Here is a 576,716-nt window from a genome sequence, read left to right as displayed (position 1 = left end):
GTGGCCCCTCATGCGTGATTGTGCTTGTCCCCAAGTCTTCTCTTTATTTTTCGTGTGAAAGGCAATGTTAGACATGAATTCAGTATCTCAGCTCTGAGGCATTAATTTCACCCTCTTTAGTAATGGTTCTAATTTTTACTCTCCGAGATGGCATTTCTCAAACTTTTTAATATTGTGGCCCACTTTTTCAGGTAGACATCCTCTCAGAGACCTCCCCTCTACGTAGCCTCCCAAGCATAGAGTCCTCGCTTTCCTTACAGCAACTACACTGCTTAGTTACATGAGAAAACAAGGTTAGGCTAGCATTAAGGAAATAAAACTGAAGTGTATTCACATGATTGTGATTGGTGTGGACATGAAGTAGCTGAAAAGCCTGCAGGAAGGTAATTATGGGGATTTTTTAGTTTACTTGGTCAAAAATTTGTTGGAAAGTCCAACAGCCACCATTATCATTAGGACAAATAGCTCAGCAGACTGTATGGAACACTTCTAGGACTATCAATGGTCCAGAGACCACTAATCTAGTATTTCAACCCTCCTCACCCACACGTTTGTTTAGAAACGATAAGAAATGCACTTCTTATCCTCTAGCTAGTATTACTTTATTCCATTTTATACTTCCCTTGTTTATCCACACAAAAAGCTTAAGACTCTGAACATTCTTGTTTGCCTGGGTAAATCCATTGCCTTCCATGGAGTTTACTCTAGAGTGACTCCAGTTTAAGTGACAGAAGATTCAGGCCCAATGAGTCCACTTTTAATACAATGTGTGTATTCATATCTTTGGTCTTTGTCATGTCCACTAGAAACTGAATCCTCCCACTCATTCCATATAGATCAGACAACATAGAGGGTTTTCTTTCCCCTACCCCCCATCTTTAAGCTGATGGTTACCGCTAGTTTCTTTTTAATTCTAGTGCATATGTCTTTCAAACAGTGCCTTCAGCTGCACTATTAAATATTGACTTCTGAAGACATGTTGTCTGTCTTTATTTGCCCTAAAGAAATCTTAAGGCAGCTCTGAAAAAACAGAATACAAACAAACCTCATGTGTCAAACAGCTACTGTAAAACAAGCTCCCCTGCTCTCTTAAATAAAATGGCCATGGATGGCTCCCATAGTGAAAAGGAACATAACTTATTGAGCCCTGTTTCACTGCCCAAGATGGATTCCTCCAGAGACTGGAAGCATTTATTTTTTATTTCTAAAAAAATTGAGAAATTTTCTATTTATAGGCTATTACCAGCTGGGTTTCAGAAAATATTCAGAGATTATAAAGCCAGAAGGGACTATTGTGATCATTTAGTCTGACTTAAATACGAGACTCCTCCGGGCAAATGTTGGCCTCTAGGCAACTAGAGCCTTTTTAAGATAAATATTAGGAAGGAAGCCAAAATGTCAGCATTTGGCTAACAATTTAGCTCTTCCATTTTCATTGATTTATTGATTTCATTGATTTCATTCACAATCATCCTGCTTCTAATTTTCTGAACATTCAAATTGGTGAAATTAAAAGACCACCCAGGGCAAAGGAATAACCTGTCTGCAAATGCTTTAAAAACTTCATCTGACATTTACCAAAAGCTGAGCACTTCTCTCCCGATCCTGGTTCCTGCCATAAATCCACATGCCGTCTAAGGATACTGAGCATGAAGCGTATTGCACTTCTCAAGTTAGAGTGGCAGAAACTACTTCTAATCCTCCATCATCCTCAAATTGACTTGTGTCTGACACTGTCAATCCTGAGCACCAGGTGTACTTGCAAACACCAGAGACTGAAAAACGATTTCATTCTAATCCTAAATAAGTATATCTAGAATTGCACACATACTGACTCTTTCTTCTTGGGCGCGGGGGTGGAGGGGAAGGTTATCTAAAGGTGTGTACTGGATTGTAAAAAGGGGAGAAGCCTGCTGAATATACCAATGGGCTATTCGTTTTAAAGCTTAAATTTTGTGGGGGGGGAAATGGTACCTTATGTACTGTACACAATACACACCAATGTTAAATGTCTGTTAAGCAAACACAGTCCACATATTCAAAGTAATACAGCTGGGCCCAAGCCAGGACTCTGGATCCAAGCATAAACAATGCTCTATGCAATCATTCAAAGCACCAGATTTTAAATACAAAAGGAGGAAAAAAGCCAATTTTGCCTTCAGAAGATCATAGCCTGCCTTAGTGCCCATATTAACCATTACAGTTTTCTATGAGCCAGGCCCAGAGATCTGCATCCCATTCCTTAATTCTTCAAAGGGGTGCTGGCTTTAAATTGAACTGTGCATGGTATTCTGGGAGGTTTAGTTCCAGTGGGCAGCGCTGGCGGTGAGCAGTAAACTGTTCTGCTCCCGCATATATTTGAGGAACAGCAAAGCTACCAGCTAACCTGACAGCTTCGTTTGAAGATACGGCATGGGGAGCAGCCAGCAAACTCCCCTGGAGAGCACAAATCAAAAAATTATCTTTAAAATTATGAGATTTTATTTAAAAAAAAATTTGGTTGACCGTCTAGTGTTTGAACCTTTCAGGTACGCTCAGGTCATATTTTCAAGCTTTTCTCTGCAACCAGGAGGACTAGAAACTTTTAAAAAAAAAATGGAAGCTGAGATTCTAGTGTAAAAAAATCACAACAAATTGGAAGCTGAGGCTTTAAAGTAATACATCAAATAGCATGAGACTCACAATGAAGTCTGAGAGTTGGCAACGTTTGAAAAGATTACAAGAGTAGAAATGAATAGAGGTTGGTGGACATACTTCCCAGAAGGCAATAGTCAGCGGGCATTTTGGGGGAAAGACGCAGAAATCATAGAAAGTTCCTGAGAAGAACTGCTCGTGCTAGATTTCCACAATTTTGTTTCACATGCCAGATCCAAATTTGGATCCAGCCTGTTGCTTGCAACCTCCACTTATGAAGACGCACATGTGAATGCACTTGAGGTCGGCAGGCACAAGCACTTGCTCATGCACATTCTCAAGTGTTACAATTTGAACATACAAGATCCATCAGGTCCAGTGCGGAATTAGAGGATTGCCTTAAATGAAACATCATGGACTGAATCAGGAGGTGCGAACACAAAAATAAATAAAATAAAAATCCTCTAGCTCCTTTGCACAAAACTCAAACTGACGATAAAACTTTGAGCCTCAAAAACCTTGGGATTTTTTTTTTTTAATTCTTGTATTCCCCATACTTCCTGTTCACACTAGAGGTAACTAAAAAGTAACAAAAGAAAGCCTACTCATGTCATACATCTGGCACAGGAAAACTAATAAATATTGGGAATTTCCTCTGAGACTTCCAAGTGAAGAAAGTTCGGATTGTGTCAGTTAAACATGAAAAAGGTCTATAATATATTGAGTCCATCCTCCTGCTAGGACATAATATAGCCTATACACCCCTCCCTTAGCAGAGGACAAATATTAAAAGGGTTACAAGAGACTTGAAGTTTCCTAATCAGATTGCACCTCATTAACCATTCCCCTTTACAAAAGCTGGTTTTGTAGCACATCCAAACAATGGCAGGAGAGGAACAGTGAAACCTGTGTACTGGGAAATCGCCAGAAGGGATTACCTTAATGGTTGTATTGGGAAATTGCTCACTAAATAAAAAGAGAAAGCAGCTTCTTATTTACTTCTCTAACCTGAATGTCACCGGCTAGTATTTAAAGTGTTACATGCTTCACATGTGGAAACAAAATGGGCTGCAGAATGGAATAGTAATGTTACAATTTGCATTGTAACCAGCCAAATGATTGCAGAAAAGGAATCAAAAAAGGATAAAAGGGATAATCCCATCAATCACCTTTTCAGAAAGTAATATTGAGGCAATAATAATATCACAATGCATTGTCTGCTTACATTATTCTCTTAACTCCCTGTATTCTCAGCCAATAAATACTCATTGCTGTCTTTACACCTGCTTCCTAAATTAGAGCAAAGGCTCTACAGAGCACTTAGAAGGCTGCTTAAAGTTAAAGTTGCAGAAACCTCTCTTGCTAAATCAATTCCCTAAGTCTTTCCAATGTGCTAGGATAGATGCAAGTTATGGTCTAACATCATAGTACTCAATCATGTATTGTTTCACAGTTTTTTGGTAAACTTTTTAATATTACTTTTACAGTGGAAACACGGTTGGGTGAGTGGATGTATTAAGAAATAGGAAAAGAGAGATAATGGGACAGGGAGTTTATCATCTCAGAGCCATGGTTCAAGTTCAATCCCAGATGCTAATTACCAAAACAACTGATGGCTATTCTATAGCCTACATCAGGGGTTCTCAGCCTTCTTCTTTCTGAGCTCCTTCCCCCCTTGCCCCGCCCAACATGTGTGATAAATGAAGTGGGGGCGGGAGGTAGCTCCCTTTGATGGACACCCAGCCAGCCAGTTAGCTGTAAAATCCCTCTTGGTAGCTGTTCTCTACTTGCTTTACATGTAAGTGTTAAAAAGTCCACCAGGTAAAGAAAAAAAAATGGGCACCTGACCAAAAGAGCCAATGGGAAAGCTAGAACTTTTTAAAATTGGGAAAGAAACTTTCCCCTTGTCTGTTGTTTTCTCTGGGCTGAAGAGACGGGCAGCAGGAATGCTGTGTAAAGTTTGAACCAGATATGAAAACCATCAGATCATATCTAGAACTACTTTTAACAATCCAAATATGTAAGTAAATTTGGAATGTTTAGGAAGGTGCGATTAGGCTTATTTCTGTTTATTTTTTAAGGCTTGTGGACTCCTCTGTGCTAGTGCCAGATGCTTTTGTTTGCTTGTAACCTTTAAGCTGAACCTCCAAGAAAGCTATTTTGGGTGCTTAATTTTTGGAATTGCTCTTTTAAAATCTAGCAAAAGCTTAAGTTCCAGATGTGTTTTCTTCCTTTTTGTTTTTAATAAAATTTACCTTTTTTAAGAACGGGATTGAATTTTTGGTGTCCTAAGAGGTTTGTGCATGTTGCTTGATTAGCTTATAGCAACAGCTAATTTCCTTTGTTTTCTTTCTCAGCTCTTCCCCAGAGGTGAAAGGACTTGAGAGTACCCCACAGGGAGGAATTCCCAAGTGTTCCTTCCTGGGTCCAAGGGGTTTTTTTGCATTTTGGTGGTGGCAAAAGTCAAAAAGTCAGAGAAAAGCTGTAACCGTGGGAGTTTAATACAAGCCTGGAGTGGCTTTTAAAATCCTTGCAGACCCCCACCTTCTGTACTCAAAGTGACAGAGTGGGGATTCAGCCTTGACAACGTTATCAAAACTCCACTGCCCACCTGTGCCACAACAAATTTGTTCTCCATATAAAAGCCAGAGCTGGCATTAGGGAGTAGCAAGCAGGGCTGTTGCCCTGGGCCCGACACCACAGGGGGCCTCGTAAAGCTAAGTTGCTCAGGCTTTGAGTTCAGCCCCAGGCTTCAGCCCCACATAACGGGGCTTCGGCTTTCTGCCCTGGGCCCAGAGAATCTAACACTGGCCCTGCTTGGCAGACCCCCTGAAACCTGCTCATGGTCCCCCAGGGATCCCCAGACACCTGGTTAAGAACCACTGGCCGACGTCACTTGGCGGGCTCAGTTCCTAACAGACAGTCTATTCACACACAACCCCCTCTCCTCCAATCACAATCTCAACCAAGAGGATATGCACTGAAGGAGCAGAGAGACTGAATTCATCCCCGACACTTAAGGGATCCCTCCCAATCAGGTATGAAAACTCATTACTTTTTACTGGAAGCTTTTACTGCCACTCCCCATGAAGTATGTGTTCTATGGATAAATAAAGGACTCCTGGAAGCACTAATTTTGCTAAAACAGGACTTGCAAAGGAATCTAGAAAAATTCCTCCAACTGTGGAAAATACACTCAGTGCCTCTATTCCCCAGGATCTGAGGAGAAATAAACAAGGAGTATACTCGATGTGGAAAAGGAAACAATGTAATTATTTCATACAGTCTTCACACTGAGACACAGTAATGGTGTTATCAAAACTACTATCCCAACCAGCATGACTACATTCCAGCTTTGAAGGAGTAATGGATAATATTTAAATGAACCTACCTTAACAGGGTCAAGTATGTTGCAACACAGTTTCAAAGCTGTGTTCTGCAAAGGCAAGTCATGCTACTTACAAGTATTGGAGCATACAGGGCTTTGAGACTATATGACCAAACTGATCCCTGGTGTAAGGCCATTTAAATCAGTAGAAGTTTTCTAATATTTGTGAAATCACTGCCAAGGCAACTTATGTGCAAATAATAAAAACTACTTCAGTAACTGCTTCAGTAAATACAAGATCTGGTGAAAGATTCTGCAAAATTGGACTGAACCTTGGTATCCAAGTGGGCTGTGTGCTTCTGCTCTGAAGAGAATATGTATTTTTTCTTCCTAGTATTATAAGAACTGCCATACTGGGTCAGACCAAAGGTCCATCTAACTCAGTAGCCTGTTTTCCAACAGTGGCCAATGCCAGGTGCCCCAGAGGGAATGAACAGAACAGGAAATCATCAAGTGATCCATTCCCTGTCGCTCATACCCAGCTTCTGGCAAACCATCCCTGCCCATCCTGGCTAATAGCCATTGATGGACCTATCCTCCATGAATGTATCTTCCGTATATACTTGTTCATTAGCCTGTTCGTTTATAAGCTGACCCCCCCCCCCCCCCCCCCAAGATAGATAGCTTAAAATAGTAAAAACTGTATGACCCTTTCATAAGCTGACCCTATATTTCAGGGGTTGGCAAACTTTGGCTCCCGGCAGGGTAAGAAGCTGGCGGGTCAGGACGTTTTGTTTACCTGGAGCTTTCACAGGCACAGAGCCCCTCAGCTCCCAGTGGCTGTGGCTTGCTGTTCCCAGCCAATGGGAGCTGCGGGAAGTGGCGCCACTCCCTGTAGCTCCCATGCCTGGGAACGGCAAACCGTGGACACAAGGAACTGAGGGGCTCCATGCCTGCAGACGTGCCAAGAAAACAAAATGACAATGTATTAGATTTCAATTCAATGATTTCATAGAGTTTAAAATCATCAAATTTTGGGTAAACCCGTTTATAACCGACCCCCGCTCTTTGATGCGTCTTTTTTTCCACCAAAAATATTCGGCTTATGAACAAGTATATACGGTAGTTCTTTTTTGAACCCTGTTATAGTCTTGGCCTTCACAACATCCTCTGGCACAGAGTTCCACAAGTTGACTGTGTGTTGTGTGAAGAAATACTTCCTTTTGTTTGTTTTAAACCTGCTGCCTATTAATTTCATTTGGTGACCCCTAGTTCTTGTGTTATGAGAAGGAGTAAATAACACTTCCTTATTTACATTCTCCACACCAGTCATGACTTTATAGACCTCAAATCATATCCTCCCCCCCTTAGTCGTCTCTTTTCCAAGCAGAAAAGTCCCAGTCTTATTAATCTCTCCACATACGGAATCCATTCCATACCCCTAATCATTTTTGTTGCCCTTTTCTGAACATCTTCCAATTCCAATATATCTTTTTTGAGATGGGGCAACCACGTCTGCACACAGTATTCAAGATGTGGGTGTACCATGGATTTATATAAAGGCAACATGATATTTTCTGTCTTATTATCTATCCCTTTCTTAATGATTCCCAACATTCTGTTTGCTTTTTTGACTGCCACTGCACATTGAGTGGATGTTTTCAGAGAACTATGCACAATGATGCCAAGATTTCTTTCTTGAGTGGTAACAGCTAATTTAGACCCCATCATGTTATATGTATAGTTGGGATTATATTTTCCAATGTGCATTATTTTGCATTTATCAACAGTGAATTTCATCCGCCATTTTGTTGCCAAGTCACCCAATTTTCAGAGATCCTATTGTAGCTCTTTGCAGTCTGCCTGGGACTTAACTATCTTGAGTAGTTTTGGATCATCTGCAAATGTGGCCACCTCACTGTTTACTCCTTTTCCCAGATCATTTATGAATATGCTGAATAGGACTGGTCCCTGGGGGACACCACTATTTACCTCTGAAAACTGACCATTTATTCCTACCCTTTGTTTCCTATATTTTAACCAGTTACCAATCCATGAAAGCACCTTCCCTCTTATCCCATGACAGCTTACTTTGCTTAAGAGCCTTTGTTGAAGGACCTTGTCAAAGGCTTTCTGAACATCTAAGTACACTGTATGCACTGGCTTCCCCTTGTCCACATGCTTGTTGACCCCCTCAAAGAATTCTAGTAGATGGGGAAGAGCCAGTGTGGTTTTAGTAAAGGGAAATCATGCCTCACCAAACAATTTATGTTCATCTATGTGTCTGACAATTTTGTTCTTTATTATGTTTCAACCAGTATGCCCAGTACTGAAGTCAGGCTTACCAGCCTATAATTGCCGGGATTACCTCTACAGCCCTTTTTAAAAATTGCTGTCACATTAGCTATCTTTCAGTCATTTAGTACAGAAGCTTATTTAAATGATAGGTTACAGACTACATTTAGTAGTTCTGAAATTTCACATTTAAGTTCCTTCAGAACTCGGGTGAATACCATCTGGTCCTGGTGACTTATTACTGTTTAGCTTATCAGTTTGTTCCAAAACCTCCCCTAATGACACCTCAATCTGGGACAGTTCCTCAGATTTGTCACCTAAAAAGAATAGCTCAGGTTTGGGAATCTCCCTCACATCCTCAGCCTTGAAGACCGATGCAAAGAATTAATTTTGTTTCTCCGCAATGGCCTTATCATTCTTGAGTGCTCCTTTAGCATGTTGATCATCCAGTGGGCCCACTGGTTGTTTAGCAGGCTTCCTGCTCCTGATGTATGTTAAAAAAAATTAGTACTTTTGAGTCTTTGGCTAGCTGTTCTTCAAATTCCTTTTTTGGCCTTCCTAAATATAAGTGTGGCGGGGGGGGGGGAAGTCTGTTCACGTCTGAAGTTTGAATAGAACACTTCTCCCCCACCACAAAAAATATGAACAGTAAAGAAAAAAATCTCTGGCCTAGATTCATCCCTGGCGTAATTCTAATGAAGTGAGTGTTTGGATGATTCTTTCACTACTTCTGGTATCTCCAAAAAACTAGTCACCAGTGTTTTTTACATAGTTTGGTTTGGCAGATGTTTCACTATTTACTTGAAAATCCTCCATTAGCTCCAGTGACGAGATTTGTAACAGTAAAACCCCAAAAAGGCATCGGGGGGCAGTAAATATTATAAACAGAATATGCATTATATGCATTCAATAAATCCCACAGCTTTTCCCAGTACAGCTTTATAGGAAAGTTGGGATCTGCAGACAGTTCATATTTGCATTACAGGTCATTAGCTCAGAACATGTGCACTACAGCAACACATCTTGTATCATGCCTGAAATCAGAGATATGAACTGAAGTCTTAGTTGCACATTTCTCTGTTGATGAATATATGAACAACACTTCAGAAGTGCCAATACAGAGTCATACATTCAAAAAAAATTCAGAAATATAGTTGGAAGGGCCATTGCCTTGTACATCACAATTGTAACAGTAATATATAAGGGCCCACCTTGCACCAGTTGTAGAACCTACATTCACTATTGAAAGTTGTATAGCAATAAGTGTCCTAGCAGGAAAAAAGAGGTGGGAATGTCAAATTGGAATTTAAGAACCCAACGTCCAAAGGTTCCAACTTATCACCAGTAAGTATAAGTTTCAGAGCAAAACATGTTTTACTGAAAAGCATGAATGAGCCACTATCAACTGCAGTATCAAGAGACAGTTACCAAATCAACCCAACATGTCACACTGGAGAAATAAAGCTGTATTAAAATACAGGGTTCAGTCTACTAGGCTACGATATGTCACACAGACAACTTGTAGCTGAGGATTAAGTGCAGGATCCATGCCCAGGGGGACTCTCACTGTATCTAGATCTCTCCCTTCATGCTGGGGATCAGTCTTTTCTGATGCACTATACTCCCCCGCCCAAAACCTGTCTGAGGATATTTCATGGGTCTTGGGGAGCAGGTTGTGGGCCACACCCAGAATGCCATACTCCTCCCACAGTGACAAGTGATCAGTCAGCCAAACAGCAAATGCAGAGTCAGGATGCATTAGCTTTGGTGCAGAGCCCACTGCATGCTGAGACATGCTTCTTGATATGGGAATGGCAGCAGAAATGACAGGCTGGGGAAGCCAGGACAGCACAGGCCCCTGTGGAACTGTGCTGCCAGGGAGCTTAAGATGTGGGGAAGCCTATGAGCTAGTGCAGAGGCTTAGAGCCTCCACACAGATGGTCCTGGGTCTTCCCTCAAATGGAGCCCTGGGAACACACAAAAGAATGCACAAGCTCGTTCCAATGAGGGTTGGGGTTTTTTTGGGGGGGAGGGGAAACCACCCCCTTTATGAAACAGTTTATGCAGAAGTCCAAGTCTCACCGATATGCCCCTTTACATTTTTTCTCCACTCATATAAACTGTTCTGATGTGGGGCTGATTTAGACCCACTGCCGTAAAGAAGCCAAGAGGGCCCTTTTGTAACACAGTATTTCCTTCCAATACCACCCTTTTATAAAGTATTTGGGACCAGATTTTCAAAGGTGCCTTAAAATGCAGCTAGGAGCCTCATGGGATTTTCAAAAGAGCCTAAGTAGGCTAGGTGCCTAACTCCCACTGATTTCCTCTGGCGATCTAGTTCTGACAAGAGAGATCTTTACAAAACAAAACCCACAAGATACTGACTGCAAGACCACAGAAGGAAACAGACAGGAACCTCCATGGCTTGAAGAGACTCTACAGCATGTGTAATGGTGATTGCAGTCACTAGAGGCTATGGTAACTATTTCTGTACACAGTACACATATAATATGAAACAAATCAATAGCAAGATGCATTCTGTTTATTACAAGATTAAAGTAGTGCCATTCCTTGAGGCAAGGATGATACTACAGGGCCCATGACTTTACCCACTGCAGATGAGAGGAAGATTTTCCACCACCTTAGATTTAGGAAGTGCAAGTGGTATTCAGAAGGTCCATACGGTTCAATATGTGCTTTGTACTGCCCTTCTTAGCCATCCAGCAATCAGAGTCCTATGTCTGATTAGTAGGATTGAATCACCCATGGTAGAATCTTTTGATAGGCAGGTTCAGAGCTGTTTAGCTCTCACCATGCCCAAGGAGAATGTCTGCAGGGAGAGACATTTACTTCCATGATTAGAATGCACTTTGTGCATTCAATTTTGAATACGTTTGTATCTCAGAGGATCCTAATCTAGAGTTTGGATTATGCGGGTATACAAAGGGTTCCAGCCAGAAGCAGATTTACCATGAAACAAACCATGCAGTGGCACGGGGCCCCCAAAGACGGGGGCCCCCAAAATGCAGGACAAATATCTGACAACCTGCCCCCGAGACCCGGCCGGCGGTGCAGCAGGGATCAGGAAGGCAGGCTGCCTGCATGCCATGGCCGGTGGCCCTATGCCACTCCTGGAAGCAGCCAGCTGCTGGCACGTCTCTGCGCACCCCTGCTGTCCCCCTCGCCCCAAGCGGCACAGAGACGTGCCAGCAGCAGCACACCAGGGCTAAGGCAGCTCCCTGCCTGCTCTGCCTCCCTCCCTCCATGCCACTTCTCTCCCAGAAGCTGCCGGCATGTCCCTGTGGCCCGGGGACAGGGGGTGTCTCCGTGTGCTGCCCCAAGCTCCAACTCCAAGCCCCTGCCCCCAAGATCTAACTCCGCAGCTCCCATTGGCCAGGAACTGCAGCCAATGAAAGCTGCGGGGGCGGCGCTGTGGGCAGCGGCACGTGGAGACCCCCCGACCCCTCCCACCTAGGAGCCACTGCCAGACGGGGGTGTGGGCCGGTCGCTTTGGGAACTGCGCTGCCCGAGGTAAGTGTCACCCTCCTGCCCCCCTCCCACACCGCAACCCCCCGCCCCAGCCCAGAGCCCGCACCCCTCACCCCCTCCTACATCCTAACCCCCTGCCTCAGCCCAGAGCCTGCACCTAAACTTCCTCCCAGAGCCCGCACCCCTCGCCCCTCCTCCCACATCCCACACCTCTGCCCCAGTCAAGGTACCTCACTTTATTTTCATTTACTTCCCATTACTTATAATATAGGAAGAGGATGAAGAAAAATAAGAAAAATGGGAGGGGGGGGGTGAGAGAATGTTCTTTTTCTTGGCTGGGTCCGAAGGGGCGGGGCAAAAATGAGGCTGCGCACAGGGTCTCACTAACTCTAAATCCGCCCCTGGTTCCAGTATCAACATTACTGGCAACCTTGAACACATCCTATTGGAATTTTTACAAGTCGTCCTCTATGGCAACTCTTCCGAGTTTAAGCACTTCCAAATGAAGAAGTCGCAAACCTTGGTGGGCTAACAAGGGATCCTCTGCTAAATGGAAAATAATGGTGTATGACACAAAACACAACCAGCATTTTTTTGCAGTCCGAAAACTGCTGGAAAAGCCAGGCTTAATGCTTGAGGCTAAGGACAAATTTACAAAGGGTCAAATTAAATTTCTAAAACAAATTACCCCAGGGGGACAGGATGTCAAAGCAGACCCTGAAAGGCTAAAGACAGTCAATTCAGATGAGTAAGCCTAAGAACGCCACTGAGCTATATCAGTTCATAGAAAAATGACCTGAGAAAATCGCTACCTCACCTAACAGGGAAGATTCCTAGATTTTAAGGCCAGAAGTCTGATACGACTTCCTGCATAAACACAGGCCGTAAAATTTCACTCGGTAATTCTTGCATCATACTTACAACTTCTGTTGGGGGCTACAGTATATGTATTTTAGAAAGGTTTCAGAGTAACAGCCATGTTAGTCTGTATTCGCAAAAAGAAAAGGAGTACTTGTGGCACCTTAGAGACTAACCAATTTATTTGAGCATAAGCGAGCTGTAGCTCACGAAAGCTTATGCTCAAATAAATTGGTTAGTCTCTAAGGTGCCACAAGTACTCCTTTTCTTTTTGTGTATTTTAGAAAGACACCCAAGTCTTGATGTAGAAATCTCTGAAGCAATCAGAATTCCTTGTACTGGGGAACTCAGAGCTGACTATTCAGTGAGATGAAGAGAAACCTGGGGATTTGCTCACCATATCTGGATCAAGAGAATGCCTTACAAGCTGTCACAAAACAGCTTTATTATAAAGGCCTGCCTTGGCAGAAAATAAAGAGTCCTGAATCTCATAGAATAAAAAGTATTAAGCAAACATGCCCTGACCCCAAAGGTTGTAAATAGTACCGCGCAGTTAATAATGATGTTAGACCTTTGATTTTTATTGTCATGGGAGTTATTTTTAAAGAGTATATAAACTTGGTGGCCTCCATTTTAGTCTCCATATAACCTTAGAACAGCCCCTCTCTCCTTGCTAACGCTAAGTGATGGGAGAAATATTGTAGCTGTGTCCACATACCCCAGTCCTCTCTTTACTCATATGCCCCTATTTTACTCAAGGCCCAAGGTTGCTTTATGTAGAGGATCAACTGCTTCTTACTGAACCAAAGCAATTGGGCTGGGGAGACATTTGTTTCCACAGTCACGTCCCTGAAGCTTAACTCATCTGAATGCCTCTAAATATGCTGCAGTCCAGTGGCTGGTAAATATCCCCCAGAGACACAGTGACCTGGTAGGTCTGAACATGTCATACATGAATAACTGTTCCGCTGTACGTGGTATTTTTCCCTTTGCTCTGGACCTGAGCTGTAGGAAAGGAAGATGTTACAGAGTCGCTCCTGAACTGCTTGGGTTCTGGTCAGGTGCAAAAGACGTAAGAGTTTTATTTGGCCGTTGCTTCATTCAGGCAGGACACCGCCTGTAGCAGTCTTACTCAGCAGCAATAGGCACTGGTAGCAAATCAAAGAGTTCCACATGAGGCCTATCTTCCCTCTGGCAGGCTCTGGTAGGCAGCAGTCACTAGTCACTTCCTGGCCCTGTGAAAGATGGAGGTGTGCTCTGCCCATTGACCTGGGCTAGCCCCTTTTAACTCCTCCTGCCTAGCCTAATACCTATTGCAGGTACAGCACAGTGGGGCCGACTGGGGCCACAGCAGCTCTTTAAACTCTTTCTGGCCAGTGTGGGGTTTGTATACCCCATCACAGAGGGCCAGGGGACAAGATAGTTAAACTAGGTCTTCAGCTTCTTTAGGACAGACTGAGAACTGGCAAGAAAAAAAATTAGTTTTAAAAAGAAAAAAATGTTTTGTAAAAATCCAAAATAATATTGTGTCATATGAGTTGCTGTACTACCATGGCTAAAGTAGCACTTCCATTACAAGACTATTTTCAGATGCTTGTAATTTTCTGGGGAAAAAAACCCTTTGAACTGAAATTTCTGTACATGACCTCAACTTAGAAGCAATTTTTTTAAAAAAGTTTCCTAAGCATCTCCTTGTCTGTATAAAGAAACCTATTTTAGATGAAAATCACACACACAAAGGTGTTGCCGGCACCCAGTGCCAGAGGCAAGCAACAGCAGGGGTTCGTTGCCCGGTATGCGTCACCCAATAATCACAATGGGGTGGAGAAGCAGAAGAGTTTATTTGAAGCTTCAAAGAAGGTACAGGGAGAATAGAATCTCAAATCCTGCACACAGAGCAGGAAGTTACACAGGCTTTTATACATCCTTTCTTCAGCATACTTATCCAATAGCAAGCTGCCCTAAGTATCCATATAGCCAGCCAATCCAGTTACCAGCTAGTTCCCTTGTTCTCTGTACCATCTATTAAACTATATAGATATAAAGCCGCTTTGTTCAGCATTGTTCTGCCATATCTGCCTTGTTTGGCCTTGTTTAGTTTCAGGCAGTCTGACTTTGCAACATATTGTTGTAAAATCCCCAGCATGACTGCTACGAGTGCCTCCGGGCAAGGGGGCCAAGGACACTTGGGCCTCGTGTGAGGGGGCTTCATCGACACTCGTGGTCTTCCATCCCCTCGAGTTACCTAGTGGCCATGCCCAGTGTCCCCAACAAAGGCATTATACTATATGAACTTAAGATCATAGCTCAAACTCTTGCTAATTAATCAGAGAGGTAGTAATCTAGTTACCATTACAGAATGCTATGATCCAGGGTGTTGTTTTTCCCCCATCACTCAGTGGCACGGATTTGAATATGGAAAGGAAATACAGCAAAGTTGACTGCAACCCAGTTTAATGGAATCTAGCAAAAAATAAGAGTTCTGTATCTTGGAAAGTGGCAGCAGAGTTTGTGTAAAAGGATAAATATAGCAATTGCCCTTCTAGTAATGAGTTTAGTCTGGCTTCACAGGATGAGCTAAACACATCTGAAATAACATTAACCCTAGCAGCAGAATCTAGTGCAGAGGTTCCTTTTCAATTGTTATGGTTAGCGCTGGAGACAGAAGGTCAGGATTTATGAGCTGTGTTCCCCAGCCTGCCACCGAATCACTGTGTTGCCTTGGGCAATCATTTTAAAAAACTCTTGGCCTCAGTTTTCCCAGTTTTAAAATGGGGACAATATGTCCCTAATCAAAAGGTGCTGTGAGTGGACCAGTAGAGTACAACACCATTCAAAACCCAACAGTTTCACTTCCACAGGGGCCAGGCAAACCAAAATCTGAAAGTGAAACTCATCTGAAACGGCTGGATTTCATCTGGCTTTGTTATGATACCATGCAATAAACTCATAAAGGTCACATGATGTCAATGCAAAAACCAATAACTTGGAGAAGGTTTTATTGAAACTGGACACAGGTTTACTGAAAGGTGTTATGACCTTTAGCAAAAGCTTCTGTAATGAAAAAAACGCAAGTTTCTTGCAGTTTGGGCTTTTGTGATGAATATTTTATGCAGTCCCCAGCAATTCAAATCCTGCTGATCTGAGGAAGCCACTGTATGGTGAATGAATGAATGGACTTTTTGCTGCTCATGCTTTTTAAAAAGATGAGTGTGTTTATTCCACAACTCTGGAACTGATCGGATCCTCAGTTCCTTCCATTCACAGTTCTAACACCCTGGCTCAAATTTTCAAATTTAGTAGCTTACAGTTAGGTACCTAACTCCATACTGAGGCACCTAAATAGATGTGGCCTGATACTGAAAGCTGCCAAGCACCTGCAGTTCCCATTGAATCAAACTAGATTTGCGGGTGTTCAACACCCCTCTGAAAATCAGGTCTCTTATATAGGTGCCTAAATACAGATTTGGGTGCCTAACTTTAGGCAATCTAAGTCTGAAAATTTTGGCCAAGGTATTTAAATTTAAGGCAGCTAAATGTGATTACCTTGGTCTGAGTCCCAACAAACTGTCAACAAATTGCTATCTTTATGCTGGTTGAGAGAAGATGACGACAAGAAGAAAGCCAAGGAAAGTGTGGGCCCCTTACTGAATGAAGGAGGCAACCTAGTGACAGAGGATGTGGAAAAAGCTAATGTACTCAATGCTTTTTTTGCCTCTGTCTTCACGAACAAGGTCAGCTCCCAGACTACTGCACTGGGCAGCACAGCATGGGGAGGAGGTGACCAGCCCTCTGTGAAGAAAGAAGTGGTTCGGGACTGTTTAGAAAAGCTGGACGTGCACAAGTCCATGGGGCCGGATGCGTTGCATCCAAGAGTGCTAAAGGAGTTGTTGGATGTGATTGCAGAGCCATTGGCCGTTATCTTTGAAGACTCATGGCGATCAGGGGAAGTCCCGGAAGACTGGAAAAAGGCTAATGTAGTGCCAATCTTTAAAAAAAGGGAAGAAGGAGGATCCTGGAACTACAGGCCAGTCAGCCTCACCTCAGTCCCCAGAAAAATCATGGAGCATGTCATCAAGGAATCAATTCTGAAGCACTTAGAGGAGAGGAAGGTGATCAGGAACAGTCAGCATAGATTCACCAAGGGCAAGTCATGCCTGACTAATCTAATTGCCTTCTATGATGAGATAACTGGTTCTGTGGATGAAGGGAAAGCAGTGGACGTGTTATTCCTTGACTTTAGCAAACCTTTTGACACGGTCTCCCACAGTATTCTTGTCAGCAAGAAGTATGGGCTGGATGGATGCACTACAAGGTGGGTAGAAAGTTGGCTAGATTGTTGGGCTCAACGGGTAGTGATCAATGGCTCCATGTCTAGCTGGCAGCCAGTATCTAGCAGAGTGCCCCAAGGGTCGGTCCTGGGGCCAGTTTTGTTCAATATCTTCATTAATGATCTGGAGGATGGTGTGGATTGCACCCTCAGCAAGTTTGCGGATGACACTAAACTGGGAGGAGTGGTAGATATGCTGGAGGGTAGGGATAGGATACGGAGGGACCTAGACAAATTGGAGGATTGGGCCAAAAGAAATCTGATGAGGTTCAATAAGGATAAGTGCAGAGTCTTGCACTTAGGACGGAAGAATCCAATGCACCGCTACAGACTAGGGACCGAATGGCTAGGCAGCAGTTCTGCAGAAAAGGACCTAGGGGTGACAGTGGACAAGAAGCTGGATATGAGTCAACAGTGTGCCCTTGTTGCCAAGAAGACCAATGGCATTTTGGGGTGTATAAGTAGGGGCATTGCCAGCAGATCAAGGGACGTGATGGTTCCCCTCTATTCGACATTGGTGAGGCCTCATCTGGAGTACTGTGTCCAGTTTGGGGCCCCACACTACAAGAAGGATGTGGAGAAATTGGAGAGAGTCCAGCGAAGGGCAACAAAAATGATTAGGGGTCTGGAACACATGACTTATGAGGAGAGGCTGAGGGAACTGGGATAGTTTAGTCTATGGAAGAGAAGAATGAGGGGGGGGATTTGATAGCTGCTTTCAACTACCTGAAAGGTGGATCCAGAGAGGATGGATCTAGACTATTCTCAGTGATAGCAGATGACAGGACAAGGAGTAATGTTCTCAAGTTGCAGTGCGGGAGATTTAGGTTGGATATTAGGAAAAACTTTTTCACTAGGAGGGTGGTGAAACACTGGAATGCGTTACCTAGGGAGGTGGTGGAATCCCCTTCCTTAGAAGTTTTTAAGGTCAGGCTTGACAAAGCCCTGGCTGGGATGATTTAGTTGGGGATTGGTCCTGCTCTGGGCAGGGGGTTGGACTAGATGACCTCCAGAGGTCCCTTCCAACTCTGATATTCTATGATTCTAAGAGAAGCACTGGTCTCTGAGCTGCCTGCTTCTTGTAGCGGAATGCTCTGATCTTCAAACTCCCAGTATAACCACGCAGGTTTTCATATCCTTGCACATAACCCTTCCAATCTATTTAAAAAAAATCTTTAGTGACTGTAGCCCTGAAGGAAAGGATTCAAGTTGTGAGATATACAACTGGATGTGAAGAAGGGATGTTAGAGGCACACTGTATTAGTTACAGCAGGTTCATAAATGTCACCAAGTAGATTATTGATCACATATTCTCTCTGTCTGGGTGTCTGACTAAACACACAAAACCTGAACAAACAAGATGACAATTAATACTGTTGCTTCTCCCCTTCCACAAGCACTTGTCTGCACAGCAGTCCACAAACTCTGATAATGCTAAAAGTAATCTCAAAATTCACCGGCATCTCACTCCAGAAACAGAACACAAATTTATGTGATGCAGCCTTTAAACAGAAAATGGAATAAGATCATCCTTGATGAATAAATCACACTGTTTCTGGTGTGGGAGCATAACAACTGAACTCTAGATCCCCCTGAGGACAATTCAAAACATTTGTTTTCATTTTCTTGACATTTTGTCAGTGTAACATAACTGACTGTGCTGCTCTACTTGTTATTTTCTGTGATGAAAATGACTGGCTTTGCCAAGGAACCTTAAGAGATAATGAATTAAGTGGTAGAGGAATGAAATCGGTCACGTGATTCCCCAGGAAAGAACATTCAATCGTATGCCTGTTTACAAATAATTGAAGACAGAACAAGCACTACAAACTAGGGGACTCAAGCAGGAGGGACCATGACAGGTTCCCTTTATGTTCACTGCAAAAAAAGTTTCATTTGAAGGATTTCCAGCATGTTTTATGCCAGTTCTTTCATAAGGGATGCCTTTTTTTCTATGGCTATTAGTTGTCAATTATTTGAGGACTTCAGTAACTCAGCCAGAGGTTAGGAGTCTATTACAGGAGTGGATGGGTGAGGTTCTGTGTCCTGCAATGTGCAGGAGGTCAGAGTAGGTGATCATGATGGTCTCTTCTGACCTTAAAAAAAAGGTCTATGAGTCTAGGGGTTTAATGAGTCAATGCCATGCTTTGTCTTGCTTTCATTTTCTCTCTTTTGTCACATAAGGCAGGCAAAATGTAGCAATCATCATGGCAACCTTGACAACTGCCACAGGAAAATCCTATATGGGCTCCAGAGGATGCAGCAGGTTAATACATTCAGTGCTTAGGCCTTCCACCTCAGGAGACACAGCTGGAAAATCTGGCTCAGGGACAAGTGAACATGAGTTCTATGGTCTCATCCTAGCCTCTAGTGGACACTTATCCACATCACATAACCATCAGATGATTTGCCACAATAGGTTCAGTCGCTGTTCAAAGGAACCCCCCACAGCTATTAGAGTGGAGAGTATTGCTGGACGGAAATGAGGTGCATTGTCCTTGCTATTTGTATAAAGCTTGCACAGCACCTGAGCCCAATATCATTGCTCGATGTTAGCTGCTCATTTTCATTAGCCTCCACTAAACCACCACACAAAAGCTATCTTCCGGCTTCTCATTCCAGCTATGTCACTCCCTCACTGTGCAGCTCTCCCCGGGCTCTCCCTTCTCCACCACACACACTGTCATCACTGTTAAGGACCTATCCTTCCCTAAACACTATCGAGCCATTGACCCCCATCTCTGCTCTGCCAGCAACACCAATCCTGATTACCAGTTTCTCAAGTTTTCCGACCTGTATGCTCTCTCCCATGCTGCTGCTGAAGCATGGGAGGAACGCCATGTAAAAATCAACTAAATCACTAGACACTGTCCTCCTTTAAATCTTTCTTTAAACCCAATCTCTTTCATGATGCCTACAAAACACTTCACCGTGGTCAAGCAGCTAGCATGTGAGATTGCCGCTTCTTACACTAACCATAATTGTCTCATGGTTACACTGTTCTCCTGTCTGTCACAGGGGATGTTGTGTCTCATCTCACACCTAGTTCATGAGTTCTTTGAGAAAGGGACCACCTTTTCATCATATGTATGTAATTAGTACCTAGCACAGTCAGGCTCTTATCCTAGATCCAGCAGTGGTATCTATTATTCATTGAACATGGACTACGTTGGGGTAATTTTGCTTATTTTCATATTTCAGCTTTCAGTGGTAGCAACAGCAGTTTGACTCTGAGCAAAGTAACAAATGCATCTCAGATGTGCACACAATGCCTCCCTCCAGTCATCTCAACTGATAAAAGGTGCATTTCCAGAAATACTGTACATCTCTTCAAATATCTGTTACTAACAGCATGTTTGAACTGTTACTACTTAACCTCTCTGCATTCCCCTCCCCCACCAACCCACCTCCCAAAGACACCCAGTGATTTGTGCAATCTTGGCGCTTGACAGCATATCTGTTGGACGGAAAGAACTAATATTAGCAATAGCAGCATCCCATTATTCTTACTGAGAAAGATTAGGAAAAGTGTGTGCTGCAGCTTTCAGAGCAATGTGTGAATGGCTGCCCCAAAATGATGCAAGTGACAACTCTAATAGACAAGCCAAAGTATAGAAGCGACTGCCAAAGAAAGAAAACATTATCAGATAAACACCAGGACAAGACAAACATTTTAAAATGAAAACTTATAAAGCTGAGAAAGAATGAGCTTAAACAGGAAATACTTCAGCCTAAGGGAACAGTTTCACAAAGAAAGTGTGGGGCACGCAGCACTTAGGAAAAGAAGAATGGGAAGCCAAACTACATTTATAAAATGAGTCCATTAAGATGCTTAGCCCAGATGCTACAAGATGGAATAAACCCAAGACTTCAATTTTACTTGAGGATTTTTGTTTTGTGAAGGATAGGAATAAAAGTAAAACATACTGGTACGTTGTCTGGATTTATAATTCCAGGCGAATCATGTAGGCAGGCTGATGCTGAATAAGCTAGCATGGCCTATATGATCAGTTCCTGCGATGATAAGACAGGGGGGTGATCACTATTACCTATCTGGTCCTACAACTGTAGAGCATAGAGACTTTTATGCCTTTAATTAAAAAAAAAAAAATCAAATCACTTCAGCAGGAACATGGTAAATTAAACAACATGAGCTGAAGAATCACACTTTAGGCATCTGAACAGAGAAAAGGTTTCCCATTTCCTAGAAACAAAACAAAACAAAAAAACCTAAATGGAATTAGTTTGCTTCAGGAATTTCTAAGTTTGATCTGACAAAAATAGGAACTTGACTAGATTCATAGATATTTAGGTCAGAAGGGACCATTATGATCATCTAGTCTGACCTCCTGCACAATGCAGGCCACAGAATTTCACCCACCACTCCTACAAAAAACCTCATACCTATATCTGTGCTATTGAAGTCCTCAAATCGTAGTTTAAAGACTTCAAGGAGCAGAGAATCCTCCAGCAAGTGACCCGTGCCCCATGCTACAGAGGAAGGCGAAAAACCTCCAGGGCCTCTTCCAATCTGCCCTGGAGGAAAATTCCTTCCCGACCCCAAATATGGCGATCAGCTAAACCCTGAGCATATATAAGCAAGATTCATCAGCCAGATACTACAGAAAATTCTTTCCTGGGTAACTCGGATCTTACCCCATCTAATAGCCCATCACAGGCCATTGGGCCTATTTACCATGAATATTTAATTACCAAAACCATGTTATCCCATCATACCATCTCATCCATAAACTTATCGAGTTTAATCTTAAAGCCAGATAGATCTTTTGCCCCCACTGCTTCCCTTGGAAGGCTATTCCAAAACTTCACTCCTCTGATGGTTAGAAACCTTCGTCTAATTTCTAGTCTAAATTTCCTAGTGGCCGGTTTATGTCCATTTGTTCTTGTGTCCACATTGGTACTGAGCTTAAATAATTCATCTCCCTCTCCGGTATTTATACCTCTGATATATTTATAGAGAGCAATCATATCTCCCCTCAACCTTCTTTTAGTTAGGCTAAACAAGCCAAGCTCCCTGAGCCTCCTTTCATAAGACAAGTTTTCCATTCCTCGGATCATCCTAGTAGCACTTCTCTGTACCTGTTCCAGTTTGAATTCATCCTTCTTAAACATGGGAGACCAGAACTGCACACAGTATTCCAGGTGAGGTCTCACCAGTGCCTTGTATAACGGTACTAAAACCTCCTTATCCCTACTGGAAATACCTCTCCTCATGCATCCCAAGACTGCATTAGCTTTTTTCACAGCCATATCACATTGGCGGCTCATAGTCATCCTATGATCAACCAATACTCCAAGGTCCTTTTCCTCCTCCGTTACTTCTAATTGATGTGTCCCTAGCTTATAACTAAAATTCTTGTTATTAATCCCTAAATGCATGACCTTACACTTCTCACTATTAAATTTCATCCTATTCCTATTACTCCAGTTCACAAGGTCATCCAGATCCTCCTGTAGGGTATCCCTGTCCTTCTCTAAATTAGCAGTACCTCCCAGCTTTGTATCATCCGCAAACTTTATTAGCACATTCCCACTTTTTGTGCCCAGGTCAGTAATAAAAAGATTAAATAAGATTGGTCCCAAAACCGATCCTTGAGGAACTCCACTGGTAACCTCCCTCCAGCCTGACAGTTCACCTTTCAGTAGGACCCATTGTAGTCTCCCCTTTAACCAAATTCCTTATCCACCTTTCAATTTTCCTATTGATCCCCATCTTATCCAATTTAACTAATAATTCCCAGTGTGGCACGGTATCAAATGCCTTACTAAAATCTAGGTAAATTAGATCCACTGCGTTTCCTTTGTCTAAAATATCTGTTACTTTCTCAAAGAAGAAGGAGCTCAGGTTGGTTTGGCACAATCTACCGTTTGTAAAACCATGTTGTATTTTGTCCCATTTACCATTGACTTCAATGTCCTTAACTACCTTCTCCTTCAAAATTTTTTTTCCAAGACCTTGCATACTACAGATGTCAAACTAACAGGCCTATATTTACCCGGATCACTTTTTTTCCCCTTTCTTAAAAATAGGAACTATGTTAGCAATTCTGCAATCATACGGTACGACCCCTGAGTTCACAGATTCATTAAAAATTCTTGCTAATGGGCTTGCAATTTCATGTGCCAATTCCTTTAACATTCTTGGATGAAGATTATCTAGGCCCCCCGATTTAGTCAACTCGCAGAAGCTACTAGATTGCACGCCCTGGTTCTCATGGGTGACTTTAATTTTCCTGATATTTGCTGGGAGAGCAATACAGCAGTGCATAGACAATCCAGGAAGTTTTTGGAAAGCGTAGGGGACAATTTCCTGGTGCAAGTGCTAGACGAGCCAACTGGGGGGCAGCTTTTCTTGACCTGCTGCTCACAAACAGGGAAGAATTAGTGGGCGAAGCAAAAGTGGATGGGAATCTGGGAGGCAGTGACCATGAGATGGTCGAGTTCAGGATCCTGACACAGGGAAGAAAGGTAAGCAGCAGGATACGGACCCTGGACTGCAGGAAAGCAGACTTCGACTCCCTCAGGGAGGGGATGGGTAGGATCCCCTGGGGGACTAACATGAAGGGGAAAGGAGTCCAGGAGAGCTGGCTGTATTTCAAGGAATCCCTGTTGAGGTTACAGGGACAAACCATCCCGATGAGTCGAAAGAATAGTAAATATGGCGGGCGACCAGCTTGGCTTAATGGTGAAATCCTAGCGGATCTTAAACATAAAAAAGAAGCTTACAAGAAGTGGAAGGTTGGACATATGACCAGGGAAGAGTATAAAAATATTGCTCGGGCATGTAGGAATGAAATCAGGAGGGCCAAATCGCACCTGGAGCTGCAGCTAGCAAGAGATGTCAAGAGTAACAAGAAGGGTTTCTTCAGGTATGTTAGCAACAAGAAGAAAGCCAAGGAAAGTGTGGGCCCCTTACTGAATGAGGGAGGCAACCTAGTGACAGAGGATGTGGAAAAAGCTAATGTGCTCAATGCTTTTTTTGCCTCTGTCTTCACTAACAAGGACAGTTCCCAGACTGCTGCGCTGGGCATCGCAACATGGGGAGTAGATGGCCAGCCCTCTGTGGGGAAAGAGGTGGTTAGGGACTATTTAGAAAAGCTGGACGTGCACAAGTCCATGGGGCCAGACGAGTTGCACCCGAGAGTGCTAAAGGAATTGGCGGATGTGATTGCAGAGCCATTGGCCATTATCTTTGAAAACTCGTGGCGAACGGGGGAAGTCCCGGATGACTGGAAAAAGGCTAATGTAGTGCCAATCTTTAAAAAAGGGAAGAAGGAGGATCCTGGGAACTACAGGCCAGTCAGCCTCACCTCAGTCCCCAGAAAAATCATGGAGCAGGTCCTCAAGGAATCAATCCTGAAGCACTTACACGAGAGTAAAGTGATCAGGAACAGTCAGCATGGATTCACCAAGGGAAGGTCATGCCTGACTAATCTAATCGCCTTTTATGATGAGATTACTGGTTCTGTGGATGAAGGGAAAGCAGTGGATGTATTGTTTCTTGACTTTAGCAAAGCTTTTGACACGGTCCCCCACAGTATTCTTGTCAGCAAGTTAAAGAAGTATGGGCTGGATGAATGTACTATAAGGTGGGTAGAAAGTTGGCTAGATTGTCGGGCTCAACGGGTAGTGATCAATGGCTCCATGTCTAGTTGGCAGCCGGTGTCAAGTGGAGTGCCCCAGGGGTCGGTCCTGGGGCCGGTTTTGTTCAATATCTTCATAAATGATCTGGAGGATGGTGTGGATTGCACTCTCAGCAAATTTGCGGATGATACTAAACTGGGAGGAGTGGTAGATATGCTGGAGGGCAGAGATAGGATACAGAGGGACCTAGACAAATTGGAGGATTGGGCCAAAAGAAACCTGATGAGGTTCAATAAGGATAAGTGCAGGGTCCTGCACTTAGGACGGAAGAACCCAATGCACAGCTACAGACTAGGGACCGAATGGCTAGGCAGCAGTTCTGCGGAAAAGGACCTAGGGGTTACAGTGGACGAGAAGCTGGATATGAGTCAGCAGTGTGCCCTTGTTGCCAAGAAGGCCAATGGCATTTTGGGATATATAAGTAGGGGCATAGCGAGCAGATCAAGGGACGTGATCTTTCCCCTCTATTCGACATTGGTGAGGCCTCATCTGGAGTACTGTGTCCAGTTTTGGGCCCCGCACTACAAGAAGGATGTGGATAAATTGGAGAGAGTCCAGCGAAGGGCAACAAAAATGATTAGGGGTCTGGAACACATGACTTATGAGGAGAGGCTGAGGGAACTGGGATTGTTTAGTCTGCAGAAGAGAAGAATGAGGGGGGATTTGATAGCTGCTTTCAAATACCTGAGAGGTGGTTCCAAAGAGGATGGTTCTAGACTATTCTCAGTGGTAGAAGATGACAGGACAAGGAGTAATGGTCTCAAGTTGCAGTGGGGGAGGTTTAGGTTGGATATTAGGAAAAACTTTTTCACTAGGAGGGTGGTGAAACACTGGAATGCGTTACCTAGGGAGGTGGTAGAATCTCCTTCCTTAGAAGTTTTTAAGGTCAGGCTTGACAAAGCCCTGGCTGGGATCATTTAATTGGGGATTGGTCCTGCTTTGAGCAGGGGGTTGGACTAGATGACCTCCTGAGGTCCCTTCCAACCCTGATATTCTATGATTCTATGATTCTAGTCCCATTAAGCTGTTTGAGTTTCTCTTCTACCTCAGATATGGTAATATCTACCTCCATATCCTCATTCCCATTTGTCATGCTACCATTATCCCTAAGCTCCTCTTTAGTCTTATTAAAGACTGAGGCAAAGTATTTGTTTAGATATTGGGCCATGCCTAGATTATCCTTGACCTCCACTCCATCCTCAGTGTTTAGCGGTCCCACTTCTTCTTTCTTTGTTTTCTTCTTATTTATGTGGCTATAGAACCTTTTACTATTGGTTTTAATTCCCTTTGCAAGGTCCAACTCTACTTGACTTTTAGCCTGTCTCACTTTATCCCTATATGTTCTGACCTCAATAAGGTAGCTTTCCTTGCTGATCCCTCCCTTCTTCCACTCCCTGTATGCTTTCTGCTTTTTCTTAATCACCTCTCCGAGATGCTTGCTCATCCAGCTTGGTCTACAGCTCCTGCCTATGAATTTTTTTCCCCTTTCTTGGGATGCAGTCTTCCGATAGCTTCTGCAGCTTTGATTTAAAATAATCCCAGGCCTCTTCTACCTTTAGATCCATAAATTCTTCAGTCCAATCCACTTCCCTAACTAATTTCCTTAATTTTTGAAAGTCCGCCCTTTTGAAATCAAAAACCCTAGCTGCAGATTTATTTTTATTAATCCTTCCGTTCAGTTTGAACTGAATTAGCTCATGATCACTTGAGCCAAGATTATCCCCTACAACCATTTCTTCTATGAGGTCCTCACTACTCACCAAGACCAAATCTAAAATGGCATCCCCTCTAGTTGGTTCAGCAACTACTTGCTGAAGGAATCCATCAGCTATCACATCTAGGAAAATCTGAGCCCTATTGTTATTACTAGCACTCGTCCTCCAGTCTATATCTGGGAAGTTAAAGTCTCCCATGATCACACAGTTTCCATTAGTATTTACTTTATTAAAAACATTAAAAAGGGCTCTATCCATATCCAAATTAGATCCCGGCGGTCTATAGCACACCCCAAGCACTATCCCAGGGGAGGCTCTAATAGTTTTCTTCCCCAATTTAATTTTTGCCCAGACAGACTCAGTCATATCCATTTCGTAGCTTCTTATTTCTTTACATTCTATCTCATCATTGATATACAGTGCTACTCCACCACCTTTACCTTTATTTCGGTCTTTCCTAAACAGCACATACCCTTCCATACCTGTAGTCCAGTCATGACTACTATTCCACCAGGTTTCTGTTATCCCTATCATATCTGGTTTCACTTCCTGCACCAGTAGCTCTAGTTCCTCCATTTTGTTACCTAGGCTCCTTGCATTGGTGTACAAACATCTTAATTTTTGCTGTTTGGCCTCACTCACATTCTGTACCCTATTAGGCATGGTCATTTTACTACCAGTATAACCTATTAGACTTGTATCTACACTGCCCTTCCTCCTACCTACGGCTGTATCCACTTCTACTTCATTTTCTTTCCTCTCAATGCTAAAATCTGGCGTGGAGATTACCTGGACATCTCCCAACCATCTCCCCCAAATTTCTAGTTTAGAGCTCTCTTAATCAGTTGTGCCAGCCTCCATCCTAGAAGTCTATTTCCTTCCCTACTCAGATGAAGTCCATCCCGAGAGAACTGTCCTCTATCCATGAATGCCTCCCAGAGGCCATACATCCCAGAGCCCTCCTTATAGCACCACTGCCTAAGCCATCTGTTGATAGTCATAATCTTGTCACACCTTTGTTGCCCTTCTCTAGGAACAGGCAGAATCCCACTAAAGATCACCTGAGCCTCAATTTCCTTCAGCGTCTTCCCCAGCCTAGCATAGTCTCCCTTAATACTTTCCAGCGAGAATCTAGCCATATCATTTGTTCCCACATGAAGGATAATTAGGGGATTCTTTCCTGCTCCCTTTAGAATCCTTTTCAACCTCCGGTCTATATCCCGTATCTTAGCACCTGGAAGACAGCACACCCTCCTATTCTCTGGATCTATTCTTCTCAGTAAAGAGTCCCCAATCACATAGACCTGCCTTTTCCTGGTGACGGTGCTATTCTCCAGTCTATCCCCTGTTCCCTCTGGCTGCAAGTTCTTTCCATTCCCATTCTTCCTTGTAATCCTTTTTAACCCATCCTGTATCCTCCTGGGGCTCATATTTGGTGTAGTCTCCATTAACTCTTCCCCTTTTCCTATAGGACTAGCTGTTCTTCTCTTCTTCCTTGCCCTTCCACCTTCAGTGACTACCTGCTGAGCCCCTTCTTCATTTTCCAACTCTGCAAACCTATTCTTAAGCTCTATTTCTCCTTCATTAGCCCATCTTTTCCTCTGCCTAGTTCTTTTAGTCACATGCTTCTACTGACCACTTTCCTCACTCAGTCTCCCCTCAGAATTCCTCAGTCCTGCTTCCATCTGCAAGTCTGAGCTTTTCCCTTCAGATACCTCATGTCTTTGCTCCATAATCTGCTCAAACCCCTTCCTAAACTCTACCAGACTTTCCACCTGCATCTCCAAACCTCGGATCTTTTCCTCCATCAGCTCTATCAGACGGCACTTCATGCAGAAAAAAAAACTCTTACCAGGTGCCCCCTCCAGGATCATGTACATACCAAAGCTTCCACATCCAGTCATCTTCATTGTGTCTTCCGCTACATGGGTCACTCCCACTGCTACCTCTGTATCTGTCATAGCCTTCCCACCTAAATCCTGTTAATCTGGGAAACACAAACCACACCAAAACATCACCACCCACAGCAAAAAACAAGCACCACAAGACAAACTCCCCTTTCAAACTCCCACTCAAACTCCCGTTTACAGCTCTGTTTGCTAGCTCCTGTGCCCCTGCAGCTGTCCGTGCCGCTGCCTGACTGGCTGCTACCTTTATAGGACCCCTAGTCAGAGAAGCCCCGCCCCCTAATCAGGGCTCAGCTTCTCTCCCAGCACAAAGCCCCTACAAGCCTCTACACATACAAATACTATCAATACAAAACCACACACAAATACCTTCTCCTCCAACAGAACTCCCACTCAAACTCCCCTGTTTACAGCTAGTGGAAGAAGAGAGAAACCTGATTCAGCTATGCTGACTATTAAACTGCAGTATGATCCTCCTGAACAGGAAAAGAATTAAATGTTCAGTTCAGAAAAGATTACATTGCCATTACTATCCAAAAAGTCAAAAAACACAGCAAATGGCATGCTTAATTGCTTTGTGTAAAAGAATGCCTTTTATTTTGCCCAGTGCTTGAGCAAAACCATTAAGTGTTAATGCATATAATCTATCTAGCAAGCTAACTAGTTTAATCAATCACACAATATGTGAAAACATAAAATAACCCAATAGACAAGTTAATAGTAGAGGTAAGCAAGAAAATGGTGACAAAAAACAGACTGATTAATGATGCAGAACTGTCTAGCTCTAGTATGGATGGGATTTGTCTAGGTTTATTTAGTGGTCAGTCAAAGCAAAATAGATCAGGTAATTTGACATATTAAACCACATCAGAAGAGTTGCTCCACAGTGATAAAAGCTGGAAAATGTACCACATTCTCAGACAGAGAATAAAAGTAGTAATTTATAAAATTAGAGCTGTTCCATATGAAAGGGAAGAATTAAAATGTACTCAACTTGAGAGGAGCCATTTCAGTGGTACCCACAATGGAGCCAATGCTGTACTTTGAATAAAATGAGAATCAAGCCAAACCATTACCCAAAGCTTCAACCAAAACTTTCTAGCTACCTGAAATTTTTGAGTAACTTGCCCTTCCTCCACATTATTTTCCATTGTCACGACCCTGTGCACTCCCTCATTCTAGACAGGGCCAGAAGAAGAAGAAAAGTTGAAATGCCACAGGAAAACTTGCTCTCATAAGATTAACAGCTCCATTTTGCAGACCCAAGAAGTTTAAAAACTCCCATTAAAGGTCAGAGAATCATGCAAATTTTTGGATACACAAGTGAGCTGAATTGTCAGACCTCAACATTCACCCATCACTAGTTTATATTTTTCTGTCATGTTGAATATTTCACTGGGCAAACCAATGAATACACATTCATTCTAAGGTGTGAAAGAGGAGAGAGAACAGTGTGTAGAAAGTCAAAATGGAGCTGGTAACAAATGTGGGAAAAGTTGGTGGCATATAAAGAGTCTGATTGAAACCCATTACTTAAAAGGAAGTCAAGTGGTTTGTTACTCTTGATATAGAAAACAGAGCTCAGGAGCCAATCAAAAAGCACCAGAGAAACATATCCTTTTTGGAGCTGTCAACAGATTCCTGTTGGTAAGGCCCCTTCACATATCATCCCACAGTATACCAACCCACCATCACCATTGCTTACTCCATCACATCATGCTGATATACATAGGGAATTTACCAACATCTGTTTAAAAAGAATTAGCTGCACCCTGAAAGAGTCTCAGCAAAAACATGTACTGGCTGTGTAAAGTTTGTCTGCAGCCTCAGAGATAGCTCGGGACTCAGAAAAGATTTAACAACTTGTAGTCCACTCTGTAAATGTGCTGTTCCTGTATTTATCCAGTTAGGTTCCTTCTGCCCCAGTGCTACTGGACCAAATCATCAGTCCTCTCTCAAGCAAACTCCCACTGACTTAAACAAACAGGGCACAAAAAGCAATGCTTAGAAGTAAAAGCCAAAATTATTACAGAGTGCAAGAAATGAATGAATTAATAAACTGCTTTAACAGAAACATAGGCTAGTACATAGTAACGTGTGATCCAGTATGGCAAATCCTAACACTCGTCTGTCAGAGATGGTATTCTGCCTATGAAAGTGACTTATGCTTGCTCCTTTAAAGAAGACAAATGTCCACCACACAGCACAGATAGGTAATTGTACAAACAGAGGGGGAAAATTCCTTCCTGAGCCTGTCATGATCATCTTACCACTGGAAGTATAAGATTACTGAATGTGGGCTTGATCCTGCAAAGTGCTAACCATTCTGGTACCAGTCCAACAAAGACCTTAAATATGTGTTTAACTTTAAAGGCATGCTTTGATTTATGGAGTCAGCAGAACCATCCAAATGCTTAAAGGCAACTCTTTGCTGCATCAGGACTGGAATGCTCAGTACCTTGTAGCTCCCTGACTGCTAAAGTTAGAGAAAGATGGCCCAGTAGTCTGGGTAACAGACTCGGCCTTAGGTTCAATTCCCTGCTCTGCCACAGACTTCCTGCATGAGTATAAGGACATCACTTGGGCCCAGAGCCAAAAACAGAACTTAGGCAACCTAAGTCCCAGATTTAGGCGCTACAGTACAAAACCCCCATTTAGCTGGCACCTCATTTTTCACTATAAAAGTTCCCTAGGCACCTAGGTTTCTGCCTCCTCGCATCTGCACTGCTGCCTTGGGCGGATGTCCAGATATCTGATGTCTAAGCTCCAGCGCAATCCCCAAACCAGGCGAAGATAGGCATTGCTTCACCTAATTTGGCTGCGAGGCCTGATCCAGTAGGCAAGCTCCGAGAACACTAGCTCCACCTGCACAAAATCAAGGGGAACGGAGGCCAGTAGTAGAATTTACACAACCCTCCTGTAGCTAAAATCTGTTGTAACCTCCATCTGTGTGTCCAAGTCTGTGATCGCAAGACTTCTCTATCTTCCACTCTGTAAATGCTTATGAAAGACTCTTCTCTCTCAAACTAACTTTCTTCCACATCATGAGCGCTCATATGTTCAGCTTCTACTAAAGCAAAGTGGCTTCTGAGTAGAAGGGTTTGCTTTTGAAAGACTTATTGAACTCTAGCTAAATCTTGCTTCCAAAGCACCAGAAAACCTCCCAAAGCACTGTAGGCATGGCCAGACTAATACATCTCTTCTTGACAGATACAGAACTTTTATCTCCTTGGCTACAGTGTAGCAGGCTGATTGCAGTTTAAGTCTCAGTATTTGGGTTTAAGTGCAGAATCCTGCTGCATGCTGGAAGTCTAAAGAGGTTCCAAGAAGAGTATGGAATTCTGGGAACATCTGCCCACGTAAACATTATACAACTAAGGAGAGGAGGGAGAAGACAGCAGTTTGTAGCAAGGTGGGAAAAAACTGTTTATTTTTCCCAGGATAAAAATGAACCTCCCCATTAACTTCATAGGTAGGAGAAAACCTCTTGCTAACCAAAATTGATCATCAGTATTGTGGGGAAACAGTTCATTCAACCAGCAGCACAATTAAGGCAGAGAGGGAACCTCCTGTTCTAATGGAAGGACTGCTTTGCAATGGAGTAGAACCTCTCATGTCCCAGGATGTTTTCAGGGTTGCTCTTGGAAGTTTCCTTCACATGAATGCAGACAGAGTAATTGGAAAAATATAACCTCACATGAGAGGGTTTTCGTTTTCATGGCAGATTTGCATGAGATTGTCTTTATCTGGGAGATTCTGGATCAGCAGTCGAAGCAACAGCTGGTGCACGCTGCTTGAGCTGTATTTGGACATCGGGGAATGTCGTGTTATCAAAATGTTTTAAGTGCACCCATCAAAGCTGACAAACTGGAACCTGCTACATCAGCCAGGCAGGCTTATGGCCTGGTTTCACATCACTGTGTGGAAAACAAATTGCAAGGGGGAGTGAAACACACAAATTATTCTAATACTGAGCTTGCTTTACTTTGAACTTTCCCAGAACTCAATTTAGGTCCAAGCTCTACAACTCTGTAATGCTGGCTTTGGCATTTAAACAGTTCACTATTCAACAGTATTTGTGAAAATAGTAAAATAAACTTTTATGAGGTCCCAACCCCCCTAGATGTATTTTTTGTTTGTTTGGAATGCACACACGAACCTGGGTAAACAAAACATACTTTAGGACAAAAGGGATTTTGCGTGTGTTAAATGAGTCATTTAACTGCATTCCTCCACAAATGTTTCTCTCTCTGATTGTGAATTGCATGGAAATCCACATAAAACGCTTTATGTGGTATTAGATTAGGAAATGTTATTGACAAAGAGCTGCAGTCAAATCACAGCAGTCACCCTCAGTAATAAAACAAGGTTTTTCCTCACAAGCTATTTAATTACATGTACAGTATGCCAGACTATTATTAGCAGCTTCAATATGTTCAAAATGCTTTAGCCAGTGTTGGGCTCAATTGCCTTTTCCATAATATCCAGATCGACATTTATTTTTATGGCACGTTGTTATGTTCTAGAAGAATAAACAATGCAATCACCTGATGGCTTAGCCTGCATGCGATTTACAGTGCACTAAAGATTCTCAGATTTTCACCCAGCATCCCAGTTTGGCATACAATTAGGCCATAAATTGACTGAATGCAGCTTTCACAGATTAAGTTGGAGTTTTTCAGCCTGAATTTCTGCCTGCTCCTCAAGAAGGCAAAACTGAGTGTGCACAGCACCAGTGTGGAAGGCTAGGTGAGAGGCACAAGATGGAAAATGATGAGTGATGGGGAATTTGATTCTAGAGTAATGATGGTGTTGCTGTGCAACTGCCAAGTTTCTCCTGCATAGTAGTGGGAGAACGGTCAAAGAGGGGAATACATAACTAAGTACCTCAGTAGCATGATGAAGATTGTTCCTAGATTCACATCTCCTCAGATATACCCATACGGAGCCCCCGACTTGTTCTTCTGTACCCTGTGCTCTTGAGGCTAAGGGAGCATGCACACAAGAGGTTGAGAGCTTCTGCAGCTCAACATCAAGAACCATGCCTAGTCCTTGATCTTATTTGTGCTTGCAAGGGTGAAATGTAAGACGAGGACACCAATACAAGGGAAAGTTGAACTTGCTGCTATGTCTCTTGTGACCTTTCAAAGTAACCCAACACAATAACCAGTTGAAATCAGGAAGCTGCTTTTCACGCTGTGTTACCTCTCTCACTAAAGTACCCTGTTGTGCAATAAATACAATTCATCAAAGCACACGCTTTGAAAGGTTTGAGGTTCACCCAAACTGCCCCATTAGACATCCTGACCACTCAGATTAAGCCAACCCACAGCAGAGCTTACCCTCAGCTTGCATATGGGAGCTCGGACACAAAAGAAATGGTAATTAACCCACTCGTGTTCAGGTTCTTTTAAAAAGAGATTTTTAACTTTTTGAACCTACCCTAAATGGTTTTAACAACTGTTAAGCAGCTCACACCTGGCAAGTCAAGATGTTGCTGTTTGACTTGTTAACATTTATAAACACAAACTGCTATTTCTACGACTGGAATCTTTTACATTTGTATGAATTAATGTTTATAAACAATATATATTACATACCCCTTATATTTGTAGCCTGTTTGTTTCTCTTACATTTTAATCATCAGTTCCTTGATGCTTTTTGTGAACAGGCATAGATCTGAATATTTTATATAAGAATGAGTGTATAAAGATGCCATAAAGAGTAAGTTGGAGATATTGATTATGATGTGCTTGTGTATCACAGACATGACAATGTCCTGGACAAACCTTATGGAATTAAGGTAAACATTATTTAATTAAATTTAATACCTATGGGATCTTTTGTATGAAAGACAAAATTGTGTATGTGTTCTTGTGGAATTGTATGTAACTTCCCTAAGACAGACTAATACAAGCTCTGGGAAGGATTAGGAACTTCAGAAGATTTTGGTGGACAATGTGTTTGAAGTTGATTTCTGAGGAAATACTTGGGTTGAGAGAATTCCAACCCGCCACCTAAGAACTCATCCTTTGAAGCTTCACCCTGAGGGGTGGGGGAAACCTGTCTGCCAATCACCTGTTACATGAGAACAATTCAAGACCCAATCTGGATTCTCCAGGAACCAACAGACAAAGAAAGGATTTTTTAATAAGTAGCCTGAATTTAAGATGACTTGGGGCCTCCTTTCTGATCCAGTACATGGACAGGACTTCTGGTTCAAGGTGGGCCTCAATCTTTAGGAAAACTAAACACCAACCAGAGCCCTTGACAGAGTTAGAGGGTTGATCTCTGGTCTGGTAAGCTTATTTGCATGCATGTAGGTTCTTTTATTGTTTTTTGATATGTTTTCTCTGTATTGCTCTCTACCTTAAAAATGTACTTGCTTAGAAATAGCTATGTGGTAATTTATAACTTTAGCAATCACACTGTGTATGGTCTCTGAGGAGAGAAGTGAAGCAGGCCTGCTTAGGCAGACTGCCTTTTGCCAGGAAGTCACAGTACACTCAGGGAACTATGCAGCCTTGATGTACCCTGGCTAGAAGGGAGAGATACGCAGGTCTCCGCCCAAGAGAAGCAACAGCTGGGGAGGCCAAAAGCATAAGAACATGTGCTCTTGCTGAACCACTAAGGGGGAAATACAGACTTGCAGTCACCTTGAACTGTGACAGCTTGTACCATTTATCTCCTAAATCTAGATAATTTAAAAAAAAAAAACCTGGTTCATATGAGAAGTTAAACATTTGAAATATGTTTTAGCAACATGAAGTGTATGAAAAAGATAAAGTTCTGTAAAAAGTAAATGTTAGACACCCACACAAAAATCACTGAAGCTTGAGAAATACCAAGGGTAAAAAGAATAGTTTGAAAGTAATTTTAACTGAACATGGGAAATTCTGCCCCATTTGGAATCAGAACTGCCTCTTTTTCCTACTTAGCATTGATTAAGATATTCGCAGTACATCAATGAAATTCACTGTATGCCAAAAGGAACAAAGTTCAGAAATTTGAGAACCACACAATATGACTATCAGACCAACAGGAAACAAGAGTTGCTCCTTCCTCATCTCTGAAAGCCCGATACTTCATAAAAGATGCCTTTCATTAGCCCAGCAGAGTTGTAGTTTCATATGTCCTCCAGCCTGGGAGTCAACAGATTATTCCATAAATGAAACCAGGATCTGATGAAGTTCACTTACTGTTTTAGGGAACTTACTCTATGAACCTGCATAGAAATGTTATCACTTAGCCAATGAAGTCATTAGCACAGTTCAGATTTGAAACCAGAAACTAAAGAGGAGAGTGATGAATCTGGTTAGACTGAGAATAGCTGAGAAATTGCAATAGTCTTTGAGTAGCAAACCCAGCTAAGAAGATGTGGGACCCCTCCAAGCTGTAATTCTGGTTAAACCTACTGGTAAACCATATGGGAACCTAGTGCTGTGACCCTTCTCTGGCTCACGGAACATTCCAATCCCAGAACGAGAACTCAGAGAAGATAGAGAAACTTTGCTAGCTCAAGAAACTTAAGACGATGTTGAGATCAGATTCCCCAAATCCTACTTCAGTATGGCTGTTTTTACCCAGTCTAAGACATCTAACTTATGCAAAGATCTTAGACATTAATATTAGTTTGTTAACTGCTACTTGGGTATTTGGTTTCATCTTTATAAGACAAGACAAATACCTGGCTTAAGTGAGAGCCCTGAAATTACCTCCAAACCATTAGATCTGTGTAAAAAGTCTTTCCTAGCAAGAGACTGATGCTTTACAGAACTAACTAAGCAGATCCCTATGTCAACCACTCCCCATATCCAATAAACAGTTACTACTATTGTTGGGGACACTGGGGCACGGCCACTAGGTAACTCGAGGGGATGGAAGACCACGAGTGTCGATGAAGCCCCCTCACACAAGGCCCAGGTGTCCTTGGCCCCCCTCCCGCCTGGAGGCACTCGCAGCAGCTCTGCGTACTAGGCCCAAGTGTCCTTGGCCCCCCCGCCTGGAGGCGCACACAGCAGTTATGCTGAGACTCTGCAACAATATGCTGCAGAGTCAGACTGCCTGAAACTAAGCAAGGCCACACAGGGCAGATATGGAAGAACAATGCTGAATAAAGCAGCTTTATGTATAGTTTACCAAATGATACAGAGAACCAGGGAACTAGCTGGGAACTGGATTGGCTGGCTATATGGATACTTAGGGCAGCTTGCCATTGGATAAGTATGCTGGGAAAAAGGATGTATAAAAGCCTGTGTAACTTCCTGCTCTGTGTACAGGATTTGAGATTCAAATCTCCCTGTACCTATTTGAAGCTTCAAATAAACTTTTCTGCTTCTCCACCCCGTTGTGATTAATGGGTGTAGCACACCGGGTAACAAACCAACTCAAGCTGTTGTTCAGCCTCTCAGCTCTGGGTGCCGGCAACACTATGAAGTATTTCGTCAGGTAAAAAGTTATAATTTTCAAGCAATAATCATCGAAATAATTGTATACTGCAAGCGTGTGATTGTGAGACATAATGCATACTGTTGTGTTGCCTCTTAAAAATAAACTTTGTACCATATTTTTCCTACAGCTGTCCTCCTTAGATGGAAGCTACATAGTTTGCCAGTGGGTATTTTATTACCAGTGCCAACCATGGTTCTAGGAACATAGGAATTGCCATGTTGGATCAGACCCAGAGTCCATCTAGTCCAGTATCCTGTCTCTGATAGTGGTCAGTGCCAGATGCTTCAAGTGGAAGATTTAAGAAGCCCACAGTAGGTCAATGTGGGACAGTTAGCTCGCTACATAGGTCTCAGCCTGATCTCTAAATTGTAGGGATTGGCTTAAGCCCTAAACACAAGGCTTAATATCCCATCCAAAATGTTTGTAGTCATTAACTATGACAAACTGAATAAATTCTTGATATCCATATACATAGTCAATCATAGAATCATAGAATATCAGGGTTGGAAGGGACCCCAGAAGGTCATCTAGTCCAACCCCCTGCTCGAAGCAGGACCAATTCCCAGTTAAATCATCCCAGCCAGGGCTTTGTCAAGCCTGACCTTAAAAACCTCTAAGGAAGGAGATTCTACCACCTCCCTAGGTAACGCATTCCAGTGTTTCACCACCCTCTTAGTGAAAAAGTTTTTCCTAATATCCAATCTAAACCTCCCCCATTGCAACTTGAGACCATTACTCCTCGTTCTGTCATCTGCTACCATTGAGAACAGTCTAGAGCCATCCTCTTTGGAACCCCCTTTCAGGTAGTTGAAAGCAGCTATCAAATCCCCCCTCATTCTTCTCTTCTGCAGACTAAACAATCCCAGCTCCCTCAGCCTCTCTTCATAAGTCATGTGCTCTAGACCCCTAATCATTTTTGTTGCCCTTCGCTGGACTCTCTCCAATTTATCCACATCCTTCTTGTAGTGTGGGGCCCAAAACTGGACACAGTACTCCAGATGAGGCCTCACCAGTGTCGAATAGAGGGGAACGATCACATCCCTCGATCTGCTCACTATGCCCCTACTTATACATCCCAAAATGCCATTGGCCTTCTTGGCAACAAGGGCACACTGTTGACTCATATCCAGCTTCTCGTCCACTGTCACCCCTAGGTCCTTTTCCGCAGAACTGCTGCCTGGCCATTCGGTCCCTAGTCTGTAGCGGTGCATTGGATTCTTCCATCCTAAGTGCAGGACCCTGCACTTATCCTTATTGAACCTCATCAGATTTCTTTTGGCCCAATCCTCCAATTTGTCTAGGTCCTTCTGTATCCTATCCCTCCCCTCCAGCGTATCTACCACTCCTCCCAGTTTAGTATCATCTGCAAATTTGCTGAGAGTGCAATTCACACCATCCTCCAGATCATTTATGAAGATATTGAACAAAACCGGCCCCAGGACCGACCCCTGGGGCACTCCACTTGACACCGGCTGCCAACTAGACATGGAGCCATTGATCACTACCCGTTGAGCCCGACAATCTAGCCAGCTTTCTACCCACCTTATAGTGCATTCATCTAGCCCATACTTCCTTAACTTGCTGACAAGAATACTGTGGGAGACCGTGTCAAAAGCTTTGCTAAAGTCAAGAAACAATACATCCACTGCTTTCCCTTCATCCACAGAACCAGTAATCTCATCATAAAAGGCGATTAGATTAGTCAGGCATGACCTTCCCTTGGTGAATCCATGCTGACTGTTCCTGATCACTTTCCTCTCATGTAAGTGCTTCAGGATTGATTCTTTGAGGACCTGCTCCATGATTTTTCCAGGGACTGAGGTGAGGCTGACCGGCCTGTAGTTCCCAGGATCCTCCTTCTTCCCTTTTTTAAAGATTGGCACTACATTAGCCTTTTTCCAGTCATCCGGGACTTCCCCCGTTCGCCACGAGTTTTCAAAGATAATGGCCAAGGGCTCTGCAATCACAGCCGCCAATTCCTTCAGCACTCTCGGATGTAACTCGTCCGGCCCCATGGACTTGTGCACGTCCAGCTTTTCTAAATAGTCCCTAACCACCTCTATCTCCACAGAGGGCTGGCCATCTCTTCCCCATTCTGTGATGCCCAGCGCAGCAGTCTGGGAGCTGACCTTGTTAGTGAAAACAGAGGCAAAAAAAGCATTGAGCACATTAGCTTTTTCCACATCCTCTGTCACTAGGTTGCCTCCCTCATTCAGTAAGGGGCCCACACTTTCCTTGGCTTTCTTCTTGTTGCCAACATACCTGAAGAAACCCTTTCCCATGGATAACATTATGCTATCTTAACTTAATGCAACTTTCTCACCCAGGTTAATTGTTTGTAATGGAGGATAAGTTGTCCATTTATCTTGAGCAGGATACAGTAAAGTAAAGTAGTCACATGGTTCCATGAGAAAGCTTTTTGTACTGCATGGGTACTTGTAGGGGGTTTGTAAAAAAAAGAAAAAAAAACCAAACCACAATTTCCATCCCCAAAATTGTGCAGGAAGGGAGAAGCCATGAGCAGCTAACCCCAACATGTAATGCAACATATAAGTGTTATATACATACGAACCAATAGAGAGTAACAGTCAATAAGTGTCTTGTACTACTAGTGTATTGTATCCTCCCAGTGCATGATCCTTTGGATGTTTAAGGTTTTAGCCTGTTCATTATAATCCCAGGCATATTCTAGGGAACCCCTTTGTAGGGTTATGACTATCCACTGGTTGTTTCCCAATTCTATTCTGGATAAACAGATCTGGGTTCCTGTTTTTCCTGCAGTCCTTTTACACATTATTTCTTCAAAAGTACACTTGAAGGTGTATCTGCACTATAACCACGTCTCAGCCCATATCCATATCCCACCCACCCACTCTCAGTCTACGCTGAGGAAGTTAGAAGAAATCCATTTTGGTATAATAATTACATATTTTTTAAAGGAAGAGGCTAATGTAACTGCTTTCAGGGTAACACCTCAAACCAGTGCTTTAAAAAGACAAAATGCTCCTATTTGTCAGTAATTCTATGTTAACATTACCTATACTGCAATAGCTATGAATTGACAGATTAGAGTCCATCTTTCCTAACAAAGCACACAAACCAAACCCTTCATTGTATCCATTTCGCTTCCTACTGTTGTGATGCTTTTAATACCTTCATTCCCTATTCTTTGGCCAGTACTACCACAAATATTTTATTTTCCTGAATTCAAACATAAATTCTACTAAGGGGTCATACCCTGAGGTGTTCACTCAGACAAACCACCACTGAAGCAAACATTTTAATACCATAGCTGGACTAAACACACATACTACAAATACATTAAGTAAATTGCATTTTAACACTATTGAAAAATTCTTTTGAATTCCTTGAGGTGCTGAAATAATGCACCATATATTTTTTAAAAAACCCTATACCTTTAATGGAATTTTCTCACTTTGATATAGAATCAAATGCATTAACCATGAAATATTCATATTCCAAATTGCAAGTGAACTGTCCAAGGAACTTCTGGCCTCTTTTCCCATTCCAAAATATAAGAAACAAAAATATTATATTTTCAAAGGTAGTATAAAAACATATGCATGCTTTGTGATAATACATGACCAAAAAGAGCGCCAAATGGTCTAAACTATTTTGTTTTTTGATCCTGAGTCTCATAGACTCATAGATATTAAGGTCAGAAGGGACCATTATGATCATCTAGTCTGACCTCCTGCACAAAGCAGGCCACCGAATCTCACCCACCCACTCCTGCAATAAATCTCTCTATTGAAGTCCTTAAATCATGGTTTAAAGACTTCAAGGTGCAGAGAATCCTCCAGCAAGTGACCCGTGCCCCATGCTGCAGAGGAAGGTGAAAAACCCCAGGGCCTCTTCCAATCTGTCCATGGAGGACCCCAAATATGGCGATCAGCTGAACCCTGAGCATGTGGGCAAGATTCACCAGCCAGATATCCAGGAAAGTATTCTCTGTAGTAACTCAGATCCCACCCCATCTAACATTCCATCACAGGCTATTGGGCCTATTTACCATGAATAGTTAAAGATCAATTAATTGCCAAAATCACGTTATCACATCATACCATCTCCTCCATAAACTTATCGAGTTTAATCTTGAAGCCAGATAGGTCTTTTGCCCCCACTGCTTCCCTTGGAAGGCTGTTCCAGAACTTCACTCCTCTGATGGTTAGAAACCTTCGTCCCCCTGCCTCCTCCCCCCACCATATCTGAAAAATCCAGAGGCTTGAATAAACTAAATCAGTGGTCAGGAAAAAAACTGACTGAAACAGAGAAGATCAAACCTGGAGCTCTTTGATCAGTTGATTCATCAACATTTGTAGTGAACGAAGAGATGGTACTTTTTTTTTTTTTTTTTTAAAAAGGACCTGGATTCACATTTCTCTCAGACTAGAGAGCAGGGAGTTAGTGTAGGAAGCCTTTCCTGTAGATGAAGTAGCTGTATAATTGTAGCAATTGGAGGGTACTTTTAAACTCAGGGTCAGAAAAGAACCAGTTTGTATTTCTAGATTGTAAGAATGGTTGTGGAAACTACTCAACAGGATTCACCCTCTACACCCGAAGTATTTATAAGCAGCCTTACCTTCTCAGAGCAGGACTCCCTTTGTACGTCTTCACTGTAGTGTTAACTTGAGTTACTCCTTTTCAGTTAGCCTAGCTTGAGCGAGAGCAGCCATACTGCAAAATAACTCTTGAGTTGATGCATCCATGCTGGTGCTGCACTTGCTTATTGTGGCCCTAAGACTTTTGAGCCACTGCATGAATTCTTTCCCAGTGAATTGTAGGATAATTTCTCTGTGCTTGCTGGCCACATGGGGAGAATCATGGAAAGGCATGGGAAGATTTGTAGTATTTGAGTGGTGGTAGCCTGCATAACCTGCAGCAGAGTTTGCTGCTTATGCTCGCTTGAGTTTTAGCCATACCCCTCTTCTCAAGCCAGACAACTGAAGGGAAAGCACCACTGCACTCAAGGATTTGTGTGTGTGGACAGGACTTAAGTCAGGGACAACATTGGAGGTAACTTTTCAGTGAAAAGAAGCCTCTGTAGCCAGTGGAACTCTCCGATTTTCTTCTAAGAACAGCCCCACTCTGAGGTCTATTACAGCCAGAGCAGTAATTTTGCACATGGTTTCAGTACACTGAAAATATTTGAACATTTCACTTCACTTCATTACAAACAACTTCACAATCTCCAAATTCATCCACTGTAGAAAGAAAAGGTTTCTCACCCCTCCAAGGAGCCTGACTCAGCTCTTCCTGGCAGCACTATATAAAGAGTAACTCAAGGAAATCAACGGAATTACACCTGTGCAAAAGTAGCAGGAGTTCACACAGAAGTCCAAAACAATTATTGAGTTCATTAGGTAGAATGCTATATGAAAAAATGATACACAGTTCTCCATTGCCAAGGTCTTGGGTCACAGTTTCCTTGTTAATGCAAATTTTTCAGTTGATCCTCCTGAAGAAATATGCTCATTTTATTCCTCTGTCTCACACAGAGACACTGTTATTATTATCCCACTTTAACATTTTTAGTGCTATTCCAAAGTGCTGCCTCATGAAATTAGAGTTTCACAACTTGTTGGTTATATTAAAGTTATTCCTTCACATTGAACTTCCTCTACTGTTATTTGTTTTAATGTTCTTCATTCTGGGCCATTGGCCCCATATTGACCTTCAGCCTATTTAGGGACACACCAGATCTTCCCATACCTTTAAGCTAATGTTTTAGCCAGAAGAGTCATCTGCTCCCAGATACGCAGACTATCACAATGCTGTTTATTTAGACAGTCCCCAAACCTCTCAGCCAGAACACACACAACTCTCCCACAAGTACTTGCTCCTCCTTCACCAAATTTAACCTGGTGAGGAAAGAGTGTTCTTCTCCAAGGCCAATCATGGGCTTAAAGCAACTATGCTACTCGTCCCCCAGGCTGCCACAATTAATGCTAAACAGCTTATCCATATTGCCAGAAACCTCCTCCCCCACAGCAGATTTTACTTGGGGAAGAGCAGGTGTGTAAAACTAGTCACAGTCATTTGGTATTATAAAATCAGAGGAACCAGAGACCTCACACAAGCCTGACTTCCTGAACTAAGGCTCACAGTGTAAAACAGGCTTCTCTTTCTTAAAGAAACAGTGTGGAAAAACCAGCCAAGGCACAAAGGGCTAGATCTACAAAAGGAAGTTAGGCTAAGTGTTGCAATGCCTAATATGTAGATGCCCTGATGCCTAATAGAATCCACAACCCTGTGTTAGGTGCCCAGCCTCCCTATACAATGTATGGGGAGAGTTAGGTGCCTACAAAATGGCTTCACAGCATGCTGACCTGGGAGCAGCCTAAACTAGCTATTTAGAAATGCCAAGGAGAGGGGTAGGGTCTAAGCCTTGCTCCTTGAAGGGACATGGGCACCTAAGTCTGGGCTGGAGAGAGGTGCCTCCCTCTCCTTGAGATTCACAGCCATGAAACCTCTCCTGGAGTTAGGCACCTAAGCCCTGTCTTGCATAAGACACAGCTGGGGGAGGGCCCCCCTCTCCATAATCTTTGATCCAGTCAAGAACACTCACCCACATGGGAGAAACCCAGTCTCAAATACCTGCTCTGCCATGTCAGCAGGGTTTTGAACCCAGGTCTCTTAGCTCTCAGGTGAGTGCCCTGACCATTGGGCAACCCAGCATTCTGGACTGGAGTTTCTCCACTCCCCCCCCCAGTCTCTCTTCTTGGAGATGTTCTACTTTGTATAATTGGTCATTGGATCAGAGACTCGCACTTGGTCTCCCAAGTGCGAGGTGAGCACCCTAATGACTGGGCTAGAGAGACATCCTTATGCTTTCCCTGGCCCAATGACTGTTAAGCAATTCATACGAAGTGGAACAGCTTCCACAGGAAAGATTGAGAGAAACCCGCTTCAGAAGGCTCCATAGCCCAGTGCACCTCAGAGGTGAGAGCCCTGCACTGAAAACCCTGCTCAGGCAGAGATGGGATTTGAACACCGGCCTGTCACATCCTGGGTGAATGCCCTAACCACTGGGCTAAAGGGGAATGTGGAACCACCTCCCTCGGCCCATGCTTTGCCAAGGCCTGGTGTAGTAGCTGGGCTCTGATCACACCTCCTGAATCAGGCCCTGCGGATGGCGGGGACAGGACACCTAGCTTGACTATCCTGCTGTGATTTAGGCATGAGTTGGTGGGTTGGCATCAGGACTTTGGTGGCTGTGCACCTGCCCACCAACAGAAATGTAGGTGCCCTAGGGACTTCAGATACCTACAGGGTTAGGTGGCACTTGAGCCAGTATTTGGAGGATCTAAATTTTGCCTGTCAGCCACATAAGTGCCTCAAGCCTAAACTGCAGTTCTTACCGGAGACAGCGGGCCTACGAGGCACTCAGTGCAAGTTACCATACAGAGCACCAGGGTTGAATTATGTGTGCTTATTTCCGCCCCCTGCAAATTACTACTCCATTTTAAATAGAATCCACCTGTGAATCCAGCACGCTATTAATCAGGGATGTTCACATGTCTGCTGTTACAGGACTGGCTCCTCAGGTATCTTTGCTGAAGCCCTAAACCTTCCATATTAGAAACAACAAGCAATGTAAAAAGTATGCTATCTTTGGCCTTTCTAATGGCCCCATTCCTGCATTATCTTGATGCCAAAAACTTGCCTGTTTTTAACCTAGCCCCTCATCAGGTAGCTTGATCTCCTTTGAGGTGTAAGTACTAAGGCCTGTGTCATAAATATAAAGGGAAGGGTAACCACCTTTCTGTATACAGAACTATAAAATCCCTCCTGGCCAGAGGCAAAACCCTTGCACTTGTAAAGGGTTAAGAACCTAAGATAAACTTGCTGGCACCTGACCAAAATGACCAATGAGGAGCCAAGATACTTTCAAAGCTGGAGGGGGGCGGGGGAATAAAGGCTGTCTGTCTGTGGGATGCTTTTGCTGGGAACAGATCAGGAATGCTCTTCATAAATCCTCAGAACTTCTGTTAAGTTAGTAAGTAATCTAGCTAGAAATGCATTAGATTTTCTTTTGTTAAATGGCTGGTAAAATAGGTTGTGCTGAATGGAATATATATTCCTGTTTTTGTGTCTTTTTGTAACTTAAGGTTTTGCCTAGAGGGATTCTCTATGTTTTGAATCTGATTACCCTGTAAGGTATTTACCATCCTGATTTTACAGAGGTGATTCTTATACTTTTTCTTTAATTTAAAATTCTTCTTTTAAGAACCTAATTCCTTTTTCCTTGTTCTTAAGATCCAAGGGTTTGGGTCTGTGTTCACCTATGCAAATTGGTGAGGATTTTTATCAAGCCTTCCCTAGGAAAGGGGGTGTAGGGCTTGGCATAGAGTTCAAGGACAAGGCAAAGTTTGTACCTTTGAGGAAGTTTTTAACCTAAGTTGGTAAGAATAAGCTTAGGGGGTCTTTCATGCAGGTCCCCACATCTGTACCCTAGAGTTCAGAGTGGGGAAGGACCCTTGACAGCCTGTAACACCAGAGCAATCTCACTCTGCAGCTGGAGAAATCAGTTTGCTTTTTGTACTTCTCAACATATTTCTGCCTTGTTGGAAACCATTCCCAAAGGCACAAAATGCAGTGGAACTAGGCATAACAGTCATCACTGTAGCCCTGCCATAGAGATACAGAGAAAACAAACTCAAGAGGAGAGAGATTAAGGCATGGAAGGGAAGAAGTTTAGCAGCTAGAGACTGCTACAACCCAGATCTGGGTTACAGCAGACTAGTGATTAAGATATGGAAGTATGCTGGATACAACTGAGACAATACAATAAAATGTTCATAATACAGCAGGAGTTTTTCACCATGCAGTAATATACACTGCAACTGTAAAGAGAAAGCAGGCCACAGGTAAACCATAATACTTGGCACTTCTGCATCTTCAAAGCACTGTGCAATCATTTAGTTAACTGATCCTTACACCATTCTCATTTTATAGATGGGGGAAAATTGAGGCACTGAGAGTATAAATCATTTGCCCAAGAACACAGAAGCAGTCAGTGTTGGGATAAGAATTTGTAAGTTCTGACTGCTTACTTGTTTGCTTAATCAACGGGTGCGTGCTGCTCTCACCATTATCCTTTTTAAAAACATGAATCATTTGTTTCCGTCCCACTTCATGGATTATGAATGACAGTCTGATTGCTAAAAATGGAAAAAGTCCAAAGTCGAGTGGGTTGTTTTAGAGCTCTGCTAAACCCAGGTATCCTCACAGCATCTGTGGGATTATAACTGGGATCAAATGAAGAGCCACAGACCCAGGAGTTTTGCTTTTTGAGCAACCAAAAATAAAAAAAAGGAGAAAGAATTGCTGTTCTAGTCTGGGACTGTGACGTAACATTTGTTTAATTCTCCAACTACTGTATTTACAGATGACATTATGTTTGCACAATGCAGAGCTCTCAGAAAAGAAATGAGCAGTATAAACATATGACCATGACATGAGGATTCATAATCCTTTGTGCATGGCAGACACACCTGGTGGTTATTCCACAAACCAAACTGTTCTGTACAGAAGTGCACAGGAGAAGGGTTCTGTTTTGTTAGAGAACATAGAAGAAATGGAATGAATCTGTAATCCACACTGGAATTATAAAGTGACAGTGATTTACAAGTAGAAAAGTGTGTAGAAAGCTCCAGGATTTATTTTATTTTAAAGGATAATTATATGGCAGGGTTTCTTTACACTAATCTGTTTAAAGAAATATTGAGCATGCATTACACATCAAACTCAATAATTCCCTCCTATCTTTGTACTCCAAAATTTGTAGTTAATTAAACTGATTTGTCTTTTTTTTTTTTTTTTTTTTTTTTTTTTTTTTTTTGGAAACTCTCTTGCTGTCATCCTTTCCAATCACTACTTATTTAAATTTCATCCTTGGCCAGTTTCATGATAATGTTTATCTGCTCCAGAGGATTTGAAATGAGAGTAATACACTGCTCTCCCATTTAATTTCTTTCTTAAAGCTGGAAAATGCCAAGCATCAACTGGCCAGTTAGATAACACAATTTCCCTTGTAGGTTATTTGCTTAAGATAGCTAGGGGCTAATTTAATTCCTGAGTTGCTTATTTACTGGTGCTGTTAGGGATTCCCTACGGTTAAGAATGAACTGTGCACAAAGTTTCTAAAGAGAATCCTGTATGGAAGTTTCCTGATGCAGGATCAGGTTAAAGTAAAAACATATAACAACAAATTGCTCATTTTTTCTCCTGCATAAATTTAACTTCTACTACTACCTGAACAGAAATTTAATGTTCTGTTGTTTGCATACTTAGTTTTTGGAGCTATTTATCTTGCATAGTAAAGACACAAATGGATACTTCAAAAGAATAAGTTTTTTAATGGATAGCTTACCTTTACCTTTGTCTGATTTCTTTTTAACTCCCACTGAAATGCCTAGCAAGAAAAGCAAACGTAAAATTAGTAAAACAAAGGCATCTTTGTTTGCTTTTCATGTTCGAAGTGCTTTACAAACTTTAGCTAATTAATTCTCACACCATTTCTGTCAGGTAGGGAAGAATTATTATTCCCATTTTTTCAGGGGAAACTGAGGATAAGGGTGGTCCAATGACTTCTTACAACAAGAGCAGTGTTTAAAACTCAGGAATACCTGTGCTTCCGGTCCTGTGCTCAGTCCACTAGATCACGCTGCTTCATTGACTCTAAGCATTTCCCATACATTTCGGTTTACATTTTCAAAGTGCTTTGCAAGCATTCGCTAATGAATCCACGCCACAACCCTCCAATGTAGGAAATAACAACACTCAGTGGAACCTTACGTGTTTTTTCTTTTGCAAGTTGTTTGAGCAGAGAGGAACCTTTGTTTTAGAAAGATGGCATTGTCAGAGCAGAGAAAGAACTCCACAATATTTCTCTATGCTGTCAGTCTCATGGAACACTGGGTTGTAACAAGTTAAGAGCCCCTGGATGAGCTATGGGCAAATCAATTGGATTAAAATAAAAATCTTCACCCAGAACCTCAGCAAAACACAAACTTTAAGGTTTCCCAAAACTAGTGAATTTTCCCCTCTTACTCCCATTTTTGTGCACTTCTGGGTTCTATTTAGGATCAGAGGTAGAAGATTCAAAATAATGGAAATAGTTGAAAGCTCACTAGGCAGCCAGTTCCTCTGAGATTTCCAGCTCTGTCTGGGAGATCAAGAGAACTGGATAATTTGGATAAGCATTCACACCTTTCTCTGAACCACATATGGGCCCAAACTGGACACACCCCAAACTTTTGAGGGGGTGGTATTTTGGAATCTGAACCTGGATCTGAACCTTACACATGGTCCTTTCATCTAATGTGCCTTAGGTCTGAATGCCTCCAAGCTCCAGAGTATTTCAAATCTGGAAACAAATCACTATTCCAAAATATTTGAACTTCCTCAACCATCAGTATCCAGGGTGTGTAGTGGAAGAAATCCATATGGTCCAATTAAATATATAGGCCAAAGTTTTAAAACATCACGGGTGATTTTAGGGAGCCCAGTTTAAGACCCTTTGAAGAGGTCTTGCTTTTCAGAGAGTAACTTCTCTGCACTTTCTAAACAAAATAACTAAATAATCAGGACCCTATACAGTGACTGAAGCTGGACACTTTCCCAGTTCTCAGGATACTGACAGGCACCTACTGCTCAATGGGTGCTGCAAAACCCAGGGGTGCTCACATCTGCATAAACAAGAGTCTCCCCAATACAAAATTGAGCCAAGTAGTCCAATTGCATTTGAAGGGGATAGGGGGCTCCTAGTACCCGCTGCCAAAGTCCTTTCAGTATAGTCCCAGAGTCCCTAACCCCAGAAGGGGTACAGGATAGTTGTACTGACTGCTTAACAGCTCACCTTTGGGGCTTGCCAAATCTATGCTACCTGGTCAGTATACTGGAGTATGTTGTCTCCTTGTAGGCATGGGGGAGATTAGTGAGTGTCCTTCTTGAGGACCGGTTCCCTGAAGCCTTCCAGGATCCTCTCTCAGGAGCTGTAGAACTGCTGTCTACTCCCGTCCAGAACTGCTCACCTACTGTCCTCTGCTTCCTGCCTTTAAACCCTTATTCCACCCTGACGTGATTGACAGGGCCAGAGGGGCAGGGCCATCCTTGCCCGCAGCAGCTCTTTAACCTCTTTGTCACCATGGTGAGGTTTATATACCCCATCAGAACACCCAAAGTCACTATTCACTTGAAAATCTTGGCCATAATATTCTGTACCACATGACATGAAACCTTCTCTGCTTCATATAGCAGCACCACCACCAAGGGGGAGGAAATCCTAGAGCATCTGGATCAGTGCTACCATTTTTTTCCCCAGGTAATACTGGTGCCAAATGAAGGTGGGAATCAGCCAGGTCACTTGTCATGGCATGGGGAAGTTAGAGCTTTTCTGGTAAAGTGGGTTGGCCCATATCCTTTTCTTCAGGCCTGGAATGAAGCATGAGTCATTCCCCCTCTGAATGCAGATGACAAGAGTTTTGTTAAAGGTGAGCAGGTAGAAGATTCAGTTTGTGGGTTTGTCAAGGTTCCTCCCCCACTCTGAACTCTAGGGTACAGATGTGGGGACCTGCATGAAAACCACCTAAGCTTACTTTTGCCAGCTTAGGTTAAAACTTCCCCAAGGTACAAATTAATTTTATCCCTTGTCCCTGGATCTCCACTGCCACCACCAAACTCTAACTGGGTTTACTGGGAAACGTAGTTTGGACACGTCTTTCCCCCCAAAATCCTCCCAACCCTTGCACCGCACTTCCTGGGGAAGCTTTGGTAAAAATCCTCACCAATTTGCATAGGTGACCACAGACCCAAACCCTTGGATCTGAGAACAATGAAAAAGCATTCAGTTTTCTTACAAGAAGACTTTTAATAGAAGTAAAGAAATCTCCTCTGTAAAATCAGGATGGTAGATACCTTACAGGGTAATTAGATTCAAAACATAGAGAATCCCTCTAGGCAAAACCTTAAGTTACAAAACAGACACACAGACAGGAATAGTCATTCTATTCAGCACAGTTCTTCTCAGCCATTTAAAGAAATCATAATCTAACACATACCTAGCTAGATTACTTACTAAAAGTTCTAAGACTCCATTCCTGTTCTATCCCCGGCAAAAGCAGCATACCGACAGACAGAGACCCTTTGTTTTTCTCCCTCCTCCCAGCTTTTGAAAGTATCTTGTCTCCTCATTGGTCATTTTGGTCAGGTGCCAGCGAGGTTACCTTTAGCTTCTTAACCCTTTACAGGTGAGAGGATTTTTCCTCTGGCCAGGAGGGATTTTAAAGGGGTCTACCCTTCCCTTTATATTTATGACAGGGTTTTATGTGTCAAATGCAGGTGATCTGACAGCCACCATGAGAGTGATCTGGTCAAATCACTGGTTGGGTGAACGAACAATTAAAAATGTACACACACATTTCCTGTCCATACAAGCAATTGTGTGGGGAACAGTGTGGGACAGATCTTGGAGGGCAAGTCTTGATTCAAAATGTGTGTGTATTAGAAAGGTCTGCACAGAGCTCACACTAGGGAATGGAATCTGCTAGCCCAACAACCTGTACTTTTCCAGATGTCCAAGCTGTGAAGTCTGTCCTTCCTTCAGTGCCCACACCCAGCATGGCTCTCATTCACATTAATGGAAGTCCACTATAGGTACATGTATGGAGAGGAGAACAAGCCCTCTGGTGAACAGAATATAACAAAGCAGCACTTGTGATTTGGCAGACTCTTGAAGAGAATGACTTGCCTCGCCAGGTATGGGTGAGGCCTATAAAGGGGCAGGATTAATTTTGCAATGCATGATGGAAGAGCTGTCTCTGCAGTGCACTTGCTTACTTCTGTACTTCACCACTGTGCCCGACTGTACCAAACAGCACCCAGGGAAGGGATGTAGTATGTGACTTCCTTCTGTATCCATACCCTAAATAAATCATCCACAGAAAGTCTAGAAAAGAAATTATTATGTAAGAAGAACAACCATGTCATTTCCTTGTGATGTTTCCTGGGGGTACCCAGGGTTGTGAGGCACCTTGCAACCACCTGCCCTTAGCATGAGGAAGGCTTGTCTGTGCCTGCCAGGGGTCAGCTCTCCAACCCCTTCAGTCTGAACTGTCTTTCTGTAGTGGCCAGCCCCTGGTCCGCTGGACACTCCTAGTATACGCAGATTCACTGTGTCCCGCTTACCAATTCCATCTCAGACTGTGCTGCTTATCACCCAGTACTTAGGTTTATAGTGAAATCTAGTAAAAGCTACAGATAAAGCACAGAGATTCAAGTAATAGTAAGCAGAAGCATTGGAAACGGTTCCACATAACATAAAATCATGACACACTTTATGGAGCCTCGCTGTGATCAACTAGGTACTCTCATGTCTAACCAAGGGTTACTCACCCAAAATCCTTGCAGCATTTTACAGCCTGGTGGCTGTAACACGCCTTTCATGAGACAGACCTGCTGCCAGCTTGCCTGCTAGGTGAAGGATTCTTTGTCCCCCAAAATATATATCCTTTATCATAAACAGGACACCCCCTGGTGTTTGTTTCAGCTTGCAGATTTCCTTTCTCATAGATTTTGCAATTTCTCATTTCGCAGCTGGCTCAGTATGCAAATAGGCATGCAGTGTGAGGCATACAATACCAAATGGCCGACAGGGAGATAGATGTCTGTTACCTTGGAAATGTTCGTTTCAGGCAGGAGATATATCACCTCCTGGTGACATGCCTTAAATCCAATACCTGAAGAACATAATTTTTGGTAGAAATACATAACTCCTTAGATATTATTCGTACATACATTCCACAATGATTATGCTGAGAGCACACTACTGGCTCTCGGTAGAGACCCCACATGCCACCCTTTGGTGAACTATGATGCATATATCTGACCCAAGGGATCCCAATAAAACCCTATGCACCCCCCTTGTGCCCTCTGCCACGAGGGGGTCCCTGGGTAATACTCCCTCCTTAGCCAATCCCACTGCCTCCCCAGACAGGATCAAGATACAGCTCTAAATTGCACTTTGATTTTAAAAACTCTTTAGGGTCTTGGTCCAACCTGCCTCATGAAACTTGTTCCTTTCCACTCCTCTCCCTCTTCTCATCTAGCATCGGCCTCCTTTTAGCTTCTTCCCACAATCTCACCATAGTTACTACAGCTCCTGGGTCAGATTGCCTGTATATAATGTCACCCACATCATAATACCACCTAGCTTTTATATAGCTCTTTTCATCCAGAGGTCTCAAAGCACTTTCCAAAAGAAGGTCAGTATCATTATCTCCATGTTATAGCTAGGGAAACTGAGGTACAGAAAGGTGAAGTGATTTGCCCAAAGTCACCCAGCAGACTAGGGATAGAGCCAGGTCCCCTGAGTCCTAGTTCAGTGCTCTATCTACAAAAGCATCTGAAAATAGGTTGGTGCTTTTTCTGCAGCCCTCATTGCCTCTGCTCTTTATTATTTCACTCTGACTGTAAAACATTCAGAGAGACAATCTGATGCTGTACAAAATAAAGTTGTATTGCGTGTAAGGCAAGAGCATCCTGTAGCCAACACAGATAAATATCTTTTTAAAGATATATATTTAGTTTAAGTGGGGCTGGTGCAGGAAACAGGAACATTGCTATCTCACCATGTACATTGATGCACTGTATAAACTGAAATAGTGTGTTATTGATAAAGAAGTAAAGGTATTTTATCCAGCCTCAAAATGCCTTTTATGGGGCGAAAGCTATTGCAGGGTAAAGACATTTACTTTAATTAGCTAATGTTTTTACTGTGCTTTGAAAATAGGGAGTGCTGTGAACAATTGCCTTTTTTGAACCATTGTTATTAAGTGGCCACTTTGTGCCATCCCTCTGTCTGATTCTGGCTGTAGAGCCAGCATATCTGAACCAGGGAGGATCTCCTAAGTGCCAAGGGGATCCTGCAGTGCAGTAGAGTTGTAGAGATACCGATGCCACCCTCTCCACACAGCTGCCAGCAAAGGGACCATAGAACCAGGGACAAGGCTAAGATACGACCAAGATGCACTGTAGTGTTGGCACCACAGGGATGTTAACAGGTAGAGAAGTTTGAGCTAAAGTAGTTTAAGGGCTGTTTTAACCTACATAAAGGGACTGACCTTCCTTACACTGCCTCAGGATCAGGGGAACGCATCGGCGAGTTCTGTGTCTCAGAATTGGTGGAGTGCAAAGTTGAGCTTACACACACACACACACACACACACACCACCTTGCACTGCATGATCCTTAGCCAGAGCTGAGAATCTGCCCCAATGTGTGTTAAATTTCAAGTTCATTTTTTTTCCACACATATTTTCTAGTCTTACAGGTCTCCCTTTTGTTATGCCTATCGCAACAATGGGGCTTAAATCTCAGATGGCAGCAATAACAATGTTCTTGCTCCCTCTTGTAATTTATTGTCTGATAAACTGTGTGACCCTAAGAGTGCCAGTTGGCAAGGGGCTCCCTGCTACGTGTATGGCCTGACCTGCTCAATAAACCTCCTCTCCTACCCTGATATTTATTTAAAAGGAGTCATGTAACAGATCGTGTGAAAACTAACACCACACTGGTCTTTAATGTCACTGTAAAATGAATGTAACACTGCTGTATGCAAAATTATGGATACTCTCTGCTAGTATGTTTTGGAGTCTGTAAACAGACCAAGGAGGCAAAACAGGTTTTTACCAGATGAAGGAGAATAGCCAGCCCCTCTTGGGCTCAATTGAAAAATCAAGCCAGATGTGGCCAAGAACAATGGACCATTCATTTGTAGCAGGGGTCACAGGAAGACCATTTGCTTTGCAAAAATCACAGGAGCCTGCAAAAATGAACCTGGCGTTGGCTCCCTGGTGGACACAGCAAGCTGAGCCCCCAGGAGGGCTTCCTGACTTTGAAAATGATGATAAACTTGGAGAATATAAGGAATATAAGGCTTGTGGGTACCCCTTACTTAGGGGACAATGGGGAGCAGCATCCACTGCATTCATGAAAGTGCCATACACAGGCAATCTGGCCCAGGAGGCAAGAGTAGCAGTAAACTGACTATAGGTGAAAAACCTGCTTCGACAAAGATTGTAACTTGCTGAAATTAAATTTCAGTCACTAGGAAGCATGTTTTGTTTTGTTTTATTTTTAACCAGACCTTTGTCTTCTGTGCCTATTTATTATCACTTAAATATCTGTTTTGTTAATAAACTTATTTTTGTTTTATAACCTAACCATGTCAGTGCTGGGTAGTAAATTGAAGGGTAAAATCCTCAGCTAAACTATCACGCTGGTATGCATTCTGTCTCTTTGGGGGCAGCGACCGTAATAATTGCTGGGACGATCCAGTGAGAAGGACTGGACACTGCAGGGAAGACAGTTTTGGGGAGACTAGGGACTAGAAGGGCTGTTGGTGTCAGGGCTTTGAGCCAAAGCTGCACAGCAAAGAAACACCCGAGTTACAAGTGACAACCCCACACTGGTCCTGGTGAACCCCCCACAGTATCGCATACTGCCTTTGCTAACCTTCAGGAAAAATAAATTAGCCAAGCCTTGTTGTCTCTCTTTCTTACCTTATAGAACCATCTATTTTGCTTTACATTGGCTCAGTCTATTTATGAAAAAATAAAACTAAGCTTTAGGGACTGATTGTGAGACGTTCTCCACAACATACCATTGGGAAGAAACAACAGAAGAGGACTATAGAATACAAATTACTTCATATCAAGTAACCTTAGCAGACCAGCTCACAGGGCCTTCAGAAGCATCTGCAACTATGCCATAGAAACAGAGAATGGGCCAGCCTAGGCGAAGATACAGAAAACAGGTCTTGCGCTTCTTCCAAAATATCTACTGAAGTCATTGTCATTCCATTGACTTTTTATCTTTCCATTCCCCTCCCAAAGGGATTGGGGGGGGGTTCTCTTCCCAAAGGCATTGGGGAGGGAGGGGTGTTTCCAAGAGCACAAGCATGATAGATACCCAAAACCCCATTGAAGTTAAATGGGATTTTGGCCACTAGCGTCCTTAGGCTCCTTTGAAAATCCCAGCTTAGTGATGCTGGTGGGTGGCAAACTAACAATTTTAGACACTGACACCTTCATCTTATCCACAGACAATGTATACAGAATTCAGACTAACAGTTCACGTTTCCACACACTGCCATACCAATAAGCCTTGCCCTGCTCCAGAGGGACCATCGCCAGCTGTCAGAGAACATTTCACTTACATGCCCATCCACTACTAGGCCTCTCTGAAAAAAATGGCAACTAAACACCAGTTAGTACCAATTTTATTATGTGTTTTTAGGATGTGTATGCTTGTCCATGAGGAACTGGGCCAAGACCACCAACTTAGGTCACATACACAGTAGGTCACTGAATAATATCCAAAGCCATTACATGTGACTATCTACTGACCTGAGCCCATAGTGGTAAAAGATTCTTTACCCCAATACTAGTCTCTTGAGCATCACAGCTCCTCTTGTTAAATTGCATCTCAATTAAAATTAAAAATATAACCCCTCTGAAGTAAAAAAGAAACACAGGACTCCAGGAAGAAGATTAATATAGTTCAAAACTCGACATTTTAAAACTCAGCACATAAGAGCTAGCAAGAGAGAGGAACATATATGGCCCAAGGGTTGTATTCTGCCATTGAAGTCAATGGAAGTTATTCATATCATATGGCAAGAGAATCAGGCCCAACTCAAACTTTAACAGTGACCTATGATTGGATAAGAGCTTGGTGATGGCTCTGTTTAGTATCCTTCTCACATATTTTGTAGAATGAACACACACACACACACGTAGTGCTGCCGGAGTGGTCTGGCGCATTGCTCCGGCACCTGAAATCCAGGACAGAGCAGTGCTGTGGCATTTTTGTGTGATACACAAGGTTGCAACATCACTCACATTTGCATGGCTGCCCCATCAACCGATGATGGGCAACCACCTGGGCAAACCTGAGTGGGGCCGTGACCCCATGCACCAGGCCACGATGCCACTCCTCTTCCAAATTTGACCTGCAACATGTGAGTGGGCACCCAGCTGCTGTGCTCATAACCAGAAGGAGCTGGCCTAGCCCAGGAAAGGAGCAGAGTGGGGAGCTGGGGTGGGAGCTTCATTGGGTGGACAGGAAAGTCCTGGGGACAGTGGTGAGGGGCTATGATATGAGTGGGGATTGTTGGAGGCCAAGTGGGTTATGTTGAGGGGCAGGATGGATGAGGGATGTTGGAGGCTGTGGGCAGTTGGGCTGAAGTGTTGGGGGCTGTACTAAGTAGGATGTGTGTCAGGGCTGCGGGATTGGGGATGCGGGCTGCCAGGATAAGTAGAAGATAGTGGAAAACCATTGTCAACATGGTCTGATCAGTCACCTTAACTGTTTTTATGGAGTGACCCAAAAGAAGCTGCAGCACACCAGTGAATCCTGCCCTTATTTGAAGTTTGTAGAGAATATTGTTATAAAAACAGTGTTTTATATGTGCTGCCAATAGGTTTTTTTGACAAACTACAGGTGTTCTTTGGATGTGCCTTGCTACGTAGTTTAAAGTTTGGGATATAAAAGCTGAGTTCCATGTGTTTTATGCTGATCTACAGGTATTTATTACTACTGTGTGTGAAGTCTTACAATTGCTGTTGCAGAGTTTTTCAATGAGAAAAATGTAGTGGTACAATGTTTTGAATATGGGTGTTTTATCTTGTTGTAACATCACACACAAGGTAGATTTTTGGACACTATCTCACACCTGACAGAATTACCAACTTGAGCTCACTTATGTAGGGCTCCTGTCATATAAAATTAGCAGAATATCACTGTACATACATATATAGTATGAGAATGCAGCTAAAGGGACTCCATTTTGGGCTCTATGATGTTAAAGCTCCAACACCTTTTGGTTTCCACAGATTTGGCGGTAGAGTGAGCTTTGGCAGGCTCCATTTCCTCATCTCAGCAGCATGGTAACTAAAGCCTGAAGACCTTAGCAGAGAAGAGTTGTGTCTCCATTTTGTTGTCCAGAGTGTTCACTATTCATTAGGAAGACGCTTGCACTGAATTCACCGACAAAACTCCCATTGATTTTATTGGGAGCAAAATCAGGCCTTATTCATTTCATCAATTGTTCACAGGAACTCCCATTATCTTCAACATAAACTTCTGTGGAAATTGCATGCAAGCAACAGTTAAGATGAATGGTGCCCTGAATGAATTAAGAATAGCTTCAAGCAGTATTACATGCCTATGATGGGGTAAAGGATAAGAGACAGGGCTGGAGGTTTACGGAGTGCGGGGTGGTGAAAATGATGACTGGAAAGACATTGTGATACCCACATTTATGGCATGCAAACTGAGCAAGTCTTAGCTCACATAAACTTCCTTGCTCTAATCCTGATTTGAAATGATTAGAGTGTAAAATCTATACTGCAGCGTCTAATACCTTTAATGAGGGACAGCTATGTGTGGGGGCAGGGGAAATGGTGTCTGTATATGAGAGAGAGAGAGAGAGAGACACACACACACAGCCCTCTGTATGCTCAACCTTCCCTTGCTCTTATACAAAAAATGTGGGTTGTGCAGGGCTCTGCAGGTGGAGTAGCTCTTTTTTTTAAAGACTCAGCCCATGGGCATCAGCAGGCTTTGTAAAGCATAGCCCAAAATTTGTTTTTGTCCATGTAATGTAAATAGAGTGGGGACTTTAAAGTAATAAATTTGCATCATTGTTTGCAATAGCAGAACACTTTCCCTTTCATTCCTTCACGTATCACAGCTCAAAAGCTCTATGTTGACTGGAATGTTACACAGAAAAACTTATGCCTCTGTAATTTGAGTAAACTATCATCTAATTAAACAATTTAGATTGAATATGCTAATGCAAAGGATCATAAAAAAAGAATAATTACAAGGGGACTTCAAGAAGATAATTACAAATGGGATATGTTGAATCTGAATAAAATTCCTATTTTCTTTAATTACTGAAAACCCATCTTAGCCAGGGATTGAGAATATCTTTATTTAAGCATTGTACACATTTAGATACTTGGAAAATATTAACTTGATTGATACATCTGTTAGCTATTGCCTAACAACAATCAAAGCTTATAGACTTTAGTCTGACGATGAAAAGAAGGCTCCATTGCCTCGGTTTAAATGAGACTATAGGAATGGCTATAGTAGGTCAAAACAATGGCAACCTAGCCCAGTATCCTGGCTCTGGCAGTAGCCAGGCAGCTGGAGGTTTAGGGACTCCCAAATCATGGGGCTGTATCCCTGACCATCTTGACTAATAGCCATTGATGTACATATCTTCCATGAACTTGTCCAATTTTTTTAAACCCAGTTCTTACTTTTGGCCTTCACAACATTCCCTGGCAACAAGTTCTACAGGTTGACTATGCATTATGTGAAGAAATACTTCCTTTTGTTTTAGATCTGCTACTATTACTTTCATTGGGTGACCCCTAGTTCTTGCCATGGGAGTGGTAAATAAGTTTTCCTATTCACTTTCTCTGTATAAGTCATTTTATAGACCTACTCCCTTAGTCATCTCTTTAATGACCAGTCTCAGTCTTTTTAATCTCTCCTCATATGGAAGTTGTTCCATTCCTTTAATCGTTTTCATTGTGGTCTCTACATCTTTTTTTAGACGGAGCAACTAGAACTGCACACAGTATTCAAGGTGAGGGCATATTATGGATTTATAGAGCAGTATTATATTGTCTGTTTTATTAATCCCTTTCCTAATGGTTCCTAACAGTGTTAGCTTTTTTCACTGCACATTGAACGAATATTTTCAGAGAGCTATACACGATGCCGCCATGATTTCTTTCTTGAGTTGCAACCGTTCATTTAGACCATCATTTTGTATGTGGGGCTAGGTTTTCCAATGTGCATTACTTTGCACTTGTCAACCCTGAATTTCATCTGCCATTTTTTTGTTCAATCAGCCACTTTAGTGAGATCCCTTTGAAACTCTTCACCGTCAACTTTGGACTTCACTATGTTGAGTAATTTCATATCATTTGCAAATTTTGCCACCTCGCTGCTTATCCCCCTTTCCAGATTATTTATGAATATGTTGAACCACAGTGGTCCCAGTACAGATCCTTGGAAGACCTTGCTATTTACCTCTCTCCAATAAATTGGTTATTTCTACCCTTTGTTTTCTATCTTTTAGCCAGTTATTGCTCCATGAGAGGACCTTCCCTCTTATCCCGTGGCCGCTTAGGTTGCTTAAAGTGCCTTTGGTGAGGAACCTTGCCAAAGGCTTTCTGAAAATCTAAGTACACTATATGGACTGGCTGACCTTCGTCCATATAGTTGTTGACTCCCTCAAATAATTTTAATAGATCGGTGAGGCATGATTTCCCTTTCCACAGATGTGGTGATGAGGGAGCTTCAGCAAGGTTTCCTCCTCTCAGCAGGATGGCAGCCAAAGCCTGAGTCAGCGCTGCACTCCCAAAGTTCTGAGATCATCCTTCAATCCAGGGAAGGTGTTCCACCAAGGTGATACCAGAATAATTGATGTAAGCTTGCTCAGCGAGAACAGTGGCAGAAAAACAAGACAAGCCACACACTCTGACTGACAATACCCCTGAAGAATTCAGAACACACATGGTACTATTCTACAGCCATAGCTAACAAAAATATAATTAGCTCTTAGGCCTCCAACAATCCCTAGAGAGGGTATAGCTCTGAGTAACAGGCAGATGATTTTTTGTGTGCACGCGTATCAGGGATGCTTTCCAGGCACAAGTGAGCTGTAGCTCACGAAAGCTTATGTTCAAATAAATTGGTTAGTCTCTAAGGTGCCACAAGTACTCCTTTTCTTTTTGCGAATACAGACTAACACGGCTGTTACTCTGAAAGAAATGTACAAAGACTATTGTTTGCCTTTGGTTTACACTTTATTCTCTGGACTTCCTTTCTTAGGTTGATTGTCTATTTCATAAGACAGGTGATGGTTCAGGTGCCTTGAGCTATTTTGTCATCACCTCTGTGTGTGGTTACGTTTCTTCAGAATCCTTGTCTGATATGTTACTGCCTGCACTAACAATGCCAAGGGGCAGTGCAGTACTTTGTCACATCATTTTTGGTGCCCTAGGTAAACTTTATGAATTTCCCATATGGAAGCTGCAATGCAATCTGTCCCAGTCATAGCCAGAAGGAGTCTGTGAACCCTATGTCCTCCTTTCCTCAACTGTTCAGATATTTCTCTTCAATTTTGCTTACACCTACATTGGGCCAAATGCTTCTATTTGGTCACTAGTGCAATTCCACTGAAATAATGGCATAGTAAAGGGGTAACAGAGTGGGATCTGGCCTCTGATCAGAAAGTAGAAGGACCCAGAGCAGGGCCTTTTTGCAGAAGACATTGTGGACATGTCAGTACTATGCAGGCTGCAACTTTAAACTAGTCCCAATTTTCAGTTACAATAATGCCCCATTCACCACTCTATTAGTGCCTCTTTACACAGAGAGTGGTATACAGCGGCCTTAATGAAAATGAGAATCAAGCCCATTGTTTCCTACATAGAGCTGGGGAAAAATTTTCCAGTGGAAACTTTTTTTGGTGAAAAATGCAGATTTGGTGACAAACATTTTGTGAATTCATATCAATTTCACCATTTATTTATATATATATATATATATATATATATATATATATATATATATATATATAAAAACACTGAAACAAACACACACAACCCAAAAATTAAACATGGTGTTTCAACATTTTCTGTGTGAAACATTTTGATTTAAAACAACTTGGTTTTAAAATTTCCTTTTATTGTATTACAAAACTAAAAACGAATGCTCCAAATTGAACTGAAATGTTTCAATTCAGATCACACAGTTCCCCCCCGTCCCCCTCCCCATTTGCTGAAAAATTAGTTTTCCTCATGGCCTGAAACAATTTTTATTAAATTTTTTGGAATTGCCAGTGAACCAAAAAACCTATTCCTCACCCAGCTCTATTCCTATGCCCTAGGATAAATGCTTTGTAACAGTTACTGTAAAAGCTCTGAAAGCTTTGTTTTATGTACCAGCATTTCCAGATTAGTTTTCCTTTGGGTTAGTGACAATATTACCTTGTGTAGTGGTTTAAGATTATTATATTTGTGGTATAACAGTTTATGATGTTCTCTCTCCAATGATTTTGGTTTTAGTTTTCTCACTCAATGTTTTAACATTATCTGAAAAAGAAAATAAATAGGCTTGTGTCCTATCTTGTTTCTTTAAGATGCACAAAAAGAGGACTGCATGCTTTTGCTTTGTTTTCTTTTCTTGTTTGCTGTTTTACATTAGAAACTGAGGAGTGGTCTACCTTGTTTTTCCAGGAAGACACTATATGGATGCCTGAAGACTTACTAGGAATATGATATCATAAATGCCAAGGAAGTGAAAGAAGAGCAATTGAGAGAGGAAGGGATTTTTAGTCAGACTGTATAAACACTATTTTTGTTTGTTTTTTTAACACTTGTTTGAGCCAAAACTTGACATACACTTCAGAAATAAAATTCAACACTGATGCTCCATTCATTATGAACTGAAAACGCTGCCACTCCACTTCTCTGGTCCTCCAAAGAGATTTCTAGCAAAGATGGGAAAGGCCAAACTTGATTACTTTTGTTTACATTAGGGAAATAAAAGATAAGAGGGGGGAAAGTGGTTTGGTTGGTTTTGGTTTTTAAAATTCAGACTCTCCCTATTTATCATTAAAAAGCAGAGGGGAAAGGCACAAAACTTTCCTTGCCCCTTTGTGGGTCATCGTTAAGTATAACTGAACTAAAGGGCATCTTCTGAGCTATTTCAGCATGAAAGAAACACAAATAACTGAAAAAGGACTGTCCATCAGACCACAATCCCCAGCCAAATACATAATGGTTACAGAGTATCCATGGTTTGGAGTTGAAAGAACTGGAAGAATCTAGCCACAGTCTTAGATAGTGATGGAAACTGAAGACATTTTTAAGAAGAATATCTTGGGCTGTGTTTGTGTCCTTATATGGTTTCAGAATATTAAGAATTAATCTTTTCCTGAGAATCAGACACTAGAAAAGAGAACTGTACGTGTCACTAGAGGAATTTTTGATATCTGGACAAGATCAGCTCTATTCCAAGGGGAAATATCTTGAACTGTATATAATTAGATTTTTTTTTCTTTTAGCTCTGTTCCAATTATTGCATTTCAACTTTAGGGTGCTGAATTAGTTATGGACTTTTTTTTATTATTATTAACAAAGAATATGAGCACCACTGCTAACTCCATAGGAGAAATGGGACAAATTGTTGGCACCTAATGAGATCTGTATACACATAAGGAAACCCATTGAAGAAACAGTGACTTTGAAATAGCTGATGAATAGGTTGTTCAAGATGCTAGGGCTTGGGATAACACCCTGTCTTGCTACTGGGGTCATTCAGCAGAGCAGAGAGTGACTGGATTGCATGGCCAGAACGATTTAAAAGAACTCTCCAATAAAGTAATGGAATGAGAGAGTCTAAGTTTCCTGATTCTGTTACTCAAAGACAAGAAAGAGCAGTATATATCGGTTTACTTACACCCTGAAGTGAAAAGTGACTATGGGAAATTAAAACGTGCATCAGAGCAACAATTTAAACCGAAGGTATATGTACACACATGCATGCAAACACTCAATCACTGCAGCCAGGCTTCTTTCCTGCAAGGAAGCACAAACCTCTGGAAAGTATAAAGGATTTCAGGTGGAAGGCATACTGTTTGATGATGAAAACCTACCAAGATTGTGACCTTCCTACTGTAAAGGAAGCTAACCCAAGGAAATTGCATTTACAGGTATTGTAATTTGCAAGAGATGCACCAACAGAGTGAGAGAAAAAACACACCATCTCTGATTGAGGCAGAGGTTATGTAATCTAACCATGAATTTAAAGCAACCTTACTCAGCCACCTTCAAATTCTCCCATTTCATGTTGCCTTATTTACTTCCATTTGGTAGCCGTAAGATACAGCATTTTTCTCCCCCATGGAGATTCTTTTCCCTTGGAGAATGTGGGATTATAGAAAATTGAACCAGTTTTTAAGGCAATTGCCTTGTGAGAAATTCCCATGTGAGCAGACGAACAGGAGTTTAGGATGACTCAGACTGGCTCTGCATTTGATAGTACCATGGCATTTTCACCTGCCTGATTATACAGCACCTCAGAGGAAAGCATTGTGGCTCCTTAATTGGTAGAATTTATGGCACCTTTATCCTCTGAGGATAGTTGCCCTCTTTGGCATTGACTGAAGCAGAGTTTTTAAAAGCAGCCGCAGCTCAACTCAATAGAGCAATGAATCCTAAAATTAGGATAAGACATAGATACAATGTGTTCTTGGTAGATTGGACAGGTGTTTCTTTTAGGAGTTTCAGTAGCTTATTACACAGAAATGGTCAATATTCAGTCTGACCTCTGCCACTGATCAGCTGTCTGCTCCTGGCACACTACTTCACTAATCTACCTCACCCTGATTGCTACCAGCGTGCCCTAGAAAGTTCTGTTAACCCATTGTGAACTGAGATTTTCCTGTAGGAATCCTAGCAGTAACTTCACAGAAGCTGTTCAGCGGATTTCAGGGAAAGTTTATATGCCGCTTTTTCCAAATCCAGAAAGTTCATAGTGTTGAAAATAGAGACCTGTCTAAGCCACACAATTCAGACCCAAACCTCAACCCTCCAGCACTTCAATTGTTTGAACCCAGGTTTTCATTCAGGACCATCTCAAAGTAAGATACATATAAACTGTAAGATTAAGAGGAGCCATATCTGTAAACTAGGGGAGCTCAACTAAGTGAAGTTAGGCTTCTCTGAGTCCAGCCCAAGCAAGTATCTTGCCACAAACAGATTTTTAAATTGAGTTCTAAAAGGCTCCCTTCAGCCTAGTTTATAAATGAAGTTAACAAAAGAAAAGGGCTTTGCCCCCCCACCCAAGTTTCAGTGGATCAGAAAGACTGTATTCACCACGCCTGGAACAGCCCCTGTGGCCTTTCCTTTACTCAAAGATTGTAGGTAATTGTATCAGAATGGCGAGTTATCCACATGAACCTGGTATAACCTCTACCAAAATAAAAGTTAAATCAACTCCAAATCTTTTTAACTGTTTCAATTTGAGATGTGCTAGAAAAACAAAAAAAGTTTTACCAGTACATTTTTCCCATGTGGACAAGGCCTGATTTAACCTTCTCCCTGACAATTTGATGTCATTTTGATGTTTGATGTCAATTTGATGTTGATGAGTTGATTACTCCTTTACAAGCTTATCCTACATAAAAAAAAAATTAAAAAAAAGTTACCTGCAATAGAATTTGACTCCTTTTGAAAATAAAAACGTAATTCCAAATCTGGATTTGCTGATAGTATTGAGTATTTCAGTATAAGTGCTAGCTAAGAATAGATTTTTCTTTCTAGAGAATAAGAGTATTTTGGTTTAGAAGCAAACATTGCAACTCCAAGTGATTAGTGGTTTACTAAGAAACAATTAAAAGGTCTTTACAAAAAAAACAAAAACAAAAGTCACATGATAGTAATGGTCTAAATCACTACTATACAGCCACTACTGCTGTACATTGTTTGGTACTATTACTATAGAATATCATGTAATTTTATAAGGGAAAAATTGGTATTTTGTCACATCCAGTGGAGCTATGGGGTCTACTTTGTCCCTGGGGTAACCTGAAGGTAATGGGAGTTACACCAGATATGAATTTCCTCCAGAAGATTCAATACCAGGTAGCAGGATGGGTGTTTTTTCCTGTAATAGTGATGCAAAAGTGTAGCTTTCTGTTTTGCCCTGTCTTCGCAGGAGTGAAAAACCTGCTCTCCCATGTCTAAATGCATATGGAATAAAATCAATCTCCTTTGGCTGAGATCTTGAGACCCCAAGACTGGTCCTTACCTTTGTCTCCCTTCTGAATCTTGTCACATGCACACGAGCGCTCTTAGCTTTTTCTCATCCCTCTCACAGATACCCAGCCCACCTCCTAGAATAACTTTGGTCAGTAAGGGAAGAGAATATAATAAAAGTACCCTTTCCTCACCCCTTCAAAATACACCTAAAATATTCTTTTCTGGCTATTTTAATGGACACAACAGGAACACCTGAATGTCAACTGTACATCCCAAGAAGCCAGCCACACAAGCCCCCTCCCGCCCATTCTTTGTATGCCAAGGTCAATGAAGGAGTTAAAATGAACTTGATAGCACATTCTGAGTTAGATTTGAAAAGCTTCTTGTTATTAAGGGACTGATTTTAGTGCTGAGGGGGGTGGGGCTGTGGCGGCTCCTCACTGAGCAGCCAGTATAATAGGTTTGGTAACTCATGTTCCATAGCAGGATTCCACAGTCTGCTCTAACTCAGCTCAGCTGTTGTTTTCCAATTTCTTTAGGGCCCACCTGCTGTCTGTACTAATTTAATAGACAGACAAGCAGGGGGTGGGGGTGGGAGGTGGTTAGCCAGAGTAGGGACAATTCCGAAACAAATATTATTAAAGTTAGACTGATGTGTGCAGTATTATATTTAGTGCCTAGAAAAAGCATAAACACATAGCTAATAATCTTAAGGTTTTATAATCTAACAAGCAATTATTAACTGCCTCCAGTAGGTGTCCTTTCCATTAGTATGATCCACACATTTATTGGGAAAATTTGAGCTTCTATATCACCGCCACCAGCCCTCCACTTTCCTAGTAACACATGGTGGTTTGATAATGACAATGGGGAAAACGTTACTCTCACATTAGCACTGCAGATCTCTTATGTGCAATGCAGATCCCTACTGCCTATTCTGCACAGGATCTCCACAAACGTCAGTAATCTGTGAGCAGAATTTGTGAATAATAGCTTCTTACAACTATATGCACTTTTTCACCCCTAGATCCCAAAGACCTTTAAAAAGCTGAGCTGCATTGTGGATAGGGCACTACCCTGAAAGTCCAAAGACCTGGGTGCTAGTCCTAGCTCTGACAATAACTTGCTGTTTAACCTTAGGCAAGTCACTTCATCTCTGTGGCTTGGTTTATCCTCCCACCCTGTGTGTGGAGTGTCCATTTAGAATGCAAGCATTTCAGGGCAGGGACTGTCTTTAACTGTGTGTTTTTGTAGTGCAGCCCTAGCATCATACAGCCCCCATCTCGATTTGAGCATCTGGACACTATTGTAATATAAATTGTTATAATAAATTGTGCCTCAAATCTCTCCACCTGTAAAATGGGGAACAAGGCGGTTAAATGACTTATCTACAATCACACAGTGAATCAGAGGCAGGCCCAGTAATAAAACCCTGTCATGTGCCATATCCATTCAATATAGTCCTCCAGGGTTAGCTACAGCTAGTTAACTTGTATTTGTAGAAGGGCTTCTACACCTTTGTGGGCAGATCTGCTTCACAATCAAACAAACTCTGTCAAATCTGATTTTCATTGTATTTGTTCTTTTAAATCATTGTTTTCCAGAGTTTTTAATACCTTGCTAAGAGCTTGAGAATAAAAACAATTCCCCTCCAATTTTTCCGATTGTCTTTGTCCAGCATTGATTTCCCCATTTTATCTCTTACGGAAAAGAAGCCTGGGAGGGCAAGAATTGTTTATTTTCTTGCTTGTCAAAACCATTAGCCATGGTATCACAACAACATCAGGACAATGCTAGAAGAGAGGTTTGTTAAATAACTTCTCCTGTCCCTTAACTGGCTTACTCCATGAAACAAAACAAATTTCACATGCATTCATAGTGGCCATTTAGCTTTTTAAAAAGTTATTCTGTGATAAAGTGACATGTTTACAAAGAAACAGTATATCATTCACTTGATTCAAACATTTTTAAGGTAGATCAAATCTGAGGTCTAAAATGTGGGAAGCTGTCCCCTTTAATCTATGACATACACCTTTTATAGTGTGTACCACTCACATATGATTAATACCACTGTGTGTTGTGAAACAGTGTACAGCAATATAGGGAATTTGCATAAGGTAACAGCATCTTAAACAATCATAACTATGAGCCAGCTGGGAGGGAAATTCCCTCCTCCACAAACATTTTTAACAAAACTAAGTTTGTTACAATTTCTCTATAAAACATTTTGATTAAAAAACAAAATGTTTCTCAACTTTCAGCAACCAAAAACTGAAACAGGTTAGTTGGATGACAATTTTCAGTAAAACTCAAAACTCTTGGCCAACTGGCCAAAATATTTTGGTCAGTTCCCAACAAAAAGAATGTTTTTAGAAAAATGTTTGGTAGCCAATAACTGATTAATTTAGGGGGGTTGGGGTTTTGTAATTTAATATTTAACTACTTAATCAAAACAGGTATGTTCCACACAAATTTCTGTTTAAAAAAAGCCATTTTCCACACACAAAAAACAACCCACCAATCTCTGAATGAATTTATTGACCAACTCTACCAGCTGATGCTACCAGGGCTTAAGCAGTATGCCCCAATGAGATGAATGGGGAATTCTGATTGAAACCAGAATACATGCGATTGTCATTAACATATTATCTATTATCTGTGTATAGTGCCAGCCACCCATAGGTAGGTGCTTGACAGTCAGAAATGAAGATTATAATCCCTTCACGAGAGTGTCTCAATCTAACTAGACAATGCAAAACGCTGGAAGAGGGATGGGCTGCAAAAGAAGTGCTGTCACTGAACAGTGAAATTCCACAATTTTTGCTTTTTGGGGGGGCGCTTCATGCTGTGTGTATAAGACAAACCTGCTAATTTGTCAGTAATTCATATTTGGTACAGAGGAGAAACAAAGGACTATGGTGTAATTTTACACTATGCCCTTACATGAAAGTATTAGTCATTTCTTGTCCAAATTTATCATCTAGCCCTTATGATTAAATACTTTTTAAAGCCCTTAGAAAAATGACCTGATCCAGAAATAATTAATCTCAAAGTAGTTATAAGGGGAAAAGATAAAATGATGAAATTGCTCAAGGGGTAGAGTTAAGGGTTATCCGAGGAGCCCTAGCTGCATTTTCTGACATTTGAATGTTTAAAGCAGGAGGGATTATATTTAACCTTGCTCCTGCATTCCTAATGGTTGGGTTTTTAATATCTACTCTATCTTGAAAATAAAACACTTTAAAAAGGTCCATTCTCTCAACCTTGAATCCAGCTGAACAAAGCTTTTTGTCTGGGAATTGTCATGATCTAGGGTTAAACTTCATTTTTGATGTAAGCCCATCAACTTCAACTAGTTTCTCCCAGGAATGAGCATGACCCAGGTTATTTTATACATATTTATTTGCCTGTCCAGCCAGCCAGCCACCCACCTTTTGATATAAATGCGCCGGTATTTTCCTTTTACAAACAATGAACCAAATCGAATGAAAAGTTGGGAGGCGAAGGAACAGAGTTTTCAGTCTTACATATACTTACTGCCGAAAGCTGATGAGTTCATTTCTAATGTATGGAAAAAGCCATTTACCTGTCATTTGGACTACTACATTTTCAGATCCTGTTAAACACAGTAATTAGACTGCAAATTGGCACCAAATGACAAATGTAGTGAAATTGCAGAGCTTGGCTTTTTTACAATGCTTTTCTGAAGATTCTCTCTCTTCTTCTTTACCATCAGTTTCCAGGATAATCATGCCTCCCTTTGCTGAAAATGATGACTGTACTTACGTATTGCCCTGTAGAAAGTGAACCTGCATGCCTCAGTGAATTCTATCATCATTTCACCCCCTAATGAGAGAGATTGTTTGCAGGCAGATGAAATTAAATTGTAAGCTCTATTGACTTCAACAACAGGTGCCATTTGTGCAAACCCAAAGGGAACCATTGAATTGTCAAAAAGATTTAACTCTTACTGACACAGTGGTATCAGATAATATCTACTTGGTGCTTGCATCTCACTGAGTTCTAGCACACATAAAAATTCACCATTTATATTCACAGCCATAATGTCCTGGGGGAAATGGCTAGAAAGGGCTGAATTAACTGCAAATGAAATGCCTACATTTACTGATTGCCAGGTTGTAGCTTGTCTATATGGGCTACAGCGAGGCATAGAAAGGGAGGGTAAGCAGAGAAAGCTTAATCGTGACAGCAACAAGAGTGTTAGAAAGAAAGTTTTCAAGTGGCTTATTATGCAATTCATCAGTGGTAAGAAAATGTACATAGTAAATCCTAGTATGAAGAATTCCAATTATTGCTCACTTCCTCCCGAACCCTGAGTTAGAAAATGTGGCCAATATAAAATCTGCATTAGCAATTAAATCAGAATGCTCACCAACAATGTATACTAAAGAAGTCCATACAAAACCCAGCTCTCACCATTTTGGAATGAGCTTGCCACGCTTGTGATGTTAACATCAACAATAATAAATTAATTAGTATTAGCTCAATGGTTGTTTTTAGTGTCAAGGTAAAACATTGCAATTCTTCAAATCAACACTCAGCAGAGAAGAACTCCCCAATTCCTGTAATGAACAAATTAGGAACTGTTGCCTGATGCTCACAGTGTCACTCAGTTTCTTACAATTGTTTTTTCCTTGCCTGGTGTAAAGTCTTCCACTCGTTGATTCTGTCCTTGTCAGATAATGGGCCAGTCACTGCTATCTACCAGGAGAATCCTTTTGGTTTCTGCATATAATTTGATATTTCAGTGATGTGAAGAACAATTAAATACTAAAGCATTACCTAACTTTAAAAGTCTCTTTTGAGATGAAATATATGCAAATTATAATGTCTATTATGGTTATAGTAAAATTCTTTAATTTTGACTTGAAAGCAGAGAGATTAAGAGAGCATGATGTATTTGATGCAGTGAAATAATCAAACCAACTTGGTATCACTTTTTGTGGCAATTTATCTTCTCTGCCTAAAGCAGAAAGATATTCCAGCTACAATAATAGATTTATGTAGTTTCTCCCAAATCTGTTTCTTTCAATTTAAATATTCAAATATGTGAAGTCCTTTAGTGGGTAGTAGCTTCAGGCATGTAACAGATAGGACAATTCTAGGAGATGAAGGTTAGAACAGTCCATTGTTGAATATGGTTACAAGCCAGTGCTCGCTCTCTCCAAACAGGTCCTCAAATTCACTTCATTGTGATATGGAGAAAAAGGGGAGAAATTTATGCCTTGTGATTTCATAAGTGGTATAAAGTCATGACTTCAGAATGCATGTTTAAATAATCAGCTAGAAGGTTCTCTGCATAACAAGCATGTTTCACATTTTCCTAGAACTCTCGTTAAGTATGTATGAGTGCGTATGTTAGGGCCGAGCACTAGGATCCGTGCGGACATTACAGTTAGAGGCATTGTCTGCTGCCTTCTGGAGGCAGAGTAACCATGAAGTCGAGATACTGAATTGCAAGTGAGGTGTGTCATACCTGGTGAGATAATGCCAGTTTTATGCTGGTAAGAAGTAAAATGTGTTAACATCTTTGACATTTAATGATGTCGCTTTCATTTTGAACACGTTGCACAGATATTGAATCCATACATCAAGTACTGTGGAGGTTTCTGTTTTAATAAATAAATAAATAAACAAAAAAACACAGACACTTCTTTTCTTGAGAAGGAATAAAAGGAACCAGGACCCCCACCTAGTATGTGTGCTTCCATTTCATGAGTTTTGCTATTCTGTGTGTGCTTCCCTGTGTCTCGGAAAATCTTATTTCACTCTCCTATTCTTATCTGCCACTTTTCTTATTTTCAGATCAAACTGCACATTACCCTGCCAGGCTGGTTATTCTAAAATAAATGCTACATTCAACATATTACTTCTGTTTATAAATCCAGCTGGAGATTGCTTGGGTTAAATCTTTTTCAGAGGAAGTTGCTGCTATTTCCCTCTTCCTACTCCATCACTCTATTCCCCCAGCCAATAATCAAGGCCAGTGGGAAAATAAAGGAGAAAATGTCTGACATTTGATCAAAATATTGGAGAAAATGGCAGGGAATTTTCTTGTTTTTCCCCGAATCACTGTGGGTTAATATAAAATAGCACAAGTAAGTGCATCAGGGATGGGGGGAGAAGCACCAGTTTAACAAATTAAAAGTTAAGCGTCTCTGTGAGTCTACAACAAGCCCCTTGGGGCATGTCTACACTACAGCTAGGAGTGAGCCTCCCAGCCCAGGCAGAGAAACTTGCGCTAGCAGGGCTTGCGCTACCACTCTGAAAATAACAGTATGGATGTTGTGGTACCAAGGTGGAAGGTCAGGTTGGCCACCCAAGCTCGGACAGCCAGCCAGAGCCTCAGCTGGTGCCTCAATGTCCACATTGCTATTTTTAGCATGAGCCCACTAGAGCAAGTAGCAAGCTTGCTGTCAGCTACAGCTCTGACACACCGTAAGAGTCAGGTCCCATTGCAAAGGTAGATTCTGGGTTATCTTTTCACATACTTTTATGCTGGTGCAACTCCACCAACTTCAGTGAAGTTACACTGGATTTACACCACTGTAGTGAGATGAAAAGCAGGGTTGGTTTCCAGAGGTCAAGCAGGGGCCTTACAATTCCACAGCACCTCACCATCAGGCAGCAGCTTGGAGCCCCACTGAAAAAGAAGGGGTGGGGAGGTGCATGGAAGAGGGTGTACGCATTGTGCACACCCTGCTTGGTAAACATCTGCCCTGCCTCCTGAGAATATTTAGGAGGAACTTTACCTGCTTCTGAAAACTATTTTTTCTGTTATTTATAGGTATAAAATATAAAACTACAGGTGCCCATCCCATTCTCAGTTTATCCTACTAAGATAGGAAACTTATATAGGGCCTCTGTCCCGCATCTTGAGACAGACACCCACTAGCTAATGAAGATAAAATAAGCCCAAACCTCACAACTTGTTGGCCCTTTGCAGCATGTCCAGTGGGATAACCTATCCAGACCAAAGTTCCAATGTTCTCCCAGAGAATGCCATAATGGCAAATTCCTCATCTCTATTGAGGGGATTTCAGTTTGAGAGCCTCTGCAGATCTCAGCTGTATATTGTACATGAAGAGAAGTGACCGCTCTCAGGTAACTCAGTCCTAAACCATTTAGGACTTCATAGAGAGGGGGAGTTTTGGGCAGCTTGACCCCACGTCCTTCCTGATAAAAATTGTGTTGAAGTGGCTGATACGTGCATTTTCAAAGAGCAGGATGTGCCCCAGGAATGTCTATTGGGGCCTCAAGGCTGCAAACTCTGGAAAAACCCTGCACCTGGTTAATCGATAATCAGAAGGAACCTCTTGCTTGACTATTGAATCTGCTTACTTAAGTTTTCTTTAAGGGACATGTCATTCTATTACTAAAGTATAAATAAGAGGGAAAAGTTTGAGGTAGTTGGACTTGTTTTTGGACTCTCCCTCTGGATACATCTTGCAGTCCCCACCGGCAGATGGAAGATTTGGCCACTGGAAGCCTGTCGCTGTGCCACTCGAGAGCCACACTCAGCTCTGGTAATTATCAAGGATTGGGGGTGTTTTACTAACCTTTTGCGGACATGTGTTATTGCTTGAGACTAAGTAAAGTTTAGCTTTAAGTGAAAGCACTCTTGTGTTGCCCTGTTTGTGCCAGCCATCTATCAGTCGGACGGCCGTTTCTCCCCGGATTTATTTCCTGACACCACCTTGCACAGAGTAAAAGTTACCAAGAGCTTTGGGTTGAAAGAACCTCGGGTAACAACAAAAGACTTCACAATGGATTTTCTGTTGCAAATAAGTAAAAAGGAGAAGCTTTGCAAATAGATGTTTGTTCTACAGCTCGAACACCCTGTGCAGTGGGCCAGATAGAAATGTGTTAAACCCAGGGATCTTCCCACCAGGACAGGTGCAGAAGCTTTAAGATGGAGAAGGTATCTGCTTTGTTATACATAAATGTATCCAAACTATTGTTTTACTCTAAACCCATGAACTGTTTTTATTTCTGTGTAAACCTGTGGGCTACAGAGGTTTTTTGGTTTGTTTTTGGCTTTGAAAAAAAAATGTAAGCACAGATTTGTGCATGAAGATACAATGACTGTGCACAAAAAAAAGGGTTGTTTACATCTAACTAGCCAATTATTGTGCAAACACAATTTGCAACCATGGTGTGCAATTCTGTGCCCACGTTTAGGAAAATCATGTCCTGTGTGGCCCAATTCTTTTACTAAATGCCTTAAAATCCCTTGTTAAGAACATGAGCCTGTTCCATATCTCAAAGTTATCATTCTTCCATGGCTGTGGCTATTTTGCAAAACAAAAGGAAGCCTAGCTGAATTCAGTCTCTAGTGACCACCTTTTTGAATACAGGGGCTCAAGTGTCTGCAGTCATTGGTTCAATCAAAGAAATCATTGGCAGGCGTGTGTGCAATGGTTGTTAATTCCTCCTGTGGGCTCCCATCTCAGATATTGGTTTCAGTAAAGTTATAGTTGCATATTCTTAACATGTTTGCTACTGCACGTGTGTGCGCACACACACACCCCGTAATCTCCACTGCCTCCCACCTTGTGGAGGCCTTTAAGCCTTTTGTGGAGTAGGATATAGTCAACACAAGGCAAGTTGTACTTTAGCGTGTGCTAAACAGATTGAGTAGCCTAACCAACTTAAGTACACACTAAAGTACAAATTCCCTCGTGTTGACTAAAGTCCTAGGTGTTTGTTAGGTCAAGCTAGCTCACATGAGATATCACACCGTTAAATCCTAGTCAAGACTGGGCCTTACAGAGATTGAAGGGTCCAGAATAGCTCTGCAAAGGGCATCCCTGAGATTGAATCTCAAACTGCAAAAAAGTGTCTCGGATGGTTCTGCACCCCAGGGCACTGAATTAGGCCACACAGTTGGAAATTTTAGCTGGGCAATGGAGAGCCTTCTTAAAGATATCTTGCAAATTATCTATATTATATTTGGCTTGAGCCATTGTTGACTGTTTTTGACATATAAAGAAGATTTAAAGGTTTTCTGTTTGTTTTTAATACAAAGGGGACTTCTGTTTTGATTTTTTTAATTTATAGAAATTTAGGTCCTGTCTTAGCCTGGTAGACCCTATGGTAACTGGAGAACTAGTGAAATATTGTCATCACCTACACCAAGAGACTGAAACATGAGCAACTGAGAGTTTCAAGTCAAACTGTTGAAAATTAGATTTGCTTGTTGGTGTATGAAAAACATAACGGATCAGTTTGATGCTCTATGATTTGTTGTTAATTGAAGGTTGGTAAGAAAACAATTCCATTTCAAGGCTCCGAAGAGTTCTACTAAACAAATAAATACAAACAGCAAGTTTTGTTTTAAACTTTTATGAAGTTTGAGAAAGACTGATTTTCCTTTGTGTACAGATGCAACTGAAAAAAAAACCCACTGTCCTTTCAAATAGTTTTTAAAGACACTAGTAAAGCAGTATGAAATGCTTCTATTACTTAAAGGAAAACTACTCATTTTCCTCAGCACAGGTCTTGCCACATATAAACTGTGAAATGTATTTTGGTATTAAGGGTCAGATTATGGTCTAATGCACAAATCTAACTGACTTCAGTGTGATCTGACATGAATACTGGAGGCCAGAATTAGATCTATAGAATTTAATAGCTATTTCTTACATTATTTCTCATCTTATTGCTGTGCTGCTGGTGCCCTCTGTATATCATTTGCAACACTCAGAGCATGAGATCCCCTGTGTAACAGGCTATCCACAGGTTTCCATACTACGGTAATTCTTGTTTACTTGTGAGCGGTCTGCTAGGAGTAGGGCGCTTGGGTAGCTGGACTGCCTCACGAGCAGAGCAGAGACCAAACTGATAGGGACTGACTTGTGGCTCGCAATTTTCTTCTTGCTCCAGGGGGAGGAAAGTGATGCCAACCTTTACCCGGTGCAGCTGACTTACCCCTCCCTGCTGACTCTGCCTTGCGGGCTTGTGTGTTGCAGAGGAGGAGACGGGGATCAGAGCATGGGCTCCCCCCACTGCCCAGTCACTTGCACAAGAGTGGAAGTAGATGACCTCCCCTCCACATTACGACCTGTTGCGCTGGTAGCCTGTGCAGAGAAGTAAGGGGGCACATTACTCCCCTGCCCAGGTATGCAGACCACATGGGAGCTCTGTGGGGACAGTTCTCAAAAGGCAGTAAGAGCTGTTAGGAGGCCAGCCCCAATGAAAGTCAATGGGAGCTGGTGTCTGGCTCCCACAGATGCCTTTGAAAATCTTCCTCTATGTATATTTTTTAAAACATTTTGCATAATCGGTATTAAAAGGACCACTCCCTGCTCCTAGCTGTCTAAAAATAGGATTTTATTTTTTAAAATTCTTTATTATAAAATTCCCTTAGAAAGGTGCAAATGTTATTTCCCTGCTAAACTGCCATGTTTTTCTCCAATTGTCGGTGGAACCAAAATGAATACATTAGTCTAAAATTCAGTCATTAGATTTGGAATTTTACATTAATTGTGCACTAGCATCATTGATGGTAGTTTGCTGGTATCAGTGTCTTCACAACAGTACCAGGAATATAGTTAATTGTTCTGCCTCTCCAACCTCTAACAATAGGGCACAAGACCTTGTAGGTCCTACAAAAACCATGGTTCTTCTTGGTTTTATTTCTTTAAAATTAGTTGGGAGTGATAAATACCCACTATACCCAGATATTTTGAATCTGAAGGATTTTACAACCAGATAGAACAGATGTAAATCTAAATATAGCATTTGAGGGTAATAATCTCTTCACATTGTGTACAAGTAACGCTTATTACCATTAACGAGTATTATGCATACACATCAAGAGAGAATATACCCTTGGAAGATATGCTGTAATTGCTTAAAAGAATAAAAATTTAATTAAATGCTTGGAGATATTGTGGATGATCAATGTTAAATCCCAGTAAAATATAATCACTAAGTGATCTGATGTAATAAGATCAATTATTGATAGTACACAGACAACAGTGCAAGTATGAGAAAACCAAACTGAGGACAAACTCAGAAGTGCCTCAGCCTCAGTACATGTTGACAGAGATGTGGCTGTCAGGAAGGAGGCAGAATATTCTACAGGAATATTTAAGCCCCAGCAATTCTGAATGGCTACTGACCAGAACAACTTTTGGGCCATTCAGATTCAAACCATTAACCTAAAATGCAGTCCAGTTTACATCTATTGCCAGTTCCTTAAATCAACCACTTACGATAGTTAATGAGTTGTAGACATACAAGTTTGCAATAAATCTTGTGTAAAATTTTATTTGCGGGTGGGGGAATAATACAATTGCTAAATCACTTGCTCTCTTTAGGGTACATGTGACGTGTTTAATTGAAGATGATTCAGTCACAGGTTTTCATTTGATTTAGAACGTGGAGAAATTCATCACAGCCTCACACCTCCCTTCTGGTGACACTACGCAGGTTAATGACTATATAAAAAAGAAAAAGCCTGGAGGAGCGGATATAACAACTGAAATCTTCATCTTAGTCAGGCCAAGTTCCAGCGAATCAAAGAACCTCAACATTTTGATCCTTACTGAAATCCTTTTAGCTAGAGATGGACCATGAAGGTAGTGCTCAAATGTGGATCTGGATTAGTTTATGCTAGGGCTAGGGTGCAAGGTTTCCATGGCTCATGTCCAGATTAGACAGCTCCAAAATATCAAACTGCTCTTGGGAGATTTTTTGCCCACCCAGAAATCTCATGAATTCAGCTGTTCTTGTTAGATTTCATCTGTATTCCAACATGAACTAGGAAAAGTCCTCTTGTGGCTTTAGAGCCAGCCCAGAACCTGAACCACAGGAATGAGTTGGAATTCACAGACTTATATCCAAACACTCACCTCCCTCTTGAAATTCACAAGTGAACCTCAGATCCAAGGTTCAAGTTAGAGTCTCACTCTGATTTTAGCATCAGCATCTAGAATTAAATGGGGGAGAAAAGAGGGATGAGTTTGAGTACTATTATGTACAGACCACAATCTTACTTAGTGGAAGAGAAATGCCCTATACAGAATATTTCAACAGACACTAGAAGATTGACTTACTGATCTGTAAAATAAATTGTTAGAGAACTGCAAATAATTTTGAAAGAGGTTAGTTTTATGTAAGCGTAACCCTTCTGCCTGTCAGAGTTGGCAGCAAGGGCTGGGTTCAGTATCTAGGGGTTCCGTTCCAATAAGGAATGCAAAACCGGCTCGAGCCCCCATCCAGTGACCTGGGACAATATATACCACCCCCCATCAGCGTTTCTAAGAGGCAATACTTCTCCTCTCGCAAACACAGAGTCTGTGTGTAGCAAAAGCCTTTTAATAACAGAGAGAAACAATGTGGTGGTATTTCCCCAACATAATGCCAATAGGATTCATAACACAAACCACCCCAAGCAAGTCTCTGGGGCTGCACTGACCAGGGACAGAGTTCAAAAATTTATCTGCAGAGTTTTACCTCCCACCCTGGGTGGAAATGGGGGGGGTGAGGGAGGGGAGTTAAGAGGCACCTTATGTGGTCCAAAGCCAACTGCCCCGCCTCTCCGTGGGGCTTCGCTCTGCCAGCTGTCCCGTGAGCCACTCCAGCCATCCTGCAAACTGCTCCGCTCTGCCAGCCATCCCACAATATATATCTTCAGATCCTCGCACTGCTTAACGCAGCGCTCAGTGACTTTAGCTCTTTAGTGATTTCAGCTTGTAGTAGGGGAACCTCAGTGCTGACCCACTGTTGGCCCAAAGTGAATTCAGCTCAGCAGCCGGTAACTAGACTCCTAATAGAATCAAAATTAGCTCTGATATTCCAGTAGAGAGAGAGAAGACAGTGTAATTGGTGTTTTAGGCCCATACCACCAGGTACTAATACCTATCCCCAGTCTCTCAATGCACTGGGTTTTGGAACCCATGACCCTTGCCTAGCAAGTGCTGCTTAGTTGATGGCAAGTCCCTCCATCATAACAAAAGGCCAAGTACAGTTCCACTGTCCTTGATTCACATAATCAGGATAACAGTTTATTCTTCCTGCCTCAATAACAGAGAAACTGGGGCTCATACAGCAGCCAAAGTGACCATCTAGGCGGGGTGGGTGTGCCTATGCAAATGAGATGAGCCCCTGAAGTTCTTTTCCACAACCCACCACCAGATGTCAGGGTAAAGCTCATCCTGACTCTGCTTACATAAGATGGATGTACACTTAACCAGGGTGAAGAGAATAGGAAACCCAGAGGAATGAACTAATGGATGAATGTCCTGTAGTCCTACCTCAGTTATCTGAACCACATTAACAGGAACCAGAGCTGTGTTGGAAATTGTAGGATAGGTGCAGCAATTGGCCAGTCAACTCTTGGATCTCAGAGGGCAGATCCATAGCTAGTGTACACAGACATAGCTCCATTAAAGATCTGCCCAGGAAGTTTAGTATGACTAACAATCAAAGATAACCATCTAGGATTGTTAATATGGACATCCTACACCATTGTAGCTTGCTCTGAGGGAATGCCCGTCCAGTCTGGTTTCTAGATAAACGAAGCACAGGAATATCCTGCTTTTTTAACTTTTTTTAGCTCAGTCTCTTTTTAGGGTTATGGAAGGTTTCTTGGGAAGGCGGTTAGAATCAACTGGAAGAAATCAGGTGTAATGCCATTGTCTTGATTTTGTACACAAGCTTTAGTTTAATAGTGCTGTTTTGGGGCGGGGAAGGGAGGGCAAAAGGAGACATTGAAATATTTCGCAAATATGGTTAACTACTGCCACTATTTCCAGTAGCTCAAGTAACTTCCTCTCAGTAAAATTCAGGCTGACACAGAAAGATAAACTTGCTTCTTTCCTCATTATGTGAGAGGATTATCACAACAATGAACATCATGCCAAACTGAACTATTTGCTTAGCATGCTACCCGTGAATATTTCTGAGTAGCTACTCAAAAGAATTGACAGACAATTAATGGAATTCCTCCAAGATGCGAGGGGGCGGGGGGAGAAGGGAAGAGGAGGGACAAGATGACTTTTGTTAAATAAGCTACAATGTTTTAGGGGATTTACTCTCCCAAAAACTCATGCACACCCCGCCCCTCTCCCACATTGAGTGAGTCATACAATGACACAGTACTAGCTGAACATCAATGATGTAGCTTTATCAGCACCAAACATTCAAAACTCAGTTTTGGAACACCTCCTAACCTCATGTCCATGCAGAAAAGATACCACCAATCCTCTTTCATAGGATTGCCAAAGTCTGTAGACACAAGCTGCAGGAACAGTGAAAATAAATACATCCTGGCGCCAGGAAGCTGCTTTTGATAAATCCTCTTCTGCATATTGGTAAATTTCCCTCATTTCTAGCACGATTGGCAAGCATGTGTGTTAACTCTCTTGCTGATATACTGATAAATGGTGAGGGTTAAATCGTTCCAGTAGGAATTTCACTTACCACAGATTTAATTTTGAACGTTTCTCCAAACAAAGAAATGCTACTTAGCAGATTTTGGAAAAAACACACAAATCCCTCTTCCTTTCTTCCTGGATGGACAATACTTTGTGACTCTGCCTGGGTTATGTTTGATCATAACAAGCTAGATCCAAAGGCCAGTGAAGTCAATGGAAAGACTCCCATTGACATCAGTGAATTGTGGACCAGGCCCATAGTCTAGAATTGTTCCACGGGCCATTGGATCAGGGTAATTCAATACTAACGCTTAACCGGATTTCTTGAAGTTCCAGAGCCAAGATGTTAGAAGTTTATGGGAAACAAAGCCACACTCCCACATATGTTTTTGGATTCTCACATAAAAACCCCTTTGTAATGCAATAGTGAGATGAATTACTATGCTGCTTGGAATTGTTACAGGAATTAATTCACTGGCACTCCTTTTAAGTAACACTGCTTCTCTATACACTGTGAGCTGTTGGGGAGAGGGATAGTTTTTCTTAAGGGCCATATTGCCTGCCAGAATGATAATACTGATGAATTGGAAAAGCAGGTCGATCCCATGTGTGGAAGCCTAGATAAATGCTTTAGAACTTGTGAAATGTACAAAGCATCTGCTGGAATTCAGGGACAAGATGGATTGCTACAGACTACACTGGGGTTCATTCCAGGATCTTTGTTGTCAGCGTTTAACTCAATGGCAGCCCATGCTACCATACATCACGCCAGCCATGCAGAAATGAGCATTCCCTTCCTTTTCTCTTTTTAATTTTTTTTTGTTTTCATCATAGTACAAAATTATATAGTAATAATAATGCAAAATTTGCTTTTTTGTATAATTTCAATGGGTAATATTGAGGTTTATTTTTAAGCTTTTTCAATATAAATTTCCAGTTGAACAAAGAGTTTTAAGCATTTTTATTTTTAATTAAAGTTTTCACAGTTGCACTTATAACAGCGAACAGTGGCCACTGGGAGCTGTGGGCGGCTGTGCCTATGAACAGTCAATGTAAACAAACCGTCTCGCGGCCCGCCAGCAGATTACCCTGACGGGCCGCAGGTTGCCCACCACTGCACTAGGGGCATTGTGTGGCAATAGTCATTGCCTCTGTACAGCCTGCAGCTTCTTTTCACAAGCCAGTACTTTCTCCTCAACTCTATACCTTGGCAGCAGACCTGTCTACAAAGGCAGTGATACCCTGAGAAAAAAAACATGCTGCTCCTACTTGCCTACATTAATGCTCGGAGGCTGTACCCCACCTCCTTCCCAGCCTGCCTTCTGCAGATAGAGCAGCTTTGCCAAAGTTATCAATTTTGGCTAGTTTTGGGTTACACATCACTCATGGTATCTGACAATAGAAGTTGGTCAAGGGACATCTATTTAGAACATATCACCGGACATCGGCAATACCAGGGGAAAGTGATCTAGAGTGCCATTGGGAAGCAACGTTGGGAAAGTAACTGAAATACGTCTCTGAGGGATTGCATTTCCTGAGGGACAACCTGCACTCATTACTATATTTGCATTCCATAAGCTACTTTCAGTATAACTTTTTATGAGTGATGTATCTGACTATTTGGATGCTAATATTTAAACTGTATCATTAAATTCATTAACCTTAATTTGGGATATTGCAGATTATGTATTTATGACCTTTTAACCAAACTTTGTACTTTTGGATAATTTAAGCATTATACCCAGCTGTATAGAAACTCTTTAACCTGTGTATTAGATAATTTTAACATTAGCTTTAATTAAATTGGAATGCAGGGTCAATGAAATGTTATACTTATTGGAAGAGTAAAGGGCCACAGACTGTCCTTAGCATGTCCTATTTGAGGGGGGGTCAGCCTAAACTCAACCTCACTTGCTAAGCAGAGGGTGGGGGTGCCAAATCCCACCGAAGATGAGAGGTGCAGACAGGTGTTTGTACCAGATGGTGTGATCTCTGCCTAAGGAGTCCTAGGCGCCATTTGACCCTTCCTCTCTCCTGTGTTTGAGGGTAGCTGATTGGAACGTCCTAGTAATTACTGAACAGAAACAAGACCTGAAGTGACTGATGAGCAGGTCTAGGAGCTAAGCCTTAGACTTGGTAGTAGGACAGCGCCGCAATGAAAGACAACAGAGAGGCAGCAGCCCAGGGGTTCCCTGCTACCCAGTGAAATCACGAAGAGCTGAGCTAAGCGGGGGGAAGTTCAGAAAGCTCTATTGCAGAAGTGGCAGGGAGCAGCAGCCAGCAGCAGAGATGAGAGGCAGCAGCGATAACCATAGCAACAGTGAGCCAGGTGCAGAGGCAGCAGCAAAAGTCTCTACACTCTGCTCAGGGGTGGGAGGTGGACCCATGTGAATTTACCTGTGAACACTGGGTCTTTGCTGACTAAAGACAACCAAGAGTGGGGTGCAGCAGAGGGCAAGAGGAGTGACATGTTAAAGGGACGTTTGTTCAGATTTTCACACCACAAAGTGGGAAACTTAGGCAAAGTACACAGCCCAGTGTAGAGTGGGTTCGGTGTTTGCTTTTGGTTACATACATTTGAATGTGGTCATGGTGTTGTCCCAAATTAATGCCGAGTTCCCTTTCCAATAAAAGTTTATTATATGTAGACTCATATGTATATGCAATTGAGGACGTGTTGCCTCTTAGAGGCACCCGGGGTGGTGTTTAGTTTTCCCAGATTATTGGGTAGGGCCACTAGCTGGGTCTGTGTTGTTTTGTTAAGAGGAACTCCTAGATATTGAATGCAGTCTTTGTTACTGCCAACTCCACCTGGCAGAAGGGTTACAGTTCCTCCTGGGTCTTTTACTTATGCTCTTTAAGGACTTAGAAGGAGGCGGCAAATACAGCAAAACAAATCTCATTGCTTTACCTACTCCTTATTCTGTTCTGTCCATTGATGTCTCTCCAGTGACTCCCTGCCAAGTTCCTCCGTGACTCCAGTACAGCTCAGGTGCTTCAGAGAGCCAACTTCCTCAAAAATTGAATTGAAAAAACCCAAACAAACTGCTAACGTAAAGCCTCAGGTCTAATGTATCCCTCCATGGAGCCAGCAAGGAGGGTTAATGAAGTGTTTTCTCTGTCTGTGCAACAAGGGAAGGAAACTCCCTCATAACTCACTGGCTGCCAACAAACACAAGGTCAAAACACCAAGGGCTAGATACACGATAAACAGTTGGGTAAGTAACTGCCATTATCTTTACTTGGGTGGGGTTAGAAGAGAGATTAAAGAATAAAAGGGAGAGATGCATAGTATATGAAAATGGAAACAGAAGGGGAGAGGGGACAGGAGACCCACAGCACAGTTAATAAGTACCCCCCCCCCATTCTGTTTTTATTTTCTCTCTGCCTGTTTCTCTGATTTCCCCCCTCCTTCACCAGAAGGCTGAAATGATTACATGCAGATAAGACAACACTTCAAACTCCAGCAAAAGATGTGCATGACTACTTGCATTCAGCTTCAAATTTGCTTTCAGATCCAGAGCCACCTATGTTCATATGATTTCAGTCAGGCTGACTGCCCTCAGATAGGGGAGAAAAGAAGAATTGTAGAAATCTTCCCAGCTGGCAGGGAATGAAAGGACAGTGAGAAAGCCAAATAATACAAAACACATAGGTCCAAAGTTGGGCCCTTGTCTACACTACAAACTTAGGTTAGTATAAGTATGTTGCCAGGAGCATGAAAACCCCACATCCCTGAGCGACGCAGTTCTAGCTCAGTCTGCACCAGAATCTCGGTCAGTATGTCGACAAAACGACTTATCCAGTCAACCTAGCTATGGCCTCTCAGGGCAGTGGAGTATCTACACTGACCAGAGAATCTCTCCCATCAGCATAGGTAGTGTCTTCACTAAGCACTACAGTGGCACTGTAAGTGTATACAAGCCCTCAGCGGTTCTTAGGATTTATTCTTTACGGTCAGATCTTACTCCCCCCACCAGTGCTCCCCTACCCCCTGCATTTGTTGAGGTACTAAGTGTTTCAGACCATCACACCTCCTGTGCATAGTGTCGTGGGATACCCAGCACCATACCATTACAGTCTCAGCTTATCTCATACTACAGGCCAATTCCCTCCATTCATTTAGGCTGTATATAGACATTCTTTATTATTCTAGCTCACTCACTTAACCAGAATGCACATTTGCTACTGCAGAGGAGCCAACTTCAGAAAGCAGCATTAAGGAATAGTGCCAATGTCCTCCCTGACCCCAGTGGCTAACTATCTTCTGCACAGCGGGGGAGACAGAAGGAAGTGTCTGAGAGATTCAGCTGTAGGAAAATGAAGTCAACCACAATTACCATTGCATCCATTTTCTAACCTATTTAAATGGGATTGTAATTGCATAAAATTACTAATTTTGTTCATTAGAGTTCAATTAAATTCATCTGAATTCAGGATAATGGCATTGTTGTAGTACAGCCATATTAAAGATGAAACACTCTCTGCTGACTGTTTTCCTTTGAGGAAATAAAGTTTTGCTTCTAATGAGCCAAGAAGCAAGGCATCTTTTACAACAGAGCAATGAAGATTGCAGATTTAGGAACAGCAGGCTTATTTTTATTATAACAAACAGCCATTTCCTTGGTTACCAAAATAACTAGACTTGATCATGGATCCTTTGTATTTTAGGGGGGGGGGGGAAACCAGACAGTTAATAGCTTCTTAATCATATTACAGTGAGGTCTTTGATAGGCAACAGGAGGTGGCCTAGAAGTCTCGCTCCAGGGCATTCTGTGTTCCAGGCAGATATTTAATTTCCAGCTCAATTGGGCTGTCCTTAGGGAGCAGAACCTTCTCATTTCAGGAAGTGAATTAAATTCCCAATTGAGCTGGAAATTAAATATCTGCCTGAAACACAGAATGCCCTTGGGCAAGGCTTCTAGGCCACCTCCTGTTTCTATACACGCAGCCTGTTTACGGTCCTCATGTTTTCTAGTCAAGGGCCTCTTCCCAAGGCACACATTATGGGACAATCCAACAGAACCAAATGGGAGGGGTGGCGGGGGGAAGAAGAGAAGAGAAAACAGTTGTATAGAAAGGGCTGTAAAACATTGACTTTTAATGGAGAATAATTGCCATTCTAAACAAACACTTTTACCATCCAATTTGATAGGGAATTATACCCCTTCTTTAGAGTTCTATGGGTTTATTTAACATTGCTATAGAAAGATCATTCTCTGTTAAAATTCTACAGAACTTTTACTTTGGCAACCAGGTGGTATGGATTCCACCTAGAATGAGTAGAAATCTAGGCTGTATAGACATTCTTTATTATTCAATATCACAATGTACATCAGTTTTAAATTTTGCCCTTAGTTTTTCTGTTATATTTTCTATATAAAGAAAACAATTTAAATCTAGGACATTTTATATTAAACAAGAGAACAAAATCCTCCATGAGAGAGTACAGTGTGACTCTCCTTTGTAAGAAGTTAAATCTAAACTGAACACAAATAGCTGTTGCCTTCAGGAGTCTCCTACAAGGGGCAACACACACATAAATCATAACAATCACTACATCTTGCACAGGAGACACTGGGACAGAATTAGTCAATTCTATAGAGTTGTAATCAGAAACTGTTGCAGAAACCTGTGTTAGTTTCCTCTTATGTTTTACATTGCCCCAATCCAAGGTAGGAGATACCTGTATCTATTGGTACTGCCTCTAATTAAACATTAGCGGGTTTCATGCTTCTTTGATGCCTGAAGGACATAAATCCACACTGTGTAGAGGTCAAGCACAGGAGTTTATTATGTACAGCACTGACGGAATGTCACCTTGCTTATTAGGCTCAGAGACACTGTCAATCAATTGATTACAATGGAATATATGGATTTTCCATGGGCGGGGAAAGTGACGGGGTAGGCAGTCCCACTTCCCTGCCACAGTAGCCCATGGACAAAGGTTACATAATGTCTCCGCCCATGGTGTCAAGTTAACATTTAAATATATTACTATAAAATATATATGTTGAATTCTAATTTGGGGTCCATAGGCATGAAGTAGCTCCTTTGATTGTCCAACAGATCCATATCTAGGGGTAAAAGCAAAGAAACAGTGAAAGTATATGGCAATAAAGATGGTCTTTCAAATTGTTCATTTATGTTTTAAGGCAGGCATTGGTCCCTGGGAAAGGGAGGAGGCCATATATTATACTGACATGCTTGAACCTTTCATAAACTTAAGGCTGGATGTGTGGGAAGAACATCTCCCTACAGAAGAAACTAACAACAGAAACAGGGCTTCTTGGTTCTATTTGCAACTTTGAATAAGACACAATTATTGACCCCAACATCTGGCGTTTTGCTGGCCAGGCATATCTTAGCCAAAGCAATGCTATCTTTGGTTATTCTGCTTTCTCTTAGCTAATCACTATTTGCTAGGCCTCTGACCTCTTGACCAAACTCCGGACTTTGGGCCTGTACGCAAAGCCATACACCAGGTTATTACATCAGCAATGGATTTTAACCCTTCAATGACAAATAAACACAGTTTTTCCTAAGGGAGGCCAGGATCAGGAGAGTGGGAATGGAACACACATATTGTACCTCTAAGTCATTTGTTCAAAACCAGCACAGGAACTGAGCCCCCTAATTGGTGGCTAGAGCTGCACATTTAAAAACCAAGTTAAAACGGCTTCAAAACAGAACCAAAAAAAAAAAATGGCGTATGACATGATTTGAGCCAGTCAGTGTGGTCACCCCATCTGCCCAAGTCAGCCAAACCACATACTGCTGGTTGCAGTAGCAGAATGAGAGACATATTTGGATACATTGTTACACAAAGACCCCTGGCCAATGAAGACAGCCAATAGGTAACAAAATCTTTGGTGTCTGACAATTTGGTAACCTATATAAAAAGAATTCAGTCAATTCCCAGTGGGCAAGCAGCCACATTATAGAAATCACTTCAATTAGTACTTCAGACTAAAGGCAAGTATAGCATCAGTTTAAATATTGGATAGTTCCATGATAGAGGATGTACCATATACATATTTGAGTATATGGTCACTTCTCTCATGCCAAGAAATAGCAGAGTCAGTTTTAAGGTCCCCCCTGCATGTGAGTCAGTACCACATCACCTCTCTCTCTCTCTTTTTCACCAGTACCCCAAGTGGGAGGTATTTCATTCTGCTGCTTGGTGGAGCCCTAGTTCTCTCTGCTCACCAGTAGCCTAAACACCCTAAGTAGGACTTACCACATCTCTCTCCACAGTAGCAAACATTAGGACAATTCAAAGACTCCCCTGCAGTGCCAATGAATTTTTCTTCTGGGACTCCCAAGTGACCCTTGTTCTAGCAGTCCTAACTCAGCCTTCAAGGGTGCCTAGCTTAAAAGCTGCACACTAATTGTGCCCTCCTGCTGGAGGCTTTATTAATGCCACAGCCAGAAAGCTGCTCATTACAGTTCAGCTGAGGTTGGTTTCTAAGCTGGAGCTCATTTTCTAACCATAGCTCCAAGCTGCTTTTAAATGCTCCCTGTAATTGATTTGAATTTCTAACTTAGGGTGGGCGGGAGGTTCAGTTTATACACAGATGGCTGTTGGTTTTTATTGGACGGAGGTCATCACTGTTCTGGGAGTAGTGAAGGAAGATGGAATCCAGTGGGCTGATTCTCAATTGACTTGAGCATTGCACAGTAATTTGCAGCTGGATAGCATGAGTGTAAAAAGACTGCCCAATCAGAATGGCTGTATGGCACATCCATTTCACACAAGTGTAAATGAGCACACACAGTGCAAAGCAGTGGAGAATCAGGCCTAATGTCTTTTCTATCTTTAAATTCTCTGATACAGTAATCCCTGTTGGAAGCTTCAGCAGAGAAACCAAGGACTGACTAGGACTAGAGAGTGATGTAACCCCTCACCTGGAGTACAGGGAGGTTTGTCCTAGCAGTGCTGATGCTGGGGAATAGCTGCAGGGCTTTGGTCTCTAGGGCTCATCAACCAGCTGCATTGAAAGGCACTAATTCACTCAAGTATTTATTTTAATTATGTTTACTGAATTGTCACACAATCGTGCAGCTAAATCTATTATCTTTATAATAACATTATGAACTGTTATCACTACTTTTCATTTTAACTGTGCTCCTGGAATGTTTTCTGACAGTTCAGAAGCTGGGTGTAGGAAATGAGCAGTTGACACAAACAAGGGAGAGGATTGTGTTTGTAATGGCAATGGGGTTTGAGGAGGAAGGCAGGACAAGTAGCGGTGGCAACTCAAAGAGGGCAGGAGCAGCAGTGTAGTAGAGGAAAGGGAAAATAAGGAGCATAAGGGAGAGATATAGGGCAGAGGAAAACTGCAACCTTTTCGCTACAGAATGGGACCAACACACCACTAAAGCAAGTGCATAATACATTAGGTTGTCTGTGCTTGAAATAAAGTCAGTGTTAAATATGAATAAAAGAGACAAGCAGCAGCAAAAGAGATGTTAATTTCCCTATTTCACTTAGATCCAACTTTTGACAACCTGTATTCACTTTGCTGCAGAACTGAGAGGCTTTGACAAGTCCAGCAGCTCCAAGTAAAACACAGCCAATCTACATTTTCAACCTCTTGATGCCCTTTTATGTGCTACATATCTTCCCATTGCTGCAAGGCCACGTAGTCGGCTGGTATCTTATCCCACTCATAGTCGCACCTTTCACCTTTCCATTTTTACTGTTGCTAGCACTCTCTGGAGCAGAAGCAGGGGAAATGTTCTATTAACTAGGTGCATTACGTTCTACATTCCCTTTTAGTTTCATCATTTCCACAGCAGCCAGATTCTTCTTAGAGAAAAGATACGGTACCTAGTCAACTGAGTTAGATTTTTGAGCATAAAAAATTAAGAACACAGGACCTGAGTGGAGGATGTGCGTGTTGTTACCGAAAATGCTTGATTAAAAGTTCAGCAGCAGACTGACCGGGCAAACATTTTTAGCATAATTTACTGTATTTTGCACTTAAAATATTGGCAAAGATTAGAAATTATGGTTACATTACTGTCCGCTTTCCAGGAACAGTGAGCATTTGAGTCTAAATGTAACCCATTGTCCTTAACAAAAGAGCTGACAGCAGAATACTTCTTACAGATTTACACTCGTTCTTCCTGGTGAAATTGATATGGGAGTTCAAGCTCCAAATACGGGGCCATTAATAAGATGGCAGTTGGATGCTCCAGCCACTATCTATACCCATACACACATTTTACACCCCCAAAGTACTGAGCTGAGTACCCAAATTCAGGATTTGGACCTCCTTCTCAGCCTCCCCTATTTGAATGCCAGGCCCACAGATGAATGGGTGAGGCCTGGCTGGGTACGACTCAGTCTAATGTTGCTAAGCTAGGGGAACCATCTGGAAAATTGTGTGGGAATTATATCAGCATCCTTCAGGGAGGGCCCATGAGTGTTGTTTGTAGTGGGGGGGGGGCTTGCCTGTTCCGGCCGGATGCCCAGCTAGTGGCAGCTAAGAACTTTGTGCCCCTTTCCCTGGATGAAGCTGTGCATCCTCTTTCAGAGGCTGACCTTGTCATCCCAGGAGTAGGTTGGTGTGATGCATTCTCCAAGGGGCTTCGCCTTGAGCCCACCTGGAATTTGAAAGGAGTCCACAGGGCTGCAGCCTCTTCAGTCCATGGCTCTGGGACCAGAACAGGTGGTGAGTTCCCAAGTGCAATTCAAGGTGCTGGTTTTACCCTGCAAAGCCTTATTGGTTTGTGAAGTTGCTGCCTCTGTCACAATGCCAACCTGCTGCAGCTAGAGTGCTGGAGCTTCCTGGATGTAAACAGGAGTGAGCTGCCAGCAGATCAGGCCTTGGCTTTGGAATTTGCTTTCTCCCCTTGGCCTATAGCGCTCGGATTTGTTACCCTTCCAGGCACACCACAAAGCTTATCTTTTCTCTCCAGCATTTCAGGGCAGGCAGGTGGCTCTTTAGCTTTTAACAGAATCTTGGGGTTCTGCATCAGGCAGGGTGTGTGCCATGAGGATTTGGGGGAATCGGATTGCTGGAAGTAGGTCTGGCACAGTCATTGCTTTGTTATTGTTATTTTGCTGTTTTGCATGGTGGAGGCGGGTTTGTTTTGTAAACCACACCCACAGCTATTTGGAGGAGGTCACTTTTTGGTGTGTTCATAAATCTAAGTAGATCAAAAAATAGAGACTTGCACCGTACTGAAATCAATACAGATAGGCTGTGTCCATTGCCATAGTAAGATGGTGCGACCAGCTTTGGTTGCTAGCACCAGGGCCGGCTCTAGGGTCTTTGCTGCCCCAAACGGAATGCCGCCAAAGCAAAAAAAAAGGGGGGAGGGGTGGGCGGAGTGCCGCCCCTTGAAAAGTGCCACCCCAAGCATGTGCTTGGTTTGCTGGTGCCTAGAGCCGGCCCTGGCTAGCACCCTGATCCCCTGCCTGCTCTGTAACCGGCATTTGCCACCTGTTTACATGGTGCTACTCTCCCCTACTGTCCCTCTGCAAATGAAACTTTCTCCCATAAGCCTCTGAGGCAGCTACAGCATGGGACGGATGAGGGGAGGGAGCTGGTGTCTATTTCCTATGGCCCAGCTGGGGCTCGGAAACCCCCTTAGGAACTCGCTCTCAGCTAGCCCTGAACTCCAGCTGGAAGAATTGGTTTTTAGTTATATAATTTGTTTAATATTTTTAACTGTTTTAAAAATTGAACAAAACTTTAGTTCCAAAGTAGCTAGGGACGGATTTCCTCCTGTGATAACATGAGAGTTTGGGGAGCATGCAAGGTAGGGCCACCATGCAGAGGGACATGTACAGACTCTGCCTCAAATTAGCATATTAGGGGCCAGCAAACCTGTGCCGTTTTTAACTCTTATCCAAGCCCCCGGTGCAAGGGCTTGTGTCCTAATGAATTCTGAAGGCATCAGAGCCCTTGGTGAAAGCCAAAAAATACATTAGATGAGCATTTAATGATCTTGGTGCAATCCACAATAAAAGAAAAGAAATTCAGCCACACAGCCGAAGCTCATCTTTGGTTTGTCACAGATATTGCAGCATACAGAACTATGCCAAGATAAGAATGTCTTCAGCTACTGCTCAACCTGGACAGTCATAGGTTATGCACAAATGGGGAAGGAGACCGACAGACACAGAGATAAAGGGATCCTAGGAAAGAAATTATACTGGCTAACAGAGCCGTACAAAAAGTATAAAGCATAAAATCATGATAAAAAGAGATGTTCCAAAGTGCAAAACAGTTTCTCTGCTAAAGGGAATACCACATAATTCGCTAGAGAAAATGGATTATATGCTTTGACAACAGCGAGGACATGTCCGAGAATATTCTCATAGCAGAACTAAACCATAATTGCCATGTTATTACAACTTCCGCTGGGCCAAAATCAGTAGTTTTTACTCAGTCAGAGCTCCCATTGATGCTAAGCCGAGTTTTGGACAGAGGGAGTGCGGCTCTAATCCTGCACTTGAAAAAAATTGGAGCTGTTAGCTGGGTGCAGAAGAGGAAACCTCAGTGTCTCAGAGGAAACACTGCACCCCGTCCTGCATCTGGCCTGCTGTATCAGGTGAGAGCTTGCACTTACTTCTTCTCAGGAGCCACAGGAGAGCTTTTTCTGCCCCACAGCTGTCTCCAATGTGTGCGTGTCTGGGAGGGTAGAAGCCTGGCATGGGGCTAGAGACAGACACATGGAGAATTCTCCAAGTGTGGACCAAGTGATTGCACTTACAATGTCTTTGTACACAATAAGGAAGCTGTACAAATCTCTGTGTGCCTCCTTCCATGGCATATAGTGGTGTGGGATGGGTCCATAAACTAAAAAGATCCATCCCATTTCAACTAAAGGAAAAAATTAGTTAGTGGTGTAAATTAGTTATTATCAAGCCCTGAGAAAACACATGGGATTGTGCACCAATACTGTCCTTTTCCAGGGGCCTCTCTGAATGGCCAGTGTCCTTTCCTTTAAAACACATCAATAAATGAATAGCTCTGATGGCTAGTAACTGCCCTCCTGGGTCTCTCTCAGTTGCTTTCTGTGACTTTGAAAACAGTAATAATGGCCATGTATTCCCTTCTATCTCTATCTTGGCAGTTAATATAAGACACATTTTACAATGAGCTCGCTCACAAGGTATTTTATGTATATTTTCTATAAATGCCTACTGGTATGTAGGTTATGGGAAACACCATAAATCAAGGCTGTGTTTAGTGACATGGAATCCTCCCAGATAATTTATTCCCTTGTCCCCACTTCTCCCTGGAGCCTTGTCCCGTTACACAGATGATGCAGCATCACTTCACCACATGATGTCAACACTCACGACAATAGACAGCCACTGGAACTGTTGCACTCCTGCTCCATTCTGTCTATTTGACCTATTTTGTTTCCCAAAGAATCCTCTTGCTAACCTTCTCCTACCTCTTCTGGCCTAATGCCTAGATACATCACTGCCAAATTTTGCACAGCTTGAAGAGTGATATTCCTTCCCCCTGAGAAAGTTGCTGATTTCACCCTCCAGGTTCCCAGTGGGACAGTTAGAGACTTAATTAAAGACTGCATTATATGCTCAAGGGCAACCTGAGTTCTCTACCTTTCAAGGACTTTGCAACTTTAATGTTCTTTTAACATAGTTGGGGGAGGGGGACAATTGGAGGAGGGTTAATTTCCTAAATTTTTAAAAAGGCAAACTGATTACAGAGAGCCCATCACATGGAACCATACTGACCACCCGTGGGTCAACAAGTAGCATTGGAAATTTTAGGACCACAGCACAGGTGTCTGCCATTTGAGCTGTCAGAGCACCTGATCACAGTAGTAGTTATCCTTCAGGTGAACCAGACACTAGAGGGGGAGGAGAGACAATTCACCAGTGGGTTTCTCAGCTGTTTGCTTACAGCAAAGGAATGTTGAGACTGAGGAATCCCGGATTCAATTCCAGGCTCTGGAGGGGAGTATGGCCTAGAGTGGTTATAGATCTATCTGTCACTATCCACCCCAGCCCCTGCCCCCCTCCTCCCTACAGCTGCTGGTCCTACCTCTGGCTCCCTTCTGCTCCCTTCCCTTCTTTGCATTCAAGGCTGATTGGATTTCCCCCTCTTCCATGATGCCTGGCACCAGCAGAGTGGGCACTGAGAACACAGACGAGATAGTCTCCTTGTTGTCAGTTCCAGTGCCTAGTGTAACACTGGCAGATATGAAGAGCAATTGTTGGAAAAGTCCTGTTCAGCCCTTGCATGGCACACAGCCACTCTGTTGGGATGGTGTACGTGTAGTCCCATTGAGAAATAGCTGTGTGAGAAAGGAGCATGCTCATTGCAGATGGAATCTTCTGAGACTTGAGCTGCCAGCCACTAACAAACCTCTGCTGATCATGTTTGAATTGTAGTTTTTCATAGGGTTATAGCTTGGCCAAATTTGGGCAGATTTTTATGGGGACAGCAACAAGCACATCCTTGATCCCATGGCAATCCTCACCTACCCCATAATTCAAGTCCCTATTTTAAAGCACAGATGCTCTAGAGCCTCTCAATTAAATGGTGGCAAGATTTGAACATGGAGAAAACAATGTATTTTTTCCCTAATCTTGGAAAAGGCTGAACTATTTTAGGTTAAATGTTACAAAAATATATGCCTGAGGCAAACACCTAGCATAGAGATTTGGGCAAAGTTAAAAGTAACTGTCAACACTTTCCACTACGAAATGCTATTTTTAATCTGAACTGTAGGTAGCTACCAGCTCTGCCAATAATATCTAGCTGTATGGGGAAGCCTTGAAAGTGTCATGTGGTATAGAGTTTCATCAGTCTGAATTGGGGATGGCACTCTACATATAGATGGCAAAGCTATAATTGAGTTGCTGGTATGTATATCATCCCAAATAAGTGCCAATAAAATCTTTAAACGACACCCTAGCATCACATATTCTGTGTATGCTACATGTCATAGAAACCCCTTATAACGGAGTTAGAACAGATTCCAGGGAGATGGATTGGTAATGTTCAAAAGTGCATGATAAATGTATTTATGTCATGGCTCTGCAATTTTTCATACAGATGTCACCTCTCCCTCTGTATATGTGTGTGAGAGATATCACACACACACATTGACCACATACTCAAATACACACACACACACGACTATGCTTTCTATTAAAATACAGCCTTCACTGAAATGGAACACAACAGCTGTTTAACCAAATAGAACACCACCATTTAAGAGTTGGGGCAGGAAGAATACTGCATTTATCGGAATTCCAGGGGGAATTATCATATGTGCTTTCATATTATACCTAATTTAAAAGTTGTGATAGAGCCATTAAGTAAGCAGTGACTAATCAATCAGAACTTTTTCAGAATATTTAGTACCATGACAGCTGATCATTCAAGCAATATTTGGCTTATCAGTATTTTTTTCTCACTTTCTCTTCCGTGGAGAGTATCACAGCACATGAAATCAGGAGGGTCGCGTTTGTGAAAATGAGGGCAGAATTTGTCCCATTATGTTTTAAAATATTGTTGATAAATTCATATGAGGTCATTGTACTAACTTTTTTTGTGTTTTAGAACACAAGATAGGAATTATATACAGGCTTCAAAATATTAATAACTTCAGGGGGCTATATATATATTTCTTCTAATTGTAATTTTCAGAGTGTTGTAGCACAGCAGGGTACTGTATATCATATTGTTCTTAAAAAGCATTGGTTGAATTGCCCTATCATGATGATATAATGCAAATTGGATTAAACAGAAGTCATCTAAAATTAATAAATGAAACGTTTAATTTGATCAAGCCTTGAGTATAATTTAGGGAATCACCATCTTGCTACTATAACATTTTCTTTTGCAAACCAGCATAAATCCAAGTACAGCACACTTCCCTGTTATTCATGAGATGGATGTGAACACAATCATGAGTAAAAGTGCAGTATTTTTATCACTGTCTGTCAAAACACTGCTGCTTATGTAAATATATGCCCCGTACAGTAGTCAGGATTCTTGAACATGTGAAGCAATTGGTCTATGTCTCATCTATTGAGAGAATAAAAAGACAGTGGGGACTAGTGTTTAAAACAGAGGACTGGGTGCCTTGGCTCTTAGGTTGTACAGCTGGCTCTGCCACTGGTACAAAGCTATAACACAGGGAAGACAATCACCTCTCCTCAGTTTACTCATCGTTAGTACTAACATAATACTTACTCTCTCTAATGTAGCTCACATAGGTGCTGTGAGGCTACATTAGCTTGCAAAGTGCTTTGAGATCCTCAGGTGGGAGGCAATATATTATCATCATCATCCTGTGCATTTATATAACACCTTCCATCTGAGGTTCGTAAATGAGTGAAATCTCACAAGATCCTGAGATAATTATTATCATCTCAATTTTACAGCTGGGGAAACAGACAAAGATTAATGCCAACATTTTCAAATTTGGATGCCTAAAGACAGCACCTAAATCCATATTTAGGAAGCTAAATAAAAAGGTTCAGAAGTGCTGAGTCAACTTAAGTGCCTTGGCCAGTGTCACACCGGAACCCATATCTCCTGACTTCCAGTCCATTGTTTTTAACACAATCTTCTTTCCTATCTGTGCAACGCAGTATCGTTATTATAAAGCTAGTCTGGTGAAATGGTCTGATTTCCAGATCTGAAGAACATTTAACACATACCATCTCTAGCCAAAATTCCCATACAACTTTATTTTTTTCATTGCAGAATCTTCAAACTATCCATTATTGTATAATGAGGAAGTCCCAGGATCTCTGGGTTATCATTATGCTATTCTTTCTTTAAAGTTACAATGTTGATTTATGTTTTCTGAAATTAAGATAATTACATTTCAGATTCACTTTCTTTAAAGCAAGAACAAGGAGGACAAGACATTTTATATAGTTTAGGAGGCCTGATAATTATTCATAAAACTTCCAGGACTTTTAGAGTAAAATCTGTTACAATCCTAGCGCACAATGGAGAAAAACAGGCAAATGATATTTTTTAAAAATAATGATTGTTAGTTCCTGCAGATCAGTTTTAATCTGTAGATCTCCTTTACAAAGGAAGAGATGTATCATGACCCCCATTTTACAGAAGTGGGGTGAACTGACGGAAGTCACACAGCAGGTTAATGCAGAGCTAGGCATGGAACCCACATGTGACTCCTATCCACCCACACTGCCTCACACTGGCCTTTCTAGTAGCTGTAATTTCACAATGTACTTATGCATTTTAGGATTTTATGGTCTCATGAAATTTCACCAGGGCTAATAAAATCATTCGTATCTTTTAATTATATGACAAGACTGTACATAATTAAATGGCTTGTCACCTGCATTTAGCTCTTGACAAGTTGAATAGAAGCCTGCTCTGTGTGGCAAAGACGACCCATGTACCAGTAGTTTTGCTTTTCCTTCAGATCTGCCAAAAAGAGCTCTGATGTTTTGAAATATGCCAGGCAGCACTCACTAAACCCTCCAACCTCAAGAGAAAGCATTCTCAATTAGAAATACATTATGATTGTCACAGCTAAGCAATTTCTTAGAGACTAAAGGGATTTTTAGTGATTTCATGGTATAAAAAAAGCAGTCAATGTAACACAAAGAAATTAAAATTCCAATGGAGGTGTCATGCAGTAAGTGAAAAGATGTAGCTGTCCAGTCATATAACTAAGAATAACCTTGCAAAGTGAAACTAAGATATGTGCTTCTCAATAGCAAGGAACAGGTTTGTCACAAAAAGTGTTTTTCCAGGCCCATGTACCCAGTTATAAGAACATTTGTAAGTAGCACAATGAAAAACAGCAGCACTCAAGATTAAATTGGGTTCTGAGAGTTTTCTTCCTGCGGCAGCCAGTCAGAAATCCTGCTAATGGGCAACTTACACAGAACAGATGATGTCATTTTGATAATGCTTCCTTTTGGCTTTACACACGCCAGTGTTTCTGGCAAATAGCAGAAAACCCGAATGCATTTCCAGCCTGTCTCTACAACCTCCGATAAGATCAGCATCACAAGACAGAGGGGAAAATAAAAAGATATGAGACCATGATACAGTGTTAAATCAATTATTACATCAGTACTGAGCTTTGTGTAGCTATAGTCTGCTCTGTTCATGAATTTACATGTGTATTCCCACTGATTTGTTTCATTCCCACAGCTATATAGATGGGTAATCACATCAGCAGACACAAACATTAGTAAGCAAAAGGGCATTTATTTATTTTTAAACACTATTACATTGCCAACTATTATTTAAAAAGGAAGACCATATTATATTAGTTCAAAACTATCTTGTTAAGCATATATATTTAAACTCTAATTTTACAAACACATAATGAAATAATTTTTATTTTACAAACAGCTATTTTAATAAGTATTATGAAAAACATGTTTTAAAAATAATTGCCAAAATCTCCCTCTTTAAATATACAAACTCCCCTTGCTATTCTGAAGATTTCTTCCTTAGAAGCCAAAAAATATCTAAGTCACACTGAGTCTTCATCAAACCCTACTGACAGCAGTAGTGATATAAAAAGGTAAAAAGCACTGTACAAAGTATGCAAGTACAGCATTTATAGGTCTTAATACTGTACACGCTTGCATTCGTTTTTAAAATGTTTTATAAAAACTCCTATTTTTAAAACAAAAAATTGAATGTCCTTCCCTGGCTGTGGAAAATATACAAGCCATTGTAATCCTATCTTGTTATTAAAACTTTATGGTTTTCCAGTGTGATGGGGCAGATATTGTGGTGAGAATTTTTCTCATCTTTATTGGATGCCATATATTAAGATGTTCCTAGGAGCTGATGCTTTTCTCACAGAAGTCAATGGGAGTTTTACCACCGACTTAAATGGAAGTGGGACTGTATTCCAAGTTTTCTTTGGCATATCATTTTGCAGTGTCTCTTAATCTCAGTTTCCTCCACTCCGTGATGCAAAATTAATACACAGCCTTTAATATATTAACAAGAAAAATCAAATCTGGAGCAATTTGAAATTGACATGGATAATTGTAGGGGATTGTTTTAAATGTTTACTGGTAAATTCACTGAAAAACTCAGAGTATTTATTTTAGCCAAAAGTGATTTAATGTAATGAAGGGATACAATCTTCAAACCAAGCACCGGTGAATTCTGTATGTTTTCCACCAAAATTTAATCTGTTTACTTCCCTGTAGTGTGTGTGGGTTTATTCCTTTGCTGCTTCCTTTATAGTCCCTTCTGGCATTTCTTCTGGAATGAGCTTTTCAAAAAGGTACGGTACCCAGGGTCATCCACGTATTCATTCTTAAACCGGGAACTCAATACTCTCTGTCTCTTCTTTTCTCCCTGGATAATATCTGCTCCATAAAATGTGTCTTCAAACCTCATGTCGGAGGCTGTCGACTAAAAACAGACATTAATTACCCCTTCGGTTTCACAGTGGATATCACATTCCGACTCTCTCCAGGGCAGGCACATGAAAGCACAGGTACCTTTGGTTTAGACAAACCGAAGACTATTTCAGAGACTAACCCAGAGAATTACATCATTATGAAGCCATCAGTGCTTCAGAACATGCAGTTTTACGATAGCGTTTCTTGGAAAAATCTATTCATGTTAAATAAATGTTGAATTTATTTTTTTAATAAATACGTCACAGTGTTTAGTTGCACCTATTTGTGGGGTTTCTTAAAATTCATTTGACTGACTCTAGCTGTTGGATTTCATTGTGTCAAAAGAAAAGGAGTACTTGTAGCACCTTAGAGACTAACCAATGTATTTGAGCATAAGCTTTCGTGAGCTACAGCTCACTTCCACTGCATGCATCCGATGAAGTGAGCTGTAGCTCACGAAAGCTTATGCTCAAATACATTGGTTAGTCTCTAAGGTGCCACAAGTACTCCTTTTCTTTTTGCGGATACAGACTAACACCGCTGGTACTCTGAAACCTGTCACTGTGTCTAAAGATCACAGAAATGAGAGATGGGAAAGATCATATTGGATTCAGTTCATCCGTCTGCCCGTGCAGGTTTATTCCCAACAGTAATATATATTATCTAGCATTTTATCCAGTCTAGTTTTAAATATAAGGGATTGTATGATGCAGACTATTAAAAAAATGCCCTGTACAATTGCATGGCTTGTGTGGAGAGGGAGTCATGAGTTCAGCTGGTGCTGGAAAATGTAAAAAAAAAACCAAAACAACAGGGCAAAAACTGAAACAGCAAATGACAAGCTATTGAAAAAATAATGAAAGTGACAAACGACAGGAATTTTAGGGCCCAGCCCACTCCCACTGCTGAGGTCAGTAGCAAAATTCCCATGAACGTCAATGGCATGGGATCAAACCCTTTCAAGATGAAGAGATACCATATATCCCGAGCTGTTTAAAAGAAAGGGTGGAGCCAGCATTATAAACCATGGGGCTAGTCCTGCAAGGAGCTGAGTACCCTCTGACTTGAGGGTATTCAGATGAGTTCTGAATGAGTTCTGACTGAGTTCTATTGACTTGTACATCGAAGATGCACTCAGCAGCTCGAGTACTGGGCTGTATGTTTGTGAAGTCCAAGTTAATAACAGGGAAACAGCATCAGGCTTTCCACTGGGGGGGAAAACTGCACTTCTCGTCAATAGCAATCATTTTGTTTTATTTAATAGTTTAATTACGTGTTTTAAAATAATACTTAATTCCACTAAAAAGTGAATGGTGTCACGTGCAAAAGTAAAATATTGATCTATAAAAATGCCACTATTTTAAAAGAATAGCAAAAACCAGCCACATCTATATTGTTGTTCTTAGTCAAGTGCAACAATAAAACAGATTTACAGTACGTCTACTTAATTCTAAACTCGTTGCATATACTCTATAAAACAACAAGAGGTAATGGGGCCTTTTCTGAAAAAAATGAAAAACAACCAACTGTACTCACCCAGGTGGCTTGTTTGTTATTTTTTTCCAAGAACCATCTATCTTAACCCTTAGGACACTGAAGGACGAGTGTACTCCTCTGAAGTAAACTGTTCCTGAGGTGTGGAAGTCTAGAATATTTGACTTCTGAACGTCCCTGCCAGAAGGAGCTCTGCTCCTCCCCATTCTTATTGCCTTTCTTGCTCAGCTCTTGCTCTCCTGAGTGAGATAAGCCACCTTCCTGGAAAAGCGCTTCTTAGCAAAGAGACAACCTCATCCTTCTCTGCCTCTCCCCAGCTTCCAGTCCCACCTCCATGTCACTTCTTACTCCAACTGCACCTTCCAATACGTGTTATGCGCATGCTTAAGGCTGCAGCTGGGAACTGGCAACATGGAGAAGCAGCTCATGTCAGGTGGGCATGCTGAGGAAGTAGTCGAGGTGAATATAAGGTCAGGATTTGCTTCTCCAAAGAATCCTGGCCTGCCTCCATCTTCCAGCTGCAAGAAACCCTCCCTCAGCTACATCCCAGAGTGCTCTGTCTGATTGCTCCAAACTCACTTAAATAGACATTCCACAGGTGACCCCCCCCATCCCTCATCCCCTGGGAATCACCTCGTTTCCATATGGTTAATCTCATACAATACATGTGAGAGTAGGGACAGTATGTGCAAGTACACATCTTTATAGCAATAAGAAACACACGGTGCTGCCGTTCTCGTTGACAGATATGTTCAGATTATCTTTAAATACAATATGGATATTTTATTCATTAGCTTTTGAATTTAAACATTGTAAGATTTTTTTAGTCCGTATGCTTCCGTTTTACATGTTAAAAATGACTAAACAGTTAGCTAGCAGTGTATGATTTTGAGTGGACTGCTGAGAAACAGAGCAGCGTGTGTTATATGCAAATGAGAGGAAGAACATGGTGTCTCTCAGCCTGAGTATCTGACCCTCTGAGTAACTGATATAGGACTGTACAACATTTAGAATTCGTGCCAAACTTAGGTCATACAAACCTCCTCTCTCTTCCAATACTTGTATGTTGGAACGCAGAATTTCTTAATCTTAAAGGAGTTCTGTTCCTTATGGGGCTGTGTGGATTTTACATACAGTACTGTGTTGGAATAACTGATTGTTGCATACCAGCTGGAATTTATGCAGGAGCTGGGGAAGTATTTGAGAGCTTGGAGTCCAATTAAAAATCCGCTGTGGTCAATGGGAGTCTTGCCATTGACTTTCATGGGATTTGGATCACGTTCTTTGTTGTTTTTTGTTAAACTTTTTGCTTTTAGAATTATAAACTTTGAGAACTTGGAAAATATACGTAAATATTGCATATATTTGATAAGGGTATGAAAAGAACAGTTCATCTGTCAACACGAGATGTTCTTACTTAATACTTCACGCTCTGACAGATGTTCTACCAAGATGTCCCTGTCAGCAGTCAAGATGTGTGTTTGATTACAGTATTTGGCTGTATTGACAGAACAGTAGACCAGTCTCACTGGCCAGTGCACACTTTTGCTACTTGGATGAATTTGGATAGCCACACTAGCACTGACTCTTCACAAAAATCCTTGTGTAGTATAAAGGGCTAATTCAGAATAAAGTCACAGCTTGGTTTAAAGTCCTTTAGAGTAAATTAATATTAGAACTTTTGTATTTGTAAATACTTACGAAACGGGCTTTCACTCGTTTAGGCAGCTCTTCATCTAATGTGTAGATCTCTTCCCTCTTCATTGCTATCTGAGAACCATCTTCAAACTCAACCTAATTTGACACATGGGAATTTTAGAAAAATATAAACTCATTGTTTGCAATCCTCGGGCACTCTCCAACAATAGACAGATTATCTACAGAGATATCAAACATTTGAGTTAAATAGTTATCTATTGTTATTTATTTTTAGGAAAGAAAATAAAGAACCACCACCAAGAAACACCATGAACAGTTAAGAGTTATAGCCATACTTCAGAAAATAATCACCAATTAGGTAACGTCTACACTTGTGCGTTTCCTGGGTACCTGTCTGTGCATTGCTAGTACCTGTACCTAATAGTCCTGCTGAGTGTCCAGATACAGTGTGCTGAGCTGTGAGTGTATGATGTGCATATATACCCCACGCCTACACTGCCCTTTTCAGGACGTGATGATAGCGCTGCCTTTTCAGTGGCAGTATCACAGAGTCCTGTGTGTCCAAGGAGACCCTCTGAGAACTGCCTTGTTGCGTGTTGCTGGTACTGTAAGCCGCATTTGGTGATGGCAGTTCTCAATTATGTCTCCCTTCTGCCTAACTGCATTGAAGAAATGGAGCAAGTCCATGATGATGTAGTTCTGCTCCGTGGACAAATGTTCATATTGTCCAGTACTGGATGGAATGGGTCCAGAAAAATTTGAGACACTGAAAATGGCTGACCAAGAGGGCAAATGAAAATCCACTGGGGTTGCAAGGAAAAGATGTGTTGAGTGCTGGGATTGCCATGGTATGGCCATAGGTAGACTGCCACTTCTGGTCCCGGAGAACCAGCATAGTGTGGTGGAACCACCTCATCTTGGAAAGCTGGAATGATGACCAGTGGCTGCAGAATTCAGATTACGGAAGCAGACCTTCATGGAGTTGTGCAAGCAGCTTGCACCAATCTTCCAGCACCAGATCACTTGTTCTCAGAAACCCATAGCAGTACAGAAGCAGGTGATTATTGCCCTTTAGAAGGTGGCAACATCTGATAACTATTGGTCAGTTACAACCCAGGTTGGGAAGTCAACTGTCAGAGTGGGGGTTGTACAGGTTTGCCACACTACCAATACTGGAATCTACTCAGGTGTGGTTGCCATATCCAAAGTCCCTTAAATTATAGTAGGATATCAGAAGATGGGGTTTCTGAATGGTGCAGGGAATGTTGACAGAACGCACATCCCAATACTTTGCCCACTGAAAGGGGTGAGTGAATATGTGAACCAAAAAGTTTACTATTCACTTCTTCTCCAAGACTCAGTGGACAACCAAAGTCAGTTCATGAGACTAACATTGGACACACGGGGAAAGGTCCATGACGCCAGGGTGCTCAGGAGGTCAGGATTGTACAGCTCATACATTGTGGAGCAGCGTGGAGCCAGAAAGTGACCTGGGAAAGTGCCACGGGACACTATTTTGATGTCATGGTGCTGTTGAAAAAGCTCAATAGATGCTATATGATTGTCCAGCGACATACTTCAGTGAGTTTCAATCCCCTACAGCTGATGGTAATGTAGTAACTGAAAGCTGACAACTGGGTGAGTGCACTCCAGTTTAACACCTTTGGCTGTGGTTTTGTGCTGTGGAGAATGTATCGGCACTATAATGCCATCATTGAGCAACGCTGGTGTTGCGTGTTGACAACTCTGTTTCACGCTGCTTTATGGGGAGTAATTAAGCATTGTTAAACTAATTTAAAAACAGTTCTGTAAGGTTTTGGGATGGGCTTCACATATGCCTTCTTCACAGAGTTTTCTGACATCCTTACTCACAGCACTAATCAGGTGCTATGCATGAGTACTTCTGTGCTGCAAGCGGTGACTATTTGGTGAGGTTGAGAGAAGAGGCGTTGCAAAAGCACAGTTCACTGTCAGATATCTCTACTGTTAATTTACTTTTGTTTCCTTTGTCTGTATTGTCAATTAAGTCATTAACAACGCCATAAAGACGGTTCAGTTAACTTCTTTTCTGTTTTTCATTCTGATGCTTTGGACAACAACAGTTACTTCACAGTTTAGTTCACTGTAATGAACCTTGTTGTTTTTTTAAAACTAGGAAATTCATGGCTAGGGGTTGAAGGTGACGTGGGAGGGACAGAATTCATTGCATTTCTTTGGCCCCATGCATTTACAGAAATCACAGTCATGTGTTGTGAATCCTGCTGACCCATTCCTAACATGTGGAAAATATCGCACTGATCATACTCATAAAGCAAGCTGCACACACAAGTGAAGTGAATGGTAACTTTTATTTACAAACGTACATCAAACAAAAGACTAAAACAAATTAACAAAAATAAAATAAAAACAAAAATAGAGACAAATTAACAAAAATAAAAATTGTACAATTCCCTGAAAGTGGGAAAACATTAGTGTTTGTAGACACGTCTTCTTGTCCTTCCCCTCCCCGAGAAGAGGGGGAAAGACTGAGGAATATTGCGCAGTGGACAAATGGAGAGGTATCCTGCATGGAGCTTGGGGGATAAACAAAGACTGGGCTATAGGGACTAGATGGGGCTTATTTTTCCCCACAAGCAGGCTTTGCGGGGGTTCCCCTGTGCAGAGTTTTGGGTGCTAACAGAGTATGTTATGTCAGGTGTCCAGCATGCTCCTCCCTGGCAGGGGTAGTGCTGGAGCAGCCTGGACAACAGCTAGAGGAGGAGGAGAAGCAGCAGGAGGACACCGTGCTGCCTTGTTCTGGAGGAAAGCAGCAGTCCAATGGCAGACAGGCCCCAAAAGTATTCCGCCACCAGCAGTACCAGGGACTGCATGAGTGAATGGTCCCATTCCCTACAGGCATGCTCCCACTCCATGAACCGGTTCATGAGTGCCTCCTCCTGCCTAAAAGCCCGATCCTCCCTCACCCTAAGGAACTGTACTGCTCCTGACTTCTCCTGTCAATGCCAGCGAGCATGGTCCTTCTCCATTTGCCTCTGCTATCTCTGAGGTGCTCTTTCTTCCCTCCTGGTGGAACGGGTTCCCTGCCAGCATCAGGAATGTCCTGACAAGTCAAAGACAAGGCGAGCATTATATTTCATTTCTCCTTTGCAGGAACCTAAGAAATCCCACCCCACCCAAGGTAACTGTGCTTCCAAAAGCCACAATATTGATACATTTTAGCATCCCAGAAATGCTACTGTTATAGCCTCCTTCCTTCTGACTACTTTTGCCTCCCAAAAGGAAGGAGATGAGGGTAAAAACAGCAAGATACCCTGAACTACTGCTATGAAAATGTTGCACTGTAGGGCATCAAGGGGCCAGTTGCAGTGTGGTTTGAGTCCTTTCAGGATTTACATTACTAGTTACCTATATCTTCTTTAAAGGCTGGCCATCATTTGGAGAACATGGCAGTATTGAAGGTGCCAGAATGGAGAAGAGAAGTGGCTTTCCAGACCTGTGGAAACACCCAGCCACCTATGCCAGAGCAATGTTGATGATGACCCCCTTCATTGCTGAGTAGAGAGGTGGACCAAGCACATTTGCCCTGCCATAAGACCTGAAGAACCGGCGTGAATATCTGCTACCCCAAAAATTTGTGGAATTATGCTTACAAAACTTGGAGGCAATTAGAAGGAAATTTACTGTATTCTCAGCTAGCAGATGGAGTTCCCATAGAAAAGGAAGAGAGACCCACAGAAAATATCCATCCAGCCCCTAATTCCCTATGCGTTGCCAGAAAGTCTGGCCTGTGTCCAGCGAACAACACTAAAAGGGACTGGAAAACAGAGAATAGCACTATAAATGTATATTCTTCCTGTCACTAAGGGACACAGCATTGTGTTTGTGGAACTGCTGGAGGGGATGCTTCATCTACCCCACTTCTCCCAGCTTCTGCAGAGAGGGTCAGCATGGAGAGATACCATTCACCAGGGACAGGGAATGGTAATAAACATTTGCAATGGTCACAGGGAGAATGGACCGCTCTGATTTACCCATTCTCTTCCCGGACATAAGCCCACACCCCAGACACCATCCACACCCAAACCCCTTCCACTGTCTCCCTTTCACAGAGGGAGGGCAGTTTGGGTCTTTGAGCAAACATAAATGTCATAAAACTGTTCTTTCCCAACCTGGGTCCCTTCATAACTTATGCCCTTCCTCCCTCCCTTCCTTTCCCTCTGGTCTACACAGCCCAGCCTATTGCTATTCAGAGTCCTGGCTGAGAAGTGCACAGACACAGGGGCACAGTGACTGCTTATTGATAATTTGCTATAGCTTCCATTAAATGCTTTATAGTAGTTCATAGGATTTCAATTAAATAACTGATTTACAGCTGTGTTTTGCTTGGGGACCATGTAGGGGTGGAGTGGGGACGAGGTGTGGGGGTCAGCATCAGGCGTGTATTACTAGCGCAAGAGGGGCTATTTACAGGGAACGTGGAGGTGTACTGTAACTTACCAGCCTTGGATTCCAGTTCCTGCAATGGCTTAGGAACCTCCTCAACCAGGTCCATCAGGTAGAGGTGTTGACTACTGTGCTCCTCTTTCTCCAGGGCTTCCCAGGGCTTCCTCCAGGACTTCCTCTGAGGTCCCTGCTGCCTCCTCACCCTGCCCCTCGTTGGTGTCCCATCATACGATGAGGCCAGTGGGATTGATGATAGAATCATGAGTCACTTCAGGCTCAGTACTCGCAGCCTTGGAGAGCACCCACTCCAGCTCATCATGGTACGGGCATGTGTGATGTTCCTCTCCTACAGCGAACATTGGAGTCCTTCACACTCTGGTACAGGAACTTGAGGTGCTCCATGTGCTCCCAGCACAGGAATGGGGTACAGTGAATTCTGCCTCCTCCAGCCTCCGTAAAATCTCCCAGTAGAGGTATATGTTCCTGCCAGTATGGGTGAAGTTGTGGAGGATGGCATGGTCTGACCACATATTAATCAGCAAGCGGGCGTGCTTCAGAGACCAGGATGCAGCTCTTGGAACATGATCTGTGATCCCCAGTGCTGATCAATCCAGTTCACGGGAGAACTGATCTTAAATGATCAGCACAGGTTGCTATTACCTTTATACATTTTGGTAAGGGTCAGACAGCAAAAGGATCAATGCATTGGGAGAATGGCCTTGGAGGACTATTGTTACCCATGATCTGGTGCATGCTCTTTCCCCCTATCTACATTGCACTGTAGAACGGGTACAGGGCCATGCCACCATGAAGGCATGAACATGCCCACACCCCTCAGGCATGCCAGCTGTCTCAGACTACTCTGTCCTTCCAAAACATGCTTCAGGGCTTCAGATGGGGACAATAAGGGAGCCATGACACATCAATGTATAACAATGTACATCTAACCATGCACGGTCACAAGCATAGACACAGCTTTACATGAACATGCAGAAGGACTGCACTACCAACACTGACATTTGTATATAAAGTCCAAATGTATTTGATTAGGAATGCTAAACAATACCGACATATACAACATCACTTTATCGCACATTAAGATGTCATTATGTTGTTTACATTTGCTTCTAATTTCCCAAGTGGTAAAAATTAATTTCACCATGCTATGTTTCAAGGTTGTGGAAGACCACGTCAAAAGACAGGAGGTATGAGTGACACTGAGGGAAATGCCAGTTAACAGAATTATATTGAATCTGATGGAATTTCTTTAAAGTGCTCTGTTCAGAAGATGAAAAGCTTTATCATGCATAGGTTTAGATTTAATCCAACACGAACCCCTTTAGCAGAAAATGAGAAAGGAAATGTAGCTAGGTGCAGGGAATGCTAAAATACTCAGCCTTCGAACCATTTATGCTTTTTGAGATGCTTCCCCCCCCTTTTTTTTCCCCCACACCACCATCCATCCCTGGAATCCTTCACCTATAAGAGATGAATGTCTGCTACTATCTACAATTGTACTTTGAGTTCCTTCAGAAACTTTAATTTAAAACGAGTTTTCAGAAAACTTACAAAGGGTCCAATCCTGCAAGCTCCTATGACTTCAGTGGAACTCCCTGAGTAACAGCTATATGTAGGAGTAAGGGTTCCAGGATTAGGCATAAAATATGTGAAAATATACACTGAAATACGTATACTTCTAAAAGAACCTTGACAAGGAGCCCCAAGTAGCACAATGCACATACAAAAATATAAGGTTTGCTGGTTCAAATTAAAATGTTGTCCTGTAGGTCAAATCAAAACATTCAAACAAACGGAATCTGTCAGATTAATTGTGCACAGTTGAAAAGCTTTCAGCGACTGTCCTAGAGTACATACAGTAACAACAGCCAAGATACAGAGCTGGGAACTTTTAAAATCCTTAAGAGAAGTAATTTTACCTCCATCATAAAGGACCTGGGCCACATCCTGGTATGCTGCTGTACCGCACAAAGCCCAGGTTAGAGGATGGGGTGTAAAGATGTCTTAGAGTGCATCTTCACACTCCCTGATCCTACTGCTAACATGTGCAGGACTGGTCTCCGGGCATGTTAGAGCAGCCTGAAGCCTGCTTGAATTTAACCCATGCTGTAAATAGTGACAAGGAATCAAAAATATACTGATCAATGATCAATATGGTGTTGGGGCATTGCTATCACTACCCCCGCCCCCGCTCGCTTTGGCAATGCCTCTCTTTCCAAGCCACTATGGTAGCACAGAAGAGAGAGGTGAATGGTCTTCATTCACTGTAGCCCACCAAAGAATCACCCCGATGTTGGGGTGATCTTCCCTGGCTCTGTTAAATGGGCTTTAGGACCAGATTACATTGGTAGTGTGGCACTGAGCAGCCATACCACACAAGAAAATCTAAACCCTGTATGTCCAGTTTGAGGTTTGGAGGATCTAGCCCAGTGGTTCTCAACCAAGGGTGCACATACCCCTGTGGGTATGCAGAGGTCTTCCATAGGATACATCAACTCAGCTAAATATTTGCCTAGTTTTACAACAGGCTACATAAAAAGCACTAGCAAAGTCAGTACAAACTAAAATTTCATACAATTACTTGTTTATACTGCTCTATATACTATACACTGAAGCTTAAGTACAATATTTATATTCCAATTGATTTATTTAATAATGATACTGTAAAAATGAGAAGGAAAGCAAATTTTCAGTAATAGTGTGGCTGCGACACTTTTGTATTTTTATATCTGATTTTGTAAGCAAATAGTTTTTAAGTGAGGTGAAAAGAGGGGGTGCGCAAGACAAATCAGACGCCTGAAAGGAGTACAGCAGTCTGGAAAGGTTGAGAGCCACTGCTCTAGCCGTTCAACTGCCATAAACATTAATTGGAGTTTCTTTCTTAAACTCTAGCATGGTGCACTATAAATGCACCCTGATGTTGCTAAGGGCTAACACTAATAAGGGTTTCTCCAAGTCTTTCAGTGGTGTAATTATTTACACAGAATGTCAGACTACTGCTAAATCCAAATTTTAACCAGGTTGCAGATGCCGAATTTCAAACTAGTCATTATGTTAAGTGTGGTATATTTTATTTTGTATGCCTTGTAAATGCAGATATTCATCACAGAAAATAAGGGCCCCTACTACCTATGGACAAACCAAAGATATATATTGTACATTCAGACAGTGGGATAAAAATGAAAAACTGCACCTGTACTGTATCAGTCTGTGTATTCTGTTGTTCTCTCCATGTGGTTTTCTTGTATGAGGATAACAGAAATTAATTGTGTAAATGAAATTGCCAAAAAGAATTTAATTGGGTGGATGGATAATTTAGTCATCTACGGAAAGTTACAAATGGTTACTATGAAGGAACATACAAACAAACAAACTGACCAAGATGCCAAACACTTACATGGCAGATTTGCAGAGTGGCACTTAAAAATACAAACTTGATTTTGCATGCACAATTATGACAAGGATTCGCGCAGGATAACTGGGTCTGAATATATCCCATGCGATACTGACACAGATATTTGTGCACATGGTCATGGTTACTGCATGCCTAGTTCTCATTGCTCCCTGTGCAAATTCCACATGAATGTGAGAGAATTTTCATACATGAATTCCTGATTCAGAATAAAATAGATTTGTTGAAGTTTTATCTGACCATATAACTTTGTCCCAGCACACGCACGCCCCTTTCTAGTTTCTCCTTTCGTAGAGAATGGTTGGTCTAATTGTTAGAGGACTTGGCACAGAAGACCTTGGGCGAGATTCTGTACTGTGCCTCTAAAAGGCACAACTGAGAACTCACAACACAGGAAGAAGGGGGGCAAAGGTGGCTTTAAACCACCTTTTCACCCTCTCAATCCTGGGCGGTTCTGTAGCCCTTAGGTTAATTTAGACAGCCCCCGGGGGGGGTGGGGGGTGGATGTTACAGCAGTATCCCCAGGCTGCAATCTGGGCTGCAGCACTTCCCAGAATCTCTGCAGTGCTATGTGCTGTGATACACCCCTCCTCACCTTGGTATGTCCTCTGTGCCAGGGCTTGCGAGGGGTCCTTGAAAGGCCGCCTTTCGGCTGTTTCCATAATTCCTGTGCCAGGGAATTTCTCCCACAGCTAGATATGGGGCACTGAGAGCCCCTTTATGCTGCTCCTGTCCTATTACCCAACATAAAAGGTCCAAAGTGGGGCTGAGGGTTTCACCCGGACTCTAATTCTGACTGACTTACTATGTGGTCTTGGAAAGGTTACTTAACCTCTCACTCTTTCTGCTCCTGTAAAGAAGATGATAATACGACTCTCCTTACCTACCTCACAGGGTTGTCACGAGCATAGCTTTTTTGTAAAATGCTTTTGTGACGCTGCACCCCATAATGATTTATGGAAATATGCTTATGAATGTATACATGACATAACTGGAATATGTTTTATGCTACACATGCCATGTAGAATATCTCTGTAAAGGTTATGATCTACTGAATATATTCATCCTATTTGTATGCATGTATCATTTTTGTATATGAAGTTATGAATATTGGCTGTGTACTTGTTTGATTTTAAGTAGCCTTAATAAGGCATTTGGTCAACTTCTTAAGAAAGCAATTTGCAAGTTAAGTGCCCCACAAGAAACACTTAACGGACAATGGAACCTTGGAAGACTCTAATCCACATAAGAAGTCTACCTGGGGACATTCAAGGTAACATGTGAACAATGGCTGCCACCTGTAAAGTTCTGAGTCATGCATGGACATGTGACTTGCCCATGTGACTCCAGAACTCCAGCTTGCAGCTGGATTCTGCAGGAGAGAGAGGAGGAAGTCTCCACCCGCAAGAGAAAGTCTAAGTCCTGGGAGACCCCTCCATTTTCTCTTCAGCTGGCTCAAGAGATAGCCTCTTCACCCCCAAAGGATACCTGAAAGAAACTGGAACAAGGACAGGTAACCACAGGGGTGTGAGTGATTGCTGGACTCAGACTAGAAGGAAGCTAGTCTGTAAAATAAGCTTACTGGAACATCTCTAAGGGTGAGATTTCATCTGTAATCACTTTCTTACTGTATTAGGCATAGACTTGCATATTTTATTTTATTTTGTTTGGTAATTTACTTTGTTCTGTCTATTATCACTTGGAACCTCTTAAATCCTACCTTTTGTATTTAATAAAATCACTTTTTACTTATTAATTAACCCAGAGTATGTATTAATACTTGGGGGGCAAACAGCTGTGCATATCTCTCTATCAGTGTTGTAGAGGGCGAACAATTTATGAGTTTATCTTGTATATGTTTTATACAGGGTAAAACGGATTTATTTGGGGTTTGGACCCCATTGGGAGCTGGGTATCTGCGTGTTGGAGATAGGAATACCTCTTAAGCTGCTTTCAGTTAAGCCTGCAGCTGTTAGGGGACGTGGTTCAGACCTGGGTCTGTGTTTGTAGCAGGCAAGCATGTCTGGCTCAAACCAGGCAGGGCACTGAAATCCCAAGCTGCCAGGGAAAACGGGCTCAGAGGTAGTCTCAGCACATCAGTTGACAGTCCCAAGGGGGTTTCTGTGATCCAACCGTCACAGCTTTGAACATGAACAGTACTATAAAACAATAATCCTTAAAGTTTTATATAGAACTTATATTCAAAGCATAAGGCAGATATTAAATATAAGGGAGGCAGTAAGGTGTAGGGTTCAGCATAAGGGACCAGACATCTGGAGACCCGAGTTTGATTCCCACATCTGCCACAGACTTGCAACATGACATAGCAAGTCACTTACCCTCTCTGTGCATTAATTTATCCATGGATATTATAGTACTTGCCCACTTTTGTAAAACAATTTGAGATCGGCAGATGGAAAGAGTTATATAAGTAAAAAGATTTATATACACACACACACAAATGTATATAAATACCAAATATGTCTCTCTCTCTATCTAAATAACAAAAAGTTATATTCTTATTCTTCCCTACGTGTTGTTATTGTGGTTGTTTTATTGTTGTTTCTACCATGCACTTGGGTACTCAACGTTGCTGACTGATTTTTCTCAGAGCATGCACTTCTGAAAACAAACAATTATTCTGCCTCTGAAATCAGGACTGGGCTCTTTAGTTTTGTCCACAGTACTGAGTTCTCCTCTCTCTCCGAAGTTTATAACATGCCTTAATGTACATGTTAGTTAATATAAGATTGCCACATTGAACAGCTGAAAATGTGTTTATTTAAACTATGTTTTTCATTGTCCTTTCTCTCATCCCTTTTTGTGAAACTTCGCTAGTTGATTAAAGTCAGGTGCCCAGTTATATCATTAATTAAATGGCTACCAATGCTTAATAAAAGCAAATAACATGGAGAGAACAACAGAATATCATACTGAAGTCTTGTTTTATAGGATGTAGTCCATCGAATAACCCTGAGTTCCTATAAAATTATACACTCTCTTCCTTTGGAATTGTAAAGTTACAGGATTGTACATAGCAATAATTAGCTACAACAGCAGCTCAGCAATTGTAAACAATTTGGGACAATTCTATTTGATAAGGTAAAGGCATTACTGTTTAAGAGTCAGTACTTAACTCATACCCCTACCTTCCAGAACTTTAAAACTATGGTATGGCCAGTCCAACTTTGGTGTGGAATGAGTTGTTTGTAATACACATGAAGACATTTGAAAGAAAGTTCCTAATATGCACATAATAAGAAATATGGGCACTCACCTGATACATGTGAGCTACATTTGCTCCCAGATATTTTGCCCCATACAGTTTTCCATCAGGCCACTTCACTTGGACCACCTCTCCCTCTGCAGGTGGACCCAGCTTCCGGCAGTCTCTGCTCTATTTACAAACAAGGGAATGTTTCTCAAATCAGTGATTAAGCAATTAAATTTTGAAATTAGCAATAAAATGCTTCTTACAACTTGATAAGTAGAGGGGAGTTATTATCATGCGTTTTTCAAGCATTATAATCTTGCTAATGGGCCAACAAAACATATTGTTTGTCTTTGTGAGAAGGAACTAGTGACCAAAGAAACACTCCTAACAGTTTGATGTCACAATGTCAAAGCAATGTGTATGAAAGAGATAGTTATTAGCAATGGTGCTACTTTTCCCCAACTTCATTTTTGTCACATAGTGAAGATGAAGTTTAACAAAGTGCAGCTGCTTATTTGCCAGAGGTTTATGGAAGTTGTTTTTTTAATATACTTAAGCAATTTATACTTTGCTAACACCAGTGCATTCCTGCTAGATGTTTACTGATTGCTATATACACATGATCAAACTATAAATGTCGAAAGCATCAGCAGATTCCTTGCTTAGCTGGTATATATACACAAAAAGAATTTAAAGGTTTACTGTCACCTTTGTATCACCTGAACTCTGGGCTTAGCTCCTGGTAGAACATATGCTGGCTTTGAACCACTCACTGTGTGGGATGCTCTGCCAGGCCAATATAGCCAGAGAACAGAGCACACCATTCACACCCTCACCCACATTTCTACACTCGGAATTGTGTGACGGACCACAGAAGAGTCTTTATGTCAGCTCTGTATTAGCTGAGGGGGAAACCTTGTGCAGGCACTTTTCCTCCAGGGCCAACTCAGCCAGCTATCCACCCACGTAAAGCAGCCCACAGGTTCAAATTATGACTCCAGTGACAAATGAAAGTGAATGTAGTGGGAACACCCTAATCTGTATTGGCTCCCTGTCAGTCAGCAAATTGTTCGGCATTAATGACGGACCTAGAACAGGAATAGCAGGGCTGTTGCAAAATAGGATCGAGGTACATTGACAATTGTTTGTAGTTTGCCCAGCACCTAGTTGTTAGTCTAGTTACTGCAGTAATGCTTGCCATTTTGAGAGCAACAAATTCACACCACATATTTTCAAAATATTATCATTTCACAACACAGCTCACCCTTCATTGTGCATTTACACTTGAGAACATATCAGACTGAGAGATGAAAATTAGCTTCTCTCATAGCCAAGGGCCTCTAGGCACCTTAGCGCCTAATCATAATGACTGACGACAGTGAAGTGAGAGCAAGGAGACTGCAATAGCGTTTACATGGATAATAACTCATTTGACTATTACCTGAATGTTATCTTATCACTAGGGCTGTTGATTAATTGCAGTTAACTCATGCTATTAACTCAAAAAAATTAACTGTGATTAAAAAATTAATTGTTATTAATCGCACTGTTAAACCATGGAATACCAATCGACATTTATTAAATATTTGTGGATGTTTTTCTACATTTTCAAATATATTGATTTTTATTACAGCACAGAATACAAAGTGTACAATCCTCACTTTATATTATTTTTTTTCAAATATTTGCACTGTAAAAATGATAAACAAAATAAATAGTATTTTTCAATTCACCTCATACAAGTACTGTAGTGCAATCTCTTTATTGTGAAAGTGCAATTTACAAATGTAGATTTTTTTTGTTACATAACTGGACTCAAAAACAAAACAATGTAAAAACTTTAGAACCTACAAGTCCACTCAGTCCTACTTCTTGTTCAGCCAATTGCTAAGACAAACAAGTTTGCTTACATTTACGGGAGATATTGTTGACTGCTTCTTTTTTACAATGTGACCTGAATGTGAGAACAGGTGTTCGCATGGCACTTTTGTAGCTGGCATTGCAAGATATTTACGTGCCAGATATGCTAAACATTCATATGCCCCTTCATGCTTCGGCCACCATTCCAGAGGACATGCTTCCATGCTGATGACACTCATTAAAAAAATAATGTGTTAATTAAATTTGTGACTGAACTCCTTGGGGGAGAACTGTATGTCTCCTGTTCTGTTTTACCTGCATTCTGCCATATATTTCATGTTACAGCAGTCTTGACTGATGATCCAGCACATGTTCATTTTAAGAACACTTTCCACAGCAGATCTGATAAAATGCAAAGAAGGTTCCAATGTGAGATTTCTAAGGATAGATACAGCACTCAACTCAAGGTTTAAGAGTCTGAAGTGTCTTCCAAAATCTGAGAGGGACGAGGTGTGGAGAATGCTTTCAGATGTCTTAAAAGAGCAACACTCTGATGTGGAAACTACAGAACCCGAACCACCAAAAAAGAAAATCAACCATCTGCTGGTGGCATCTACTCAGACGATGAAAATGAACATGCATTGGCCCGCTCTGCTTTAGATTGTTATTGAGCAGAACCCGTCATCAGCATGCTGGCATGTCTTCTGGAATGGTGGTTGAAGCATGAAGGGACATATGAATCTTTAGAGCATCTGGCACATAAATATCTTGCAATTCCGGCTACAACAAAGCCATGCGAACGTCTGTTCTCACATTCAGGTGACACTGTAAACAAGAGGTGGGCAGCATTATCTCCTGCTAATTGTTTGTCTGAGCGATTGGCAGAAGTAGGACTGAGTGGACTTGTAGGTTCTAAAATTTTACATTGTTTATTTTTGAATGCAGTTATTTTTTGCACATAATTCTACATTTGTAAGTTCAACTTTCATGATAAAGAGACTGCACTACAGTACTTGTATTAGGTGAATTGAAATATACTATTTCTTTTGTTTTTCACAGTGCAAATATTTGTAATCAAAAATAAAGTGAGCACTATAAACTTTGTATTCTGTGTTGTAATTGAAATCAATATATTTGAAAATGTAGAAAACATCCAAAAATATTTAAATAAATGGTATTCTATTACTGTTTAATCACGCAATTAATTTTTTTTAATTGCTTGACAGCCCTACTTATCACCTGTTATTTACATCCATGAGCGATAAACTTATTTTGTTGCTAGCCATGTCTCCTAATCCCCAGATGTAGTCCACAAGTCTGATTCAACCCATGAGCCCAAGGAAGTGCAAACTGCATCCCACTGAGCTTGTTGAGGTAGCTGTGCTTCCGTGGGCAGAGATATCCTCACAGGAGGACAGATGGCAGTACAGCCACTGCCATCCCTTAGAGGCTCTCTCAGAGTGACAGCTTTAAACCGTGCTCAGTGTCGCACAGGAGCCTGGCTCATGCAGTCTGATGAGATATGCTGAAATGTGTGTGTTTTCTGACCCCAGTCCCTCCCAGCTGGCTCCACCCACTTTCCCGGTTGCGCTAGCCAGTTTCAGGCCTCCAGTATTGACAGGGTAGTAGGCAACCTTCCTTGTTACACTACCCTGCTCTTGGTCAAACTGAAGGTCCACAGCCTGGGTTCCAGCAGTGGAGTTATTGAGGCTTCACGTGTACCAGACTAGTTCAGGGATTCTTAAACTCATTAATAGCATGAACCACATCATAAAAGAAACACTCTCACAACTGTGAGAAACACTCTCACCTCCCATTTACGATGGTGCTGAAAACACCAGCTACCATGCTTTTATTTTCCCTCCTTTACCTTTATTTATTTAGAATTATAACATAAAAAGAAAAACAAAGCCTGCCTGTGTGCCTTGGACATAATTTTAAAACTACTATACAAAATCATCAGCTTCTCTAAAAAACAAACGATCTACTTGTGGTATCAAACCAAAAAGTACCTCAATGTAATTACAAATACTAGCCTTGATTGCTTCTCTCCCGCTCCACCTTCCAAAAGACAAGCTTGCAGCCTATGATTGCATAACATTCCTGGGATAAACACCATAACTGCTCATCCGGAAATGTAACAGAGGAAAGGATTTAATGTATTTCAGTTACTTTTAGTCCAATTTACTAGCTAAAACTAAGGAGAGCCAGCTCTATGACCAGCCAGCTGTCCAGAGACCACTAGCAAATCCTTTTGAGGATTTCAGTGGTCCATGGAACAATTTCCGGGAACCGCTGTACTAGATATCCTGTATTCCATTTCACCATGAGTTCATTACTTCTGTCTATTCTATCACTGGTGTGTTTTTAATATCATCTCTTGTATTAACATACTGTATTATCTTACTATTGAAAAATTGATTCCCACATTTTCTTCTGGGGGAAGGTTACACACATTTCTTAGACAGACGGAATTGGATACTGTTAATTTGAAACATCTAATCTGTCAGATGTATAATTAACAGCAAGGCACCAGAAAAACGGGATCCTTTTAGCTCTCCCTGTACCAGATGTAAATAATCTCCAGACTCAGTAATTTCTGGGTTTGAAGTGTAAATCACATACATTTGCTCTAGAGTTTCATATAGTCTGTGCAGTAAATGAAACTGTAACACAGCTCATCTTATGCCACATTAGTGGATCTAACCTGCTGGTACATAAAGCACCAATCAGCTGTGGAATATCAGAGTCCAGCTGTTTATGGTGTTATGAAAATTCCTTTATTATCTTAAATCACAGAACTGTAAAAATTTTAAAGCTTTTTTGTGTGGCTGTATTAAGGTTAATCTAACCTGTTGTAGGCAGCATTCAATTTTGGGTTCATTAACTGCTTTTCCAATAAGAGAAAATAGCAAGTATTGCTTTAACAATAAATATCAGAGATATATTTACTGAAATATCATATTTGCCTCTCAATACAGTGACTGACAATAGAATTGCTTGTTCAAACACTTGTGAGCCTAACTCTATGACGAGAATGACTACTTTTCATGACAATATACTGGGCAGCAAGTCAGGGGACTTTTCTAAAATTTTCTATAGTGCCCCTCAGTCTTAGTATCAAAGTGCCATACAGATAAATTAAATCTGCATGGCAAAATCCTAGTGAACTTCATGGAGTGTGAAGAATTCATGAATACTACATGTTCTATGTGTTTGTCTGGTTGTTGTAAGTGGGTTTACTATATGAAAACATGGGGTTAATTCAGGAAGAGTTTGACTGCATGTAGGTACTAAAGAGAACAAAGGTTCATTGGCCAACATGCGTTTTCAAAATCCTTTTTCTCTTATGTTACGTACTTTGTTCCTACTGTTGAAATGAAACAATACTTCGGTTCAAGAAGTCTGTCTGGTCACTGTCTTTACCTCTGTTCTCTTTCCTGCCTGTTTGCATTCAGTCTTTTGTTGAATTAACCCTATTTTCATATTGTAAATCCATTTACATCAAAGAGATGAACATGCAGAACATATAGTATCTGTAAATTATTGTAGTGCAATCTCATCTCCTTCACATGCTGTTTTTAGTTCTTCTTGCTCTGTTTATTGGCCTGATACAAAACCAATTAAAGTCAATGAAAGGCTTCAACTGATTGAATCAGGCCTCACAGAACACTCTATTTGGTACATATAAATCATTACTTTAAAATTTTTTATTTCAGTGATGCTGCAATAGCTCTATCAAAGAGCAAGGTCTTGCAGCATGGCCTAAATTTGCTTGGGCTTTGGAAAAGCCTGTTCATCTCTAGGAGCTCATTCTACAACTGAAAACCCTTCACCAAGCACAGATTATTCTCACATCTCCTTTAGGCCTAATGCAGGAAAGCATCCCTCGGCAGGAAAACACACATGTGCTTTCCTGCTTGCAATACCTAAGTATAGCTCTTCCGATCTTAGATGAGATGGAGAAGAGGACTCCTGAACAGAAGGATTAGCATGTAGACCATTTTCAAAGTATGCCAAAGACAGCTGCTTTTTGGACATTTCAAGTTCCGTTTTAACTGTTTTGCCTGGCAATATCATTACAGAATTTGGAATGAATATATTAATAATTATTTTGGGAATGATACAACTATAAGAACCACTGGGTACTTCTGGGCTTCACCCAAAGCAGCACAGATTGAAAAATGAATACATTCCTCTGCCACATCTTCAGTGAAGTCATATTGAAAAGAACATTCTGTGATCTGGTCATCAAAATCAATGGGACTAAAGTTCAGTGCCCACAAGAGCATCCTCTGTAGATGTGGTTCATATTTGAAGGGAGTGGCTAAAAGAAGCTGCAAGATAAAGTGGAAGGGGAAGAAAAAATACTGTGCTCTTTAATGTTTGTATTGTGCTATATTGTCCTGTGAGTAAGGAAGAAATTATTTTATGGCTAAGAATAATAGAAAAGATTAATTTAAAGAAAATTGTACCTGAAGGATACCAAAGAAAGCTAACAAAGGAAAACACTGATAGAGTCCAAGTTAGGTATTTTATTAAAAAAAGAAAATGTGTGTTTAGCATTTTTTCAGCAAGGGAGGGAAGTCAGCTGTTGTAGATAAGGGAATACAATGCAAAGGATCTAAAAGCTGTAACAGATCAATAAATCAATGCTTTAAGATTGTACATTTCATCTTAAATAAATGAAAAGCAAAAAGCTTTCCAAGAAATGCCTGTGAATAGTCTTAACTAGCAACAAATACCACAGATACATTCCCACTGAATTTACCAGCAGGAAAAGCCCTTCATTAGGCTGGGTAATTTTCTGCCTTTCAACTTTCAAGTTCAGTTTAAAACTCAAGAGGCTTGATCCTTGGGATTAAATGAGTTCCTACTCTTTCAAATGTGCTTCTCTTTCTGTGATTGGTGTGTAAAAATGCATTAGTCAATCAAAGACAGGGAGGCCATGGAACCATTGTTTACACTTAATATAGTAGGAATGACAATGGCCCATTAGAATTTTTTTTTGTAAACAGGGGGAAGCTGCAGGCTCACATGGCATTTTTCAGGGGAAAATGGATCAATGCTTGTCCCAAGTTTATGTACTGCAGCAAGACCTGTAAATGCTACTAGAAAACCCTCCCATTCAAAATGGGGAAAATGCCAACCATCATTTATTCTAACTGCGTCAGCAGAGCTGGATTTTGTTAATTGTTTTGATGCAACTGTTATAAACTGTCTCAGTACGTGTGGTCATATCACCCATGGGTTGCTGACTCAAGTGACAATAAAGTGGTTTTGGTGATGGCCGCAGATTTGAGCCTCACTCCTGGCAATCTTGTTGTCTGTATGTAAGCAGCCACAGGTTTGTTGGACTAGAACATCTTGTCTGAACAGCTGTATTTTACTTCCCACTTAAGCATGCAATGGTGTGGGGCCTTGCCCGTGAACGGATCTGAAAATTGGATCTGAAATCCTCTGTCATACTGGAGGGGCAGCCAGACCAAACTGGACCAGCAATGTGACCCCATGTAGCTCCCACACCTTTCCAGTCCTTTAGCACCCAGGGACACCCCAGCTCCTGGGGAGAGGCTGAGCAGTGGGCTCCAGGAACCTCCCAGTCCCCAGGAGGGTGAGAGGATTAGATCTGGGCTTTTGGCACTTCCTGAGTAAGTGGAGCTGCATGTAGATGGGGTCTAGGCCTCCCAGAACTGCCTGGCCCCTGCTGGGGATGGTGCTCTTCAGCCTGGCCTCCTCTCTGAGTTAGAGCTCAGAACGGAATGTGGGGCAGGGAGACTGTGGGGCTGGGTGCAGGAAGGAGAGCCGGTGTCGGGTGTGTGTGGGGGGGAGGCCACGGGGATGAGTGTGTGGGGAAGAGCATGGACCTGGCTGAGGGGCCATGAGGCGGGAAGAACATGGAGATGAGTGTGGGCAGCATGAGGGGAGCGTGTTTGGAGCTGGGTGTAGTGGGAGAGAGCTTGGAAGTGGGTGCAGACCAGGGTAGGGACAGCTCTGGGCCCCCTCCTTAGGAAAATTCTGTTTGTGCCCTTGCTCCCACTCATACTGCTGCATGTGCACCCTGTGGAACTACTTATAGCAAGAAGAAAGAAATCAGTTTCCATCTTGATAAGATCAAGATGTTTCTGCAGAAGATTGCTAAATCCAGTTCTACCAGCTGCTCTCACACAGGGGGCTTTGAAGGGAAGAGGAGGATGAAATGCTACATTGTAAAAGATACATACAGATGGTCATGCTTTCAGGGCTCAGACTGACTTCCATAGTCACCGGAATGTTACTGACTGCTAGGAGAGAGTGCCTTTTTTCAAAAACGCCCGGTATTTCTTGAACAGAGCACTATAACACTATAACATTCAGGTGTCTATACCAGTAAATGGAGATTGCAATTTTCTTTGCAATTGCCACAAAAATAGATTAGGAAAAAACAGAAAGAGAAGAAATGTACTTCAGATACTGAAGAAAAGCCTGTCTCTGATACACAGAAAAGAGCACACTGGAAATATTGTTCATGTTTATCACTCCGAAAGGTTGCCTCTGTAAAGCTGCTAAGGTCTGAATAAGCATTGGTTGTCTGTCTCTCTCTCTAAGTCACACAGGTTCTAAGACCAGACTTAGTTGAGATTTCTAAATTTGTATTCATGAACTGGCACAAGTGGATCTATCTATCTAAACTGACTCCTTTCTCTGATCTTTTGAGGGCATAGGTAATATCTTCTTTCCATATTCACTACAGGTCAGTTTTTATGTAATTTATTAAACAGTTTTTATGTACACTACAGAGAAGGGCCATATTACAGACCTTCTTTGTAGTTTACATAAAGAATGACTCCGCATTATTCACCATATGCATCACCATTATGCACACCATTTGAGAATATGGTATTAACAGAGACAGTGACATCTGTAAGAAATCAGGTTCCCCATTATATTAACAGATGGCCCAAGCTAGCAGCCTTTACTCACATGAGTATACCCACTGATGCCAATCTCATTTTAAACAGTCAGTTGGACTACTCACCTGTGTAAGGCTGTAGTGCTGGGACCCATTTTTTTAAAAATAGTTTTGTGTTATGCGGTACTGAAACTCTTAAAAACATTTCTTCCTGTGTCAAATATATTTGTCACCTTGCAAAAACTGATGTCCCATCACTGCCCCTGCTATCCCTTCACCCTGCATGGGGAAAAAAAAAAGCCAGTACATTTCTGGCTTATTCACATCCTTGTTTTTCACCAATATAATAGATATGAACAATGGTCCTGGAAAGAGGTCGTTAACTCACGCTTCTAACGCTAGTTAGCTATGTGGGTCTATGATACAACAGTAGAATAAAAACATGAGAAGGTCCTGTGTCTATGGAGGTGGAGGAGAGTTATTTGCTGGTGCAGTGTTTTAAAGTAGCTATTTAGAGTCTGTATAAAATTCATTTCCCTTGGATCCTAACCATTTAAAGATAGGTCAAATTTTGGGCCTAACCTTGACAGTGGAAATTACTTGTACTAATTAATTTGACTAAATTCATTTTAGCCATTTAAATACATTTTAGCCATCTAATTTAGCATTTTGATTCATGCACAGTTTTTGTTGAGGTAAATATTTATTTTATTGAGCTGCATCATTTTAAGATAATAAAAAGTACAAGAATTTCACTTGACAACACCTTGCCTAACTCAACCTAGCTCAGACTACTTGCCGGAGGAGGTCTCCTTGCAATATCTCCACTTTCATGTGAAGTGAAAGGATTCTGGAAATGTTTATACTGTTATGGATTAAGGGATTTTAATTGTGGCAATGCACAGGCATAACCACAGAGGTTGGAGTGAAAGGGGAGACAGATCCACCTCTCCAGTTAGAAAAATGATGTTGATAACTGGTGGCCCTGATGTCCCTCTCAATCTTTTTGTTTTTCTTTCTTTTGTTGTTAACTGCATTGATATGATCATCTATGGTGTTAGATTCCTTTTCAGATTTACTAGACTATGCAGAACTTAATCTTCTGACAGATTTTCTGACTTTTTACAACTTGGCTAAAATAGAATGCAAATAAAGATCACGAAGAGGCACTGAACAGATATGGGCTCTAACTTTGGGAAAGTTAATATCTAGATGACAGGTTTCAGAGTAGCAGCCGTGTTAGTCTGTATCCGCAAAAAGAAAAGGAGTACTTGTGGCACCTTAGAGACTAACAAATTTATTTGAGCATGAGCTTTCATGAGCTATAGCTTTCATGAAAGCTTATGCTCAAATAAATTTGTTAGTCTCTAAGGTGCCACAAGTACTCCTTTTCTTTTTGTTAATATCTAGATGTGTACTTCAACAGCTCAGACTCACCTCTAATATCTAGATGTGTACTTCAACAGCTCAGACTCACCTCTAATATCTAGATGTGTACTTCAACAGCTCAGACTCACCTTGAATACAGTCTGTATATTTGGCATAACCCAAGCTTATCTGCTGCATATCTCTGCGTTACCACATGTTGTACCATGTACTAAAGAGGCTTTACAAATCAGCCCTGTCAACTATGATAGTTATATATACCTATACATGCAACACTGTACTACCTCTACTAACTTATCCTTAGCCAAAGTTGTTCAAGTCCCCACTGAAATGTGTGAGGAAGTAAGGGAAACATCACAATGTACAGCCCACTCAGCTGCTGTGGAGCAGTAGATAATAAAGAGTTCTACACAGAAACACAACAGGAGAACATTGGGTCCAGTTTTCAAAATCTGGATGCGTACAGACAGGCACCTAAATCTTATCCCACCTCTGCCACCATGTCAAGGTTCCTTCCCCACTCTGAACTCTAGGGTACAGATGTGGGGACCTGCATGAAAACCTCCTAAGCTTACTTTTACCAGCTTAGGTTAAAACTTCCCCAAGGTACAAACTATTTTACCCTTTGCCCTTGGACTTCCACTGCCACCACCAAACTTTATCTGGGTTCCTGAAAAAATGTACTTTGGAAACGTCTTTCCCCCCCAAATCCTCCCAACCCTTGCACCGCACTTCCTGGGGAAGCTTTGGTAAAAATCCTCATCAATTTGCATAAGTGACCACAGACCCAAACCCTTGGATCTTAGAACAGTGAAAAAGCATTCAGTTTCCTTACCAGAAGACTTTTAATAGAAGTAAAAAAGAATCACCTCTGTAAAATCAGGATGGTGAATACCTTACAGGGTAATTAGATTCAAAACATAGAGAATCCCTCTAGACAAAACCTTAAGATACAAAAAAGACACACAGACAGAAATATTCATTCTATTCAGCACAGCTATTTTCTCAGCCATTTAAAGAAATCATAATCTAACGCATACCTAGCTAGATTACTTACTAAGTTCTAAGACTCCATTCCTGTTCTGTCCCCGGCAAAAGCATCACACAGACAGACAGAGACCCTTTGTTTTTCTCCCTCCTCCCAGCTTTTGAAAGTATCTTGTCTCCTCATTGGTCATTTTGATCAAGTGCCAGCGAGGTTACCTTTAGCTTCTTAACCCTTTACAGGTGAGAGGATTTTTCCTCTGGCCACGAGGGATTTTAAAGGGGTTTACCCTTCCCTTTATATTTATGACAGTATGCTAGCAATTGATTTATGTATTTTAATTATGAATCAGTTGAACTGGGCTCCTAAATCATAATTTAGGGCTTAACTTTAGGTAACTAAATTTTAAAGCTGGACCCATTATGAAGTGTTGTTATAATTAGAAAAAAACCCAACAATAATAAATTATGAACATAGAAACTGGAGTTAGTTCTTCAATGAGTGGGTTAGTATACCAGACACCAGTTGTGCTTCAATGCCCCAGCTCCCTCCTCTCACCCTCCCTAGGACCCCACAATCTTCCAGGGGCAGTGTTTAGAACACATCCCACTATTCCAGAAGACACTATCACCACTAGCAGCAGGCACAGGCCTGCAAAGCCTCACAGCCTTGTGATGATAGCAGACCAAGATGTGTGAACTTTTCTCACCACCGACCCTGGAATCATTTATTTCTACCATCACCAGCTTTCTCCTCATGTACCACCCCTCTACCTTCTTAAATCTCTCCATCCTGTCACCAGGTATCAGACCCTCCTGCTTTCCATTTGCTGGCTTCAGTCTTTTCCACTAAGTCCTTCCCCTCCCTCTCCTCACTTACCCCTCACTCTTTTTGCATCTCTTCTTTATGCCTCTCTTGCTATATTGATCAGACCCTCCAGTCCATATGCCTTCTAAATCTTCACCTCTCCTCTACAAACTCCTTGACTTACCTCTTATATGCCCTTTTACAGTACTACATAAATTAAAAGTAAAAGCTACTAAAATCAAACTATTAAAGATAAACTCTCCTGTTCCCCTTATCTATATGGTGCCCCCGGAAATGCTGTTTAAGTCCAGAATGACTGTTCAATGTAAGCTGCAGTCCACCTAACCTTTACTTCTAAGACTGGATCAAGCCATGGCACTAACTCATCAAAGCCTTTGATTTTAGGTACTAAGTGGTGAAGTTTCTGAAAAACAACCCATAGAGTTTTCATAATGCCTAAAACCCAATCAACCCTCCCTTTTATTCCGGAGCAGTGAAGTCAATTTAGCAGGAGGATAATCTGAGGATGCCACGGCACTCACAGAAATTAATTAAATACACCTTGACTGGGAATGGCTACTTCAGAAAAAGCCTAAATAACATGCAGAAAATTATTTGGAGGCTGAGGTCTCTTGTTCTCACTAAAAGGTTTTCAAGCAAATTTACAAACCTTCTCCAGGAAAATGCTCAGCAGCAAAATATCAGCATGGAAGCTCTATAAAAATCTATAGAAATATCATCAATATGGAAGGTGTGAAAATTAGACCAACATGTATGGCTGCTGGACTTCTGCATACAAATGGTCTTCCAGCTGTCTTTAGTTGAATGGTATTAAGTTATAGCTATAATTTTTCCCTCCTGAATTTAGAAATTTAGCTTAATGCAGTATCCCACCATGCAGCTATCAAAATGCTCTCATTAGCAGACTGCTCTCTGTAGTAATGGAAATTATCTGCAGATTGTTTCAAACAGGGGCTTAACACAGTATAAAGTGTGGGGAAGGGGGAAATAAAGAACTGAACACATGGTGTGAGAGCTGTCATGATAAGTCAGCTCTTAATGTATAAAATACAGGGGAGAACAGGGCTCATGTGGCAGAGCTGCAAAGATGACTCAACTGGGGTTCCCTGGGTAGACAGAGCATCACCAAGGATTGAACTGAAATGTCAGCAAGCCCATTCTGTTAATGCACTTAATACAAGCTGTCTCTTCTGCTTATTTTAGTTTAGTGTGCACTTGCTTTCAGCTTTGGTGTAAGTGATTAAGCTTACAAGTGACTGTTTTATAAAGAATACGACAAACATATTTACTACTAACACCTCTGATTTAGACTAGCTTGTCATATAGACAGGTAAGGTATCATAGTTGAGAAGAGTGAATATATTTTATTTACTCATGCCATTAAACGGAAGGGAAGTAAATTGTAGAAACTCTCTGTACACATCTCATGATGTTAAAATGCTGTCAAACAATATTTTGCTTTGGAAAATTGATCATGTACAGTTCTTATGCAAATTTCTAAAATCCAAAAACTAACTTTTCATATGTTCCACATCATGTTGAATGAAAAAGAGTGGCAGTTAATATGTGACAGCCAGAATTTATCTAAACAGGAACAGCTATACATACCACAAGAAAGCTTCCTATCCCACACTAAAAAGTTACTCAATCACTGAATCAATTGGAAGTCCTAGCTTCCAATCCCACACTAACAAGTTCACTCAATCTGATGGACTAGTTGCCAAAGCTATCCTCCTACACCCTTGCTCCTCGTGACGAAATCATATAACTTGTTCTCTTAACCAGAAAGACATGGCTGGTACAGTCACTCCTTTATTCTTTCTCGGCATATCAGTTTAAAAAAAATAATACTCTCCACATTAGCAGTGTCTTTCACCCAAAGAACTGAAACTTTTACATATATTCATTTAGTCTCTAAATTCCTAAGAGGAAAGGAAGTACTATTATCCCCATTTTACAAATGTGGAAACTGAGGAACAGAAAGTGACCTGTCCAAGGTCACACAGCAAGTCAGTGCATGAACAGAACATGGGTCTTCTGTCTCCCAGTCTCTTCTTCAATCATAGCTGCCAACCTGCCAAGAATTTTGCAGGGACATTTCTAAAAATAAGCCTGAGGCCTGGGCAGCATTTTTGGATCCAGAATAATTTTAGATTTTTTTCTTAGATAGGTGAGAGAAAACCTCCAGGAACTATCATCCTAAAATGCACCACAACTCTCCAGCAACTCCTGGATTACTGGGAAAAAATTCTGCTTTTGTCATGGTTCCCCCTTCTCCACTCTATTATATTGGCTTCCACTATAACCCCCATATTTTCCGTTGCATCCCTCATGCTCTCCATAGCTTCCACTATGCTCTTCACGATCCCCATGACCATAAGCAACTCTGACTGCCAAACAAGAGACTGATAGGACAGGCCACTATTGTTGACAAACATGGATCAATCACTAGATCACAAACACTGTCCTTCTGAGCCCAACCTTTAATATAGGTGTGATATAAACATTGTACTTTTATTGTCATAAGCAAGGATTTCATATAGTGAACCAGGGTACATGCTTGCTGTATATAAGCTGCTAAATTTTAAATCTTAAAGGCAATTAAAGTTCAAATTGTGCCATGAGTGGAAAAAAATAAAGCACAAAAGCTGGTTTTCACTTTTATAATTCTCTCCAGCAGCATTTGCTAAATATTAGGAAGATTTATCTTGTCTTTAAAAGATGATTTTACAGATTATCTTAATTTAACATCTCACCTGAAGTTGGTTCTATCAGCCTTTCCATTATCAAGTTAGACTACTGTTAGAAACAAGAGGAAGTTATAGACAGGAAACTGTGATAAGATGATATTGAGGTTTATAAAGCCTCAAATGTAGACAGATTCAAAGTTAAAGCTGGCTGTAATCTACCCTATATTCATTGTTTATGCTTAACTATTGATTCTCCTGTATTTGTAGTGTATCAGGGAACCAACAAACAAACATCCAAACAAAAAAGTCTGATTCTGCTCTCACCTACACCTTGGGTAAATCAAGAATGATTCTGTTGAAGTTAATAAAGTTCTACTGTTTTAAATCAGTGTGAGGTCAGACTCAGGCCCCTTGAATTGTATGAGCAGCACTGCCTGGGCCCATGGAGTTATGGATGAAGTGGCAGCCTTCAACCTGACTCTGCTTGTTTAGGTTTTTTTAATAAATTTAAGTCCAAACTTTTAAAGTATCTCAGAAATTCATGTCTGTGCTCTTCTATGCGTGTAAACAGGGACTTGAGTGTGTAAAGAATGACATTCTGTGTGCCAGATTTGTAAGTGTCAATACAAAATTTGCAAGTGCAATAAGGTGCTTATAGAAATTTCACAAATAATTATTAAATGTGTTCCTTAAGGTTAATTTAATTTGTTAAAAAAATACATACATCTTTCATTCATTATGCAGAATCAGTGAGCCAAGTCCTTCTCACACTCCTTTGAGTAAATGTAATTAAGAAGACAGACAGTGTCAAGCAGACAGAATTGTGCTCAGATTCTTTAAAGCTAATTTTATTAAGTATTTTCCTATTTTCTTTTTAATTTTAATCCTATCACTCCACCAATTTTAGAAATAAAGAGGCAAATTCTGCCCTGACTTTCCCTCAATCTTCTTACCATCACTGCAGTCAGTGGGGTCATACAGATTGTACAGCAGATTTTTTTAATGAAGATCATTACAGGTAGGTTCTTGTTAATAAAAATAGGCCCTGATTTTGACACTGGATCCATGCAGGCAGATCCCTGTGCCCCTGTGGAGCTACACTGAAGTCAATAGGGGTCTGCACAGGTGCAAGGATCCACCTATTCACATCCTTCTGTAGGATGAGCCTAATATTGTACATTTTAGCCAGCCTCAGTGGCCCAACTCTTTAGGCCTTCTTTCTTGTTGTGGCCTATGCATGGAATGACTTTCCAGACCAAGCATGACAGGCTCCCACCCTCTCCTATTTAAATCCCCCCCTAAAGACTTGCTGCTTCCGTAAGGTCCACAAACATTAACCCATGTCCGTCAAACTTCCACATTTGGTTGGGAAGAAGCCATGTAATGTTCCAGGTTACCACGGTTACCCACCGTGCTTTGTATGTGTGGGTCTGTTTTTCAACTCCTTGGGGCAGAGGTTTTCTTTATTAATTTGCTTCCTGCATAGCACAGAGTATGTTGTTAGCAGTTAAATAATAAACAATAACAGCAACCTCTGAGACCATACGTGCATTGAGAGATAGGACCTAACTTGGCTGAGCTCTGAAGCCCCAGCTTGTCTGACCTCAGTCGCACTATTCATGCTGAATTACACTGTCCATAAATCTTTGATGAAATAACAGACGTGAGAGATGGCTAAAGGAAACTTTAAATGTACTGCCATTGCCATCTTTGTCATTCCTTGTCCTGTACATATTTGATTCGCACAAGTCAATGTATGTTACTGCTTTACCCAGTCACTAAATGCTTCTCTATATAGCAATCAGCTGGCCCAACTAATTCAAAATTCTGAAGCAGAGAGTCTAAGATTTTGCTGTGGATCATTTATCTGTGAGGCATGGTGCAAACTTTGTGTCTAATTTTACAGGGAAAAGGTCATTTGCAATGGGTAGTGTACTACACTATGCCCCGAGTTTACATATATGTCCAATTATATGTCCAGGGGAAGCAGCCATTCAGGGCACAGGAGGGTCATATAAAAGGAGCTGCAGAGCAAAGCCTTAGTCAGTTGCTGCTTGGAGAAGAAAGGACTGCAGGCCTAGCTGCCTGGAAGAGCAGCAGAGCCACGAACGGTTTGCTAGCAGGGACCGGGGGAGCGTTGAGGGAGCTCCTGGCTGGTTGCTAGAACTGAGTAGGGACTGAGCCTGAGGAGGGCTGCAGGAAGATGCCCAGGGAGGGCATACCAAGGCTGGACTACGTAAAGACCAAAGCCCAGGGAGGGCTAGAGAGAGACACCACCAAAACCCGGGGAGGGCTAGAGAGTGGTACTGAGATATACCCCAGTGGACCGTATACCCCGAAAGGGGTTTGTGCTTGTTAAAATGCAGAGAGTGACTTGGCTGGAGCAGTATCACTGACAAATGTGCCAGAGAACCACCAAAAGGGGTCACCAGAACTAAAGAATGCAGACACGCCCAACCAGAAGGGGGCACTCGCCAGAGGTGGATGCCAATGCTGTTACACAGGGGTTGGCACATTCGTTAGTGAAGCTGTGTGTGAGAGAGAAGTTCAAGCAGCAGAAAAAGATAGAAGGAGCAAAGAAGCCCCAGATAAGGTCAGAAAAGTCATGGTAGTGTGTCCTTTTGAAAAAAGCTAAGGGAGAGCTTTTGGTCAAAGTGCTAACTGAAGGGGGCTTGGAACTGTAAAAAAAGAAGTTACCCCCTGTTTGATTCCTACTGTGTTTGGGAAAGAGGAGTATGTACATTCTTTGTAAACAAACAGGATTGCATCAAACACCTGACTCCATCATCAATTTCTTTTCCTAGCAGAAACAATCTGCTAGACCCCAAAAATTGGGGTAATAATTTAAGATCTCAAAGGTTCCAGAGACAGAAAGAAAAAATTAAACTGTGGGGAAGCTAATACCATCACATTACGTATATTAGAGTGTGGGATCAGGAGTTGTTAAAATTTTCATTTCAAACTCTGACAGCATCACAAGGGAGTTATTCACGGACATTGACAGCGCTGGAGAGCTGTGAAGGTGGTCCCTGGCAGGGAAAAACCTTTAAATCCCTCCCCCCAACAAACAAACAAAAAAGCAGCCTCTCCAGCTGCTTTGCTATTACACTGACAGCTTTTGCTCAAATGCACAGTAACTAAAAAGTGATGCATTCTATTATAAAGAAAGCAGAAGACCATAATTTTGGTGCTTTGTGAAATGTAGGTGTGTGCTGAAAGCAATAGTAGCCGTCTTGAAAATTTCAGTGATGTACTTTTGCTGTCACATTTCTAAATGGTCCTGTTTCACTTTTCATGGCCAGTAGTGAATTTAAAATACTGATACACACAGAATGATGGACCTTAATCTTCACTAATCTCATCAGTCTGAAGGCTCTTTTGGGTCCACTGGTAAAAGAAGGTGGTTACATTAGCGTCAGCATAATTCTGTTAAGGGCTCTATGTATCACTGTAGGTTTTAAAAAAAAGAGTTTTAGACAAAAAAAATTCATCGGTGACTGTCACATTTGCTTGGATTGACAGACTTTGAATCATGTAGCAATACATCTTTTATCATGGTTCTTGACAGCAGCAGTTTGCATGCTGAGTTTAACCGAGCTGATATACACATTCTTCAGGAATATATTGTTAAGCAGAAATTTCATAGACATTTTCAGAACTGCCCAGAACCACAGTATTTGGGTTTTGGGAAGAAATCCCCTCGGACTCATGAAAATATCACTCTAATGCTGCTCCAAATACTCTCCACTGACAGATAAATGTCTCCTTTTTCTCCTATAGGAGCCCTTCCTTTCAGGGAGCAGTTTACACTGGTATTCCGCATGCTGCAGTGACATCCAATTCATTTCTAGGAGCAATTTAGATTGTTAGTTTTAATCTATAAAGACCATTACACTTGAGTCCTGGATATGTTGTCCTGTGGCACTTAAGATCAGGCAACAAACTGACAACCCCTAGATTTGTACATGTGGTGGTGAGTGGTGGGTCATTCCCAGTGGAGTGTCCGTGACTCCGGAATGTGTTTCCCTCCTTGGTCTGAGATAATAAGAATGTGGTGACCCCCAAAGCCTACAACAAGGCCTATCAGGCTTTCACGAGGAATGGGAATGGGTCATGTCTTAGCTTTTGCGTCAGCTTCAATTTATTTTAGAAAATGTGTTTATATCACAAATTGTAGCACAAATGCTAAGGCATTTTTGACAGATACAATAGATAAATAGGAAAAACTACATAAATAAACCTGAACCAGCATGTTCCGTATTTAGCAAGCTGCCAGGATTTTCATGTAGAGATGTGTCTGACAGGTATTAAAATACCAAGTTTCACAGCATGTTGTGTTTACCGAAGGAAACCCTGACTGGAACAACAGGGAGAATAGTTACACTCTCCAGTGCAGAGTCTGCTAATTGACGTCGGCCCCACACACCAGGGCAGGATTCATTATGGTGTGCTGAGCTGGAGATGGGTGACAAGCCACAGAGCATTACGTGATGCTCCTCTAAGCAGCAGCAAGTTGCACTTTCAACCCGCTGTTGGCAGCACTTGCTGGAGAATGCAGCATATGTACTGGCCAGGGTTTTTTGGGGGCCGGGGGGACGACGACCCTAAACAGCCTACTTAACCTGCAGATTTCGTCTCCATTGGGATATGGTGCACCAGACAGTACAATTCGCCAGCTGTTTTCTACCATTTGTCACTGAGCTATGGGGAGATCCTTACCTGCTGAGCGTGTAGGATAAAAAGTTGCACTTACATCTTTTACACACCAGCACAGCAGAGGGTAGAATTGAGCCCACAGGTTAGCAAATGCACTGAGGCTTACTAATTTGCAATTTAATTAGTTTAAATGGTCTAACTGAAGAGTCATTTGTTTGTGACAGTCTTACAAGGTTGAAACCAGAGGCCCCAAATGCACAGTAAAAAGTAAGTAAAAAGCATGTCCTAATATATTTAGCAAATACTAACACAAAGCAAAGAAAAATATACAGGTGATGGGAACAATGGATTCCCTGCCTTGGCAACTGTTGAATATTTAGAGCTAGAGAAGACAGAGTTTTAGAGATGAGGCTCCCCATCTTCCTCCTTACAAAATAAATTACTGTGCCCAACACTGAAATTGTGGCCTGCCTTGCACAAACACAAGTGTGAGTTGAACTGAAATTGTGCTCAAAACATACTGCAAAAGCAGAAAGCTCTATCTTTGAGAGCTATCTGAAAAGTGAAAACAGATTAGAGAAATAAGTTCCTCAATAGGCGGTAACATTGCTTTCACACCAGATTTGATTAATAAGTCCTCCCAGCGGCACTAACACCTGATATGCACATTGCGTGGATTAGCAAATTTTAGGCCAGGCAGAAGAAAAAATATTCTTTCCTCCCCGTTACTGCTACAGGTATATTATCGAATGAAAACACAACAAGATTTCTCTAAGGAATATGAAATTTGTTTGGTATTTCCATCAAACAATTATATGTAGTTCATCTAGTTTCTGAGAAGCACTGAGGCATATCCGCACCTGATTACATTCCTTCTTAGCTCCAGAACAAGCTATCCCAGTAGGGTGGTGAGCAGCTTCTCATCTCTCCCTTTGATACTTTGATGCAGGTGCACACAAAAGAGAGGTCTCTGATAACAATGCAGCCTCATTTGCTTAGTATCTTGATGATCCTAAATCAAAAGGCCCTTGATCATTACTGGAGCCTTTCAGAATATTTCAAATTAAGGGGTAAATTTTTCAAAGCGATGTAACAGGGATTTAGCTGCATGACTTCCATTAACACCAGTGGGAGGTGAACAGCTAAATCCCCACTCACTGCTTCGAAAATGTACCCCTTTAAATGTCTTATTTCCAAAATGCATTAGACTTTTCAATAACTAAACAGTTGACAAGAAAAACAGTATTATTTCCATTGACAGTATTTGACAGATAACTGGTTCCAGAGACAAGTTGGTCTGTGGAAAACATTAAAGCTCCCAAACATCTTTATAGGATAGGAAGGCTGAGTATTCTGGGGGGTGCAGCTTCTTGAACCACAGCATTCTAACTCTTATGCTAGTGTCTTATGCTATCCTACCCCCCTGCAGCCAGCAGAGAACACAGCTAAGGGAAAGAGGATGTGCATCCTGGCAATCCCTGGCTGCTCTAACAGCCCCTGGGGGTTGTTGGCAACAGGTGCAAGTTATAACACTTATACCAACAGATCAGCACAGCCCAGAGAAGCCTCAGGATCAGGGGACCACAAAGATGGCTTGATTGAAGCCAAGGATCAGGGCCAAAAAGTATGAAGAGGGTGTAAAATGGTACCAAATCAGAATGGTAATGGTTTGCACCCACCCTGCACCCACTTTTGTAAATGATTACACTTTTGTAAATGATTGAGATGTCACAAGGTGCAAGGCACTGGTGAATGTAATCCAGAATGTCTAAGGAAAACGTGCATGTTCCCCAAATAAGCACATCATGTATTCAGTAACATTCCTGAAAAACATGGAGATTTAAGTGCATAGGGGAAATCAAAATCTGCATTGCTTTTAGGACTAAACTACATATTCTTTTCCCTGTTGATTTTTATCATTAATAATGTAATCTTACAACTAAACATCAAAAGATGTAAACACATTGTCAGAACAGATTCCTGAGAGCCATTCTTCCCATTAGATATTTGAAAACAGGATTTTTCAATTCAGCATGGAATGTCATTGTATTATCTCTCAGAGACAGATCAGAATATGTGGAATTCCCATTCTAATATCCTTTATTAAACATATATTTCTTATTTAATTAAAAGACTTTGGAAGATTAGTTTTGATTAATTTGGTCAAATGGTGGATACTAATTAGAACAACCAAGGTTGGGAAGCCCATTAGAAAATGATAATTCTCTGCAGTGAAAACAACAAACATGAAATTAATATTAAGTCAGTTATCTCCTTTAAAGGTGAAAGGAAATATTCCCAAAGATTCAGTCTGTTTAGCTATGGGTGTTATACTCCTATTATCCAAAAAGAGCAAGTATCTTAAAAAATACTTACTACAATATCTTCAGGGAAAGTGTCCCGACTGAAGGAGCCATCATCAAACATGACTTCATAGAAGACTTGAGATGTCACTCCTATCACTCTGCAACTATAATATCGTGTGTTCCTGTGTTTTGTGATGACAGTCTGCCCCACTGTGATGGCCTTCTCACATGCTTTGGTTCTCTTGAAAGCAAGAATTTAAGAAACAGTCATTAAAAACAGTCACCACTTAGTTTATCAGAACCATGTCACATGATAAAGTACTGCAGTGATCAATCATGGCTCTCAATTTAGCAAGAAATCTTGAAATGCAAAATCTTTCCTTACTACAACAATCAAACTTTCTGTGAAGCATACACATTTACATTTTATTAGCAAAAGAATTACAGCCACACAAGATTGCAGCACATAATTAAAAATATATCTACTATTATGGTGTTTTGGCTCATCTTACAACACAGGAGAACAATTTAAGCAAAACAATTCTGGGACCATTCAGAAATGTTGTTTGCCACTATCTTAAATCCCTTATATCCAGCTCTAGTAGAGATCAGACATGGTGGACCAAGCTTATACTGTAGAATTTTATTGAAAGGCACTTCTCAAGTTTTGGATTTTCATAATGCTATTACTTCATATTTTGCTCACTGGGATGACATCAATAGATACACATCTCGTTTTTGTAAAAGTGGTCAGCAGTGATACAACAGGATGCTTCAGTAACTCAGAAACAATGCAGAACACTCACTTTAAAACTGCAGATGGTATTGTGCAGTTATAATGATTGTTTATTTTATCACTCACCTTTATGATGTAGCAGGTCAGTCATAACCACTGTTTATTTTCATGTTTCCTCTCTAACTTCCCTAAAATCAGCTATCACCTTCAGAAGAGTAGCCAAGATATACTCTAAGGTCAAATTATGCAAAGATTCTACCTCAACAACTATAGGTGTTATACTCCTATTACCAAAAAAACAAAACAAAACAAAACCCCCAAACCAAACCCCATAACTCAGCAAATGCTCAGAGATGTACATGATGCAGAAAATTGTGCACACCACTTCCCAACTAATGCATCCCAGTGTGCTTCCCACTTGCCCAGTGAGCTTCACCATCTGGAGAAGTAAAATCAAGAGTTTCTCATCCTAATAAGACATCTTATGGCTGTTTATTAGCTGTAAATCATTTCATATTGGTTGCTGTGTTTGTGTGGTAAACTGTACTGTCTCTGGCAACAGCTGGGCATCTGAACTTTTCTGACAACAGGAGATGCTAAAAACCACAGCACGATTCAAATAGCATATCTGTATTAGTGAAAATGTTTTGAATTAGAAATATTTACTAACCAGCTTGAAATACTGTATGACATATGCTAAATTAATTACCCAATTTCCTACCACTTTTTCAACTGTCTGTAACCTTTCAAGCAGCAAAGTTCTTCAATAAATGTAATAATCTAAAAAAAAAAAAGTACCTGTGAAAGTCTGCAAAATGAGGTGACTATAGAATTGTCAGTGTGATTATTAGAAGCTGAGTTATGGTCGGTGCCCATGCTCTTTGTTAGATTTTTACATTTTATCTTAACATAATTCCTGCAACTTTTTTAAAACAAACTTGGGCCAAATTTTGAAATACTTCTTTTGCTTTGTAATTTTTGGCACACTACCACTTTCTTGCACCACATTACAGAATTTACACATCTCAAACTTTTGTGTTTCTAAAAACTGAGGGCAAAGCAAGTACAAATGTGTTGTGTGCATTTGAAGTCTATCACCAAAAAATGACAGACTTCAGATGCACACAACACATTTTCTGGGGCTAGTGCACTAAGCTTGTGTTTGCAAGTGATTTCTCTGAGTAAAATTGTGTTCATGAAAACAGAGGATTGGACTGAGGCCTACTATGAAGTTATACCCAATTATATGTCTACAGCATTTTCAAGATCACCTGGAAATAATCTTTCTTTCATAATTATACATGTTATTTAATGGCTGTTTACCTGTTTAAACAGCCATTACTAGTTCTGTATATAACAATATCACTAAGCCTAAACACAAAATAGTGAAATGAGCCAAGAACTAGTTTACCACTATAAGTTATTATCACATAGGTCCCTCTACTGGTAACATCAGTTACCGCTGTTACACCAAATCTTGAATAATATGTAAAAATCCAGGTGTTTGTTTCTTGAAAAATTCCAGACTCCATTTATCCAAATATGTTCAGAAACAGAAACTGAAAGTAGTCATTGAATTACCCATGTGAGTGGAGCAGAAGTTTCTGGTGGATATATAAATCCAACAGGAAGTAAATGTATTAAAAGTACAAAATGTATTACAAGTAAAAAGATTGAGCTTCACAAAACAAAAACACAATTTTTTTGTTAAGAATATACTGATTGGTTTACTGGTAAAATTTTCACAAAATAAACTCCACAACTCAAGCCCCCTACCTCCAGGCAGAAAACCAAATAAATGAACAAAACCCTAAAAAAACCTCAAACCATAGAAAACCCTACTGCATCCCAGCTCAAGGGGACGGCGTTTGGCTTTCAGTATGTTACTTTGGTAGGATTCTCGATTTATTTTGCAGAAGAACATATTGACAAGCACACTGTAATAACTGATTGCCTGTCCCAGAAAACATTTCCTGTCAGAAAAGCCTCAGAACTTATTGACGTTAAGAATGTCATTTTTGAGCAGAAAGGACAGTTGTTATGCAAGGGGCTCTATCAAATTAAAGAAACAGCTGTGGTATCTTTCAGATTATGGTGCAAATTGTGGTTCAGAAAGTGTGATTTTTCCTCAACATAACCCAAGCCAAGGGTGAACTAAGACAGCAGTAGAAACCGAGAAAATCAAACAGACAAACAAACAAAAAAGCCATCTTGGCCTTCCATATGTGAACCTGAAAAAATGGGATACATTATGGTAGAAGTCCTTGCTCTTTATTTGTGTGACTGATGTATTGCTAGCAAACCAGATGCCGTTTTATGCCAAGGTCCCCATGCCTCACTTGGATACTGAAAACACATAGCTGGAATCAGTCTGGTTCACCTGTGTTAGTACTGGTAAAATAATTAGAGTTATAAAAATGTGCTTAGTGTTTATGCTTTATTGAACACTTGTAAATTGCTACTTGGATTAATCTCACTTTCACATCTGTATCTCATATTGTAAAGTATTATTTGAGCACTTGCACTAAAATTCTCTGTAACTGTGTAAATCACCAGACAGGAGAGAAGCATTAGCTAGTGTGAAATACTAGTCTCCAACAGGTGTTATGTCCTGCCCGACATAAAAAGCACATAAGCACAAGATGAAGTATTGTGGAACATCAGAGGACAAAAGACTTTGTTGATTGCTTTCTCCCCCACCATGAAGAGGAGATTTGCAAGTGAGTTCCTTTCATCAGCTGAGTTTGCAACTCGAAGCAGAAGTGGGGAAGGAATAAAAAGCCCTAACAAGGAGGAACTGTATCTTTCTGCTGCTTGGACTCTAAGGAGCAAGGATTACTAAGCATAAGCAAAAGATCCTCAGTGCTTAGCCTGGATTAGTCCTGAAGGACATATTGAGCTTGCTTATCACAGAAGTTTCTGTTACTTTTTGAAATTTAAGACTGAAACTCATTTGGGTGTAGTGTTGTCTTTCTTGTGAAATCTAAGATGCAATTGACCTGGGGTAAGTGACTGGTCCTTCTGACTGAGAGTAATCTGAATATTGCTGTGATCTTCAGTGTAAGGTGGGTTTACCTGGGAGGCAAGACAGATCAGAGTACCCAAGGGGACTGTCTGTAATTTCATGTTAAGGCTGTTATAGTTTCTGATGAGTTTACACTTGATAATTGATAGGTGGAATCTAAGTATAGAACTCACAACAATTTGGGGTTTGTGTCCTGTTTCCTAAGAGTTTGCCCTGAGGTTGGCACCCACCGCCTTCAGTCACTGCAGGACAGCTTGACAAGTAGACAAAAAACCCTTGGTCTAAAAAGTTCCAGATCATATTTATAGTCGAGGATCATCAAAGCTCTAAGATGTATTCGGTTTGATATGGAAATCTAAGTTTTATTCCACCCTGCCAATTTTACCCCTAGAACTATAGTCCTAATGTGAAAGTGACATTTGAACAGTATGCCTGCTCAGGATTTTTTCCCTTTGGTCTCTGTGCCTCCCCCAAGGTATGCCCCTCGACCACCTAGAGTGCCAGGGGGCCAGGCACAGACAGCACAGAGTTGGCTACACCGGCTTTTTGTCACCCAGGGATTCTTCTACAAAAAGAAAATCCCCCGCAATCCTGTTACAACAGCTCTCCATTACATTTGTGCTGCAGGAGCTTCACAAGAAACACAGAACAGAGGATCAGTTATGGTGGAGCTGTTGCTAAGTTTGTATTCTGTTTTGTACTTTAAGTGGGAGTTCAACTTGTTCATTTTATAGGAAAAATACAGTGTACGTGCTGTAAATTTTAGCACAATGTTTGAGCAAAACCTGAATTTTCTGGGGAGTTTAAAACTAATTAACTGATTTTTTTCGAAGTTCTAATCAATTAAAAATTGCATCCCTCACCTAAAATATCTCAGTTTGTATCTCCTGATTTTTGGGGTTCCCCTAGCTGAAACCCTAGGAGATAAGGAGAGTTTGGTTGAGTTATGTATTTATTTTGTTAATTAACAAAAATAATAAAAAATATCACAGTTCTTTGTCATAAACGAATCCTTAAGTGCGGCACTTAGCTAATGGAGAACAAAAGTTTGGAAAACTAACATCTTCTAGAAGCAGTAGCTGCTGGTTTGTCAAAGACCAAGAGGTCTTTCAGACTGTTTTATGAAGAACAGTATCTTCAGCATAGGAACAGCTACTGTTCTGAGGATCCTATTCTGGATCCTTTTCTTCATGGCACTGTCCAGCCAGCTCAGGAGCTCCTGGTGTTCATGACAGTAACAGATGCTAATGTTGAAGATCCTGTTTTTCATGAAGATGGTCAGCCAGTGCAGGATCAAGTGTGAATTTGCAGAATGGATAGCAGAAAAAATCTGGTCTGTTTGCAGTGATGGGGAATTTGGGTGAAGAGGTGCTAGAAGACTGACATCTACAACCAGTAGGAAAACGTTTTTTCCCAACAACATTTTTGACAAAAACAAAAAATTATTTTTCCAAAGTTTTTCTACAACATTTTTTAAAAGTTTTGCATTCAAACATTGAAAAACAAAATATTATGGGTTTTGGTAACTGAAAACCACAAGTTTTTGCTAAAAACTGAAACATTTTCAATCAAAAATCGAAACATTTCAGCCAGTCAGGTAAAAATCTTTTGGATTTACTGAAAAGTGTTGCTCAAATGGATGAATTTTTTAATTTTTTGTTGTTGAAAACAACAGAACCAGATTTTCTATTTACCACTCCCCTAATTTTGTAAAAATCCACATTTCCCACAGAAATTTCCATTTTGACAAAAAAGCCATTTATCATTGAAAAGAATTTGAACGAAAAATTTCTGCTTAGGTCTACTAGTATCTTTATAAGGGCAGAAAGGTTGTGCTGTGTCATCCGAGGTGTCTGGTGGTTGTTCTAGTGGTCAGGTGTGTGTCCTGGATGGAGGAGTAGAGGGTATGTACTGTTAGATGTTTTTCATTTCCTTGCTTTTGTGGTTTTGGATTAGGTATGTTATAGTACAGAGCAATCTTACCTTACCCGCACTGTGTGGGTTTATGTACATAAAAGTTTTTTTCTGGGCAACCATATACATATATCAGGCTCCTTATCCCCTTTCCTCTCTTCTTGCACATCCACAGAAAGACCAGGAGCAATCACAACAACATAAAAATTCACATATGGTTCACTATTGCAGCTGTATACTAAACTTCCCTTCCCGCCTCTACATTTTTATGGCCCGATCCTGCATTCCAAGCCCACTTAACATTCACTGATTTCAATGGGATCTTTAGTTATGCAAGGTATGGAGATCTAGCCCACAATGACTAGCTCTCCTTAGAGCATGAGCTACAGGATCTGTTGTCTGAAACGAATGTGTCCCTTTCAGGAGTCTGATTTGTCTTGTATACCCCAATTTTCACCTCACTTAAAAACTACTTGCTTACAAAATCAGGCATAAAAATACAAAAGTCTCACAGCACACTGTTACTGAAATATTGCTTACTTCCTCATTTTTACCATATAATTATAAAATACATTGACTGGAATATAACTATTGGACTTACATTTCAGTGTGATACTTGAGCCTCTTTTTCACTTGTGAGCCTTGTCTGAACCCAGAGTTCCAGGCAGTGGGGCTGAAGTCTGAGCCCCACCGCCCAGAGCTGAAGCATGTAACTTAGCTTTCACTGGGTTCCCTGTGGTGCAGGGCCCCGGCCAATTGCCATGCTTGCCACCCCTAATGCCAGCCCTGCACTTGCAACCCCCCTAAACCCCCTCTGAGGATCGCAACCCCCAGGTTGAGAAACACTGATCTGGATGAGTTGAGTTGAGACTTCTGCCTACCCCCGGAGGCACACGTACCTCTGGCTGAGAACCATGGTCTTAAAGTAATCCCAAAAGGTTGGTTATCTTTATTTAAAACGTATTAATCTCTGAGATCCGAAAAGGAATCTTAACAGGAAAAATGAGTCAGCTGAGGCTTTTCTGCTTTTATATATGCACATAAATAATATAAAACATTACTAAGTCAATTGTTCAGTCATCTCAACTTTCACAGCCGTGATGAGAACTGCCCATGCAACGATACTTTCAAATTTACATATGCAAAATAATGCATTGTTTCTATGAAAAAATATGAAACGACCAATTTTGCACACAAAATTTATTGCAAGCAAACCAGTATTTGTGTGTGCAGAATGGGTTACAGCACAGATGTGTGTTCCTTTCGGCATGCAATTACCCAGTCTACATGATGAAATACCTGCTTGCACACCTAAAAGGAGCATCCATACAATTTTGGCAGGCACAGTATTACTGCTTGTATTTGAAAATTTGGCCCACAAAGCAAAAGATTTTGAAAATGCAGCACAACATATAAAAGTCCAAAGTCAATTTATTTTTACTACATTTTGAAACACTATATACGTACTGGTATTACTTCCCCACCTACCTTCTCCATCTCTATTTAGCATAAAATACAAGCCAAATTTTCCAATGGTTGATATTAAAACTGTAATCTAGGAAGAAATAACCACGATGATTCAGAAAGACTGTGACCCCCAGTCAGAAAGGTTTATGAGACCACTGTGATAAATAATCTGGACATAATTTGTTGGCAACTACAGTGCTAAATAATTCAGACTCAAAACAAAATTTCAGCATTGCAGTGGGTGGAGGCTTGACACCTCAGGTTAAGGGATATATTAACATTATGCAGTAAAGTAAGTGTGTGTATGTGTGTGTGTGTGTGTGTGTGTGTGTGTGTGAGAGAATAGGCTTTTGGTCAAGCAACCTCCCTAATTTACATATTACAATACCATGTTAGATAATTGTCACATCCCCTCCTCCAACCTAAATAAAAAATGAACTCTTATTTTTCTTTCAACCTCGACCTAGGTAATAACAAACAACTCTCATAATGCATTTTGGGACAACTTTATTAAGATAACACCAGCTAATTATTGTTTTGCTTTCTCCATGAGCAGAGATAGTGGCATCCTGTCATATGTGTCGTTTATTCAATAGCTGAATATCTGTACAGATTTGCTCTTGCTGACATATTCTATTTTTTAATCTCTATTCTATTCTGTTTAAAATTGCAAAACTAGTTTAAAAAGCCAGTGCTCATTGTTTAATTATTTTGCTTTCAAACAATACAATGTAAGTTAAAGTGATGGACAAACAAGAAAGGTTCATTATGAACAGAGAAGTGCTGTTACGCCAAATGGCAAAAGGCAGTGTAATCTCCGCATGAAAGGTAGGTAACTGAAAGGATAAAGGTCTAATAAGAAAATTAATGGTGAACAAACTTTTGAAAGTTTGGAGATTTGATTAGATTAATTATCCAAAAGATAGGATATTAAATCAAAGCATATACAAACTTATGTCAACCTTCCTTGTCTCAAAATCATGTTAAAATTACACAAGGAAAGGCTCTCATAGTATTTTTGATATTTCCAAGATTTTGTCCAATAAAGCACACACAAAAATAGCCTACCTTTGCCTGGTGTTTTTTGGTTCTGGCCACAAAAAATAAGCCAACTGACCCAAACTCCTCCTGTAAAGGTATATTGTTGGCTCTGAGTTTTGGGAAAGATTGATTGATTTTTATTTTTTTTCCAAGCCAGTCTGACCATGCATCCCATACACTTCATAAGTGTTTGTGCAAGATGCTATTTCTCAATGTCATTTTTATTTTTCCTTTAATAACACCAAATATAGATCAAGAAAATCATTGGGGGGGAAATGAAGGATTTTTGTGGGAGTCAATTTTATCATAATAGTGTTGTATCAGACTAACATTTGTTTTGGCTTCTAGAGCACAAAATAATTATCATTTAACAATTGTTTATAGCGCCCTAGTTTAAATGTATGCCAATAAAGTATACTGATAAATTGCAGATGTAATATAATCTGTGCTGTGTATGTTAGATAGACAAGACAGAGAGACAGAAAATGTGAATGCTACATGTTCCACCTTACTTTACTAACAATTTACAGGCGTTATTATTATTAGCATTATTAATAAATATTTATATTATGGAAGCAGGCAAAAGACCCAAGTCAGGATGGGGGGGGGCTCATTGTGCTGGGTGCTGTACAAACATAGAAAAAAGATTATCTGTGCCCTGACAGGCTTACAATCCAGAGGGGAAAAAAGGCATAAGAGAATGATATGCTTTGTTAGTGTGGCTGTTTACTCTAGATGCCTCAGTAACAGAAAGGCACAGACAAATTAGATGGAGTTCAGAAAAAAACAAAATATGAGTAAGGAGCAGCACGTAATGACTTAGAAAAAATAAGTATAAAACCACCAAACAACTGGAGCTGCCAAAAAAAGGAGACCTCAGCCAGTGCAAAAACTGGAGGGCAGACACAGCTGCAAAAAGGTGGTGTTGGTCAGCTTCGCAGAACTGACTCACCTCCTTGGAATGTAAGGGCGAAAGCCTTTAAAGGTGCAAGCTCTGGTGTTGCAAACCCCCTTCTCCACGCAGCAGGCAAGGCAGCACCCACCCTCCCTCCCCTTGAGGTGCGATTATCAGGTGGGTTTGAACCTGCTGTGGGCATTGTGCTAGTCACTACATTTTAGGAGGGCTGGGAAGATATTTTTTCCCTCACCACGATATTGGCTTCGGTGGAGAGGGGTTTTTTCGCCTTCCCCACAGCGGGTGTTAGGGAAGACCTATTATGGTGAGCACAAAAGGTGTGGTAGGCTATATGTCGCAAATTATTTGGTAAGTGTGGGGCAGATGTCCAGTGCATAGGGAAGGCATCCAGTGCCCAAATAAATGGCCTGGTAAAGGACTTAAAAAGGAGGGGCTGGTTAAAGGAATGGAACGGTGTGGGGCTTGGGCCTCCTGTGGTTGGAACAGCAAGGAGTCAACCCCCCTTTCTTATAGCCCATCTTACCCCTCCCACGAGGTGGGGTGGATGGTAAGGTCCCAGGAATGGATTTGCTGGAGGGACCTGGATGGAAAAAGAGGGGAAGTTGGGGAAAGCCTATCCAGGTAATTAAAAAATAAACAGGGTTTACCTGCACTGTACACTTTTATCTGCCGGGTAGTCCCAAACATCTAATAATAACGTTGCAGTCTGATTAAATCCATATCAAGTGTCTCCTGTCCTTCTTTCGGTACAGCTGGACAACAAAATAGTTATAGAAAAACTATGCAATTACAAAGAGAGATGGTGATAGGAATAGATTGTCTGTTTAAAGAGTTGTACACCATTTAAGGAAAGGAACTGATAAGCATGGTACAGGAGGTATAACTAGGAGTAATAGGATGAAATTGATAAAAGGAATATTCAGCCTAGACCACAGAAAAATCTTCCTGACAGAGAGTTCTATTTGACTGAAGAATAGTCTCCCATGGGAAATGATGGAAGTCCCATTGGTTGAGACACTGAAAACTATACTGGAGAAAAAGCCAGAAAATGTTCTGTAAGGCCAGTCTTGTACTCGCTGTGGATGGACTAAACTAGTGGATCATGAATCCCAAGAGAGTCAAGGAAAGCATTCGGAGAGGTTCTCTGGTGTTGAAAATGTTATTACAATCTAAAGCAAACAAAATCTTGCTCTTCCACTTCCTGCACACCCGTCCGCTCTGAGGTCAAGTATTCTCGGTCAACTTCTCAAAACACAAAATAAACAGATTATATAGATTTATCATTGCTATCAATGACACATTTATGTTCATAGTAAATGTGAGGAGGGAGGGCTGAAAAAATTTGACTTTGAATGAGGGGTCACCAACAAGAAAAGGTTGAAAAACACTGGATTAAATGATCAAATAGGTGTTTTCCATCCCTAGATTCTATTATATATTCCTTCTGTCTGAACAATGTTAAGGAATAATTAAAATATAATGTAAAAACTACAGAATGGTTAACCATCTCCATTAGAAGTGACAGAAATAAAGTGGAACAAAATGCATTAAGATCTACAAGACAGTTAATGACAGTATTGTGAATGGAGTATACATCACAGCTAACATTAACGGCTCTTTCTCAGCATTGATGGAAACTTCTGGCATTGTGACAAAGAATATGGAGTTCTACTCATACTTTATATAACTATTGTCAGTCAGTACTGAAATTTTGGAAGGACATTTGCAAGGTTTTATTGGGAATGCTGAATAAGGATGTTATATGTGCAATATTTTTATATTGGATATTCATAATATTTAATCTGGGTTTTTGTAATAAATGTGGGTATTTGTACTACACTGAAAATTTAAAAAAGGAGACTGTATTGATTTATTGTGGTGGTGAATCCATACATACTGTAATGGTCCTAATGGAAAAGTATGCCAGGCCTATCAACCACTGTGAGTACCAACATTTCTCCAAGCTCCAGACATAAGGAGAAACTGTCAAAATATAATGACCTGCTGTATATGAAAAGAATATAGATGGAGCAATCTTTTAAACATAAGCCATTTATAGATTCCTTCCTTCATTTTCCCTAGACAGCTAAGTAAATTCCTGCCTTAATTACACTTTTAGAATGCAAAGACTATCCACAGCATATTTTATTTTTTGTTTAAAAAAAAAAGAAAAAGAAAGGAAGAAAGAAAGGATAAAATTCCTTACCACATTCTGATTGATCTTGTGTCTGAAACATGTGATGTAGACAACATAGGGCCAGTCATCAGGCTCCATCAGCACCCCTGCAGCATGGGCACAGGTAACATGGAAGGAAGCTGGACAACGCCCATAAGAACACTGTATGCAGGCACCGGAAAATTTCTTCATTCTCTGTCTGCAGAAGATACATTTCTGTACGAACAAAACAGAACAGAATGTCAACTAAACTACTGTGATTCAGCTAATTTCCATGTTTTATTGACTACATTTTACAGCTAAGCTGTACTGAAAAAGAACAAACTTTTCTGAATTGCAAATTAAGCTTGCAATATGCTGTAACTTTAAGTCAGCATTTTTGTCCTTCTTTATGGACATACAAAGAGTTAATGGTTTTGGTGCCATAGTGGGGAATCTGATATGTAGCTGATCATTATTAATCGTTTTGATTCTAAATCCCATGCACTGCCCTACAAATCAACCCTTACTCCCAAAGTGAGCAAATTGAGAATCTGCTAACATAATTCTTCAAAAATAACCATTATGTGTGAAAATAAAACTAAACTCCGTACACCATGTTATGTTCCTGTGTGTTCAAAATAGGCATTGGGGGATGGGAGAAATGAGACACAGGCTCTGCCTCGCTGAATAAAACAATTTGTCCATGGAGTCTGGTATCCTACTGCCAGAAATAGCCAATAACCAATATGTCAGATGGAGAAATACTCCATTACTGTGTATTGCCAATTGTGTAAGACTGTACATGGGGATATAGCTCTTTCTTTCTTACCCTCATCATAGCTTATAAAACAAGAAATATGTTATTGATGATCATAATATTTTAAAATCCACTCACACTATTTTACCCAACAGGCTTAGCAGTAGTGAATTCCACAATCTATGTGGTGTTGAAGTACTAATTCCTTTCATCACTCTAAATTTAACCAATAGTTTTTACAAAGCAACTCACTGAAGTGTCATCAGTGAACTTCACCAACTCAACATGGTATGATGGATTGCCTTGAATTTATGTAACTGTCACAGCAAAGGCTGCGAGAGTAGTGAATTTGTTGGTTCAGGTCATCCTCTCAAGTAAAGTTAGAATACAAAGCATGAGCAGAATAAGGAAGTGAACCCATAATGTTCAGTGCGTCATAGGAGTAAAACACTGTAAAATTAATACATTGGTCTTATAAGCCTTTCATCCAAAGATTTCAAAATGCTTTACAAACATTTAAGTACCCCTTCAAGGAAAGTATTATTATTCACATTAAATGGAGAGGGAAACAGATACAGAAAGGTTAAATGACTTTCCCAAGTAATGGGGTCAGCACTCAGGACTTTCTATCTCCCAGTTGCTTATTTAACTCACTAGACCCCCTTTTAATGTAATTTCCCAAACTTTAAAAAACTTAAAAATTGAAAAACAAAAATTTCATCCTGTGTAATCGTACTGACTCCCCATAGGGTCAGCAGCAGGGGTGGGATACATGTTCAGTAGGGGACGGTTATAATAATTTCAGAGCCTTCTGCCCCCTGTGCCTCGAGCCTATCTATGTCCCTTTCCACTCTTATATTCCCCTGCCAAGTCACTGCTCTTGTCCCTTCCTCCCCACTGTTATCCTCTCTGGCACCTGCCTGCCTCTAAAATCAACTCCTGCTCCTGTCCAATCTCTAGCTTTTGCCCATGCCCCCTTTGCTCCTATGCTACCCCACTCAACAGTTCCTGTCCTTGCCGCTTGCTCCTATCTTCTCCCATCATCGGCTCCTGCCTTTCTATCCCATCACTCTGCTCCTGTCCCTCTGGGCACCAGAAAGGGGTGCAGTGACAGCAAAGGAGAGACAGTCTCCCTGCCCTCAGTTCTGGTGGCCAGTATCTAAGCAACCCCCAGCTTTGAGCAATTGCAGGGAAAGTCCTGTTCAGCCCCTGGCTGATATGAAATGGAACATGCTCAGCTGTTCTGTGACTATGATGCATCCAGAGTCTGGTTGGCATGTAAGAAGTGTGAGAGGATGGCAAATGCTCCAGAGAATTTAGCTGCCAAACTCTACTAAGCCTTTACTGAGAATGTGCGAAGTGGAATTTTTCAGAGGCCTATAACTTGGCCAAATGTGGGCAGATTTTCACGGGGATGGCAAGAGGCACGTACCTGACACAGGGCGGTCACCCTGAAAAATTTCAAATCCTTGCTAGTAAGCATGGAAGTGCTAGAGCTTTTCAACAGAGTGGTTGTAAGAATATTTAAAAATGAGCATAACCATGTATTTTCCTTCATCTTGTTCTCTGAAATGGCTACACCATTATTGCTGAAACTTAAAAAAAGCAGCAGCAGCAGCTCAGTTGAGAAATCTGGCATTTGTGCCCAAATGGTTAAAATTTGGCGAAGTTCTAACTAATTGAACAAAGGGTCTTATAATTCGAAGTGTTGGGCAACTGTACGTATAAGCAGTGCTACCTGCCCCACCTATACCATCCACACCAAATTGTTCTATAGTCAGCATTTTAGGAAGGTAACAAGAACCAAGACACTAAGAAATTATAAGATGAACTATTGTATATGTTTGTACAACAAATTATAAAAATGTCCTATGCAAAACAAAGAAAATAATTAACTCAGAAAGTACATAGTATTATACAGTAACTCCCCACTTAACGTCCTCTTGCTTAATGTTGTTTCGATCTTACGTCCTTGCTCAATTACAGAACATGCTCCATTTAAAGTTGTGCAATGCTTCGCTATAACGTTGTTTGGCTGCCTGCTTTGTCCACGGCTGGCAGCCCCCCTATCAGCTCCCCTATGCCCCCCCACAGCACCTCCCGCCTGCCGGCAGATCCCGTGGATCAGCGCCTTCCCCTCCTCCCCCGCCTCCTGACCGGGGCAATCAGCTGGCTTGCAGCGTTCAGGAGGGAGGGGGGAGGAGAGAGGACTCGGCGCGCAGGCTCCCCATCCCTCCCCTGCCTCCCAAATTCCGCAAACCAGCTGATTGCCCCAGGTAGGAGGTGGGGGAGGACGGGGAAGGCTGCTCGCCGAATCCCTGCTCCTCCCCCGGCCCTCTTGCCGCCTGAACGCCGCAAGCCAGCTGACTGCTGTTGGCAGGAGGGGGGGCGAAGAGTGAGGATATGGCATGCGGAGTAAGGGGGGGAGAAGAAGCGGGTTAAGGGAGGGGACTTGGGGGAAGGGGTGGAGTGGGCAGGCCAAGGGTTGAGCCCCCCCGCCCCTGGTGCTTACAGAGTAGGGGAAGCTGCCATTGCTGCTGTGCAACGTGCTTCTCCTAGATTACAGCACCTTCAGCCTCCTTGCCTGCCTGATTGCCTCCAGTGCCAGTGGGCTGTGCCTGCGTGGGGTAAGGCGAGGGCACCTCCCAACTATAGCACTGTACTGTACTGTATGGCAAAAAACAATTTCCCTGGAATCTAACCCCCGCTATTTACATTCATTCTTATGACAGGTTTCAGAGTAGCAGCCGTGTTAGTCTGTATTCGCAAAAAGAAAAGGAGTACTTGTGGCACCTTAGAGACGAACCAATTTATCTGAGCATAAGCTTTCGTGAGCTACAGCTCACTTCATCGGATGCATAAAGTGGAAAATAGAGTGAGGAGATTTATATACACACAGACCATGAAAAAATGGGTGTTTATCATACACCTTGTAAGGAGAGTGATCACTTAAGATGAGCTATTACCAGCAGGAGAGTAGGGTGAGGGGAGAGAAAACCTTTTGAAGTGATAATCAAGGTGGGCCATTTCCAGCACATTTCCAGGAATTAACAAGAACATCTGCAGAACAGTGTGGGAGGGGGAGAAATAAACAAGTGAAAATAGTTTTACTTTGTATAATGACTCAACCACTCCCAGTCTCTATTCAAGCCTAAGTTAATTGTATCCAATTTGCAAATTAATTCCAATTCAGCAGTCTCTCGTTGGAGTCTGTTTTCGAAGTTTTTTTGTTGAAGAATAGTCACTTTTAGATCAGAAATCGAGTGACCAGAGAGATTGAAGTGTTCTCCAACTGGTATATGAATGTTATAATTCTTGACATCTGATTTGTGTCCATTTATTCTTTTACGTAGAGATTGTCCAGTTTGCCCAATGTACATGGCAGAGGGGCATTGCTGGCACATGATGGCATATATCACATTGGTAGATGTGCAGGTGAACGAGCCTCTGATAGTGTGGCTGATGTGATTAGGCCCTATGATGGTGTCCCCTGAATAGATATGTGGGCACTGTTGGCAATGGGCTTTGTTGCAAGGATAGGTTCCTGGGTTAGTGGTTCTGTTGTGTGGTGTGTGGTTGTTGGTGAGTATTTGCTTCAGGTTGGGGGGCTGTCTGTAGGCAAGGACTGGCCTGTCTCCCAAGATTTGTGAGAGTAATGGGTCGTCCTTCAGGATAGGCTGTAGATCCTTGATAATGCGTGGGAGAGGTTTTAGTTGGGGGGCTGAAGGTGACGGCTAGTGGCGTTGTTATTTTCTTTGTTGGGCCTGTCCTGTAGTAGGTAACTTCTGGGTACTCTTCTGGCTCTGTCAATCTGTTTCTTCATTTCAGCAGGTGGGTATTGTAGTTGTAAGAATGCTTGATAGAGATCTTGTAGGTGTTTGTCTCTGTCTGAGGGGTTGGAGCAAATGCGGTTGTATCGTAGAGCTTGGCTGTAGACAATGGACCATGTGGTGTGGTCTGGGTGAAAGCTGGAGGCATGTAGGTAGGAATAGCGATCAGTAGGTTTCCGGTATAGGGTGGTGTTTATGTGACCATCGCTTATTAGCACTGTAGTGTCCAGGAAGTGGATCTCTTGTGTGGACTGGTCCAGGCTGAGGTTGATGGTGGGATGGAAATTGTTGAAATTATGGTGGAATTCCTCAAGGGCTTCTTTTCATGGGTCCAGATGATGAAGATGTCATCAACATAGCGCAAGTAGAGTAGGGGCATTAGGGGACGAGAGCTGAGGAAGCGTTGTTCTAAGTCAGCCATAAAAATGTTGGCACACTGTGGGGCCATGCCAGGAATCCAAAGCAGTGCTGCTGATTTGAAGGTATACATTCTCCCCAAATGTGAAATAGTTATGGGTGAGGACAAAGTCACAAAGTGCAGCCACCAGGTTTGCTGTGACATTATCGGGGATAGTGTTCCTGACGGCTTGTAGTCCATCTTTGTGTGGAATGTTGGTGTAGAGGGCTTCTACATCCATAGTAGCCAGAATGGTGTTTTCAGGAAGATCACCGATGGATTGTAGTTTCCTCAGGAAGTCAGTGATGTCTCGAAGATAGCTGGGAGTGCTGGTAGCGTAGGGCCTGAGGAGGGAGTCTACATAGCCAGACAATCCTGCTGTCAGGGTGCCAATGCCTGAGATGATGGGGCGCCCAGGATTTCCAGGTTTATGGATCCTGGATAGCAGATAGAATACCCCAGGTTGGGGTTCCAGGGGTGTGTCTGTGCGGATTTGTTCTTGTCCTTTTTCAGGGAGTTTCTTGAGCAAATGCTGTAGTTGCTTTTGGTAACCCTCAGTGGGATCAGAGGGTAATGGCTTGTAGAAAGCGGTGTTGGAGAGCTGCCGAGCAGCCCCTTGTTCATATTCCGATCTATTCATGATGACAACAGCACCTCCTTTGTCAGCCCTTTTGATTATGATGTCAGAGTTGTTTCTGAGGCTGTGGATGGCAGTGTGTTCTGCACGGCTGAGGTTATGGGGCAAGTGATGCTGCTTTTCCACAATTTCAGCCCGTGCACGTCGGCAGAAGCACTCTATGTAGAAGTCCAGTCTGCTGTTTCGACCTTCAGGAGGAGTCCACCTAGAATCCTTCTTTTTGTAGTGTTGGTAGGAAGGTCTCTGTGGATTAGTATGTTGTTCAGAGGTGTGTTGGAAATATTCCTTGAGTCGGAGACGTCGAAAATAGGATTCTAGGTCAACACAGAACTGTATCATGTTCGTGGGGGTGGAGGGGCAGAAGGAGAGGCCCCGAGATAGGACAGATTCTTCCGCTGGGCTAAGAGTATAGTTGGATAGATTAACAATATTGCTGGGTGGATTAAGGGAACCATTGCTGTGGCCCCTTGTGGCATGTAGTAGTTTAGATAATTTAGTGTCCTTTTTCTTTTGTAGAGAAGCAAAGTGTGTGTTGTAAATGGCTTGTCTAGTTTTAGTAAAGTCCAGCCACAGGGAAGTTTGTGTGGAAGGTTGGTTTTTTATGAGAGTATCCAGTTTTGAGAGCTCATTCTTAATCTTTCCCCGTTTGCTGTAGAGGATGTTGATCAGGTGGTTCCGCAGTTTCTTTGAGAGCGTGTGGCACAAGCTGTCAGCATAGTCTGTGTGGTATGTAGATTGTAATAGATTTTTTACCTTCAGTCCTTTTGGTATGATTCCATCTGTTTGCATTTGGAAAGGAAGATGATGTCTGTCTGTATCTGTATGAGTTTTTTCATGAAGTTGATAGATTTCCACTCCATACAGCTAAATGCAGTGCCTTGCATAATGACAGGTTTCAGAGTAGCAGCCGTGTTAGTCTGTATTCGCAAAAAGAAAAGGAGTACTTGTGGCACCTTAGAGACTAACCAATTTATTTGAGCATAAGCTTTCGTGAGCTGCATTTTTCAAGAACAGAACTACAACGTTAAGTGAGGAGTTACTGTAATTAATTGGTTCATGCATCAAAAAAAGGGTTGAATTAAAATGAGCTATTCTACATAACATGAGTCACATGGTTTGCCAGACTCTCTCTGCTTCAAGAGGTGGAAGAACTGAGAAACATGAAATGAAAGACATGGGAGAACTCTGACCCCACAAGTTCAGGAGGATTTGGAAACGTGCTTTGGAAAACAGAGACATTGGGACAGGATAATAGCCAAATGATAAAGTCAAAAGAGATCCAAAAGAAGGGTGTAGTGGCTGAGGTATCAGTAGACTTGGCCAAATCGATACAGATTAAAATAAGAACTTTACCCAAACTATTTTTTAGGTTTAAAAATTCACTGAGGTTCACCTCTTCCCCTCTTTTTGATCCCTTAATATACTAATGTGGACACACTGAAATACTGAAAAAATAAAAAAAAAAGGGCTATGTCTCACAGTATTATTTACTGAGCTCAAACTAGAGAATACTAGAAATCTGGCGAAAAAGCCTGTTCATACAAGAGTTCCAGGAATAATTTCAAAAGCTTTATTAAGAAAACTCTTCCCTTAATTGTTCAAAAATGCTGGAAACTACAGTGCATATGCTATGCTTGATCATTGCGAGTAAGGGGAAGGCCTTAAGAAAATAAACTTGCAAAGTATTAAGGAGCAGATTCTGATCTCAGTTATACTGGTGTAAACCTTAGTAACTACTAATTTAAGTGAAGTTACTCTGGATTTACACTAGTGTAACTGAGACAAGAATCTGGCCCTAAGTGGGTAGTGCAGATTTAGAATTATTTGAACAAATTGAAAAAAAAGCTTATTGTATTCCTAACAATGAGTTGTGTCCACTTTATTGCTGAATCAAGAGAAGTCATGTATTATACCAATTAACTCCAAGGACACACTTATCTCTGATGGTTTATTATTATTTTTCCTTCAGGTATGAAAAGGAATCATGGATAAGATTAGAAAGAGACGGGAGAGTTACTGTATACTCAGGGAGAGAAGATCTATTTTTTTCCCTGAACCTACAACATACAAAACCAATTCATAGTCTAAGGATGAGATCTCCCTCAGGAGGCATAAATGAAAGGTACTAAGGCTGATATATAACACGATAAGATAAATTTCTTATGATTTTGAAGATGCTATATCCTTTATATTGTAGTACCTTTTGGATAATTCTGATGCTGCTCAGCCTCAAGATGGCAGACACACACTAAAGCATACATTTTGAAAAAGGCACAAATACAAGTTGAGGTAACGCAAGTGAAAAGGCATGGGCATGAGAAAATCCCTGATTTACACTTGTGTATCAGGCAGCGTGTCCACAGTTCTGGACAGGAGAAAATGCGCATGCACTTTAAAAAGTGTAGGCTCTAAGAGCTATTTAATACTCCATATTTAGCTAACAAAAAAAGTAGAGAAAATGATAATTTTCTCCCCTTAGTGATTTGGAACCTTACACAAGAAGTTAATAGTGAACTGATACATATTAAATGTTAGTCATAAACTGAACAGTGCTCTCTGTGACACCTGTTGGTAATAGCTTCCTCCCCAAAACTCTTCCTGATAATTTATTCCTTATAAGCACTTATAAACTCTGGGCGTTAGTGGATGGTGGCTGCAGTGTGTTTTTTTCTTTCCTAAGAGCAACCTTTTCCCACTGTACGTTCATTACACAGAGTGTGTATTTTGCTATTTATTTTATATTTCAAAAGAATTATAAGAAAATAGAATTTAAAAAAGACAGAAATTCTTTCAGAGAAAAAAACCAGGGTGATCGGCAGAGAAAAACAGAGAAAGGAAACCAGAACTGCTAGGAAGGAAGAGGTGGATCACGAGAATGCAAAGACTGAGATTGCTTATTTATTCTTTGAGGGAGAGATTTTCTGTAAAACAGGTGCATTACACAAAATGGGCCTTATATTTCATGCTGCATAAATACCCTTGGCACCCCACAGGACAAGGCCCAAGATGCATACTCCCACGGCCTGGGCTTCCCCCATATTTGTGTGCACAAACCTAATACTTGAGTGTGACATTAACCAACCTGTGTGTAACCAATGATGATAATAATTAACTTTAAGATAATTCATTTTTAAAAATACAATTTTGACAGATAATGTGATGCTTATTTTAAGCATTTTTATCGAATAAAATTTTCATAGTTGTGGGAAATCATGGGAGAGAGACGAGGGGGAGGTTGGACAACAATTACTAAATGACAGTAGGCACTGAGATTCAAAAAGTTAAAGCTTTGTAATCATTAAAACACATACTGTTAGCATCACATTTCAAAATATACCAAGTAAATATCCTTAAATCAAACTCTAAACAGTTTTCAAGAAGCATTTTTCTTATTTTGCTTATTTTGTCAATTTAGATCATCACTGATGGAAGAAAATTTGTTGGATTGTGTGTGTACAGTGTAATCGACATTTACCCCCAAAAAGCTAATCCTTCAAAGCCTAGTAGTATTTTTCCTGCGAAGATTCTCTCTGACTCAGAGTCACAATCAGGGCCAGATTTCCAGTTAGGCACAGTAAGCATGTGCCCAGGAGCACCTAAAAGTTAAAAGTGGACTAAAAGTTTCTTTTTTTTTTTTTTTTTTTTTTTTTTACAGAAAACACAAAGGTCAGCTGTAGGCGGGGGGGCACTGAAGATGCTGTGCCTCAGGGCGTGTAAGGTGTAAATCTGGCCTTGGTCACAATTCAGTCTCTCGTTTCACCTCACTAGCGGGAAGTAGTCTATTCCAGCCCTACACCTGGCACAGATTACTGCAACCTCTGTGCTGGCTCAGCTGCTTCAGCTGGCACATAGTGTACAGGGTGGGTAGCCAGTGTAGGGGAGTAAGGGAATGCCTTACATTCCCATATTTCTCTGCATGGGCATACAGGGCAACCAACCATCTTGCCCTTGCTGTGCAGGGTTTTGAAAATTCTCCTTGAGATTGATGATATTACAGGTCTGATGTTTCCTACCTTTTGGAACTGGTGGGTTCAAGGGATAGTCTCAAGGTTTGCTAGAGTGATAAATCAGAGATTACATCTGGTTTAAAGATACACCTGAGAAAATAAGATCTAACACATTTTAGAGTACATAGTAGTATACTCCAGAGTTGTAAGAAAATTAAGGAATTTAAACCAAATTTAAATTAACCTGAGCATATGAATACGGAGATGATGAAAAATGACAAAAGGTAACAAAATAATGGATTTGCACCAGGTATTTCAAATTCAGATTCCTCATCAACACAATAAACCTCTGCATTTTCAGTCTGCCAGAAATAACAACACATTTATTGAAATGCATTCATGCTGACTCAACATTCATTATAGTATAGCTATAGCCCTGGTCTACACTAGGACTTTAGGTCGAATTTAGCAGCATTAAATCGATGTAAACCTGCACCCGTCCACACGATGAAGCCCTTTATTTCAACTTAAAGGGCTCTTAAAATCGATTTCCTTACTCCACCCCTGACAAGTGGATTAGCGCTTAAATCGGCCTTGCCGGGTCGAATTTGGGGTACTGTGGACACAATTCGACGGTATTGCCCTCCGGGAGCTATCCCAGAGTGCTCCATTTTGACCGCTCTGGACAGCACTCTCAACTCAGATGCACTGGCCAGGTAGACAGGAAAAGAACCGCGAACTTTTGAATCTCATTTCCTGTTTGGCCAGCGTGGCAAGCTGCAGGTGACCATGCAGAGCTCATCAGCAGAGGTGACCATGATGGAGTCTCAGAATCGCAAAAGAGCTCCAGCATGGACCGAACGGGAGGTACGGGATCTGATCGCTATATGGGGAGAGGAATCCGTGCTATCAGAACTCCGTTCCAGTTTTCGAAATGCCAAAACCTTTGTCAAAATCTCCCAGGGCATGAAGGACAGAGGCCATAACAGGGACCCGAAGCAGTGCCGCGTGAAACTGAAGGAGCTGAGGCAAGCCTACCAGAAAACCAGAGAGGCGAACGGCTGCTCCGGGTCAGAGCCCTAAACATGCCGCTTCTATGATGAGCTGCATGCCATTTTAGGGGGTTCAGCCACCACTACCCCAGCCGTGTTGTTTGACTCCTTCAATGGAGATGGAGGCAATACGGAAGCAGGTTTTGGGGATGAAGAAGATGATGATGAGGAGGAGGTTGTAGATAGCTCACAGCAAGCAAGCGGAGAAACCGGTTTTCCCGACAGCTAGGAACTGTTTCTCACCCTGGACCTGGAGCCAGTACCCCCTGAACCCACCCAAGGCTGCCTCCTGGACCCAGCAGGCGGAGAAGGGACCTCCGGTGAGTGTACCTTTTAAAATACTATACATGGTTTAAAAGCAAGCATGTGAAAGGATTACTTTGCCCTGGCATTCGCGGCTCTCCTGGATATACTCCCAAAGCCTTTGCAAAAGGTTTCTGGGGAGGACAGACTTATTGCGTCCTTCATGGTAGGACACTTTACCACTCCAGGCCAGTAACACATACTCGGGAATCATTGTACAACAAAGCATTGCAGTGTATGTTTGCTGGCGTTCAAGCAACATCTGTTCGTGTGTTATCCTCAGGAGAGTGAGATATAATCCATGGTCACCTGGTTGAAATAGGGTGCTTTTCTTCAGGGGACACTCAGAGGAGCCCATTCCTGCTGGGCTGTTTGCCTGCGGCTGAACAGAAATGTTCCCCGCTGTTAGCCACAGGGAGGGGGGAGGGTTGAGGGGGTAGCCACGCGGTGGGGGGAGGCAAAATGCGACCTTGTAACGAAAGCACATGTGCTATGTATGTAATGTTAACAGCAAGGTTTACCCTGAAAGAGTGTAGCCAGTGTTTTATAAAATGTGTCTTTTTAAATACCGCTGTCCCTTTTTTTTTCTCCACCAGCTGCATGTGTTTCAATGATCACAGGATCTTCTCCTTCCCAGAGGCCAGTGAAGATTAGAAAGAAAAAAAAATGCACTCGAGATGAAATGTTCTCTGAGCTCATGCTGTCCTCCCACACTGACAGAGCACAGACGAATGCGTGGAGGCAAATAATGTCAGAGTGCAGGAAAGCACAAAATGACCAGGAGGAGAGGTGGCGGGCTGAAGAGAGTAAGTGGCGGGCTGAAGAGAGGGCTGAAGCTCGAATGTGGCGGCAGCGTGATGAGAGGAGGCAGGATTCAATGCTGAGGCTGCTGGAGGACCAAACCAGTATGCTCCAGTGTATGGCTGAGCTGCAGCAAAGGCAGCTGGAGCACAGACTGCCACTACAGCCCCTGTGTAACCAACCGCCCTCCTCCCCAAGTTCCATAGCCTCCACACCCAGACGCCCAAGAACACGGTGGGGGGGCCACCAGCCAACCAGCCACTCCACCACAGAGGATTGCCCAAAAAAAAGAAGGCTGTCATTCAATAAATTTTAAAGTTGTAAACTTTTAAAGTGCTGTGTGGCATTTTCCTTCCCTCCTCCACCACCCCTCCTGGGCTACCTTGGTAGTCATCCCCCTATTTGTGTGATGAATGAATAAAGAATGCATGAATGTGAAGCAACAATGACTTTATTGCCTCTGCAAGCGGTGATCAAAGGGAGGAGGGGAGGGTGGTTAGCTTAAAGGGAAGTAGAGTGAACCAAGGGGCGGGGGGTTTCATCAAGGAGAAACAAACAGAACTTTCACACCGTAGCCTGGCCAGTCATGGTTTTCAAAGCCTCTCTGATGCGTACCGCACCCTCCTGTGCTCTTCTAACCGCCCTGGTGTCTGGCTGCGCGTAACCAGCAGCCAGGCGATTTGCCTCAACCTCCCACCCCGCCATAAACGTCTCCCCCTTACTCTCACAGATATTGTGGAGCACACAGCAAGCAGTAATAACAGTGGGAATATTGGTTTCGCTGAGGTCTAAGTGAGTCAGTAAACTGTGCCAGCGTGCCTTTAAACGTCCAAATGCACATTCTACCACCATTCTGCACTTGCTCAGCCTGTAGTTGAACAGCTCCTGACTGCTGTCCAGGCTGCCTGTGTATGGCTTCATGAGCCATGGCATTAAGGGGTAGGCTGGGTCCCCAAGGATACATATAGGCATTTCAACATCACCAACAGTTATTTTCTGGTCTGGGAATAAAGTCCCTTCTTGAAGCTTTTGAAACAGACCAGAGTTCCTGAAGATGCGAGCGTCATGTACCTTTCCCGGCCATCCCACGTTGATGTTGGTGAAACGTCCCTTGTGATCCACCAGAGCTTGCAGCACTATTGAAAAGTACCCCTGGCGGTTTATGTACTCGCCGGCTTGGTGCTCCGGTGCCAAGATAGGGATATGGGTTCCGTCTATGGCCCCACCACAGTTAGGGAATCCCATTGCAGCAAAGCCATCCACTATGACCTGCACATTTCCCAGGGTCACTACCCTTGAGATCAGCAGATCTTTGATTGCGTGGGCTACTTGCATCACAGCAGCCCCCACAGTAGATTTGCCCACTCCAAATTGATTCCCGACTGACCGGTAGCTGTCTGGCGTTGCAAGCTTCCACAGGGCTATCGCCACTCGCTTCTCAACTGTGAGGGCTGCTCTCATCTTGGTATTCATGCGCTTCAGGGCAGGGGAAAGCAAGTCACAAAGTTCCATGAAAGTGCCCTTACGCATGTGAAAGTTTCGCAGCCACTGGGAATCGTCCCAGACCTGCAACACTATGCGGTCCCACCTGTCTGTACTTGTTTCCCGAGCCCAGAATCGGCGTTCCACAGCATGAACCTGCCCCATTAGCACCATGATGCATGCATTGGCAGGGCCCATGCTTTCAGAGAAATCTGTGTCCATGTCCTGATCACTCATGTGACCGCGCTGACGTCGCCTCCTCGCCCGGTAGCGCTTTGCCAGGTTCTGGTGCTGCATATACTGCTGGATAATGCGTGTGGTGTTTAATGTGCTCCTAATTGCCAAAGTGAGCTGAGCGGATTCCATGCTTGCCTTGGTATGGCGTCCGCACAGAAAAAAGGCGCGGAATGATTGTCTGCCGTTGCTCTGACGGAGGGAGGGGCGACTGACGACACCGCTTACAGGGTTGGCTTCAGGGGGCTAAAATCCACAAAGGGGGTGGCTTTACATCAAGGAGTATTTCAGGCAGGACTTCATGGAGGGTTCCAATAAGAAATGGTGCACCTAAGTTATTGTTCTTATTGGAACAAGGAGGTTAGCCTGGCCTCTGATTGATACATGGCTAGATTTACCTCGCTGCACCTTCTCTGTGAGTGACTGCAGTGTGACCTAGAGGAATGATTCCCCTAGACAGGGGAGGAGGCAAATGAGTACAAAACAAATCTGGTCTATTTCTTGTTTTGATGCACTCCATCTATCTTTTACATCTTTGGCTGGCAGCAGACGGTGCAGAAGGACATATTGCCTAACTGCTCACCATAAGACGGTTCAATAGGACTGACTGCCGGACTTAAGAGAATGACCTGGTCAAGTCACTAAAAATTTAGTCCCTGCGCCCATGTCTGCCCAGGCGCTCCTGATCGACCTCACACAGGCGACCAGGAGTACCTCGGACATGACGAGGACGGCTACCAGTCGTATTGTACCGTCTGCTGCCACAAGGCAATGGGTTGCTGCTACTGTGTAGCAATGCCGTACTGCGTCTGCCAGCACCCAGGAGACATACGGTGACGGTTACCTGAGCGGGCTCCATGCTTGCGGTGGTATGGCGTCCGCACAGGTAACTCAGGAAAAAAGGCGCGAAACGATTGTCTGCCCTTGCTTTCACGGAGGGAGGGAGGGAGGGAAGGGGGGACTGACGATATGTACCCAGAACCACCCGCGACAATGTTTCAGCCCCATCAGGCATTGGGATCTCAACCCAGAATTCCAATGGGCAGCGGAGACTGCGGGAACTGTGGGATAGCTACCCACAGTGCAACGCTCCGGAAGTCGACTCTAGCCTCGGTACTGTGGAAGCACTCCGCCGAGTTAATGCACTTAATGCACTTCTGTGGGGACACACACACTCGAATATATAAAACCGATTTCTAAAATACCGACTTCTATAAATTCGACCTTATTCCGTAGTGTAGACATACCCATAGTATAGCTATAGTAATTCACTATTCTGATATTCCCGTAAGGGTAAACTAAGGCTGTTCTTATCTGGTAAAAGCACATTCAGTTTCTTAGATACCCCTGAAGACTATCATTATGATTTAATGTTTGCTAGATATTTTTACAAAGTAAAAAGCATGGGAAAAAGCGGCTGAGGATCAATCTTAATCACAGATCCAGATGCAATATCAAACAGAAAATAAATAAAATTGTTTATATAACTGTAGATTAAGAATATGGGACAGAATAATAAATTGATATTTGACTGAGATTTTGTAGATGCTTCTCTTTGCCCCGCAAATAAAAAGTGTTCTGAGGTAAATGGATTTCATAATCACAGAACATTTCTTTAATATCAATAGACTCCAAATGCAGAGACAGAGAATGGATTTAAAAGAATGGCCGGGGGAGGGCAAGATGCCAGTATTTTTCAGACCAAAACTTGCTGATAGTTTACATAATGAATTTTGTGCATCCTTATATAAATAATTTGATATTGCTTTCCCCAAAGAGATTAATATTTACAAAACAAAATCCCAGTCTCTAGCAGGATCATGAATTAAACAGTAACATGCTCTCTTAGGGCAGGGACTTAAACAGACTAAGTGGAGGTTAAGGTGTTTTTTTTTTTAAATAATGATTTGGATTATTAATTTTTTTCCAAACATTTCTATGCCTTGGCAAGAAGCAGCAATTCGTGAAATGGAATTTACTACACAATATTATAAAATTAACAAAAATAATCTATGCTAAGGGAATCTTCCTGAAAATATACATCACATACTGATCAACTTTTGTAACTGGAAATAGGGGAGTGGGGAAAGAAAGAAACTTTGTAGGGTGCTCTCTCTGTTCAGTCAGTCAGTCCAGGTTGTCTTATTTTGGTGCCAATCACTGTTCTACCTGAGATCCTCTCAGATCAATGGAAGTAAACTTCTGTGGATTTTAAAAAAAAATATTCTTGCAGTTTGGTACAATTTGATGAATTCCAAAAACAATAAACTGTTCCTTCCAGAAGTATTTTTTAAGTTGTCCCTGGCAGGGATGATTTAGAAAGCAACACCATCCAAAATGGAGAAATTCCCCAACACTACTGGCAGAATTTTAACAAGGGGGCTTGCGTGTTCTTCCTCAGGACCCTCAAAATAGGCTGAGATCAGTACTGTTGACCTTCGTTTACATAATCTGCCCAGCATACTTTGCAAGTACACCAGTGTTTTATATTCCTTATATAGGGGTGGACAAAACCTTTGATAAGTTCATCCTGTGCACACACATCTACACAACTTTCGGTATAGTTTATGTTGAAGCACCACCAAATACCAAAAGGAAAATATAAATTGATAAATCACCAAAACTCCTTTTCTAGAAGTAGAATCACAACATTTATAGTTTACTTGTTCCTGGTAGCCAGTCAACGAACACAGTTTTCTCCAAATGCAATCTATACCAGGTGCTTCTGTAAGAACTCAGTCACTACCAACTGCTTTCCTTGCCCACTTCCTACTCAGTTTGCTTACTGAAATATGAATATGTGGCTGTGAGCTATTACTTTAAAAGGAAAGGGTTATGATTTCAGCTTAACTGTAGTCTCTTTTTATATATTTTCAAATGTATTTTTACTACAGGACAAACTACATCTCTTTGCCAGCTGTGGCTTTGAAATATTACATTTGCCTTTCTTGCTCCATTATTTCCTTGTCATTTTTCTCCTTTCGTTTCAGCATCACACCATAGAAATGAATTAAGCACAACACTAAATGGTGACATTTAAAAGTAGCATCATGACTGTTTTAGGTGCAACTTGAAGTATTATGAAATGAAAGCCAAACATAATTGACATTGGTACCAAAGGAGCACATTCATAGCATGGCAAGTAAGGGAGGCTGGAAAGAATTTGGTTTTTAACATCCTTCAGGAAGAAAGTTTATTTATTAAGGTGCTTCTTCTTACTCAACACAGAAGCTCCATGTGTGATAAATTCAAATTTTATATAAATGGAGCCTGCAGGGGTAAAGCAACCAGGGGGCCAGGCCATTTTTGTACTGACTGGGTGGGGGTTATGCCAAAGCAACCAAATTATGCATCTGTTCAATGCATCTCTGATGCAGTCACCATCAGTGTGGTGGCTGTGGAGTGCAGTGCTAAATTAAAGTTGCCCTCTCTCCAGAAGGACTCCTATGTAGCCTACTGAAAATTAAAATGTTGGAAATTAAAGGGGCGCTTCCTAACACCTCTCAAGGGTGGTGAAAATACTACTTATGACTTTTGGGTTTGAATAATTCCTGTAGAGAAGGGATCCTGGGATCATCTAGACCTTGTAAAATTTGGCATGGAGTGACATTGTTTTTCCAGGCCATTTTTGGACTTCAACTGCATTTTAATATAAAGCGCTGGTCAGATAAGAAATCTAGTTACTTATATTTGTTACATGGGAAGTCAATGTTTCTGCAGGAAAACACACACACATACAAAACTTAACTCTGTAATAAGAGAAAGCAGTTTAAACTATATCTACTGAGATGCAGCACTGAAAGGATTACATTCTTAGCAATATCCTGCAAGCAATTTACTTTACTGGGAAAAAATGCAAAGAAATTCTTTATCACAAAATAGGTGCCTGCATCTCTTAACCAATATACTTTCCATCCTTCTGAGAACAGCTAGCCTGCAGGCTGATATCAATAAGCTAAAAAGATAAACATTTTCTTTTTTTTCCCTATAAAAACTCAAAAGAGATAATTTAAATTAAAAAAAAAAAATACACCCACCAGCACAGATGGAAACAGTCCTGAGACAGACATAGTAGCATTTAAGACCTGCATGTTCAAATATTTAGAAACAGGAATCTTGTCAAGCTCAAACAGAAACCTCTGATGATGATACAAGTGCTTGTATCAAAATTTCATCTACCCTGAGGCTTGCCCACTGGCATGACAGCAATGTGCTGCCTTGTGTCTTAAAACATTTGGAAATGGGCATGGACTTGAGTCCCTGTGCTCTGGGCAAGAAGAGGTCATGGCCAATTACGTAGGTGAATGCACTCTGCCTCTGGGAAGGAAAATGTTACACATGTGAAGTACATTGGCAATGACTGGGGACGCAGCTGCTTGATGGCGTATTCTCTGTTGAAGGAGGGCTATTGTGGACAGAACATTATAATATATGAGAGGGATAGCCACAGTTTAGTGAGGTTGTGCCACTAGCCAAGAATCACCTGGCTCAACTTACTGTAGAGGGGGGCCAATGTAAGTCACACCTATGCTAATAACAAAGTCCATATGAGTACAGATGTCAAATCCAGGGAGGAAAGGGCTATTCCAGTTCCAAGAGGGAAAGAGTTATATAAAAACAAAAAAGATTCTTTGGGAAAATATTTAAACAAGCTCCGTATTTCAGCCTGTTTGGAAACCTTGAGTGTTAAAAAGCTTATGGGACCATTTAACTTACTGAGAATTGTGCGGTTTTTGGCAAAAAGCCAAAATCCACTTTTAACTAGAATCAACTTTAATGTGATACCTCACCGGAACATTGTGTTATTTAAGCAGGCCAGGGTGATAAGGCAGAATAGCAAAGTTATGGCATCCCCTAAAGGCACATTAAAATACTTTATTAAGTGTAAAAAGTTCAACAAATCCAAAAAGACCAGCCTGTAGCATCTCAAAAACAGTAAAAGTGTTTTCCAAGGCTTTTCTCCCATCCCACACTCCTGTATTAACTCCACTAAGTAAATACTCAGAAAAATCTGAGCCTGTTGCAGAACAAGGTGATGTGTATCTTACAGTTCTAAGCCATTATAAACATTTGCCAAATCACTTCCCTCCGTAAATTTAAATACATTAACTGTTACTTTTACAGTAAAAAAAAATGACACTAAAAATAATAAAATAATAATAATAATAAAAGCTTAATGTTTAAAATAAAGTTCAATATTTCTAATGTCTCTCTCTATCTTTTGCTTTTCCCTAATTGCTATCTACCTAAAAGACCAAAAAAAGAAAAAGAACAATACAAGGGTTTTATTATGGTCAAGCAAACAAAGGACCCCTTGCCTTAGAAATTTCATAAAAACATCATTTTTCTTACATAAACCTGAAAGTATGTGGATATCAGCTTAGTTCCAAAAAGTTCTAAGTTTGTCATGGAAACAACATTCTTATTTCAAAACAATACAAATGCTCGCTGTGGACTATTGACATGAAAGCTTCCAATCCAAGCTCATTGACAGCTTATGGAGTGGACAGATGAGGCATGGAAAATATTTTAAATTAGTTCATTTATCATGTTGAGACATAGGAAGAGACTACGAATTTCTCACATTTATAGAAAAGAAAGGAAGAGAGGGAGAGAGACAGCAATTGTTTATACAAAATTAGAAGAAAAGAAGAAAAGTAATAGAATGTCAGGGTTGGAAGGGACCTCAGGAGGTCACCTTGTCCAACGCTCCGCTCAAAGCAGGACCAATCCCCAAGTTTTGCCCCAGATCCCTAAATGGCCCCCTCAAGGATTGAACTCACAACCCTGGGTTTAGCAGGCCAATGCTCAAACCACTGAGCTATCCCTCCCCCAAAATGCACATGTATGACAGTTGCCATCTTGATTGACCCTAGGAACTGAACTGGGAACCTCCAGAGCCGAAAGCATGAGATGCTACAACTTGAGCTAAAGAACCAGGTTCAAATTATTCAAGTTAAACTGAATCCTTCAGACTGTACTGCATGGAATACATTTTCATTCTATTATTATACATACCTTTTAATTTGAGAGATTTTATGAAGAAAAGAGCCAAAAGAAAGCAACATTCAGCATCTATTTTTAATTGTCTTTTGTTTTGTTTAAATAGTACTTTGTTTTCTGGAAATAAACATTTTTGTTAAGCACACACAGGTTTTAAATTAATGGCTGATGGTTTATCAGGATAAAAGCAATTCCTGGGTAAAATTAAGCTAAATACCGTCTAAATATTGGACACAACTTCCATCAGAGGTTATATCTTGAACTTGTAGGATGACGAACTTGATGGGCTAGATCCTCAGATAAGGTAAACTGACACAATTCTACAAGTGTTAATGGAGCCCAAGATATTGTAGAGAGCATAGTCCAATGGATAGAGGAATGGACTGAGAGTCTGGAGACCTGAATTCTTCTCTTGGCTCTCCCGTTGACTTTTGACAGCATGATTCTGCCACCCTTACTCACACTGAGTAGCACCTTCCTCTGCAATTTAGCCCCATTAGAATGAATGGTGCTAACTGCAGAGTAAGGTGCTATGTAACACGAGTAAAGGTGGCACAATCAGGCCCACACTGATCTTGGGGAAATCATGTAGAGCTGATTTTTGGAAGTGCTGAATATCCACAATTCCGGCTGAAGTCAATGGGAGCAGCATGTGCTAGACACCTCTGAAAATCAGTTCCTTAAAGTATGTGTGAATCAGTTTTATCACATGTAAAACTGGATTCATAACAGAATAGAATTTCATGAGACCACATTAAGGGCTGTTATAGAGAGGATAGTGATCAATTGTTTTCCATGTCCACCGAAGGTAAAACAAGCAGCAGCAGCTTAATCTACAACAAGAGAGATTTAGATTAGATATGAGGAAAATCCTTCTAATTCTAAGGGCTGGTCTACACTACCGCAGTAAATCCATCTAATTTACGCAACTTCAGTTACGTGAATAATTTACTAGTTTAGATTAAAACAAAAAATAAATGTATTAATTACAAAAAGATAAAATTTAAGTGATCATAAGTGATAGCAAACAGATCAAAGTAGATTACCATAAGAAATAAAACAAAACGCAAACTAAGCCTACAATATTAGACAGGATCTGAATCAGTAATCTCTCACCCTGACTGATGATACAAACAATCCACCAAGTTTCCATACACAGGCTAGAAATCCCTTTAGCCTGGGAACAGCACTCCCCTCCCCCCACCCAGTTCAGTCCTTTTCCGCTGGTACTTTCAGGTATGTTGTTGTAGGAAGAGTGAGGTGCTGTCATGATGTCATTTCCCCCTTTTATATCTTTTTCCAACTTGCTAGAAAGCTCTTTTGCGGTGACCTGGGTCAAACAGTTTCCATTGTGTAGTGCTATCTCTGAGAGGTTTCTATTGTACAAAGTTCCTGGGGTAATCCTTGTGCTTTTGTGCATTTCCTCAATAAGCCATTAACATTGTTTGGCCTTTTTATTGTTGTACCTGTACCTGCTTGTGGGTGTTCTCAATCTTATAACATGTTTCAGTAGCACATACATAGCCAAACTTCACAACTTCACATACAATGATAGCACATACAATCCAATGAGATGTTAATGTCTAGCAGGTCAAAACTTTTAGAATGATACTTCACAAGGCATACTTTGTACAAAATATATCCTAATTATATGACAATGGTGGTTCTGTGGATCCAGGTGGTTTGTAGATTGGCTTGATACACAGGAAGGCTGGGACAACCTCAATGCCCCAGGACGGAATAGAGATAAATCTCCAGGAAAATAGCTGTGTATTTAAAATTACCTTTTGGAAACAAACATGCTGCAATAATAGGGATGACATATTGGTAAAAAAATATTTAAATACTTATGTGACGGGGCAAGGCCAGATGGCTATAGTAAAATAGTGGGAGACAGATATATTAGCCACAGGCTAAACAACTCCCTGTTACCAGGGTAATCAAATGGCAGCTGCCCCAGGTCAATTAAGATACCTGGGGCCAATTAAGATCTTTCCAGAAGTCAGGGAAGACAGCTAGGTTGATTGAGACACCTGAAGCTAATCAGGAGCTGGCTGAAACTAGTTAAAAGCCCCCCCCGGTTATGTGTGTGTCAGGAGCTGTAGGAGGAAGCCGTGCTGTTGGAAAGACTGAGCAGTACAAACCATATCAGGCACAAGGAAGGAAGCCCTGAGGTAAGAGTGAAGTGGATCTTGACGAAGTGGGGGCTGCTGTGGGGAAGTGGCCCAGGGATTTGTATGCGTCCTGTTTCTAAAAAGTCATCTACCATAGCTGATACTATTAGGGTCCCTGGGCTCCCCTTATTGCCCCCCAATTAATCACTGAGACTGGGAGACAACAGAGACTGTGTAAGGGAGGGTAGCTTCTCCTCACATCCCTTGCTGCCTTATGATGAAAATGGCTCAGTAGGCTGTGACCCTTGCCTCTCGAGAGAGAAGGGCTACATGGAGAGTCACAGTGAGCCTCTGAGGCTAGCAAAATCCACCAGGAAATGCAGGACCCACGGAGACAAGGACAGAGCTTTGTCACACTTATTAAAATCAACTTTTTACCAGATCTATTCCTAATAACAAGGCAAAGATGCTGGAGTATATAATATTTGGGAAATGGACTTCTAATATTTAAGGTACAAAGGATATTTTGTTACCTTCAATGCCTCCCACATAAGGAGCCCTTTCTTTTTCTTTTAACAATCAGTTTTTAAGGTCTTGAAAAGTTTGTTCATAAAAACAGAGAACAGAACAACACTACTGACAATTTCTTACACAATTCTTCAACAAGAAATTACTAACATAAAAAGTTAAAAGGGGTGGGGGGGCTTTCAATGTTTTGTGCCATGTGTTTGTACTTGAACTTTTTGTGCTTGTTTTAGTCTGTTCAGCTTTGCTCAATCGTTCTTTAAAGCAGTAGTAGTATTTTCACTTTGTTGGCTGTATGTTTTCCTTTTGCAACTTCTCAACAAAACTGCCAACCTTAGTATGTTTCCAGTAGGTCTTATGCCCTGGAGCTATTGCATCTAAAGCACTGAGTGATCAGGAACTGAGAATGACAAGTGAGTGGTGATGAGTTGACCCATCACAAATCTGTCAAATGTCTGTTCTGGAGGTAGTTATTTCACTGAAAAATTTTCGAGTGACCCCAGAAGGTGCATTCTTGGATCATTTTAACATACTGAATACAAAGTACTGAGAATCTAGAGCTGGAGGTGGCATGAAAACCTCTACTGCTGTTGTCACCACCATTTCCAGTGTCAAGAATCACTATTGACTGAACTGCTCTGTCAATTTGATTAGCTGTGTTTACTTATTCTGAAAGTGGACAGAATAAATGGGTGCTTCTGCAGAACGTACTTGCTATGTCTCACCCACAACAAGACTGCATGATGACACTGTGGTGATAATCTCATACTGCAGTGATACTGTGGTAGGAAGCAGTGTGATGCTTGCTTGCCACTTTATTCTTCCGTTTAACCACGCACCTCTACAGAGCAGGTAGTGGATTTGCTCTGTTTTGAGCTTTCCATCTTCTGAAATACTCATTTTTCTCTGTCTTTTCAGTGTTCATCATTTACATAGAGGAGTTATTCTAAAAGCATGTATGTTTTATCCCTGAATTTTAATAGTGCCTTTTACGGCAGTGACTATCCTTTCCAGATTTCCACTACAAATAAACTTCAATTTGCACACACTGAAGAAGTTGCTAAATAGTTTGCAAATGAGTTCAAAGAACTCATCAGCTCCTTTCATCTTGTTCAACACATTTTTTGATGTAGCACATTCTAAGGTTACCACACCTGATGTGGTAATTTCCATGGATCCTTCAGTAATTTTTGTCTGCAATGTCTTTTAATTTACCTTTCAACCTGTATCTTTTGCACTCTATCTATCCACAAGCACACCCAACTGTAATAGCCAACAACTTCTATAGTTTGAGAGGAGCTCTTTCTGTATAAAAAGTTCCTCTTTTTTCTCTCTCTCTTCTCTCAGCCATTAACAATGCTCTGTAAAGAATTAACCATCTAGCCTTTTTAACATCACTAGCACTACGGATTGGGTTCCATGTTTTGTCACAGACATACAAACCTCCAAAGTGTGCACTGGACACCAGCACTTTGAAGGAAGAGCCAAATGAAGAGGCAACTGTAAAAACATTGGAGACATTTTAGTCTCAGTGCAGAACAACATGGCAAGACGTGATATTTTTCAATGTCACTTTAACAGGCTTTTAAAAGAGCAGCAATATCAAAGCTACTGTCTTCATTAATTTTTTGTAAAGCACTTTTTATGCTGTTTCAAAATTAATACATATATATATATTTGTGTGTGAACATTAATCCTTTATTTCAAACTCTACAGTGTATAAAGTACCCCAATTCTAACTTAAGTATTTACTTTCTGCTTAATTAAATTTTCTCCTGTACAGTTCAGTTGAATCCTACAAATTCCCTCCTAAAAATACTTTGGAGCTGCTAGCACACAACAGCCACTTTTCCCCTGAGCAGTAGATGCACATCAACACTGGGTGATGTGATGCAAGTACACATAGTCCAACAAAAGTTGACTGAGTATTCTTTATTTTAAGCTTCCCATTCACTCATTTGATTGCTGTTTACTAACACAGTTTTAAGGACCCTATCTTATATTATCAGAACTGCAGATGAAAGCCTTTTTGGTATGAGACATCCATCACTTAAAAACATAATTGGACACTAAGATGCATACCCTGTATTTGTTTTATGATGTTTAATACAGTTTATTAAACTCCATTTTCAGTTAGTCATAGTTGCTTGGATAATATCCATGCATGGCCAAGCTATTTCAGAACTCTAATAATCTCTTGCTGTCTTGATGTTGCGACATTCACTACCAACGTACCAGGTGCAGTTAAGCACCCATTATAATAAAGGGAATATTGTGAGCTACTACTATTGGTGAAAGTAAAAAGGTATGTCTTTTACCGTTCTGATTAAAGATTATTAATTTAAATACGGTGGAAATATCTGTTTTAGAAAAAAAAGGAAGTTGGTCATATACTTGCTGTCAATTATTTTTATGCTTCTTGCTGTCCTTTACAAATGAGTGCTGTGACTTCTCTGTTGCTAGAAATAATTACTCCACATAAATTTTTGCTGAGTTTTCAATTCAGAAAATATGAGGAAAACTAACTTAAAGCAAATACTTCCAGTTCGATAGAAGGGCTTATTCGATTTCAGACACAGAAGTAGTCAACAGCATTGGTTTTAAATAGATCCTGGGGTATTTATCTTCTAAATTTTTTCATCCAGTATGTGGAAAGATATGTGTTGTGATTGTACAGCAGTACATTTTCACACATTATAAAGGACCCACTAATGCTCAGCTAATTTGTTTGTTTGAGACAAGGTAGGTGAGGTAATATCTTTTACCGGACCAACTTCCGGTTTGTTTAGAATTTTTACATCCTGCCCCCCTTTTGGTAATGGCATTGTCGTGGTCAGTTGGCAGGGAAAGAGGGTTTGATCAAGAAAAGCTTTCTTCAAAAACAACATGATAGCTACATTTAAAAAAATCTGAGTGTATGTGGTATCCTGGCAGGGACTCTCTATAATGCAAGTAACTATTCCTCCTACAGCTATTTTTCCCTGTTAAGATGTTGTCAGGTCTCTCTCTGGGTCCTGCCCAAACTGCTCAGGTGTTAAGACTAGCGTGAAAGACATGTCAAGAGTGGCTACTGTGACTAAAAGCACCCTTGTATTGACATCCTATACACTATTGTAATAATCTTTGTACAAAATATGCCTTGTGAGGTATAATTTGAAAATTAATAACTCGTTGGTTAATAACGTCATGATGAAATGTATGTAGCAACATTATATGTGAAGCCCTCCTGTATGATATTCTTGGTATATGTTCAAAACCACACAGTCCTCGAGACAGCTGGGAGAGGAAATGGCAGGAGATAAAGCAAATTTGCATTTCAGCAAACCCAGCTGAGAAGAAGGTGAAGGAGGCTCTGTGCTCTTGTAGACACCATGTTGCCTTCTTTACTGTTTGAATAAACTTTGCTTTTATGGGTAACCCTCAAAAGAATCCACTTCAAAGGTTAATTGGACTATTACAAGAAAGGGGGAGAAAAGCCCAAGCTTGTTCTCTCTCTTACACCGAAGACGATAAAGGAACCAGCCCTTTGACTTTGGGGGGAGATCCTGACCTGAGAAGGTCAGCCATGTTGCTGGAAACATGTGATAAGGATTTTACTTTGAATCCAAGTCCAGCTTGTTAAGTTTTAGCTACTAGAAAGCATTTTACCTTTATTTCTCTTTTAATCATTTAAATACCTGATATTTGAATTCACTTAAAATCCTATCTTCTTTTGTTAACACACTTGTTTTATTTCTTTATCTAAACCAATGCTGTATTTAAACTGAACTGCTTGTTAGTAACAAACTGTTGAATATTGACCCTCTGAAGGGGCAATGGACCTTTAATATCTTAACTGTCCAGGAGAGGGCTGGACTGTGCACAACACATGTTTTGGGGGGAAATTTGGGATTGGGAGGGTGTTGGGGGTCACACTGCAAGTACTAACCAAGGCTGGTGGAAGCCAGAGTTTGACTGGTGTGTTGCTGCCAGGCTGCTGGGGTCATAGCTGCTGGACCAGGGCTGTGGCTATACACAGACACTTAGGATGTGTGTCTGGTAGGCTGTTCAGGAGTGGCCCAGGTTGGGAGCTACAACAGCAAAGCATTGGTTGCAGGGCAGGCAATGATACAACCCCTCACTGGTCTGGATTGCATCCTGGAATGTGCAATAAAAATGATTCAGACTGCCGGCTAATCAGCACATACCTTTATCCACATTCTGAAGGTTGATTTTGCCACCAGTTACTTCAGATCATAAGCAAAGAAAACAATAAACCCACATAGAAAAAGGGCACAGCATTAACTGTCTTGGGATCCAAAAAAATGAGAGCAGCCTGAACTATTACACTCAACAATCTGACAATACCTAGAAATAGCAGTTTGATAAATGCAGCTCAATGCAGTTACTGATGAATAGGATGACACCAAATGTATTCAGTATCAACCATAATCAAAAACAGAGAACAAGGAAACTATCTATCTGTTAGGTATAAACTTCACAAAGATACAAAGCAGGTAATTGTGGATGATACCTTCCAAGGCCTGTGCTGTGCTACCAGTCTAAAGGCTCTTATTCCACTTTTCCTTCATCCAACCTCCGGACTAAAATCTTAATAATCCTTTTTGCATTGTGTAGTCCAGCAACCACATTAATCCATTATTCCTCAGAAAAGGTCTCAACTATAAACCGGGATTTACACTGTATTTTGATTGTCTATTAAGGGTGTTACATGGAAGCCAGAAGAATCTCTACCTTCTAATCTGTTACTCAGAAAATGGGAAAAGAACCTACTGCCATTACTGAGACATACAGAGAAGACATTTTCAAAAGCACACTCATCCATTTTGCATGTAACCCACATTTCCACATACAATATTTTCCTAATCCATGCAAATCCACCTGTGAGTTTTTGGAGGGCCACATGCTGTCCCCATCATTGACCCAGAGTACTTGCACCTCATTTTAAATGTATAGACTTGTTTTCTGCCAGAGTAGATTCCTAAAGAAACAGCCACCCTACTGAAACATTAGTGATTTTAGCTTTACCTTAGAGCAGAACATCTGAATAAAGTATATCTTGGTTTGATACCATTATTATAAGGATCAAGCTATTTTCATGTGTTTATGGGTCTCTTGTTTGTTTTCTTCAATAATAAACATTAATATTATGTTCACTTTCATTCAAATTTGAAAAAAAAGTTAAACATACTTTGGATTATAAAATGTCCATCTAAGTATCCACTGAAAGTAAATTTTCAGCAGAATATCAAGATGACAGAGTAACTGAGTTCTTACATGTAGAAACTATGTCAAGTTGTGTTGATCCAGTCTTTGAATAATGGCAGCATCTACCCATTCTTGGGAGCAGTTAATTCCTATCTCAGAATGACAGATTCAGTTTATTTAAATGAGAAGCAATATCTCAAAGTATAATTCACATAGTCAACTTTAAAAGAGGGCATTATGTGAACCCAGGGCTTGTTTGACTTTTTGAAGCAGTACGACAAATCTTTAAAGCACATTTTCTTTTCTCAGCCACCAGATTTCATTTGGTAAGTGAACATGAAGTGTCCAAACTGAGCTTTGGTCTCCTCAAGGAAAGGCTTGAAAAGTCACTGGTTCTGATTTTTCATGCAACAAATTTTTAATTTTCACTATTAGCTGCATGACACCATGAAGGCCTCCAATATTTTAGCCTAGAATCCTGATGTGATTGATGCACTGTAAAATGCAGCAGTGTTACAAAAGCTTAGGGATGTAAAGTTTCAGTTTTAAGGTCCAATCATAGGAAAAAACATCAGAGTTAACCAGGAAGAATGAGGTTGGGCCAACATGCAGAGTGGATGCCGAGAAGATTAAAGATTATCTAGGTATGGCCCAAAAACCAAATTAATATTTTCCTTCAGTTTTCAACACGGATGATAACATGGAACATTGGCATGGAGGCGGGATGGATGACAGAATTGAGTATATGGAAATGGAAACTACCACATATGAGGTTGTATGACTTTGTAACAAATTGTGAAGGAAAGAATAATTAAATTTATAGAGGCAGATGTAAAAGGGGATGTAATGCAACATGGCTTTACAAAAGGTAGATCATGCTAGTTTAACCTGATCTCTTTCTTTGAGAAAATAACACCTTTTTTAGATAAGGGAAATGCAGTAGATCTGTAAAGCATTTGATGGTAGCACATGGTAAATTATTAGTTAAACTAGAGAAGATGAGGATTAGTAAAATTGTAACGTGGGCAAGGAACCGGCTAAAGGGGAGAAGGCAATGGGTTGTGCTGAAAGGTGAACTACTGGACTGCAGGGAGATTACTACTGGACTGCTCGGAGTTCCTCAGTGATTGGTCTTGGAACCAATCTTATTCAGTATTTTTATTAATGACCTTCATACAAAAAGTAGGAGTGTGTCAATGAAATTTGCTGATGATACAAAATTGGGAGGCATCATTAATATAGAGGACTGAAATATCACAAAGGTACATCTGGATGACCTTGAAGACTGGAGTGACAGAAATGAAATGAAATTCCGTAGTACGAAGTGTAAGGTCACACACTTAGGGTATAATTATAAGAATTTCTGCTACAAGCTGGGAGATCATCAGCTGGGAGGGACAGAGAAAGAGAGACACCATGGTATGCTGGCCTATCATAGGATGACTATGAGTCACTAATGTGATGCAACAGTGAAAAAGGCAAATGTGATCCTAGGATGCATCAGGAGTGGCATTCCCAGCAGAGATAGGGAAGTACTGATGCAGTTGTACAATGCAATGGTAGAGACCTCATGGTCACCATGTTTAAGAAAGATAAATTCAAACTGGAACAAGTAAGAGAAGAGATACAATGATATCAGAACAATGGAGGGTCTACATTATGAGGAGACAGAGAGTTTGGCTTGTTTATCTTATCAAAAAGAAGGCTGAGAGGGGATATGATTACTTTAAATAAATACACCGAGGGCTAAACACTAGGTAGGGTGAATAGCTATTTAAGCTAATGTCCTTATTGGCACAAGAACAAATGGTACAAACTGGCCATGAACAATTTCATGCTGGAAATTAGAAGGTTTCTGACCATCAGAGAGGTTGGAATAGCCTTCCAATAGGAGTTTTGAGGCAAACAGTTTTTTTAGTTTTAAGAGAGAACTGAATAAACGTATGAGTCATATTGTATGACAGAACTGCTTGTGATGCTGGGGGGCAGGGCTCAGCTGCCTGTGGGGGGTGGTGATCTCTTCTGTGTTATGTCATGTTTCTAAAGCTCATGCTTCAGGGCTTTAGCCAGTCACTTGCAGGGGATTTCCCACCCTTCCCCCCATGCCCAATGTACCATGGGGTTTTTTTGGTTTCCTTTTTCTGAAGCATCAAAGATGGCCATGGCTGGAGATGGGACATTGGGCAGGGTGGGCCAGAGCGCTGAGGTGTCACTGAGTATTCTCTCTCTCTCATGTGCATGGCTGGCTGGCTCTTGCTCACATCCTCAGAGTCTAACAGATCGTCAGAAGTAAAGACAGGAAGGAATTTTCCCCAGGTCATATTGGCAGTGACATTGGGGGGTTTTGTTTTTGCCTTCCTCCACAGCATGGAGTCCAGGTAACTTGCTCAGATTTTCTGGGTATATCTCATTTAATCAATACCCTGCCATTGCCAGGAGATGTTCTGAAGGCCAAAACTATAACTGGATTCAAAAAAGAATTAGACACATTCATGGAGAACAGGTTAATCAATGGCTATTAGCCAAGATGGTCATGGATGAAACCCTGTGCTCTAGTTTCAGAGTAGCAGCCGAGTGAGTCTGCATTCGCAAAAAGAAAAGGAGTATTGTGGCACCTTAGAGATTAATAAATTTGTTAGTCTCTAAGGTGCCACAAGTACTCCTTTCCTGTGCTCTAGGTGTCCCTAAGCCTGGGACTGACAACTGCTGGAACTGGACAACAGTGGATGATCACTGAATAATTGCCCTGTTCTGTCCATTGCTTCTAAAGCATCTGGCATTGGCCACTGTCAGAAGAAAGGATAATGGGCTAGATGGACCACTGGTCTGACCCTATATGACCGTTCTTATGTTGTTCTTGCAGGGGCCCCAGGCATTGGTGCAGCTCAGTTCCTCCTATTCTCTGCCTTTGGCACATACCTCTTTAGTCTCATATGGGCTGTAATACTTTGGTCAAATGTTCACTGCTGGGTTTAGTGTGTGGGTGCTGAGCGGTGTTGGTGACCTGTGGTATACAGGAGATCTGACTAGATCATCTGGTGGTCCCTTTGGACCTTAAACTCTATGACTAATAAGAAAGGCTATGATCCAGGAGACTTGGGTTCTATTCCCTGATGCTGACTTGCTGTGTGATCCTGTGGAAGTCACTTCACCTCTCTATGCTTGTGTCCCCTCCTACCATTTGTCTCTTTTCTATTTAGATTGTGTTTGTGCAGTGCCTAGCACAAGGATTAGGGCCTCTCTAGGTGCTACTGTAACACAATAAATAAATAGTTTATAATGTAATAATGTTTCACAGATTTTAAGGCCAAAAGGGATCAGTATGATTATCTAATCTGATCTTCTGTAACGTCCAGGCCTTTTCACCCAGTAAGTTTTGAAGTGATGAGAATTCTTCTCTACAGTATAAGTATATTCTGTACATACTGTGTATCTGCAACCTGTAGTGACACAGCATCTTATATAGTTGCTTCAGGTTCACTATAAAATCCAGAGACATAGGTTTACCTTTGAAAGTAGCGTTTTTCTTTCTGTTCTTAGTTTGCCACTGCAAGAGAGATAAGTCTCATGAGACCAGAAATCCACATAGTTAGACAAGAGTTCTGAGGAAACTTGTTTAATGAGGTACCTGTTGTTGTTAGTAGTGTTTGATTTCATTTCCAAATCCCTAAATAATACCTAGGAATACATCTAAAAATACAGTTATAGTTTTATAAAGGACTATCACAGTGAATAATTGACACGTCTTTTATTTTCTTACAATGCCCACATAATTCCATAAAGTTGGGATTTTTTAAAATGAAATAAGCAATTCAACATGGACAGTTTTGAAGAAAACTCAGTGGCAACACTTAAGAGCAGCTCTACAATAACTAACTAACTAACACACTAACTTCCTCGTGGCTGGACTTTACTAAAACTAGACAAGCCATTTACAACACACACTTTGCTTCTCTACAAAAGAAAAAGGACACTAAACTTTCTAAACTACTACATGCCACAAGGGGCTACAGCAATGGTTCCCTCAACCCACCCAGCAATATTGTTAACCTATCCAACTATACTCTCAGCCCAGCAGAAGCAGCTGTCCTATCTCGGGGCCTCTCCTTCTGCCCCTCCACCTCCACAAACATGATACAGTTCTGTGGTGACCTGGAATCCTATTTTCGACGTCTCCGACTCAAGGAATATTTCCAACATACCTCTGAACAACATACTAATCCACAGAGACCTCCCTACCAACACTACAAAAAGAAGGATTCTAGGTGGACTCCTCCTGAAGGTCGAAACAGCAGACTGGACTTCTACATAGAGTGCTTCTGCCGACGTGCACGGGCTGAAATTGTGGAAAAGCAGCATCACTTGCCCCATAACCTCAGCCGTGCAGAACACAATGCCATCCACAGCCTCAGAAACCACTCTGACATCATAATCAAATGGGCTGACAAAGGAGGTGCTGTTGTCATCATGAATAGGTCGGAATATGAACAAGAGGCTGCTCGGAAGCTCTCCAACACCACTTTCTACAAGCCATTACCCTCTGATCCCACTGAGAGTTACCAAAAGCAACTACAGCATTTGCTCAAGAAACTCCCTGAAAAATCACAAGATCAAATCCGCACAGACACACCCCTGGAACCCCAACCTGGGGTATTCTATCTGCTACCCAAGATCCATAAACCTGGAAATCCTGGGCGCCCCATCATCTCAGGCATTGGCACCCTGACAGCAGGATTGTCTGGCTATGTAGACTCCCTCCTCAGGCCCTACGCTACCAGCACTCCCAGCTACCTTCGAGACACCACTGACTTCCTGAGGAAACTACAATCCATTGGTGATCTTCCTGATAACACCATCCTGGCCACTATGGATGTAGAAGCCCTCTACACCAACATTCCACACAAAGATGGACTACAAGCCGTCAAGAACACTATCCCCGATAATGTCACGGCTAACCTGGTGGCTGAACTTTGTGACTTTGTCCTTACCCATAACTATTTTACATTTGGGGACAATGTATACCTTCAGATCAGCGGCACTGCTATGGGTACCCGCATAGCCCCAAGGTATGCCAACATTTTTATGGCTGATTTAGAACAACGCTTCCTCAGCTCTCGTCCCCTAATGCCCCTACTCTACTTGCGCTATGTTGATGACATCTTCATCATCTGGACCTATGGAAAAGAAGCCCTTGAGGAATTCCACCATGACTTCAACAATTTCCATCCCACCATCAACCTCAGCCTGGTCCAGTCCACACAAGAGATCCACTTCCTGGACACTACAGTGCTAATAAACGATGGTCACATAAACACCACCCTATACCGGAAACCTACTGACCGCTATTCCTACCTACATGCCTCCAGCTTTCACCCTGACCACACCAAACGATCCATCGTCTACAGCCAAGCTCTGCGATACAATCGCATTTGCTCCAACCCCTCAGACAGAGACAGACACCACAAGATCTCTATCAAGCATTCTTACAACTACAATACCCACCTGCGGAAGTGAAGAAACAGATTGATAGAGCCAGAAGAGTTCCCAGAAGTCACCTACTACAGGACAGACCTAAAAAAGAAAATAACAGAACGCCACTAGCCGTCACCTTCAGCCCCCAACTAAAACCCCTCCAACGCATTATTAAGGATCTACAACCTATCCTGAAGGATGACCCAACACTCTCACAAATCTTGGGAGAAAGGCCAGTCCTTGCCTACAGACAGCCCTCCAACCTGAAGCAAATACTCACCAGCAACCACATACCACACAACAGAACCACTAACCCAAGAACCTATCCTTGCAACAAAGCCCGTTGCCAACTGTGCCCACGTATCTATTCAGGGGACACCATCACAGGGCCTAATAACATCAGCCACACTATCAAAGGCTCGTTCACCTGCACATCCACCAATGTGATATATGCCATCATGTGCCAGCAATGCCCCTCTGCCATGTACATTGGTCAAACTGGACAGTCTTTACGTAAAAGAGTAAATGGACACAAATCAGATGTCAAGAATTACAACATTCATAAACCAGTCGGAGAACACTTCTATCTCTCTGGTCACGCGATTACAGACATGAAAGTCGCTATTTTACAACAAAAAAACTTCAAATCCAGACTCCAGCGAGAAACTGCTGAATTGGAATTCATTTGCAAATTGGATACAATTAACTTAGGCTTGAATAGAGACTGGGAGTGGCTTAGTCATTATGCAAGGTAGCCTATTTCCCCTTGTTTTTTCCTAGCCCCCCCCCCCCATAAAAGGGAAAGAATCAACACAAAGGGAGACAACACAAAGGAGAAAGAAGACACTGTGGAAGGAATGTAAGAGTGCATTGATGGCACAAGAATATTGATCTTATTGAGAATCCTGATACTTATCTGATTTAAGTAAGAATTATTATTAGAGCTGTGTGGAGGAAAAGGTAATTCCATGTTACAGAGGATTTTAATATTTCAAAATTTGGCTTCCTTCTGATTAGGAATGAAAGCCCCAAATTTTGAAATTCTCTGTGAAAGGGAATGAACCAACCTGACAAGGTGTCCCAGAGATATACACCCTGGAAGGCCTGGGGTCCCCAACTCTGAGGCACCCTGGAAGCCTGGCTCCCCAACAGCCCACCAGGTAAGATTGGGACATGAGATCTAATGGGAAATTCTGCCCTATGTTGCATGGCTATACCAAGGGGACAAGCACCTTCTTTCTGTGCAGGATACAGACAGAGCCTCATCCAACATTCATGGAAGTCAATGGGAGTCTTTGGCTTTTTTATTAATGGGCTTTAGCCCAGGGTCCTAGTGCTCCTTTGACTTCTCTGGGATTCCTCATCATAGTAAATATTATGCCTGGTAGGAACTGTATGCAGAATTAGGCCTCTAGACTGCTATTTCTCTGTTATTCTGGTTGGGCATCTATTATTTCTAAATATTGCTTCTCCATGGTGCATTTCCATGTATTCTAATGTTTGCTCGTATTTGAATCTTACACTATAAAGTATTAATAAAAAATGAGTAAACAACAATAACATGGTGAAAATAAGAGCATACTAAGGGATACATTTTCATACCGAGGTGTGAAACTTAGCAGCATGACTCCCATTAATATTCATATGAGTGCTAGAAGTAAAACCATCAAGCTGAAAATTTACCTCTAAGAATTTTGCTTTATGAATTTCTCTTAAAAGTAGAAAAAAGGTGGAGAGGGATGGTCAGAGAGTATGTCAGTTTCTATCATTTGCTGAGTTCTTCCAGATATACAAGTAGGAGGAAAAAAGTAAAACTGACTGTAACCAGATAACGAAACTGGAGGAGTACAGTAGATTTCATAAATGTAACCCCTGAACTCGAACAAGTCAGAAGTCATACATATCAGCTATATGGAGAACAGTTAGGCTTTGTATGTTCTAGTCTGCTAATTGAATCTGCAAGATATGGTAATTCTCTTGGGGAATTGATAAGTCAAGATGCAAAATTACCAGTAGCGATAGGGAAGACATTTATTCTCATAATTCAGTAATCTTTTCTGCAGTTGGGCTATATAGGCTGCTGAAGTTGAAAGACTGTTTTGCCTTATCTGCACAGAGCATACATTACACGGTATGTCAGAAACAGGAGAACAGAGGGACTCTCAAATTCAGCGTGTCACACTATGGAAGGAAGCACCACAAACATGACAATATTCTGGGACATTTCAGCATCTCCACATAGCTCATCAAGACAACTGAACAGTGTATTAGAATGATACAGTAACTGTCCTATAAAACTGAGATGCCTGTACCATCCAGCACACTTTATTCCTTGGTTGACTGTGAGAGATGTTCAAGTCTGCATTAGTGAGAATTCTAACTGGGATCAATATTGGGCGTACCCACTTAAGGTTTCCAGCTCTTAGCCATCACCTCTCTTGGGTGGAGACCCACATCTCTCCCCCTCTGGATGTTTAAGGCTGCACAGCTCCCTGCCTTACACTGTGATATTCCCAGCAAGCCAGTCTGCCTAAAGGCCAGTGCCTGTGCTTTGCTTTCCCTCCAAGGGTTATGAACAGAGCATTGCCAACAGTTACAAGTTACCACACAACTCTTTCCAAGAAAGCACATTTATTCTTAAGGTAAAAGCATTACAGAGAAAACAAACACACAACACACACTAAACATACTAGGAATCACCCTTCAGTCTTTTGGAGCCCTAGTAGGCTGAAGACTCTAACCTTTCCACAAGGGTTGGGATTCCCATTGGAGAGAAGGTCCTATCCATTTGTTGGATCAGAAACAAGGCCCTGAGTCAACTTAAACACAGCCTTTTCATATCAGAAGCCCTTTCTTTGTTCATCTTTGGAAAACCCAGTTTGAAGCAGAATATACAAGCCTCCCCAGGTGGCGATACCTGTCAGGAAGCATTTACAACCTAACTGATTCACCTTAATCACCACCCACTGGTTTGGGCTCCTGGAGTAGCTGCGATAATCCTCCCCTATGGAGTTGCACACAATCCCTGGCCCATGGTGGTACATAAACTTAAATACAACATGGTCCCCAAAGATACTGCATGGGATTGCAGTATCCGTTACACTTTTCCCCATCTCCTCTGAGTACATGCTAGTTCAGGGAGTAAGGCTCCCTCTCTCCCATGTGTAGAGATGGTTTAGTGGATGGAGTGACATCCAAGGGGGATCTTGGTAGCTGCAGTCATAAAGGAGGGGAAAGTAGTAGTAGGAGAGATGTAGAATAAATATAAAATTAGATAATTAAGGTTAGCTTAAATTTGGTTAGAGAAATATATGTTGTAAAGAAAAGCCCTAACTAGCAAGTAAAAGAAAGGCCATGACAGTAATGAGTTATAAGAGCAGAAGGAACGAAGTAGGAAAGACGTCTGGTTCAAAAAATAACAATAAAATAAGGGGAAGTTTCTAAAAAGAAGGACTTTGACCAACAGGAGTGACTGCAGATGGTTTTAAATAAGACAAAGAGAATGTCTTAAAAAGAGCCAACATGGACCTTCCCACCCATATACCAGTGTTATCTAAAAAATTAGGGCCTATGTGAACCCAGATGCAAAGGAAAAACTGTTGGTCAGAAAGAAGGAGGGAAAGATATAGGGAGGAAAGGCCTTGGGGAGAAAGAAGGTTGTAAATCTTATCTGGATTAAGACTGGAAATAAGAGTGAACTCCTTCCTTGGAAGTTTTTAAGGTCAGGCTTGACAAAGCCTTGGCTGGGGTGATTTAGTTGGGGATTGGTCCTGCTTTGAGCAGGGGGTTGGACTAGATGACCTCCTGAGGTCCCTTCCAACCCTGATATTCTATGATTCTATGATTCTCTCAAATTATTTTTTAGCTGAAGTCAGTAACTGACAAATACATCTCTTGTTTGATAAAGGGTATAAAACAGTAAACTCTTAAAGGCTTCATTGCTAATACTTGCTGGACCACACTGGAGCAACCAATATAGGTCTAGGCACCCCCAGGTTTCACCTGTTTGTAAGTATCTTGATCAAACGCTTATCAATGTTTTGTTACTATTTCAACGGATTAAATTGGTTATTTAGGTTTTTCAGGAATGTTTAGAGCAATTGTATAATTACCATTCAGACTTTGGATTTAGAAAAGGAATTTATGGTTAAATTAGTGTTGTAATAATATCCTACATAAATACTAATTCCAAATGGAGAAGATCACTCTAATAACAGTCCGTAAAAAGAATCTTACAGATCTTCTCTTTTTTAGGGTCAAATGCTTCTTGCCACCGCATTTGAGTGAGATTGCAACCTGGATGAGAGTGAGTTAGTTGATACTCAACGCTGAGGAGATTATAGTGGGCTAGAGGAAGCCACAGGAGGACATGGCTGAGATTACATCTCCTGATTGAGGGAGTATTGCAATACTTTTTTTTTTTTAACCAAAGTTCATAAATTGGGAACTGCACTGAGATTAGTGTGACCTGGGTGGCTATTTTACATCTGCATGTGGTTAGGATGCTGCAAACCCTTCCTTTGGACGTAACAGTTTTCCTGAAATCTAGGCCTGTTTTCCATTTTTAGGGTTCGATTAGGACCACTAATTTAAATTAGGCTGATACGGAAGCTAGGACACAATGCAGCAACCTAGTTTTTAATTGGAGCGTCTCACTGTGAACACCCCCATTACAGTCCTCCGTCTCTGGGCTGGCTGTCCATTGGCTTGTAGCTGGAGTTTAGGGAGAAGAGTGAATTCCAAAATCAAGGGGGCCCTGCCAGCTATTCCCCTCCTTCATACACTGCAGGAGTTATTGCACCTACAGGCAGTACAGCACAGAAGAGCAGTGACTTCTCAAGTAGGTGGGTCCCAAGAAATTTAGGACATAAGGGGTAAAAATCAACATCTTAATCTGAAATAACCTAAACTTTATGATCTTCTACTCCCAAGGGAATTCTGCGCCAAAAATTAAAAATGACCAGAAATAATTGAAAATGCTGTGATTATATTGTTGTTGTGTTTCAGTGTTATTTTGACAAATAAAATATGAAGTACTTTGCAAAATTTTAAAATTTTTAATTTTTTGGCACAGAATTCCCTCAAGGGTACCAGCTTTTATGTGGCATAATCTGGATGCAGGCAGCTCGGTGTGGGGTCTGGGTGCAGAGGGGAATCTGGATGCACAGGGGCTCAGTGCGGGGTTCTGGGTTCAGGGGGAATGGGATTCTGCAGGGGAGTACAGGTGAAGATGGTGAGGTCTCAGTGGCAGGTGGGCTGCGGGAGTGGGTCTTGGTGGGGTGGGATGTCAGGGTGCAACTGGTTGGGGCTCAGTGGGGTGGGGTCCAGGTGTGGGAGGCATCTGGGGGTAGGGCTCAGTGGGGTGAGGGTTTGGGGGCTTGGTGTGGGGTTCTGGGTGCAGGGGGCTCCTGATGTGGAGGGGGATTCCAGGTGTGCGAGTTGGGGGAGGGATCTCTGTACAGGGAGCTGCTCCCCCTGTACACTCAACCTCATGCATCTGGACCCTGCCACACCCAACCCCCACACCAAGCAGCATCCCCTACACCCAGACTCTCCCGCGTCAAAGCCCCCCTTCCCCCATGGTGCAGAGCTTCCTGCAGCCAAGGGAAGTTTTTGGGGGGTTGATCTTTTCCCCCAGAAGTAATCTTCAGGGCATACTACAAAGCCCATCTTCTTGGGATTTCTTTTGGACAGTTGAGGGGTGTGAAGATTTGTTTTTGGTTAGGATTTTCAAAGAACGTCTGTTTTATAAAAACAAAATATCAGCTGATTCCATCCACCATAAAGTGGAAATCCAAGAGTTCTTAACTCCAAGTTCTGTGCCTTAACTATAGACTATCATTTGATTAGTATCCTAGGCGTTTATTTTTGAAGGCCTCTTTCATTTCAGGGCTCATACAGTAGCTTACTGAGCGGAATACATTATCTTTACTATCACATATACAATCTATAAAATCCCCAGTCTTTTTTCCAGATACAGAAGCATGTCTATTGACTTTCGAATAGTACATATTAAATATAATAAGAGAATATTGACTCAGATATAAGAAGTTAGTTTTCTATGAGCTGTGAACACTTTCGGAGTTTATACAGTTAGCAGAACTACAAAAGGAACTACAGCCTTGTGGCTTGATATTTATTATTCAGTTTATTACCAGTCCTAAAACTGTTACAATAAACCCTGATTTTGTAATTAACAAAAACGTAGTACGTATATGCTATTTTGGTAAATTTTCTGATTTGTCTTTTAACTGTCTACACAAGTGAGTTGAAAGAGATATGGTTTATGCTATGAATCCTAACTAAATGGCTCTCTAAGAATACTACTAAATCCTAGTTCTGATCTCACCGAACCTTGTGCATTACCCCACTAACATACTGAATAATAAGCACAAAAGACACATCCTTTAAGGTTACACTTGCTCTACAGAAGCAATGCATTGTCTCATTTATTCCCAAATGTATGTGAGTCAGTATGGTACAGAGGTTTCTTAACATCTCCAGAGAGAGTTAGTATTTTACAGAAGTTTAAATTCACATTTTTAACAAACATATAAAGAATCTTTAAAAAATGATCGCAAAGCAGCAGGGTTAAACCACTCCTATTGCCTTGCCCTAGTATTAACAGCTGTCTATTGGCAGCTCTGAGATCATTGCACTTTCCTAGGTAGAAGACAACTGCAAAGAGGTATGGTTTGTTGATTTTTATTTTTATTTTTAAATACGACTGATTTATTACATTTCAGAACACATAGAGATTTTAGCATTAAATGTGGGTCAACAATTACTAAACACATCAACAAAGTGACACTCATTAAAATAAATCACACAAAATAGCACTTGTATTATAACATGTTGTGACACTACCACTGCTTTCATAAATAAAGAATGAGAATTAAACTTTCATAGCTAAATATTTCACAAGACTAGATTGCAAATGTTGACAGTCAATTCATCATTCCAGAAATCAGACAAGGCTCAGTCTTCTGTAGTCAGGAAGCTCATTATTTCATTAAAAATTACATTAAACCTAGGACTCCACTGATCTTTTTATTAAAAATAATCACCAAGAAGGTGAACGGTAATAGTCAGCCTCTTCCACTAAAATATTCGACCTGCATTTAAGTCAAGGGATGAAAAGCAAAAAGTAGTCAAGGCAATAAAGTTGTATAGGACTGAATGGATGAAGAGAGGGAGCTGGATGGCTAAAAGGAATATTTTATGATTAGTTCACTGTTCCAGAGCTACTCCAAGTACCTGATAGAGCTGGCTGGGAATTTTCTTACACAACGTTTTTGTGACTCCATGAAGGCAGACCTCTGTGCTCACAAAGAGCCCCAACAACTTCAATAGGCCTCCATGTAGACACACAGTTTGACCCATATGGATCTCCACAAAGGATCAAAGCCTAAGTCTGTAGGGACCAAAAATTACCTATGCAAAGTGAGTTACTGAACCAAATCCAATTTTTAGGAGCTAGATATCTGTCTGTACAAAATATATAGTACAAAATAGATTAAATGATTGACAATGTTCAGTACCGAAGTACTGTATCTGAAGACTTAGTTAACCTCTCACTCTGTGAGGTGGTCCCTCCAGGGGGAGGTCGATGCACATTACCAAAGTAGTATGCATTCTCAACAGTGAGACAGTATATGACTTGTGGATAAATACAGTACTTTAAATTCCGTCTGGCATCTTTCATTGCCAGTCCATTCACTTCTACTTGTATTATAAAAGTTTAAAGTTTTATCTATTTGAGTGAGTTTAAGATACTAAACAAATATTTTTAACAGTACATGAGATATTATGCTTACAGTGTAATCAAACATCGGGCCTATTTATTAACCAGATTGTTTTTTATTATTTTATTTTGCATTTAAGAACACTAACATCTCACTTTGTTGCATAATGAGTCTTTCCCCTTACAAAATGGCTGTTCAGTATTTGACATTTAGCTGCAAATATATCAAATATCTGTGATGTGTTTTGATAAGAAATGTACAATTCAAACAATTCACCAGTAGGTCTGAGTGCTACAAACTAAACCTTTCCTAACAAGTTAAAACTTACTATGAAGAATTATATTTATTCCCAAACTATCTTAGAGTAATGATCTACTGAGGAATTACAATGAAGAAAATCATGTTCTTTAAAACTATCACTATGAAATACAGAAATAGGATAACCTGAGTATGAAGTACAGCCCCAGAAGCTACATTAACACTTAAATTTGAAACACAATGTTCTGTGCTTTCTGTCTGAATTTTAAACGAGATGGTTGTATGCTGTTGCCTCAAGTTTTAAAACAGATTAAAACAGATAAGCGCTTTCCCAGAAAGTTTAATAGACACGGTTGGCCAAATTCAGAGATGATGTAATTTACACTCTGGTAAGTGAGTACAGTAGCATCTAAGATAGTGTAATTTCCTGATGGAGGAATGGAAGAAGGTGCAAGTTAGAGCAGGCTGGGGCTATTTTAATTCTTTAATTTAGATAATCTTATATGCCTTTATTAGCTGTTATACACCACCCTACCTGCTCCATTTGTCTGTAGATTACATCTGTTTGGACTCTCTTATACCCAATTACAAACCTAGACCTTTAAAATTCCATCTGTTCTGCATGATGGGATTGTCTTTTTTAAAAGAATTCAGTGTTATTCAATGGGATTTTTTAACTTGCAGAGTGAATCTCATATAGGAAAGGGTGAATTAAAAAGAGCTAGAACTGTACCTATGGGTTCCAAATGAGATCTTCAGACTTTCTAGTACACAGAGACCCACAGGCAAGGAAATGTAAGGACACATCTCTCTGAAAGATCTCACCACATGTGACTTATCTGCATGTTTCTGTTCATCATTCAAACGAAACTTAAAGATCCCCATAGAGTTTTTTTTTTAAAGGATGATAACCTCAGTTCCCTAGTAAACAGTTTTCTCAGTAAACAGGTTCTGAGGTCCAAAACTATGTGTGAGCTGTTAGTAAGGCCCCCAAAGGTTCCAAATGTGCCTACAGAAACTATAGTGACTACTCCTCCACTCTCTACATTGTCTTCCCATAAAATACTGAATCAAGTTTAAGGTCTCAGTCCTTATCTTCAAAGGTGCTCAATGGTCTGGGTTTATCATATCTAAAAGATCACCTGAAGCTCTGAGATGAAGACCAGGTTGATGACTGTGGTTGACCTCTCTGCTCCTCAAACACAATAGAACTTTTTACCATAAGGTAAATCCCATCAGTGCAGGAGATGGAACTTTCTTGAGGGCCATTTCAAGACTGTGGAACAACCTCCCACAGGAACTAAGGACCACCACAAATCTTATCTTCCACTCCAAGTCCAAGGTGTGCTTCTTTGACTTTGCCTTCTCTAACATAAACAAGTAGTGGTGCGGAGCAGACGTACTTCCCGATTCAATGGGTGATACTAGACTAAATTGCAGATGGGGCACTGACCACCCACAGCAGCACCCTCCGTGCTGGCACTGCAACCCTAATTCCAGGTTTATGTAGAAGGGTGATCTCAGGGGTGGGAGGGCTGGAAAGCAGAAGGATGGCTGTGCCAAACCTGAGTGGTGCTGGGTCCCCACGCACTGGGTCACAATGACCGAAGTGGAAAGCTGCGCCCAGCCCTCCGAGACAGAAGCCACTGCTGCTTGCTCTCCAATACCGGCCCCTCAGACTCCTTCCCACCACACTGGGTTGGGAGAAGAGTTTGTTTACCTGTTTTTGCACCCTTGATTTCATGATTTCTGTGGCTGCATGTCAGGGGGGTTTTGTGTCCAAGGCCCACAATATCTCCTAGTGGAGATACTCTGGTCTACGTCACCCAATGGCCAGAGTCCATGGCCTCCTTGCCTAGCACCTGGAGTCAGTGGTAATGTCACCTAACAGCGACAGTCCATGGGCACCTTGCCTAGTGGCTAGACTGAGTGGTAATATCGCCTAACAGCGAGAGTCTGCTCCATTGGGTTCAAACCCAGGGCCCTTCAAATTAATGGTTCAGCTACATGGCCTAGAGGCTGGTGCCCTTACACCTGTTCCTTGGGTCATTTCCTACCCCTGCTTCCGTTCCTCTGTCTGTGCCATGGGTCTGTCCTCGGGTCTTCCTTGGAGTCCTCTTAGGTTGCTTTCCAGAGCCTCTTCCCCTCTCTGCAGCGACTTGTTATCTTTGGCCCCTGCGGTTGAAAGGCCTGCGACAGCTTGACTGTGAGGTCTAGTCCCAGTCTCTCAGAGCCTCTGCAGCTTCTCAGTAGGAGGCTACAGCATCCAGTTGCTCTTCTGCGCAGTCAGCCCGGACTGAGCTGAGTTGCTCCCTCTTGAACTCTTCCTCACTGTGAGCATGCCCAGCAGGAGTGAGGGGGTGTGGCTGCCTGGATCCAGAACAACTCCTTAACCCTTGCCTCACCAGTGTGGGGTTTGTATACCCTGTCACAGTGCAATTAAGCCCATGAACCCATGCTAAATCTTCCCTGTAGCAGCATGTACATTTAAAACAAACAAACAGAAACAAAACCCTAACAAAATAAAACACAACACTAACATTCACAATTCTCCCGTCAGGGATACGACGACAGAAAGAATGAACCACATGTAGCAGACATTAGTCCCATCACTTACTACACTACTGGAAGGTTCATAGATACTACAGTGACATGTGCAGCATAAGAACTGATATAGAGTAGAACACAGATTTGCAGTGATCTTTGGAGTATGAAAGATACTTTATATACACCAAATTCTATTCGTGTGCCTAAAAAAATGTTACTGTAAAGCCTACCTCCAATACAATCTTTTTCTACCGCAATAGTAATGCATTCCACTTAGCAATAACACAAACATAGTACAGTGCAAAAATCCTGGGAAAGTTTCTTCTGTCTGCGTCTACCTGAACAGTCCTTAATGTACAAACACTATTCAATAACAAGATCTGCAGGAAAACAGCAACTACATTTTATCTGCCTAACTTGCTTTAAATAACAGATAACCACAGTAAAACTAAGCAAAGAAAAAATTAGTTCAACAGAGGAACTAGATGACTGGTTCTCAGAAAGTGGTCAGGAGACAACATGGGGGTTCCCAGTTTGAAATGTTTTAACAACCAAACATCTGGAGACCTTGAGTGAAATGAGAGGGGCAGATGGCCAATAAGAGGATCGATCTCTCTCTTACAAGAGGTCTGTACAATGAAAAAATTAGACAAACCCTGAACCAGATAATCTCTGATGACATATAACGGGGAAAAATAAAACTCCTTTTTGCCTACTCTATGGTTATTCTGATGGTTAGAGCAAAAATCCAAACTTGTTATTGGGGGTGGGAGATATCTGTAAGGATGTCTGCTTGAAATAAAACTGAAATATATCCAGTGTAGTTATTTTGCCTATAAGTTTTTCATACCACAGAGAAAGGCCCACAACAACTCCTAAGTAATGTATCTATTATCTATGCCTAACCCATGAATTGCAATCGTACTTCTTATTAGCTTTAGTTTAAACTATTTAATCTCTTTTGCTTTGGGTTCTGTTACTTTTTAGTTATCTTTCTCTCTTCTTTCACCATTTGGGATAAAACTTGCAAATATTGAACCATTTGCAGTTTTGCTTACTGATAGTACATACAGTTTATAAACTAAGATGTCTGCAGTTTCTTAAGATTTATGTACTGAAAGATGCTTCAATCCTTTTTTTCAGACCCTTCAACTTAAAAAACATGTTTGCTATTTCAAATTTCCTTTCATGTGGATGAGAAGTATCAAAAGTTTATTATTTTTCATAAATATTGTTATTGTCTGATGTCTAATCACTATTATTCTTTATCAGAGTCTTGAACTATAGTCCCCACTACACACACTTTTTATGTCCTCTGTTTGCATGTAAGAATATCTAATACCTCTGATCTTGTGATCTTTGAGCTTTTATTTTGTTCTCTTTACTTTGAAGGGGAGTATAAAAGAGACAGATCAGAGTCACATACCTGTATTTGGCACTACTTGATTGGATAATTATAATTTACTAGGATATATGTAGGATGGAATATAACTGTATTTTGTAAAACTGTACAGTCAGCAGCTATTTCTCTGACACCTGATTATATGTTAGTCACAGTTATTCAACTGCATAGGTGTGGAACAAATCTGTCAGCAAACTAACACACCAGAAATCATCCAGCAATATAATCTGTATTCATTACTACTTTGGGTAATGTAGAGGCTCTTCTAAGATATTAAAAGTGTTTGTCTCCCCTGGTCCAGACTAGCTGAAACATGACTAACAGCTGGACCATTCTATCTGCTGCAAAAGATGTGCTGAAGTTGCATTATTAGACGCATCCAATTAATACTGCCACTCAGTTACATCAAGAAGTAAATGATAATACGATGATAACAATGGTCAAATTAGTGGCTGTCACACTCACTTATCTGTCATATGCTTTGGAAACGGATGATCAAATAAATGTCTGGTTTTTTAATACATGATGTGCATGGCCACTGGTTGACGAAAGAGAAAAAAATGCATAACACTAGAATATGCAAAACAGCGTTACTATCTGGTTTCTCACATAAAATCTGTAATATTGCTGTAGAGCTGGGACACATAACACATGACATACTGGTGAAATAAGTACTGTCCTAGTGCTGTGTATATTAAAATGTATACTATATGCCTTCATATAGCATCTTTATGGATTTTCCCACAGTTCGACAAAAAAATCTGTAATGGGTCTAGAAACACTCTCCTAACTCTCAGTCCTTTGCTCTATCCAATCATCCTTCCTCTTTCTACTCCTCCTCCATAATGTATCCTAGGGCTCATGACCTTTGGATTTGTGATTTTCCCTCCCCCTCAAATACATTTTGGATAAATATGTAATTTTAAAATCGTCCGATATATCAATAGCAAAAGGACTTGAGGAAGATAAAATGGAGAGAATGACACCTCAAACCAATAATCTGGGCAGACAATGAAAGATGGAAGATACTGAAATTGAGCTGAAGGAGCAGGAAGCCAGAGTTTCAAAGACTGAAAAAATCTGCACTACGGTGAAGAGGCATCAGGAAGTCACTGAAAATCATTCACATGCTTGATCTCTTCATACACAAAGGAGTGGATAAGCCCATTCTTGTTAGTTTACGGGGTTTTTTTTAATGGTTAGAAAAGAAATATGTACATATATTTATACCTCAAGTGATAATTGCTACATTAGTGTAAGGCATACGGTTCAGCACTATTATTTTAATGATAAGAGTAATGTGATTTTAATAAAAGTTCAGTCTACACAAAGAGTTAATATTAATGATATATAATCGCACAAAATTTTTAAAATAAATTCAAAACACTGTAACTGAGTTGGATTACAGAGGATAAAAGTTTGTAAAATGTGAGTGTATGTGTGAGGGCTATGGAGTGAACTGAACTGATTAAGTTTTAAGTTAATGCCAAAAATGTATGGAGATTGTGGTGCTTAGGGACAGCTGAGCCTTCTTACTGTGAAACCAAGTCCAAATTTCTCCATTACCGTAATGTTTCTAATACAACCAGACATATCCAATATGGAGGTGAGAGTTGCAAGATTCTACTTACAGGCAATCTGATTTCTAACTACCGTCATGAAATAATGTGCACAGATACTTGTTAAAGGAGCAGAGAGGGTACTCCTAGCGGAAATCTTTAGGGTAAGGGATAGTTGTATGCCAGTTATCTCCAAGGTACATTATTGAATTGCTGACTAAAATGACTAAACCTTCAGGCAGAGCCATCACAAGTGAGCCAATGATCTAAACTGACACCAGCCCCTTCCAACAAAGATGAGACACGACTGGGTTAATTGTACGAAGAAGAGCTGAGGAGATGTAAATCTTATACAGATCTGGGATTCTCTAATAGAATTAGAAACAGAGTATGCCTTCATAAATCTTTTAATAGCAATTTTATCTGTCTATGTCCATTTAATTCTGAAGTCTGTCTCCAATGCGGTCAAATACAATTGATTTCTCATGTGATATAAAGTGACTGAGCAGCTATACTTTTATGATATAGAACTCCTGGTTGTACCATGTACAAGAATACTGGCTTCTACCTTTGCATGAAAAGGTGCAATTTTGTTTTTCATCTCAGTTTTCAAATATTGAAAAAGAGGACCAGCTTTACAGGTTATTTTCACACTTTCTTCCATGTTCTGAAAGATTTTCCCTTTATGGTGACCAAGAAAATTTCATTTTGCTACATTCAGAAAGATCAGCAATGAGATTTTTCAAGATAAGACCTTCTGACATAATACCTTTTAGGGGGTGTGAATGGGAAAAAACATTGGGAAACTCTGCTTTCATTTTGGTCTTTCACCCAAGCTTCCATGCTGAACAAGACAGAGGGTGTAATCCTGATAATTCCAGTGTCTAACAGATGCTCAATCATGGCAACTTGTAGGTTATATTAGGTGCTCTTTTTAGGCCATTTTCCATTAATATCGAGTGCATATGAAACATGATGCAGTCAAGCATTCAAGAGGGTTATTCTCCTAAGCATAGTAACCCAAAATTAAGAAGGTAGGGCAAGTATCCCCACTTTTCTGAAGCTACAAGTAGTATTCCATCCTATCTTAGGTTTCTTATTCTGCCTTACAAAATTTACTAATCATTCTGCAGAAAAATAAAAAAATAATAAAGGATATAACATGGAGGTATGGTACATAAAAAAGTGTATAACGAAAAGCTATCATGTTGGCGATATTAATAAAGCCCAGCCAAATGACAGAATTGTCCACCCAGACAGACAGACTTATTGATACTTCGGACAAAATATCCTTTACAGTCTATAGTTGGGAAGGGTCAATAGTTATCAGAAGATCAAGGTATTTTACACTTACCCCTGAGCCCAGAGGCCTCATAAGGTTGAACAGAAGTGACCGCTCGACCCAGTCAAAGTCTTTTCTGGATTCAGAAATACAATTAAGGTGTGATCAGCCTTCAATTGTACCTACTGGGGAATATTTACCAGTCAGCACAACATTGTCAAGACTATCATTGACAAATTCCATCTGATAAAATTTAAATAATTAGGACATTAGTCTGAGCAATTTAGACAATCTTGACCTCTGCTTTGAGGAGTGCAATAGGATTGTAATTAGCATAAGACTCTAGTGAGTAGCCTTACTTTGAGCACAGAGTAATTGTCACCTGGTACCAACGGTCTGGGAGAAGCCCTGAGAGGAGAGTATCCTTAAAACTCTACTGAGGCTCGGAGTTAAGTGATCTGCCATTGATTAATAAAATGCCATTGCAAAGCCATAAGGTCCTGAGGGATCCTCATTAGCCAAGTCTCAGATCGTACTCTCTCTCTCTCTTTAGGAAAAGTGGCAGCACTGAGGCTTTCTACCTTTGCATGGTAGAACTTGGGAAGCATAATGCTAGAAATGGTGAGGTGTCTGCTTTCCCCTTCATAGTAATGTAGAAATTATAGAAAGTAGGCAGCTCAAATCAAATAGGATCTTTAACCTATTGTGTTTAAAGTTTAATTTTTGTTTGCACAGTTTCCAAGCCAACACTTTGTCAGATTTGTTGGATTTATCAAAAATACAAATATTTATGATCCTATGAACATGTTCAATGCGGCTGGTTTATTGTGTACTGATTACAGCTCTGATTTTAATTATCTTCACAAAGGCAGGTTCAGAAAGATACTTCTTAGTGAGTTTTTTCTGTTTTGACTCTATATTTCTTAGGATGAAGTAAGGTCAGCTATTGAGCTCACAGGAACTTTCTTATATCCCTCAATAATTATAATTAATATTCCATGGAGAACTTCTTTTGCAGCATCCCAGAAAGTTCTTGAACCTACATCAGGAGTGTCAATGTTGATAGTATAATTCCTTTACAGCATTCTCAAGTCCATTACCTTCTACTTTTTTGGTTTCCAGGTAAACAGTAAGAAATCCAGATCTAAAAGAATTAAGGCCACAAAATAACTATTGTCACAATATCACAATTGAGGACCATACCAGACAAGAAGGAATCCACAAACAAAACAGGCAAGAGTAAGAGTTGTCTCTTTTGTAGCCAAAGAGATCAGAGATCTCTGAGTGGACACAGGAAATATTGCAGTAGCCTATTTTTTACTTCCTCAAAGGAAAACATATTCTTTATCTACAATACAGAACACATTCACTCATTGATTTACAAAAAATAATAAATTATGACATCCAAAGAGGGAACTAGTTAGGACAAAATTAATTTATGCTTATTGTTCACCACAAAAGTTGCAAAAGGCAAACCCTAAACAAAAACAGTACTTCGTAATGGGAAGAGATGACTCTCAGAAAAGATCTGTAACCAGGATGCAGAAATAACCATCCATAATGGCATAAAACAAAAAGTCTTCATAACTTGATGAGACCTTCAATGTAAGTCAGGACTCATTACTTCAATGAGATCTGGAAAGGCTCCAGGACCAGAAGTGGTGCCTCTAGTTCCTCTGTGTCTTTAAAGAATTAATGTTTATCATCATGGAAGAAAATCAGTTGACCAGGTCAGCTGAATAGCATATGTGATCAGGGAGGATTGATATTTGACCAGCATTTGCTCCAACCCCTCAGACAGAGACAAACACCTACAAGATCTCTATCAAGCATTCTTACAACTACAATACCCACCTGCGGAAGTGAAGAAACAGATTGATAGAGCCAGAAGAGTTCCCAGAAGTCACCTACTACAGGACAGGCCTAACAAAGAAAATAACAGAACGCCACTAGCCGTCACCTTCAGCCCCCAACTAAAACCCCTCCAACGCATTATTAAGGATCTACAACCTATCCTGAAGGATGACCCAACACTCTCACAAATCTTGGGAGAAAGGCCAGTCCTTGCCTACAGACAGCCCCCCAACCTGAAGCGAATACTCACCAACAACCACATACCACACAACAGAACCACTAACCCAGGAACCTATCCTTGCAACAAAGCCCGTTGCCAACTGTGCCCACATATCTATTCAGGGAACACCATCACAGGGCCTAACAACATCAGCCACACTATCAGAGGCTCGTTCACCTGCACATCCACCAATGTGATATATGCCATCATGTGCCAGCAATGCCCCTCTGCCATGTACATTGGTCAAACTGGACAGTCTCTACGTAAAAGAATAAATGGACACAAATCAGATGTTAAGAATTATAACATTCATAAACCAGTCGGAGAACACTTCAATCTCTCTGGTCACGCAATCACAGACATGAGGGTCACTATCTTAAAGCAAAAAAACTTCAAATCCAGACTCCAGCGAGAAACTGCTGAATTGGAATTCATTTGCAAATTGGATACCATTAATTTGGGCTTGAATAGAGACTGGGAGTGGCTAAGTCATTATGCAAGGTAGCCTATCTCCCCTTGTTTTTTTTTTTTTTTTCCTACAACCCCCCCCCCCCCAAGACGTTCTGGTTAAACTTGGATTATTGCTGTGCACATTGTAAGATGAGCTATTGCCAGCAGGAGAGTGAGTTTGTGTGTGTGGTTTTTGGAGGGGGGTGTGTGGGGGGGGGTGAGAAAACCTGGATTAGTGCTGGAAATGACCCACCTTGATTATCATGCGCATTATAAAGAGAGGTTTCAAAGAGGGATGGGCTATTACCAGCAGGAGAGTGAGTTTGTATGTGTGTCTGTGTGTGTGTGTGTGGGGGGGAAGGGTGAGAAAACCTGGATTTGTGCTGGAAATGGCCTTCCTTGATGATCACTTTAGATAAGCTGTTAGCAGCAGGACAGTGGGGTGGGAGGAAGTTTTGTTTCATAGTCTCTGTGTGTATATAATGTCTTCTGCAGTTTCCACGATATGCTATGCATCCGATGAAGTGAGCTGTAGCTCACGAAAGCTCATGCTCAAATAAACTGGTTAGTCTCTAAGGTGCCACAAGTACTCCTTTTCTTTTTTCTTTTTATGAATACAGACTAACACGGCTGTTACTCTGAAACCTGTCATTTCTATGCTGGCATACATATAAAAATGCATTTTAGGAACATCTCTTTTTAAAAACTTTCTGAGATATTTGCAGCATTCTTCTTTTATCTGCAAACCTTAGAAATTTTAGTATGATTGTTCATGGTTTTTTGCCTGACTTACCCATAGGTTTTGGCCTAAAGGGCTGATGAGTTCATTTTATCTGAGGGTCAGGGATGGGAGCTTGCTGTTAACAAGCTGACTGCAAAAGGCAGTTTGTAAAGGATACTATATCTGATCTTTCTAAATCCTCTGAGATCCTAACAATACATTAGTTGGAACAGCAGCTCTGATTTTCTAGATCTTCCATTTTGGATTTCAGTAACAAAAGTATCTCTCAACACTGGGTGACTGGGCAAGAAAATGGCAGATGAAATTCAATGTTGATAAATGCAAAGTAATACCCATTGGAAAACATAATCCCAACTATACATATAAAATGATGGGGTCTAAATTAGCTGTTACCACTCAAGAAAGAGATCTTGGAGTCATTGTGGATAGTTCTCTGGAAACATCCACTCAAGGTGCAGCAGTCAAAAAAGCAAACAGAATGTTGGGAATCATTAAGAAAGGGATTGATAATAAGACAGAAAATATGATATTGCTAGTATATAAATCCATGGTACGCCCACATCTTGAATAGTGTGGGCAGTATTCTCACAAAAGGTGTATTGGACTTGGAAAATGTTCAGAAAAGGGCAACAAAAATGATTAGGGGTATGGAACAGCTGCCGTATGAGGAGAGATTAATAAGACTGGGACTTTTCAGCTTGGAAAAGAGACGGCTAAGGGGGGATATGATAGAGGTCTATAAAATCATGACTCATGTGGAGAAAGTAAATAAGGAAGTGTTATTTACTCCTTCTCATAACACAAGAACTAGGGGGCCACCAAATGAGATTAATAGGCAGCAGGTTTAAAACAAACAAAAAAGTATTTTTTCACACAACATACAGTCAACCTGTGGAACTCCCTGCCAGAGGATGTTGTGAAAGCCAAGAATATAACAGGGTTCAAAAAAGAACTAGATAAATTCATGGAGGATAGATCCATGAATGGCTACTAGCCAGGATGGGCAGGGATGGTGTTCCTAGCCTCTCTTTGCCAGAAGCTGGGAATGGGTGACGGGATGGATCATTTGATGATTACCAGTTCTGTTCATTCCCTCTGGGGCACCTGGCATTGGCAACTGTCAGAAGACAGGATACTGGGCTAAATGGACCTGTGGTCTGACCCAGTATGGATGTTCTTATGTTATGTTCAGTTTAACGCAAAATCTGCTTGATTATATGAAGATATGTGTCAATGTCAAGTTTACCTTATTCCAGTTCATAAGTCTGGTTTCAAGAGTCTTTACCTTCTTTTGGCAATGGCCATTCTTAGTGTCGGTGCTAATGTTAGCAGGTTTAATGGTTCCCATATCTGCTATCAATATTTCTTGTGAAACCCAAATCTCCTAAGTCTCACTTAGTGAGGAGTGGTCAGCTCTCTCTCCTATCTTTCACTCAACATGGCTGTTAGTGTGCTCTCAGCAGAGGAGGCCTCCGTCTGGAGTTTTAGGAAAGGAAATCAGAGTTTAAATTTGGCTGTCTCTTTTAGGTCAGGACCCTTGGGCAGATTCTTAATTTCTTTTCTAGATATTTTTTGCATAGCAGAGACTTGAGAAAATTCATGGAGAGCCATGGGCTGAGGCAGGAAGCAGTCAACTTGCTTGACACCAACTCCCTTGAGGGGTTTCTTGACAGCAAGAGCACAGCTGTTTGGCCTTCTGTTGACACAGAAGAATTGACATAGAAGAATTAACTGCAAATGCTTTAGAATGGGGTCCAACAGATTACCTCATTTATATGAAGAAAAGTTTCAGGGTCCCCATGTGAAAGGCAGTGGAGAAATCTGCAGATGTGGAGTACTCCGTCCACATCGGCAGATGTGGAGTACTTCACTTTAGCAGATATCCATGCTGCGGCCTGTAAAATTAAAGATGTGAAATTCAAAGGCCCTGACCTGCTTTTGCTTTCTGATGTTAGCTCAGAAGTACTAAAAATAAGAGAGAGAAATTTGTCTCAAGTTAAACACGGTTTTATAAATGTTGAGTTGAAAGAGCAGTATTAAATCCAGTTGAAGTTTGTGTGAGGTATGCAGAAAAAACAATACCTACTTTGGGACAAAGAATTACCAAACACATTTCTGAAGGAGATTAAAAAGGAATAATATCAAACGGTGGTCTAAGCGGAAGAGCAGTTTGAAAAATTTAATACCTGAAGTAACTGTATGTTATTGTTAGGGTAAAATACCTAACAATAAAAAGGCACAAAACTAAAGTACATTACTAGGATGGAATTATTAAACTTACTGAGCAAATTTCAAGTAGCAGCCACTCCATATATGTAATAATGGTAGTTATTTTATTTTCCCCACAATCAGGGGGAGTGATAGCTCAGCGGTTTGAGCATTGGCCTGATAAACCCAGGGTTCTGTGTTCAATCCTTGAGGGCGCCATTTAGGGATCTGGGGCAAAAACTGGGGATTGGTCCTGCTTTGAGCAGGGGGCTGGACTGGATGACCTCCTGAGGTCCCTTCCAACCCTGATATTCTATGATTCAAATGGATGATGTAGGTAACTAAATCCTCAATTCTATTAAGGGAATGACATCAGAAGGAGAATAAGGGCTCACAGGATCAGGTCTTTAGAATGTAATGTCAACTGTGGTGTTTTGTAACCTTGTTGGTTTAACTACACTTGAATGAGAATGACCGCCCTGCACTAAAAGCAGGGGGGCCGTTGTCCAGTCTTGCGGAGGAAGACAGTAGTGGTTTATGGCGGCGAGGGTGGGAAACAAGGTCAGAAACTGCTGCAAAAAAGGTAGTGGTCAGCTTTGCAGCATTGTCTCACCCTCTTGGAATGTAAGGGTTAAAGGCTTTAAAGGAAATCCCTTTCTCCACATAGCAGGCAAGGCAGCAGGGGGGGGGGGAGGGGAAGGGGGAGGGGAAGGCAGCCAACCTAACTGCTGGCGCCTCCTTGTGGCGGATGTCTAGTGCAGATACTCCATAAGGAAGGCATCCAGTGCCCAGATAAATGGCCTGGTAAAGGACCTAAAAAGGAGGTTCTGGTTAAAGGAATGGAACGGTGTGGGGTTTCGGACTCCTATGGTTGGAATGGCAGGGAGCCAACCCCCTTTCTTATAGCCCACCTTACCCCTCCTATGAGGGGGGTGTGTGGATGGTAAAGTCCCAGCAACGGATTTGCTGGAGGGACATGAATGGAAAAGGAGGGGGAGCTGGTAGAAGCCTTCCCCCCTCCCCCGGTAATTACAAAATAAACAGGGTTTACCTGCACTATACACTTTTATCTGCCGGATAGTCCCAGACATCTAAAGTAAAGTTGCAGCCTGATTAAATCCATAACAGGTGTCTCCTGTCCTCCTTTCCATATAGCTGGACAACAGATCTCCTACTACGAGTACGAGGTCCAAAGCAGATGATTGTATAATTTGGCAATTTCTTCTCAAGGCACTCGTCATAGTCTTCTCCTTGATAGAGTACTGCAGATTTGTAGGACTGGAAGGGACCTCGAGAGATCATCTAGTCCAGTCTCCTGCACTCACGACAGGACTAAGTATTATCTAGACCATCCCTGACTGGCGTTTGTCTAACCCGCTCTTAAAAATCCTACAACCTCCCTAGGCAATTTATTCCAGCGCTTAACCACTCTGACAGTTAGGAAGTTTTTCCTAATGTCCAATCTAAACCTCACTTGCTGCAATTTAAGCCCACTGCTTCTTGTCCTATCCTCAGAGGTTAAGAACAACAATTCTTCTCCCTCCTCCTTGTAACAACCTTTTATGTACTTGAAAACTATCATCATGTCCCTCTCAGTCTTCTCTTTTCCATACTAAACAAACCCAACTTTCCCTCACAGGTCATGTTTTCTAGAACTTTAATCATTTTTGTTGCTCTTCTCTAGACTTTCTCCAATTTGTCCACATTTTTCCTGAAATGTGGTGCTCAGAACTGGATACAACACTCCAATTGAGGTGTAATCAGCACGGTGTAGAGTAGAAGAATTACTTTGCATGTCTTGCTTACAACACTCCTGCTAATACATCAGGGAATGATGTTTGCTTTTTTTTGCAACAGTGTTACACTGTTGACTCATATTTAGCTTGTTAGCCACTATGACCCCCAGATCCTTTTCTGTAGTACTGTTTCCTAGGCAGATGATTTCTCCAGTTCGTCCAAATAATTTTGAATTTTCATCCTATCATCCCAAGCACTTGCAATCCCCCCCCCCCCAGGCGTGGTATTGTCCACAAATTTTATAAGTGTACTCTCTATGCCATTAAATAATTGATGACAATATTGAACAGAACCAGACCCAGAACAGATCCCTGCCAGACCCCACTTGATATGCCCTTCCAGCTTGACTGTGAACCACTGATGATTACTCTCTGGGAACAGTTTTCCAACCAGTTATGCACTCACCTTATAGTAGCTCCATTTGGTCCCTAGTTTCTTTATACCTTTTGTTCTTTACTGCTTAAATATTTGCAATATCTCACAACAGATGTTAATTTAATGAAAAGACATTTATGATTTTCTCTTTTCTGTGTTTGACCATGAGATTTTGTCGTCTCACTCATGGACCCTGGTGGGGTGAACAAAAAAATAAACAAATCACACTCCACTTTCCTCTCAGAAGTAGCAGAGGGTAGTGTTGGGCAATCGCCATCTGCCAAGAGGGCTCTCTGTCATACATGCTGTCATCTTTGCCACTCCACATATAGGTGAGGCCACTGGGGCAGACAATAAAATGATAAAGGCTGCAGTGCCACCTGTATGATGTTGACATATAACTATCTGCCTTGTATTCGTCAGATCCAGAGAGTATATTTCTTGGCTTTCCAACTGCGTGGTACAGATAAGGGGCATGAAAAAGGTAATCTGCTTAGAGCTCAGTCCACACAAGTCAGAGGTGATGCTGGTAGGTAATGAAAAGAATCTAGGCCACTCCTGAAAACTACACAGAACCTACCTCTAAAAATACAGAATGTGGCTACCCACTGATCTGCTGTTATCTATATGGAGGCAATTATGCCATGTTTACAAAGTGGAGAATTCTACTATTCAGTTCTGGGTACAATTCAAGGTACTGACACTGATCTATGGTACAAATCCAGTACCTTATAGAGATATGTGGTCTACCTAAAAGACCACATATCTCTCTAAGATGGGGTGGGATGCAAGAGTGACCTAAACAGAGGGAGGGAGTGAACTGCTTTTAAACAGCCACACTGCAAACATAGGGAGAACTGTGTTCTCTTGAGCCAGTCTCTTCCCTTCAGAATAGAGGTTCTCAGCAGGCCTCCACTTCCTTTTCCTGGCAGCTGCAGATGAGGGGAGCCTGCTGAGACCTACTGTCCATTTGGAAATAAGGTACCTCCTGGCAGGAATCCAGGACCTGCAATAGAGATTCTCCCATTCTTTTCTCTTTAAAATCAGCACTACCTTTGAAGCCACTCCATTTGTCTCTGCATTCTTCTGCTCACCTCAGGCCCCCTCTTCCAGCTCCAGGAGTCTCATGCAACTGCCATTGCAAGCAGTGGTCAGACGCTACAGCTTCTTATGGGAGGAAATGAAAGACTGATTTCTGTTCCTGAAGGCTGATTCTCAAGCTTGCAATCTAAACTGTGCCCACCCTTCACCAATCACCAATGTGCCATCTAACAGAAAGTGGAGTCAGAAAAATTTGGCTACAAATGTTTAACAGCCCAACCCTAAATGTTTAAAATGTAAAAATCCTCCTTGTGTTCAATTTCCAGTTAGGTATTTTTCTCTGCCCAAAGCAGGCAGAAGTCCACAAACACTGGAAATGACTCACTCACAGGGATAAAGGTATGAAACAAAGATACCTAAGTGTGCTTGCTGACATTGGTGGAGAGTCTTTAAAATGTATTTCATGTAAATATATCCAACATCCCAAGAAGATATCTTCACAAGAATTTACGACTTACCGAGAATAAAAAGGGAAATTTCTAGAAGATTAAATAATACATTTATGGGGTGTATTCTTGTAACTTAAATTTACATATGCTCCAGTACAGATAGAAGAACTGACCCATGGGACAATAAGTGATGTAAGATGATGGATGAATTTTTTTTAAAAATCAACTTTAAACATCTCTAGTTTTCATATGTACTCAACTACTATAAAATAAACCCCTGCTCTCGATACAGCATTAAGAAGTGGCATTTTTATCTAGCATTTGTGGTGACGTATTCAAGCTTTGCTCTCATGGTTTATGTTATCATTAGATAACCTCATTATAAATGTAGTCCTAGTGTAATCTCTCTCTCCTTCTTTCTCATCCAGGGCATGAGTTGAACATCTCTGTTCACAGCAGAGGTCAGGGGCTTTTGGTTCCAATTACTTATTATATGTATGTCATTGTGCATGTGTGCGAGCGCACACACACAGACACACACACACTTATCCATTTTAAACCACCCTCCGTAAATTGCTCATAATTTTCTCAGTCAAATTCCTTTGGACTGAAACCTTCCAAGTTTCATTTCAAACCAATAGAGGATTTTTTGTTTGGAAGTTTGAAACAAACATAGTTTACTCATTTTAAGTTACTAGGGCATGAACAACCCACATCTCTCTATTTTACAGATTTATACAGAACCCATCGCTGCAGTATCTAAGCACTTACAATAATCCATAGCACAATACATGTTCAAAATACTACACAGCCATTAACCAACTAACCTTTACAACACCCAATCAAGACAGGTGTTATCGCCTATAGGGAAATTGAGGTGTAGTTAGAAAGTGACTTACCTAAATGAAACACAGCAAATTAATGGCATAGCCAGGGTTAGAGCCAGGGTCTGAATTCTGTTCCCATTCATCCAGACCCTATTGCCTCATATTCCCTTCAAAATTTTGTTCCATAACTCAAAAATGACTTTGCCTGCAGCCTCCACATGGGGGAGTTACAGTGCAGCATTTTAGTGCAAACTGCTACTCACACTCCTGTAGTTCAAACTGCAGGGCAGTGCAGATATAGCCCTACTTACCTAAATTTTCAAAAGTGCTTAAGAGACTATAAGAGCCCAAGTCCCATTTTCAAAAGTGCTTTAGGGCCAGATTTTTACAAGTATGTAGGCAGCTAATTCCCATTATTTTCAATGTAGTTAGACACCTACAAAAGTCTAAAAATATGCCCCTTAGGCACTTACAAGCCCAAGTGCCTATGTCACTTTTGAAAATGGGACTTCTGCTCCTAAGTTACTAATGTGCTTTCAAAAACTGTACCCATAAGCTAAGAACTTCAAACTTGCAGAAGCTTTTCTGTAGATCTGACTGGAACTTAAAAAATAAGCCAAGTCTGAAGAAAATTCGTTCAGTAGTTTTGAAGCCATTAACATATTAAAATTACCAAGTTTATATGTCATTCACACTGTTCAACAGAAAGTAACTCAGACTACTGGGCATTAAGAAATTGCTTATACTACACTACAGCTCCACTAAAGTATTGTTACAATTTAAAGAGGATTCAGCAGTTTAATCAGGTTGGACATTTCCCTTTGAGGATAATACTGAAAAGTGGAAATCCTGATATTTCAACCAAATCAGTTTTCATCCCAAATCAGTATAAAAATTGAAAATATCATAACTTATAATGGAATGAAAAGCTTTAAAAATACTGATTTGGAAACATTTCTGTCATACAACCACCACCTCCAGGACACTGCCTGGTGGGCTCAGGATGGACCTGCAAGCAGCCCCTCCTTTGATTTCCCTCTTCCGGAATCCTAGTAACTAGGACTAGAATTCCCCAGCAACAATACATTCAGTCTGTTAAGTCCCACAGTCCACCACCAGACCAAGTATAGCTTAATGAAATTTGTTCAAAGTCAGTGGAATCTGTATGTTCTGCAACTGAAATAGTTTAGAATTTTTCTTTTTTTCCTTAAAAATAAACAGGAGAAATTTATTTAAAAAAAAATAAAATAAAGAAGGAGTGATAATGCAATGAAAAAGTTGAGTTATCAGTCACGCAAAAGGCAGGAAGTTCCAAATGTTAAGAATGCTCGAACAATCCTAATTTGGCCACCTGGCATATAAACAATATTTTATGGCACCTTAGAGACTAACAAATTTATTTGAGCATAAACTTTCGTGGGCTATAGCCCACTTCATCAGATGCATAGACTAGAACATATAGTAAGAAGATATATATACATACAGAGAACATGAAAAGGTGGAAGTTGCCATACCAACTCTAAGAGGCTCATTAATTAAGATGAGCTATTATCAACAGGAGAAAAAAAACTTTCGTAGTGATAATCAAGATGGCCCGTTTCAGACAGTTGACAAGAAGGTGTGAGGACACTTAACGTGGGGAAATAGATTCAATTTGTGTAATGACCCAGCCACTCCCAGTCTCTACTCACACCTTTAAGTCTGTTACTGAGTGACCAGAGAGGCTGAAGTGTTCTCCTACAGGTTTTTGAAAGTAATGATTCTTGATGTCAGATTTGTGTCCATTTATTCTTTTGCATAGAGACTGTCCGGTTTGGCCAATGTACAAGGCAGAGGGGCATTGCTGGTACATGATGGCATATATCACATTGGTAGATGTGCAGGTGAAGAGCCTCTTATGGTGTGGCTGATGTGATTAGGTCCTATGATGGTGTCCCTTGAATAGATATGTGGACAGAGTTGGCATCGGGCTTTGTTGCAAGGATAGGTTTCTGGGTTAGTGTTTTCATTGTGTGGTGTGTGGTTGCTGGTGAGTATTTGCTTCAGGTTGGGGGGCTGTCTGTAAGTGAGGACTGGTCTGTCTCCCAAGATCTGTGAGAGTGAGGGATCATCTTTCAGAATAGGTTGTAGATCTTTGATGATGTGCTGGAGATGTTTTAGTTGGGGGCTGAAGGTGACGGCTAGTGGCGTTCTGTTACTTTCTTTGTTGGGCCTGTCCTGTAGTAGGTGACTTCTGAGTACTCTTCTGGCTCGGTCAATCTTCAAGTAAGCAGCACTGCTATGGGTACCAGCATGGTCCCACAGTATGCCAACATTTTTATGGATGACTTAGAACAACGCTTTCTTAGCTCTCGTCCCCTAATGCACCTACTCTAGTTGCGCTACATTGATGACATCTTCATCATCTGGACCCATGGAAAAGAAGCCCTTGAGGAATTCCACCATGATTTCAATAATTTCCATCCCACCATCAACCTCAGCCAGGACCAATCCACACAAGCGGTCCATTTCCTGGACACTACTGTGCTAATAAGCAATGGTCACATAAACACCACCCTATACCAGAAACCTACTGACCACTTTACTTACCTACATGTCTTCAGCTTCCATCCAGGACACACCACACGATCCACTGCCTACAGCCAAGCTTTAACATACAACTGCCAAACTGGAATTAATTTGCAAACTAGATACCATTAACTTGGGCTTGAATAGAGAGTGGGAGTGGTTGGGTCATTACACAAATTGAATCTATTTCCCCACGTTAAGTATCCTCACACCTTCTTGTCAACTGTCTGAAACGGGCCATCTTGATTATCACTACAAAAGTTTTTTTTCTCCTGTTGAAATAGCTCATCTTAATTAATGAGCCTTTTAGAGTTGGTATGGCAACTTCCACCTTTTCATGTTCTCTGTATGTATATATATCTTCTTACTATATGTTCCATTCTATGCATCTGATGAAGTGGGCTGTAGCCCACGAAAGCTTATGGTCAAATAAATGTGTTAGTCTCTAAAGTGCCACAAGTACTCCTGTTCTTTTTATGGATACAGACTATCATGGCTGCTACTCTGAAACCTGTCACAATATTTTATATTCCTGCTTTCCCCGTAAAAATATAAAACTCATTTGATTGGTAGTTACAAGTATATGTGCAACTGTGATGGGTGGTCCATCCCACACTCACTCTGAAAGGTTTAACGTAGACCAGGTGGGCCAATTAACCTATTAGGCTGAAGGCTGAGAGGAAAGCCCTCATTGGAGGAAGTTCACCTGTGCAGGAACAGGCAGGGCTTCCATAAATTAACGGAGCTGAGAGCAGGAAGGGGACTTACAGGCAGGTAGTCTGCAGTCATTCCCTGGGAGAAGGGAGGTGTACTGGGGGCTACAGAGAGCAGTAGTCCATGTTTGCTCCCTGGCAGGTGGGAGTAGAGAAGCCAGCAAACCCCAGAGAGCAGGGAGTGCTGGGGTAGGAAGCAGCCCAAGAAGTAAGCAGCTAGGCTGGGGATTGAACAGACTTTGGCTGTGTGTTGTAGGGTCCCTGGGCGGGCACCCAAAGTAGAGGGCTGACCCGGGTTCCTCTACCTGCCACTGTGGAAGTGGCACTGGCGGGGCAGTGAACTGGAAGACTGCCTGGGAGTGACAGAGACTTTGAAGGACTATACCCTGGAAGGGGGGAACACTGAGTGTCTGGCCAGAGAGCTGAGTCGTTAAGAGGATGCTGAGGTTCCTGGAGTTAGAGAGGGGCTGTAGACCAGAGAGAGCAACAGAGTGAGAGCGTGCAGCCATGGGAAGAGGCATTGACCTGATGAGATAATCCCTAGAGGGACAAGCAAGAGACACCAGATTATCGGTGAGTGGAGCTCCCCATCACAGCAATATAGCCAAGGGAAAGTTGTGGGAACAACCTCAACTTATGAATTAAATTTCTCCACTGCATAGTTGCAAAGGCCTGCTTTGAACAGACAACAGTTCTTGCCATGAATATTTTTTAATGATTCAAAACCTAAAATAGTTTAAAAAAAACTTTTAAAACTGAAAATCAATTTCCCTTTGCAAAGAGGTTATTCTCTTTGTATTAAAGGGAAATGCACAGTAACTAGTTAACATTTTAAGCATTCTGCTTTCACTCTTACAGATACCTCCAGTCTTCAAAAAGTGTTATATGTAGTCATGCCCAACTAACGTTTTCCATTTCATTCAAAGGGTTTTTATGGTTCAGTATTACAGCAATGCACAAATTTGACAGTTTGCAATCAGATCTATTCATTGTATCAAATCATTCCGACAGTAAGTACTATACAGCTGGTAATGCACATTTTTATATCACACTTATTAAAAATCTTACAATGGTAGTAACATAAGAATGTACACTAAATTGTGTTTTGCACATGATTTTAATGACTCTGTGCATTTTAATTGGCATTATAAATTGTAGTAGGTTGATCAATTATTGTATCATCTGTATTTTAACATTGTTTTAATTAGAAAAAGTGTCTGTGCTATTTAAAGCTATTTCAATAACAATGTTAAAACGATTTGGACATGTGATTAAACAAGCTCAAGTCTCTGTCTCTTTGCCTATTTTCCTCTCTCTTTCTTCAAAAATGTGAGCACGTGAACCAGTCAGTGTGTAAGCTAAAGTATAGTATAATGACTTTCCTTGATTGCCTCTCTAGCAACATTTTTGGAAATGCTGTGAGGTAATTAATAGTTCTTTACATGACAACAGTGGAATACATCACTGTCAAATGTTTCTTTAGTCTTTCAGAAATACAGGTGCAGTAGTTCCACAGTTCCATTCCAGTTTAACAAATGAATTTTATTGCAAAACAAGAACAAAGAAGACAAGCAATATCTGCAAATGTATTTAATTCTATTTTTAGATTTTCTTATTAAAACCGAGGGATAGGTAAGAGAACACTTGCCCATTCTTTTAAAAGCTCAAATGCATTTTTCCCTTGATTCCACTCTTCATTTGGCTTACCACAGTGAAACCTCTCAATTTTCAGAATTGATGTACCTTTCAAAACTATAATCTTTGGCTTTCAAGCTCACTATTATTTGCCTTCAGGTGAACATTTTAAAGTGCATAGGCTTCTAAACAAAATACTACAGCATCAGCCAGATACTGAAAGGCTTGTAGATCAGTCATCATTGCCGTGTAAATTTCTTTTCAAAATAATGTTTCTCACTCAGAGTACACTTGCGCTTATTCTCAGTTCACTTGTCAAATACAAATTTGAGGTCACTGAAAGCCCAAGGGCAACTTCAACTATTGCAAAACTCATTTTCTACCTCTATTTTGTTGGGGAAATAGGATTTCAAATGTAAAAATAATAGGAAGCGCTACAGATAAAGAAACAAAGGCATATGATGTACATGGTTTGGTACAGCATTGCAGAGACTGAGTTTGTCCCAACAGGCAATCTATATTATCCAAGCATTTTAAAGCTTAGATAGTAACAAAGGTAGATAATACATTTTGTTAATGACAGGTTTCAGAGTGGTAGCCATGTTAGTCTGTATCAGCAAAAAAACCGAGGAGTGAGTAACAGTAGGGGGAAAAAATTAGCATGGGGAAATACTTTTTACTTTGTGTAATGACCGATCCACTCCCCATCTTTATTCAAGCCTAATTTAATGGTCCTCACCCACAACTATTTCACATTTGGGGACAGCGGCACTACTATGGGTACCCGTATGGCCCCACAGTATGCCAACATTTTTATGGCTGACTCAGAACAATGATTCCTCAGCTCTCGGCCCTTAATGCCTCTACTCTACTTACGCTACACTGATGACATCTTCATCATCTGGACCCATGGAAAAGAAGCCCTTGAGGAATTCCACCATGATTTCAGCAATTTCCATCCCACCATCAACCTCAGCCTGGACCAGTCCACACAAGAGATCCACTTCCTGGACACTACAGTGCTAATAAGCGATGGCCGCATAAACACCACCCTATACCGGAAACCTACTGACTGCTATACTTACCTGCATGCCTCCAGCTTTCATCCGGACCACATCACACGATCCATTGTCTACAGCCAAGCTCTAAGATACTACCGCATTTGCTCCAATCCCTCAGACAGAGACAAACACCTATGAGATCTCTAGCAAGCGTTCTTAAAACTACAATACCCACCTGCTGAAGTGAAGAAACACATTGACAGAGCCAGAAGAATACCCAGAAGTCACCTACTCCAGGACAGGCCCAACAAAGAAAGTAACAGAACGCCACTAGCCGTCACCTTCAGCCCCCAACTAAAACCTCTCCAGCGCATCATTAAGGATCTACAACCTATCCTGAAGGACGATCCCTCACTCTCACAGATCTTGGGAGACAGGCCAGTCCTCAGCCCCCCAGGTTGAGACAGCCCCCCAACCTGAAGCAAATACTCACCAGCAACTACACACCACACAACAAAAACACTAACCCAGGATCCTTTCTATCCTTGCAACAAAGCCTGTTGCCAACTCTGTCCACATATCTATTCAAGGGATACCATCATATGACCTAATCACATCAGCCACACCATAAGAAGCTCTTCACCTGCACATCTATCAATGTGATATATGCCATCATGTGCCAGTAATGTCCCACTGCCATGTTCATTGGCCAAACTGGACAATATCTACGGAAAAGAATAAATGGACACAAATCAGATATCAAGAATTATAACATTCAAAAACCAGTTGGAGAACACTTCAACCTCCCTGGTCACTCAATTTCAGACCTAAAAGTCGCAATTCTCCAACAAAAAAACTTCAAAAACAGACTTGGAATTAATTTGCAAACTGGACACCATTAAATTAGGCTTGAATAAAGACTGGGAGTGGATGGGTCATTACACAAAGTACAAAGTACAAACTATTTCCCATTGCTAATTCCCCCCCCCACTGTTACTCACATCTTCTTGTCAATTGCTTGAAATGGGCCATCCTGATTATCACTACAAAAGTTTTTTTTTCTCCTGCTGCTAATAGCCCACCTTAATTGATTGGTCTCGTTACAGCTGGTATGGCAACACCCATTTTTTCATGTTCTCTGTGTATATATATCTTCCTACTGTATTTTCCACTGCATACATCCGATGAAGTGGGTTTTAGCCCACGAAAGCTTATGCCCAAATAAATTTGTTAGTTTTTAAGGTGCCACAAGTACTCTTTTTTTTTTTGCTAATGAGTTCATCGTGTACTATTCAGAGACGATTTTAGAGAAGATGTTTTAAATATAGTGTCTTACTAAAGGAGAGCTAATGATTACATTTTAACTGTTACTCTGATTTCAGATGAAACATTTAAACACAGTGAGCCTGATTCTCATTTACATTAAGATGTCTCTCTGGCAGGGTAAACAGGCCTTAGTGTAAATGAGAATCAGGTCCAGTATTCCTGCTGGTTTACATTTATGGGCCACATCCCAGGGAGAGGGGTGTGTGTGTGTGTGTGTGTGTGTGTGTGTGTGTGTGTGTGTGTGTGTGTGTGTGTGTGTGTGTGTGTGTGTGTGTGTGTGTGTGTGTGTGTGTGTGGTCAGTTTGGCTTGATACGTCCAAGGATTTCTTCACTCTGCTATGGAATGTGACTGTATTTTTTATTTCATGCCAAAACAAAGTTATAACATTCTTTTGAAACTACAGAGTATATTCAAGTACTCTGAGTGAAATCCTGGCCCCATTAAAGTAAATGGGAGTTTTGCCATTGACTTCAATGGGGTCAGGAATTCACCATCTGTTTCTATCACATAGAGCTGCATAAAATTAAGCAGCCAAGGAAAATATCCTTTGTAATACAGTTGGCAGGAGTTTTCACCTGAGTTTCACTCTGTGATTTAGGGTTCAAATGGACCCAAACCCAAAGCTAAACTGAGGCAAAACCTTCAAGTTTTATCTTTTGGGGCTGAAACCATGAGATCTCATTGAATTATGCTTGGGTTCCACAGGAAACCGCAAATAGACCCACTTCTGCTATAGACTTCACCCCAGCTCACTAACCTGGTCCAAGCTGACACCATCTTCAAAGCGCTGAATAAATCTGCCCCTCCTTCTTTGGCAAACCTCATGTTCCCCTCACTCCCAATCCCCTTTTCCAAAGCTCCCAACCTCGGTCTCCCTATCTGTCAAATTCTCCCATGTTCACTTTTGTGCCTTCTTCTGTGAAGCATTCTATGCATTATATAACATCCCTGAGCTCATCTGAAAGGCTTTTACCTTGTCCAAATTTAAGTCCCTCTTGAAGACCCACTTCTGCCATGCTACCTATAGTGAGACGTCACTTGTATATAAAAAGCATTTAAAACTGCTTATTAAAATTATTCCCCTTCCGATGACCTTTGTCTACTTATTTGTCCTTTGACTATCCCTCTGAAGTGTTTGGAAAGCACCCAAAATATATATCGTAGGCACTACCACAAATGAATAGTAGTAATAAGTTTTGGGATTAGTAATGAAATCTTTAATAAGGTGAGATTGTGACAGTTTCATTATAAGTCTCACACATTTTTAGCCACTGCCTGCAACACCTGGATACTGACCAGGCCTGATGCTGCCTATTTTATGATAGTGGGGAAGATCACAAACTATAACGTGACAGAGACATTTGATAGTTGAAATATCTGTTTTATGGTTTTTGGGCCAGAACATGCCTTGGCCCTATGTGGTATGAAAGGCAGGGAGGAGGCATAAACATCCTCATACCCTTACAAAAGGGCCAGCCACAATCTGAGCCATCCATACACCTAAGAAAGAACAGAAACAGAAGGAAAACAGCAACAAAGCTTACAGAATCTCATCAACATGCCACTCTGCAATGTCCCAGAGGACTTCAGTTTTGACAGATCTTTGGAATGGACAGACTAGAAGCAGTATTTTGTAAAATTTCAAATTGCAAACAAACTCCAGAAAGATATTGGAGATATATAGGTATCTTTTTTTAATTTATGTTTTGGGGACGCAAGCAGGGTATATCTTTAAATCCTTTTACTTCACTGAAAACAGTCACAAAGATGACTATGAAAGGGTTCTGGCTATGTTTGATGCATTCTTTATACTCCAGAGAAAAGTGGTTTATGAAAGAGCGTGTTTTCACCAGAGAATTCAAGAACCAGGAGGAAATGATGAATGTTTTATAAGAGCTATGCATACATTGGCTGAAAACTGTGATTTTGGGAATGCAAAACATGAATATATCAGAGATAGGCTGGTTATTGGCTAAACAGAGAAACTTTTCACAGCAACTACAACTGAAGAGAGATTTAACCCTAGCCCTAGCTATACAGAGAGCAAAGCAGTCAGAACGACAGAACAAAAGGCAGGAGCAATTTGAAAAACCTGAAACTAGCTCAGAAGCGCTAAATTGACCCTTAAGTCTTAAAAGTCATGATCATAAAACCCCTGAGGCAAGGAGAGAGAACTCCTAGGCTAAGAGGGACAAATTCCAGCCTACATGCACAAGTTGAAAAAGTCATATTCCAAGAGATGACAAGTCCAGTCAGAGGCACATGGTATAATAAATGCATGAAATATAGACATTTTGCAGCAGTTTGCTACACCAAAGCAGTCGGAGTGGGCTCATATTACAGACAATCAAGAGCCATGGTTTCTGGTATCTATCACTTGAGATGACATTGAGCCTGCCCGGAGAGTGAAACTGAATATTAAAGGCAAGGCTATTAACTTTAAAACTGACTCAGGCACTGAGGTCACAATCATCTCAGAAGGAACTTATAATCACCTTCAACCCCTCCCAGAGATGAAGTCACCTGACACAGCTCTGACTAGTGCTGGAGGTATTCTGAACTGCATGGGCCAGTTCGCCATAGAAACAACTTACAAAGACAAAAGCTTTGCATTCAGAGTGCATGGGATCAAAGACCAACAACTTTCTAAGTCACAGCGTGGCAGCAGGAGTGGGCCTAGTGAGAAGGTGAAAACTCAGAGGATTTGAGGATACTGGACTTTTGAAAGGTGATCCAGCACATCTTAATTTAAGAGACAATGCTGAACCATATAGTGTATAAACACCTCTACAGGAGAGATAGGAAGAGATTAGCTACAAATTTATGCATATTCAGAGGACATCACTACCTCATCATTGTGGACTATTTTTCCAGGTACTTGAAAGACAAAACATGTTGCAGGGTCAAGAAATTGAAGGGCATATTTTCCTCATGTCAGTATTCCAGGACAACTAGGACTGACAACAGACCACAATTCACTGCAGAAAAAATTAAGTCATTCTGAACAAAATATGGTTTTGATCATATTTGTAGAAACCCCTGCTACCCACAAGTGCATGGAGAGGCTGAGAGACAGCTAAGAAAATCCAGTAGCAGGAAGATCCATTCCTTGCTCTTCTGAGTTACAGAACAATACCAATAGCAGCTGTTGGATGTAATCCAGCACAACTCCTAATGGGCAGTTAATTCAGAATTACTGTTCTAACTTTGGAAAAGAACGATCTCCAAAGTGGCCAGGCATCAAGAGAATAGCTAAATTAGATAAAAAGACTAAAATAGCTTTATGAACACTTTTACAACAGACGTCACTCAAAGAAATGCCAGGTCTAGAACCTGGTGACTATGTTTGTGTCAAATTGGATGGAGAAAAGGGATGGACAACTCCAGTTGTCAAAGAAAAAAATGCAGTGCCTGATCATATGTGATCAGGTCTGACAGTGGAGAGTTTAACAGAAACCATCAATACCTATAGTTTGTTCCTCAAAGATGCCAGATGCAGAACAAAATGACAATAACTCCAGGGTTCCAAACCGACCAATACCAGTCATTGCAACATGCCAGATAATCAAATTATTACACATTTGGGTTGTGTAATTAGAAAACCAGTAAGATTCAGAGACACTTAACAGATTGATACATACTGAACTACAAAGACAGCATGATAGTGAAAACATTTTAAATGGCGTAATGGAGAACTTAAAGAGGAAGATGTAATAGAATACTAAACTGTATTATACTAGGTGCCACTGTGTGTAAAATACCTTATTTAAACATCTGCCATACCTGGCAGAGCATTAAGGATCTTATGATGAGCACATGTGGTGTGTGTAAGCAAGATCTGTGACTAATCCATATCTGGTACAGAAGGACACGACAGGCACAATCTCAGACTTCTATACACATGAGTGCAAGGCTAGGGTCACTGAAGGAATGATATTGGGAAGAATGGAGGTACAGTACAGTCAGTGAGGCTGGCTACAGAGAGAAGTAAAAGGTACATCCCCTTTAAGGATGGAGCAGAAGCTGTGTTATTGCATGCTAGGGAGTCCTGGGAGGCCTTTTGCCTTAATCACAGAATCATAGATTGGAAGGGACCTCAAGAGGTCATCTAGTCCAGTCCCCTGAACTCATGGCAGGACTAAGTATTATCTAGACCATCCACAACAGGTGTTTGTCTAACCTGATCTTAAAAATCTCCAATGATGGAGATTCTACAACCTCCCTAGGCAATTTATTCCAGTGCTTAACCACCCTGGCAGAAAGTTTTTCTAATGTCCAACCTAAACCTCCCTTGCTGCAATTTAAGCCCACTGCTTCTTGTCCTATCCTCAGAGGTTAAGAAGAACAATTCTTCTCCCTCCTCCTTGTAACAACCTTTTATGTATTTGAAAACTGTTACCATGTCCCCTCTCAGTCTTCTCTTTTCCAGACTAAACAAACCCATTTTTTCTAATCTTCCCTTATAGGTCATGTTTTCTAGACCTTTAATCATTTTTATTGCTCTTCTCTGGACTTTTTCCAATCTGTCCACATCTTTCCTGAAATGTGGTGCTCAGAACTGGACACAATACACCAGTTGAGGCCTAATCAGTGCAAAGTAGAGCAGAAGAATTACTTCTTGTGTCTTGCTTACAACACTCCTGCTAATACATCCCAGAACGATTTTAGCTTTTTTTGCAACAGTGTTACACTGTTAACTCATATTTAGCTTGTGGTCCACTATGACCCCCAGATCTGTTTCCGCAGTACTCCTTCTGAGACAGTCATTTCCCATTTTGTATGTGTGCAACTGATTGTTCCTTCCTAAGCGGAGTACTTTGCATTTGTCCTTATTGAATGTAATCCTGTTTACTTCAGACAACGTCTCCAGTTTGTCCAGATCATTTTGAATTTTAATCTTATCCTCCAAAGCACTAGCAATCCCTCCCAGCTTGGTATCGTCCACAAACTTTATAAGTGTACTCTCTATGCCATAATCTAAATCACTGATGAAGATATTGAACAGAACTGGACCCAGAACTGATCCCCCCCATTCATTATGCCCTTCCAGCATGAATGTGAACTACTGCTCACTACTCTCTGGGAATGGTTTTCCAACCAGTTTTGCATCCGCCTTATAGTAGCTCCATCTAAGTTACATTTCCCTTGTTTGTTAATGAGAAGGTCATGTGAGACAGTATCAAAAGTTTTACTAAAGTCAAGATATACCAAGTATACTGCTTCCCCCCATCCACAAGGCTTGTTACCCTGTCAAAGAAAGCTATCGGGTTGGTTTGACATGATTTGTTCTTGGCAAATCCATGCTGACTGTTACTTATCACCTCATCATCTTCTAGGTGTTTGCAAATTGATTGCTTAATTATTTGCTCCATTATCTTTCTGTGTACAGAAGTTAAGCTGACTGGTCTGTAATTCCCTGGTTGTCCTTATTTTTCCTTTTATAGATGGGCATTATATTTGCCCTTTTTCCAGTCTTCTGAAATCTCTCCTGTCTTCCATGACTTTTCAAAGATAATTGCTAATGGCTCAGATATCTCCTCAGTCAGCTCCTTGAGTATTCTAAGATACATTTCATCAGGCCCTGGTGACTTGAAGACATCTAATTTGTCTAAATAATTTATGCGATGAGGTAGCCCCATACCATCCACGGAAAGGAAATGTGTATACAGTATGAGGCACAGACCAGACTGTCATGTTCTAAGATGGAACCTATCATATCCATTTTTGTTCATATTTACAAATGTAAGCTAAAACAAAACTTCCCCACCTCTCATCCCCTCCAACACACCTCAGTCAACGTTAATTTCCAGCATCTTCCCTGTCCACTACTTTTGAGGAAAGGTATTTAAAACCTATGAGTAGCATGTGGGTGAGGGTCACTTGGCTGATTACCAAGGTATATCTCACGTAACCATTTCCCTGCCATTGTGGAGGTGTCAGATGTTGGCTTCTATTCTCTTCCTGTGGCACATGATACTTTGGTCTCCTGTGGACTGTGATACTTTGGTCTAATTTTGATTGTTGGGTTTAGTGTGTGAGGGTTGGGGGGTGTTAGTGGCCTTTGCTATACAGGAGATCAGATTAAATGTTCTGGTGTTCCCTTCGGGCCATATGCTCTAGGACTCTAATAGCCACAAGAGCTAAAGCATAAGGAGAAAAAACGAAACAGCAGCAGCAAAAATATCTACTGCTTATTTATAACTGTGCCAGAACCTGTAGGTTAAACAATAAAAACACAGGGCCTGATTCTGATCTCACTTACTCCACTGAAAACCAGGAATAATGTTACTAAAGTCAATGAGTTACAATACTGTAAAAATAATAGGAGCATGGAATCAGACCCCACTATGAGAACTAATGTGCAAAATATTATTTCTAGCCCTTCTCATCCAAACATATACGTTTTGGTGGTGTATACTGCATCATCCTACTTCTCAACAGTATGCAGCATATTTTATTATTGTTTTATTCAAAAATTATTGTATAATTAAAAACTTGATGTGCCATGTAAATTTTCAGCAACATAGAATCATATGAAACAAATAACATATTTGAATATAAACACATTTCTTCATTATGTAAAAACTAAAAACAGTGAAATAAAATTGGCTGGAGGAACCCATTAACTTTGCAAATATGAAACGCTGTGCAAAATAACTTGAAGCTATAAGCTACTGTAAGCATCACACATATATATTGATTTGCTTTGGGAAGATCGAGCACATATATTTTTAAGATCATCAAGACTGATGCAAAACACACTGATTATGATCCAAAATACTTTATGAGCTACAACTATTTAACAGCAGTTAGTACATATATTAGCCAAGTAATACAGATCAGCCAACTAATATGTTTATCTATTTTTTGTTTCTTTCTATATTCCTGGCTGGATGGGGTATTAGAAGGAATGTCAGCTCACACAATACAGGTATTTGAAAACAGAAGAATGGAAAACTTCTCTCAGTTATGTTCTCTCTCTCTCTCTCTCTCTTTTTTTATGCTTTTTTCATTTCTAAAATTATTTTTTACTTTTAAAGCCCACCAAAAGAATCATCCCCCGCACTGTAAGATCGAGCTTTTGTTTGAACGCATGGTAAAAGGAATTCTGTCATTTTACATTTTATTTTCATTTTTTCCTCAATATTTATATGAAAATCTCATGAAACATCTGGAATTTTACAAAGGAGGATGCTAGCAACATGGAGAGGGCCAACATTTTCCTTTAATAGAAGGAGAATTTGCTCCTTTATGTCCCCCTAATCCCTTCTTGGCTTTTAAACAATACTTCCAACAATTTATTTTTAAAAATGAAATATTCCTGCAGTTCTGAGTGACCCAAATGAACAAACATGTGTACAATGAACGCCTTTGCTCAATACATGAGCAATAGCTGGCATTTACTTTGCTGCCCCTTGTGTTGATTGATTCCCCAAAGAAATTCCAATACATGAGGTGCAGGTTTGCTGTGAAAGAGGTATGGGTTGCTGACTTCTAGTAGTGAAGATTCCTACAACTTCAGAATGGAAAAACTGGTCCAATAGCATCCACCCTCCTGAAGATCTCTGGAGAGTGCCTTTTAGGGTTTGTACCATCATGTGCTTTTATAGACATGTTGATAGGAGAGTCGGCCTCAACTACTAAGCTTGGGCAAGTCTACTTCAAAGTTTGGGCATGTTGAGAAGTGGGGGGGACAAGTAACAGCAGTGGAGAACAAGAATGGGAGTGCCAGGCGGGGAGGGAAGGAAGAGATGACACCATTCCCAGAGGAAGGAAGCAGAAAATGGGGAAAAGAATTTGCATAATGAAATGACTCCTGGAGGTCCGAGAAGGCAAGCAGCAGATATAATCAGTATTTTGTAAGGTCAGAAGTTTACCACCAGTGGGGAAGGAGGACTGAGATAAGGTTGATATTTTGGGTTTTGAGCTGGGAAGGATCTGGCATATGTGCAATGATACTGAGAGTATGCATATCCAAGGTCCTGCCAGCTCCAGCTTGTCAAGAAGCAAGAGACCATGCCTGAGATCAAATCCAAGTTTCCTGTGTGACAGCATACAGGATTTAAAAAATAATGTAATTGTTAAAAAACCGACAAACAACCAAAAATGCCATACTCACACACATCATTAAAAACAGCACATTGTGATGCTGTGCAAGAGAACCTGGTTGGTTTGGGATACTCTGCTAAGGGAGCTTTACAAAACTGTCTCTCGCTTTGTAGTTTGGCAGAGGTTAGAGACTAGAAGCACATCTATGAACTAGTTGGGGAGGGGAACTAAAAGCACAATAATCAAATGCTAGAGAAAGACAGTAATTGGCTTCGTCAAATTCAAACCCTGACAAGCTAGAGTACCTTTCACAGAATAAGCAAAACATCTGCCTTTTCCTCTGCTCAAGCAGAGGTAAACTCAGACTACAATGGCAATCCCTCTTTAGGAAAATGATGATGATTAAATCTGATTATAGTGCAGCTAATTTACTAATATCTAATTTAGATTTACTCTCAATCAATAAAGAGGCAGGAGAAGCCAGAAATCTTTTGAGTCTGAGGAAACTATATATTTTTCTGGATTTTTGTAACACATTCTAGAAGTAGTAGAACGTCAGAACATTGCAGAAAAATCTTTTTCTTCCAGATGAATCCTCCGGGATACAAGGATGTTTTTTCTTTATGTCTGTTAGCTTTCATTTCATGCTACCTCCCACCCCCTTTTAAAAAAAACACAAACTATATGCCAAATTGGCTGGCTAACTATCTAGATCTATCAGAGCGGAATCTCTTGTTGACTATTTTTTTTACCTTGGTCTTTCCTCTTTGGGACTCCAACTCTTTCCTGTGTTGACAAATTTTCCAACTTGCAAAAGTTTCAACCCCTTCTACTGAAAGCCCACACTTTTCCAGATCTTATTTCTGTACTTGCCATGCCTCCATTGACACTGCTAGTTGAATACTACTACTTCCCTTACCCTATTTACTTAAAGAGAGCCTATCACAATGTATAGCTTCCTGGACCACTCTTTGCACAACTCACCACACCTTTACAATTTGAATATTGTTACTGGTAGGGAGAGAGTGCGGGGACTGAACTGATAATCAAACTCCTTCCCCTTAGCTAGACTAAAAGGGTCAACACGATAAAAGAACTGGATCACCTAAAGGTCCATTTCCTTCTGAAAATTTTGACTTGGCATTGCACAGATACCTCAAAATGTACGTTTCCAAAGCTTTACAATTCAAAACTAACAGTTTTGTCAGCAAACAGGAAAAACAAAAAATATGGGCCAGAGTGACAGAGTACGGAAGATGGTGGCTGCTTTGCAATAATTAATTATCATAATTTTTAAAAACAGTAACAGATTGTTGGGGTTCAAAGTAATTTACTCCTTTTGTTGTCATCTACCCCCGATACAGGGTGGCACTGCCCCTTTCAGGGGGAAGAGGTCTCTGTACCCATGACCATCAGCTGTCTCCCAAGAGGTCCTGAAAGAAGGCACCTGGGCGTAAATGGGAGATGGGTAAGTCATGATGGAGAGCTGGCCAAAAAAGGGTACAGAGAGATCAGACGTGGGGCTCTCACTGCCAAGAAACCACCCTGGAGCAAGAGGAAGGCCCAGGGGAGCATCCCTGTAGCTACTGTCCTGTACAAGGGGCAGGGAGCTGGGAATAGACCAAGAGGGATGTGAGACTTTCATTAAGCCCAACACGGGTAGACATTGTTTGTATTATTCTTTCATTTGAGCTTTAGAACTTTAGTAGGGACCCTGAAGGTAAGTCCAAGAGCCCTCCAATCTGAAAGTCAATTGACACAGACGAGGATCCTGGATTCACAGAAGGGAGCAGCGCCAGAGCCCTTTCAGCTATGGTACTGAACTTTATTTTATAGATTCACAGATACTAAGGTCAGAAGGGACCATTATGATCATCTAGTCCAACCTCCTGCACAACGCAAGCCACAGAATCTCACCCATATTAATAAAATAACCCATCGCATATTCCAGTCTGTGTCGGAGAAGTGTTCTTGATGAGCCCTGAGAAGGGAAAAACAAAGGTGGCCACCACACCTGAAAGGCTGCCCTACACCAGAAGGGGGTATTCCAAGATGGAGATCCATGAAAATCCCTTACTGCGGACCTCTCAAGTAACAACAATGTATCAATTTACTGACGTTAAATAATTACAGAATCTTTCAAGAGGGTGAACAGTATGATACACTACTTTACAAATTAGATGTACGAACAATGCTCATTCATTAAATTTAAATGTAATTAACCAAGACCGGGAAAGATATGATTTAATGCTCTAAAACAAGATTACAGTACAGTCCTCACTCACAATAAGGCTGTCTAAAATAATATTACATTTATGGCAGCTATAAAATATACTGGCTCCCATCTTCATTGTATTCAGTTGAGTTGTTTCATTTTAACATCCATCTCACTCAAAAATGCAAAACCCTTTGTTTTCAAGAACAGCATTAAGGAAAGTATGCACCATGTTTCAAAACTTTAAGCAATTTCTGGGAGGTCAAAAATGTACACACAGCTTAATGCAATTTGTGGCATCTCAAAGCTGCGTATATATTAAAGGAGGTTTTGACAATTAAAAAAACTGAGAAACTTGATCAAACTTAAATTAATGGAAGAAGAAATATAATTTTATAGATTATAGAAAGGTGTTTAAGGCTCTGTAGATAGTCTATAATCATCAGAAATGATCTATTGACTTGCAAGTAATGTAACTTCACAAAAGTTCATACATTTTGGCTTTGTGAACACATTAACCAATTATTTAAAATTAATTCAAGCCTTCCTCCCAAAGCAATTTTTTATTCTTCTGTGGCTTAAGCCACAGGCAGCCCATCAGAGGAGGGAACTTCATATATAGGGGTTATTTATCCCCACAATACTTGGCAAATTTAACATTTCTAGAGTCTCAAGAAAACAAACCCTCAATTAAGTGTCACCAACCAAGTTATTGTCATCATATCTGACTGTTTAGGTTCCTCAAAAGTATGCAAGCATTATGTTCATATCCAGTGCTTCCTGTGTTCATATATTCAGATTAATGAGAATTTGAGGCTGACTCAAGCAAATTAAACAGTCACTGTAGCTTAAAAATGAGATTTTGAGAGCCTTCTCTCACACAGTGAGAACCCATATGAAATAGGGCTACATTGCTATGTATTGAAACAAGAAAGTCTGACTTCAGATGCAGGAAAATGGGGAAGGGGAGGACAACAGGGCATTGTCCATATTTCTGGTTTTCCAAAAAATATACTAGAAGTAAGGACAGGCTGAAACAGCATTTGGGAATATTTCATACATTGGATAGGGAGTTTTAGAGTTTCTCTATAACAGATTGTATAAGGGAGCCACAAAGGTTTAGGAAAATGTTCAATATGCATTACAGAGTTAGTCTATAAAGCCCATGAAGACTTGAGAAATCTCAATGAACAAAGACCAACTGTCAGACATGCCTCCATTTTAAGAATGGCTAAAGCTGTAGTTCAAAATTAAAAATGGTTACAAAATATAAAGCATAATGAATTAAAATGAACAATTAATAGTTCACAATGTTACAGCAAGGAAAGGGTAGCTCAAGGTTAAGTATATCAATAAGCATTTTTTCCATAACATTTGGTGTGGATAAAGAGAACAGATGGGGTTGTTTCCCAAACTTTTCTTTTACACTGGACAGGGGATCACTTTCCTTTTGTCAGAGGAAGTCTGTGTAATATTGATACATAGTCTGATAAATTATGTAATTTAGGTCTAACCCCACAGGGAAAATTCTCTTTGATTTAACAAATGCTTTTGTATGTTTCTCACTAGCGCATGGGACTTTCTGCTGGATGGAAGGATTATCTGGGGCTATGCATGGGTTTGAGCATTTGTAGTTGAAGCTTTTGTGTTAGTGTTTCTCACTGCTTTTTCAAGCCCCCAGGGAGCCATTTATTAGTCCAATATAATGTGCAATCTGGTCTGTGCACATTCTTCAATTCCCGGATGGTAAAAATACTATGAGACCACCATGTCTCATCATTTTAACTTCATAAATGGCTCCCGGGGGGAGAGAACACACGACCCTCATGAAAATACAACACAAATAAGAATTCTGAGATATTCTGGTTTATTTAGTTTCAGCAGGATCCTTAATGAGCAGTCACAGCAGTATTAGGATAGTGGTTGCAAATGCTCATTGTTTCTCCTTCCTTTACCCTATGGCAAAGGCCTCTTACAAAAGGTTATAACCCAGAACTAGGCTGAAGAATTAAAATACCTAAATGATCATTATACGTGAAAAAAAAATGCCAATCCTTGGCAAATTCTCTCTTTTAACTGACATTTAAATTTCACCCTGAAACATATGTGAATGTACCTAACCAGAGATGAGACTTCGTATACATTTCAAAACACCAGCACATTTTTAAATGGAAAGGAATGTATGGAGCCTTACTACTCACCAATTTTAATCTCTGCAAAGGTATTCTGCTAGTGTCTACTGGCGTCCTCTCTGTGACATTACCAAATCTTACTTCTGGAATTGCGATTGCGCACATCACATGTGCCCACCTGCAAAAAGTGGCAAGTCAATAACACCAAAAAATTGTACAGAAATGTGATTAAAAACAGTGCACCTCTCAAATAAAACCAAACCATCAACCATTTAGTCCTTCCCTATTACATTTCTTTGCTTTATTTTATGAGCTTCACAATAACAAAAAGGTCAAAATGCAAGGTCAATTGACAGTGTTTATCTTTAAGATTTAATTTTAAGTAGCACTAGACAGTAAAAAATTGGTTTATTTCAGAGATGGAAAGATCAGCACAACAAAATAAATGGATTATGCTGGAAAAGTGATGGCAATACAATATGCCACACCAATACCACTTACATGTATGAGGCAAACTAGTCAAGACATTTTTTAATAAGGTGTTGCAATCTAGTTTTGAAAATATTTGCCAGAAATGTATGTTTCAGCATTAGAGAAAAAACCTTATGTTAACACAGATCTATTGTAAATGCCCTTTCGAGTATTTTCACTTGTTTTACAGAGTGCAAAGCTTTTGTAGTGGGGCCAGGAATGTTTGTACATATAGCCTACGCAATATGTCTTTTGTAAAATTTACAGTTTAAACTATAGCACTTTGGATTAACCCTAATTAGATCTAAGTGGGTATTTTTAATCAACCCCCATATTTCACACTCAACTACCAAAGCACAGTACCCAGCTACAGTGTCAGGATTCTGTGTTGCCAGGCGAACAGACACAGAGTTAGAACAGAATGAAGCAGCAGCATTATTTCCCAAGATGGGCTAGCCAAGAGGGGAAGAAAGCATCACCTGAGCTAGTGGGCAGGCTGGTGGAACGCAGGTAAGCCATTGGCCTCTGAGCAGCTGGAGGAGGGTTTATAAACTCTGTCCTTCTAGCTTGAGCCTCCTTCCCTCTCAGGGGATTAGCATAGGACTGGGGTTTTTTGGTCTGCTGTGAGCTTCAGTTAGTTGCCTTTTTGGTGATTGGGAAAGAATTTTTCTCTCACTGACTGATTAGCGGGGGCAGGATGTTTTTTTTCATCTTCCACACAGCAGCTCAGGAACCTGGTGGAGTAGATCAGGAGGTACGGCTCACGTTGTCACAATTTAGCAGCTTGGCTGGGGACTGGAGCTCCCTATGTCTGGTACAACAGAGACAACCCTCTTTCACCAACCCCTTAACACTGATATGAGGTGAAGGTAGTGGGGTGGGTCCCAGCAATCCACTGGGAACCAGCTGGGCAAGGGTGGGAGGCTGACTGCAGCTCTCCATCAGGTGGAAATGATTAAAGAAGGAATCATGACCTGGAATGTATGAGTTACTGCAATATATATTTCCCAGATGAATTAAGTTAATAAAGTTGTGGCCTAATTAAACCACATCCCTTGACCTTGTCTTTCTTCCCTCGTGCCTGAGACAAAGACAATGTTGCATTCTATTTAGGTGACATCTTGCTTGCTGGTTTTTGTTGGTTTATTTATCTGTTTACACCTGTCAACACCTTAATAAGAAAGGCAAGTGATAAATGAAAATTTAGGGAGACAGTTTAAACCAGATCTAAAATTATAGAAAAAGACTCAGAAATGTAGAGCTTGAAGGGACCTTGAGAAGTCATCTAGTCCAGCCCCCTGCACTGAGGCAGAACCAAGAAAACCTAGAACAGCCCTGACAGGACTGTCCAAACTGTTCTTAAAAACCTCCAAAGAGGGGGATTCCACGACCTCCCTTGGAAGCTTGTTCCAGAGCTTAACTACTCCTTAGAGTTAGAAAGTTCTTCCTAATACCTAACCTAAATTTCCCTTGCTGCAGACTAAGCCCATTACTTCTTGTCCTACCTTCACTGGACGTGTAGAACAATGGATCACCATCCTCTCTAGAACAGCCCTTAACATCTTTGAAGACTATTATCAGTTGCCCCCCGCCAGCCTTCTTTTCTCAAGACTAAACATGCCCAGTTTTAATCTTTCCTCATGGGTCAGGTTTTCAAAATCCTTGTTGCTCTCCTATGGACTCTCTCCAAGTTGACATCATCTTTCCTAAAGTGTGGTACCCAGAAGTGGACACAGTACTCCCACAGAGGCCTCACCAGTGCGGGACAATTACCCCCCTCCCCCCATGTCTGACACATGATACTCCTGTTAATACATCCCAGAATTACATTAGCCTTTTTTGCAGCTGCATTATATTGTTGACTAATATTTAATTTGTGATCCACTACAAATCCCAGGGCACTTTTAGCAGTACTACCACCTAGCCCAGTGTTTCTCAAATGCAGCCACTGGGGGCTTTTCTTCTGGCCACAGCCTCCTGGGTGATGATTGCGGCGTGGGGAGGGACGGAGCAGAAAGCAGCGGCCCCTCACTCGGGGCCTCCAGCAGGGGGTGAGCCTTATCCCCTGTGGAGAGGACAAACACTGGAGGAGCAACCAGCCCATGAGTTCCCCACCTGCCCGGGAATGGTGGGATGAGGCTTCAGCTCTGGGGTGGCGGGTGGCAATCTCCAGCTACAGGACTTCAAGCTTCATCTCAAGGCTCTGGTGTCTGTCTCCAGGCTCAGGGCTTTGGGCTCTGTCCTCCAACCGCACAGAGGTGGGCTCCAGCCCCGGCTCCTGGCTAAGTGGCAGTGTGCTCTGGCCTTGTGCTTATCCCCCACCATCACCCCTGGCCTCCTGCCTCCCTACCCGCCTCACCATTCAGGGCTTAATTTTCCCCCAGGCTTGAGTAAGTCTGCTGTGAAAAGATATATTTGTATGTGTGTTAATATTACTTTTCACAGCAGACTAAGGCTATGTCTGCACTAGCACTTCTGTTGGTCAGGGGTGTGAACAAAACACTCCCACAACCGACAAAAGTTTCACAGACAGAAGCGCTGGAGTGGACAGCAGTATGTCGGTGGGAGACGCTCTCCTGCCACCGTAGCTTCCACCGCTCATTGTGGATGGTTTAATTATGCCAGCAGGAGAGCTTCTCCCACCGGCATAGAGCAGCTACATGGAAGACCTGATAGCGGTGAAACTGCAGCGGTACAACTATGGTGCTGTAAGGTCTGTAGTGTAGAACCCCTGATGCCAGATATTCCCCAGGTTGTAGTTGTGCATTTGATTTTTCCTCCTTAAGAGTAATACTTTGCACTTTGTCTTTATTGAATTTCATCTTGTTGATTTTAGACCAATTCTCCTATTTGTCAAGGTTGTTTTGAATTATAATCCTCCAAAGTGGTTGCAACCCTCCCTCCCAGTTTGGTGTCATCTGCAAATTTTATAAGCTTACTCTCCACTCCACTGTCCAAGTCATTAATAAAAATGTTGAATAGGACTGGAGCCAGGATAAAGTAAGTTTGGGCTAGATGATCTTGTATCATTCAGCTAGATCAGGGGTGGCCAACCTGAGCCTGAGAAGGAGCCAGGATTTACCAACATACATTGCCAAAGAGCCACAGTAATATGTCAGCAGCCCCCTCATCAGCTCCCCAACCCGCTCCCAGCACCTCCCACCCACTGGCAGCCCCGCCGATCAGTGCTTCCCCCTCCCTCCCCACACCTCCCAATCAGCTGTTTCGTGGTGTGCAGAAGGCTCGGAGGGGGAGGGGGAGAGGGAAGAGTGAGGGCACTGCAGGCTATGGGGAGGGGGCGGGAAGGGGTGGAGTGGGGGCAGGGCCTGTGGCAGAACCAGGGGTTGAGCAGTGAGCACCCCCTGAGCACATTGCAAAGTTGGCGCCCGTAGCTCCAGCCCCAGAGTCGGTGCCTATACAAGGAGCCGCACATTAACTTCTGAAGAGCCGCATGTGGCTCCGGAGCCACAGGCTGGCCATTGCTGTGCTAAATACTCTTTGACCATAGAAGGGTTTTACTGAAAAAAGTCAGGTGTAACTAACGAAATGTGGCATGAATTATGCCAAGCAAAGATTCAAAATGAATAGTAGATTCGTCTACAACTGGACATGAACAAATATTAAAGCACAACTTTTTCCATTTCATCTCCCAAGAATATCTGATGCACTGTGCTTCATTTTATCATCACTATGTAAAATAAATATTAGTTGTATTAATGGCATGATATCAGCTACAATACCTTTTTTGGGAGTCCATTATAAAATGTAAGTGCAATAAAGCAAATCACCTCAAGATCCAGAGCCATTCTAAAAGGATTTAGATTGATTAATTTGTTAATGACATGCTTATATCTGTCAAAAGTTCACAGATGCCATATTAACTTCTGTAATCACAAAATTCCAGTACTAAAGAAGAAAATATGTTTGAATGTGTGATAAGGCTTGCCCATGCAAACAATGACAAATGAGCTTTCATCTGCTTCCTTTATACAGTGACCAGCAGAGCAGAATTTAGAATAGTTAAGAATGTTCAAATAATAAAACAAATGTTTATTTGTAAGCACATAAGTGTGTTCACAGAATGCCAGAGGCACGATTCATTGTCTTCAATGGGCCCTGGACATTAAGCTATTCCACTTAAGGGGAAACTGTAAAGTAATTATATTTGGAAGTTCTCTTTGTGTAAGTATGTATGTAAATGAAGTTTAAAACTAATGAGACTGATCTCAGTGTATCCATCACTTACTTCTTGTCAGTAGTTTGCTTGAGTGCACCACCTCTCAAATTGCAGAGACAACATTCCTAAAGAAAAAAAGTAAAAACAAGTAAGTTATACTGACTACTAGCAATGCCAATTTTATTCATTTAATGTTTTAAAGGATTTGCAAACTATTAATATTATTGACTGACTTATAACATGACATTCACAAACATCACAGTGCCACACAAGAAAAATATAAAAATGTAATAACAAGCGAAAAGCCACAAAAAAATGAGTTTTGAGAATAACCCTTGAAAAAACTGACAAATCATTTGAATAGAAGTCAAATGAAAGGGCATTCCCCTAATGCTTGAATATAAAGTTCTTCATCTGGAATTAATACAGAGCCCATCAAGTTAAACCAAATTAAAATTGCACATAATTAAATTAGTAAAAATTACTATGGAATCATAGACTTCAACCTAGCTGGTTCAACTGTGTACTTTGGAGACCAGCTTTTTTGTCGTGCGATTGCACAATAATAGACACTTATGTCAGCTAGGTCACTCATGTCGATAATTCCCAAATCTGTACACTGTGAGAGGCAGTGCGATCTAGCAGATAGAGCACTAGATTGGGACTCAGGAGACCTATGTTCTATTCTTGCTGAGTGACCTCGGCAAACCACTTACTTCCCTTTGCCTCAGTTTCCCATCTTTCAAATGGGGATGATAGTGACCTCCTTTGTAAAGTGCTTTGAGCTCTACTGATGAGAAGTGCTGATTGAAAGCTAATAATAAAGTTAGTGGGGGGCCTGTGACTCTGGAACTGTATTGTCCCCTTGATCCAACAGAGCACAAGTTTGTTGATTTTCAGGGTACATGGCAAGGCCTGCTTCAGTGGTTCCCAAAATATTTTTGGTCAGAGAGCAATAGTTTGGTGAATAGGCTCTCCCACTCCACCGCCTCACACCACACTGTGGTACAAATGCTCTGCCTACTCCTTTTTGATGATTCCCTGTCTCTCTTCAGCCCTCCTCCTTTCTCTTTCTTTCTTTCTGTCTGTCTTCTAATCTTCTTCTCTCCCCCAATTTTTTTTTATTCATTGTTGGGTTTTGTTCCCCTCTCTACATTGCTTCCTAATACTGTTCTCCCCATGCTACATGACGCATAGGGTGGAGAGCTGGTAGCTCTGTGGGCCTGGGACATATGCACACTATTATTATGATTATTTATATTACTGTAGCACCTATGAGCCTATCATGGAGCTGGACCCCATTGTGCTGGGCACTGTACAAACACAGAACAAAAAGATGGCCCCTTCCCCAAGGAGCTCTGTAGCTGAGTTGTGTGGTGAAAGAGCAGAGATCCAAATCTTGAGCTAAGAAGCTGCCTCCTGATCTTATAGTTCTCATGTATTATGGATCACCAATTATATAAGGAAGCAGGGAGGGAAGATGGTATTATAGGAGCTGCTCATTGCTTTACCCACAGTAGCTTGTTTGCACTGGACAGTCAGAGGGGATCCAGGGTGTGTTGGTTGGATGGACCATTTGGAACCCAAAAATGTGCCCTCAAGGTCACAGTTACCCCACATTCCACTACCCTTTATAGAAGCAAGCAGTGAGTGGAACCTTACAACCCAGAGTAGTTCCCTCAAGTGTTCAAAGGATGGGAACTTGATCCATTTACTAGGAACAGATGTAAATGGGAAAACTGGACGGAAAGTGGCTGCTTCTAGAAGAGAAGAGAGAAATAATGGTCTGCTTCCTCCATGAGAGGGCCCCAAACTGTATTATTTTGTTTACCGTTGTGAGCCTTGTTTTCTGATTAAGTAGCCCAAAAGGCTAAAGGCATTTTTTCCAGGAGACTGTACTGGTTGTTGGCTCTCTGAGAATAAACGGACCTCTTTTCCTAGAACACGTATTTTGCCCCAAACTCAGGAGTCTCCTAGAGTTGTAAGTGGCGTTCTGGAACTGGGCCCTATCACACAGAACCTTTCATTTCTCCCACAGCTCAAAGCTCTTCTTCTGAGCCTATGCTCCCTGGACTGGTCTGACACCCCATCCGCGTGACACACTCCCACTATTTCTCCTTTCTCTCTTGGGCTTTCAATTTCCTGGCTGCTTTGAGAAATGGAGACGAAGCCTGGTGTTTCTAGTCCATATACTTCCAACTACGTTGTATGGCAGCAGGCAGAGCGAGAGGAACTCTGGTCTGCCCAAGGGATTTTGTGCCTTTCTAGATCCACATGCCAAACAGAACTGGTCTAACCTACATTCTTACTATTTCAAGCACTGTTCCTTGTTATGCTGCTTCAAGCACCGGAGATAATCCCTCTTCTTCCTTTATCTTATTACCTCTCACATATTTGTAGACTCTTATCATATCCTCCACTCGGTCTCCTTTTCTCAAGCTGTACATGTTAAATTCCCATAACCTCTCATCAAGGTCAGATCTTCTAATCCTTTTATCATGTTTGTTGCTCTTCTCTAGATTCTCTCTCATTTATCTGTCATTAGCATAATGAGACGCTGAAATCCATATATTCTCAAGAGTGGCCATATCAAGGCTGTGTAAACAAGCATATTCCCGTCCTTACCCTGCATATGATACCACTGTATCATGAGCAACACACTTGTGGAGAACTACTGAGCCAAGAAAGGATGTGGTGAGGATTTTCCTAAACTAGATGCCAAGTACCCAAAACATTAAGGCTTTGTACACTTTAGTTCACTTCACTATCAGCTGACTGAAATAACATGACAAGAGTGCATTTAAGAAGCTAACAGGCACAGGACAGTTTGCAATAATGACAACAATAAAACCATGAGGAAACATAATTTCACACAGAAAATTCTTTCCATTTAAAAGAGCATGAAAACAAAATGTAAATAAGTCAAATTAATAGCAGATGAATCTATCTCTTGGCGTCATCTCAAGACAGAGAAAAGGGAACGTGAGGGAAAAGAGAAGTTTGGTCCAAGTAGACATTAAAGTCATAGGCCCAAATCCTGGCTCAGTCAAATCTGAGCTCTGCAGCTTCAAACATATCTCACAGTCAGTGAGAAAATGAATGGGCCAAGAAGCACAAAGGGAAAGATCCAAAATGGATCTCTGTTACCCAAAGAGATGAAAGGACCATCAAGCCAATGATCTTCCCACCTCTGTAGTGATCAATAAGAGGGGAAGAGAGACAACATCATTTCTTAAAGGAACCCATTCATGACTCATTCTCAGTTCTGCAGCAGTTTGGCAGGGATTACTGAAAGGAAGAGCTAGAATAATCACCCCAGATAGGGGAAGAAAGAGAAAATCTGGCTCAGGGGATGCCTCCTTGGGACAAAAAGCTCATTTGTATGAACTCACTTTCCCACACTTCCTCCCCACCCCTCACACAGTTCAATGGTTTCTAAACCTTACAGGAGCACATTTCTTCTTCCATTCTTGCTTTAAAAATGAAGTGGCTTTTTTCTGTCTGAAAAATAACCATCAGTATTTTCACTCCTCCTTTATAATCCCCGATGTTGTTGTTCATACTTGGTTCTAAAAATTAATGCTGGGATAAGAATAAACTTGTTTTAATGTCCCTCACCTGCGACAAGTGTTTGTAATTAGAAGGAAGAGCCTAAAGTGACCATCTGCACTATATTCTGCTATTGCATCTAGGCAAGGCTCAGAGCCCTGAAAACTTCCTATGAATACAATAAAGATTATTCAAGCAGCAGAGGGTAAAAATTCAGTTTTTTCTTATAGAAATTTCTCTCTGTCAAGTTGTTAGTAAGAAACCACTCCTATTGCTGTTTATTCCATAGTTACCTACTATAGGGTTTCTTGCAACTTCTTCTGGAGCACCGTCATGGTCAGAGACAGAAGGTGGGACTCTCACCTCCACTCTAGCACTTTTACACCAGGTAAAAGGGTCAAAGTGATGTAAAGGATTGTAAAAACTGTAATTCCTGGTAGGGGAGGATTCCCCCAGTGCATGACGGCAGAAGACAGCCTTATGGCTGTCTGCCAAGGACAAGCCCTGGTGTAGCGGGCATACTGGAGAGAGAAGGTCCCTACCGCACATAGCATTGCAAAGACTCTGGCCAGTGATGTGACCCATAGGCAGCTGGGGAGAGGCTGTCATATCTTGGACAGCCCCCCAGAGATGTCTAAATTTCATTGGTGGGGCATGGAGCAGCTCATAAATGGGAGGGTGCAAAGGTGGCTTAAAGGCACCTCATCTCCTCTTCACCATGGGCTATGAGTTCTATGCTGTGTGTCTAAGCAGTACAGCACAGAATCTCACATGGACTATTGGAGTATATGCATCTGGTGTGATCTGATATGGCAAGTGCTATGCAGCTACCTTAGCCATATTGCTGACAATGAATATTTTGGAGTTTGGTTGTTTTGGGGGGGGGGGGGGATTTGGTGGAAGGGGGTGATTATTTAAAGAAGAAGCTGGAAGAAATCCTTTAAGTGCTGAGAAGCACTGAGCTTGGACAATTACATCTACTATGGACAGAAGAAGCATTAGTGAAATTATGTATGTCCTACTAGCTCTTGCTCATGCCCTTCAGAAGATATACATATCTCAGGATAGCACTGGTCTTTGTTGCAGGTGCACTGTATTAGAAGAACATCACCCCCAAAATTCAACACTTGCTTTACACAGAAACTTTCTCCCATTTTGTACTTTGACTGAATGTTAATTTCTCCCCTAGTCTATTATTTCACATTTATCTAAATTAAATCTCAGACCATTTTAAATTGCTCATCTGTTTAAAGATCTCCAGAACATTCTACACAGTATTTTGTAAAAAATCTTTCCGTTAGTGAGCATGCAGTCTTGCCTAGTTTCATATGGTTTGAGAACATATTGAAGCTACAGCTTACTTTATCTTCCAGATCCTTAATGAAGATAATAAATAGTATAATTGCCAGTACCAATCACCCTGTGGTACCCAGACTGTCAGTACTCTTCAATTTGATATTGTAGAACTACTCTTGTTTACAATGGTATGGCAAGGTTTGTAACCAGCCTATAGTATTCTTACACATGTACATCATCTTTTTCATTTCTTTGCTACTATTTCTACAAGGAACTGTACTGAAAGCCTGACATATAAATAAATTGAGTGAACTTCCCTTCTCTTTGTCTTTCTGTAATTACAGCCAAGATGGGGACCAGGTTTGTTCGAATGAATGTCATTTATTAATTCAAAATTAGTTATTAGTTATTATTAGATGAGAGTAAATACCGCAAAAATATCCTTTGGTTGTGTCTGAGTACCTTTTTTCACTTTCTTCCAACATTCAAGCTATCGTATTTTGCTGACACCAATGCTTACAGAAAACGGTTTTTGAACTCATGCTTGAGTACTCTCTTCAGAAGTAGTAGTATTTTATATGGGATAGGAGTCTGTTTGACACAGCAAGGAATCAAGATTCCCCAAACCCGTCAGCACAGCCTTGGCACAGACGTGTATAAACAAGCCAAACAAAGATTTGACAGTACTCTTACTGATAACTAGGCTATGCCCTTTTCACATACTGCTTTCTGATTAAATTGCTCTCTCTCCCTGAGACATTGAAAGCCCTAGTGGCTTCTTCAAACTCACATCATAAGAGCTGCCCTTAGTCAATCAGGGAACAGAAAAAAAATATTACATATGTGACCAAATTTAATTAACCCAGGTGAATTTCAAGTATCAAATACGCAGAGTAAACTATATAACTATCAATTAAGTTTAAAAAATGCCCTGAATGCATATGAACAAAAAAGGAATCCAAGGAACTCGTGATTTGTCAAGGATATTCTGCAAGCAGAAAAAAGAGCTAAATTCATCAAACAAATTATTTGCTGGGAATTATTTGTCTGGCTATAATTATTACTCATCATATGCTTGTCTTCTAAATGGTTACATTCTATAGAAACTTTTAGTAATATTAATTTGTCACAAAACTGTAAAAATGCAAGAGTGGCACATTAGATTTTGATTAGCGTCACATCAGCAGCTTCATAAAAAAGTTACATTTGGGACGGGAGATAACTATGTTTTTAATATGATATAGAACCCATATTTAAATTTTACAGCAAACCAGTCTAGGAAAAATGCATAGTTGTTCTGCAGTTCTAAGCATACATTGTAAAGAAAAAATACATACATACTATATTGGTGACTGGTAAAAATGATACAGAACAATTAAATGATGTCAGCTTGACTTTGAATCACCATTTAATCCTCAGAGCATATCCTACTCTCACTGTCATTTTTTTGTTTGTTAATAAGATCCTTGATTTTGAAAAACAAACAAAATAGACTCATGGAAGCTTAGAAAACGAACTTTATTTAACAGAGGTACCAGAATGGATCATTTCAGGTAAATATGTATTTTGGCTGGTGGGTTAATGCATGGCAAATATTGATAATATGTTTGCAGCATTTGAAGTAGCTCACTATTTGCCCAGTTAATTATATATTTAGTACTGTAATCTTAGATCTCCTTTTTCTGCTACTCCTCATGGTCAACAGGCTTTTCCCATGCCTCTGCTTACTGCAACCTGTGACTGGAAAGCATTTCTTAAGATGTTGTCTCAGCCAACTGCCAAAGGATAGGCACCGTTTTCTCCCCCACTGCCACTGAGAAGATGACAGTTGATTCTATACTGAGTGACATTATCTCAAAATAATCTCGGACTCATATGGTCTCATTAAAAACAAGTTTATGATGTTTAGAGAAAAATCATAAATATAAATAAGCCTCTAATCTTGAACTCTGCCAAAGCTAAGCTGTGTAGTACAATTTCTGTAGTTGCAATGCAGAAACAAAGGCTTACACTTTCCCCAGCTCGCCCTGTTCTCTTCTACAAAGCATCCCCTCTGAACTCAAAATAAGTGTCCCTGGCTCTCCCTCCCTCTTCTCTCAGTCTCACAGTCTGGTCACCCACAAGGTATTAACACAGATACCCCTTCTGTCTCACATTATGTCCAATATATACTTCCCAAATCCATTTAGATTTGTGTTCATTGCTTTGGATAAGCAGTTTGGTTTTCTACCCCTTTTTTTACAACAGTCTTCTGGAAGTGTTCTTTAAAGGGGCTTTCTCTTAGGGTGTATTTTCATTTCACTCCAAGGTGATGGACTGCAGCTGGAAAACAGCCTTTTGGGATGCCAATTAACCTCCTTTCAAATGTTTACTGTCTCTGACTTGTGGTGTTACCTTAACATCAACTCTTTAAAGAGACATAGCTTCTATTTTTTCAGAAAAACTTAACATTTATACACAAGCGTGCATTGTCAGGGCTGGTACCACCACCTATTATTAAGGTTGCCCAACACTGCCCATGAGAAGACCCTGTTTTCAGCTGCTTATAACTGCAAAAATTGTACTGCTTCAGCTAAAAATTTGTCACTTTGGCTGTCTACCGCCAGCTTTTTTTTTTCTTTTTGAATAATTTCAGCCAAAGAGGTTCAGCCATTTCTGAGAAGGCAGCTAGGGGGGAAAAATAGGGATCCTATGGAAAAAACAGTATGTGATTATGTAATTAAAGACTGTGTCATAATGCACATGGACAAGGGGGCAGAATTAAGGTTGCACAGGCAATCTGAATTCTAGCATTTCCTAATTTTTATGTGCTTGGCATTGCAACCTTCAAAATGTTCTATCAGTATAGCTTTTTGTGTGTAATAGGATATATATTTTCATGTACATATCATTTACCTAATACAACAGACAACATTTCAGAACATTTTTATGATGCTACAACTCTTTACAAAACAAAGTAAACTACTTTCATTGCCCTGAAAAGTATACAGTCCAAGGGCCCCATACTGAGACCTTGGAAGGACAAATTTAAACTACTTTTACACCTTACAGGGTTCAAAATTAAATGCATCAACTCAAGAAAGGAACCCGAAGACTTTTGCTTAATGTGCAGCTGTGGTCAAAAATGCTAACAAGATGTTAGAATGCATAAGGAATCGGATGGAGAGTAATCAAGAGAATATTATGCTTTTACATAAACCAATGGTGCAGCCTCCTCTGGAATAGTGTATGCAGTTGAGGCCAACCCGTCTCAGAAAGGATATTGTAGAACTAGAGCGCGTTCAGAAAAGGGTAACCACATTAAGGGCATGAACAAATTCTCATAGTAAGAGAGATTGAAAAGACTGGGATTGTTATCTTAAAGAGGAGACATGATAAAGGTATATAAAATAAGGAATGGTATAGAGAAGAGAGATGGGGTAGTTCTGTTCTCCCTGTCTCATAACACAAAAACAATGGGACATTCAATTAAATTAAAAGGTGTCAAATTCAAAACTGATAATGCTTTCCATACAAAATGTGATAAGACTGTGGAACTCATTGCCACAGGATGTTGTTGAGGCCAAGAAATTAGCAAGATTCTAAAAGGGATTGGACATTCACATGGATAACAAAAATATCCAGAGTTCTTATAATTAATAACAAACATTCTGGAAGTGAAAGTAAGCCTCATACTTCAGTATTTAAGCCAGGGGTGGGCAAACTTTTTGACCCGAGGGCCACATGTGGGTGGGGAAATTGCATACAGGGCCATGAATGTAGGGCAGGGGGGTCAGGGTGTGGGAGGGAGTGCGGGGTGCAGGAAGGGGCTCAGGGCAGGGGCTTGGGGTGCAGGAGGGGTGTGGGGTGTGACAGGGGGCTTAGGGCAGAGGATTGGGGTGCAGGCAGGGAGCTCAGGGCAGGGAGTTGGGGTGGAGGGGTTCGGGGTGCGGGTTCCAGCCCGGCGCCACTTACCTGGAGCGGCTCCAGGGTGGCAGCGGTACACACCAGGGCCAGGGCAGGCTCCTTGCGCGCACCTGCCCTTGCCTGTGGGTACCTCCCCTGAAGCTCCCATTGGCCGTGATTTCCTGTTCCCAGCCAATGAGAGCTTCGGGGGAGGTACCCACAGGCAAAAGCAGCACACAGAGCCCTCTGCCCCACCTCTCCCAGGGGCCACAGGGACGTGGTGCCGGCCGCTTCCCGGAGCAGAGCAGGGCCTGCAGCAACACAGGGCTGGCAATCCTGGGGGCCGGATCAGGCCTGCTGACCGTAGTTTTCCCACCCCTGGTTTAAGCCAATCTGTAAGTATTAGTGACCAGCATGGTATCTAATGTGGGGGGCAAGATTGTCTCACATCTGCCTACTGCATGGTGACCCCTGTTGGAGACAAAACAATGGACTAGATGGACCTTGGTCCAATCCATGGGTCCAATCCATTATGGTAGTTTCTATATTCCTAGGTTAAAATGACAGTATCCAGATTGATAGTCTAAACCTTGATTTACTATTTAAACAATCCTGTCAGGAAGGTCTCACAGTTTGGATCCTTTCCAACCTTATTGCCTCTAAAGTGTGTGTTAATAAACACTGCCTGACAGACTGTTATTCTAACAGTAAACACAAACCAAGGTACGCACATTGCCAGTATCAATCCTTGCATGCGATTCTCACAGTAAGTTATTTGTCCTTTTATTATTCTTATTTATTTTTCTGACAGCAGCATGGATTGGTTTGAAAAAGAAATACAGAGAAAGTATCAGGAAGGTTAAGCCTTTCCTACTGGAGCCACACCAATTCTGATAATTTCCCTTTAAAAATGGCCAAATTCTTTTAAAATTTGGTAACAAAAATACCTCGCTAGAGATTACGACTTTGTGTGCCAAGTTACAACATGAAGCACATTTTTATGGCTGAATTATCAAACCTTGAAAATCGGGGCTTATTATGGACGTCCTGACACAACCTCATCTACAGCAGTGCATCATTATAAGAAGACTGTACCAATTCATTATTTTTTGTAGAATTAAATAATGTTCCAATGGCTCTTTAGAAGACATCAGTTAAAGAAATACCAATACAAAATAGTCTCCAGTGGCTGTCTTAAATGTCCTTGTTTTAGCTGATTTGCCAAATACGCCTCAGCAAGTCACGTTTTTAATACCTGGCCCAAACCAAAATAAAATGAGCTTTAAGAATTGCCCTCCTCAATCCATGTATTAGGCTCTTCTAACAGGAAATATAATCAAACACAAATCCACTCTCACTAAATCTGAATTTGGAAATCAAAAACTAATGTACTTAAAGCACATCTGTATACAAATAATTGAACAACTAAATAAACAACTATTGCATGGTTACTATTAACACTCCATGCAGCGTCCTTGAAACATGTCCAGGGCTCAAAAAATCTCTGATCTTTCAGTTGTCACTTTTGTGGCAAGTGACTTCAAATTCTGAAGCAGATTAAGGTCTGCAGTATTTCTGTGATAGTGAATTTGTACCTTCCTTTCTCTCTAAAACTACACTTAGCAGCAGATTTTCAGAGAACTAGATAATGTTTGATCGTGTACATGTACACAGTCTCCTCACTTTAGAAATGTAGCAGGGACAAGTCTAACGTGACAAAAGCCAATCAGACCAGTTTGCAGCTTCCACCTTCGGTATATTCCATGTAAAGACTGAGTGCCTGTGGCCACTTAAAGAATCACAGAAATCACATGAAATGTAGTAATTTGTTTTCTACTGCAAAAACCGGCTCTAACTTGATAACAGAATACAGTGCTTTTAAATTAGCTAAAATGATCTTAAGCACTTCCTTCTCCCATGCAGAGAATGACAGACAGTGGAATCTTGACCCAATTGAAATCATTACCAAAACTCATAATAGGGCCAGGATTTCACCCTCTGTATTTAATGTTTCTTGAAGGAGTCTTAAAAAATGACTTTATTACCCTTGGGAAAGACTACCTACAAGTTAGTGTGAAAACAGTGGCTTGAGCCCAGGAAACATGCCTGTGCACTCACAAATACACATGTACCTATATGACTGTACACATATATACATATTTTGCAGATGCAACTTCAGCACCTTTGAAAATGTGGCCCTGCTCAGTAAACTAAATAGTGAGATATTACTTCTCATTCACCAAGCCATGAGGGGTAATATATAATATGTACTCAGGATCTAGAGATGCTTTATTTTGTTACTTTATTCTTTGTTCTCAGCATGATTAAAGCAGCTAAAGGTGTAAGCATGTGCGTCCAAGTGAAGATAACTTCAAAGTGTTTCTTTCATTTTCATTGATTGGATCTATTTTCATCATTTAGAGTAAGTATCTACGAGCACATTTCTTTCCTTTCTCCTCCCCATTTTCTCCTTCCCCAATTTTTTTTAAAAATAAAGGTATGTATGTTTGTGCAGAGTGCCTAAGGGGTGATGGCACTCCTGCACAGGGTATGGTATGCTGCGTTCCCTGAAATGTCGGTCATTATTCTTCCTGACTTTACTAGTGTTCTCCGGCTGAGGTATTTAAGATTAATGAGGCATTTGTTCTCAATCCAGAAGCTAGGTATGAATACAGTTTCATTTTCAAGAACTACACACAGATGAATCATTTAATCATTTGGTCTTTTTATTTTTTTAGATGATTTGTGGCTAATTTTTTTGTGAGCAGTACTCTAACATAGATGGATTCAATGTCACTTTTCCTCTGTCTCAAAAATAATTATCAAACAACAACAACTGCACAGTAAAATATAAATGTACATTATCTTACATGTGGGTGCATGCAAATGCTGAATGATATAAGAGCTGACATGTTGTGAGCTGTGCTAGAGGAGGTTCCCTGGGTGATAGTTACTGGTAATAAAGCTAAATAGCCATCCTACAATTTACTACATGGAAACTTACAAAATGCTTTTGCATATAATATTTTCATCGTTTCGTTTAAATTAGAATTTTCTGGAGAGAAAAGTTAAACATAAAGCAGTGGAACTCAAAGTACTAATATGTACCAGAATAAGCCTGCTTATCAGCATGCTGCTCTTCAATGGACTTGAAGAGGTGAAGAAAGGTACGGAAGCAGGGTGGCAATCATTCCATAATTATGTATTATTCACACAAAATATGGCTGCTGCTGCAATGTAGGCGTTCCACTATATTATACAAAACCTTCCTTATTATGCAGCAAGGAGATAAATATTTGCAATTATCTGATTTATGCATTTCATTATAAAGAATAAGGAAACTAATTTATATTACATTATATTTTTCATTATACAATTTACTGTTTTGCACTATGATTACTACTTTGTTTATATATAAGAATATCTCTGTTGCATGACTCTTGCAGAGAATACATGAGGACCAATGTGGCAAAAGTTCCACTGTTTTCAGGAGAAGCAGGCTTGGGGCCAATACTGAACAATTAATATACTTCAAAATTTAATGCATACTTAAATTGCAATATATACATTTCAATAAGTAAAAATATATTTTCATATTATTTAAAAGTTTTAGCAAACTAACTATAGTGAAAGCAGGGATAAGCCTAAATATTGACATGGCTAATTAGATGAGCACAATAGTCAGAAGTCTATTATCATAAGCATATAGGAGCAGGTCTTCTGCTAGTGTAAATTACCCTCCATGACAATGAACCCAGCTGAGGATCTGCTCCATAAACTGAAAGTTATGTAAACCTATAGAAATATAGGAGCGTAAATTTTCATAAGTGATTAGTGATTTTCAGGGCTCAACTTGAAGTACCTTAAAGGGCTCTGATTTTCAGAAAGTGCTGAGCTTTAAAATGGTGCTTTTAAAGTGTTTCAAAATGGGGTCCAAAAAATAGAGGCATTCTAAATCACTAGTCACTTCTTAAAAATATTGGGTTCTACAGATACATAATGAAACAGCTTAATACGGTGTATTCCTGTAAACTCCTAAAAGCAGTAACACTCCACCTGACCGACAGGACAGGAACGCCTTGTTTATAGGAACTCAGTATGAGCAATGGCATTCACCCTGTAGGGCAAGCACAATTTAAGTCTCTAAGATGTTAGCGCTAATTCAGACATTTCTTTGGGCTCTTGATCGCCTACGTAGGGGGCTCTCACATCTGTAAAATTTCTCAGCGAACGCTAGAATCATTAGGTGTATTTGGCTTACTTCAGTGTTTCAGTAAGACAATCCCTTTAAGACTACTTCAGCTTCAATCACCTAGATCAAAGGCAGATTTCATCTTTGAAGCTATCCAAGAACAGTATCATGTATACAAATAACAGAACCTATCCTAAACTACTACAGAAGGAAAAGCTGCTAACCAAAGAAAATAATGTGTGTCTGAATATTTCAGAGGACAGTTCGCCCAGCTAATAAATACAAGAAGGAATTTCCAACCAAACGAAACAGCCTGGACTCCGTAACTTTTAGTACACCCAGAATCTGTTATACTTTCAAATGTCTGTCATATTCCTAGTACGGACTTGAATAAAAAACAGCTTTCTGGACTTTCATTTCTATAGTGCCTTCCATCCCAAAGTGTTTTACAAACTTAAACAGATATACAAAATTAAATTACACACAGAGACCAATTCTCCTGTGAATTAAATATAAAATGCTGGAGAGAAAACAGCAACTATTTAACAGGACAACACCAGTATACAATAGTTTCGGAAAGAAAGAGAAAAATGCCTTTTCCACTCAAAGCTAATAGTCACCATGCTGGAACTTGGCCAGGACACTGGGGTTAACATCCCTGCCATTGCTTCCACTCCTTCCAACCATCCCACCTGACCACCCTTTTTGTATCCTCCCACGCTGTCCCCTTATGGATGGAACACCCTGTCATCTTGTTGTTTATCATGTAGTCTTCCTCTGCATTCAAACCTCTTCTCAGAATATAATTCTCCCACCAGGCTTTCGGTGCTAACTCCCCTCAGATAATGGGGTATTTACATTAATAACCTATATTCATGGTTTATTATAGAAAATTGGATCCAGAATAGCATAAACTGGAAACGTTTCAGAGTAGCAGCCGTGTTAGTCTGTATCTGCAAAAAGAACAGGAGTACTTGTGGCACCTTAGAGACTAAGGCATTTATTTGAGCATAAGCTTTTGTGGGCTACAGCCCACTTCATCGGATGCATAGAATGGAACATATAGTAAGAAGATATAGATATACATACAGAGAACATGAAAAGGTGGAAGTAGTCATACCAACTGTAAGAGGCTAATTAATTAAGATGAGCTATTATCAGCAGGAGAAAAAAAAAACTTTTGTAGTGATAATCAAGATGGCCCATTTAGACAGTTGACAAGAAGGTGTGAGGATACTTAACATGGGGAAATAGATTCAATGTGTGTAATGACTCAGCCACTCCCAAGCCACTCCTGTTCAAACCCAAGTTAATGGTGTCTAGTTTGCATATTAATTTAAGCTCAGCAGTTTCTCGTTGGAGTCTATTTTTGAAGCTTTTCTGTTGCAAAACTGCCACCTTTAAGTCTGTTACTGAGTGACCAGCGAGGTTGAAGTGTTCTCCTTCTGGTTTTTGAATGTTATGATTCCTGATGTCAGATTTGTGTCCATTTATTCTTTTGCGTAGAGACTGTCCAGTTTGGCCAATGTACATGGCAGAGGGGCATTGCTGGCACATAATGGCATATATCACATTGGTAGATGTGCAGGTGAACGAGCCCCTGATGGCGTGGCTAATGTGATTAGGTCCTATGACGGTGTCACTTGAATAAATATGTGGAAAGTAAAATACATGGAACCCAAAGACAGAACAAAGCTTTCAGGAAGAGGTTGTGGTGAATACTGTGAGTAGCACATTTTTAAAAGGTAGAGCAATAACCCTGGCAGTAGCATTTTAATTAACTGTAGTCTTTTAAGAGGAGCATCAATTAAAAGGGAACCACAGTAAATGAAACTAGCAAACTATGAGATTTTATGTTATTGTCATAATCTCTAGAAGAGAAAGCCAAAAGCATAATCTAGCATCATTTTAGAGACATTAAAAAGACAGTTTTGTAAACATGACCCTAAAATGACAAATAGGATTCAAAAATAATTTCAAAACTTTGAATCATGTGGATGGCTGCAATGTGGTTCCATATTAATAAAATTTCAAATACGGTAATTTATTAAAGTTGTGTTTGAAATTGATAAGTATTAGTTTATTTTCTCCAAGTAAAATTACAAATGTTTCCCCTTACTGAATTAAGAATGCCATTCAATCACGCAACCAAGTCTATGGGAGTTTTGCCACTTAGGTTTGCCAACCCTCTAGGACTATCCTGGAGTCCAGAGGAATGAAATATTAATCTTTAATTAAAGATTATGCTATGTGATGTAATTTCCAGGAATACGTCCAACCAAAATTGGCAATCCTATTTGCCACTGACTTCAGCAGGGCCAGGATTTCACCTCAGCATCTATCCTCTCTCAAGTCCCACAGCTCACACTAATAAAATAAATTGTTTGTATTGGCATAACTAAGCTAAATGTGGTAATAAAGGCTACTGAATGCTAGATTAAAGAGAAAACGTTTAAAGTAAATTTAGTGCTAATAAAAGATGCCAGATTTATAGCCCTGAAAATTTTCCAGGTAAACATAGAACAGCTAAAATAAATAGGCAGCACTAATATATATTTCCAAAAGTTATCCTATCAATGTGCTTCTAGAGCACCAAGGGACCACTTCTAAAAATTAGAAGGCAATTAATATGTCCATTCAATCTTTGATACTCCCAACCAAAATGTCAACTTGTGCCACTAAGACACTGATTTCTGTTATGTAGACAAATCCGGAAAAAAAACTGCACTGAGGCCAACTCCTCATTTCACACAGGTCACCAAAAACTGTATTTAGATTAATATGAAGTGGTCACCACTAATAATCTTGCAACACTTCTATCGACACACATCTAAAACTACAAAAGTTCACTTACATATTTTACACAGGGTTTCAAATGAAAAATATAAGACTGGTCTCCTAGATGGACCCTGGTTTACCACCTATTCTCCTAGAAACATCACTATTCTCATGTATTCCTGAAAACACAGAAACCTTGAAGTCCTTTGTGCTTCCTCGTCTCCAGCTCCAATACCCTCTTTTCCTTAGCTTCCAGACACCTCTCCAACCCTACCCTGCTTCTCCACCTCCTCAACTTCCTACTAAGACCTAGGATTCCTCCTCAACCTGCCGTTCATATGAAATATATGACAATACCACATATTATCTAACTATTTATGTTCTTATATTGCACCTATCACCCTGTTATGTGACACTCCGGTGCTTTTAAATAGGAGCATTTCTTAAATAATCTCCAACTCTGGAGCTGTTTCAGGATCTTCACTTCTTACCTTCCTTCAACATGAAACTAACAAAATATGGGATTTCATATTCTTTTATACTTTTCCTCACTGTGTTTTGATAATTAAACATGCTTATTACATACAAAAAATGTAAACTCTTGCTGCTTTTTCCCTTAAGTCACACTGCTGTATATAATACTCAGAGGTATAGGTTGTTTTTAATATCAGACTTCAAGCAAATGTTCTGAAGGTTCTCAGTATTTTGAACACAACAATGTGGCTTTCCATCCCTATTGCAGTCACCCAGGGAATTTTCATGAATGTTCGCCTTACAACCCCAACACTTAGAAATGCCACAGCTGTCCCTTTCCTGAAAGGAAATTGACAAACTTTTTGTTAGAGCAGCAGGGCTGTCTAACCCTGTTCACTTAACTGATAATTAGATTCTCAGTTAAAGGCACCCTGTCACTTGCTAGCATTGACTTTTGCCTTTCCCCGCACCCACCCACGACTCTGGAAAAACCATTACAAAAGCAGTTTACGAAGTCCTGAAATTCTTGCTTGTTTGATAAAAAGCATTTAACAAGTTTTTCCATTGACCAGCAAAAGAGAAACATGTTACAGAAATAGTAATCCATTCCATACATACATTTTAATAACTATGCACTGAGCAAACACTGGACAACATCCTTATAAATCAGACAGTATTTTTGTCAGTTTTAAATCATTATTTCCCCTCTTGTTCCACTCAGCTTAGTCAATACGTACACCGCACCTACTACTCAGGGGGTTCAGGCGGTGATGCTCTCAAACAGTTTCCCCAGCAGACAACTCCCTGGGACCAGGGGGCTCTGTTCACTGCCTGAATGCCACCCCCCACACCCCCTGAGCCGGGATCCTCCCGTCTGTGGACCTCCAGGACTGACAGGCCTTATGGGAGTAGGGGATTGGAGTTGACTAAGTTGAGAGGAGCTCTTTAACCCCTTCTTGATTGGGGCAGGAAGCTGCCCCACCACAGTGAGCAATGTCACATTTTCCAGACACTTGTGTCGTCTTCAAAATATCTGAAAATTTCACCCCCTGATTCCTATTACTCTCTTTTCTAAGGCACATGACTGTAAGTTTTCTTTACGGAAGTCAGATAAGAGATGACCAGCTGCCTTAGGGAATCCAATATGTATTACCAGGGAAAGCCTGAACCTAGAGATGTGTCTTGCATCACACCCTAAAATAGGATTTGTGCTCTGACAGAACTGCACCAGGAGTTAATTTCAGAGTGTAGGCCTTGCTACTGAAAATGCCTTAACTCTAGCCCTACACTGAGTTAATACACAAGCACATACAACTGCAGGGTCCCAACTGACCACAACCACCACAGCAGGAGGTATTGGGGGAAAAGCCTCTCTAAGAGAAATGATCCAGGGATAATATCTCTCACCAGGTGTCAAGACAGGGAGTTATTTGAACAATGACATAGTAGTGCATATCTTGTTGAGGCATCGCCACAATAATAATAATGATACCTTGCTCTTCACCAGTAGATCTCAAAGCACTTTACAAAGGAGATCAGTATCATTATCCCCATTTTACAAATAGAAAAACTGAGGCATAGAAAAGGGCAGTGACTTGTCCAAGGTCACCCAGCAGGCCAGAGCTAGGAATAGAACACTAGTATCCTGAGTCCCAGGCCAGTGCTCTCTTTTCCAGACCACACTGCCTCCATGCCTCAAGCATGCTCTTAATGTCCCTTTTTTAGATGGATCCCTATTTAAACCTGGGGAATTCATGGTCAGTTGGTAACATCTACACTGTGGACACTCACTGAATACACAAAAATAAAATCTGCATTAGTGCTTATCGTGTGTATGTAGCGACCTACTTGGAATGTTTGTTTGTTTGTGCAATAGGTACATGTGCAAATTTCCCAGGCTCAATGTAGACAGCCAATTTGCAAAGTTTGGCCTTTAATTTTCTAATGCCTAAAGGGGCCAATATTTCTTTATCAAGTTTAGTTAATGCTTAGTAGATAGCTTTACAATTCAGTTATCCCATCCATTAGATTCATATAAATCACACTTAGTAAGTATTTATTAATAATGAAATGATTGTACCACATTAAATCAGGAGGTTAGTGTTCATTAATCAATTTTGTCACTTATAGCTTTGCATTTCTTAACTGGGTGATGAAATTAAATGCTTTCCCAGAGAAAACAACTGCCATAAAACGTAACAGAAGTTTGTTGGGGGAAGGCAGATTGGCTAAATTCTGGACATGGGATGGCTAAATGAAAAAAATAAATGGCCATTCCTTAGTAGTAGAGTGGTTGTTACTAAAAAGTCAGCATTTACCCAAAGTTGCCATTATGGGCATCAGAAATCCAGCAACTATAGCATATTCTGAGTGCAGAGAAATACTGCAGTGTTTTAGATACCACGGCATAGTGATTGCTAACTTTTTAATAGTGAACACTACATTTCTTCCATCAGTTACAATGAAAAATAGGAGCAGACATTGAAAAATATCCTATGAGCCTATATAGGAGACATGGGTTATAAAACCACCTTTTGAATCCCATTGTTTGAGTTAATGCAAACTAATCAGGTCAGAGATCTGCTTGATCCATGAGGAAAAATGTTAACATTCTGTAGAATTTTTAATTATTTTAAAATAACCTATCTTCTTAACAAAATTTATTATTGTTTACACTTTATCAAATATTATTCCTGAAAAAAAAGATTATGAAAACATGCAATTTTCCTGAAAGGACAGGATCCATCTATTTCCAATAACATTTAGTCCCTGCATTATTTTCTTTTTTGATCATACAGTATGCATATATGGTTTGAGATATGAAATATTTTATGACCGTTCACTGGTGTAAATCCATAAATGCTCTGAAAGAACAATTTCATACTTGCTGATAAATTATTATTCAGCTTTCCCTTCCTCTGCTCTCCCCAGCTTCCCATGCATACATTCTCCAGGACTAAAATATTTAGAGTATATTTCATTACTTCTTTTCCCTCCGATGTCTAGTCAAAGTTTGGGGGATGCTTTCTTGGACAATTTTCTACAAAGAATATAATCTACTTGCTAGCAATTTTCTTGACAATGTAAAATTCTTTCAAGGCTCTCTTGCTCAAAACAATGAAATTTTACATTTAAATCTAATAATATTGTTAAAAGAGACCCAACCCCCCCCCCCCCACGTTACCAGCAATAAGTGGTGTATTTAGAAGAACCCAGCCCTATATACTGCGTTCCAGATACAATACCTTGAGTGCTTTTTTTTGTTGGTCTGCGGGGAGTAGGATAACTAAATAAACTATGCAACTTACAGCTGTCCAAGCTCCTTTTTTGCATCGAGAACACAGCCATCCATCATGGACTTCGTGAGAAGGAAGACCGTAACAACCTATAATAAGAGAGTTGGGTTGACTAATATATTCTGCCCTTCTGGGTGTCTATCACTCTACACAATTCAGCTGTATACAAACACTAAAACAACACATGCCTTGTGACCAAAATGACTAAATAATGAGCCCCTTCCCAGGTTAAGTCTAATGCTACTGCATAATCAACTTATGGGACACACAGGTAGCAATTCATCTAGTTCTCAACTCTGAGAACCTTCCATGTTATTAGTTTCTGCTAGTCCAGTAATAGGCACTATATTTTTCCATACGAAAACAATTAAAAATCAGATAAATGAAGAAACACTAAATCTTTTCAACTATATGGCACTTACATAGGAGGATCACAATGTACTATACCAACATTAACTAATTAAGTCACAGCACCTCTCTGAAGTAAAATAGGAAATCACTCCACCTGACACTTCTAAAAAGGGGAAGAATATATCAGGGGTGAAATTATGGCCCCACTGAAGTTAATAGCAAAACTTCCATTGACTTCAATGGGGTCAGGGCTTCACCCTAGTTATTTAACAAGGCAACACAACACTAAACAACAGTTTAGAATAGGAAGAGAACATGTTATTCTAACAAAAGTTCACGGTGAATTTTACACAAAGGAATGGATACAGGAATTGCAGGTAGGCACTCATTAATAACTGGAGAAAGATTGGGCACTGGGGCTAATGCCCATATAGTTAATTAAAGTGCTATGGGACAATTATTGATCACAAGTGGTCAAGGACCTTGGTTTTACTTCTCAACTGAAAGATGGCACCTCTAACATCACCCCTTCCCCTATTTTTATGCTGGGCTATTGGTTCAATACTGACTTAGAAGGAGGGCACCATCTATTTAATAATGAAAGTATTCCTTGGAGGTCTCCCATCTAAGTACTGACATGGCCCTGACTTTTGAAATCTAGTGGGATCACAGAAGAAGGTGATATGGTTGCAAAGGTATTTTATTATGCTAAGTTTGATTGATTTCAGCAGATGAGACTGCAAATTATAGATATAAAGCTTTGGTCTGTTCCATAATGAGGTTAACTAATATTTACAGGGTTCCAATTATTTGCTGTTTTCACAGACAAAGTTAACAATTCCTGAAATATTTGATGTTCTGATATAAAGTTTTACCCTAACAATTCTGAGGACTACATATAAAACTGTTCTGAATAGACTCAGTATATGTTGCTTCCTATTCAAAAACCATAATAAAGCAAAGAAGGCAAAATTGTAAATCACAACTTCTTTAAATTGAGTGATTAGTTTATTTACTTGCATGAACCTGTACACAACACTTTGCACAGGATATTAGAAGACTTGTTCCATCCTCTTCAATGAAGGCATTTGATGGATAGTTTTCAGTGTTTTCTTCGCTATAAATAAAACACATCTCTGGAATAAGTGGTTTAGTCTTTTCACCAGCCGTAAATGTCTCATCTGATTTTGTTTCCCAGCAAGTATAATTTTCTTCATTATGGTTGTCTGGCTGGAAATACACAATATTTATATTTAACTAAAAGACACAAAAAGCTTATTTGTTACTTTGACTTGGGTGTACACACTTTTCCCCTTCAGTTCTTACACTAATGGTTTCACAGTTTCAAAAGAAAATTAGCTGCTTCCAAAGCATCCACCACCACCATTTTCTTTAGTTACTTGATTATTTTGGTAGGTCTTAAATTAAAAATAGCACTCTGGCAGTCTGAAAGTTAGTGCTGCTGCAGCTGTGCTCACTTTATTGTATCCTCGCTATCACTACAATTTTGAGACCTCTGGGCCCGATCCAGCTCATATTCAACTATGAAGCTGCTGCACCTCAAACTCCAGGAGTAGGTTAGTGTGCCCTGTTAATATGAGTGTAGTAGGCTCTTTTCCTGTCAACCAGGTAGGATAATTCAACAAAGCAGCCTCTTTCTGCACAGCCAGATATAAAGTAGCAATGTATGTAGCAAAGTATCCCTTCCTTTGCCACGTACAACTTGCAGTTGGGAAAGAAGGGAGTCCTGCCATTAACCGTCCCGGGTCAGGAGCTCCCTCACTGGCAGCAGGAAGATCCAGTGTAGAATCTCCTGGCCAGCACCATAGGAAAAACCAAATTACCACCCCGCTGCTACAGCTACTCCCTGACTCCCATTTGGTACACGGACTATTTTACCCCTCTTCTGACCAGTGCTCACACAAAGGAATTATTCTAGTTCAAGGACTTCCAGAAATTCTATACCCTGTGCCGTGTTGGTGGGAGTGATGGCTCAGGTCTTGTATATATAGTTCTGGGGAGCATCTGAGATGTTGAGTTCTCATCTCATGAGAAGCTCTACGGTTCTCAGACACTGAACTGCAGGGTTTCTGCGTTAGGAAAGGCTTGCCATACCTAACTCAACAGACCTTGCCCCTCTATGCCACTGGTCCCCAAACTGTGGAGTATGCCACCTTAGAGATGGCAAAGAGGAACGTTTGGGAGAGGGGCACACACTGGGGCTGGGACCAGCCCCCATGAGGGGCAGGGAGGCAGTGCCACACTTTCCCAGCCCTGCTCTTCCCCCAGACCAGCTCAGCCCCCAACCTCACTCCTCCCTCAACCCCAGTCAGCCCCCAGCCCAGCTCTGCCCTCACTCCCTGTGCACCCTCAGACCAGCGCCACCCACAGCCGCAGCTTCACTCTACCCCCTGCTCCATCCCTAGCCTGGCTCTGCCCTTATCCCCTCTCCGCCCCCAGACCAGCTCCGCCTCTGGCTCCAGATCCTGCCCCATCCCCAGTTCCGTCCCCACCTCCACCTTCAGCCCAAGTTCCTCTGCTGAGAATGCCTTGGCTATGCAGTAATGGGGGAGGGGGGACACGAATAGCCTCCATTACTGGTAAGGGGTGGGCGTGACTGAAAAAGTTTGAGCACCACTGCTCTCTATACTATAGGTCAGTCTGCTGTGCAGCCAAACATCTGCAGCTTTCTAGAGCTTATCAAACCAGTAAACTACTGCTATTTTCCACTGTGCTTACTTCTTTCAAAATGAAATTAATTCACAAAAATGGTAAGAATGGCCTGACTCATGAACGTTTTTATATTTGCTATGATACACAGCTGTAAACATCATCATTTTTTGCTGGCAGCTCTGCTAGAAGTGGGAATGGCTAAAATGATAGCAAACACTATTTTTCTTTTTATTGTGCTGAGATTAGCATGATTTGTACTTGGTACTCTATGTCTCACTTTTACACTGGATCCATTCATTTATGAAAATGCAAAGCCCCAATAGTTAAAACAAACACAGGAGTCAATAAAATCCTTTGCACCTGCCCGATGCCTCTTTCTTTAAAGATAATTTCACTTCATTTGGAAAGGGTACCAAAGCAGTGATCTCCAAGCCAGGACTAAAACCATGTATGAATTATTGTCTTAAATATGAAGAGATGTACTGCACTTATGTGTGTCCCATTCCAAGGATGTTATTTTTAAAATATTTTGATGGGCAAGATTCAGCTTTAATATTGTTGCAAGTTGCAAGCATTCGGAGTGACAGAGCAAATGTGCACTGTGTATGGAGGTGGCTGCGTGGTGTTAGCAGCCTGTGATAGACAGGAGGGTGCACCGTAGAGTAAGTCCTCCAGGAAGTGTAGGTATGCCGCACTTCTTGCACACTGTAAAAGCAGAAGCTGTGGGCTGCAGCTCTAGTGTAATGAGAATTTTGTTACCTCATTGCTGTACATACTCCTGTTCATAATAAAGGGTTTATTGTGACACCGGTCTCCTTGGCAGTGAGATAATCCATGGTGCCAAGAGTGGAAGGCACAGCATAACTCAGTGAGACCCAGTGGCTGCTATACAGTCTGTGCAACTGCACATAACTCCCCCACACCAGCACTGAGAATGAGGGGAAATGCTGAACATGCCTGGAAAACATTCAAGCAGCAAGTTGAGCTGCATATGAAAGTCACTGGGACAAATAAACTGGAGGATGAGCAAAAGATTAAGAGTATCAGGCACAAAGCCCTAGATGTATACAATGCATTCCATACAAATGGTGGTGGGGAAAGAGGAAATGTTCAAAAATAACTAAATTGTTTGAAAATCATTGTGTCTCTAAAAATGTCATGTATGAGAGAGATGTATTTAGGATGAGAACACAAAATGAAGGGGAAACAATAGAGGAGTTTGTCACAGACTTAAAACTAAAAAGTCAGTCCTGTGAGTATGGAATATTAAAAGACTCTCATTAAAGACCAGATTGTCCTGGGGTGTAACAATAAAGAATCTGTGAACAGTTACTAAGGGAGATGGACCTGACACTAGAAAGGGCAATATGTATATGCCAAGCAGCAGAACAAACAGAAGCACAAATAAAAAACCTAGAGAAAGAAACAGAGCACATGACTCAGTACTATAATTAAGCCAGCAAGGGGAAAGTTCACAGAAATTAAACTGACCAGTGACAGAAAAATGGAAAGCAGGAAACAAGCCAGTGATGTGGCAATCAACGAAAGTATAGTAAATGTCCAGCCTTCGGGCAAATATGTGGAAACTATAATTAATCCAACCATTACACTAAAATGTGCAGAGACAGTTCAGGTTTCATGTATTAAGTACAAAAATGGATTCTTCAGACTAAGAGGAAGAGCTGTTCTTAAAGAGAAGGAGGAATATGAAAATGCAACAGACTGATTAATTAAAATGTGCACTGTCACTAGGTGGCTGGCTCCAGTAAATGAAGTCAGGCCACCTCTCCCCTAAGCCAGTAAAGGTGCTCCCATTTGGCCAATTAAGAGGGCGGAGCAGCTCCTGGAAGCTATAAAAGGACCAGAGAGAGACAGTGAGAGAGATCTGATGAGTCAGGGTTGCCTGGAAGGAGGAAATCTGCATGAGATGAGAGCTACCAAAGGAAGATGATGTTTTCTGGGGCAGGGCTGAAGGCAAGAATAACAGCAAGAGGGGTTTACTGGCTGAGCTCCCAGAGCCAGCGCCAGAGGCCTGGAGAGAGCTGAAGATAGGAGGAGCAAAAGAGGGAGGTGCCTGCTGACTCTAAGCCGGAGAGCTGAAGCCAAGAACCAGAAAAGGCTGAGGAGTATTGGAGGAAGTTACCTGCGGACATCACCATTGAAAGCTGGACCCACTGATGTCTCTGCAACAGAGAGCTGGACCCAGGGGAACAGTGAGAAGGCAAATGGACCAGGAGGCATGAGGCTGCTCCCCTAGTGAGGATAATCTCCCAGCAGAGAGGCTGTGGGAATTCTCACTTAGGAAGAACAGGGTTGCACTCCAGGCTGTCCTGGCAACGAGGGATGGAAGAGGACTGACAAAGAGTCCAGGTGTGGCAAAAGGTTCCGTTGTATGGTATGTGGGGTGTCAAGGGACAAAATGGAATGGGTTTTTAATGACTGCTTTCACTGGGTGATAGACTGTGTTTTGGAACTTTTGTTGCAGACTATTTGCAGTTTGTTTTGTAAAAACAAAAACAAAAACCAGCCCCAAGAAGGGGTAATACTGAGGCAAGAGAGCTTGGCATAGAGTCCCTGGTTTGCCTCAGAGGGGAAACTGAGGCAGACATTCCTATCATGCTGCAGCCTGTTATAAGAGAGCACTTGAGGAGGAGCCACCTCTTGACATGCACAAATGGCACTTATGTGACATACAATATGGACACCAGGGCACAAGTAAATGTAATAACAAACACTGAAAGAGAGATATGGAAGGAAAACAACTGTGGAGGAGTAAAAAGTGTCTGTGAAAGACTATAATGGGGAACAATTTCAGTGACGGGAGAGTACATGCTGACACTTAAATACAAAGTGAACACAATAAAAAAAAGAGTTTGTGGACAGGAGATTGTGGCAGAGGCGAACAACCAGTCTTGGACCTACACAGGTGTGAGATACTTGGTCTCATAGAAGGATGTATGATGTAAGAGCAGGGGTCGGCAACCTTTCAGAAGTAGTGTGCCAAGTCTTCATTTATTCACTCTAATTTAAGGTTTCACGTGCCAGGAATACATTTTAACATTTTTTGAAGGTCTCTTTCTATAAGTCTTTAATATATAACTAAACTATTGTTGTATGGAAAGTAAATAAGGTTTTTAAAATGTTTAAGAAGCTTCATTTAAAATTAAATTAAAATGCAGAGTCCCCCCCACCCCTTGACAGGTGGCCAGGACCCGGGCAGCGTGAGTGCCACTGAAAATCAGTTCGCATGCCACTTTTGGCACGCGTGCCATAGGTTGCCTACCTCTGACATAGAGAGACAGAACAACAACCTAGACTCAGATATGAAAGTATTAATAGCATCGTGTACAGATGTATTCACAAGAAATGGGTGTCTCCCAGTAACATGCAAGATACAGTAAACAGATGATGAAGAACCTGTGATACACACGACACAAAAAGTTCCGCAAGCCTTAAGAGCTTCAAAACATGACAGCAAATAGTATCCTTCAGAGAATGAAAGAACTGACAGATTGGGTTCACTCCTTAGGAACCGTAGAGAAAAAAAGGAGGGGACTCTGGCTGCGTATGGACCCTAAGGAGCTGAACAAAACCATAAAAAGAGAACACTTCCACTTGCTCACAAGAAGTGAACTGCTATCAGGTGGTAGGAACCAAATTCTTCAACAAATTAAATGTATCACTGGATTTTGGCAGATCCCCTGGGACACTGAGAGCTCCAAGATCTGACTTCAAACAGACCATTTTGGCAGATACTGCTTCCTCAGACTGCCTTTTGGAACATGTGCAGCTCCAAAAATATTTCACAATACAATGAGCCAGATCCTAGAGGGTGTAGCACATATGAAAGTGTTTGTGGATGACCTAATAATATAGGGCAGCACTGCCACTGACCATCAGGAATAACCGAGGAGAGTACTGGAAACTGTGAGAGTTAATAACATTAAACTCAATACGGCCAAATGTCAATTTCAAACAACAAAAACAACATAGTTGGGAAAGAGACTGACCTCGAAGGTAATCTTGCCCAATGAATCAAAGGTTCAGGCAATATTGAACATGCTGAGACCTGAAGATAAAAAGGGAATTCAAAGACTTCTAGGCATGTTGAATTATTTCAGCAAGTTCATATCTAACTATACAGCTTGCACAATTCACCTAAGACTTGTGCTCCACCTGTTCACCAAATGGGCATGGATGCCAGAGCATAAAAGGGAATTCAGTGATTTAAAGCAGGTTCTGACATAACCTCCAGTGCTGCAGTTTTTTGACTCATTGCAGGACATCAAGCTCTGCACAGATACTTTGAAAGGAGGGCTGGGAGCAGTACTAGACCAGTGTCATGGAACTGATTGGTTGCCACTGTTATATGTCACAGAGAAGACATATGCATAAACTGAAAAAAGACATTTGGTCTGGTGTATGGATGTACAAGATTTCACAGCTTTCTCTATGGTTGTAGCTTCAAAGCATAAGCTGAACAAAACCACTGATTGCCATACACAAAAAGGGATTTGGAGAAGCACCACCTTGGATATAGTGGCTACTTTCGAAAATACAAAAGTATTATGTGACCCTGGATTTTCAACCTGGATGCTATTTAGTAATGGCAGACACACTATCAAGAACTTATGCTTCAAGTGTCAGTACACAGCTTGATGACCTGGAACAACCAGTAAATATACCTGTGAACACGGTAAGTGTCACATGCTGTATCTCCAGGCATATGAGATGAACTGGAGACAGCAACAGCTAAAGATGAAAGCTGCAAGCAATGATACAAACAATAAGTAAGAGAGGAAAAAAAATCAAAACTTCCCACCTGCCTAGTCCCATTATAAAACAGCTTTCAGTGATTGCAGGAGTGCTCTTGAAGGGAACACAAATCATAGTGCCAACAGTGATAAGAAAAGTATTGGAATGAATAAATGAAGGGTATCTGGGAATGACCAAATCCGAAAAAAGAGCTAGAGAAGTTGTATTCTGGCCGCAGATTAATAATGACATCGAAGAAATGATGGACCAGGTCTGCAACATCAGAACTACAAAAATTCCCAGCAGAAAGAACTGAGCAAAATTAATCACTTGCAATTCCATGGGACAAAGTTGGAATTGATGTGTTCAACTTGGGAAGACATGATCACCTGGTTATAACCAATTTCTGAGAAGCAGTCACACTTGAAGATACCACATCTGCAATTGTTGTCAGGCATATTAAATCTGTATTTGCTTGGCATGTTATTCCGAGAATAGTAGTAACTGACCATGGACTACAATTCAAGAACAGGGAATTCCTGGACTTTGCTAAAATGTACGACTTTCAGCATGAGACATTAAGTCCCATATACCCTCAAGCCAATGAAGTATCTTAATGTGGAGTTCGTATAGTGAAGAACTTGCAGAAAAAAGAAATGGATGCAAGAGAAGATCCATATCTATCACTACTCCAGTTATAGAGCTACATCACCACAATGTGGAAAGTCACCTACTGAACTCCTTTAGAGCAGATGTAGAAATATTCGATTACCAAATATGGGATACAAATGAAGAATGTCTAAAGAGCCTGTGATAGTGAGAGAAAAAAGTCTAGGAAAGTACAATCAGACAAAACATTATGACAAAGGAGCAAGACCTATTCCATAGTTAAAAACAAAGACGTAGTAAGAATTTGATCAGTCAAAGCTACAATGATCAAAGAGGAGTTACCTCGCTCTGGACTCAGTGACCACAGATAAAAGCATAATCTTATGAAGGAATAAGCATCTGCTCAAGGTACCTGGCAATCTGGCTGGGACAAGTGAAGTGAGAACTGACATACAAGTTGAAAACCATTCCCAAACTGACTCTGTTATTGATCATAAGACAGAACCTTAGAGAAGGATTTGCAACACAGCAGATTGGAAAGATTGCTAAAATGTCCCACAAGATTGATCGAGACACGTTAAGGTTGTGTTTAGCAACCTGAAGACTTGGGTCAGCTAGTGTATTTAATTTAACAGTGTTTTAGTTCAGGCAGGAAATTTCAAAAGGGATCTAAAAATGGGAAGATGTGCCGTACAGTAAGTCCTCCAGGAAGTGTAGAGATGCCCAACTTCCTGTACACTCTAGATATAGTGTTCAGTTTGGGAAGCAGTAACAAAGAAGCCCAGGATAAGGCAGTTGCAGGCTGCAGCTACACAGAGTAGTAGAAAGTTATCATCTCATTTCTGTACCTACATCCTGTTCATATTAAGGAGTTTATTATGACAACAGTCTGCTCGTCAGTGTGATATCACAAAAGTCAGACTAAATGATTTGGTGGTCCCCTCTGATCTTAAACTCGATGATTCTATGTCAGAATTTTCACCTGACATTTATTATTGGTATTTCCACAAATGTATATCAAACAGTACTGTAGACTAGATGTTTTCTCTGGGTGAACTGTTGTTGCCCAAAAGGCCCAACTACCATTAAACCACAGGGGTTCTGCAGTGCAGCAGACCAGGAAAAGGCCAAACAGCAAGACTCTGTCCTCCCTTGAATAATTTTCTTTCCACAGTAATGAAGAGAGAGATTTTGGGGGTGAGGGAGGAAGTGACTAGTGGATTTGCAACTACATGGTTCTGCTGTCTTCAAATCTGTCTCCCCTGCAAGGAATGAGCATACAGCGTTTTTGCAAGCCCGTGGACTGTGGTAAAGGCCACGAAGAAGCCACTCAGCTACTCCACCTTCTACCCACAGGCTGTGGGAGGAAATTGGAAGGAGGCCTGCCAGTAAATCCTTCTTGAAAAATTTATTTACTGTGGCTGGTGGATCATTTACCCCTTATGTAGTGATTAATACTTCGTTTTCTATACTAATGAGTCTTAGCTAGAAATGAATTTTTCCTTTCCTTTTCATGTCACAAATTAACCTTCTAAAATGATTAGTGTTTGCATCATTTAATTTTATTGTCATGCATAGCTATAAAAGAGACATTAAAGACTCCTTTCCAAATAACTACTGAATTATTTGAATCCGGCTTACCTTGTAGTAGGGCATAAGGAGAGTGCAAATGGCACAATGGGGTTCCATTTTGGCCGCAGCTGCATTATATTCTTTTTCAGCAATGAAATTGTGTGCTCTTTTCTGCCAAAGGTGGACAAGAGGCTTGGCCCATGACTCTGTTTCTTGCACTTCCTCTTCGATTAAGGGAATCTCAAGCAGTTCTTAAAGAAAACAAACACCTGGTAACACTGTATTCTTGGGATGAAGGCAAACAATACTGAAGTATCCATCTGCACTAGCAATGAATAGCAAACAGTGTCAAAAGAACTTCGGCATGTGAGAACAAATGCAAAATAACAATACAATTATGCAGTGCGGTGAAGAGGTCCACAGTGCAGGGCGGAGAGGAGAGCTTTGCCCCTGTGCTACATGCTTACTTCTCCACATAAAGAGCATCAGGGAGCACTGCAACACTTATAGTCCTTACAATTTGTGTTTATACTCAGATCTGCAGAGTGAACACCTATATCCCCCATCTCTTACTTCCTCCAACCTCTGTCTCCTTCCTAATATTCACTCTGCTTTAACTCTCACCACTGAACAGTGCTAGAGCCTGTCAACCAGCACCAAGCAAGTCAGTTGGTTTTCCCAATATGGTGCATTTCAATTTGCTTTTAAAAATATCTTTATATTCATTTTCTGCAGCGTATAATGCACAGATATTTTGGACTTTAAAAATATGCAATACTGAGACAATCAGACCTTGCCTATGATCAGGCTCAGGTGACGTTCAGTGGTGGCTGTGATGCCTCCTGCTGAGAGCCTGCTGGGCCACCACATGAAGAAGGATCTGGTGTTCTCAGGGATCTGCCTTTTCAGACCTGAAAGTAAGTTTGTCTTACTTGTACATTGTGTCCCTCTGAAAACCTGCACAGTGTCTGAGACTAATAGGTTACTCCTTCCCCTTTTCTCCACAAAGGTAGATAGATCCTTTCCCCCAACGTGGATTTTTGCCACCTTACCCTATGAGCAACCTCTGCACCAAATTAGCTGGGAATTCCATAGAAAATGACTAATTTTACCCTATTAAATAAACTACACACATGCTAGAAATGTCCAGTCCTCATTACAAGGAGCTGGAACTCTCACAGAAGAAAAGTTTAGAGGTAACATGCAATTAATTTCTGTTTAAGTCTCCCCAGATTTGGTACTAATGGGATCTGTCTAATTGTAGCTCTCCTGCACATGGAAGACCCAAGATGAAATGTGAGAGGATTAAAACAACCTTGACTCACATCACTGAACTAAGGACCTCCAAGGCATCCAGAGGCATCCTCCCAGGAGGCAATCATTTCTACTGAGTAGTACCTGGGAAATGTGTGAAGAGAACACTGAGTAGGACATGGCATATCTCTAGGACAGAGGATGATGCCCTTTCTGCTCAGGAGGCAGCTAGCCCTCAAGTAAAGCAAGTAGTTATTCATAGGACTAAGAACCTCTGCATGATTCTTTAATACTAGTTCTACTAGTTGAATTTTATTCTCCTGAGTTCTAGGGACAAAGAACATCAGGCATAAATACATACAGAGGATAGTCTAATCTTTTAGAGGATTTCTTAACTGGGATGGAAGGAAGGAAGGAGAGCGCTCTCTTCTCAATGGAGACTTGCAAGGCACAGCCACCAGTTCTGCCTATCAGGAACATCCTTTAACCAATCACAAAGAAACAGGATTTAGTGGGTTGAAAAGATAATGATGAACCCTTTTCAAGCCAGACTGAGACTGCAAGACAGAAATAATTCCTTGGGCAGCATGGCAAACTAGTCTAACTCCCTTCAAGAAGCTGCTTACTAATAGGTGTCTGTCAGGAATGATGTAGAAAATGGGGTCCTGGGACAGGAGACTTGGAGTAAAATCCTGTTCCCATTGAAGTCAATAGCAAGACTCCCGCTGACTTCAACAGGGCCGGGAATTCACCATGGTGTTGATTCAATGGGTCCTCCAGGACTAAATTGGTGGAGACACACCATGTGACCTTCCACATGGATGGCAATGATCTCTTTAGGATCCCTGGATGGCATAGGTATGGGGGGGTAGAACTCCCTGTTCAGTCTGTGAAGGGGAACCTGTTTCCCAGCCTTAGTAAAAATTTGCTAGAAAACTCTGCAAAGATAATGTTGTGGACTTTTGTCCCTTCCTCCTGCAGGTTTCTGTGCAGAAGAGCATATCAGTCAAACTAGTTATTACTAGTAAACCACCCTAGGTGCAAAGAGCAAAAAATCAGGAAAGATGGCTGCTGGGAAGAATATTTTACCCTGTGGCAAAGCTTCTCTCTGAAGTGATCCCCTTCCACATACACACACGCATATACCCATGATTAAAAATTATCTCAGTGGTTCTTGAGGACATGAAATTTCTATGCAGTCAGATGAATGGTGACTGTGAGGTCTCTGAGATGGGAATTTTTAGAAAAATGGGAGGATAGGTAGGTATCCATTACGGATACTGAAAAGCCTGGGAATGGGGAGAGAGGAAAGAGCAGAGACCTTTGAAAAGTCATTGAACACAATTTAAAGAGGAAAAGAATAGACAGTTCTACAATGTGGTGTTCATTTTTAACAATGTATTTATGAAGATTAGTTTCTTTCAGAAGAAAACTTCAACAATATAGAAGAGTTTAAGTAAGCTGGATCACCACATTCCTTCAGCCCATGACTGCCTTCACCAGTTTATTTACAATGTTATACACTGCTATTAAAAAACAACTCTTCAAGAAACATTTGCCAGCAATGTACATACAGCAGACTTGAGAAAAACAGGAAATGTGTGTGAACAGCAGTTTCCAAACCTAAATTCAGTTTGCAGATGGCTATTGGGTGACATGCAGGTACAAAGTGTACAGTTAACAATGTAGTAATAGTTAGACAAATTAAGATTTCCAGAATACAGAATCCACCTTGTACCAAAAGTTCCACCATAATTTTTTTAAGTTAAAAGAGTTCTGTTGAGCATATTTGCAATACCCAAGAATCTTGAAATAAAATATATTGTTCCCGGCCATGACCACACCTCTTAGTGTTGTCATTTTTAATATGACAGGCATAGATTATTATTTCTTATATTGCCAATATAGCAGAAGTCAATGAGTTAATGTCTCCTGCACTTTGCTCTCTGGCAATTCCCTAACACGTTTTCTGGTGGAGGATTTACATCTACCCCCTTTTACATACTCTGTCACAAAGTTTCTCAAACCTCTGTTCTTGGCCCCTTTCTCTTCTTTATTGACCTTTTCCTTATAAAACAACCTCATTGCTAGCTTCATCCTTCTTATGTTCAACGGCTATTAGCCAGGGTGGGCAGAGATGGTCTTCCTAATCTCTGTTTGCCAGAAGCTGGGAATGGGCAACAGGGGATGGATCACTTGATGATTACCTGTTCTGTTCATTCCCTCTGGGGCAACTGGCATTGGCCACTGTTGGAAGACAGGATACTGGGCCAGATGGACCTTTGGTCTGACCTAGTATGGCCATTCTTATGTTCTTGCTAATTTCTCTCCAGAACTAAACTTCTCCCCCAACTCACTTTTGAACCTATATATTGTCATTATTTTTAATATTTATATTAAAATTGCACTTTCAGACAGAATTAGAGAGCCATTGAGCTAAGCATTCTACAAACTCAGAGGTAGACACAATCCTTGCCTTGAGGAGTTTACAATCTATATCTTCCAGAAATGGGCACAGTGCTGGGAACTGTTGACCAGATTCTCAGCTGGCGTAAAAGGAGATAGCTCCATTTAAGCCAATGGTGTGCCCATTTACACCAGCTCAGCATAGAAAAAAAATATTGTTCTTGAGAACATCCCACAAAAAAATTGGCTATTAAGGAATTTTTTTTTCACATTTCTTGATGGCATTTAGAAACCCTGAGATGTTTCTCTCTTTCCTCAGATACGATAATTTGACGCAGCAAATCCTGTAGTTCTGATACAGTCAAAACTCTTACTGATGTCAACTGATTACCTGTGTAAGGATTGCAAGATTGACCCACTAATGGTGCCTCATGGAAAACTTTGAAAAGCATTTCTGCAATTTATCCAGTATGTCAGACTTGCTGCTCAATTCTTTAGTGATCCATTTTTTGATTACCGACTACATCAACAAAGAACCTCTCTATTCCTTAACAGTTCATCTGTTCTTGTTGCTTATTCCCCATCTGATATCATAATACTCTATTTCAGACATTGTAATTATTTCCATAGCAACTAATGATGATGTCACCAAGTGAGGCTACACTTACAAAGGAAATGAGCTGCAGGAACAGATGATTCTTTAATGGAAAAATACTTTCACACAAAAATCTGCTCAGGAGTAGACCTAAATGCTTCACTTCGAGAATACACATTATACACTGGTATCCAGATTTTTTAACAACAGAAACTTGGTTATCTGGTTCACATTCTTATGAACAGCTTTCTGTTCTCCCAGTCCTGGTCGGCTCAGCAGAACATCAGCAGATAAGACTCTATGGATGAAGTCTAACAGCATATAAAGTCGTATGTGTTCACATTCTGATATGGGGAGGAAGCTATGCGAGGGGAACTGGCCAGCAGACTTAAGATCGTGTTCAAAATCCTCTGATCTGGGAAATATAGCATAATGTTTCCTCACTCCGACTGCAGAAAGTATTTCCTGGGCTGGCTCCCCTGACTGTACATTGAAGTCTTTATTTACTGGAACATGACTGCAGTACAGAAAGTAGTTATGTGAAGTCAAATCTTGGGATAATGAATCTGACCTTCTAATAAGCAAGAGTTTCACTTATCTGATGCTCAGATAAGCAAAGTTTGACTGTGGATTTTTTTTTTTTAATTTCTATGACCTGTCACTAAGGTAAGTGAACATTAAGTACCTTAACTAGTTGCTAGCATTATATCAATGTTGGTAAAAAACCTACTAATTCATGGGGTGCAATTAAAAAATTAAGCTAAACAAAAAGAAGTCATTCTTAAACTGAACGAATAGTGTCTACACACAACCTTGCGCCAGCTTAACTAAGCTGCTTTTAAAACAAACCTTTAGTTAAGCCAGTGCAAGTTTGCATGTTGATAAGGCCTAGAAGAAGTCAGCTAGTACCGACCGAACACAGCCAGGAAATTAACTGAACAAAATTAAACATCACACGATTTCTACAAACTGAACATTTTACACTAGCATCCTTGCCAAGTTCAAAATATGATTGTAAGGAGCAGGCACAGAGTAGTCTCATGTCAAGCCAGCACTTCCCTTTATATGCTTTCCAAGTGCAATAGCAACAGCCACTTATATAACAGCCTTTCATCCATGGATCTCAAAAGCCTTTACAAACATTAATTAAGCTCAGAATACCCCTATAAAATGGGTAAGCAGTATTAGTGCTCTGCGTCTCTTACAAAGTTTGGTTTACTAAGTGAACTCCAACGTTTTCATTGCAGGACATTAGAATGAAGCAGTTCATTTCAAGTCTCTTGAAAGGAGAAAAAGAAGAGGAAAAAAGTTTTGAAATTCAGCCAACTTGAACTGGGCTCTGAGTTCAAGGTTCAGAGTATTCACAAACTTCATCCCACGCTGGTGAACACGGGCTGAGGTGGTTCATGCCGCTGGTGAACCTCCTTTTCTCCTAGTCTGTTTGAGAAATAGACCCTCACCCTCAACTATTCCCAAAACCCCAAATGAAGACCAGCTCCCCTAGTTATTCACAGAACCCTTTATTCACTGAAATCTGACTGCAGCACATAGACTATATGGGCAGCCAAGTATGGGTAGGGATAAGTATGACAGGAACAGCTGGAAATTGACCAAGCCTAAACAGTTAACAGACTGCAACCATATCATAATTTGGAGGGCACCTGACAGAACATTGAAGTGTCTTAGAGGCAGATCTCCTAGTGAACAAATCTTTACTGAACTCGGAGCAACAGAGGACTGAGGTGAGACCCTGAAAGCCGAGTTAGGTTGGTCCAAAGCTGCCCCAATGAAAGAGGCTACCACCTGAAGGAAATGCAGTTACAGTGGGGAAGACGTTCCTATCAAAGACATCACTGAAGCACTTATCCCAACAGGGCCCTAGCCTTGCACATTGACAGAGGCATTTCACCCAGGTGGGTAAATTCAGAACAGACTCCTACCAGCCGGGACAAAGCTTGAAATGGGCGGGAGATCACAGCCCTCCTAGAAAATAGGACTCTAGAGGGTTCTGTAGGAAATGCAGGCGCCACCAACTCAAGTTCAGAGTTTCTCAGAGAGACTGAGGAAGAAAGCAGGAGCAGAGATGTTGTCTTCAGCTAGGCGGCATCCCTCTCATCCAGTCATCCAGCCTGAGCGCCTACTGATGGGAGGATGTAGGTTACTATTCTGGAGGCAGTAAGGCTTAATGTATCAGCTCTGAGGCTCCCAAGAGGTCTAGTGGGCAGGGAAAGCTCAGCATGCTTCCGAGAACTGCTGTGCCTTAACTCACTTGTCATAAACATACAGCTAAGGGTAGCATACAATCCCTCCTTTACCAGTAAGGGGTTAAAAAGCTCAAATAACCTGGTTGGCACCTGACCAAAAGGAGCAATAAGGGAAGAAGATCCTTTCAAATCTGTGGGGGGGAGGTTTTGTTTGTGCTCTCTTTGTTGCGCTCTCTCAGGACAGAAAGAGGGACTAGGCAGGAAAAAACCTCTTCTAAAACCCCACCTGAAATAAGCATCTAAGTTTACAAAAATTGTAAGTAAAGCAAGGAAATGCGTTAGATTCTCTTTTGTTTTAGCTTGTGAATATTCCCTATGCTAAGAAGGAGGTTTATTCCTGTGTTTTGTAACTTTAAAGTTTTGCCTAGAGGGGAATCCTCTGTGTTTTAAATCTTATTACCCTGTAAAATTACCTTCCATCCTGATTTTACAGAGGTGCTTCTTTTACTTTTTTCTTTATAATAATATTCTGCTTTTAAGACCCTGATTGGTTTTTAGTGTCCTAAAAACCCAAGGGTCTGGTCTGTGCTCACCTTGTTTATCTATTTGTTTGGTATATTATTCTCAAGCCTCCACAGGAAAGGGGGTGAAGGGGCTTGGAGGGATATTTTAGGGAAACAGGAACTCCAAGTGGTCCTTTTCCTGAATCTTTGTCTAACTCACTTGGTGGTGGCAGCAATACCGCCCAAGGACAAGGAAGAATTTGTGCCTTGGGGAAGTTTTTAACCTAAGCCGGTAGAAATAAGCTTAGGGGGTCTTTCATGCGGGTCCCCACATCTGTATCCCAGAGTTCAGAGTGAGGAGGGAACCCTGACATCACTTCTCTACACTCTCTTGGCAGGCCTTCCAGGTAGGAAGTACATTTCCTATGTTAATTGGAGAGCTGTCCTTCTAATTTTCAAGTTTAAGTTCCTGTTTATGCACACAAATTTGGGTTTTGCATGTACATATCTCAAAATGTGCGCACACAACTTAAGAAGCTGGTTCGACACCTGGTTGAGAGTTTGACCCTAGCTGAGTGTTCAGTGGAGTAATTGTGTAACTCTCAAGGAGTTGTTCTAGTCTGCGTATGAGATGTTTGTGTGAAACACACATTAAGTGGTCTGAGAGTGACCATATACCAGACATCTGAAATGGTTGCCTTAATTTGAGGAAAGAAAATTTGCTCTTAAGTTGAGAACTTGCATTCCAAATCAGAGAAATATTTCCTGATTGAGTTTTAAACCTTCAAAGTTGGCGTTTACACCGGAATGCTGGAAGAGCTTTTACTGAGCTGTAATGGGCACGTTATGATATGTTTGCTACTTGCATTCAACTAGTGTTAGCGAAAGAAAAACTATAATACTAACAGTATTAGTTCCAGATTTAACATGGTTGTGAAATGCTTAGATGATAAATTGATATCATCTTAGTATTAATGGAGTACCATTTCTGGCCATTACAGTTTTCTAATGTTACTGTGAGCTTAACAGCTCAGCACTTTAAGAAGTACATTTTCTGTTTCTGAGCAGCTGGTCTTTTTGTTTGTGCTTTCACGAGTACATTGTATGCTTCTTGTAATTCCACCTACATTTCTGGCTGTGTATTGCACAACATTTCCTCATGAAACAGTAAAATGAATGGACCACTATCTTCCAAAACATTTATTAATTGGATTATGTGGGCATTAAAGGAGATTTTTCTTTATTAATGAACCTTTTATTCATTTAATAAATCCTTCATTACATCCCACAAGCCAGACAGAGGACTGGATTCCCAATATTCAGAGGCACTTTTATGTTGCTGTAAGTGACATCTCATTATCTGTGCTGCCTGGAAACTGGTACAGGTTATGGCAAGGTTAAGTATTTTGTTTCCCAGGGAAACATGGCACATACAATTTATTTCCAAAAGAGAAATATTAACATGCCATAAAATAATTAATAACTTCATATAAATTAATAAATGTTACCAAAGGATACATCCTGTTGTATCAGAGTTCAGACTTACTGGTACTGATACTCTACTAGCATTAACAGTGTCAAAACTCCATACCATTTGCTAGATAATACACTCAAGCCAGAAACTGAACCTCAGATAGGATAAATTAATGTATATAATATAATTAATGACATACCACCTTTACTTTTGCAAATACATACTTGATGCTCTATCATCTTATTTGTCTCAGGGAGGAAGAAATTTTTTTTTTCTTTACTACCTAGACAAAATAGGAAAAATAAGGACCAGGACTTCTTTTAGGACAAAGGAAAACCTCTTTTAAAACAAACAACATATAAACAGTTACTGTGTTGCAGTCCAAATAACTAAAAAGTGAATAATACATTAATGAAAGCAATCCTTGTTTTCACAAGTGTTTTTTGTTATAAAAGTTTGTGGTAACTTATTTCAGCACTCAATATTATCTATTTTGAACAAATTTTGCTTACTAAGTTAAAGTGAAATTCTCAGAAGGAAAACATTTGGGCCATTTACAGAATGGGCTGTTGCCAGTACTTGCTGATCTAACCTAGCAGATGTGAAAAGCCATAGACTCTAATACAGTACAATTTTCTTTTGCCAATCTCAACAATGATTTTGCTGCTTGGGGTTATGTTCCACTGATGTTTTCTGGCTGTGTACAGCACCATTCTCTGCTATGAAGAGCATAGCAGCATCTGTTATTTTTCAGGTACTTGAGCATAATCTCAACCCTGGGAGGCATTACATGTAGTTTCAAATGTCCTGAAAGGAATTAAAAAAAAAATCGATTCACTCAGTTAGAAAAAAAGTTGCAACTTTGAAACTTCGCTGTTCCTGTATTATTTCTACAAACTAGATTTCAGAAATTGTTTCATTTTTTTCAGCGAAGAATGCAATATGATAAAAAATGCATAGGATAAAATGCATAGGATAAAAAAAGGTTAATTTTGTGAATATCTCATAATAATTTTGTGAATAACTCATAATTCTGTAAAGTCTGGGTAATTTATTTGGTGAATAAGTCTGATTACTGAAGTACAATTAAGTTCCATGGTTCTCATAAAAGTTGGACATGAGGAGAGACAAACTGAATCAGCATATTAAAGTCTAAACCTAAGAGCTCCTGGAACAAATTAGTTTTAGAATAGAAGGGAAACTAACTAGGTCCATTTATAAAGATTAGTAAAATATCACAAAACACATGACTCATCAGTCCTATCTCAAAATATTTTAATGGCATTTAAAAGATTATGTAAATAACTAGAGTTTCACTTAAATGACACAAAAACAATTAGTAAAGAACAATTTTACATCATTTTAACATTTATTCAGAGAAGGGTAAGTTAATTATACCCTATGTGGCTTGGCTGCAGGACTGTATACCTTATACACTCAGAAACTCCCAGAAAGAGAACTGAGGGCTCGAAGCATGCATAAGCACTTATGTTACAGACTAATCTAACAGGAATAGAGCATGTTGACATTCTAAACCTCTGTTTTACTCTGCTTAATGACTCATTACAAAAAGCATATTTCTATTTCATAACATGAATGGCAAAAATCCCAGCTAAAGACACAGATTTAGGGCCCAATCCTGAATTCTTTGAATTCCCAACAAAAGCCAGTAGTTTTGTATGTACAAGGAATACAGGACTGGGCTCAAAAAGTTAAGACAAAACTTTCAGAAATGTTCACTATTTTTGGGTACCCAACCCAATAATCACCTGAGTTTCAGTAGTATTATGTACCTGCAGCTCCCACTGATTTCAACTGAAGTTGAATCATCGCTTCTGAAAATCAGGCCCAAGATGTCTCCAGTTGGATGCCCATATACTGAAGCACCCACAATTCAAATGTGGGCCTAAACGCTCCGTGGTTTACAATGGAAGACAATGCACCAGTGTACCCCCTCATATTTGCTATCACTGCCCACAGGAACCATGAAACTGTGGGCAAATGTTAGAATTTTTCAAAAAAGATAGAAATTGTATCAATTCCCATGATATCCTCTGTCTTTACAAGGTGGATTGCCCCTGTAAAATGTGGGACATTTCAAACTAGTACAATTTTTTAAGACCACCCACTGTCTTTAACTCAAAGGAGATGAGAATTAAAACAAAAGAAATTACTGAATGCTCAAACAGACATTTAAGAAAAATTCAGCAGACGTGCAAACAAAAGAAAAAAAAAGGCATGACAGGACAGATCAGCAAGCTAAAATAGGCTGATTTGTTCTTATTTCTAAAAGCTTTAATTCACAGAGGTAATGCCCTCCATTTACTAATTACCAGCTGCTCCTTGCACTCCTCATGCACTTCTATAACCTTTTACTACTTACAGGCCAAAACTGCATGGTAACATAAATTGCTCCCAGTCATTGTACTTATACACATACTATTTTGAAGATTTGGTCCATAGTTAAAAATTAAATTAAACAGCCATTCAAATTCATTTTTATTATTTTCACACACACACACACACACACACACACACACACACACACACAAAAAATCAAATTCCACTCACTGTTATACTTATGCAACATCTATGGGCTTGTCTATACAAAGAACTAGTCCACAGCAAGCTGGAATGTAAATCTATACCACACTAATTTGCCATCGACAAACTGGTTGTATGGTCCCGGGTACCATGCACTAAAAGTTCTGTAGTGCTCTTTGAACTACTCCCATTTGAAACATGAGTAAACCAAAGTAGCTTAGTAGCTTGCCACACATTAACTCTCCAGATAGACCCTATGACTTTAATAGCGTTGCATAAGTGTAAAGGAGCAGAAACTGGACTATTAAAATATTGAATGTAATATATTTTTGTATGTACATTTACTACACATACATAGAAACGAAATACTACAGGTTTGAGGCCTGACTCCTCATTCCATTACACCAATGTGATTTCATGGTGTAAAATTGATGTATAGAAGTGGTAAATAAGGCCTTTTATGTTTCAGCAAGATATGTGACCTATTCCATACAGAGGGGAATAAGCAAGATTTCATTTACTTATTTTTATTTCTTCAACATTAAGATAATCTGAAGTTCTGGGCACAAAAACAAAGTAATAAAACATATACATTTCACTATGGAGAGAGCCCGATTACCACGTCTACTGGAGACAGTGGACAGGGCTTATATTTTTAGTGTAAGCTTAGTAGGTATAATCTATTTAGATGATGTCTATGGTTATTTTTTTTCAAATGTCTTTCTGATTTCAAGAAATGTTATATATTAATGAACATTCTAATTATTATGATTTTCTAAGCCACTCTACAAAGTTTGTCCAACCTATGACCACAAATGTACATATGGAGGCTTAGCAAAAGTGAAAAATAGTGAAATCTTGTAGAAACCTAGCATTTCTCACCTAGCAACAAAAGGGAACTCTGAGATATGTCAGGCTTACCTGTTACAGTGTATATCCTATTTACTCCAGAAATTAAAATGCATTCTCACTGATGAAACTGTCTAATGTACTACCCAATTAAAATAAATATTTATATAGCATCATTTTAACCTTTAAATTGCTTTAAAAACATTACAGACCAAATTCACCAGCATACTGCAGCTGCTTTTTGCCATTCCAGTGATGCAAAGCAGTTCTAAGTCTAGTAAACTGAGTTTATGGCTGCTTTCCATCCCCAGAGCAGCACAAAGCATCTGAACAACAGCAGTGAATCTGCTCTAAGTAAATAATCAATCTCTGCATAACCAATGTTGGGCAAAGTACATATTCAATTTTAAGGGCTGGCAGTATTCTCATGCTTACAGTCAATAATGTGCTTAAGTGCTTTGCTGAATCAGGGCCTTGGGTAGCTAAGTATTATAATCATTTTATAGACGGGAAAACAGAAGTAGAGAAATTCAAGTGGCTTGCCCAAATTCACATGGTGAGTCAAGGTCTGTTGGGATTGTAACTCAGAAGTTTCATGCTTTCAGTTCCCTGCACAGATCACGAGAACCTGTATCTCTTAAATGCTTCATTAATACAGTACAAGTACTGGACAACAACTGCACTCAACTTTTTTAAGTGATCAGCTTTTGGAGTTTAACCTTTTGTGCATTATCAGAGAGATAGTATCATAAACAGAATGATACTTAATTAAGAGAACATTTTGGTAGAATAACATCAGTGTTATAATTGAGTGTCTTACTGTGCAGATGGTCTGTATAGCAGTTACAGATTTTGGCAGACAAAGAATGATAATTCAAGAAATTCACTCTTTAATTTAAAAACAATAATTACTAGGATACCTTTTCATAATCATATACTGTGGGATATTGTGTATCCATACTCCAGTAAACTAATCCTTCATAAAAGTAAGTCATACATTTTCCATTTTCTCTTTGGACTGTAATTACAAAACCAGAAACTAGTCTGTGGAAGACAATCTTACAGAGGAGACATCTGGCTCCTTGGCAAACTTCATATCCAATTTGCCTGGTGACTGTAGCTACTCCTGGGAAGGCTGCTGAGAAGTAGTGCTAATACAGCAGGAATGCCATTTTCATTTTGGCTTACTTTTAATCATAGGGAATTTGCACATGACTGTATATCTGAGACTATGGTTCTGTATCATTGTTTTGTGAGACAAAATATATCTTCTCTATACAAATTTTCAAAGGATCTATGAAAATTGCAACAAAACAGGTTTCATTAGCGGTTAATGAGTTTTAATGAACACAAAAAGCTAGGATATTAAGGCTGCGTGTCTGTTACGGAGGTCATGGAAATAATGGATTCTGTGATTTTCTGCGACTGCTGTGACTTTTGCAGCAGCCAGTGTGGCTGACCCCAGAGCCAGCTACTCAGGCGGGGAGCAGCCGTACAGCCAGCCGCACCAGCTACTGCTTGGGCGGCCCCAGGCAGCTGGCCCCAGGAAAGCGCATGAGCAGTGGCAGGTGCAGCTGGCCCCAAGGACCGCCTGAACTGTGGCCAGGGGGGCTGGCCCTGGGGGTCCCCCAGAGCAGCAGCGCTGCAGAGGCCCCTCAGAGCAGTGGCCCCCCAGAGGCCTCCCCCAGCTAAGACTTAGTCAGGAGTATTTGCAGTAAAGGTCATGGACAGGTCATGGGCCAAGAATATTTGTTTATTGCCCATGATCTGTACATGACTTTTACTAAAAAATACACATGACTAAATCGCAGCCTTAGGCATAATCCAGTGGACAGGGCACCACATGGGGAGTCAGAAGATCTGGGTTCTATTCCCAAATTTGCTACTCACTCAGTGAGTGACATTGGGTCTAGCCACTTATGCCAAAACCTTCCTATATGATCACTAATTTTTGGGTGCCCAACTTAAGACACAGAGTTTATCTTAGAATGGTGTTGAGCACCCACAGCTCCCAAATGACTTCAGTCAGAATGATCAGGTCTTATCTCTGAAGATCAGCCTCTAGGTGTCAAATATTGATCAAATTTTGGAAAAATTTGGCCTTGAGCTCTCTCTACCTCAGTATTCCAAATCACCGTTGATTTTTACTCAACTTTGTAAAGTGTTTTGAGTTCACATGATGAAATGTGCCATATAAGGGTTAGGCTAATTTTTATTAGTCCTTTAAAATTAAGTTAAAATGTATCAGAAAAACTTTAGACTACATAAGAATGGGCAGCATATTTTCCACCTACCTTAATGATATACAGCTATAGTTGTAACTATATAGAGCAATAATATATAGCTAGAATTGTGGTGCTTAAATATACAGTAACTCCTTGCTTAATGTAGTAGTGATGTTCCTGAAAAATGTTACTTTAAGCAAAACAATGTTAAGCAAATCCAATTTCCCTGTAAGAATTAACGTAAATAGAGAGGATTAGGCTCCAGGGAAATTTTTTTCACCAGACAAAAGACTAACTCTTTCTCTCTCTTTCTCTGTGTGTGTGTGTGTATATATATATATATATATATATATATATATATATATATATATATATATACACACACACACACACACATATATACACACACACACACACACATATATACACAGTATAAGTTTTAAACGAACAATTTAATACTGTACACAGCAATGATGATTGTGAAGCTTGGTTGAGGTGGTGAAGTCAGGGTGGAAGAGGGTGGGATAGTTCCCAGGGAATGCCTTACTGCTAAATGATGAACTAGCATTCAGCTGAGCCCTCAAGGGTTAACACATTGTTGTTAACGTAGCTTCACACTCTACAAGGGAGCATGGATGGAGGGAGGAGAGACAGCATGGCAGAGAGAAACAGAGACACACACCGTGTGTGTGAGAAAGAGGCATTGCCCCTTTAAGTATGCTGATCCCACTCTAAGTATGCTGCCTTTTAGATCAGCAAGTTGAGACAGCAACTGCTGCCAGCAAGCTCCCTCCGTCCTGAGTCCTGTCGTGTCGTCATCTTCCCCCACCCCACTCTGTGGAGATAGGGTAAAGGAGCAGGTGGTAGGAGCAGGGAAGGGGGACACCCTGATATTAGCACCCCTCTTCCCCCACCCCCGCCCCGCACAGGGAGCAGCTCCAAGGCAGAGGGCAAGAGCAGCACATGGCAGTGGGGGGTGGGACAGCTGAACTACTGGCAATTGATAGTCCGTGGGGCTGCTGCTGCACAGGGAATTTAGGGGTGCAGGGAGCTGATGGGGGGCTGCCGGTCCGTCCTGGTTGCAAGCCCCTACCAGCTAGCTCCAACGGGCTGTTCTTTCTGCAAGCAGTGGACAAAGCAGGTGGCTGCCAAACTACGTTATAAGGGAGCATTGCACAACTTTAAATGAGCATGTTCTCTAATTGATCACCAAAGTAACAACAAAACAATGTTAGCTGGGATGACGTTAAGTGAGGAGTTACTGTACTGTCAAAGCAGCATGTAGAAGCGTGCAAAATACCTGCTCTATATTTGAGTACTCAAACTACAGAATAGCAAAAATGAAACAAAAACAAAATGCCATAATCAGTTGTTTAAAACCAAGAGCCTACCACCCTGCAATACAATATGCTAATACAAAATATATTAATGCTAATGGTGGCAAAAATAGATAGGCCTGTGTCAAAAGGTTAATGGCTTTCCCACCTCCCCTGCAAAAGTAATGCAAGGAAGAGCAAAGTTAAGTGGTACTTTCATAGACCAAACAAGGAATAAGGATTTTGAACTAGAATTTAGCAATTTAGGTTTCATGGTCAGACAATCTATAGCTGCATCTTCACATATGATTTTACCTTCCATTCAACTTGCTTAACCTGCTTATGACATTAATGATTATATCTTATATGACTTGAATACCAGCTGCTGTTCAGTACATTTCACATGCTGTTGTGACTGAATATAAAAAAAGGCAAAGGAAGCTTTGATTTATATTGCTATATTATATAAATACTATAGCTATAAAACTAGCAATTTTCCCCTAATTATATCAAACTCTTGTTCAAGCTGCTCTTTCTAGTCACAATAGCCTTTTCCCCCCACTGTCCTCATATCTTACAGTCAAAGTCAGCAAACTAAATTTGGACTCACAAATGCTATTGAAAATGTTAGAAACATTATAGAAGAAACATGCTAACTCAAACTGTAAACTATTAGCGTAATGAAAAATTTAGTCAAAAACAGATTCTAATGCTTTATGCCCAAATAATGGAGGAAAACAATCTCTGGGGCCAACCAATAAGCATCCATAGTTAATCTACTTACTATTTCTGCTGAATTTGCATTTTATTGCTTAAATGAGCAGAAATATGACTGCATTCAATATAAAAGTATATTACCACAAGGTAATAAGCCTGAATTGAACATAAGAGTAGGAATCATTATGCAAAAATTATTAACACTTGAAGTGTGACATGCAGTTCATACTGTACTGCTCCACTTATTTTTCAAACCTGGCAGCGTGAGCAGCATTTTCTGGTTTTGATTCCCCAGTCCCATCTATTCTTCATTGCTATTCTTCCTTTAGGCATTAATTCCATCAAAATAAGCATAACAAGGAAAGACAGACTACAGAGAGACAGATTTTCTTTTAAAAAATGGATTTACGTTGAAATGTGTACAAACAATTCTGCAAGGAAACCAAGGATGAAGAGAACTCATGAAAGAACAATTGTTATAATAATGGAATCCCTAAAAATACCTAAGCCAGCCCTGATGCTGCAGATAACTTATTGGAGAAAATGCCCCAGGTCATAATGAAATCAGAGTTAGTATTTACAGTAGTAAAAACAAAATACAAAAGTTTCATTTAAAACACAACTTACAAGTAATCCTATGAACAAAAAGCTGAAATTCTGCCAGGGGCAGATGGGACACGTCTTCCTCCAGTCATTATGCAGCTTAGAAAATATGGTGAAATTCCAATGAATAGCTGCTCGTGTGTCAGATAATGTATTAATTTTGCCATTAGCTCTTGAAGATAACTTTCTCTCTCCCTTCATCCCTAACTACTGTAGGTTCTTAGACTGCTCATCACCATAGAATCAGAGGGTCTTCCGGACGTGTTAAAGTGAACATAAGATATCTTTTTCTCTGTTCCCCTGTATTGTGGGTTTGTTTCCGTATGTAATTTTGTTGGAGACAGAAAAATTAAGACATAAACCACACATCTAGCATGCACTGCCTCTTTTAAAAATGATAGGTGAACTCAGGAGTTATAGTAGCAAATGACTATTAATACTAGACAACTAAAAAAAACAAACAAACCTAGTTCAGGCATGGGCAAGTTTTCCCACATGGGTCTGCTGATACCTCTTTCAGTTCACACCAGAAGTATACCTGCAGTTCCAGTTCAGAGGTGGTTCTTAGACACACACTCAGACTTTAAAGGCCAGAACGGATCATCATGATCATCTAGTCTGACCTCCTCCACATTGCAGGGAACAGAACCTTACCCACCCACTCCTGTATTAGACCCATAGCCTCTGGCTGAGTTACTGAAGTCCTCAAATTGTTATTTAAAGACTTCAAGTTACAGAAAATCCACCATTTACGCTTGTTTAAACCTGAAAGTGACCTGTGCCCCATGCTGCAGAGGAAGGCGAAAAACTCACAGGGTCTCTGCCAATCTGACCCAGGAGAAAATTCCTTCCTGACTCCAAATATGGCGATCACTTAGGCCCTGAGCATGCAGGCAAGGCCCAACAGCCAGACACATGGGAAAGAATTCTCTGTAATAAACTTAGAGCCCTCACCCACCTAGCGTCCCATCACCAGCCATTGGAGATATTTGCTATTAGCCAATGCCACTGTAGGCAGTCTCATCATACCATCCCCTCCATACACGTAGCAAGTTCAGTCTTGAAGCCAGTTAAGTTTTTTGCCCCTGCTGCTCCTCTGGGAAGGCTGTTCCAGAACTTCACTCCTCTGATGGTTAGAAACCATCATCTAATTTCAAGCCTAAATTTATTGATGGCCAGTTTACGTCTATTTGGTCTTGTGTCAACATTGGCGCTTAACTTAAATAACTCCTCCCCATTCCCTGGCATTTATCCCTCTGATGTATTTATAGAGAGCAATCATATATTCCCTCAGCCTTCTCTTGCTTAGGCTAAATAAACCAAGTTCTTTGAGTCTCCTCTCATAAGGTAGATTTTCCATTTCTCTGATCATCCTAGTAGTCCTTCTCTGCACCTGTTCCAGTTTGAATTCATTGTTCTTAAACATGAGAGACCAGAATTGCACATGGTATTCCAGATGATGTCTCACCAGTGACTTGTATAATGGAACTAACACTTCCCTGTCTCTACTGGAAATACCTTGCCTGATGCACCTTAGGACTGCATTAGTCTTTTTCATGGCTGCTTCACATTGGCAACTCATAGTCATCCTGTGATCAACCAATACACATTGGTCTTTCTCCTCCTCTGTTGCTTCCAACTGATAAGTCCCCAGTTTACAGCAGAAATTCTTGTTGTTAGTCCCTAAATGCATGACCTTACACTTTGCACTATTAAATTTCATCCCATTTCTATTACTCGAGTATTCAATGTCATCCAGATCTATCTGGTCCTCCTCCATATTAACAATACCTCCCAACTTCTGAACAAAGGCTGCCAATCATACAGATTTTTGTCAAAACTAGTATTTGTTTGATTATGTGAATACACATCTCCTAGGGATTAAGATGACCCTGATCAAACACAGAATTTGAATCTAAGTAGACTCCAAAGGTAAATGGTAAGTTCATATGTGAAGTAAATAAACCAATCCATTTTCAAGTGGACTGGTGTCCAAATCACAAAATCCTAATAGTGTCTGACACCCTAGTGGGTAGTATCAACACAGAGGACAAGGACTGAATGGGTGTAGAGACTGAACTCTTCTCTCACCCAATAGGTGTTACCGCCAGAATAAGGTTGAAGGCAGAGTTGAGAAACTCACACTGCTGATGCTGGCTTGCAGCAAATAAAATACTTCAGTCTCCAGGGCTCTCAATACAGCTCCTTCTATGAGCACTAATTTCGCTTAAAGATTTACAGAAAAGGGCCAGTTCATTAATTCCATTTAGCCTAATCTATTTTGTATTTCTGACACTACCTGGAAAGAAGCACATCACCAAGTATCACTAAAGCTTGCATACATCCCTTCCATGATTTTAAGTTTTAATTCATTTTAGGTTGCTGCTAATGGAGAAAGAACTGAATTGCATGCATCATAATCCACTGGGAACCTAATATTCTCATGCCCCATGCAGATGATCATTCATCACTCTGAAAGAACCCCTCAAAAATTAAACAAAACTGGAAACTTATATAACCCCAAGGAATATACCCAGCAAAAGTATAGATAGCGTGTGACAGTTGAGTCTCACACCACATATGTTAACAGGCTATGAAGTATCCAGCCTACAGTTATCCCAATGATGTAGTTATAAGAATACTCCTGTTATACCAACATTTCCTTGCCAGGAGAACACTCATCTCCCTGAACACCTGAAAAGATATCAGACTGGTCAACCCCAAAAGATTAGAAACATAAGAAATCATCTGGCAACAATAGAGTCCAGATGAAACAGCTTAAGAAAATATTAGCGCTGCCAGCTAGAAAGACCAAGAGGAACTGCTAAATCAGTATAAATAGGTGGTTTTGGAGTAAATCAAGCCCTTATTTCAGAGCTCACATTATGGTTTTTGAACACTTCAGATAGTTATCGCCTATTATAATACACCTGGCTATAAGCACAACTTAATAAAAAGGTTGTGGAAATGCCCCTTACCCCTACCTGGATCAGACCCATGACTCAACAAACTCAAGGAAGACACAGATACCAGAAAGAAAAGGAGTACTTGAGCTCCAGCTCACTATGCTCAAATAAATTGGTTAGTCTCTAAGGTGCCGCAAGTACTCCTTTTCTGTTTGCGAATACAGACTAACACGGCTGCTACTCTGAAACCTGTCATTATGACAGATACCAGAGCAAATGAGTGCTGTAGAAAGGCCTAGATAGAACAGATTAGATGAGACAGAATTAATACTAACAGCAGGTAACGCTGCAGCAGCTTTTTGGACAATAAAAGCAGCAGTGGCTCAGAAACAAGGGGATCAGCAGATGCTGCAACAGGAGCAGTCTTTCTTGGGGTAGCTCTCTTATATGACACATGCCAAGCTAATCCTGGTTATAATACATCACTATAGGATAGATGCATATCCCAACAGAGATGCTCTAGACCATGCAGTATTTTGGCCACAGTAACCCTTGCTATTACCATTTTTGATATTTGACAATCCATGTTCAAGTATGTGTTCAGAAAAACCTCTGCCCAGATGCTGGTATTCTTGTTCTGGTTAAACAGATGCTCCGTTTGATCGATGCTCATCTAACCACTGCTCTCCAGCTGGTGTGTCAGGAAGAAAAAGGAACGCTGCTGACTGGATTCACACAGAGAGATGAGAGGACAAGCTGTGTCCTCGCTGTGAGGACAATGTGCAGTATTTCCACACCACAAGAGAGACTGGAGGAAAGTGAGAGACCATGTGAGTGGGGAGAGGAATGACAGGAGGATGGTGAAGCATAGCAAGCAACTGGAGCCTCCTGACAGAAGGCGGCAAACTGGCATCCTTCTAAACAGAGCTCTTGTCCTCCCACTAAATATATGTGAACTTGGCATTGCCTTGGTGTCTGTGATTCAGGTCCCCTAAATCCAGCTACCACTTGATGAGGCCTCATTTTGCTAAAGGGGCAAGCATTGCTTTTCCCTTTAGTGGCTCATTCATTTGCCATCTTGTGTGCAAGCTCTGCCCACCAAAGTCTATACTCTCTGTTGCAGTACTGCCCACAGAAGCTAGGAACTGGGTGGCTGCTGGCCTGTAATTGGTGCATGATGAGAAGTCAGAGTGAAAAGGACAATCTCGGGAAACCAGACAATTGGAAGGAGCCAAGAGAAATGAGAGCGGTACCAAAGTGCAAACGCTCCATCTTGACCAAGCCTGGAAATCTAGCATACAAGATTACCACAATCTTGAGAGAGAGGAGGGTTGGGGGACAAAGGAGGGACTTCTTCAGACTGTTAGTAATACCCACCATTTCGACTGACTGTTTTACCCTTCTCACAACAAGAGGGCCACGTGTCCCCAATAGCTAGCAGGTACCAATTCACACCCATCCCCAAACTATGTCACCAGAAGGATAATCTTCCCATGCAAGGGAGAAATGGAGGGGAGCTAAATGCTAGGAGACACATGACCTGCTGTTAGGCTGCTGCTTCTGTGACAATAGATATAGGGATCCTAGAAGGCTGACAGCCTGCTGCAGAAGACAGCATGGAGACAATAGAATCCTTGTGACTCACTGCCAGGTTTGTGCCATCTGACCAGCTTATGGCAAGAATAATCCACACTGAAGTGGAGGTCCTCATTTCTGATACTTTATTTTAGCTCTAGCCCAGGTTAACGAGCCATCATCCGCCACAACCTCTATCATCTCTCATTTAAAAAGAGCAACTTCACTCCAACCCACCACATATTTAAATCTTTAATTACTTTACCAGATTAATTATAAAGTTAATAAAGCCCTTTTTGTGTAAATTACTGTAACACTGTCTGAAATCTGCTCAGTCTAGCCCCTCAAGGCATGCAAACACTACAGAGATATGGATCATGTGTCTAAGCTATCACTAATGTTCAGAAAGATGCTTAACAGCTAATTGAAGTACTGAATTTGGTGAATTTGAGGCCCAGATCAAAAATTACAGACCTGTTCAGACATTTTCGGACGTAAAGGGAAGAAGAACCAATGAGAGATTTTAGGCTTAGAACAAGGTGGGAGATTTATGGATAAGGAAACAATTATAATTACCACATGCAATTCAGTGACACTTAGCCCTGATCTACACTAGGAGTTGAGGTTGAATTTAGCAGCATCAAATCGATTTAACCCTGCACCCGTCCACACGATGAAGCCCTTTTTTTCGACTTAAAGGGCTCTTAAAATCGATTTACTTACTCCACCCCCGACAAGGGGATTAGTGCTGAAATCGGCCTTGCTGGGTCGAATTTGGGGTACTGTGGACACAATTAGACGGTATTGGCCTCCGGGAGCTATCCTAGAGTGCTCCATTGTGTCCGCTCTGGACAGCGCTCTTAACTCAGATGCACTGGCCAGGTAGACAGGAAAAGGCCCACGAACTTTTGAATTTCAATTTCCTGTTTGGCCAGCGTGGCAAGCTGCAGGTGACCATGCAGAGCTCATCAGCAGAGCTGACCATGATGGAGTCTCAGAATCACAAAAGAGCTCCAGCATGGACCGAACGGGAGGTACGGGATCTGATCGCTGTATGGGGAGACGAATCCGTGCTATCAGAACTACATTCCAGTTTTCGAAATGCCAAAACCTTTGTCAAAATCTCCCAAGGAATGAAGGACAGAGGCCATAACAGGGACCCAAAGCAGTGCCACGTGAAACTTAAGGAGCTGAGGCAAGCCTACCAGAAAACCAGAGAGGCAAACGGCCGCTCCGGATCAGAGCCCAAAACATGTCGCTTCTATGATGAGCTGCATGCCATTTTAGGGGGTTCAGCCACCACTACCTCAGCTGTGTTGTTTGACTCCTTCAATGGAGATGGAGGCAACACGGAAGCAGGTTTTGGGGACGAGGAAGAGGATGATGACGAGGTTGTAGATAGCTCACAGCAAGCAAGCGGATAAACCAGTTTTCCCGACAGCCAGGAACTGTTTCTCACCCTGGACCTGGAGCCACTACCCCCCGAACCCACCCAAGGCTGCCTCCCGGACCTGCCAGGCAGAGAAGCGACCTCTGGTGAGTGTACCTTTTAAAATAGTATACATGGTTTAAAAGCAAGCATGTTTAATGATTAATTTGCCCTGGCATTCGCAGCTGTCCTGGATGTACTCCCAAAGCCTTTGCAAAAGGTTTCTGGGGAGGGCAGCCTTATTCCGTCCACCATGGTAGGACACTTTACCACACTCCAGGCCAGTAGCACGTACTCGGGAATCATTGCAGAAAAAAGCATTGCAGTGTATGTTTGCTGGCGTTCAAACAACATCCGTTCTTTATCTCTCTGTTATCCTCAGGAGAGTGATATCATTCATGGTCACCTGATTGAAATAGGGTGCTTTTCTTAAGGGGACATTCAGAGGTGCTCGTTCCTGCTGGGCTGTTTGCCTGTGGCTGAACAGAAATGTTCCCTTCCGTTAGCCACAGAAAGGGGGGAGGGGCTAGCCATGCGCTGGGGGGAGGCAAAATGCAACCTTGGAACGAAAGCACATGTGCTATGTATGTAATGTTAACAGCAAGGTTTACCGTGAAAGAGTGTACTCATTGTTCTATAAAATGTGTCTTATTAAATATCACTGTCCCTTTTTTTTTCCTCCACCAGCTGCATGTGTTTCAAGGATCACAGGATCTTCTCCTTCCCAGAGGCTAGTGAAGATTAGAAAGCAAAAAAAATGCACTAGCGATGAAATGTTCTCTGAGCTCATGCTGTCCTCCCACACTGACAGAGCACAGACAAGTGTGTGGAGGCAGTCAATGTCAGAGTGCAGGAAAGCACAAAATGACTGGGAGGAGAGGTGGCGGGCTGAAGAGAATAAGTGGCAGGCTGAAGAGAGGGCTGAAGCTGAAAGGTGGCGGCAGCATGATGAGAGGAGGCAGGATTCAATGCTGAGGCTGCTGGAGGATCAAACTAATATGCTCCAGCATATGGTTGAGCTGCAGGAATGGCAGCAGGAGCACAGACCGCCACTACAGCCCCTGTGTAACCAACTGCCCTCCTCCCCAAGTTCCATAGCCTCCTCACCCAGATGCCCAAGAATGCGGTGGGGGGGCCTCTGGCCACCCGGCCACTCTACCCCAGAGGACTGACCAAGCAACAGAAGGCTGGCATTCAATAAGTTTTAAAGTTTTAAACTTTTAAAGTGCTGTGTGGCCTTGTCCTTCCCTCCTCCACCACCCCTCCTGGTGCTTCTCTCCTCCACCACCCCTCCTGGGCTACCTTGGTAGTTATCGCCCTATTTGTGTGATGAATGAATAAAGAATGCATGAATGTGAAGCAACAATGACTTTATTGCCTATGCAAGCGGTAATCGAAGGGGGGAGGGGAGGGTGGTTAGCTTACAGGGAAGTAGAGTGAACTAAGGGGCGGGGGGTTTCATCAAGGAGAAACAAAGAGAACTTTCACACCGTAGCCTGGCCAGTCATGAAACTGGTTTTCAAAGCTTCTCTGATGCGTACCGCGCCGTCCTGTGCTCTTCTAACCGCCCTGGTGTCTGGCTGCACGTAACCAGCAGCCAAGCGATTTGCCTCAACCTCCCACCCCGCCATAAACGTCTCTCCCTTACTCTCACAGATATTGTGGAGCACACAGCAAGCAGTAATAACAGTGGGAATATTGGTTTCGCTGAGGTCTAAGCGAGTCAGTAAACTGCACCAGCGCCCCTTTAAACATCCAAATGCACATTCTACCACCATTCTGCACTTGCTCAGCCTGTAGTTGAACAGCTTCTGACTACCGTCCAGGCTGCCTGTGTACGTCTTCATGAGCCACAGCATTGAGGGGTAGGCTGGGTCCCCAAGGATAATTATAGGCATTTCAACATCCCCAACGGTTATTTTCTGATCTGGAAATAAAATCCCTTCCTGCAGCTTTTGAAACAGACCAGAGTTCCTGAAGATGCGAGCGTCATGTATCTTTCCCGGCCATCCCAGGTTGATGTTGGTGAAACGTCCCTTGTGATCCACCAGTGCTTGCAGCACCATTGAAAAGTACTCCTTGCGGTTTATGTACTCGCCGACTTGGTGCTCCGGTGCCAAGATAGGGATATGGGTTCCGTCTATGGCCCCACCACAGTTAGGGAATCCCATTGCAGCAAAGCCATCCACTATGACCTGCACATTTCCCAGGGTCACTACCCTTGAGATCAGCAGATCTTTGATTGCGTTGGCTACTTGCATCACCGCAACCCCCACAGTAGATTTGCCCACTCCAAATTGATTCCTGACTGACCGGTAGCTGTTTGGCGTTGCAAGCTTCCACAGGGCTATTGCCACTCGCTTCTCAACTGTGAGGGCTGCTCTCATCTTGGTATTCTTGAGCCTCAGGGCAGGGGAAAGCAAGTCACAAAGTTCCATGAAAGTGCCCTTACGCATGCGAAAGTTTCGCAGCCACTGGGAATCGTCCCAGACCTGCAACACTATGCGGTCCCACCAGTCTGTGCTTGTTTCCCGAGCCCAGAATCGGCGTTCCACCGCATGAACCTGCCCCAGTAGCACCATGATGTCACACTGCCAGGGCCCATGCTTTGAGAGAAGTCTGTGTCCATGTCCTCATCACTCTCGTCACCACGCTGATGTCGCCTATTCGCCCGGTTTCGCTTTGCCAGGTTCTGGTGCTGTATATACTGCTGGATAAAGCGTATGGTGTTTAATGTGCTCCTAATTGCCAAAGTGATCTGAGCGGGCTCCATGCTTGCCAGGGTATGGCGTCTGCATAGAAAAAAGGAGCGGAACGATTGTCTGCCATTGCCCTGACGGAGGGAGGGGCGACTGACGACATGGCTTACAGGGTTGGCTTACAGGGAATTAAAATCAACAAAGGGGTGGCTTTGCGAGAAACAGAATGGCCCCCTCAAGGATAGAACTCAAAACCTCAAGGATAGAACTCAAAACTGGGTTTAGCAGGCCATTGATTTCACAGAGGGAGGGAGTAGAAAATGAATACAAAACAAATCTGGTCTATTTCTTGTTTTGATCCACTTCATCTATCTTTATACATCTTGCTGGCAGCAGACTGTGTAGTACGACCGCTAGCCATCGTCATCTCCTGGGTGCTCGGCAGAAGACGGTGCTGTATGATTGCTGGTCATCATCTTCTGCTGGCTGCTGATTAAAAGACAATGCACTGCCGGCAGGACTGAATCGCCATGAGATGAAACTTAAAAGGGTAATGACCTGGCTGAGTCACTCCCATGTTTGCCCAGGCGCCCCTGACCTCATCGAGGTCGGTTAAAATAGCACCCAAGACTACGTCGACGATGGCTACCAGTCATACTGCACTGTCTGCTGCCAAAAGGCAATACACTGCTGCTGTGTAGCAATGCAGTACCGCGTCTGCCAGCACCCAGGAGACATACGGTGATGGTTAGCTGAGCGGGCTCCATGCTTGCTGTGGTATGGCGTCTGCACAGGTAACTCAAGAAAAAAGGTGCAAAACGATTGTCTGCCCTTGCTTTCGTGGAAGGAGGGAGGGAAGGGGGGCCTGACGATATATACCCAGAACCACCCGCGACAATGTTTTAGCCCCATCAGGCACCGGGATTTCTACCCAGAATTCAAATGGGCGGTGGAGACTGCGGGAACTGTGGGATAGCTACCCACAGTGCAACGCTCCAGAAGTTGATGGTTGCCTCAGTACTGTGGACGCACTCCGCCGACTACATGCACTTAGAGCATTTGTGTGGGGACATGCACAATCGACTGTGTAAAAACGCTTTCTACAAAACCGACTTCTATAAATTCGACCTAATTTCGTAGTGTAGACATACCCTTAGCTGAGGCTGACTGAAAGCATAACATTGGAAGAGACATGCCAGCCCTGTTAAATTTGCGTTATCCAACAGAACAAAAACGGCTGCAGAGGGGGTTTTTTTAAGCTGCCTGTAAGGTTGCAGCTTATGTCTGGAGGTAAGCCTTCCATTGTTCGTAGACAAAAGCTGTGCAAGTTACACCTTCGGGGGGGGCCAACCTTTTGCATTCCTTTACGAAGTGCTTTGTAGACATGAATTTAACATACCAATTCATGGCTTTGCTGGATTTACACTTACACAACTATACTTGAGTGTTGTAACTTTTCATAAACAAAAAAAATGTAGCCTCATTTAATAAGCAGCTGGCACCACTGTGTTGAAACCATGAGACCGGATATCTTAGAGATGCTCAGCACCCACACAGACTTCACTGGAGGTCTGAGCGCTGAAATTCAAGCCCGTCAGTGTCAGCAATCTCAGAAGTGACCTGTATTTGCCAGTCCCAGCTCCTCTAAGAGCAGCCTCCTAAATGAATGCCAAAAAGAAGGCAGAAAACGAAATGAAATGCGATGGAAGCAGAACACTAACTATATCGCTTGCTTGCTGTGCATCAGTTTCTATTGTGAGTTTGTCATTTCTGTTGGTTATTGTCCAAAAAATTATTGTTGTAATGGAGGTGAATGATTTAAATAAAGAAGGGCTTATGTTAATTTAACTATGCTAATTACATTGTTTAAAATAAAGTACATGGTTGTTTTCCATCTCCCTTAACTAGTTTTTTTTTAAATCTATCATCAAAATATGCTGTTTAAAAAAAACTGTTACCGGTATATGTTAAAAGACAATATACATTCCATATTCCTATCTATTAAAATACAACAGAATTGCTGTGCACTTTTGCTCAAACTATTTTCCCCTAAAATGAATGTTTTGTTATTGGAAACGCACACAAAGGAATGTGACAAGGATAGAGGATTTTTTATTTTCCCAACTGTTAATAGCTGGTGCTTGCAAACCTGAAATAAAAACTGCTTTCAACAACTGTTATATACCTTATTAGCATGTTTGCATGTCAACCCTGAAAACATGATCAACATTTTAATAAGAGATGTCTGATAAGTCATTCAAATCAAAAGTACCATCAAGTTAGCTACAGGAACTGTGTATGGATGAATCTATAGTAGCTGAGGGGAAAAGAGGCTTCTTTTAGCACTACTTACCAAATATGGAAGATCAAATTTCCTTTGTAACTTAGGGATTTAACATAAATATTAATCCTAAATTTTTGAAAAAAAACACACAGTAAAACTTAAAATTATGATGGGATAAAAACTAAGGCCTCTATTCTCCATTTAACAGAAGAGAGAACTTTTGCCCTTTTTTAAATATTTTAAATGGAGGTCATCACATACTGTATGAATGTCAGATCCAAACTATTCCCTAATTACATAAGTTACATCTCCTGAAAGGATGCAAAATACTGCTCGAGGCTCGAGTGAAAAACTGAATTTGAATGTGCCACAAGGTTTAAACTACGAAAGTGAAATGTATGCTACAGTTTGCAGGCTTTAAGAAAGGGAAAGTGCAGTGACCCAGGAGCTGTGGAAATAAGAAAAAGTACTGCCCTTGGGTGGTGGTGTTTGGGGTTTTTTATTGGGGGATGAGGGTTTTTTTTAACATATTTACACACATAAACATACCCCCCCCATTGCTTATAACAGTTAAGGAAAGCAAAAGCACCTTATACATGAGTGCAGCTGGCATACCATATAGCTTGATGGCTGTACTATATAATTTTGATCTTACTATTTTTTCACAACCCCATCAGACTGAAATATTATGGGAGAAGCCCAATTCTATTTGGATCTATTGAAAAACTGTCCAATCTATGGTGGTATCTAGCTTTGTGGTGCAGAGTTTTAATATTACAGAAAGATTGGTGCATAATATTAGGCTCCTTATTTAGGCATCTAAGCAATTGGACTACATTTCAGAAGTGCTGAGTACATAGCAGCACTCCTGGAAGTCAATGGGAGCTGCTCTGTGCTCAATGTTTTTGAAAATTATTTAACTGCTTAAATGTGAATTTAGGAGCCAGATTCTTTGCCCTGACACCATCTACTTTGTGCACCACCAAGCAAGCAGAAAGCTACCTTAATGCTGCTGCCGATTCCCGCACAGAGTAGGAATTGTGTCAGAAATGAGGATAGGTAGGCAGTCCTGCGTAGCTTTAAAATTTCATTAAGGGCTATTTTTGCTTTTAGTTGGCCTACATTTATGCCTGCTCTCTTCAGCTATGCTGAGAATCTGATCCCTGGTTTTTAAAATCTTGAACTTTGTTTTTTACTGAAACTTACTGGCATAACTATAGAAAATGGTATAAATGATATTCCTGGGGAAATACTGCAAAACTGCACATGTACAGAATTCATGTCCTCTGCAGATTTCTTTGCTTCCCCACAGAAAAATGACTTTCTGACAGGGAAGCAAAAAGAAGCTGCAAGAGCAGTCACACTGCACCATTCCCTAGCAGCACAGGTACACTGTTTCAGGCACCCAGAATAGCCGGCGGAGAGGTAAATCACAGTGGGGCTGAGGACACTCCAGTCAGTGGCTCCTACCCTGAGCCGGGATCAGCTGCTCGTCCTAGCTGGGCTGGAGGCAGGAGCGGACGGGGCTTCTTCCTCCCCTGAAAGGAGTAGCTGGAGCTGTGTCAGACCCACCCCCAGAAACCTCCCGCAGCTGCAGGAAGCTCATCATCCTCCCCTGCTTCCTGCCCTCATCACTTCTCAGCTGTGGGGGGAGGGGTCACTGTATGGGAAGCTGCTCCCAATCCACCCTACCCCCGTGCATCCGGACCTCCCATACCCAGACACCCCTGCCAAGCCTCACCCAGTACATCCAGAACCCTCCTAGCCCTCCATACCCGAACCCCACCCCACTGAACCTCAACCCCTGCACCTGGAGACCCTTGCCTACAGATCCCCTGCCTCCAGACCCCCATCCCTGCATCCAGATCACCCCCCAGAGCTCCCTGCACTCAAACCCCCACGCTGATGCCTCACCCCCTGCACCACCCTGAGCCCACACATCCAGACCCCCATGCCACTGACCCTCAACTAGCTGCACCCAGGCCCCCACCCCACCAAGCCCCAATCCTCCAGCACCGAGACCCCCTCGCTGAGACCTCTCCGCTGAACTGCAACCATCTTCACCTGGAAGCCCCTGCAGAGTCCCATTGCCCCTGCACCTGGAAACTGCCCCCCCAACAAGCCTCTGTGCATCCAGATCCCCCCTCTGAGCTGCCTGCATCCAGACTGTCCCACACAGAATCCTCTCATCCCACACCTGGATCCCCCCACACAGCCGCTCCACACTTGGATTCTGCCTGGTTGAACCTGCCTGCCCTACACCTGGTGAGCCAGGTGCAGAGGGGCAGGGCCCAGGGTGTTTCTGGGGCAAGCCCAGGCCTTTGTGCAGTGTCAGGTTCGGGTGCAGCCTCACTGCTGAGTCTGCGTCCTGGGGGAGGGGGCTACAAGGTGATCTCGCACCTTCATGTAGCCAGTGGCCTGTGCTCCCCACTGTCATGCTGGAGCCTCTGAATTTATTTAGGTTTCAGAGTAGCAGCGGTGTTAGTCTGTATCCACAAAAAGAAACGGAGTACTTGTGACACCTTAGAGACTAACAAATTTATTTGAGCATAAGCTTTTGTGAGCTACAGTTTGGCAAATAAAACATGCAGAATTTTAAAATATTGTGCGCAGAATTTTTATTTTATTGGCGCAGAATGCCCTCAGGAGTAAAATGAGGAATGTATGTGGGATATGCTCAGTAGCTCTCCATTTTCAATGGCTATAGTAAAATGGCTTTGTCAAACCTAGAGAGAGAGACCAGTCTATTTAATTGTTTCCCTTTATATTTTTAACTAATTGTGGGGCCAGAATCCAAGGTATAATAAAGACTGTTGGTAACCTTTCTGATGTTTTGGAATATCTGTGGTCTCTTTCATGAATCAAGACTACAGATGTCTTTTACCAGAACCACTTTTCAAGCCTCCAACTGGATGTCAAACAAAATCACAATGCAAAATTTTTTTTAAATAATCCAACGAGGTACAGTTTACAAGCAGGATTGATGTTCTGAAGATCTAAAAATGGTATGTCATAGCTATACTTGCCTTCCTAAAATAAGATATAAAGTTTGCTGCTAAAGCCAATTGCTGTGAAATTCAACAAAGGAGATCTGGCTACAGAAAGTGTCTTCATCCCACATGCAGCACTTTAAATGACTTCATACTGTTCTGAGCTTCTTACAAGACAGTTCTAATATGTTTAGGAGAATTTAAGTGAAACGGGGGAAAGAAAGAACTCATGAATTCAGCAAGCGTGCTGAAAGCTTTTTAATGGAATTATTCTGCAACTTTACAAGATTTCCCACACAGTCAAAATACTCTTTCATCTTCAGTACTTTTGTAATAGTTAAAAGATATATGTATACGGGTTTATAAAGACAGACAGATGTAATTAGAGAAACACATTAAAAGCATGCTCACCTTCATCACTTACTGCCTGCTGTTTAACCAGTGTCATAGGAGATCTGGCCGGGGGTTTACTTAGTGGATGACGCCAACTCTTACATGTTTTCTTTCTTTCAATTTCTGCTAACTGAAAGGGAGAGACCATATTTAGTTTAGTTGGAAACTGAACAAAACTAATGCTGATAAGCAAGAATATTCTTCTGCTAATGGCGTAAAGCAGGGGTTCTCAAAGTGGGGGTCGGGACCCCTCAGGGGGTCACAAGGTTATTACTTGTGGGTCGCGACCTGTCAGCCTCCACGCTAAACCCTACTTTTCCTCCAACATTTATAATGGTGTTAATATGTTTTTAACTGATAAGAGGGGTGGCACTCAGAGGCTTGCTATGTGAAAGGGGTCACCAGTACAAAAGTTTGAGAACCACTGGTGTAAATAATCTACTTTGTTAGATAAATTCTCACATCAGGCATGTAAAAAACCTCTCATCGATGGTTCAAAAATTTGTCTGACATTAGTTATTTTGTTAGATCTAGGAGATGGGATAATCTCTCCCTTTACTTCAGAAAAAGGTGTGGAAAACAACTTGGTATTAGGACAACAACATATTTAAAAAACATGTACAGTTTTTCTTCATAAGTTTTCACCCATTCAGTTTAGTAACTAAAAGTTAAAATGCAACATTTAAGTTTGTCTTTAAAAAAACACAAAGCAACCATTAACAAACAGTTACAATAAATAAATGCTAAATTTACTGAATAAAGATTAACACTGGCTGAAAATGTAATGTACGCTAGAATACTTCTGTATATTTCAAGTTTCAGAGTAGCAGCCGTGTTAGTCTGTATCTGCAAGAAGAAAAGGAGTACTTGTGGCACCTTAGAGACTAACAAGTTTATCTGAGCATAAGCTTTCGTGGGTTACAGCTCACTTCATCAGATGCATAGAATGGAACATATCGTCAGAGGATATATATACATACAGAAAATATGAAAAGGCGGAAGTTGGCAGACCAACTCTACCTTTTCATATTTTCTGTATGTATATATATCCTCTGACTATATGTTCCATTCTATGCTTCTGATAAAGTCACTAAAGCTTATGCTCAAATAAATTTGTTAGTCTCTAAGGTGCCACAAGTACTCCTGTTCTTTTTGTATATTTCAAAACATTTTATCACACTGACTCATATGGTATTAAATGGAAATGTGTGTGCCATTTCATTTATCTGCACAGCCATGCTATTCTTCCTGTGGTGGCTTCATCCAGTTATCAGTAATTATCATCATATGGGTACTTTTGAAAAAAGGGAAAATCAGGTCACAACAGCCTCATTTATCAAGGATCAGTACCAGAGATCACTTCTGGAGTTTGCCAGTCTAGGCAAGGAGGACAGATAAAGGAGATGACTGACAAAACAATGCACAACCTCAAGATGACTGACAAAAAAATGCACATCCTCAAGAACAAGAAAACAGCAAATCAAGGTTGTCAGCAGCTACAATACAGAGCTACACACCATTTACTAAATTAAGTGGAGGGAGGAGGATGTTGTGGCTAATGCACAGGATGGGTTTATGACATCAAAAGATGCAACTAGCTGAGCAAAAAAGTAAAGCAGACTGGCCTTCCTAAAAGCATCTCTGTAATATAACTCTGTATAACAGTAACACAGACGGAGCATGGAGGTGTATTGGAAAGTATTTGAAAAGCCACTTGGGAATGTCTGAGAGGTACCCAAACAGATACATTAAATATAACCTGTAACACAGCATGATTACAACACTGAAAAGATGCTTATAGTGCTTAATATTATTACAAAGGGAGAAGTGGTGAGAGAGAGACCATTTATGTCGGCATATGCAGCTGCCCAAAAGAAGTTGAGGCCACCGATGCCGCTCTGGTGATAAGCCCAGGATGTCCAGAAGGGCCACTGAGGAACCTGGCCTGGCCACGGTGCCGGGTAGGGTTGTTGGTCTCAGACTGTGATGACCACGGAGGAGCAGAGCGGCTTGGTGCCGGAGAATGGTGCCAACTGGGGGACCGGAGCAGTTCACCCACACGGGCCACCGGTGCCGCAGGCTGATGCGACAGGGATGGTGGTATTATGGCCAGCATCATCACCAGTTTGCTCATGGAATGTACCAGGCCCAGAAGCGGTGCTGGCGATCTGTCTCGCCTAGGGGGGGAGGATGGTGCTGTAAGCGCCAAAAGGTCCGCTGCTGCCTGGAACGCCTCCAGGGTGGAAGGAAGCTGTAAGTCTTCATGGTGGCGTGCAGGGCAGTGCTGTGGGTCTGGACTTGATTGGACCCATCTCGGGGCAGAAGTCAACGGAATCCCTACCGAATGGGAGCCGGGTGGGGGCTATTGGCCAACTGGTCTTTAGACCTGGCCAGGGAGTGCCCTCTGTTGGCCTTTTTTGTTTTGGGGGCACTGGGGCATGCGATCAGTCTGGATGTCTGGGTGTGGGAGGAGCCATGGTGGTGCTGAGGGTCTCTAGCAGAGTCCTTCCTTGGCACCAGCAACTGATAATTGGTTATCTCAATATTTTCAAAGAGAAGCTCTTTGGGGAGTGGTGATAAAGTAGCGGTGGAAACTTCCGGTAAAGGTAAGAAATCTTTTCCTTCTATGAGACAGAACAGAAGGGAATTTTGACCTGATAGTAGAAACAGGCAGCCCAAAGGGCTGGTCATCCTGCTATCAAAGAAGAGATTCTGACTTCTATAGAGATAGATGGTAATAGACGTAGATGATGGACAGTAGCTGGTAAGAGACGTATCAGGAGATGCAGATCTGAATTTACCTCTACGTCTTCTTCCACCTCTAAGAATAAGGGCCAGACTCTTTGGTCCACATGTATAAGGCCCAGGACAACATAGGAGGAAGACCCCAAAAACTTTGCACACTGTTGATCTACCTTAAACAGGTTAGGTTATGGAATTAATTCTGAATGGATACTCAGCTGAACTGAACTCTTCCCAGGGACAGATTCATCAAGACCCCAACATCCAATGATCAACTGATATGCCAGATTACACAAGAAGTTATCTGTCATTGTCTCCAGATAGGGGCAACAGAACCTGTTCTATCTTTCAAATGCTAAAAGATAATTTACTCAATATTCTCCAATGTTCCCAAGAGGACAGGAGTCACAGAGCAACATTGGATTTGAAGGCCCCCAAGTAGTTCAGAAGGAAATTCAGATTCAACACAGAAATGATAAAGTTAATGCAAAGTAATTGGCTCTCTACAGGGAGCCTAAAGTACCCTGCTGTTCTTTCCAAAAAGAGTGCGTGGTTTTCCAAGTTTCTATCACTATTAATGGGTCCAATATTGTTTCTGTAATAACACCCATGGTCTGTTCATCTGTGAGGACTGAAACCAAGATCGCTCAATTTGAATGCATGAACCACTATTGCCTGAGCTAAAGGACCCAGTCCATTAGCTCAGAGGCAATAGCAAACTCATGAACACTTTTTATGTGGTCCATCCACTAGAGAGGGATAAAAATATACTTGATGAATGTGGGGAAGCTCATCACAACTTCAAATCCCTGCATGGCCCACCAGTTGCAATGACTTGTCTGGTCAGTTCACTTCCGGGGAATGAACTCAGGATACCTAGTTCTAAAAGCACGAGGTTCTCCTGAATCTGAGCTAAACAGATCTGCTCTTTAGTTCAAGATTCAGCCATTTCTAGCTGTCCATATTAACACCATGGACAAACCAAGATCTTTACCTTTTCACCCCAATGTTACACATTTTCTACATACTGCTGAAATCCTTCAACTTCCTCTGGTACACAGATTTCCTGTCTGGCCTTTAAATTAGTATTCAGGGTACTAATCTCTCTCTTCCTCCTCTTATTCCTAAGTAAAACATTAATTTCCATAAAGCTCATGAAACTGCACTACCTTCCTTCTGTTATATCCATTTCACCGGGGGTGGGGAGGGAGCATACATTAGATGAATATAGGGCCATTAAGATTTACATCTAAGGTATTAAACCCTTCAGGAAGTCAAGTTCTGTTTTCAACCGCTATTATCCAGATGTTAACGGTGAGAAGGCCTCAAATACTTCAACTGCCATATAGATCAAAGCATGTTTTGCCAAAGCCCATGAAGCCACATGTTTCCACCAAACAATGTCATGGCTCATTCTACTAGGTCACACACAGTCTCTGGAGTGGTAAGAGTGCAAGCTCTATGAAGAGATCTGCAAGGTTGTGACCTGGTCTTTAGAACATACTTTTGCCAGCTACTATATGGTCTATCTTTAGTCATCTGCCAACACTCAACATTTGGTAGGAGGGTGTTACAATCTGTAGTGCCTCCCTAAGCATCCTCACTTGTGGTTGTGAATACAGTGTATAGTTACGCAAAGTCGAAGGCCAGAAGGGATCACAAGATCATCAAGTCTAAGCCTCTATATATCACAGGCCACCAACACCAACCAGAACCCACACACTAAACCTAACAACTGAAAAAACATGTCAGTATTACAGCCCTCAGGAGAATAAGCTATTATGTGCCACAGTCAGACAAGTTCAAATCACTTGTTTTAGCATGAGATTATTTACGGCTGTTCATATCCCCATGTCAGATTGCCAGACTTTCCAATAGCAGGAGAAAGAAAAATTTGATTGTGGTATCCTTGAGAGTTTCCTTCCTTCTATTCTTTTTATGTGGTCCATCCACTAGAGAGGGATAAAGATAACCTTCTTATAACCAGCAATCCTCCTAACACATTTTAGGGGTATTGACTCATGGTAAATGATTGGTATTTTTCCTCAGTTCTTTGAATACGTAAAAGTTTCTTTCCTCACACTTGAATATCTCATAGTAGTGGCCATTTCTGCTCTCATAGGATGCTTTTTCCCCCCGATTTTTATTTTATTTCAAAGGCTCTAACTAAGTTTCCTAGTATCGTTATAGCATGGGGAGTCCTCCACTCTGGCAGTTAGTGAAAAGGGGAGGGGCTTAGCTATACCTTCGGACAATTCAGACTTGCCTACATACTGTCAGATTACCAGATATCCAAAACAGGAAAAGAAAAAAAATCATCAAGTGAGCTGCAATTAAATTCTGTCCTAATTCAGGAAATCATCCCTATTCAGGAAAGCCCTTAACCACATGCTTCATTTTAAGCACGTGCTCAAGTCTCACTGAAGTCAATGGGACTTAACACACACAAAGTTCTGCAGGTTTTCGTTAGTAGCCTGCTGTTGTTCGACATCTGTCTGTGCCCTTGATTATGAATAAATTAAAACCACCATGCAATATGTTTCATATACAACGGGTATTTTCAAAGCATTTTTTTCTTACGGCAGGTATTTCTCCAGGTTCCAAACCACTTTCACTACTTCCACTGCTTTCTAGGTCGCTGACATCATCCTCTGTGGACACGCTATTCGTTTCCCCTTTTTCCAGGCACTCTGATTCAAAGGAAGCATATCCAGGTGACTTTTGGCATGATTCAACCCGGAAAGCCTGATTCTGAGATTTTAAAGAGTCATCTTCTTCATTTATACAAATGATAGATGTGGGTCTTGGGAGTGTAGAATCCTTAGGTGTAAAGGAAGCAATACTGGAATCTTCCTTGTCCTCATCTTCTGTTTTTATTTTCTGCATTACAGGAGTAGGGCTGAAAAGTGAGTTTGAACAGATGTTCCCTAGATATCAAAAATATGGGTTTGTTAATAAACTTCATATTGCATTATTATTATTCTATACCATTCTCACAGCAGTCTGAATTGAATATCAGTTTCATAACTCTGCTTGTCATTTAGAAATCCTGTCTAGCATTCCATCAGCAAAAGGCCAGACTAAAACGTAGAATGATAAACTATTCTTTGATAAAACATAAGTAATAGCATATTGAGTTTAGAGTGTAAACCTTTTTTTACGTCTTGTTTTTCTTTCTATTGGCATTTTCAATTTGAACAACTAGACAAAGTATTTTTCTATCACTTGAAATTATCAATATGCACTCGGCATGATTATTCTGACAGCCTACAGGCAATTTAACTACTTGAAATAACCATTGTAAAAGGTTGGCACATTGAACTTTATACTCTGAATTTACACCTATTATGCCTGTGTGAAAATCTGTCAGTAAACAAGAAATAATGACTTAAAATAAGGAAAATATATTTACAAGAAATATCAAGAATTGTCAGCAAATAGCAGCACTGACATAAAAATCACAAAAAATTACAGTAAGTAATTTTGTATTTCAGTGCTGCTGAAGATTAATTTCATGTGCAGTATACAATGAATATTAAAATCATCTATCTGGTTGCAGAATTTACCAATAAGTAGTCCCATCTGATGTCAATGCAGAAATTCCAGATATAAAGAATATTTTCTTTAATTAATTGTTGGGATGTATCAGCCACAGGTTGCAGGCACCAATTGCCAGCACCGTACACGTAACAACGTAGCCCAGCTGTCACATCCACAAGGCTCCCTCTACAAAGGTCCAATCTTCCATCTTTTAATTATGAAAAGCAGAATGGACTGAGCTCTACTTTATAAAGCTTCAGAGTAACAGCCGCGTTAGTCTGTATTCGCAAAAAGAAAAGGGTGCCACAAGTACTCCTTTTCTTTTTACAAAGCTTGTATTTCACCTTAGCACTTAAGTAGGACTTGTTTTTTCCACAGTGATGAACACTCACAACTTCTATTTAAGTCATTGGGAGTTGCAAATGATCCATACCTCTGAAAATCAGGCAAAGGGGTGGATACTGTCAAGTCCCAACTCGGCAAAATATGCACATGCGTACTTCTAAGCACATGAGTAGTCCTACTGAAGTCACATCTGGACAATTCACCTTGTCGTCTGTCTGGTGCTGGGAACTGTACAATGCCTACAGCTTCTGGTTGGTACATTTGAACAAGGATGGTATTTCCAGTAAGGGTAATATCCTTCATTCCTGAAAACTGTTTTGGTGCCAAACTGAAAACAATGGGACTCATCATGTGCTTAAAGTGAGGCATGTGCTCAAGTATTTTGCTTAACTGGGGCCTAACTCCCTTCTGGACAGGAGTGTGAGACTATGTCTTGCCCGCAGTGAAATTCAGAGTCAGCAAGAGAATGAATCTCAGAAAAGGTATCAGCATCAAAGCAGGGTAAATAAAAATATGCTGGCACAGGCGTACGTAACGTGTGCACAGGGAGCATGCCCTCTAGCAGACACTTCTAGTGTAGCTTAGGTAATAGAACTTGCACACTTAGAAGTGGGGGATTTTGTGCACAAGGAAACTAAGACTTTCCATAACACTATACACAATTCGTTTTCTGCTTGTAAATGTAAGCAGTACATCTCAAGTGTATATATTACGTACAGTATCTCTCAGTGGATAAGGTACTTCATATCATTTTCCAGACACGTTTTTCATTCGCTACAATGTGCCAATCTATGGAAGGAGTTAATTTTAAAAAAAACTGCTTTTTTGGGGGGAGGTTCCTTTCTTTTAAAAATAAATGAGTAAAAATAATTTTACCTGTTTTGCTCTCAGTTCAGTATTTTAAACTGGTCGTGCTCTTGCTCCTATCACATACAAATACCATATGATGCTTCTGCCTGCGTGATTTCCCTGCATAAAAACTTTATGAATAGGCATTTTTAGTTATGCCACTTGGAGCAACACTTTTCCCTTACCATTCACAGATTTATGGCATCATAATATCAATAGCCTAAAATTTACAAGTGAAACATAATCAGTCCTTATCTCACCTGAGACCTCAATATTATCCAATAAATGCTGATCCAGCTGCATTCTGCTAATGTTTTTCTCTTCCCCAGAAGGCACTTCTGAATTTACCAGCTTCACTTTTTCTTCTGGCTTTTCATTGACCTTGAAGCCATCTGTAGCTGCTTCAGTGGCTATGATTTCTGCACCAACGATCATAGCTGATTCTCTCTCATCCTCTGGAGTTTTAAGCTTTTTAGATCGAGATCTGGTATGCTGGAAGCTGTTATAAGAGATATTGCTGTCACAGTAGAATGTCTGTCTTGGATAAGATAAAATGTCTACCAACATAAATGTCCCTTTCACCTGCTTAAAGTGGTAAAAAACTGATAATTTCCCAACTTTTTGTGCCAAGATAGAGTTTACAATTTAAGTGATAGATTAACAATTGATTGGATTTAACCTTCTAATGTTTTATCACAATTCCTTAGAACAAGGTATTAAACTATAAACCTGAAACAACAGCAAGTCTTTCTTAATCAAGGTCCAAAACTAGTTTTTGATGAACCATTCTTCGGAACCTGAAAGTGACTAAGCTGAGCAACATAACAATAGAGAAAAAATATGCTCAGCTGCACTAAAATTAGATAATATTGTCCCAGTCCCAGAGTGCACTAGACATTTTGCCTGATCACTCTTGCACATTCATGTAGCTTTTACAAAGATAATTATTTTTGGCAACTGTATACGCATCTTTAACATCAGCTACTAGAATCTGAATTAGGGAAAATTTCTGAGGCTTGAAGAAAATGTTATTTTACTACATTTAAGTATATAGATAAAGTGCAACCTCCAGCCCATCTTATGCATATTCTGTACCACCAACAGAAGGGCAAACATGGAGCAAGAATGCTGGCAACTGCTCTCAAAGACTGAATGGGTTGTATGCCCAAGATACAGGGAGTGAGAGTCTCAAGTCCCAGATTCAAGTGCCTAGTATAGCAGGGCAGTACTGTACACATTACTTCATCACAAGTCAGGTGTTGCCAATTTCCAACCTGATGAGACTTTCATGAGAAGTGTCCTGTGTAGTGGACATCACTAATTTATATCAAAGGGTTGTATATTTTGAACTGCAGATGTAGCCAGTGAGCTAGGAATATTTTGATAACCTTTTTCACCAACCTTTTAAGGAGCCATATTTTACCTCCACTAATATTCCCTGAATTTCCTTCTCTTCCGTCTATCTAGTGATACTTCTAGAAATTGTGTTGCAATGCTGAAAATGCTGATTGGTTGGCATTGTTTTATGACTCCGGGGGATCAAAATTATCATGTTTTTCATCAATACATTACAGCAGAGATGAAACAGAACACACATTTTATCTTCATTTTCACAACATGCATTCCTGTGTGTCTGCACCACTGCCAATCTGGTAATTAAATAGCACAGGAGTATGTTCACCAGTTTAGCTAAGTGATTATATTTAGTACATGTACTCAATCTGATAAAAAATTGTTATAGTATCTCTACTTTTAACCGAAATTGGCTATCCAGATCAATAGAGTTATGTTGACAAGTAAATCATTGCTGTCCCAAGTGCAAATCTACACTATAACAATGGAGGAGTGGCATCTGAGACACTAAACACAATATAATACAATTCTATATTTGTGTGCACACAAACATTACACACACACACACCCCTCAAGTTGGTAAATGCTGGTGAGGATTCTTGTTGGTTTTGAGTTTTGGTTTGTTTTTTTTTAATAATGTGCTGAACTATTTCACAAAATTAATAAGGTATCCTAATACACATGAAAAAAAGAGATCTCACAAGTTGGGAAGCAAAAGCTCTAAACCTTACATGAGAGAGAATTCAGTATTAGAAAGCCCTTCTTATGACGGTTAAGGGAGTTAAAGAATCCCCTTTGACAGTCTTCTTTTGTAACTTCAAAAGTAATACATTGTTCTTCAGTACATTTATGTAGTTGAGGAAATAACAGGGAACAAAAGAAAGTATCAAAAGTTAGGATTGATAAATTCTTCTGATCACTAGAGAGTTCAAAAACATTTTTTGAAGTGAGACCCATCCCCTATAATAAGTTCCTCTCTTGTTCCGTTTGGAAACTTAACCTCCCTTCTCTTTCATAACTTGAAGCTGGCCCTGCGACCAGGAGCTTCATCTGCTGTCAAAGCGTACAGAAGCTGGTGCTGTGCAATAGTGTCCATCAACTTTAATAAAGCTGCTGATCTGCCATCACTCAAGAAAGGAGATCCCAGAGGTCATTCTGAACTGCTTTATTCTTGGGCCTTCTTCCACATTTGTTTCATTATCTTCAATTACAAAAATAGTATAATTAATAAATTTAACACACAAATCTCATTCTAACATACAGGCAGGATCCTCAGCTGTACTATTGCTGTGCCCAACCCAACTGATGGTGGTGAGAGGGCATTGAAAAAGGTACCTTCATGCTCCTGATGCTGACCAGCGGTAGGCTGGGCCCCTGCCACAACTTATAGCAGCGCCTCGGGGATATACCTAGGTGCAACAGCATCCAAGAGGCCTTTCGGACAGCCAGGGATCACAAAAGAGTAATCATGACTTGACTGTATTCTCCTTCCCTTAATCACAACTGCTACACAAAAGGGTGGTCAGAGGGCAGGTAACATTGTCTCTAAGGCACCCAGTCATTCCTTATATGCTGTCTACACTGTAATCAGAGGTATGACTGCACTTCATGTAGGCATACATGCACTAGCTTTAATCTAGCCAGCAGACCAAAAATAGCAGCGAAGATGTGGAAGCACAGACACCAGCACAGACTAGCAACTTGAGTGTGTACTCAGGGTTCTGGGGTGGGCTGGTACAGCCAGCGTTGAAACACATGCCACTGCATCTTCACTGTTGTTTTTAGCCATGGTTGCTAGATTAAAGCTAATGCAGATATGCCTACTCAAGTTTCAATCACACCTCTGATTGTAGACCTATCCTAAAAGAAATCCCCACATAGCTATTTATGTCGGGTGTAGGGGGCAGAAGAAAGGAGACCAAGGATCAGATCAATAATTTTCTAAAAGAATGCCGTGCAGAAAAATTATTAGCAAGGAAGAAGAGAAACTCGCAATTTATTTTTAGTTTAGGTTTCCGCCTCCCCACTCTGTTTAGTTTTGTTCATTATTATTTCATGTGAATTTAGCACTGATGGACATGATGAACTATCAGCACTGACCAGAGTCAAGCACAGAGCAGGACAAGGACTTTGCAAGCTCTATACACAAAGCTCCAGCAATGCAGCCGATTCTTGACATTTAGCACATTTGCCTAGACCCCAAGCTCGTTGGTCTTCCTATGGTTAGGTGTGTGTGTGTGCTCGCCACATGCACGGGTGCCGGAAGTTTTTCCCTCAGCAGTATCCGTAGGGATCAGCTCTGGAGCCTCCTGTAGTGGCGCACACATGATGCAGTATATAGGGCGCTGCCGGTTCCCCCCACCCTCAGTTCCTTCTTGCCAGAAACGCCGACAGTGGGGAAGGAGGGCGGGTTGTGGAATGGACATGAGAAACACATCTCGAAGAACACCAGTCATGGAAAAGGTAACTATCTTTTCTTCTTTGAGTGCTTGCTCATGTCCATACAACTTAGGTGACTCCCAAGCAGTACCCCTCAGAGGTGGGTAGGAGTTCACGGATGTGCAGATTGCAACACTGCTCTGCTGAACCCAGTGTTGTTCCTGGCCTGCTGAGTGATAGCGTAGTGGGCCATGAACATGTGCACCAAGGAACACGTTGCAACTCCACAGATGTCCTGGATCAGGTGGTGTGCCAGGAAGGCCACAGAAGTTGCCTGTGCTCTGGTCGAAAGGGCTCTGACGATTGGCGGCAGAGGGACTCCCGCCAACTCATAGCAGGTCAAAATCCCAGAGGTGATCCAGTTAGAAATCCTCTGTGTGGACACCAGGAGGCCCTTCATCCTATCAGCTGTAAAGATGAAAAGCTGAGTCGACTTACAGAAAGGCTTTGTTCGATCTAGGTAGAAAGCCAGGGCCCTTCTTACGTCCAAAGCATGAAGGCACCTCTCTTCACTAGTCTCATGGGGCTTAGGGCAGAAGACCGGAAGAAAGATGTCCTGGCTCGTGTGGAAAATAGACACCACCTTGGGAAGGAAGGCCAGGTGGGGCTGGAGCTGGACCTTGTCCTTACAGAAGGCCATGTATGGCGGTTCTGAGGTCAGGGCTCGCAGCTCAGACACTCACCTTGTTGACATCACCGCCACCAAGAAAGCCTACCTTCCACTATAAGTGAGACAGGGAGCACGAGGTCACAGGCTCAAAGGATGGGCCCGTGATCCTGGGCAGAACCAAGTTGAGATCCCACTGAGGGACTGGGGCCAAACTTGAGGAAAAAGTCTCTTGAGACCTCTGAGGAACCTGACCGTCATGTCATGGGAGAACACCGTCTGCCCCTGGATGGGCGGATGAAAGGCAGAAATGGCCACCAGCTGCACCCTAATAAAGGAGTGTGCCAGGCCCTGGTTCCTCAAATGAAGCAGGTAGTCTAAGATCAACTGCACTGAAGAATGCGAAGGGGAGATGCCCCGTTCGGCCACCCAGCAGGAGAACCTCAACCACTTTGCCAGGTAAGTCTGTCTAGTTGAGGGCTTTCTACACTCAAGGAGGACCTTCTGGACCCCTTCCGAACAGGCCTGTTCCTCAGGGTTCAGCCACACAACATCCACACCGTGAGGTGGAGGGACAAGAGGTTGTGGTGCAAGAGTCGACCGTGATCTTGTGACAGCAGGTCCAGTCGGTTTGGCAGGGGCCACGTAGGAATCGTTGAGAGGCTCGATAGCATCCCAAACCAGTGTTGGTGAGGCCACGCCGGGGTGATCATGATAACCTATGCCTTGTCCCTCTTGATTTTCGCTAGGACTTTGCTGATGAGAGGAATTGGAGGGAATGCATACATCAGGCTTCCTGCCCATGGTAGGAGGAAGACGATGGAGAGGAAGCCCTTGCCCAGACCCCATCTGGAGCAAAACCTGTGGCACCTCCTGTTCTGCCTGATACAAACAAATCCACTTGGGGAGTTCCCCACCTCTGGAAGATCATGCTGAATAGCACCCACTTGTGGTGAGAGGAGAAGTCTCTGCTTAGGTGATCTGCTAGCATGTTCTTGGCGAAGGTGAATTCTAGGTGGATTCTGTGGTCAATGCAGAAGTCCCAAAGACTGAGTGCCTCTTGGCAGAGGGCCAAGGATCGCACTCCCGCTTGTCTGTTGATGTAGAACATCGAGGTTGTGTTGTCTGTCAGGAGTCTGACCACTTTGCCCAACAGGTGAGGTAGTAAGACTGCGCACCGCCCTGAGCTCTTTGACATTTATGTGTAGCATTGTTTCCTCTGGGGAAATGTACCTGGGGTCTGGAGGGTACCAAGGTGCACCTCCCATCCGAGGTCCAAGGCATCCAAAACCAACTCGACTGAGTGAGGAGGGCTGACGAAGGGAACTCCTTCCAGGACTTTCTCGGGGTCAGTCCACCATCGCAGCGAGGTAAGTATTGTTGCAGGAATGGTAACGACCTTCTCCAGGTGGTTCCTGGACTGGGAGTAGACCGTCGCCAGCCGTTGCTGCAGGGGTTGCATCTGGAGCCTGGCGGGGCACACCAGATATGTACACGCTGCCATGTGACCTAGTAGGTGCAGGGAAACCCTGGCTGTGGTCAGGGGAAAATGCGGAGACCTCCGCGATGAGATCCGTCAGTGCCCTGAATCTCTCCAGTGGCAGGAACGCCCTGGTGCAGGTCAAGTCGAGCACCGCTCCGATGAACTCTATCCTCTGTAGTGGAACTAACGTGGATTTTTTGTCATTTACCAACTGAGGCGATGACAGGTGGCTAACAGCACCGTGACATGCCTTTGGACCTGGGACCTGGAGCTGCCCTTGACTAGCCAGTCGTCGAGGTATGGGTAAATCTGGAAACCCTTACGTCTGAGGTAAGCAACCACCACCGACACGCATTTGGTAAATACCCATGGTGCTGTCGCTAGGCCAAATGGGAGGACCAGAAACTGATAGTGGTTGGGACCTACAATAAACCGGAGGAAGCGTCTGTGTCCCTCGAAGATGGCAATGTGAAAGTACGCATCTTTCAGATCGAGGGCAGCATACCACTCTCCCAGATCCAGGGAGGGGACAATGGAGGCCGAGGAGACCATGCGGAACTTCAACTTCGCTAGGAAGTGGTTCAAGTCTCGTCGGTCCAGGACAGGTTGCAGACCATCCTTGGCCTTTGGGATTAAAAAATAGCGGGAATAGAACCCCTTGTTCCTGTACTCTGGAGGAACGACCTCAACTGCACCTAACTGCAGTAACCCCTCTACCTCCTGCACGAGGAGACTCTCATGAGAAGGGTCCCTGAAGAGGGAAGGGGAGAGGGAGTGGGAAGGAGGGGTAGAAAGTAACTGAAGGGTATAACCCCGCACCACTGTACTGAGGATCCATTGGTCCCATGTTATAGATGCCCACACAGGGAGGAAAGGAGGAAAGGCAGTTGGCAAAAATAGGGGAGGGAGGATCCTGGAAACAGTCTGATAGGTCGCCCTCAAGCATACCCTCAAAATGAGTACTTGCTCACCTTCTTATTGCGGGTTGAGCTCGACTGAGAGGCCTGTGAAGGCTACTGGCTAGGACGCCTCTTGTAGGCTCTGGATTTCTTATGGGAAGGCTCCTGGCGAGGGCGTCTCCCCTGGCCCTGAGCCTGCTGCGGCTTAAACTGCTTGTGGGCATGGCCAGGAACATACAGGCCCAGCATTTTAAGGGTTGTGTGGGAGTCCTTGAGGCCATGGAGCTTATTGTCCGTCTGTTCCGCAGACAGGGCTTCCCCATCAAAGGGAAGGTCTTGCATCGACTGCTGAGCCTCCGTGGACAAGCCAGAGAGGAGCAGCCAGGATGCCCGGTGCATGGCAACGGCTGAGGCCATGGTTTGGGCAGCTGTGTCTGTCACATCCACCTCCGCCTGGAATGTCACCCTGGCCGCAGTCATGCCCTCCTCCACAGTAGCCCAGAACTCCTTCCTAGAAGACTCAGGAAGAGAGCCTTTGAACTTGGCCATGGCTTGCCACATGTTAAAATCATAGCGTCCCAGGAGGGCTTGATGATTGGCCACCCTTAACTGGAGACTAGAGGACGAATAAACCTTACACCCAAACAAATCTAGTCTCTTTGTTCTTAGGGGTAGCCCTGGGTTGACCTTGTTGCTCCCTATGGTTAACCACTTCCACCACTAGGGAGTTGGGAGCATGGTGGGTGTACAGGTACTCGTGGCCTTTGGATGGCACAAAGTACTTGCACTCAGCTCTCTTGGAGATGGGTGGCAGGGAGGAGGGAGTTTGCCAGAGGGCATTAGTGATCTTAGAGACCCTATCATGAAGGGGCAGAGCCACCCTGACCGGTGCCATGGAGCAGAGGACATCGAAGAGAGAGTCTGAGGGCTCCTCTAGCTGCTTCACCTGAAGAACCAGGTTGGCAGTGACCCTCTTACATAGTTCCTGGTGCACTTTAGTGTCATCCGGAGGAACCAGGAGAGGAGGCCCCATTATAGCCTCGTCTGGCGACAATAAGGAAGATGCCGGTGCGGTAGGGTCCTCCACAACCATTGGTGGCCCAATGGCTTGTTCTTCTGCTCCCTCTTGGACCTGCAGGGTGCTTGCGCCCAAGGCTTCGTGCACTAGAGGAGGGCGGGAGAGAGAGGTAGCTGGTCTCTCCAAGGCTCTGGACACCAAGCGGGCAGCCTGGGAGAGCTGGGCCCCCCCCACGGGTTCCATGGGTACCACGGCGCTGGCCACTGTGCTTGAGACCACGGGGCCGGTTTTGGGGCCAACAATGTAGCCAGTACTGGAGCTTGTCCTACTGTCAGGGAACCTCGCCCTGAACCAGGGATGGATTCTGAGTGGTCACTCCCAGGTGACCAGGATGGAGAGGAACTGGGATGGCTCTGTCCCAACTGGTGCCGGTCACTCCACCTGGAGTCTGATCTGGAGCTGGATCTTAGGGACCGGTGACGCTTGACAGATGGTTTGGAGCCAGCGATGGCTTGGAGCCAGCAATCTATGTCTTGCACTTGACGAGCGGTACCGGGATGATGAGCGGGATCTGAAGTCGGAACGAGCCCGCACTGGGAAGCACTCGCACACAGCGATGCCCTCCTAAGGGATCGGCGACGGTCTGAGGAATGGTAAGATCAGTCACTCAACAGGTCCCTGGGGCGGTACTGTGGTCTCGGAGATATTGGGTGCTGGGAAAGGTACTCCTCCCGGGGGGTATGTTCCTCCAAAGGTCTGCACCCGGTGGCCAGCAAGCTGCGCCTTGAGTCTCTCTGCCCATGTCCAAGGTCCGGGGACTGAATGGGGCTGCGCTGCATCTGCCTTTCGTGGTCAGATGCGTGGCGGCTAAGGGAAGGTGAGTGCTGGCAGGATGTCCCCCACAATGGGGAATGGTGCTGCTGAGGTGGGGACCGAAGCAGTCCAAATGTGGGTTTACCCCATGACCAGGGAACCACAGGAGCCGGTGTGGGCAGCACCAGAGAGACATGATCTCCTGCGCTGCCTGCAGGGCCTCTGGCGTGGATGGCACCCGGAACTGATGGAGGCCTCTGCTGCTATCCAGGGTAGCTGGTGGGGAGTGGGCTGGGCTACATCGCTCCACTGGAGCTTGGGCCTGAGATCCTGATGTGGGTGAAGAGTTGCCCGGCCTGGGACCTTGCTCACATCCAGTCTTATCCTTTCCCTTGTGGGAGGTTGGAGACCGGCCTCACCCCACCTTCTTGGCTGGAGCTACGGATGGGGACAGGTGCTGGCCAGGGGATGGCCCAGTGGGGTACTGCATACCAAGGTCATGGTGCTCAGTGCCGAGTTGGAGCGTTGCTCCGGTGCCAGGGTGAGGGCCGACTCCATAAGCAGCGCTCTTAAACGAATATCACGCTCCTTCTTAGTCCTTGACTTGAAGGACTTGCAAATTTTGCACTTCTCACTAATGTAGCCTTCACCCAAGCAACACAGACAGCTGCTGTGTGGATCACTAACGGGCATGGGCCTCTTGCAGCAATCACAGGGCTTAAAGCCTAGGGACATGCCCCGTCCCAAGGCAAAGTCCCGTTTGGGACCTACAAAGTCTCTAACTATAGCTAAGGGATTTATAAACACTAATAGAAAACTATATACAACCTAATACAGGAGATAACTAGTTTGTACAAATGAGCAGCAACAGCACTAACTGAAGCAGCAACAGTTCCAGCCATCACTGGCAGCAAGAAGGAACTGAGGGTGGGGGGAACCGGCAGCGCCCTATATACCGTGGCATGTGCGCACCACTCCAGGGGGCACCGGAGCTGGTCTCCTACGGATACTGCTGAGGGAAAAATTTCTGGCATTAGTGCATGTGGTGAGCACACACACCTAAGTTGAATGGACATAAGCAAGCACTCGAAGAAGAAGAATTAGACCAAAGTCCCCAAACTAAGGATCCAATTCAGCAAACAGATTAAACATGTGGTTAGGTGCTTTGATGAATAAGGATGCACTAAAGCATGTAGTAATTTGAGGAATCAGGGCCTAATTTACTTTTTGTTAAGGGAAGAATATCAAACTTAACTTTGAATTGCTGGGATTTTGTATGGTTGATTTTTAAAACGACTTTCATAGAAGACTATAGGTTGGAAAACCAGCTTGGATAAGCTAACAACACATTCACACACTCCTGAATATCCCATAAATCAAACTACAATAAAGGTTTGAAAATGTTCCACTACGTCTTCTCTCACACACAGATACACACATGAAAAGTCTGCTTGGAGTATGTATGCATCCCTCAGCCCTTTGAGTAGGGACCAAGGAAGGTCAGGGGCAACTCTTCACTTCGTAGACATTAAGTGGCATATTTATTGGGAGTCTCAGGAAATAGACTAACGGTTGAGTCAACATGGAAAATGAACATCTCACCCCTAGATGTGAACCTTTACTTCAGGGGTGAGGCACATTTGTGGAACAATATGGGGAAACTCATGTGGAGAGTAACTCCACCCTCCACGAGAACTGAAGCCCCTACCCCCATGAACCCTGATTCATTAAGGGGAAAGCAGAGAGAGGGGTACTGGCCTCAGAACCCTGACTGGATAGAGGACTGGAAAGAAATCTCATAACTGGCTTCCTCCTGCCATCCCACCTGTCACTGGAGAAGAGGAATGCCACTCCAGAATCTGGGGGTAGAGAAGAGGCCCAGGGACCAGGTTACAGCCAGGCTGAAGGAGCAGCCTAGACCCAGCAAAGAAGCCTTGACTAGCATGGTGACTGCGGACATGGACACCAGGCAAGGCAGCAGAGACTGGGATTCATCACTCCAAGCTTGCACTGTGCCCAACCACCAGCAACCACTACAAGGGCCAGAAAGGAACCTGGGGACTAAGACACTGGTGGCCGTTTGGACCCTGGACTGAGTAAGGTGGTATTAGTTTGAACATTTAAGCCTTGGGTGGGGGCTACACAACAAACTGGGGTGCCCCCACCACACAATGCCGTTGCCAGTGTTTTACTCATCCAGTGGATAAGCAGAGAATGTTGGTCTCCTGTGCTATCACATCACCTTTTAAGAGAAGTAAATTCATTTAAAAAGTAAAGAAGGAAATTCACAGTTTAGTGTTCACTTGCCAATATGTAGTCACAATGGGGCATCGTCCTTAATTATTTAATGTTTGCAAAAATGATTTGAAGATTAAAAGTGCTATTAAAGGACTAAGTATTATCCTTAACTTGATCCAATTGTGCCCTGCTGTGACAAGACACAAGCAAAGCTCATCTCATAATTTTAGCAGTTAAAACTCAAAGCAATAATGAATAGGAAAATCAGTTGGAATTCTGTTAAGTGCAAACAGAAGAGAAATGAATGAAATGCATCCGATGAAGTGAGCTGTAGCTCACGAAAGCTCATGCTCAAATAAATTGGTTAGTCTCTAAGGTGCCACAAGTACTCCCTTTCTTTTTGAGAAGAGAAATGCTGCATGTAAAGAAAACTTTCCTCCAAAATACACTATCTGCATGATGACACTGGATCCAGCTGTAAAAATATCAAAAGTCAAAACTTTGATAGCGTCAATGATAACTCAAAAAGTTAACTTTTCAGGTATGTCAGTAAAGTCTGCATTGACAATTGGGTTAAGGTTTTCATCATGCCAAATTCCAACCTGTTAATCCATGTTAGGATATAGATATTTAGACCTGTTTGCAAAGGCCTATACTTTAAAAACAGGCCTAAATATCTATATCCTAACACTAATTTATTACCCCGGCTTGCCAGAACCCGCAACTATCATTACGAGAGTCCAGCTGCGTGGACTGTTGGGGAGGGGAACTTACAGGCTGCCGCTCACCTATACAATCCATAGCAGATATAGCAGGTATTGGCAGTGGTATTGTGAGAGTCTGCCAAATAGCTATCTCTCTATAGAGCTCCTAGGCTACAAGCTAGTGAACATTAAGTCTATTGCTAGAGGTTGTGCACAGCTGCTACAGTTCTGCACCTGTTTTATACCCCTCTTTTCTAACTAATGAATAGCATTTAGCCCACTCCCTACAGATGTTTTCCTGATCTCCTAGCTGGAAATGTTGTTACACACAGTGTAAGTGCCAGTGAACACACCGTCACCAAAGGAATAGATTTAAATATTGCATTAGAAGCAATGGCCACCTCTCCATGTGCATAAACTTCAGCTATGCATTTTCCTTTCATGTTGCAAAATGAATGTATTTTTCATTTAAACAATCACTATGAATTATGACTTTCGTGGCCTCAAGCTCATGGTTAAATTATAAGAAGAGCTAAATTAGCTGTGACTAGAATAAATCAACAACTCTAATGGAATGTCAGAGAAAAGGGCATTGAAAAAAATGGAAACATACAACATATTTAACTTTAATTAAATGGAAGGTGAACAACTCCAATTACCATTTGGGAGGTTTCTTTGTTTTCCTTCTTCTCTGCAACCAGGCCTTTACCTCAGGTGTTGTTTCAGGCGTGGGTTTCAGGTGATCAATGGTATATAAATCCTTTCCTTGTTTCCACAGTTGATATCTGTCTGGTTGAAACTTCCTTACAAAGATATCCATGGATATTGTTACCATGTCGTTCCTGCAGGTGCACTGGGGGAGAAATCAGAAATATATACTGCATGTGACAAACTAAATGATTTGCCGTAGTTTGTAGTAGAAAAAGCCTTGAATATGAAACTCTTTTTTTGGGAGGAATGGTCATACAGAAAATATTACCTGGGCAACTACAGCCATACCTGGATTCATCACAGTTCTGTGAGGACAGTCCATTTAGCATACATATAGTATGGAAATTTCATTGGTTGATGAACTCCTACTACTAACAGACAAAAAGCAAGCATCTATGCTGTTTCTTTTAGGTCCATTATCTGCATTTGTTATTATTAAGCACGAGGGTACTGTTGAACCCAACAGATAGACTGGATTACCCTTGAATGGCTCCATTATTTTCTCTGGTTTCAGAGTAGCATCCGATGAAGTGAGCTGTAGCCCATGAAAGCTTATGCTCAAATAAATTTGTTAGTCTCTAAGGCGCCACAAGTACTCCTTTCCTTTTTTGCATTATTTTCTCTCTCTCCGACGGAACTCAATGAGTAGTTTTGAGTGGTTGCTCATCTGCCCCAAGGGTTTTTAGTGGGGGGAGGGGATTACAGCATTCTGTTCTATCACCACTCCTTTTCAACACGAATGTCAGACCCTTAGGGAAGGCAGAAAAAGACCATATCACTTTTTTCTTGCTCCAAAATCTACCTATTCTCCCAAGCTTTTACACAATTGGAAAGGATTGAGTGAGACATGTGAGGATGCTTGTTCTGAAAAGAGTGGAGAGCAGTTTTTAGATTCTTAGAGTATGTCTACACAACAGAAGTTATGCACAGGCTAGCCTACCTGAGCTAGTTTGAATCCAGCTAGCATGGGCAACAATAGGAGTGAAGACAGCAGAGCATGGGCTTCAGCCCAGGTAGTAAAAGCCCAGGATGGACGCTATGTTCTCAGCTCACTAAGCCCACACTAAAGCTCATGCTGTGCTGTCTTCACTGCTACTGTTACCTGCACTATCCAAATTCAAATTAGTTCAGCTAGACTAGCCCATGTACAGCTTTTGCTGTGTAGACATACCCTTAAATTTTAAGGCCAGAAGGGAGTGTTATCGTCATCTAGTCTGACCTCCTGAGTAACAAAGGCCAAGGCATTTTACTTCATAATTCTACCAAACCAATGACTTTAGTTTGGTCATTGGTCCAAATTGTTTAATGTATTGCTATTCTTGATAAAGTCTCTATGTGCCCACAGAGATCTGAACTGAACTTATATTTTAAAAACACTGAAATAAATAGTAATGAATTTGCAAGTAAGATTCTCTCACTTAAAATAACAGATACTAAAATATTATCTTCAAATCAAATTTACTGTACCTGAAACTCAAAAAAATCTTTATATTAGGAGACCATATGTGAATCAACAACCCTGCAGCACATAAACCATTCATGCTAAGAACACGTTTTTTTAGCTAAAAAATTGATTCTCCAAAATTGAAAAACCATGAAATGTCTTAATGTTGTATCTAATAAAATGTCTCAATGGATAAGTGAAACTAAGCCATATAGCTAATGCAACCTTTCAGGTGAATGAAAGAATGAAAACAAATTAACACTGTATGGCCTGACCTTCTAGTCCTCTATGATTTGTTTTATCATGCCTTTTTAACTGAACAGGATGTCTAACCACAGATGGAATTAAATTTGCTTGTAACTGACTGCTAAATAGGCACACAGCCTTTGTGTACTGCAGGTATATTTTCTCTCTCCTCCATCCACCAGCCACTTCTACCCCATCCTTCTTTTCCTTGAAAATAATAAAATCTATACTGGAAAAGGGGATTAGAAATGTCATAAAACGCCCTGCTTTCCTTTCAATACTTTAAAAACACACATCCAGCGTAACATAAAAAAGCTGAACAGGAAACTACTTCAGGCAGCAGCCAGAACTGCATTGAAATCAGACATGTATACAGTCGTGGCAAATTGCTGCAAACATGAAAAAGCAACTTAAAAACTGGTTTTGTAGAAATTAACCTCCCATGAAGAAAATGTTTTTGCCAATACTTTTTGTTTGAGGTACGTCAACCAAAGCCTAACCCAAAGGAAAATTCTCTTACTGACCAAATCCCAGATCTAGAGTGTGGAAATTATGTGATATTTCAACACTTGAAGTTGTTATGACTCAGGGATGTTATCTTTTAATGCAATTCCTTGGCTCTTTTGATGACTGCTAGCGTGATAAATGTCATACTAGTTTTTGTCTCAAGTAAACAACTCCAGGAAAGATTTCTGAATTTACATTTTGCTCCGCTACATTTTCCAATGAAATTTTTAACACAGTTTGAATCAGAAGAAAGAGTGTGACTAGAATCATGGCAGCTCACAATGCAAGAATTCAGCACTGCTCTCAAAAGAGTAGAAGAGAAGACATGTCATACCCCACACTTTCATGATACTAGTTTTCATTGCTAGTACCGCAGCATTATTCTACACATAACATTGATATATATGAATACTAAGATCTTATATAGTGCTTTTCAGCAGCAGATCTCAAAGCCCTTTACAAAAGAGATGGAGAAATTGAGAGGTAAAGTGTCTTGCACAAGGTAACACAGAAGGCCAGAGGCAGAGCTGGGATTAGAAGCCAAGACTCCTGAGTCCCAGTGCAGTGCACAATCTACTAGGCAACACAGTATCTCATTTCCCTCATACACTGGGATGCAGTCATTGCAGCTGCTTCTGTCTGATACTTTGGCTGGAGGGGCATGATTACCAGTTTCATATATATAGATAGGGAAGGACAGGTTATATTAAATGCATTATTTTAGGGAAACTTCTTTTAAGCATATATATTTTTCAATCAGTCGTTCTCAGTTTTAGTTAAATTATTTTCTGAAACCTCCCAAAAATGAACAATCCTTACACATTTAAAAGTACAATTTCTTTAATAGCTATTTTTAAAGTCTGCAGTTTAACTGAATTCCCTACTTCTGTATAGAAGGTGCTGCTGTACAACACCCAAATACCTACCCCGTGATGTTATTCATAATTCTCCCCATTTAGTGGAGCTAATATACAGAGGAGAAAATCATACAGAGTATTAAAGGAGGAGGTCCCGAGGTCACAATCACATCAAAAGTGCTAGAGTGACAGCACTTCATGATGTTTGATGCCTAGAAATAAAATTATCTGATGTGATTTTTCTTTTTCCAGGGAGAGCACTGTATTATTTTTGTACTAAGCTCTTATTCTACTGTGGCCAGCTTACCTCATTCAGAGAGTCACGGATCAATAACACTGAGTAGTTACAAAAAAGCACTGATAGTCCCTCTGGATATTGGATAGGTGCAGAAGACTGTCCACTGGAATAGCCTTCATCATTAAGAGCTAAATGCATTACATAAGGACAAGTGACACTGAATTAATCCCCTAGTTTACACACAAAATCCCTTTGAATGCAAGCTACACTGCTACGCAGAGATGACAAATGGTTGCTTAAGGAACAGTTTTAAAAGATTACTGTCTTTGCTGTTAGGCATCAAGTCTTCAAGCAATTTGGAAAAGGGCCAATATTTAAATCAGCATTGATTTATTGAAAGAAAAAATCCAACAAGAAAAAATATCCAATGATAGGATGATAATGTTCTAAAAGAAAAGTTTTATAATAAATTATGCCTAAATGAGGTACAAAAATCTCCCTTTTAATAATCTTTGAATATTTGATGCTGTTTTATACTACTACTGAAGCACATTACATTTGTGTAAAAGTAAAAAAGTTTATCACTATCTAAAATGAGAAAACAGCAGAATTTTAATAATATTTGCAGGATTATCAATATGCTAATTAAAGCCTTCATCATTTGCTGGGAAATCCTGAAGACTTACGGTTCTAGACACTGGAGGCTAGAAACATTTGAAAGCATCATATTAGACACTGAAAGCAGATATACGCTGCAAAACATTTCTATTTATTTTCCCCAAAATGTGCCAAGAAAGAAATACATTGCTTTGATAAATAATCTGGAAGGTTTGGGGTTTTTAAAGTGTTCTGTCCTCATTTCCCATCTGACTTACTTATAGTTGACAGTTACATGGCTTCCTGCTTCCAAGACAGAAGAGTGAGTGAGAACATCTCTTTCTGAAGCTAACTTGAATGTCATTCTCTTGAAGAGCTCCATTGGGAAGACACCATAGGACATGCAACTCCCCAACAAAATACTCAGGGTGTCATGTTCACTGTTCACAAGAAACTTAGAAAAAATTCATCATATTTTTAAAGGTAAAAAATATTTTCATGTGGAATAAAAATTAAAAATTACTTTTTTTTATAAACTGACAAAAAATAGAAAGTCGTCTGATGTTACCATCTGATGGGTATTCTTTGGCCTAAGTGAAATGAGCTGTGTTCAGCCCATGCCCTAGCAGACAAGTGTCCATACTACAAAAAACTACCACCCTTCCCCATCCCCCAAATTGGCATCCTTGTTAGGTACTTCGGCAGAGAATCACGAACTGAATAAGCATAGGGACTCCTGGTCAGGATTGAAACATATTGATAGAAACGGGAGAGAATTTTATTTACTGCTGCCTGTGCAACACACCCAACTCTGAGGATAAGCTGTTACATCAATGGCAATTTACGCCCAATAAAATTAAAAGAATAGTTCATGTTGGAGGTGGTAAATGTTGTAGCAGGAGTAGTGAAAGGAATTCCTTATCCATATATAGTATAATTGGCTTCTTATATGGGATTACAAGCAAAGATCATCATGGTGATCAAAATGATTATAGGAATAGACCTCCTTCATGATCCTTTGGTATTATTATTATTGGGTTTATTATTAGTTCTACTAGTATAAAGAAAACAGCTTGAAGGAAACATTTATTAGTGTTTGATAGCAGTGAGTTGAAAGAAAATGGTTTCATCCACTTTATTAAATTGGTATAACAGACTGTGAAATGTATTTGTAATAGAGAAAACTGCCTACTTGAGAAATCTTTTTTTTTTAAATTGCAAAGAATGCCATTTCTGAATAACTTAAACAAAATGAATATTGGCAAAGACTAAATATTTTGACTGGTTTTGCCTGTCTAAGCCATACGTTCCTCTCCTTTTAGGCTCTGATTCAAAAAGGTAATTAAGCATGTGCCAAACTGTAAGCATATGTATAGCTCCATTTAAGACAATGGGATTATTCATGTGCTTACAGTTAGACATGTGTTTACATGCCTTCCTTAATCGAGGCCTTATACCCAATGTCAGCAAATCACTTAAGGATGTGCATTATTTTAAGAATGTGAATAGTCCCATTGATCTGGACATGCACATCTGAAAGACAGATACAGCAGTGGATTTAAATGGCAGACCAAAACTTTATTAATTTAATAATGGGGCAGGCACTATACACCTCCTCTTACATACCTAGCATTTAACTGGGTCCACTATGGGGTTACTCAGCTCCCAATATATCACCATTAACTCAAGGTATACCTTCTTCAGCCTGCTCCTAAGACTAGACTCAGTCTGAATTCTCTTGCCCTACCCACCACCAGGAGGGTAGAGGGTACCAAGAGGGACCTCATTCTGAAAAGACTTCAGGTCTCCCCTTCTCCTTACAGGCACAAAGTCCATCAGTAAAATCTGGATCTCATTTCCACCTGGGAGATGGCCCTTTTTAGCTTTTATCTACACTGGATACCAGCCACTGGGAGAACCAGCAATTAGCTTAATTGTGCGCACATACACACACAGACACCCTCCAAAGTGCCTAGTATTTATTTCCTGCCAAATGCAATCCCTAAGATCCCATAGGCAATGTCAGTCCCTGTATCTGAGAAGTGCACAAGGTGGCTGTAGTTTGCCTTTCAGTGAGCACAGAAGAGACATGAGCTATTTCCACAACATGTCACCTCTGCCATATCACTGAAGGTAAAGAACCTCAACCCTGAAGCTCAGTTGTGATCTCCCTGCTGACCTGGCTGCCTGCTTGTAGGCCCAATGCTGTACAAGAGCCACAGATCCAGACAGCAACCATTTTCTGATGTCCCCTGCAATCACAGATAGGGTTAGTTCTCACTCTTTTGCCTGCTCCAGTAACCCATCAGCAGGGTAAACATAGGTCCTGTCAGAGTGCCTGGATCCTTGAGAAGTAAAAAAAAAAAAAAAAACCCTCCAATGCTGTTGGTGTTGCTGCCTCAAACCTGAAAGAATGTGTGGAAAAATCTGCCAGATTGAGACCCAAGTAAGCTAATGCATTCCTCATTACCACAGCAAACTGGTAGCTGGTCAAGTAGTTACCATCCCTGTGTACAACTAGGTGGGCCTGGCTTCCACATACATGTGGTTCCAACAAAAACTGTTTGCGGCTTTTACCAGACATACCCATTCAGCTGAGCATTTCCTTAGCTCTACCATGGCCTCTTTTCTAGTCTGATCAGTTTCTGAATACCTTAATTTCAAGTCGATTGCTCCTTGTTAAAACTGTACATCCGCCACTCTAATACATGCCAGGAGCTGGCCCCTGCCACCTGTACACTATTTCACTAAGCCTGAAAGCATCAACAAGGACTTGACAAATGCATCTTTAAATAGAAATGCCTCCGTCCCACAACTGCACTCCCTAGGTAAAGCCTTCGATAACCCAGCAAATTTCACAGAGGGACGGTATACTGGTTATCTTCTTTGCAACCCTCATTTCATGACCATACCTCCAAAAGCTTCTGTAGTAAGAGCCCTCTACATAAGCCAGTAAATCCTGCCACTATGCAACAAACCAGGCCAACCAGGAAACCCAGTATTGCAGAGGAAGCTAGTCCACGATGCATCACAGACACTCCGTATCTCACCAACTGAGGCTCAGTGATGGCACAAACAACAAAAGAGACCTAACTTAACTCTAAATTATATAAACCTAACAATTGCAGCTTTATAAACCATGATTGCCCTTGGGACTCTGGGGTTTTCATCCATTCTGAATCATGGCTCCACAAACCATCACCTGCAGGGCTTGGCTGTCAGACAGTGTTAGCTCCCGGAATCTGCTGTCCTGAAATTGAGCCAGAGCATCAATGAGGCCATTATCTACATTATGCAAAGAAAAGTTTGATAAACAAAAAAAGCAGTGTAATATAACTGCTCATACCAGCCACATTCCCCATACTGACTATTGGTTAAGGATGTGAACCCATACCTGGTTGTCACACCAAAAACAAACCTGTTTATTTCCAAATTCCTCACCCCAAATAGTGACAGTCACCAATATTGGACCCCCCCCCCCATGCACCCATGACATTATGGGTTGTAGTAAATTGGTCAATGCTAAGAGGACTTGCCCCTGCCCTCAAGTAGAGTTGATTAAATTCCTCTACATCCCCAACACACATATGAATGTTCAGCGTGATCACTGCTTTTCAGTAAACCAAAACTGATCATGAACTGTGGCTGCAAGGGTCTAGCTGCATTTGAATGGGCTCCTTAATGACTACCACCACCTGCTCTCAAATTCTGCCCATCTCATAGTCTGAGTCACTTAAAGAACTGGCAGTTACCAAGATGGACCAGTGCACGGCTTTCACTTCAGAATCACCTTTCTCACTCCTGATCTCATCCCTGAAGACAGTCACTTGACACCCCCAGCTTTGGTGTGCCTTCTCCAGGGAACTGTTCCTGGCCCAGGCAGATTCTTTTCTCTGTAGGCTATGTATTGCAGCCCATTAGTGAAGTCCACAACCTTTATGGCCACCGTCTGAAAAGGGGGTCCTCTATTAGAGGGAGTGGCCTCATTGCTTCCTTACTCCATCTTGGCCTTCCCCAATCACTGAAAGGAATCATGTTTTCAGAACTTATCAGCTTAAGTTTCCCCACTTTTGCTTATGGTCTTAGCTGCAGCAACTCTTAGCTATGCCACCATTTCCCTACTCTTGTCTGAGGCATCATACAGCAATACTCAGGAGTAAGGAAGCAATGAGGCCACTGGTTTCCATGGTAAGAAGAGACAGTGAGTTAGCCTCCCTGACCATCAAGTCTGGCCACTTGCCTTGCACCTGAACTTGGTTCAAATTTTTTGTCAGACATGAGACATTGGAAACGTGGAAAATTCAGAAAACTATTACGTTGAGATATGCCAGATGTAATGGGCTCAGGGAATATATAACTTTGTGGTCTAGGGACTGTATTCCAGCTCCAAGGAAGAGGGTTTCTGAACTTCCATAATAACTAAAGTCAGTGGAGGTTAATTACTGCAGACCCTGGGACAGGTAAGCAACTCCAGAGATACACTATCCCCTGGGGTGAATTGAATACTCTGATTCAGATCAGGTTCAAGACATATGGAAGACAAAAAGAGGGCTTTTGGTGTAAAAAAATTCAGCCTGAACTAGCTGGGAGACCCCTCATTTTTACCCCAAAACTGACATGAGGTTGTAACAAAGAGAGCAAACCCTTACTGGAAGGGTTTGACAGACGGGAAATCTACCAAAGTCTCTCTGTGGAAGATGGGTGACACTTGGTAAGCTTACCATGGACATAGATTCTTTTACTGTTTTCTCATGTTTTCTCTGTATTGCTTTTTATTCTAAAATAAATCTTATGTGCTTGGTGAAAGCTGGCTGGCTACTGGTAAACACTGTCATTGTCCCTTCTGAGAGAGGGAGAACCCCCTGTGTCTGGACTGAGGTCAGACCTGCTGGGAAAGTCACAGTGAATTGCAGAGGGACAGCAATTCTAAATTCCTGGTTTGGAGGGAGAGGGAAGTGGGTCCCTGCCAATAGAGAGGCGATGGCTGGAGGCCACAAGGATGCCCATGAACAGACCATGGAGGGGGCAGAGTGAGTGTTGTTAACCTTGGCACTGCAACACTTGTAGCATGTGTCTCAGTAAAATATCTGAAAGAATATCCTCTATACTCCCACCACCAGCATCTGCGAGCCCTCCTGGGTCTTTAAATGTACCTTTAAATGTCCCAAATGGCCTTAAGCCCATCCCAACAGTCTCTCTGAGTATTAAAAGATGTTTGATTTGTAACATTCTGCTTGCTGGATAGATCAACACTTGCGGGCTACTACCACTGCCCTACCTGTGTACCCATTTGAGTCCTGCAGGGGTCAAGGCCTGAATTTCACCACAGGGGAATTCATTAGCCTACCCCTTAAAATCAGGGCACTAGGATCCAGGAATCCCACAATCCCACCCCAGCATGGTTGGCCAGCTATTAGCATTTAGGCTGTTGCCCAAGGGAAACGTATGGGCCCAATATCTGGGCAAGATGTCTCCTAAAAGACAGGGCAGGTTTTAAACCTGAGGGAGATGAGACGTAACAGTCAACTGGCTCCTCTGTCCCAACCCCAGTCTCCTCTGACCAGCCAAATGAAGGCCAGCCCCCTTCCTTTCTCGCATGCACATTCCTCCATACACAGATGTAGGAGGAGGAGTCAGCAGCAGCTCTCCCCTGTACCTTGAGGAATTTGGGCATCTTTATATTTAGTCAAACCAAATATCCACGCACCCCTCAATGGGAGGCAGGGGCACTGCCTTCAGTTTAATTACTCAATGCTTAAAGTTACCTTCCTGAAATAGAAAAGGAGTACTTGTGGCACCTTAGAGACTAACAAATTTATTTGAGCATAAGCTTTCGTGAGCTACAGCTCACTTCATCAAATACATTCAGTGGAAAATACAGTGGGGAGATTTATATACATAAAGAACATGAAACAATGGGTGTTACCATACACACTGTAACGAGAATGATCACTTAAGATGAGCTATTATCATCAGTAGAGCGGGGGGGGAGGGGAACCTTTTGTAGTGATAATCAAGGTGGGCCATTTCCAGCAGTTGACAAGAACGTGTGAGGAACAGTGTGTGTGTGGGGGGGGGAATAAACATGGGGAAATAGTTTTACTTTGTGTAATGACCCATCCACTCCCAGTATCTATTCACGCCGACGTTAACTGTATCCAGTTTGCAAATTAATTCCAATTCAGCAGTCTCTCGTTGGAGTCTGTTTTTAAGTTTTTTTGTTGAAGAATTGCAACTTTTAGATCTCTAATCGAGTGACCGGAGAGACTGAAGTGTTCTCCGGCTGGTTTTTGAATGTTATAATTCTTGACGTCCGATTTGTGTCTATTTATTCTTTTACATAGAGACTGTCCAGTTTGACCAATGTACATGGCAGAGGGGCATTGCTGGCACATGATGGCATATATCACATTGGTAGATATGCAGGTGAATGAGCCTCTGATAGGGTTGCTGATGTGATTAGGCCCTTTGATCGTGTCCCCTGAATAGATATGTGGACACAGTTGGCAACGGGCTTTGTTGCATGGATAGGTTCCTGGGTTAGTGGTTCTGTTGTGTGGTGTGTGGTTGCTGGTGAGTATTTGTTTCAGGCTGGGGGGCTGTCTGTAAGCAAGGCCTGGCTGGTCTCCCAAGATCTGTGAGAGTGATGGGTCGTCCTTCAGGATAGGTTGTAGATTCTTGATGATGTGTTGGAGAGGTTTTAGTTGGGGGCTGAAGGCGATGGCTAGTGGCGTTCTGTTATTTTCTTTGTTGGGCCTGTCCTGTAGTAGGTGACTTCTGGGTACTCTTCTGGCTCTGTCAATCTGTTTCTTCACTTCAGCAGGTGGGTACTGTAGTTGTAAGAATGCTTGATAGAGATCTTGTAGATGTTTGTCTCTGTCTGAGGAGTTGGAGCAAATGCGGTTGTATCGTAGAGCTTGGCTGTAGACAATGGATCGGTGCTTGTGGTTTTTCAGCCACTTCTTTATGTGCCCTTTAGCTTTATGGTAGCCACAACATAGAGATTTTGGCCTGCAACTCGCCCACCCCACAGACACCCCTGCCTGTAACTGAGAATTGTTCCTGGGAACCATTTTCAATAATTGAGAATCAAGTACTGGAACTTGGCTTAAAGATTTATCTGATAGTGTATCATGACTATTAAATCCCTTCAGTAGACAGAATCACTTGTGACAGGGTCGGGCCAGATGGCTATAGGAGAGTAAAAGAAGGCAGATATATTAGCCCCAGGCTAAGTAGGTCCCTTTTCCCTGGGTAAGGTAACAGGGAAGGTTCCAGAACAATCAGGAACCTTCTGGAGACAATTAAGACAGGCTGTAGCTAATGATATTTGCTATCATGTAAAATTATGCCGCTACTTGTGACATATCCTCTGGATCTAAGCATCATATGCTATACAAAGGTGTTATGAGGTTTAACATAATGAACTGAAAGTAGCTGGGGACCATAGCAAAATACAGTGGCTATATAACACAGACAGTGTTGTATAACAGTGTTTCACAATGCGGATAGGATGTTATAATAAAATTTCTTTCTTTCTTGTTATAGCTGATGAAAACTACTGTAATCAATTTTCATATAGATCAAATGAAAATGGAAGTTTTGGTACTTTTATTTCTCAAGTAGATTTTTGGTCCTAATTCTTCTATGTAAACATTTAAGAGAAATGCAGTGCCTACATCAAAATGCAATTTCCAATTCTATGTCAAATCTTCTTGTGCACAACCATGTGAAACCATGTGTAAGAATATAGTCAAGAGACATCAACAAGAGTCTCTCTCTGTTGTGGTAAAAGGACCAATAACTACGATGAAAAATGCATATAAAAGACAAACAGAGTGAAAAAACAATTAGGTCTCCAGCATTCTACATGTGCTGTAGAAATTCCCATCCTAAATACATACTATAAAAGGGGACTAATTAAGCTATTAGTCTTTAAAATGCTTTCCCAATTGTTTATAATGAATGAAAGCTTTCATCGTGTTAGAGTGGTAGTTAGCAGTGATATAGCTATAACAATTCAGATTCTTATTACTAAATCTGAAGAGACTGAACAGTAGAATAGAATGTTTCACTTATTGTTACTCACTTTTCTTACAATAAGATAGAATTTAGAGGAGTGAAAGATGTACTCTGAGAAACTAGTACTTCTTACAGGCCATATAACAAACTCTTTCATTTAACAGATTACCTACAGAACAAGCATTTAATAGGTACTGTTTCTCAGGAGGAGAGGATTTAGAGAACCATAGTAACAATAACCATTCGTTGCTGCTAGAATCAGGGAGTGATATATTTTTACACTGACCTTCTGGCAACTTGTAGGCTCTGCTGCAGAAACCTTTGATATCAGTTATCCATCTGTACAAGCTTCAGTAAAACAAGTGTTCCTTTGACAAGAGTCTTGAAGAGGACACTCAGTTCCAGTCAAACAAAGCAAAAACAGAAACTTCCAGTATGCCACTCTTTGTTGTCGGGTTTTTTAAACTATCTTAATGTTTTACTTGTGCATTAGAATAAAACTAGCATGTTATACTGATTTGCAGCATAAATATATGAGCAAGTGGGTTGCATTCTCTCCAGTACGCTAATGTATAACCAGAACAAATATATGTTTTTCTTTGATCCTACTGTCTGTGCCCAGTTACATATAATATCACCCATGTGGTAAGGTGTTACAAGAGTGAAGCTAGTCAGCATTAGGAAGAACAGCATCCAGGTATGGACCCATATTGGAGACAGGTAAAAATGGGAACAGATTTAATCTGTGGGAAACAGGGTGAGAGAAGGGGACTTTAAGCCCATGAGAAGCAATTTGTACATCTCAACTTGTGCCCAATAAATTCAAGTTGTCACTTCAGAGTAACATACCTGAAACATAGGACAGTACTCTACTGCACTCTGTTTTACAAACAATGTCATTCATCTAGCAAGCGGTTTTAAGCAATTAAAAAGGATTATTATTATTAAACACTGAATTTAATTAATTGAAATTACAACAGCCAGAGTTTCAGAAATAGCTACGGTAAAAGATGCACAACTACTTCCATTCTGACCCCCCTTTCAGTTGCTTTCTAAAATTTTAGTGTTTCTGGATGAAATGCTCCATGTTCAGTGTCTGGCCTCAGAGGAACTTTTTTTCAACTCTGCAAAAAAACAGCTCCTCCACTTCTGAGTGAAGTTTTTTTCTAAGCTCATAGTATAAGGGTCTGTACTTCATGGACACATTCCTCAATCTCTCTGCCGTCTCTGCCAACAACCAACCACATTTTGAAATCCTCTTTTTGGGTTTCCATGACACTGCCCTGTCTGGTTCTCCTACCTGGTTAAACCTCTCTATTTGTGGCCCCTAAGCATCTGTCCATACTGCCTACCACACTTACCTCCTAAATGACTTCACCCATGCCCATGATCTTTTATATCTCTATTCTAGTTACTCTTACACCAGTCTCTCCAACCCTGACTTCGTCTCCTCTGTTCAGGCTCACATCTCTTCCTGTCTCTCTAATATTTCTTCATGGATGTCCTATGCCTGGAATGGGTATCCTTCTTTATAAGTGCCAAGTGCACTTACACTCTTCTTTCAGATCCCTCCTCAAAATATGCATCTTTCACCTTGTTTTCCAGTAACGATTTCCACTTCTTTGCTCTCTTCTCCTCTTCTGCCTGACTTCATTCTCTGTTTTTAAAACCTTGGAGTTTATGATATTTGTTCACTATGGACAAGATGATCACTTGGCCTATGCACCTGTGCAGGCAGGAAGGGATCATGAGCCTACATTTACTATTATGCGTGGGCTGTCCACATGGCTGGTCCCAGACAGGAGCAGGCTTCACAGGACCGCTCTGTTCCTAACCCCACACTCACAGGTGAGCAGGGGGCAAAGAAGAGTAGAGAAGGAGAGGAGAGGAGACCCCCAATGTGCCAGCCAGCACAGATGAACCAGTGAGGAGCAGTGAGCAATCTGATACGAGTCTGGGTGAGTAGCAGACTGCCTTGGAGAAAGGGGGAGCTAAAAAAAGGAGTTATGATTCTTAAAATCCTCTCCTTGCCCACTCATGGGGTGGCAAAGCTACGTACTACTTCTCACTCCAGCATAGAAGAAAAATGACAACTCATATTGACTCCGATTATTTTTATTTTAATATTCTGCACTCCTTTCTCTGTCCCTTTCCTTTGTCTCTTACCTTCATGTTCTACCTTTATCTAAATTAGATTATAAACTCTATCGAGCATGGACAGTGTATTTTATTGGTCCTTGTAATGCATCATGCAAATTTATGCTGCTAAATAATCTATTCAACATAATATTTGAACTGTACACTCTGCTGTTAGCCAAGTACAGCACTTCTAGTCATACTCTTCTGCAAGGTTCAGTCTGTAAACTTATGCAGAGATTTATTTTTCAGATATATAAGAGAAATAACAAAATGACATACTGTAGTAAAAACCCTTTTGTATTAAATAATTCAACTGAAATTCTCATACAACAAAGTCACCTGCTCTACAAAAATGTGCATAACACATCAGAATCCTACTGTTTAATATATAAATCTATACCACTTAGGTTTTTTCATTCATTCATAAAACTAGACAACGAAAAGTGGAAATTCTAAACTAATTTGCTGTAGAATTATTTTCAGACCAGAGGAGCAAATTATAGGAGCCCCTTTTCTCTTTCTAATATGCCAGTTCTCTTAGCACATTTGTACTGCATTTCCTTGGGTCAAAAAAATAAGGGATAGAGAAACCAGATAAAAAACTTTGCCTCTTAACTCAGAAAAAAATAGTAGCAAACTATTCAGAAAGAACACAACAAAATGCAAATAAAATGAACTTCCAGAATATAAAGTGTGGTTACACTTTGAAAAGCAACTCTGAACATGCCAGTGTAGACACTTATGTATATGTCCTTCACAATCAGTCAACTCCCACTGAGATCAATGTGAATCTTTCAGTTGACTTTAGCGTGTGTTGGATTGGGCCCTCGGGAATTTCTGGGTCACATTTCCTCAGTTTTTGCTCACACTTGCTTCTATGTCACAACTGATTTTTATTTTTATTTTTTTAACTGCCAACAATCAAATTCAACCTGAAATCTCAGAGTCAGGTTATCTTCTCTGTAGCTTACACTTTTACTACCAGTAATAAATATGCTGCCATGAGAAACTTAATTATCTGTTCTGTTAATGATACATATGTGATACATGATACATAAGCCAGCTCACTCCTTCTTCCATGTTTTAGTTCTCCAGTAGTTAAAAATAATGAAAAAAAACTTATTTTAGTCAGTAAAATACACCACATACAATTTGGAATATAAAGTGGGAGTAGATCTGCTGAGCAACAAGGTGTAATTTTAATATAGATTCTGACTACAACCCACAGTTTAATGCAGAAAATTCCTATGGAGATTCTGTAAGAGTTAAATATAGCTGTGCTTTGCTTTGGAACAAAGGAGATTGTCTCAGTTTTCCAATATAAAAATGGATGTGAATATAATATTTTCCATAAGTGTGCTCTGTTTATGGGGCTTTTAGAACTCAAACCCCAAACAATACTGAAAAGCTTATTTATTTAAGAACGCCATGTCATAAACAATGTTGCCTGATGTATGTTTTTGATTAACTTAGTCCCTTGCTACTTGAAATTCTCTGAGTAATGTTACTAGAATGTGAAACAACCTATAATTTGATTAAAGTTAAGTAGACAAAATATGCCTTCAGGAAGAGAAGTATAATTTACTACAAGATTTTCTGTTGTTAATAATATGGAACTCAGAATTTTGACACGAAGTAAAAAATAAACCTCTTAACCTTTTAGGAAATACACACACACACACACACACACACACACACACACACCCCGTTACAAGATTCTAGAGTGAAACCACATGAAAATAATTCAGCATCTTACACCATTTGTTTTACAACAGCCTCACTGATTGTGTATGTCTGCCACTGCTATTATCTAGTCAGGAACTGTCTGTATCATCAATAGCAGGATTGTATATTGCATTTTCTTTCTCTCTCTCCCCTCTGTTATTATTTACAAAAATGACAAAATTCTTAATGAAAGACGAAAGAGAAAAATGCTTATTTCCAAGTAGAGGCAGAGGAACATCTTGTATCATTTCCAAGTCACTCAGGCTGACTGCATGAAGGAGTTGTGTCTACATGTTACTGGATGAGAAATATACTAGTCCCTTGCTAAATGGAACAGCATTTGTGACATAGGTTCTATGCAAGATTTTTTTTCCTTTAGAGTGGGGGGGGGAGGGGGAAGAGGAGAGAGTGAGAGAGAGAGAGAGAAAAAAAATTGTAGAATCCTGTAGAATTGTAGAATCCTCTTTTCACCCTCCCATAAAAAATCATATGGAAATAGTGCAGATTGGAAACTTTCCTTTTACTGATTCAGATACTGACACAGATACAGTACTAATAATGTAAACAGCCTTCCAGGCATGGGAGCTAATTCTCTCAGATATGTGCTCTAGAATATTTGAGAGAAAGGTTGAGCTCTAAAACAGTAATAATAAAAGAATGAAATCTATCCAAATCCCAATTGTTTATGGCTAACATCTTAGTTGAGCACGAGGATGCTACTGTTGAAGTTATACTAACATACCACTGGCGCAGCTACTGGTGCCAAGACTGTGGAAGTAACTTGGTGGCAAGAGCATAATGTTGTTGATCGGTACCAAGGAAGAAAGAGTAGCAGAACCAAAGCAAAATCAATTGCAGATGATCTACGGCCAAAATCTAGTGGGATTATCGCCATCTGTCTCTGGAAGAAGGGGAGGTATTTTTCTGTTAACGGATACTTCTACAAAAAGAAATAGAGTCACCGATGTGTAGTGAGAGAACCCTCCAGCAAGTAGAGGGATGTCAACAAATAAATCAGTGCCATTAAAGACCCTAAAGAAATATCTGCCAAATGTCTTGGAAAATTGAACCTATTGCTGGAAATAATGAGTCTCCAGCTAACAAATATTATAGACAGAGAGACAGAGGTTCAGCAAATGGTAAGAAGGAGGGCTCACTTTCGTTTAAACTCCTACTAAAGAGAAATGGCAGGCCAAATGAAAAGCAACTGCAATTTCTTCAGCTAAAGTGAAGAAAAAAATACTTAACGTGAAGACATTAGTTGCTCAGTCTTTTCTCTTAATCAGATTTAATTTTTAAAAAAGAAAAATAACCAACAGTAAGATTTGGATGGTAGGGGCTACACGTACAGTTCTCTGCAAAAGCCTCTTGTACCACGTACTCACAAGATGATTTACATTCTCTTCTTGTCCACTCTTACTTTATCTACAATGTATAAAATACATCAGATTAACAGCAAACCATTATGCATCTCACTAGGTGCTTAGATGGCTCTCGTAATCATACTATCTGAGTTATCCACAATGAATACAAAATCATGCACAGAGATTGAAAAGACCCATTTCGTTTTTGGTCGTAGTCCAGTGGTGACTAAATTTTTCAGGCAATGGTACCAGTTGTCCAGACTGAGTCCTGAGTTGTATCAGCTATGTCCACCTCATTTAATTGTGTGTTCACTCACAAGACAGACTGGGGTTTGGAGAAACCTAAGCTCCTCAGAGCATTAAAACGGGTAAGACTAAATGGGAATTATGCAGAGGCAGTATTCAGGTTCCAACAGAGTGGCTCATCATTATTAATGCCAGAAAGAGGAGCCTGGAGTACCTCTCACAAAAGCCTGAGTGTGCCAGTATTCATAAAATAAAATAAAATACCTAGCTCTTATATAGCACTTTTTGTAAGTAAATCTCATAGCACTTTCCAAAAGAGTTGAGTGTCATTAGCCGCATTTTACAGATGGAGAACCAAAGGCACTGTGAGGTGAAGCGACGTGCCCAAGGTCGACCAGCAAACCATTGACAGAGTTGGGAACAGAACCCAGGTCTTCTGAGTTCCAGTCCAGTGCTCTCTCCACAAAGCAATGCTGCCTCCCATCACACATCACTGGTTGAACATACTAAACCAAACTCAGCCCTCTTGTAACTCCAGTGAGATCAATCATTCATAATAGTCCTATTGTGTCACAGATTACACAATCCCTAGGTGTATATGTCACCTTTGAATAACAGTGTTACTTAAAATTTAGAATAATGCCATTGATACCACATTAGCCAATTCAGAGGAAGTATTTTGGCTACCCAGTCTTGATCTAACAAATGCGTGGAGGTACCAAAGACTTGCTCATATGGCATTCAAAAAAATCAAGACGTGAGAAGATCCATTATTTTCATTTGTCTTAACTTTCATTACTGAATTTGTGGCACTTTAAGTAAAACAGGAATTTATTCAACACCATTTAAAATACAAAATAAAAACAGAATGATGTGTTTGCAACTACACAGTACTAAACTAGTATTAAACAATTAGTTAATAGTGGACATTCAAAAAACTGACAGTCAAAAACTCCAGTCCTTACTTGAAGGAGGAAAGCACATTAGCTCTCTTTCTCTCCTACAATCCCAATACATGGAATCTTCTAACCTTCTCCTACTGCCGCAAACTGGAGTTACTACAGAGCTCCTGCATGTTTTCAAAAACTCATGGGTTTGCTTGGTGGCTATGATGGGTACCTAGCCATAAGTACTAGATTTACCCTTTTGGATTATACTTCTGAACTTCTAAAATAACCTTCATTGGTGTGTCTGGGGCAATATACCCCAAAAGACTCAGAGTTTTATACATAACAGGTTAGAGTTGATACTATTGTGATTTTTATTTGTTATCCACAAAATGTTTAGGTATTTAAAGGTATTAGCTTTAGAAAAACCTTCTGCTTACATTTAATGCAAGGCAATATTCCAATATTTTTGCTTTTCATAAAATTATTGCCTTTATCTTTGCACAGGCTTATACAGTTGCTCCTTATCTGGTATAGAGATAAGACCTAGCAAATGGTACTGTATTGTATACAAGTTATTTTTTAATCTTTATGAGTCTATTAATCATGCAGTACATGTCAAAAAGTAAAAAAAAGATTAAAATTTCAATAGTGTATTCATTTCCTGTGCTCATATATATTTCTATGGGATATTTTGTATACATTCGCAGTTATCCTGAAATCAACAATAAATAATGAAGCTAATATCAGTTCCGTATTCTGGCAGGCACTATAGACTGATCGAAGACAATTCTATCTCACCCTGTCCAGTTGAATTTCTGATTACAAAAATGAAATCTGTATGTTTTACAAAGTAACAAAACATAAAGGCTATTAATATAGTTGTGTAAAAATAAAATAATACATGGCCGTTCTTTTTTTTAGTGCCTTAAAATGTGGCTGCCTATTGTGATCTATTAACTGTCAAGAAAAATGTACAGAAATATGTTCTCCTTCCAAAAATACCAAAAAGAACAAATGCAAACAGCAGCAGCTGTCCATTAAAAAAAATGCAAAAACCATTCTCTTCAGCCATTTGACAGAGTAAATTAAAGTGGGAAAACTAAGGTTAGACGTAAAGAACGAAAAATCTGTGTGAAATAGACTTGATTGTTCTAATTCTACATGAAATATATTTGATATAGATTCAGTATTCTGAAGCTGAAATATTGTTGTCAACCCTGCCCCCACTTTAACACTTACACTACAAATGATAAACTTTCCTTTTATGTCATGGAGTAATTAAATTTCTCCCTATCAAAGGCTATTTTTTCTAATGTATCAACACAAACGTTTAAAGAACTTTCATGACAGAGAGTTTCAAGTACATCAGAATCAAACATACTTTCATACCCTATTAATTTCCTTTTTTCATATTTTTTTCCATGTTTGCTAATTACCAAACACTAAGACCAGCAGGAATAGAAGCTGAACTGTTTGAATTCAAACATCCTCCATAACTATCAATGGAGCCAAGAAAATGACAAAGGATTTTTTTTAAATAATATTTTCTCCATCTTTCACTAAACTTGTTCTAATATTAAAGTATAATATTTAAAAGGTTTTTGTTCAGCTTGAGAATTGAATACTTAATAGAGTTATTTTTTATTTATACTACACGTGATAGGGCTAAATTAGATCATTAAATTTTAACATGCCATGGAGGCATAATGGTTTTCTGATGATGTCAGAATAGTGCAAATAAAACTTTTGCATTCACTTTTCCAATGGAATCAGCATGTTATTTTATGGTGCAGATGTCACTCCACTAAGTTATTATCACTTTGTTCCATCTTTAAATAGATAATTCTATGCCATATGTCTGTGTAGGAATCAAGATTTTTGTATCTGAACTTACCACATTGCTCTCTCCCACTAAAATTAGTTAAAGAATTAATGCTGAAGAGAGCATGCAATGAATATTAAACTAGCTGCCTCACAAGATGAAATGACATAAGGCAGAAAAGAATGACTTGATACTGGTTTCGAGCATAGCCACTCCTCTTGTCAAAGGAGCAGTAATTTGACTTCATAACAAGAAATTTCAGTGAGGAAGACGAACAGACTATGACGTACACTTTTTTGATTAGTTACTATGGGACCTGATCCTGAGTGCCTCCTAGAAGATGCCAAGTACCGTCAAATTCCAGTGGCCTCAATGGAAACAGAGAGCTCAGTACCTTGCAGGATCAGGCCCTAGTGAATACAGATGGCAATAACACTATTACTAAAAACAGTAATACCCCGCTCTGATATAGCTATTTTCATCAGTAAAACTCACAGCACTTTACAAAGGAGATCAGTATCATTATCCCCATTTTATATATGGGGAAACTGAGGCACAGAGAGTTGAACTGACTTGTCACAGTCATCCAACAGGCCAGTGACTAAGCCAGGAATAGGACACATGTCTTCTGAGTCCCAGTCCAGTGCTCTGTCCATTAGGACAAACTACCTCTCCACTGCCTTTAGAGACCAGTATACCTGTGGTTTTAATGATGGGAGAAATGGAAGATTATTTACTACTGGAAATACAATATATACATTACAAAATTCAGAATTAATCTTGGGCCACCAACATTATCTTTAGTTTTATCACAGGACAAGTTATCACAAGCATAAGCATTTCTTATTTAAAAAAACAGGAAAACATTCTCAATATTTTAATGAGATCCACATCCTTTTGGATTAAAATCATTTTTTCTGTAACATTGTATGAGTACAAAACTTTCAAAGGATAAACCGTTCTCCTTTCTTATCCTCTAAATACATAAAAAACTCTTCAAACGTTTTTCATCATCATGTGTGAAAGATTAAAGACAATATTGAATTGATCTGTTGTATTTCATGGCTTCAATAAAGACAGTGCTTCACAGGGGAATGCTCTTTTGGAGGAAGTCAATTGCAAAACGTTGAAGTACTACAAAACTCTGTCAAGAGCACTTGCTCTTGGGCACACCACCAACCACAAGGACAATTTAGGAGACTAATAACCCATAAAGAAGTTGAGGATTCCTACATAAACAGCAGGACTTGGGAAGTCACAATCCACTAGAAGAAGGCAGGAGCACCAGAACTTTTAGAATGTCTTCTTGCCTTGGAAATTAAAAGAACGAACCTTGGTGTACACACTTGCCTACATGTAAGGGAGTTGTTGGTGACAATTTGTATATACAAATATTGTATGTGTGTGCAACCATGCATGCAAAATTTCACAGAGCCAAATTACAGAGATCAGCCAGCTGTGTTATATTATTCCAATGCAATTTCTCTATCACACAGTACATAAAGTATAATGTAAAATTATTTTACTTCAGACAATTTTTTTAAGGAGCTGATAAAGGGTCCGATCCTGCCGACCCCTCACTCATATGAGTAGTCTTTATTTGTGCAAGTAGTTGGAAGCCAATGGGGACTACTCAGATGAATAAGGACTGTTCGTATCAGTGAGGTTTTCCAGGATTGGGCCCAACATTTGATCTTTTATGCGTGACCCGAGAGTAGGGATGTTTGCATAAATGCAGCGTTCATAATATAGGAATGAAAACTGATCTCATAAATGACCTCTAACCAATAGGGCCCTAAGCAAAGGAAGCAACTTATCCAGCAGGACCCCATCCAACAGGCAGCAACTTAACCACCAATGAAAGTTCTGCTGCTCTCTTTGGCAATGGAGCCGGAGGCACTGTTCTGAGTAGAGACTTCCGAGTTAGCAGGAACTACATGATACTGGTTTAAGTACTCTTTATTTTCTATTTAATTTATTTATTTTTAAAGATGACTCACAGGCCAGCTCAAACTTGTGCCTCACCCACTTATGGGGATTGCACACAGAAATTACTCAAGTCCAAAGGCAACAGGAACTCCACAGCCTGACTCTAAAGAGAGAAAAGAGGTCAGGACTAAGATGGAGCTTTGCATAGCATGAGAAGCAAAGAGCTAATTTTTGTGACCTTTCTTCTCCTTCAGTTGTTCTGCGACTCCTCAGCACATAGCTGTGTGTGAAAAAATACCAAATTCATCCATGTCATATTGTGCAACTCCCTTCATGCCAAAGGAAGTTACACCTTCTTATGTCAGGGCTGAATGTAGCCTCATAGCTACCCAGAAGACTGCTGATTTTTTTCAGGACTGGCCCACAGGCTGAGGTAACTCACCATGTCTCACAAACACAAACACACTAAGATTAATGTTTTTAAATGATTTAGTATTTAAGGAGGACTCAAAAGTGCTCACTGTTAAATCACCTTCTCGTCCGTGAATATTTAAATCATTTAAGCATAATTTATTTCCAAATTTAACAATTTCATATTACACACACAAAACCATATATACAGCCTGCTACCTTTTCAGCCTGCTATTTTTTAAACTATAATTTGAAATCTGTTTTCTTTTTATAAGAACAACTTTCTAAAACAGCCAGGACTACAGAGTGTCAGAAATTTAAAAAAGGTGGCCCTGATTCAGAGAAGCACTCAAGCATGCCCTTAAGACACATTGACTTCAGTGGGATGTGTTTTCCTGAAAAGGGATACTTTTCTGAATTTGTATCAGTATTAACATCAATATTATCATCTAGGTATGTTACTATTATTTGTATTACAGTAGTGCCTAAGGACTAATAATGCTAGGAACTGTACAAACAAAGACTAAGAAAAAGGCCCTGTCTCCAAATAGCTTACAATTTAAATAGAATTTGTGTGAACTGCAATTTTCCACCAGTTTATAACACTATTATGATTGCAAAGTCAAGCATTCAAAAGTTGGGAAATGCCAGAATTACCGTGGCCTGTGCAACCTTAATTCAGCCCCCTTGTGCATTTTCATTATGATACAGTCTTTAATTGTATCATCACATATTATTTTTTTCCACAGGACCCCTTCCTCATTCAGTACACAGGATTCTCTAGGATCCCTGCCTCATCTGTTGGAGAAGTTGGAAGATGTGTAGTGAATGAAGCAGAGGATTACAGGAACAGAAATATGGTCTCATGGCTAATGCAGTTGAATGTTGCCCTGAATAACTGAATTTTATCCCTGCCTCTTCTGCAGAGTTTCTGTGTGATACTGGGCAAGTCAACTAAACCGAACTTTTCATTCGTGGCGCTAATTGTGTGTTCCTCATTTAATAGCTGCCTAAACTGAGACCTGGGGGCTCAGCACTTACTGATGCAACCTAAACCCGTGGCAGCTGTGCTTTGAACATATAAAGTGGTATATAACGCTAAGTTCTCTGCTAAGTTCCTTTTGTATCTTAAGTTGAACACCCAAAATCAGTGAATATTCGTGGCCTTAATTTCTCTTTGCCTCAGTTTCCTGACTGTAAAATGGAGATAATACCACCACCTCCCCTTACATGTGAAAATAAATTAGTAGTCTGTGAAGCATTCAGATTCTATAATAATGAGCACCACAGAAAAGCCCATGAACAAATTAATAATTCTATATTCAGAGCAGGGTTTGAATAGTGTGCTTAAACAAGGCCAAGGCCACACACTGAACAATAAGGATGAAACAAAATACTGAATTGCTGCTCATTAAGTGACCACCATCCACCTTGTGCACTGAATGGACCAAGGTCCTGTGGAAAAAATAGTAAGTGATGATGTAATTAAAGACTGTATCCAAATGCATATGCCAAAGGGGGTAGTCCTTTAGATCTGTCTGTTCCCAGCCTTGGCAAAACAGCTCTGTCAGTTTGGCCAGATCTTGGAATTAGTATCTTCACAGCTAAATAGCTCAGGCATTGTTTCTTAATTGCCCTTGAAATGCTTACCAGGAAGTTACTTATCTATTATATTGCCTTCCTGCTAGTTTTTTTAAAAGCCCTATTATTAAACTAACCACCTATGCATACAGTACATGGTCCAATATAGTCATATGGTAACCATTTCCCATGACCAGTCACATACAGTATTCATAAATTAATACAGGTCACCCCAACATCCACAGGCCCAAATTCACATAGGATGTCTGTAGAATAGGGAATGGAACCCACATCTGACTCCAAGTCCTGTGTTTTAATCTATCATCTTTCCTCTTCATATAAGAGCCACAGTTGGGTACAAGATATACAACACCACAGTTTACTGGGTAATATAGATTATGGATAAATTACAAATTCCAGATTATTGGAACAGCCATTCAGTGTTAATATTGTCCATACGGCATCCTGTAAAGAACTCCTTTTTCTCAGCTTGCTCTAAATACAACTAAGTTCAATCTGTTTACTTTTAATATAGTAAACTAAGCCCACAAATTCCTGAATTTATAGTCCCTGAAGATTAGACTACCCCCAACAGTTATTTCCCTATATAGGCTGCTTATTTCCTAGGGAGATTTAAATTTAGCCATGATTTTAAATCCAAGTCGTAAATTGGGGAGGGAGGGGGAGAACAGGGAATAGATGATGTGTGTTTAAATGCATTACATTCTCTACAAGGTCAGTAAAGTAACATCAAAAGAGCAATTAACTACTGATCGACCCAAGAGAAGATAATGTATTCTAATGTACCAGAATCAATATTCTTTCTAAGAAACTAATCTACAATACCACATTACTTTAATATCTAGATCCAAGTCCTTATTTGTAGGAAAAAAATAATATTCAGAAATGTGGCAACCTGCACTAAGAGATACTATATTATTGAAAATTACCACCAGTCACACAAATGAGTATCATCTATTAAAAGATAACAGTAAGTTACTTGTATTGAGCCAGAAAGAAAACTATAAGCCAAATTCCAATTCAGAAAAAGTCATTTTTCATTCTGGCTTTTTCTCAATTGTAGTTTGATAATTTTTTTATTATTTTTTTTTTTTTGCCCCCCAGAAACTCATGTTTTCCTTAGAGAGATTTCAATCTTTTTTGTCTTTTACACTCCTTTTACACTTTAATAAAAAATATTCAGAAACATTTTTTAAATTGTAACTTGGCATCACTAAAGGTAGCACCTCCTGCTAATCACTGACAGGAGATGCTTTTCCAGAGACAGCCAGCTTGGCAGAAAGTGTGACTGGTGGACTAGTTTAAGCTGTAATTACGTAATAAACATTCTTAAAGGAGTGAAAAATACTGTTGAAAGTGAAATTCACCCTGACTCTTAACAAAACCAAAGTAAATGAGCTGTGTGGAAAGAAACTGTGCAGAGGTGGTGTGTGTAAGCCTGTGATTCACCTCCCCCCCCCATCAGAAAGCACAGTATTGGACAGTCCCACAACATCCTCTCTGAATCCCATGCTAAAATAGGGCCATAACCCACATGCACTCCCTTGTGCAGAAGTTTGTGGATTTCTGATCCCCACAAATCTCAGGTTTATTGGCTACAATCCAGTTTTTCACTTAATCTTCCAGTATGGTGCTCTGCATGGCGGTGATAGGTGACGTTGCCCGACAACACATGGGGAAAAGGGAGGCAAAGTGCCCTTCTGCAACTTTAACTCCTATATATGCACCAGAACCATAACAGTTCTGCTATGTGGGGGGCCCTCCGCAGCCCGTGAATGCTGGATGAATTTCACCCATAAAAAGTAACCTATATCATCTACAGAGTGGAGCAAGGGCATTCAACTTCCTTTTAGCCTTTGATGTTCAGATTTATTATTGAAAATCAGTAAGGAATTCTCCATTAATAATTTCAGTTTCAGGAGACCATTAATGACTCTCAGAACATTATCGAGAGAAGCCATATCATACAGACGTGGTAAATCCCCACTTCTACTCATATTGTAGGAGGAACCTACCATCCTAGTTGTACAATGAAAATGAATGGTGCTGCTCAGAGACTGCAACATTTGTTCTCATTATGAATAACATTTAAGAACAGCCATATTGAGTCAGACCAATGCTCCATCTAGCCCAGTAGCCTGTCTTCTGACAGTGACCATACTGGCTAACAGCCACTGATGGACCTATCCTCCAGGAACTTATCTAATTCTTTTTTAAACCCAGTTATACTTTTGGCCCTCACAACGAGTTCTACTGGTTGACTGCGTTGTGTGAAGTACTTTCGTATGTTTGTTTTAAACCTACTGCCTATTAATTTCATTTGGTGACCCCTGGTTCTTGTGTTATGTGAAGGAGTAAATAACACTTCCCTGTTCACTTTCTCCACACCATTCATGATTATATAGACTTCTATAATATCTCCCCTTACTTGTCTCTTTTCTGAGCTTTTCAATCTCTCCATGTTTGGAAACTGTTCCATACCCCTAATCATTTTTGTTGCCCTTCTCTTTTTCCAATTCTAATACATCTTTTTTGAGATGAACAGAACTGCACATGGCATTCAAGTTCTGGGTATACCATGGATTTATATAATGGTATTATGGTATTTTCTGTCTTCTCTATCCATCCCTTTCTTAATGGTTCCTAACATTCTGTTATTATTTTTGACTGCTGCTGCACATCAAGCAGGTGTTTTCAGAGAACTATCCACAATGACTCCAAGATCTCTTTCTTGAGCAGTAACAGCTCATGTCGATCCCAATCCATTTTCTATACATACTTGGGATTATTTTTTCCTATGTGCATTACTTTGCATTTATCAACACTGAATTTCATCTGCCATTTTGTTGCCCAGTCACCCACCTTTGCGAGATCCCTTTGTAATTCTTTGCAGTCAGCTTTGGACTGGGATGTGCAATAAAGTTGATCCACCTGCAGGAATCACGAAGACATGCCTTTCTCCAGCACACGACTCAGTGTACAGTACTGGAACACTATCTGTAGGTGTATTATAAATTTGAGATAGGACTAGCACTAAAAATAAATTCCCTCAGCTTTCGGTCTTGCATTCCATTATTAGGGATAGTATGTTTTGACATCAAGATCCACAACTTTCAAGGAAAGCCTGTGCTAAGGAGGCCTACTGCTATAAAGGCATTATTTTAAAGAAATTAGTAACTTAATATTTTAAAGAACTAGATTTTAATACTATACGATAAGACTATGCCAGGGAACATTGGATTTATCTGGAGGAAAAAAGGATTAATCAATGCAAATCATTCATGTCAGGGTATATAATACAATTTACAAAAGAAGAAAAAAAAGAGGGGCTTGGAAAACTGAAGTTCTAGTGCAGTGAATAATGCCAAACAATGTAAGCGTTTCTTTAAAAAAAAAAAGAAAGAAAAGAAAAAGAAAAAATAAAACAGATGAAGAATCTGAATGGTCCAGCCGGTTTCTAAAATGAATTAGAAGCATTTCAAAAATAAAGGTGGGTGTGTCCTGATTGCACTGATTTCTGATAAAACTTCAAATAAATCCTCAGTTAATCAGAAGCTGCTCCATTCACTTTTTTTTTTAAGCTGCTTTACTTTAATGGTCTTAAAGGCACAAGTGTTCATTTACTAAGACTAAACATGTTTGATACTGCAAATTAGGAAACTGTCCCAAGTAAACAATGAAAGCTCGCCCAGCAGGAGCGTCAAGGACCCAGGAGAACAGAGACCAGGAGAGACTGTCTACGTCCTACCCATATGTCAGCAAAGGAATGTCTAACTTTTCTATTCTTGCCTTCGGATTAGCTCCATGAAATTCATAAGTATCATATCGGCAGCTCAGAAGCAAACCTGGGTGAAATTCTTTGACCAAAACCTTTTTCCCCCAATAAACACACAGATTTGGCAACACCAAAACATTCCACGAGTTCATGTCAATTTCACCAAATTTTTTCAGTTAAAAGTAAAAAAATTCCAAAAAAACCAAAATGCTACATTTTGTCATTTTCAAACCACTGATTTTTCCATTTGAAATTATTTTTCATATAGAAATTTTCTTAATTACATTTTATAGAATAAAAAAATTACATGCTCAAAATGAAAAAAATTGTTTCAAACAAAATACAGTACTTTGATTAGAAACTATTTTTTAAAACTTTTTGATTCACTGAAAATTTTCATTTTTTGGTTCAACCCAAACTAATTATTTTTCCCAATTTTTAGAATTGCCAGCTATCCCACAAATCTGTTATTCACACAGAAGCAGCAATGAAACTGATCAAACAGTCTTCGATTTCACCCAGTTTCTCAGGAAAGCTGAGAGCAGCAGCAGAAATCCAGAGAATGAAGGAGGGGTTGGAGAAAAGGAAGTTTGCAAATACCCTCTTTCAGGAACAGTGCTCTGATAAGAAGTACCTAATGCTTTCAACATTTCCAATAGCCAAGGTGGGATAGCGTGGTGACACAATGGAATTCAAGACACTGCTCATCATTGGAGGTCACCCTCTTTTATATCTATCTCTGGATAGCAGGTTTAACCCTCTGGTTAGGACATGTCAGGTAAATTTTTCAAACACCTTATTTTTTAAATCTAAACTAATCAAACTGCAGTTATTGAAATATAGTAATTAACAGTTACTCTACTCCACAAACCATACAATAGCAAATACACTGATTTTCTTTTGATAAACTATTATTATACTATACTAATGACCCAGACAAAATTGCAACAGCTTTTACAATAAAATCATTGTACAAAATGTTATCAAATGATCACTCTCTCACAGTGAAAATGTTGATGAAAAATTACAGTGTTTTCAAACACTGTTTTGCTGTTGGTGGATTTTTTGGGGGGGGGCCGTTGTTTTGTTTGTTTGTTTTGTTTTTTGCATGCCTGAACATATTTCTTGCTGAAGGAAACCATTAGCCTATGACAATGTTCATTTTTGTGAATAATCTCACTAATGAAGGTTAAGCTAGTTCAAATAATGTAAGAACTAGCACAAATCTTCCCCTGAAACTTGAACCGATCTTTTTATGACAAAATGGTTGAGTCTCCCCCACCCTAAGACCTCTCCTTATCCTGGCTCTAGCATGGCACGAAGAACAAGTAAAATATCATGAGAAAGACTGCTTTCACAGGTTTACAGGTCAATAAAGTCAGCCCAGCAGCAGGCTTATGGTTTAACAGGGGCTGATTGTTGATGCTCCTTGCTTATGATATATATTTAATTTCAAAATGTCACTGGTTAACATTTGGGGACCATGCATAGTTTCCAAAGTTGAGGACATACGACAGAGATTGATTACACTCAAAGGTAAAACTCTAAAATATTTATTTAATAAATCCATAAAGCTCATGACTTGCATATTCTTGGGGGGTGGGGAAAAAATACTATTTCCCATCATGATCACAGGTGCTAAATAGGGTAGAAGAGCTATGAAGTTTTTAGCTTTGCAGTCCTAGCCAAAAGTTTTCTCTTCACTTTTCTGTGACACGAGTTAGGGTTTCTTGATATAGTAGCACTAATTTAAAACATATCAGAGCTGAACATAAGGAAACTCTACCTGGTTAAGTGAACTGGTTAACATGTGTGACTGAGGATACAGTAACAAGAGGTGTAATGTAATTCTAGCCACATTTTCTCTTATATAGACTGACAACTTAGTATTTTCCTTTTCTCACAGTGTATACAAATAGTATTGCAATTTAGTTGGCTAACATTTTTTAAATGATCCTTTTTATACACTTGGTGAAACAATTCATTCAAATTCAGTTGTCAGTCATACACTAGAAGCAGTCTGCCTATTGATCAAATAATATTTTTCCTGGAAAACTTACAATTAATACAATCTGTACTAGTCACTGGACTTTATGGCTATTCAGAGCAATTAATATGTATCTATTTAAATAAGTCCCTTAATCAGTGTGCAAAAATAATTATATGCCTATTCCAAAAAGTGTATTTGATCATATACAAATCCATATAGGAGAATTATGAGGTGGATAGAAAGCTGGCTAGATCATCGGGCTCAACGGGTAGTGATCAATGGCTCCATGTCTAGTTCGCAGCCGGTATCAAGTGGAGTGCCCCAAGAGTCAGTCCTGGGACCGGTTTTGTTCAAAATCTTCATTAATGAGCTGGAGGATGGCGCGGATTGCACCCTCAGCAAGTATGCACATTACACTAAACTGGGAGGAATGGCAGATACGCTGGAGGGTAGGGACAGGATACAGAGGGACCTAGACAAATTAGAGGATTGGGCCAAAAGAAAGCTGATGAGGTTCAACAAGGACAAGTGCACAGTCCTGCACTTAGGATGGAAGAATCCAATGCACCGCTACGGACTAGGGACCGAATGGCTAGGCAGCAGTTCTGCAGAAAAGGACCGAGGGGTTACGGTGGACAAGAAGCTGGATATGAGTCAACAGCGTGGCCTTGTTGCCAAGAAGGCCAATGGTATTTTGGGCTGTATAAGTAGGGGCATTGCCAGCAGATCGAGGGACGTGATCGTTCCCCTCTATTTGACATTGGTGAGGCCTCATCTGGAGTACTGTGTCCAGTTTGGGCCCCACACTACAAGAAGGATGTGGAAAAATTGGAAAACATCCAGCGGAGGGCAACAAAAATGACTAGGGGGCTGGAGCACATGATTTATGAGGAGAGGCTGAGGGAACTGGGATTATTTAGACTGCAGAAGAGAAGAATGAGGGGGGATTTGATAGCTGCTATCAACTACCTGAGAGGGGGGTACCAAAGAGGATGGATCTAGACTGTTCTCAGTGGTAGCAGATGATAGAACAAAGAGTAATGGTCTCAAGTTGCAGTGGGGGAGGTTTAGGTTGGATATTAGGAAAAACTTTTTCACTAGGAGGATGGTGAAGCACTGGAATGCGTTACCTAGGGAGGTGGTGGAATCTCCTTCCTTTGAGGTTTTTAAGGTCAGGCTTGACAAAGCCCTGGCTGCGATGATTTAGTTGGGGATTAGGTCCTGCTTTGAGCAGGGGGTTGGACTAAATGACCTCCGGAGGTCCCTTCCAACCCTGATATTCTATGATTCTATGAGACTTTAATTCCAAAACAATTCTGGTGAAGTCCAACCACCAGAAATTGGTGTAGTCATAAGAATCAGTGCTATAATTCAAAATTATTGAATTGTTTAGTTTTATATACATTGCCATAACCTTTCCAAACAAATCTTTCCCCTCACTCCTCCATTACAGCTACCTGCTACTAATTCACAAGGCATACTGGCGTTTTATAAAATTGCTGTTAACACTAAAACTGTTATTACTTTGAAACAGAAGATTTTTATGACTGCAATAAGGAACTTTAGACTATGTGGCCATACTTTTTTAAATGTTAATGCACACTTCAGGTGAGCAAGGGAGGACTCTATTTCACCTAGTGCCTCACTGTCCAGTCAGTGTGTCCATTAATCTATACTACCACACACACAATTTCTTGTATCTTATTGGTCAGCTTTACTATACTGAGAACCATAATCAATGCTGACATACTGTGTCTATTACCATTATGAAAGGGAAAAATATCTTGTATCCCCTTATATAATATTAGTAAGACCCAAGACAGAAAACAGCATAATTGTAGTATAATATTTTTCAACATAAATGCTACGCAAGCATTTAAAAAAAGGCACATTCCAAAATGAAATATAGGAACGAGATTATTGGATCTGCTATGATCCAAATACCAGTGAATTCTCAAAGGGTTCAAGCTTATCTGAATCTTAGCAGCAACATACTACAGTAAAAGCTGAAATCATGGACTCAGATTTTTAAGCACTACAGCAACAAGATGCATGCTACTAAATCATCATCTTTACAATATAATTTCTTAACATTACTTCCCAGAAGATGAACTTCTTATTTTAAGATAAAATAAACATCAAATGAGGAGCTTCTTCCAAGACTGAATACTGTTAAAAACAGAACAAATGATGTAGGTTGAGAAGTGGGGAATATATATAGTATAGCTAGTGCCCTACCAAATTCACGGTCTATTTTGGTCAATTTCACGGTCATAGGATTTTAAAAACTGTAAATTTCACAATTTCAGATATTTAAATCTGAAATTTCACAGTGCTGTAACTGTGGGGATCCTGACTCAAAAGGGAGTGGCAGTTCGCAAAATTATTGTAGTGGGTTCACGGTATTGCCACCCTTACTTCTGTGCTGACTTCAGAGCTGGGTGGCTGGAGAGCAGCGGCTGTTGGCCAGGAGCCCCGCTGTTAAGACAGCACTGCCACCAGCAGCAACGGAGAAGTTAGGATGGCATGGTATGGTATTGCCACCCTTACTCCCGTGCTGCTGCTGGCAGTGGCACTGCTTTCAAAGCTAGGTGCCCAGGCAAGCAGCCGCCACTCTCCAGCCTTCCCACTCTGAAGGCAGGGCAGAAGTAAGGGTGGCAATACCGCAATCCCTCTTCAATAACCTTGCGCAACTTCTTTTTGGGTCAGGACCCCCAATTTGAGAAACGCTGGTCTCCCCCCGTGAAATCTATATAGTATATGGTAAAAGTTCACAAAAAACAGATTTCACAGCGGAGACGAGATTTCACAGTCTGTGATGCATTTTTTGTGGTCATGAATTTGGTAGGGCCTTAAGTATAGCCATCCAGGCACCATTCCAAATCAGCTGTCTGCCTTCATAGTTACACTTTTACTTGTCAAATGCTATTTAGAAATGTGACAGATACAGTATTAAACAAATATTTAATGTAACACAGGCTGCAATGGTGTCAATCAATAAGAAGTTCAGCAGATTTCCTCCAAGACTACAGGAGCTATGGACTTTATTGTTATGTTCTCAGACAGGGGAATAATAATTATATTTTAAAAGTGACTTTTGAGATGGACACTGGCCTCCTGCTCACACACTGTAAGGTATGTTATTACATGTTATTGTTCTTACTTAAAACACAATGTCATACAGCAACACACGTGTCATTGGTACATAGCTATGTAAAGTTTGTATACAAGTAACTCGAGAGAAAAAAGGATTATGTAGAAGCAGATATTTAGAAATTCAATTAAATTTTTAATTTTGTGGTTCACATCTCTACAAATTAAAATGATTTCTGATTAATTAGACCCCAGCCTTTCAAAATAATTTCAACCCAACTTGCATTCACTTCATATACTACAAATTAAAAGTATATATTTAACAGCTTAATTATGTCAAAAATCCTTGCAATATGGGCAAGTTAATATTGCTATGAAATCCTTACCTTTTATATTACCTGCCTTTTTAGATTGCTATCTTACTACTGAATTATGATTTTTTACAATTTTGTATTTTTTTTTAATAAACAGAAAGCTAAACAAAAAGAAGGGAAAAAACCTGCAAATTTCCAAAATGCACTGGTTCATTTCCCGTACTTGAAAGCCAATCTGACCGGAAATCCAACTGCAGCTTTCCATGATATAAACCTATGAACGTCAGGCAGCAAGCCAGAACGTTAAGTTTTTGACCAAGATCTCACCTGCCCACAATTTATGCCGTGCAAATTCTTCATCTCCCAAAAAACCTTCAGGCTGTTGGCTCAAAATATGACTTTTTTTAAAGATACTAGAACCTTTCTTCAACACTTAATAGTAAATTCATTTAATAGAAATGGGAGTGAGCTCTGGTAGGGACGGAGCTGCTCACACAGCTCTTTGGACAGCTCTTTATCTAATTAAGGAGCAACTTTGACAAGCTATGAAGCGAGCTCTATATGGTCCTCCGCAGCATTCATGACAGCCTCTGGGGAGATTATCTTTCAGGCGCCAAAAGGAATGCAGAAAACTGGGCTATGTCTACACTAGCCTTTTATCATTGAGTTTTCCTAACACTGTTACCACCAGTTCAACTCTACCAGAGGCAGTAATGGTGGGGGCACTGGTATAGACAAAGTTCCTGCAGCTGCTATCATTTTTACCATCATGGTCACCAACCTTGCTCATAGCAGATTTAAATGACATGATGGTAAAGATGCTGGAGGCTTCTGGCACCCTTATTCATGCCGCAGCCCCAACTGTTCTTGCCTGCAGTGGAACTGAACCTAGCAATGGCTGGACATTTTAGAGAAAACAGACTACTATAGGCAAAGCTCCCGAAGGGAAAAAAAATGAACTAAACTTCTGGTAATCTATCTAACTGTGCTGTAGAAAAATATGCTGGTAGGTTGAATTTGACATAAAGAGCTGTAAAGGATTCATGGTAGCAATAAATCTGTGAAGAAACTACTGAATGCATTAGGCAGGGCATAATGTTCGTAAGTGGCTGTGTGCCAGGCAGCCTTCACACATGTGTTTTCAAGGCACTACAAATAAAGAGTTAGTGCCAAAGTCATTATCTTCCACCCCTAGAAGCTTTCGCTTGAGAATATCAGGCACAGGCAGTTACACTTCATGCTATCAACACCAATGTGAAATGGATCAGCATAACAACAGATCCATTTTGGTATTAAGCACATTTGCCTAATAAAAAGGATGGAACCGTGGATAGTATTTCAGCTTCTACCACCGCACCTTGCAAGGAACCTTCAGAACCATGCTGACATTAGTGTGAAAAAGATGCATTTTTTAAAAAAATCTCTTATCAGTGTTATTAGAAAACATAATCTTTCGTTAATTTTAATATAGATGAGCAGATACCATCAGTCCAGACTTTTTTTTACAGCTGGCCATGAAGAGCAGAGGCAGATGGAATCAACTCACTGTCTGCTATGTGAAAAATAACATATGTAGATTTCATAAGTCATGATTAAAAAAAAAAAAGGTTTATCAATGCACCCATTTGCTATGGCAGGTGTGTACCAGTTTGATTCTCAGGAATCACAGCTAAAAACAGAGTAAAGGAGGATATTTTCACAGACTTTTTTTTGTTTGTTTTTGTCTTTGTATAACAACAAATGCCAGCATGGATTCCCAGGGATAGCTCAAAGATCTGATAAAGAAAACAATGTCCTGGAAATGGAAAATGGGATTGACAACTAAACAGGAACACACAGTCCTTTATATTTAGTAGAGAAAAATTAAGGGAAACAAAAAAAAGCAGAATGAGGTAACAGTAGCTAAAGAAGAAAAGGTTTTGACAAATATCTCAGAGGTATATCAAGTAGGCCTATTAATATTAATAAATAAGAAAGATGAGGAAATTCATGACTCAAAAATGGCTGAAACAATGGATTTCTCTTTTAAATCTGTCTTTAAAAAGAAAACTAAAAGAAGTTTGAGTATTTAGGATGTAATGGGAAGATCTTGTAAAAATATCTGTTGATGAGGAACAAATAAAATTTGGGGGTATATTTAAATACATACAACTTAACTACTCTGGATTATATGCATCTATAACTTTCCAAACACACCTCAAATCTAATTGTCAAAGTCAAGGGGTCAAGCAAAAAACCAAACCTGATACCAGTCCTGAAGAGGTTTGAAACATGGGGAGAAAATTAAGTGTTTCAAACTGGAAAAGTAACTGGAAACACATATTTAAAGGGAAGGAGGAAACACCAAGGCAGTAATGGTTGGGTTGGTGGTGGCAGCAGCAACTTAGATATGAGTTTGCAATGTTGTTTAACAATACACTGCACTTCCTCTCACCACATCCTCCGACACACAATTCAGTTTTGGGCTTGATATGCAGTGGTATCACCTAATGTAACAGAGAGGTTAACAGTCCCTTCTCTATGTAACTGCACTACAACCTGAAGTACTGTATGCAGTTCTGGGCACTTTGTAATCAAAAAGTAGTACACTGATAGAGGAGAGTTCACAGAAGCATAACCAATATAATTAGTAGGCAGGAGAGAATCACTTGTGTCATAAATATAAAGGGAAGGGTAAACCCCTTTAAAATCCCTCCTGGCCAGAGGAAAAATCCTCTCACCTGTAAAGGGTTAAGAAGCTAAAAGTAACCTCACTGGCACCTGACCAAAATGACCAGTGAGGAGACAAGATACTTTCAAAAGCTGGGAGGAGGGAGAGAAACAAAGGGTCTGTGGCTGTCGGTACACTGCTTTTGCCGGGGATAGACCAGGAATGGAGTCTTAGAACTTTAGTAAGTAATCTAGCTAGGTATGTGTTAGATTATGATTTCTTTAAATGGCTGAGAAAAGAACTGTGCTGAATAGAATGACTATTCCTGTCTGTGTGTCTGTTTTGTAACTTAAGGTTTTGCCTAGAGGGATTCTCTATGTTTTGAATCTAATTACCCTGTAAGGTATCTACCATCCTGATTTTACAGAGGGGATTTCTTTACTTCTATTAAAAGTCTTCTTGTAAGAAAACTGAATGCTTTTTCATCGTTCTCAGATCCAAGGGTTTGGGGCTGTGGTCACCTATGCAAATTGGTGAGGATTTTTACCAAACCTTCCCCAGGAAGTGGGGTGCAAGGGTTGGGAGGATTTTGGGGGGAAAGACGTGTCCAAACTACGTTTCCCAGTAAACCCAGTTAGAGTTTGGTGGTGCCAGTGGAGATCCAGGGACAAAGGATAAAATTAATTTGAACATTGGGGAAGTTAAAGCTGTAAGTAAGTTTAGGAGGTTTTCATGCAGGTCTCCACATCTGTACCCTAGAGTTCAGAGTGGGGGAGGAACCTTGACAACTTGTGAAGAAAAATTAAAGGAGTTAAATGTAACTTGGCTAAGAGGTGGCAAAAGAGGGAACACGTATCAACACTTTACAAATATTCGAAAGTTATAAACACCAATGAGTGGATAAAATGATTTGTGGCGGTACAAGGGGGTATAACTACTCTAGAAATAATGAGCTGAAATTAAGAAAGAATAAACTTTAGGATGAATATTAGGAAAACTGCTTTGACAGTGAGAATCATTGGGCTATGCAATTGTCTCTTATGGAAGTTGTAAAAGCCCCTGGGACACTGAAAAATATAATCGACAATACACTGGTAAATGTCCTGTAGGAAACAATCTTTCATTGTGAGAAGGAAGGTCGATTAGGTGACTAAACAGGTCGTTTCACTTCTATTATTGTTCAGTAAAATGCCATTAAAGAAAAAGGAACAGTATTTATCACTAATGTTGGAAAATATTAATTCATCACAAAATACATAAACACAGTCATTCCAACCCAAAGTCACTCAATGCAGTTCATACAAAATTGTTTCGGTTTGCGCTGGAGACATCCTATTTCCTGCATTACAAAGATTAAGAGTAACTTTGTACCAAGCAGAAGTGTCAGTGTGTTTGAACTTAGGTTCTTGCTCGCTTACATCACATTATGAGAGATGCTGATGAAACAACAGCATTCTCCCCAGTCACCAGAGTTGGTTACATCATTTTTACCGGCAAGGTGGATGCAGAACAAATCCAAATCACTACAGCAGAATATTGTGATGAATCTGCTAAGCAGAGGACTACAACTTCCATCAGTTCCCTCCCCACTACACATCCCCTTCCTCCTGGCCTTGTCAGAGGAAAGGTCTTGAACCAGGAAGTGGCTGGATTCTGTTTGGAGGCAGTGGCCACATGGGTTATCCGGAGCTCCCTGAAGGAAGGCAGAAGCAGCAGCTGCATGGCAAGCAGGGAGCTGGCAAGCAGGGAGCTGGCGAGAAGCTGAATTCAGAGTTCAATCCCCAGGAACCATATGCAGGATGGCATGTGGAACAGGATGTGACTGCTGGATGCTACAGATGGGTGCGGGTCTGTGTGGGACTTACAGGGGAGCAGCAGCAGCGGCTAAGCAGAGAGTCAGTGCAGAGTGGCCCCAGTGAGAGACACTAAGGGCATATCTATAGCGCCCCATGGCTCAGACTATGAGGGTGTGAACAGCAGTATCTGAAAAGAGTTCTGAAGGTTTATCTCCAAAGGTATAATACCATTATTTACTGGTGCCATATATTATTACTCTCAGGCATATGTCAAGCCAACCTGTGGCAGGTGTAACAAAGTCTATTATGGAAAAGAAAGAACAAACAAACAAAAAGATCAGAAACTTCTTTTTTTAAAAAAAAAAAAGGATCACCAAATTCTACCCTAAGAGTTTGAATTCTTGTGCCAGAAATTGTCAAAAAAATAAGTATGGTGGTGAGAATGCAGAGAAGTGTATCACCAAGGACTGATCAGCATGACTGGACAGAATCCAGGTTAAACGGGCCCCGAGTATTTTGGATTTCTTTTCAATTCATAGCTAGATAGTTTGATAATATTAAATCATTTTTAATATCTTCCACACATCAAAACAAAACAATTATGATAAAAATACTACCTCCATTGTCAAATTAAAAACTTTTTTTTTCTCTGTCACATTTTCCTGTCAAGGCCCATTTCTAGAGTTCTTTTCCATTTCAATGTAGCTATCTTTTAAATATAGAGTCCAAATAATTTTTTTAAAATCATACTGTAATAAAATACAGTAACTTATTTAATTACATAAGATGGAAATACAGTTCTAGAAAAGAGGATGGATTGAATGATTTCAGATTCATAAGTATTGCAAATACTTCTCATGGAAGTGAAAGCAAATCATTGCATTAATCCACTGGTAATGTTAGAGCGGAGATTAATGCACTTTGAAGGGTCTTAATTACAATATTTTCAGAAAAGTAAAAAGAAGCATTTACATTGTTCATAATTAGTATCGCTTTATAAGCAAAAGCTATGAAATAGAGTACCATAAGTCAGCAAATCAAGTTGACAAACTCCAATTTTCTTCTTTCAATGAAAAAGATATTTTTAATGTGTTTCATAGTAGATACCTATTCTCTCCTCAAAAACTGCTGAGTTGAAGAGAAAGGACTAAATCCAGCTTGAGCCACTTGACAAAGGAAAGTTATTAAGGCTTTTCTTAAATCTCTTTTAAAAGTAAAAAAATATCAATTAATCTTATTTGCTAGAAAATAAAATGTCATCCTTTGGTGCTACAGAAAAGGAGGCCATAATCCGTCCTGCCATAAGCAAACTCAGTATCCATTGATTTACCTGGGAATTGCACTTGCCTGCACCAGGACTGAGTTTGGTCTAATATGTTTAAGTCTCCTTTATTTACTTTATGTTACACTAATCTAGGGCTCCTCCTTCAGGAGAGTGGCAAAAGCCCTCCGCAGACATCCACTATTATCTACTGTTAAAACAGAGATAATGATACTGACCTCCTTAGTAAAGCACTTTGAGATCTACTGATGAAAAGTGCTGTACAAGAGCTAGGTATTATTGTTATGATCGGGATCCGGGGGAGAAGAGGGATTCTGAACCTCAGAGAATAAGCATTTGAATCGACTAATTGTATATAATATTTCTGTACTATAAAAGCATGTCAAGTAAGGTCTGTTATGAAAGCCAGTGACACACTGGTAATTAATATCATTGTGAAATCTATGTATTAACACTACATGACTAATTATGGATACTCACGCATATCATGCTTTAAAGCAGTGGACTCCAACCTTTTTAGGCCCAAGATCACTTTTTGAATCTAAGGGCAACCCAGGATCCACCCTGCCCCTTCCCCAAAGCCCACTCTCACTCCATCCCCCCCTCTCTCCATCACTCACTCTCCCCTACCCTCACTCACTTTCACAGGCTGGGTTGGGGTTCGGGAGGGAGTGGGGTCTCTGGGCTAGGGCCGAGGGGTTCTCAGTGTGGGAGCGGGCTCTGGGCTGAGCCTGGGGTAGGGGTGCTGGAGGGGGGTGAGGGGTGCAAGTTCTAGGAGGGAGTTTGGGGGCAAGAGGGGGCTCCAGGCTAGGGTAGAGTGTTGGAGTGCAGGAGGGGGCATGGGGCGCTGGCTCTGGGAGGGGGGGGTCAGGGCTGGGACAGAGTGTTGGGGTGCAGGAGGGGGTTCGGGGTGCAGAAAGGGATATGGGGTGCTGGCTCCAGGAGGGGGCTCAGTGCTGGGGTTCTGGTGCGGCCTCCTGTCAGGCAGCACTTACCTCCAGCGGCTCCTGGTCAGCGGCGACCGCAGCTAAGCTAAGGCAGGCTCCCTGCTTACCCTGGCCCCACACTGCTCCCAGGAGAGGCCAATGCACCCCTGCGGCCCTTGGGGGGAGCACGTGACTCCGCACGCTGCCTCTCTCTGCAACCACCACCCCCACAGCTCTCCCAGCCAATGGGAGCTGCAGGGGCTGTGCTTGCAGGCAGGAGCAGTGCACGGAGGGAGCCCCCTGTCCCCCCTCCCCCGGGGCCATGCTGGTCGCTTCTAGGAGTGGCTTAGGGCTAGGGTAGGCAGGGAGTATGCCTCAGTGGCAGCCACACTGCACCACCAGAGATCGCGATCAACTGGGAGATCCTCTGGGATCGACCAATTGATCGCCATCGACCGGTTGGTGACCACTGCTTTCAAGTCTGTGACCAAGCAAAGGGAGGAACTGGTTTCCTCCCAGAAAGGAAGCTACCTACCCATCTCCAATGTAACAGAATCCCCTCACTCAACTGGGTAAACCCCCAAATGTCACAATTAATATCATCATCATTCCAATTTTGGCCCACCTCTAGTATCCCAATAGAAGTCCTTTCAGCTTAGCATGTGACACATGTGGATAGCTGACGATGAGTTGTTTTACCAAATTTGAGGTAATTTACTCCAGATGTGAGAGAGCAAATATGCATGTTAATCACAGTTTGCAAATTCTAACACTTTTCTGCCACAGAAACTCCATGTGTAGTATTACTGAAGAATCTTGTTGAGATTTAGTACCCAGGAGTCAACTTGAGATGAACTGAGCCAATGTAACTTTGAAGTTATTCAATGATGACTTAGGAACACCCGAATCTAGCAAACTTTCTATGGATGATCAGGAGTCTGATTGTCCTAAAGAGATTCACCAGGGGGCTGAGAAGTTTTACAAAGTTTTCCCAGACAGGAGGTTCAATTGTAACGTCCCTCTCTAGCCACCAACATACATCGCCACACAGGGTAAGGTCTCCAAGACTTCAACTCCCTGTAGTCTTCATATAGAAACACAGTTCCCTTCCTGTAGATCTTAGGAGCTTGCAGAAAAGCAGTGTGTGGCTGGCTGGGGATGCAAGGAGAAATGAGGGGGCCTGCAGTAATCTAAGAGACTAAAGATAATGCAGCAGCTGTGAAAGGAGGCTTGATGCAAAAAGCAGCTCCCTTACAGAGCTGCTAAGCTCTACTGGAATGCAGCCCTGTTTCTCATCAGTCTTAGAAGCTCCATAGGGCAGGAGTTCCACGGCAGCATACAAGACTTTCCAAACTCCACAAAGTCCTGTGGCTCTGTACTCCTTTAAATGACATGTGATAGATGTGTAGTCACGTTGCTTACTGCACTAATATAAGGCATTCAATTACTACAGTAATCTGCACAGTGTAAGAACCTGGACAGAACAGAATAGAACTTCTGATTTTTTTTTTAAGAAGAAAAACACGTGGAGGTAAGGAAGTATTGACCGGTCTGTGGACATTCTAAAGTCCACTGAAAGAGTCCTGCAGGGTTGGAAGCATTAGATGTATAAAAGCACCACATGCAAAATAGAAAATTGCTGCATCCCTGCTACTACTTTTCAATTTTTGGTACATGCTGCTGTGGAGCTCGCAAGATCCAGGGCTTCCTTACCCTCAGCAGTGAAGGACTCCAAATACAGATCTATCTACCACTTCTCTGATGACTTTTCATATCTGTTTTCATCCCAGAAACCCACCAATTAGAACTATATTTAGTTTTGCTATCAAGTTTGCAAACAAAAACATTGTGCCAATTCAGCAGACGCCATCACATATGACTCAGTAACACTAAGCAATATGCAAACATCAAATGTAAATCAAGATATGTTCAACATTAACAGCAATAGAACATGATAGTTTAGACCAAAGGTGGATACAATGAACCTACCATCTTCTACCCTTTGTAGTACCTACAGTATAGGGAAATAATAAAGAAATATTTGTGATTGTTCCCAAACCACAGCAAAGCACTTACACTCTTTGCTGTGCAAAAGGCAGAAAAGCAACGTACCTAAGAGCAACTGGGACAAGATGTCATGCATTTGTACCCATATATCTATCCATGGAAACCATATTTGCTGACTTTGCATACAGTCCAGTACACCTACAGGGAACAGACTTCCATTCATAAGCAAGCAGAAATCACATTAACACTAACAGGAGTTACTTGTGTACATCATGGGATGGCCATAAATCATAAATTTGCTGGGTTTGACTATGCCATATTTTAGCTTGTGCAGGCTTTAGCAATTTATTCACAAAGGTGGAGTAAATCACTTAAATGAGCAGTAAAAGCACAAAATTTGCTCTGTTTGGTGCTGTTATGCTCTCCTTACAAATGTGGGTAACTAGAACAAACTCATTATTGAGTTAAGCCCTTAACTCACTTTAACAAATTCAACTGGTTTCACATTGGTTACGTGTGACAAATGCACATATTAAAATAATGTGAATTTTAGAAAATGTCACACTTCAATTATGTATTTTCACTACTGTATTACAAATGTCAATTTTATTTGATCTCAGCTTAATAATACCAATCATAAATATACCTTAATTTGTTTTATAAACAAAAAGCTTGCATATAATGGGAGGGTTTGTTTGTTTGTTTTTAACTGGCTCAGAATATACAGCAAAATGTAATGCTGTACAGTTTAAGTGATGATTTCATGTTCTCCTGGCCATGTGAAAGCTTGTTTGGAGAAATTATAATATATATATATATATATATATATCACATTACAGGGGAGGCTGGTAGTAACTACTATATTTAGATAAAAGAAAAGGAGTACTTGTGGCACCTTAGAGACTAACCAATTTATTTGAGCATAAGCTTTTGTGAGCTACAGCTCACTTCATCGGATGCATACTGTGGAAAATACAGAAGATGTTTTTATACACACAGACCATGATGAACACCCATTTTTTCATGGTCTGTGTGTATAAAAACATCTTCTGTGTTTTCCACAGTATGCATACGATGAAGTGAGCTGTAGCTCATGAAAGCTTATGCTCAAATAAATTGGTGAGTCTCTAAGGTGCCACAAGTACTCCTTTTCTTTTTGCGAATACAGACTAACACGGCTGTTACTCTGAAACCTATATTTAGATAGCCTACCACCTTTCATTATAAAAGATCCTTGTGACCTTTTTTTTTGATAAGCTATCACATCTCTTCTGTTTGCAGCAGGACTTTGGCAAAGGGAATACCTTCTAGCTAGGGACTTTGTCCCATGACATTCTGTTCAGCTTTTGTTGAGATATAAAGTATTAAACATCTCAACTTCCATTCTGCTGCCTGTATTCTTCAAGAAAATGCTGGTAGCCTGCCAAAATAATAACTCAACAAACAATCATTCTAATGCCAGCTGATGTCAAAGTAGCAGCACTACCACACATCCATGTACCTGCAACGCCTAGGAGTCTCTGGAGCAGCTGTGGTAGGCGTGGTGGGGTTGCAGAGTCAGGCCAGGCTTCCCCTGTCCACCTACAGACCAGCACCTGGCCCCAGCTGCCCATGTCTTCCCCCGCCTTGCTCTCGGGGCACCACGTGTGGCTGGAGCTCTCCCATCTGCCAGATTGTAGGAGAGACAGCTAGGCTATGGTCCCCTCAACCACTCCTTAATCCTCACAGACAACCCCTCCTCAGGGAGAACCTACCCCAGTTTCTGGGTGAGGAGAAAAAGAGACAAACAAGCCAGGCTGTGCACCCCACCCCAACTTGACCAAATTCCAAACACAGTGGTCCAGTCCCCCCTCCAACACAACAGTTTTCTCCTAATCTGAGGTAATTTAGTTAATCCTGTAGCTCAGTATAAATTGCAATGCTGAAGAGTGACAGTTCAAACCCTGATGATGCATTCAGAGGGTTGTTAAAGTTGCATATAATAGAATTAGTTTTTCCAGTTTCCCTTTGAAAACACCTAGGAAATTACATACAAACAAAATTCTATTAAAGAACAATCATTAGGTTGCAAAGTCAAGCACTTGGAAGTTACAAAATGCCATATTTATGCTTGCCTGAGCAGCTTTAATTCAGCCCCCTTGTGTGTATCTATTATGATACAGCCTCTAATTACATGATCTCCTATACTATTTTTCCTAAAGGACCCCTGCCTCATTCAGTGTGCAGGATGGACTCACCAGGAGACACAATTAAGGTCAGATGGGTAACAGTAAATCTAGCATAATGAAACCTACATAATGTTCTTTTATTGCAGTTCTTTTGTCTTTTTTATATATAGTTCTCGTAAGGAAACATATTCAGTGTTTCCCTAACATGTCTCCTAACTGAGGGGTATGCACTCCAAAAGCTGATTTCCATTGCAAGTTTTCCACAAAGTAAACAACAGTGTGTGCAAATTCCAGTAAATACAACCTGGCTAAATTATCTGGTTCTCTAACCCACAGGATGCATAATACAGATTCTTCCTATACTACTTCAGTAAATTGTTTTTTAAGTTGGAAAAACACAGTCATACAGTTATATGAAACAGGTTAAATAGGCAAGTAAAAGTTAACGCTAATATGCTGGCCCAGAGTCTGAGCTGTGCTTGGCACAGCTTTCAAAAGAAAACAGTGGGGTAAGGTTGCTTCAAACCTCTTTGTGCCTCAGACTGACACCTATCATGGGTCTAATTCTGTGCTGATCCAGACCCTAGTATAAAATACTTCAACCTTGAGGCTGCTCTACTTTGCATCATGAACCATATTACCTGTTGGGCCATTCCAGGTACCAGGGACCTGCAAGACATGGGGTTGCCCCTGCCATAGCCCCTTGTTCCTAGCCACAATCTCAACAGTGGAGGCCAGGCCTACTGTGACATAGGAGCCAGTATAGTACCTCTATACCACCCAAGAATTCCCCTATGCAAGGGAGAGGCACCCAATTTAGGTCTGCTTTGCACACCTGAATAGTGCAGTGTGGCCACAGGACAATCAAGAATCTGGCCCATTATCTTATTTTTAAAATCTGAGGGTACATTCTGTATGTGAATATATTGTGTCAATCCCTGAACAGAAATATATGTTTTGAAAATAATTAAATCTATGTACACTTACAAAAATAAAAGATTCTAGAAACAGAGCCAGACTGTAGTTTGCAACTTACAGAAAAAGAGGAATCAAGAAAATTTGTGAACAATGACTATGCTGGTAAGTTATTTACTAACAGAAATGTTTACAGAAAGGTACCATGAAACTGGTTAGACTCCTGAGGCCCTATATTTACTGAAAGTCTTCTGTTACACCATTCCAAGCTGTCACAAAGCACCATTTTCTGTCACTGATGTGTATTAAATCCTCCAAAGCTAAATCAATCTTCAGAATTGACTTTAGCAGTCTAGTTTCGAGCAGCTTAAGTGTCTAACTAATACTGTAACACCAACTACTTCCAGCACTATCCACTCCTATTGGATCTGGCACAAGTTCAGAGGCAGTAAAGTTCAATCAATAGAGGTAATAAATCAGAGGCGCTAAGCATGAATCAGAATACTGATCAAAATCAATAGCTTTGTGTACTTTGCTAATTTAATTTTTAAACAGAAACACAAAATGCTGCTTTAAAATAAGTTCTGTACTCACGAGTGTCAAGATAATAATGTAAACGCATCTGCTATAATATCTGAGTTAAACTTAGCTTTAAAACAGTTAGTTGCTATTGTACGTCATAAGAACATTCCCTCTTAGGAAGCACACAGCTGGAATATCATGCTGCATTGTGTACTGTATTTGCAAAAAAGATGACTGATGCTCAGTTACGGCTTGATCCTGCAAGGTTAGCAGCAACTCCAGAAGGTGCTAAGTGCCTTCAGCTCCCACTGAGTTATTCAATTGCAGGACTACGTTCTAACTCCATTCAACATAAAAGATATACACATATGGAGGGATGTTCTCCCAAAGATGCATGTATTTGCACAAGTTACATGTCCACAATGTGACAGGAACACATACCCTCCCCTAGAAAGGTTTTTCTTCACTACTACGAGGAATTAAGATTTAAGGGCGGTATAACGAATTCTTAATCAAGACACAATAGAATAGATTTACCCTAATGACAACAGTAATGATTGCTGCTGGACTGGGATAGTTTTATTAAAACTTCCACTCAAAGTGTAGTTTCACCCTGAAAAGTAAGTCTCTACAAGTAGCATTTTGGGATCCACATCTGTTGTATCTCCATGATTTCTAGATTCAACATGCTCAGTTTATAAGTAAAAACATTATTTCTCACTCCATGTCTACAACCCCAATCTGGGATCTAAGAATCAAGCAAATTTTTAGTATCTCACAAACCATCAGAAATAAAAGGTCCTGTTGGCCAAATCAGGTCCTCACTAAAACCTGTGCCATTCCACTACCTCCAGTGGGGTTGCACCGGTGTAACTGATGGACCTTTACAAACAATTCTGTGGATGATACATAAGAAAGAAAATAATTCATCTCATTCTCTCTTAGCTATGTTGGCTGCCAGACTAACAGGAGTAAAATGCAGAAAACACTTATTTTAGTTACTTACAGTCAGCTGTTATGACTCTGAATTCACCGAGAACAAATCTGTTGAGTAAGTAGGTGCCGTTTTTACATACATTAGTTACTTTTCAGAATAGAACAACATTTCAATAAAATTGACTGGTGTTAGACGGATAAGTGATGCTTAGCCAGATGATGAATAGATATGAAATTCTAAGCTCCAAATTTTTAATTCAGAAATTCCCAAATAAAAGTTAAAAAATAAGTCTGAATATCTAATGAATACAAAGTTCACTTTTGTAATTTTAGTTGGTACAAGATTTTTATTTTATTTTTTAAGCCTTTTTGAGCTTTAAAAGAAAATCTCCAAAAGACAGACCTCGGTTCCTAATCTGGACAGTTGTTCAATCAATTCAGAGAATCCTTCCAGATTCTCTTCTTTCAATATTAAGCATAGCTCCTATAAAATGTAATAAAAGTTGCATGCATGCAAGAAGGTGAGAAAGTGTTCCTCAGGCTTATAAATACCATGGGAATGTATTTATTTTTCAGTACATCAAAGGTTACAAAACCCTCTAAATAGTGATATTACATTTGAATTGGAGGCTTTAATGGTTATAGTTCATTTGTTGTTACTAATCTGCCCTTATTTACTGTTGAATTGCATTTTAAATAACAAATTGAATGCACATTTTTACTTGAATCATCATCTTTAATAAATGTAGTATCAACATTATTTCTACTAAATAAAAGTACAAAAGTTAAAGTTAAGTACACAAGAGCATGATTTTTTTTTAAAGTTCTAGTGTTTTGTTAGATTAAAGGTAAACATTTTCTGATAGTAGTATTGTATGGCAGCCAATTGAAAAGTCACGTGAGGATAACCAGAATTGATTCCAATATCAATAACGAATACACAAAAATCAACAGAAAAATATAAATTCACTATATTTCAATAGTGCCAGAGTTTAATTCACTAATTATCCCATCTCCCTACATTCCACAAGCTTTACTGCCAACTAAAGGAAAGAACAATTAAGGAATTTCAGACACACAGTTTATAGTTATTATGGGCTATGTTTTTAAAGCTATAAATGGAAAATATCCTGAGGTAGATCATTACCCACTTACACTCACAATTTATCTGCCCATATTTGAAAATTTGGTTCTATACATTAGTTATTTAACACCAAGCAGTCTCCACAAATATAAAACACTCACTAAACCTTGTATGAAAATAATGTGCAGTATTTTCAAAAGTGCTCAGCGTTGGCATAAATCCACTCTTAATTTAAGTCAATGGTAAAACTTCTGTTGACTTCAATGGGAGAAGAATTAGAGCACCTTTGAAAATCCCACCCATTGTTTTCATATAGGCAATTTCACATACTTATTGGGGGAAAGGGGGAGTTCAACTATTTATTTTACTGCATTCATTAGGCAATTTAAAAAATTAGAAAACAAAACTGAGTAAATTTCGTTTACTGCTAATGATGAGCACAAATCCAGGGCAGAACTGCAAGCCAATGGGCCAGCTCTCTGGGCCAGCACTAGAGACATGAATTCAAGATGGCACCTCCTCAGTTCTCTTGATTCTTAAAACTAGTGAAGCTCAGACAACATCAACCAGAGAAGAGGCCATTTCTCTGTAACTTTGGCCAGAACACCACTGCCATGATTTACAAGGAATGAGGGAGTACAAAGGTGGCAGAAATGATTGCTCCCTATCTGATCAATATCATTTGTATGTTATTATAAATATCTACAATGAGGAAATGCTTTATTGTTATATATGACTCCTTATGTGGTCATCACTATAAAATCCAGATTCCAACCTCAGGTTCTCTAACGACAACCTGAAATCCATCTGACAAATGTCTTCAACTAATGACACGTATCAGAAATAAACCTCCTGAACAAAAAATCTAAACTAGTCTGATCCGTCAAACGTAAAGAAAAAAAAGTCAGATAGGAAACTCGCTGCACCTGCTCCCACTCACAAACTTCTTGGAAATGCAGAAAGGGAGAATCCATGCTAATGATTTCTATGTTAAGACATTCCTCCTCAGCAGGACAATTTTTTGGAAGCAGAATAATGTCACAGTGAGAATTCCACACACAGAGAAGCCCCTCTATATTGCATTCAATTATTTAAATTTGCAAGCCTCAGCGACATGAACTCTGGAAATCCTCATAATCCTTGCATGGCTGTGAATTCCCAGAAAGATGCTCTCAAGTGGTAAAAAATGCTTAAAAAAAAAAAAAAAGGACCACCACGGCCTCAACATTCGAGCCCATAAAATCTTTGAAAGTAGAACTTCCTCAGCTAGATTGATCCAATATGGGAAACCAGCCTTTCCCCCATATTACACTGAAAAGGGTCTGATTTTAGAAATAGTCCAAAAATATTGAAGGCTCACAGTAAATGTCATATGCACTATTGTATTTCAAGGCCTCAAAAATAACAACAGGTTTATTTTCAGAAGTCCCTGCACTTTACCTTACTGAAATACTGCTTTTGTTTTTAAATAAGAAGCTGTGCATTATTTTGAAAGCTATATCCATGCAAGGGGCAGCTATATATTTAGTATATTACAAGAAAAGCTATTCTGAATCAGCAGGAGGTATATATCAGCACAGATGGAAAGGCAGGCAACATTAACCACCATAAAATAAAATAATTTTTAAAGAACTGAATTTCAATGTTAAATATAAAACAAAAACCCTGGAGTAAACAAAAACAAGAGGCAACTCTGTAAGCAAGAAGTGTCTCTGTGAAGCAAACATTTCAGTGTGACTCTTCTTCAGAAGTTTTAGGGACGAAGAGGACATAAGTCAGAACTATTTAAATGAAGATTCTTTGACAAGAAAATCTTCCTTCTTTTTCTGAACTGAAAATGTGTTTGAGCAAAACATCTATTTTATGAGTTTCCAGGAGAACAGTGCATTTATATGACAAGGGTTAGATCTAAATCCAAAATCCACTCCATATTTGTTCATGAGTTGTAACAAGACATGATTTATGGCACTCGTCTTTACTGGAGAAAGAAAGAAATACTTTGTAATTAGGATTATAAATTCTCTATGCTCTAAAATAATAAATCTCTCAATTCTAAAACTAGTACTTTGAACATGGCCCAGAACATAACATATATAAGAAAACAGAGGAAAAATATTCCAGTACAAAATAAAATGCTAAAAGTGTAACATGTCAATAGTCATTTAAGTCCACACAGTATATACATGTTTGCAGTTGTTAAAGTAAACTGAAAAAAGAGGGGCGTGCTCACTGGCTCAGATAAGAAAGAAAGGGAGGAGCACTGCTCCTCCAACTCAAGAAGAGGAGAGCTACTTTCCACCTTACTTTAACTCAGCTTTTTGTGTGTGTATATCAAAAATATATGCATGGAGCCTGTGACAACATAAGAAAAGTATATATACTAAAATCTGATGTCTCTTACTTGTCGCTCCCTGATTTTGTTTCTGTTTTTTTCCACCAGCCTTCTTCAGGTTTGTTGATGAATTTAAGTCAGTCTCTAAGTTTCTGAATCTTTTTAAAAACTACAGTAATAATCCAGCCACATTTAAATCCAATTTATGTGGAGGTGGAACTGTCGTGGTCACGATTTCTGTCACTAATTTCACGTGATGTACTTATCTCGTACTCCAGCATGGATGACATCACTGGGTAGTAACTGAGCACTTTTGGGGGCAGAGAAGTGTGTAGGTTTGTTACTGTCATTGCTAGAATAGGCACAACACATATTCACATAATTGTTTCCTACTGTAAGATTTATATCCAAAGGATGAAGTTTACATTTCATTTTCTGGTAGAATTTCCTTGTTCTTGTGTTTTCATGTCCTACTACAAAATAGGAAGGGGGGGCAAAATAATGACATACATCTGTCTTATCTAAAATATATGTATTTATAATATCTTAAACCAATATTTTATCTCAATTAATACTATGTTTAGCTTCTTTCAAACACTGCACTAAACATACACTAAAAAGGCCTACTCTATTTCTCAGGCAAATATTTACAAGAAGATACTTAAAGAATTAAGCAGAAGCACGGTCGGCTCTGTCATTGAAAGAGATCGCAAAGCACTGGAAAACTAAAAGACACATTGAAGTTGATTAGAATTAATGGGAGTTATCTACCTACCTCCCCATGCATTAGGGCCAGTAGGGCTAGATACGGTCAGATATATTATTTTTTGATATAGCCCTGCTAATATGCCTTAGTCCTTATCTACAACTTCACTGGTTCATTTCTCACATTCTCCAGAATACTGATTGCAGAACATTTTGATTGTTGCCAAATGCTGTTGATTCTATGATTTAGAAAAACCATCCACCAATGGCTAAATTGAAATGGTCTAATCAGTTTTAGTTTGGTATTAATTAATTACTTTTAATTTTTAATTATTACCGTTAAATTTTGCACTACATTCACCTGGGACAAAAAATAGTCCAATCAGCTTTATTCGGTTTCTAGGCACTTTCTGAGTTGCATGCCTTAACATAGTAATGCAGTGGTTGAATTGAATGTTTCAATTCCTGCTGCTGACAACCCACCCAGGGGCGCAGCACGACAAGTGGTGGCCTGTACAGGGATATGAACTGGACGGACCTCTGCAGATCAGGAAAAGCCCAGCCGGGGCAGTGGAACACACACACTTACTCAGTGTGGGGCTTTGTTGTTTCCTTCTAGTAGCTACACCACATAGAGACTTCAGTCTGCTACTGGCTTTTAAATAACAGAGCAGGATCTTTTAACTCAAGCACGAGAGGCTCATATTTTCACATCCAGAAGTCCTAAGTGCAAACCCTACTGATGACAGCGCACCCAACAGTGTCATATTAGGCAAACACTGCATGCTCAACAGGAATAGTGATGCCCAGCTCCCAGCCGCAGCCTGTGCAACAGAGCAGCGAGCAGTATGCACATATGGGCAGAATTTGCCATCCAAGGAATGTGTCAACACAAATCAGTTGAGGCAGCTGTAAAGAGCAGGGCCTGGAGGGGTGTGAGAACACAGCCTTCTCAGTTAAAGTGGCTTACCCACTGAGGAGCATACAAGTCATTTTGCTGCCCAAAGAGCAGACAACACAGATCAGCTGCTCGCTACCATCAGCTGCATCCACTTGCTGCTCTTATCGCTAAAAAACCCAGCCAGCTCCCCATGAGCCAGGCATCCGTGACTAGTTCCCCCAAGTCCTGGACAGTTAAGTCAGTCTTTCACTCACCACAGTTCTGGCTAACCCCATCTCCCATTGCCACAAGACATGCACTGGAGTCAGGGTAGCAAATGCAGTAGCTGAACAATGTGGCACTTGTATACAATGCTGCTCTGCCCGATTTGTGCTATTTCTATAGGGAAGAAACATATGAATGCTCCGTGTTGGGCTCCTTTCAATGACACCATTCACCAGGGAGCATAGCACACTCCTGATGTTTGCCAATGGATTCTGCTTCCCTGGATGTGGGAGAATATGTGACTGGCACTGATCTTTGTCTTGCTGGGGCACATACTTACTTGGCAACACAGCATCTGGTTCTGCAGACAGGGCTGATGCTGTCAGCCAGCATCAGACGGAATGGAGATGCCCCTGGAGCGGACCAGCAGTGACAGAGTGATGGTAAGAATCACTTCAGCCGGCTACTGTGGTTGACCATTCTCCAGCTTGTTGGTAGCCAATTCCAAAACTTCCTTCCCTATCACTTCTCAGGAATATAACTGGCCTCTCTCATTTCCAACAGGCAAGTTGTAGCAAAGGGTAATAATGCAAAGATTACCCTCCTCTCCAGATGAAGTACTACGTGCAAATGACCAGTGCAGTGTTACAATGGTCATATGCTGTAGTTTCATAATCTAGCCCTACATTATTCTCCACATACAAAATCCTATTACTGAGCCAATTCTGAGCCCCTCCCTCAGGGGTTCCAATAAGGTAGTGGAACCAATGTTCTTCAACATTGTGGAGAGTCCACACAAGAGGACTGGACGCTCTGTGGCTCCATGACGGGGAGCTCAATCCATGGCATTACACAGTACAGTTCTGGGAATGGAGTTGGCCAGAAACATTCATGCAACTACACAGAGCCATTGGCTAAAACTCAGTGTGGAAGGAATGCAAATGGACCCCACCACCCCCTGTAAAAAAAAAAAAAATCATAAGACTCATTGATATTGACTCAGGGCCATTGAGGAAATCTGAAGGCAGAGTTTTACTCTACATCTGCTCTTTGCAGACTATCTATACAAGAGACACCATCATAGGACCTAACCACATCAGACACACCATCAGGGCTCATTCACCTGCACATCTACCAATGTGATATATGCCATCATGTGCCAGCAATGCCCCTCTGCCATGTTCATTGGCCAAACCGAACAGTCTTTATGCAAAAGAATAAATGGACGCAGATCTGACATCAAGAATTATAACATTCAAAAACCAGTAGGAGAACACTTCAATCTCCCTGGACACTCAATAACAGACTTAAGAGTGGCAATTCTTCAACAAAAAAAATTCGAAAACAGACTCCAACGAGAAACTGCAGAACTGGAATTAATTTGCAAACTGGACACCATCATATTAGGCCTGAATAAAGACTGGGAGTGGATGGGTCACTACAAAAACTAATTTCCCCCTGCTGATACTCACACCCTCTTGTCAACTGTTTGAAATGGGCCACCTTGATTACATCCGCCTCATTAGCACTACAGAAGTGATTTCTATCCCTTTTTGTCAACTGTTGTGAATAGCCCACTTCCACGTTAATTGAATTGGCTCATTAGCACTGACCCCCCACTTGTTAAGGCAACTCCCATCTTTTCATATGCCATGTATTTATACCTCCTTACTGTATTTTCCACTCCATGCATCTGATGAAGTGGGTTTTAGCCCACTAAAGCTTATGTCCAAATAAATTTGTTAGTCTTTAAGGTGCCACAAGGACTCCTCGTTGTTTTTGCTAATACAGACTAACACGGCTGCCACTCTGAAACATCTCTTTGCAGACTGTTACCATCCCCTGACTATACTGTACTATTGTCATTTCATCAGGTTTCTTTGAAATGTATAACATGTTGGAAGACTATCTTGTTAGGACTATGGATCTAAATTTTCTAATATAATACAGCTAAAACATGGAAAATCTGTCAAGAGGTTTTTAAAAAGTAAATTAAAATACACAAGTCCAGTTACAAAAAAGGTTACAAACCAGATTATTCTGCTCAGCTGTAGGAAATGTATTATATTTATAAACCTTAAAAACTCCTTTAACTATTAAGAAAAACATATTTAAAGAATGCCTGAGCTAAGCATCTGACCTAGAAATGATTTTCAGCAGTAGTCCCCAGCTGAGCTAGTGTTTACAATCATGATTACAACTGTCTCATTTTCAAAAAGCAAACATAGCCACAGAGTATAAATTTGTCTCCAGTGAGAAGTCCAAGCATGGCCCGAACAAAATCTCTCTTATCCAGCCAGTTCTCATGTCTTATAATGAACTCTACCACTCAGTGGGACAATTAAGAGTTGATTTTCTATAGGAAGGCAATACTAGGATTTACCCATGGTAAAAAGCATCTGTTAATTAAATACTCGAAGGGAATTGCTTGGAAAAAAGTTAGTCATTTACAGGTATTCATCTCACGCCAGTGTGGGTCCCATTTGCTAACACCATTCATCTACAATTGTAAACTGTTTGAATACTGGAGTCTATTTATCTCACTTAAAATGGATTCCAGTTATGCACTGACATCATGTTTATTATGAACTAGATATATAACACCTTTATTAGACCATGATCATGTAAGAATATAACTGTTTGATTACGAGGCTACATTTCGTATTATATATGGGTCAAAAACTTTTGTGACCAACAAAAAACTCAGCAGAAATCATTGGTGGGAGAATAAGAAAGATGATTTCTTAAAGTATATTTTTAAAGCCACTCAATTCAAAGAAATTTGTTTATTAAAGACATTCAGTAACACCTGTCTTCTTGGTCCAGCTCAAGTGGCACAAATGTTGTGTGTGTAACTGGGTCCTAGAATAGACACAGATATAGAATCATAGAATATCAGGCTTGGAAGGGACCTCAGAAGGTCATCTAGTCCAACCCCGCTGCTCAAAGCAGGACCAATCCCCAACTAAATCATCCAATCTTCTTCTAGAACAGGGGTCTCAAACACGCGGGGTTATTTTCTGCAGCCCGCCAGCTCCCTGTGGCACCCCCACCCCCCCAGCATTTACCTAGAGCGGTTCCATCCCAGCACACACCGGGGGCAGGGCAGGCTCCCTGCCTGCCTGCCTGCCCTGCCCCCGCGCCGCTCCGGGAAGCAGATGGGACCTGGAGGGCGGGGGTCTGTGAGTTGCCCTGGTTGCTCCTCCAGGTACCTCCCCAAAGCTCCCATTGGCTGCTGTTTCCCAGTTCCAGCATCCCCCCCCAGGTCCCGGTCGCTTCCCGGGGGCAGGGAGCCTGCCGTGCCCCCGGTGTGCACTGGGCCAGACCCGCCCCCCCCAAACCCCTCCTGCAGCCGAACCCCCTGCTGCACCCCACACCCCTCCTGCATCCCAACCCCCTGCCCTGAGCCCCCGCGGCACCCTGCACCCCTCCTGCACCCCCTGGGGGCAGGGAAGGGGCAGAGTTGAGGTGGGGATTTCAGGGAAGGGGTTGGAATGGGGGCAGGGAAGGGGTGGGAAGAGGCAGGGCAGGGACGGGGCCTCGCAGAAGGGGTGGAGTGGGGGTGGGGGTAGGGCACTAGGGGGAGGGGTGGTCAGTGGTGCAGCCCTAGGGCTAATGTACTAGTCCTCATGCGGCCCTCGTGGTCATTTGAGACCCCTGTTCTAGAAGAACTCTGACATGGAATCCAAATTCATCTATTTCAAATGTGTCCCACACCTTTCATCTTTTTTTCTTCATTCTTTTCTTTTCTTTCCTTTCAAGAAGGAGTACTATTCATGTATTAGCTTCTCCTGATAGAAGATCTTTAACTTTCATCTCGGTAGACCCTTCTTACCCTGTTAGCATTGTGCAGTAAAAATAGCATCACAATTTTGATATCTAAGATGCATTTGGAGTGTCTCATTTAATTTTGTTAATAAATTAATATTATTTCTGCATAATCTAGTAACAAGCTGGTTAAGAATTTAGAACAAATGCACCATTTCAACCTTATTTTAACTCACTTATATCTTTTCCATAAAATTATGTACAAGGCAGTGCTTTGACTGATCCCTTTTGTCTTTGTTTTTTTAAAGTCTGACACAATCCCATTATATAACTTGAATTTTCAGAATGTGAAGAAATGTGCATTTTGAAATAGTTAACTTTTTCAGAGGCACTTTGCCCTTAACCCAAAATAGCTGTCTTATGAAATGTCATACATGACACGTAGTTAGTGCAACACAGTTAGAACGCAAGCTTCCGTTGTCTGAAGCAATTTTGTTTTGAAAAGATAACATTCTGAATGTTTCAAAATCATGAACTAAGGATGCACAGTCCATTGTTTTCCTTGACTTTCAAGTACAGACTAAATATATAGATATGCACACTCAGATAAGCCACTGGTATTTATCTGAACCATCACACATTCTGATGGGAAATAGTGCAATATGTTTGAGTACATATTTATTCAAATAAGTTGAGAAAGAGAGAAAAAGAAAATGGAAAGGAAGAAGGCAAGAGGTGAAAAAGAGCATGAAGGTATTTATACTGCATCTTACTATGGGTCCACAAGGACTTTGTATGTAGCTTCCACAGAGTTTACAGCTGTTTCTCCAGTTGATTGCTGCTCAGTTATTTTCCCTGACTGAAAACCCTTCTTATATTTTCACTTTGTGACCTACATATGAAATTTTAAAAAACTTATAGTATGACTGACTTCATTCTGCCCCCTCAGATATAAGGATTAGGTCACACAATACCTATTCAGTTAATACAAATGTCTACATACATTTTAAGAGAAACAAGGCAGATGAAATAATATATTTTATTGGACTAACTTCTGCTAGTGGAAGGCACAAGCTTTCAAGCTTCAAAGAGCTCTTCTTCAGGTCTGAAGAGGGAAACCAGAGTGTTTACATATATTCTAGGACTATAGAAAAAGCTGAAATTTATACATAAATCAAGAGCACAGTTTACATTTCCAATAATTTCTAAATTAATGTTGAAGGCAAATTATTAAAGGGCAATTTAGAAGACTATGAAGACTAATAAGAGATTCCACCAAGGGGGTGGAGGTGGAAGTGGATGTTCTTCAGTCAACGTTGTGATGGGATAACCAAACCCCACACTGGGCCAGAAGGGGTTAATGAGAGCCTGTGGCTCTATCAGCCTCACTCAGCTACACATGCAGTAAGTGTCAAGGCCGGAGGAAGGACCTAAAAGGGTTGAATCTGGCTCAGCTGGGGGCTGATTAGGAAGGAGAGCAGATTGCTGTCTCTCACTCAGGGAGAAAGCTTAGCTGGAGCCAGGGAACAGAGCTGGCCTGCTGGCAGACAGAGCCCCCCTGAAGGAAGGGGGCCCAAAGCAGTTGTAAAAGTAATCTGGGGGAAGTCAGTTGGTCTACACTGGTGGAGAGGCCTCCAAGGAGCAGGAAGGCTCCTGCAGGGTCAGAAATGCCCCTGCGAGGGCGTGGAGAAAACTCTCCTGCAGCAGAACCAGCTGGGTGGAAGAAAATGCTAAGAAGCTTGATAGTGATCCTGGAGAAGAGACCTAAAGAGAGATGCCAATACACAGTGACCTCAGGAAGAGGCCACAGGGTAGACCTAAGAGAGATTGAGTTTGGAGGTGGTCCAGAGAGGCATCAAGGGATCTGGAAATTCAGTGAGGATTCTTGAAGTATCCAAAACCCTAACAACTTGTGGATTACCACATTACAATAGGGTCTCCTAATATACAAGCAAACATATACACTATATGCAATACAAATGTAACATACAGTATGAGGTAGGAAATGCTGCTTATATGCATCTAATGTTATTTTAAAAATACAGTAAAATCATAAATGGACAACAGCTGAAGTTATTAAAAACCTCGCTGAAATAGCAGTCAAAATTAGCTTTTTAAGAGCACACACAATAATATTAAATCTTACATACTCTACACAAATATGCATACCTAAAGTTACATAATGACAACAACTTCAGAGTGGTAGCCATGTTAGTCTGTATCAGCAAAAACAACAAGGAGTCCTTGAGGCACCTTAGAGACTAACAAATTTATTTGGGCATAAGCTTTCGTGGGCTAAAACCCACTTCATCAGATGCATGGAGTGGAAAATACAGTAGGTAGGTATAAATAAACAGTACATGAAAAGATGGGAGTTGCCTTAGCAAGTGGGGGGTCAGTGCTAATGAGCCAATTCAATAGGCCACTTCCACCTTAATTGAATTGGCTCGTTAGCACTGATCCCCCACTTGCTAAGGCAACTCCCATCTTTTCATATGCCATGTATTTATACCTCCTTACTGTATTTTCCACTCCATGCATCTGATGAAGTAGGTTTTAGCCGATGAAAGTTTATGCCCAAATACATTTGTTAGTCTCTAAGGTGCCACAAGGACTCCTCGTTTTTATAATGACAAACTGTACTTTTTATTCATTCTATTGTTTCTCAGATATTATGTCAAATTGTAGATCTTTGTGTGCTCATGTAAAAAGAAACCCCCAGAGTACTGAATACATCAATAGGGCCTTAGTTTGGATTTTCCCAAATTTTTTGAGATCTAGTCTCTCACTAAACTATTTATTATTAACAAAACTTTTCGGATATGACTGCACGCAATGTTAATACATTTGACTACTAATCATCTTATGCTTTATCTGACTTTGAAATATATGATGAGATTATTACAGTACATAAATATTTATATATCCATAATTTAAACTTTACAGTTTTAATTCAAGGAACCTCAAGGTGTCTGATTGTTATCTATTCATTTTTTGAGCCAAGACATTCTGATTGAAAATATTTTCACAATATCAGCTACGGAAAGCAACAGATGTATACATAAACCAGAAAGTTTCTACTGAAATGAATAACTTAAATTAAATCCAATAGTATTTTTACTTTTGTAATGTCCTATATTTTATTTTAAATTTAATGTTTTATTTATCCCATTACTTTTTCATATTCAGAAACTTTAAAAAATCCAATAGATATTCAAAGGAAACAAGGCATTTTGGCAAAACCCATCAATTTATGATAATTTCTGAAACCAGAAACTCATTCCACTGATCACTTTTAAGTCGATCAGTGCATCTGGTTGGGAGAAAAAGAAATTTCCTATACATAAATAATATACTGGTCATCTTAAGTCTTTACCAATTCTTAATTTAGAGGAGATAAGCACATTTAAATTAACTCTTTTGCTTGTGCTTTTCCCATACAGATGTATCCTGAGATGCTAAACTGAAATTTACACTGATAATTAAAAAAAAAAAATCAAGACCACAATTAGGTTTTCTGTATGCAATACACTGTGGTTACCATTAAAAATTCAACACTTCCAACAGCAGAACAACTGTGGTATTTCAGATAACACTGTGTTGACTGTGGGCAACTGCTGACTTTTTAAATGAAACCGCAAGAGACATAAACCAGGATGGTATTATTAAAACCCAGATATTATTAAAAAATGCTTTCTTTAATCATACAGATGTGCAAAGAACAGTGAGTAAACCACACATCAGAAAGAAAAAAAAATACAATTTCCATTATAAACTGAAATATATGGAACCAGATCTAGTCAACAATTTCTCCATTAAATACTTCAATCCATTTCTCTTTAAAATAAATGTCTGTTAGTAAGTAATTTACATAATAAACGGTTAATATAAAGTACTTTAACAAGTGAAAACAAATTGTTAGTTCTTATTTTATAAGATCATTAATGGTTGGCTTTATTAGAAAAGAAATCCTTTTGAAAAAAATATAGTTCCTATATTTATTGTCAGAATACATTTTGTCTTGTGACTCTAAACACTATTTACCTCCCAGTTGCTAGGTATTGGCATATGTATTTACCTAGCTATCCGTTTCCCCTTTCATTTCTAGTATCCCTCCCTTGCTGCTATAGTATGATATGCAGTTCTTTTATAGGTGCTGCTCTGGATATGGCACTGCAGTCAGCACTAGCAATAATGATTACAGGCTGCTGCAAATACCAGGAATGATCCATTTGACATTTTGCATAGTCAATTAATTTCTGAGTTTTCAATTTTGCTGGGCTCTTTTTGAGCAGCATGTCAGCTAAATATAGTATGTCTGGTTGATCTACAATATTTTCACCCCAGCTAACAGAATATTATCATAAGTCAGATAAAGAATTATGATCATTTTGTTCTAACACATAAAGCTCTAGTCTAACTGTTTTACAGAAAAAACAAAAAAGCAGTAAAGGGTTTATTCCCAAATTTAGTCTTGTGCTCCTCAAGCTGTCAGAGTCTGCGAATTGCTACGGAAATTACAATTAGCCACAGCAAAGCCTGTGCAGGGAGTTGTATATAGAATGTTCTCTTGAGACTCCTATCAGATATTTAGCTACAAAGTTACAATAAGTGGCTCCAAAGGGAGCATCATCCAAGTTCTCTTTGCAAAGAGTTCCCTGAAATGCTTTCAAGCGAGGGAGTCTAAATGGAAGACAAATTATTGTAGATCCTTAGGACTTATCAAGATTATGTTGTGTTTCACAGGAGAAAATTAAATTATTGACAAATGTCTAATATAATGAGTGCTTCTTTAGGTGGTGATAAGAAAACATAGGTAAAAAGTAAGGTACATCACATTGTAGAAACTCAGCATGGATTGTGGTGAGGATGTGCTTTGTTTTTAAACAGACCAGAGGAATCTATAAGTCTTACCTGGAGCACATTTTTTATTTTCATTATTTCTGCTTCTGGGTAATTCCAATTATTAATGTTCATTGCTTTTTCATATCAAAGCTCACATGCTGATGCAAGACTATTCTTATACACGGGGGCTGAACAATCTAATCCAGGAAATAAACATGTACAGTAAGTGCACAAGCACTTTAAGATATGCTGTATTCTAAACTATGGAACAGTTTTAAGCTTTCAAAACATAACCAGAAACAATGGGCCTAATTCTTCTCTCACATACCTTAGTGTAAGTCAGGAGTAACTACTCTGACTTCAGTGAAGTTGCACTAATGTAGCTCCTGACTTTGTATGTGACTTCCTAATGAACATGAGAAGAGAATCAGGCTTTCTCTGATCTGTTTAAAAAACAAAGAAAACCCTGCCTCATTCAGTGCCCAGGCCTATTTGGTCCACATGTACATGATTGATCCCCAAAGGGGATCCATCTAGTAAACCAAAAGGGCCTCTCCCTCTACTGGTGAAAAGTACCAGAAAAAAAATTACAGGGATCAACTAATTCCAGGGGACAACAAATGGGAGTGAGGATCATAGGTTTAATATCAGGGTTCCAGAAGGGGACACTGAACAGAGGACCCCAGAAAGTGCCCACTGTTCCTCAAAAGAACCCAGGGAGCTAGTGCACACCATTCAGAAGAACTCCACCTGGAGACACGACCAGACAAATGTGCAAAAATGGGCCCCACAGTCACAAGGACCCTCCACCCCCTCCAGTCCTCTTCTCCTGGACTGATACATGGCCAGCTTGGCCAATGCCAGAAGGAGGTTGACGAGGAGGTCTCATGACTTTGTGGGGCCACAGATGGAATGTGCATGAGTGAGGAGGTGCAAGGAAAAATACAGACAAAACCTGAATAAGAGGTTCCGGAAGAGCTGGAAAAGGTGCTGCAACCTGATGCACTCTATACAGATGTGTGCCAGGGTCTCCTTCTGGTCGCAGATGGGACAGGTCTCAGGAGAGTTTGTGAATTGTGCCAGGTACATGCCCGTGCTCATGGCTCCACAGAGGAGACTCCAACAAACATCCCTGGTGGCCTGTGGAACCAGAGTGGAGTACAGACTGGCCTACAGGTCTCCTCGCCCTCTGCCACTGGCAGCAAGTCCCACCACTTCAGGTTGGAAGTTGTGTACCTATTGTAGGTTGGGGGGGGGGGAATGGTGGGCCTACACCCACCCATAGCTAAAGGCCCTCCCCCTTAGCCAGGGGGAGGCGCCCATTGACCCAGGCCACTAGTAACTACTGTAGACAACAAATGAAAAAAGCAGGGATGGGAGTGAAGGTCATAGGGCAAGAATCAGAGAACCAGAAGGAAACACCAAACATAGAACCCCTGAAAGCATTCAGTGCTCCTCAAAGGCATCTAATAAGTCAGTGGGACTGCCCAGAGGACCTCTGCCTGGAGACATGATCTGAGAAGGGATTAGAAAAAGGCCCCACAGTGACAGACCACCCCACCCCCCAACTAGCTTCTTTCTCCTGGTATCTTCTATAGGGCCCCAAGCAGCTGAAGGGTGCCCCCTATTTGCTTTGTATTATAAGAACTTGCCTGTTTTAGAATTGTGGTGGGAGTGGGCCCAAAAATATTCCTGCTTAGGGCTCCCAATGGGCTAGCACCGGCTCTGCCTGGTATGATGTATGGCCAACTTGGTCAGTGCCAGGAGGAGGAAGTTGATGAGGAGGTCTCGTGACTTTGTGGGGTCATGGGTGGGGTGTACATAAATCAGGAAGTGTGGGGAAAAGTGCAGCCAGAACCTCAGTAAGAGATTCTGGAGGAGCCAGAAGAGGGGCTGCAACCTGGTGCACGTTATGTAGACGTGTGCCAGGGTCTCCCTCTCACCGCAGAAAAGACAGGTCTCCTCGGGGGAGTTTATGAACTGCTCCAGGTACACAACTGTGCTCTTGGCTCCATGGAGGAGCCTCCAACAAATATGTCTGGTGGGCCGCGGAACCAGAGTGGAGTATAGACTGCGGCTCCTTGCCCTCCACCAGTGGCAGCAGGTCCTGCCACTTGCTGTTGAAAGGTGTGTAGTGAATGAGGCCGGGAACCATGAGGATGGCCTCATGGTAAAGGAAGTTGAATGCTGCCTCTTCCAGAGTTCCTATTTATTGCTGAGCAAGTCAATAAAACCAAAGTTTTCACAGGTGGCCGCTAACCGTATGTTCCTCGATTTCTGAGTGCTCATCATGAGTCATCTGAGGCCAGATTTGCAGAAGAGCTGAGCACTTACAACTGCAACGGAATACAACTGGAGCTGTGCTTTGAACATGAAAGTGCTACAGATTGCTAAGTAGCCTTAAATATCAGGCCCTAAGTGTCTCCAATTGGGCACCCAAAATTAGTAGACACCTTTGGCGATAATCTCGTTATGCCTCACTTCCCCAACTGTAAAATGGAGATAATGCCCCTTCCCTCCCCCATTTCACAGGGGTGTTGTGAAAATAGATTAATTAATGTTTGTGAAGCATCCAGATGTTCTGGTGAGATCACCACAAGAACAGCTAGGATGAAATTAATATATTCTTACTCGCTGCAGGGTTTGGATAGTGTACAATAAGGTCGGTAGCCATATATTAAATGAGGAGACTAAAAAGAAATATTGAACATCTGTGCATTTACTGAGTGAGTCTGGGATCCTGTGGAAAAAACAATATGTGATCCTGTAATTAAAGATAGTATCATAATGCACGTGCACAAAGGGGCCAGATCAGGTTGCACAGGCAACCTTAATTCTAACGTTTCCTAACCTTTGAGAGCTCGAATTTGCAACCTGTATAATTTTAGTCTCCCTAATATGAAGCCAATTTATCTAAATCACAAAAAAAAAGGAGAATCATTTAATTGTTATGCAGACTAGTCAAACTACATGGATTGTTTCAAAATTCAAGATGAACATTATACAAGCACCTTTCTGTGAAATACTCTGCACGCAGACATTTGACTAGTTTTTCTCAGTATACGTTCTTGTGACAAGTCTCCTTCATTCCAACAACTAAAATGGAAATTCAAATTAGTTTACTAATCTTAGTTCAAAGCATTTCCATAAACAGGTACAATCACTAATGTCTTACAACTGCTACACTGAGCTTCTTGTGTGGAAGGAAACACTTCCAAATATGGTATATAAGCTGGAGACATTTTTGAATAAGTGAACTGGAAGCACTGATTCTGGAAAAATAAAACAATCTTAATCTTTTTTCATGTAATTAGCTCTTTTCTACCATCTGTGATCAGCACGCTGATCATAGGTATAGCTGCCACTGATTGAAAACAGCTACAGCCTTAACACTGTGTAGTACACAAAACTAAAATGTATGGAGAAACATGTTTCTACTTTGATTTCATATTATCCTAATTATATTATGCTGCAAAAGGAACCAAATCTGCTGGCACAAAAAACTCCTGAACTCTGGGCCTAGCAAACTCAAAGGTTCACCCGCATGTGAGAAATGTCTAACCTCCAGGTAGGGGGATGCCCAGCACAGTTCTCTTCTATCCTATGTGCCCCTGCCTCCCTACTCACTGGCATTCTCAACACAGCTTGTGTTGCTGCTGGCAGGCTGCAAAAATGTCCTGAGGAACACAAATGAAAGGAGGGAAATGGCAATTTTTATCTGATGGTATATCTATCGAATCTGAATGGAATTCTATAGGATAAAGAAAAGGAAGTTTAACAGCTCAAAGGCACTCTCCAGTCAGAATATCAACAGCCTGCTGCAAATGATGGACGTAAGAGAGCTTCTCAGAATAGGCTGCAAGAATCTTTCATAATGGGAAGTATTAAACAGCTTAATAATGGGGGAACTGGTAGTGACATTTGTTCCCATATAAAACACACATACTGTGATTTGTTTTAATTTATGCATGTTCAGATATGTACTAAAGCCGCAAATGATAACGATCATGCTAAGTAACCTTTAACTCTCCATTCATTAGTCAATTTAGGACTACAGTCATAGCTGACGAATAATTTTTTGGGCAAAAATTGACGCTCAGTGTAGTTTTAGTAGCATATTACTTCTTTAAAAAAATACTGGAAGAACTGAACAGTTAAAGGCCATTTTTACTGTCAAACAAAACACTTCAGCTACTCACCTGTGTGGATCAGAAACTACAGAAGATACAAGACTTGTAAATTTTAAGATGTAGGTCAGACCGGACAAGTTTACAAAATTTACAATTGTACCACATTCTGGCCATGTGAATAAAGATACCTTTAACAGACATTACTAGTGTAAATGTGTTTTCAGTGTCAATTTAATTTTTAAGATGATGAATAACTATTCCATTCCCAAATAACATTGTTCATTATAGTATAATATTGTTCAGCAAGTGAGATGTGTAAAATTTAAAAGCAACTGTGTGCCCTACCCAATCTGAAGGATGAATTCACTTTGGCCCAGGGTTTTTAAAGATATTAGGTGCCTAAAGATGCAGATAAATGCCCAGTGGAGTTTTCAAAATCACCTGGGCATCTAACTCCGAATGAATTAGTTACAATGGGAGTTACATACATAGCCAGTTAACTCCCAGTGAAACTAATCCACTGGGAGTTAGGTACCTCAGCACTTTTGAAAATTCTATGAGGTGTCGATCTGTAACTTTACGAACCTAAATACCTTTACATATCTGTGCCCCTGTCCCTTCACTACCACTGGTCCAAAGCAGACACCATCATACTGCCAGTTAATGACACTTTCCCTACTATGAGTGATGGAACATTTTATTTGAATGGCAAAGGCCACAGCTATGTGAAAGATAATTCTCGATTACCATATGAGAGCTTTGTATGAAGTAAACACCGGCTTCCCCAAGGCACCTAAGGGAAACATGTTGATTAATTTAAAAAAATATTACCAAGAAATTTCTAAATATCACAAGCAAGATGATTTCCTCCTATAGAATATGCCATCAAGCATCAGGGATTCTTTTTTCTTTCACTCTCTATTACTGAAGATAACAATGAGAATTCTTTAAAAATGCAGAGTATCTTTAGCACTGCTATATTTTTGTATAGTCTCCACAAAAAGTAATTCAAGTCCTATATTCAATCCTATCAGTAAGCCATTACAACACAAAGGAGACTATTTCTGTGCAATTAAAAATCAAAAGGTCCAGTATTCTGAACTTTCTGATTGATGTACCCTTATCCTTTCTGCAAAATACTGCATTTTTAATGTTGTTAAAGAAATGTATACTCTGCCTGGCATTCTGCCCTTTCAACACATGAAATGTGATAAGAAGATTTTGGCTGTACTATAGTCAGACTCCGATAATTTTTCTTACCTGAAATTTTGTTTTCTCAGGCTTCTCCAGCCACCAATTCAAAGGGCTACTTGAGGGCTATTCCTGGAATTCAGGCATGAAGTTGTGATGATTTACAGCACTTCTGGTTATAAATAAAAAATAAAGAGTTGCCTTCATCCATTGCTGGGGGCTGGAGAAGCAAGCATCAAATAGCCTCTGGATTTCAACATAACAGTGAAGTCATGCAAACAGCAATACTGCGATCATAGAATCATAGAATATCAGGGTTGGAAGGGACCTCAGGAGGTCATCTAGTCCAACCCCCTGCTCAAAGCAGGACCAATCCCCAACTAAATCACCCCAGCCAGGGCTTTGTCAAGCCTGACCTTAAAAATATCTAAGGAAGGAGATTCCACCACCTCCCTAGGTAACGCATTCCAGTGTTTCACCACCCTCCTACTGAAAAAGTTTTTCCTAATATCCAACCTAAACCTCCCCCACTGCAACTTGAGACTATTACTCCTCGTTCTGTCACCTGCTACCACTGAAAACAGTCTAGATCCATCCTCTTTGGAACCCCCTTTCAGGTAGCTGAAAGCAGCTATCAAATCCCTCCTCATTCTTCTCTTCCGCAGACTAAACAATCCCAGTTCCCTCAGCCTCTCCTCGTAAGTCGTGTGTTCCAGTCCCCTAATCATTTTTGTTGCCCTCCGCTGGACTCTTTCCAATTTTTCCACATCCTTCTTGTAGTGTGGGGCCCCAAACTGGACACAGTACTCCAGATGAGGCCTCACCAATGTCAAATAGGGGGGAACCATCACGTCCCTCGATCTGCTGGCAATGCCCCTACTTATACACCCCAAAATACCATTGGCCTTCTTGGCAACAAGGCCACGCTGTTGACTCATATCCAGCTTCTCGTCCACTGTCACCCCTAGGTCCTTTTCCGCAGAACTGCTGCGGAGCCATTCGGTCCTTAGTCTGTAGCAGTGCATGGGATTCTTCCGTCCTAAGTGCAGGACTCTGCACTTGTCCTTGTTGAACCTCATCAGCTTTCTTTTGGCTCAATCCTCCAATTTGTCTAGGTCCCTCTGTATCCTATCCCTACCCTCCAGAGTATCTACCTCTCCTCCCAGTTTAGTGTCATCTGCAAACTTGCTGAGGGTGCAGTCCACGCCATCCTCCAGATCATTAATGAAGATATTGAACAAAACTGACCCCAGGACCGACCCTTGGGGCACTCCACTTGATAGTGGCTGCCAACTAGACATGGAGCCATTGATCACTACCCGTTGAGCCCGACAATCTAGCCAGCTTTCTATCCACCTTATAGTCCATTCATCCAGCCCATACTTCTTTAACTTGCTGGCAAGAATACTGTGGGAGACCGTGACAAAAGCTTTGCTAAAGTCAAGGAACAACACATCCACTGCTTTCCCCTCATCCACAGAGCCAGTTATCACGTCATAGAAAGCAATTAGATTATCAGGCATGACTTACCCTTGGTGAATCCATTCTGACTGTTCCTGATTGTCTTCCTCTCCTTTAAGTGCTTCAGGATTGATTCCTTGAGGACCTGCTCCATGATTTTTCCAGGGACTGAGGTGAGGCTGACTGGCCTGTAGTTCCCAGGATCCTCCTTCCCTTTTTTAAAGATGGGCACTACATTCGCCTTTTTCCTGTCCTCCAGGACTTCCCCTGATCGCCATGAGTTTTCAAAGATAATGGCCAATGGCTCCGCAATCACATCCGCCAACTCCTTTAGCACTCTCGGATGCAGCGCATCCGGCCCCATGGACTTGTGCTCATCCAGCTTTTCTAAATAGTCCCCAATCACTTTTTTCTCCACAGAGGGCTGGTCACCTCCTCCCCATGCTGTGCTGCCCAGTGCAGTAGTCTGGGAGCTGACCTTGTTCGTGAAGACAGAGGCAAAAAAAGCATTGAATACATTAGCTTTTTCCACATCCTCTGTCACTAGGTTGCCTCCCTCTTTCAGTAAGAGGCCCACACTTTCCTTGACTTTCTTCTTGTTGCTAACATACCTGGAGAAACCCTTCTTGTTACTCTTAACATCTCTTGCTAGCTGCAACTCCAGGTGTGATTTGGCCGTCCTGATTTCACTCCTGCATGCCCGAGCAATATTTTTATACTCTTCCCTGGTCATTTGTCCAATCTTCCACTTCTTGTAAGCTTCTTTTTTGTGTTTAAGATCAGCAAGGATTTCACTGTTAAGCCAAGCCGGTCGCCTGCCATATTTACTATTCTTTCTACACATCAGGATGGTTTGTCCCTGTAACCTCAATAAGGATTCTTTAAAATACAGCCAGCTCTCCTGGACTCCTTTCCCCATCATGTTATTCTCCCAAGGGATCCTGCCCATCAGCTCCCTGAGGTTGTCAAAGTCTGCTTTTCTGAAGTCCAGGGTCCGTATTCTGCTGCTCTCCTTTCTTCCTTGTGTCAGAATCCTGAACTCGACCATCTCATAGTCACTGCCTCCCAGGTTCCCATCCACTTTTGCTTCCCCTACTAATTCTTCCCGGTTTGTGAGCAGCAGGTCAAGAAGAGCTCTGCCCCTAGTTGGTTCCTCCAGCACTTCCACCAGGAAATTGTCCCCTACACTTTCCAAAAACTTCCTGGATTGTCTGTGCACCGCTGTATTGCTCTCCCAGCAGATATCAGGGTGACTGAAGTCTCCCATGAGAACCAATGTTAAAAGTGAAACGTGATGCTCTCTTTCTGGTGTGACACTGACATCTTTAAAATACAAATCAACTGTTTTAAGTTTTTGCCTTTACAATAACGATGACAAAGAGCCACACAGGTATGTCTACATACGAGAGCATCTCACCTTTCCATCAGCAGGTGTGGCTCTTGCCTCAGCCTTTCTTCCTTGCTAATGTGTTTAATTCAGTTCAGCACTCTGACAAACCAACAGAAAGTCCTCCTCTTCCACGGTAAAGAAATATCCAGTGGAACAAAACATCCACAAACCCTATCCTTCACCCTCCTTTGGCCATGGCTCTGTGACCATCTCCCCTTGGTTACATGTGTTTAACAACTCCTTCCCCTTGACTGCAGATGTGTAACCGTATCACCGTTATATGGTGCCACAGGGCCATGGAGAGCTCATGCCTTCTCTTCACCATGGGCTCCATCCTAGAAACCTTGTGAAGAGAAGCAGCTGTTCACTCCAAACTCAGTTATGCAGTGCTTTGTTTCTACCGCTCCCCGACCCCCACCCCGCCTCCCGGCTCACTTGTATTTGCTATCCTCTTAGGCCTCCTTCCCATCCCATCTCTCAGGCTTCTACAATATAGGCCTTCTAAACAATTCACCCAGCTCCCCCTCCAAGAACAGCACTACTGACCACGTCCAGAACTCAGTCACTGGAGGCCTCCCGCACAAACTGCTACTTTCCCGAGGTCTCTCTCAACACTAAGCAGCATGTTTTACACCCCCTTTCCCACCATGCTTTACTACAAGCCTACAGTTCTCCAGTCCCTCCTGGAACAACACTTAGTATTCCTCTGTCTTGAGCTGGAAGGTCCAACAGGAGCATGCTGGACCTGTGCTGGCCTGCGCACCCTGCTACACCATGCAGGTCTTCCTTCGGAAAAGAATGATAAACTGAAGCTATTATATGTGGCTTATAGCACATATATTAGCAGAATTATACATGTAATAGCGCATGCTACATGTGACTGAAAATGAATGTGGTTCAATTACGTTTTCATTCTAATTATTGCAGATCTCATTTTGGTAAAACACAGTTCATAATACAGTGATAATTAAATGTGTAGCAAACTTTTCTCCCTCTTTATGAGCTCTGGTAAAGAAGCCCCTCAAATACTGCCTGGATGTTTCCTTAAATTTGTGGAACTCAATTTCCTCTTAAGTAAGGAGTCCACGCAAAATGACTCTAAATAATTATTAGGCTCCATTCTAAATATTAAACATTTGAAATTGTGAAAACTAACAGTGTGCATGAAACAGAAAAACAGACATTTTGTTACTTTGCGGTTAGAAATAAGAATTTTGAAAGGTTTTCTTCTGACAAGCCCAAAACCAGACGCATGACTGAAAAACCAAAAAAACAGAAATGAACAGGGAGAAGGGAGAAAGGAGGAGAACAGACCACCAGAACAACATGTAAGTGCTTCTGCTGTTCTTGGAGACGTAATTTGTTTCCTTACAATCTAAAAGCAGTCATGGAGAAAGCAAAAGAGCAAGACTTCAGATTTTGACTAGGCAATGAAGTTAAGCGAGCTGAGGAAAAAGAAACAGTGCAAAAAAACAGAATGAAAAGGAAAAGCATAAGAGATACATTCTATCCAAAGCCAGTCTCACTGGTGTTATTCAAACAAACTCTGCAGATTGTATTAACATCTGTTTAATCTGAGTGATACAGCCAAAAAAAAAGAAAAGAAAAGAAAAAACAAATCAAGGCTATACCTCCCCCATACTGCCTCATGCCATTCATCTGTACAATTGATGCTGCTGCTTTTCCTGCCCATTTTTTCTCTTCCCTATCTCTCCTTTCTATCTTTACTATGTTCCCCCTTTTGGTCTCATATTCTCCCTCTCTCTCACTCCCTTTTGCTCTTAGAAAAGAGGATGAGGCAAGCCATATCCCCCTACTCCTTCTACCCCAAATAACAGCCTGCAGACCTAGCTGAACACACAAAAGGGAAAGCAAGTTGCACAATCATAAAGGAGTATAGCAGTTTGATTGCAGCTTCTGCATGGCCAGGAAGTCTGACAGGTATTCAGACTCCCTGAGGCAAAACACATCCCTCTATTTCCCTGGGGCTGTGACTAAAAGCCACAACTGAATCCTAGCTTATTTAACATCTGTAATCAAGAAAAGGGGGGTCTGTTTTTATTAAACTCCCCCCTTAGGTATAGGTCAGGAGTTTATGATTAGAACAGATAACGGATATGAGTTGTGACAAGGGCATGAATGAGGTCCAGGCTCAGCATATCATCTAAAGGTAGCTCAAGTTCACTTTAAACACACAGTACACATTTCAACCTTAAGTGAATTTTGTGCTCATGAAAGGAACTAGGCTGATAACATTCCAGACCTCTCTTTACAGAATAGGAACAAGACAGCCAGAGGAAGTGTAAGGTTTCCTATCCCATTCTGGCTATAAGCAACAATCCTCTTCTGGGGAGGAACACTTGTATACAGGAGAGTACCAGCCCCCAAGTCCATATTACTCCTTGGCCTCTTTAGGTCTACACTACAGCTGGGAGCATGCTTCCCAACTGGGCTAGCTGTGCTCATGTGAAACTAAAAAGAGCATTGCAGTTGGGTATAGCATGTACAGGAGTTTGGGCTAGCTGCCTATGTACCCAGTGGTCTGGGCAAATTTATGCTGCCACACTACCCCAGCTACACTGATATTTTTAGCACACTAGCTCATGCAGAGCTAGTACAGGTCTGTCTACCCAAACTGTAATCCACATTCCCAGATGCACAGTCGACCTAACCTTTGACACTGCCAACAAAGGCACCTATTGGAATGATGGTTTTATGGTGTCAACACCCGTGTATTAAAAATGTGATTGAGACCAAACTCACTTCACATAAATCAGCCATCAGAATTCAATAACTACAGTATTCTCTCTCAGTATTTGGAGTGTATTTCAACTAATGAGGTAGAGAAAAAAAGACTCCTTATTCCATTACCAGTGCTTGGACAATAATTTTATAATTGCTTGCTTTGTAGAAGAGAAAAAAATACATTTCATTGCTTCAGAGGAAGGGTCAATTCCTTTTCACTTGTTTCCCACCCACTTTTTAATATGAGCTCCCACTAACAGTAACAGGTGAGGATCCTGAGATACATAGGATTTAGAGCTTTCCCTAGTGGTATCTGTAGTGCTGGCCAAACGTACACCCCGGTGTCCTCTATACTCTGAGTCAATTCATCCTTTGGTTCCTTTGTACTGGACTCAGATGAAAGACTATGATGTGTTGGGAAGGTAGGTGGGGCATATCATGGATACATGCAACCCATCTCGAAGAACAACCATTTTTTCTTCTTCGAGTGATTGCATATGTCCATTGCGCTAGGTGACTCTCAAGCAGTTTCCAAAAGAGGCAGGTCTAAGGATATATCTACACTACAAAATTAGGTCAATTTTATAGAAGTCGATTTTTAGAAATCAATTTTATAGTTGATTGCGTATATCCACACTAAACTCATTAAGTCGGCAGAGTGCGTCCTCACTACCATGGCTAGCATCGACTTACAGAGCAGTGCACTGTGGGTAGCTATCCCATAGTTCCCGCAGTCTCCGCCGCCCATTAGAATTCTGGGTTAAGCTCCCAATGCCTGATGGGGCAAAAACATTGTTGCAGGTGGTTTTGGGTACATCTCGTCAGTCGCCCCTCCCTCCGTGAAAGCAACAGCAGACAATCATTTCGCGTCTTTTTTCCACCGCACAGATGCCATACCACAGCAATTTGTAGTGGGCAAATCTACTGTGGGGGCTGCTGTGATGCAAGTAGCCAAGCATTCACTGAGCTGCTGCTATCAAAGGTAATGACTCTGGGAAATGTTCAGGTCATAGTGGATGGCTTTGCTGCAATGGGATTCCCTAATTGTGGTGGGGTGATAGACGGAATGCATATCCCTATCTTGGGACCGGACCACCTTGGCAGCCAGTACATAAACCGAAAGGGGTACTTTTCAATGGTGCTGCAAGCACTGGTGGATCACAATGGACATTTCACCGACATCAGCGTGGGATGGCCGGGAAAGGTACATGACACTCGCATCTTCAGTAACTCTGGTCTGTTTGAACAGCTGCAGAAAGGGACTTACTTCCCAGACCAGAAAATAACTGTTGGGGATGTTGAAATGCCTATAGTTATCCTTGGGGACCCAGCCTACCCCTTAATGCCATGGCTCATGAAGCCGTACACAGGCAGCCTGGACAGTAGTCAGGAGCTGTTCAACTACAGGCTGAGCAAGTGCAGAATGGTGGTAGAATGTGCATTTGGACATTTAAAAGTGCGCTGGCGCAGTTTACTGACTCTGTTAGACCTCAGCAAAACCAGTATTCCCATCGCTATTGCTGCTTGCTGTATGCTCCACAAAATCTGTGAGAGTAAAGGGGAGACGTTTATGGCGGGGTGGGAGGTTGAGGCAAATCGCCTAGCCGCTGATTACGCGCAGCCAGACACCAGGGTGATTAGAACAGCACAGCAGGGCACGCTTCGCATCAGGGAAGCTTTGAAAACCAGTTTCATGACTGGCCAGGCTACGGTGTGACAGTCCTGTTTGTTTCTCCTTGATGAAAACCTGCCCCCTTGGTTCACTCTACTTCCCTGTAAGCCAACCACCCTCTCCCCTTCGATCACTGCTTGCAGAGGCAATAAAGTCACTGTTGTTGCAAAATCATGCATTCTTTATTAATTCATCACACAAATAGGGTGATAACTGCCAAGGTAGCCCGCGGGGGTGGGGGACGAGGGAAGGACCCTTGGCACAGATGCTAGGCCGAAGGGTGGAACCGTGAACTGGAAGCGAACTGGACACTTCATTTTGAAATGACATTTCAATTTTCATTTTATTTAATATGTGATATTAGTTTAATGCAGGAATCGGCAACCTTTGGCACCCGGCCCACCAGGGTAAGCCCCCTGGTAGGCTGGGCCGGTTTGTTTACTTGCCGCGTCCGCAGGTTCGGCTGATCACAGCTCCCACTGGCAGCGGTTCGCCGCTCCAGGCCAATGGGGTCTGTGGGAAGCAGCGGCCAGCACATTCCTCAGCCCACACCGCTTCCCGCAGCCCCCATTGGCCTGGAGCGGCGAACCGCGGCCAGTGGGAGCTGTGATTAGCCGAACCCGCGAAAGCAATTTTACTGCCAAGTTTAAAAAAATATATAAACACAACAAAAAACAGGCTTTTATAAAAGATAAAATTCTTATCTACTTTATAGCAGCAGGCAGTTAGTTAACGGACCACAATATATAGTGTTTTTTATAGCAAGACATGTTTTAGATAAAAATTACTGTTTGGAGTGAAATTAATCTTTGATTAAAAAGCAGATCATCAATAAAATGTTTCTGTGACACGGAAGAAATACTGTGGTATTAACAAGATTCCCATATTTAACTGATTTCTGGAAGATTTTCAACATTCTGTTTCGGGGGGTAGGATTATTTTATTTCCTTCTCTCTTACCCAATGGTAAATTTTTAAGAGTCACATATGTGGAAGGTTTATGTTCTTGTTTGGTCTATATTTGTTGTATACAAAATCTGATCTCACTGAAGTACATAATCACAAGGTACCAGTATTTGTCAGCTCGGAAATTCTTATTTCAATAATCTCCTACAAGTTTCTTTTGAATTAAGAAAAGCACAAGGTAATGAATACAAAATCTGGAACTGAACCTGAATGACTCATATTGGAACCGCAAAAGCAGAATAATAAGATTACTTCATTTGTTTGCTCTTTAAAGAGTCTTTACTGCAGTGACCTTTAATTTATTGCCTACATTCAATTGTCATATTCATATTTTCCCCTTTACGATAACAAGGACTATGTTTTATAATAAAATTGAATAAACTACCAGGAAATACCATAGAATGGCCTGGCTCCAGGGAGTGTCAAGTTTGGTTCACATTTTTTCTTCTGTAACTGTTCTGAATTTGCAACTAGGAGTTCTTCCTTCTGCTTCTGTATACTATCAAAATAGAGTAAAAGGCTGTCCATTTTCTCCCAAGTACCTGCTTGCTCTGTAAGAGCATAATGATTTGATGCAAAAATGTCAGGGAACCCGGCAAGGTTGAGATTATTTCCATTAAGACAGCAAAGCAAAAAAAAACAACATCTGACTATAGCCTTAGAGAACATGCACCAAATAACATTTCCTTAACATGCTCTAATAGATTCAGGCACATAAGACAATTTGAATTGGAAATTAATTCGTTATCAGCTGTCACAAAATGCGGACATTAAAATTAGAAAGTATGACAAACATGATACAACTTAATCCTTTTTATAAACTTTAGTCTGAAATAATACCAAACTAATATTGATCCAATATTTAAAGTATCTAAAGGTAAAGTTCTAATACAGGGGTTGGCAACTGGCGGCACGCATGCCAAAGGCGGCACATGAGCTGATTTTTACTGGCATGCTGCTGCCAGCCAGGGTCCCAGCCGCTGCCCCCACTCAGCCCACTGCCGGCCTGGGTGAACGGAACCCTGGGCCGGCAGCAGGCTGAGTGGGGCCGGCGGCCGGGACCCTGGCTGGTAGGAGCCGGCAGATGGAACCCCAGACCAGCGGTGGGCTGAGTGGCTCAGCCCACCACCGGTCTGGGGTTCTGTCTGGCAGTGTAGTGTATTAAAATTTCTCCCCGTAGGAATGTGCTATTTGCAGAGCACCAGTACTGGCAGCCGTAAGTAGTACATTGTAAGTAGCACATTCCTATGGGGAGAAATTTAATACACTACACTGGGTAGGGAAGCCTGTGCCTCCCCAAACAGCTGGCCCACTTCCTGCCCCTCTCATAACCCCTGACCCATCCAATCACCCCCCCACCCCCTGACTGTCCCCCTCAGAGCCCTCCACCATCCAACCCCCTGCCCGCTCCTTGTCCCCTGACCACCCCCTCCCAGAACCCCCTGCCCCTGACTGCCCCCCTCAGAACCCTCCACCATCCAACCCCCCCCACTCCTTGTCTCCTGACTGCCCCCTCCCGGGACCCCACCCCCCGTCCAAGCCCCCCTGCTCCCTATCCCCTGACTGCCCTGACCCCTATCCACACCCCCAACCCCTGACAGGCCCCCCGGGACTCCCACACCTATCCAATGACCCCTGTTCCCCATCCCCTTACCATGCCCCTCAGAGCATCAGGACGGGCAGCCGTAAGTAGTACACCGTAAGTAGCACATTCCTATGGGGAGCAATTTAATATACTACACCCAGCCCCGCTCAGCCCACTGACGGTCTGGAATTCTCAAAATAAGTTCTCTCACCCCTTATCAAAAATTACACTACAATTAGCTTAAAAACTTGAAAACTTAAAAACTTTGTATATTACAATAATAGTTAAAAAATGTATAATGTTAATAAATACATAGGTCTGATGAAACAAAGTAGTTGTACTTATATGCCTGTGCTTAATTTGTGTTTTCGATGATTTACTTTCTAAAAAAAATCTTGCATGTCTCGTACCCGCAGAAAGGGCATCTCGGACCCCCAGGGGGTGCGTACACCCCAGGTTAAGAACCACTACACTAAACTGATAAGATCTGCATTTTAATTTAATTTTAAATGAAGCTTCTTAAACATTTTAAAAACCTTGTTTACTTTACATACAACAATAGTTTAGTTACATAATATAGAGAGAGACCTTCTAAAAACATTTAAATGTATTACTGGCACACGAAACCTTAAATTAGAGTGAATCAGTGAAGACTCGGCACACCACTTCTGAAAGACTGCTGACCCCTGTTCTAATAGAATCCTTTTTTTAAATGTCTGCTATACAATTTGATACATTCATAATTGAAGTGTGGGTTCATTTTGCACCTGTGATTCCCATCGCCAACATTTTGTCAGTGACAGACAAATCATAAGAAATTTTAGAAGATCCTAAGCAATTGTTTTTCACACTGTTCTTTTTACAACAAACCCCATACTTTTCACCCCACACAAAACAGAGATTGCCAAAAACATTCTGAAAGCAGGGGAGAGAGCACCGCTAAGGAGTCTGCACTCATCAGGATTTACAGGCCAAAAATTGCTGAGTAGGATGAACACACAGGTAGCAACCCTCACTTCAGCATACAGACTGAAGTAGCAGCTGCACTGGTTCTCCATGGCCTTGGGGATGCAGGTGAATCCATTAGGCCATATCACTGAAGGTGTTCCCACATGCAAAGCCCATTTAACCAGGCTTTGCACAGGGGGCCATGATTGGTCCCATGTGAGGCATATGTCAGTGTGTAACTTTAATATGCAGTCTGGATTATCCATCTTTATTAATTTCATGTCCATCCACAATACCGAGGAATAGCCTTTCCTTTCTATCAGGTATATGTCAAAGATCCATATACAATATTAATATTAGTAAAGATGGTGGGGTGCAGCAGACATGCAACAACGAAGTGTGCAGAGAACTAAACCTCGTTTCAATATTATGATCCTTCCTTTCAGAAACCCTATTCTCAGGGATTTCCTAAAACAATCAGCAATGGGATAGAAAGAAACTACTTTCTTTGCCATCTACAGTTCCATGATAGCAAAAACAAAACAACAAAACCATCAGTAATATCCACTGAGACTGTTCTTATAAAAAGAACATATAGTCATCCTGTCTCGTTATTCCATTTGCAAGCATTTAAATATTCACTCTTTGTATTAACTATTATTATTATTTACTATTTGTACTATGGTAGTATCTAGGAGCCCAAGTCATGGACCAGGGCACCAATGTGCTAGGCACTGTGCAAACACATAACAAAAAGACAGTCCCTGCTAACACAGGGACACCCCTATCTAACCTCTGCTGCTGTTGGAACAGACAGATTGAAGGTCTGGGAATTTCTGTTTCTTTACTTTTGCATGCAAGGGCAATTAACATCTACACATGTGAATAATTCCCATTGTCCACAAGGGGGACACTTGTGTAAAGATTACTGATTTGAACAAGGTTTCGCAGGAGTGGGCCCTAACATAATACTGTACATATCAACGACTTAAGTTCTCACTCTAACTCAGTTATAGATGGCAACACATAACACACACTGTTCTAAGACTTCAGCAATAGATAAACCTACAAGAGGATGAGCTACAGACAGAGCAAGAGCTTTGATTTTTTATTTTAAGTCCCATCTTAATGTTACATACGCTTGCTTTGTTCTGTTCCTGTCCAGTTTAAATGCACTTGTAGAATGAAAAATCAAATTTTAGATTTACAGTTTTACAAATAAATTCTCTTAACATTTCAAAGTATGCATCTAAATTGATAAAATAGTTTTTATTAAAAAGAAATCACATAATGACGGCAACAGAAATGAAGTTGTGAGCTTCTATTTAAGAGAAAAGCACACCTGTAGCTATTAGCATTATATTCCTTAACTTAAAATAAGATTATAACCATATTATCCTAATACTTATACCACTTTAATGAAGTTTGAGATCCAGATTTAAAAAATAAAAATCAGTCTGAATTAGATAATCCGCTCACAATAAAAACATGACTATCCATCATCTGATTTTGACACTGACTTTTTGTGCTGGTTCTATGCTCATGCAGTTTACCATTGTGTCAGCCAAATAACAGACAAGAGACCCGTAACAAAATATCATCATATTTCTCATGGATGAGTTTACTAAGCTAGGGTTGCCAACACTGTATTTCAAAAATAAGGGACTGTTTTCTTACCACCCCCACCCCACACTTCTTCCCATTATTAATAAATAATATGATAAAATAAAATAAAATAAAATAAAACAAAACAAAACAACAACAAGCAGTATCCCAGGGGTATTTCTCGCTGATTTTTACAGCACTCAGCAAATCCCAATCTTGTTGTATAGAGATGAAAAGATAAAGGATGTCCATTGTAATAAGGGACTGTTGGTAACCCTACTAGACACCCTTATTTTGGTTTCTAAACAGGTTCCAAAGGATAAGCAAAGTGAAAGGCTATCAGGTTCTTCAAGATCTCTGAAGTAACCATTTACAAAGTTCTTTTTCACATTGTATTTCCACTCTTTCTTAAAAAGCTATAAGCAATGTTTGTTGAAAACTTATTGACTACACTTAAACATAAGTACATCTCCTTTAATTCATTAGTAAGCAATTATGTACGCATATGTGTCAAGTTTTTATATTTCAATGACACGTTGCTTAATGAAACAAAAGTTGTCCCAAGTTCTTCAGCTTAAAGATTTCCTGTCATTAGTTCAATATCACAGATACACTAAGTAAGGAACAGTACATACATATTCATATGTACAGATAAACACATTTTATTAATAAGATTGTTTTAGGACACTGAATGACTAGAAAATCAACTTTGCTTTGACCAGGAAAGTTGTAACATCAGGTAACACTTTATGCATAATTTGGTTTCCAAAGATCACAAAGTGTTTTACAAACATTAAAGCTTCTCAATAATCCTTGTAAGGTAGGTATTATTATCCCTATTTTACAAGTGGCTAAACTCAGCCCCAAGAGAAGTTACTTGAGAGCAGCCAAAAAATTTATAATCCTTCAAATCCCTCAATCTAAGCACTGTTACACAATTTCAGTAAGTCCATCACCACAGGATCCAGTACCACAAGACCATATTTCCACCACAATGAATACATACAGACAAGCGTAACACCTACCTGATATCAGTTAGTAATATTAACGTGGCCTTATACCAGATACACTATCAGCACACAGCGGTCATTTGGGATTAATGTTCCTTTTAAACACCAGGGTTCCATAGTGTGGCTCACTTCAGACCCCCAATTTCTATATTTTATTTGAAAGTTACAGTTCTCTGTGTGGTATATGTAATCTTCAATAGTGATCAAACTGAAAACATTTTGAAAGGAGAATCCCATATCGCGAGTACCCTAACATCTTATGTCCTTTTTCTCCCCTCCCTTACTATTCCTCATTTCCTTCTCCCGCTTTCATCACTCCCAGTCTCTAATCAGTTTTGTTCCTTCTCACAGTCTTCTTTTAGGTTTCCATTTTTCACCTTTCCATGCTAAACTTTATCGAATATGAAAAGGATAAGATGCTATAGATATCATATCCTGAAATCGTGGCTGTTACAGCATTGATTTTTAATAATCATACACTTACAAACACGGGAGCTCTCACTAGACTAACTTTACATAAATCAGGAGATGCTTTTATTAAATAAAGACAAGCTACTTTTTTTCAGAATAGGAAAAGAATCTTGCACTGTGTTTGCCTTAGCAATACCTGATAAGATGCAGAGGTAACCCTTCTTTAATCTGCATACACAAATTTTCTCAGTTACAAGAATTATAAACATGGAAGTTGTTTGTTAAGGAATTAAGGAAGTCCTCAATGTCACACTATGAATAACTGGTGGTCTATTGATTGCTGGCAGGTCATACAGGACTTGATCTAAAGCCCATTGACATCAGTGGGCATGAATCTGACCCATTGTACTGGCTTCTCCCTATTTCTCCCCGCTAAGCTGTGTTAAAATGGACCAATCCTATTCAACCTATTCATAAATGATCTGGAGAAAAGGGTAAACAGTGAAGTGGCAAAGTTTGCAGAGGATATTAAACTGCTCAAGATAGTTAAGATCAAAGCAGACTGTGAAGAACTTCAAAAAGATCTCACAAAACTAAGTGATTGGGCAACAAAATGGCAAATGAAATTTCATGTGGATAAATGTAAAGTAATGCACACTGGAAAAAATAACCCCAACTATACATACACTATTGTGGGGGCTAATTTAGCTACAACTAATCAGGAGAAAGATCTTGGAATCATCGTGGATAGTTCTGTGAAGACATCCACACAGTGTGCAGCAGCAGTTAAAAAGCAAACAGGATGTTAGGAATCATTAAAAAAGGGATAGAGAATAAGATGGAGAATATCTTATTGCCCTCATATAAATCCACGGTAAGCCCACTTCTTGAATACTGCGTACAGATGTGGTCCCCTCATCTCAAAAAAGATATACTGGCATTAGAAAAGGTTCGGAAAAGGGCAACTAAAATGATTAGGGGTTTGGAATGGGTCCGATATGAGGAGAGATTAAAGAGGCTAGGACTTTTCAGCTTGGAAAAGAGGAGACTAAGGGGGGATATGATAGAGCTATATAAAATCATGAGTGGTGTGGAGAAAGTGAATAAGGAAAAGTTATTTACTTGTTCCCAGAATATAAGAACTAGGGGCCACCAAATGAAATTAATGGGCAGCAGGTTTAAAACAAATAAAAGGAAGTTCTTCTTCACTCTGTGCACAGTCAACCTGTGGAACTCCTTGCCTGAGGAGGTTTTTTGTGAAGGCTAAGACTATAACAGGGTTTAAAAGAGAACTGGATAAATTCATGAAGGTTAAGTCCATTAATGGCTATTAGCTAGGATGAGTAAGGAATGGTGTCCCTAGCGTCTGTCAGAGGGTGGAGATGGATGGCAGGAGAGAGATCACTTGATCATTACTTGTTAGGTTCACTCTCTCTGGGGCACCTGGCATTGGCCACTGTCGGTAGCCAGGATATTGGGCTGGATGGACTTTTGGTCTGACCCAGTATGGCCATTCTTATGTTCTTATAAAATAATGAACTGGAGTGAGGTGTCCACAAAACTATCTTTGTATTAGATAAAAAGAAAAGGAGTACTTGTGGCACCTTAGAGACTAACCAATTTATTTGAGCATAAGCTTTTGTGAGCTAAAGCGTGGTCACAGTAATTAGATGCAGGAGACTGGATTTCAAAAACTGTTCCCCTAATTTGTGCATGCAGTCACTGTAATTTGAGTGACACTGGCAAACTAGACTCATAATTCACCATTTTTGTCTACAAACACTCAAATTTGTCCAAGTAACTTATGAATGGCTGTAGGCATGCAATTTTGGAAATTATAATAATAAATAATAAATTTGCTTTCTAAACATCTCAAAGTCCTTTGCAAAGGTGAAGAAGAATGATTGTTCCTATATTACAGTGGGTAAAACTGATGAACTGATGAAGTGACTTGGCCAATGTCACACAGCTAGTCAATGATAGACCTGGGACTAGACCATGGATCTCCTAAGCGTATGTCCTATACTGTAAACATTAGACCACTCTCAGAACCTACACACTTCTTCATAATTTATTCTGCCATTGATACATGTGCATAACTATAATTTCTGTTAACAATAATAAGAATTTGTATTGTACTTTACTTGTCAAAGCATTTTACAACTAATGATTAAGCTTCACAACACTTCTGAAAAAAATAGGTCATCATTATTATCTCTGTTTTAAAGAAGAGGAATAGAGGAGGGGAGAGTGATTGCCCAAGGTCACTCACCAAGTCAGTGGCACAGCTGGAAATAGAATTCAGGTCTTCTGATCCTAATCCTATGTTCAAACCAACATACCATGCGGTCTCTCTCAAGCTGTTAACGGGAAATGTGTGTACATATGGACAGTAAAATAGACACTTTGAATATGTGATGCTCAAAGGACAGTTGAACAACAAGGAAACCATATGTCTGAAGCCTTTCAGAATATCCCTCAGGAGCATCAGAAATAGTTAAGTGTTGGGGGAGGCGGGTATCACTGTTGCATGTACACATCCACTTTATGACTTCAGACATTTGCTGGAGGAATGAAGGTTTAAAATGACAAATTTAAAAGGCAAGATAGGAATCAAAGATCTATCCTAACAAAATAATATTTGCATGACACACTTTAGCTCATAAACCTGGGCTAAGAGACACTGGTAAACTGATGGATGTTTTCTGAGGGCTGTAGCCTGCATAAGTCCATTTTATTACTAAAGGTGTGTAAACAAGGTTGTCTTTTCCACAGTACCCATGACAGAGTCGATGCATTGTAATGAAGACTTGACTCCTCTGTGCTGAGGTAAGCCCAGCAATTCTTTTAATCAGTCTTAGTGATACCATATGTGATTTACAGTATAACCATTCACAAAGTTATAAAATACTATGCCTCTTCTCAAGGGGGGGAGGGGTAACTCTACAGCACAATCTAAGCAGACGTAACAGCAGATAGCCAAACACCTCCGAAATACTGCATAAATCTATCCCAGAACTGCTTGATGAATGAGCACATGAGTAATAGAGAATACATGGAAGAGCTAACTGCAACTTACATTTTTGACAAACAAGTGGTAGTAAACTTCCCCATTTTCACAGAAGTCTGGGCTCAGTTATCAGCCTCTCTCTGAATTTGAAGAGCATCTCCCATAGTAAATAACTAACGAACACCTTACACAGCCTTGTGAAAGTGCATAAGGAATACTAATACTACAGCTCATTGCTTTTTCATCAAGTTCATATAATCTTTTCTTAGCATTTACTTGAAGGTGCTCTTTTAGTTTAAAGTTGGAAATAATAAATTAAAAAAACAACAAATTAAATTTTGCCAGACAAATATATGAGGTTATATTGCCCTCTGCTGATGAATTACTATAATTAGATAGAAAACTAAAGTTTAGGTCCCAATTGATTGTTTTGAATAAATCTTTTAAAACAATGTGTTGTACTGAAATTAAAGTACTTGCTTTTCCATGATATAATTCCAACAGACCACAAATGTCAGTTCTGCTTTCCAGAAGATTATCAACAAACAGAACAATATGAATAAACATAAAGAGGACACATCCAATTTTAGACTTTTCTGCTCCGTGGGTTAGAAAATATATTTAGCTAACTTCATTCTAGTCTAAAATACAATTTATCTGCAGAATCCCACCTGAAATTACTTACCACAAAAATGTTGGGCCATTCAAATTATTTTAAATTGCATTTTATTATAGTTGTTTTCTCTTTCAAGTGAATCCAGCATGTTACTACAGTTAGAACACAATAAATAAAATAGAATACAACTTTTAATGGGCAATTTTTAGGGGGAAATGTTTAAGAGAGGTTAAGAAAGTATGTTCAAAGATCTATGCGGAATAGTACTATGATGAAAAAGACATTTATAGATGATAAATTATATACTATTTCTTCAGATAATCTCTGAGTTGGATTTGCACTCATGTAACTCATTTGATCTAAGTGTCAGGGAGAGTAGATTTAGTCCCTCTGTTTTTATACTTGTATTTCATATAGCAGCAACAAAATGTAGGTGGTGGTGAACAAGTAATGTATATTATTATTATTATTTACTATTACTCCTACTAGATCGCGGTGCCAGAAAGCCCACGTGGATCATCTGGCCTGACCCATTGTATTTTGGAGGATTACAGATTATGTCATTCTTTTTGGCTTTGTCTAGACCAGTGGTTCTCAACTAAGGGTCCAGGGCCCCCTGGGGGGCTGTGAGCAGGTTTCAGGGGGTCCGCCAAGCATGGCTGGGCTAAGACCTCGCTAGGGTCCAGGGCAGAAAGCCAAAGCCTGCCACACAGCACTGCACCCTGGGGCCCCGAATCCTACCACCTGAGGCTGAAGCCAAAGCCTAAGCAATTTAGCTTCACGATGCCCCCTGTGGTGTGGGGTCCCAGGCAACTGTCCTGCGTGCTACCCCGTAACGTCAGCCCTGTCTTTTATATGCAGAAAAACAGTTGTTGTAGCACAGCTGGGCACTGGAGTTTTTTTAGCATGTTGGGGAGTGGGGCTTATAAAGAAAAAGCTTGAGAATCCCTGGTCTAGACTACTGCTAGAGGTTTTTTTTTCAGTAAGGTTATCTGAGTGCAACTAGTTTAACTCAGTTGAAAAACTGTATCTACACGGATGTTAAATCAGGTTAAAACCTTTATCCTGACTTTAGCAGTTGTAGCCTAAGCTCCTCACATGCTAAAGTACAATTGTTTTGCTCTGACTAGAGTTCAAGAACATGTTCATTAGATTGAGCTAAGAGCTAACATCACATCTTAAATCCTAGTCTAGACAAGGTCTTTGTGATTTATCTACCCTCTTCTAGAAATGTAAGTACGGTGTAGAGAAAATAATAATACTGTCAAAACAAAACAATACATTGTCCCTATTGTTCGACACAAAACTATAAGAGTTCAAGTTTTTCTAATTTTGCTTTTTCACAACAGCATCCTTCTGTAATATTCTTCAATCACAAAAGGCTACATTAAAGTAACATTTGGAGTCTGATTTAAAACAACAAACGAAAGGAAGCAATATCTGTAGGATGGTCTAAACCAGTGGTGGGCAAACACAGCCACTGGGAGCTGCGGGGGACTGTGCCTGAGGACGGTCAACGTCCATAAAATGTCTTGCGGCCTGCAATCAGCTTATCCTGATGGGCTGCAGGCGGCCCGTGGGCCACAAATTGCCCACCACTCATCTAAACTAATACATTTTTGATTGCCCTATTCTAACCAAATTCAATGATCATTTTATTTTAAAAGTTATTCACACTGAGTTCAACAAGTTAAATATGATGAAATAAGCATGGTCACTTAGTAACGTGATTTTCTATTATTTTCATCTTGCTCATGCCTGAAAAGTATGTGAGGTTTTTATTTAACTGAGGACACAAGTATTTTTTGTGTGTGACATTCATGTGTAAAGCAAGAACTATGTCAGAAGGCAAGAGAAAACATGGAGCCTGCATTAACTTTATTTTATTTTTTAAAATAGCAGACAGCAAATCAATCAACGTGTACTGGTGGAGGGATTAAACTGCACTACTCAAGGACATTTGCAAGAAGGACTTAAAAACTTTCAGCATCGACACTGCAAGCTGGGAAGATGCAACTAGCAACAGACCACACTGGAGGGCTGCACTGTGCCAAGGAGTCAAAACGGGGAAGAGAGAGGGCTGAGAGGAAGGTGAAGAGAGCAAAGTGCAGCAGGCCACAAGAGCTAGTAGTGCACCAGCTTCATCTTCTGGCCCTGTGCCTTACTCTTGCAGTATTTGTGGCAAGGACTGTCACTAGAGAATTGGACTTTTTGCCTGTTTGCAATGCTGCAGCATGACACACCGTAACTGAATTGCTTTGGTACATACACTGTTATCTTTCAGTGTGGACGATTATCACTTACCCAGTAAAATTTGAGATAAGTGGCACTGCTAAAACTAGAGGTTGGAGTAAACAAGCAGTTACAATACAAAAAGAGAGGAATAGTTTACAGAGGGAGAAGCATATTTTATTTCTTTTTAAATTGTCTGTCAATGTTTCTCTTTTAAGGGAATTCTACACAACAAGAGCATAGGGTCTCTGCCATTATGATCTAGGAGAGGGGGACAATAATTGCCTGAACCTAGAACTCAGTGTTTCATCTTTGTATTTTACCTGGGATAATATGCACACACTACTTAATCTCCAGGGGAAAAAAAAAAACTAATAACAAGCAATCTTTCCGATATCAGCTTTGTCTGTAGTCATGCCCTATGTGCTAGATCCCATGCCACAGTTTGCAACAAAAATGTTCTTCGTTATTATCCTAAATATGGAAAAAACCTAATTAAGATTGCAACCCCACAATTAGATCCACATGGACAGATCCTTGCATCTGCATAAGTCCAATTGCAGGAGGAGGGCTTTAGGCCCTAGATCATGTAGACCCTGTTTATCTCTGACCTAGATTCCTCACAGTTGGACATCTCTGCTCCACTGGCAATACAAGTCTTAATAACCCTTTTACTATCTTCTCCCTCAAATGTCTCCAGTGCTTTCCTCCATGCTGTCCATGAGGAAAAGAGCTTTGAATGCTCTTCTAAACAATAACCAAGCCTCTGCAATTGCATCTTTCAAATCACTACTAAAAGTTCACTTCCGCAGTATCACCTACAAACCATGATCATCTCCACACTTTAAATTTGAAGCAAACTATTTTTAGAACCACCAAAATACACATTTGCCTAAGCTGCATGGACACGTAATCATATTTCCAAAACCTATGTCCTTCCTTGTCCCTTCCCTCCTCTCCCTCGTGGTTTTATCCCCTTTTGATTGTCAAGTGCATCATTTAGATTGCAGGCTTTTCTGGGCAGGTACCAATGGGTGCCTATGGGTTTCCTGTGAAGCACCTACCATGCTTGTGGGAACTATAAAATAAACAAATAATGGCAATAATAATACTTTCCGTGATGTTCCCTAGAACTTATCAACTCAGATGCCATGGTGATAAGCAGTTATCTGGATGCACTTGTACAGGCCACAGCTGTAACAAACTACATCTTCCCACCAATGAGGAGCATTTATTTAGCAATTCTCTGATGTCCTCAGAGGACCAGAAATGGAAAATAGCATCCAGCTAGCTACGTGTCAAGTGATTCCAAAGACCTGCTGTAAGTGGAAAGTCTGAACTAAGAGACGTACATTTCACTCAAAAGTTAGTTTGAGCTTTGATACATCCGATGAGATCCAATTCTAGAGACAAAGGCTTATCACTGAAAATGATGCACTGACAGCTTCCATGAACTGTGCCTTTGGAACAGATAGCCACAGCATTTCTTTCAAATGCCTCTGATGTGGCAAGGTGTAAGGGAAGAGCTGGACTTTGAAAGAACAGAGATCTAGAGTAGGTTAGGGCTTTGTCAATATAAAACACCACCTTGAATTTCACCAAGGAGCAAAGTGGCTGGCCAGCACAGAGTACAGAGCACACTAATTATGTGGTAGACAGCTGCCTTTTACACTAGTTGAAGCTTCCAAATACCCTTCACAAGTAGTCCCAAGTAGTGTGCATCACAGTAATCTAGTCTCAAGACAATCGCATAAATGACCATAGTAAAAGTCTATATTTGAGAAGAGTGGGCACAATCTTTTAGCTATAGTCTAAAATGAATTAGGGGATTCCTGACCGCTCCTGCTCACCAGAAGAGGAGCAGAGAAGAGTTTAGTACGAGAAACCCTACTAAACTCTTCTCTCTGCCAACCAGCATCACTTCAATCTTACCCAACTTAAACCAAATATATACTAGATCAAAATGGGAAGCAGTCCCCTCCCTAAACCTACTCCTTTTCCCCTAGGCCTCAGAGATGAGTTACGAGAAGGCACTGGCTTGGGAACACAATATATTTCATACTGGATTAGACAGCAGATCCATCTAATCTAATATCCAGTTTCCTAAACTGGCCAATATCTGAATCTTCAGAGGTAAGTGAAAGAGATCTGTAATCTACACAGTCAATCAGGAAATTCTGAGATCCTGAAGTGTGATATTAGATAAAGTTATCTGGCTTCCAGTGCCAAGTTCTACACCTAGACAACTGGCTTCCAAGGCCTTCAACCCAACAAACCAAAGTTACATGTTAATCAATAACAATGAGAAAATTACTAACAAGCAGTTACAGCACCCTCCGGCATCAGTGAATTTAAGGATTTCAGGTCTCTATTTTTAAGCCATTTCCAGAAGTCTTTTCTAATATCACTTCATACCTTTAAATAATAAAACCTTCGTATATACTAGAAAGGAGACAGACTATCGTTAACCTCATTTCCCTCCCATAACGAACAACTGTAGACCTAAAAGAGACAGCTTCTCATCATACATATCCATGCAGCTTTTATCCCAAGATACTGAAAACCTATCTTTCCCAGGACCCAGCAGTATTTACTAGTTGTCAGAGCAAAATGAGTTCAGAAACTACAAATAATCACCAAGGTAAATTCTGGACATGTTGCAGATAGGCCTGGTTAAAACTATTTAGCCATCTATATGAGAAAACAACAAAGTTACCACACTCATCCCCCAGGTGAAGAAGTGGCTGGGCATGATGTGCCTCCAGTTGGTCCAAAGTGATCCCTCTAGCTAACTGTAAGTGATATTTGAAGGCTCTAAATGAGACTCAAACGAGAAATAAGATTGCCTCAATGTGGGGACTTGAAGCGTGAGGGTATGGGTGGGAGGTAACTGGGTGGAGACTGGAGTGTGGTAGTGGTCCTCCTTTCTGTAGAAACATATGGACAACACTCCAGAAAAATATTTTCAAATAAATGACTTAAAAATGAAACACATTCATTTTGCTACAAATTGCAATCAGGGAATGTACCTGGAAAAGTGTCCCAGACCACATAAACACATTTCAATTTTAAGTAAAGATAGGGACTCCCTACTTTTAAAGTCTCTATGGGCAGGGCATCCAGCTAGTCCAAAGCTGATATGATAAATCAAAAGATTAAGAATACACTCAGCTAGAGTCTTGAGCATGTTGTTAACACTTAAGTGAAGTAATCATTACTGACCTTTTCTCAAACCTAACTTTCAACAGTTCTTAGTCAGATGGTGCCAGTTTCAATTGTGTCTTCAATCAATCAATCACTGTTAATCTTCTCTTCATGATTTCAAACGATCCAACTTTGCTTAAATATTTCTTGGCTGGAGGCCTTTATAAAACAGTGAGATCCAACATAGTTGTCAATGGTCTCTTCTCTGTGTTTGAAGCAGCTGTCTTTAGTATTTAACAATAGGAAGTGAGTAGAGAAGTCAAAACCAACACTGACCAAGAGACCATGAATTTCTCTTGATAATTACAGCAGAACCTCAGAGTTACGGACTCCTTGGGAATGGAGGATGTCCGTAACTCTGAAATGTTCATAACACTGAACAAAGCGCAGTTCGGGCTCCAGATCCAGCAGCTGAAACTCCAGGCCAGGCTTCAGCAGCAGCTGACCTCCCTACTCAGTTCAGACATGAGTTTGCAAGCTTGTCCCAGTCCTGGCAGACGAGTGTGTGTGTGCGTGTGAGAGAGAACAGTGTGTCACTCTCCCCTAAAAACAGCACAGCCCCCTCCCGGTGGGGGGAGGGGTGAAAGCAGTGCAGACCGCAGCACTGCTCCTGCTCAGCTGGCTGGCTCTGCCTGCCTTGTGCTGGCAGCAGTAAGTGGCTGCCCTACATGTGGAGGTGGGGACAGGCAGCCCAGATGTGCCTATCTTTAAGATGCAACACATGCACAATAGAGTATTTCTTCTTCTTTTTTTTTTTTTTTTTTTTGGTCTCTGCTGCTGCTGCCTGATTGGTTACTTCAGGTGTCACTTGGTGTCCGGTTGACTGGTCAAGCTGTAACTCGGGTGTTCGTATCTTTGAAGTTTTTTACTGTCACAAAGTCAGAATGCTTCACAAAATTAGTCAGAAAGAAAGGGAAGACCTGTCATATTGCTGTTTGTGAAGGTCTGTCTTGGCAGAGCTTGGCACACTGGGTGTGTGAGCACCATGGACACTGTTAAAGATTACACTGTTGACAGTGCATAACACAAAGCCATTTACCTGTACGCTGGTACATAAGAAAAAAAACAACATAAGATAACTTCCTGTAGTTTGAAAGTTCCATGGTGTCCAGTCTAAGGCATACTATGAATTGCCTGTTATGGAGTCCACTCACTAGAACAGTGCCTCCCACTGGCCTTCTCGGGGATTGGCTCTCTCAGCCAGCGCTCCCTTTCCTGGTGGTACCTCTCCCATTGTCCTCTCCACCTGCAGACCCGCCTCAGTCCAAGTCCCACAGTGTCCTCTTCATGACTTGGCCGTCCAGCTGTGGCACCATCCATGTTTTCCCCCTTCTGGGGGGAAGTATCTCCCAGTTTTATAGTCCAGCCACTTCCCCAGTTGGCAAATGGGGGTGGGGGGGGGGATGGACCCAGACCCACCCACTACTGTGGGTTCCGGCCCAGGGACCCTGTAAATAGCAGCCTCCTCCTGCCTCTTATTCCTCTCACTGCTGCTATGTCTCCCTGGGCCACTTTCCCGTGGCCCCCAGCACCTTCTTTGTCTTTCCTCAAGGCACGCAATTACGCAGTCCCAGCAGCTCCTTTTGCTCCCCCATCTCTGACAGCAGTTGCTCTGTCCAAGGTCCTGCAGGTCTCTCAGCATTCTAGAGACAGTGCCCACTCCTTGAGCTCCGAGCAGCCTGACTGGCTGTTCCCTGCACAGCCTTCTTGGGCTGCTTTTAACCCCTTCCTTTCTGGTGTGGGGTAAACACCCCATCACAAAGCTTGCCACAGGTTTTCCTGTCCTAACAGCAATCTCTTTTATTTTTAAAATTGTCAACATTGCAAGAAGATACTTCCACAGTAGGCCACCAACACAAATTTATAATAAGCAATAGCCATCCTAGTTCATAAAAAATAAAAATCAAACTGACCATTCACCTATCCTCAAATCATTTTTTAGTTTCGGATTAGGCTGAATACAGACCCGCAACTCCTCCCTCCCTCTTTCATGATCTTAGCACCTTCCCTGCATCTTTGAACAGGTTCCCCTCCCCACAATGCCCGAACTGTCCTTCCTCAAAGACTGTGTTAATTATAATTTGCAGATATATAGCACATTTTAACTGATGATCTCAATGAACTTTATAAAGGTGGATACAATTAAGGGACTTGCTCAACTACATAGATCACCTGATATTCTGACTCCCAAAACACTTTCTTTAAGAGTGAAAGACTGCTGCCTCAGCACACCTGACATCAACTCTGCTTGGCCCTGGTGATCATGGAATACAAATCGCATGTGCTCTGGGACACATGAGCAAACGGAGAACCAAATAGATTATAAAATATTAGCTTCAAAATGAATGTATTTTTATATAGGGAAAAAAAACAAACAGTGTCAAAGCAGTTTTTAGTCCCACTTTTTGTAATTTAAAAATGGTCCAGCCAAACCCAGCAGAAATCTTGTATGCAAAGTTTTTGTCTGGAATAGGTTATCACGAAGTAGAAATAAAGTTTATAAGACAGTGACATAAGTTAAACAATGGTGCTGTAAGAAACTTAGAACACACTGAACAAAAGTAAAATTTAGAATCCAACATCTCTCATTCTACTTCAGTTACAATTCCAAATGACAAGAAATCATATGAGGCCTTACATATTGGACAGCCCTTGAGAAATAACAATTATGTATGTAGCCTGACCTTGTGCTCTTCCTTCTTCAAAGCTATTTGTCAAAAGCTTTCAGACTTTCCACTATACTAAATTCAACTCCAGTGATTAATCTACATGTGAACTAAAACGGTGATGTAAGAAATGACTTGAAATGGGCCATATTTATCTTTTTGCTTGCTGTAAATTTACCAAGCAACTAGGGAACATGATAGATACAAACACTCAGGCTGATGCAGACTCTTCCTGCCATTAGATTTATTGGCGCATATACAGTACTGTCAGCAGATCTCTGTACATCTGCTTTGTCCAACTGCAAAACATCAATGATCAGACTCTTCATGGAGGAAATTAAAATAAGAGAAGTATTAAAAAAAATCCCATTAAATTAACTGACAAATTAACATCAACATTCTCAGATGCAACAACTTGTAAGAAGACATCAGAAGCACCTACATCTATTTTAAACTTGTTCAGGAACGTCTCCTGTTATGAGAAAGTTCTTACGGTGGCTGTGTCCCTCTCGTAACTTACTTCGTAAGATTTTTAATGCCCTATATTGCAATATGTTTAACCTTGTCAACTTTAAATATAGTATTTTCTTTCTTTGTGGATCAATAAAGCTCAAAAATGGTGTCACATAAAAAGTGCAAAAAAATAAAAAAATAAAGAGGAATCCATCAGTCTTTTCATCATACACTTCTGTTGTCAAGAGTTTGTAACTTGGCTATAACAATTTGCTTGGGGCTAAAACCTGACACAGAAGTTGTAATCTAAGGCCAAATTGCTTTTAAAATATTCAAAACAATCTCTTATTCCATTTATAAATGATAAAAGAGTGAAAAGTAGGTAAAGGGGAACAACCTCTGCTGCATTTTTTGTTTCTTTGTTTGCACCATGAATTACATTTTTAACATGAAAATTTGCAGGCTGTTAATGCAATAGGCCAATGCTCTTTCAGAATTAAAAAAATGTACGAGCCTTAATAACATTTTTAAAAATTGTGCACAGACTGTATTTTTAATATAATTTTTAGCTGTTTCAAATGGTAGTACCACAGTTAATGTCTACACTGGATGAAAAATACATTAGATCATCATTAATTCACACTAATGACTGGAAGACCCATTGTGAATTAGTTTTTTGGAAGGCATTAATAAATAAGTGAACAAAAGCAGCAAATAAGCAAGAATAATGCATCACAGGTACTTTGCTCATTTATTTTGAGAATTGTATGGTAATTTAGTTTTATTTATGTTAATATTTTATAACGTGCAACTAAATACACTGTAGTATATTTAGTAAAAAAAAATCTTAATAATACAAATCCTCACTACAATACTGTGCTCCTAAATCTAATCAATCTAGAGACTGATATGGCCCAGATCATTGCAGTATTTGAGCACGCTATCGCTACCACTATTGATTTTATGTGGCAGACACTCAGATACTATAGTAATGGGCCGTAGCATAACGCCCCCGTTTAGATTAACCTATCTATCTTAGGCAGTGCTTAAGGAAGATCAAAACAACAGAGGGAGTTCACCACTTCCTGTGAGCATATGTCATCACAGACATTGTGTCACATGGTGAAATATTACTTTGTAAGATGATACATGGCATAAGTTAGACATGAATGTGTCTAAAGGGAGCTGATGGACCCAAGCAGACTCATAGCCAGCCAAATAAGTATGTTTGTGAACAAGCACACAGAGTACAGACCTGTGGAGATGAACATTCTTTTGCTACTAACCATCTTCCTCACCCATATATCGCACATAGTGCCATGAGCACAGAGAGAATGGACAAGACCATTCTGATGCAAATAATTTTCAACAATAAAACCGAGGCCTCACTGGCTCAGCATCTCTACATTGATGGGTTGATGTCAAGTCACGGGCCTCTCTAAATTATTGGCTAAGTACCACCAGCTTGCACTAATCATGTCAGAACAGAGGCCTCCTTGAAGTTCCTGGCTCAGCATTTCTATCTGGCTGGACTGATGGCAAGCTACACGGGATGAAATCTTGGCCTCACTTGAAGTCAATGGCAAAACTCCCATTGACTTCAGTGGGACCAGATTTTACCCAAACCCTTTGAGGCAACTGCCTCAACAATTCTGTCTTGCTGGGATGATGCCTAGCCACAGGCTTCTGTAAGGTCATTTATTCAGCATCTGTAGCTTGCTGTGCTAATGCCACGGCATCTATCTGTCAAGTTAGTAGCTCAATTCCCTTCAGCGGCCCTTCGTTCTACAGAGGTTCTCCCTTCCACAGTAGTCCATAAATGTAACCAACCCCACTTTACCCTATACCCTCTTTCCATCCCCCACCCCCAAACAGACCCAGGAGTCTACCCTCGGTCTACCTACCTATATCTGTACATAGATATATGTATTTAGTTTTTATTAATCTCTTATAATATTTTACCTAGCTAATAATACAACTACAAAAGAAAAACAAGCTATAATCGTATATAAACTCTAAAAGGTCCAAAGATTATGGAATACAAATGTTACTTGGTGAGTTTGACATAACACAATGAATATTTCATTCTGGAATGGTTTTCTGCATGCTATAGTACTATGGCTATAGTATTATGAGGTGGCCTAGTATTAGCCAGAGAAACTCTTACGAGGGCAACCAAGTCCAAGGCTGAATTCCAGCCTTCAACCCTGCCCTGGAAGACAATGACTAAGAGCTCTAGAGCTCTAGCACACTCAGTCCCTGGGAGAGACAGGGATAGATTTCTAAGTGTAATGTACAGCGGAGTCGCATCTTACACAGGGGTTAGGTTCTAAAGTCAGTGTGCAAGGCGAAAATCGTGTATAGTCAAAATTACCCTTGAAAATCCCTTAAATCGCCCATACAGTATACTGTACATGGTTTTGTGTATACAACCCTGTACGGTAATATGTATACAGTAATGTGCAGTATCTAATAAAGAGTACATATGCAAAATATAATTTTACAGTACTGTATTTTTAATTACAGGGGGTAAATACAGGGCTTGATGTCGATCCAGGAGACGGAGGTGACGGAGAGCTTGGGTGACGGAGAGCAAGTCGTAGACGAAATGGTTGGCTCTGGTTCAGCTCGAGAAGTTGATTGCATAGGCTCATCTGCTGCTGGTTGTTTTTCCTTGAAAAACATGGTGATCGGCAACTGTAGCTGTTGTCTCGAGCTGCTCAAACATTTCTTGATACGGTCTCAAATCGTCCATAATACTACGTGTGATTTTGAGGCTTTGTTCCATAGACGGATCGTATTCAGAAATGAAATCATTCAAGTGTTTCACTGCTTGGAACACTTTAGCAAATTTATGAAGATTCCAATTTGCTGGTTCTTCCTGTTTGTCGTCATCATCTTCATCCCGTGTAGATGATTTTATTAGTTCCTCTCACTCTTCGTTAGTCAATGTTTCTCTGTGGCTCTCAATTAATTCTTCAATTTCTTCCTCAAGGATGTCAACAAAGCCACCACCACCCACTTGCCTAGCCACCTGAACAATGTGTTTCACTTCTTTGTCAATGGTCAGGAAACCCTTAAAATCATTCACACATTCTTTCCATAGGTTTCGCCAACATGCATTGACTGTTTCAGGCTGGATTGCATCCATTGCCTGTTTAATACAAGTAACGCAATCGGCAATGTTGAAGCACTTCCAACACTCCATCACATTAAGATTGGGATCAGCATCCATAGTGCTACGTATCCATGAGAACGTAAGCCTCGTGTACGTGGCCTTGAAACAGCGAATCACGCCTTGGTCAAGAGGTTGGAGGTGGTATTGGGGGGGGGAGAAAGATGACTTCAACGTCGTTATGCACAAACTGGAGTGCCACAGGGTGGCCAGGAGCATTGTCTATGATCAGCAACACTTTAAAGTCAAGTCCTTTCCTCTTCGAGGTACCGCTTGATCTCCGGAATGAAACACTTGTGGAACCAATCCAGAAATAATGCTGCCGTCACCCAAGCCTTTTTATTTGATTGCCAGAACGCAGGCAGGAGATTTTTGTTCTTGCCTTTTAGGGCATGAGGATTTGCAGCTCTGTAGAGCAAGCCCGGTTTTATTAAATGCCCAGCCACATTGCCACAAAACAACACAGTCACACGGTCTTTAGCTGCTTTGAAGCCATGGGCTTGTCTTTCTGATTTCGAAGTGTAAGTGTAGTTGAGCATTTTTTTCCAGGAGAGCCCAGTCTCGTCAGCATTAAACACTTGTTCCGGAACATAGCCCTTTTCTTCTATGATTTTCTTTAATTGTTCGGGGTAGGCTTTTGCTGCCTCTTCATTGGTAGATGCAGCTTCACCAGTAGTCTGCACGTTTTTGAGGTTGAAGCGGTTCCTAAAACTGTTAAGCCAACCTTGGCTGGCTTTGAATTCCTTCTCATCAGAAGCCTGTCCCTCTTCGGCGGGAGGTTTGAACAGCGCGTAGAAGCTAAGAGCCTTTTCTCACAACGTGTTGCCATCGATAGGCACACGTTTAAGGTTCATGTCTTCCAGCCATAAGATTAATGCCTTTTCAGTCTTCACTAAAGTCTTATCATGCACCTGGCTTGTCACCTTAGCAGTTACTGGAGCACTTGATGCCACGGCTTCACGAATTTCTCTCTCCTGAATCTTGATGGCACAGATGCTAGATTCGTTGAGGCCATATTTACGCGCCACGTTGGAGACTGACATACCGTCTCTCAATAAGTCCAATACAGCCAGTTTTTCCTCCAGCACTGGAACAGATCGCTGTTTCTTCGGTTGAGCACCAGATGAAGTAGTTGGTTTGCGTTTAGGGGCCATATGGTACGAAAAATACGTACAGTATCTTTAAACACAAGAATCAAACTCAGCGCAGCGAGATGCTCACACTGTGAGAGGCACGCGGGAACTGAGACCGACTGAGGGAACAGCAGATTCATGTCTCCCATCTCATGCTCACTCCAGTGGAGTGGAATGGTGGGCGGAATCGCCTGTGCTATTTACAGGTATCTTGTTATTTTTCTTTTTTTTTTGCCGAGCGTGTATAGTTGAATTCGCGTAAGTTAAATGCGCGTATGATGTGACTCACCTGTAATGCTAATCACTGGAGCCATTTTGGAAGCAAGTGCTACTAGCCTGTAGAGCAGTGGTAAGCATCCACCACTACTATAGAGGCAGTCATACCAGGATGATCCCTGCAGCATGAGGGGCCTAGCTGGGCAGCGGGCTGCTCCAAAGATCCTTCCAGTGAGATGGAAACTATATTGAGTTGTTTGTAAGGAATGTTATTTTATTTACCCTTCATCCTACCCCTCCCAAAGAAAAATAAAATTATGGTCCGATTTTGGTTTTAATAAATATACATAAAATGCTAATTTAATTAACATGAATTTTCTCCACAGTCATTTTCTGAATAGCTCTGGAAGGTAAAACAAAATTATCAAATCCTAATTAAATATAACCCAACTGAACTGCAGCAGTATAATCAATACAAATTATATTATTTAAATATGGCAAGATTTAATGAAAGATTTCACATTACATTTGTTTTCGGTGAATTCAAAGCTTTCCAAACTCAAAATGTTTTGTAACAAATTTTATGAGCAGCACAGCTGTGAAATATAATTTCACATTATTCCAAATGAGCAATTATATGTTAGCTACATTATCTTTATAGAACAAAGTATAGCTTCTGTTGCATGTAGGAGTCCAGTTACAACACAAGGAAAAATCAAGTGAAGTTTGGTCTAAGTGCTGGTTCTGTACAAATGCAACAGCTTATCTATAGCACATCTCATTATTGTGTGCCATGCTGTTCAAAGTGACTGAATGGCTCTACTGAAGATATTACTTCTCTCCACTTGCAGAGACAAGCTCTTTTGGGGTGTACATGACAGAAAAATATATCTCAAGGAAAATACCGACTTGCCTACAAAAATATATTTGGCACTTTCCTTGAACACTTAAATGTACTGTTCAAGGGCCACAGATTTTAGAAGAAGTGCATTTCAGTTAGTTATCAGCAAACTAATGCTTAGGATATAAAAAAAAAAGTGTCTGAACCTGAAGCACTCACAGGTCCCTATGAATTCAGTAGCAATTGTGAATGCTCAGTATCTTTGAAAAAGCAGGGCTCAGCTTAAGATCTGGGTTTGGTTAAGCTTGGATGCTTATCAAAATATGTTTTCTCTAAAGTATCTTGAAAAAACAAACTCTCAAATTAGAATATTAGGATTTTGTTTTGGCCAGGTCAGAAAGGCTGCAGGAATAGATTCTCTCATGGTATTTCTGCTTCTTGTCCCAGCTGATCCAGGAAACCCAGAGGCATGTGATTAAACGAAATATGGTCCACCAACCTTGAAAAAAATGTGAGCTAGTTCCAACTTTATGTTAACTAATAAATCCACCCAGACTTGGTAAATCTGAATATTTCCCCCAGCATTGTAAATACACTTCCCTCATTTGTCCCAGTTGCTGTGGAACTTAGGGTACATAATTTCTTTTAACATTTCTGTATGACCCGTTCCTAATTGTTTTCAGACAAGAACACAGAAATAGCTATTACTTTTCTGTAATGAAGAAATAATGCCAATTAGAGGATAGTGGATGTAATTCATCTGGACACATGTGATGCATAGAAGAATAAATAAGCAGTAAAACCAGTAGATCATTCTCCAAGTTGCCCTTTGTTAATAGCACCCGCACACTGAACTCAAACACCAGAATGATCATGGGCTACCCCGGGACAGAAACCCACTCTAAACAAGCTTCCAAGCATAACTAGATTGCCTAGACACTGCTGGGAATAAGATGCAGACGCAATTAGCATGATTATAGTGAACACCACAATTTTGTTTATGTTTTACAGAATATATACTGTGAAGAAAAAATAGGGTAAATAAGCATTCAATTTGTCAATCAACTGGCCTAGAACAGCATAACCTAATGGCACCCATGGCACCACAAACAGGAGAGGCTACCATTACAGCCAACCCCTTAACCATATCATGGAATTATGACTGATGCCATAATCTTTACCACCCACCTTTCTCCTGTATGATAGTTGAGGGCTATTTAAGGGATGGGCCAGTATACAATTGACTTTGAAGCCCTCCACCCTTGTGCCCAACCAACCACAAATGCAATCAAAATCTAGTCCCCAAAGATATCCTCAGGATTGAGAAATAGCTTCCACAACTACCTTGACCACACTGGCCACCCACCACACAACATGCAAAACGCATTAAACTCCCAGCCAGTACTACAAAATGCTTTGCAGAAAGCAAAAAACCCAAAACCAAAAACACAACTGCTTGACCAATCTTCAGTAGGAGAAAATTCCTTCCGAACCCAATAGGTGACCTGCTTAGATACAAAACAAAACAGCGGCCCTCATAATATGCAACAGCCCCAAATAAATTGACCACGTGACAATTAGGGTAAGGATGGGACATTGGTAAACCATGACAACATCCAGCAGCAGCTTCCTATATGAACTCCCAGGGGCCAGAGTTATAGGACCTATCAGTCGCTAGGCAGACCACAAACATACTTGTCATGGCCATCCAAAGGGGAAAGGAGGAAAAAGGGGAGAACCTGCCTGAAACAGTATGTAATGCCACAGTACAGAAGAGCCCCAGAATACCAGTTTTTTTCTGCTCCAGGCACAGGACGCATTGTGGTGATGTAGGCAACATCCCTTAAAAAGCTCTCTAGTACATAAACCAACACTATTTTGAGAAACTGTACCCTTTGAATGTCTCAAATATATATCGGAAAAGAAGCATTTTTACACTATGTCAGATATCACCAAAGTTTATACTGTAGGTAAAAGTTGGTTGACTTATTTTATTTTTCAATAAAATCAGAGCAACGGAAGGTCAACTCACAACATGGTGAATCTGCAAAACAATAAGGTTCCCAGAGAATCAGCAGGATCCCTAACATAACATACAAATCATGCTAGTTTCAGCATGAATACTTATCACCAGATTCTAATGTACACCAGTGGAAAAAATTCTGAAATGTCTGAAATATACACTTTGACTATTTTGAACTGTTTATCAGATTAAAAAATGAGACACTAGTTGACCTTTAAAAGAAATCATCTACATGTGCCACACTACTGATCGCTTTCTGTTCAGAAGTTTGCAAATTTGGCTCCCTGCTGCAACATATGGTGTAGTGGTATCTTTCTTTGCAGAAACCCAAGTGTTACAGTATGTATCGTTAGAGATAAGCAACAACTCCTTAGAATCGTCCTCTCAGCAATCTGGCCAGAAGGAACTGCTGAATGTTGTAAATTAGCTTCCCTCTTTTTATTCTTGCAGCCTCTGTTTTTGTTGGAGTTAAGACTGAATGAATGTGAGGGATCCGAGGAAATATGTAAAGCAATCCATCTGCCCATCCTGCTGTTAGCTCTTTTACTGTTACAACTATAGCTGCTTCTGCCAGGAACCTCAATGTATGGGTTAGGGTTTTCTCAAGATTTTAAAATCAATTTAGTGCTAAGACTTCTCCATTTCTGAATATAAAATTGGCCTCTCCGTGACATATATGCCAGTAATGTGAATTGTAGTAATAGGTCCTAAGCAGGAAAACTGGTGTAGAACATCCATAAACAAAAATTTCCTTACAAGATACCATATCATATTTTATCTCCTTTGCAGAATGCTCTGGATTTAGAGCTGTGAATCTGCCCTGCTTTCAAAATGCTGTCAAGATTTCACTTATCACTCATTACAGATATTTATGCAAGATTACTATTGATGAATAGTAATAGTCTTCCTTCTCCTCCTTCCCTTCCTCTGTGTGTACGCCTACTCCTAACCATTGTTATAGTCACATACAGCATTTAATTTTCATTAAGCAGATTATGGAAAATTTTGGTGACAAATGGCAAGATATCGTTGGATTTTCACTCTAAACATTTCCACCAAAGACACAGATATGCAATTACTTTCCTTTAGAGAAATTTTATTGTTTTGAGAATATAAAGATCCAGAAAAGCATAACAAGTACAATCATTATGTCAACCAAAATGTTGTTGGTATTTACAAAGAAGCTAAGTGGTAATGATCTTACATTAACACAGGGGATTTCATCTAGAAAGCTCCCAAATAAAATTACAAGCTTTAAAGAATGGCAGGTACAAATTACATACAGTACACATCCAATTTTCCAAAAGGCTTGCATTTAAAAGCTCTAGGAAAGAGGCCCTGTAGGCTTTGAGGTCTGCCCTCAGAAACCCCCAATTCCGGGGTGCAGACTTCAGAATCTGCAGAGTTGGTTTCCTGACTGTAGAGGACATAAGCTGGCTTGTCCAAAGCCAGACAGTATTGTCTTTTCACTGTGCTCTGGGTTCCCCAAGGCCAAAGAACTGCCTCCACAGTGCTAAAAAAGGTTTGCAGAACAAAGAGCTTTAACAGAGCTATACTCCAGCTAAAATGGCATTCTAGATGCTGACCAATACTGTAGAGGCTGCACTTCAGACTTTGGGAAACCAGAACATGATGAAGAGAGGATGCCAATTATCAATAGAGAGGCTCAGAGTAACCCAGTTCTCAAATGAATGCCAATTAAATGGGTCTGAATCTGGTAATCAAGAAGCTTTGTATGTTTGCATCAGCTCTCATCAAAGCTAGCTGGGGATAGGACCAGAGCAGTGAGACAGAATAATCTGGACAACCCAAGAGCTGGAAATCAGAAAATAAACTGAAATGAAGGTATGATTTGTTCCAAACCTGAAAATCACATAAATCTGATCCCAGTGAATTCTCCCTGAGCCTACATACATACGTTCAAGCAACATTGCTAGCAGCATTGCAACCTGAAAAGCAGAAGAAATTTCCAGGAAAATACCTGGAGGGTGGGGGGACAGCACATACAACTCTCCCAGTCTAATCATAGGGCATAATGTGAGACCCAAATAAATCCACCATGCAACTGGAATGTTTGATACATTTCTGATTTTATATACAAAGGGCCCGATCCTGCAATCCTTATTCAGGTAAGGAATCTATTACAATCAAAGGGACTACTGGGATGAGAACTAGTCACCTCAATAACAGATACAAGCTATGGCCCTATGTGATTGATAATTGTTATTAGCAATAAAACATAAAATGTATAGCTATTTATTTAATTGATTGCAATTACCTACCATTTGATCATGCCAAATTTAGATCTTCACTAAAAACAGGAGAGGTTAGACCAGCGGTTCTCAAACTGTGGGTCACGACCCCATCTTAATGGGGTGACCAGGGCTCGCGTTAGACTTGCTGGTGCCCAGGGCTGAAGCTGAAGCCTGAGCCCCACCACCCAGAGCTGAAGCCCTTGGGTTTTGGCTTTGGCCCCTGAGCATGGGGTGGCGGGGCTTCGGTTTTGTCCCCACCCCACCCGGGGCAGCAGAGCTTGGATGGGTTCAGATTTCAGTCCCTCTCCTGGGGTCATGTAGTAATTTTTGTTGTCAGAAGGGGGTTGTGGTGCAACGAAGTTTGAGAACCACAGGGTTAGAGTAACACACCTGGCAATTGAGTTCCTTCTCTCTCTCCTTCCAAGCCTAATGGAAAACTTTAAAGTATTTGCTATTATTTAAAATACGCTTACTTCAGCTTCAATAATACCTCAAAATATTTCCTCTCCAACTCTCCACCAAAGTGTTGCCAGCAGATTTTAAAAGTTATAAGTCTAAGAAATCACATTCTGCTTCTGTACTATTCCTCATTCCCAGCTGCAAAATTGAGAGTCCTGGTTTCTACAGTGAGTATCAGTACAAAATAAAAACCCAATAAAAAGATAATATTTGCCTTTCCTCTTCCAGTAACAGTTTCTCAGCTATGACACCCCCACACACACACACCATTTTAAGCTGTATTTAATGTTTTTGTCGTTGTCTACAAATATAATAAACATAGCTAAAATAAAATTTCAAGAATATATATTAGAAATAGAAGGCCACAACCTGCTTCCACTGAAGATTAGGAGGCGCACACAAAGACCACATTGGAATAAATTTGACACCACTGTAACAGAACAGAATTTCACCCAATTCATAAGAAAAATTACTCCAAGCTAACAAAAAATACTCCTCCCCTTAATGCCCTACAAACATTATACGTTGTTTCTTTACCTTTGGCTTATTTTCTCCCTGCGCTACCTACTGATGACATCTCACTCCCACCCCCAACATATATTTGCACTTAGTATTGTTGTTTATTAAGGATTCTTATATGGGAAGCTACTTTTTCCTCTACAAATCTTAAAAATGCTCCCTGTATATTTTCAAAAATTAACTAATATTTTTCCAAAGTCCTCTATCCATATCTTTCACCTCATGCTGTCATTACTGTTCTTGTAATAAAGTCCTTCATAGCTGAACTGTTCTTGTCCTTTGGTAATGAGAAGATATCAAAAAGGATCTCCCTTCAATTGCTATCCCATGGAACTCCACATTTTAGACACATCTTGTAACATACCTGCAGCTTAGGGTGACCACCTTTTCAAATGCAAAAACCGGACACATGCAGGAGCACGGCCCCCCTCCATGATCTCTCCCTCCAGAGGCCCTGTCCCCTGACCAGGCCAGAAGCCAGAGCCAGGCATCAATAAGTGCTGCCCAGCGAGCCTGGGCCGCTGTGGGGAACCCCAGACCCCCTACCTGCCTTGGGCAGGGGGCCAAGGTGCCCTAGTGCAGACCCCAGCCTGTTTCCCTGACCCCTGGGGTGCACCACCCAGGGCAAGTGGAGGGTCTAGGCTCCCCCCAGCATCCCTGGCTCCCTGGGCAGCTTTTACTACTGCCCGGCTCCAGCTAGTGGCCTGGCCAGGGGCAGGGCCTCAGAGGGGAGGAAGAGCTGGGGGCAGGGCCTTGTGGCGAGGGAGAGCTAAGGGACTGGAACTTGAAATGTACATTTCGGGCCTGTCCCACCCAATTAGGGACAGGTGGTCACCCTAATGCAGGCGAGTCTCCTTGAACAAGTCATCTACAGAAAAGAAGAACATGCTCGGAAACCATTTTTTAAAAAATTGTTTCAACTAGTACAGTTTTGCCCCCAGTTTAGATGTGACATGATTTGTTTGCAAATATTTTTTAAACCCATTTGAATCCACATTATTTCTAAAACTGGCTGTAAACGGTTTCCTAGCAAAAACCTTTTTTTTTTTTTTGGCTTGCAGGTGTATCCTAAGTTTTGTTTAATCACAGCATGTGTGAAGACTTTTGCCCAAATGTTTTATAGTTTGTCACTCCCAAAACACAAGCCTGTTGTCCTGCATATATCTTCTGAATGCCTCCAGTATCAGTTGTTGACTCAAGCCCAATTCTTCATTTGGGCAGGTGTCCAATAAAGTTCATGGAATATTTTAAATTGCATCACATCTTAGAGCAGTATCTCATTATCTTGTAATTTCAGACCCAATTTTTAAATCCATTCTGAACCCAAAGAGTTTAAAATTGCAGTGATTTGAAAAAAAAAAATTCTCCTTCCGCTTCCCCATCTCAGCTGCAGATTCATGCCCATGAAAAAAATTTTAGCCCCACTTCACAACAGTATGTCAGAAAAGGTCAAATTTCTGTGTTGTTTTCCATGCTATTGTTTTCTTTCACATGGTTTGAGAAAGCAACCCGAGCATTTGTCAATGACATCACGTATCTGTCACCGCTGAACCCAGGTGAAATAATCATATAAACTCAACCCGAATAAGCAAGGCATGATAGAAACAAGCAGAATGGGTAAGTAGATCAAATAAACCTTCACTTTTCATTAACAGATGTTTGTTGGCCAGGTTCAAATCTTTGCTGAGCAGCTCACTGTATCTTTAGTCTGTATCCAGGGGAGAAGGGGAAGAGAGGAGAGAGAGAGGGGTCTTTTCAGGGTTTGTACGTGGTCCATATTGAAACACAAGACCTGAAATCCCCCGGGGCTGCTCCTTCCTCATCATTTATGTGAGTACGACTAAACAAGCAGTCTATAAATGCCTAACAGTAGCTACCATCAGCGCTACATGTTTAACTGAAAGATGGTGGGAAAATATCAGTCCAAACCACTATTTTAAAATAGTTGTGAGGCTGAGATGTGATAGCTCCCTTTGAGCAACCTGTGTTTCAGACTAAACAACAAACCTGAATTCTATGAAGGTATCTGAACAGAAACTCTTCTTAGAACCCCAGGCTTAAATGATGTCGAATGATGAACGGCGAAAATCAAGTGAGGCTGCTATAGTATGAGGTCTCCACATATCCACAGAAAGAGGACTGACTCTTCTACGTATGGGAACTACTCCAGTTTGTATCTTTGTCCTCCACTTTATTTTATTGCCCTACCCCTTGCCCTACCTCTTCTATCTACCTTGCTTTTATTATTCTCTGCCTCCTTTCACGATTTTCCTTGCAATTTTCTCTTCTTGAGCAGTTCATCTGATTTCAACAACATGACATATCTCATTCTCTAAGTCAACTGGAGCAGAATGTACACGTTGCCAGGCATACATACCAGTTCCTTTTTCTTTTCTTAACATTCTAAGTACAAATGTATTATAACCTATCCGATGAGGATTCTCAGTACCTGAGACCTCATCATGTGCAGAGGAACAACCTTAGACAGAGACCAAATTTGAGGATTTGGTATCTCTAATGCATTAGAAACTTAAAATACCTTACTTCACACTGGAAAGGCAAGGATATATTCTATTCAGGCACTGAACTGTACTTGAGCATGACTTCTATTTCAGAATTACTGGATGCTCGAGTGACTTATTTTTTCAGAACTCAGAAAAGGCATCGACTTTAATTCTCCTAAGGAACGGATCTTTAAAAATTGCTTGCAAGTCTTCATATAATCATACACCTCTTTCTTCAGTATTAATACTGCAACTGAGTGAGAAGAAGGCTACATATATCCTCAGCGAGGGACCAGGCATTCCAAGTGATTGATTTCGAAATCATTCCTCAACCATTTGAAAGTAGTTAATGCTTTAGACATAAAGACGAATGTTAGAAATGGACCCTAGGAACAAAGGCCCGAAGGTACGGGAAAATTTGTCAGACTTATATCAGGATTCTTCTTGTTATATTATATTCCAGAAAATAATTTCAATATATTTCTATTTCGCCTCCTTTGAAAATACTAGTATGTTTTACAGTGGTTTATACTTAAAAGGAGGCACATCAGGAATTCCTGATTACAATGATGCGTATTCACAACTGTCAATTCCACAGAACTTTAATCACACATTCCACTCCATTTTATCAGAATTACTCAAACTGTACAACACAGACTGCTCTTTATATATTCTTCCACATAATTCTAGGTTCAAAATTAAGAAGTTCTGTTCATTACTGATATTTTTTAAGTTTAAATGAGGGTAGACGTAGAGAATAAATTTTACACTAAAGTCTCCGATGCTTGAGGAATACTTTTAGGTTAAAAATATTTTCTTTGGATTTGTGAGATTTTTAGGAAATGGAGTTTAGCTCACTGAAGGGCCCATGTACCTAATTTTTTGTATATACTGTATAAAAGTATGTCCTTTTGACTGAAATCAGCTACCCTGAATGTCTGAGACTCTTTGCTAGCCAGTATGAGCTACACTACTAATCGAAGACAGTTGTCTGGAACCCATTTTCAATAGGATAGCCGATATGCAAATAGGTGCTCTTTGCCCTCCTATCCCCTGTTCAGACTCCTTGGTGGGCTCTGAGAGACTTCACGGAGAGAGATACTTTGTGCTGAGTAACTATCTGCATTTGATTTGGCCTTCTGTAACACACACACACACACACACACACACACACCCTTAACCCCAGTTCATGGATATTTAAAGTTTCTGGTCAACATTACCTCTTCACTCTCATATATTCTTCGGTGCTCTCTCAATGGGAGAGGGGCACTACAAACGAGCGGTCCTACAACAGTGATACTCAGACCTCAGTGGTTCAGGAACCAAATTAGCAATCAACATTACCCAAAAGAGTAGCGTGAATTCATCATTTTATTTATTATTTTATATATATTATTCTCACCACAAGATGACTGATCAAGTATTATTTTATCAGCTAAAATTGGTTAATAACGTAGTGAAAGCATTCCGATTGGTTCATAACACAGACCAGTTAATAATTAAAACACACAGTGTTTTAATATCATGTGCTGCAAAGAGCTGCACAAAACACACTCAAGAGCCACTTGCAGCTCCCAAGCCTCAGTCTAAGTATCACTCTCCTAGAAGATCCGCTATCTTGAACCGTATCAGCTTGGTGAATCACTGCTCTCTCTCTCTCTCTCTCTCTCTCTCACTCACTCACTCTCTGAGGTCAGTCTCAGCATTTCTGGCTTTATGCAGGGCAAAACAGAAAGGGAACAGTACCTATTATCATAATTCCCTAATGTGGAAGTGCCAGCTTTTGGCATAAATTAGTACAGGTTTAACTATTCTAAATGGACCAAAAAAATTACCTGGTTGCTTCCTTAGCAGCACATTCAGCAAGGCTTTGTATTATTGAGGACTATTCTTAGTCAATCACAGGTCAGTCAAGCTGCGCCTCATGCTCTGGCATCCCTGTTGATTGGTTGCCTATCAGATGTTCTGCATGAGGAATTGCATAGCACAAACTGTTGATAAGTAATGCAAACTAAGGAGTTACTGGCTATCCAGTTCCAGTCTCACTATCAGATTAAACAAAGCAGGAAATACATTTCATGATTTTTAGGTGAGAAAGGACCACAATGAACATCTAGTCTGACCTCCTGCATAAACAAATCCAAAAAGTTTCACCCAGTAAGTCCTGTATCAAGCCTGTAACTTCTAGCTGAAGTACGTCTTTTGGAAAGATGTCCAATCTTGATTTAAATGAAGCATTTAAATCAAGAGATTTAAAGAGAATCCAAATGTTGGTCCTCAGATTCCAAAACAAGAATATTTATAACATCCATAAGTAGAAGTGAGACCGACTTTATGAAGACATCAACAAGATAATCTTCTAGGGCAGGCCGGAGTGATCATTAAATTGTTCCTAACATAAAATGATCATCTGAATATTGTCTCTTAGCATTTAATAGGTTGGCTATTTTGCACCATATGAAATGATCTTGTTTCTGGACCTCGAATTATGCAAACTATCGATTCTCACAAAGAAAAAACGGAGATCTTTTAATTTGGTCAAGACTGAAGTTTCACCATTTCTGCAGCAAAACTGGTGAAATTCCTAAAGGAATAAACCATAAACTTTCACAAATGCACTCCAGGCAACACATACTTTTTTTTGGCAAAGGAAAGTAAATGTTTCCAAAGCACCAACAGTTTTTCCTTTTCTACTACCTTTTATTTTCAAGAAATATTGGAAAATTTGAAGCAAAATATTCTGCTTTTTACAGCAATACAAACAAATGATTTTCCACATTATTTTCTACTTTGACTTTTCCTGTCATTTCATGGCAATTTCTGACCATGCAGGATGTACTGAAGAACTAAAAAAAACTTTGATGTAAACACTATTTTCTCCACTAACACAGAGCGAAAGCAAAGTTCAACTGTCCTTCATTAATACATCAGGGTGAAAAATGTGATCATTAGCACTACTCAGTTTTACACAGTAGATACATTTGTACACTGCCTTTCTTTTGAGTCCTCTCTAACTTTACTCAGTCTACTGCTAATTGAAAATTGTTTTGTAATTTCAGCCAAGTGTTTCCCCTAAGAAAAATGACTGAATTCTCCTATTTTTATAAATCACTTTCTTCACATTAAAATTCTGTTTGCCATCTGAGTTATTTTTTTAGTGATACTGAAACTACCTTTTAACACTCCCCTTGACATACTATTTCTGATCGTTTCTGTTGCTTACATATTGGTCATGAAAATAATTTTAATGGAAAAGACATCTCCCCTTAGAGAAAAAAAAAGGAAAAGAAAATGAAACAGATATCTGATATCAGGAGACCATAGAAAAAGGTAGCATTAAATTTCCAGTCGAGAAAAGCACTTAAGCATGTGTGTAACTTTAAGCACCTAAGTATTCCAATCAAAATCAATTATTCAAAAACAACAAAGGATATAATTTTTGAGGAGAAAAACCCATCAAGTTTTAAGAACCCACATTCATTCATGTGGGTTAGGACTTTTGTTGTTAGTCTTTATCTGAGTGAAGTAAATGGGCTTACTCACATGCTTAAAGTTATACATCCTTAAGTGCTTTGCTCAATCATAACTGCGTGACCAGAATTCTGAACTGTTTGAGGTAAAGGAATAAAACACATTCTAACTCATGTACACAAATGTGCCACCTTTCAATAGCATGTTAATTTTTTTGTTTTTTCAGATTTATATCATTCCAAATTGACTATGCTATAAAACAAGCCAAGCTTAAAGTTTGATGCTTGTAGTTATGAATAAGGGAATTTTTTCCATGGTTAAAAAAAATTAAAAGGGCTTTATGATTCTTGTTCAAACCCCTTTGCCCTTCAACCCCAAACAATTTGCTTCTCTGTTATTTCAAGCATGGAAAAATTTGCTATAATTTGAAGAATTATGAACTATAAAGTAGAAAGAAGAGATAAAATGGAAACTGGAAATTAATCTTGCACCTGAAACTTCTTTCAGATACACCAGTTTTACGTTGGTACAACTCCAGTGACTCCAAAGGATTTAGTTAGTTCAGATTCACAGTAGTATAAATGAGAAGCAATTCAATCATCTGGACTAAAGTATTCATTGTACATTAACATTATCAGATAAAAAAAACAGAACCCCATTTCTCCCAACAGACCAGAAGGCTTGTGTTTATTTTAAGGGTGTGAGGGGATGCAATGAGGACTAAAGACTAGTCAGAAATCCTGATCATACAAAAATGAGAAGAGATTTTTGAATAAATTAGTGAATTTTTTTATAGGCAGAGCGGGAGCACACCTTACAGTTAAGGTTGCCTGACACTTTCCACTATAAGATCCTGATTTCAGTTCCTTATAACTTTGCCAAACTTTAGCTCTTCCAGCTGAAACTTCTCATGGCAGGTGTCTGCCTGATGCTGAAGTTCTGGAGGTTTTTTTGTTTGTTTGTTTTTTGTGGGGAGTGAAAGTTTCAGCTAAAAGAACTCACCTGTTTTGTAGAACAAGAGCAGGTGAAAATACTTTGTTTTGCTCATGTTAAAAAAAATTTTTACAGCCATTTGGTTGAGAAGCTCTAAAGCCTCCATGCTCTAGAGCAATGGCTTGGTATTTGGCAGAGACTCACCTTGGGTGCATTTTGCTTTGCCAATTTATTAGCCTCAAAAAAATTTGTTTGTTCATGCTCAGTAGAGATTTGTTAGAGTTTGACAGCTAACTTCTCCACAGATGCTGTCCGAACTGGGCATGCTCCAGCCCAGGGCTGTAGGGGTGAGCAGAACGTTCCTTACAATTACTCTTCCAGGCAGGAAGGGGTGCTGTGGCATCAGTCCCGTGAATTGAGAGCACGGAGACTCTCATCTGTGCTTTCAGTGCTCCCCCAGCTAGTCCACAGACAGCAAAAAGGAGAAGGAAGCAGCAGTCTAGATAGTGTGCAGAGAGATGGGAAATTCGGGGGAACATGGACTTGAGTGAGTTACAGGAGTCGGAGGTTGGGAGGAACAGAAGAGGAGGGCACCTGTAGCCAAAGCTGAAGATGGTGGAAAGAAGCAAAATGGGAGGGGGCAAAACCTGGGCTGTGGGAGGTTGGACAAGAGCAGAGAGGGATGGAGGCAGTGATTGGATGGTTGCAGAGGATTTCAGTAGAGAAGGAGGGTGAATGGGAGGAGAGAGTGATAGAGACAGGAGGTAGGTTTGGAGAGGATAGGCACAAAGAGCAATTGAGGTCTTCAGGAGGCACAGAGGCATAACAGTCCCCATGGACATGGAGTCCTCTAACACGGAGTCTCTAACATTCCTCTGCTGTCAGAAAATTCCTGGTGAGCCCATGGCAAAGTGTGTGTCTCATTTTCCTCTAGTGTGTCTAGTGAACAAAAATAAGAAAAAAGAAAAGGAGTACTTGTGGCACCTTAGAGACTAACCAATTTATTTGAGCATAAGCTTTCGTGAGCCACAGCTCACTTCATCGGATGCATACTGTGGAAAGTGTAGAAAATCTTTTTATACACACAAAGCATGAAAAAATACCTCCCCCCACCCCACTCTCCTGCTGGTAATAGCTTATCTAAAGTGATCACTCTCCTTACAATGTGTATGATAATCAAGGTGGGCCATTTCCAGCACAAATCCAGGGTTTAACAAGAACGTCGGGGGGAGGGGGAAGTAGGAAAAAACAAGGGGAAATAGGCTACCTTGCATAATGACTTAGCCACTCCCAGTCTCTATTCAAGCCTAAGTTAATTGTATCCAATTTCCAAATGAATTCCAATTCAGCAGTTTCTCGCTGGAGTCTGGATTTGAAGTTTTTTTGTTGTAATATCGCAACTTTCATGTCTGTAATCGCGTGACCAGAGAGATTGAAGTGTTCTCCGACTGGTTTATGAATGTTATAATTCTTGACATCTGATTCGTGTCCATTTATTCTTTTACGTAGAGACTGTCCAGTTTGACCAATGTACATGGCAGAGGGGCATTGCTGGCACATGATGGCATATATCACATTGGTGGAAGTGCAGGTGAACGAGCCTCTGATAGCGTGACTGATGTTATTAGGCCCTGTGATGGTGTCCCCTGAATAGATATGTGGGCACAGTTGGCAACGGGCTTTGTTGCAAGGATAGGTTCCTGGGTTAGTGGTTCTGTTGTGTGGTATGTGGTTGCTGGTGAGTATTTGCTTCAGGTTGGGGGGCTGTCTGTAGGCAAGGACTGGCCTGTCTCCCAAGATTTCTGAGAGTGTTGGGTCATCCTTCAGGATAGGCTGTAGATCCTTAATAATGCATTATTAATAATTGCTGCATTATTAAGGATCTACAACCTATCCTGAAGGATGACCCAACACTCTCACAAATCTTGGGAGACAGGCCAGTCCTTGCCTACAGACAGCCCCCCAACCTGAAGCAAATACTCACCAGCAACCACATACCACACAACAGAACCACTAACCCAGGAACCTATCCTTGCAACAAAGCCCGTTGCCAACTGTGCCCACATATCTATTCAGGGGACACCATCACAAGGCGTAATAACATCAGCCACGCTATCAGAGGCTCGTTCACCTGCACATCCACCAATGTGATATATGCCATCATGTGCCAGCAATGCCCCTCTGCCATGTACATTGGTCAAACTGGACAGTCTCTACGTAAAAGAATAAATGGACACGAATCAGATGTCAAGAATTATAACATTCATAAACCAGTCGGAGAACACTTCAATCTCTCTGGTCACGCGATTACAGACATGAAAGTTGCGATATTACAACAAAAAAAACTTCAAATCCAGACTCCAGCGAGAAACTGCTGAATTGGAATTCATTTGAAAATTGGATACAATTAACTTAGGCTTGAATAGAGACTGGGAGTGGCTAAGTCATTATGCAAGGTAACCTATTTCCCCTTGTTTTTTCCTACCCCCCTCCCCCCCGACGTTCTTGTTAAACCCTGGATTTGTGCTGGAAATGGCCCACCTTGATTATCATACACATTGTAAGGAGAGTGGTCACTTTAGATAAGCTATTACCAGCAGGAGAGTGGGGTGGGGGGAGGTATTTTTTCATGCTTTGTGTGTATAAAAAGATTTTCTACACTTTCCACAGTATGCATCCGATGAAGTGAGCTGTGGCTCACGAAAGCTTATGCTCAAATAAATTGGTTAGTCTCTAAGGTGCCACAAGTACTCCTTTTCTTTTTGCGAATACAGACTAACACGGCTGTTACTCTGAAAAAAATAAGAAAAGCAGCCTACTCCTACTACCAATTACTGAGTTAGCTCAAGTGACAGATGTCTGTACTATGAATCTAAAGATCTGAACTCTGCCGATGACTGAAGTTGAGGGTTTGGTCAACATGGTTCCACATGATGGGAATTTCTAGTTTTTCGGAGGGTGGGGGTCAGGTTTTTTGGTTTGTTTTGGGGATTGTTTTTTTAATATAGCTAGGAAATCAGAACCAAAAAAAGTTAGAACAACATTAAGATTGCAAACTCCATTTTTGTCCTTTAGAACAGATGACCACATAATGGAAGTGATTAACATGGAGTAACTCTAACAGGGATGGAAATTTCTCCAACCTTTAAGATAGGAGGATGTAGTAAATAGGTATTAAAACAACTTTCACTCCAAAGCAAATGGATGTAGATATACACTCTAATTGCACTGTCATACCTTTTTTGCTGAGTTCAAATAAATTTATCAAAGAAGAATTTTTGGAGCTCTAATTCTATTTCTTTGAAAAATAGTAGGCTATGAAGAATATCTCTTTACAGCTGTGACATTAATGTATGGAGAAAAGACCAGTCATTCAAAATAGTTTCTCTCAACGAAGTCAAGGATAACTACAATTTACATGCTGTAGGAGTGGAAGTAGAGAAAAATTACATTGATTTTTCCCAACATTTCATACAAATGGTATTCTGAAAAGACAAGTTTATTGCAAACTATTGACTTATTGTAAGAAAAAATAATACTCTATTCTTTGCTTAGTACTGCCATAAAACAACAGCTCCTGAAAGTCTGTTAGTTTTGCACAAAATCTGTCATCTCAGTGCATTTGTTACATCGATAAATGAAACTTCTACAGTATTTTACACTTAGAACCAGCTAAAAAGAACAACAAAAAAACCCAGATTCTATCACTTCTGCTCATTCATAGTTCCGTGAATGTACTCCAAAATGTAAAATCCACTTTGAAGAGTATACTATCTCATTATTTCTTATTCAGATTTACACAAAAAAAAATTCTGTATTTTATAAAGGCATATGTTAATGTTTCCCTTCATAAGCCTCTTTAAGGAATTAAACCACGAATGGCAGTGACAAGCAAGACAGATCATCCCAAACGAGTGCAGATAAAACATTTATATCACACCATTCCATCATGTATTCTGTATATGCCACATATGTTAGAGAAAATGTATTTTGGAAATCTATGGTGTTTTAAAAAAAATTATGGAGAATATTTTCTTTAAATCCCTCGATTTATAAAGTCAAGTTCCTTAGTTATCATGAGCTAAACTATACAGGAACCAGAGGGAGCCATAAAATCACATATAAATGACCTAAAATAGCTTTTTTGTACCTAAAACTATAATAATTTTCAAGTCCAATATACCAAGCCATTCCAGAGCTAGAAGTGAGTGAAGTGTGTCCCATTGGGAAATTGGCCGTCTCCACTTTTCAGTGGTATAACACTCCTGTTTCTAGCCCTGCAGGGTGACAGGGTAACAGACTTTAAAGTTATGATATTTGTGTATAGAGAAAATAATCTCCAGTCTTACCCATCATGGGCCTTGGACAGGTGCAAATTTTGGAAGGAAATCCAAGTTTGTGGTGAGGATGAAAAAGGGAAGGTGGATTAGAAAGACAGCAGTGGAGGTGGTCAAAAGGTGCATGATAAATTAATCAATCACCAGTGTATCATAGAAATATCACTTTCGCTTGTCATATACATGTGCATTCCCACGTTCATGCATAAAATCAGGCTAAATTATGTACAATTAGATGAGCAATCCAGCAATGCTAGCTCTTTTCACTTTCCCACCTTTCTTTACTTTTATATATAGGGTATTTATTTGAATATATGGTGTAAAACATTTATTTGACTGTTCCCTATGTATAGAGTCACATTTTTATTTCTAGGATCAGTTCTTACAATAAAAACAGGTGCGTTTATTTCAGTATGTAAATATCCACAACTATGGATGAGTCCACATGGTGTTTCCTTAAACTAGGCAGGCATAATACTTTTCACTCACTCATACTTACTTTCTCAATTTTTTTCAAACCTAAGCTACCCATATTTTTATTCAAATTGTGGGAGTGTGGAGAGGAGGTTATATTACATAATTGTTTTGTATGGACCAGCACTGTTCTGATGTAGAAATGACAAAGAAATGTTTAATGTGTTACCTGTGAAAGGAACCCCACGAAAGGAACCTTCCCACCATTTCACATTGTCCATCAGGAAGTCAGCTATCCCAAAGTACTGCTTAGCTGTCACATGGAGAGAGAAAGGGGACTGGAGACCTTACTACAATATCTCCATCCATGCTCAACTTGCTTTAGATAGCAGAAAAAGTGAAGGTACTTTTCAATGCTAATCCTGAATTAAGAAGATACAGCAACAGCACTTCCTGCGTAACTGTTCGGCAACCAATGTAAGCCATTAATTTCAATGTTTCCTGCTTGAAATTCTGCACTTAGCTGTCCTATGACACACAGCTGATGCACACATATGATGTCTTAGCTGCAGGCACTTATGAGCGAGCACAATATCAAGTTAGCATAAGGTGGCATGCTAGTTTCACTAACAGACAGTTGCCCCCATAGTAGGGTTAAATACTATGTATATTTTTTTGCTCTGTGCCAGCAATGCAATATTAGTGCCAGCTAACCATATATTCGTGGAAACATTATTCATTCTAAGGCAAAATACCTAAATACTGCCATAGAGGAATGCATGGGGGCTCCCTAGAGCCTTCCCCATGTCAGTGGTTCCTGAATCTTCATCATGTTCCACAGAAACCGAGTCACTGAGTCATACAGAGCCTAGCTCTGATTTTTGGAAAAGTGGACATCTTAAATTGCATAAATCCTAAATTATCCCTGACACCACTGTTATGAGTATTAGATGTACCAAGATCCAGCACCAAACCAAAAAAAAAAACCAAAACAAAAACTAAACAAGAAAGAAAAGTTACCTAGCTCAGATGTCTGTAACTACTCAAACTATAAAAAGTAGATGACGGATTAATCATTCATGAACCTGCTTCAGTAGAGAATATTGACCGTCAAATATTAGAACTGCATCAGTTTGGGTGATCTGTATGTAAAGTACTTTTTTTTTTTTAAACTATACTGAACCATTGCATCTTTTGCTTTAATGTCACAGGATAAAAACTAATAATAATGTTAGGGCTGGAAAAATGCTTATTGTGTGGTAGTGACTATGTTCTTTCTTTCCTCTCTTACAAATGTATGGATATATTTATCCACACATATACGTCTCTCAATTTATATAACATAATCATATAATATTTTGGATAGCGTATGCTAGATATGACTGTCCTCAAGACAATGATTTTTTTTACTCAATGAAAGCAGTACAGTAAATAACTTTTCTTCCCTTTGAGACACTCATAAGTGCTTGAGGCTGCTGCAACACAAAAACAAAAATATCTTCACAAATGTCTCCAAACAGTCAAGCTGAAAATCTAAGCCAAAGTTTCATTTAACAGCCTGTCAGTTTTTTGATGTGAAGCTAATGAATGCAGTGGCAAACAAATCCATCAAACCTAACATCAAAACAACTGCACTTCATCCCACAAAGGGAAAAAATGAAATACAACCTCCAGGCCAGCCCTTTGATCCAACCTATCCACAGAAAACAGGTCTCTAAACAGCTACTGCTGCAGAATATGCATGAGTAATGATGAACTTAATTTCAGGAAATGAAGGAATAGTATTTAAGGAGCCTGTGACTCCAGTAGAAAAGGTTTGCAGAGTTTTTCTTTGATGTGCTACAGTCAGTTAAAAAAAAAATACAAAAGACCCCTACACTGACCCTTTCAACACATACTCAAAAGACACTAAATATAAAGATGAACTATAGCGACATTAACATTTTTCCTCATGTTACTTTAAAACAAAGAAAAGTGATATGAAGTTTACACAAAACTATGTCAGAGTTAGGCTGTGTCTACTCTCCGGGGACTAGTCTGGCATACCTCTGTTGACACAGCTAGGTCGGCATAACCCCGTAATGCAGATGCAGCCTACAGCAACGAAAGGGGTTTTTCCATGATTGTAGGAACACCACCTTCTGGAACAAAGTTAGGTACATCGATGGAAGCATTCTCCCATTGACACACCAGCACCTACATGGGGGTTGGGCCAGCATAGCTATGTCAGTCAGGGTGTGGATTTTTAAACCCCTGACCAATGTAGCTATCTATATCTATGTCTACACCGTGAGCAAGGGGCAAGATTCCCAGCTCATGTACACGTACTCACGCTAGTTTTCACTTCTTTAGCACAAGTATAAATATGAACTTAATCACGGTAGCATGGGCAGTTTAGCTGTGCCAATTCATACCCGTTGATTTCAGGCAGGTTTGTGCACGCTGACATTGCCCATGCTACCATGGCCATACTGCTTTGTATACTCATGTTAGTTTGATGAGAACTAGCGCAAGTATGTATATGCAACCTGGGAATCACATCCCTAGCTCATAGTGTAGCTGAAGCCTATGTCGACCGAACTTTTAAGTGTAAAGCACACTTTCTTCAACAGTATGTTTTAAAGGAACAGTGTATTTTTGGGTAGGTGGATTGATGTAAGGTGAAATTAGGGTCTGTCCACCATGACGATGTCCCTTTATCTTCTTTTCATATCATTAGTAAAGTTCTTCCAATTCTTGTTTAAAGAGGGTTTAATGATTGAAAAGTGTGGAACTGACAGCCCTGGAAAATGGCATTATCTTTTCTCCCACTGAAGAGGTACAGCACAGCAGTAATAGTGCAAGTTCTCTCATGATACCCCACTGATGTGCCCTCACAGGATTTTGTAACACTCACTAAAAGAACCACAGACATTTATTGCAAGAACCAACTCCAGAACACAAAGGCAGGACTGACCTTCCAGTTATCCTCTAGGTAAGATCAACAACATAATGACAGGGAAGATAACTTACCACTAAGATAAGGATATGACACCATCTACTGGTGGAAGTACTGTCTATGACCGTGGTACTCAACCTATTTACCATTGTGGGCCACATATGAAGCTCTCTATGGGTTATGTGGGCCACATCCACAGAATATGTGTGGCCGTGAGGCTGTCACATGGGCTGCAGCTGCATACTGAGAACCACAGGTTGAGAACCACGGGTCTACGCTAAACATTACCATTCCTATGCTCCTGTAATGTCTCTTCAGAACTGAAAAAAATGCTTTCAGGTTTGTTTCAGGTTGAAGAATGGGTGAGTTTTGGGGCTGGATCTTATTTACCCAAATGACACCAGTTACATTTCCATGCTGATGAGTTGTGATGCCATTATATTATGGCATTTTTCAGAGTAGCAGCCGTGTTAGTCTGTATTCGCAAAAAGAAAAGGAGTACTTGTGGCACCCTCGAGACTAACAAATTTATTTGAGCATAAGCTTCCAAATGCATCCCAGGAAGTGAGCTGTAGCTCACAAAAGCTTATGCTCAAATAAATTTGTTAGTCTCTAAGGTGCCACAAGTACTCCTTTTCTATTATGGCATTTATTATAAGATCAAATGAGAATTGTAGAATAACCGTAAAAGAGAAAAGTTCACGTTAACAGAGAGACAGAGTTGTGCTTTTAAAAAGCATAGTACACCTATAACTACCATGGGATAACACATCACAAAAGCTAGATATCTAGCTACATCTGTTCTTCCTATAAGGTGACAAGAAGCATTTCTGCCAATATGAAGGCATTAAAAATGGGAGTAAATTTTAAAGGACAACTTTCACGCTGGGGACAACCTTGAAAATAAAATCACACAGGATAGTCATCTGTTACATATTTTTACACTTTTCCTTCCCCCTTTGCTGATTAAAAAAGATTTAATTCAGCTAAGGTGTTTCTCCTTTACAGCCTACTCCAGCACCTCACTACAAAGTCAGAATGTTGAATTTGTGCCAGCACAATCATTTTCATAGCAAAACACTGAGATCATAAATAAAGAAACTAGGTTCTCGCTTCTTGATTGAGGAGGAGGTGGTAGCATTCGGAAGTGACAGGAACAATTTTTTTTTCAAAATACCTACTTCAATAGCAAAAGCAATGAAGAAAGGTACTGGCAAAGTATGCTGTTTTCTTTCTTTAAAGTCATAAGTGTTTGACAGCACATTTATACACAGGCTATAATAACTATTATATAAATACTGTATGTTGATTTATTACCAAGTGTTTTCTTCCCTCAAAACACTTATTTTCCACGTTTGGTTCAGAAATGCTCAAATCCACCATTTTGGAATTAATTCATTTGCACTTTGGCTGTGTTCAAATATAATTTTTAAACAGTAAACTAAGCTTCAAAGGTGGCTGCAGGCCCTTGCTCTCAGGAGGAGGAAATTTCCAAGGTAAGATCTATGAGTATCTCCAGCTGGGAATTTAAAATAGGTATTTTGTTTTCTTAAAAACAATTTATGTTCCAGATATGCTCTTTAAAAAAAAAGCCACCATCACTAAGAGCCAAAATGAGACCAGATGTAAGACGATGAATCTCCACTGAAGCCAATGACCCTATATTTCTCTTTTTCAATAGCTCTGATCCATTCCATCACAGGCATGCACCGGCCCCATTTTCAAATTACCGTTATATGGGATTTCACACTTAAGCACTCAGTCCTGCAAACACACTAATCACATGAGTAATCCCACTGGCTTCATTGTTTGCAGGATTGGGCCCTAAGGAAGGACCATGACAAATCCTTACATTTTACACATATTTATTATTATTATTTTTTGTACTATAGTGACAACTGAAGGTCCCACTCAAATTGGGTTCCCACTGTGCTATAAAATAGGAAGAGATCATCCTGCCTCAAGGACTATATAATTTAAATAGACTAGATAGAGGAGGGGTAAGGGAAAGGGATGCACCAAGCAGCATGATATTGGTAATGGTTGGCAAATGTCATGTTTTCTCCACCTTTGGGGGGGAGGGGTTGGTGGTGAAGATATTGATTTGGGAAGTTGAGGGTATGGAATGACAGAAGAAAGGGTTGAGAAGAGATGAAGAGGTGCATGGAGGCCATGGAGAATGAAGTTGCAGTGGAAGGACAGTGGAGGAGGAGATTGGAGTAAACAGCGGAGAAGAAAAAATGTCCAAACTGAAGGAAGGAAAAGTCTGATGAAATCACCTGTATTCAGAAGCAATACGACAAAGGTTTTTACTCTCCACCTCTCTCTGCTCTTGCCAGGGAGAAGGCCAGAGTCCTTTTATCCCGGGACTGGCTCTGTCCTGCAACCTTCCTTCTATCTTAGCCCATGTGGTTGAGTTAAGGAGGAGCTACACGGAACTTTTTCTCCTTAAGAGTGTCCTCCCTGCAGGGTCTAGAGAGTTCCAAGCTTAGCTCACCTGCCAACCCCCCTGGCTCTGCAAACAGGAAAAAGAAAGGGAGAGAGTTTCTTTGTTCCTGGGCTCGTTTTTCAATTAACAACACTAATAAACAGCAGTGACGAGAAATGCAATGTAGAGAAAATACATCAGTAGATAAAAGTACACAATCTTGTTTTGAACTTTTTTTCAGTCTGCTTCTAAACTCTAGCACCTCAGTATGACAGGTAGCATTTACTGGTCCTCTCCATGAGTATTTTCATTTGGAGAGAAGGTGGAAATCATGACTGATTCTCCAGATTTTAGCATATCACCTAATCACCTTTCCATTACAATTAAATGGATGATGCATTTTTCTGGGTAAATTTTACATAATTTCCTAAAGTACATTCACACAAAGAAAATGAAAGGACTCCACCTAAATTTTTTTTTTATGAGGGCAACCATGGAATTCACTCTAAAAGTCAATTAATTCTGATAAAAATGTCCATTTTTCAATACATTATTTAATGGGGAAGTAATACGGAAAAAATGATGGGATCAATACAAGTCAAGATAGCTTCTCATAAATATATTTCAGTAACATACTATCAGTGCCAGATCATCATACAAACTCCCGAACCAGCCTTAGTGCAAGACAAGTCAAACTACAGTATGTAATTCCAGAAGATGTCACTCAATTTGCCATCTGAGCTCTTTCTGTTTAATTCCAAGTTATCCTTTCATACCCAAGGTCACATGAGTAACATGACAGCTCAAAAACTAATACACAGAAAGGGTTATAAAAATGCTAACATGTGCAGAGGTGAATGCAACTAACACTGACAGGCGCACAAGAGAATCATGAATGAATTATATAGATAAGGTTCTCAAATACCACAGTGATGAGCATGGAATAAATACTTAAATAGGTAAAAGGTGTTTTAAGTAATTGTTTTCCACAACAGTCCTGAAAATAGCTGCCTATAATTAATAACTATTTTGGGGAAAAGCAATCCCTCACTTGCAGGAGTCAGAAAAAAATTCAAATATCTTTAAACTGTGATAAATAAGGAAAACCAAAATATGTGATGGTGAAGACTGCAAAAGGTTTGAATGTTAGTTGACTGCATATGGATTACCTAGAATTGTTTCCCCCGCACAGCTACATATCATTAAATCTTGGCTAAAGAGAGACACACAAATTCATTCTTGGATTAAAGTGAATATCTTTTATCCAATCACTCCAGAAGGTATTTTATTTTGTAGAATACAAAAAAATTAATCAAAATGGTGTGTAAACATTTATATTCAGCAACTTTAACACTTGAACATTGCCCCTACTTCAGCACACAAGTTGCCTACTCAGCACAAATTAAAGTAGATCCCAGCAAAACATACAAACTAATTGACACTGGTTCATCTGTTTTACCAACATTAACAAAATGCACTGGAGTATGATAGCTTAAAATGTTGTTTGCAGAACAGCAAGGAGTTCCAGCCTACTCAGATAAACGTAAGCTCCATTAGGTAAATAATAAGACATTAGTCAGAAGAAATGTCCCATCTGCCTTCTTTCATACCCTTTAAATTTTGGTATAAATAAATTAAATTCCAGAAACTGAAGCTATAGGATGACTATTAGTAATACTTAAAATGTATGGTACACCTCTCATCTTCACAGCACATTACAAACATAACTAACTAACCTATGTGACCTGCCATGAGATAAATACAGTAAGTTTTATCTAATCTTAGGGTTTTCTCTAGCTCCTGTCACTATAGTATCTGAACATTTAAACCCATTTCACAGACAGCCTGCTCCCCTCCCACTCCTCCAAGCACCATCAAGATGGATGCCAGGCCCACTTCCATCTCTGGCATCTTTCTCTCCTCCCAGAGGATCCGTGGGGAGAGGTTAATGTGGTTTCTGTCTTCTCTCTTCTAGGGCAGGGGGAGGTTTGGAATGCTCCACCCTTTTCTCTATCTCTATCTATTTTCCTTTATCCCCTTTAACCATCTCCTCTGTCCCCTGTCCAAATCTGTGCACTCTACCATGTGTCAACTATGCCCCTCAAACCACTTGTCTCTCTTACCTGTGCCAGACCCCATGCCTGTCTCCACAGATATTACCACTCTGTTCACTGCACTGAGACTACAGTAGAAAGAAGTACCTGAGACAGCAAAGGGTGCAGCCCCTCCACCTGGCCTCCTGCCTTCTCACATGCAGCCCTCATGCAGCACTACAGCCTTTGAGAAAGAGGTGCAGCTACCATATTCCCCAGGACTTTAGTAAAGACAGCCCCAGCTAAAACAGGGTTGTTGGAGGTAGGTGTACATATGGGGAAACTGAGATAGTGAGTTCAGGGATTTCCCCAAGGCCACAGAATGAGTCCGTTTCAGAGCAAGAACTGGAATTCAGAAGTTTGTCTCCTCTAGTTCTGTGTTCAAAACATGCCTCCCTCTTTAAAGGCATGACCCATTTAAAACTGCAATTTATGTAGGCAATTTATTTCATTGGGCCCTCAACCTCATGGCATTTTCTTTAGGACAACAGTACTGTTCTTTAACTTTAGTATTTACTGTAGCATCAATAAAAAAAAACTGTATGCTATTACATATCTAACTATTCTGCAGACAAAAAAAAAGAGAGGAAGGCTGTAGCTCATTTGCTGGTTTTTCTGTTTCATTTTGGATTTTTTAGAGGGGAAGTGGCATAGACAATAATATAGCTGTAAGTAACTCAGAACTGCCTTCTTGGGAAAATAATCAGTCTTCAGTACACAAAAACCTTGCAGGAGAACAATACATTCTACTGACCTAGACTACTGTGTTTCACTGACACCAGAAAGGCATCTCCAATATAATATATATTAAAGCGAAAAATGTAACAGTAGTCTGAAAATTGTATTTAGATCTAAAACTTTTTTCCCCAATTAAAAATCATGCACGTATCATGTACAGACAGAGAAGAAGCAACATATTCAACTTCAACATCAGTGAGCCATGCCAGCCTGGAGAACCATAAATTGCAACATAGAACTGTGTGGCTTGTTTTATTAAATGCTATAATAATATTATAATAGTGGTTATAACCTACTAACATGACAATAGCCTTCTGAAGCAGAGAGGATTTCTTATCCTTTCTAAATGAATTGACATTTTTGGAAAATTTGTCTGGAGTTCCAGTACAAGCAACTATAGATTTTCCCCTGTTTTCCATTTCCTGCCTAACAGAAGACCAAGAAACAGTATTTTTCAGTTTGCAAAAGCTCTGGTATTTCATGCATGCTTTAAAACTGTTATACAAATATAATGCAAGAACAGTTAACAACATGCACTGTTTTCTCTATTTTTATTTATATAAGAACATAAGAATGGCCACACAGGGTCTTCTGACAGTGGACAGTGCCAGATGCTACAGAGGGAATGAAGCAAAGACGACAACAAATCAAGAGATCCATCCTCTGTCATCTAGTTCCAGCTTCTGGCAGTCCGAGGTTTAGAGACACCTGGAGCAGGGGGTTGCTTCCCTGAGCACCTTGGCTAATAGCCATTGATGGACCTATCCACTATGAACTTATCTAATTCTTTTTTAAAACCATTTATACTTTTGGTCTTCACAACACATGGCAATGAGTTCCACAGGTTGACTGTACATTGTGCAAATAAGTACTTTCTTATGTTTGTTTTAAACCTGCCGCCTATTAATTTCATTGAATGATCTCGGTTCTTGTGTTATGTGAAGGGGTAAATAACACTTCCCTATTCACTTTCTCCACACCAGTCATGATTTTATAGATTTCTATCATACCCACCCCACCCCCCACGTACACTCATCTCTTTTCTAAGACGAATAGTCCCAGTCTTTTTAATCTATCCATGTCCGGAAGCTGTTCCATACCCCTAAAATCATTTTTGTTGCCCTTCTCTGTACCTTTTCCAATTCTAATGTGTCTTTTTTGAGATGGGGCAACCAGAACTGCACACAGCATTCAAGGTGTGGGCAAACCAGAGATTTATATAGTGGTATTATATTCCCTCTCTTATTAACTATCCCTTTCCTAATGGTTCCTAACTTTCGGTTAGCTTTTTTTTTGACTGGAGCTACACATTGAGCAGAACTTTTCTGAGAACTATCCATGATGACTCCAAGGTTCCTTTCTTGAGTGATAACAGCTAATTTAGACCCCATCCATTTTTTATATATAGTTGGAATTATTTTTCCCAATGTGTATTACTTTGCACTTATCAACACTGAATTTCATCTGCCATTTTGTTGTCCAGTTTTGTGAGATCCCTTTGTAACTCTTCGCAGTCAGCTTTGTACTTAACTACCTTGAGTAAATTTGTATCATCTGTAAATTTTACCTAACTGTATACCTCTTTTTCAAGATCATTTATGAATACATCCAACAGCACAGGTTTCAGTACAGATCCTTAGGAGACCCCACTATTTACCTCTTTACATTGTAAAAACTTACAATATATTCCTACCCTTTGTTTCCTATCTTTTAATCAGTTACCAATCTATGAGAGGTCCTTCCCTCTTCCCTTTTTATTATTGGGTTTTCTGTTTTTGTAGCCTCTCTAATATCCCTGAGCATTTCACAATCACCGTCATGCTGCTATAGTTTTATTGTTCAAGCATGTAATTTCTATTCATAGAGACTTTATGGCAAAGTTTGATTCATTTAAGATTTTTACTCTATGCTTTCTTTCACATACAGTGCCACTCCCCCACCAGCACACCCTACTCTGTCATTCCTATATATTTTGTACCCTGATATTACTGTGTCCCATTGATTATCATCATTCCACCAAATTTCTATGATACCTATTATATCAATATCCTCATTTAATACCAGGAGCTCAACTTCTCCCATCTTAGTATTAGTCTTCTAGCATTTGTATATGAACACTTAGAAAATCTGTCAATATTTAGTTGTCTCCCTTCATTGAATGGGACTCTTCTTCATTTGTCTGTTTCTCTTCAGTTACAACCTGTACTTCATCAACTTCTATCCTCTCCTCTTTACTAGGACAGAAAGTATCCCCTTTAATAAACGGTGTGCTCCTCTACACCTGTTTCCCATATGCCTTTGTTTCAAATATGAGGACTTTAAATATCAGATATAACAGGTAAAGTTGTAACTTGATATTTCCCTAATGTATCTTGTTTTACAATTAATATTGGAACATTAAAGCAGTAACATGCATTTCCTTAACATTCCATCAACTTGTATTTGTATCTTATTTGTATGGCATGAACAAATACCAACAAATGTCATTATTATAAATAATTATCTAATTGTTTTGTTTCCATTAGCTTTGAATAATTATGTAACTGCTGTTGAAAGGTGTGCAATACCCTGAGATATGTTTTATTTGGCTAATACCGCTTCCAAGTCTTTTTCCAGATTAATTAAAAAATGAAGCAAAATGTTCAACGAGCCAGGCTTTAATTCTGACATTTTTTATTATCTATAGTAAAACGAAGAGTGCAATTCATGACTGTGGCCTCTAGTCACAGGAACTGGGATTCACACTCAGCTACAATCCCTAAGATTTCTCTATAGTAGATATTCTTATTACTCTTGATTCAAATAGTATTTGGAAGATTTCAGACACTTTGAATTGATTACAAACACCCTGAAGCCATTTTACCTTCTTATACAATACATGAACATGGTATTACACCTTCAGTACGTAGCATGGAAGTCACTGTATTTCAATCACTGCTTTTTCCATGGACAAAGAATACTCAAAATGGACTGAATGAACCAAGACCTCCTAACCAAAAATTAGAACCAAATTCCGGACTAAGAGAGAGAAACTCCACTAACTTTTCAAAGGCTCAGCTTACCCCACATTTGAATTTGACCCCCCCAGAGTTATGTTAAACTCAAGTTTTCTACATGGTGGTTTATTTTACTATCTTTTGAACCACTGAGCTACTAAATATATAGATTCTTAAAAATCAGTATTAAAAATCAAGGCCTTATTAATTACCACCATGAATGTAAGTTTTGCATTAAAAGTGAAGACCTAGCTGAACATTTTAAATTCTTATTGATGTTTTTATTACTTTCATTACAGTAAATGTCTACGTATAGGCTACGTGAAACAATGGATCATTTTCAGGCCTTTTACCTCTTGAAACACACTCATCAATCTCATTCACAATTATAGTCAATAGTGCCTAAAATCAAGAAGTTCTGCTAATAGAAAATATTCTCAAGGTCTTCTTCCAATTGCAAGTATTTAACCCTGTACTCTTCCTGGATTACATTGTTGCAACCCCGCCTCCTCCCATGTTTGCTTTTGAAGTGAATTCACTTGTCATCTCATTAGCTAATGTAACACGTAAACAATTTATAGATGCTGCTGTTGTCAGTACAGAATATCTCAGTCTGGAAAGTGGCTCCACATTACATAGTTATCAAAGCTTCCTAAACAATGCTCTTATAATCTATACTTTTTAATAGTGGAGAGATCATATAAAATACTGTACAACATTAATGACCTTTTGCTGAACTAAATACACACATTTGATTCAGTATATTACACAAATGCTGTATGTGAACAGAATGTAAAATATATGCAACATATGCAAAATTTCAGACTAAAATAGTAGAAACAAGGTGGGAGAGGCAATATCTTTTATTGGACCAATTTCTGTTGGTCAGAGAGAGGCTTTTGAGCTACACTGCATAGCTCAAAAGTTTGTCTCTCTCACAAACAGAACTTGGTCCAATAAAATATATTACCTCTCCCACCTTGACTCTATAATATCCTTGATGTAGCTACAACACTATAGCTGCACAGACTAAAACAGTGACACGAAACTGCTTTTTTGTAAAATATATTAGTGATTCTAAATTATGAAACATTCCCACTCTGGGAGCATATTTAATTTATCACAAAATATTGCCAACATTTAAAAAAAAATTACAGATTAAAGTTTAATTTGCTCATTTAGTTCAGCCCTCTTATTGATCTTTGTCCTCTTTTGAACAGGCACATTACCCCTCAAGTCTGTGGCATGTTTTCAAAGATACATATAAAATTCTATAAGGGAGCAGAATCGCTGTATGTGACTTGAATAAGGGGATTTCCAAGCTGCCTCTATGACTAAAATGCATAGGGTTTTAGAAGAACAGAAATAAATTCTGTCTCCCCCTTCCAAACATAATTCTCGATTTATATGGCCTCATATAAACCTACATAAAAATCTCCTGAAAAATAAAGATTTTTAACATACAATATACACATTAAGTCATATATAAAATCTACTACAACAAATAATACATGTACTGTAAGTGTTATAACATGCTACTAAATGCACAATATGGAATATTACTGCACTGACAGGATGATGTACAAGATGACTTAATTGTTCTTCTCCTTCATCTTCTCTTTTTCCTAAGCTTATCATTAAGGAATAACCAAAGGAGACACTGAATTCAGGCATTATTTTTGTAGTATTACTTACCAATTTAGCTACTTTTCCATAATCAATCCATCTGATTGTGGCAAAGTTTGTTGATTCTGCACAGTTGAAACCATGGTTAAATCCTGCATGGTATCCATATGGGAAGGTTATCATAAATTCCCCTGCCTCCTGTGTGATCTACATAACAAGAAAAAACCACAAATAACCTATTTAAAAAGACCTTCTCTTATTAAAGAAATGAAAATTATATTTGCTGATGTCAAAATAGATATTTGCACATGGCATCCAATTTGGATTAAATATAGGCAGACCTGAGGAGACATTACTGACTACATTTTGAAATAACAAAACTTCTGGCCCATCAGTATCCCCACATTAGAGTAGGCCACAAATTCAGAAAGTGTTCACAAGGGAGCAAATCATGTTCCCTCTTCTACAAAACCAGATGACCCCTATTAACAATACATGGGGGGGCAATGAGTAGAGAGCATAAGATTTGAAGTGGGCAAACAAGGCAGGGTGGCAGCCAGTAGGGGAGGGTGTGGGCCAAATATCTGCTGCTACCTTCCCCAATAGAGGGGGCATACTGTAATGGCTGGGAAGGCTACTTCATCCACAGGCCTTAAGTAGGTTTCAGAGTAACAGCCATGTTAGTCTGTATTCGCAAAAAGAAAAGGAGTACTTGTGGCACCTTAGAGACTAACCAATTTATTTGAGCATAAGCTTTTGTGAGCTACAGCTCACTTCACCTTAAGTAGCTTCTCTGGAATGGTGCCACAGATGCTCCATGTAATTGAGCTAGGTTAGAGGGGGATTTCTTTTCCCCTCCCTTTCCCATCCCCACACAACTTTTCAGTGCCTGACCCATTTAATGCTAATTAGGTTTCAAAGGTGTCACTGACAACCTATTCTGAAGACAGTGGGACTATACATGTATAAATGAGGAGCTAATTTAGTTTTCACACCTTATATTACTGAATAATACAAGAATAGGTGCCACTTCTTCAAAGTCTTTTTCAAGGAAGCAGAACCACACTTTTTGTATAACATCACTACTACAACTTTACAATAACTAATAATGCTGAAGACTCTTTGCATTCTAAATGATGTAATGACTGTCCTAAACTTTGTGACATTAAAATCTCCTTCTTAACACTCCATTAACACTTATTTTACTGAGGGGTTTTGAACAGTATTAAGGATATTGAAAGGATGTTGCTACAGCACACTACTACAACTCTACTCAGAGAGTGTGGGGAATGGCTTAGCATGGAAAGCCTCAGGTCTGGGAAACGGTATTCAAATAGCACTGGACAGTGAAGCTTTAACACCACTTTATGCAGTAAACAAGGATTTATCCAAAGGATCACTTTTCCTTACAAAATACAATGAAGAGTGATTCAGTGGAATGAGACTGCAGCCCAGTGATTCAGTAGATTAAGTTACAGCTAGAGAAAAAAACAATGACACCACAAAAGATACAACTATATTTTGTACTGTATAGTCATTTTCATATGAACAGTTAAAGTTGAATGCCAGATAGTGAACAGCAAGCAATATAACTAGAGGTCACACTACACCTCTGTAGAAATTTATATTACCTTTAATGTCTTAAGCTCTCAAGCATAATAACAACAGTTTTTGTATTTAATTTCCTCATTTGGACCCCACAAATACACAAAACTCTGTTCTCACAACCATATGAATGTCGTGTGTGCATTCTCTGTATGCAACAAGAAACCCAAAGGAATGGCACTCCAGATATTGGCATGTTCTTGATATCACCACCATATTTTGGGCCAGAATGGGCGGGGGGAGGGAGAATGAAAAAAGTCATACTTTATATACAAATATATAAACCATCTTATGGTTCCAGCACAAATGTGCAGCAATTGGATGCTTTATATATGCATAAGCATGTGTGTAAATATATAGCACACAAACACACACAGCGATTGTAATTGGAGTTTTCGGATCATGTTGCAGGGATGTATAAGAAAGAACATTCTCAGTGCCAGCAATTCCCAAATTTATCTTGTCATGCACCCCCCTACTGATGACAGTTTAGCAGGTGTTCTGTTGCAATAAGCGGCAGTTCAGCTGTCACCTGGTAGGCGTCGGCTGGCTTATCAGTGTTCAGCACGTTTCCAGTTCTATCACAGCAAGCCACGAGAGATCACAGCCTGATTCTTTCTATTCGCATTCTCACTGATTCCCATTAATTAAAACTGCACTCGGGTACAGGCTGCTTCTTCCTAGCAGTAGGTGACAGAACTAAATTTATTCCATTTAACTATTTCTAACACACTTTTAAAAATAGAAAATGAGAAAGTCCAAGACACTGAAATAAAGCAACCGACTTTATTGCTCTGGACTCGCCTACCTACCCCAAACACAAGCCTGACAATGTTAAAAACAAATCTGCCAGCAAGTTATTAAACTTTATGCTTCCACCATTCCCATACGCTGAAAAATATACTGCTTAAATTAATGTTCATTAAATCCAAAACAACAGATCTAAATTCTGTGATTTTATTTGACACATTAGTGATAAATTACAAGGGTATGAAAAGAATCAGTAGTTACATTATTTCTCTTGACCTCACTTAATAATATCCCATAAATCTAAACTGAATGAGATAGGAGGCCCTACATAGCCATACAGTCTAGAGCAGGGGTGGGCAAACTACGGCTCGCGGGCTGGATCCAGCCCCTCAGGGCTTTGGATCCGGCCCGTGGGATTGCCCCCCGTGGTACCGCAGGCCCCATGCCGCTCTCAGAAGAGGCCGGCACCACGTCCCTGGGGCCCCGGGGCCTGGGGAGCAGAGGGCTCCGTGCGTTGCCTTTGCCTCCAGGCACCGCCCTCTGCAGCTCCCATTGGCTGGGAACGGGGAACCGTGGCCAATGGGAGCTTTGGGGGAGGGACCTGGAGGCATGGCAACAGCAGCACGCGGAGCCCTGTGCCCCCTCCTCCCCCAGGGGCCGCACAGGGAAGTGGTTCCGGACGCTTCCCAGAGCGGCACAGCGTGGGGCCAGGGCAGGCATGCAGGGAGCCTGCCCTGGCCCCGATGGGCGCCGCTCACACCCCGGAGCCGCTTTAGGTAAGCGGCACTGGGCCGGAGCCCGAACCCCTCCTGCACCCTGCCCCCCAAATTCCCTGCCCTAAGCCCCCTGTCTGCACCTCGCACCCCTCCTGCACCCCAATTCCCTGCCCTCAGCCCCCTGTCGCACCCGCACCCCTCCTGCATCCCAACCCCCTGTCCTGAGCCCCCTCAAATACCCCACATCCCTCCTCTGCCCCAATCCCTTGCCCTGAGCCTGTTCCTGCACACCGCACCCCCTCCTACACCCCACACTCCCTCCTGCAACCCAACCCCCCTGCCCCGGCCCTGCATACAATTTCCCCTTCCAGATGTGGCCCTTGGCCCAAAAAGTCTGCCTACCCCTGATCTAGAGAGTGAAAAATTGAGCAGCTGAGCATATATACATATCCTGCTACCTATATGTAAATAAATCACATATGTGAAAATAGAGACAACAATCATAAACAAAAACTGATGGGCTTATTCTGCAAGTGGATTGTGTGTGAGAAAAATATACAGGCTTATTGTTGGACTCCTCTATACACTTTAGAAAAACCTAGAGGTGGGAAATCAAGAATCTATAACATGATCATAACTGTATAATGATCAGAGGCTGCTAAATTTAAATATCAGACAAACAAATGTCCAAGGGGAGCTAAGTCAGGCTCACCAAGCTGCTGAATGAATCTTGGCATAAGTTGATGCCACTGTAAAAAAACAATATACTTTCACTGCCTCACACCCACATGAAGTACACACCTAGTCACAAGTAAAAAAGCTTTTAGGTAGAGAAGAGCTAGGATCGTGGAAAGAAAAAATCAAGTGGAGAGGAGGATACACAGAGTATTTTAAATGTTTTTCAAGCAGCTAAGCACTTAATCCTTCTCAAACCCAAAAGGAGATTTTTTTTTAATCAAGCCAAAGTTCTTTTTTTCACTTCTCCTGCTTTACATAAAATATGTTCATGCTGTAAACCCTTTTTCACTCAGTCACTATCAACCAGCACAAAGCAAAAGAATAATATAGGCACTAAATTTTGTAGAAAAAATCTGTCACCCAAAAAAGGAGCATCTGATTATTTTTTTTTTTCGGTATTTCTAACTACATCTACTAAGTTGCATTAAAAAGTTTCATAATAAATAAATTTTCAAACATTTATTCCATCGTGTATTTTCATCTGAAATTTATTACCACAAAATGCCAATAAAAATTATACTGCATTACATACAAAGAAAACAATAAAGCATGGTCCATATAAACATTTCTTTAAAAAGTTTGATCCCAACCAAACATGATCTATTTCCACTATTTAAGAGTGGTATGAATTAATGTAGTAGCACCAATCTAAATAAATCTGTATTTACCAAATATCAAAAAATATTACATAATGGACTGTTGATGGCTTCAAAAATTAAGATATTACTAAATGAGTTTGGAACATAAAAGGTTTTAATTTTTCCAAGCTGTTTCATATTAATATAATTATATTGCATTTCAACGGGATTTGGCAACCTAAGTCCCCCTTAGGCTTCTTTGAAAATCCGAGACCAAACCAAGGAAACAACCCAACAGCCCAGAAGCTTGTTTTCACAACAGTAATTTGGAATCTGGGCCTGAATAAAAAGATACTGTTTTGCTTTGCCTTTGTAGCTACCCATATCTGGATACTACGCACAGAGGCACGTCATTAAAATAAATTCTACTGTACCTTGTCAAAAGGAATTCCATATTTTTTCAATATTGAGGGAGAAATCAGTGTCATCTTGTGGCGAAGAAAAGCATCACACCCTTGAGAGCTGCTTGGGAAGAATCCTAATAAGACAAAATAAGCAACATCAGTTTTCTTCAATTAAAACAAGAACAGGAAACTTTAACAGTATTTTGTTTAAAGCACAATAAACTATATAGTTGCATACTTTTGTTGAAATTCCTTTCTCATCATTGTCAATTAACGGCGATATCTACATAAAAAACAAAGCTATATAAATTAGCCTGATTTTCAGATCTTATTTTTTGCCAGAATTTAGGTTTAAAATGAGAGAAAGAAATACTTCAATAATAATTTGGGCCTCACTTGTTGGATTTTATGTTTTTTACAGTGTTTCCAGTTTATTGAGGGAAGACAATTACTCCAAGGAATTAAAATATTAAAATAAAATATTTTTCCATCTCAAACAAGTTGACGCATCGTTTCTTGAATCTTCAAGTCTTACTCCCTGATGTTGCTTTGTACAAGGCTAACCCTAATTTTTCAACTATATTTATATACAGCTTGGAGGTTATGGAAGCAGTAGTTCAAGCCATTTCTTTACCGTGATAATGGTTGATGCTCAATGGCTAGCTGAAGTGTTTCCTCCCAATCTGGCTGACAGCCAGCACTGAATATTTGTGCCACATGCCTCCCGATAGGGCAAATGTCATCAGCAAACAACTGATGTAATATGGTGGCTCAGCACATGGCAATATTTTGTTTAAAAATTAAGGTTAATTCAAACCTCACCCCCAAATATGAAATGTAGATAGATCAGATACCAATGTTGCGCTAGAGCAGGGGTGGGCAAACTATGGCCCGGAGGCCACATCCGGCCCTTCAGACATTTTAATCTGGCCCTTGAGCTCCCGCTGGAGAGCGGGGTCTGGGGCTTGCCCCGCTCCACGTGTTCCGGGGCTCTGCACGGCTCCCAGAAGCAAAGGCATGTCCCCCCTCTGGCTCTTATGCATTGGGGAAGCCAGGGGGCCCCACACATTCCCCCCACCCCAAGCACCATCCCCGCAGCTCCCATTGACTGGGAACCACAGCCAATGGGAGCTGCAGGGGCGGCACCTGTGGACAGGGCAGCACAGAGCCGCCTGGTCGCACCTCCACGTAGGAGCCAGAAGAGGGACATGCTGCTGCTTCCGAGAGCTGCTTGAGGTAAGCGCTGCCTGGAGCCTGCACCCCCAACCCTTTCCTGCGCCCTAACCCCCATCCCTGATCCCCTTCCCACCCTCCGAACCCCTCAGTCCCAGCCCAGAGCACCCTCCTGCACCCCCAACCCCTCATCCTTAGCCCCGTCCCAGAGCCCACACCCCAAGTTGGAGCCCCCCCTCACACCCCAACCCCCTGCCCCAGCCAGGAGCCTCCTCCTGCATCCTGAACTCCTCATTTATGGCCCCACCCCAGAGCCCGCACCCCCACCAGACCCCTCACACCATCCTGCACCCCAACCCCTAATTTCATGAACATTCATGGCCTGCCATACAATTTCCATACCCAGATGTGGCCCTTGGGCTAAAAAGTTTGCCCACCCCTGCTCTAGCGGGAGGAGAAAGAGGTTGGTTTCCATCACTAAAAACAAAGTTACCCTCCTTTCTCAAGGTCTGGGTTTTGTTCCAAGACCCTCTACCTACTTCCTCTTTAATCTTAGACAAGTCACTTATCTCTCTGCACCTCACTTTCCCCACATGTAAAATGGAAAGTTCTTTGAGTTCTACGGACAGAGAGAGCTATTTAAATGTTAAATACCATCTTCATTGTTTATAATCAGTCTAGTCGTCCTGCTCAGTTCATTCAGCGATGGTAGAAACTGATTTGTGACATCAAAATGTGACATAATGGAAATAAAATATAGTGCTACAAAGACTGGATTGTAACATTACCACAGAATGAACCAGGTGAGAGGAGTAGGCAAATTATAAAGAAGACAATTCTGTTTACCCCCTAGTTACTCAGTGATCAGCAATTATGAGAAAGTCTTTACAGCAGAAAAGTACATGGCACTAATGACTGAGATCTACTGAGGATCACTGAAATTCACATGGTTAGCAATCAAAAAAATGTATATTATTTTAAAATACCTACGGCAGATCATTTCAAAATCATTCATTTTGGCCATTTCAATTTAGTTTATTATTTATACTACCTTCATAATAGAGTATGTTTTGCAAAATTATTGATATCTTAGTAACATTAATTAATTGCACTTATATAGCATCTATCATATAACTATCCCAAAGCACTTTATAAAGATCTCCCTGTTTTTGCAGAAAGGGAAACAGGCACAGAAAAGTTACACTACTTTCCAATGGTCACACAGCAAATTTTGGGGCCAATTCAGGAGCAGAATCCAGAAGTCCTACCTTCCACACATCTGCTTTAACCAAGAGACCATTCCGTCTCATGTTAAGTATAGAAGATTTTACTAAGCACCCTGCTATTAGATATAAGGTGAAATGTTTGCTGTTTTATGAAAACTAATGGGTTTGTTAACTAGGGAATCATGAATTAGGAAGGCTCTACTGCAAAGAAAAAAGTATATGACAATGAATCAGGATGGAAGGGGTTGGTAAAATATTACAGTTTGTAAATTTTGTCATAATCTGATACTTACATAAACGAATAAAAACCAATCTGTATTTTATGATATAACTGGCTTACAGGGACAAAACACATTTTCCCTTTGTCATATTCACATAACAAAAGTAATTGTTATTTCCCCCCACTGATAACCACATTCTGATCTGTTTTCTCTCATATACGAACACATAAAGGAAACAATAGATAAGTGAGTTAGGACAAGTTACCATTTAATTACAAAAATCTGCTCACCACACCAGTGCATGAAAGAGAAAGGAAAATGAATGCCAATAAAAGTCCATTTTATTCATCCACTAAACTCCTATGTAACACTCCACATTTTTCTTTAAGGGACTATATCATTAATGAGAAGATTGTCAACAGATATGCCAATACTAAAAGCTATTTCTTAGCAGTTCATTTTAAATGAACCCATCAAACTTTTAAAATCTCTAGGTTTGTACTACATTACATGAATTACTTTTTAAATTAAAATCAATGATGAAAGAAGAATCTATTTAATTCTCTTTCTATATGGATTTGTAATCAGGGCCCAAACAAATGTGGTGACTGGCCATAAAGTAACTTAAATTGGAAAACCACTGAAGGAAGGTAATGTGCAGTGTATTACGTACTCTGTATCAGTTTATAAGTTATATTTATCATGAACCTCTAAAATTATGCCCTCTGTCATTTCACCAGAATCATTGTGTACAATGTAAAATAGTTCAAATTTAAATGGGTTGGAAACTAAAGGCAATATTTTCATAAATAGGATATATCCATATTTGGGCATCTAAATGTGAGACCCAATTTTCAAAAAAAAAAAAAAAAATGCTGAGCACCTAATGGGACCAAGATGCCCAGCCCTGTTTAGGTATCTAAAAATAAATGTAGATGATTAACTTCAGACTCTTATTTCTTTAAATCTTGTCCTCAATTGCTATTCTGCTCCATCAAGGACTCCTAATAGGTCCTCCAAAATAATTTCCAGTCACATGTTAAACGTAAAGCCATTTGAAAACAATGTCTTGTTTTCAGTGTACAAGAGTATATCAGCAATATTATTTTACAGAGTAAAAACAAGTCTTTATAACAAACTATATCGATTCAGAACAAATACTAGATTTTATTTATACACAGAGTGACAGTTTATGTCTGCACAACCTTAGGAATCCATGGGGAAAATATGGAGAGTTGGAAAATCGGGGGGATTCAGATGAGTAGGCTTAGAGCTCTATACTCCAGGCCTCTTGAGAGGTTAGAGAACTTTTGCCCTCTGTGGGTCACCAACCAAAAACCGCCCAAAAATTACAATGTCCAAACTGAATTCCATTTGTCTTAAACAAAATAATGTTTTATTGGCAACTGCATAAAAACAGAGCGAAAAAGTCATTAAATGAAAGGACAGGTAAAAATAAACATACATGCTTAAAAATACTATAGAAAGCATTACTGGACCGGCACTAAACTTAGGTACAAGACACTGAAATATCTGGACTCTTCTGTCAACACTATATGAGAGAGAGAGAGCACATGCAGAGATTCTTTTGCCATTCAAAAAGATGCTTATTTCCTTGGATCATGTTCACTCTTTAACAATAAAGACATTTCCAATCATCCAATTCAGCTGTCTTAATACTCTTCATGTCTTAAAAATAATGAACAAATTTAGGGCAACATTCTCTCAGAATAACCAGCCACCGCCCCCAATCTACACCCTCAACCTGTTTTATTCTCCATGTCCATTCTCACATGAAGGTCTATTGGGGTCTCTTAAAGACTACAGAACAATCATCTTAACATGTCTGCCTGGGCAGGTTCTGGTAAGCATATCAATTGTGCATTCCTTTCCAGCTGACTCCCCAACCCCAACAACAAAAAGTTTCTTAGATAAAGGATATGAGGTTCAATTAAGATGTGAAGTTGTCATACATTTCTTTCACTACACAAGGACTAGGAAGTCTATTAAGATTCCTTTGAATCTGAAGGGACTAATTATTGTGTCACATTTTATTAAAATTTAGTGCTGACTATTTTTTTCCAACAGCCATATAATTTTTTCTCCCTTTTGGAATTGTAAATAAAACCCAAAGACCTTTTTTAACAGCAGCCCTTACAATGCAGTTTCACCAATTTATTGGGCCACGCTGCCTAGCAAACTACTGGTGAGCTACTCAGATAAATACCAATGAGCCTCAGCACATGCATTTCAGTTGTCATGATGCAAACATGACAATATAATACAAGAGTAATAATCCTGATTTTAAAAGCCCCACTTACTACCTGCTATAATGCCCAGGGTGTTGTACAACATAATAAAGTAATTTACAATACATTGACATGAACCCCGTAAAAGATTAACAAAAAACTGTCAAAAGGTGATATTAAGGTTTGGGGGGCGGGGGGAGAAGAAATCTATTGGGACCGAGAGTGATCAAATCAAAAACTCTCGTGAACAATAATAATAAAAAAAAGTAAACTCTACACTGAGACCCACGACAGTAAAAGCATAATCAGCTCAGGACACAAGGGTAGGGAAAAAAACAGTGGGCAGTGACTGAGTGCACATACCTAAAGAGGTTAAGGCATCAAGGACAGACAAATTTAGCACAATGATTTGGTGGAATGAATAAGTGTATAATTGAAAGTTAGAGTGCAACAGGATTGAGTTGCATTGTTTCCTATGTTCTCAAGAACCAGACTGGTGTATTCAAAACTTCTCTAATGGCAGGGGTAAAGGGACACCAACATCCACAGTAAGATGTACCAGAGCAGCAGTAATATTGCCCATTAGACAAGAATTTCACTTGCACTGTTGGTGGCCAGACCTTCGGGTATGACTGGATTCCCCACAAGTTAGGGCTGTTTTATTTGGATTGGCTGCATCTCTCCAACATCACTTCCAGTATAGTTATCCTTGGTCCAGACTTGGCTCAACATCTTTGTGACTTAGGTGGACGGGGCAATGAGCAGCAATTGACAATTGCTAAGCAGATTACTAGCTGCATCTGAGGGCAGGCAGTACACATGTATACAGGACAGTATGGCACTGAGGACCTTAAGACCACAAAAGGTTTCAAACATTGAGGGAGAGCAATCTCAACTAGATTCAGCTGAGACAAAGGTTGTATTCACCTCCTGCTTCATAGGAAAGCTAAACCATTAGGGAACTATGAACATTATCAGCTGTAGGGCCCAATTTTTCATTTTAGAAATGGTGACCCACATAGCACAGGGCTCTGATGGCAAAGTCTCAGTCTAACAACTGGGAATCAGGCAGTCTCTCAAATGGTTTACGATTTGTTTGTTTTTTTGTCAGGGACAACTGGAAAACACATCCATAGTACAAGGAACACTTGCACAGGATCTTCAGTTAAATTGTATTGTTGTGATCATATAGAGCAGAGATAGGCAAACTACGGCCCGCAGGCCACATCCGGCCCCCGAGACCGTCCTGCCCTGCCCCTGAGCTCCTGGCCCGGGAGGCTTGCCCCCGCTCCCCTCCTCCCCCCACTGTTCCCCCTCTCCAGCAGCCACGCTGCCGTGCGGGCAGCTGCACTGCAAGCTCCTGCCGCTCAGAGCGGCATGGTAAGGGGGCAGCGGTGCGCACGCAGGCGGGGGGTTGGATAGCGGGTCCCAGGGAACAGTTGGATGGGGTGGAGGTTCTGGGGCAGTCAGGGGTCGGGAAACAGAGGGAGTGGATAGGGGGTGGGGTCCCAGGGGGCCTGTCGGGGGCGGGGGTGTGGATAGGTCGGGGCAGTCAGGGGACAGGGAGCAGGGCAGGTTGAATAGGGGGTGAAATCCTGGTGGGAGGGGCGGTTTGGGGCGGGGGGTCCCAGGAGAGGGCAGTCAGGGGACAAGGAGCAGGGTGGGGGTTGGATGGGTCGGTGGTTCTGAGGGGGACAATCAGCGGGTGGGAAGTGGGAGGGGGCCAGGCTGTTTTGGGGGCACAGCCTTCCCTACCCGGCCCTCCATACAATTTCGCACCCCAATGTGGCCCTCGGGCCAAAAGGTTTGCCCACCCCGATAGAGAGCCAGACTGTGATATGCCTACCTCAAAAAGAGTAGTGCCTTGCTCCATTAGCAGCCCCACTGACTCCAACAAGACTATTAGTGGCATAAGGTACTATTCAATATGGGTAAGAATACAACAACCTGGCCCATAATAAAGTTGTGGCTTTACAACAGAACTGAAATGTCTTCTGAAGGCAATCTCAAATACAGATTCCTAGGTTAACAGATCCATATAATCCAAGGCCAGAAGGGACCACAGTGATCATCTACTCTGACCTCCTGCATAACACAGGCCATAGAACTTTGCCAAAAGATTCCTGGCGCATATCTTTTACAAAAACATCCAATCTTTACTTAAAAGCTGTCTCGCTGTTAAAAATTTACACTTTATTTCCAGTCTAGTTTCAACTTCCAACCATTGGATCGGGTTACATCTTTCTCTGCTAGATTGAAGAGCCCATAATTGAATATTTGTTCGACATATAGATACTTATCGACAGCAATCAAATCAACCCTTAACCTTCTCTTTGTTAAGCTAAATAGATTGAGCTCCTGGAGTCTAACTCTAAGGCATGTTTTCTAATCCTTTACTCATTATTGTGGCTATTTTCTGTACCCTCTTCAATTTACCAACAACCTTCTTGAATTGTGGCCACCAGAAGGGGACACTACTCCAGCAACAGTTGCACCACAACTGCCTGCGTAGCTCTCCCCAACCCAACTCTGGCCGGGGGGGGGGGCAGTGCTCAGAGCCACAGCCCAGCCATGATAAAAGCCACGCGGGCAACCGTGGAGAGCCACAGCAGACGATGTGAGGGGCCCAAGCAACCCCTGGCCCATGTCCCTGCCCCCCAGGTTCCCAGCCCAAGGAAGGTGGAGGGTCTATGGCTCCTCACAGCTGCACATGCAGCTCTTACTGTGGCCGGGCTACAGCTCCAAGCCCCTGCCCCTCCCTCAACCCGGAGCTGGATCGGGGAGAGCCAAGCGGGCAGTTGTGGGGAGCCGGCAGGGAGTCATGGACCCTCCACCTCCACCTGCCCTTGGCCAGGAGGGGGAGCCCAGGGTGCAAGGACACGGGACAGTGGCTGCTCTCAGCTCCCTGCATACTGGGGAGTTGGAGGGTCCATGCGGCTCCCCACAGCTGCCTGGGCTCTCTGGCTGGGCTCCACAGAGGCCTGGCTGGAGAGGGTGGGGCCTAAGGTGAGGAGGAGGGGAAGAGGGCAGGGTCCACCCTGGCAAAAAGTGGACAGGACAGGCCCCACCCACAGGCCCCCTCAGTCCCAGTGCCACTGCCTGGAAATACACCCACTCGATGACATTTCCCCATTTACAATTTTAGCTAGCTTTTAATCCACTTAATTTATGTTATGTTAATTTTTAATCAAAATGTTATGCAGACCAATGTCAAATGCCTTACAAAAGTCTAAGTATATTATGTCAACACTATTACCTTTAGCAACCACACTTGTAATCTCATCAAAACAAGATGTTGGTTTGACAGGGTTTATCTTCCACAAACCCATGTTGATTTGAATTAATTATGTTATTCTCCTTTAATTCTTTATTAAAGATGTCCCATATCAGCCACTCCCTTATCTTGCCCAGGATAGATGATAGACGGACAAGCCTATAATTACCCAGGTCTTCCTGCTTACCATTTTTAAAAATTGGCACATTAGCTTTCTCCCAGTCTTCTGGAACTTCCTCAGACTTACTGAAAAATCAACATTAACGGTCCAGTTAGCTCTTCAGCCAGCTCTTTTAAAACTCCTGGATGCCAATTATCTGGAGCTGCTGATTTAAAAGTGTCCAACTTTAGTAGCTTCTGTTTAACATCCTCCATAGATAATAGTGGAATGGAAGGAGTGTTATCATTACTATATGATGAGACTATATCATCTGTTTTTCCCCAAACACAAAATATTTATTGAACACTTCTGCCTTTTCTGCTTTATTATTGATAATTCTACCATTTCCATCTAGCAATGGATCAATGCCATTGTCAGGATTCTTTTTGTTCCTTATTGTTCTTAACTCTGTTGAACATAGATTTCTCCACGCGTGTCTTTGCTTCCCTTATCAATTTTCTACAATGCCTAATTTCTGATTTGTATTCTTTACTATCAACTTCCCCTTTCTCTCATTTATTATACAGACGCTCCCCGGATTACACAAGACCCAACGTATGCAAATTCACATTTACAGAAAAATCTCCATAAACCAGAAATAGGATTTTCGAGTTGCGGAAATTTTTGCGTAACGTACGGGTATACATTTCCGACTTATGCAAAATTCAAGTTACGCAAGGCTTTCCGGAATGGAATGATTGCATAAGTCGGGGAGCATCTGTATATTATTTTTTAATTTTATATAGCTGTCTTGACTTTCCCTGTAAACCAGGTCAATTTTTTAACCATTCTGACCTGTGGATTAATTAGCAAACACTTAGGAACCTTACTACACATTAATACACATATATTCTGCTTTAGCCTGATACTTTATATGGACTTGCAGTATTTCTATGATTAGTTTATTGATTTAAATAGGAAATACAAAAATTATATCATCATAGTGGCAAAGTTCAAAATTTAAAGTGACTAAAGAAAGGAAATTCAGAATAAAGATGCTCTCCCCATCTTTAGCTCAACTAACTTTACTTATGGCCTGCATTCCCCATCTAGTGCTCCTCTGTCAATGTCAGTTAAGGAAGGAAAGACAGACATAGCTATGATTATTTTTTCTTGGTGGGTTTAAGTTATAATGTTAACACATAATCGATTCGTAATGTATTAACCCTTTGAAGGTTGATATTTTCCAGACTGCAAGAAAATGAAGCATTAGGAGGATGAGCACGTATGGTCATAGTGACCTCTGGAAGACAGTAACACTCTGTATAAGTACAGACTATTACAGTCACAGAAGATTGCAAGTGCTGCTTGCAATGAAATGAGTGTTATTATACACAGATGTATATGTAATAATCTAAAGTTTGTTATCTATTCATTTCCATCTCTACTAACTTTGACTAAAATAAAATTGTCATTTGACAAAAGCTTTAACTCTTCAGCAGCCACAAATTCAGTTTTTGCAAGCATGAGGTGACAGATAGACATGGACAGATACAGATATATCAACTTCTGCATTAAGTTGCATGTCAAGAACTATTTATAATTTTATTCATAAATGATAGCTGTGAACTTCTGTATTAAATAGATCAGCTTATTCTATATACACTGTAGTTTTGAAACATTCTTCACAAACTACTTACAGTATATTACACTCTGCTTTAGTCCCTTTGCGTAACATAACTGAACATCACAGATAGATGTCATCTCTTTTCTAAAATAGCCTATACAATTAAGGAATCTATTTAAAGAATCTGAAAATCTTCCATACTGTCACTTATGATTTGCTGCTCTGCCTCTATTTTCCAACCAACTTTGTCAACCAAAAATCCTTATGAATGCTGTGGTATTACAGATGAACATAACAAGTTTAAAAATTGCAGTAACAGCTCACTTGAGATTTTTATTACATTTAGGTCTACATAAAATTGAAAAAAAACTACATAAATGAGAAAGCAGCTGAAGGGCGAAATCAAACTGCTGCCTTTATTAGATGCAAGTCTAATGTCTTTCAGATAAAATATTTGTAGGTGCCACAGTCAATCAAGATTTCAACGGAAACCAAAGACGAAAGCATTCATGCATAAAAGGCAAGTGTGATAATTATGATGTGCAGACAAGATAATGGAAAATATCCTAGCCTTTCTTCAATCTTATGTATCCAGTACTGCCTTGACCTAGACAACCTGTAATGCTTCATCACATTTAATGCATTATTTTATTTTAATTATTTAAGAGAATTTAATTAATTCAGTAAGCATCTGGTCAGCAAGACTAAACCTCTGAATCATGCAGCTTTTTAGCTGTTGCATTTCCACAAAAATTATGCCACAAAAAGAGTTTTGAATAAACATGTAATTAAGTCTGAAGTCCTCATCATCCTCTAAGTTTATTAACCTTTACTGATTAGATAAATTGCAGCCATGTGGCTGACATTTTCATCATTTTAAAACAGCTTACTTTAAAACTTTGACCATGTTTTAATAGGCAGTAACTACATCATGAAGATCACAGATGCCTCTTTCTCAAACTCTACTAGCAACAAAATAATAAGGAATTATGGAGCAATTATTAAAGAAAATATGGGAATATATAGTCAGAGGGAGTAAAAAGTTCATTACTATAATCCTTACATACACATGTAATCACCTTCCATGTCCTACTCTAATCTACTATCCAGACCCAGGGACTCATCCACTTTAACATTCACGAGAATAGTTCGTTCCTGCCAGAAGTTCAAGATTATAATTATGTTGGTATTATTAATGTAATGTATTGGGCTACTAGAACATACTTGCTTTATAGTTATTAGTATGCCAAAACTTTCATAATAAAACTACAAGTGTCAAACTAACTAGTCTCTATAATTGTTCATATGATTTTAAAAGAAAGTAATTCTTGGAGTTCATTTTTAAATTTGATGGAGAATTGAACGAACTGAAACAAGTGAAAAAATGTGGTGGGATAGTCACCTTTAATGTCTGCTAAACTAGTAGCCAATACCAAATTTTATGTTGGGATGAATAAACTTCTTATGTAGTCTACAGGACCGGTATCTCTTAGGACCTAATCCAAAGACCACTGAAGTCAACAAGAGTCTTCCCAGCATCTTCAATAGGCTTTGGCTCAAGCCTTAAAAGAAAGCCCAACGCAAGAGGAGAAAAGTGCAAAGTCTTTACCTGCCCTGTTTCAGCCATTCAAAAAGCTGCATTTTCCATTTGAAAAGGATAATCCTGACAGAAGTAGAGCTGGGCGAAACTTTTTCAGTGAATAAACTATTCACTGAAAAATGCAGTTTTGGCAACCCAAAACTATTTGTGAATTCATGTTGAGCAGGAGGCGGCAGCAACAGCAGCCTCCCTTATAACCTTTAGCCAAGTGGAAGACCTGGGTTCAATTCCCTCCTCTGCCTGATGAGAAAAACGGGATTTGAACATGGGTCTCATCTCTCAGGTGAGTGCCCTAGCCACAGGTCTATAGAGTATTCCGGTATCAGTCATTCTCAGTCTCTCCTGTTGAAGCTGTTCCGCTGTGTACAAGTAATTTAATAAAATCATTGGAGCCTGAACCTGCGTCTCCAACATCCTACATAAGTGCCCCAACAAGCAGCTACAGAATCATTCTCGTTCTCTTTTCCTGGCTCAATGACTATTTATTAGGGAGACAAGGTGGGTGAACTAACATCTTTTATGGAACCAATTTCTGTTGGTGAAAGAGACCAACAGGCGTTGGTTCAATAAAATATAATCACCACACCCACCTCGTCTCTCCAATATCCTGACACCAGCACAGCTATCACACAGCAAACAACAATTATTGACATTCATGGTGGCCATTCCTAGTCATTCATAATGGCAATGAATAGTCATTGGGCCAGGGAAAGAGAGTGAGATTGACTCTCCAGTCATACTTTGCGTAGCTTGAAAGCTTGTCTCTCACGTGGATGGAATCTTCAAAGATTTTACCTGTTTAAATTGAAGAAGTCTCTACTGAGCATGTGCAAGCTGCAATTTTATTTTATTTTTTATAAAAGCTCATGACTTGGGCAAATTTTCACAGGGACTGCAAAAGGCACATCCCTGTCACAAAGGCCACTCCCCCACACCCTACCAAATTTCCTGTCTCTGCTCAAACATCTGGATGCACTAGAGAATTTAAAAAAAAAGTCTCAGGACTTTTTTAACATGGCAAAACAACATATAATTCCCTAGCCTCATTCTTGCAAATGGCTCAACCTTTTTGCTTGTTTTGTTTTTTAATTTCAAACAATAAAAACCCTACAACCAGCCTGAGGCAGACACCAAAAATGGAAAAATTCAGACCAAATGGTAAAAGTTTTGCCAAGTTATAAGTAACTGAACACAAGGGCTTATAATGGTAAGTGTCAGGCAACCTCAATAATAGGCGACGCTGCTAGTCCTTCCTATACTAAGGATCACTCACTTCACAAATGAACTGCAGTGAACTCTATGGTGGTAAATAGCAGGCCTCCTGCACCAGCAATAAGGCTAAATGGGATTTGAAAAGGAGAAAATGAGGAAAGCTCTCTCAACTGGAACTACAAGGGGAATTTAAGTAGGTAGAAAGTAATTAGCCAAGATGCAATTTGGCCATGGTACCATGGTTTAATGATCACAAATACACAGGACATTAGTATTATGTGTCAATAATTCAGTTCACCTATGCCACATATTACTGTTCTCAGGGGCTAGTGTAGAATTAACTCAAGGGAGAATAAAACCCAAAATGTATGCATAATTGTATGTGTGCGCGCAAATGCCCTACTTGCACATATGCATCAGATTCTTTTGCACACACAATTTGTGTATAAACAAAAACGTACATATACTTTTGGAAATTTGCATCTGATCATGCTCTTTAAACCAAATATTTAAACCTATAAATATTTAAACCTATAAACCTAGAAATATCTTTGGCCTACAGCACCTGACTAAAACATGCTTAACCATATTTCAGATGTAATTGGTGAAAATATCATCTCAAAGAGCTACAGCTCATGTGGTACCAGTCCCAGAAATGGGTCTAATTATTTGTTTATCCATAATTCTCAATTTTAATCTGGAGACAAAACAAGTATCTACAATATAGTAAAAAAAATAAGTCAAGAAAAAGATTAAGTTTTAAAAACCAAGCTTCAATTGCTTTTAAATTCCGCCCCGCCCCCCTCCACACACACACACACACACACACACACACACACACACACAACATTTTGAATAATATTCATCTACCATGTTTCAGGCATTTTAGATGCCACCATTTTAAGGAGGATGAAACCATATTAAATCAGGAGAGCTGAGATTGTAAAATTATTTTACCTGAAATCAAAGAAACTCCTAAAAATCAAGGACCTTTGAAACAAACATCTTTGATTAGAAATGTTGAAAATATTACCTTGAGCTAGTCTTTCAAGCCGTTTTCCATGTTCTGGAGGGATAGCATACCTAAAATGTACGCAAAGAAATGGATTAAATGTTTAGCGCTACAATTATGAAACAATAATAATTCTGCATGGACAAAATAGCTGAATGGTTATATGGTTATTAATATAAAGTACACTGTAAAACAACATGAGGAAAAATTAGGAGTTTATTTACTTTTAAGAAAAGAAAGTGCTTTATTTTACTTTTAGTTTTAAAAACCGATTAATATAATATAAATTGTAGTTTAAGAATGTTTTAGTCACCAATACTCTTTTGAATTTTTAGAGTTTGGCAATACCTGTATGTAATTATATCTGTATACAGTTATTCCAGTTAAAAGAAATGCAGATATTGATTTCTACTTTTATTTCCAAATAAGACTAACACATACACCAAAGCAACATAACTTTCATGTAGGATTATTTTCTTTGATTGTTTCACAAAACAAGAGTTCAACTGAAAAATATGAGTTTAAGATGCATTTTTCATATTTGCGTTGAGTTGCAGGAATGAGACAGTTTATTTTAGTCATATATCATTACACTTAAATCAGTTTATAATTCAAAGAAATATGCATTCATAAATGCAATATTTATCTCATTTATGAAAATACTGTATTTGGAAATATTTCAATCTTTGATTTCAAGAAACTTTTTAAAAAATTTTTATTAAAGTCTAGTCACAACAGATCTGTGAGAAGAAAAAGCATTGGTAGTATCCCATTCTTTTTTAGTGTTAATTGCAGCTTGAAAATTTAAGATTACTTTAATGCAGGAAGATTATTCTTCCTTTCCTAATTTAGCAGCACATGGTATAATATAAAAATGAATTAGCATTTTGTTATTTACTTCACAGATTTACCATAGATGTTAATTAGCTTGTAATTTTTGGATTCAATAGCATATGTGATGTGTGTGCACAATCAGCTTCTATTTCACTTTACATGTTTACGGCAGAGTTTGATTGCGTTTGATATCCTCTATACAGAATAAACATGCGGCTTTGATCAGGTGAAAATCATCTAGTATGTATTTATCAGCCTATTCCATATACAAATGTTTTCAGATTGGTCCAACAGCCAAACTATATGAGAAGTACTTTGAAAGTAGGAGTTAAACTGGCAAATAATAGAAAAAATTTTGAACTGGCAGTTGACTTTCTGATCACTGGTCCAAGATCATCTCTTGGAAAAGTTAATTAAACCATGGAAGTACACACAATGGTTCACTTAAGCTTTCCTAGCCACGATCAGTCAATATACTGGATCATAAAACGTGGGCATCACTTACTTCCATAAAATAATTCAGCTATGGGTACGTCTTTCAAGTAGAATGACAACAATTCCAGAGAATACGGCACAGTGGCTTCAACTTTATTGGAAACAGCCACCATAAAACAAAAAAAGTCAGCAGCCAATAGCAAAAGGGAAAAAGCATTGCTCACCCGACCACAGGTAACCCCTAAACCCAAATTAAACATAAGTCACCTGATTTCAATATCAAAGGTGCGTTGCACTGTTCCCAGACTAAATCAGCTCTCAGCCTCACAGCATCTGTCCATCTGACTCAGGTCATGAGTTGTTAAAGCTCTCTTCCCATGTAATTAGTTAGAGCCAAACCCAAGCAAAATCAAGGCAACCTCTCACTGAGTTTCACCAATACTTGTGGTATAATAAAATAATCCGCCCAACTCCAAACCATCCAACTTCCTTCCTCAACTGATACTTAAATTAGCTTTATCATTTAATGATCCTGTGAAAGGACTATCCACACCACAAATGAAAACCAACAAGCCCCTGACACAATAATTCAACATTCCCTAATACAGAAAGAGAACAGAACCACACACAGCAAATAATTAAAAAGCTTCAAAATCTCACAAATAACAGATAACCAAGTTACAAAATTTACATCACTACCTATTTTAACTAAATATTGCTCCAGTATCGTCTGTAAAACATTTCCCACCATAAATGTTCTTCAAAACTTGGAAAATATTTCTGGTGGGAAATGTTTTACAGAAAATACTGGTTACGTTCAACTCACGTTCCATTTAAAGGTGAAAACGTGTGTTTTTTCTCAAATGCTGATGGCCTAAGCTTCTTTTAATATGAACATTTGCAAATATTTTGTATCTAAATGCAGGCTTCTTATAGTAACTGCCTGATATCATTGTTATAGGAATAATAAGATGCTTTATGTACAAATATAGGAGTGCTATTTGATGCTAAACTAATTATTAATGTAAACAGCTATTTAAGTATAGAATACTTATATTAATGGGCAATTAATTAGTTACTGGCAGTGCTCAAAATTTTTTCAATCCACTCAGGAAGATGAGAAAAATCATCTTTCCAAAAATTATCACATAGAAGCAACATCTTAAGCTCAAGTCCTTATACAAGTTATTTAATTTTAAAAACTGTTTTGAGAACTATTAACTCTCATATAGAAAACAGGAGGACGGCGTGGACTTTTTAGAAACAGAATTTCATTTCCTGTCAATCTCTGATAAAATTAAAAGAATATCTCAGAAAAAAGACTAAATAAAAAGAAATACTTAACACTAACTTTACAAGTTATCTGGATCTTTCCTGCCTAAAGAATAAAGGCAATTAAAGAAACTTTGCATATGCATAAAACGATGCTTGTTCAGGAGCTGTGTCACCTAAACCAACCCCAAAGGCATGGAGCCAATGAAAGAGTGACAGCAACCAATATGAATCTAAACAAGTCTGAAAAGAAGAGTATTTACCTATAACTTCATGAAAATAAGGAGAAGGTTTTAAATAATTCTGGAGTGACCCCAAACTCACACCCCATCCTACTCTGCTTAGAGAGCAAGCACTCCACAACTAATCCTGTTCATCACTACAAGCAAGCTGCTCCAGACAGATAAGAAAAAAAGAGAAGACTCAAGAAGAAACCAACCTAAGGAAACCTCCCCAAAACGTCAGCATGAATTGGTTAACTAAGAGGAGGTTAATTAAGACCATGCCAATGAATTATATTTAAAATTCTTGGAATGATTTTGTTGGAATACTGAAATGCTGTTGTAACTTAAAAGACTAACAGTTTCTCCTATTAATCACCATATGGTTAGGCCATGTACCCCGGAGAGGACAAGGGGTTAAAAACTGGTCAACAGAGAAACAATGGGATTTAATGGTATTTGACATTCTGAATATTGATTAATTGGCCTACCTCAAGACAGTTCCTTAAATGGCTTCTTCTAATGCAGTGTTTCTCAAACTTGGGACGCTGCTTGTTCAGAGAAAGCCCCTGGCAGGCCGGGCCAGTTTGTTTACCAACCACGTCCGCAGGTAAACGATTAGTAAGAGCTGCCCTACCATTTCTTGTTTCTCTAAACCAAATATATATAGTAATTTTTCAAATAAAATTACATGGATTCCAATTTAAAATTACCTCTCTCAATTCCACAAACTCAATGAAATGACTCAAGTTCTCATGGTAAATTTAAACTATACTTAAGTGCTTTGCTAAATTGGGGCATCAAGTAGCATCCCCAGTAAGTGGTCTGTGCAGCGGTAGTATAATCAACCAGTCAAAAGGCTTACTTTAAGACAGTGGCCCATAACTGTCCAGTCAGCAATGAGACCAGACAGTCCTCCCCAATGACTCCAATCAGTGCCCCTGTTACACTGTGGAACATTTCTCAAAATGGCAATCACTAAAATCAAGTCAGAATTGGCCTGGATGCCTACAGTCAAGATGGTAATCAGAATTGTGTGAATTTATGATTCAGTTTCTCATGACCTGCCAGGACAAGAAAATAATGAGGTCGACTACTGGGAAGCAGAGTACACTCTGGGATACAGTATTCATTTCTAGCCCGAGTGGTTCACAAGATACTGGATCTGGAATTGATTATCGGTCTCTTAGGCCAGAAGTTCCTTTTTGGCGATGTTCTCAGACTAAATATAGAGTACTAGACCAATGACCTATGTAATTTTCAATCTCTGCTCATACATGCACAAATAACACCATTGAAATGATCAGTGCACCTTGAATTGTTTTTGGTTTCAAATGCCAAGTGGTAAGCATAGAAAAAAACATGTCTGTGATACTTTGGACATTTTACTATTCTGAGCATGGTAAATGTGACTCACATCTAAGATTCTTCTCCCCTCCCCACAGTCCGCCTATCTGCCAAACTAATGGTTTTTTTCTAGTTTGGAGGTCTTAAAACCCCTTAAGCCCCCTCCTAGCCACATTCACCTCTATACCATATTTTAACAGTTTAATTTTTATTTCTAAATGTTAAGGAATTGAAAACTATTATAGTTTAATTGAAAAAAGCACAGTAAGTGAACAAGCTATAACAAGAGGTTCAATTCCTGACTTCTCCTAACCACAAGCTATAACAAGAGGCCTATTCCTGACTTCTCCCAACCACAACCCCTCATTCACATACACACTTAACCACTGCTCAGTGGGCCCCATTCAAATATAAGACGATTCTTCCATCAAGATAACCAGCATCCTCAAGTTACAACAATTGCAACAGAGCTCATGCCCACTTCAGAGGTACTGTAAATGGAAATGACTGTGGGGAGACTTCCAACTTTATTCTGCTCACTTACTGCAGCTTTAGTAGCATCTCATTACCTTCCTAAAATTGAATCTCTTTCTCTCCATGTTTGTCCTTGCAAACTGCTTATATGTCTCTCTGTCCTCTATCCCATATTACACACACAGCAGCATGTACACTATAATTTAAAATATATGCTCACATCTTTCACAGCCCAAGGCAGACAAATTACTGTATATAGTGCTGTGTAGTGTACTGTAAATCATTAAACTACACAACTCCATAAAGTACAACCAAAAGTGTTGGTACTCTACAGAAAACTAAAGCCCCTATTAAAGAAAAAAGATTCTCTAATTAGACTAAGACCATTCCTGGAAAATCCATTCACCCATACAGTATACTCAGACAAGAAGATCATATTTGTGAAGTGACTGGTGTACAACATGAAACACAGCATCTAACCACTTGCATTAGCATGTGGATAACGTTAGGTGCATATCAGTAACACATCAATACTGCAAAACTGTATTTGCCCATTGACCTGAGGTCAATTGTCCCAGACATTCAGAAAGACAGACAAGACTCAAGGGAAGTGGTTTAACTAGGCTGTAATTTTATTAACTTAAATGCATGTGAGATCTATCCAACAATAAATTTTCCAGAGCAAGTCATCCTTCCTTCCATAATCTCTTCCACTTGGCAGAGAGCTACCATCAGCTCCCCATTCCTCCACCCTGATAACCTTGTCTTAGCACCATTGATGGGACCCTACCATCCTCCCTTCATAGGAAAGCTAAGAGGCAGGGGCAATGGAGTTGTCTCCTCACAGGAGCCCCAACCCTATGCCCCAGCTTCTTTAGGGGATGCCTTTCCCTAAATTCTGGTATATCAGGGAACCAGGCCCCCTACTGAATGAGTATTTGCACTGGGTACCTGCCAAGCTGAGATAACATGAACTTTATGTTCTAGCCAATCACTGGGTTGCTGTGGGAAAGGTTAAAAGAAAAACACATTCAGCCCAGGCCAACATGCCGGTGAAAAAATTCTTTTCCATCCTCCAAGAGATGGCTAGCACAATACCCACAGCAGGCCCCTCAAAACACCCAACCATACTCTTATTCTAGTGGTGAAAAGGTGGGTGCTGTTGCCCCCACAGACAAGATGTGCTGGACTTTAACAATTCATTCGGTGGTTCTGTTATAGTAGAAAGGTCTTCTGGGTATCGACCAAGGTAATTAACATCCCCAATATATGTCTCAATTCTGATATGTTAGTTGGTGTCTTCAATTCTCAAATTGCTTTTACTTTCTCAGGATTATGGCTGGTTCCATTTTTGGTTGTGTGCCCCCAAAACTCGATTTGGGGTATTTTTCCAGACGGACTAATTAGGTTTAGGACTTCATTAAGGATTTTGTTATGTTCTTCCATCGAATCAGATATATCAGAATATCATCTATGAAAACTACAACTTCATTTGTGTTTGTTACCAGTTCTGCCATGTTTCTTTGGAACATTTCACGTGCCCCAAAAGGTAATCTTTGAAACCAAATTCTAAAGGAATCTGCTAGAATCATTTCAAGGCATCCAACTTGGAGAATACTGTAGCTTCTTTCACTTTGGAGAGGAAATCATCCAATATTGAAAGGATATATTTTCCTCTCACAACAGCTTCATTAAGTCTTTTAAGATCCACACAGATTCATATTTTTATCATTTTTCTTTATAACTGGTACCATTTGGGAACACCACGCTGTTGGCTCAGATTTTCTCAGTTAAACCGATCCACTCCATTCTCTAAATCAGTTTCCATTTTATAAAGTAATGAGGTAGAAATCCCGCAAGGTGTATGTACACTAGATCATTCAGCATTCTCTCTTAAGGTTATTTGTACTGGATCTCCTTTCAAAACTCCAGTATCACCAAATATTCCATCGAGTTCTTCCACCTTTCTCACCAGGCCCATCATGGCTGCCAAGCTGCAGCTGAGAACGCTGCTGTTCTGTGGTCCTTTGATCACATAGCTTTTGACTTTGTAATTTTTTTCTGTGGTGAACTGGCCCATACAGATCAGAAAACCTCCAGAGCTAGTTGGAGCTGTATCAGGTGACTTCAGCTCTGGGAAGTGTTGAAAGTGATTTTCAGTCCCTTCTAATCCCTTCAGCACCTAAGTCAGTTTTAAGTTAAGTCTTGCCATGAATATTCAATTTCACTCTCCAGGCAGACTCCATGTCATCACAAGTGATAGATCCTAGAAGAAATGGCTCTTCATTGTCTGTAATGTGAGTCAATTCCCTGACCGCTTTGGTGCGGCAAACAGCAGCAAAATGTCCATATTTCGCGCAATTATTACACCATGCACCTCTGGGTGGACATGCATTATCTCTTGGGCTGTGTTCCCTGTAAGCTGCATGTTTGGGAGGCTGCCCAGGAGAGATTCAAATGCTGTCCAGCTGATTAGCAGAGTCCGCACAGCCAGCAGCATGTGTTCAGGTGCCCTCCCCCCACGCTGCTCCATCCTGCAGCTGCTCCCGGACCCTCCTCTAGGCTGTGCAGGGGTGGGGAGGAGGGTGCTGATGTCAGGGTGTCCACCTCCCCCTGTGCCTGTACCCCATCTCCACAGACCAAGGGAGAGGGGACACAGCCTGGCTCAGGAAGACTAGGAGCTGCTGCAGTGAATGGTGAGTGACTGAGTGCCTTTCTTAAAGAGACAGTGCACTGTTTCTGAGATTTCCCCAGCAGCCAGCTCACACACTCTCTCTCTGTGTCTCTCTCTCTCACACACACACACACACACTCTCTCTCTCCCCCTCCCATCTCCTTCCTTCTGCCCATGTACCACATCTCCGCAGAGCAGGGGAGGGGAGGGGAGACAACAGGGCTCAGGACAGAGCAGGAGAGCTTTCAGTGACGGTGTTAAAGAGACAGTGCACAACATCTCTCAAACTTCCCCAGCAGCCAGCACACACAGAGTCTCTCTCTCTCACTCACACACACACACACACACACACACACACACACACAGTGTCACATTCACCTCGCAACACATACTTGTATTATTGTTGTTACTTCTTGGTACTTCCTGCAATAAACATATATTCTCTGTAATTTTATTCTTTCAAAGTGTGTTATTTTAGTGTTTTGACTGGGCTATGCATTTCATAATTTTTATTTCTCTTACACTTAAATTTAATTCTTTGAGTAGTGAGTTCTAAAATGCCTAACCTGTCCTGGCTGGAGCAGCTAAACCCAGGGTTGTGAGTTCAATCCTTGAGGGGGCCATTTAGGGATCTGCGGCAAAAATTGGGGATTGGTCCTGCTTTGAGCAGGGGGTTGGACTAGATGACCTCCTTCCAACCTTGATATTCTATGATTCTAAGGAGCCCTATGATAACTTTTTAAACATATATATTATATCTAGGTTTTTTGTTTCTACTGGTGGCGCACATCTGCACATACCTCAGTGCACATAACAAAATTTATTCCACACATGGATGGAAAAAATTAGAGGGAACATTGCTCTTGGGATATGACTTTTTCTATACCATCTGCATGTAGGCTGGAATTTGTCTCTCTTAGCCTAGGAGTTCTCTCTTCTTGCCTCAGGGGTTTTGTAGTAATGATTTTTAACACTCAAGTGTCTGTTTATAGTTTCTAAGCTAGTGTCAGGTTTTTCAAGCTTGTTAAGTTGCTCTAGGTTCTGCTCTTTCATCAGCTCAGGCTGCTTTGCTCTGCGTATAGCTGTGGCTAAGGTTAAATCTCTTTACAATGGTGGTTGCTGTGAAATGCTTTATCTGTTAACCCAACAATCAGCCTGTCTCTGATATATTCATATTTTGCATTCCCAAAAATCACAGTTTTCAGCCAATGCATGCAGAGCTCTTATAACACATTCACCATTTTCCCCTGGTTCTTGAATTCTCTGGTGTAAACATGCTCTTTCATAAACCACATTTCTCTCAGGTATAAAGTAAGCATCAAACATAGCCAGAATCCTTTCATAGTAATCTTTTTGACTATCTGCAGTACAGTCAAAGGATTTAAAGACACGCTCTGCTTGCTTCCTCATAGCATAAAGAAGATACCTGTATATTTCCACTTTCTTTATGGTGCTTGGTAGCGATGCAAAATCTTGCAAAATATTTTTTTCAATCTATCCATTCTGAAGGTTTGTCAAAGCTGAAGTTCTCTGGGGCACTGAAGAACAGCATTTTGATGACATCCTGCAATCTTTATTGCTTTGTTCCTTCTGTTTCTGTTCTTAGGTTACTCCTCACACCACACCACGTACTTCTGTCCAAGACATGGACTAGTCACAGAGCTTGCTTATATGCACCAGAAGTTTTACTCATAAGATCCTTTAATGATTTGTAAACTCTGGTATATATTCATTTAAATAAAGTATTTTACACACACTGCCACCAAGTATACAATATAATTGTGAAAAAATATAATTTGGAAGGCCGAAAAAGAATCTGAAGTACAGCTAGCCAAACACTCAAAAAAGTAATAGCAAAAAAAAAATTTAAGTACATCGGAAGCAGGAAGCCTGCTAAACAACCAGTGGGGCCACTGGATGATTGAGATGCTAAAGGATGATAAGGCCATTGCGGAGAAACTAAATGAATTCTTTGCATCAGTCTTCACAGTTGACGATGTGAGGAATATTCCCAAACCTGTGCTAATTCTTTTTCGGTGACAAATCTGAGGAACTATCCCAGACTGAGGTGTCATTACAGGAGGTTTTGGAATAAATTGATAAACTAAACAGTAATAAAGTCAACAGACCAGATGGTATTCACCCAAGAGACATGAAGAAACTCAGATGTGAAATTACAGGACTACTAACTAGTCTGTAACCTATCATTTAAATCAGCTTCTGTACCAAATGACTGGAGGATAGCTAATGTGACGCCAATTTTTTTTAAAAGGGCTCCAGAGGTGACCCTGGCAATTACACGCCGGTACGCAGGACTTCAGTACCGGGCAAACTACAGTAAAGAACAAAATTGTCACACAGATGAACATAATTTGTTGGGGAATAGTCACTATGGTTTTTATAAAGGGAAATGATGCCTCACCCATCTACTAGAATTCTTTGAGGGGGTCAACAAGCATGTGGACAAGGGGGATCCAGTGGATATAGCGTATTTAGATTTTCAGAAAGCCTTTGACGAGGTCCCTCACCAAAGGCTCTTAAGCAAAGTAAGCTGTTGTGGGATAAGAGGGAATGTTCTCTCATGGATTGGTAACTGGTTAAAAGATAGGAAACAAAGGGTAGGAATAAATGGTCAGTTTTCAGAATGGAGAGAAGTAAATAGTGGTGTCCCCCAGGAGTCTGTACTGGGCCCAGTCCTATTCAACATATTCATAAATGATCTGGAAAAAGGGGTAAACAGTGAGGTGGCAAAATTTGCAGATGATCCAAAACTACTCAAGATAGTTAAGTCCAAGGCAGGCTGCGAAGAGATACAAAAGGATCTCTCAAAACTGGGTGACTGGGCAACAAAATGGCGGATGAAATTCACTGTTGATAAATGCAAAATAATCCATGTTGGAAAACAGAATCCCAACTACACATATAAAATGATGGGGTCTAAATTAGCTGTTACCACTCAAGAAAGATCTTGGAGTCATTGTGGATAGTCCTCTGAAAACATCCACTCAATGTGCAGTGGCGGTCAAAAAAGCAAACAGAATGTTGGGAATCATTAAGAAAAGGATAGATAATAAGACAGAAAATATCATATTGCCTGTATTTAAATCCATGGTACACCCACATCTTGAATACTGCGTACAGATGTGGTCGCCCCATCTCAAAAAAATATATTGGAATTGGAAAAGGTTCAGAAAAGGGCAACAAAAATTATTAGGGGTATGGAATGGCTTCCATATGAGGAGAGATTAATGAGACTGGGACTTTTCAGCTTGGAAAAAAGACGGCTAAAGGGAGATATGATTGAGGTCTATAAAATCATGACTGGTGTAGAGAAAGTAGATAAGGGAGTGTTGTTCACTCTTTCTCATAACATAAGAACTATAGGCCACTATATGAGATTAATAGGCAGCAGGTTTAAAACAAACAAAAGGAAGTATTTTTTCACACAACACACAGTCAACCTGTGGAACTCTTTGCCAGAGGATGTTGTGAAGGCCAAGCATTCAAAAAAAGAACTAGATAAATTCATGGGGGATAGGTCCATCAATGGCTATTAGCCAGCATGGGCAGGGATGTCCCTAGCCTCTGTTTGCCAGAAGCTGGGAATGGGCGACAGGGGATGGATCACTTGATGATTACCTGTTCTGTTCATTCCCTCTGGGGCACCTGGCATTGGCTACTGTCAGAAGACAGGATACTGGGCTACATGGACCTTTGGTCTGACCCAGTAGGGCCATTCTTGTGTTCTTAACAGCATAATACAGTTAAGCATTCCTTTACTAAAACCAGTGAACCCAAAGTGCACTGTTGCCACAGAGACAACAAATATGTGTATATTGCACGTGCCCAGAAGGTAGGGAACCGGACACTTAAATGTAACCCAGTGGAGTGTGTAAATTGCTAGCTTCCAAAGGGAAAGGACAGGGGCTCGCAGAGCCTGGAGCGGAGTGCCTGTGGTCCTAGTAACCGGGGACCCTGGTAACCCTGGTGGTGCACAAACAGAGCTCCCTCCCACTGTAAACAGGTGGCAGTAATTCACCCAGGATAACCAGGGTAACCCTGAAAATGTGTCACAGTGTCCCCTTTTAGATTGATTTTTTATATGAGTGAATTTATAACTTTGCCCTCTGCCCACACAACCCTCTGCCCAATATAAGTCTGAGTTCTACTTTGCAATAAACAATTATAATATTTCTGCTATGCCTGTTTGTTACTTAAGTCATCCACTTAGGGAAGAGAAAAATACCATGTGTGTTATGTAATCCAAGATCTGGCTCATTCATCTCAGCCTGGAGTCCAGGATCTAGTGTTGGGAATATTCAGTCTTTCAAAGAAAGACGGGAAAGTATCTCAGGAAGCTCTCAAATGAAAGGTATATAGATTTTTTTCAAAATGAACTAAAAATGCATTGATAGCCAGTGCAATACCACATGGTAAGACTGAGACTTTGTGTTTCACCCTGTGTAAGAGGCAATCCATAGTTGTGCCACTGTGTTTAGGAGCCAGGACACCTGGTGTCCCTGGCTCCTGAGGTAGTCTCTCCCTTTTTTAGAATGCCTAATAATAGAGTAAGGATCACACTGCAACATTTAGAAGAACTGATTAATCAGGAAGCAAGACTGCATTGAGGGGGAAAAAAATAGAACAGAAATGGGGATAAACCACTGGAACCACAGCCCTCAGCTTTCTGTAAATTACCTTTGCGTGCAGTCTACCATTCATGAGAGGAAGGCAAAAAATCTTGGGCTCTTTCACTTAATTTCTGGGTTTCTTAAGGGTCTGACATCAGATCTCCAGTCCTTGTTTAGGGTATAGTAATAGATGCTTTATAGAAATGCTTATGTATTTGCTTGTGACTCTTTTGGATTTTGTCAATTTTCTTTTTCCTGCTGTTCTCCCCAGGACCCATCAGGGAAAGCAAGGAGAAGGAACACCACTGCTCACCCAAGCCAACTGCAATGCTGACTAGGCCAAGAAAGAACCTACCACAATCCTCTCACAATCCCTTTTGTGTGCTCTTTTCAAATACTGGACATGCTCCAGACACTGAAGTAAATTTTCCTGTGTTCCATTTGATCTTTAGCTCTAGGTTACATTATTTATTTAATAAGGACAGTTAGGTCAGAAGGCAGCACCTCCAGCAACTTTACCTTGCCTTGCATTACGTCACACTCCTTTTTCATCCATTTTTAGCTCTTCCACAGAATAAAACTAAATTTATCTATAAAGCAATGCAAATGTAGATGTCATCTATGTTTTTAAAATACATCTTCCCATTATTTTGGATGTTGATTAACAAGTCCTAATATTTTCTGCCATAAAATCAATTTGCTTTAAATTGAATACATTTATTCAGCCCAACCATTAATGTCTGTAATTATATAACACACGTTACTTTAATTTCTTCTTAACTTGAAGGCATGTCGTTTTCTAACTTATGTTAAAGGTTATAAAATGAAAATATTGATTTGGGGAAATAAAATGTAGTGTAATATACATTCTTTTACTTTCTGCAATGACACTTGTATTCTGTTTTGCAGCATAATTAATGCCCTATATATTCAGCAATATTTAGGTTAAAAATTAGTGGTGCTATTTTTGTATAAATCAAACCTAGTCTCCTTTGCTTTCCATAATGCCTATGACACTTACTATATCCCTGTTCTAGCTTTTATTAAACAAAGGCACCAAGATGAGTCTGCAGAAACCTTAGTCTGCATCCATTTGGGTTCGGTCTGGAGAAAGATTTAGAGCTATGTTGTTAGAGTATGTTATTTAACACGTTCTAACTAATACTTTCTAAAATTGTAGTGTAGTGGAATACTAGCAGGCTTCAGCCTGTCCAGTTTAGCACATGTTAAAGATTACACTGCCTTGTCTACACTAGAATTTTAGAATATGTTAAAACGTGTTGAAGATAAGGCCCTTATAAAAAGTGTAAGTGCTAAAAGAAACTAGAGAAAAGTTATTTGATAATAGCAAAAAAACTGTTGGAAAATCTACTCTCCAAGACACTGTTTGTATAAAGTTTCTATATCCAAGTTTGCTCCAAATTGAAAATTCTGATTAAAAAGAAAAAGTGAGGAGAAATCCCAACAAAGGGAGAGTTTATTCAGAGGAACAAAAAGAAAAGGAGTACTTGTGGCACCTTAGAGACCAACCAATTTATTTCAGCATAAGCTTTCGTGAGCTACAGCTCACTTCATCGGATGTCATTATTCAGAGGAACAGCGACATGTAGGGCAGTAAACATTCACTAATTGAACGAAAATCATCCCAGAAGTCAGAGCAGAGGGCAAAGATGGTTCCACAAAGTGCTCTGGCCACTGCTTAACCACTGGTAGCTCCTGCTGTAGCAATCATGGGATGCATGCGATAGTGAGGTATATCCACTCAGTCTATGCTGCATTCTGCCCTTGAAAAACTGGCATATTTCATTTCCATAGCATGGAAATCATTTACCTTCCCCTACATTATCTGTAAACCCAATGACAGCTGTCAGACTGCAGCTGCAAACAAGGAGTCAATGGCAGCATAGCAACCAGCTAAGCCATGCTGCCAATACCACGTAATGGACAGATGTACCAACATCACTGAGATTTAGGCCAAATTTTCCAACAGATCTTTAGTCTGTGTGTCCCAAGAAGGAAACTTGCAGTATATTTTACCTCTCCTCAAAGCCACAGCTCTATGACGGCAAGTCCCTCATTTTCATGCACAAAGATCAGGATATGAGCTGTAGTTGCAAATACGGAGGCTTTAAAAATATGGTAGTTTAGTTAGAAAAACATGCTTCCCATGAATTTTGAGCTGACCGCTTGCAGTATTCTACAAACTAACAATGTACAGTAGAACCTCAAAGATACAAACATCAGAGTTACAGACTTAGCGTTCAACCAGACATGCTGTAAAAACCAGAAGTCATCAATCAGGCAGCAGTGGAGACAAATCTCCTTCCCCACCGCCCCACCCCCCAGCAAATACTGTAGTGCCTCAGGGCTTTAGCCCTGGGGCTCATGGCTTCAGCCACGGGGCGGATGAGGCTGCAGCGGCGGGAGGGGGGGTGTCAGGGTTCTGGGGGGCAGGGGGGAGGAGGAGTGCAGCTGGGGACTTCTAACCCTTGGGAGCAAGACCGGGGGGAGCACTGGGGCTTGGGCTTCAGCCCCATGGGGGTGCCCAGGCTCAGGGTTTCAGCCCCATGGATCCGTTCTAGCTTCAGCCCCACAGGGGTCAGCGGGGCTTTACCTATGAGGAGAGCACTGTTTTCAGCCCCAGTGCTCCCCCCGTAACTCAAGTCCTGATCCCCAGTACCTCCCACGGGGCAGAAGCTGGGAACGGAGCCATGGGGCTGAAGCCCCAAGCCCCAGCACTCCCCCCAGATCTAAAGCCCTGAACTCTCGTGCTCCCAGGGGACAGAAGCCCTGAGGCCTCTGCCGGGAGCCCTGACCTCGAAGCTGCAGCACCAATTCCCCTGTGGCTGAAGTACCTACAGTCTTGTTCAGAGTTATGGACCATTTCAGAGTTATGGACAACCTCCATTCCCGAGGTGTCCATAACTCTGAGGTTCTACAGTACTGAGGAACCCAGAGATCTTCAGCAACAAACAAAAGGAGAGGCAAACAAGTGCAAAATTCAAAACAGTTTTGAGAACATGAGACTGGTGCATCCTTTCATTTCCATGTACTGAACTGGCTTCCAAACTTGCTTACCTCTCCTTTGTCCCAGACACCACAGGCAGAAAAACAAGACACCAGGAATGCAGTTTAACTAGGCTGCAACTCAAATAAGGTAAGACAGCTCAGGCAGTTAGAATAAACAGATGGGGTTTTGCACTGAGAAGTACAAAGTTATTACATGAAAAAGGAAAAAAATGGCAGAGCAGTTCAGCTTGTAAGATAAGTTTTATTTTTAAAATGCCAAAACTAATAGTGACCATAAAATATTTTTATAGGAATGGTGGGTGACAGTGTAAGAAGCTAGGCAGATTTTTGCAATTTAAGGTCAATTTTTCTTTATGTTTTGGGATGTAATTATATGCACTAACAAACAAAGAAATGAGCTTTAATTGTTCCAGATATTATAGCCAAAGAACATACTTTTGTAATATATATTGAATATTACTAGTACCGTTTTTTACCTTAACTTGTAGTGCTACTGTAACTCTAAAACTGATTATTTTGGAGGCACTATGTTTGTTCAGAACCTTTCATCAATTTTTCCATAGCCCACTGATCAGGGGACAGGTAATTAGTATTTGGAGGCTTTCAGCTCTAGTTCATCATTTCCAATATAGTCATGCTTAGAGAGGGAGAGTTGTTCACACATGATGTGTGTCTAGAGGCCTATGTAAAACGAGAGGGGGATTTCATTACTTCTTCAAACAACCAAAGAGCTACCACCAACTGGTCCATATTATTAGGATTATCAACAGAATAGCCAAAGAATGACTTTTCATGGAGACTGGAAAACCTCTTGCCCCTCAAGGTCAGCACTGAGGTCTGTTTACAGGATGGGGAGAAAGCCTCCATTGCTGCTGTCTGCGCTGTATCTGTTTTATGGATAAAATGAGGACTTCACGCTTCAGTACTGCCAATACAGCATTTTCATTTTGACAAGTATATGGAGGAGGAAAACAGCTGGCTGAAATTGTGGAGTTTTAGACTCTACTCAAATTCTAGACTCTAGGAACTGTAATAAATGGCAGTGCAGTTAATAACAGGTTTCAGAGTAACAGCCGTGTTAGTCTGTATTCGCAAAAAGAAAAGGAGTACTTGTGGCACCTTAGAGACTAACCAATTTATTTGAGCATAAGCTTTCATGAGCTACAGCTCACTTCATCGGATGCATAAAGTGGAAAATACAGTGAGGATGTTTTTCCCCCCCCCCCCGCCCATGGTCTGTGTGTATAAAAACATCCTCACTGTATTTTCCACTTTATGCATCCGATGAAGTGAGCTATAGCTCACGAAAGCTTATGCTCAAATAAATTGGTTAGTCTCTAAGGTGCCACAAGTTCAGTTAATAGCTGATGAATTATAGACAACTAGGGAGCCCAGTCCTTAATCTTCTAGAAAGTAAAGGCTTCCACATACTTGTCTTAACCTTGCTATAAAATGTATTCCTGAAATGGTTCAGAATTCCACACATTGCCCAACTAACAAAATTTCAGTGTTAACACTTTATTTGCAATTCAGAACCCATACCTTTAGTAAACTTTATGGAAACTCAGAAGTCAATTACTCTGTGCATGTAACTATCAGCTGACCAAAAGCTTGCTTTTCCAAGTCACAGATGATTTACCCTTAAGGCCAGTGTAGAGAATTTTCATTCCTTTGCCTGCAGCTTGCCTGTGCTTGGCAATAAGCATCATTCTGTGCTTGTCAGTATTGTTACCTTTTCTGTTTTTACAAGAATTACGTTGAGCATGAAAAATTTAAAAGGAGAAAGTTTTGACATCCCAAAAAAGTAGATCAGTCCTCAGGAGAGTATTCCATAGGGTTGGGAAAGTCCCAGAGAAGGAATTCAAAGCAACGTTAGCTGTTTACGCAGTATGCACCACTAAAAAAAAGATTTAAGTATGTATGGGGCTTCTGTGTGGGAAAATCTGCATCATCATCATATATTCTGCACCACCCACTCAAATTCATTATATGGGCACTAGCATGAAAGAATCTTTATAAAACTATATCGCAAAGGCTGAAAGGTATTATATAAACTACAATAAATGAACTTGCTGAAGTTATCCATGATTAGAAGAAGTCAGTCTTACGTAAATGACTCAGGCCCCAATACTTAATTCTATACTAAACTAAGAGGAGACTGCTATTTTAGCAGTGTATTTTGAGGAAAAAGTTTTTAAAAAACAGCAAATTCCAAAGATTATGCAGCTCCTAACAAAAACAAAATGATGAACTTAACTTCACTTGTGATTTGTCAGAACCCAAAAAGAGTCGGTATAAGAGATTTATTATATTAAACAACTTTAGCCAGCAGTTTGTTTGCGCTCTCACCAAAAAAGCCATAAGCTGAATGGGCAACATAGACTGCACTACCCCTTTAAGTCACTCTAAGCCAGAGTAGAGGGACATCAGTGAAGTACTTTTGTATTACAAGTTTTAACCCAGATCCTAATAATAATAGTTGGGCAATCTTATGTACTGGTAATAATAAACCTACAAATGCAGGTTAAACATTTTGTAGGAATCCAGGACACTTTGGTAAGTCCCTATGGAGCAAATGAGAAAATAGAATGCCTTGCATGGATAGTTTTTATGCAATTAAAAATGTTAAAATAGTCTTAACATTAAATATCTTTATAGTGAATTTTCATTTATTGGACAGTGTTCTTCATTACCTCCATTTTACAAATTATACCCAACCAATTAACAAAATGGAGGGATGTCACTCATGTTAATTTTTGTGATGTGTGATAAGTACTTTATTTAGCACTGCAAGTTATACAAGTATAGGCGGTCACTAAATTGGAAATTAAATTTGTATTGATTTAGTATTAAAACAAATGTCAACATATTGCATACCACCATCTGGTGACTATACATATGGACGGAAAACTGTTGATCTGTGCAGAGTGCCCAGATAATTGTAATTGTTTTAAATAAAAACTACAGAGAAGCTGTCTATCAGGTTTAAGCGTAACACAGTTTTTAAAAATAGAACTATTCATAGTAATAATGCAAACAAACAGATAAAACAAAGAATGATCAAATTTTCAAAATGTGCTTTACTACATAAAAAATGTAACAACTAAATGACAATATGGGCATCAGGCTGATGTGAAACAGCCTTTTGTATTCACCCAATTATTCTTATCTTTGTAACAAGAAACTGGATATAAACAGTACGGTTCCATGGTTACTAAAGCAGATATTTCCACAGATAGTGGAAAATGCCATTAGATTCAAGCTAATTCAATGTGACATTTTACCAAGCTACTGCACTGTAATACTAGTTTATGTGATGATGGAGGGTTGGGGGAATAAAACAGCTGAGGATTTCCTTGGTATGATTAGCATTAAAAAATTCCAAAGCTTTAAGCCAGTAAAAATTTGTTAAACTAACTTTAAAGTCATTGGTTGATGATCAGCTTAGTTCATCATCCTTCACATTTTATCAAAGCAGTTGATTCAGCCTAATTCTAGATCACTGGCCCAATACCCACTCCCAAGCTCTCTCTGTCCACTGAGCAATATGAATAGTTTGCTATGCTATTCTTTTAGAAAATCAATATCACCCATCGTACTTCTTTGAGCCCAGGCACCTCATTGTCTCTTGATTCACCTACAAAGAGACATCCTTTCATTTCATGTATCTTTTCCCATCCATCCCAATATTGTCCTCAAAATCTGATCCATGAGCAAAAGCCTACCTCGTTATTGGACTCCCTTCCAACCTCAAGTTTTGTCTTCTGATTCCTTATAATCACTGTACTTAAAAAGCACTACACTTTCTGTAACTTTCCAGGTCTTTCTCAAAACTGCTATTAGCTCTTTAAACAAAAATACTTCATTGGATCATTCCTTGTTCATCAAAAGATATTCAGTTTCCAAACTCAATTCCTCAGCAAAGTCTGGGAGAAGGTGACCCTCTTTCACCATTCCAGCCACCTTCTCCAGCACAACATGTCTGATTGACTTCAAACTGGGCACTGAACCTTTCATAGTAAGACTGCCCTTCTCCAGATAAATTAGTAAACCAACACTTTTGCTTATGATGGTTCCCTTCCCACTTGATGGTTGCAACTTTTGGTGTTACTTATCACACATCTTCCTAAAAATTCTAACGAGAAACCAGTATGTCTAATAATCTCCTTCTCTAATTTGAATTCAACCATTTCCTTCATTGATGAAAGATGTACATGTTACTTCCACTCTACATGCTAAAGAGTGTCTCAAGGCTCTATCCTTCTTCGCTCTATTGGCTCCCACGTACATTTTTTTGCTAGCTATAAAAGTTGACTAATGAACAGATGCTACATCTGTCTTTTCTCTATTTGACATGTCATTGCTATCAGTTGTGTATATCAATTCTGTATGGATGACTCCCAGCTCCTACCCCCATGTCACCTTTCTGTCTCTCAGTTTCCCCATGTGTAAAATGGGAATAACGTTACTTAACTCCTTCGTGAAGTCCTTTGAGATCTACTGACGAAAAGCACTACATAAGAGAGGTTTGATGATGACGATGATGATGATTCCCCACTTTCTTGCCTTGACTCTGTCAGCTGCCAGTTACACCAAAGCATCCTATTCCTGAAGGACTGAAATGTCCTGCAGGGACTTTTACTCTCTTTCTGAGACATGCCCACATCTGCTCCCCTATGCCTAACTCCACCATCTTTCTCCTTAACTCAGACAACTTTGCTCCCTAGGCCAGAAATCTTAGCTCATTCAAGATGATGCCCTTCTCTCTCCTACTTCTTCTTTGTAAGAATCACCAATTCCAGAACGATGATCTGAACAATGCTTCCCCTGAAATAGATATTCATACCTTAAATCTGAAGCCTTCCCTAATCCACAAGGGCAGAGGAGCTTCCCTCACCTTATCACCCTAACAGGGGCTGGCCAGCAATTGTTGGGGACACCAGCAATCACTGGGGAGCACAATTCCTATTAGAAGATGCAGATTCTAGCTGTGTGAGAAGAGGGGCAGCAGGAAAGGGTGTGGCTCCAGCCACAACCCAGTCCCTCTCCACTTTCCTTTTGTGTGCATGGCAGAATCTCATGCTATCTTCAGAGGATCAGAATACTTGCAATCAGAATACTCTCTTGCTCAAGAAAGAAGGGCTGCCCAATATATCTGAGTTCTTGGTCATCTTCATTGGCTTTTAGTCATCTAAGAATCCAATTAAAATTCTTTCTTTCAAACTTCCCCGTGGACTTGCTTCATTCTACTCCTCTGACCTCCCATGCATTTACTTCTGAGCTAAGACTCATTCACCTGCTCCTCCAATCCTGGCTTCCTATGTTCCCTCCATTCAGCTCTCTGGTCTATTTTCCCTGCTCTCTCAAAGTTATGGAGTCATTTTCCCTTTCTGAAGCTTACCCTTCTCTTTATCTTATGACTGACCCTCTCTCCAGAGTGTTTTGTGATATGTAGAACAAATCATATAGTAATGTATTATCCTGCCATTCCCAGGAGTCACAGTGTGAAGACCAGTAGGACTGCCACTGAAAATGCCTTGCTACAAATTGAGGACCCATTCATTCTGTATTTATCTATGTACATTGTCATGTTAGTTTATGCCGTGTTCTTTTTAACAGAAAATAAAGGATTTGACTCCATATATGACAAAAATTCCAAATCCCAATCGTAAAACACAAACACAGACAAAATGAGTACAATTCCAAAAATAGTCCTGTCTAAACAACAATCTTAAATATACCTTACACACAGGCTTTTCTCTAACAAATAAAAATGAAACTAGTCTTGCTACAACAGAATTCAAAATATCCAGACTGCCATGAAAATAATTGCTTTGCTCCTGTTTAATCAACACTTTCATGTATCCTTCACTAATATTCTTCAGTGAGATTTATATCATTTTAATCCTTCCAGATCTGAGAAGTATCTACCTTCACCACTATTTTACATGAGTCAGATAACAGCAGCAAGAATAAACTGATTTCAGACACCTAATGTGCCTAGAATGTTTTCCAAAATTTAAAGGCCCTATTCAAATTTTTTGGATTTATGGACATATATTATACCTTGGAGCATCATATGCATCTTCTACATGGCTCCAATCTACATATGCTGTTCAGTATTCTGCCTTTATTATTATACTAGTCTAGTAACTGGAAGCCCATGCTGTCACACAGGCATAACTCAAAGTCATGTGTGTAAAAAAGCCAAAAATGGCAGATAATTTAAAAACTGGACAGTGACAGACAATGAATACCAGTGATGATTGAACCTGGTGATTCTATGAACAAAAAGAGCTCTAAACCATGCAGGTAGCTGTTTCCATTGCTTCACACTGATTCAGCAGACATTCTAGGCTTCAGAGTGATGTTTGGGTTTAGTGTGTGTTGATTGTGCAGTTGTGTGGGTGGTACTGTTGATCTGTTTGGGGCAGGGTTGTGTTAGGAGATTTGTGCAGGTAGCAAACGAGGAGAGTATGCTGCAGTGAGGGGGCTGTTTGTGTTTGGGGTTATTGTGCATGCTGGTTGTGTTGTGCTGGGAGAGTTGTATGGATTTGTGCATGCGGCAAATGGGGCAGTGCTGCAGTTAGGGGCTATGTATGTTTGGGGTTCTGTATGCTGGTTGTGTTTTTGCATGTTGATTTGTGCAGGTGGCAATTAGGTGCACAAGTGTGGCAGCTGGGCCAAGTACTCCACCCTCTGTGCAGTATCCCTCATACAACCAATTAAACTGTTGCATGCAAAATAGCAGAAGAGTATGAGTGATTGCTTGAGTTACCTCTGATATCACAATGGCCTAGGACTCACGGCACAATACAGATACATGCATTACTGCAGCTGTACATCATACAAGGATAATTTGTGAAGTCAAAATGTTCTGAAACTTAAAAACTGGACTGGAACAGACCATGAAGCCCAGAGATTGAACTTGGTGATATTCTGAACAAAAAGAATTCTCAACCATACATGTAGCTGTTTCCACCACATCATACTAACTCAAGAGATGGTTTAGGCTTCAGAGTGACACACAGAGTGACATTCTTAGAATTGCATTATACAGATGCTAGTGTCTGCTCTCTAGGAATGTTTTCCAAAACTTGGGTTTAGCTCCAAGTGTAGTTCAATACTTAGGCCATGAGCAAAATTTCTCAATTTATTAGTCAAGACACAAATTCTCCCAGCATACCGTCCTGTGCATCAGCTTTATCCTGTGACCTAAAAATATTAACCAGACTTGGGGGGAAGAGAGAGAGAAAAACACCTTACAACAGCCAGCAGAAAAGGCCTTTTGTAATGTGAACAAGTATCCAACACAAACTGTTGTGAACTCCAAGTCACCAAGCCACTCCCCTAAATATATGGGCTAAGTAAACCATTAATCATTCAAACAACTTTGCTAGGTAACTAAGAATGTTCTATAAGGAAATCAAAAAATAACACAAAGCACCATTTAAATAATTGTCATGAATATAAATTTATAGTAAAATAACTTTTATAGAATTCCACATTTTTTCAGAAAAGAATGCAAAGGAAAACTTATGGTAATAAAAATGATAACTACTAGCAAAAAAAAAATCAAATTATAATAATAAATCGTACCCTCAAATCTAGTAACTGTCCCCTCACTGTATCTTTTTCTCCTTCCCCCAGCTCCTGTACTGTTTCCCATGTTTTCTTTAATTTTCCATTCTTTCCCCATTCCCCTTAAAATTATTTTCTGCGTTAGACAATAATTTTCAGGCATTACAGATCCTAAAGCAAAAAAATAACTCCAAAAAGAAATATTACACATTTAAACAAACACTCACACACATTCATTATGGCCCTGATCTGGCACCTAACTAGACGCGGCACACACCTTTCCTGCACAGAGCTCCACTGGGCTCCATGTGGGTATGGCAACTGCAGTTGTGGAATCAAGATATGCAATTTACACAGACACTCTTATTCGCATAAATATTGAGAATTGAACTGTATAATGAATGTGGTGCACTATTTATCCACTGGATACTTTCAGAAATTAGCTCCACGTTCCCCAATTGCTGCCATTGTGGTCAGCATATTTGAGGCATGCTAGTTCCGTCATCTGTCAGTCTTGGCCCTTGGAAGAGATAGAAGGCTCTCGTCACAATTAAAAGCCAAGATACTTCATCTTAGTAAATTATTTTTCAATCTTAGATTCACCAAAGTAGCATTTGCTAGTGATCTCTGAATTAAGTGGTGGGCTGGAGAAGGGCTCCTTAGCAAAACTACCTGGACAGGATAAAATATATTCTGATGATAACAGATTGTGCCACCCAATACCCAGAACTAGTAGTTCTCTCCTTTATGGAGATAGACAAAGTGGCTTTGCCAGCATTATTCAGCCAGACGGTGTTTCCCTGTGAGATTCTGACTGATCAGGGGGCAAACTTTATGTCAGATCTGCATGAAGGACTATGAGAGAAATGTGGAGTTCAACAGTTTCGGTCAGATTCGTACCACCCCCAGACTTAACAGCTCTTGAGAGATTTAACAGAACGCTTAAAATTATGTTCAAAACTTTGAGCAGCCTTCAAAACCTCCAGTCAGGATGGATGGAGAGAGAGAGAGAGGAGTGTTAGCCCAAGAGAGAAGATGACTAGGAGCTGGTAACCTTTGAGTGAATACCCTTGAAGGACCTCAGGGCGGGAATACAGGTGCAGTGGCCCTCTAAACTGTGACCCCTTCATTCTAGGCCCATCTGCTTCCTCCATTTCATGGCTTCCATTCTAAACCATTACACTAACACAGGCTTTTGTCAGTGTCATGATCTGTGCCTTCAGTTGCTCGGCAACCAAGTGAGTCAACTGTCATTACAGTTCATTTTGTAGTACTTTTGATGCAGCTGAGCATCATCTAATTATGACTGTCAAAATGCCTTTAGCTTTTAATATTTACTGAACTCAACTGTACTTAAATGTAATGTAAATACATTAAATTTATAAAATTAATGTAGCTCTATTAAGTACTTACGCTCAAAGAATGATAAAGAAACTAAATATTTTTCTATTATTTATAAACAGTCTCCATTTACCATATAATAGCAATACACAATGTGTTTTGGAGGAGAGATTTTCAAAGTCACAAAGGGCAGTTAGGTATTCATCTCTCATTGAAAAAAAAAATCAATAAGAGTTGAGTGCCCAGCTCCCATTTCTTTTAAAATTTTATTTAGTTATTTGGAAGACTCAAAACCTATTTGTAGACTAGAGGGGCATTCAGCACAAATCTTAAAACTTGCTTTAAAATACTTTAAAACGCACTAATCAGAACTTTGCTAAACTCTTGCCAGAACATGTCCATGTTCTATTAGGATTAAGTAAGTGTCTTTGCTGGTTGGAATTTTACAATATTAAGTGTTTTTCAAAACTGCTTTCTGAATTACTTTCATATTTCTTGGGATCGAACATAAAAACTTTGTGTTTAAAGGAGAGTTGCCTATTTAGGTAGTTTTTCATATATCCATCCATCAATGTTGTATCTGAAAAGTCCATCTTTCTTTTCTACAATGAAGTCATAATATACTTGAATTTATTAAACCAATCATTTCAAACAAAATGTACTATTCAATGATGCAAAACTCAGATATATTCTACGCAGATGATTTGAAGTTATGGTCCTGGTCCTCTTTACGTTCTCAGTAACAAGAGCTCCACTGTCTTGTACTTAAATGCAAAGCATTTAGACTAGAACTAGAATCTAGAAAACATTGCTTTTCCTACTGTGCTTTTGCAATATCGTTAGTATGTTGATCAGTTTGCCAGCTTACATATTTAAAATGTCACAGTTCTTTCTCCTAATCCAGAAGTGACTGAATGCATGAACATAATTTGAATAACACCATTAGTGAACATCACCTGCAAACATTCCCATCATCATAACTGGATGACCAGAAATAAATCGGCACCTACAGAGGGATGACATGCACTATGTACAGCTTTAGCATATGATAAAGCAACCAACATACCATAATATGAATTATCTCCATCAGAATGAAAAATGTGAAGTCTCTCTCTTCACACACACACACACACACCCCTAGTTGTCTCCTCACACTACCAAAAGGCTATCCAGTTAACAGTCCAGGAGAGAGAACCTCTCTGGCTGTGGGCATCACAGTTAAGATGTACCTTGATCATTCAGTCTCCACTTACGTGGAGTTTGCTGTGTAGCAGTGGATAATACAGACCCAATTCAATAAAACACTTAAGAACATGCTTAAATGTTAAGCACTTAAGCAATCTCATTGACTTCAGAGGTCTGGTTATACATTTAAATGAACTACATGCTTAAGTACTTTGCTGACGTGGACTTAAGACACCAAATCTGTCCCAATGATTTCAATGAGGCCCTAATAAGAGTTCTCTCAAATAGTATCCTGAGTTTCCTGATTCAAGTAATGCCTGTTATTTAACTACTGTTTTTTCTTTTGAGTCTCAGATTCTTTTTCTTTTTAGCCATTTCCTTTAAAAGGAGAAGTTTATATTATTAAGGCCATTCTCCTTCAATCACAAGACTCAAATTTCATTACTTTCTGAGCTGCCCACCAGATTGCTCTTATCTTGTTTAAATGGAGCTCCTCACCACAAAGTAATTCTACCTCATCTGTTTGCTTTAGTCAGCTGAAACAAAAAAGAAACATCTTTCAAAATGAGCTTTTATAAAAAAAAATTAAACTTGCCATGACTTCGGCTCTCCAAAGTGGAGATAATTAATACTGTAAAGATCCATATCTTCAGTGTGCCATGCGAATGTTGTTTTCCACATGCCAAAATAGAGATAGGGGGTATTTACACCCTCAATAGAAATTCCACAGTCTTCACCCACAACGTCCAATATTGTATTGAGATGGGCAATATTCCATTCATCAATATCCTGAAACAAAGACATAAAATACATTAATAAATACTAAAAATAATATGACTACCAAATGAAAACACAATCTGCTGAAATGATTCCAAAAGGTATTTTAATTGAAGAGAGGAATGAAAAATAACACAATCAATTATCAAGAAATTTCAACGGTACAATACATACACTTAACATTACTAATTAAGTGGTATAAACCTGATCTAATGCTGCAATATATTAATATGAAAGTACAATATTATAAGCACTTAGGGGGCCTGCTGAAGTCAACTGAAAGACTCCTATTGAATACAATGGGCTTTGGATCAGGCCCTAAGATTGCAAGATCTTCAGAGCAGAGAAAACATTGTCCTAGAGGTTTGTACAGCATCTAATTCATTGGGACCCCGATCCTGACAGGGACTATAAGTGCAGCTACATTAAAAATAATAGCCAAAGACAATAAAACTCTTTTGTAGGTATATACCTACAAGCTAGGACCCTGTTCAAAAAGATATAGATGCACATTTTATTCGGTTCCAAAGTAAAATCATGCAATATGAAAGTGTTTAACAAAGAGTATCTTAAAACATACATTATTTTATTTACCTCTGAAAGTTTAACATTGCTCTGTAAAGGATGAAAAAAATAAAATCACTAAGTCACTTCAGAAACATTTTTAATTATAATAAAATATTGGACAATAAAATACTTAAGGGGAAATCTTCTGAAGAACTGCATGGAATTTCAATCATTTTACCATCATTATAACCTATAGGAATTCTGTATTTAAAGTCCTACGTGGTGTTTTTGCTGTATTTTATATTTATCCATTAAGAGCAATTCTAATCTCAGATGCTAAGGTATGCATCACTGTGTGTGATATAAAATAACTAACTGAGATCAGAGCTGTTCCCTAAAAGTTAAGAGAAGGAAATCAAATTTTATTATAACAGCAATCAGGAGTACCAGTAAGGTAGAAATTACTAGATATATAGAGATACAGAACACCAGGACATTCAAGCAAAATAATTTAGGCCCCAACTCAAGAACGCATCCCTATTTACAACAGCACTTAAACATGCATTTAAGGCTCCCTGACAATAACAGGACTTAAACACATGCTCACAGTTAAGCAAGACCAGATTTTTGGTCTGAAGATCTGCACAATTCTGGGAAATCTCACTCAACTTTGGGGAAAGGAGTGCTGAAATGCCAGCATCCCTTCTGTGCAGAACTGAGGTTGTGATACATTGTCTGTGATGTCTGGTGGTCATGCAGTCAGCAGGCAGCATCTCTGAGTAGAGGAGGAGAGGGTATGAATCATTAAGCGTCTTCATTTTCATTCCCTTGCTTTGGAGGTTGTGTGTGACATGTGCAGCAACCTTAACTGATACACAAAGTAGTGATTCTGTGTATAAACTTCTGAGCTTCTTAGTTTTAGGAAGGATCTCTGACCACAATGGCTACTTTAATGAAGAACAACATGGGCCGCTAAGCTGGAGGTGCACATTCACAAAGATCCTGGTTTTTATTAAATGAGTTTATGCCAGCCAGAAAATAAAAAAAATTAAAAAATAAATTACAGGGCCAGCCAGCAAATAAAACTCTCAGTTCAGGTTTTCAAGATTTTCTTCAAAACCACAAAGGCTACAAATAAAATTATTTTAAACAAAAGCCCAGATTCTGGTGTATAAATGTGACATAAAAATATATGTGATGAAGAAACAGTCAGTTATAAGGAGTATTGTCAATATTGCAAAAATTAACCTAGCTGTATACTTAAGAAATAGCTTTTCCCTTAGATGCTACTAAAAAAGTGCCCCTTTCAAATTAGTAATTGTATGCAGAATATAAACATTATGAGACTCAAAATAAACTTAAAAGACCAAATGTAATTAATTTTTACTCAAATTAATTAACAGATTTACTTGAAAATCCCTAGAAAATTCAATCTTTGCTCACAGATTATGTGTTGTAAATTTAGGGAAGATGCACTGTGTTCTAAGGAACAAAGGCACTGAATATCTGCTTTAAGTGGAAAACTGAAAACAATCTTAATCATGGAGATTCCATTGTGCTTCCATAACGTTGCTTTCTTACAAATAACCAACAAAGCGTTAAGGTTTACTCTTTTTATAGCCCTATCTTAATTCCTCATACCATTCTGAGTCACCAATTTATCTGATACTAATTTACTGTATCTATGGCTTTCTAGCACTTTCCTCACCACTACCAATCAACACACTGCCAGTTTTCTTCCAAAAACAAGGCCAAATTTCCATATGAACATAGAAAACCAAATGAGTGCAGAATACACAAAATACACAACTCCTTCAGCCTATACACTATCTATTTGCACTTACTCAAGTTAACTTCATGCATAGCATGGAAGTTCTCAGCCAGGGAGGACATGTTGATAGAGTTTGGACAAAAACATTTTAGCTGGTTATTAGCAAATGATGATCTAAAAATATTTTTGCCAGTTTTAAATTCTTTTTTAATCCTCTTTGACTATATAAGAAAATCAGTTTTATTTCTGCAACTCTAATGTTGCAAGATGTTACTTTATAAAATGGAAAATACTGTTTTGGTATTCCAAACATTTCAAAGCAAAACATTCGCTCAGTATAATATGGAGTCAAGTCTCATTGACAACAATGTAACTGTGTTTAATTCTCACAATTGCAACATTGACAGCAAAGAAAACCAGAGCTCTAAAAGTGTCGCTCAGCTCCAACATCTCAAAGCTTAATAAGAATACCTCTCAAAATTCAACTGGCTATTTTATATTTAATATCCAGCATTAAATTAATAGTACCCAGGCTCATTCATATGTAATGTTTAGTAGACAGCCACTGGATTGTAGAAAGGCAGTTAGAATCCATTTAGTTGTCATCCTTAGCATGTGGAGAGAATACAATCAATAATTATTCTGGGCATTTGGGGAAAACTGAGAGTTAATATTTTTATTTAACATCTTTCTGGAGCTAACCTAGATTATAAAACTGTTCTTTAATTGCAATAAAAATTTATATGAAAATATTTCTAATTTCTACATATATTTTAGGAGCGTATTTGTCAAATGTAATGGGTGTTTTTTTCAGAAAACACATCAGGCAGTCTGACCTAAGGGACAAAGATGTGCAGTAACAGATTATTTTTTATTTAAAAGATGAAATACAGAATAAGATAACCAGGGAGAAAAGGTAACAAAGAAGCAATTTTTTTTTTTTTTTTTTTTTTTACAAGTTTCATACCTATAGTGACTAATTATCTATGGCCCTTGTTGCAGCACATTAGACTTACCTTTTATTTCCTCTGAGAAGTGCTGCCTGAACTACAGGTAACAGTTCAAATGAAAGATCATTAGCTCCCTTTTTCCTAACGTGTTGGGTGACCGGGTTAGGCTACTCTAGAATCGCTACGGTGGCTCAGCTGTACCAATGTAGGTGCACTGCTGTAGCACTGCTCGTGCAGACGCTCTATGCTGACAGGAGAGCGCTCTCCCGTCAGCACAATTACTCCACCTCCCTGAGTGGCGTTCACTATCTCAGTGAACTTCTCCCACCAATACAGCACTGTCCACATCAGTGCTTAGGTCGGTGTAACTTACGTTGCCCAGGGAGGTGGCTTTTCCACACCCCTGAGCAACTTACGTTATATCAAAGTAAGCGCTAGTGTGTAGAAACGCTGTTTGTTACTGTTAACTACTGTCCCGTGTTCATATGGCTCTGTTAATAGCATTTGAATCAGCTTTCAACTCAGTGTGGAGATGGAAGGGGAAAGCTAGATGCCAACTCTAGCAAAGGTTTGAAAACTCACAGAGTCCTGGAAAAACTGACTCTTCTTTCTCAAGGAGCAAAGAATATTGTAGCTTTCAGTAGCTCAAGTGAAAGGTCTAGCTCCAGATTTAAAGTAGGCTCAGGAGCTCTTCTGTAACTTTTCATGATAAGAGTAAAAATGGGTCCCATGTAAAACTAACTTCCATTCATTTTGGTTTTTTTAAAGGGTAATCATCATTAGCGGTATGATACCATTCTTTGCTTCTCCTCTCTACAGATCAACTAACAGTTTCCTGTAGTCTTTTTTTAACATTGAGGCCAGATTCCAGAGGAAATTTAAGACCAACACAACCTTTGTAGACCTGTCATCAGCCTATGATAGAGTCTGGATTTAAGGCTTGATGCTGAAGCTCGCAAAGATCATCCCCTGCCGCAAAACACTACGCCTGCTATGGACGATGCTGAGCATCGTCCACTTGGGCAACGAAGTCAGTTCGCCTTGGTTCCTCAACTATGAACTGCCGCAAGGCTCAGTACTCGAGCCAATGCTTTAATGTTTGCACAAGCATCGTGCCTCCAACAAAGTCATGCAAATTTGCACAGGCGGATGACCTTGCCTGGCAAAATAAGCATCCACCTTCAGTGACATTGAGTCCACCTTGAACAGGGACCTAAACACCAGGGAGGAATAGTTCCAGAAATGGAGGCTCAAGCAAAATCCTCACAAAACAACAGTCACTGCATTCCATCTTGATAACAGGAATGCTAAGCACGTCCTAAAAGTGACCTTCTGTGGCCACTGTGCAACATGATCCCACTCTGACCTATCTTGGAATGAAGCTGGATTGCAGGCTAACCTTCCACAACCATCTGAAGAAGGTAGCTGCCAAGATGAAGACAAGGGTCAGCCTGGTCCAAAAACCGGCAAACACAAGCTGGGAAGCACCTGCAAAGTTACAGACATCAGCGATGGCCCTCGTGTACTCCATAGCCAAGAACAGTGTAACAGTATGGACCAGAAGTAGCCACATTCGACTTGTTGATGTCCAACTGAACACTACAATGCGGTGCATCACTGGAACCCTCAAGTTGACCCCAACACCCTGGCTGCCCATGCTGTCACACATTGCTCCCCCATCCATTTGCCATGATGCCACAACCCTTCGGGGATTTCAGAGGATTGTGGAGAATGAACGTCTTTCCATCCACCAGGATCTTAACAACATCCCTCACCACCACTTGAAGTCAAGTGAGCTCTTTTGGACCCATGCATTTAACCTTCAACAATGCAACTTCAACCCTGATGAAACTTGGAAAGTTGAATGGAGTCCACAAGAAATCACAAATAAACACCTCGTGAAAGACTTGACGCAGAGGGTTCATGACTTCGATCTTCCACAAAGTTCATGGGTAACCCTAAACTGTATCCACACAAACCATGGAAGATGTGGATACGTGCTGCACAAATGGAAAATTAAAGACTCTCCAGTGTGCGACGGTGATCACCCAGAGCAGACCATGGAACATATAACAACTTAACGCCTGATTCACAAATATGAATGAGATATCACAGCAATACACTCTGCTGCTCCAGATGCAATTATCTGGCTTAACCATCTAAATATAAAATTGTAGATGTTGCTCTACATTTACATCAGCCATACAAAGACGACGACTCTTTTTAAAGAGCAATTTCTCTTTGCATGTATTATTATGGTCTGTGCTGTTTTGGTGCTGCATTTTTACTTCTAGTATGTTGATTAATTCCATTATTAATCTGGATGATAATTTATTATTAATCATTATAGGAGCCCCAGAAATGGACAAGGGCCCATTATGATAGGCACTGTACAAACAGAACAACAAGACAGTCTCTGCCCCCAAAAAGCTTACAATCTGAGAAATTTGTTGTACCTCCACCATTTTTTTTTTTAAAGTATGACTTTGGTTGAAACAGATCAAATAAAAATGAAGGGAGGGACTAAAAGGTTGCGCACTCAAAAACATACAAGTAGAGCGGTAAAGGAAAGATACTCAGAATGACCCATGCTCAGCCACTTACAGTATACATACAGTTGTACTGGGGTATTTTATTATTTCTTCACATTTACAAAATAGAGTTATGGATATATTCTGTGACATGTGCACCAATTCCATAGGTTAAAAACACACATAATACAGAAATATAACAAACCCCTTCCATCAGCCTCCGCCCTCCTCAATAGCTTGAGAAAAAGAGAGCAAAAAGGCCAGCTTTGCAGCAAGCCTGAAATGATGAGAAATCAGTATTAGCCTCTGCTTTGGAACTAACTCCCATCCATTGTTCCCTCTAAGCTGTGCGCGTGTGCACGCACACACAGACCCTAAACCCTGCACTCACGGCAAAACACCATGCGCACAAAAATTTGCACAGAAGACATTTTTTCCCCACACACGGCCTGTCAAAAATTAGAGGGAACATTGCTCCCATCCTTCATCTGCCACATCCTTCCAAGTATTTCTCATCCTTCCAGGTATGCCCAACGTTCTGCTCAAATGTCTCTGCTGATTTCAAATGTTATATGATATATCACAGGAAGAAAGGTGTTCTCTCATGTAACCAGGTCCCAAACCATATAGGACTTTCTAGATTGAAAGCAAACTTCTGAATCCCACCTGGAAGCTTTTTAGGAGTCAATGCAGATCACAGATCACTGGTTTAGTCTGCTCCCATTGTACAACTCTGTCGATATGCAGGCTGCAACATTCTGCATGAGCTTCAGCCTCTGAATAGTCTGAAGGTGTAGCCCTATGTAGAGTTTATTACAGGACTCTAATCTTGAAATGACAAAGACACGAATAACTGGCAAGGTCTCTGTGTTGGTGAGAAAATGTTGCTTCTGTATTACCAAACAGAGATGGAAACAGCACTCTTGTCTAAAACCACTACTCAGGCTTTTAAGAGCAGCCCAGGATCTAACAAGACCCTCAAGTTTCACACTTGCTTAACAAATGGCAATTACACTCCCTTAAAAGAGTGGTGCTGATATAAGTTCTGTCAGTTCTTCCAGCTCAATGGTGGGCAACCTGCGGCCCATCAGGGTAATCTGCTGGCAGGCCGTGAGATAGCGTTTACATTGACCATCCGTAGGCACGGCTGCCTGCAGCTCCCAGTGGCTGCGGTTTGCCGTGGCGGTTGACCACCACTGTTCCAGCTGCTTCTCCTAACCCTCCAACAATATCTTAGTGTGGAATGAATTGTTGCCAGCTAGCTGCATGCAGTGTAGTTGTAGCCACTTCAGTCCCAGGATGATATTATACTTATGTAAACAATCTGTTCAACCTTGCATTTAGCTGTGACACTCGGGGTTCCTTTTTCAGACCAGAAGAAGAGCGGTGTGTGGCATGAAAGTCTGTCTCTCACAGCCAGCTAGCTCTCATTCAAGCCCCAAGTTCATCTACTCCCTCTGTCATTCATTCTACTTCTCTGGCCATGTCAGGTGTACTGGAGACAGAGTTGAGCATCATCAGCTTACTGAATGTATTACAGTTCATGTCTCCCCACTAAACCTGCCAGTCTCCTCAGGTACACATTGAACAAGAGATCTGACAACATAGCCTTTGTGGCACTCATTCAGCAAGAGAGAGCCCTCAAAGTAGAGAAACAATTACCCATAAATACACTTTGTGTTCTCTCAAAAAGATAGGAACGGAACCATTGAAGAGCTGGAGCATCCATCCCTGATTGTGTCTGCAAATAAAACAACAAAATCTCATGGTTAAGTGCAGTTAAAGGTTGTTGACTAATCTAGAACAATCAGTATAGACCACTACTACGAGATCAACCAACTGCAATTAGTACAATTTCTACTCCAGATCCAGGCCTATAACCAGATTGACTGGGAGTCAAGGAAGTCTGTAGAATCAAACTGCTACAGTTGCCCTGCCATAACCTTTTCAGTGACCTTCCCCAAAAACTAGAGATGGGACACAGGTTGATAGCCACACTGTTGGCATCAAGAGTAGATTTCTTGAGCCTGGGCCACACACTAGCTTCTTTATCACAGAATCATAGAATATCAGGGTTGGAAGGGACCTCAGGAGGTCATCTAGTCCAACCCCCTGCTCAAAGCAGGACCAATCCCCAACTAAATCATCCCAGCCAGGGCTTTATCAAGCCTGACCTTAAAAACCTCAAAGGAAGGAGATTTCACCACCTCCCTAGGTAATGCATTCCAGTGCTTCACCACCCTCCTAGTGAAAAAGTTTTTCCTAATATCCAACCTAAACCTCCTCCACCACAACTTGAGACCATTACTCCCTGTTCTGTCTTTAAGAGACACTGAAACCGTTCCCTCTACCCATGCAGGGAAATGCTAAGGAATGCAACTAAAAATTAACCAAATACATCCCTGCTAGCTTTCTACAGTCAGAAAGGACAAAGGTCTAAGTTGCAGGTTGTGGCATGCATCTCCACCATCATAGTATGCAACAGTGGCTGAAAATAAAACAGAGATCACACAGCATTTGGCCCCTCAATACAGCAGAGTGCTCAGCCCCAATATGAGCAAATTTTGCATGGAAAGCAACATGAAAATTCTTCACAATAAGAATAACTCAATTCACTAACTAAACGGAGACAGAAAGGATTCACCAAACTGTCAGCTGTTAAGAACAGTTGAACCATGCAAGTCTTTGCAAACACTATCATGCAAACAAAGAAACCCTTTCTTTACACCCTGCAAACCCAGGGTATACGACAACACAATTTCCTCTTCTTAAATTGTAAGATCTTTTAGACAGGGACTGTCTTTTTTGTTCTCTGTATGTACAGTGCCTAACACATTTGAGTTCTGATCCATGACTGCGGCTCCTAGGTGCTACAATAATACAAGTAAATAAATAATAATAATCTACACTCTTTGATGTACATTTTTCTGTCTCTCAATTTCCTACAAAATGCTATTGAACAAATTGTCTTCCTCACCCATTGTTTGACCATGTCAGTTCCCCCTTCGAATCTATCCACTGGCTCTACCTTGCTCTCTGTATCATATTCAAACTTCATATTTTCAAGGCCTTGCACAATTCTGTTCCAACCTACATCTCAGATTTCATTTCTTTTAGAGATGTCCTACACCTACTTTTCTCTCCCAACAGTGCCAGACTCAACTCTCCTGATAAGAGGAAGCAGGGTGATGTAATGAATAGGGAGGGTCTTGGACTTTACATGGTATCCCAAGATTTAATTTTATTGGATTGGGCCAAAAAAGAGAGCCAACTTTCAGTTTCATTTATGAACCCACTAACATCATGTTTACAGAGCTACTGTAATACCCTTAGCATCCCCTAAACCATTAATAAAAGTTTATGTCCCAGTCTCCTTCAAATCATAACAAAAGGCCCCTTAAAATGTAGCCTTTGAAACAAATATTTTAACTGTTTACAGGCTGTCACAATTTAGGGATTGTATATTAAGGCTTAGATTACTTTAACAAATAAATACGCACACCAGCTGGAAGTATGTTCTACCATGAGCCAATCAGTGATGCGCTGCCCCAGTCTTTCATCTACCTTTCTGTTCTTGTTTTAGGCATTTCTTTCTGTCCCACCCTCTAATAATTGGTAAAGCACTTGTGACAGTCGTGACAGCCAATCACAGAGTATACATATTTAGCTAATTTAATCCCAGGAGAGGCATGATTGGTGATGTTGATTCCCTCTCTCCCATGCCTCTTTTTCCCCCAATAGGTGTTTCCACAGTAGAAAATGTCTTATTCAATTTTCAGTAACACTGCAACTAGCCACATTGGTGCTATTTATTAATTATTAACAGTGTAAACTCTTGTGTAGACCAGACAAGCATTTTTATCAAGGTCAGATGACATGGTGGCCACAGAAAAACAGAACCTTGAACTCTTGTCTATGAAATGTAAAAAAGTTTCCCAATTCACCTATAAAAGTACAGACAGTGGTGACCTTAACATAAATACAGTCCTTGTAATCTATCCTTTAGTGGAATGCCTCCCTAAATTATTTCTTGAGTCAACTGGGTTGTCCTTATCTTACAAAGTCCTGTAATTAAATATAAAAACAATAAAAGATGTGTACAGTATGGCATAATACTTCGACCTAACACTAAGCCGTCTACGTTGAATTTCTTTTCTATAAACCCACAGTGTGTTTTCATGACAGTTACTACTTTAGGATATTTCCTAATTTATAAATAATTTAATCTGTGAACAAAACAGAGACAGTTAACCATGAAATACAATGCTATAAATACATTCAAGGGGTTCTGGCAATATAATAAATCACGAGATCAAAGTTTGCTTCCTTTAGGTTGGTTGCCAGAACTCAAAAAATGTGTTTATCGCTTTGTTCCTTTTCCTATATTTTATTCCATGTAACACAGATTTTACAGTTGTGTCCCTTCTTCTAAACCCTCATTATCCTTTGAGTTAAAAAGGAAAAAAAACCACCACTTGTTAATACACTGCAATGTCATTTCAATTGTTCTCTCCCATAACACCAGCAAGGTCTTGGATTTCAGAAATACAACAAATTGCCATTTTTAATTAATTTTTAAAAGTTTAAAAATTGGGGGTGTACATGGCTTCAGAGATAGATTTGCTAATAGAAAATGAAAGTCATTGTGCAAAACAGACAAATCCTATTCAAAACCAGACAGCAAGATGGCAACTGTTTTTATTTTTTTGTTTTATAAACAAAAGAGCAAGGAGCTGCATTGCTGCAGCTTTTGCCACTAATTTTGAAGATCGAAGTGCATGCTTACAGGGCATGGAAACATCAGAAAAGCAGAGATGCAACACTAAAACCATGAATTAATATGTGCCTTCGGCTGGCTTTTTTTTTTTTTTTAAATGGAAATGCTTTGAGATATTTGCCTTATTGTTTTACGGTAAATTCAATGCTTGCAGCATGTTGTCTGCAATAGTTTCCCTAACTTTACAAAAGACAAACATTTGTTTCCATTATCACAAATAGTTTGTTATGAGAAATTAATTGTACCTTCCCCTTTCTTTCACTGTTTGCCCACAACTGTAGGTAGGGGTACTACATCCATTCTTTCTGCATAAATAAAAATCTCTGAAATGGACAAACACGCAAAAGCAATCTCTAGATTCTAAATCTAGTCAAGAGGTTTCTCCTCTAGGTCGGCCTTCAGCACATTAGTTGCCCAAGAGCACCATCTGGCGGACAAAGAGTAATTTGGGAAATAAAAGTTCTAAGAAAATAATTTCCATTTTTATCAATGTTTCCCCAGCTTTTCTTGTTGGAACCTCCTCCCAGCAATGACGTGGTGCCAGGCATCACCTCTCACTTTCCTCCAGATCCCCTTACGCCTTGTCCAGGCATGGATGACCCATTACACCATGTGTCGGCCCCTCCTCTCTCTCTTGTTTTTCCCCCCCCCCGTCTATTCCTTCAACCACTACTCCTCCCCCTGCTTTTTTTTTTTTTTTTTTTAAATGGAATTGTTTTTATTCCACAGGCTGCTATTTTACTTCTTTTCCTCCCTGGCCATTTGTCCCCACTTCTAATCATCTCCCAGTTTACTATCTTCCCACTACCAGTCTCCACCAATTCTATTTCTGTGTTTTCATAATTCTCATCTCCTCCTTGGTCTTCTGGCCTCTCCCCTTGTATTCACTTGTTGCAGTGTCATGAAAACACAACTCATTGGGACAGGAAATCTTTGTCCACGTGTCTCGACCAAAGCTGAGAGGTGGTACTTGTTCCAGAAACTCTTTTACCTTCTGCACCTCTCCCTTAGACATGATGGGGTTCATTTCACTCTGGAGATGCTTGTGTGATGTTACCCATGTGACAGTTATTTTAATGATATCCAGATTTATTAAAACCACAGAGAAAATGGAATTAAAAACAAAAAAAAATGGTTCATGTAATAGATTCACACTTCTCAAAGAAAAACTAGAGAAATCGTTCCCAGTTTAGTTAGAGATGAAAATAAGAAAAGTGAAAGCTTCTAACTTTTGAAAGCAATCCTTTCTCTCTGCCCCATTTTGGTCAGATTGTCTGCATCTCTTGCTGTCCAGAGAACAACAAACTCTTTATGTGTCTAGACAGCTCTCTTATCAAATCCTCCCCGATCCAGTGCTGCTATGCTAACTTTCAAAACCAGTTTTCTCCAGTTACATGCATACATAATAGGGTTTACATGCACTGCTTTCTCCATGAGATGGACCACTGGGGATACAAATATCTTTCAGTGATGATGAACAGCTTTCAAAGACTCAACTACCTAGTTCAGATACCGACTTTCAGACCACCTTGGCTGGTTGTATTCTAATTTTGGTCAGGGCTCTCATTAAACTCCCTTAAGCAATTTGTTTTTTGACAAACCCTCTGTCACATGGCTTGTCTACACTTCCCGGAGGACCAATATTGTGGCGATCGATGCATCGGCGGTCGATTTAGTAGGTCTAGTGAAGACCTGCTAAATTAGGGATTCTCAAACTGGGGGTTGGGACCTCTCAGGGGGTCATAAGGTTATTACTTGGGGGGTTGCAAGCTGTCAGCCTCCACCCTAAACCCCACTTTTCCTCCAGCATTTATAATGGTGTTAATATGTTTTTAATTTATATGGGGGGGAGGTCGCACTCAGAGGCTTGCTATGTGAAAGCGGTCACCAGTACAAAAGTTTGAGAACCACTGCGCTAAATCGACCACCAATCACTCTCCCGTCAACTCCTGTACTCCACCTGATCGAAAAGAGTAAGGGGAGTCAATGGGAGAGCATCTCCTGTTGACACCGCATAGTGTGGACCCCGCAGTAAGTAGATTTAAACTAGGTCGATTTGAGTTACACTATTCACGTAACTCAAATTGCGTACCTGAGATTAACTTTTCCCTTTAGTGTAGACCAGGCCCAAGTTACACACTACTTCTCCTAGTGATTACAAAAACAGCAGAGAGCATGGCAAGAAGTACTAAGCAGAACCACCAAAAAGGAGAGAGAACACAGAACAGTTTCCCGGAAGCTCCCCACATGGCATACAAGAAAGACCAGGGTTCCACCCCTCTCTCAGAGCAGACCTTTATGAAGGAAGGATTCATCCAGTAAATTGGAGAAGTGCATGTATTCTTACAAAAGATAAGTTTGCTTCTCCTTTCTTGACGGTCTCATTGCTTAACTACTCCCTTAGGATATTATGCAGTTTCTTGGATGGTTCTCTAAGTAGCAAAATTGATTCTGATAGATATTTCACATTTCTCTGACTGTACAATGAGAGCTGTACTAACAGTCACTTGTTATCCATAGTCACCTGTGTCAACAACCAGCAAAATCCTACTTCCTCTAGAAATTTCCTTTCTCCACTATTTCAACCAGAAATAGGTAGTAACTCTAAGGGAACTTCTATGCAGCCAGAGACCTGTCCAGCTGTGTAAACAGTATTGCAACTAATCTAGTAAGGTGAAGCAGTTGGAACAATGAAGCTATTTCAAGACTGGGTTGTTTTTTTAATCCAAAGCTGAAGAATGTTAGTTAAAACTGTGTTTACTTTCCTCACAAGAGAAGCACAGAGGTAGGATAACACCTGAGGGGGTAAAAAGAAGGAACCTCAGGAACTGGAGAAGTCCAGAGGGTAGAATGATTCCTGAGGCCAGTAAGGGGATTGGTACGTAGCCATCTTGGAAGAGAATGATCCGACTCGTGCAGGTTCCTCAGACCTAGGGTCAATCGTAAACTTTCTAGGAAACTCACAAGTCCAAAAGGACTTTGGGGTGAACCTCTGATCCCATTCCAGATGAAATCAAAGTTGACCTTGACAGTCCTCAGATCCAAGCCCCTTCCTCAGACTAAGATTGCTTCTGAGTGACAAGGTGAGCGAATCCAAGCAGCTCAGAGCCAAGAAGAGAAAGACAGAAGAGGAATTAACAAGTCTAGAAGAATGAACTGTGAACTCATAATCATCCCAGGCCCACCAGGGATAAAGCACCACACTCATCTCAGAACTCAAAGTCAAGGGGTAACAAACCAGCAACAGAATCACTACAGGAAATAATTTTCATTCGCACTGATGTGGAGAAGGACTAGTTCAGGTGAGTTCTGATACCTCCTCACAGAGAAGGAGTTTCAGGTAGCACTCATATCTGAAGACGGCAGACGCATGCACATGCAGAACACCTTTTCAGGGAATGTCCATCTTCACAACATATCAGACATTCAAATACCACAGCGATGGGGGGCATACATCATCAGAGTGCCGGCCTGCCCTAGACACCTCCCCACCGCATGATGTGCGCCACTTACAACCTGATTCTTCTTCTCCCAATCTGGCAGGCTATCAATTACGGTAGACTTCGATTTGAATGCCCGCAGTCCCACTCACTGGAAATCAACAGGGCAGAACCAACAACAAAAAGCGCTGAGGGGGCTGGAAATGTGTAACGGAGCTGAAAACTGCACAAATAAACAAAAATAGGACTATACTTTTTAAAGATTGTAACTAGACAAACTAGTTTATCCAAAAAAAAAAAAAGAAAGCAAGCAAGCTGCTGCAGCAAGGCCTTGCAGACACCAGACATGCTTAGCGAAGGGTTGTTGAGCCCATGAGACCATATACCCCTCTATCAGTGTTCAGATTCATAAGGGGGCACACTTCTTCCCAAGAGTGTCTAAAGCACATCATACTAAGGGCATGCGCAACTCAACAGTGGGGCTCTTGAGAGACAATTTTCAAGAGATACCTGGTTCTCAGCTGCAATACAAGAGTGCAACATTAACTAACCTTTTGGCCAGGGTTGGGGAGGGGGGAATGACATGTATAAAACTACACATACTTCATCATAAATGCTCCCATTGATATCTGCTCCATAGATCGGTGCCACAAAGGTTAAATTCTTCCAGTATTTACGCTCCAGATCTTCATAATCTATATACCTTGGAGTGCAGTATCTGCAGAGGGAGAATGAAATTAAAGGCAACATTTCAGAGGATCTTAATTGACAAGTTGTCCTTTCACTTTCATGGTTTTGATGTCTCCCAACATCCACGTTCATGATGCGCTTTATATTTGATTTTGCAGACCAAGTACTTTTAGACAAATATATCAGTTTCACACTCTTTAGTCCTTTCTCATATTCAACAGTCCTAAACCTATAGGTTTCATAGTAGCAATGCTTTCAAAGTAACACTGGGTAATTTCTTTCACAGTATTTATGTCGCTATTAGTCCTGTGCCACCCAGATCATTTGTTCCTGTCTCAACAGATGGAAGGACCTTCTACTGCCTGTTCTGAGTTTTAGGCCGTTAAGTGTGATTGTTGTCACCCAAGGCACTTGAAAGAGCCAATACACTTCTAGTTGGTAGTCCTCACAGTCTCTCTTCACCACCCCATCCTCCATTTTAGCCTACCACATTTCCTGGGCTGGTGAAGAGGCACTACTGTTAATAGACAATATGGTCACCAGTTCCTACCCTTGTACTGCAGGAGCATAGACACCAAGGAGTATGCACACACCTGCTGGACCTAGCAGAAGTGGGTCCTGCAGATTATCCCCAACAGGTCCAAAAGGCAAGTGTTCTGCCATTTAGTATCCCTGGCCAGAAGCAAGGGGAGGAATCCCAATGCTCCTGTGGACCTTGCTTTCCTTTCTCCCTCTCCCAGATAAAGCTTTTTTGGGAGAAGTGGACCAGTTCTTCCAGTTGTCAGAAATCTTTGGAGGATCTTGTCTTCATCCCTTTGGTTGTCCCAGATGCATGGGGCATTTTAACATCCTTTTCTGTGGCCTGGGAAGATTCTTCTAACTTCCCATAGAGGGAGCATGCCTCTATTGCTATTGCCTGCAGACTACTCTGCCAAACCTTTTCCTCAGGGTGTCTGGCCACAGTACTCCCTTATTTAGAAAGTCTTTAGGAAGGGAAAATTGCTTCCATAAATGCAACAACTTGGGAGAGGGGAGAGAGTTTCAGATCAACTCTGCAAGCTCTTTCTGTTCAGACTGCTTGGAAGAAAACTTGGAAGTACAGGAAGCAGGAGGTCATGCAGCTGACACAGCCTCTATTAAGAAGGATGGAGGAAGAGCCTCATGGTGAGCTGACTGTCTCTCAGCAAACAGGAGTTGGACCCCAGCAATCTATGAGTAACCAGAACTACAGACCAGGGCTTCTCTTAAATGCTGTTTATCACTCAGACTAGAGCCCTTCAGCCATGTTAAGATGACACCAATGTTCAGGGTATGCTCATCCGGGTATCCCAAATGAAGGGGAAAGCAATTTAGAGTCACAGAGATATGCCCATAGAAAGGAAGGCTGGCCTCCACAGAAACCTGACTTCTTTGAAGAGAGGGAAAATCTTCTTTAAAGAAAGCTTAGGAGCTTCTGCTATTACATTGTTTAAGAAGAATGGAAGAACCTAGGAGGCTTTAAGTACTCCTAACTCATATAACCTTATTAAATATAACATAGCAATATGATTTTATAGGTAGCGGGACAAAACAATTGTAACTACAAACATTTCTGAAACATTTTCTATTACGGTGTGTGCAGAATTATGGTTCTGTTGGCACTCGTGGGATATCCTATGTAAGTGCATGGTTACTCATTATTTCATAGGGTGACCAGACAGCAAGTGTGAAAAATCAGGACAGGGGGTGGGGGATAACAGGCGCCTATATAAGACAAAGCCCCAAATATCGGGACTGTCCCTAAAAATCAGGACATCTGGTCACCCTATTATTTCACCACTTGTGAGTAAAAGAAAGAATCCAAACTATGTCTATAAGACCTTTATCCGACTACATGGCATTTTATATTCTATAATTTTTATATGTATATGTTATATTTTATATCCCCCTATGCAGATGTGAGGACATAAAACAAATTATCATAGCAATCTAAACAGATGTCATTATCACCAGGATTTAAAGTATGCTGGATCATAAGGGGTCACAGACACAGGAAATTAAATTTCTAAAAAGTGAACCCAGTTGCAGAGGTGCACTCTTAGTATCGCCTTGGAGGAAAAGCCTTCTAGTTGGCTACTTTACCCACTTGTCTGCCTCCTGGGGAGGAGCAGCCAATCAGGGATGCTGCAAGAGGCAGACAGTTATTTCCCTTCCCCTCAGGAGCCCGCACCATTCATGGCGGTGGGGGAGGAGTGATTTCCCCACCCTTATAAAAGAGCAATAAGACAGCTCCTCTGCTCCTTCCCCCTCTGCTCTCCCTCCGTGCAGCAGCAGCATCTGGTCTGGGAAGGCAGGGAAGGGTCTACGTTGCAGTCTCCCTTCCCTTAGGCCTGTGGGGGGGGCTGAAGAATTCCAAGTGCTGCAAGAGAAGCAAAGGTGAGGCGGGGGGCAGAACTGATGTGGGCACTAAAGGGGACAGTAGAAATATGGGGGTAAAATTGACTTGGGGCATGGTGGGGGCAGAATTGCTGGCAGAAATGGGACAGAACAGATGTGAGGAGTGGGAGAAAAACTGATCTGAGGACAGGGGGATGGACAGATGTTGAGGTGATGACAGACTCTCCATTTTTTTCAGACCACTCTAAGCACTGAGTAGTGCCTTCTACCAACTCCTAGAAGAGGGACAAGGATGGCCTTCAGTAAGTAAGCGAAAACATAAAAATCACCTGGTGCCTAAAAAGGTAAAAAAAATCACAGTGAGGGGAAAAAAGTTTACACATTCTCCTTTCCAAACAGAATACTGAATATACATACTTGTCACTGTTGGCCAGTTGCCTGAACTCTTTCACAGTCATTGGCTTTTTCTGAATGTTGTATTGAGTGAAAAGCCCTGACTGACCAGTGACCATCTGCTGAATTGGAGCTGGAATCACTAAATCATCAATGTCGTCGTAATGTTTTCTCGGCTTCCACTCCTTGGGTGGGATCACCTGAAAAGTCAGAGCAGCAATACACAAATCAGCATAGCTACTGCTGATGTCAAAAATACTTTTGAAGTGGATGAAGAAACAAGTAAATCTAATACAGAAAACTTAGCAGATGTGACCGAAAGATTTAAAGATTTAATTAAGTTAAAAAAATCTTGTTGTCCATGAACATTGTGTACCATCTAATTTAAACATAACCTCTTCAATGTTTTTTAAAACTAAATAGAAGTATAGAGTTATTTGCTGAATGCCTCTCTCTATCTTCCTATCTGGGTTATTCAGTAAATCTTACAAAGTCTGATCTATACACAATTTTTATTCCAATTTAAACTATTTCATTTAGGGGCATGATTTTTTTTTAAACCAAATTTGTTAAATTGGTACAACCCCTCATGTAGATGCAGATATATTGGGTTGTCTTAAACAGAGTTTAGTCCCATAAATTTATGTAATAAAACTAAGTACAAAAACTGTGTGTATACAAGCTCCAATTGATTGTAAAGTTTTGGGCTTTTTTCGTTTCAGGTTTCCCTGATTCACACCATCTGATTCCAAGTTCTGCTATGACTCAAGCATGCACCATGCTATTCAAGCCATCAGGAATTTTACAGAAACTGGAGTTCACCCAAATGGTCTCATTCAAGTGTCTTGTTTTAGGGTATTAGATAGTTTTGAAAAGATGTTTTATATATTATTACATCCCAAATGGAAATATCTCTACATTCCAAATATTGTCTATTTATCTTTTAATTCACTACTTTGCCAACAAGACATTTTTTAAAACACTGCAATACCTATTGTTTATGTAGAATTCTTTATATATAAACTTCATACATTTGTATTATTGTTATTATTTAAAGACTGAAGACATTTCCTCCTCTTTCCCCTCACTTTTAGTTTTGTCTTTTTATATGCTACAAACATTGGAAGTATTTGCTTAGTTTTTGTAAGCAGCACACAGCAAGCATGGCATTGTTCGTTATTTCTATATATGTGCATTAGCATCAGCTAACAAAAATCTTGGATGAGTTTATAAGAGTTAATCTGTATTCCCTCTGATAGCAGGCTGTTTCTTCAAAATGCAAACATTTTAGGGTTATATATAAAAGTGGCTATTGCATTTTCGTTTATCTTTAAAACACCTTAGTGAGAATATGGAATTTTAGAATGCATTTGAGACCTGAAGATCATTCATTGTCTCCAGATAACAACATGGTCAAATTTTAAACCTAACCCACTTGAACTGCACAAACCTAGAACATGTAGGAAATACAAATTTAGACAATCAAAGAAAATGTTTTTAGCAGATAACCATTTCCTGTTAAAGGCATAGTTAATATTTCTAATTAAAATGTAATAGTTTAATCCTGCACTTCCTACATGGTTAAAACTCACATTTTCTTTTTTCTTTCCTTTTTTTTTTTAAATTAATTATTATTATTATCTTTCATGTGACCTTTGGCCATCTAGGGACTGCAACATTGGGCCCAATGTTTCCTCTTCTTAAAGAAACAAGAGTGTTCAACTGTCTAGTCTTGTAGTTTCCATTAATGTTTTCACACAAGTTGTAACAAGTTACATGCACAAAATACACAAAACACTGCTTTGGAAGCAGAGAAGCCGTGCATTCAAAATGTATGCATAAAAATCAAGTATGTGCATAGAGATTTCCATTTTCATTACTATTAGGCATGAACTTGTAGGTTTGGCTCCACAACATGAATATTAAAAACCATCATTTGCATCCTTTTGTTTAATTCAAGGTCAATAGTGTTTTGTTTTTAGCAATATGCAGCATGAAATATTTTTGTGAATAATGTACAAAGTATCCTCCTTCAGCAAACTGGAGCACATTTATTGTTTAATTGTATTACAGTGGTGCTTAGCGAGCCCACCTGAGATTGGGACCTCACTGCGCTATGCGCTCTCACTGTAGTGAGAGAGTCCCTGCTCTGAAGACTATCATCTAAATAGACATGACCGACAAAGGTTAGAGACAGGGAACAGAGACAGAAATTAAGTGACTTGCCTAAGATAAGTAGTTCAATGGCAGACCTGAGGACAGAACCTAAAAGTCTCTTGATTCTCAGTAAAGTATCCTTTCCACTAGGTCATGCAGCCTGCCTCCCCGCCAATCACAGCCCAAGAGCCTGTGGCCACAAGAAAAGGCTTTGGTGGCCGCATTTGAGAAACACTGGACTAAAACCAAGACAGTGCAACATTCAAGCTTTATTCCTCCTCCAGGATGTACTGTGCTCTCTCATCTAGCACTTCCTGAAAGCAGAGTTCTCATTCTTATATATAATTAAAGTATGGCTCTCCTTTTTTGGGTAGCTATCTATCGTAACAGAGGTATACATTTAGGACTACATACTCCCCTCAATCTCCCATTGATTTTAATAATCAGTTTGCAAAAAGATCAAAGGTAGAATATGGCCTTTATTTAGTAATTAAACTTTTAGTTATCATTGTGTATTATTTCCTCACGAACTTATCACATTCAGCATCACTCACTGGAAAAAACAGGCTGACTGTTAGGATCACCACACTATCAGGCCTTTGTGTCTCTTCTTTTCACAGTTTCTCTCCCCCTCCCCTACCTTTTTCTCTCTCCTCCTTTAATCCCTCTGCATTTTCTTCCCTAAAGCAACTCACAGCTCCCCCTCTCTGTGAGCATCACTACCCTCCACTTCCTCATCGCATCCGATAAAATGATGAGCAATAATACAGTGCTGACATTTAAAGTGAAACATGCCTCTGCAGGAGGGATGTTTCATTAGACTGTCAGGAGATCCAGAAATAGAACACCTGCATAAGTGGGTCAAGGCAAAGGACCAAAAGTCCACGATAGAGGAGAAAGAAATCCAGAGGGAGAATGCCTTTGAAACAATTCTGTGGGTGGTTGAAGAACAGAAGCATGCTGGTCCACAGAATTTGTTAGGGGCCACAAGTACAAAGGTGCAGGCTTTGGTATATGTGGGAGAAAAAAATTGATTTCAGTAAGGAGCACACTTGATTCTGAAGTGTATGCTTGGACTAGAGTCTGCTCTCTAAAGAACAGAAAGTCCTTATGCCTGCTATGTTCTGGTAAAAGTCCAGTTTTACTGAACATGACTGAAGCAGCAAGAAGGTGGGATGTTACAAAGAGGAGATAGCTAAGGGTTGGTTATTATGATGTTTGATGTGATGTTACCTGTTAAGGCCAAAAAGGAGTTCTCCTCGTGATTAAGAATATTCTGTACAGCTTTCCCAAGAAATGGGCAAGACTATATGGGGCAGGTATGTTACAGGGTGTGCTGCCCCATTAGTGGGAGCTGTGCCTAATTACCTGACTCTCAGGCGATGGGTTTGAGCTTGGATTGATGGTAGGGTCAGGTGACTGGACATTGCATAAGGGTAGCTGAGGTTGGCTATCTATAAGCGGGAGTCTTCTCCCCCAGAGAGAGGAAAATCATGGGATGGCTCTCTGGAGAGGGCCTGATGTCCTGATAAAAGGGTAAAGAGGAGGGAGAAAAAAGTAAGCTCCACCTGCAGGGGATCCAGAGTCAGAGAGGATGGGGTGTGGCGTTGACTCTACTTAGCAGCCAGAGAAAAAGGCTTTGCTGGAGCTGTGTGCAGAGAGGGGGACGAACAAAACCCTGAAGTGGGAATTAGGAGCTCAGGAGAGGCATAATGGACTGGTGAGCCTCGAGAAGAAGGCGAGGCGATTGTGTCTTTGAGTTCAACTGTTCGTTTATGTTAACAAACCGGACTCCAAAAAGGGAGAGTAATTTGAAAGCATAAAAGAGTTGGGGAGTTTTCTTTTCCTGGGGAAAGGAAGGAAGGAAGGAAGGAAGGAAGGAAGGAAACAAACTGAGGCAGCAGTAGGATCTCACTGGATGAGGTAAGACCCTATTTTAGGGGATGGGGGAAGAACAAGCGGATTGTCTCTCATGCTGCTGCCGCCCGTCTTCCTCCCTGCATCTGACGCTACATGAAGCCCTCGCGGCATCCAGCAGCCATTCTGCTGTGGTTGCTGGCCTGCCCTAGAAGGGAGATATAGTCAAAAAAAATTGTTCCTAAGATACTGTGAGTCTGATCAATCACTACCTCTTGGTAGTGGGAAGGATTTTTCCCTTGGGGGCAAGAATGACCAGGCATCTGGGATGGGGAGGGGAATTCACATTCATCATAGCATCCCATTCCCGGAGGTGCAGTTTTGAGTTAATAAGAGTAAGAACAGGAAGTTACAGCTGTATGTATATAAGTGGATTGTAAGGATAAGTGCAAGGTATATGGGGTGAGTTCAACAGGTAGTTCCTCTACATAGTAGACAGCCACACCCATAAAGGGTAGTTTGCTTACAGATGGTCCTAGCACATCACTTAACTCTCATTAGAGGCTCCAAGTAGCTCCAAGTGTACCACAGGGCCAGACCTCAGGACCTGGCCTCAGCTGGCATGCAAAATCTAGTGAGGATAGCTAGTGGCAGCAACCATGAGTGAAGGGTACATCTGGCTCTCCAAGTGCATGCCAAGGATTCCTGGTCGAATTCTTGGCAAACATCAGAGCATAGAAACTGAATGAAGAATGGAAAAAACTTCATTTGATCCCATCGACAATGCTGGGCTGATGGACAGGAATCAAAAAAAAAGAATGATCAGTATATCACTTCCACAAATATCTCTATTTAGGCTAAGTTGTTGTCTTTTGTGGGGGGGAGAGGGCTAAGAGAAGTAAAGTCCTGCCTCCGTGTGTTGGAGTGGCACACCTCGCAACCTTTCAAATGGCTAAAGCGGGACGCAGCACCATTCAGGTTTGGCCTGTCTGCCCCTGAGTAGACAGAGGCAGTGGGGCCAAATGTGAGTGGAGCTACGGCTTTGTATGGCAGTCACAACACCACTCAGCTTGGGAAAACTCTCAAATAGGTGAGTCTAGAGCAAACCGCCTCTTTGAACTCCCCTTCTCTGGATGACCCTGAATGAAAGAAATGTTCTGCTTCAACCAGCAGAGGGCTTTGGAGGTCAAAGCAGGACAGTCAAACCTGGGACTGCTGGGAAGCCTGGAGTTGTTACTTGCAGTGTTCCCAAATAATCCTTTGATTTTTATAAGCTGGTGTTGCAATTAGTGGTAGCAGCTTCAAGATGGCAAAAACACGTTTGCCTAAGTTTCTTCTCAGTGGTCATGCAGATGAAACTGGAATCTGTGAGTACTTGATAGACTTTGAGCTGCTGCTCTCTGTGAATGAGTGGACTGATGAGAAAGCACCACAGAACATGGCAGTGTTTTTGAATGATGATGCCAAAGCTTTTTACTAGAAGCTTCCCAGTGTGAATCGTGGATCTTACAGACAATTACACAAACACTTATATGACTTCTAGGAGAGATCTGTTTTTGAAATACTGGAGGGAATGACAAGATTGGAGTAAGAGGAAGGGGAACCCCTGCATACTTTATTTGCATGGAGGAGCCTGTTTAATAGGCTTTCCCTGCCCCCTCACAGTCTGAGAGAGAGCTTGAGTAAAGCAGAACCATCCGCAGTGGATCTGGAACTGGCAAAGCAGAGAGGGACCATGTCCAGTGACGGAACATGAGAGAATCCTGTGTGAAAAGTCAGTTTATAAACAGAGGAACTTCATAACCCGTTGGTGAAGGAAGATAACATACCGGATAAATGTACGGACCAGATTATGTGCAGAGTTACAAATGTGGAAGCAGAAGCTGGGATCTCCTTAAAAGGTATCAGCTATTAATTCTCAGACCCAGGGTGATTCCTTTATAACAAATGCTATGCTTCAAGAATGCTTGCTAGTGAAGTTGCTAAAAACTTAGAGTCCTAGTGCAAGGTATTTGCAGAAGTCCCATGAGTCAAATAAGAGCAACAGTCTCCCAAGTAGTTCCCATATGACATTTGCAGGTAATGAGGAGGCAAAGCCCATGGGAGACAGAATTGCCCAAGCAGAGGGAAGCTACACCAGGGAAACCAGAAGTTGCTGACAGAAGCATCCATAGAAGACAATGGAAAGAAGTAATTAAAACAGCTATTCTTACAGTATGCTGGTGTGTTCTCCAAGAATAATAGGAGGCTTGGGAGATACGATCAGATTAAGGAAGGGACTGTTCCTGTGAGGCAAATCCTAAAGAATGCTAAATTGCATGCTGGAGGATGTCCTGCTTGGACCATCTATATCACCTTGAGATCCCCAATTATAATCATGAAAAAGCCCAATGGAGACTTAAGAATATGTATTGAATACAAGAGACATAACTAAAGAGTTCAAGATAGCTACCCACTTCTCCACATAGCAGACACTGTGAGTACTGGAATGTCTGGTTATTGTGGAGGCCCTTTGGGCCAATCATCCATATTTACTAGGTTCAGAATTCATATAGTACACCATAAACATGGAAAGAAATATATGGCTGTGGATGCTCAAAGCTGGATGAGGACAGTGAGAATAGACTCAGACTGATTGTGTGATGACATCTGGCAAGAACAGTCTAAGGACCCTGAGTTATTCTGGTGTGCTAAAAGATCTACCAAATGAAATGCAGACTGGAGAGGTTCAAAGCAATTCAGGAACAATTATCCATTGATCCAGCTACCCACTTGCTGGTGTATGATTTTCCAGGTCTGTCAGGGTTGTCTTGTCAGCAAGCTTGCAGAGAGCAGTACTGGAGTATCTTCACGACATCAAAGCAGCAGGCTGCCTGGGGTGAGAAAAGACTCTGAACCAGGTATTCGACAGATTTCTTTTTTTGGCTGCAGATGTTAAGGATTTGGTACTTTCCTGGCTTACCTGTGACAGGCAAGCATCGGCAAGGAGAGGCAGAATTCCTTTTAGGGGATATGCCCCAATCTAGTAAGCCCTGGAAGTTCATAATGATTGTCTTAGAAGGACCACAACCAGAAACACCAATTGAAATCGATATTTGCTGATAGCATATGTCACCATGTAAAAGTATGTGGTGGCAGAGCCACTAAAGGATAAACCGCCTGAGGCAGTCACAACTGTATTAATAAAACACAATGTTTCAGATTGACTGCCGCCTCCACCCCGACCCGTCAGCTGCCTTTCAATGATCAGGGAAGGAATTTCAATCACTGTTATTACATGAGGTTTGTTGACAACTCCAGATAACATACCTAAAGTGAGGTCTGGTGTTGCCTGCCCTGCAGGTAATGGAAGAATGGAGAGAGTAAACAGCACCATTGGTTCCATGCTCATACTCTTACTGAAGATCAATGAGACTGGGATATACAGACACTTCTTGTCTTTGCATACACCACCAGCTGACACTCAGCTATTCACCACCCTCTCTCAGATTATTTTTGGACTCGCAAAACCATGCTTGCATATGACTTGATGTTCAGCAAGAAACAGCAAGGCCTCCTGCACACACAGCATTTCAGAAGGTGGAGGAATGGATAAGCCAGAAGGAAGGTGCCAGGAAAAAGTTCCCATGTGCCCATCCAGGAAGAAAAAACACATGTGGCTATGCACCAGGAAAAATCAGCCAGCAAAAAAACCCCCTCAAATGTCCTCCTTTTCAGGACAACCTTACACAATATTTAAGAAAATAAACAGTTTATCCTTGCTGATACACAATGTGAGAGCTTACCCCTTTGTAGTTCACGGAGAATTGAAGCACAATTTATTGAAAGAAAGGGGAAGGCAAACACTGAGGTTATTCAACAACATCAGAGGAGGATTTAGAAATTCACCAGCAGATTTCTATAACTTGTAAAGGGAAACTGGTTGTGGAAGAGTAGGTCCTCACGACTTCACCACACTGCAGTCTTCAAAGGACTATCTACGCCCACCAGATATGCCTAACCTGGAGAACATGAACCCTATACTTGCTGATAATCTCTAGATTAATTTACAAGTGACATCTCCATGACTGAATACAGGACTCAAGGAGGCAGCCTAACAGGGAAGCCTGTCAGGATGGCAGACTACCTGGATTCCTAGGAGTTACAATGATGATAAAATTTTAGTTGTTGTTTTCAAACCCCTAAATTAAATACTGCCTGTGTGTGCTGATGTTCTTACTTGCAATATTCCAATAAATCCTTCAATTTCTATAAGCGAGTATTACAGGAGTTTGTAATTTTGTCACAATTTATGGCTAGAGCCTCAAAAGGGCCAGTTCCCAGGAATTAGAGAGACCTGGGAGGTGCCTGATGGACCCTAATAGCCTACAGGAAGAAGGGGAGACCTTAAGTCTTCATACTCCCAAATATCCTTCAAGTGTACCTTTTATTCCTTCTTGTGGGGAAGGGTGAGAATATTTGGAAGTGGACTGCATCCTGGATGTTAAGCTGAAGGGGACCAACCCTGAATATTGGTTATTCGGAAGGCTCTACCAAATTCATGGCCATAAAAAACAACATGTCATTGACCGTGAAATCTGGTCTTTTGTATGCTTTTACCCTTACTATACAGATTTCACAGGGGAGACCAGTGTTTCTCAAACTGGGGGTCCTGACTCAAAAGGGAGTTGCAGGAAGGTCGCAAGGTTATTTTAGGTTAGTAGTATTGCCGTCCTTACTTCTGCATTGCTTTCAGAGCTGGGTGGCTGGAGAGCGGCAGCTGTTGGCCAGGAGCGCCAGCTCTGAAGGCGGCGCCCCGCCAGCAGCAGCACAGAAATAAGGATGGCCTGGTAGGGTATTGCCACCCTTACTTCTGCGCTGCCTTTAGAACTGGGCGGCCGGAGAGTGGCAACTGCTGACTGAGGACCCAAGCTCTCCATGCAGCAGCGCAGAAGTAAGGGTGGCAATACCATACCATGCCATCCTTATTTCTTCACTGCTGCTGGCAGCAGCTCTGGAATGACATACAAAGAGAGATTTGAGGTGTGTTCAAAAAAAACTCTGGAGACTATCAGATGAACAAAGTTGAGCTGGAAAATGTATCCTCATAACTTACTTTAAATGGGGGAGAGAAAGCAAGAGAGCGCATGCCTGCATGTGTGCGCAAGGGAGGAGTGACATGCAAGAGTGGAAAAGCCAGGGAACATAATGTACTTCCACTTCATCCTAAGTGTATTGTTTTTTTCTGTAAGTAAATTGCAGTAGGGTTGTCTTGCCAACAAACAATTGAGGTACAAACACACCCTTGGAACATTAAACTTCAAATGAACTAATTTACAGCGTGCAAATGTCCCAATCACTGACTAGTGTTACCATCAGAGGAAATCCCACTCCCACGGGAGGCAACAAGAGTTTTTCCAATGACTTCAACAGAAGCAAGATCAGACCCCCCTCCCAAATACCATTAGCAGGTACCTGATAATCTTTATATTAAGATTGCAGGACCGTTTCCATTCTAATCCATTCTTTACTCATATGCATAACGTTGTTAAACCACCCCTTTGGATCTGAAATTCTCTATGCTTAGTATCTGTTCCATTACTGAGCAAAATAAAATAAAATAATAATAATATCTAGCACTTGTATGGTTTCACAGTAGCAGCCGTGTTAGTCTGTATTTGAAAAAAGAAAAGGAGTACTTGTGGCATCTCTAAAGTGCCACAAGTACTCCTTTTCTTTTTTAGCATTTGTATTGCACTCTTCATGAGTAGATCTCCAAATGCTTCACTATCTTTTTAATGTATTTATCCTCACAATACCTCTGTGAGGTACGGAAATATTTTTATCCCCATTTTCACAGATAGGGAACTGGGGCACGCAGATGGACTAAATGACTTGCCCAAAATCACACAGGAGCTGGGAAATTGAACAGGTCTCCCAAAGTCTAAGATAGTGCCCCAATCACTAGACCATCCTTTCTCTCAAAACAGTTCAAACATTTCTATGTGAAAAGAGAGAGTGAGGAAAAAAATGCACTTTCTCCCATAATAAAAAAAAAATCTGACTTTTTGGAGCAGGGCTGTAAGTGGCTGAAGTTTGAAAATGGCACTTTGGCATGGAGACATTCCTTGCTGAGGGAAGGAATAAATGGCCTTCTGTGGAAGGGAACTGGTTTTGATTTGTATTTAAGTAAATTTCAAAAGAGTCTTGCTTGACAATTTAGAAGTTTTAACAGCTTACACAGTGTGTGTGTGGGAGGGTGTGGGGGTCCTGAAGCCTGTCTGCTTCTCTCCCAATCCCTGCAAACAACTGTAGCTCTGAACCACAAACTGGCATTTAAATTAGACAGCAATGTGGACTCCCTACCCATGTTCAACCTTTTTGTGTAATGACACTCTGCAACTACGCTTCATTACATCATGGCAAATAAGAGAAAGAGTGATGACAACCCAGTGCCCAACTCCTGCCCCTCCACCTTATTCATCATCTTTGTACCCACAGATGCACTTTAGGCTAATGTAAAAACTAGAGGATACAGTATACACACACCTTCTAACTTGTAACCATACTCTTCAAGATATTGATATTCTACCTGGATACCATTTATATGTTGATATAATGCTTTGGTACATTCAGAAGCTGGGGGGGAAAAAAGCCAAGTCTTATTTTTAAATCATTCATACACATTAAAAAAAGATTACATAGATTTTTTTTTTAATTATATTGCTGTGGGCCAAGCTCCTTCAACACCAAAACAGTGTTCACAGACAAGTTACAAATCTATGAAATAGGGCATCTTAATGGATACATTGACTGTCACTCATTCTCAAATGACAGTCACAGCATGCTACATTTTACGGTATTTATGTAGTTTTTGCCTTCCAGACAAAAAGTGAATATTCAGATCAGATATATTTAATGTTGGTAAATAAAAGTGACACACTTGCAAACCACATCCTATTATTACTGGGTACATCAACTCACCAGCCAGAGCCACTGTGAGGATTTCAGTGTGCGCTCCCACAGTTAATTGTAACTATCACCACGTATGAGCTGTACACAGATTGTCTCTCTTGGAGCACCATCTTACCCAGCCAGCTAGGCTTGAACTACTATCTGGCTGCACCCAGAATCTACGAATCCTTATACTCCCTTCCCTGGTACTCAGACTGGTACTGTCAATTTGTGGGGAGTTTTATTCATGAGCATGTTCTCACCAGTCCAGCCTCAGGCATATTGAGATTCCATGAGGGGGTATGCTTTCCTTATATGTCCTTGCTGCCCACAGGAGTTAACAGGTCACTGTGCTGGCCTCAGGGGCATCTTTCTTTTTTGGAGGTAGATTTGGTCACAATATGGCACTAGAATCTCCCTGAGGAACCTGTTTCAGACGACTGATGTATAGGACAGATGCTCGAGCAGAGCTCACCCTATCCCTATCCCATTGTTCTCCCAGGGCTGCCCCTGATTGAGCAGGCAGCTTGGCACTCCTGGAGGGAACTTCTAAATGTGGCTCCTCACAAGCAGGTGTTACGGCTTAGTGTACATATCTCATGCCTCCCTTTAATCGGTCAGATGGGACCTAAAACCCATCTTGAACAATATTAACATACAGGTGAGCTGGTCTGTTTCCAGTTATGAATTTGTCAGTGCTCAGCTGATGCCTACAGCCTTGGCAAGATTTGAAACCTGGTTTACCAGTGTCAAAGATGCATCTCTTCATTGATATCTAAATAGTCTAGATAGCAGCTCTCTCTTGCTTGTTGTCCTTGGCCTGTTCTTAGTCCTGGTTGTGATAGACTGACTGACTGCCCCATCAAATATAGTGCCAATATCAAAGCCCAGTGCTCGGAGGCCACTGAGAGACTAGTGCTATCCCCTCACAGATGGCCAGAAATGCCATCTGATCCAGATTCATCCACCAGTCTAAGGATGCTAGAACCTAAACAGATGCATGAACAAGCATGTCCAGAAGCTGTCTGTTTCGTCAACAGACAAACTTCAACCAGCTTTGTATGCATCTAAGATGAAGTCTGGCAGGCTGAGTCAGATATGTGCTGGATGCTGTGTGTCCCAACAGCCTCAAATTAGCCCTCACTGCTGTCTTGAGGTTGGTTTTTAGTCTTGTGCAGAGGTTCAAAATGGACCAGAACTTTTCTTGAAGCAGGTAGGTTGTTGCAGTCATAAAATCAAGAATGGCCCCAATGAACTTGATTTTTTGCATTGGTGACAAAATCTACTGCTCTGTTTTATTTTTAGAGCCAGCTGAGCAAATAGGATTGAGTCTGGTGGATGTGGTCCATCACCTGTTGGTTGAACTGGCCCCAAACCAGAAGCAAGAGACACCACCCTGAATTTTATCTTCCTGATAAAAGTGCTTAACTTCCTTAAGCCCAAGATAGGTCTCCCTCTGTGTATGATGAAATATCAGATTTAGAACTCCCTTCTCCTGTGCAGTAAAGGGACCTCCTCTCTAGCTCCAAGATTTAAAAGATACTGTACCTCCTGAAGCAGTATGGTCTTAGGAAAGAAGTTCCTGAACAAGGACAGCGAAGATGGGTAGGGTAGGGCAAGGACTAGAGTTGAATGCTGTAACCCAGTCTCACAGTGTCAAACTCACTGGACTATAGTTATGGAGACACTGAGGAAGTGGAACAGCTGGTTGCCAAAGAGGGGGCATGTGGCAGGGCAGGGGTAAAACCCCCTTTAAAGCCCTGCCAAAATGCTGGCTGCAGATGGCTCTCTGGTCAAAAGGCCACGTAGAGAGATATGGGTATGCAGCAGGGAGCCCAGCTGTAAGCCCTAATGAGGGCTAGCTCAGAGCAACAAGCTGGGCCGAGTGGGAACAGCTGGGCTAAAGACTGGGAGGGCTATAAAAGCCCTGGGAAAACCTCAGAGAGGGGGTGGCCTGGGAGGAGACAGGAGGGCTGTTTCTCTGTCTCCTTACCTACTAGAAGGAACCTCAAGGGCCAGAAGACCCTGGGAGGGGTCTGTGGTATGATTGTTGTTGGGGGAATTGGGACTGCACAAGAACTCTGTAAATAAAGACACAAAAGGTGAAACCACTGAAGAAGGTGGTGGGACTCTTTATTATACCAGCCTAAACAAAGGGTGCAGGCATAAAAGTGGGAGTGCCGGCACAGACCCGGTGACAGGGCACAAGATGGAAAGATCCTCAACGATTGCCACTCTGCTCTTGACAAACCCGTCAAAACTGCTGCTTTGAAGTACAGGGGCCTGGATGGCAAGAACCCACAGAGGGTATAGGTGAAAACATCTCTTGGGAAACTCAGCAGCTGGTGCCATATATGTGCATTTGAGGCCTATAATGACTTCTTCTTGGGGTTGGGGGACATCCTCGGGAACAAAGTGTTGCTCTGGAGTCTTCAAGTGAGTGTAATGTCTCATCCATTTTGTCTGTGAATAAGTTGCAGCCCTTAAGTGGCAAGTCTTCCACCATGTTTTGTGCCTCCCTTGAGATGCCAGACGCATGGTGGCAGAATAATTTACCACATAGTGATGACTGTTGCAATCAACCTGGAGCTGTATCCACCAAGTCAAGAGCTGCCATAAAGAAATGCCAGCAACCAGGAGGCCCTCGGTAACTAGGGAGTTAAACGCATTTCTCTAGTCCTGAGGAATCTTTTGCAAGAATTTTGCCCTGGAGTCCAAATTAATAAAGTCATATTTCAACAAGAGTGCCTGATAGTTCAAAATAAGCAAGGCCTCATGCTTCAATCTGGTGATTTCTGTACATTAATGCAGTACTTAGGCACCTCCCAAGAACAAAAGAAAACTTCCCCACTGATAAGTTGGAAACAGGGACCATGAGCTTGAGGCATTGCAGAGTGCTCAAACTTGTAATCATAGGCAGCGAGAGATGGATCAGTGTGGCCCTTCCCTTTTTGCCCTCAATTCAAGGCACAAGGATGTGCAGAGCACATGCGCCACCCTAATGGGTGCTGCTAGCTGAAGGTCTCTGACTCGCATACTCTGGGTTCATGAAACCCGGAAGTAGAATATATATTATGTGCACAATCATTTGAAAGAACACAAAATGACACAGCTTGCTCTTACTCTCTGTTCTTCCACCCTCTACGCTCATTTCAATTATGTCAGTCCTGTTTCTCAGGGCTCCCTCTATTTTTCAACAGGGTATTTTAATGTTGAAAAGCACAGAACTCTCTCCACCCCTCAAAAAAAGAGTTGGACAAGCAGGGAAAGATATTTTAATATGTCATACGTAAGATGGGACACCAGCATTTCCGACTGTGGCTCCAGAGTAAATTAGGCCAGGAAAGAATCTGGAAAGAAACAAAGAATTGATGCCTGGGACCATATTTCTTGTCACATAATGTGCTTGACTGATCAAAGCTCACAATCTCTCCATTATTATGGTAGGATGTTTTCTTAAATGCAGAACACCTGAACACAGGGGGGCACTACCATATTAAAATTAACAAAGGTTCCCAGTGTCATCACTCCCTTCCCTTAAGTGGTCGAAGAAAATGAAAACGAGAGACCAGCCAGACTGCTGCCTTTGGGAATTTCAGTGCAAAATTAAAAACAGTTAATATTGAGTTTGCATGTCTTGAAAGAAAAATGTTAATATTTTCAGAAACACAGAGTGACTCTTTTCTTATAGCTGACATGAGAAAAGTTGCTGTACCCAGCATGCTCTCAGCTGCTGCTATCTTTGTAACAGATCCTGGAATTGAAAGTCATAAAATTACTGACATTCTCCCTGATCCCCAGTCCACAAAACACAAAGCACTCAGGTCTCAGGTATCTTTAATCTGTTAATTTTCTTTGTTTGTTACATTAGCTCACCAGTTCCAGATCTCATTAACTTTCTCCTGTTACACACCTCCAGCCTCACCACAACCTCAGTGTCTGCAGTCTCCCTGTGTGACAGCCTCCCTCCTGAGAGCCACTACAGATGTTACTCTAATGACTATCACTAAATACACAACCCTGCTATCAGACATAACATTAATCTAAATGTGACATCGAGTAAAACAATTCACTGAGAAAAAGATTTACCCAGGGAAGCAAGGATTATGTTTAGAGCACAATCAAAACAGAAAAAGTCCTTATCTCCTGATAGGTTTTAGCAAGTGGCTTACACTTTCATTTAATGTCTTTAAGAATATTAATTCAGGATTTTAACATAGAAACTCGTACTGTAAATGACAGCTCAGTTTTATTTACAGTTGAAAGGCAAAGCGAGTTTGACCTTTTTTTAAAAAAACATTTTTTCACTCTTTAGAAATTCTTCACTGAGAGTAGAAAAACCATCCCAATCAGCCCACCCAAAAACTGAATGAGAAGTGCAATCACCCCTAAACCCCAGTACCTTCTTGCTCCCCGACAGGGACTGAAAACATTGACAAGGCAGTACAAAGCACATTGAGGAAAGAGGGCATCTTCCTTTACTCTCTAGTAACCAGGTCTTGCCTTCACTGTGAGGGAGGCAATGAAAGGCCTCAGAAAACTCTGTATCTAGCCCATGGTGACTGGAAGAAAGATCACCACAATGTGGATCCTTTGATGGTGCGAAAAAGTCAGGTGGCCTCATGGCTCCAAGAAGAGTTTATCATACCCCTGGACATTCTATCATCAGCAAACCTAAGATGCTAAGATTTTGGGGATCAAGGAGGCAAGTCAATATACTGAACAATCCAAAACAAGTTGCACGATCCCTTCACTCTCTGCTAGCTCAATTATTGCTAATCAGAAAGCTTCCTGTTCCCCAGCCATCTTAGGACTTGATGCTGCAAGGTGTTGAGTTCTCTGGCTTTGGTCCAGCAAACACTGAAGCAGTGTTTAACACATGCTTAAATGTTAAGCATATAAGCAGTCCAATTGCAGTGATTAGTACCATGCAGCAAACCCTCAGAGTAGGTCCCCATCTGTTTCAAAACAAAATGAGCACAGAAGGTGGTGGGGACAATATAACATCAATGTGTACTTTTATGTCATATACTTTTATGTCATATACTTATCTATGTCTGTAATGAATGAGTTGCCCAATCTAGTAATTGGGATTTTCATTTAAAAAAAAAAAGAAAAGTTTCTAGCCTTCATGCTGGCGGAGAAAAGTTTGGAGATGTGACCCAAATGCATCCTCAAGGCTCAAAACACAGAAAGCAAATAAGAACCCAAAGTTTGTTATTTTTTCTTTATAAATCTCATTTTAAGCCATTCTGATGATTTTTGAATGTTCTCGGTTTGCAACACAGGGTTGGAGACCCAGTGATTAAGGTAGCTGTTCCTAGTGACTACTCCGAATGACCGAGCTGAGGTTCCCAGATCTGCATGTACATGGTTGTGTTTCCTCCCCTATGATCCTCAGACCACAGGACTACATAAAGAGTAACAAGACTAATGTATATAGCATAGATAAGAACATATTCATCATGTAAATAAGTTACACCAAACTGAGGTTGTGACAGTTTCTCTCCATTAATGGAAACTGACTAGCTACATGGCCCGGAATCAACCATTGCTCAGCTAAGAGGCAATGCTACAGTAGCTTTTGCATGGTTTCCATGCCTTACTTTTGTTAACCAGGAGGTAGAATGATTACAATTTAAAAAAAAAAAAATCAACAATTTGAAATCCTATCATGGCCCAGATTCTGTAAACACTTAAGAATGTGCTTCATTTTATTCATAAGTAGACCCACTGACTTCAGTGAAATGATTCATGTCAGTAAAGTTACACACACCTTTAAGTGTTTGCACAGTAGATTCCTATATTTGGAATACTGGATCCCCTGATTTATATTATGAATTCTCTATTTTGAACTGTGCTGCTAAGCACTAACTTAGCCTCAAACAGAGATTTTCTTTTCACATTCCATGTGATGATAATAGCAAATAGATGATAATTTGAGAGTATGTGGAGGACAATATACATTTTCTTTTTTCTTTGTTTACATGCAACGTGAGCTATTCCATTTAACTTTGTTAAAGAGGGACATATCAACAGCTACCACAGGAGAACCCTTTGAAAAATTATTAAAATTTAACACATCAGTTTTGCAAAAGGCAAATGTTTAAGAAAATAGTTGTTCTTTTATGTAAAAGATGTTTACCTTTGCAAGTCCAGCACGATGAGCACCTTTTGATTCCATGTACGCTAAGTATTTGTTGAACTCCCTGAATTCATCCATTGAAGGCCTAAAAGTCATAATTTTGCAGCTTGGGTTTGGAGGACTGTCCGAGACTACAGCTGCCATTGTGGCTCAATATCAGTCCTGCTAAAAATTAAATAAGTTATTAATAAGTATAACGTATATTGAAATGAAAAATCCTTCAATGAAAATAGCTTCCAAAAATATATCAATATATCTGCTCCTACCTGGAATGAATGCTTTTGAAATGCTATCTCCCAGGCTGGTTACAAGAACATAATATAAAAGTAGGACTAGGTTGTTCAGCCATTATCCACCCTGGTGAACCCAATCATCAGTAACAGTTGCACAATCTAGCCCCTCATTGTTTGTCTTTATAACAATATACTTTCTAAACTTATCCCTCAATATTATAGCAGCAGCTACTTGTGATGAATCATCTCTGGTACAATGTATCTTTCTCTGTCTTAGGTATTTACATGGCACCCCCATCACCACAGACCCCAAGCACCTCACAATACTCCTGTTTGGCAGTGAAGTCTCATTATTCCCATTTTACACATGGGGAATTGAGACACAGAGAGATTAAGTGACATGTCCGAGGTCACACCAGAAATTTATTGCACAGTCAAGAACTGAACCCAGACTGCCTGACTCTTTAACCACTAGACTTTCCTTCCCCTCATTGTTTCTTTTAATAGGTTTTAAAGTCTATATATCTCAAAGGCAGAGAGAAACAGGACAAGTCCTCTTCCCCTACCCCCATATGTTTTGTCACTAAAAAGAGGAATTAATTTATTTCATTTAATTTAATTAAAAGCAACAAAAAATATATTCTTGTCTCTCATACAAAGATATAACACTCATGAAATGAGTAGCCACTTATGTGGTTTTCACATATTTATGCTTCTGCAACAGAAACTAACACCAGTCCTGCAATTAGATCGGCTAGTACCCGGTACAGAGCACTTGTGGGATCAAAGGCAATACTTTCTGGGTTTGCAACTGAGGCATGTTGCATACCTCATGGCAGAACGTAATAAAATAATTCAGTCTTTGACTGACTTTCTAGAGAATTTGCATTGTAGAGCACAAAAAGGAACTGAACTGTTATGAGCAAGGTCAGTTCACTGTAGGTCATCATTCCTCTTTTGCCCTATGCAAAAGCATAGCCAGGAAAAAAAATTACACCATGTTATAATTCAAGATTGTCATCCTTTTTGCTCTGTAAAATACTATTTTAAAGCATCATTCAATACCAGCCACATAATCCTAATTCTCGCTCAAAGTGTAACAATATATGTGATCACAGCTATGAAAGAGAAAGTTAAACCAGTTTACATCTTAAAACATCTTAGCTCAATTTGTTAGCATTTTTAAACATGCTGTGCTAAATGTGTGGCTTCCATGAGCAGGAAATATCTGTTCTAATGCACTGGAATCTGTCATGAAAAAACAAATAACGAATATTGAAATTAATTGGAATTAAGGCAATTAAGAATCACTGTTATGGGATTGTGGGCAAGGACCCAAAGGCAGGCCACGAACTCTGCGGTTACCATGTTGCAACTTTAAGAGAATGGGGCAGAACCTCTAAGAGGAGGGCTCTTATTGGGTAGTGTTGGAGCCTTCAACAAGCTCATAGGTTGGCTGGCTGGCTGGCTGGGGGCACAGAGCAGTTGGTATTGGCAAGCAAAGCACATGAAGGCCCTTCCCTGCTCTGCCCTCCACTTCAGCAAGATACTCCTAGTACTCTACAGTCACTCCTTGGATAATCCTCCCGACTCTTTCCAGTCTTGCTGCCGCTGCCACAGTGGCTTCATGCCTGCTGCTTATTGCAAACCTCAGGGACATCTTTGCTTTTCCTTCCTCGCCTTCTCCATCGTCAGCTGTGGTATCCTCTCCTCTCCACCCCACAAATTGCTCTTTATGGCCACTGCTTGGGAAGGACTGTGGCACAGCAAATAGTGGTTGAGGATAAAGTGGGAACTTCTGAATTTTTAATCTCATCTGCTCCAGCAACCTCGTCTGTGCCCTTAGGCAAGTCCCTTAACCCAGGCCTCACTTTCTCCACGTGTGTGTGCCCTTAACCCAGGCCTCACTTTCTCTCTGACTGTGTGTGTGTGTGGGTGTGGGTGTGGGTGTGTGAGAGTGAGAGAGCACACACCACTAGCTTGGCCACAGTATCCTGCCTTTGTTGGTTTAGTTTTGTGTGAACTGCTGCTCTGCAAATCTGCCTGTGAAAGATTCTTTTATGTCACTCTCCCTCTCACTCCCCTATTAGTGTCCCTGCACTTAGTCTGCTTTTGTGTCTTCATTGTTCCCTTATATTCAATCTTTAGTTCTCCCAAACATGCATACACCTGACTCCTTCTCTTGGCACTTATCAGCTTGATATGTTTTCCTGACCCCACCTTCAATAAGTCCCTCTCTCCTCCATACTTTTTCTTTGTACCTAGGAAGTTGTTTGAGCTGAAACCTTGGCTTTAGTTGAGTGGATTTTTTTTTTAAACTGTTTCTCTGTTTAAGCCTGCAAGGACTGCGGGACAGGGTGGTTGACATAGTTCGGCCATTCACCTATTTTTACTGGTTTCATTCATATTCCTTTCCCTTTTCCTGGGAAACAGTTGTTAAGGTGTCGGATAGAGATGTTTGGCTTAGACCGGTGAATTGGACTATTCAGATTTCTGGATTTTTTTATATAGTGGCTTTTTAATGGGGAGAGGGGAAGGGTGGTGTGGATATGTGTATACATGGTTGGGGCATTCTGGGGAGAGAGGGAGTACACAGTTGGGACATTCAATAGTTTTCTTAATGGCAATTGAGGTACGCCTGATATACCTTGCATAAAGGATTCTTGGAGTCATTTCCACCAAGACTGCCCCTTTCCTTTCATCTCCACTTCTGGATGCCTATCTGATCCTGCTACAATCACTGGTCCAGGGAATATGGAACTGGATCCATGAGACCTGGGCATAGTGATATTTGCCTTTTGTGACGTGCTTGAAGGTTATTGAATGGGGGACACTGTATGAAAGCCAGGTGTCCACATGGTCTGGTGGGCAAGTGCCAGGCTTTCTAGCAAGCAATGAACAACATTAAGAGGCCTCCGTCCATTGCCACTGTCCATAATCCATACCTGCTATTTCAGGCTAGGAGCGTGGCTTGGTGTTCCTATTCTTCTCACCCACTACTGATTCAGCAAGAATGGCAAATCAAGTTCACACACTTTTTCTTCCTTACAAGCCATTTCCTCCAAGACAGGCTACATTAGCAAAGTAAATGTACAGCAGCACTAAAGATTCAAGCATGCTGACCAACCAATAAAAAACTAACTACTACTGTTCATTTGCCAAGAGGTTATACATCTGCTTCACGGATTGCAGATAACTGAGGCTACGTTTTAGTCACAAGCATTTTTAGTAAAAGTCATGGACAGGTCATAGGCAGTAAACAAAAATTCACAGCTCGTGCCCTGTCCATGACTCGCACTATATACCTCTGACTAAATCTTGGAGATGAGGGGGCAGCCCGGGGGTGCCACAGGTGCTTGGGGCGGGGGGGGGGAAGGTCCAGGGGGTGCCATGGGTGCTCGGGGAAGGGAGGGTGGCGGGACTGGCATGCTCCCTACTTGGCTCCTCGCAGCTTCCCAGAAGCAGCAACATGTGCCTTCATCAGTTCTAACTCCACCCGCTGCCCCCGCCCCAAGCATCAGCTCCATAGCTCCCATTGGCCGGGAACCGCAGCCAATGGGAGCTGCGGGGGCAGTGCCTGCAGGCAGAGGCAGCATGCAGAGCTAGGAGCTGAGTGAGAGACATGTCACCACTTCTGGGGAGCCCCCCAAGGTAAGCGCTGCCCAGAACCCTCACCCCCTCCCACACCCCAATCCTGAGCTCTCTCCCACACACACCCAAAGCTGCTCAGGCGGCCCCCGGACTAGCCGCATCAGCCACTGCAGAAGTCACGGAGGTCCCAGAAAGTCACGGAATCCATGACTTCCATGACAAACTCACAGCCTTATGGATAAATAAAGAAGAACTCAGACGTCTTAACAAGATAATTACTTCATAACCATGATAGCCAAAAGGCATATTTCCTCAACAGCAACGGAAAGACCACATCCAACAGCTCTTATGAGTGAGCCTCTGGAGGTTGGGAATGTTCCACTGGTGCAATTCCTACCACATACACTCACACCTAAGCCAATGGGCTTTGTGCTAGGACAACCTCCCCTTCATTTCATGTGCAGGTCTTAATTTGATTGACAGGACATGAGGGAGGACAAGAGGGAAGGAAGAATAGAGGAGAGGGTAACAAGTGAGAGAGAGTGTAGTGGCACTTAAGGGAGGAATATTTTCCCACTATTTTTTAAAAATATTATTTATGGTATTTTCCCCACCCTTAGTCTCACATGATTGCCTTACTTGACGTACAGTGCTGTTTCTATTTTATTAGTTTTCCCCTGAACTGTGATGGGGATTGAGGCTGGAACCCCCGCTATATTTATGGATGTCCACTTACCTACAGTTATCTAGGAGACAAAGTGGTTTCTTCCCTTATTTATTTAAGGGATTTAAGTGTAATTTTCCTTATTCCTGAAATGCCGTTTGATTTTTCTCCTATATTTATCTGAAAAACAGAGGATTTTTCTTTAAAGTTTTGTTTTTTTAAGATGGACTTTTTACATTTAGGGACTTTTCCCCCCCAGATCCACACCCCACCCCCTGCTTCGTCCTTTCTTCCAAGCCCTCTTTAATTGGGGCTTTAAGGTAGGGAAAAATAAAGGGAGAAGAAAGATCTCATGCAATTTATAACTCTCCCTCCAGTAGAGCTACAAGGCTGGGTTATATCACCCCTGCCCTGTTCTGGACAATTTTGGGGAGGATAATTGGCAGTGATGTATAGCATGAACTCTGACAGCCAGGACTTAAGAAGTTAGTAAGGGCCTTTGTAGTAGGGTCATAACAGCAAAATTTCAACTGAAAATGAGTGTGTGTCAGCAATATTATCATCAGTCATGTGCATGTTCCTGCAGGTAATATTGCATGCAGGGCATTGAAGGACAGAGCGGGAGCCTATGATGCTGCTGAAGCATCTATGAATAGGAGTAATCCAAGAGGTTTGGCACTGGTGAATCAGTCTATGCTCCCAGCTACCTTGTGATACCACCAGGCTGCTTTCACCTGTTTTGTCTTGTAAGAAAGTTGCTAAATTCCATGACTTGTGACCCATTCATTGAAACATGTGGGCCAATGCACTAGGGAGCAGGTTCCATTCACTCTACCGAGACCTCATACCCAGTGGCCATCTTCATTCAGTGCACAGGCTGCCAGATGCAGTAGCGTAGCTGGGGGGGAGCGGGGCAGCGGCCGCTCCCCCACCGAGCAGAAGTGGTGCCTTTTTAATTCTTTGGTGTCTTTTTAATTTTTACTCACCCAGCGGCACTCCGGGTCTTCGGCGGTGGGTCAGGCGGCGGTCTGGGTTTTCAGCAGCACTTTGGCATTGGGTCCTTCACTCACTCCGGTCTTCGGCAGCATTGAGGTGGAGGGGGTCCTTCAGTGCCGCCGAAGACCAGAGCGAGTGAAGGACCCGATGCCGAAGTGCTGCTGAAGACCCAGAGCACAGCCTGACCCGCCGCCGAAGACCTGGAGCCTCGCCAGGTGAGTACTAGCGGGTGGTGCCTTTTTTTTTTTTTTTAATCTCTGCTCCCCCTGTTTTCTCCAGCTGGCTACGCCACTGGCCACATGCCCTGATCTGTAAAGGGGTTTCATGGTATGCTGAACAATGGGAGATTTGGCTAGGTCTTGGAAACCCCCAGAGGAGCATGAACCACACACTCACACTCACTATGCTGTATACCATTATGGCTTCCTTGCCCAAAGCTACCAGCATCAGGAACGAGGCCCTGTTGTTCAGGGTAGCCTTTCGGCATGCTCCTGGTAAGAAAGTTTGCAGTAGGGGCTGAGGGAGGCCAATTCTAGCACATTCCACAGAGAAGACTGGAGTAACGCAAAAGATATTGACATTCAAATCCCTTTCTATAAGCCTGAGTAGTTAGAACCAGACCTGAGCTGGGCCTGAGGTGCATGTCTAGGTTATTTGGCCTGTTCAATAGCTGTTTTGTCATCCTATTCCCTTTGGCAACCTTTGAGTAAAAGCTTTCTGTTCATACACAGGGACTTTTTCCCCCTCATTCAACATCACCTAATCCCAGGTTCAGGAATTGGATAGATGGTGCTCTGACTGCTTTAGAACATGTATCTGGTCAGATTTGGCTTCCTATTTGTCAGCCAGCAGAGCTGACCATGGTATCACTCCTCAATTTGTTCCCATTCTCAGTGCTTATCTTTGCTTGTAGCTTCAGGGGCAAGACTGGCTCAACATGATCAGCAGATTCCCTTCCCCAGTTGGATCATTGGCCAGCCTGTAAGAATGAAAATTCCTAAAGAGTTTTCTCCTAGGAAATACCCAATATGGAAGAGTCATCCTGGGCTCTGCACATGAAGAGCTGCTGTGCAACTGGGTGCCTCTATTGAGAACACATGGGTCGAAGAGTCATGACGCTGGGAATAAATTTAAGACTTTTATTACTTTTGATTAAGCAACATATAAACATCTTTAATCCTGAATTTCCTCAATCCTTGGAAAAAATTCTTCTCACCCTTATTTTCAGCATCCTATTTTGCAAACAAATCAGTTACTGCAAACGAAAGTCAGAAGGGGAGGGGAGGGGGAAAGAAAATCAGGGCTTAATATGGGAGACCAACGTCAGCCTTAAGTATGGTGTCATTACCAACAGCTCCATAAAACTGTGCAGCACCTTGGACTTGGTCCAATTCCAACTGAAGTCAATTGAAATTGGGATCAGGCCCACTGATACTTTGGAGAGGTGCTATGTAAAAAAATAAATAAATACTACCTACATAGTATGAATTCCCTACACAGATATCATCTTAGTGCAAAAGATAATAGAAATCCCTGAAACAAATATAGATGTTAACAAGTGACACCAGAACAATGTTTTATTGATTATCTGTCAATTGTTAAAAGCTATTAACAGACCTCTACCATTAGAGCTAAAGACTGCATCTCTTTCATGTCCTCTTCTACATCTGTACTAAAGAGAAAATTGCTCCTAAAGTTCAGATGATACAAAAGTTGTGGGGGCTTTGTTCATTCATTTCCCTTGCTAGCTAGTTCACGCATTAATCTTTTTCATCTTTATTCAGTGTCTGTGGCTTGAGAACCGCTTCTCTCCCTTTCAGAAGTTGCTTCTAAGTTTATCTTCTGTAGGGGAAGGAAACCAATATTCAAGTCTCAGCTAGTAAGCAGACGTTAATCCGTTAATTGCAATCATTATGATAACTTATCAAGCAGTAATTATACATTTTTGAGAGTCTGGAAATATTTCAAGGAGCAGGTTGAGACTAGAAAAATATACCCGATTATGTCATACTATACTACATACAAAGAATCTAGTATTTTGATATGTTAAGAATGCGTTTACTAGTCCTTCACTGCTGGGATAGAAAATTTCTCAATAACTGGACTCTTTGCAAACTCATACTCTGCTTCTATTGTGATATTATGTTTTAGATATTTTCAATTTACAGGTCATTCACATAGTTAGAACACACCTGTAGTCAGCAAATATTTCAAATTCATTTATCTTTAAGTTTTGTCCTCACTCAGCATGCATGTGTACCATTGGGGAGGGAAAAAAGGTGATTTTCCTTTTTATGCTTATACTATCCTCTTCCTCTGCCTATACAGTTGGACTCATGGTAGTAAGGCAGCGTGGCTTTACAAGTAGAAGACGACAAAAAGATACTACCAACCTAACTTTTAAAACCACTAAAAACTTTCTCTATAGAAAGACTGTTTTAGAATGCGGCATAAACAAGGCAACAAATGATTCAATGTAAGAGGTCCTAATTGCACTTTGAGATGGCTACTCATCACTCATGGGTAATGTACCTATCCTAAAAACTTACACTGATGTCTTTGTACCACTCGGCACGATCACGTGTTCTATGCATGTGCTGATGCATCTTATAGCTAGAGCAGTAGCAACAGCCATTGTTACAGTTGTTTGCAGGCACAACACTTCTTCCTCTATCCCCCCAGATGGTGTCTTGGTGGATATACTGCAGATGGGATTTCATTCGCCGCAATCTTTGCTATCCAAGCAAAATAGCATGTACATACAATTATATCCAAAACCAATCCACAACACATTAAAAGCATAGTAAGGTTTCAAAGTCAAGGACTCAAAAGTTAAGCCCCAAATGAGCACTGCCTTCTAGACGTTCCTATAGCTGCCTTGAAGAATTAACTTTTAGTTTGCTGATATCTTCCTACTTTACTGGCCAAACAGATACAGTGAAAGGATGGACACAGGAATCTAAGACCAGAACGTTGATGCCCAGTTTACTCAATGAGGGGAAAATTTACTAAAAAATTCAGCACCGGAATTTGTCCTCAGAGTCAGTATCTTAACTCAGAATAGGAGAGAGACAGACAGAGAGTCACACACACAGAGCAAAATCAATCACTTCACATAAAATAAAAATCTCTGTATTGCAGGGCAAGAGAAAGAATGCTATAGAAAAAAAAAAGGGTAATTTGTTACCTGTGAATTAGTGTCTTCAATTCCTTCTTTTACTTCCTCCTACCAACAAGTGTAGACAAAAATTATTAGATATAGACAGAGAGAGAGAGAGAGAGATTAAAATCAGTTATACAATACCAGATATTTACAAAGTGCCTCAAATGATATAACGTACAAAAAATTTCCAATCTACTGGCCTGATCCTGCAAGCACTTAAGCATGGAGTTATTTTACTCATACGAGCATTTTATTTAATCTCCAGAGTTTTCGGGATCAATTCTTCCATAAAATTAAAACAATGACGAGGTGAAACATGAGACTGTGGCTCATGAAAGGGAGGCTGTGGAGGTAATGGATAAAGACAAGAGGAAGAGAGATTCTTGGAGAAGTGGATTTTCAGATGGTGGAATCCAAGAGAAATTCAGAAAAACACAAAATTTCTTTGACCATCAGTACACATTGTTGCAATCCCAACAGGAAAAATTTAATTGCCAGCAAAAACGTTGCTTCCACCCAATGAAGACTGGAAACAAGTGAGTAGTGGCATTGTAAATCTTTAACATATAAGGTGCAACAGCCCCACCATTCTGACTTCTGATCTCCTGCTTCTAGTAGTAACAATAGGAGAAAATAAGCTCATTTGTCAGAGCTGTTGTAGAAGGTGGCCGAAGGAAAAAAGAAATTATATTTGGTGTCAATTATTAACATATATACATATATACACATATACACATATACACATACACACATATATATACATATACACATACACACATACACACATATATATACATATACACATACACACATATATATACACATACACACATATATATAAACCCACATTCTAGTGCAGATAACTGAATTTAAAAAGCTACATACAACTATGCTAAATGACATGCACATATGGCCTGATGTGTGTTCATGCCCACCATTGCAATATATACATAATGGTGGATATTTGCTATTTATAAGCCCGTACTGGCAGCAAAGTATCACTGGAAAGAGGTCATACAGGATATTTGATCTCTGTGTACGTATTTGATTTTCAAGCCTTCACCTTCAGACAATTTAAAAAAAGTACACTGGTCTCCTTAACATGGCTTACAGATTACCTCTACAGAATACAGATCCACTCTATTCCCCCAAGCCCAAAGGAAAATTAATATTCCCTCCTTACTCATCATTCTATACTTTCTCAAACAGTCTGAAATCTGTTATAAATGCATATGTTACCTAAGAGTACATATGCTACCTAACTGTACTACATACAGAGAGATCCTATGAACAGCTCTGGAAATTAAAATGGTGTGGCTTCATTCCAGGCAAATTATGAGACATCATATAATAACTAGGACTGTCAAGTGATTATTTTTTTAATCGCAATTAATCGCACAGTTAAACAATAACAGAATACCATTTATTTAAATATTTGGGTGTTTTCTACATTTTCAAATACATTGATTTCAATTACAACACAGAATACAAAGTGTACAGTGCTCATCTTATATATATTTTTGATTACAAGTATTTGCACCGTAAAAAAAAACAAAAATAGTATTTTTCAATTCACCTAACACAAGTACTGTAGTGCAATCTCTTTATCACAAAAGTTGAACCTACAAATGAAGAATTATGTACAAAAAACCTGCATTCAAAAATAAAACATTCTAAAATTTTAGAGCCTGCAAATCCACTCAGTCTTACTTCTTGTTCAGCCAATCCCTCCGACAAACAAGTTTGCATACATTTGTAGGAGATAATGCTGCCCGCTTCTAGTTTACAGTGTCACCTGAAAGTGAGAACTGGCGTTTTCATGGCACTGTTATAGCTAGCATCTCAAGATATTTACTCGCCAGATTTGCTAAAGATTCTTATGTCCCCTCATGCTTCAACCACCACTGTAGGGGACATGCATCCATGCTGATGATGGGTTCTACTCGATAACAATCCAAAGCAGTGCAGACCAATGCATGTTCATTTTCATTATCTGAGTCAGACAGCACCAGCAGAAGGTTGATTTTCTTTTTTGGTGGTTCAGGTTCTGTAGTTTTGGCTGCGGAGTATTGCTCTTTTAAAGACTTCTGCTCCATACCTCGTCCCTCTCAAATTTTGGAATGCACTTCAGATTCTTAAACCTTGGGTCAAGTGCTGTAGCCATTTTTAGAAATCTCACATTGGTATCTTCTTTGTGTTTTGTCAAACCTGCAGTGAAAGTGTTCTTAGAATGAACCACATGTGTTGAGTCATCATCCAAGACTGCTATAACATGAAATATATGGCAGAATGCAGGTAAAACAGAGCATACATACAATTCTCCCCCAAAAAGTTGAATCACAAATTTAATTAATGCATTATTTTTTTAACAAGCGTCATTAGCATGGAAGCACGTCCTCTAGAATGGTGGCCGAAGCGTGAAGGGGCATACAAATGTTTAGCATATCTGGCAGGTAAATACCTTGCAATGCCATCTACAAAAGTGCCATGAAAATGCCTGTTCCTATTTACAGTGTCACCAGAAAGCGAGACGAGGGCAGTATTATCTCCTGTAAATGTACACAAACTTGTTTGTCTTAGCAATTGGATGAAGAAGAAGTAGGGAGGGCTGAGTGGACTTGTAGGCTCTGAAGTTTTACATTGTTTTGTTTTTGAGTGCAGTTATGTTACCCCCCCCAAAAAAATCCACATTTGTAAATTGCACTTTCAGGACAAAGATTGCACTACAGTACTTGTATGAGGTGAACTGAAAAATACTATTTCTTTTGTTTGTCATTTTTACAGTGCAAATATTTGTAATAAAAAATATATACTTTGATTTCAATTACAACACAGAATATATATATGAAAATGTACAAAAACATCCAAAATATTTAATAAATTTCAATTGGTATTCTATTGTTTAACAGTGCGATTAAAACTGCAATTAATTGTGATTACTTTGAGTTAATCGCATGAGTTAACTGTGATTAAAATCGACAGCCCTAATAATAATTAGTAACTTCAGTGTAACATATAGGGTATGTCTACAGGCAATGAAAAATCCGCAGCTGGGCCCTGTCAGCTGACTCAGGCTTGTGGGTCTCTGGCTATGCGGCTTTAAATTGCGTAGATGTTTGGGCTCACAAGAGGGGAGGGTCCCAGAGCCTGGGGTCCAGCCCTGATTGTCTGCACTGCAATTTTATAGCCATACAGCCAGAGTTCCATAAGCCCGAGTCAACTGACATGGGCCAGCCGCAGGTGTTTTACTGCAGCGTAGCCACACCCATAAATTCATTATCTCCTATCCTAGATTGTTGTATAGCATTCCTGTATACTGTTAAACAGTTGTTTTCCTTCAACTTATACAAAAAAGCACAAATGACTTCATATGTTATTTTACAGCTATACATTTTAAAAATCATTACAATTTTTTCCTTCTATATGGAAAAAGACTTTTCCGCTACTATAAAGTATAGCTTGTTCTTGTTCATTTATCTGTTGACTAAGCATTGCCCCAAACCCTCCTACTGAGGTATCAGCCTGAAATGAGTTTTGTAATAAACTAAATTAAGAAGAACTGGAGTTTGCCAGGTGATTATTTGCTGTCTCACTCTAGAGTAGTCAAATATGCAACTTCATCTAAGTACACTTAGTGAGTAGAGCAGTGGTTCTCAACTCTGGTCCACCGCTTGTTCAGGGAAAGCTCCTGGCGGGCTGGGTCGGTTTCTTTACCTGCCACGTCCGCAGGTTCGGCTGATCGCGGCTCCAACTGGCCATGGCTCACCGCTCCAGGCCAGTGGGGGCTGCAGAAAGCGGCGCGGGCCGAGGGACGTGCTGGCCACCCTTCCCGCAGCCCCCACTGGCCTGGAACAGCAAACTGCAGCCAATGGGAGCCGTGATGGCCGAACTTGCAGACGTGGCAGGTAAACAAACCGACCCAGCCCGCCAGGGACTTTCCCTGAACAAGCGGTGGACCAGAATTGAGAACCACTGGAGTAGAGCATCCATTTCAGCTAAATTATATATAGTATTGCACATAAACAAATGTGTTAATAAGATGTTTCAGTTGCACAAGTAAGCACTCATAACACAGGTAATGGAAACATAACTACCTCCTTGAGTGTGTGCATAATCCAACAGTTTTCATTTACATAGTCTCAATTTATCTCCCAAATAACTCAATATATTAGTTAAATTTCAGTAAAATGATTGGTTAAGGTATAGCTAAGAAGAACTCAAGTTTTACTATATAGTCTGCAGTCAGTCAGAAAGTGAGTGTGTGTGTGTGGGGGGGGAAATGGGAACAGGGAATGGGGGTGGGGAAACTGGGATCATGTTTGGCTAAGGGCAGGAATGGGAACAGGGACACAGGTGTAAGGCTCTGTGGTGTCAGAGCTGGGAAGGGGGACACTAAGGAAGGAAACTGGAATCGTGCTTGCTGGAAGTTCACCCCAATAAACATTGAATTGTTTGCACCTTTGGACTTCGGGTATTGTTGCTCTCTGTTCATGCGAAAAGGACCAGGGAAGTAAGTGGGTGAAGGAATAAGCCCCCTAACATGCTCATTTTATGATTTGTGAATTATTTAACTGCTTTACAGCCAGGGTGGAGTGACTTCTTAGTTTCAGGCTTTGCCAGCATAGTTAACGTGTCAAAATCTCCCTAGTATAGATGCACTTATACCACTATGAAACTGCCTATACGAGTATAGCTTACACTTGTTTGGCAAAGCAAAATAAGCTATCCTGGTAAAAAGCACCTTGTACCAGTATAACATATCTACTGTATGGCTTTTACTGGAATAACTATGTTGGTAAAGCAAAACAAAATGAACAGAAGTTAACACCAGTTACTGACATAGGTATGCCACAGAGCAGGCCAATTTAATAGAAAAAAATCTCTATGTAAAATCTGAAAGTCTATTAACAATTAAGAAAACAAGTACAACACATCCACTTTAACAATTTAAGACTACAAAATGGAAAGACAGTAAAGAACTAGCATATATAAATAAAATCTCTTTTTGTAACTCATGATTTAAACAAACTGTCTTTAAATTGTTATTTTTATCCATCACGAATATTAAACTGCAACGGAACCTTTGTTGCCCCATCTGCAAAGACCAGAATGTCGCCTACTTTTACAGGTACTCTTAGGCAATGTTAGTGAGACGGCTACACTCAAATCCAAGTATCGTAATGATTTCCATAACAAAGACATGGAAGGTTTTTGACAAGCAATAGGAAAGCATAAAGATTTGGTTCTCTCATTCAGACTGAGCCTCAAGCTAACAATTGCCATGCTTCAACTAACTGCGAAGTTTGTCTGCCAACTTTGATGCTCCAATGACTGCCCATACTTTGAGCCTTAAAAATCACCTACAAGAGTCCCACGTATAGTGTGATTATGCAAGCATGTAAATTTGCTCCATAACTGCTGATAATTTTTGAGTTACTGAATAATTGTGGTCCAGAATCTAAACTTAAAAAGTTTCTAGCCCTTGTAGCTGCAAAGGAAACCTTCAAAACTTCAGCCAAGAGTAAATCAATAAAGCAATGTTCGCCTGTCTAGGGACAGCCTGAAATGATAGCTCAAGGAACTATGAGCTGCTCACATTAAGCTCAAAATGTTGACTCTGAAGCCTAATGATGAATATTTTAAAATGTCGGCATTAACTACAGCACTTGAAACATTCATTCACCCAAAGCAAGAAGAAAAAAATTTTAGGGTGAATACTACCAATTTTAACATAATCTAAGATACAAAAATGATCTTTCACCTGTTTTGCTGGCAGTGGGAATTTTTGTGTGTGTGTTTTTACAAAGTTACCCTGTTTGAGTGCAGAAGTAACTGGTGTGTACAGGACTGACACACTGAGTTTTTTTAGGTTTCAGAGTAGCAGCCAGGTTAGTCTGTATCCGCAAAAAGAAAAGAAGTACTTGTGGCACCTTAGCAACCAATAAATGTATTTGAGCACAAGCTTTCGTGAGCTACAGCTCACTTCATCGGATGCATTCAGTGGAAAATACAGTGGGTAGATTATATAAACAGAGAACATGAAACAATGAGTGTTACCATGCACACTGTAACGAGAGTGATCAGGTAAGGTGAGCTATTACCATCAGGAGAGCAGGGGCGGAAAAAACCTTTTGTAGTGATAATCAGACACCACTGACTTCCTGAGGAAACTATAATCCATCGGTGATCTTCCTGAAAACACCATCCTAGCCACTATGGCTGTAGAAGCCCTCTACACCAACATTCCACACAAAGACGTCAGGAACAATATCCCCAATAATGTCACGGCAAACCTCATGGCTGAATTTTGTGCCTTTGTCCTCACCCGTAACTACTGCACATTTGGGGACAATGTATACCTTCAAATCAGCGGCACTGCTATGGGTACCTGCATGGCCCCATAGTATGCCAACATTTTTATGGCTGACTTAGAACAACGCTTCCTCAGCTCTCGTCCCCTAATGTCCCTACTCTACTTGCGCTATGTTGATGACATCATCATCTGGACCCATCGAAAAGCTGCCCTTGAGGAATTCCACCATGATTTCAACAATTTCCATCCCACCATCAACCTCAGCCTGGACCAGTCCACACAAGAGATCCACTTCCTGGACACTACGGTGCTAATAAGCGATGGTCACATAAACACCACTCAATACCGGAAACCTACCGACCGCTATGCCTACCTACATGTCTCCAGTTTTCATCCAGACCGCACCACACGATCTATTGTCTACAGCCAAGCTCTACGACACAACCGCATTTGCTCCAACCCCTCAGACAGAGACAAACACCTACAAGATCTCTATCAAGCATTCTTACAACTACAATACCCACCTGCTGAAGTGAAGAAACAGATTGACAGAGCCAGAAGAGTACCCAGAAGTTACCTACTACAGGACAGGCCCAACAAAGAAAATAACAGAACGCCACTAGCCGTCACCTTCAGCCCCCAACTAAAACCTCTCCAACGCATCATCAAGGATCTACAGCCTATCCTGAAGGACGACCCATCACTCTCACAGATCTTGGGAGACAGGCCAGTCCTTGCTTACAGACAGCCCCCAACCTGAAGCAAATACTCACCAGCAACCACACACCACACAACAGAACCACTACCTCAGGAACCTATCCTTGCAACAAAGCCCCTTGCCAACTGTGTCCACATATCTATTCAGGGGACACCATCACAGGGCTGAATCACATCAGCCACACTATCAGAGGCTCGTTCACCTGCACATCTACCAATGTGATCTATGCCATCATGTGCCAGCAATGCCCCTCTGCCATGTTCATTGGCCAAACCAGACAGACAGTCTCTATGTAAAAGAAGAAATGGACACAAATCAGACGTCAAGAATTGTAACATTCAAAAACCAGTCGGAGAACACTTCAGTCTCTTTGGTCACTCGATTACAGACCTAAAAGTGGCAATTCTTCAACAAAAAAATCTTCAAAAACAGACTCCAAGGAGAGACTGCTGAATTGGAATTAATTTGCAAACTGTATACAATTAACTTAGGCTTGAATAAAGACTGGGAGTGGATGGGTCATTACACAAAGTAAAACTATTTCCCCTTGTTTACTTCCCCTCCTACTGCTCTTGTAAAGTGCTGGAAATGGCCCACCTTGATTATCACTACAAAAAGTTCCCCGCCCCCTCCGACCTCCTGCTGGTAATAGCTCACCTTACAGTGTGTATGGTAACACCCATTGTTTCATGTTCTCTGTGTATTTTAATCTCCCCACTGTATTTTCCACCGAATGCATCCGATGAAGTGAGCTGTAGCTCACGAAAGCTTATGCTGAAATAAATTTGTTAGTCTCTAAGGTGCCACAAGTACTCCTTTTCTTTTTGAGTTTTTTTAAGTGATTTGCTTCATGTTGATATATATATTAATTACCAAATTAAACAGGTGATGAAATCTGCCTATATCAAACTAAAGGGAAACTGCTAAAGAAAAAAAAAAAGAGGGAAGGGAAACACAGTAATAACTGAATTTCTTGACAAAAATCAGGGTCCGGCCTGTTAAATGAGGATAATTACTTATATCTTAGAACAGAAGTGTACCATATTGTGCACTTAATCACACACATACAGTCATCAGTCATGAAAAACAGAGCAAGAGAAGAATCTACAGTTACATTTCTTTTTTTATATCATAACAAAAAGAAAGGGCCTCTACATTCAGCCATAGTTACCTGAATCTCACTTGTCCAAATTACTGTGAGCCAGCTGTGATTTCTCTCTAACAAAGGGAGCCAGGAGGATCACCTTTTGTTATGCACACTCCTTTGCCACACACTCAAAGCTGTCAAGCTATTAAATAGCATCTACTGGTGCAACCGTTTTGTTTTGCTAATCACAGCTTTCCCCTTCCCCCCATGGTAACTTGTTTTGCGTTTTGGAAACCAAAACAGGATAATATGACTTCAAAAGTTAACTTAGTAAAACTCAAATTTGGAAATTGATTTTGACAGTCATTTTAAAACAAACTGCACATAATGCACCAGACACCAATGTCACCTAACATCTGTCATGTGCCCTATTAAGTTGAATGAACAGTGATCCACTGAACAGTTCATTCTGGAATTTAAGTTGCACAAAACCTATAATCTTGAACTCCAGAAAAAGATTACCCCCTCACAATATTCCCTCTCCCCCACTTTCTTCCAAGCTCCCCCATTTCTTCTCTAGGGTCTATCACTTTTCTTCTCTCTCCTTCAATACAATGAACTGATTGCTACTCTCATCCCAGCTTCCACCAGCACATCCGTAGAATTTTGCTGCCTACCCTATGCAAGTCTGGAAGTCAGCACTCTTCCCAAAATGCTGTCAGTTGCAATTTTCCTTTCATGGGTACGTGAGGCTGGGCTTGGCTTCTGGATTTGAGAGAGCACTGTGCAAGACATGCACAAATAGAGAGAGCCTGGCCCACCACTGCTGCCATGCTCCACACACACAGCCACCAGCTAGTGTACCGCGAGGCAAAGATTAAGCTGCAGGTTTCATAGCAATACCATAATGACACCACAGTTTTGTTAATGAGATCCAGATGATTTCATCATTACATCTACAGCACTTAACACCCAAGGACACACAAAATGGTTTATGTGCTAAATATTTTACAATCTAAATTAGCCACACTACAAAGCAGTAAATTCCAGAGTGGATGAGAAAAGGAAGGAAGGCATGAGAGACAGAGACAATGGCTCTTAGCAAACCATCACTTCAATTCATATAGCTCTCAGGTTATTTAGTAGCAGTTTCCCCATCTTCTTTCCATCTTCTCCTTATTAGTGATGTTTGCAGGGCACATATGACAACAGAACAGCAATTATGACTGGGAGTTTACGAAGGCTACGTCTACACCACAAATGATTTTGGTATAACTTCCTTCACTCAGGGGTGTGAATAATCCACAATCCTGAGCAACCTAAATTATACCAATCTCAGCACCAGTGTGGACAGCGCTATGTGGGGGGAGAGCTTCTCTCACTGATATGGCTACCACCTCTCGTGGAGGCAGGAAGTAAGTTGACAGAAGAGCTCTCTCCTGTCGGCTTAGAGCATCTTCACCAGAAGCATTGGTGCAGCTGTGCTGCTGTGGAGTAGACATAGCCCAAGAAAGTATTAATTTGGGATGGGAAGGGATAGGAAGGAGAGAAGTGGGACTGGAACTGGAAGACAGAAACAGGAAGTTCTTCCATGCACAGAGGGAGGCATATAAACACAGATTTGTGAACAGAGTTGGTCCAAATGATTTTGATTTAAAATGTTGATTAACATGAACAATTCTGCCAAAAATTGGAAAACGGGTCCATCTTAAACTCTGCAAAATGGAAACAACTTCAACATTTTTTTTGAAAAATGTTTAATTATGGAACTAAATGCTCGCATGAAAATTAAGTGCATGAAGTCTGTGCACCTGACTTTGAAACAGCAAAACCAGAACTTATGAACTGATTAGGAATTCTAAAGTCACTATTTATTGTATTTGGCTGCCACACATACATATTTGATCTTGTTAAATCTTCAAATATTTTCTTTTAAAAAATGTAAACTCCTTCTAAAATAAATATCATGGTTTGGTTGACACCCATCAGAAATGTAATAGCTGTCAGTTAAAAAGTTTGCACATTCCTAAAAATGTTAAGGTCTAAAATTATTTTACTCTTACTCTGATATACAAAGATTCAATCAGGAATTTTAATATAAAATCTGAATGTATGGGGTTTTAGTGGTTGACCTACATGGCTAAATAGAAATACAGATCCAAAATTGCTTTAAAAAATGCATTTTAGACTATTTGAGCATTTCTCAATTTTTGTTTGTAAAAATTTGAATAGGCAGCAAACTTATTTTCAGGTTTGATTTCCTTATCTTGATTGGAAAAATAATATTTTTAAAAAACAATTTACAAATGACCCATGAAAGTTAATTGATTTCAACATGAGCAGAATTAAACCCATAAACATTATTCCTCTACACCTTTTACTAATGGTGTGAAAAGACATTTTAAAACAGTTGATTTTGGAAATGGGCAAGAAAAAAAATCAAAAGTAATCATTTTTATTTTTTCTTCCTACCCCTAACTTTAAGAGGGATTTTTTTTTCCCATGCAGACTTACATGTGGAACTCATTAACTTTACTGTGAGTGCCCTCCTACAACCTCATAAATACTGCTGAAAACTTTAGCTCTGAAGAACCCCTGAAATTTCAGAGAAGGTTCATTGCCAGAGCTACCAGTCTAATAATGCTGGTAGCACAAATAGCATGCTGAACTAGGTCTAAATTGTATTCTGGGATACAATATACAAACAGTTAAAAAAAAAAAATAGTATGTTATTTAAAAATTAGGGCTGTCAATCAATCACAGTTAACTCAAGCATTTAACTCAAAACAAATTAACTTGATTAAAAAACTTAATCACGATTAATTGCAGTTTTAATCACACTATTAAAAACAATAATAGAATTTACCAAATTAAATTATAAATATTTTGATGTTTTTCTACATTTTCAAATGTATTGATTTCAATTACAACCCAGAATACAAAGTGTACAGTGTTCACTTTACGTTATTATTTTTAAGTATATATATTTGCTCTGTAAAAAAGATAAACAAAGAAATAGTATTTTTCAATTTACCTCTTACAAATACTGTAGTGCAGTGGTTCAGGGGGGCCATGGAGCCCGAGGGCTGAAACCTGGTGCCCCGAGCCTCAGCGCTGAAGCCAGGAGCGACGTGGGGCTGAAGGCAGCACCCCCACCCCACCTGCTGTCCCCAAGCCAGGAGCAGCGCAGGGCTGAAGCCAGCGGGCACCCCCTCCCCGAAGCCGGGAGCAGCATGGGGCTGAAGCCGGTAAACCCCCTCCCACCCCACCAAGCCAGGAGCAACGGGGGGCTGAAGCCAGGAGCCCCAGCCTCCCGCCCCGACCCAAAGCTGAAAGCCGCACCTGGAGCCTCCCCCCAACCTGTACACAGTCCCTACCTACCCATTGCCTGCACCCTGAGCTACTTCCCTGCCTGCACACAGCCCCTAGTTACCCCCTGCACCCTGGGCTACTCCCCCTCACTTCACACAGCCCCTATCTACCCCCTGCCTGCACCCTGAGCTACCCCTGTACCAGCACACAGCCCCTAGCTACCCCTCTCCCTGCACCCTGAGAGGTTTTCAAACTTCTTAACTGAGTCCCCCCTTTGAATTATATTTTTTGGTTGTGTCCCCCTACAACCCAGACAGGCTGGGTGGCCTCCTGAGTGAGTTGGGGGGGTGCTCCCTCCCTGGACCCTGCTGTGCGGAGCTGGCTCGAGCCCCACCAGCCCTTGCCCCCCACCCCTCCAGGAATAGAAGTAAAACTATGCCTATGTCCAGAGGTCCCCCCACACTAGGCCCTGGCATTTTTATAGTATGTTGAGGCGGGCCTCAGCAAGAAAAAGGCTGAGAGCTCCTGCTGTAGTGCAAAGTTTTTTTTATCATGAAAGTGCAACTTACAAATGTAGAATTTTTTTTTTAACATAAGTGCACTCAAAAACAAAAACAATGTAAAATTGTAGAGCCTACAAGTCCACTCAGTCCTACTTCTTATTCAGCCAATCGCTAAGACAAACAAGTTTGTTTACATTTATGGGAGATAATGCTGCCCTCTTCTTATTTACAATGTCACCTGAAAGTGAGAACAGGCATTCACATGGCACTGTTGTAGCCAGGTTGCAAGGTATTTACAAGCCAGATGTGCTAAACATTTGTATACCCCTTCATGCTTGGGCTTGTAGATTGTCCTTTTTTACAGTGCAAATATTTGTAATCAAAAATAATAATATAAAGTGAGCACTCTACACTTTGTGTCTTTGTTGCAATTGAAATAAATACCTTTGAAAATGTAGAAAAACTTCCACAAATATTTATAATAAATTTAAATTGGTATTCTATTATTGTTTAACAGTGCAATTAAAACTGTAATTAATTGCTATTAATTTTTTTAATCTCATGATTAATTGCAATTATTTTAATTGTTTGACAGCCCTCTTAAAAATATGATTATATTATATTTATTAGACATCAACACGACAGCCTTTCTGGCAATCCTCTTGTATGTTTTCTTCTTACAAATGAAATACCACTAAATGATAGATCCAATATATCAAGCTGGTCGAGTACAACAGTATCTTTCAGTCATATTAGTCTTCTAACTCTAAGTGGTACATGGGAAACTGACAGGTCACAAGGTTCTATCTTCTTTTCCCTGTTTCCAGCTGCTAAACTGCATCAAAAGATAAATAAAATACTTCCCTACTGCTCAAATTTTTACATAAGAAATAGCTGTATTTAGCATAGGGATGTCACATGACCATGTGTGGAGATGGCCATAAGAAACTTGCTGTGAAACTAACACTATATGAAAGAACCTGGTGTTCAAAAGTATATTACCATCAACAGCACATTTTTCAGAAATGTTGCTTCCTTGTTGTGACCAGACTGTACATCTCTGATGCACTTCATACTTTTGGCACTTGATCTTTTTTGACAAGGCCAACAATTATGTGAACTTTTTTTTTCCCCCCACAGTATTTCCAAATTAGGCCTTATTTATTTATTGGACAACCTGGAGATATTCTGAGTTTCCCATACCTTCAAAAAATCTAGTACATCAGCTGACTGATGTAATAAAGTAACAGGGTAAAAATAAAACTGAAAGCTTTCCTAAAAATTAATATAAAAAAATAACTATGTTCCTCCTTAATGACATGACTTTCCTCTCCACAAAGTGCCTTTACTCCATTACTACTAATTAAAAAGAGCACAACTTTGCAATATATTTCTCCCAAAAGGCATGATAAATTCCAATATGTTGGGTTTTAGGATTTTCTGAGGTCCTAATATACTTTCTTTACAGCTAAACAGTAACCAAGAGAAAAGATTTTCCACAAACAGATGCTATAATGCAAATCTACCACCAAACTCAAATAGATTAGGCATATGGAAATCCATGGGAGTCTGTGGGAGGTGGGAAAAAAGAATGGCATTATCTCCGCCCAAGGCCCCTGTGGTTGGTACTACAGAAGACCCTGTGGACCCTGTCATGGTTACAGGGCTAGATAAACTCTAACCCTTCTCTGGTCTGTCTGAACACACCCCCTGAGGTAAAAGACCTTGTGCCTTTATGTTTTCTGGAATGGAATCATACCATCTTCCCACTCTTAGAAGGAGTACCCAACTGGGTTCAGCATCTGCAGTACTTTCCTTAGGGACCTGTTATCAATGGTTAGGTGATGCACCCGATGAAGTGAAGTGAGCTGTAGCTCACGAAAACTTATGCTCAAATAAATCTGTTAGTCTCTAAGGTGCCACAAGTACTCCTTTTCTTTTTGCGAATACAGACTAACAAACACGGCTGCTACTCTGAAACCTAGAGGAAATGTAACAATGGTTTTGGCTGTTAGCTGGATTCCACTAATACACACTTCCAAATGTGATTCTTTTTAAATAAAGTTATTTGCTTTATTACTGCTTCAAGTTTTTTAAATGAGCACCAACTTTTTAAACTCAATTGGCACACAAGATCCACAAGGAGAGAGCGCTGTTCTGACAGATTTTATGAGGCCCATCTAAGCAGTGCTCCCTGCTGCAGACTTTAGCAAAATTACAGGTTGGGTGGAAAGGAAAGAGCTGTTCCTGGATGGGATATTTGAGAAGCAGTTACACAACTATCCACATAGAAAATTTTTAAAGGCCTGATTCTCACACTGAGAACCACTCACACTGCTTGGCAGTGTAAAAGGTCCTTTTAACTGGGCAAAAATTAAGCGTGTTAAGGTAAATAAGAATCAGAACCCAATTTCTTAAAGCTTTATATTTAGACATTGGAAGTGTTTAAAGTTTAACAAGAACGAGTCTCTCTCTCTATCCTCCCCATGCCCCCATCTTCATGCCTTGCCAGTCTCCTGTGTCCCTGCCTGACTCATTGAAATCTTTCTATTAACTCTCCACTTTTCCCAATTACTAAATAACACCTCTCAGAAAGGCCAACAAAACAAAATTAAATTGGAGTTCGTAAGCCATGCTGTTTTGGAGATAGAATGAGCCAAAAAAAATTTTTTTTTAATTTTAAAAACTGAATTTCAGGTAAATTTTCCAAATACCGTAACTTTGACACTCCTTTTATACTTTTTCCTATACTTAACAGAAAAATTCTCATGCTGCATTTCATCCCAGGGTAGAAGTTTTGTTTTAGGAAGACTATATTATCTGGGAAGTTGGGAGAGGGTGAAGTATGACATTCCATAATATTGATCCATTTCAACCCAGTGATTTTTTTTCTCTTTTTCCTGACATTAGTATTTAAGTTAGAGTGATTTTAACTCTCGAGACAGAGGTATGTAAATTCTGTAGCAATTAATTGCAGAGAAGGTTAGAGCAAATAGGGTGGATAAAAATTTGATTTAAAGAAAAAATTATTTAAATTTCTTATTTAAATGAAAATCATATTTTATCCATCCTATTTTCCCTGACATTTCTCTACAACTCATTGCTGCAAAGCAGATCCTGTTACCAGATACCAAAGCTCAATAGTAAGAAATGCTTGATTGTTTTCTCTGTACAACATCAGAGCACCCAAAATGCTAGAAAGTGTTTATTACAGCAAACATTTTTATCCACACCATGGATGAAAAATTTACCAAATGTTATGTTTGATATGGAAAACCTGTTTTTTGTGCTCCAAAAAAACCTTACTGTTTCCATTACGTATAACCATAATCAGAGGAGTACACTATAATACTGAAGCAAGAGCATTTTTATTTTATTTATCTATCTGTTGTGCCCAATTCAGGTTAGCAACAGTTCAGAAGAGTTGATCTTTGGGAAAGAAGCTGAAATAGGAAAAACTTCAGCCTGGAGAACCTATTGCAATAATAGATTGCACACAAGGTGATTTTCCTCTATTTTTTGATGATCAAAACAACTGTTCCTGTGGAACCATTTATACAACATCATTTTTTTTTTCTCCTGTCCAATATGGGAGAAAACTGCCAGAAAAAAGAGAAAGGGAAAATGGCAAAACCAGCAGAGACTGCCCTTTATTATGAGAACTGGATGGACTTTACAGAAGGAAAGTCATTACAAACATCATAGTATGCCACTTGCATTGAACATATGGAGCTGCTGAATGACATACCAAAAGAACAGGCTGAGTTCTGCACTGGTTTAATGCATTAATCATAAACTTCTGCAGATCTGGGCTATGTCTTATATCGGGGTGGCCACTCTTCAGAAGTTAATATGCGGCTTCTTGCATAGGCACAGACCTCGGGGCTGGCACTACAGGCACCAAGTTTCCAATGTGCTGGGGGGGCGGTCACTGCTCAACCCCTGGCTCTGCCACAGGCCCTGCCCCCATTCCGCCCCTTTCCTGAGCCTGTCGTGCCCTCACTCCTCCCCCGAGCCTCCTGCAGGCCACAAAACAGCTGATCGGCAGGTGCGCGGAGGGAGGAGGAGGTGCTGATTTGCGGGGCTGCCAGTGGGTGGGAGGCGCTGGGAGCGGAGGGGTGGGGGGAGCTGCTGAAGTATTACTGTGGCTCTTTGGCAATGTACATTGGTAAATTCTGGCTCCTTCTCAGGCTCAGGTTGGCCACCGCTGTCTTATTTAGTCAAATTTGATTGTGTCTCAGAGCCATTGCAGAACTGCCATGATTGACAATCTGCTGGAGAACTCAATGAAAAGCGGGACTTGGGTGTGTTAGCAAAGCAGAGTTCGGAAAGCACACACAGAACCTGCACCCCAGGTTAATGCTAGCAATTCCCTACTTTCATAAGAAACATTCTTCAGTATTCCTTTTATTTTTTACTAGGTTCTTAAGACCTTGGAGTAAGAGGTGGAGTGGGAGCAGGGGTGGAGCCCCCCCTCCCCCCAGCATATTAGAAAGTCTACGCCTCTGATGGCAGGCTCTGGGGTAGTAATCTTCCTTACTAATCCCCTTTGTAGTCCCCAGGAGGAGGGAGAAGATGCAGAAAACACCTTCTCCCTTCTACCAGGTAAAGTTGGGGGGTGGGAGGGGAGGGAGTGAGAAATTTATCAGAACCACGTAGCCAGACATTGGTTGTGACAGGATGCAGAGGCAACACCTAGTTCTCAGTAAGCAAAAGGTCATCATCTCTGGCTTTCCTTTCTTCTCCCCTTATACACATGATTTGATAAGGAGCTATAAAAATGGCTGCTTGTCAGCCATGTGGAAAAAAGTACCTATAAAAAGGCAGAGGTCTAGATCCAGGGATCAGTGAACCTCAGATTGGAGAATTCTTGTTGTTTGTCTTTAATTTATGCTGAAAAAGTTTTGCTCTTGCTGATTACTGTTGTCTTATTTCTGCTAAGTCACTTACATGATGGTTCTCCCAGAGACTGGCCTTTTCACCAGGGCACTGCCCTGAGCATCGCCGATGGAAAGACACTCCATACACACGTATACTTTGTCTTTTGTATCTCCCTGTAGCTAGTAGGTACCTTGTACATTTTTTAAGCGCTGGCAAACACCCTACTCCCCATACATCATTAAGGAAAAAGTTGCCTACTAGCCAATTGTGAATGGATTTTTCAAGCCCTACCAAAAGGGAAAAACAAAATAAATATTATTTCCACACAAAAAAAACTATATTAAAAAGCATTCTTAAGGTTGCAGAGTGAACCATTCAAAAGTTAGGAAAAGCCAGAATCCAGGTAGCACACATAACCTTAATTCTGCCTTTTTGTAAGTATGCATTATGATATAGTCTTTCCTTATATGATCACATGATGTATTTTCCCCTGCGTGGACACTTACTTCACTCACCACACAGGATGGGCAATGCTCAGTGAATGAGGCAGTTGTTCAATATTTATTTTTATCCTTTCCATTCAAAAGGGGACTCATCTTATTTACTGCACACCATCTAAACCTTTCACTGAATAAGGATTTTTTCAAGAATGTCTTCATGAGCTTTTCTATAACACTCACCACCACATTGTACATAAGAGTGCCTGAGGAACATTGATGAATTTATCTTCAAAATACTTCTTTAGAGAATTAATACCACATTTTACAGGTGAGGCGCCGAGGCACAGGAAGATTAAAGCCAAAACTTGTAAGTGACCACCTATTTTGGGTACCTCACTGTGACACCTTGTACACCCACATACCCCACTTTTATATGGTTATGATATATTGTGTACAAAGTATGCCTTGTGAGGTATTGTTTGAAAACTGAAATCTGCTGAATATTATTATCCTGATGAAATGTGTGTAACATCACTGCACGTAAAATTGTGAGTTCTTGTTATAAGTGTGTTATTGAAATATATTCTAATTCTGGGTAACGCCCTTAGACCATTTTCTCAAAGACAAAGGCACAATAGCACGCCAGTTAAGTGCTAAACGGCCATTACATGCTTAATCGGAGATTCACCAGCAGAGGAGTTGTAAACAAGAAATTTACAATTCATTTCAAGGACAGTTGGCAGTTCACGTACACCATGGAACTGCCTGATCCCATGACCCATCAAAGACTTTTCCAGTACAAAGGGTCAGAGTATAAAAAGGAGAGGCAGTGACTGCCTCATCACCTCTCTTCCCTCTTCTCTACATGGCAGCAAGATTGCTTGAAAGACACCACTGAATTGGGGGAGTGGTCCTGGCATGGAGGTTTTTCCCACCAGTACAAACTGTTGCAAGCTTTTGTAGAGAAACCTTTTTGTTTTTAAACTTCTTAGTAAAGTTTAGGAATTAGCTTGCATGTTTACCTTTTTCTTTCTTTTGTAACCACCACTGACTTTTATTCCTTACCACTTGTAAATCACTTAAAATCTCTCTCGTGAATAAACTTGTTTTTACTGTTTCATCTAAATCAGTGTGTTTGGTTCAAGTGTTTGGAAAATCTATATTCAGATCAACAGGGTTGGTGCATATTCATTCCATTTGTTGGAATGACAGACTAATTCATGATCTTGTATGGTCCAGGGGGCTACTGAACGATACAAGGTGCACATTTCTGGGGGGGCAAGGTTGGGACTGAGGGATGGGCGGATATCGCCCTGTATCTATTCATGGATGGCTGGGCATAGCATTCATATATTGCAGCATTCATATATTCAGCTGGGAGTGACTTTACATACTGATGGCTGTGAGTGAGCAGAGCCTGGAGGGGTCTGCTGATCACTAGCAAAGCAGTGTAAAAGGGATCCTAGGCTGGAGAGCTAAAGGGACACAGCAGTTCAGCAGTACAGGCTGCACCTTGAGGAACATCACACTCAGTAACTGAATGCTGAACTTAATTCTTGATTTTTTCAGAGGTGATCATCTCACAGGTCCCACTAATTTCAACTGGAATTGAGAGTGTTGATTTTTTTTGTCTGAAGTTCTCAATCCCTGGAGTCTCAAATAGGGCACCCAACAAAAGAGAATCACATAATTAGTGATCATGTCCAAAAGTTTTCATTTATCATGTAGGAAGTGTACGGCAGAGCCGGGGATAAAACCCAGTTATCTCAGATCCCAGGCCAGAATCTTGATCACAAAACTCTTCTTTCTCTTCCTTCAGTCCCTGCCTCACGCACTGTGCATCCCGTGCACTGAACGAAGCAGTGGGAAAACAATTATACACGATCAGAGTTAAAGTTAAAGACTATGTCATAATACATATGCACAAAGGAGCAGAATTAGGTTGCGTGGTATAGCTTAATTCTGATATTTCCTAAATTTTACACCCTAATATGCTTTTAGCATAGCTTTTAAATGGACTTTCTGAAAGAAAAATGGAGAAAATAATTCTATCATATGCAGGTCTTTGCTTTGTTAGAAGGTTAGATAGCAGAATTCCTGTCTCTGGGAAAGGAGTGATTAAAGCAGGGGGTTGAGAATTAGGAATCCTGGGTTAATTATACTTTGCATTTACATACTGCAAATTCTCAGTGGGTCTCAAAGCATTTTGTATGCAAGAAGGGCCCCATTTTACAGCACAGCCAAGCACACAGATTTGGCATATTCTTGCTGAAAGGTAGTGTACTTTAGAGAAAGAGACTTGGGTCCACCATATTAGAGATCTGGGTTCTATTCCAACTTCTGCTAGAAGGGACATGTGCAACCTCTCTAGTCCTCGGTTATTCCTCCTGTAAAATGGGAGGAATGATATATGCCTCCCTCCTAGTGAAGAGATATAAAGTCTTGTGCAATAATAAGAGTTGAGAAACACAAATAATTATTATTCTAATAAATGGAAGAGACAAGACCCAAAAAAAGGTCTCCTGATTCCGAGCCCAGTGTTCCTTCCCCCAAGCCAACAGGCATCTTGATGCGGGGAAAAGAACCAGCTACATTCATTTTGCCCGTGTTGGGTTTGAAGCTATAGCTCCATATAGCTATTTAGAAGTGATACTTGAGGCTCAGTCTGGCCCAGGTGCATGCATGCTTTTAACTAGTTCCCCTGGCTCACAACTCAGTCAAACTTAGAGGGATTTTCACGGGGACAACAAAAGGAAAATCTGAGCTTGGAACTATCGCCCTGCCAAAATTTCAAATCCATACGCAAAATCCCTGGGACACTAGACCTGTCATAAAAAAAAAGATTTAAAAAAATATATATGTTATCTCCTTTTCAGGTTCAGTATGACCTACTCTCAAAAGTTAGAACATTGCTTTTGATTAAACATTTTAAAAAAAATCAGCTTGAGACTGAGACCAAGCTGGACAGTTTCAGCCCAAAAGGTTAACGTTTGTCTAAGTTACAAGAAACTAGAAACATGGAGTTACAGGGAAATATTAAGCAACCTTAATAATAGGGTTTAGCAGAGTTATAATTGCAGAACACAGAATAAAAGAACTGTTAAAAATGAAATCTCTTGGGATTTGTCATAAACCTCCTAGTTTTGCCACTCCATCCTCCCCCCTTTACAAAATATCCAACTATTCCTTAAACATACTTTCATTTCTGTTGCTTTATTCCCTGTATTTCCACCCAATTTCTAATTCATGTTCGGCATTTTATTTTAAAAACCTTTTCTTAACCACTACACGGGTATAAACAATTTATCTGGTTCCAAAATATCGAATACATTTGTAATTTTGAGTACACTGTAAGGTCACTTCTACATGAAGGAAATAAATGGTGAAAATTAACTGAACCTCACCGCTCCCACAATGTCAGTCTCTTTACTTTCCTTCTCCGCAGGTGCTTTTACAATAATTATCTAGGTTCTTTTAAAAAGGGACACTATCAAGTCAGAGACTCAATTTTTAAGTTTTGATAGAAAACGAAATTTCCAAAAAAAAGCTTGGGTGAAATCCTAGCCACACCGACGTTGATGGTTGTTTTGCCCGATGGGGATGGGATTTCACTTTTTACTGGCAGAAATTTTTATTTTCTTTTTACATAAGAGCGGCCATACTGGGTCAGACCAAAGGTCCATCTAGCTCAGTATCCTGTCTTCGAACAGTGGCCAATGCCAGGTGCCCCAGAGGGAATGAACAGAACAGGCAATCATCAAGTTATCCATCCCCTGTTGCCCATTCCCAGCTTCTGCAAACAGAGGCTAGGGACACCATCCCGATCCATCCTGGCTAATAGACATTGATGGATCTATCCTCCATGAACTTACCTAGTTCTTTTTTGAACGCTGTTATAGTCTTGGCCTTCACAATATCCTCTAGCAAGGAGTTCCACAGGTTGACTGTCCACTGTAAGAAAAAATACTTCCTTTTGTTTGTTTTAAATCTGCTGCCCATTAATTTCATTTGGTGACCCCTAGTTTTTGTGTAATGAGAAGGAGTAAATAACACTTCCTTATTAACTTTTTCCACACCAGTCATGATTTTATAGACCTCTATCATTAATTAAACATTATGTCATGTGATTAAGTCTCCAGGAATATGTCCAACCAAGATTGGCAATCCTATCTGGAGCCTTTTTTAAAAATTGGCGTCACATTAGCTATCCTCCGGTCATTTGGTACAGAAGCTGATTTAAATGATAGGTTACAGACAACAGTTAGTAGCTCTGCAATTTCACATTTGAGTTCCTTCAGAACTCTTGGGTGAATACCATCTGGTCCTGGTGACTTATTACTGTTTAGTTTATCAGTTTGTTCCAAAACTTCCTCTAATGACACCTCAATCTGAGACAGTTCCTCAGATTTGTCACCTAAAAAAAATAAACAGTTTGGGAATCTCCCTCACATCCTTAACCATGAAGACCGACGCAAAGAATTCATTTAGTTTTGCCGCAACAGTCTTATGGTCCGTGAGTGCTCCTTTAGCATCTCAATCGTCCAGTGGCCCCACTGGTTGTTTGGCAGGCTTCCTGTTTCTGATTGATGTACTTTAAAAAAAAATTGCTATTACTTTTTGAGTCTTTGGCTAGCTGTTCTTCAAATCTTTTTGGCCTTCCTAATTGTATTTTTACACTTCATTCTCTTTTCTCTTTTTAAAAAAGTTGTTTTTGGATTTGCAATTGTAGCATTCTGCCAATGTTTGAGAACCAGAAAGTGAAACTGATGAGAACTATAGATAGAAGTAAATTTACTTTCACTTTCTATTTTTTGCATTATGCAGTTGTTTTAACCTGAACAAATACATTCAAAATTCAAACTCTCTCATATTTTAACATCTTAAATTACTGACAGGAAAATTTGCTTTTAATATTATTTTAACCTGAGAATGTTTCTTTATTTTTACCCAAAAGTTAGGCTCAACTCCTGCAAAAACTTATCCATGCTCGGTTTCAGAGTAGCAGCCGTGTTAGTCTGTATTCGCAAAAAGAAAAGGAGTACTAGTGGCACCTTAGAGACTAACCAATTTATTTGAGCATAAGCTTTCGTGAGCTCACTTCATCGGATGCATTCAGTGGAAAATACAGTGAGGAGATTTATATACACACAGAACATGAAAAAATGGGTGTTGTCATACACATTGTAAGGAGAGTGATCACTTAAGATGAGCTATTACCAGCAGGAGAGCGGGGGGGGGGGGGGGAAGAGTGATCACTCGCCTTACAGTGTGTATGATAAACACCCATTTTTTCACGTTCTGTGTGTATATAAATCTCCTCACTGTATTTTCCACTGAATGCATCCGATGAAGGGAGCTGTAGCTCACGAAAGCTTATGCTCAAATAAATGGGTTAGTCTCTAAGGTGCCACTAGTACTCCTTTTCTTTTATCCATGCTCTTATCTTTAAGTACATGAGAAGTTCCTTTGAAGTCATTGGAGCTACTCATGTATAAAGATAAGCATTTAAGTATGCAGCATCAGGACTTTATTTAGCATTTATAATTACACATCTTTTAACCAATGAAATAAGGCCTAGATTAATATATAAATTTATGATAGTACAACTAAAACTAAGGACAGACCAGGTCATGCAGGGGAGGGGGGGAGTGGCACTATATGTGAAAGAAAATGTAGACTCAAATGAAATAAAAATGTTAAACGAATCCACATGTTCCATAGAATCTCTATGAATAATAATTCCATGCTCAAATAAGACTATAACAGTAGGAACCTATTACTGACCACCTGACCAGGACAGTGATAGTGACAATGAAAAGCTAAGGGAGATTAGAGAGGCTATCAAAACAAAGAACTCGATAATAGTGGGGGATTTCAATATCCCCATATTGACTGGGTACATGTCATGTCAGGATGAAATACAGAGACAAAATTTCTCGATACTTTATATGACTGCTTCTTGGAGCAGCTGGTACAGGAACCCACAAGGGGAGAGACAACTCTCGATTTAGTCCTGAATGGAGTGCAGGATCTGGTCCAAGAGGTAACTATAACAGGACCGCTTGGCAATAGTGACCATAATATAATAACATTTAACATTCTTGTGGGGGGGAAGAACACCTCAACAGCCCAACACTGTGGCATTTAATTTCAGAAAGGGGAACTATGCAAAAATGAGGAGGTTAGTAAAACAGAAGTTAAAAGGTACAGTGATAAGAGTGAAATCCCAGCAAGCTGCATGGATGCTTTTCAAAGACACCATAATAGAGGCTCAACTTAAATGTATACCCCAAATTAAAAAACACAGTAAAAGAACTAAAAAAGAGCCACCGTGGCTTAACAACCATGTAAAAGAAGCAGTGCAAGATAAAAAGGCATCTTTTAAAAAGTGAAAGTCAAATCCTAGTGAGGTAAATAGAAAGGAGCATAAACACTGCCAAATTAAATGTAAAAATGTAATAAGAAAAGCGAAAAAGAAGTTTGAAGAACAGCTAGCCAAAACCTCAAAAGGTAATAAAATGTTTTTTTAAGTACATCAGAAGCAGGAAGCCTGCTAAACAATCAGAAGGGCCCCTGGACGATCGAGATACAAAAGAAGCACTTAAAGATGATAAAGACATCACAGAGAAACTAAATGAATTCTTTGCTTCAGTCTTCACAGCTGAGGATGTTAGGTAGATTCCCAAACCTGAGCTGACTTTTGTAGATGACAATTCTGAGGAATTGCCATAGACTGAAGTGTCACTAGAGGTGGTTTTGGAATTAATTGAGAAACTTAGCAGTAACAAGACACCGGGACCAGATGGCACTCACCCAAGACTTCCGAAAAAACTCAAATGTGAAATTGTGAAACTATTAACTATGGTTTGTAACCTGTCCTTTAAATCAGCTACTGTACCCAATGACTGGAAGATAGCTAATGTAACACCAATATTTAAAAAGGGCTCTAAAGGCGATCCTGGCAATTACAGACTGGTAAGTCTAACGTCAATACCGGGCAAATTAGTTGAAACAACAGTAAAGAATAAAATTGTCAGACACATAGAAGAACATAAAATTGTTGCGCAAAAGTCAACATGGTTTCTGGAAAGGGAGATCATGTCTGACTAAACTATTAGAGTTCTTTGAGGGGGTCAAAAAACACGTAGACAAGGGGGATCCAGTGGACATAGTGTACTTAGATTTCCAGAAAGCCTTGACAAGGTCCCTCACCAAAGGCTCTTATATAAATTAAGTTGTCATGGGATAAGAGGGAAGATTCTTTCATGGATTGAGAACTGGTTAAAAGACAGGGAACAAAGGGTAGGAATAAATGGTACATTTTCAGAATGGAGAGCGGTAACTAGTGATGTTCCCCAGGGGTCAGTCCTAGGACCTATCCTATTCTACTTATTCATAAATGATCTGGAGAAAGGGGTAAACAGCAAGGTGACAAAGTTTGCAGATGACACTAAACTGCTCAAGACAGTTGAGACCAAAGCAGACTGTGAAGAACTTCAAAAAGATCTCACAAAACTAAGTGATTGGGCAACAAAATGGCAAATGAAATTTCATGTGGATAAACGTAAAGTAATGCACATTGGAAAAAATAACCCCAACTACACATACAATATGGTGGGGGCTAATTTAGCTACAACTAATCAGGGAAAAGATCTTGGAGTCATCATGGATAGTTCTCTGAAGACGTCCACGCAATGTGCAGCGGCAGTCAAAAAAGCAAATACGATGTTACGAATCATTAAAAAAGTGATAGAGAATAAGACGGAGAATATCTTATTGCCCTTATATAAATCCACGGTACACCCACATCTTAAAAACTCCGTACAGATGTGGTCTCCTCATCTCAAAAAAAGATATACTGGCATTAGAAAAGGTTCAGAGAAAGGCAACTAAAATGATTAGGGGTTTGGAACGGGTCCCATATGAGGAGAGATTAAAGAGACTAGGACTTTTCAGCTTGGAAAAGAGGAGATTAAGAGGTATATAAAATCATGCGTGGTTTGGAGAAAGTGAATTAGGAAAAGTTATTTATTTGTTCCCATAATATAAAAACTAGGGGCCACCAAATGAAATTAATGGCAGCAGGTTTAAAACAAATAAAAGGAAGTTCTTCTTCACTCAGCGCACAGTCAACCTGTGGAACTCCTTGCCTGAGGAGGTTGTGAAGGCTAAGACTATAACAGGGTTTAAAAGAGAACTGGATAAATGCACGGAGGTTAAGTCCATTAATGGCTATTAGCCAGGATGGGTAACGAATGGTGTCCCTAGCCTCTGTTTGTCAGAGGGTGGAGATGGATGGCAGGAGAGAGATCACTTGATCATTACCTGTTACGTTCACTCCCTCTGGGGCACCTGGCATTGGCCACTGTCGGTAGACAGGATACTGGGCTGGATGGACCTTTTGTCTGACCCAGTATGGCCGTTCTTATGTTCTAAATGCAATACCATCTAAGAAACCTACAGAGCTCCATAATAGTTTGCTGCTCCAAAAAAGCAGCACAGTTTTATAGTGCACTTTAGACCCATCAGTATGAAACTGCTTATAAAATCCCTTTATTGCATGTCTGAAATATGCAAGAATAACTTATTAAGTTCTTGTTCTAGAATATCCAGTATTTAAGCTTGCTAATTTCTGATTCTACGGAAGGGAAGGGGGGGCATTTTTTTAAAATGCAACAGCATATTAAAGAGTTATTTTCTGTCAGTTGTTTACTGTTTTGTTGCAGACCTGAAATGAACATAAAAATACCAAAAAGCAATAACAAGTTCCTCACTGTTATACTGTTTACATTTTTGTTTTCGAAAAAGTGTTATGGTTGTCCCAAAAACAATTCTTATTCGCTATCATCGAGATGAACTTCAAAGATTTTAATCAAATAGTAAGAAAATTATAATAAAAAATGTTAACTACTCTAAAGTTCTATATATACCTCAGCCAAAACTGAAAACTGTTTTCAAACATCATTTTTATTTAAACTACATTTGAATACAGTTAGCCACCTCATGTAGCTAATACCAAGCTATGTTCACCATCAGATTCAGGAAGTACAGTCAAATCCCAATAGAAGACAACTTGAATTAATTCATTAAAGAAACATGAAACAGTACAATTAAGCAGCTGCCCCAGTTGAAAGAGGACACATTTTAAACAATCTAAAATAATAATTAGCATTTGCCTGCGTAATTTACTGATTTGAATGTATAACTGTGGTAATTGTATATTTATGTTTAATACAGTATTTTGTCATTAAGGGTCTGAATTTTAAACAAGTCAGACCCTTAATGACAAAATACTGTATTAAACAGAGACGCAAGACAAAAAACTAACTCACTACACTTCATTTTCTTCTTTTAATATTTACACTGCAATCTTAGAATTTCATATTTTAGCATCTCTTCATACTGGCTAAATGTTTCCCCATTAAGTGCAATGTATGCTAAATCTGACCCGATTATGGCTTAATCATTACCATTCTTTATTATTAAGCTAAAATCATTTCCTGGGAGACATCCCAAAAAAGCAGATCCCGGTTATGTAGCATAGGTTTTATTACCAGGGATTAGCCACAGTTCAGTCACCAGTGGCCAGCACCTGGCATAGCTATCCCAGCACAAATTCAAGTGGAGACAAGGGTAACCATGAATCACACCGGTTCAATTTACCCCAATTTTAAGCAAAGGAAAATAAACTTTGCAAATCACATTTTTGTCTACACTTGGGGATTGTGTTATTGCAGTAAAACCATTTACTGGTTACCAAAGTATAGACACTGACAGAGAAACAATTTTACAAATATGTATGTCATCATACTCAATATCTTAGTAAAAAATGCATCCAAGAAAAAGGTCACTGTGCCATTTTGTTTCTCTTTTTTTTTTTTTTTTTTTTTTTAAATCAAGCCACTAAGCTATCACTACCAAACCCTTTGCTTTGCATAAAATATATCAGCTTACAAATTATAGTTATGTCAGCTACCTGATAGCAGCAATAATGGAAGAAACTAATTTTTAAAAGTAGGGACAGAAATTACACATTTAAAACTACTTATTTAAGAACATCGAAGGTGGATCCTTCAGTCTCTGAAATGATATAAACATTGAAAATCAATCAACAGGAAGAATTTTTTCTTTACATAAAGAAACAAGATCAGTTATCTTCATTCAAATGCATTACAAACTAGCAGAAATGTTCAAAATAAAAAATGTTAATTTTAACCAGACCTTGACACCAATGATGCTTTTACTGATTTAGGATCAAATCCCACTCATTTCACTCATGTGAGTAATCCAAATGTGCCTAACAGGATTACTTGAACAAGTGAGGAGAGGAACATTTTACCTTTATTTTCTGACTTTCAAGTAGATTGATAATGTAGAATTTAAGGTCCCAATCCTGCAATTTGCTCTGCATAGGTGAATCCATGTACCCACACAGAGCCAGCTGTAGGACTGGGGCCTAAAATGATTATTAATTCAGAATACAGTAATCATTTTCTTTCTCGTTTTTGCAGTTATTATACAGAAAACCCCTTGCTACATTCTGTTGAAAGTTTGCTTATGATTTTTTTTGACAATGATAATAGGAACCCTATCTCTGAACTACAATCTCCTGTCAACCACTTAGCTTAGTACTATCACACAGGTGTCACTGTGGTCTTGTATTGGTTAACTTTCACTGAAATATCAACAACAAGAAATGTATATATTGTACTACTGCACCTATAGTTTACAGAAACTGCAAGAACAGAAAAATGCACCATTTGAAAAAAAAAAATCCAAAGAATATGATGGAGAGAATAGGACAGTCAGAAAACTGTAATCAAATCCATACATGAAAAATCTGTGAAATTACATGGCTTTTTTTTTTTTTTTTAAAAAAGTGTCACAATTCAAGTCAAAACAGCACCTCCTAATACTATGCACTGTTAAACTAATTGATTATTTTTATCTGACACCTGCTAGTTTCATTTATCAAGCCTGATTTTAAAAATTATCTTTTTCTATAAAAATATTGCTATTTCACAATGAAAAGCAATAGAATCCACAACACATCCCATAACAGAGGATCCAAAACACTTCCTGAAGGTTCCAATCCTGTAAGGGATTCAGTATGGCCCAGTGGATAGAGTAACCAATTAGCACTCAGGAGAGCCAGATTCTATTCCTGGCTCAGACACTGGCCTGCAGGGTGACCTTGGACAAGTCATTTCAGCTCTCTGTGTCTCAGTTTCCCCTATCTGTAAAATGGGAATAACAATGTTTACTTCATTTGTAAAGCACTTTGAGATCTACGAATGAAAACCACTCTATAAAAGGTAGGGATATTATTTGGACAGACATCTGTGTCCACATGTAGCACCACCGACTTCAGGAGGGGGCCAACCCATGCTGAGCTCATTGCAGAACTGGGGCCAAAGTGATACACCTGCTGTATTCATTTCACTACGTGTTTTTAAATGGGATTTTTCCCAACTGTAGCTTATCCAGGTCTACACACACGCCCATATGTAACTCGGAAGTTCAATCACACAAAAAGTGAGAGACACACTGACAAGTCACACATGCAGTCTGATTGGTTTTTCACGTTTATGTTATGAAAACACTGGTTTTAAAATACAATAGCATGTTCGTGAATACAAAATCCAAACAACTCAACCTGCGCCACAAGAATTGCATTTGCCCCTCGCTTCCCTCCATTTATCTGCCGAACTAGCAGATGCACGCAGCCCAGCTGCAGCGCGCACAAGGGCAGCAGCCACAGTGACAGCTGGGGCAAGCGGGCTGGTTTCCTGTGTGATCCCCCCACGTTCTGTTCAGCAAGTGCAGCACCGTACCGCGGGGCGGTTTGGGGGTGCAGAGAGTGAACACGGCAGAGAGAGCCGGGACCCACACGCACCCCCCCCCCCCGGCCCGCCTCTCCGCGGGACCAGGGCTGCTCACAGGAAGCCACCACCGGCCCCTCCCCACTCGCACAAGCCGTGCCCTGGTCCCCACTCATCCCTGCTTCACCACAAACACAGCCCTGGCCACACGTACTCCCGGCCCCTCCCGCGAGCAGGTGGCAGCGGCATCCCCACCTAAGTGCTGCGTGCTCCAGCCTCCCCGCCCCAGGCAGCCCCGCCACTCCCTGCGCCACCGCGCTCCCGCAGCGGGCTCCAGCCCCTGCCTGCTCCCCTCAGGGGCCTCCCCTGCGGGCTCCCTCAGCCGCACCCCCGGGCCCGGCCTCTGCCCCCAGCGGGGGTCTGTGCGCTCCGGCCCGGTCCCACGGACTGTACCTGGACGGGGAAGTTAACGGCCCGGCAGGGTCGGGGGAGCGACCACACTCCCCCTCACTCGCTCCCTGCTTTGCTTTGCTTTGCTTTCCGGGCTTCTTCCGTGCGCGGATGACAGCTGTTTTTTGCGCATGCGCAGACCCTCCTGTAGGCACGACGAGAACGGAGGCTAATCGGGGGCGTCACGTGACAGGGGAACCCCGCCCACTACTATGGAGGGCCGTGTCAGGTGATCACGGACCACTTAACCGTATTTCCGGGAAGAGCACTGCGCATGTGTAAGAACATGTTTCTGGCGGGGGGGGGGGTGCGGAGCGACATGAAGGGACCCTGGACAATAACTGAAACTGCCTGTGTGACAGCATAGAGAAGGTCACGTGAGCCTGATCTGCTGCTGGGCGATGAGCGGGAGAAGCAGCTAGCGGATCTCTGTTCGGCCAATAGAAGCCGCGCGCGCGGGCCCCTGGGGCCGCAGCGCCCCTAGTGGGGGTAGGCAGCCCGGCCAGGCGCCTTGCCCTGCTGCCGCCGGCCGCCCGCCGGCCTCTCCAGGAGGGGCAGGTGAGGCTGCGCCCGCCCCCAGGGCACCTCGGGACCTCGAACAGGAGCCCGGCCCTGCCTGTAGAGCTCATCACAGATGCTGGAATTAGGGATGCGGGGGGGGCCTGTAGCACCCCCTGAGTTAAAGTGGTTTCCATTGGATAGAGGATTTATGGAGTGGTCCAGTGGCTCTCAGCCTGCGCCCCCCCCCCCCCATAAAAACTGTGCCAGCAGCCCTGGTAGAGCCCACTTTACCAAGCCCCGTAGCTGAGGGCAGATGAAGGAGCTGTGCTAGCTGCACACATGGATTTCTGCACCAGCAAGGCGCCTGGGTCTTAAATAAAAAGCTCTTGTGCTTGTGGAGAAACCCTCACAAGTGCGACCCATTCCGCGGTGTGGCCTCCCAGACAACCCCCCTGCCGTGCCTGCTGTCCACAGCTAGAGTTGAAATAGAAATAGGGCAATTATTTTTGTGAGAATCCTTGTTTTTTCTTGTCTGCGTCTTCGTGCGAAAGAGCCCACCCGTCTGGGATCCACATACTTGTTCTCCAGACAGGGCTCCTGGCTGAAATTGGTGACTGACTTTATTTGAAACCAAATGCAGAAGTCGTCTCTCTGTTGTGGCTTTCCACAATAGTATGGCTCTCCGTCATGCACTCGTGCAGGTGTGCACACTCGCAGTCACGCTACTGGTTTATCTATTGCTGAAGCTGCTACTTGACAATTTGTGTGGTGTAGCAACAGATGGCAGTTTCCACTTTCCTGCTGTTAGAACAAATACATCGTTTTAATCTGATGCGGCTTAAACGTTTATCGCACATAACTGGAAAGGTTTTGTTAAGTCAAACCTAAGTCAGGCAGTTAACCACTTTGATACAATAAGGTTACAACCATAGGCCTGTCCACTGCGTAGAGGATGCCTATGAAGTTTGGCCCATGGAACTGCTAAATCTAGGCAGGAAGCCACAAGATATGTTAGGACAACTCTATACAGTCCAAATGGTGGTATGAATGAGGCAACATTTCTTTGCCTCTAAAATGAAAGTGCACCAAAGAAACTGATTTTTGTGCCACATATTTCTCTCACCCTGGTCAGTGCAGTTACAGTGAGAAATTCATCTCTGATGTATCTCTAGCAAGCAATTTGTTATGTTGTATGTGCCACTTTTTTTTATTCAACTTATTAAGCCCTGCCATATAGTGTAGTTTTATTAATTTAGCTGTACTCTTCTTGATTTAGCTTCGAAAGCACTGCTACAATATGTAATTTTATTTTCAAGGCATTGCTGTAATTAGTCTTTTTTTCCTCCTCGATGTGTGATGTGCCCTATTATCTGAATTCATTGTCTGCATCAACTGGCATTTCTGTAGTATCTCCTTGTATTATCTAGTCACTATACATGGATTATGGAAAGCAGTGAGGACTTCTCTACATCTTTCTTGTGATATAGACTTTTAGTGTGCTAGTGAGTCATTTTCTATTATACTTCTTTAGAGACTGCTGCGACAAAGAGGTGAGTCTTGCAGCATAATCTGACGATAAGGGTAGGACTCTTCCAAAACTTTCTGCATGCTGTTGAGAAGGCTCTCCAACCAATATCTGAATTTGTAAGTCAGTTCTGGTCATGTACCAGATTACTATAATTGATGAAGTGGGTCCTGGAAAAAGATTGAGTCCCTTAGCAAGTCAGGCCCATACTTACAAAGGATGAAGTACTGTGATGAACACATGATCTACTAGTGTGGCCTGGTCATTTGTCTGAGACAAATGTTTCCTTACTAACAAATGAGAAGCACTTTTGGTGCTACCTCTATTTGAGTCTTGGGACTAAACGTAAAGCTCGTCTATTTGACTTTGTTTTTCCTCAGTAAGGAAATGGAGACTGAAGCATTGTTAGAGATGGATAGCAAAAGACAAGCCTCCTGTTGGAAGTGGTCTTTAAGATATATCCCTCACCGCAAAAGATGTCTCTTATTTTAGATACAAAATTATCTCTGCCCATGTAAAGACTGGGTTCTCACTTCTATTGTAAAACATTATTACTGGGAATACTATCTCATAAGATTGAAGTTATAGAAAGTATTATTTATGATCAATAAGGGATAGTGGTACAGTACTGGTATAAATTAAGGCCTCAATCCTGCAAACAGGGATCCACTTGTATAAAACAGTTTAGCTGGACACTAGCTCCTCCAGCTGTTCCCACAATGGACTTTCCTTCCTGATGTGTTCTAATTTCACCAACAGTGAAGGAGGAGGCAGGAGCTTTCTCCTCCCCTCAACCCCCCAAGCTTGGGAGGAAAGGGAGCAGAGAGAGACAAGAGGAACAATGTCTCCCTTAATTTAACCCCTGCTCACCATTTCTAGCTTGTTAGAGTGATGCCAAGGCAAAAGAGATCACTAGCTCTGCAACTCTAGATTGCTGGACTGATATCAAGTGACAGCTCTCTCTGAGGTTAACAGGCTGAACAACTATAGCTTGCTGGACTGAAGGCAAGGCTGTAGACCTTTGAAAGTTACTGACTCAGTGCAGGGAACTGGACTAAATGACCTGTTGAGATGCCCTCTAGTCATGCTTTTCCATGAGTCTATGACTCAGTGTTCTGGGTTTATGTCAAGGCATAGGCCTTTGGGAGGTCATTGAATAAGCACTTCTTGCATACTAGGGTGATGTGAAGGGACATGGCTCTGTGATGTCACTGGCTGAGCACTTTTAGCTTGATTGGCTGATTATTAAGAGAAAGGGCACTGAGTTCACTGACTCAGGACTTCTTTCCTGCTGAGATGATTAATGATGTCCAAGTACAGACTTCTATGAAGTCACTGGCTCAGCACTTCTAGCTCGCTGACCTGACATCAGGGCACAGGACTTCTTGAGGATACTGGATTAGCGAATCTTGATTTCAGGGCACAAGTCTCTTTGAGTCATTGGATCAGTACTTTTAGCTTGTGGGCTGATACTATGGCAGAGGGCTTTCTGAACTCACTGGCTCAGCACCTCTAGCTTGCTGGGTTGCTCTCAGCATGTGTATCTGCGAGTTCACTGGCTTAGGCATTCTAATGTGTTGGTCTGATGTCAAGGCCCCTGGGGTTATTGGATCATCATCTCTCACTTATGGGGTTTATGGAAAGGCCAAGATTTCTGAGGAATCTCGGGCTTTATACCTCTACCTCGCTGGTGTAATGTAAACGCCTTAGTGAGATTACTCAAACCTGATTTGCTGGACAGATGTGAAAGCACAGGTCTCTGTTTTCAGCTCAGTAGTACTGCATGTGCCACCCAGAACAGAGAAATGCTCCAGCATAACAGGATATAAAATTAGCCTTTCTGTGACAATGTTCCCACCTTCCCTCTTTCAGGCCCTGTAATAATCCCTGTGCCCTTTGTCTAGAGGTTAGGAATATGTGCTACAATAACTCATATCTTTCTTTTGCCTGGGATAAGTTTTTCTGCCAGTTTGAAGCACTCCCCAGGAGTCTAAATCAGACCCCCAACATGGTAGCACCTTGCAGTCTCACACTTGGGATTAGTTCTAATATGGCCCAGAATTCATTTTTGTTCTTGATTATAGGGGATTTCTGTATCTTGTGGCAATAGCACGGGGCTGTCAAATATGTAGTCTGCCTATTAACTGGTGGGTGCAGCTATATTGAATGTCTTGAGAAACACTACCAAACCAATTTGCTTAATCTGTCATCATCATAAGCTTGACCTTGTGAAGCTTCCCAATGTAAATACTTGGGTGCCTAATTTATACTAAGCAGATTCACTAATATAATGGTTTACATGAAGAGAGGCGTCTTTTTAACATACGGTGAACTCCACTCTGTTGAATTTCCTTGTCATATTATGTGAAAACACCAGATGGCAGTGCTGAGGTAGCAAACAATGCAGCAGATCTAAGAAAAAAACAGCCATTAGCATTCAGACAGGCTTTTTTTCCCTAGCTATACATCTTAAATTTCACTTCACTGAATATGACATCATTCTTAACAGTATCTTTTTTGATCACTTCTATCAAATCATCTACCCTGTTGCTGTTTGCACCCTTTAAATAGTGTTCTGATAGTCATTTATCATATAACCCCTTAATCATGAAGAAGAGACAAGAGGTGGGCTCGAAATGGTAACCAGCAGAGTTTTACTTAAAAAGCCAGACCTATCTGGGTACTGTTCTGGTTCAGCTGTTTTTATCAGACTTACTGGGTACAGATAACATTAACCCAAACAGACATTTTCACATGCAACTCTGCCAATTTGTGCATGCAAACAGCTACACACACAAATATAGGCATGTAGTTATGCTCAGACGTCAAGTTTTTCTTTCTTTTTCTTTTTTATTCCTGCCCCCTCTGTTTCGCCCTCCCCTCCGCCCCGCAGTGTGCATGCTTCTTGGTCATGCGTGACATAGCAACAGTACATGCAAAACAGTTGGGGTTTCAGAGTAACAGCAGTGTTAGTCTGTATTCGCAAAAAGAAAAGGAGTACTTGTGGCACCTTAGAGACTAACCAATTTATTTGAGCATAAGCTTTCGTGAGCTACAGCTCACTTCATCGGATGCATACTGTGGAAAATACAAAAGATATTTTTATACACACAAACCATGAAAAAACCGGTGTTTATCACTACAAAAGGTTTTCTCTCCCCCACCCCACTCTCCTGCTGGTAATAGCTTATCTAAAGTGATCACTCTCCTTACAATGTGTATGATAATCAAGGTGGGCCATTTCCAGCACAAATCCAGGTTTTCTCCCCACCCTCCCCAACAAACCCACTCTCCTGTTGGTAATAGCTTATCTAAAGTGATCACTCTCCTTACAATGTGTATGATAATCAAGGTGGGCCATTTCCAGCACAAATCCAGGGTTTAACAAGAACGTCTGGGGTGGGGGGGGGGGGTAGGAAAAAACAAGGGGAAATAGGTTACCTTGCATAATGACTTAGCCACTCCCAGTTTCTATTCAAGCCTAAGTTAATTGTATCCAATTTGCAAATGAATTCCAATTCGGCAGTCTCTCGCTGGAGTCTGGTTCTGAAGTTTTTCTGTTGTAATATCGCAACTTTCACATCTGTAATCGCGTGACCAGAGAGATTGAAGTGTTCTCCGACTGGTTTATGAATGTTATAATTCTTGACATCTGATTTGTGTCCATTTCTTCTTTTACGTAGAGACTGTCTGGTTTGGCCAATGAGCATGGCAGAGGGGCATTGCTGGCACATGATGGCATATATCACATTGGTAGATGTGCAGGCGAACGAGCCTCTGATAGTGTGGCTGGCCCTGTGATGGTGTCCCCTGAATAGATATGTGGGCACAGTTGGCAACGGGCTTTGTTGCAAGGATATGTTCCTGTGTTAGTGGTTCTGTTGTGTGGTGTGTGGTTGCTGGTGAGTATTCGCTTCAGGTTGGGGGGCTGTCTGTAGGCAAGGACTGGCCTGTCTCCCAAGATTTGTGAGAGTGTTGGGTCATCCTTCAGGATAGGTTGTAGGAAGTCATTATGCAAGGTAACCTATTTCCCCTTGTTTTTTCCTACACCCCCTCCCCTTCCTCAGACGTTCTTGTTAAACCCTGGATTTGTGCTGGAAATGGCCCACCTTGATTATCATACACATTGTAAGGAGAGTGATCCTTAGATAAGCTATTACCAGCAGGAGAGTGGGGTGGGGGGAGAGAAAACCTTTTGTAGTGATAAACACCCATTTTTTCATGGTTTGTGTGTATAAAGACATCTTCTGTATTTTCCACAGTATACATCCGCTGAAGTGATTTGGGGTTTGTGTATGTAATCAAGCTAACAAATTCTTTGTATTACTGAAGATTAAAAAAAATGTATGTAAATTTAACATGAATAAGCAATAGCTGAGATGTATCCACCTCTGTCTTCTAGAATGCTCGGAGTGGTGCTTCTTTCACATGTCTCTCTGCTGCCGCATCGACAAAAGAAGAGGTCAGTAACTGGAAATCATCACTAAATATGTTCTCCTTCACCCCAGAAACAACAGCACTTAATGAGAATATCACTGACCAGCTGGGACTATACTGTGCCATGCAGAATTAATTGCTTTCAGTGAGCAGCTCTAACTAATAAATCAATGGCACAATATAATTTCTCATTAATAGTAATTTCTGTAGTACAACTACTACATTAGTTCTTTTCAAGGAACCCTGTGGGGGGGAAGCTGTCACAAGACATTGTCTCTTTGAGGTATGTCAACCTCCACATCTAAAACTAATGTATCTATTTGGAAAGTCCCAGTACAAAAATAGCAACCTAGAGAATGAAGTGTATGGATCAAAGCCATTGTTTAGCCAACAGAAGTATATGGCACCATTGGTATGTGCTTATGCCCTCTGCGCTCTGTAGGCCAAATTCAACTGTGCATTGAAGTAATGAGTGGTGCCAGCTCATACCAGTTATAACTTTGATCCTGTATTTTCAATAAAAATTAAATATTGCCAGGGATACACTTGTTCTTTGTATGTATTTTTCCTATTAAAAAATGTATTCTAATATTATTAAAATACATTGATCTAAACTAAAAGCCAGAAGCATTTTACATCTCAATGGACACAAAATAGATTGAAACTGAATGGATTATATAAATTAAAACTGTGTGTGATTGGCACAGACATGGCCAATAGACTGGTAATGACCTGATTAATTTACAAAAGAAAAATAAGGAGGTAAAATGTATTTATTCTCCTTTTCACTCTGTTTTAACATATACATTCTGCATAGTGGGGTGAAAAAAATCACCCACCGAGAACCTTTCTGTTGTCTTACTAACAAGAGTTCTTTATATAACTATTTGATCTAAATGGGGTTTATTAAGACTTGATCCCAAACCAAAAACTTTCTTCTGAACACCCCAAAGTTTGAGGGCATTAAAATTATCCAAATCAAGATCTGACTCTCACTTTTGCAAAAAGCCTCTGTTTGTTAATAGGTCAAACTCTGCATTCAAAGACCCTTTACTTAATGCTAGAGCTGTAAATTGCAGCTTTAGTCCATCTCTAGTATTTATTAAAATCAGTAAAATGTATTCCATTCCTGTAGGTTTTTTCACTCACTTATGTGTAGCTGCTTAGGTAAGTTATTTACTAAACTACAGTAATATCATTCACAAGAGCACTGCCATTTGTTGCTGATGGGTTGGCAACAATAGGACCTGATTATTCTGTGGGTTCTACCCATGTGACTCCTAGTGACTTCACTGGCAGTTGTACCTGCACAACTGACAAGATAATCAGGACCATGATGAGTGTGGAAGTGTGAATGCTCAAGTGGAGGGAAGGGGTTGAAATTATTCTTTTGTTTCTTCCTATAGGAGTAGGGAAGAGGGAGAAGTTTGTAGTTGCAGCCTGAGAAAGTGCAACAGTACATTCAGCTACCTTAAGCATTTCTGTACAGACACCAAATCCCTTTCCATGACCTGCTACAAGCTCCTTGTTTTTTGTTTTATACAATATATGTTAAAATATAAGAAAACAGGAGTGGAGTCAAGAACATCTTTACTGTAGTCCTAGCAGGTTGCTTACGGCAACAAAATGTTAGAAGTCCTAAAAGCTAGAGTCACAAGAGTACTTAGTGTTGTAATGCCTAATTTGTAGGCACCCTGTGATTAGAGTAATTCTGTACCCTGAGTTAGATGCCCAGATTCCCCATTAATTGTATAGGGAGAGATAGGGCACTAGGAAATGGATTCTCCAAAGCCAGTAAACTGAGCACAGAGCCACCTAAGCTAGCCAGAAGTGAAATGCAGAAGAAAGGGGTGGGGCTTAGGCCAGATCCTCAAAGGTAATTAAGCACCTAACTCCCATTGATCTGGGCCTTAGACGCTTGACAGGCTGGAGGCAGGCATCTTTCTCTGTGTGGGATTATCAAGTGTGAACCTTCTCCTGGAGTTAGGTGTCTAGGCTGATGGGAGAGGAGAGAGAGAGACTGACCCCACCCCATTATAGCCAATAGCCTACTGGTTAGTGCATGAGGGCTGCAGGAGAACCAGAATCCCTGCTCTGCCTAAATTGGACTTGCACCTAAGTCTCTGCTCTGAATCAGACAAAGCAATTATCTGAATCTGGGTCATCCACAACCCAGGTGAGTGCACTAATGATTGAGCTATTGAGGTATTCTGGGTTGGACATACACACACTCTACCCATGCACCCTTGAAAAATTCCCAACCTACTCACTCCTGGTTGTCTTTTGTGCAGGTTAGGCATGCTCTGCATACACCGAATGGCTCAGGCCCCACTGGAGAGAAACGCAGGGGAATGCCAAAGAATCCCACCAGGGCTTTAGCTTCACTAAGGGCTTCAAGCAGCACATTAGCATCTGGACTTAAATGGCAGAAATTTAGGTGCTGGGGATTTAGGTGCTTACAGGGTTAGATGGCAACTGAGTGGGGGTTTTGAGAATGGCAGTGGTGCCTAAACGGAATGCCACTAACCATCACCTACAGCCCGCAACTAAAACCTCTCCAGCGCATCATCAAGGATCTACAACCTATCCTGAAGGTCAGTTCCTCACTCTCACAGACCTTGGGAGACAGGCCAGTCCTTGCTTACAGACCGCCCCCCAACCTGAAGCAAATACTCACCAGCAACTACACACCACTCAACTAAACACTAACCCAGGAACCAATCCCTGCAATAAACGCCTGTGATATTACACTCTATATGATTATATGAAAATATTGTCATGAGTGTGAATATAATGTAACTGGAATATGCTTCATGCAAAAGGTCTCTTGTAACGTATCATTAAAAAGCTTATAATCTATTGAGCATGGTCATCCAATTTGTATAAATGTATCGTTCTTGTATCTGAAACGAGAAATATGAAATATAACTGAGGTCCTATTGTAATTATGCCAAGTGTTAATGGTGTCTTGAAATCTTGATGGCTCCCATTAACCAGGACAATTGGTTGTAAATGGCTTTGTTTACTTGTAAGTCTTCCTGTATACTGTGTGCTGGCAAGTGGGTAATGAAGTCTTACAGTGACGTGATTGTGTCACCGAAACTGAAATCCATCTTTAACCTGGTACTTTTCCATTAAGAAGGAGGGGTGAGAACCCAGAGAGGGACAAAGAATTCCCTCCTTGTGCAACTGATATATAAGGGGGTGGAGCAGAACAAAGGGGGCTGCAGTCATGAGAAATCCCCTAGTTACCACTGAGCTGGAACAAGAACTGTACTGGGGAAAGGATTGGGCCCAGACTAGAAAGGAGTCTAGTCTGTGAAAGAAGCTTATTGGAACATCTCTCAGGGTGAGGTTTCATCTGTAATCAGTTTCTTACTGTATTAGACTTAGACTCGTGTGTTTTTGTTTTATTTTGCTTGGTAATTTACTTTGTTCTGGCTGTTATTACTTGGAACCACTTAAATCCTACTTTTTATATTTAATAAAAATCACTTTTTGCTTATTGATTAAGTCAGAGCAAGTAATTAATTCCTGGGGGAGCAAACAGCTGTGCATATCTCTCTATCAGTGTTAAAGAGGGCGGACAATTTATGAGTTTACCCTGTCTAAGCTTTATACAGAGTAAAACAGATATATTTGCGGTTTGGATCCCATTGGGAACTGAGTGTCTGGGTGCTAGAGACAGGAGCACTTCTCAAGCTGTTTTCAGTTAAACCTGCAGCTTTTGGGGGACGTGGTTCAGACCTGGGTCTGTGTTTGCAGCAAGCTAGCATGTCTGGCTCAACAAGACAGGATACTGAAGGGAAAACGGGCTCAGAGGTAGTCTCAGCACATCAGGTGGCAGTCCCAAGGGGTTTCTGTGACCCAACCCATCACAACCCCATTGCCAACTCTGTCCGCATATCTATTCAAGGGACACCATCATAGGACCTAACCACATCAGCCACACCATCGGACTCGTTCACCTGCACATCTACCAATGTGATATATGCCATCATGTGCCAGCAATGCCCCTTTGCCATGTACAGTGGCCAAAATGGACAGTTTACACAAAAGAATAAATGGACACTATTCAGACACCAAGAATTGTAACATTCAAAAACCAGTAGGAGAGCACTTCAATCTCCCTGAACACTCAATAACAGACTTAAAAGTGGCTATTCTTCAACCAAAAAAAACCTTCAAAAACTGACTTCAGCGAGAAACTGCAGAACTGGAATTAATTTGCAAACTTGACACCATCAAATTAGGCCTGCTTAAAGACTGGGAGTGGCTGGGTCACTACAAAAAATAATTTTCCCTCTGTTTATACTCACACCTTCTTGTTAACTGTTGCGAATGGGCCACATCCACATGATTGAATTGGCCTTGTTAGCACTGATCCCTCACTTGGAAAGGCAACTCCCATCTTTTCATGTGCTGTCTATTTATACCTGCTTACTGTATTTTTCACTCCATGCATCTGATGAAGTGGGTTCTAGCCCATGAAAGCTTATGCCCAAATAAATTTGTTAGTTTCTAAGATGCCACAAGGACTCCTCATTGTTTTCCAACTTAGCAACTTAGTTGCTTTATTGTGAAAGTGATTGTGGTCTGTGAGGAGACTGGATAGATATTTGCCTCTCTGGTCAGGGCAGCAGGAGCCACAGAGCTGTCTCTGAGTCCATTACATAGATCTCAGGATAGTAAGTCCAGCCTTCTGACTCCTTATTTTGACCCCTCTCTTCACCATGGGCAATATGTTCTTTTGTTATGTATTGAATCTGTGGGGTTTGTCAGTGCACACTAGGTGGCAGTCTTTATCTTACATTTCTCATGTCAACTAACTGCTAATGAGCATTTTCCAGCATACTAAAAATGACTAATCTGCTCAGGCTGTAAAACAGCAGGGAACCAAGGGAGACCAGCTCTGCCAGTAATCTTACTGCCTCTACAAAGGTTTAATTTAGAGCTGCAGTTAACTGTTCACTAAATAGCCAAACTGGCAAATAAGCTGCAAATGAATGGAGGGGCCTCCTTGTAGTCATTATCTGCCCTGTTTTGTGACACCTCGGGTATGTTCTTTATCCCATTGCTGGTAAAAGATTCTGAACACACTTTTGCCTACCACTTTTAGATGTCATCAGGCTCCATTACTATAGACTCACTTAAACTAAGTCCTTACAATATCTTCTCCCATAAACACACAGCACCTTCATTTTCCTGTGGCTGGTTAGGGATAATACAAACAACATCTTACTATGGCTGGTTCGGGATAGTACACAGGGCCTGTAAAATAAATGCCTTTAAAAGTTGGCCTTTCTAGAATTTTAAAATTAAAAATAGCTCCTGTAGAAGGAGGAATAGCACCTAGGAGCTGTGCATTATGTTGTAAAAACATAATTCTATATATTTTCCAATTGACTATTATTTGAGCAATGGGGGGGGACAAAAATAGCCCAAGACAGATGGGACTATCAGCAAACAGCACTCATTTTGTGATGCATGTATTTATTGTATAACTGCAAATCCCTTCTTCCTAATCATGAGGTCTCAGTTTGATATGCAGAGCTCTAATTTGTATACGCATTTCTGTGAATTGTGCAACTTTCCACTGATGAGCCTAATTCAGACAAAATTATCTATCTTTGGCTTCTCAAGTTGAGTAAGTCCCAGAATGTGATGGATCCTGGCTCTGCCACAGATGGACATATTAGAAAGGAAGGTCAGCCTGTATAGAAGTCCAATACCTACATGCCAATAAGCTGTGAAGTAATAATTGACCAGGAAAAAAAGAATACATGAAAAAGATTATGCACATGAACTTTCCATTTCCTGTATTGTTCATTCCTGATTCTTTTTTAAGCCCCCATGTGCAGCTACACAGGAAACAGGAGTTACTCCAGTTACAGGCTGAAATAACTTCCCTGAATGATGCAAGTGAAGAAAACAAAGAAAGAAAATTCCCCCCTTTAAACAGCCCTTCATATTTTCTCAAAAAACTATTCATTACAGTAAGGGGAGACAGTAATAATACTTAATTCAAAAGGGTATAATGGGGATTAATTAATGTTAGCAAAGCTCTTTGTGGATGAAAAGTTTAAGTATTATCATCATTAGTACATTTGACCTTATTCAGAACATACAAGGGAAAGTAATGTTTGTCTGATGGAGGAGCATAAAATCAGTAATGGAATAAATATTAGTTGCAATCTTATAAATTTGAATTACAAGAAATAGGGAGGGGAGATGTAGCCATTATGATAGTGTGCTGTGTAAATATTATACTAAAAAGGTGTCTAGCCCCACCTTTAAGATTTTATTTAATTTCAGTTGTGAGGTCAATAAGAGAAGCTGACTATTTTCAGTATCTACTTTTGTGTCTACTTCCATATTTCCACCCTCTATTGCTGATCTTGGTAACTAACTGTAAACCTTTGGGTGCCAAGTGTAGTGCTGACATGCAAGCAAGTTTCCTTAGGGCCAAAACTTTTTTCCCCCCTATTCTAGTGACAGGACACTCCAGCCCATATCCTCTGGATGCTGATGTGAGTGATACATACTATATAACCTTAGGCCTAAATTGTGCTGATAGTAGCCACTTTGTCTGCCGGCCCATGAAAATGCCATTGGCTTCTTGAGCCCTATAGATGTGGAAGCTAATATCTACCTAAAGGCTAATATCCAAACTTTCCTTTTCTGGTGATGCAGAATGCTCAGTCAGGCATTTCATTCTGCCTCCTTACCGCTTGATTCTGCTGTGCCTTGTTTCTAGATCTGATTGAACACTTGGAAGTGACATTGGGAAACTCCCTGATGCCCTGCATAAATATTAGAAAAGAATTTTTGAGAGGCAACAATCCAAGGATCTTACCTGAATGGCAACACCAATCCAAAGGTCAGCTAGGGAATAGCAAGAAAGGGCCATGAATACGTCACAAGTGAAGATCCCCCACCTCTCTCTCTCTCTCTCTCACACCCACACACACACTCTCTCTCTCTCTCACTTACTTCCCTCCCCCTCCCAAATGCACTGAAGTTTCACAGAGTACCATACTTTGGAAATCTGGGGAAGGAAAGCCTCTCAGGGCTCTACTCCCAGGTAATGTTTATTGAAAACAGAAGATAGTAACTCACTTACAGATACACAGAAATATTACTATAGTGTAGAGTTGGAATAATTTCTGTGGTCTTCATGGTTGCGGAAGGAGAGTTGGAAGAGACCGAGACTCAAGCATTGTGTGGTGAGGGGAAATGTGGATCTTACTCACATGACATCTCCTCTAGCTCCAGATTTGCAGAAGTCACAGAAACCTGAGGTTATTCTTTCTGTTGAAGCAGACCTATCTAGTGAATGTCTGCCTTCTTTGGGGACAGAAGCCACAAATATGGCTTGCACAGTTTGAGTAGCCTGTAATATTTTGGCCAGATCAGGACCCTAGGGTAGTGAAGAATTAATTATGGTGGCACCAGGATCACAATCTTGGAGAGCTCCTATTAAAAGGAACAAACCTGCTCAGTGGGCAGGTTTTTCTAAGTTCTCAATGCTAGCTCAGTACCTGTGTCCATAGCTTTTGATTTTGAAAGAAGAGAATTCATTATTTGATCTGATAGTGCAGCGTTGCTGGTAGTGTCATAACATCTTGTTCTAGCTGAGTTAGAGCTTTTTCTTTTATGTCCCTTTTATCACTCTTCAGTGATCTTTCCCTGAGCTGTGAAGTACAGTCAGTAAAAAGCTCTGGGTCATGCAGTATCAGCTATCAGTACTACCGTGAGCTGCTGGTGCCTGCTGATTCCCAATTTTTGATCTGTGGTAAATTCTATGCACTCAATCTCTTTTGGTTTAAGATAGTTTTGGCAGAAGTAAACAAAGCAGATCTTAATAGCTGGAGACCAAAGTCATCAGGACAAGTTATTCTGGTTCTATCCATGCTACCCCACTGATTTTATCAGGGTTGGAGAGGTGCAGATGAACCACAGTTTGAGAGGGTAAAGTTATTGAAATCAGAATATTAAACAAAGGAAAAGACATGTAAGGGAATTGTATTGTGTACACTAGAGGACAGTATATTTGAGCAGACAGACAGTATATTTGTGCAGACAGCTATTTAAACTCTGGCTGTGATACCCTTAGGTATATGGGGCAAAGGGGAAGAGAGACAAACAGGCTGAGTAACTGAGAGAGAGAGAGAGAGAGAGAGCGAGAGCGCACAATGCACATGAGAACCTTAGTGAGAAGAACACAAATGTAGAAAACACTATATGGCATTACTATAACTGTTCTAAAGTTCCCCATCAGACCAAATATTTAGCATTTCAGCCCCATTAGAAAAATGTTCAGAAAAGTATGAGCTTGTGAAAATAGGGTGAGACTGGGACTCTAGCTCTAGGCTTAACAGCAGTATTGGTGGAGTGATCTAATATAAAATAACACCATGTAGATAGCTTGGCTTCACACATACTGGTCCCACTTCTGGGCTGCACCCAAACTTTAGTTCCCAGCAAAGCAGCATTCTGATGATGAGAGTAACAGCTCTGCCAGCTATTTCCTGTTACAGTGCCCCCTATATATGGTGCTGTAGACAGAGTTTATGCCTAAAATTGACCCTGTGGATGGGGCGGTGTCCTGCAGCTCCCTGTTGAGTCTCCTGTTGAGAGCAACTTGCTTTTTCCTCTTCTAGTACAAGATGTTCTTTTCCTGTGGACTACTCCCTTGCCTCAAGCCAAAGAGGACCTAGCAGTCACCTTTACACTGGGGCAGCTGATCTCATCACTTTGAGGCATCTTGAGACTTTCTACCTAATTTATACCCCAGAACACAGGCTGGTATTATAAAACCATGTATATGCAAGATCCTTCCTTGCCTCCCATTCCTGGGAGAATAGAAAGAATCTTGCACACACCAAAATTTTACATCCCCTGGTGCATCAATTGTGAGGAAGCCTCAGCCATTTCAATTTTTAAGCAGCAAGATAAATGAGCCCACCAAAAGGTGTACTGCCGGTCGTAGATTAAAGCTATGGGTGGCCGGGTTCTAACAATATTTTGGGGCACTCTTGTGCGGAGTGTTGGACTTAGTCTTCCTACCCAGGCAGATTGATTCTTCCAGTCCTCCCTGACTTCCAGCTCTGCCCCTCCTCTGTTCTTGCTGGAATTGCTGGAAGCACTCAGCTGTGAACAGCACCATGTCCTGCTGGGCTGCCTTTGACTCATTGTTATTTTTACACTCCCTCTTAGTGCAGGAGCTTTAATTCCTCCTAAGTCCCTCTGCCCAAATAGTAGAGCACATAAATATCTTGGTAATCAAACTCAAAGTAGTATATAGCAATTTGATGAGGCTTTGGTAACATTCAGTGATGCTTTATAAAGTTTACTCAAACCATTGATTTATTCCAGGACTGAGCCCCAACATTTCCAGGAGCAGCTCAGGTATGTTTCATGAGAGCTCTGACAGTTATGGCAGCTGAATCCCACTGCTAGCTTGTGTGGAGTCTGTGGTTCAATCACTGGCCTGTGAGTCACAGTCAAACTGCAGTAACTGCAGGATTTCAACAATTTCCACCCCACCATCAACCTCAGCCTGGACCAGTCCACACAAGAGGTTTACTTCCTAGACACTACAGTGCTAATAAGCGATGGTCACATAAACACCACCCTATACCGGAAACCTACTGACGGCTATATTTACCTACATGCTTCCAGCTTTCATCCAGACCACGCCACACAATCCATTGTCTACAGCCAAGCTCTAAGATACAACCGCATTTGCTCCGATCTCTCAGACAGAGACAAACACCTACAGTGTCTCTATCAAGCATTCTTAAAACTACACTACCCACCTGGTGAGGTGAAGAGACAGATTAATAGAGCCAGAAGGGTACCCAGAAGTCACCTACAACAAGACAGGCCCAACAAAGAATGCCACTAGCCGTCACCTACAGCCCCCAACTAACACCTCTCCAGCATATCATCAAGGATCTACAACCTATCCTGAAGGACGATCCCTCACTCTCACAGACCTTGGGAGACAGGCCAGTCCTCGCTTACAGACAGCCCCCCGACCTGAAGCAAATACTCACCAGCAACTACACCCCACTCAATAGAAACACTAACCCAGGAACCAAATCCTGCAACAAACCCTGGTGCCAATTCTGTCCACATATCTATTCAAGGGACACCATCATAGGACCTAACCACATCAGCCACACGATCAGGGGCTCATTCACCTGCACACCTACCAATGTGATATATGCCATCAAGTGCCAGCAATGCCCCTCTGTCATGTACATTGGCCAAACCGGACAGTCTCTACGCAAAAGAATAAATGGACACAAATCTGACATTAGGAATTATAACATTCAAAAACCAGTAGGAGAACACTTCAATCTCCCTGTTCTCTCAATAACGGACCTAAAAGTGGCAATTCTTCAACAAAAAACCTTCAAAAACAGACTCCAACGTGAAACTGCAGAACTGGAATTAATTTGCAAACTGGACACCATCAAATTAGGCCTGAATAAAGACTGGGAGTGGTTGGGTCATTACAAAACCTAAACCTAATTCCCCCAATACTAATTTGCCCCAACTGTTACTCACACCTTCTTGTCAACTGTTTGAAATGGGCCACTCTTATTACCACTACAAAAGTTATTTTTCCTCCCGTGGTATCTTACTGTTAATTGAATTGTCTCATTAGACTGACCTCACACTTGGTAAGGCAACTCCCGTCTTTTCATGTATTTATACCTTGGCCTGTATTTTCCACTCCATGCATCTGATGAAGTGGGTTCTAGGCCACGGAAGCTTATGCCCAAATAAATTTGTTAGCCTCTACGCCACAAGGACACCTCGTCATTTTTGCTAATACAGACTAACACAGCTACCACTCTTGCATAATGACAGGTTTCAGAGTAACAGCCGTGTTAGTCTGTATTCGCAAAAAGAAAAGGAGTACTTGAGAGACTAACCAATTTATTTGAGCATAAGCTTTCGTGAGCTACAGCTCACTTCATCGGATGCATACTGTGGAAAGTATAGAAGATCTTTTTATACACACAAAGCATGAAAAAGGAGAAAACCTTTTGTAGTGATAATCACCCATTTTTTCATGCTTTGTGTGTATAAAAAGATCTTCCATACTTTCCACAGTATGCATCCGATGAAGTGAGCTGTAGCTCACGAAAGCTTATGCTCAAATAAATTGGTTAGTCTCTAAGGTGCCACAAGTACTCCTTTTCTTCTAGCTACCACTCTGAAACCTGACAATATACTCAACATATGTATATACATAATTTAATTTACATTTTAATGAGTCCATGACACTGTTTTATATTGTAAAATCAAGCAGATATGTTGTCACAAGTCTGCCAATGCTTCCCTCTTTTTTGCGGGGAGGAGTTGCTATGATGCTATTTTATCTTGTGTGAATGTTTTTAATGAAGCATCAGATATATTTATGCTTTGCAAAATTCATTTTTGAAATGATTTTTTACTGATAGTGATGTTTATTTAAGCATTTTTTAATCAGTGTATAGTTTCACAGCTATGGGAAATTATGGGGGGTCAGACAGTTATTTAAAACAATGATTGAGATTCATAAAGTTAAAACTTTAACCATTCAAACACAAATTCTCAAAATATACAAAATAAATATCCCTAAATCAAACTCTGATGTTCTCATGCAGTAAATTTTATCGTTGTGTGTGTATGATGAAATTGACATTTATCAATTTTTATAGATTAAAAAGTAATCCTTCCAAGCCTATAAATAACCTACAGCAAGTTATAAGGCCAGGATTCTCATGTTAGTTTATAAAAGGTTTGACTATGAAAGTTCCAGAGTCTGTGGAGCTGATTCTCATTTACAATAAGGCCCCTTTACACAGTACTCTGGCAAATACAATTACAAACCCTGAGGCTTCTTTACACTGCCAGACTAATATAAAAGGGCTTTATGTAACTGAGAATCAGTCCCTGAAGTTTGGAAATAGTCTGTTGTCATTACATGCTGTGTGAACAGGGGATTGAAAGCTATCTGAACTTTGAAAGTGACTTTAATATTTGATTTTATATTGATGAAACATTCTCATACTATACGGTGTATGAGCCACACTTTTCCCTGCACAAGGCAAGCCATTAGTGGATTCTTCTAATGTTACAGGGTATAGCAGAAGACGGGAATAGTGTGGCTGACCAAAAATGTGGGATCCAAACTTCACACACACGCACACACACACACCATGACCCCTAAAGAAAATGAAGTTATTTCTTAAGTTACCTTGGGCATTAAACTGAGTCTCCCTTGCCCTGAGGAGGTGAAAAAAGGGGCTTTAACACATTCTGAAGCAACAAGTGGCTACATATTCTGAAACAACACATGACTAGAAAGGAAACTGATAGTGAAGGAGAAGAGAAAGGATGAGGGGGATGGGCAGGGGAGAGGGAGCATGGAGGAGGAAGATGGATCTTATTAGTGAGGAGAGATATGAGCGGGAGGAGAAGGAGAGGAATCATAAAAACTGGGGAGAGCAAGAGGGGACAGAATAGAGCAGGAGAGTGAACAAGTTATATAGGGAGAAATGGGAAGGGAAAAAGGACAAAAGAATTGAAAAAGGGATACAAGTATTTATTCAAGCAGAGAGAGAAATAAAAAGGGAAAGAAAACAAAGTTGGAAGGAAGAAGGAGGTGCATGGAATGAGGATAAAAGCTGGTGCGAACCTCCAAAATGCACTATTTTATACATTAATGCACCCAAGGGATGCATTTCCAGAATAATTCCCTGCAATGTCTGCATAAATTCAGACAACATTTTTATAAGATTATTTGATGCCATTCTCTGCCCCACAGTTCTGTATCCACTTCTTTCCATGTGCCGGGACCAAAGGGTACTAACACAGCACCGGAGAACATTACTTTATTCAGTTTCCTGGGAACTGACCCTGTCTTTTATCCCATCATTTCCTTTTAATTCACTGTAAATTGAAAAACTTTTACCTAGCTACACCTTTGCTCACTTTCTGCAGCTCCATCTGTTCTGGAGTACAGACAAGTCCTTGTCATAGGAACACAGAATTACCTTACCATGCCACTGGTTCAGCAAGTCTGGTATTCCACCTCCAGCACTGGTCACCTGGTGCTTCATGGGAAAATGAAATACATACAACCTCACATACCAAGACAACTGTGGGCTTTGGCAACAACCTTTCTTCTGAGCTTTGGGTAACTGGCTACATCTGCCTCTTTACTGAGTCTTGGACACTTACCTTTTGAATTATAACATGCTTTCCTATATGGTGCACCCCAGAATCCATTGCATCCCATCTTATATGGGCATTTAAAATGGAAGCAGCTTGATTCAGCTGTTGTTCACTAACGAGCAGGGTGACCAGCTAGCAAGTGTGAAAAATTGGGACAAGGGGTGGGGGAAACTAGGTGCCTATATAAGAAAAAGCCCCAAATATCAGGACCATCCCTATAAAATTGGGACATCTGGTCACCCTACTGAAGAGGTGGGGATAGTTGTAAAAGACATGGGAAACCATGGGCAGAAGGAATGTGAAGACATGCTGGGAAGGAGAGGAAAATACTCAGCCCACTACTTGAGTAAAGAAAATGTGGCACCACTGCACAAAGGAAAAAAAGAATATGAACAACAGATGTGTGGTCACATCCAAAACAAAGGGCAAAGGTTACTGCACTGTAGTTTAACAGATATATGAGAGAGGTCAATTAGGCTGAAATTGCGAAAGTAAGCCATGGGGGAAATGTATCTGACAACTGGGCCATAGAAGATGGAATTGAGAACCCCCTATGTTCTGATGAGGGGCACTTAACCAATGCAAATACAGCATTTTGCAACAATGTCTCTAATTGTGTATTTAGATGGCTAAAAGTAGGGATTTGTCAATGACCTTGGAGAAAAAAAATTGGTTACAATCTTTGCCCAAACCTTAGAATGAACTGAACAATTTTGGGGCGTATAAGAAAAAGTCGTTGGAAAGATCCTTTTTTGTTTGTACATCTTTGCACTTTGGCCGGGCCCAGAACCTCAGATACCATACCTGGAAAAACTTATTCTAACAAAATATCCAGCTCAGATTATTGGACATTTCTATGAACTGAAGTATTTCTTAATATTGTTGAATCATTAATTATCTTAGACGTAGGCTGTGTGGGCAGGGTATGCATTACAGATGTGTTAAGTATTTGTATAGATCTTTAAATCCACTCAAACTGACCCTCAGGTCTGACATTCTTTCCTTTCCCAAATCTCAGCAGATGCTCACTAAAGTGAAAATGTAAGCTGATGTTGTTTACCCATCTGGAAATCTGGCAAGTCCTTCCCCACCAGCCAGCTTCCCTCTCTCCTGGCCAACAGACACCCTTTGGCTTCCTGAAGACATCTAAGCTCAGAAAGAGGAGTCCTGTGGCTTACTAGAGAGCAAGGGCCAGCTGTTTGGGGGTGGGGTGGAGGGGAGAAGGTTGTTTGTTGAACCGCCAAGCAAATCTGCAAGAAGTCACTCACGTCCGGCCTGGGCAATGCCAACAAAACCATTCAGTTTCTGAATCTATGTTACAAGCCAAGCTCTGCAGGGTTCACACTAGAGCTAAAATCCTATTGAATTAAGTGCTGTGAGGAATGAGAGAAGGAGGAGATGATTTATATGAACTTTTTACCTCCTGGTCAGCTCTGCATCTTGTGACTCTTTTGTATTGGGTTGCCATGGCAAGCTGACCTGTCTGTAAAATAGGTCATCCTCTCACTGAACCAGAATCTGTAGCCTGTTGGGCATCCACAGGATAGCATAATACCATATAGGCTGCAGATTGCGTGTAACATTTGAAACCCTATGTAATCTGGGGTCCACAGGGATGCAAGCCTCTTGCTGTAATGCAGAATTTAGGGATGGTTAAATATCCAAATCTCTTGTATATTGTTGTACAGTGAGAGCACATGGGATTTTAAGTTTATTTTTACAGTCTGCTAATGTATTAACATTACTATTAGCATGGTGGTGTTTGTAGGGATTCTCTCAGGCAGACAGAGCATGAGCAGTTGCTGGTACGAGCATCCAAAGGGGGTTGGGGGGAAAAAGATGACAGCTTTTCACTGTTCTAGCAGGGAGTGTAGATTTACTTAACATAATTTAGGCTTGAATCCTGAAAGCTGCCTCACACAGATGTGCCCAGGCACCCTAGCAGAGCACCAGGAGATCCCCATTAGGGATCTGCCCACATTGAGCTGCTGTAGGATCAAGGCTTCAATTCTGAAAAAACTGAATTTTGTATAGAGGAAAACTCCTTGAGTCTCCTTATTTTATATTTGAGTCTTTTAGATCATCCTATCCAGTCCCAGTTCCATTTTTAGACAAATATTTACTGCTCAGTACTAACTATAATACTTCAGCTTGTCACTGCTCATTGTCAGTGTAGACTAACACGTTTGATATTTATTGGTAAAAAGAGTCTCAAAATAGGGAGGAAGTAGTCCTTTCACTTTTCCTTTCTTTCTGGTTGTTAGGGATGCTGTGTGTAGCAAAGTTGCCATCCCCACTCACACTCCTCTTGCCTATATATGGCATTTCAGCACCTTGCCTCAGTTTTCCCCACTGTCCTTTAGCCTTCTCTACCTATAGGAGTATCCTAGTCCTCCAGCCACACCACTTTACAAAGTCCATCCCCTTCCAGGGCAGAGCTTTTTACCAAAATCCAACAGAAAGTAAAAACAACTAAACCTTAAACCCAGCTGAACTCAGCAGCTACCTCTCTCTCACAGCCATACTTTTGCCCTCCTATAATTTTTTCCCCACCCTTTGTCCTCTGGCTCCTAGACCTCAAACAACCCCGCTATCCAGGGGGTAGTACACCCCTTCCCTCACTCAGGGGTTCAGACAGGCTCATCTAAGTTCCTACCTCCATTCAGGCATCCATCTCACACTGGAAATAGCCTGTCTACTCTTCTCCCACTTTCTGCTTTTCAGCTTTCCTTGGGGCTGCTTCCTACAAGACAGGACCAGAGACTTCCTCCTATCTGATGTCCTCTCTCCTCTTTTAAATCCATCCCATTCACCTGACCACACCCTTCCCAGGTACAAGCTGTGAAGTTGCATCACTCTCTGGCTCCTTTAACCCTTTTGGTGCCAGTGTGAGGTTTACATCCAGTCACACTGAGCTAAATTCTCCTCTCACCAGTCTAATTCAAGTCAATGGGGTTGTTTGTGCCAGTGCATCTGAGAGGAGAATCTGCCTCCTTTGTTCTTATTGCCATTACTACACTGTGTTTTTTAGAGAACTACTGAGGTAATAAGTTCCATTTTATAATATATGTTGTACACCTTGGTCTGGATTGGACAAGGAGATACAAATTACACCTCCCTGTCCCCCATCATGCAATGTGTCTACTCCCTTTTTACTTGGGGTTGCCATTTGGAGAGGCAGATTTACACCCTAATTTTGCAGGTTGAGCCGAGGTGAACTCCTGCAGTTAAAGAGGGCTCTACATGAGTGCAGAGGTCCACATGCATAAAGCCACTTGCAGGATCAGGGCCTTAGTTTCCATCAGAGACATCATATGATCCTGCTGAGCGATCCATTTGCTGTGGAGACTTCACAGCAGGCTCTGCACCCTGGTTTATGCCAATTTGAGCAGGTATAAACCAGGGATGCATTTATCCTACTTCCTTTGTTTCAGCTTTGGAAAAACTGTTAGAAAGGTACAGTATTGCATCACATCAATATTGATGATCTGCTTTCTAAATATTTGCGCTCAGGAAGACTAAAATATTAGCAGTGCCAGAAGATAAAGTTTTCTAATATTGTCTTTGCTGTAGTATTCAGTTAACAGAGTGCTGTTAATTACTTGTTGTCTCTGTGGGGAGTATCACAGTACACATATTACCCATAGAATCAAAAGTAATGAGGATATTGTTTTAGAAGTATATAAAAGAGTCTGTAACATAAGGACAATACACTTTTCCATTTTGGGTCATGAAAAAAACATGTCACACTCTTGCATCTCTTTTAGTTTAAAATTTTGCCATGAGAACCATGGCTCAACCATTTTTTCACTAGAAACTTAAAAAGAAAAGGGCAGCTTGAGGCAGACAAGACACCCTGCATGGAAAATTTCAGCTCAAACAGTTCAAGTTTTGGCAAAGTTATAGACAACTGAAAATATTCTTATAAATGGGAAGTTTTGGGCATCTTTAACTTTAGATGGTACTATCATCTCTGCCTAGGACTAAGGGGCCCTGATCCTGATTAAGCTCTCTGGGCAAAGTAGTAATATAAATATATAATAATAGTGATGTGTTACATTTGGTTTAAATACAGTACTATCACTTGGCCATGACACCTGAATACATGACATCTGTATATAAAATATATCTTAACTAATGCATAATAAAACATGAAAGTAGTTTATTCAGCTCTGAGTTCTAAAAGCGGGCCAAATCCTGCAGTCCTGACTCAAACAATAATAGATGTGAACACCCCCCCACACCCACAAAAAAAAAACCCACAACAAATTAAACAAAAACACTTTGTTCTGAAGGTGGCCTGCAAAAGAAAAAAATGCTTATGCCCCTTTTTTGTTTTATGATTTATACAGAGAGCTTTAAATTTTTGAGATTCTCTCCTCTCCCCCATGTTTGTTCTATTTACACTAGAAATATGTCTTAGCTGCCTACTTATTGCTGGGAAACTCCTGGGACAACTGGAGAAACAACAGAATTATGAGAGATGGGAGGCTGAGAGGGAAAAGGATTTTTAACCAGACTCTTTTAAACTCTGTGTCTTGATTGGTTTTGTTAACACCCGATTATTGGGAGCAATGACCTCCTTTCATAGATTCAACTGAGTGTTGAGGAAGCTCTCATCCCAGTTCTTTGTGTCCCAAGGAATCTGCCAGCATAAACAGGGAAGATAAGACTCGATATTTCTAAGATGTTTTAAAAAGGGGGTGGGGAGGGCAGAAAGTACTAATTAAAAACAAACGACCTTTTAAAAGTCTTTATATATACATCAATGAATATTTTCCTTAAAAGGGCACAAACACTCTTTCTTTTGCAAATCACCTTTAACTCCAGATGATAATAAAAGTAAAAGTGCAGGTGTGCACTTTCCCAAAAGATGACTTAACACCCTGTTGCCACTAAGGAATAAACTGGAAAGGTTTGGATCTGCTGGAGAGCAATTTATTTTATTGCCTAATAAAACAAGATTGGGCCAGGGAAGTTCTTATACTTACTGCATAGTTATTCACAATAGATAACATGAATTGATATCAAGTATTGGTAACAAGTAATGCCCTTAGTCAGCTTAGTATACATATATCCATAGTTAGTATTTTAAAATCATTAGATATTATAAATCTGATATCAGGTACAGTGTATCCAATAAGCCAAGTACAATTGTATCTTTGACTTAGTATTCAAGGTCTGTCTAGTTTACCTTTGTACCGAGTTAGAGGAAGAGCAAGAGCGAGATCAGAAAACTATCCGCTCAGTAACAAATAATCCTGTCCTCCTAGAAGTTGCAACCTTGACATTCTTTGTTTTCTCCATTCTCATTTTGCAATGTTTGCAGAGTTCAGTTTCAGGTATTTTTAGGTTTGCTGATAGATTTTCAAAAGTAAAAACTTAATACCATACAAATATCTGTTAGAGATTGCAATAATACAAAAGATACTATGTATCTGGTAGTAGATAAGAGACATTATGTCACTGTAGGAAGGACAGGTTGAGGTCATGGAGATAAAATCCAATAGAGTTTTCTGTAAAGGAAACAAAATCTAACCTCACTTATGCACATAGGGCAAATGCTGCCTCACTCCCTTTATATGGGTACAGAAAGCCCAATATACAAGAGAACCAGTGAGGGGTAAATGGGTAAGGCTTGGGCAGGCCAGATGTTAGAGTGTGGCTCTGACAATCTGTCTAGAGACAATTGATGAATTCTGTTTGGTATTATGAACCCTCTATATATCTATATCAAATGACAAGCTCCCTTTTGATTATCAGTCTGGTCTGTGCCTTCTCTCTTGTCTTTTTACTTCCATCTTGGACTGAAATTCCAAAGGACATTGAAACAGGGCTAGCAATGGTTGGTCACTAAAGATGATCAGGACCTGTGTAGATCTTGCCCAGGGTGAGCAAAGGAGTCACTGCAATCTAGATAAAACCAGTTTTCTCCAACTTCTCTGCGGAGGACTAGGGTTTGAAGGAATGGAATTTCCCCAGAAAAGGTAACAAAGAGATGAGATGTCTGGTGCAGCCCTCTGAAAACAGACTGGGTTAGTTGGACAGACAAAGGAAGCTTGGGGCATGAGAGAGGAACAAAGAGGTAGGCTCTTGTAGCACCGGGGATCTTTTGACTAATATGCCAGTCAGGAGCTTAAGGACACCAACTGCAAGGGGTCAACGAGAGACAGACTCAGTAAGTAGGAGAAGTCATGACCATCAGGAAAAGGATCCTGGACTTGTTAGAAGAATTTGACCAAACCCCAAAGGACTCTTAAGTGATGTGGAAACTGAGGCAGGGAATGATATATAGGTATTTTGTATAGGTGTGTACATCTCTTGTGCTGTCTAAAGTAAAAATAATTGTTAGAATCCTTCTGCAAAGCTTGCATCTCTTTGCCTTAACTATCTGGTGCCCTTGAAGAAGTAAACTGCAAACCAGAGAGACCACAAGGTTGAAGTTCTTAGAAAGCATGTGCATAAGCAACTGGAGAGTCTAGGAGAGCTGGCACCAGTCTCAGAGCCTAAGCATCTGGACTATGGTGTCTCAGCTCTCAGAAAGGGGTGCTAGAAAGAAGTACTCTGAGGAGCCAGAGGCAGCGACTGGACATTACTCAAATAAACTTAGGGACATGTGGCCAGTGTGTGGGACACAGATGCAGCAGCCTGTTAAGTGTTCAGAAGAGGAAACTTGACAAGAGTTGTGACAGTGTCATTGTGATGTACTATTTTAATATGAACTTATATTTCTGGATGGTGGCGGATCTAAACCCATATCAGCAGGCACTAAGAAAAATCATCTGTATTTGCATCATGTGCTCAGTGTAGCACTGATGGGTACAGCAGGGCAAAGGTGACTTTTAGCTCTCTAACATAAGTTAGAGCAGCCTTGAGACTTATTCTTTATGCAACAACCTCTAGGGGCTATTCTATAGCCAAGAATAGATGTGGAACAGAGTGATTGGGCCACATCCCTTTCTTCACTAGGCATGCCTCCTACAGATGGGGCTTAAAGGGGCATGGCGTAGA

At 40.9% G+C, this 576,716-nt stretch overlaps 1 protein-coding gene across 2 annotated transcripts; it reads right to left on the bottom strand.

Annotated features, from left to right (window-relative positions):
- Window positions 1-96,343: 96,343 nt before the first annotated feature.
- KDM4C (lysine demethylase 4C) lies at window positions 96,344-550,144 on the bottom strand. Of its 2 annotated transcripts, XM_074953333.1 has the most exons (24): window positions 550,007-550,144; window positions 520,502-520,540; window positions 516,391-516,498; window positions 511,831-511,995; window positions 494,763-494,938; window positions 491,883-491,997; window positions 477,122-477,315; window positions 451,523-451,572; window positions 437,838-437,941; window positions 433,086-433,223; window positions 306,320-306,513; window positions 294,367-294,605; window positions 291,953-292,299; window positions 286,649-286,760; window positions 255,734-255,915; window positions 247,072-247,285; window positions 245,717-245,793; window positions 226,304-226,359; window positions 221,656-221,764; window positions 144,477-144,662; window positions 133,242-133,412; window positions 111,632-111,751; window positions 100,524-100,616; window positions 96,344-97,338 (listed from the first exon to the last, which is right to left on the bottom strand). In XM_074953333.1, exons 4-24 carry the CDS (start codon window positions 511,972-511,974, stop codon window positions 97,162-97,164), a joined length of 3,198 nt encoding a protein of 1,065 aa, XP_074809434.1. In that variant the 5' UTR covers window positions 511,975-511,995; window positions 516,391-516,498; window positions 520,502-520,540; window positions 550,007-550,144; the 3' UTR covers window positions 96,344-97,161. The 2 variants fall into 2 exon arrangements, with proteins under 2 accessions (XP_074809434.1, XP_074809435.1); XM_074953334.1 differs by lacking the exon at window positions 516,391-516,498.
- Between the last annotated feature and the right edge of the window lie 26,572 nt (window positions 550,145-576,716).

The sequence above is a fragment of the Natator depressus genome, chromosome 5, assembly GCF_965152275.1.
Source record: "Natator depressus isolate rNatDep1 chromosome 5, rNatDep2.hap1, whole genome shotgun sequence".
In the NCBI taxonomy this organism is placed as follows: Eukaryota; Metazoa; Chordata; order Testudines; family Cheloniidae; genus Natator; species Natator depressus.
This window is presented reverse-complemented; position numbering and strand designations above follow the sequence as displayed.

Bases quoted from the DNA above. Each gene is read 5' to 3' on its own strand.
- KDM4C (XM_074953333.1), bottom strand. From the start codon at position 511,974: ATGGCAGCTGTAGTCTCGGACAGTCCTCCAAACCCAAGCTGCAAAATT. The intron at 221,765-226,303 runs GTAAGTGATGGA...CACTTTTTGCAG, and splicing joins AAGCAAACTACTGACAAGAA to GTGGGCACATGTGATGTGCG. The intron at 133,413-144,476 runs GTAAGGAATTTT...CTTGCTTTCAAG, and splicing joins ACAAGATCAATCAGAATGTG to AGAACCAAAGCATGTGAGAA.